At 44.8% G+C, this 573,144-nt stretch overlaps 27 protein-coding genes, 2 long non-coding RNA genes and 3 other non-coding genes across 98 annotated transcripts in view; 18 read left to right on the plus strand and 14 right to left on the minus strand.

The window, feature by feature from the left end:
* Tmep (Transmembrane endosomal protein) overlaps nt 1-3,689 on the plus strand; it is a 6,419-nt gene extending 2,730 nt beyond the window's left edge. For 2 of the 3 annotated variants that reach the window (XM_011137571.3, XM_011137572.3), the window contains exons 5-6: nt 1-10; nt 2,137-3,689. The exon at nt 1-10 is cut by the window's left edge and continues 75 nt beyond it. In XM_011137571.3, the coding sequence (XP_011135873.1) occupies nt 1-10; nt 2,137-2,312 (186 nt within the window). In that variant the 3' untranslated portion in view covers nt 2,313-3,689. Of the gene's footprint in view, nt 11-692 lie in introns of all 3 variants that reach the window. The other variant, XM_019840448.2, reaches the window with a different exon arrangement.
* A 239-nt stretch (nt 3,690-3,928) lies between these two features.
* LOC105181060 (uncharacterized) lies at nt 3,929-8,408 on the minus strand. The gene is made up of 3 exons (XM_011137566.3): nt 7,780-8,408; nt 7,518-7,634; nt 3,929-7,427 (listed from the first exon to the last, which is right to left on the minus strand). Exons 1-3 carry the CDS (start codon nt 7,873-7,875, stop codon nt 4,143-4,145), a joined length of 3,498 nt encoding a protein of 1,165 aa, XP_011135868.1. The 5' UTR covers nt 7,876-8,408; the 3' UTR covers nt 3,929-4,142.
* A 248-nt stretch (nt 8,409-8,656) lies between these two features.
* On the plus strand, nt 8,657-28,794 carry osa (trithorax group protein osa). 6 transcript variants are annotated; one of them, XM_011137561.3, is made up of 20 exons: nt 8,657-9,780; nt 9,997-10,119; nt 10,237-10,443; nt 11,108-11,167; nt 18,415-18,562; nt 18,902-18,997; nt 19,115-19,440; nt 19,532-19,925; nt 20,020-20,145; nt 20,526-20,707; nt 20,908-20,949; nt 22,044-22,232; nt 23,044-23,263; nt 23,433-23,609; nt 23,817-23,976; nt 24,069-24,330; nt 24,504-24,669; nt 24,844-25,196; nt 25,472-25,711; nt 25,840-27,831. In XM_011137561.3, the coding sequence occupies exons 1-20, from the start codon at nt 8,932-8,934 to the stop codon at nt 27,829-27,831; spliced, it is 6,312 nt and encodes a 2,103-aa protein (XP_011135863.1). In that variant the 5' UTR covers nt 8,657-8,931. The 6 variants fall into 6 exon arrangements, with proteins under 6 accessions (XP_011135863.1, XP_011135862.1, XP_011135864.1 ...); XM_011137560.3 differs by having other exon boundaries at nt 8,932-9,780; nt 22,044-22,241; nt 25,840-28,794; XM_011137562.2 differs by having other exon boundaries at nt 8,932-9,780; nt 18,415-18,547; nt 22,044-22,241.
* Nucleotides 28,795-31,174: 2,380 nt separating this feature from the next.
* Nucleotides 31,175-50,042, minus strand: LOC105181058 (vacuolar protein sorting-associated protein 13A). 5 transcript variants are annotated; one of them, XM_025302191.1, is made up of 51 exons: nt 49,512-50,035; nt 49,317-49,424; nt 49,059-49,185; nt 48,716-48,878; nt 48,426-48,634; nt 48,138-48,312; nt 47,557-48,050; nt 47,249-47,470; nt 47,056-47,168; nt 46,739-46,947; nt 46,384-46,668; nt 46,011-46,313; nt 45,798-45,930; nt 45,488-45,718; nt 45,193-45,332; nt 45,025-45,122; nt 44,754-44,953; nt 44,492-44,671; nt 44,229-44,418; nt 43,991-44,160; nt 43,525-43,908; nt 42,625-42,791; nt 42,288-42,546; nt 42,151-42,217; nt 41,653-41,984; nt 41,388-41,529; nt 40,983-41,272; nt 40,742-40,913; nt 40,458-40,652; nt 40,144-40,379; nt 39,596-39,830; nt 39,312-39,466; nt 39,030-39,232; nt 38,513-38,852; nt 38,056-38,268; nt 37,418-37,894; nt 36,985-37,254; nt 35,463-35,816; nt 34,753-34,947; nt 34,291-34,425; nt 34,075-34,226; nt 33,813-33,981; nt 33,471-33,664; nt 33,218-33,404; nt 33,017-33,145; nt 32,409-32,526; nt 32,112-32,235; nt 31,970-32,036; nt 31,743-31,888; nt 31,472-31,598; nt 31,175-31,365 (listed from the first exon to the last, which is right to left on the minus strand). In XM_025302191.1, the coding sequence occupies exons 1-51, from the start codon at nt 49,650-49,652 to the stop codon at nt 31,231-31,233; spliced, it is 10,260 nt and encodes a 3,419-aa protein (XP_025157976.1). In that variant the 5' UTR covers nt 49,653-50,035; the 3' UTR covers nt 31,175-31,230. The 5 variants fall into 5 exon arrangements, 4 of the variants coding, with proteins under 4 accessions (XP_025157976.1, XP_011135861.2, XP_025157978.1 ...); XM_011137559.3 differs by having other exon boundaries at nt 40,458-40,649; nt 49,512-49,652; XM_025302193.1 differs by lacking the exons at nt 31,970-32,036; nt 32,112-32,235 and having other exon boundaries at nt 49,512-50,040.
* Nucleotides 50,043-50,645: 603 nt separating this feature from the next.
* Nucleotides 50,646-63,088, minus strand: LOC105181057 (uncharacterized). Of its 10 annotated transcripts, none has more exons than XM_011137555.3 (11): nt 62,378-63,088; nt 58,295-58,907; nt 57,666-57,899; nt 57,313-57,513; nt 56,803-57,216; nt 56,245-56,715; nt 55,318-55,605; nt 54,354-54,818; nt 53,726-53,862; nt 53,382-53,497; nt 51,198-53,299 (listed from the first exon to the last, which is right to left on the minus strand). In XM_011137555.3, the coding sequence occupies exons 2-11, from the start codon at nt 58,817-58,819 to the stop codon at nt 51,198-51,200; spliced, it is 4,953 nt and encodes a 1,650-aa protein (XP_011135857.2). In that variant the 5' UTR covers nt 58,820-58,907; nt 62,378-63,088. The 10 variants fall into 10 exon arrangements, with proteins under 10 accessions (XP_019696009.2, XP_025157963.1, XP_011135858.2 ...); XM_011137554.3 differs by having other exon boundaries at nt 62,366-63,088; XM_025302177.1 differs by having other exon boundaries at nt 58,295-60,687; nt 62,366-63,088.
* Nucleotides 63,089-66,646: 3,558 nt separating this feature from the next.
* Nucleotides 66,647-69,669, minus strand: Idh (isocitrate dehydrogenase [NADP] cytoplasmic). Of its 2 annotated transcripts, none has more exons than XM_011137551.3 (3): nt 69,577-69,669; nt 69,029-69,229; nt 66,647-68,517 (listed from the first exon to the last, which is right to left on the minus strand). In XM_011137551.3, exons 1-3 carry the CDS (start codon nt 69,577-69,579, stop codon nt 67,294-67,296), a joined length of 1,428 nt encoding a protein of 475 aa, XP_011135853.1. In that variant the 5' UTR covers nt 69,580-69,669; the 3' UTR covers nt 66,647-67,293. The 2 variants fall into 2 exon arrangements, with proteins under 2 accessions (XP_011135853.1, XP_011135854.1); XM_011137552.3 differs by lacking the exon at nt 69,577-69,669 and adding an exon at nt 69,261-69,458 and having other exon boundaries at nt 69,029-69,157.
* A 2,067-nt stretch (nt 69,670-71,736) lies between these two features.
* Nucleotides 71,737-75,311, plus strand: CkIIbeta (casein kinase II subunit beta). 3 transcript variants are annotated; one of them, XM_011137546.2, is made up of 5 exons: nt 71,737-71,830; nt 72,472-72,547; nt 73,244-73,346; nt 73,471-73,852; nt 74,294-75,311. In XM_011137546.2, the coding sequence occupies exons 1-5, from the start codon at nt 71,751-71,753 to the stop codon at nt 74,400-74,402; spliced, it is 750 nt and encodes a 249-aa protein (XP_011135848.1). In that variant the 5' UTR covers nt 71,737-71,750; the 3' UTR covers nt 74,403-75,311. The 3 variants fall into 3 exon arrangements, with proteins under 3 accessions (XP_011135848.1, XP_011135849.1, XP_011135851.1); XM_011137547.3 differs by lacking the exon at nt 71,737-71,830 and adding an exon at nt 71,842-71,981; XM_011137549.3 differs by lacking the exon at nt 71,737-71,830 and adding an exon at nt 71,988-72,318.
* Nucleotides 75,312-76,411: 1,100 nt separating this feature from the next.
* Mps1 (dual specificity protein kinase monopolar spindle 1) lies at nt 76,412-82,636 on the plus strand. 5 transcript variants are annotated; one of them, XM_025302184.1, is made up of 9 exons: nt 76,412-76,634; nt 76,913-76,971; nt 77,300-78,696; nt 79,394-79,617; nt 79,697-80,231; nt 80,384-80,544; nt 80,637-80,848; nt 81,073-81,453; nt 82,075-82,104. In XM_025302184.1, exons 3-9 carry the CDS (start codon nt 77,300-77,302, stop codon nt 82,102-82,104), a joined length of 2,940 nt encoding a protein of 979 aa, XP_025157969.1. In that variant the 5' UTR covers nt 76,412-76,634; nt 76,913-76,971. The 5 variants fall into 5 exon arrangements, with proteins under 5 accessions (XP_025157969.1, XP_025157968.1, XP_011135843.2 ...); XM_025302183.1 differs by lacking the exon at nt 76,913-76,971; XM_011137541.3 differs by lacking the exon at nt 76,412-76,634 and having other exon boundaries at nt 76,685-76,946; nt 82,075-82,636.
* Nucleotides 82,637-82,824: 188 nt separating this feature from the next.
* LOC105181053 (nucleolar complex protein 4 homolog B) lies at nt 82,825-86,265 on the minus strand. Its single transcript, XM_011137540.3, has 6 exons — nt 85,979-86,265; nt 85,781-85,883; nt 85,277-85,690; nt 84,977-85,021; nt 84,536-84,896; nt 82,825-84,432 (listed from the first exon to the last, which is right to left on the minus strand). The coding sequence occupies exons 1-6, from the start codon at nt 86,114-86,116 to the stop codon at nt 83,925-83,927; spliced, it is 1,569 nt and encodes a 522-aa protein (XP_011135842.1). The 5' UTR covers nt 86,117-86,265; the 3' UTR covers nt 82,825-83,924.
* A 476-nt stretch (nt 86,266-86,741) lies between these two features.
* On the minus strand, nt 86,742-88,074 carry LOC105181052 (uncharacterized). Its single transcript, XM_011137539.3, has 2 exons — nt 87,503-88,074; nt 86,742-87,382 (listed from the first exon to the last, which is right to left on the minus strand). Exons 1-2 carry the CDS (start codon nt 87,721-87,723, stop codon nt 86,761-86,763), a joined length of 843 nt encoding a protein of 280 aa, XP_011135841.1. The 5' UTR covers nt 87,724-88,074; the 3' UTR covers nt 86,742-86,760.
* Nucleotides 88,075-90,549: 2,475 nt separating this feature from the next.
* Nucleotides 90,550-91,569, plus strand: ubl (Ubiquitin-like protein 5). 2 transcript variants are annotated; one of them, XM_011137536.3, is made up of 3 exons: nt 90,550-90,715; nt 91,081-91,270; nt 91,357-91,567. In XM_011137536.3, exons 2-3 carry the CDS (start codon nt 91,093-91,095, stop codon nt 91,398-91,400), a joined length of 222 nt encoding a protein of 73 aa, XP_011135838.1. In that variant the 5' UTR covers nt 90,550-90,715; nt 91,081-91,092; the 3' UTR covers nt 91,401-91,567. The 2 variants fall into 2 exon arrangements, with proteins under 2 accessions (XP_011135838.1, XP_011135839.1); XM_011137537.3 differs by having other exon boundaries at nt 90,561-90,709; nt 91,357-91,569.
* A 1,320-nt stretch (nt 91,570-92,889) lies between these two features.
* Nucleotides 92,890-97,926, minus strand: Uck (Uridine-cytidine kinase). Of its 3 annotated transcripts, none has more exons than XM_011137534.3 (6): nt 97,835-97,926; nt 97,579-97,769; nt 97,044-97,300; nt 96,682-96,827; nt 96,466-96,612; nt 92,890-93,282 (listed from the first exon to the last, which is right to left on the minus strand). In XM_011137534.3, the coding sequence occupies exons 2-6, from the start codon at nt 97,705-97,707 to the stop codon at nt 93,164-93,166; spliced, it is 798 nt and encodes a 265-aa protein (XP_011135836.1). In that variant the 5' UTR covers nt 97,708-97,769; nt 97,835-97,926; the 3' UTR covers nt 92,890-93,163. The 3 variants fall into 3 exon arrangements, with proteins under 3 accessions (XP_011135836.1, XP_025157991.1, XP_011135835.1); XM_025302206.1 differs by lacking the exon at nt 92,890-93,282 and adding an exon at nt 93,296-93,419; XM_011137533.3 differs by lacking the exon at nt 92,890-93,282 and adding an exon at nt 93,447-95,271.
* A 278-nt stretch (nt 97,927-98,204) lies between these two features.
* LOC105181049 (uncharacterized) lies at nt 98,205-99,649 on the plus strand. Its single transcript, XM_011137532.3, has 4 exons — nt 98,205-98,406; nt 98,547-98,744; nt 98,888-99,073; nt 99,157-99,649. The coding sequence occupies exons 1-4, from the start codon at nt 98,330-98,332 to the stop codon at nt 99,395-99,397; spliced, it is 702 nt and encodes a 233-aa protein (XP_011135834.1). The 5' UTR covers nt 98,205-98,329; the 3' UTR covers nt 99,398-99,649.
* A 293-nt stretch (nt 99,650-99,942) lies between these two features.
* On the plus strand, nt 99,943-100,847 carry LOC112589326 (uncharacterized). The gene is made up of 3 exons (XR_003113469.1): nt 99,943-100,048; nt 100,431-100,649; nt 100,775-100,847. It is a non-coding gene; the product is annotated as an uncharacterized LOC112589326 (long non-coding RNA).
* Nucleotides 100,848-100,991: 144 nt separating this feature from the next.
* On the plus strand, nt 100,992-113,744 carry Hsc70-3 (heat shock protein 70 cognate 3). Of its 4 annotated transcripts, XM_025302205.1 has the most exons (10): nt 101,746-102,063; nt 102,821-102,965; nt 103,280-103,499; nt 103,771-104,003; nt 104,585-104,822; nt 107,721-107,799; nt 107,895-108,315; nt 109,009-109,374; nt 109,506-109,909; nt 110,334-113,744. In XM_025302205.1, exons 1-10 carry the CDS (start codon nt 101,798-101,800, stop codon nt 110,986-110,988), a joined length of 3,027 nt encoding a protein of 1,008 aa, XP_025157990.1. In that variant the 5' UTR covers nt 101,746-101,797; the 3' UTR covers nt 110,989-113,744. The 4 variants fall into 4 exon arrangements, with proteins under 4 accessions (XP_019696000.2, XP_025157990.1, XP_011135831.1 ...); XM_019840441.2 differs by lacking the exons at nt 107,721-107,799; nt 107,895-108,315; nt 109,009-109,374; nt 109,506-109,909; nt 110,334-113,744 and adding an exon at nt 100,992-101,114 and having other exon boundaries at nt 101,741-102,063; nt 104,585-105,492; XM_011137529.3 differs by lacking the exons at nt 101,746-102,063; nt 102,821-102,965; nt 103,280-103,499; nt 103,771-104,003; nt 104,585-104,822 and adding an exon at nt 106,320-106,519 and having other exon boundaries at nt 107,652-107,799.
* A 5,690-nt stretch (nt 113,745-119,434) lies between these two features.
* LOC105181047 (60 kDa SS-A/Ro ribonucleoprotein) lies at nt 119,435-123,757 on the minus strand. Of its 3 annotated transcripts, none has more exons than XM_025302198.1 (9): nt 123,543-123,757; nt 122,568-122,792; nt 122,125-122,491; nt 121,650-121,870; nt 121,202-121,407; nt 121,003-121,123; nt 120,381-120,787; nt 119,610-119,774; nt 119,435-119,510 (listed from the first exon to the last, which is right to left on the minus strand). In XM_025302198.1, exons 2-8 carry the CDS (start codon nt 122,772-122,774, stop codon nt 119,642-119,644), a joined length of 1,662 nt encoding a protein of 553 aa, XP_025157983.1. In that variant the 5' UTR covers nt 122,775-122,792; nt 123,543-123,757; the 3' UTR covers nt 119,435-119,510; nt 119,610-119,641. The 3 variants fall into 3 exon arrangements, with proteins under 3 accessions (XP_025157983.1, XP_025157982.1, XP_011135830.1); XM_025302197.1 differs by having other exon boundaries at nt 119,435-119,539; nt 123,543-123,755; XM_011137528.2 differs by lacking the exon at nt 123,543-123,757 and adding an exon at nt 123,181-123,311 and having other exon boundaries at nt 119,435-119,539.
* Nucleotides 123,758-132,405: 8,648 nt separating this feature from the next.
* On the plus strand, nt 132,406-138,706 carry LOC105181046 (protein charybde). The gene is made up of 4 exons (XM_011137526.3): nt 132,406-132,827; nt 134,621-134,804; nt 135,192-135,347; nt 135,735-138,706. Exons 1-4 carry the CDS (start codon nt 132,779-132,781, stop codon nt 135,823-135,825), a joined length of 480 nt encoding a protein of 159 aa, XP_011135828.1. The 5' UTR covers nt 132,406-132,778; the 3' UTR covers nt 135,826-138,706.
* A 17,490-nt stretch (nt 138,707-156,196) lies between these two features.
* LOC105181045 (putative glutamate synthase [NADPH]) lies at nt 156,197-191,577 on the minus strand. 3 transcript variants are annotated; one of them, XM_011137521.3, is made up of 26 exons: nt 191,302-191,577; nt 177,889-178,038; nt 177,073-177,203; nt 174,914-175,040; nt 174,690-174,815; nt 173,983-174,126; nt 173,626-173,714; nt 172,622-172,826; nt 171,828-171,988; nt 169,424-169,529; nt 167,406-167,528; nt 166,504-166,506; nt 165,856-166,085; nt 165,400-165,499; nt 164,981-165,315; nt 164,646-164,886; nt 163,986-164,123; nt 163,583-163,768; nt 163,222-163,505; nt 162,182-162,938; nt 161,333-161,667; nt 160,356-160,494; nt 159,267-160,167; nt 158,700-159,097; nt 157,829-158,513; nt 156,197-157,504 (listed from the first exon to the last, which is right to left on the minus strand). In XM_011137521.3, exons 2-26 carry the CDS (start codon nt 178,027-178,029, stop codon nt 157,368-157,370), a joined length of 6,222 nt encoding a protein of 2,073 aa, XP_011135823.1. In that variant the 5' UTR covers nt 178,030-178,038; nt 191,302-191,577; the 3' UTR covers nt 156,197-157,367. The 3 variants fall into 3 exon arrangements, with proteins under 3 accessions (XP_011135823.1, XP_025157996.1, XP_011135821.1); XM_011137519.3 differs by lacking the exon at nt 191,302-191,577 and adding an exon at nt 181,921-182,094 and having other exon boundaries at nt 157,368-157,504; XM_025302211.1 differs by lacking the exon at nt 166,504-166,506.
* A 1,949-nt stretch (nt 191,578-193,526) lies between these two features.
* Nucleotides 193,527-234,541, plus strand: rdgB (retinal degeneration B). 15 transcript variants are annotated; one of them, XR_003113460.1, is made up of 23 exons: nt 210,287-210,515; nt 213,455-213,700; nt 214,621-214,957; nt 215,253-215,392; nt 215,581-215,698; nt 216,887-217,316; nt 217,892-218,067; nt 218,868-218,897; nt 219,665-219,769; nt 220,155-220,340; nt 221,509-221,671; nt 222,525-222,923; nt 223,207-223,481; nt 223,602-223,754; nt 224,102-224,364; nt 224,498-224,606; nt 224,838-224,994; nt 225,140-225,289; nt 225,552-225,732; nt 226,059-226,333; nt 227,186-227,473; nt 228,498-228,745; nt 232,938-234,541. XR_003113460.1 is itself a non-coding variant. In XM_025302158.1 (21 exons), exons 2-21 carry the CDS (start codon nt 213,623-213,625, stop codon nt 233,071-233,073), a joined length of 3,870 nt encoding a protein of 1,289 aa, XP_025157943.1. In that variant the 5' UTR covers nt 193,527-193,718; nt 213,455-213,622; the 3' UTR covers nt 233,074-234,541. The 15 variants fall into 15 exon arrangements, 11 of the variants coding, with proteins under 11 accessions (XP_025157943.1, XP_025157946.1, XP_025157947.1 ...); XR_003113461.1 differs by having other exon boundaries at nt 210,288-210,515; nt 227,357-227,473; nt 232,929-233,045; XR_003113462.1 differs by lacking the exons at nt 227,186-227,473; nt 228,498-228,745 and adding an exon at nt 229,670-229,770 and having other exon boundaries at nt 210,288-210,515; nt 232,929-232,992.
* A 14,145-nt stretch (nt 234,542-248,686) lies between these two features.
* On the plus strand, nt 248,687-250,933 carry LOC105186809 (deubiquitinase OTUD6B). The gene is made up of 4 exons (XM_011147277.3): nt 248,687-249,049; nt 249,205-249,613; nt 249,844-250,063; nt 250,227-250,933. The coding sequence occupies exons 1-4, from the start codon at nt 248,983-248,985 to the stop codon at nt 250,410-250,412; spliced, it is 882 nt and encodes a 293-aa protein (XP_011145579.1). The 5' UTR covers nt 248,687-248,982; the 3' UTR covers nt 250,413-250,933.
* Nucleotides 250,934-250,939: 6 nt separating this feature from the next.
* Nucleotides 250,940-255,673, minus strand: LysRS (Lysyl-tRNA synthetase). 3 transcript variants are annotated; one of them, XM_011147275.3, is made up of 9 exons: nt 255,573-255,664; nt 255,200-255,391; nt 254,984-255,122; nt 254,321-254,770; nt 253,886-254,131; nt 253,361-253,783; nt 252,975-253,168; nt 252,704-252,866; nt 250,940-252,516 (listed from the first exon to the last, which is right to left on the minus strand). In XM_011147275.3, the coding sequence occupies exons 2-9, from the start codon at nt 255,313-255,315 to the stop codon at nt 252,412-252,414; spliced, it is 1,836 nt and encodes a 611-aa protein (XP_011145577.2). In that variant the 5' UTR covers nt 255,316-255,391; nt 255,573-255,664; the 3' UTR covers nt 250,940-252,411. The 3 variants fall into 3 exon arrangements, with proteins under 3 accessions (XP_011145577.2, XP_025157986.1, XP_011145578.2); XM_025302201.1 differs by lacking the exon at nt 255,573-255,664 and adding an exon at nt 255,392-255,547 and having other exon boundaries at nt 255,200-255,293; XM_011147276.3 differs by lacking the exon at nt 255,200-255,391 and having other exon boundaries at nt 255,573-255,673.
* A 1,198-nt stretch (nt 255,674-256,871) lies between these two features.
* Nucleotides 256,872-286,994, plus strand: Dnaaf6 (Dynein axonemal assembly factor 6). The gene is made up of 5 exons (XM_011147274.3): nt 256,872-257,101; nt 258,653-258,858; nt 260,144-260,271; nt 260,545-260,734; nt 285,968-286,994. The coding sequence occupies exons 1-4, from the start codon at nt 256,987-256,989 to the stop codon at nt 260,672-260,674; spliced, it is 579 nt and encodes a 192-aa protein (XP_011145576.1). The 5' UTR covers nt 256,872-256,986; the 3' UTR covers nt 260,675-260,734; nt 285,968-286,994.
* On the plus strand, nt 267,778-267,850 carry TRNAT-UGU (transfer RNA threonine (anticodon UGU)). The gene has a single exon. It is a non-coding gene; the product is annotated as a tRNA-Thr (tRNA).
* TRNAT-UGU (transfer RNA threonine (anticodon UGU)) lies at nt 278,135-278,207 on the minus strand. The gene has a single exon. It is a non-coding gene; the product is annotated as a tRNA-Thr (tRNA).
* A 10,085-nt stretch (nt 286,995-297,079) lies between the features above and the next one.
* LOC105186805 (cysteine-rich venom protein pseudecin) lies at nt 297,080-371,097 on the plus strand. Of its 3 annotated transcripts, XM_025302202.1 has the most exons (7): nt 339,081-339,206; nt 351,757-351,854; nt 354,165-354,301; nt 359,727-359,872; nt 361,290-361,496; nt 367,615-367,866; nt 370,017-371,097. In XM_025302202.1, exons 1-7 carry the CDS (start codon nt 339,103-339,105, stop codon nt 370,018-370,020), a joined length of 948 nt encoding a protein of 315 aa, XP_025157987.1. In that variant the 5' UTR covers nt 339,081-339,102; the 3' UTR covers nt 370,021-371,097. The 3 variants fall into 3 exon arrangements, with proteins under 3 accessions (XP_019698612.1, XP_025157988.1, XP_025157987.1); XM_019843053.2 differs by lacking the exon at nt 339,081-339,206 and adding an exon at nt 297,080-297,199 and having other exon boundaries at nt 367,615-371,097; XM_025302203.1 differs by lacking the exon at nt 339,081-339,206 and adding an exon at nt 307,888-308,154 and having other exon boundaries at nt 367,615-371,097.
* Nucleotides 346,448-428,385, minus strand: LOC105186806 (uncharacterized). Of its 2 annotated transcripts, XR_003113468.1 has the most exons (5): nt 427,897-428,385; nt 427,268-427,539; nt 426,689-426,788; nt 426,374-426,409; nt 346,448-347,145 (listed from the first exon to the last, which is right to left on the minus strand). It is a non-coding gene; the product is annotated as an uncharacterized LOC105186806 (long non-coding RNA). The 2 variants fall into 2 exon arrangements; XR_850039.3 differs by lacking the exon at nt 427,268-427,539.
* Nucleotides 428,386-429,397: 1,012 nt separating this feature from the next.
* Phlpp (PH domain leucine-rich repeat protein phosphatase) lies at nt 429,398-512,993 on the plus strand. Its single transcript, XM_011147271.3, has 18 exons — nt 429,398-429,453; nt 442,242-444,339; nt 462,941-463,094; nt 468,846-468,980; nt 475,147-475,382; nt 496,194-496,351; nt 496,922-497,068; nt 503,043-503,190; nt 504,833-504,958; nt 505,115-505,268; nt 505,371-505,431; nt 505,593-505,847; nt 505,988-506,197; nt 506,481-506,643; nt 507,051-507,334; nt 507,529-508,371; nt 508,586-508,826; nt 509,246-512,993. The coding sequence occupies exons 2-18, from the start codon at nt 442,531-442,533 to the stop codon at nt 509,702-509,704; spliced, it is 5,583 nt and encodes a 1,860-aa protein (XP_011145573.2). The 5' UTR covers nt 429,398-429,453; nt 442,242-442,530; the 3' UTR covers nt 509,705-512,993.
* On the minus strand, nt 504,252-504,374 carry LOC112589331 (U5 spliceosomal RNA). The gene has a single exon (XR_003113474.1). It is a non-coding gene; the product is annotated as a U5 spliceosomal RNA (small nuclear RNA).
* A 2,249-nt stretch (nt 512,994-515,242) lies between the features above and the next one.
* Nucleotides 515,243-535,022, plus strand: LOC105186802 (glycerophosphocholine phosphodiesterase GPCPD1). 5 transcript variants are annotated; one of them, XM_019843041.2, is made up of 15 exons: nt 515,243-515,571; nt 523,409-523,549; nt 523,671-523,888; nt 523,995-524,164; nt 524,322-524,500; nt 524,728-524,865; nt 524,952-525,062; nt 526,824-526,977; nt 527,110-527,263; nt 527,471-527,696; nt 528,431-528,508; nt 529,671-529,826; nt 529,910-530,337; nt 530,529-530,664; nt 530,747-535,022. In XM_019843041.2, the coding sequence occupies exons 2-15, from the start codon at nt 523,511-523,513 to the stop codon at nt 531,023-531,025; spliced, it is 2,466 nt and encodes an 821-aa protein (XP_019698600.1). In that variant the 5' UTR covers nt 515,243-515,571; nt 523,409-523,510; the 3' UTR covers nt 531,026-535,022. The 5 variants fall into 5 exon arrangements, with proteins under 5 accessions (XP_019698600.1, XP_011145569.1, XP_011145572.1 ...); XM_011147267.3 differs by having other exon boundaries at nt 523,425-523,549; XM_011147269.3 differs by lacking the exon at nt 515,243-515,571 and adding an exon at nt 521,570-522,023.
* Nucleotides 535,023-535,512: 490 nt separating this feature from the next.
* Megf8 (multiple EGF like domains 8) lies at nt 535,513-554,715 on the plus strand. Of its 5 annotated transcripts, none has more exons than XM_025302187.1 (27): nt 535,513-535,611; nt 535,934-536,142; nt 537,313-537,627; nt 537,746-537,909; nt 538,184-538,461; nt 538,604-538,788; nt 538,968-539,280; nt 539,421-539,665; nt 539,896-540,129; nt 540,390-540,677; nt 540,771-540,908; nt 541,006-541,250; nt 541,422-542,039; nt 542,119-543,342; nt 543,734-545,410; nt 545,642-546,066; nt 546,286-546,629; nt 546,812-547,017; nt 547,268-547,547; nt 547,691-547,919; nt 548,025-548,048; nt 548,297-548,612; nt 548,941-549,116; nt 549,196-549,449; nt 549,839-549,853; nt 549,944-550,131; nt 550,410-554,715. In XM_025302187.1, the coding sequence occupies exons 3-27, from the start codon at nt 537,423-537,425 to the stop codon at nt 551,259-551,261; spliced, it is 9,123 nt and encodes a 3,040-aa protein (XP_025157972.1). In that variant the 5' UTR covers nt 535,513-535,611; nt 535,934-536,142; nt 537,313-537,422; the 3' UTR covers nt 551,262-554,715. The 5 variants fall into 5 exon arrangements, with proteins under 5 accessions (XP_025157972.1, XP_025157973.1, XP_025157971.1 ...); XM_025302188.1 differs by lacking the exon at nt 535,513-535,611 and adding an exon at nt 535,620-535,737; XM_025302186.1 differs by lacking the exon at nt 535,513-535,611 and having other exon boundaries at nt 535,620-536,142.
* Nucleotides 554,716-559,683: 4,968 nt separating this feature from the next.
* Nucleotides 559,684-570,044, minus strand: LOC105186810 (serine-rich adhesin for platelets). 2 transcript variants are annotated; one of them, XM_025302174.1, is made up of 11 exons: nt 569,645-570,044; nt 568,664-568,761; nt 568,076-568,222; nt 567,851-567,970; nt 567,503-567,653; nt 567,079-567,208; nt 566,636-566,789; nt 565,947-566,135; nt 565,753-565,872; nt 560,723-565,365; nt 559,684-559,820 (listed from the first exon to the last, which is right to left on the minus strand). In XM_025302174.1, exons 1-11 carry the CDS (start codon nt 569,994-569,996, stop codon nt 559,811-559,813), a joined length of 6,114 nt encoding a protein of 2,037 aa, XP_025157959.1. In that variant the 5' UTR covers nt 569,997-570,044; the 3' UTR covers nt 559,684-559,810. The 2 variants fall into 2 exon arrangements, with proteins under 2 accessions (XP_025157959.1, XP_025157960.1); XM_025302175.1 differs by lacking the exons at nt 567,079-567,208; nt 567,503-567,653; nt 567,851-567,970; ... (1 more) ...; nt 568,664-568,761; nt 569,645-570,044 and having other exon boundaries at nt 565,947-566,181.
* LOC105186800 (Coiled-coil domain containing protein 39) overlaps nt 569,995-573,144 on the plus strand; it is a 5,523-nt gene continuing 2,373 nt past the window's right edge. The window contains exons 1-6 of one of the 2 annotated variants that reach the window (XM_025302176.1): nt 569,995-570,078; nt 571,216-571,641; nt 571,747-571,968; nt 572,053-572,244; nt 572,340-572,555; nt 572,671-573,054. In XM_025302176.1, coding sequence (XP_025157961.1) covers nt 569,995-570,078; nt 571,216-571,641; nt 571,747-571,968; nt 572,053-572,244; nt 572,340-572,555; nt 572,671-573,054 — 1,524 coding nt within the window. Of the gene's footprint in view, nt 570,079-570,565; nt 570,764-571,215; nt 571,642-571,746; nt 571,969-572,052; nt 572,245-572,339; nt 572,556-572,670; nt 573,055-573,144 lie in introns of those variants that run through there. The other variant, XM_011147264.3, reaches the window with a different exon arrangement.

Raw genomic sequence — 573,144 nt, forward strand, 5'->3', positions numbered from 1 at the left:
TATAGCGCTGGTATGTTCTGCTCTTTTATCACAATTCCTTATTCTGTTTTGCGCAATATTGCATAATTATTTTTTAATTTACATATTTATTTATTTCGATGGACATATCATATACATTTACATCTGCAAACCGCCCAACTTTCATATAGCATGACGTAGTGTGCGACAAGATTTCAACTCATTCATTCTTGCAAGTTTTTATGTGTCTCATATAAAGTTTACTTTTTCTCACTCATTTATTATTACAAAGAAGAAGTCAACTAGTAAGACATTTTATAAAAACGAAGCTGTAATAGCGTTCCAATTATAGAACGAAATTATTTGACATATATAGTGCCGATGATATAACAGTTACGTGAAATACACATTTCATTCGCGATTGCAACGCTTCAATTACAGGCTTTGGCTTTTGTACATAATTTATATTTCACTTATATTTTCCGACTTCACTGCTGACCGATACAGGCACCAATTAATATATATTATCCACTTTTACGCATATGCAGCTAATTTTTATGCAAGCAATCCTGGAAGTCACAAATAGCACAGAAAATACTCGCTTTGAAGAGAGTAGTCCACTAATGATATGTATTACACTAACGAAGAAAGATTAATTACATAAATTTCCCTTAACATGTGCCGTTTTACTAGATTCAATTTCTTTGAAGGCACTTTTGTTTGCTATTTTTCAGACGTTAATACCAACTTGCCGTACGAAAAGCTATGACACAGTGAGGCGTCGGTTTTTTAATTTCAAGAAATTGGACATCGAGCTTAGCGCGACTAAAAAATGAGGATCGAAAGATATACGACACAGCACTACATTTTGCTTACGGGGATTACTCAATGCCTTAAAAAAAAAAAAAAAGAAAAAAAAATCGCTATCTATCCGCAGGGGTTTGATAAATGAATTCTCTGCTAAGGTTACAAAATAAGAGTTGTACTTAAATCGTCGTCGATACATATATATATATATATATATACGTATTATATATATATATATATATATATATATATATATATATACACACAATTTCATCCACTTTTGCGATTAACAAACTTTGCTGTATAATAGAAGTTAAGCATTTAACATAAGACAGGCATTTAGGGGGAGAGCATAAACAAGCAGGAAAGAGAGGAAACGAGTGGTGTACTTCTATTGCTCTATAATAAATGTAAAAGATCATTAGATATTGGTTGATGTATCGTTCTTCTCGTCGTTTTTTTTTTCTTTTACTTTTCTTATTTTCCGTTTCTAACACACGCAGTCTCACCAATGGGTTTGACGTTATGAAACATTTAGACTTAAATCGTTAAATTAATTTTATCGCTTTTATATCATGGTGTTATGTAGCATGCGAATATACGGTGTGAAACGATTCAAGCATGTAAGCACATTATTGTGTCCTCTTTCCCAACAGTAAAGCATACACTGAGAGTGGCAAAGTTATCACGACCCCTTTAGCTGCTTGCGGTTATTTTATTTCCTACTTACATAATCTGCATGATGACGTTTGTATCGCGGCTACGTCGCATTGATATATATTTTTTTTTATTCTCGCACTTACATATCACTCGTATAGTATAAAAATGTTGAACTTTGTTGCTCCGATCGTCTCTCGCGCGGCTTTTCCATCGCTATCTGTCTATGCGATTTTTGCGTGCGTTTACTCGTCACCGATTAGAACCGGTATAATTTTGTCATACTCCGAACTTGTGGTGACATTTTTTTCCTTCACGTTCACTTGTGAATGGATAAAACGCCACGAATTTGGCGCAATTTCTTCATTCTACCTGCTACACACATGTAGCATCCGAAATTGAATTCGTCGAAATTATGTCGGTCTCGATCTCCCGATCCCACGAGCGTAATTCCGGAGCAAGAACGTTTGAGATGTAAATGTGACATTTCGACGGGCGTATCCGTTCTCCGGATCTCATCGGAATCTCACAATACGAAACCATGCAAATGAAATGAACACGCGTGTGGAACACGGTTGTGTGCAGTTTGCACTCGCGCGTAAAACGGTCGTCCGATTTCCATTGTATTGGCCGATCGACGCCTCCTTTATTGTTTGCCTCCCGTAGCATATGCTTGCCACGCTGTAATATTATGTAACGTGATATAACGATTAGGAGGCCCGAAAGGACAACGTGGTATGCGAGTATCCAGCTTCGATCCGGATGATCCGCAAAACATGCCGGTACCACCACCGCAAAGGCGAAACACCTCTCACCAGCGTGTCGCCACGATTTCGCAAAACTATAACGAGAAAACGATGTTACTAAGCAGCGACGACGAATTTCAATAAGACGCACACGGTACACGTACATGGATCTGTAAACACACACATACACTCACACACAAACACAACCTGTTCAAAGAGTGCGATTTAAATTTGAGAAATATATATCGACAAACATTGATATTATAACGCGAGACTTCCATGAACTCCTCGAGATTTGCTTTCGATGAAGAAAAAAGAAAAGAAAAAAGATACCTTTATCATAAGCGATCGCGCGATGCGAATTTAATTATTAGGTAGGAACACGACTCGCTCACGGGATACAAATAACAGATTTAGAGAGAGAGAGAAAGAGAGAGAGAGAGAGAGAGATAAAAAGAAAAACAGGAACAGGAGAGGAAGAAAAGAAAATATATCGCGCTCACACGCGTGGCATAAGCGTGCGTTACATCGCGCTGTAATAGTTCCATAATGTTACATCCATGTTAATATATGTATTATGTTATAACATACGAGTATAGTATAGAAGATATTTATTTTAATATGCTGACGCGCGCGCGCGTGTGTTTGAGGCAGTGTTATTTATATATATCTGTGGCTCTACTACGACACTGTAAGGGGTGTTTAACCGCACGATAAAGCTTACACTTCGTGGATAAGTAAATATAATTGTATAGTACTTAATTTTTAACGGAAACGCGTTTCTCGGCGTCGCCCGTCAGTTCTTTCGTTCCGATAAGTAAAATCTGTCTCGCGTCGACGTTTATTTACACTTTTGTATTTTGTTTTTACTTAACTCATTAACTCTCTCGCGACGTCGCGTCTGTCTCTCTATAGGGACTTGAGCCACATAAAAAAAAAGAAAAAGAGAACAAGAATCTTTGCGTCCTTCTCTACAGTCCTATTACGAAATTATTCGTTTCTTAGTCTTACAAAATTCGTACGTGTATATATATCATTGAATTATATCTAAAAAATAAAAAAAAGGGAAGATAAAGATTGACAGATATTCTCTCTCGAAGTATCTGTCACGCCGATGGGAGCCTTTGAATATAAAAGAGAAGAAAAGAAAGGATATATAACAAATATACACTAGCAAGAAAGTGCAAAAACAATTGATGAGTATTGTGTCAGATATGAATAAATATTTGGTATTTGGTGTCTCATGTGTACAACTGTGTATATCCTTGTATTTTTTTTAAAGCGTAACAAGGATATAAGGAGGAAAAAAGAGAGAGAGAGAGAGAGAGAGAGAGAGAGAGAAAGGAAGAGAAAGAGAAGTTAACGAGCAACGTTCTATTTTATAATGAAGCATGCCGTGCTCGCGGTTATTTCGCCACTGTTTAAAAACAAAAGCAGAAGACAGGGAACACACATAAACCGGTGAACAGTTTTATTGTCCTATTTATTACATCATCGTAATAAAGATAAGACAACAATTAATAGATAATTATTTATTTACACGTAAAACATCTGTTAATAATACCTCGACTTGTAGAAAATATACATGCGTACATATACACATGCGTATATGTATATGCCGTATAGAGAATAATTTATATATGTATATATATACACGCCTGTATATATATATACATATACATATATATGTATATATACGATATTTTAATTATATATATATATATATATATATATATATATATAAATAATAATAATCTCTATCTCGATGCTTTCTTAAAATATATTAGTCAACTCGAATACCGTACTATTACTGTTAGAAGAATAATTTAGAATGTTACTCTCAACAGCCTTTAATTTTTGGCAAAAAGAAAGAAAAATAAAAATATAATATTGTATACACATTTTGTGTGATAAAACGGTTCAATTTTTTTTCCTCATTGCAATAATGAAAGCACCTTCAATTGCGCAGTTGCACTACCAGCCGATCCAATAGGACCGATTGTTCGTCACGATTTTCTTCCAGCCATGCCAAGGAGATTCCAGGTTCTCGCGCGACACCAACATTTCCGGTGATACGGTATTATCGTCGTACGATTGTACGTCTTGCTCTTCATCATTGTCATCGTCATCTTCATCATCATCATCGATATCATCATCTCCTTCTACTTCCACCAACGTTGGCTCCATCGACTTCGTCCTCGCACCTTCGTCCTCCTCCTCGATATCCTGATATTGCAGCTCGTCGTCCATGTAGACTACCACGTTATTATCTTCGTTATTCGTGTACTTGTCGTATTCCTCGGCGACGTCCCGTTTCGTTACCTTGCTCGTGCTTACGAGCAAATGCTTCCGTTCGCTCTGGACGACAGATCGTTTCTCGTCGAGCGGTGACCGTGGTTTGATTATGGGCCTGAAGCCGATCGACCGGAGCCGTGCTATCCGCAGGTCGCTGTCCAACGTGTTCACAGGCACGAATGCCGACGTCCTGTCCTTCTCCGTTAGCGTCCTGCGCGTGGATCCCGAGGAGCTCGCGTGGCACTCGTCGCTCGTCGTGAGTGCGGAGGTGGCGATGCGCAGCGTCGTCGTGTACACCTGAGAGCCTTGATCGTTACACACCACATCGAGTACAGACTCCGGCTGCAGCTTGATCCTACGGTCGGCCGAGTGTCCGGAAGAGGTGAATCCCGGTTTCTTGCTTCCTTCTACGCTTCTTTCCGAGCTGTTCTCAGCCGGACCCTCGAAGATGAGCCTGCACTGCGTCGTCGCGTCCATCGTGTTGGGCTTCTCCAACGGTTTCTTACGAAAATAATACAGCCGCGAGGTCTGTGGAGCGCGACGTGACAAAGGCACTGTCTGCACCAGCTTCTTCCGAAGACTCCTGTCGAAGGAGGTTTTAGGAACGTTACAGTCACTGACGTTGCTGATCGCCGCGCTTCTGTTCTCCTTCTTTCTGCTGCCCTCATTAGTGTTAGCGTTGTAACCGCGATCGTTGTTGCTCTTCATCGCGCTGCCGAGACTCTCCTCTTTGCTCGTGCTGTTCATGTCCTCGGTGGAACTCCTGCTGCGTAACACTCTGTACCTGTCCTTGCTTTGCCTGTCCCGAGCAGGCTGACGGCCGACCTTGGTTGGCTTGCTCTTCCGCTTGAAGTTAGACTTGTACCGCTGCTTCTCCGTGATCCTGTTGCGCTTGCCGGGCGGGTACACTATGGTGTTCAGGGTGCTGTAACACCTCTTGTTCGTGTACGTGTTGTTTATGCACCGCAGCCTCCTGTTCCTGGGCCCGCGCATCTTCGGCCCGATATTGGCGTCTATCAACAAGTTGGCGATCTCCCTATCCCCCTTTTTGTGGAGTCTGTTCTTTTTCATCGGCGAGCTGGAGAAATCCTGCTTCGTCAGCACGTCTTTGTCGGCCCGCAGGCGCGTCTTTATGTCGTACGCACTGCGAGTGTGTTGCGCGATGGTCTGTAGCGAGGATTGCACGTTGAACGGCGACAGGTACTCGTTGTTCTCTTTCGACCCGTCGCTGGGATCTTTCATCCGCGTTCTCCTGTTGCGATTCTGATCCACGTCGTTGCGGGACTGGCGGCGCAGCGCCTTGTCGAATTTGCCCGCGTCCGTCTGCTTCGACACCTTCCAAGACAGCCTCTTGGACCGATACCTGCAATACCGTCTGCTCAGCATCATATCCTCGGACAAGCAGACAACGTTTTCCTTGGTGTTGTCCCTCTGCTTGTGACTGATCTTTGGCGACGCGTCCGGAGTGTTCACCTTCGGCGCATCCCACATCGCGCACTCCTCCGTAGTCAGGCCTATCACATTGCCGATCAACATCTTGGACAAAGGGTGATGCTTCTCCTTGTTGATCAGATTCAAGATCTTGTCGGGCGTCAAGGATTCCAAGGACTTGATGTCCTGCGTATGGAGCGCCTCACCCGACTGCTTCGAGGCGTCCTGACTTCTGGAGATTCTCTCGCGCATCGTGACTGGACTCCTTGGTGGTTCATCGACACTGTTCGACATAGGCACATTCACGACTCGTCCAGCATCTCGCGAGTGTTGCTGACATTCGTTGCCATTCACGTTGTTCTTTGAGCCATCCACCGGCGCAGACGCGGCGTACGGCGAGCATCCTGATGGATGCACGGCGCGAGAACACGAGTCGTCCTTCTTGCGCTTGCTCAAAGAACAATCGAGTTTGTTCATGGTATTATCGCTCGCGACAACGTGGCCGTTGCAAGACGTCGCACTCTCGACCGGCTGAGGATTCACCCGCGTCGTAGTGTCCATGTCTATTCTCGCGACGGGCTTGGGATCCTTCCTCGGTGGCGAACGTACGTCTATGTCCAGAGCCGTACGATTGGCGATGTCAATCGGCTTGAAAGGTTTGTGCAACATCGTCGTGACGTTCCTCTTCGCTTCCTGCGCGTTATGGGACGATTCATATAGACCCATACGTATCGAGATATTTGTACTGTGAGTCTTCGGTGCTGATGTACCAAGGCACGTTAACGTCTTTCGATCAGGTACGGAAGTTGAGCATATTATGCTCTCCGCGTTGCTTGGTTTCTTGAAGACATGACGCGTGACGATGGAGCTCTCAGGTACAGACTTCTTCGTGTCGAACGATGGTATCGTCTTTGCGACCGGTAGAGCTTCACGATTGTCTCTGTGGTTGAATTTCCGCTTGCCGTCGGTGCTGGGCGAACATTTCCGTAAGTCATACGTGTTGGAGGTAATGATTGGAGGCTTCGGATGATGGTTTGGTCTCGCAGATGTGCTGTGTCGTGTGACAGATGGGACTTCTGAGCTCTTGCTACTCCAATTCGGTGACTCTTGGTCGGTAAGACGCATTAGAGCAAATTTATTGTACTGGATCCCATCCGCATTGGTGGCTATCCAATAGTCTATAACTATGTAGAGCCCATCGTATCTGTAGCCTGTGTTAGGTGCTATGTCATTCTGCAGATTGTAGCTTCGAATTAATCTCAATGGTATCTGGTTCTTGTAATTGTGAATAAATGGATCTGTGCTCAGTTGCTCTTTGTGATACACTTGGCCGGTGAGTGTGAGAAAATCACCAAAGTCTACATCCTCGTTCATGTTGGCCTGTGAAGTACAAACAGAAGCAGCGCCAAAGGATCCCTCATCCACATCAGCATTGAAGGGATTGTGTACACCGTCTCTGGAGCAGTCCATACGTATACCCCACCAAGATCCAGATGGAAATTTAGGGATCGAGCCATACCAACAACTTGTGACCTTATGGGAAATATTTTTTCATCAAGTTGATCGCTAAATATCGATAAAATCGTTTATACGATTAAAATTCATTGTAAGGACGGAACTTACATTCCTATTGTAGCACGACAGATTCAATTTGTCTGAACTTTTCGTCGAATTCTCTTCAACAGCTTGGTTGAGTTTGCGAAGCAATCTGTTCAAATCCTGTCGGATGCGGCCTTTACCCTATGACACACGAGGCGCGTTAATGCGACACAAGAGCAATCAGAGAGAATAGTATAGTTAGTGGCAAACAACATGAAAGAAGTACAGATAATATCGCGGTAAGACGAGTCACAGTTAGAGGATAGTGTTTATGGCGACGCAGTACCTGACTCTTAATTCGCGCCTCGCGCAGCCTCTTTTCATTCTCCTGAATGGTATTCTCGTGGACACACTTGGCGACGTCATGACTCGACCTCGCCATTTTCACGTGACAAGGATCACAAGCTAGCCGCGTACGCTAGATACGTCCCGCAAATCCCGCAAATCTGACAATTCCCTTCCTCTCGGACAATAGCCCGTCCTGTGAATGCAAATGGCCGCTACCACGGCCGCCCCGTCGATAACGCGACGAGATTGTACTTCGCATCGTCCGAAGACATGTGACGAATTAGGTCTGTTCGTGTTACTCGCGCTTCCCGCTTTTTTTCTTTCCTCTTCTTCCTTTCTCTCTTTTTCTCTCTCAAGTCCGAGCGTCCATCCGTCTCTCTGTTTAATACACGAATGGATCTAACGCAAGTGTCGCCGCGTCATAAATCAGACTGTTATTATCGATGATAAAGAAAGTCGATAGAAGACTGTTGTCATAAACAACAAATTGACGATTGCATCGCGCCTATTGACAATTGGACGATTCATCATTATTCGCGCTGGACATGTGACGAAAGAGCAGAGACTTGTGAAACAAGATCGATCTTACGAAAGTGCAAAAATTTGATCGCCAATTATCCGGGAGCGATCGCGAGTCGAAGATGTAGATAGATAAATAAACAGAACAGACTTCCGGTGTCCTCTCTCTCCTCTCTCTCTTCTCTCTCCTCTCTCTCCCTCTCTTTCTCTTTCTTTCACGTTCTTTCCCTCCAGCGCGATAAGAAATAAATAAAAACGGGACCTGAGGTAAGCGCGAACGGCTGCCGTGCGAGCGTCTTGTAAACAGCGCTTGAGGAAAGTCGGGCTTCAGTGCGCGCCACAGCCGCGAGATGGCGTAATACGTGCGACGCTGCTTTTGACGTTCGTGCATGAGTTTTTTTTGGTTCCTTCTACTTTGAAAATGCCAGGAAGTGATTTTTCCTAGCGCGCCGCTTAGTCCACGCACGGCCGATCGAGGATGTGCTGGAAGGCGTTAGCCGCGACGCGAGCCGTTCGACTAATCGGTATTTCGATTTCGAGTACGTAGTACTCTGCCTCAGCAAGGCGCGCACGAGGTCCCGCGATTGGCCAGTTTACGAAAACGACGATGGCTCCGTGAGGAGAGGAGAACATGGCTGCGACGCAAGCCGAGAGCCAACAAAACGATGTGAAGTTGAGCGAGTCCGTGAAATGCGCACAGAAGCGTACGCAAGTCGGTGGGAATAGTGCGAGTGCTAGTGCGAAGCAGCAGCTGGATCCGGAGCCGGACGATAAAGTGTCCCGGGGCGCGGCCCAGCTGCTTAAATATGTGAATCGCGGCGGGGACACGGGCTACGAGATGAGTCAATACCGCGAGGACATTGGCGGACACACTGCTGCCGGTGAGGTAAAATCGCCGCGTGAGGTTGGCCAGGCGCCTCAGGAGCCCATTGGCAAGCAAGAGGGTCACGATGCGCCCGGCCATCCCGGCCACCCCGGTCATCCGTTCGCGCCAAACGTGATACGCGACTACGCCGACGAGTATAGCAACAAATCCAGCGAATTCGCCGCCAGCAAGTCACTTGCTGACTATCCAACCGGTAAGCAGCTACCGGAGTATGTAACCAAGCATGCGGACTTTCCTGCCAAGCAGCTGGACTACCATGGTAAACACTTGATGCACGAGAGTGAGCGGGCGCACAGGGCCGACATGGAGGAGCATTATTCCGCCTCTAAGATCGAGTCTCGTCTGACGTATGTCAGCGCCAACCCGGGCAGCTACTCGGGTCAACCAAGGTTTTTGTCTGGACAGAGTATATCCCAGGCCACTGGTCCTACACCTACGCTGAACCAGTTGTTGCAAGCGTCTACCCCAGTGCATCGGATTCATGGAAACTATCCTGGAATGGCACCAGAGTCCTATCAGCAGCCATGGCCTATGCAGAGGCCATCGGTTGTACCTCCTGTTTATCCGCAACCTAGCCAGCGTCCTCCACAGACGGTAAATCAACGGACTTAAGATTCACTTTTGCTGGTGCAAAGTTGCACTTAGGTTAAGCTCAACAATGAGATGTAATATGCCATTGAGTCACAATCTAGTCTTTACTTTTTGTTCTTTGAGTCACAATGCTTCTGACCTTTTTCATGAGTCTTAAACTTTGCATACTCGATTCATATATATGTGATTCTAATTATTATGTGTCTTCCAAACCATCAGGGTTCACCGAGATTACATGCAGGGCCAGGAGGACAGAGTTCTCCGACACCCATGCAATATCAACAATATACCCAACGATATTCCTCTCCTGCAAGACCTCATGCACCTTATAGTCACCATCAGGTAAACAGATCTATTCTTAATTTTAATTTTTAGCTTTAATTTGCACTGCTCAATTAGAGGAAACTAACTTGATTAGACTTGAGAGTTACTAAGAGATGTTTACTTATATCTTTTTAGCTAAACTCTTATACGACGCAAACCAGTCATCCATCAAGCTTATACACAGAACAAAGGGGATGGAATCAAGGTGGCCCACCAAATCCACCACCACCACCAAGTAATCAAGTTACTCCCTCGGGTCAGTCACCACAACGTGCTTTGTCTCAATCACCAGCTCCACCACCTGCTGCATCACCGCAGCCACAGGCTACTAGCCAATCTCAGGTGAGTATCTGTGGAAACTTACACAGGTACTAATTGCTGATGGTTTCTACACACCACTGGAGCGTGTTAACATTTTTAGAAACAAACATTTTTCAATGTTACCATGGGAGAATCCATTTAGTAATATAAATGTATTTCAACATTCGTACTTGGTGTGTAAAAGTACACTCTTGTTGCGAAAGAGATACCAAGTAAAATTAACATGAAATGGTTTTTCAAGTGAAATAGACAATAGTAATTGATCCAAGGGATTGGTCCCCTTTTTCAAGAGTGGGAATGGGTTCATCACGGATATTATCAATAGATGTTAATAAGATGTATAAATTGATTGTGAGAACATGAGGAATAATAGATAGTTTAAGTGTATAAATGATGCACAGAGCGGATTTTTTATTTTCGTTCTTCCACGGATTTATAACAACACATTAAATTTCTCATAAAGTTTAATTCACTCGAGATATTTAAAAATTCTAAGAAAGATATGTTACACGCGACAGAACCAATGGTAATTGCTAATGTTTTCACGAATATGTTATTCATAACTCAAACGCGATAGCATAAGAGTATATATAATTCAAAAGTAACTTAAAGATGTATATACACATTTAAAGTATTCCCCTGCTATGAGATTGGATTATTAACGAAACTTCTTCCTTCTTTTTAGGCTTTCCACAACCTGCAACAGCGAGCAACAACACCAAATACTCAAGGAATTGATTCTGGGGTAAGTTTCTGCATTACACATTTGCGATAGATTTACTCAATGGCTAAGGGTAAAAGAAATGAAGTACGACATTGCATATAGAACTCCTCTTTCTCTCGAGATGGCTGCGGCAAATGCGCGTGAAAAAAAAAAGCGCTTAAAACATCGGGAACGTAGCAAACAAGTTTTTGCACGCGATTGCATAATCCCAGTCGTGACAGGAACATTGTCGTAGAGCATTCGCGTATACTTCGAGCCCATTCTTTTCTTCTGTCGCAAAAGCCACGGCATTCGATACATCGACGCCGGTTGAATTGTGCCTTGATCTGAAACCGCACGTGCGTGTAAGAGCATCGTCCAGTCGGCGAAGACGCCGCCACTGCCATCGCCGCTTTCAGTGTGAGCTCGCGACGAGACGGGCTCGTCATTGGTCGTACGCGTGGGCTCTACCGCCCGGTCGGCGAGTTCCTCGAGTCTTACGAAGTACTGTGTTTGGTCTTCGGCATGATCTTAGTACTCGGTCAAGTACTTTCCTGACGAAAAGAGCAAGCGAGAGTGAGCGAAAGGGAGGTCTTTCGTGAAGAGCGCAAGGAGTTAGGAGACTAGGGAAGTGGTGGATGAGAGAGGAGGCGGCGGAGGAGGATGAGAAGGAGGAAGAAGGGGAGGATGAGTAAGGGCGGAAGAGCGAGGGGAGAGGAGAGTGCGCGCGGACAACGACGACGGTGGGGATGGAGAGTACGCTCGACTCGTAGAGTTCGATTAGGGCGCGAGTTGCGCGGCCGCCGGAGCCCCAGATATTAGCGACTTCCCCGCTGTTTCCCCACCGCTTGGATGCGCGCGCGCGCGCCCGGTTTCATCCCCACTCCGGCCGCGTTTACATGGGTAGGTAAACGAAAGAACCGAGCGGGACACGGATAACGCGACGGCGGAGCGGGCCGACGCGAGCGCGCGATTGGTCGCCGCCGACGACGGCGACGGCGGCGCTCCCCACTCTCGCGCGACGTGACGTTTTGTGTTCGCGCTCGGCTATATTCGGTTCGCCGGATCATGCGACTGTCACTCTGCGACACGCTATCGAACTTCTTGCGCTCCCACGGCGCGGCTCCGAGGCGTCGTCGGAACGCGCGATCGAAATCTGCTTGCTTGCGCGCGGGATACTCTCCGTGGAACGAACCGAGCGAACGCGCCCGCGGCTCCCAGCGGCGGATTATTGCGGGATTACCCGCGACGTCCGGACGGGAGTTTCCGGGCGACTACGTCGTCATCGTCGTCGTCGTCGTCGGCATCGAGCGGTCGCTCCACTCTCCCGGAGCGCGCAGCCGAGATACGCTCCTCGAGATAATATCCCGCCACGAGATGCGCAATGCCCGAAGGGAAATAGGATATCGTGGGATCGGGCGAGCGAATGGACGAGCGAGCGAGTCGGCTCGGCCACAGGGCGGCGGAGTGTTCGAGATCTTCAAGTTAAACCGCACGAATCATTGCGCGCGGAGTACATGCGCTCTCGGTGCTGTCGCGCGACCGAGTACCCGCCATGTTACCGCTCGGCGGCGACTCGATCTACGGCGTTACGAAATAACGAGGTCGCCGGATCTATTCCGCGAGACCGAGAGAAATCAATCCGCGATACACCGCGAACGCGATGAACGTCCGTATTTTTTCTTCTTATGCAGGACGCTCGCGCACGTCGCGCGATATCGTGACGTGCTGTCACACACTCTCTCTTTCTCTCTCTCTCTCTCTCTCTCCGTGGAATAGAATGAGTCTTGAGAAAAGAATCGTCCAGAAGTCTAGGATTTTTGAGGCTTCTGGAAGACGCCGGGAGGAGGAGGGGAGGGGAGGGTTCATTTGCTTCCTTGCAATAACCGAAGTGGGAAATCTTTCTACACTCGCTCTGCGAGTGTAGAAAGAGCGAGCTGACTCTGTTCTGTGTTTGCGGAAATATTGAGAACTCTATCGAGAGAGGCCGGATCGAGCTGAGAGTTTGCCGCGAGTGAACTCTACGAGATATTCTCGACTGCGTGAGCGCTGGTAAACGCTTAAAGGGACCTTAACGCGCCGGTACATGGGCCACGGTATATACGGTCAATAAACGTCGATACATCGCCGGTAGAATTCGAACAGACGCAATTCGCGACGATATAGCCACTTGACGCGGAGAGAGGGGGAGAGAGAGGGGGAGAGAGAGAGAGAGAGAGAGAGAGAGAGAGAGAGAGAGAGAGAGAGAGAGAGAGAGAGAGAGAGCTAATCGTAAACGAGTAGCAGACGATCCAATGTAAACACGTTTGATGGGAACACATGGTATTTAGTCTGCTACAGGTGATCTCACCGTGGACGAGAGCGACGACGATAGCGAGAGTATCGAGAGATTGCCGTAATAACGAGCGCGCGTAAGGAATACATTACGACGACGATATAAAGATTATTGTCGCGTGTCTGCACTCACTCTCTCTCTCTCTCTCTCTCTCTCTCTCTCTCTCTCTCTCTCTCTCTCTCGAGTGCTGAACGCTCGACGAAATTACCTCAGTGTCGATCATCGACCGCTATAATTTTCTCTCTCTCTCTCTCTCTCTCTCTCTCTCGTTCTCGTTTTCGCTGTCGCTCGCTCACACTCGACAAATCCTCCGAAGTTGAATGAACCTCGGATTCAGTTGTTGTCGCGAATCGCAGTCGGTGGGATAATAACATTACGCCGACCGACAGATAAATATAATGTTACGTAAGGAGCGATCTCTTTCGCTCGCGGGAACACACCGGCACACATGCGCGCATATATTTATCGCGCGTACATACGCTCTCCGTACACACGTTCCCTCTCTCTCTCTCTTTCGCTCTCTTTCTCTCTTGCATTATTTACGTTTTCATTCACGCGCATCTCTCCGTCGTGTTTGACCGGCTCAACAGAGATACCGATCGGACCTCCTCCTCCTCCTCCTCCTCCTCCTCTCTCTCTCTCTCTCTCTCTCTCTCTCTCTCTCTCTCTCTCTCTCTCTCTCTCTCTTTCTCTCTCTCTCTCGCCGCGCGCACTCACGGTGTATCTCGTGAAGTTCAACATGCGTATCGAACGGATTAACATCGGTCGTCCGATAACACACGAATACTACGGTACTCTGAATTCCTCCGTGACAATGGTTAGGTCGTGTATGTATCAAAACAACAATGATGCTCTCGATTCACGCGATCGAGCCGGATCGATGACTCGGGGCGAGCGCGATTATCTAGACGGGGGCCACCATCAGCGTGGACGTCGACATTCGCGCTTGAATGCGTATAAATGACTCAGGAATGAAAAGCTCAAAAGTCGGATTACAAAGTGGCCGAGCGAGAGAGCCGGTGGTGCTTCGGCGATCGCGCGCCGAAAGCGAAACGAGAGAACCTTCGCTTTCCGCTTATCGATAAACGAAGATAATGGATATTATTTGCGTCACAGCTTCAGCGTCAAACGTCCGATTCCGAGCTATTATCCGTCACATGGAAATAGCGTGCAATTTTAATCCGGGGAAAGAATCAGACGATCGCGTTCGTGCGAATGCGGATAAATATGAGAACCGAGAGAGGACCCTCGCGGTAAAATTCATTATTTATAGAAACTGATATTATTAGAGGACGAAATTGCTTCATTTTCAACGTAAATCGCAGCCGGTGTTCCGATTTCAGTGACACGCATCATATTTTTCTCTCTCTCTCTCTCTCTCGTGATTAATTATTTGAACACGAGAGATCAACAGAGAGAACATCGCTGGGAGAGAAAGAGCGAGAAAGAAAGGAAGGAAGAATCGTTTATTTCGCATAGAACACACACCGAGACCGTATAGACACGAGTCTCGACGACCAGGCTTTACTGGGACACGCGAATTCGCCGATCGAAAAGTGCCGAAGTCACACGACGCTCGCCGACCGCTTGCCGCGCCACGGACGCCGCGCGCGTGTGTGAGAGAGAGCGTGTGCATGAGCTATGCACAGGGCGATCTAGGTGCCGTGCATTCGATGGGTCGCGATAGACTCGAGAAGCGAAGGACCGCGGCCGCCGACAACTTGACGATCATCGACGCGATTTCAAGCACGTTTCGCGGCGGAAGCGCGACGGGATCGCGAAACCCGGAAGGAAATCCCCAACTTCTTCCCGCCGAGAGATACGTGGCGAAGGTACGAGCGAGCGAGCGAGCGAGGCGAGCCGAACGAACGAACGAGCGGGCAAATAAATAAATGAATGAAAACGGATAGCCCAAGGAACGAGCGACAAAGTCCGAGCACGACATAGCTCTCGCGCGCGCGGTTGGCCTCGTCGACGTGGTCCCCGAGACAGAGAAAGCTTTTTCAGGACGATTCTCCTCGGTGCTCTCGGGGATATTACCGCTGGCATACGGTCTCGCGAGGCTCGGCGGAAACGGCCGAGCGGCGCCGAGCGCTTGCCGCGCCACGAAAGAACGCCCTCCAACAAACGACGAGGAGCGCCAGCCAGGCAGCCAACTAGACGCGAAATCCGTAAAGCGAAGTCTCTCACGACGAACGGCCCCGATAAAAGAATCACGTTTCGCCGAGCGCGACGCGGTACGTCCACGTACGCGCGCAGGTTACACATTACTTCTCTCTTCATCGCGCGACTCCGACCACGGATAATATATAACCTGCTTAACGCGTGTGCACGCGCGCGCGCACGCACGCAGCTCGCCGCCCGTACGCACGTACGTAGGCACGCAGCACGCACGCACGCATGCACGCACGCACGCACGCACGCACGCACGCATTCACGTACGTACGCACGCAGAGAGAAAAAGAAAGAGAGAGAGAGAGAGAGTCAGATAGACAGGCGATCATCAGCGACGCACGCACAAGCACACGGGGAACGACGACGTCGGCGACGAGCGCGCGCGATATTACTGCGTAATCCTACGTGTCCCCCCTCGAAGTCGCGATAGGCCTCGTCGCTTGCCGTGACACGCGGAGCTCTTTTGGCAGAACTTATCGACACAACATGCGACGCTCGAGGATAGCGAGAAGGCACGCACACAACGGCGAAGCGACGGCGGCGGCGGCGGCGGAGTAAAGCGCCCGATCACGACCCACCATGACCGAGCGAACACGCACAGGATACGACGGAACAGGAACAGGAATCTCTAATGCTCGCGTTTGACCGGTACGCCAGCGGCACTGGCCCGATTAACTTCCTGTCGTTCGCGATGAAAGACTCCCGAGGATAATCGGAGCTCTTTTCGTCGTCCTTCCTCCTGTTTCTTTTTTCTCTGTTTTTCTCTCTCTCTCTCTCTCTCTCTCTGGGCAGTTACTAGTCGTGTAATTGGACAAACATGTGAAAGCGCAACTACAGAGCAATTACGTTTCCGTCTCTCTTTCTCTCTCTCTCTCTCTCTCTCTGTTTCTCTCCGTCTTTGTCTCTCTTATATATATCTCTCTCTCTCTCTCTCTCTCTTCCTCGCTCTATCTATATCTCTCCTCTCTCTCGCTCGCTCTATCTCTCTCTCTCTCTGTCTCTCGTCGCTGCTGCTGCTCGTCGTGCTTTAGCCGTGGAGAGCCGGGTAACGCCTCTCCTTCGATCTCTCGCGTCATGCCGAGAGTCCTTGTGCCGCGTTGCCTATGTACCGTACGATCGCTCGTACGCCCGAGGAAGTGTTTAATCGCCATCCGCACGGACCAACTATACGCGGCCTGGTAGGTGTAATGATGTGCCTGAATTTTCTTTCGTTCCTCTCGGCCTCACTCGCTCTCTTTCCGTCCCTTTCCTCTCCTCCTTCTCTGTTTCGTTCTCGCTCCCTCTCGTCTAACCCCCTCTCTTACTCTCTCTTTCTCCCTTCTGTTCTCTCGTTCTCTACCCCTACTTTGGCTACCTGCGGTCTTTCTCTCTCTCTCTCTCTCTTTCTCTCTCTCTGTCCCTTTCTGTCTCTCTCTGTCTCTCGATTTTCTAACTCCTATCCTCGTCTCTGTTCCGCTCTCTTTCTTCCTCCCTCTACTCCCCTCTTCCTGAAACACACTCTCATGCGTGCATGCATGCGCACATACACACACACAGGCGCAGTACACAACGCGCTTTACACAGATGCGTATTCATACATAGGCACACAGGCGGAGAGCAGCCGCTCGTTGCGCGATGCATCGTTGTGACGGACGATCCGTATGAAGTGCGTATACACACGCGAGCACATGCATACACGATTTCGACCGGGGGTACACGGTGTTGTGTGTTTCACGAACTGACTGGCCGAGTGGAACGACGCCGCGTGCCGTCATCGTGACGACGGCGACGGCGACGGCGACCACGACGATGACGACGACGACAACGCAACGTTTCGCCTTCTCCCGCTCACACGAGCAGTACGGGATAGTGTGACATTATAGAGGAACTTGGTGATATTAACCGTCGCGCGCGCGACTCTAATAATATGGGCGACACCGTTGCTGCTGCTGTTGTTGCTGCTGTTGCTGCTGTTACTGTTGTTACTGTTGTTACTGCTGCTGGTGGGCTTGCATCACTTCGGACGACCGTCGTCGTATCGGCGTCGATTGATTTTTGAGGCAAGAAACACGCGCGCGATTGCGAATCTTCGCTCTACCGAACGCCGAGCACACCCGTCCGTCGTCGTAGTGGCCACGAAGGCGGCGCGCATCGCGCTAACAATCGGCCGTACGATAGCTCTGCTTGCTCTACAGCCAGTGTAACAATGAGCACGAAGTGGACTCGCGTTCCTCGTGAGAAGCCTCCGCGCGTGCGATAAAACGCTGCTGGTGCGCGATCGGAGGACTCGAGTGACTCTCGTGGATTATCGTCGGACTGTGGACGATGCGGATTTGCGACCGTGTGAATCGTGTGTGTCGAGTGTCTTTCGTGTTTTGATCCGTGTCGTCGTGTCACGATGACGAGGATCTGAGTTCTTTCTGTGGCGCTTTTTGAGCGAACGTCTATCTGGGAACTGACCTACTTCAAAATACTGTGACTGATGATCGTAGATTAATAAAGTGATGTATGAATTCACAGTACTCGTGTGAGAGTTATGGTTGTGTAAAATGTGAGCACATATGTCGCTGTGTAATATATCAAAATTTATATCTTCATTCATTATACGAGTTTGTTACTGTCTTTGAAAAATTCACAGCAGTACAATTTTAATATAATAATTTTTGAATTTAGAGTCTAGCCGAGTATTTTGTCCGTGCATTGAAATCTGCTGAAACTTTGAACATTGTTTCTTCCTGATTTGCAACCGGTAGATTTTCCTAGTGCAAAGTGTCATTCTGTGATTTTGCTTGTGTTGTAGGAGTTATCAGGACAGAATAGTAACGACAGTTCGAATGGACCAGCTTGCCCAGGGACACCAAATTCTCAGGGGATGAGACCTACCCCGTCACCTACAGGATCCACAGGTTCTCGCTCGATGTCCCCTGCTGTTGGTCGGTCTTTTTTACGTCTGTCTCTTTTTCACTCGCATTTGTATTTAGTAATCAGACTTATAATTGCAGATTGAGTTATGCAGGATATCCCAGAGTTAGAGAGATATTGTTTCAGTGACATGTTCCTTGATGAATTTGGAATTTATTTATTAGAATGATTAGAATGGTACATCTGGGATATTCTGCATATTATATTTAATGTATCTATGTAAATTAATGGCGTTTGTAACAGTGAAATTTAAATGTTATAATTTGTGTGTTGTGTAAGACTCTGTCTCTGTCACTTTTCTCTTTTTCTCGATGCATTGGTACTTATTTGAGCATATACCTAAATATTTGTTTCCATGTGTGCAGGCCAACAAAACGTTCAGATGCCTCCTCGTCCGTCGAGTAGCCAGTCGGATAGTAGTGGACCAGCACGCATGAGTCACTCTCCTATGACCACTCAAGGTATATATTTTTATTCCTGCTGCTCTCATTGTTTATTCTTGCAAAACTCAGCCCTGATTAAGTGTTGTAGATAGATCGTCACGCTGAAGACGATAATAAAACGTTCGTCGGTTTCAGGAGCCTACCAGCAGCCATTGGGCCCTTCACCACATATGCACAGCTACAAAATGAACAGCAGCGGTCCTGGTGTGGTGCAACCAGGACCTGGCTCGACGACCCTCGGTGGAATCAGCCCAATGGGTGGTGGAATGGGATATGCGACTGGTGGGACCGCTGGTGGTCAACCTGGAAGTTATCATGCGCAATCCACGTATCCACCGCCACGTCCTCATATGCAGTTTTCGCAAGGATACCCGACACCAGCGAACTCGCAACCACCACCTAACAATCAGTACCAGCCTCCCAACAGACCTAATAATTTGGTACAATATCCACCGTACACGGTAATTATTAACCTTAATTAGGAACACAATAATATTCATATCAGATTTCTACCAGGTTAACGGATGCTAACGTATCTCTGCTACCTTTCAGCATAAAATGGGATTCAATAGCGTGCCGCCAGGGATGCCACCCAGTCCGGGACCACCGCAAGTTTACGGTGCCAGCGGTACAGCCGGCATGGTACCGCCGGGTGCTCCAGGAGTGCCTGTTATTGGTAACATGGGACCGCCAGCGAGCTCCATGGGTCCACCACCGCCGTCTCCTAATCACATAAGCAACCAACCACCACCAACCAGTTCAGCAGTACCGCATTTGCATACTCCGGCAGCCACACCGCCCCTCAATCATGAGGGTAGCCCGATGCCGCCACCGAGTACCACACCAAACTCACATCCCGCTTCAGTACCGACACCAACCAGCCACAATTCCGCAGATCTCGCAGCTGAGAGTTCCAACGACAGTGGCATAACTACCACCGCTTCAGGTGCGGAGACATCTCACAGATCATGACATTCTCTTTATTGTATTATCATCATCATCTTACGCAAATAATTAACGAAATTGTTTCGTGTGCGTAGGTACGTCAGCTATAAATGTCATATCTACTTCAAGCGGTACTGTCACATCTGTAATAACGACAGGTCCAGACGGCACGTCTCTGGATGAAGGCTCACAACAGTCAACGTTGTCTAATGCATCAGCCGGTTAGTACTTGTATTCATGTATTCCAACATATTCGCTACCAAAGTTACACGTGTGTGGTTTTATGCACTGATTTTCCACGAAAGACCACACGTATGTGACTGATAATTTTCTTTTTACATCCGCATAGACAAACCAAGTTTGTTTTACATAATTATATACAAAACGTACAAAGTTTAGGTCTTCTAAACGAACTGTGGTAGTGAACGTATATAACATGTATAATAACATATTGTGACATATGTGTGCGTCATGACTGACGCAGACATGTCTAATTCGTCTAGCGGCCGTGAATGTGTTAAGATCAGTGCGATAAAGATCTGAACGTCATTCCGAGAATCACGAACATGGTTGTTATAATCGAATGTATGTATCCAAACAGCTTCTGGTGAAGATCCAGCATTTACGCCAAAAGTGCGGAAGGAGATGATGGGAGGTTATCACAGCCATCCCGCGACACCGCAGAGTACAGTTCCGTCTCCTGGTGCTGCTAGCATTAACTCGATTCACGAGGAATATTCTGACATGAACAGTCCTGGTTGGCCACGTACTCCTGCTAGTCCTGTACGTAGCTCAACCTCAACCTCTAGATTACTACACACTATCAGTAAGGCTACACATACACGACACACATAAATTTGCGCGCGTGTGGCAGCAGTCTCACACGATATGACACGTTCTGATGTAGTAAAGTAACAGTTAACTGAGAAAACTACATCCGATAAAAATACAATTTGAATCTTCAATATTTTAATATTTTACAGGTGTTTAACAGTCATGTGCCTCAAGACCCGTACAGATCTAAGGTTATTGTTTTTTCACTACAAGTATTTGCTATATCGTCAAAATGCTAACCAACCCCCCTTCGCACTTCACGCTTTAGGCTTTTACCCCGTACTAACCTTTTTATGCTTGGCACATACGCACAATCATATTAATCTAATAGCTCATAATGTCGCATCACGAAAATTACGTATATTTAAAATTACGTCACTTTCGACATATTCTTTTTTATACGATCCTTTTCTAATTAGTACGGTTTTAAAATACGTGTCATTCGTTGATGTTGTTTAATAATATTCTAGATTATTAAACATTAAAATAATATTCTAGATTAGACAGTATAAGATGACTTCGGCATAATTTAACTTTTGCAAGACGTGAGAGAAATATGATACAATGTGCAGTGCAATAAGCAACATAACTTGACACGAAAATAATACAGAACATTGGTAATACGACGGCAGTGACAATGCGCGTACATGACGTAAACGCAATTTATCCAGACACAACGTATATAGATATTATTATTTTAATTTTTCACGCACCTGATCTTATGAGATTTAATTTCTATTTTATTTGAATACTAATTTTCTCCATTATATTTGCATAACAGCAGATCATTTATTTACTTCTCGTCAGCATGCATCGGATTATTAGACTGCGTGCTATGCATCGCGCTATCCCATTACCTTCTAGTTAATATTATACCTGTTAAATGAAAATCTCTCTTTGAACCTCGCGCTTTGAAGGGGAAGGAATTGTATTCTCTAAGAATAATGACACACTTCATGTTGCGATCTACGGATTATCCTGTGGTGTAAATATACATCTCACTAATGGTAACGAAGGACACATTTTAGGGGCTGGTGCCAATTAAAACATTGAATAAATGGGAAAAAATATACACTATAAGTATCGAAAAAATGTGTCTATGCATGTTAGATATAGCTACATGATCGCGATCACGTTTGCAGCTTCGCAACGGTATCGTTCCATGTTCTAGTATGTTTAGATCGATAATATATACGAAACATTTTTATCGAATCTCTATGTGTTCATCAAGTTGCACGTGCGATGTTACGGTGTACTAAAAAGCGTATAATTGTGCGATTTTCAGAAGCCAGATAGCCTGGCAAAGTTATACGAAATGGACGATTCGATGGAACGACGAACTTGGTTGGACAAACTGGTCACTTTCATGGACGAACGAAGAACACCGATCACCAGCTGTCCTACCATCTCCAAGAACCCCCTCGATCTATTTCGGCTATATCTCTACGTGAAGGAGAGGGGGGGCTTCATGGAGGTATGCAAGGTGCAGTGTAGTTCCATCTAGCCCTCGGTGTCTTACGTAGTTCTATTGTTTCAATATTGTTGTATGTGTTTTTGCATTCTTTATACGCCTTTACACACATTTTTGAGGTGCCTTTTGTCGATCACTCTATTGACATGTACTGTGTACTCGACGACATGAATTTTCGCAAATATTTCTGATCTACGTCTCGAGTACGATAAAATTGCCTCGATCGACAATTTGTCCGACACACTTCAAAACACGCTTTATTTTACTTGCTGAATTTTTCTATGCTGAATTGTGTGCATGATACGTATATAGTTACATATACATCGTACTACTTTTATCCTATACATTAGTATATTCCCTTTCTCGTATACTGTGTAAAACATGAAAAAGAAAGAAAAGGGCTTAACATATATTTTCTTAAAGTAGTCGTTCAACGAGTATGGAAACATCCTGATCTACAAACCTTGGTGCTATATGGAATTATTCTAATAGTCACAACGAAGATAAACTTTTAATGTCGAAATGTAATAACGGTAATTCGTTCCGATTGCTCTCTGTATATTTCACTCGTATCGTATGTTCATTTGTTTATTTTTTTTTTCCGTACTTGCATGCATCTAGAAATCTTGCCATTCCATGCCGATATCATTTTCAAGGGTGATATCTCGCGTCAAAGCCGGCCGATGCCTTTCGTCTTACGTTCTGCGTTTTCTTTTCTTTTGGACATGCAGATTTATTTTTATCTGTGTGAAGTTCGACATGAAGTCGCCACTTGGCGCGAGCGTAGTGAAGAACGTGGGTTTTCCTCCTTTAGGTGACAAAAAATAAAACCTGGAAGGATATCGCTGGTCTGTTGGGCATCGGTGCGAGCAGCAGCGCCGCTTACACGCTACGTAAGCATTATACGAAGCATTTGTTGGCGTTCGAGTGTCACTTCGATCGTGGCGGCGTGGATCCGCAGCCTATTATCAATCAAGTTGAGGCGGGCTCGAAGAAGAAGGGATCCAAGGGGACTGCTTCCGTACCATCACCGGGTAAAGACCAAATTGCATCTAAAAATCTTATTTATAATCTTATTTATAACTTCATAGTTTACATGCATGCGGAACTCCAAAATATTCTCGGAACGTCGTTTCCGACTTGCACAATCAACCTCTACCGAGGCATTCAGAGAAACCAGAGAAACGAGACTTCTTCTTGCAGGTTCTTCCAATTCTCAAGATTCCTTTCCGGCCGCTGGCTCGAGCAATACTTCTATGGATGGTTACGGAAGTTATCAGAGCAGTTACGCGAGTGGTACATCAGGTGGTCCATCGTCAGAGTATACACCGCCTCCACCTAGGCCACCCAGTCAGAGTAGCGCACCATCGGCTCATCAGGGTACGTTGACACGGTTGACATACCTTCAAATCAATCTATCAATTATGATCCGACTTATCTGATCACGCTTGCACTACCGCTTTCACGTTCACGTCGATGCCACTCACGTCGTGATGTTCATTGACACTCTCATTCTAGCGACGACGAGCAAGATCGTTGAGAATCTCCTATGAAAAACGCGTAATTTTATGTGTATGTGTTTTTAAGGGATACAACAAGGCAGTTACCAGAACACGGGTTCTTACCAGAACTACCCGCAAGATCAGTACATTCGACCGCAGGCAAACGCGCTGTCTCAACAGGGAGAGTTCAATCAACCGTACTCACCAAGGTCGCATTATCCTCCATATGTGCCAGACGTCGACAGGTAAAGGGATGCCTCTTTTACGGAGATACTTGGTATTTTGCGTTTCGTATTCGTATACGAATTACTCACGCGTTGTTCTGTCCTGCGCAAAGGGGATATCCTAGTGGTAACATACCGCCGAACAACGCTACCGGACAGGATATGTATAACAGGTACACGAGTGGCCAGCAACCCGCTAACTATCCCACGGGAACACCACCCACCGCGCGGAGCAACAGCTACCCGTCGGGGCCACAAGCTCACCCGGCCACCGTACAGCAACAAACGGCAACCAGCCAGCCTTCCTCGCCCTCGCAGCCGCCGTCAGCTGCATCGTCATATTCCTGTCCACAAGATTATTATCGACAAGAACAGGTAATTGTTACATTAATCATTCACACTTATGTTGTATCATGCAACAATAATTAAAGTATGCTTAGTTACTTGCGTTGTAGAAAACTTTACCGGAAGAGTTATTTCTTTCTTTCTCTAAGAAGCATCGAGTATGTAGTTTTGGTTTTATTAAAAATGTCTGCTGTGTATCGCAGAGTGGGTACGGAGCGCCCGGTGGAACTCAAATATATACCGGAAGCGGATCGGCTAACAAGAATATGCCACCGCCGCCTCCAGGTCCCAGCCAACCTAGACGTCACCCAGACTTTGCCAAAGACCAACAGTATCCTCAGTATAATCAACAACGACCAGCGTATCCAGGTGAGTATTCTAGGACAATCTGTGAATGATGTTAGAAAGAATTGCGTGTTACACCACAATAGCTACCACCACAGTTAGAGGCTTCATCAGTATCAGTATCAGACGATCAGTAATATCGCATGAGATTGTCTGGATAATCGTTATTAATCTTAAAAAATTGACTTTGCTCCGTAGGATGGCCAAATACTACCAATCAGTACAATAGTAATAGTGGAAACAATAGGGTTCAATACCCGAGCCAGCAAACGCAATCGCCATCGCCGCAACAACAACAACAACAACAACAACAACAACAACAGCAGCAGCAGCAGCAGCAGCAACAGCAACAGGCTTCTCAAGTCGGCACTGCTGCACCATCCGCTTCGGCAGTGGGCGGTATGCCCAGTAGTCAACAATGGGCCAGCCAACAATCGAACAGGTCTTCGTCTCAACCGTCTCTGAACACTATAGCGCACGCACCACCGCCGTGGGATCATCGCTACACGAATCAACCGTCCCCTTTGTATCCAACACCCGGAAATCATCAGGTACGGTTTTATTCTCTTTTTCTTTCCGCTAATAACTGTGATTCCACGTTAACTTTGCATCGAGTCCCACCGATCTCCCCGAAGACCCTGCAATGCCAAGAATTTGATGAGATTTCTCTCTTACAAAAGAATCCGCATCTCTATACAATTACATCTCGCGTTCTGTCAATTTCTAGTATTTCTCGCAATGATAATCACGCTGTCCACCCGCTTGATGACAACATTTCCATGTCGTAAAGTCAATTGATTAAATATCTCGCTGATATTTTGCGCAGAATCAACTCGGTGTGAATCCCATGATCAGCCAGCAACCACCGTCAAAGAGAGAAGTGACATTCCCTCCTGACAGCGTAGAAGCAATTACGCCTCTTTTGTACAAGCGACGAAAACTGACGCGCGCCGATGTGACACCAATCGAAGCTTGGCGTCTCATGATGTCTTTGCGATCGGGTCTTCTCGCTGAAAGTTGCTGGGCCCTTGACGTATTAAACATTTTGTTATTTGACGATTCTTCTGTAAGTATATTTGACAGGTTCTATGATTAAAAATGCTGTACTAAAAATCTGTCGGGCTATCATTGTGCTTTAAAGATATACTTGGATTGCGGATGGTGAGATTTACTTTATGAATCTTTCGTTTATAGGTAAGTTACTTCGGATTAGCGCACTTGCCTGGATTATTGGACGTTCTGCTGGAACATTTCTCGCGTGCCCTCACTGACATGTTCGAAACGTCTGTGAGTGATGAGGATCGCTATTGGAATCAAGCCACGGATGGTCCAGAAGTGGATCTCGGCGCAGTGACACGTCCGATCGATCCTGAAGACAGGACGAAACTGTTGTCGACATCGAACTACACGTTTCTGTCGAGGAGAGGTCGCCCGGTGAAGATCGTGCCCAGGGATGACGACCTGTTTGTTTTGGATAGCAGGAGGCCTTGGGATCATCAGGAATGCGAGTCGGAGACAGAACCCTGGCAGGTTGATGCGAATGCGACCAAATACATCGTGACGTGTTTCCAGTCTGAAGTCGGCACGGTGCCTTTCGCCCGTCTTCTGAGAGACGAGAAGCCGCCGTTGCTGCAGAAGGAAGTCGAGAGCACGGATTCAAAGGACGAAGCCAAAGTGGACGTCGGCGTCCTCGAAACGGTAGATTTCACACACAAGTCCGGCGAGCTCGGCGACAAGCCTAGCAAGGACATCGGCGAGCGCAAGCAATTGGACAAGAAGAAGAAGACAAAGACCTTGAGCGACGTACTGTCAAGGATCAAGAAGGAGCCCGTGGAGATGAACGATCTCACGAGGGAACTGTTCGAGAAGAAAAATGACGGCTTCAAGAAGGAATGCGACAGCGAGACGAAGGCGAACAATAACATGGGCGAGCATTTCGGCAGCGGCGATTCTTCGAAGAACGACGAGGACTCGCTGCCGACACAGAACGGACTGAACGACTCGACAGCAGCGGCGGCGGCGGTAACGACGAGCAACGTCGACATGGACAAGATCGAGGTGAAAACGGACCCGACCGAAGAACACGAGATGTCGATGAGGGACGACAAGGAGGGACCAAGATTAAAGATAAGAGATCCAGCCGGTACTCTGAAACGACGGCGGATAAGCGACTACGAGGATGAGAGTTATTCCAGGGACGAGGCGAGCCTTTACCTGGTAACGGAGACGCAGGACAGTCTGGCCCGCCGTTGCGTGTGCCTGTCAACGATCCTGAGGAATCTCACCTTTATCCCCGGTAACGAGGCCGAGTTCGCCAAGAATGTTACATTTCTTAGTCTGCTCGGTAAGTTGTTACTGCTGCATCACGAACACCCGGTCAGGGCGCAGAAGACTCGCAACTACGATCGTGAAGAAGACGCCGACTTTGCGGACTCGTGCAGCAGTCTGCAGGGCGAGGGAGAATGGTGGTGGGACTTCCTACACCACGTGAGAGAGAACGTTCTAGTAATGGCCGCCAACATATCCGGCCATATGGACCTCAGCCAGCACCCGGAGGAGATCTCGCGACCTGTCCTCGACGGTCTGCTCCATTGGGCCGTCTGTCCAGCAGCACACGGCCAGGATCCCTTCCCCACGGTCGGCCCCAACTCCTCGTTGTCGCCGCAGAGACTTGCGCTGGAGGCGCTGTGCAAATTATGCGTGACCGAGTGCAACGTTGATCTGGTGGTAGCGACTCCGCCATACTCCCGACTACAGAGACTATGCTCCGTGTTGACCAGGCTGTTGTGTCGCAGCGAGGAGCAGGTGCTGCGCGAGTTCGGTGTAAATCTGCTGCACTTCCTGTCGGCTGCGGACAGCGGCGTCGCGCGCACCATCGCCCTGCAGACGCCGTGCGTTGCGTTGCTCGTCGCGTTCATCGAGCAGGCCGAGTCGAGCGCCCTCGGGGTGGCGAATCAACATGGCCTAGCGGCGCTGCGCGACAATCCAGAATCGATGGGCACCAGCCTGGACATGCTGCGGCGCGCCGCCGGTACGCTGCTCAATCTGGCCAGGCATCCGGACAACCGAACTCTGCTCTTACAACACGAGTCCCGTCTGCTCGCCCTAGTGATGAGCCAGATTCTGGATCAGCAGGTCGCCGCGATAGTCGCGCGTGTATTGTTTCAGTGTTCGAGGGGCACGTAACTCTTTTGTCGGTCGGGACACAATGAAGATGACGCACTACGCGGATGTTTAACGGTGCCGGCTTAGACGACGACGATATAAGTAAGACGCATGCGACGACAATGACGATGATGACTACGTCGTCGTTGTGATGGTAATATACGCTGTGTACTGACTGCTAGTGTGTAAAAGGCGAAGAGGGAGAGCGGAAGATAGTGACAAGGAAAGAGGAGAGAGAGAGGGGGGGGAGAGAAAGTGTATGTGTGTGTGTGAGATAATGAGAAGAGAATGATATTTGACAGAGAGTTAAGAGAGGATAGAAGGGAGGAGGGAGGGAGAGAGAGAGAGAGGGAGAGAGAGAAGAAAGAAAAGACAGGCAAGAGACACGCGCGACGAAGCAGCGCACGAGTGAAGGAACAAAAGTGCTGAAAGGCCATGGCAGCGCAATTGTAGTTTTATATCGATTAAACAAGAAATAAGAAAGTTTAATTATCGGTGTTAGAGCGTGTAGGTATACTCGATGCAATCTCCGCCCATCGGTATACCTTCCCTTCGTGAAATGAATAATATCGATAGTGTAAGATATTTCATAGTTAATGAAAGAAAAAAAAGATACACATGTAGACACGCGTACACACACGCATACATGCGCGCTCGTGCGCGCGCATATACACACACACCACGTATATACACGCACACACGTACATACACACATACCACGCGCATGAGAAAACTCTCTCCATATAGAGAATCCAGTAACAGGCAAACACATATAGTCCCATCATACAAATGTATACACATACACACATATACACGCAGCGTATATATACAAATACGAATACACACGCATACATACGCAGTAAAGATGGACTTTCAAGAGATACACAATGGTCAGCTGCATAATAATATATATACCAAGAAGTATGTCGGCGAACCCTAATGGTGCGATGTGGAACGATATATCGGATGACGAATATATATAAATACTAAACGATAATATAATGCAAATTTTTATATTTGCATGTTTTGTGCTGTAATTAGCGAGTAATTAAGATATTTTGTAGATAACACACACTTCCATTGAATCTTATTCGATTTTTGTGCTACGGCTATGGTGGCGCAAATATGTTTGCGGTCGTAGGACCGTAAAAAGTCTCGACTTTAGAAGCACAGGCAGAACTAGAACTGAAGAAAGACAATGCTAGAAGAGAAAAAAAATAATATGACGTGTGATAACGCCGCTGCTTGAAAGAAAGAGAAAGAGAGAGAGAGAGAGAGAGAGAGAGAGAGAGAGGAGAGAGAAAGGAGAGAAAGAGAGAAGACATGCGAGAGAGAGAGAGAGAGAGAGAGAGAGAGAGAGAGTGTGTGAGAACGCGTGTATGTATGTGTAGCCGTATGGATTGCATGCATTATGGATGTGTGTATACATGTATGAGATGGATGTATGAATTTGCGGATTTACATATATATGTATGTATGTAAGTTACGATGAAAGTGATCGGTTTAATTTTTTTTTCTTTTCATTAAGTAAGAAAGAATTCATTAAGTAAGAAGAAAAAAAATATATAAGCAATTTTGTGTATAGGTTTGTTACATTATCATGCGACGCTTTGCGACAATATTATGAGTTCAGTAGCTTTTAATTATGCAAGTACAATTATACAAGCAATTGGTGTGTGTGAAAGAAATTTTTTAGTCACAAGAGAATTAAGTACTTTCACCGTAACATGTATACATATATATTCTCGAGTTTTACAAGAAGAGAGAAAAGAGGGAGAACGGAAACGAGAGAAAATATTCGACATATGGAGGAAGAAAGCTGCAAAAGTGCCGAGGTGCACGTTTGCGCGCAAGAAATGCGTGTGTATGTGTGTGTGATAGGTACGAGCGTGATGTGTGCATACGCTTCACTGAGTGTGTGTATATGTGCGTATCCCTAATGTAAAAGAGGGCTTTGCAGAGGAAGAATACGGGAATGCGTGCGCGCGTGTGTTGTGTGTACGTACGTGTATGTGTGTGTATGCACGAAGGATGGGGGTGCTGGTAGAAAAAGGGGTGGGGATAGTGTCTGTGAAAAGAAAAAAAATATATACACACAACATAGCTTACGAAATTAAGTAAAGTAACGATTACTTGTGAAGTATAACAGATTTCGCAGTTTCAGTGAATTTCTTTTCCCTTTCTTCTTTTCTTTATTTTTTTTTTTTTTATGGCTTCCTAAAGAGAGATTCGAAAGTAGCGATGTCTAACTGCAATCTTTTTGAAATAAACATATTTATAAACGTAATTAAATGCCGTTGTGATAATAAAAAAAAAGAAATAAAAAAGGACGAAGCGGAAGAAGAGGGGAGAGAAGAGAAAAATAGCGGAAGATACGAAAACCGACGTTATAGAAACAGATGGAAGAACGGGTTCTCTGGGCGATAATGTAGAAATGAATATATTAAAAGGATAAAAAAAGAAGAGGATTTTTAAATTTAAGCTCGATCGTGCCATTAAACGATTCTAATGGGATATATTTATAACCAAGATTTTATGCTTTTTCAAAGCGCGCATATGTTATTGTAAAACTAACAAATACCGATTGTCAGCTTGCACATATTTTGAGGATTCTTACATACATACATACATACATTTATCTAATGTAAAATCCCACTCTCACGAACATCTGCGCAACAGGTAACAAAGAAAGAAAAAAAAAGAAACGCATTCGAATTCGTCGTCGCACACCTTCCACTGATATACTTCCTCGTTTCGTAGAGAATGGATTCGAAAAAGAAAAAAAAAAGAAAAAAGGAAGAGAGAAATGTATATGTATATACACACACACATATATATATATATACATATATAGACAGAGAATGGGGGGGTTGAATTTAGTTTTCACACACGACGTGTAACCGTTTAACTGACACTCGATTTCGAATTCTCGCGGAGACTATTAGAACGTACGAGATATAAGTTAAACAGAACACTTTCCCTGGTCCCAGCTTCTCCCCAACCCCAAAGTATCCTACTCTATAGATATCTAAATACATGTAGTTCTTAAATTATTTACTTTAGTTCGAGTGGAGATGCCTGTAAGTGTAATTTACTAAGACTTTTTGTAAATAAATTATGAAATAAACTAGACGTACTTTATCCAGACGAAGATGCGATCTGACTTTGGCAAGATACAATGATAATAATAATAATAATGATAATATTGATGATAATAATAATTATTATTATAATAAACGAAGTATAGGGCATTAGAAAGTCGCTTCCACCTTTCTTTTTTGCATTCACCGTAGGCTTTTATTATGCCGAACTAAATGCTGTAAATACATTTAATCTCTATCTTCCTCGTTCTCTTGTCTCATTCTTTTTTTTTTTCTTTACTTTTTCTTCGTCCTTCTCGTAGCACGTTACGGGGGATTCTCATTTGGAATAAATGCTGCTCTCCATGTTCAGGATCATCGCGCTGTTCATTTTGCGACACAGCCACTCCAAAATATCCGCGGCCTCGCTCTCCACATACCAATCCACCATAGACGATGATGCCTCCTTTTCGTTCTGCGGGCAACATTCCATACAAGCCACGTGCAATTAATAATTCGATTTCTTTTGTTTGTCAGCTCTACTCGGTAAATCGGGACGCGCCCTAGCGAAACGGTGTTACCTTCGTTACGTGCAAAATAAGCTTATTTTTAGCGACAGTTGGCGGCGACAGCAACTGATTGGTTTCCAGAGTCCACTTCACATTCCACGATCCCCAGGCGCTTCCTTTCTCGACGTAGTGTATCCGTCTGAAAGTCCACGAGAAACGATTCTTTACTTTTCCCGGATAGATGGATGATCACAATGCGGGGAGCGTCGTCCGACTCGAGCGAGCTCTCTCGATACGTGACTTTAAGACACCTCGTGGTGTCGATGATCATCGGCGGACTTACTGCAAAGACACGAGGGTGATGTACTTTCCGTCGTTGTGGAGCGAAGCGTGGCCCCAGTAAAAATCGTTCTGAGCGCAATGACCTTTGCTTATAGCGTTCAACAAGTACGCTCCCTTGGCTTTGTGCGTCGAGAACAGCTCCACGCCCTGGAAGAACGATCTCATTAATAAACAGGCAACGAGGAAGAATGTCAAGCGAGTCAGCGTCTCTACTAAATGTGCACTCACGAAGTGCGGGTTGATGTACCGCGGTAGTCGCACTCGGGATACGAAACCATGCCCCATCTCTTGCGCCCTACGGGACAAGCGACGGTTCGTTTTTTCAAGTGCAAACGAGAGCAAATGTAAGCGCCAATGTAAGCGTCGGTACCTTTTCATTATATCTGCTACTACTTTCGAATGACTTTTTAAACAAGAACTTTCTGCCTTGAAAAACACGGACGTTTTCTTGCCCAGTGTTTTGAGGAAATACCTTAACTCTTCTCGGTGAATGCCTGTCATTTTTGAGAGATTTAGTAGTGGAGTCGAGCACACCGGGAACACGTGGACGACACGATGCTCACGAGCGGCGGTCGAGCGCGTATAAAGCTAACAGGTACGCAGTACGATACGTATGATTTCATTAACATCGACTTGTACGTTACGACTAGCGCAACGGTCTACTCACTGTTCGTCGACGCTGTGATCAAGCCGGAGACCTCCAGGTCGATCTCCGTGAGGAACGAGTGATCGATTGAAAACGCCAACGGCGGTACATCCGGATTCGGGTAACTCGCATCTTTCACCTAGAATGAGGCCTCAAATGCTTTCAGAAATTCTGCAGAAACTCTCGAATAAAGAAGCGTGTTCTACCTCACGCCAACAACCACACCTCCTTAACCGAGTTATTTTAATAATTTATACACTTTAAGACAGCGATCCAAGTTTTTAACTCTTTGAGTTCTGGTTCCTCTTGTTGGAAATTTAAAATCAGGGAGAGGAATTACAAGTTTTATTATAAAGGATTAAAAATTGAGAAAATAGAAATTGTTTTTCACAGAATAAGCAAACTATATATTATCAGATCTACCAATTGACGTAGATAATTAATAAAGAATATTTTTATTTTCAGTGATACGTATATCATATCCTTGAGAATATGCCAGGACACAAAGGGTCGACTATCAAAACCTTTATAATAAAAACATGTAAAAATAAAAATTATCTATCTGCTTTTTACTAAAAAGATATCAGCGATTCCAGGACATCTCGCATAGCTGTGACGTGTATATTTACCTTGGGATGAAGAGTCGCGGGAGTGTCGTGGCTGTTAAAGACCTGCATGCCGTCGTGCGTAACATAGCCTAACTCACACGCGACATCGTGCGCTAATCTCTCCGCAGTCTCGTCACCGTAGAGCAGTAGCTGCAAGTGTCGCACATCGCAATGAGCACACTCGAAAGACACTCGACTCCTACTCGAGTCTTGTAAGCTTACCAAATCCGGCTCGTAGAAGCCACCGCCCGGCAACTTGAAGTTGTAGCCGTACTGATTCCCCAAGACAGTCGTCAGGCGCACCAGTACGTGAAACTGTTCCATGATCTGCGCCATATAAGTGCGCGAAAGATGCGAGAGGAATTGCTTATTGTCGACGACAATGAAACTTCTTCGATAGCCGGGCAATCTGCAGAACCGAGGGAAATGAATCACCGCGTCTACGAGCCTCGTGGGAACCTCCATAATCGCATACCTGAACTTAACGTCCCTCTCGAAGACGCCCTTCTCCGCGTACTCGAAGACGAACTGCACGATGTTGTGATAGTCCGCTACGTCGTCGAAATTGCGCGCGTTGCTTCCTTCCGTGTTAGCCAGTAACTTCAAGCGCAACACCATCGGGGAAACGTATATCTGCTCTATCAGATCTTTCCTCTTGCCGTTGGTGTTCTGCAGGTTACACGTGTGCGTAAAGAAATCAAAGCGAAAATCCGAGTCAAAGAGTAGAAGTAAAAGATCAAAGCGAAAAATCCAAGTCCAGAAAGGCGGAACCGCGACACAGTGAGACGTGACAGCTTTTACGTCAACGGACATTTACATTACTGATTTTGTGAAGTGAAGGCACGCGCATATTGGAGACGTCTCTCCTGAGTTTAGCAGCGATCGAGTGCTTGGTCTCCGGTATCTTGGGTATCAGATTGATGAGGGAGTAGAGGAACGTCTCTTCCAGATTCAAATTGAACTCTCTGACGATCACGCATATCCCTCTGGAAGAGGGATAATTTGGAAATTGGTACATAACAACCGCCGCGTATCGGTAGTAGATCGTAGAAACAATGGCGGGAATTAAGCGTGTGTACTTGTAAATAGTATTCCTCAGTTTGCGTTGCTTCAGGTATGAGAACTCCAAGCAGTGCTTCAATCTACGACCACCGGCGTAATTTACGAAACCCTTCTGTAAGCTGGGATATAAAACCACCGGAAAGGTAGCCTCGCTTAGTTGATTATCGATCTGCGCAAGCGGGAAAGATGTTACGGGAGTATTATCGCAAACTGATGGACACGTATGAACGTACCTGTATCCTGTGAACGTATCCCTGGAGGTAACAGAGTGTCGTGGATTCCCTACGATGCAGCCAAATACCTGGCGAATACGTTCTTCGTAGCTTTCCGAAAAACGGTTTAGTCATCTGCATCTTCGTGAAGTCAACCTTCAAAATGTTGGGGAAAGATTGTGTCAAAGCTATGCGTCTGCGCGAACACGGTAATATATCATTGGTTCAGTCGAGAAGTTTGACTCATTTCTGCCTTCTTAAAGAGTATAAACCGGTAGAAGTCTTTTATGAATATAAAGTGATAAAAATATATAAACGCTGCGAGAAGCAAAGAATCGTAAATAACGAGGGTGATTACTTTTGGTCGATGAAGAATCAGTTTCCACCGACGACAAAATTCAATTCTTTACTCAAAACTCGAGCTGGACTTCCTGACTGACCCGATGAAAAATAGTAATGAAAGTTCGAAAATCGCAATCATACGTCGATTAAGTTTTCCAGCTGAGCTCCCTTCGCGGAACTCATGTATTTGTTTTCCAGCCAAGCGCTTAGCTCCAACGACAGGCTCTTCCACCGTTTGCTAAAGTAAAGCTCCCAGTGCGCCGACGAATCGATCATACTAGCATACAGCAATTCCCGTCTAGAACTGTGGAGACTGACGCTGGACTCTTGCACGACCTAGAGGAAGAGAACGCGATCGGTCTTCAATTTATCACGCTTAACCCCTTGTCCTACAACAACGAGTGAGACTCGTGGTAAGAGATTTGGGCCAAAAACAATGAGCACAAGCCTGGCTCGTGGTACTTCATTCGGGACAAACATAAACAATACGAGTCAGACTCGTGGTTCAGTTGTTCTCGATATTTTCTTACTTTAGTTACGTGTAATTCTTCGTTACGTTCACACGTTTAGGTCATAATTCCCTAAAAGAATTAAACAACCCTTATACCTATCATGTCAGTAAAAAGAAAATCTAATATCGATGATAATTCCTTTCGTTGCGCCGAAATATACATGTCATAAGACGCATACATTTTGCGCAAGTTCGAGCACACGGCTAAACAGCTAAATGGCTCGACGCGTGACCGACCTTCTTGTTAATTGTGGCTCGAGTAATCGGGAGTACAAAGTAAACGGGTAGGACAAAGGATTAAAACAATCAAACTGTAGAATAATTTTTAGCATCTGCTCACAATGCTGATTCCGATCGCTGCGATCGACAAGTACATCTCTCTCTTGCTGGTTTCAGGATCGATAATGCTCTTCGCTTTCAGGAACACGCTCTCGTGCTGCGTGAACAGCAACACACGTTGCTCGCTCTCCATGTAGCTCACCCAGTAAACCTCCGCTTCGTCTTGTCGCATATTCTCCAACGTTTGTGCTTTCGATTCGGATTCCGTGTTAGCAAGGTGAGTGGTACTTCCGCTCGTATCCTCCGACCACGATCTCGCGTTTGACAGCGACTTGGTATTGATGGAGGAGTGCATGGACGCGCTGTTACGCCGTTCCACAGTTAGAAACGACACCCTCTCGTGCCCGCAGCCGTCCTGGAAGCAGGCAGAAATGTTAACAATATACAGGATGTCCCTAAGTTTAATGTCCCACCCCAAATAACTCTTCAGTATTGAAGTTTCAAGGAAAATGATCTGAACAAAAGTTGTAGGGATTTAAGTGAGCTACCTTATGATGACCTTGACTTTGACTTCTATTTTCAAGGTCATTTGAAGGTCAACTTGCGTTTTTTAAATGGGAACCCCTATTTTCTATTACACTGTTTTTTTCTATCAATTAATTTAAACAACTTTTGTGTAAAACATTTTTTTATTTCCCTAATATTTTTTGAGATATTTGAGGAAAACTTGATAACTTTTTTAATATTTAACTTACGATATCTCCCTAACTATTTATCGGAAGAAAAAGCGACACTAGACTTTCTTGCTTTATTTAGTCTCAAGAATATATTGTTACAATAGTGCCCTGATTTTTGTTATTTTGATGATTTTGAAATTTCCAAAAGTCAGTAAGTTAACAAAAGTCAGGGCGCTATTGCAACAATATATTCTTGAGACTAAATAAAGCAAGAAAGTCTAGTACCACTTTTCCTTCCGACAAATACTTAGCGAGATATCGTAAGTTAAACATTGAAGAAGTTATCAAGTTTTCCTCAAATATCTAAAAAAATATTAGACAAATGAAAAAATGTTTTAGACAAAAGTTATTCAAATTAACTAATAGAAAAAAACAGTGTAATAAAAAATAAGGTTTCTCATTTAAAAAACGCAAGTTTTTTTCCTTCAAATGACCTTGAAAATAGAAGTCAAAGTTAAGGTCATCATAAGGTAGTTCACTTCAATCCCTACAACTTTTGTTCAGATAATTTTCTTTGAAACTTCAATACTGAAGAGTTATTTGGGGTGGGACATTAAAATGAGACACCCTGTATAACACACTCGTCCGAGCGACGAGTGACGATAAAGTCATTATTGCAAGAGTATGCCTGAGTATATGAGAAAACTAGGAATAAAAACACTTTCGTATCAAGTTGATTGAAAAATCTTTTCACCGAATAAATGTTGATACGAGCGTAGTATTTTCTTTCAAATAAAAATATGCCGACAAATGAAACGTACGTCACGTGGCAAAAGCATGAAGCTAACATATCGAAAGAAAAACATCAACGTGATATATTCAAAGAATCCACTTGATGTACGCTACCGTTTCGAATTCTGCTCTATAGCCGATCGCGTTGTTATTGTAAACGTTCCAGATCAATTCCCTGGTCTGCGTAGGGTCGTCCCAAGTGTACAGCAGGCTTTGGAACGGTTTCAGCAAGGCGACCTGGCCCAAGTTGACTTGGTTCAGCTTCAGGAACAGCTTGTCGCAGAGATTGTCCACTCTCACGGGTATGTCGGCGGTGTTATACTTTCGGAACATGATGCGATATGGAGTATTGATGCCGCCCTCGATCTCCACACACAATGCTGACTGCAAGTACGTAAAGTACGTTTCTCAAATATTTCAAATACTTCAAAGGATAAGTCAGCAAGTTCTTTGCGAGAAATTTGCTGAAAGCTTGACCATTGTATGACTAATAATCATTAATCTCTCTCTCTCTCTCTCTCTCTCTCTCTCTCTCTCTCTGTCTCACCCCGTTGTCCATTCTGAGCACGGTCTTGCCGGCATGCGTGATGTCGAAGTGCTGCGAGACCAATTGACTGTTCCTCCACTTGATTCTCATCTTCATGGACTCGGTGACGGGCCAGAAGGACATTTCCTGAGCGGGCAAGAGATCGTTCCACAGATCAGCCTCTTCATTCTCCTCCATGAACCTCAGGGCCCTCTTGGTTTTATTGCAGATGAGGAAGTACGGGAGAAACGTGATGATCTTTGTGAAGAACGGCGACAAACGAGAGCTTTCCACCTCCGTTAAGATCTGATACTTTCTTCCGCGCTCGATATCTCGACATACGACCAAGGACATCGACGTGATCCCGTCCAGTCCGAACGGCATCGACCACTCGGACTGATGCGCCCTTAATCGCACTGTGTTTTTTTTATTGTTCTTCTGAGAGAACACCATCAGCTCTTCTTCCGGCATCTCGTAAGTTGTATGAGTGTGACACTCCTAGAGGGGACATGATATTAATAAACTACCATACAGAAAGCTAAAACAAAACAGTCTGTATCTAATATTACTAAACTATTATGTTGATTTGAATGAACAATCGTTACTTATTTCTTTATCAAACTACGTTTGGTTATCGAGAAGCTCAACGTCGTTGTTACCTGAATAAACAGCGGTAAACCAGACTTGTTAATTATCCAGTATTGCGACTGTACAATGATGTTCCAGCTGAGCATCTTGCACAGTTCTATGCACAGCAAGAAGGGCTTCGTGAGATCCGACTCGTTGTCTGTAGACATTAGTACAAACTTTCGTTCCAGATTCATATTCAGTTTAACCGTGCCGATCCACGATGTGCCTAAATAGTTGTGTATCTACATAAAGTGAACGGAAATTGCGTATAATTACAACACGTTGACGATACGTACGTTCAAGTCACGCCTACGGCAGTTTCCGTTAAATATTAAGTTGATTCGAGAACTTTCTCATGAGCATTGAACGTGAGTGTTGCTATGAACGAAGCATTTTTCAGGTAGAAATGTGACGACAACGAATGAAACACGTATTCCATGGGGAAAAGACTGAATCAACCTAATATGATGACTCCTTTCTACTCACCTTGAAGACAAACTGCACATTACTGTTACAATTGAGTGAGTGCATATTGATTTTCTCCCCGGGTTCGATTTTCACTTCGTAATTAATGCTAGGTATACTGACATCGATGACGAAGGGTAGCTGGTTATTAAAAATAACGGGTGGTATGATATTTATCAAGTAATTCGGCACTTGACAACCGGAGGGTCGGGTCGTTAATGGGACTTCCGTGCATATCGCCCTGACACAGAATACATTACTATTAATGTCGTCTTTCGTTTCGCAGCATACGTCTTTAAATGCATTTGTTGTACCCCTCAAGTCTTTCCAGTAAATCCCATCATCGCTAACTTGATATTTCCTGTAATATATGATCGATACGATAGTTCTTCTCTTAATAAAACTGCCTGTAAACTAATAACCTATTGGCAATAAAGGAATATAAATATCATTGATTTAAAGAAAAACCGTGACATTTTTGTAATCTTGTTTTGACTTTTATAAATTCCTTAAAATGCAAACAATAAATTTTGCTTACTCTAGATACGCAGGGAGGACGTATATCGAACAATGATAAGCGATGTACAGAGGAATATTGTAAGTCGAGTCGGGTTCAATGATCGCCATTCTCACGTTATCGTCGAAGGGATTTGTGGTCTCGCCAGCTGGTATCAGACCCAACTTGTCTACTACCGCTTTCTTATAATAGAGGCCCAGCGCGTACGACGTTTCGTTTCGAAACTGAAATATGACGTTCCATGAATACGAATGCAGGTAACGGTAAGACAAAGTGGAGTAACATAAGCGGGTCAAGCTTCACCTGCAGTGGAGATCGCACGCAAATTGTACGGTGCAGATAGCTGTTTATCGACGCTTCTATCACCAAGTAATAACGAACTTCATGTTTTACAGGGCGAAGCGATACGAGATTACGCGTTTCTTTCTTCGGGCAGTACACCAACACTTCCTCGAAACCTGTATAATGAAAATAAAAAGAATTATCGGTTAATCGCGCGTGTAACATATATCTTAATGTTTTAATAGTTCATCCCGATATTTTCATGCATTCTTCTTTCGTTGCAAGTAAGAAAGAAGAAACGTCACCTTCGAAAACGACGCGAAGAAGTTCACCGGTTATCGATTTGTAGATGTGGACCGGCGAGTCTATGGGAAAAGCTTTGCATTCTGGCATAACAAGATGGATATCCTTGCCGACCCACTGAGGACTCGTGAAATCAGTCTGCGTTTCATTTTCTGGGCTGCTGGGTACGCTGATCGGCGAGCTGCCATCGTGGAAGTTATGCGTAGCGATGACGCGTATAACACTGTTCCCATCAACCTGTCGTTGAGAACATGTACAAACGTTTAATTTTCAGCGAGTAATATATTTCAATCAGTAGTAAAGAAAGTGCAGGTGCAAATCGACAAATAATCCAATTTACTTGATATAAATGATGCTTATATTTACTATATCGCTATATCGCACATTATGTGAATGTTAAAAAAATCTAAAGGATCAAACGAAACTGTATTCAAACTCTCTTAATATTCAATCGCTACAAATTAATTTTGTAAAAAATCTAAAAAACCCAAGTCTTGTTTGAACCATCTGAACACCTCATGTAAACGCCGAGAAGAAAGAATTATTTTACCTGTTCTTGAACAAGCAGTTCTATTCGGCTGGCATGACCGATATCGTTCAACACAGTCAATCCCCGTGTGTTAGTGGGCACAAAAGGGAGTCCACCCTTGGCCTGCACGAACGCGCTCATGATTGCGTTCCATGTTTCGATCATGTTCTGCGTGACAGTGATGTTAATCTTCTCCTCTGTATACAGAATAATATGCGGCGCAGAGAGATTCATCTTCGCTGGCGCAGCGGGGTGACCTACGCAGAAAATATCGATAAATAACGTTGACGAATAACTGAAATACAATACACCCGCGATTCTCCGAGTTCACATACAAGACTCAGCGTTACAATCCAGCACAAAGTCCAATCCCTCGTCCTCGTTTGTGCTCGAGTCGTCCGAGTCGCTTTCTTCTTCGTCGCTGCTGTTACTATTGAATAAATAATTCGAGATCCTCGCTAGCTTCTTGTCGCTCTCATCGTCGTCTGTATCGGATTCGTCCTCGCATGTAACGTAAGTCTCAGGCTCTGCTTTTTAACAGAAACGAATGCAACTTGTTTTTTGAACAACCGATTCTGTTTTATGGAACAACAAGCGGTCAGAGTGCGAGTAATCTCACCATTCCTCGTGGACGAAATCGCATCCACGTCAGGTCCGATAAAGACCATGTCCATAACATCTTGCCCATTATGTCTCATATCCCTCTTTTTTACTTTCATTGGATCTTGCTTTATGTGATGGTAAGGATCTATCCAATTAGAATTGATCATATTCGCCTCAGCTTGATACGTCTGCGAAATATGTTGAATGAAAAAGACGGTGATATCATAAAATAATGAAACATAGCAACAAGATATTACTTTAATGGTGAACTCCCACGGCTTGTAGTTCACGTCGTCATTTGTGCAAAATTCCACAAGCGGTTCCCAAGACTGATGTGCTCTATTGTAGCAGAACGCGTGGAGCTTCACATTGGACTCGAGATGAAAACTGTTGTGCCAGTCGTTGACGGTAGTTGTAATGATGGCTTCCATTCTCATTACCGGAAATCTTCCTATTGAGTATTCCATCTCCAGCAACAAACACACCAACACGGGTTTCAGGTTGAATATTACATGATCATGGCGACGACAAAACAGTTCTGAATCGCCTGAAATTTACAGTACGATCAGTATAGCAATCATTTAAATGATTCACAGCTTGATCTTTGAAGCGAATAATCCATAATGCTGTGAATAATAATGATGCGTATATGAGACACTCGCCTTCGTCGGTTTTCTTATATGGTATGCTAGAAACTTTCCTCGGTGTCCAAAGATTATTGTGCATGTTTGTATTTTGATTGTTGCTACCGTCATCCGCTTTCAAACTAATGCTGTTTAGAAAAATCGACGCTTCGTTCAATATCTGGAATTTACCGGACGGTTTATGACGAGCAGAACGAAGTTGAAGGTAGATTATATTTCTGTCAATAACGGTTATTGTACATCAAATTTACATCTGTGTCGCGCACAACACCATGATACTTACATCCACAAAAGTGTGCACTACTTCCGCTGATAGGTGTATATTAATACTATTTATAGCGACGGTAATCTCCTCATTACCGCTCGATAATTCTTTCTTCTTACAGATTTCTATATCACAGGGACGTAACAACCAACATGGGGACTCGTAATTCCCCTGCCCTTTAGTTTTGGCATTGACATTGGTCAGAGTGCAGACTATCGACGAGGAACAACTGTGCCTGCTACTCTCGATAAACACCTCCGCTTGCATGCGTATTACGTGGGTGTTGCTTTTCTCTAAATCGCCAAATAGAAAGATATCTGGCTTCTGTATCCTAATAGACACGGACGTACCTGGACACATCAAGATTGTGATCAATGCCTTTTACTTTCTACTTTTTAGGGTAAAATTATACACAATATCATAGCGTAACACTGCACGTATAGTATAGCACTGTTGACAAAAAATAAGTGAAAAAGCGTGTTACATCCAACGTATATGCGTACAGATGCCAAATACCTGGTTGCTCCTTAAAATACTGTGAACGATTTAATTTGTCGGTTTCTGCGTTCAAAGCATTCCGGTTCTTGATTTAAATCAGATACTTTGGTCAAATATATTTGTATGATAACGTAAAGAAATTCTCTTTTACTTACAGTCTGATTATTATTATCGTATCCATGATTGATGATTCCTTTCTCGATCTGCTCGCCAGGCAAGGAATCCAAGAAATACCGGCCCAAATGCATCAGGAAAGGAACGGATAAATTAATTCGTACATCTTGAATGAGAACATCGAGACACTTCTCCTCCGCTTGAGTACGACTATACGTGACATCGACTATAGGAGACATCGATACAGAGATACAGGATTCTAAATTCTTCTCTAAGGATATCGCCGGCGACTGTATTATTCTGAAACGTAAGGCGAGGCTGTATAAATCTCGATATCGACGATGTTTTGTCGTTTCTCGAGCGAACAATAATACGAACTTTCTCTCGCTAACGGACTCTTTGCGAGTATCTTGCAACAAGCAATTTTGCAAAGATAACTTCATTTTCAAGCTCTTGTCACTGTAAAAGTCCCAGGTATTTATTGTTTCACCGAAGCTCAGTTTGCATAGCCCGTGATTCAAGTCGCGTACGGGAGAACTTAATACCTGCAACATAATAAAAATATAACGTATATAAAAAGATTATATATATATATCAAGTTTTCCAAAAGTAACGGACCTCCCCCTCCCCCTATCTGAGAATCTATGCATTATAGGGAAAAATGACTCGAACAAAAGTTTTAGGGTTCATAAAGTTCTGTTTTTTGTGACCTCAAATTTGACCTTGATCTCGACCTTGAAAGTCATTTGAAGGTCAACTTGCATTTTTTAAATGGGAACCCCTATTTTTTATTACACTGTTTTTTTCTATCAATTAATTTAAACAACTTTTGTGTAAAACATTTTTTTATTTCCCTAATATTTTTTGAGATATTTGAGGAAAACTTGATAACTTTTTTAATATTTAACTTACGATATCTCCCTAACTATTTATCGGAAGAAAAAGCGACACTAGACTTTCTTGCTTTATTTAGTCTCAAGAAAAAATTGTTACAATAGTGCTCTGATTTTTGTTATTTTGATGATTTTGAAATTTCCAAAAGTCAGTAAGTTAAAAAATAGGGGTTCCCATTTAAAAAACGCAAGTTGATTTTCAAGTGACCTTCAAGGTCGAGGTCAAATTTGAGGTCACAAAAAAACAGAACTTTATGAATCCTAAAACTTTTGTTCGGGTCATTTGTCCTATAATGCATAGATTCTGAGATAGGGGGAGGGGTCCGTTACTTTTGAAAAATTTGGTATATAATAAAACTCAAGTATTAATTTAGATGAACAGTACCTCTTCCGTGTCTAAGAACAAGTTCAGTTGTAATCCTTCCAACGTGAGCTTTACATTCACCTCGCACAAGGCTGTCTCGTTATGAGCTAAAAAGTCCTCCAACTTCTTCACCATAGCGTCGTCGTGCTTGACGTTCTTTTGACAGCTTAGCGTTGACGTTCGATCTTCGTTCTCGCCAGCTTTCTTAAGCAAGAGAATCTTGGAGATATTATCCTGCCACACTGACATGAGAGACTTGAGATCTCTCTGGCTCAAGTTTATATTCACGATATCGATCGCTCCCTGCACATTAAACAAGCCATAGGCTTGAAGCTCGATGATGCTACGATACTCCGTTTTCCTCTTGATGTCAAACTGGATTTGAATAGGTTCGATAATAGGTTCCTGGAATCACTTTCTATATAATAGTATTCTCTCAACACTATTATACTACGATATCACAAGCATTTTATTTGTAATTTCTTACCTGAACCTCCAAGTCTCGAGTGAGAGTCATAATTGCTCTAGATATAGTCATGGATTTCAGTTTCACCAGAATATTGTCGATTATTAGTTGATTGACGTCGCTGACGGACGCTTTATTTGATTGTGCCGATTGACCGCTCTTCTTGAAGAAGTTCTCAACCGATAGTACACCTGGAAATAAACTCTATAAAAAATATTCCTTTTCAGCTTGCAACTACATTCTCCTCGAGTAGATATACCTGTGTCGAAGACCAAGAGACTCGGAGCGTCCTTCTTCTGAGGTAGCAAGAATGTAGGTCCTTGTATATCAATAAAAATGTGCAATTTCGTCGCGCTTCTCTTAAACACCTGAATGCCCCCGACGAATTTGTCTCTCAGATAGTTCAAGAAACGCGTGTAGTACACAGAAGTGAATGGCGTTATGAAATTCTGCAAAGAACAGTGAGGATTATAACAGCGTTTTAATGCGGGTATGTAACACAATGAAGAAAATCTACCGCACCTGTAAATCATATAGAATTTTAGAAATGATTACGCAATTTATTCGTCCAATGGAAAGCTTGAAAGTGCCGTCTGACATCACATCATCCTGATTTGTATCGATATCTGGGCACTTGTACAACCTTGGCATGTGCCTTACATATTTCAGGTCGAAAACCTTATCCTCGTCGGTTGTCAAAATCTTTAAAAATAAAACGATGAATATACAAATATGTATTACACACATAGCGATGTAAAGTCCATATCTTATCCCAGACAATTACTTTGGAGTAAAGCGTGTCGTCGTTCAAATCTTCAGCGAATATGCTCCGAAGATGTACGCGCAACACCATTCTTTCGTTCGCATTGTAGATGCAATCGTTCTCTAGACCCGCAATCTTGATCTCCATCAGATCTATGTCCTTATCACAGAATCGCAGAACCAGCGAGCTAAGCCTGGTGGAATAATTCAGTTTGATGGCACCTGTAGAAAGAACGTCATCGTGTTAGACGTCAGTCGTGTGTTACATTTTGTATTAAAAAGAGTGCGTCTACCTGGAGGGATAGGCGGGTCGTCGCCCTTTTGTTCCCGTTTCATAATATTGCTGCACACTTTCTCGGCGAACTTAAATAAAATCGTACCATGGCAAATACTGAAATAAAAGAATTAATATTTCCGTCTGCATCATATTATCTTCCAGCGCGCGAAGATACGCCACTTACGTCTGAAATCTGTGCCAATAGTCTCTCATCTTCAATAAAGCGGATCTATGGAAGTTTACATTGATATTCAGCAGATTCACAATCAGCGAGCGTTCGATATTCTTGAAGTGCGACTTGAAGTCGGGGCAATTCGATTTGACCTGAGGATAAAATAAAATAAAATAAAATAAAATAAAATAAAAATAGAATAGGATAGAAAAATAGATAGAAAAAAAATAGAATAAAAAAATGAAATTAAATAAAATAAAATCGAGGATGCAACGGCTCTAAAATAACTTTTGTGCGTATATCTCACCTTACGGTATGATACAACGAAAACCTCGTAAGCCTGATCGGTAGATATCAATTCCAAGTACGACCCGGTGACGCCAGCGTTCGTCTTATCGACCAGAAGAATGGACCCGATGCCGAATTGAACAGCGACGCCGTACTCCATCATCGCTGTCTCATAGTACAAGGTGTGCAGTCTCAGGTTCAAGTAAGGCTGCTCTCGATTATCCACCGTATGCTCCAGGTTGATGGAAAACTAAATTTTGAAGATACCGATATTTAACGTGAGCTCACCGTGCAATAAAATTGCGAATGCTCATGAAGGGAACACTTGCCTCTCCTATAGCGAAGCGTAGTAACAAATTAATGTGATTGCACGGTGATATATTGTCATCAAATCCGGACAAGTTGATCGTCTTAGACAATAGTTCCAGGTCCTCCTCGCTGACTTCCGACGAGACAACACTCCTAACGTGAACAGAAGCATACTAGATGAAGTACTCAATCAATGCTATTTCCAATCAAGCGTCATTATAATCACACATTACCTGTCAAGCTTCGGCACACACTTCGGCACGGTCGTGACTTCTTTGACGACAGATTTAAAATCACTGTGCATCATTGTAACGGACGGCAGACATATACTGGACTGCACTCTTATCAGTTCTTTCGCCGAGATAAAAGCCATGTTCGATTTCCGCTCGACAGCAGAGCCGTTCAGGACGACTTTGTATTTCTCGACATTGTCTTGGTATAATAGTAGCAACTTATTCAAGAAGTACGCCATCAGCCGCAATTTACTTTCCGACAAGTTGAACTTCACGTTCGAGATGTGCACGTTGAGCTTCGTTCTGCGAGAGAAAACCACGTCACAACCGTGCGTATAAAGATGAGAGGGCGCGATGTAAGAATGCTGATTACCGTGGCAATTGGCGATATTCGGGCTTGATGCTGTACGAAAGCGTCGCGTTCGCTTGCAGCTTGGGCAGCAAATGGTATTCCGAGTCGCTGCGCTTCCTCGCCAAGCGCCAATCGTCGCCCGAATGACAGAACAAAATTTGCGCGCCGGAGAATATCATGTTGAGTCGGTCATACAGCAATTCCTCCAACTCCATCAGCGTGGCATCCTCCAATTGCAGATTCGTCGCTTGAAGTTCATTCGTCAACGTGATGTTGCCGAGATCCAAGACGAGTATGTGTCCTCCTCTAAAACACAAACGTGTGTTAGTGGCGCACATTGTTTTCGTAACGTTACGACAACGTTGATAATGCGTACTTCTGAATCGATCCGTATTCGGGGAATATAATGTACGGGCTTTTGATGTCTATCTTGAAGCTGATCCTCAACGTCTGCGAAACGATGTCGTCTATGAAGCTCAGATATTTTCTCGTGATGTAATCCCACAATTTGTACAATCCGAGGACTGTGTCGTGGATGTAACTGATGTTAAATTTGAAGAAGTTGATCATCTCCACCATAGCGAACTGAAAAGCAACGTAGAGAAAGAGAGAGAGAGAAAGAGAGAGGAGGTTCATAATGACACTTCGAGAGACTATTCGGAATGATATCTGTGTGTTTAAAAACGCTCTTACATGATGATAAGTCACTTCGATAGCCTCCAGTTTTATAGATACTTCAAAAATAGGATCCATGTTCAGTCTATTCTTCTCGAAATCTATCGCCAAGAAATATGTCGATACGTTTCCTGCAATATACGATAATAATAATGAGACTGATAACAATCTCATTATAATTTCTTATTTCTTACGTAAGTGGACGTACTACCTGTTAACACATTATCCACCGTAACCAGAGGAATCAAATCACCATCGGATGATATAGCTTCGATGACAAAACTTTCAGCGCGAGCGGAAATCTTGAAAGCTAACAACGTAGGTCGTGCCTCGATGCTAGTGAGGAACTGCGCGACTGTCACGACCAGCATCTCTTTACCCTTGTTCAGAAGACTAAGGCAACAATTCGCCAAAGTAAAGTTTAATTTGTAATCTGCAAATGTACAAGAAAGATTGGTCAGATGTAAGCAGATGAAGAGAATATACTATCAAGTATTCATTGGTGTTGGACGTGCTTACCGATTTGCTTCAGCGTTTTCTCTAATTTCTCTAATTTCGTTTTGGAGCTGGATGAATTTTCCGCTACATCTATCGACAACTTTTGACTTTCGCTTTTACTGTGGTCCGTTGCTGCATTCTGCATCTCGTCGTTGCTCGTTAATATGCTCTCTGCGCTGACGTCCTTCGAAGGACTCGCTGCGATGATTTGGCACTCGCGCTCGATATCCTTATTTCGCAATTCTTGCCTAGCGTGCTCTCTTGCTATCACGATATTTAGTATTGTCAGACTGTCCTGGTACTTCTGCAGGTCCAACTTCAGCTCGGTATCGTTCGGTCGTTGCAGACTTTGGATACACGCCTCTTTGTACTTCCGGTAATTTTGCCTGTGCTCGACAATGTGCGACCAAGTGTACGGTTTGACATAATAATTCAAAATAGAATTGTACGCGTATTTCCACCAAGACGACGGTTCCTCGTACACGCTCCTCTCAGGGCGAAATTTCAGATGTGGCCTGCGAACGTTATACCAATGACAATTTGCCGAAAATATAACATACACTTACGAAGCAAGTAAACGTCAATAGTCGCCAATAGTTCACCTGTTAATTATCGCTCGCAATAAGGAGTCGTGGATGTGACAAAATGTGGCATATTGCGCCTCCGACAGTTGCATCGCCACGTCTTGCAGAACAATATCGACTAGCATACGAGAAGCTTGTGTCTCTGTGCCTTTGTGTATAATGACCTTGATCTTGGCTGTGAAAGGCTTTAACACTTTTAACAGAGAGAAGAATGCCATTAGAAGCTCGCGAGAACAAAAGTGAATCATAAACTTCTTTCAAATGCATTTACGACATTACAATCGACGAGAAAGATTTCAAACGTACGAAACTGAAAGTCTTTATTCTTCATCCCGAATGTCTGCAGGGCTCGATGCATCGCGCTCTTCCATGCGAAAAGATTAGGCATGTCCCAATTACACGGAACATTTATACAGGATTCCGTATCATGGTCCATGTACACACTGAGTGATTCTGCGCGTATAAGCTGGTACACAGTCTGCGAATTCGTGGCGCATACTCCAGGCTTCCATTTGCTGGAATTCATAATTTTCAATGATAATATAGAGCACATGTGCAATTAGTGAAGAACATGATAATATGCATAATCAAGTTACTTGTTTGTAGTTGTTATCGATATACTTTGTATACATATACCACAGGCACAGAGGAAATTGCGCAAAATCTTCTCTTCATATCTAATATGTACATTATTTATAGTAATTTGGAAGTTCTTTGTAACTGACGCCAATAAACCATCAAATAGTTGAGGAGGTAGACCTGCAATAAGAAGCATCAATTTAACTTAGGCACAAATGAGCAAACATTTGCAACTGTTTCAGCTACTATTCCTACAATTGTAAAGCATAAACTAACTGCATATTAATGGAGAAGAAAAGTCTCAGAGAGGCATTTGAATAATAAGTATAATATCCCATTGATAAAGAAATGTTTCATTACCAGCTCTAAATATTTCATCATCCTTTAAATCCTCAAGTATCTTCTTTTTCTCGGCTCTTATTAAACGTTTCTGTATCTCTGGGTCGTAAGGACCAGATAATGCAGGTACTGCAACTGCGTATATGTCCTAAAAGAAAACAAAGATACCCAAATATAATATAACATGTATATTTAGTATTTTAACATGTTGTGTTACATTGTATTATTGTACATCGATATGTTGTACTTTTGTCTCTTCTTAGATGCATTATCTCATACCTCTATGCATATCACAATAGGTTGCGAGAAGAGTCCAGACCATGGTATTTTCAAAATAATTTTCCCTATCAGGCCAATTTCTACTCTAATAGGTAATCCCAGTTGATACTGAAAGAACAATATTGCACACGATATGATTACGTTTATATCGTGAGTATTGTTTATAAGTTACGAGGAAAATCAGTCGATGCTCACCAAAGCCTCTGGCTTCAATTTCAGATCGGTGAGGCATGTATCCCCGGAGAAAATACCGACGTTAAACTGCTCCGTGTCTAGGTCCTCCACATACCTGCCCAGCAGGCGGTTCAAAAATGCCGCTATAGCCCCCTCGAACATCGTCGTGCTTCTTAATCGAGGACTGTCACTGTGTCGCTTACGTTTGTACGGACTTCGCGCGAGCTAGAAGACAGAATCAACTGGAATCAACCTGGCCCCGGTCGTCATCATAACCTCAAGATTGTTACAATTCGCAAGACAATTCAGTCATGCGCGACGCCGTCGCAATCTTTATTGATCTCGAATTTTGTCGCCGCAACGTCGTCACGGAGCGGACTTGGGCTGGGCGATAATCGACCGATAAATCAATGTTCCAATTTTTTTTTTGTTCTTTTGCCATTTATCGGTAATATGATTTATCATTATGTGTTAAGAGGACTTTTATTTTTTAGCAATAAATACGGACAAAAGTTCATTCGATCCGCTTTATACGATCGCGCTATCGAAAAATGAAAACGCTCGACTATCCCATCGTTGAGTTCTACTACTGGAAAATAAGATCCGTTGCTCCATCCTTGAGCCGCGTATTAAGCCAGCGGCACACGGTGCTTGTTTTCGTGCTGGATTGCTTGCTGGATGAAAATATTGCATTATGATTGGTACATTTCTGAAAATGGATGGAAATGCACCAATCAGAACGCAGTATTTTCATCCAGCAAGCAATCCAGCACGAAAACAAGCACCGTGTGCCGCTGGCTTTACTCAGTTCCTCGGTTTCTCGTCGAAGACAGCGCCTCGTAGCGGGGATTTTAGAATAGAAATAACGGGTCCAATGATGGGTGAGGTTTGTGTTTGGATTATGGGGTCCGTCACTTTTGTTAATCCAAGTTTTCCACTACGAGCCGCCACATCTTTGAAGGAAAACCAGGGTCGTAATTCGACTCAATTTCGACAGGTCAAATGGACTTTTAAACCCATACACATTCAATTACAAAATTGGAATTTTTTATTTTCAATTAACACGATTCAACGAAAGATTACGTATATAAAAGGGATTCAACGACGAGAAGGCTAAACGGCTTCTTTATTTTCAATTAGACTCGCAGAACGTGCTTAATAGTGCTTACAATATTGTAAATAGTTTATTACATAAAATATGCATATACAATATACAATATACAAGCAATGTGTGTGTGTGTATGTACGTGTGTATGTATATACATAAAACGTTACCACTTCCAGGTTCATCAATGATGTACAAGAGTTGAGATGATATTTACAGTAATGATACCAAATTAAGAAAATTTAGAATATACTTAGAAAATCAAAGACCGTCTCATAAAGCATAATGATCACTATCTATTCACTACCTATACACTAACTACTCGAGTGTTATCATAATATTATAATTAATAATGTATACGAAAAATGATAATGTCGAGTTGGAAAGAAAAAAGTGATTCGTAATATCTCGTCGTGAAATAATTATGTATAACTATACATTCTAGTTGATTTCTGTCGCCCATACGCGTGACGACATCTAATACAGTTTTCAGTTTTCCTCAACAAATGATATCCTCTCTCATGTTTCACATAGAAAATTGCATGTATAAACTTGTCGTGATCTATTCGCCGAGTTACGACCGAGTAATTCAGAGTTCACTTTTACACGGTAAGATGCTTGGTCTCGCCAGTGTTCGGGTCGACGATGACCTTCTCCTTGAGGACGTTAATCGTTGAGGAGGAAGCGTTCAACGACGAGTGAGAGTTTAAGGACTCCGCGAGCGGCATAAACCTGCCGTCGGAACACTCTTTAAAAAGCAACTCCTTCGCGCACTGCTGCTTCTCCTCTTTGCCGTTCGTAGGCGTCTTCTCCATCATCAGTGTCAGCAGCTCGACGATGAGATAAGACTCGGGCTTGTACAGTCGGGTGAAGTGCAGCCTGATGTGCTCGCCGACGTTTTCGTCCTTACGCGGCACATAGTCGCAGTGCGGACACGGCGGTGTCATGCGTTCGATGCCGTGTCGACGCTTATGCGCGTCCATGGTTTCCTTGTCGGTGGTGGAGAAAGGACAGCTCTGGCAACGGATCGTCTCGGGCTCGATCTCGCCGGTCGACGAGATAATGCCCTTCTTCTGCATCAGCAACAAACTCTGCTTGTCTTGATTGGAGGGCTGCAAGGCTGCAACATTGTTATTGCACACTACACTGAACGCACCGTTGTTGGCGGCCGCAGAGGGATTCATCATTAAGGAGTGAACAGCGCCGGTGGATCGCAAGGACTTGCCGGAACGTGGCGTTGGAGCCATGACATCGCCCTCGTGCTCTACCGAGATCCGGTCGTCCTCAAACTGCCGGCGCGACGCCTGCGCCTCCGCGTTCGCCAAATGTTTCTTCTGATGCTGCGCGTAGTTCGCGTAGTACTTGACCGAATAGTCGCAGGTCTCGCAGCGGTAACGCTGCTTCGCACCGTGCAGCGTCAGGTGCACCCTGTACTGCTCGCGCTTCTCGAACGCGGACGGACACTTGTGGCATTTGTAGCGCTTCTCCTTCAGACGACCGTTCCGCAGGTAGCCCGGATAAACGAAGTTGGGATTGCCGCGCATGAAGAGCCCGAACTGCGGGTCCGGCGACATATTTTGCAACGGCGACGCGGTGGCTGAAGCGGTGGCGGTGATGGAGACGTTGGCAGTTGGCGACACCGCCGACGTCTCGCTGGCTTCATTATGTCGCCGATGAACCACCTGGTGCTTTACCAAATTCTGCGCAGTCTTCGACGAGTAATCGCAGTCGTTGCACTTGTAACGATTATTCGAGCCGTGCAACGTCATGTGGTACTCTAGAGCGTCCAACTTGAAGTACCGCGCCGGGCATTTCGCGCATGTGAACACTTGATTGTTGGTTCTCTGGCTGGCTGATGCGCCGTTGTCGCTGTTGTACGAGCTACTGACGCTCTCGTTGACCTCGACGACGATCCACGCGACGTTGCTCAACTCGCTGTCGTTGCTCTCTTGATTCTCCGCTTCGACGCACGCCGTCGCCGGCGGCGGGAATCGCTGCGAGTGGTTGTACACGGACAGCAAGTACTTGGTACGCTCTTGATACTCCGATGAGTGAGCCTTCTGATGGGCCAACAGGTGCGACGGCTGACGCGCCGCGTAAGAACACCACTGACACGAATACGCCAGGTCTGTGGTGTGATACCGCAGGTGAATCCGCAGCTCTTTTTCACACAGGAACCGAGCCGGACACTTGTCGCAGCAGTGCACCAATCGAGAGTCCTGTAGATCCGGCTCAGCGCCGAGTACCGGCGAGTGGCTCAGCCCGAGTAGGGTGCTGAGGTCGCTGAGCTGCTGGGAGTCGGGGCGGGACTCGTCTACGAGACAGTGAACAGTGCCCAGGCACCCGGCATGCATATCTGTGTGCGCGATCATAACATCCCTGTGTGAGCAAGTGAAGCTGCAGTCTGTGCAGGGAATCACGGACTCTTCGGTGGACGCGTGCATCGCCTCGTGGTCTTGCACTTCGGCACGTCGCGATGACACGTAGGGGCAATGACGGCACTTCAGCATCTTCATCAGGGTGCCATCTGGCCGCGTTACCCAGACCAACGGTGCTTCCGGAAGGGAGCGCGTGTCCAAAAGGAGCGGCGGCGGCGGTGGGCCTCCAGCGGCCTTCGACGTATTCGACATTGATGTTACGCTATTGCGCGTGGTTATTTGAATCACTTGCTCGATTGACGCCTCGTTCTTTGTCTGGGAAGTGCCTGTGACGTGAAGACGAGCGGATCAGCAAGATCATGCTTTGGAGATCGTGTCCAAAGGCGTCGTATGCTGCATTGAACTTACCGCTGTTGGAGGTCAATACTTGCTGCATTTTCGAGTTGGGTACCTGCAGATCCGTGCTCTGCTGATGTACAGCCGCCAGCTCTTCCCCGTGAAGCCTAGCGTGCTCCAACAGTTCTCTACGGCATAGCAGAAGGCAGTTATTATATGTCGCATTGTGACATCGTGAGGTACTTCGTTGGCAAAGATTTCAATAAGAAGGTAAACGTTTCGTAAAATATCATGTAAAATCGTATCGTACCATGAGAAAACTGAACCGTGAATGAAATTGTATTTTCGATTTCGAGCGAGAATGATGCAGCATTTATGTTAACAAAGCACACCATCATGATACACAAGACACATACGCCTTTGTACTAACGTAGTATGGACAACGGTAGCACTTGAATATCGCTTCCAAGTTCGGCCGATGGTGCATCCTGTGCAGGGACAGAGTAGCGGCATCAGGTGCTGAGAACGGGCAATCTCCGCAGCCGAATGGGTTCTGCGAACGAGAAGGAAGTACGTGAAATTCGATTTGTTACTGTGTCATATATAAAATTGTCGCGCGGTCGACACGAAGCAGACGCACACGTCGACTAACATGGTTTAAGGCTGATGATAGTGCTTTTAAATATTCTTCCATTACGATACAGGTGGTACGTATCATATCGAGAACACTGTCACTTCAAATATATTAAAGATCACTAGATCTTTAATATATTTGCTACCATATTTTGCTTGAGAAACTTTTAACTCGGCTTGTATATATTTTAATGGCAGTATAAAACACTCCCGCAGTTTGTACGAACATAGAAGGAACAACTATTAAAGTCATGCACATATGACGCTGGTCTCTTATGAGAGACGGGCTGCTAGCGGATGCGTTGAATCGTCTCGCCCAATGTTTATATTTCATTCCGTTTCAAAGTCTTAAGGTTTAAGGCCAAGAGAAAGAAAGACGATTCTCTCTTCTCTTTCGCGTACAAGACTTACCCTTTCTTCAGTAGACTCTTGATCGGTGGATTCGTAATGTGACTTGACGTGCAACAATACGTTGTCCTTGTTGGAATCCCGATAGTTGCAACGTTTACACTTCCACTGAGTACGTTTGCTCTCGTCTGCCGCGATCGTTGAGGATATGGTGACCGCGCCACCGCTGGTACCGCTAATATTTTGCACGCTCATCGTGATAGGATTATTCTTGAGCAAAGACTGCCCGCGGGCCCTGATCGCCGCTTTGAGAGGCGGCGGCGGTCGCAGACTCAGGTCCATGTTATGACTACTGTTCCGACTACTGTCGGTCGATGGCAAGATCGTGACTGGATTTGTCACCTGACTGGCGCTAGGAATGTATTCCTTATTGTTTAGGATCAACACCTTCGTCGGGGGCTCGTTCACACTCGTTTCTCCTACGCTACGCTCCTCCATGTGATCCTCGTCCCATGTTTGCTGTTCTACCTGCGCAGAGAGTGCAGCACACTGTAAACTATCGTTACTCGCGGTACTCGGCGAGACCTCGAGTATGACATAAGATAAAACGAGACTCTCGCGCCGCTACATCGACAGAAAAGTTTGTAACTGCGATCAGTGAACGTCTCGCGATTGATATTCACAGACACGAGTGAAGATTGCGGTAGGATCTGCGGAAATACCGAGGGCGCTTTCGCGAGGAGAACGCAGGATCGGCATTTCCCGTCCACTGATTACTAAGAATATGCTTATGATGAGTGTCACAATGCAACAGTGATCAGGCGTCCGAGCGCCGAGTGGCCGAATTGCTGTGAAATTTTCTTTCGCTTTCTTTCCCGCCTTCGAGACCGGTCGAGAGCGATCTCGTCCGAGCGAAGTCAGAATTGAACTTAAATATATATATATATATATATATACATCTCTCGATGTGAGGAACAGATAAATGTTTATGAATTATATTCTAGATAACTGAGATTCATTATTTCACCTGTGCGAGATATTTGTTATACTTGGAATAATTCCGTCGACCAGTCTCATCCGTCATGAGTACTCTGGCGGTGATATGCACTGCGTCTTTAGCTGCTTTAAGCTTAATATGTTTTGTGATGTCCCATCGCCAGTTAGAACGATACGCGCACATAGAACACTCGAACGGCTTCCGGTTTAAATGACCGACTATATGAACGTGAAAGCGACTTGCGGTGGAAGCCCAAAATGGACAATGGGGACATTTGAACACCCGCCGGCCGCTCGTTTGTGTCGAACCACCTTCAACCTGACAAAAGTTTCGTGTCGTAACAAAGAATTGCCAAAAACTGATATAATACATGTTCGTTACAACGAACTGCTAGAGAAAATAGATGCTTGACATCCACTATATGCAATATGTAAAGCACATTCTTAATAATAAATGAATAAAAGAAAAAAGGACAACACGAGGTTCCTTCTAATATCTAATAATAATCAACGCTCGTGTTTCGTGATACATAGGCTCTTGCATACTTCTACAGTTCGATGAACATCAATTTGCGCTAAGAACATGTATAACAAGTAAATGTCCAACTATTTTGGCAGATACGAGGAGTCACAAAACAGCCAAACTGAAAGAAAAAGGAAAAAAAAAGAAAAGAAAAAGATATCCATGTAACAACGAGCTTGTATCGCATAAACTCTGCGCTCACAGACGCGTCCGCGTTTCTTGCTTGCTTTTTGTAAAGTTGCAACATTACAGCGACTGCTTCTAGTCTCAGATCTCAAGAGAATTCTCGCGAAGACGGACAATTTTTCTCTCTCTCTCTCTCTCTCTCTCTCTCTCTCTCTCTCTCTCTCTCTCTCTCTCTCTCCCTCCCTCTCACGCGCGCGCGCGCGCGTTTCTTATCGTATATACTTAGATTGTTGTTTTCAAGCACCGTACCGAGGATCCAGACGAATTTAGTCTTCTGAGATTCGCGTCCCAATCCAGTTGCGATGGAAAAGCGTATTCACCACGGTACGGGGTCATGCGGACGTCTGAACGGTTCGTTATTTTCTCTAAACTACTATCGGTGGTGGTCGTGTCGTTGCGTGTGTGGCAATATTGCATATGCACTTGAAGGTCTGTTGAGCTCTTGCAACGTCTTCTACACTTAGGACAACGTGTTGTACCCACGGATACGCTGAGAGCAGTGTGGTGTGTCTGTTTGTGACAAGCCAGCTCTTCCATGCTACTAGCTTTAAACGTACACCAGCATTTCAAGTCGTTCACACTACTTACGGCTACCTCCGGCACGCCGTTATTAATCGACGTCGCTGTCGTTAACTTTTCCTTAAGCTTATCGAAGAAGGAGGCATTTTTCCTCTCAAATATACCGGCGGCGGTATTGAGATCCTTCTTGGAATTCGTCGCCTGGAATGAAAGCACGACATGTCAAGTCACACACGTCGTGACAGGTCGTGTTATATTTTGCATTCACTAACAACGACTTCAGCTTACCTCCTTATTTCCATACATTTTAGCCAGCTCGGTGTCTCTCGCGATCTGCGCCAGTTCAGGCCTGACTCTGACTCGTGGAACCTTCAGTAAAGTCGTGGGTGGTCCACTGTTGGGTGCGCTGCTGATTGGCCTGGAGTTAGGTGTACTCAGTGGAATTAACATTGGCAGTGGTTTTCTTGGCTTGGATGGAATGACTGGTGCATGACACTCGGCTAAATGACGCTGCATCTCAGAATCCCAGGCAGTTATGAACTGACAGCCCTTCTCCTCACATTTCAACGCGATGCATTCAGCGCTGGCTATGGCGCTTCTCTTATCATCCACTAGAATTATCGACGAGTCTGATACAAACGTCTCAGAAATACTTGACGCCACTGATTTATTCAATGTTTCTCGAAAGTCACTCGCTCCAACCTACACAGATTTAAATACACACATTATGTCTACATATTGTCGCATGTTCTCTTTGGATCATTTTGAGAGAGACAACGATACACATGCTTATATTACCTGATTGTAGCGTTTCGGACTATTTCGTAGCTTACGTTCGAAAGGATTATTACTCTTGCGGTTGGTCTGACCCATAGGTGGATCATGATGATTAGTTTCGTGCACCGTCAAGCTCTGTCGAATATCAGCGGTAAAGTTACATACACGACATTGGAAAGCACCTGCACCTCCGTGATTCCGGGTATGCCTATCTAGATTCCACTGAAAATGATGTTGACAATACACATTCACTTTCAGAAGCGGTCTCTCAACGCAATGATCTCAAAAGCAATCTAATTCTCTTTGAGCATTTAGAAAGTTGGCATGTTGAGAATCATACATTTCTGCGGAACCAAATAGAATGAGGGACAAACCTTATACGGTGTACGAAAATCACAAGCATCACACTTGATCATTGGCATAGAATGATATTTAACATGCTTAGTATAACGAGCTCTGACGTGAGTCACGTAGGAGCATTTTGCGCATCGAAAGAATCTTCTTTTCAAATGATGCACTCTTTGGTGATTTTCGAGATCTTTCACGTTCAAAGCAACATACGAACACGCAGGGCACCGATTTTCGACTGGACTGTGCCCACTTTTACCCTAAAAATTACAGTAAAACATATTCTTGCCATCTATGAGGGAGAAAGACTCATGTATGTTGTGATGAATTTTCCTAAAAACCTCTGCAATATCTTCCTCTTTCGTTTGTCCTCCTATCGAGGTACTTGCCATTCTAGAGAAACGCGACAATCAGAATCAAACGAATAAAAAAGAAAAAAAGGAGTAAGACAAACGCATATGACATAGATAGAGATAGATCAAGAGAGACAAGGAGAGGTAGAGAGAGAGAGAGAGAGAGAGAGAGAGAGAGAGAGAGAGAGAGAGAGAGAGAGAGAGAGAAAAAGAGAGAGACAGAGACAAGAAGAAACGTAAAACGAGCCGGCTCGGGGATGAAGTAAATAGAGGTTGGGACAACAGTAGCCTCGATGACTCACCTTGTGCTTGTGTTCCTTCTGCGGATGCCTGAAGTAGTCCTTCATGTCGGGTAGCACTTTCGTAGGATTACTCTTGCAGTCGTACGAATTCCGCTCGTTCGGCTCGAGATCGATCACCTCCTCGGTTCTCCTCGTGACAAACTCGACATTCCTCAGCGGCTGCCGCACGTCCTTGTCGGCGGCCATCAGCCCGTCGTCGTTGTTATCGTCGTCGTCGTCGTCCATCTCGCTCGCCATCGCACTCGCGACCGTCTTTGTGTTGTTGGCCGCCTTCGCATCGGCCGCCCTCGCGTCGCGTCTCTTCGCGTCGGCGACCCTCTCGCTCGCGGCCTCTTTAAGGTTACCTTCCGGGCTGCAGGACGCCTCGTCGGCTACCGAGAAGTCGGCGAAGCCGCTACTCTTCGCCTGCTGCTGTGGCTGCCGCGGCCGCAGTATTCGCAACCGGGGCGGCCTTCCCGACATCTTGGACGACAGCCGCGCGCTTCCACGATTTCTCCGCTCGCCCTTGCCCGCCGCAGGCAACATAGCGCTCCGCTCCGCAGGGCCAATAATCCCGATCCTTCACAATCCCAATGGCAGCCCGAGCCCCGCCGTTAGCTGTGTCATTGTCGACCTGCACGCGGGGATTCGGAGATGTTTGTACTCGTACAGCCGCCGCAGTTACTGCTGCTAATCTCGCGGCCACCGCCGCTGCTGCTGGCGCATCCGCGCGAACACGGCGCGATGGGGCAACACGGCGCGCCTTGAACGCCTCTTCTCGAACGTTCGCATGCTGGCTCGCTGATAGCCTTGACTTATAACGGAGCAATTAAAAACCTTTATCGGAAGCGATATCACGAGAGATCCCCATCAACGTCAATGCGAGTCTGCTTCCTTTTTTCTCATGTCATCGTCATCGTCGTCGTCGTCGTCGTCGTTGTCGTCATCGTCATCGTCATCGTTATCGTCACAATGGGTACCGTCTTTTTCGGTCACGCAGTCGTAGCAAAAATTCCGGTCCCTCTTACGGAAGTACCGAGATTCCAGCGGGCCTGCGTGCGTGCGTGCGTTCGCTCGCGCGGATCCTCACAGTGGAAGCGGTTGAGACGCGCAACGGCGGCGGAGGTGGCGGTGACGGTCCGCCATGTTTTCTCCTGTCGTTGTAAAATTATCTCTTCCGACGCGGACAGGAAGGTCCTCACGACGTCGTCGCGGCGACGCTGTCGCGAAGGCGGCTCACCAGAGGTGCGACATCGCGTTCTCTCGGTTTCCGCGAGTCTCTCCTTCTACTCCACGCGCACCTCCTTCTCTTCCTCCTCCTCCGCCGCCGCCTTCTCTTCTTCTTTTCTAATCTCGCGACGATGCGCTCAGATCTACGGGCCGATGTAGCCGTCGCCGGGGGATTCGATCGCGTTGCGCCTCAGGAACGAGGAAAAACAGCGGCATCGTCCGAGCTCGTCGTGCACACTGCACATTCGCGTGACGTTCAGCACTGGAACGACGTCGTCGTCGTTGTCGTCGTCATCGTCATCGTCGTCGTCATCGTCGTTGTCGTCGTCGTCGTTTCACGGCGCGATATCACAATTCGCCAAACGGGACACGCGAAGAGACAACAAGCTACGCGGAATTTTGCGCGCGCATACACGTGAACGGTCACTTTACGCTCTTTCCTCCGCCGGATATGTGTATCTGCATTTTTTTCTTCAAACTCCTGCAAAGGTACAGGAAGAAGCACGTGGCCCTCTCTCATTAGCTCACGTGCACAATGCGAGTACGAGCACTTCCGTTTCCGAGCCCGGCATCTCAAAAATCCGACCCGAGACGCACGGATTTACGAAGCAGGCACGCGTTTATCGTGAATTCCAGGCCGTATCGCGAGGCGCTGATCGTTCTGATATCATTCGTCGAGAAAAGCCAGTCCGAGCGGCTGATATCGACGAGCGTTCGGTCTGATAACGTCGCTCCTTCCGATCCGCCGCGACCGCGTCTCGCTAACGGTCATCGACGCCATTATTCGGAGCTCGACTTGATGTTTTTTGTTTCTCAGTTGCACTCCGTTGCACTTTTCCCCCTGAATTAAAAATACATTTGTCGCTATTGGCCGGTGGGCGAAGGGAAGGCTCGCAGCGATAAGTGGAAAGAGCATCTAACGGGAACTGATATAAATGTCCGTCGGCCGATAGGACACGTGCGAGACTCGCGAGACGTAGATCGAATTTAATAAAGTGGCTCTCATGGCCGCGAGAAATGCCACTGTGCTTACCACATGGCGCCATCATTAACCCCGCGCCGCTGACGCGCTCGTCACTCTTCGCGATCCCGGTGGCGCCCGCGAGCGTATCTGCGCTCCGCTCGTCCGTTTGTTTGTTCGATCAAACTGAACGTCAGCGGCAGATAAGTTCCGAGGAGGCTGCCTGGAGAGGGGAAATTAGTGTCGTAAGAGCGTTTGAGAAGCGTCTAAGTACATTGAGATACCAGTGACAGGCATATCTGCATATCTGCAATTTGCAACGTGCAGTTTCAGGACGACGCGACCTCCCAGAACGGCACGAACGACTAAGAGGCGTTTGAAGGAAAGTGGAACGTCCTTCGGACGTTCGTGCTGTCTGGGTCGTCGCATGACCCGATGAGTTAGTGTTCTGAAAGTTTCTAATGATACTTCGCGCTTTGAAACGCTCGGGAAGGGAGCATTCCGGACTCCCCAGTGAGAACTCAGGGCAGGTTGTTCCGACTCCTTGGTAAGTTAACTGATAGTTCAATCATATATCCGTCTTCGTTTAAATTGAAGGAAAAACAAAGGTAAGCATGTGATTTAACTGCCAGTTAATTTAGCAAGAAGTTGAAACAATCGACCCCAAGGTAGATTGTTCTAACTCCTTGGTAAGTTGACTGGTAGTTCAATCATATGTCCGTCTTCGTTTAAATTAAAGGAAAAACAAAGATAAGCATGTGATTTAACTGCTAGTTAACTTACCAAGAAGTTGGAACAACCGGCCCCAAAGGCAGGTTGTTCTAACTCCTTGGTAAGTTGACTGGTAGTTCAATCATATGTCCGTTTTCGTTTAAATCAAAGGAAAAACAAAGATAAGCATGTGATTTAACTGCTAGTTAACTTACCAAGAAGTTGGAACAACCGGCCCCAAAGGCAGGTTGTTCTAACTCCTTGGTAAGTTGACTGGTAGTTCAATCATATGTCCGTCTTCGTTTAAATCAAAGGAAAAACAAAGATAAGCATGTGATTTAACTGTCAGTTAACTTAGCAAGAAGTTGGAACAACCGGCCCCGGAAGTGAGAGCCATTCCCGCTTTGCAAACGTATTCCCCGGGATGTTGAACGAGAGATTCGTCTACGAAAGGGCACGCATCGGCACGTCTGACTTCCGTCCCGTCGGTCGTCCCGGCAATTTCCGGTGAAGAAGAGAGGGTAAGAAGAGGAGGAGGGTGGGAGAGGGGGACAACGTGTGGGCGAGATGGACGCGATGGTTCGGCTCGTGAAAACTCGATGGATGTTCGCGGGCTGCACGTGCGCATGCAATATTTCAGGTCGACGCAAAGGAATCGTCATTGGGTGACGCACTCGACACGGTCGATTCGCTCGGTCAACGGTTTCACCATCGTCGATTAGCCTGGGCGACCTTGGTTTCATCGACTCCTCGTCTCTCTCCCCTCGCCGGGATTGCATTTACTGAAGGAAAAGTCTCGAAAAAGCCGCCGCCGGATCGGATGGAAAACGTGCGCGCGCGACGAAGAGAGAGAAGGAGGGAGGGAGAGAGAGAGAGAGAAAGAGACAGAGCGCATCGTTCCTCCGAGGGAAAACGGATGACGGGAAAAGGCGGCCATTTTGCGGAGCTATGGATCCCCGCTATGGATCGCCGCGGCGCGGCGTATCGGCAATCCGTGAACTCTCGCGTGCGAATCTCTTTTCTACGTCTATGTATTTTATTTTGATCGTCGCGCGCAACGCGCTGTCGGCTATTAATAGTCGCGAATGTCGCATGAACTGACGACGTCGGCGAAACCGTCGTGTCTCTACTTCCTCCCTGGACACTTTTGCGTCCCTCTACTACTGGCTCGCGGTGCTACTCTCTTTCACCTTCGATTTTACCTCCCCCTCCACGGCTCCTCCGGATGAGAGAACTCGTTGGACCTTAATTGGGCAGCAAACCTTCGTCCACCTGCGCCGCTATTACCAGTCTCGAGTAGGTTATCTTGCTACTGTACGCGATCGTGGCGATGGCCGCGCGACGATTAATGTCGTGTCATCGGCGACGATCGGCGCCGATCGCTCCAATCGGCCGATTCATCGGGGGAGCTATGCGAGGACCCACTGGTCATACGAGCCACGGTCCCATTCGTCGATCTGTCCATCCGTCTTGTCGATACTCTGTCCTCGGAGTCTCGACGGCGGCACGGAAGATCGTCGCGACGTCGTCGTAGGCGCTCTCTTCCTCTTAGCTCCCTCTGTTCCCCACCTTGTATGCTTTTCCCTATCCCTGTCTTATCGTTCTTTCGCTCGCTCTCTCGCTCCCTCTCTCTCTCTCTCTCTCTCTCTCGCTCTCGCTCCCTCTCTCTCTCTCTTTTTTCTCCCCCTTATCTCCCACACTCCGCTCCAACCCGCTCTCTTACTCTACCCGAGCGCTTCCGTTCTCTCCGGCTACCGTTCAATCGCGAATACCTCGTCGTCAGCGTCAACACTGGCCGACGGAATGGAGAGCGGATCGTAGGAAGACTACGAGGAGGCGAACGAGCGCAGCCCTTCCCTTCCCTTCCCTTCCTCCTCGACCCCTCCTGCTGCGCCTCGCGGTCGACCGACTCAACTGACGGCGACGACGACGGCGACGGCGATGGCGAGGTGGCGCAGGTCGGGCGCCATCTGCAATACCAATTCCGACACCAGGAGGAGAGAGAAGCCTGGCTTTTGCCTTTCCTCTCCGCTCTTCCTTCGAGTATCCTACTACGCTTCTCGGAGCCCGGAGGCTGCAGGAAGAGCGGCTTTCCGGCGACTCGAAGACGATGACGATCACGTCATGATAATGTTCATGATGATGATGATGATGATGATGATGATGATGATGATGATGATGGTTGCTTCGACCACGACCTTCCGTCGCTGGAAACTCAATGATATAACCACTAGGGAAGATATCGGAACGCCCTGTTTTCCGGCCGCCGCTCCTCCATCGCGATTCGCTTGTGTAGTTCTCGAGACGATCGAACAGCCTTCGACGAGAAGCGTGCGAGCGGAAGATCGGTTCCGATCGGAATGAGACTATAGATGGCTCGCATCGCGACCGGAGAGAACCGCTATCGTGTGGCTCGTCAGTTGGCCGGTTTCTGGGAGAGGAGAGACCGACGATTGCTCAAAAAAGCACAGAGCAACACCGTGCGAATTCTCCTTTCTTGCTGAAGCCGTGAATAACGTTATCCTTGATTCCTCCTCTTCACGATCACGTCATCTTGCCTTACCTTATCTAGTTTTCGCATTGAATAAGTGCGATCTCCCTTCCACGAGGCCGCAACTTGTCCTCGTCCTCGTGAGATACCATCTTGAGGTCTGATCGTGTCATTCTGAATATCGTTTACTCTTCGCTCCACCCGAGTCTCTCGTATTTGTCATTTTCTGAAACTTTCCGCGTCGCGCGCTTCGATTTACAAGATCAGCTCTCTTCGCACAGGCCGTCGCTGCTTGTTGTGCTCGTCGGCTCAGGGTCACCTACTTTGCGCTAGTGGAGGTGCACCCGTCGCCGGACGACGGCTCTTGGCTGTTCGTTCGACTGTAACTCGAGGCGAATGGAGCTACGAGGCGCGGAAGCGGCACGCCAACGTGTTTCAGTCTTCAGAAATCTCGTTTCCTCCGTGGAGAAAAGCGTGTCGATATACAGGGTGTCCTGTGGGAGTTCTCGCTCTTATTAGAGCGAGAGCCGAGATCGATGTCACGTAGGGCTGGTTGTTCCAACTCCTTGGTAAATTAACTGATAGTTGAATCATATCTCTGTCTTCGTTTAAATTGAAGGGAAAACAAAGATAAGCATATGATTTAACTATCAGTTAACTTGCAACAAGAGGTTGGAACAACCTCTAGACCTGTGAGCGAATGCGAGCTTTAAAAATGCAAAATGCAATGCGGATCATCAAGGATGTAGCGGCTCGTTTGCCTATTGGTCATTCCTCAGACAGCAAAAACTTCCGAGAGTTATCTCGAAGATATGTGTTACGAGAGAACTCGATAAAAAAGTAGGACGTCTCTCTCGCGGGTCTATTCTGGGTCTTTTCTGATTTTTCTTTCGCGAAGTGTCGAACGTACACGGTGATCACAGCGCAGCTGCAGACGTGCAAAGTGGACAAGTTGCGTGAAAATCGCGTGGGCGACCGAGAGAATGAGAGGAACAGAGGGTATTAATGTGAATCATCTCACCCAGTTGTCAATTATTTCTGCTTTCTTCTCTCCTTTAACGCGCTGCTGCGAGCGCGAGCGCACAGACTCGTCGAGATAGAGGCGATCTTTATGGATGCAGAGTATCACGCGCGATTACCACAATAACAACTTTGACGCGTGCGTATAAAATAGTGAAGACGTTATGCAATGTACGCGCGATGTCCGTACTTCTTACCTATCGAGAAACGCGTATGCATCGCGCGCTGCCATCAAGAGGAACGCTCGAGGAAATTCGAGGAGATGGCGGCGCAAAAAAAGACGGCGCGGTGTCGAGCGATAAGTTATGTTAAATACACGTATGGTATTTCAACCACTGAATCGCACAAAAACTGAATCGCTAAATCAAAAACATCAACAATTTCGTAATAGACTGGCGATAACGGCGATAAAACTGTCACGAGACAAAAAAATGCGAAGGCAGTCCCGTGGAATATCAGCGTGCTGCGTTTCTTGTTGATCTTTATCTTCAACAACGATCCCGGGGAAGCGTAAATTAACGAAAATGTATCGGCGAACGAACGTTCAGCCTGATCTACACGAGTCAGAACGAAATTAACGTTGAATAGGATCGTGTTGTTAAAAAAATCCATGTCTGGAACGACTGTTCCCTGCATTCACATTTGCAAAATAAATCTCTCTATGGATTACGTAACGTAACACGTGAAGCGACGAGAGACAATTTTCTAAATGACAGAAGTCGGAAATAATAATAATAATAATAATAATAAATGGTTACACATAAAAATACAAGCCCCTGCTTTTCTTAATTCTGAATTCTTTCTACCTTTTTATAACGTCACTCTGCTTCCCTCCACTTCCATTTAAATTTCAAGCTTATGCTTCACTTTAAATGCAGATGAAGTAACATAAAACGCAACTAAAATTAATAAATCATTCATTACGTTTGTAGATAAAATCAAGCGAATGGAATATATCGATAGCCGATAAAGTAGCCCATTGACAACATCGGAGGACGTTAATGTGAATTTATCATCCGATGTTACATATGGATAGGTGTATTCTGTATACATATATAGTTAATTAATGTGATATGTAGACTCGCATACATTAGGTTACATAAGATCGTAATACATATGTAGGATCAGGAAAAATATACGACACATGAATAATTTCAAAGGATACCTCGAGAAAGTCGACGAGTTCACAGAGGCCATTGCGTTAATCAATGCAAATTTTTCGTTATAAACATCTTCATTAAAGACTGAATTCATTATTAAGAAATACACTGATTTCTTTCTTACATTAAAAAAAGAAAAAATATATATATAATTCTCTATACAATTAGCATAATTACTCGTATAATTATTCTTGCAAATCGTATTCTTTCTACGTTTCATCCTGAAGTACATTTTCTTAGACTTGAATAGCAGTATATTGACTTCGATATAGAACAAATGGCGGTAATCGCTATCGCGTAACAAATCTTGCTGATAATGCAAGTAACGATCATTTATGACTTGAGAAAGCATACAACAGTACAAAAAATCGCTGACAAGTCACGCTGTTTGCACCAACTTCGCGAAACTTCGATGAAAATTTCTATCTCGATGTCGTAACATTCCGTAAGTGTCCTTCGCTCATAATGATAACCACATGCGCGAAATTAAGCAACCGCAAAAGCAAGCTGATAAACGAAATATTCGACCACGCGTTTGATATCCGTAGCGTCACGAGTGAGATAATGTTATTTGCTGGATACGAAAAAATACGATATACTAAGGCCACTCACAGGCTGTTATTCGTTGTCAGCATTGACGTTAATCCACGATTAACGCGATAAACAGAAATGATGTCAAGTATTAACAGCGAATAACAGAACATGGTTTGATAGAAGATTTGCAAGAAGTTCCATTTCACAGTCGCTTCGCTCTTGCAACATACGAGCGATTCTAATTATCTATATTAATGCGTGAAGCGTTTCGTGAGTACAAAACATTTATTGCAAAATGTACAACATCGTACAATCCTTTATTCGATATAATAAAGTGATAATAAATTTCTCTGTGTAATATAATTATATTATTTTATTCGCTTATATATTATTATATTCGCTTATATATATATACATATATCTTTTTTTTTATATACGTCGACGACGTATATAAATGCTGAGAAATGATCTTTAAAAAATGCCAAGTTTGTGTCGCTGTGTCGATTTACACTCGAGCTGCGCAAGAACCGGCATGACTCTCGGCATGGAAATTACAAAGCACAATGGGCGAGTTTCATTTGCATCGATAATCATTTCGCCGACAACCCGATCGTTCTATATTTCATTATCTTGGGTGTTTACGCCGTTGGTATCGATTTACATCGTCGTCGAAATGCGAGTGGAAATGCAGCTGCTAAATCGACCGACATTTCGAATGTAAATCGAGCGCGACGATGATAACGTAAAGCATAAAACCAACAAATGTTATGCATGCACGCTTGCATAATTGCAATAAACTATCTAAATTATCATAACATTCACCGATATCTCTGTCCTTTTCCCCTATAAGCCCCTTAATTTATAGTTTCTTATTTTCTCGCTGTTTCTATAAACGTGGACTTGGCTAACAAGTTCATGCTTTGCTCTTCACGTCGATGCGCTTCTTCAAGTTATCAGCGAGTTTGTCCATGAATTCGAATGTCTCCAAATAGTCCGACCTGATGACATTGTTCATGCCTTTGATACATATGGCGAGATCTTTGGTCATGAAGCCGGACTCGATGGTGTCCACGCAGACCTTTTCCAGCGTCTCAGCAAAGTGCTTCAGGCTGGGGTTGTTGTCGAGTTTGGCGCGATGCAGCAAACCTTGCGTCCACGCAAAGATCGAGGCGATCGGATTGGTGGATGTCTCTTTACCCTGCTGATACTGACGATAATGCCTGGTGACGGTGCCATGAGCGGCCTCAGCTTCCACCGTGCGGCCGTCTGGGCATATGAGCACCGAGGTCATGAGACCCAGAGAGCCGTAGCCCTGCGCCACTGAGTCTGACTGTACGTCACCGTCGTAGTTCTTGCACGACCATACGAAGCCGCCATTCGACTTCATCGCGTACGCCACCATGTCGTCGATCAGCCGATGCTCGTACCACACTTTGCGCGCCTCAAACTGCGACTTGTATTCCTTGTCGTAGATCTCTTGGAAGATGTCCTTGAAGCGGCCATCGTATTTCTTCAGAATCGTATTCTTCGTCGACAAGTAAAGCGGGTAGTTACGCGAGAGCGCGTACTTGAACGAGCTATGAGCGAACGCGCGAATGCTCTCGTCGGTGTTATATTGAGCCTGGGCGATACCTGGGCCCTTGAAGTCATGAACCGTATGCTGAATTTTCTCGCCAGACGCGCCGGTCCAAGTAATCTCCAGCTTGCCAGGACCTGGCACGATAAAATCCGTAGCCTTATATTGATCAGCATGAGCATGTCTGCCAATGATGATGGGCTCGTTCCAACAGGTCACCAGACGCGGAATGTTCTTGCAGATGATCGCTTCACGGAACACTGTACCACCCAGAATATTACGGATGGTACCGTTAGGGCTCTTCCACATTTGTTTCAACTTGAATTCCTCCACGCGCTTCTCGTCGGGCGTGATGGTAGCGCACTTGATGCCGACGTTGTAGCGTTTGATCGCTTCCGCGCACTCTACAGTCACCTTGTCGTCCGTAGCATCGCGATTCTCTATGCCTAAGTCGTAAGTATGCAGTTCTATGTCTAAGTAAGGCAAAATGAGCTTCTGCTTGATTGCGTCCCATATGATGCGGGTCATTTCATCTCCAAGGATGTCAACAACCGGTCCTGCCTGAAAGAGTTACATAAGAACATTTAGAAAGTCTTTGGGTTTTAAAAGGCAATTTTTTTTATTTTACTTCTATCCTAGGGGCAAAATTATTCAAGATAGTTTTTTCAAGAATCCTTTTTCAATTCAAATTCTATTAACAAACACAATGAAAATCTTTAGAAGATACATTCATACAACAAATATGTTCCTTTCCTACCTGAAGAAACTTAAGAGTTCCTATGCCTGAGACATTGGAATTTGACCCTACTACAACTGACTTTCATTTTTATATCCAACATATATAGTATGCCATTTCATGACAAAAAAATTAAAACCAATTAAAATCAGTGTCACCTCGACATCAGATTTCAATACTATAATTAAACCATGGAAGTGATTTATAGTATTGTATAATATTTGCGATTTGCAATAAAATATACCTTTTCATATCTGTAGGAGTGTGAAAATTAACTTTACCAGGGTATTACCCATTCTTGATTGACACGTTATTTTTCAGATAACAGCAACTCACCTTTATCTTCGCCATTGTCGCAAATGAGGCACCGAGGGTCTTCGCAAGTGATTCTATCAATGGATGCCGAGGATGGAACTGTTGCGCGAGCGACGATGATCGTGATGACGTGATACCGTTACTCGTCGACTGCAACGAGCGCGCGTTCCTTATCAAATGTGCGCACGGTCGTAATACACGGTGGGGCGTAAACATGGCAGCCTTAAATATATATATATATAGTATCACCCACCTTACATTCCGTCACAACTCATTGATGGTTTGTCTAGCTGCACTATGTTATTTTTTTGCACCTGAAAGGGAATGGATGCATATTAGGGCGTTGGAAAGGGCAAGGAATGCTATAGTTGCTATAGTTGCTATAGTTCCAATATTCACCACCAATACTGGATCTAGAGTATACGTGACATGAACTATAGATTTTAGTACTGGCAGTGGATAGTGCGGAACGCAACTGAAGAAAAAGGACGAAAGGGGACTGAAAGAGAAAGAATATCGGAGGTGCAGGAAGTGCAGCTGCAAAGAACGTATTTACTATATTCTCTTACCATTCTTCCGAGTTCTTTACCGATCCTCTTATCTTACTCTTACCACTCGACGCGCGTGTCAATTTGCCTGTCGATCGCTATAATAGCAATTGTACTGTTCGTTGTTGAGATATATACATGTATACATATATATATATATATATAATTTTTTATTCCACATCCATACATACATATCCACGCAACACATCAATGTGACGTTGTGTCGTAGCTTCGAATGAATTCAATCGAAAGATTTCAACTTGCGTAATCGACTTGCGTTATCTCGGAGATGGAGTCTCACGTTATCTTGTACAGTGCAGAGCGTTAATTGAGTCCTTTTCAAGTGCAGAAAGGTGTAAATGAGCATATCTCTAGATGATCTCTAGATGTGTCATCTCTAGATTACCGACGTGTGTCTTTCCGGGGGCCATCATTTCGAGGCCGAACATATGTTTTTAACTGCCGTGATTACTTCCGGTAATTACGGCGGTAATACGACACGCATGCATGATTATGGTATTAATTGCGTAAAAGTGGCCGGTCTTACCGCTCATGTATCATTCGCATGTATTATATCACAAGTATAAATAAATACGACCGATGCTGAAAGTTTAGCCGTAATATTAGCACGTGCGAATAATACAGTGGAATACCCGAAGATGTCGCACTCATCTACACTGGCTTGCACTCAAAAAGAACTCAATTAACGCGCGTTCGTATACAGTTCGTTAGAACTTTGATCGATGTGCTGCGATATTATCGGAATTTAGACGAAGATAAGGGGAAAATTGTTTGCGCCAAAATTGATCGTGATATTGAGCGATCTTCAAGAGATGCATGTTTATAATTTTAATTCGAAATTTTTATGATTATGAATAAAAATATAAATAAACATACTTACGCAATTATGAAGTTTATAATTCATTAGTTTTCGTATCAGAATTTGAATCTTGTCAGAATATGTGGAATTGAAGCCATATATCTTTTCAAGTTGCCACACCACTATTCTGCAATGTTTTCACACTTAAATAAACATTGGTTAAGTGACTTGTTGTTTTTCAAGGTCAGATCATGACTTCAATAGATGATAAGTTTATACAATACATTATAAATAGTTTCTAACAAAGATATTATTTTGATTGACTCATTTTATAAGACGAACTCTAAATCTTACTGAACAAATGAAGTGATGAAATAATGAATCTTCTTATTGGACATAAATTTATGGCTGCACTCAACAGAAGCCAACACTTAATAATTATTATTTGAATAATAAACGGAGTATATGTTTAAATTATTGGTAAATTCAGAAAAATATAATAATCAGAGGCGATAATTATTAAGCTACGATGATAATAAGTAACCTTATATTTATAATGTGAAACATATAGGTCAATTAACCATTTTACTTCAAGGATAAAGATAGAAGACAAATAGTATGTTCTTCTTCAAAAGACTTCCTGAACTGGTGCACGTTGATGCAACAAATTAAAATGAAACAGAATATATATGACAACTAACCACACGTGTGATGCAGGAAAATTTACGATTTTCTTATTCCTCACTCGAAATTAGCTCAATTCCTCTACACACGCCAGATAAACAACAATAGAATGGAAATCCTGAGCTTCAAATCGCGCGCGTGAAGGTAGTTATTTCCAGTTGTTTGTTGATTGGTGTCGCTGGAAGACCAATTTGAGATTTGAACGTAGCGAAGCAAACTTTATTCGCTGATTGGTGTATGTTATGGCTTCTACACACAGACGCGGCAGCGTGGCAACGCGTCAACGCGTTGACCAATCACAGTCTTTCTTTTACAGTTATATAACTCATATCTCTGGAAAAGGAAGACTGTGATTGGTCAACGCGTTGCCGCGTTGCCGCGTCCTGTGTGTAGAAGCCATTAACCTCGTGTCGAAGCCGTATATACAAACAAAACGTCTAACCAAACGAACTTGAAGGGCGATCAACTTTTGAGGAACGAGGAAAGAGTGACGCCTTTACATTAAAAAAGAAAGAAAAGCTGAGACATTCGGTAGTAAATATCACCTCGATTTTCACAGGATTTTTCACAAGTTTCACACGACAGAACTTTCCGGCAAACGGGAACACTGGCGGACTCTGCTGGTGATTGTTATCAAACGCCGTCGCCATATTCGATTTGAATTTTAACAGCCGCAAGGCGGTCACTCATAATGAGTCGAACCGCGGTCTTCCACTACGCCCTCTGTGCCCGTGAAATTACAGCAAGCGTGGCTAATCAAAGCACGAAAAGGTAAGCCGCGAGGTGCTGTTTATTTTTGGGTTTTTCACCGAGCCACCGGGCCCCGCGTCGGCAATTCGCACGAGCGATGCGCTTCCTAGCCGCGTCGGACTGTACGTCGTGCTCGCAAAACAGCTGACGAAGCAGCGATGACCACGGAAACGTAGGTGTGAACGCGCCGGAACGGGCCGTAACTTGTCGGGCATCTTGCCTAGTAAAACGAGCTCCATTCGAGCACACCCCCGCGCTACCCCAGTCAGGCGACCGTTGCTCCTACCCCTTCGTTTCTCTCCCCCCTCTCCTCACCTCGATCTTCTCTTGCTGCGGAATTCGTGCTCTAACTCTAACCAACCAAGCAACCAACTAACCAAGCAAGCAAGCAACCAACCAACCAACCAACCAACCAACCAACCAACCAATCAACCAACCAACCAACCAACCAACTGCTCATTCCGTTCGACGTGTGAGCGTTGAGTTCGTGTCGACGACACGTTTTTCCCGTACGTTGCTACTTTATATGAGCGAGAGAGCACGCGAAACTTTCGCCACGGCAGTATCGCACCTACACTCGCCGACGCCTAGCTCTCATCCGCTGCTAATTTAGCGTGGCCACAGTACTAACGGGATTCCTCTCGTGGTTTCTTCTGCCGCAGAAAGATGAGCAGCTCCGAGGAGGTATCCTGGATTTCGTGGTTCTGCGGTCTGCGTGGGAATGAGTTCTTTTGCGAGGTGAGTGCAGTCAGGATATATTACTAGCCTATTCGCGTTACTCTGGTGATACGTTTTTCAAGCATTCGTATATACTATATATATATATATATATATATATATATATATATATATATATATATATATATATATCTGTACACTCAAAGTTCAGAGAAACATTTAACGTATTAGAACGCTGGGAACGATGGGTATTCAGAGTAGATAATACATCTCATATCTCATACGGAAGTACGTGCTGTTTCCTAACCTCGAGAAGAACATTCTTGATTATTTGCTAATCTGTGTTTTTGTGCAGTATTGACTGTCTTAATTATGTGAATCTTTTTCTATGCATCGAGAAATGTTAAACAAGTACACTTCCGTCGAAATTTATAATGAAATCTTCGCTTCAAGCATTTATGAAATTGAAATGACATTAAAGCAATGAGATAAGAATAACAATTAAGGAAAATTTGTCTCTGTATGTGATATTGTGACATATGTATTTCTTTCTTCTGAAGTGGAAAACTACTTGTTTTTCACCTAATAAGATGCTCTGGAATTTTCAAATTTCTTAACTTGATTCCTATCTTATTTTGTAGCGCAACATAATTAATAACAGTTATGTTTTATGTTATGTTTGATAAATATTTACGATCTTGTTATCATTGTTTGAATATATGAACATTGTTAATTTGTTTGCTGTTATATATCCAGGTGGACGAGGATTATATTCAAGACAAGTTTAATTTAACAGGATTAAATGAACAAGTACCACATTACCGTCAAGCATTAGACATGATTCTTGATCTTGAGCCAGGTAAGTAGCCTCCAATGGCAATAAAGATCTAATTATTATTAAGTATATTGCTTGTAAAATCTTTTGGATTATTCTTTCTAAGATAGGAAATTATTTAAACTGATCTTTCACCTTTGTTTACTAGATGATGATCTGGATGACAATCCAAATCAGTCTGACCTGATTGAACAAGCTGCAGAAATGCTGTATGGTCTTATTCACGCGCGCTATATACTTACTAATCGTGGCATCGCTCAGATGATTGAGAAATATCAAGCGGGTGATTTTGGTCATTGCCCACGTGTTTACTGTGAATCCCAACCAATGTTGCCGCTAGGTCTTAGTGATGTTCCTGGAGAGGCAATGGTTAAAAGCTACTGTCCCAAATGCATGGATGTTTACACACCGAAAAGCTCAAGACATCATCATACCGATGGAGCATATTTTGGGACAGGATTTCCACACATGTTATTCATGGTTCATCCTGAATATAGACCGAAACGTGCACAAAATCAATTTATACCCAGGCAAGTATTGGGTGTTTCACGTCGATCAAAACGTAAGAGGTATTAAGATAAGGGAGCCAGAAGGCAATGGAGGATAAAATACAACAATCACTCACCAAGAAAATTAAGCTGAATTCTGCAATATTTTTATTTACACACGACTTGATTTTGGAGATTTCTAGGTGTTATCTAATTAAAATTGAATAAGAAATTTTATGACACAATTCACTGCATTTAGCATGACGATACATACATTGAGTGATGTTGAATCTTAGGTAACATTTAATAAAAGATTCATCCAAATATAAGCATGATAAAAACATCTTCCTTCGAGTGACTACTTTTAAATATAAAGCACAAAGAGATATCCTACATAACTGTAAAACTTGGTTGGTTTAAGTTACTTTTGCACATATATCTAAATTATGGAAATGAAATTAAAAGACGAATTTTCATTTTCAGATTATACGGTTTTAAAATTCATCCTCTAGCATATCAAATCCAACAGCAGTCTGCGTCTACGTTTAAAGCACCTTTACGAGCTCTCAACTACAATAATGGGAAACGTTAAGGACACTTTGGCATAGCTTAGAATACTTCCTTCTATACACATATTGCAATTCCTAATTTCGTCCTTAAGACTAAAAATAAAATATTATTTTTTATATCTCTGTTTCTCTCTTTCTTTCTCTCTCTTTATCTCTAACTCTTTTCTCTTCAACACGCCTTCGAGCAAAAATGTCACTCTTTTCGTCGTGGCTCTCTCTATTCGTTCGTAATCTAACCGTTTTGCAATTGTAACTTCTGAACTTCAGATTGTACAAAATATTAATAAAAGGAGAGGGAGAGAGAGAAAGAGAGAGAGAAAAGAGGAGGAGGAGTGAATTATTGTGTTAATTCAAATTATAACAATCTTTGTTCTCATTTGAGATCCGACATGTTTATATCAAGACTTCGTATTTTATTCATCATGAGATAAAAGAGAAAGGAGGATATGAGAATACGCTTAGGATAATTCCTAGATCATAAGTGAGGAAAAGAAGACGATATTATAAATAGGACACGCAGCTGTTTTGTACGAGTCGCTCGCGTCACCGTTAATCGCTGCCAAGTAGTTCCTAAATGTGCAGAAGCGAATATTGTGAGCAAATCGAGGAGCTAGTAGCGCCGGTTTTACACCGATTTTTTTCAAGACGACAAATGATGTATAGAGAGGTGGATAACACTGTTAAGAATTATAATTTAATTTAATCATCGAGTAATTCACGCGCGAACTGTGACAGAAGCGATTTGTTAATATACAATTGTAGACAGTGCGTATGTAATTTACTTGTACGAAACTACTGATTTTAAGAAACACGGTATAATTTTCAAAAATGAAGATAACGGTGTTTCCTGGTGAAACAAAAAGAAGGAGGAAAAAGCATTTTGGTTTGTACCACGGTTTTTGAGATATTTAAGGGCGGTGATATTGAAGAAATCATGTAAACGGAAATTTCCTGTGTATATTATTTCCAGTAACGGAGGGAAAGTTGTGGCAAATTTTCCTGTTTTCTTACATATTCAATATAACTGCTCTTGCGATACCGAATTGTCTAATTAATTACATTTGGAATTCCAAAATTTGGATGAATTCATATTAAAAAAAAAATCTTGTTATTTTATAATATGTCTAATTTAGATGTGTTATTATCAATACCAGCAATTGAAACCTGTTTAAGGTGAACTTATATAAATATGTAATTTAATAATTTAATTAGTTTATATATTCGAGTATATATAAGTTCAATAAATGCATTTAATAATTGATAAATTAATGACTCCGTCTGTTTTGTGTGTTTATGTTTTTAATTTATAAATATTAATTTTTTAGAGAAGACAGAGGTGATAGATTAATATTATTTGACATTGTCGATTATTATTGATATTAAAAAATATACATATGAAGTATTTTTATATACCGTTGAGGTCTAATTTACACTGATCGTTTAATACATGTATTAACTAATGACTCCATATTAAATTATTTTAATTTTGGCAATGTGTGTAAATGCTGGTGTATTTAATTGGTACGATATATTTTTTTATGCATATTGTATCAATTTAGTACATCGTTGTTTGTATGCTTATACTGTCAATATTTAATTTGATTTAATAGGAAATTATTACTTAGTATGTATATTAAACAGTTAGTGTAAGTGTAGTAAAATAGATCTTCCAAATAAACTTGAAGATCACATACGTTTATCTTTGTATAGATTTGATTAAGTTAACAATTTACAATATTAACTAGCCGTCTGTTATCAGACCTTGTTTAAAGAAAACCTGAGTTGCTGAAATTTATAAAGAAAATAGTTTCATGTAAACTATTATAAATCGCGAACAATTTTATATTCAAATATCCCGCTAATATGACATCAAGATGTTCTCTTGTCATTGCGCGCCGTGCTACGGCAACTTGAAGAACTGTTTTTAATTTCCGACCAATGAACGTTACGCTTATGAATTCAAACGACGTGACGTAACACAAAAACCGGTAGACCCGTGAACACATTCAAGTTCAAAAGTGCACAAAAGTGGGCATAAAGCGTCGAGTCGGTGGTTGAAGTGACTGTCATAAATATATGAATATATAAATAAACATCTTTACACGCCACACACACGCTACTCATGGACGGGTTCGTGATGCTCGTATATAGTGTAACATTCGTGGCTGGCCGATAAATTATTGAACGGGATATTAACACGGACCACTTGGTTTGACAAATGTGCGATTGAGGATGTCGCCTTGATGGTGGTGAAGGTGTACTTTTAAATCATTTTTATAGTTCATCGTGTGCTCGGAAGCGGCGAGACTGAAATAGACTGTGTCGATGAACGTCTAGTGCAATTTCAACTACCTTCTTTCGAATATTTCTTTAGCTGAATGTTTACCTTTGAAAATCCTCAATCGATTGAAGATCCATTTGGGTAGCCTGTACAGAAAAAGCAAGGGAAAGAGAAAGAGAGAGAGAGAGAGAGAGAGAGACAGAACCACAAGTGATCTGTGAGAAATCACATCTTCTATTCTATGTGTTGCAGCTTCCTGGATGATAAACACAGATTCCTTGTTTGTGTAATATTCTTGTGTCAAGCATCAGGTTTTGTATTTATGGAACTTCTCAATATAGTCCAGTGCTGCAACTAGTTACATAAAAAGTTACAGAAAGTTTGTGTATAAGTTTGTTGGAAAAAGTTTCATTAATTCTTTCAAATATCACACAACATAGTAGAACATAAAGTTTATATTAATTTTTGTCTGTAGCTTTTAAATATGCATACTGTATCTATATAATTGTAAATGGATAATTGGAATATTTTATATTAACTTTTATAAATATAACTTATATTACTTATATTTATATAAATATATTTATATAAATATACTTATATTTATATAAATAACTTATATAAATTTATGTTGATCAGATGGAGATGATGTCAGATCCTACAGCAAGATCTGTGGGCAATAAGTCCATTTCTGATAGTATAGACCAACAGAGCGTTACACGGCCAAAGTTTCAGCCGATACGTCTCAAGGCACTTGAACATTTTTGTGAAAGTGATGATGATGATGATGATGATGATGATGATGATGATGATGATGATGATGATAACAACAGTAAAAGGGAACCTCAGGAGTCTGAAGACGAATCGGATGATGATCCACAGCCATTGCCACAAAATGAATCTATTGAAAATGTACAACAATCTCTATCTGAAGAAGTTAACTCTTTGAACATTGATACACAGAATGAAAACAAGTTTTCTATGCACATCTCAGAAGAAAGCCACAAAGTTGCATGTAATATTTCCCACATTGTAGATGAGTTAAGCTGTACAATAAGTAACAAAGAGGAAGATAAAGTTAGCAATGTAAATGTTGAAAACTGTCTTTCGCTTGAAAGATTAAATAAGTTAGAGATTTACACAAGTAAGAATGAAGAGGAAACACAAGGCTGTAATGATGATAAAGCTGTTTCAAAGAACCACCAAGATGACTCTATTCATGAATGTCCAACAAATGTAGCTTTACCTTCTTCATCACTACTATTCTACAAAGGGGATTACAACACAAAGGCCGATGCGAATAGAAGTCTGCAGTCAACAGACAATGGTTATCAGTTGCTTCACGAAAATGCTCACATGTCGAATCTATTAAGCAGAAGGAAAGAAGAGCACATGTACAACATGTTACCAGAGAACAAAAGGCTGTTAGGGACCAGCGATAGTTTTTTATTAAACTTAAACAAAGAAGACAAATGGCACAAAGGTATGCAGAACTTGGCAAGTATTGAGCAGTGCAGTAAGAATCGTGAGGAGGAGTATCATCGCATAATCTCGAATGTTGAACCGGAATCCGTCAGCATGTCGCAGAACACATCTGCGAATTCGACTCATTCTACCGCCAAGTACAGTTCGCAATACAACGTTGCGAAATACGAAGGGAACGAGAAATATGCAGCCTCGGAGAGTAAGCGTGTCGACTTCAGTACGCCATCGTTGAATGACATGGGCAAAACATTTTCCTCCTCGAATCGCTTGATCGTGGAGACCCCGATGAAGCACATGCACGGCACAATGCATCCGAATCCATGCACGTCACATAAGCAGTTGTTCCGCACCCCGCAGAACAAGCTGTCCAGCGATCTCAGCAAAGGTCACATTCAGACTCCGTCCACAATATTATCCAGCTGGTGTCACAATACGTGTCACAATACGAGACACACGCCGATGGATGGTAAAAGCCATTCAACGAAGGACTGTTTGCAAACATCGAAGAATACAGTTTATGCGCCGGTCATAGGGAGAGGAGAATCGTCCAGGTTATAGCCTTTGTTTTTTCTTCGATATTGCTTACAGTTCGATTGAAGTTATTAACAGGATTGGGAAATTATTAGTTAATTAGTTAAAAGTCGAGTTAAAATGTTAACTTTTAACAAACTAATTATTTCCAAATGCATTAATGTTGATTTTTTAACTTTTTTATATAAGTTAAAATAGTTCATTAATATTAAAATCATTGCAGACTATATACAAGATAGAAAAAGGAAAATCGAAAATAATATCAGCAGAATATTTTTTTTTTCAATAGTGTTCTTTTTTTAGAATGAAATCCTGAGTATAAAACAGTCAATATTTTCTATAAGATTATTCTATAAGTAAAAGATTTAATTATCTCACATAAGTTCAACATATAATTAAAAAGTGAATTATGTAAAAAAAAAGTGAATTATGTAAAAAGAAAAACAAATATTGCTTTGATAAATAGATTTTAACTTTAAGAAGCTGATTTAATTTTAACTTTTAATTGAGTTAGTTTTTAGTTGAGTTTTCGTTTAAGTCATTTTTAATTTAATTAAGTTCTTAATGTTAAACTAAAGTAAAAAAAATATGTATTAATTTATCGAATTCTGATTATCAGCTTGTTCTTTGTTTTCATAAATATAATATATTTCGAAAGTTTGATATAATCTTTATAATCCAATTAAAATGATGAAACTGAATTGCATTTTGTTACAGATGCTTCGGACCAGACATGAAAAGTGCAAGGCGACCTTTAACAGACGCCAAACTGACGCACAGCGATTCCTCGACGTATCCTCTGGAAGTGAGGCCGCTCATATTACAGAAACTTTCTGAGACCAAGCGCGTTACATCTGAAGTACAACAAGATGATAGAAGCAAGAAGACGGTAGGACTGTCGGAAGTGAAGTTAACGCAGAGAGAAGTGAATTATGATAAAGGTAAGTAATACAACACATGAAATTGTGTCACATACTCATTCATTGGTCTCGGTCCAATGAAATCGTCTGCTGCGTTCAGATTTAAAGTCGACCAACCTCGTCGAGGAAACGAAGGAAAACAAACAGCCCAATTTACCGGAAGCTCTGCTGGGAAACGATAGGAAAATCATGCAAGAAAGCAACCAAGTGATCATCGGTTCTAGCATGGGCTTGAAAGTGGTGCAAGAACCTGCATGTAAGTACAACATCGAAGACAACGTCGTCCCGAATACAGAGTGCAGAGACTCGCAGGATCATCTAAGGCAGCGCGAGGGATCGCGGCAGATCGTGGACAAAGTAGGGAACGTGCAGTTCTCTGTGCCGTCGAATATTCCACAGCAACGTCAACGTAAGACGCTGTTCGTGAAGGACAGGGAATATTTAATCTTAGGCTCCTTGGGCCAAGGGATGAGCGGCGAGGTGTTGCGGGTGCAGGATTTGTCCTGCGGCGAGTTGCGCGCTATCAAGTGCGTGAACTTGAATAAAATGGATAAGGAGTCTGCACAGGGCTGCTTGGACGAGATCTCCTTGCTGCATAAGTTACAGGCGCCCTGCGTCGTTAGAATGTTCGACTAGTGAGTATAGCTGGAGTTTTAATAAGAATATCCGAGGTGATAGCTTGTCGCGAAAATCAGTCATACATCACTCATACTAATAGTCATCATTACTTTGTATCAACGAATACTGCTGACCAGAACTAAATGAATTCGTTAATTCGTCACTTTAGCCAGATCAGAGAGTCTATGGTTCACGTAGTGATGGAGATGGGTGATACCGATCTCAGTCGGCTCCTGAAATCCATGTCCCAGGAGAAGCAGATTCCTCTCACGATGATTCTGTATTACTGGACCGAAATGCTCACCGCTGTAAAACACATACACAATAACGGTAAATCTACTGTAACATGCACTCCATATTAAACGATCGCGCATGCTTGTTCTTCAGCAAATGCATATAATACATGTGTTCTTTGCGCTTAGGAGTCATACATTCGGACTTGAAACCAGCGAATTTCTTATTGGTACGAGGTCGACTCAAGCTGATAGATTTCGGTATTGCCTCTAATATAAATTCGGACATGACGTCCGTCTTGAAGAATAATCCAATCGGCACATTAAATTACATTAGCCCGGAAGCCCTGATGGACATTGGCGGGAGCGCGGACTCGCCCACTCAAAACGTTAAGTACAAGGTGAGACGAGAGTAAGGCGACCGCAACGTTAACTCGATCAATAAATAAATACTTTGATTTCTGTGAATGTTAATTAGAGAAATATTTTGAGTGTGTGACTATAAATTCGAAAGTTGTTGGAGAAAATTGTTCTGGAAAATTAACAAGTCAAAGGATGGATAGAGGATTCATAGGTTTAGCAGCAAGTAGGGAAATAACGAGTCTTCTGTTTTTTCCCTCAACAGATAAGCTTCAAGTCGGACGTTTGGTCATTGGGATGCATCTTGTACAGTCTGGTGTACGGTCATACACCTTTCCACCATATACGTTCCCAATGGGCAAAAGTGAACGCCATAACCAACCCGAAGCCAAACATCTCGTTCCCGGCTGCGACGTTCTCGAACGAGTTCCAGGATTGTGAGCGCGCACCGCCCGTCTTGATCGACGTCATGCGAAAGTGTCTTCAGCATGACCCGAAGGCGAGACCTACGGTGTCGCAATTGTTGCAGGTGCAATACGTACCCACCAAGCAGAATGTCGCAGCGATGGTGCCCGACATCCCGGCGAATATCCTCATAAAAATAAGACATACTCTGAACGAGGAAGAGTGGCGGCACTTGATTCAGGTGGGTGCTTTTTGATTATCAATTCAAAGACTATTTAAAAAAAGTATGGAGAGAGAGAGAGAGAGAGAGAGAGAGAGAGAGAGAGAGAGAGAGAGAGAGAGAGAGAGAGAGAGAGAGAGAGAGAGAGAGAAATTCGCGACTTCAGCAGAGTGAGGATTTAAAACCGAATATATGAGAAACTATGTAAAAGATTATAAAGAAAAAATGAGATACCTCTAATATTTATAAATGAAGAGAAAACGACTTTCATTGTTTGAAACAAAATAGGTCAATATAAGTTAAAATTGAGGTAAAGTTAAATACTAAGCGATCGACCGTTAATTTTTATATTTAATCTTCAAATAATTCTGGTCAGAAAAACGATATTCTGTGTGTGTGTATATAGAATTTAAAGGACTGTTTTTATATGAGATAATACGTTAATTCCATAGTTAAAATATTAAACACAGAGGTCGTTTATCTTTCAATTCTCACTTTCGAGATTCTTCCCACAAGAACTGCATACAGAAACGAGTGAGTGCAGTCGCACGAATGAGTGGAATTTTAATTGTTCACGTCGATTCAACATACAAACCTAATTGAATGAAAATTAATAATCCGTTTTATTATTTCTTTTCTCAGATACTGGACACAAAGCGACATCATACATAATATTATGGAAATAATAACTTATACATTTATACTGGTGTACATAAAAGTATTTGTATATACATACAAGAGACAATTTGCAGCGAGGCGCAAATATATAGAATATTTGATGACACATGTTAAGGAAGCTGATGGTGAAAATAACATAGATATATATATATAGTATAGATATACGCGTGTAGAAAAAGGAAAGAGAGAGAGAGAGAGAGAGAGAGAGAGAGAGAGAGAGAGAGAGAGAGAGAAAAGATAGATAGTATGGTAGATAGATGGTAAAGAAATCTAAGGTCAGAATAGTGTTCATAAATAAAATTGCAATAGAATTATGCTTACCTATGTCGCGCGAACACGAAGCTTCGTGTATATCAATAACAATTGCATTATGAAAGTAAAATTTTATAAGACTATCTATTAAATTAAAATAATTTCTTCTCGATCTTTTTCTTTTTTATTATCTGATATTCGCGCATATAAATACATCTGCTACACTTTTGCGACGGCTAACACTATAACGATAACCGGCGTCTCCAGCGATATTATTTTGCGAAATTCCGTATTCTATAATTCGGACTAAGTTTCCCGTTTCGGCTACCGAGCGCCATTGTTTGTCTCGCCGCTTGGAAGAGTCGATGGATCTCGACTCTTTCACTGCGTCATATACACTGCACGGAACTTCCTCGATTCATCTATCCGAAGACTCAAAATCAACGAATGAACAAGTTTACGTCACATATGGCAGATAGTTTATTTCAAGCTTCGCAAGTCTCGATTAAAAAGCATCAGTGCAAACACGCATATATGTTTCTTCATCGTCATCATTAGGTATAATCGTTGAAAGAAAAAGCTGCGTTCAAAAGACATAACAATTGAATGAACAATCACTGTCATGGCGGAAAGTTTGATATAGCATTCTTAGTTTGTATTTACATCCATATTTGATTGTATGGTTACACTAAAAACGTTTACATCCTAAATTAAAAAAAGAAAAAAAGACGAACACATGAAAACGTTAGGAATTGGTAACAGTGATGAATATCTAGCATTTTGTTTTTACTAATTATCCACACCGACATAAAAATAGATACAGATGTAGACGTGAAAATTCGTATCTGTGTACACTTCTCATGTAGAGAAGGCCAACTGATTACTCGACGATTAATCGACGTTTATGCAATCGAGCTCCGAAGATGCTTTCGTTTCCGATGTCTTCCATTTATGTCGGTACACATAAACTTCATGCGCGATGTCTTTGAAACAGGAAGAAGAAAAGAAGAAACAAAGAAGAGAAAGGACAAATCTTGTCTTCTTACTTCTTCTTCGTCCAAGTCAATGCAATGCGGAAACTTAGCGCCAAGCGCGACAAAGTTTCCCGACCCGGCCAAGCTTCAGCGCGCAGCGAAAGAGTTCAAGATGATTTGAAGGTGTCGGCGTTGCGCATCTACGTGACGCGGAATATCTTAGCCACGTTGCTCCGCATATAACTCAAATAAAATATCAATAAAATAGGCAAGTGCTAGTTGCTTTTTATTGTGTCTAATATTCCATTTGATATTCTGCGCGAGAATGAAGTGGTTAGAATCATGTGCAACCTTTGTTGTCTGAGCACACCTCTGTAAATGCTCAACGCCGAATATGACAGACGTGTGCGCGTTGCCATACGTCCCTCGTCTTGGATATGCAGTATAAAACGCAAGAGTTTTTCTCCTTCGTCCCTCGATCGTGGCGAACGTCGTTGTCCTTTTCCCTCTTTCTCATTGAACTTTTGCCGGTAACAAAGAATTCCTCACTGTCCTGGCGACGTTTTATTGCACTCCCGGCGATCCGGATCAATGCGTACTCGTGAGCTGCCAATATTGCAGCAGCTTCTCACCTTTCGGCAGCGCCATACAATTCGGCCTCTCGAACGTCAGCATGATATCCTTGATCTTGTTTCTCAGCTCGCGATCGAACAAGTGGCCGCCAGTGCGTTCCAACGCCGAAGCCATATCGTACTCGACGGAAGGTAATGGCTCATGAATAAAGCGCGCCGCACTGGCGATGCTGGGCAGGATGTGCCACTGCAGCGCTCGGATCTCCCAGAGACTGCTGAGCATCGCGTTGCTGAGCAACGGGTCGCGCTCCTCCATGAGGAAGGGATCGCCTGCGCCGGTACACGCATCTGAGACGATCTCACCCTCGCCTTGCGGATGGTCGATCAGTCGTTTGAGACCCGGGTGCCGCAGCAGCAGATTGCCCACGAACAGCAGGATTATCAGGATGTCCTCTGGCGGCGCGACCAACGTCAGACGCGCAAGTCGCTTCGCGAACGCCGCCACCAATGACTCCGGAAGATGCCTGGGAAGAAGGACAAGAGTTATATATATATATATTTGCGCAACATCGGTCATTCTTGTACGCAGTCAACAGCACAACGAGCCTACCAGAGGAAGGTACTTACGTCGAGCTGAGAAACAAGTCTGACAAGTAGAACAAACGAGCCTTATACTTCGTGTGGAAAATCTCGGGCTCGAACATCGAGTACAGCTTGGTGAAGATGTTCGGATATTCTAAGTTGTGCTTGGTGACCAATATGAATACACCATGCAGCGCGAGCAAGCCGATAGGCCCGTCTGAGTCCAAGGAGTCCATCAGGAAATCGCATAGCAGCACGGGCTTTTCTAAATGCGGCATCACCCGTTCTAATAAGACTAGCAGTAGCTGTTTATGCAGTTGCGGCGTCAGTTCCCAGTGCATGACGCAGGCCCAGACTTTGTTCAGCGCGCGTCTAACCGTCGACTGATCCCACGTGAATGCGACGCCTAGTCGAAAAGATTTACAACGCTGTTAAAGCAAACGTTAACGACGTCGGAAATATATGCAATTGTAATGTAAAAAGTACCTTGCGGTCCGCACAGAAGTTCTTTATTGTCCGATATTTTGGATTCTGAAATGTTATTCAATTATGCCGTTATATTTTTGTAAAGATCTATAAAACTATGAAAAATATATTCATAGTAATTTATATATAAAATTACAAATTTAAAGTTAATAAAATTGTTAATACTCTTAAAAGTGTAATATTGAGAGAGAGAGAGAGAGGAGAGAGAGAGAGAGAGAGAGAGAGAGAGAGAAAGAGAGAGAGAATGAAACAAACCAAAAAGTGTCAATTTTTAATTTAAACCTTAAATAAATACTATACCTTCTCCATCCTTTGGCAGTGATATTTTATTTATAAGTTCCAAAAGATTCTTAATATAAATTTCCTGTGGCTGCCTCTTCGGAGTGAGAGAGGGAAGACACCTCCATATATAATACAAAGCATCAGGGTAACTAGTGATTTCTTGGAATCTTGCTATTAAGTTAGTATTGTCTTTCTCAGGTGAAAGCAATGTCATGAGGATGGGTTTCAGACGAAGAAGGGGAAAGTGATAGCCTAGATTGTCACTTGGCTCCAGTGGAGCCTTACCCTCCTCTGCCATCAACTTGATCGCAGTAGTGAGAGCTTGCAGTTGTGTGGTCATCCGGCAGTTTTCCATAGATGTGAGTATCTTTTTCCATACTTCCTCGTAGCAACTCCTCAGCCAGCTGGTATAGCGTGATTCAGGACTGGGTTCTGTTTCAGGTACCATGTTAGTAGAAACTATTCTACCTGTTGTGAAGCTCATACAAAAATTGTCTGCCAAAGATAACGATTTAGACTTACCAGAGATAGCAAGAGTTATCGTAGGCTCTAGATACATGTCACCGCGCCTCAGCACCTCCGTAAATATTGTCTCTATCGTAAGTAGACACTGAATAGTGAATTCCTATAACAGGAAGAAAGCGGAATTATCATGGCTATCATGCGGAATTTCGACGTCAACCAACAAACAGATCCACGTGTCGAGGTGACTTTACTTACGTCCCATTGATCCATTATATCCACCAAATTGTTCGCGTGCTTCCTCGAAGCGAGGAATTCTTGGGCTCGCTGTCGTAGCAGCCTCGACATCGTCCGTTGACTCGTAGAAATGGCGGGTGAATCCGTTGCATCCGCCATCGCCCGTGTTTTTATGAAGACTTTGTTAGTGGCAGCGAATTAGCCGAAAACGACAGGTATACCTATACTATCCTAGAATCGCTACTCTCACAGAGTATCGTGCTCCTTCGACACAACAGCTACTGCAAATGACGCCATGTTCGATTTTGTCGGTTTAGTTAGGTAAGGTTGAGTTACGTTAGGTTAGGTTAAGTTAGGTTAGGGTTGGGTTAGATTACATTAGCATAGAAAAACATAACAGTAAAATTTAAGCGAAACGTCCGATTAAATTATCAAAAATTATTGAAAATGTAACGAGCATGTTGAAACTCTCAATCGTAATTGGCTAATTCTCTTAATATCAAAGCTTTCCCGCCCGAACCTTATTTAACACGGTTATCCTGTTAAAATTTCATTATTTCAAATTTCATTTATAACATAGTATTAAAGGACATATTATAGCCTAATCAACATATTTTTTATAAAATTCTTCACTACATTCTTAGATTGTAAGGTATCTTATTACAGTTCTTTTTAGAAGTTGAATTGTTTTCATTTTCAATGGAAAATATTATATATATAATTAAAGTAAAAAACATCTTTATTTTAACAATAGCTTTATTTATAAACCAATAAAACAAAAAGACTATCATTTACAAAAATAATTAAGGTTTATGTATTAATTGCAACAATATTTCCAGAATCTCCTGTTTTTGCTTTGACACAGCAATTCTCTGTCTTCTTTCTTCAATTTCTAATTCCAGTCTAGCTTCACGTTCTCTTCTCTCCATTCTGAATTTTTCCTCCTCAAGTTGTATTCTCCTTTCTTCCAAATGGAATTGTTTCTCTTGAAATTCTACCTCTTTCTTGTGTCTCTCTTGCAGAAATTGTAATGTTGACTTTCTCAATCCATCACGTCGTGTCTTGTTTCTAATCGGTCCACCAGTTCTAGATGGTGATGTATTTGGCGATCGCAATGGGCTGGCTGAGGTTAATGGGTTCGACGAGGATGACGACGACGATAAGGTTGGTGATGGCAATGCGACTGGTAAAAACGTCGATGATGGAAGCGACGAAGATATGGACATTCCTACTGCTGGTTCTTCTATTATCACCTCCAAATTGTCAAAAATGTTCTCCACTTCAAATGTGACATCCCTTGCTTGTGACGCAGACTTCTGTGCATTAGAGTTGCCACTCTTGCTGGTACGTCTGAACTCCTTTTGCAAATCTTGCACTTGTTGAAGAAGTTGCTCCTTCTCATTGTATTGTTCCTCAGTGCCTGACCTGTGAATCAATGCAGTGTCATATATTTACAATTACTTGAACATTATTCAAATAGCATATAGTCTCACATAAGACATTCAATATACCTTATTTCATCAATTGATAAGCATTTGCACTCACTTCCTCAGGTGTGCGCGGCCTTCTCTAGCCCAAATCTTCAAAAGATGATCGACATGCTCTTTAACGCAGCGTAAACTGAAGTTCTTTTGTGTTGCCTTCACAACTCGCTCCGCGACGATCTTCCACCTGTCGCTCTCCTCGTACGGGTTTTGTCCCGAGACCTCCCGCAGCAGTATCAAGTCATCTAAAATTGTGAAGCGGAGCCGCTCCGGTTTTGCCATTGGGCTTGATGACGCGCACTCTCATACAGATATCTCACGATACATACCACTCGCCGCGCAATAACGTTTACCGTATCGGAAAGCGAGGACGCTCTAACATGTTTCTCGCAATAACATAGCAACATGGCATTATGGAGTAGAGATATCGTCTCACCAAAGTGTACAACATAGCTAACCTCTCTGACAGATGAAATATGGCGGATTCGAAATGACTCGAAGTGCTCTATATATTTAGCAACTCTACATTGACAAGCATTCAATAGTGAAAAGAACGATAAGTGAGACATTTTTGAAAAAAAAGAAGCAATTTTTTCCAAACTGTCGCTCAATTATGTTACTTGAAAATGAAAAGGCCTTTGGTTTTGCCGTTGATTCCTATTTGAAAATAAAAAGTCCTTTTTAATCCATTATTGAGCCGTATAAAGCCAGCGGCTAACGGTGCTTGTTTTTGTGCTGGATTGCTTGCTGAATGAAAATACTGCGTTCTGATTGGTGCATTTCCATCCATTTTCAGAAATATACCAATCAGAACACAGTATTTTCATCCAGCACGAAAACAAGCACCGTGTGCCGCTGGCTTTATTCAAGAAACAAGCTAGTTTGATTTGTCACGTGTACTACAAGTCGATTCTTGGACCGTGTTCCAAAATTCACTGCCAGCGCTGAAAAGTTATAGTTTGCGTGACACAAACTATGACAGCTTTCAGTAAAACAAAGTGATCAGAGAGCGCTTAGTGATTATCGTCTGTAATTGGAGCATTCTTTTAGATTCTTCATAGACCCTGAAGTATTTACCAATCAGGAGTGAGATTCAGTGGAAAATCTAGTAATGTTGTCCAACTGTTGAGTCTGCTGAATGAAGCCTATATGTTTTCAGTACTGGCAGTGAATTTTGAAACACGTCCTTCGTTGGTAATGATGATGATTTGTAGCAGATATTTTCCAATCAGTGCGACTTATATTTTTTAAATAAAAGTACATATTTCAACGACTATCGCGGGTATTTTTAATTCTCAATGACAAATCATACAAATCACAAATCACTTTCTATTTTCAAAGAGCACGATTGAAATTACGTTCCGATATATTCATTACTAGTATTATAAATTTATAATTCATGACGCATACCATTGACGAAGTAATATAAAGACTGACAGCTCTTATAAATTTCATGGGCCTATAAAAATGAAAATCTAAACTAGGCACTTTTTGTGAACTTTTAAAATTGCATTCGTTAATATTTGTCGAGACAAAACACGGTGTAGCACAGTATAATTTAGCGTCTCATAGCTGGAAAACGGTTATAGTAACGATATATTTATACGATATTTTTATATTGTTAGTAATCTGTATCGCGATAGCAATCGCGATACAGATAGAAGAGGTATAGTATGGAGTACATTTCTTCATCATAGTTAAAATATTCGGTATTATCGCTTCATAATTCGGTATCATTGCTTTATAATTACCTCCGGGCCTCTCGGGGCCTCCTTGATCAATACGAAAATTTACCTAGGACTGTCAGTTTTTCACCCATATTTATAGTCAGGCCTTATATTTAAGACGTCCTTAAGTTTATATTCAGTCTGTAGCCAATAAAATAATCCGTGCAGCATCTGAAGATGGATATAAGGAGGTCTCAAATATAAGGCCTGACTATGAATACGGGTATTTATATTACCAGCAAGTCTGTTCTTTTTAGCTGCATTGCTGAACTAATGCAATAAATTAGGATGAGACAACTATATTTTTTCTTAGACTTATTCATAGTCAGGCCTTATATTTAAGACTTCCTTAGTTAAGTTTATCTTCAGACGGTTTGTAGCCAATAAAATAATCCGTATAGCATCTAAAGATGGATATAAAGGCCCATCTACAATGGCTGCAGGAATAAGGTTCTAAGCGTAAGTAGTAAGGGCCCATCTACAATGACTGCAAGAATAAGGTTCTAAGCGTAAGCAGTAAGAAATAGACCAATCACAATCGATTATTATAAGAATAATCGATTATGGTTGGTCCATTTCTTACCGCTTACGCTTACAACCTTATTCTTGCAGCCATTGTAGATGGGCCTTAAGAAATAGACCAACCACAATCGATTATTATAAGAATAATCGATTATGGTTGGTCCATTTTTTAAGGCTTGTCTACAATAGCTATAAGGGTAAGGCTGTAAGGCTGTAACGTAAGCTGTCAGCGAATGAAAATATTTCATTTTGTGTCTTGCAATCTTACAGCCTTACTCTTACAGCTAATGTAGACGAGCCTTTAGACCTGACTATGAGGCTGCGTTCCGATATTCACAGTCAGCACTGAAAATCTATAGTATACGTGACGTAAACTATGTATTTTCAGTACTGGCAGTGAATATCGGAACGCAGCCTGAATACAGTGGTCTGTTCTTTGTAGCTGCACTGGTGCAAAAAGCTAGAATGAAAAAACCTATATTTGTCTCACTTTAACTTATTGCACCAGTTCAACAGTGCAGCTACAAAGAACAGACTACAGGAATTACTCCAATTTATTACACCAGTTCAGCAGTGCAGCTAAAAAGAACAGATCCTCTGATGTTACCTCGCCGGTGCGCATACTATAGATTTTCAGTACTAAAGCCAGCGGCACACGGTGCTTGTTTTCGTGCTGGATTGCTTGCTGGATGAAAATACTGCGTTCTGATTGGTGCATTTCCATCCATCTTCGGAAAAGTACCAATCAGAACGCAGTATTTTCATCCAGCAAGCAACCCAGCACGAAAACAAGCACCGTGTGCCGCTGGCTTAACAGTGAATATTGAAACGTAGTTGGCTGATTAGATGGGCTTTTATTAATTCTTTTAAACCCCACTATGAGCCGCCACTGACGCTATTAACCTCAAAAAGACAGAGCTAGTACTTGTTATTAATTTCTTAATTTGTGAAAAAGAGATTTCAGGAAGGAAATATTTGCTTTTTGTGGGGAAATAGTGAAAATTTATAACATCTCTTGGGTAAATGTAAGCAATTATTAAAACCAGCAATATTCAAATTTTATAGAAATTTTAATTACATTAAGTTGACGTTTGATACTGACGGCGAATAAAAATAAACACATCTTGGAATTGTATTTTAAGTACAATTTTAAATTGTGTAGTGATATTTAATAATGTTTTAATATGTTTTATCCCAAAAAATTCATGTAGCCTTAATATCTAAAAATAATATAGAAATAGACTTGTAAGAGACGCTTATTTTTTGTACTTGCAAAAGATACTTGTCATTGTAATAAACAACTTGTTGTATTACACTATATAGAATAATATAGAATATTATAAAAAACAATTTGCATATTGTTTACTAAAGTTTAAAATTCTGTGGTCAGATACAGTGAAAAATGTTAGAAATAACATGTAACGATCGTCTTGGTAAGAAGGTCAGAGTAAAATGCAATCCAGATGATACAGTAGGCGATTTGAAAAAATTGATAGCTGCTCAAACTGGCACACACTGGGAGAAGATAGTGTTGAAGAAATGGTACACCATATTCAAGGATCACATAAAGCTGCAAGATTGTATCCTTTACTATTAGAATACATTTTAATAATAATACAGTTCAACAGATATTCTACAGAGTCTTTTTCTTAATATGCTATCCTAGATGAAGTACATGATGGCATGAACTTAGAGCTCTACTACCAATAATTTTGTAAAATAAAGTCATGTGTAAGCATCCTGAGTGTTAATGTTAGAACTATCAAACATTTTGTTTTTATTTTGTAACAGATACTTTGATATTATGTAATAGATATCTTGATATTATATCTTAACCATAAGAAAACACCATAAAAGATTAAATATAAAATATTAAATTATCACAAATATTAAAAAGAAATATGAATATATGATTTCTCTATGTTTTATCATCTCATAAATATTGCTGTATTCAAAAACCCCTAAGTGTATCTACAAGTTTGATTAATGGCTATATCATGTGTAACAACACATCTTATTTGATATTAGTGCTCTCTGTTGCATATGTATGTGTATATATATGTATATATATATATATATGTACAAGTACATACACATAAGGTGTAGCTCAAAAAGTACAACAAAGCTGCTACAGAACATGTAGGCCATATTAAAAGAACAAGAAAGAACTAAAACTGATTCTTCTATTTTTTTTTGTGACATGTATGCAATCTTGTCAAATGTAATTTACTTCTGTAGCTTCATAATATTTGAGTCACATATTGTGTATCCTCTATACCTATAGTTATATATATATATATATATATATAACTAAGGTATAGAGAATATATAGTATATATATATATAGGATGTCCCAAAAGTAACGGACCACCCTAATAACTCTTCAGTATTAAAGTTTCAAGGAAAATGATCTGAATAAAAGTTGTAGGGATTTAAGTGAGCTACCTTATGATGAACTTGACTTTGACCTCTATTCTCAAGGTCATTTGAAGGTCAACTTGTATTTTTTAAATAGGAACTCTTATTTTTTATTATACTGTTTTTTTCTACTGGTTAATTTGAACAACTTTTGTCTAAAACATTTTTTTATTTGTCTAATATTTTTTGAGATATTTGAGGAAAACTTGATAACTTTTTCAATATTTAACTTACGATATCTCGCTATTTGTCGGAAGAAAAAGTGGTACTAGACTTTCTTACTTTATTTAGTCTCAAGAATATATTGTTATAATAGCGCCCTGATTTTTGTTAATTTGATAATTTGGAAATTTTCAAAAGTCAGTAAGTTAACAAAAGTCAGGGCGTTATTGTAACAATATATTCTTGAGACTAAATAAAGCAAGAAAGTCTAGTACCATTTTTTCTTCCAACAAATAGTTAGCGAGATATCGTAAATTAACTACTGAAAAAGTAAGTTAAATATTGAAAAAGTTATCGTTTTCCTCAAATATCTCAAAAAATATTAGACAAATAAAAAAATGTTTTAGACGAAAGTTGTACAAATTAACTAGTAGAAAAAAAACAGTATAATAAAAAATAAGGATTCCCATTTAAAAAATGCAAGTTGACCTTCAAATGACCTTGAAAATAGAGGTCAAAGTCAAGGTCATCAGAAGTAGAAGGTAGCTCACTTAAATTCCAACTTTTATTCAGATCATTTTCTTGAAACTTCAATACTGAAGAGTTATTAGAGTGTGCCGTTACTTTTGGGACACCCTGTATATATATATATAATCTTGGTTACACGGAGTGATAATTAAGCAATTATCACTCCAGTATCATTGCAAAATGCAAATGTTGCTATAAATATTGTTAAAACATAAGGCGGTGATGTCTCCTAAAACATTAATCTCAAGATTTTTGCTCTATATAATCAAATTCAAGGGATTATCAAAAATAAATTGTGCAGAAATAAAAATTAGATAAAGCATAGAATCGTTGGGCCACTCTAAAACATGCTAAAATCTCGAACGTCAATGCGGCCTCTTGAACAATCCTTCTATCTTGCCTACTGGACTTTCAGGTTCCGCCATTTCCCTACCCCGGTTGCTTAAGAAGTCTCTTATGTGCTGCACTATCAGATCTATCGCCACTGCAACAGATCACGAAACGTCAGTATGCAATATCGCGAGTTGGATATACATCGTACATATTGGGGGGTAAATAAATTCCTTTATTTGTGACGTATATCATTATACATCTCGAAATAATATCAAATCGCCTGTAAATCTGGAATTAATCATATAATATATTATCATAAGAATTAATTATAATTATCTTGGGTAACAATTGTAATCACATAATGATTACATGCAATTTATATTATGCGTAAGACACTTGTGTTCATATGTTGACTCGCAAGTACAAAGAGAGAAAGAGAATAGATTTGCTGCTTTCTTTCCCGTTATATATTGTGAATACGTAGGGTATCCCAGAACTAGTACACTCTCCGTCGACCACAGATAGAGAATGGAGATTGAGAAAAATAAATATTGTCTCAAAATCAAGAACTCAACAATGATTGATATACATATATCAATGAAACTAGCAAAGATAATGTAAGAAATTAAAAAATAAGTAGCTTAACAGAGATTTCATCAATATTTTATGTGTGTAGTATAGATCTCATAAAAAAAAAAGTAAAAAATGCTTCTATAGGAGAATGCTTCTTTAAAAGGGTTTTAAAGGAATAATCATTGAAAGGAACTGTCGAAGTTCTACTGCATAACAGTTCTGGTGCACCTTGTAAGTTTGTACATATTAAAGTATGAGAATTGTTGTTATAAGGTGCAATAGGCGAATATGCCGAAGTACAATAAGTCTAATGTGTAAACTAGATACACTACATCTCAGAGATAATTATATTTATGAATATCTTGCATGTGCATTGTACGTTACATGTTATATATAGTATTATGCAAAATGCAAATTATGGTGAAGTGACCAGAAACAAAGTAATACCTTACACAGATACGTTTAAAACATTAACACTAAAATAACTTGTTTAATTATACACAGACGTACATCCATACACACGCGCACACACACAATCACATATCACAGACAATTGCACATGTACACATTATTCATTAGGTCTCTCATTGTTATTCTCGTAATACTTAAGACGTTAACTAAGAAACTTGCGTGGTAATATAGATAATTATATGATGCAAGATTGATCAGTAATTTGCACAGATGACTGGGCAAAAACGAATTGATGGACATTCCATTGAATTGAATTCATCTCTTAATCATTGAGACATTAGTGAATGCCTTTAGAATTTTCTTCAATTTAACCATGAGAAATATAAGGCAGTAGTACTATATTGAGAATACAGAAAAATGTTAAAGAACTGAGCTGAAAAAAAAAACTCAGTTTCACCGACTGCATTTCCGTCATTTAACTCTTTTATTCCACGCAACTTCATGCACTTATTTCATGGTTAAATGTTATAATTTAATTCACGCAAGGATATTCATTCGGGATTAAACACGTATAAAAAGCACCATCCTTCGCCATGTATAAATATAAATATATAACTTTTCGATACAAAATTCCATGACACTATGGCAGTTTGCGGGGAAATGAATGTCCGTTCAACCCTATTTTTGGGATACATGTGTATGTGTGATATGTATGTATATATATACATACATCCATTCACACATATGTATATATATGTATGTATTGAGATTACATAAATTAACATAATTTACGATCGTTGAATTACGATAATTGAGAAAATATCGTTAGCATTTGTAAATATATCACGGTAAAAGAAGAGAAGTGCACATGTCGATCTTTCGGAGTCGAAAAACGGACATCACCTTTTTCATTAATATTAAAAGGAATCGCGAGACATATTATCAGTAGGATCAAGTCATACATGGGAGCATGGTGCGGAAAAAAATGCAGTGCTTGACAGAGTGAGCTTATCATGCTTAAGTCATCTGCTGAGCGTGTCTGATGAGGCCGAGGTACGCCTACGCTGATAGACGAATGGATGCTGCCCGGATGAGTTTTCGGCCTTTTTCAAACGCAAAATATCCCGGATGTGGTGCACTATAAGGTCTATTGCCACTGCAAACATACAACCAGACCAGATGTAGGTATTCCCGTGAAGTATTTTCTCGTAATCTTTTTCGCTTAGTTTAAATAGGTGTAGCTCTGACATCCACAACCACGGCATACCAGGCAGCACCCATAAGGTATAGTTATGTGTGAACGCGATTTAAACAATATATAAAATAAGAAGCAAACCAAAGTAGCATGAAAAAAATATCCCAATGACTGTGACGTGTATATCTGAGTTTTATATTATAGAATCTATTGTGATTATATGATTTTAATAACTATATGCCAATTATTGAACAGTTATTGTTACCATATCTAGATAAATGCAGTCCCGAATAAAAGTACTTCAATGTTAGGTGACCGCATCTCTAATTGTTATTATTAAAATTCGATACGAAATTTTATTTTTTATAAGTTGAATAAACAATATATATTATTACTGTTACTGATTACACGTTTGCACTCTGTCTAGTTCTTTTTCCTTATAAATATATATATCTGGTATTATTGAGCAAGAGAGAAAAGGATACCAAAGATTTAGAGAATCCCTATTTGAAATTTTTTAATAGAGATCAATATATATTTTCATTCTTAATATATTTTTATAACAAATTGATATTAAATCAAACTCATATAGTCATAATTGAAAAATAAATCTGTAATCTATATATTTGGACTACACAAGTTTGATTAATCAAAGATAATCCCTTCCTTTTAGTCATATTAAATTCAAATTATTAATCTTTTATTACAAAAATAGTTTACATATTCTTATTAATATGCTCCCTATGAAATCCGTGATCTCCAATATTTGTAGTTGAGAAAGTAATAAATAGTTCTAGGATACCCTGTGTATACATCTTGTATATTGTAACCAGTAATAATAATAATAATAATAAAATTATATAACCATATTAGATTAAAATTTTCAATTAATTTAGAAAAAGAACTTGGAACGTTTTTTTTTTATCAAAATTATTAACGGAACAGCATTCCAAATATCAATACGTCATAAATAAACAGATAAAACAATACTATAGCAAAATGTTATAAACTAAAAAAAAGAAATTACTTTTATTACATATTTACAAAGCAAATAAAAATTAAACTCATAGAGAAACATAAAATTTCTAAATAAGCTGCAGGAGATATTAAATAATTATAGTAACAATAAATATCACAATTTGTATAATATATTACCTATATTATCTGCTCCTCTTGGTATTATGACATCCGCAAACTTCTTTGTTGGTAAGCAAAATTCCTCAAAAGCTGGTTTTACAAAGTTCATGTATTGATTTAAGACATAATCCAAATCCCGTCCACGTTCTTTAATATCCCTTGGTACTGAAGAGATCAATATTGGTGTTAGGATAGAATAGTGAATCAATGAAGCTATATCACATAAGAGATTACCTCTCCTTGCAAGTCTGGTATCTGAATCAGTATCAACAAACAATTTCATATGAAACAGATCTCGGATTTTAGGGAAATAGAATACTAATATTCCTTCAAAAAGAACCACATCTGCAGGATAGATTGTAGTAAGTTGATCCTTTAGTCTAAAACAAATACAAACGGAACATTATACCAAATCTGACATTTATAATTCTCATTTAAAATTTGCATTTCATAAGTATAAGTTGGAAAACTATCATTAATAAATCAAACATGTTTTAATTATCTTGGGAATGACTCCTTACTTGTTATTAAATATTTTTTATATTGATATTTTATACATAAAACTTAGTAGTAATTAGGTAAATAAAGCTACATACACTCTGTTTGTCCTGTAATCATAAGGTGGTATCTCACACTTAACACCAGCTAATATATCTTGCAATGTTTGTAAAATCAGATCATTGTCAAATGCATCAGGATGATCAAAATTATACTGTCCCTTTTCAGCTTTTACTTTCTCAGCTGCTGTTAAATCGCGATAGAAACTGTCTTGTGATATACAGACCACTTGGCGCTGCTGATGGTCCATATCAACCTGTCCTAATTTCTCCATTATGCGCTTGCATACTGTGGACTGTAACAATGATAAATAGCCAATATGTATTAATAGAACCATTCATTATCATATTCTTTTATTTTTATAATATAAAGAGAGAAACCTTGAATCTACTGAACGTTAAACTTGATTCCAAGATAAAAACACAAAACAGATTGTGTCATTGATACACGTGGTAGTGAAATAAATGGTATCTGAGCATATTGTGTTTAAACTACTATCACCCATACAAATGAAATTGAAGTCAGTTTTCAGTCGTCCGGAATTATAATATAAAGATAAGAAAAATGTCATACCTTTCCACTCGCAGTACCACCTGAAACTCCTATCAAGAAGGGTGTTTTGCCCTCGATGCCGTTCAATTTGCCATTAATGCCGAAGGACATTTTTCGCATGGTGCCGACATTCGCCGGCATATCTGCCATCGTCCAGAAAATAGACTTGGTTAAAATGACCCGACCTAGCTTCGCTAAGGGCAATGCTTCACCTAAAAAATAGAGAACAGGTTTAAAATACGATTGTATATAACAAGAGTTGAATAGGAAAACACACTCCAATTTTCACGTCAGATACTCCACGCGTTGCATCTGTAATGTGTATCACACGCTACAGCAGATCAACCGCAGACGAGGTACTTATGAATATCTCTCTCTCTCTCTCTCTCTCTCTCTCTCTCTCCCCCCTCTCCCTCAATGGGTGCATTCAGTACTACAACCAGAGAGTAAAGCTAAGACTCCATGCATGCGGTGAGCTTCGGCAAACGGCTGCGGTGACCAATCAGGAGACAGACGCATGCCGGAGCTTGCCGCAACCGGACTTGCGCCTCCCTCCTGATTGGTCACCGCAACCGTTTGCCGCAGCTCACCGCATGCATGGAGTCTTAGCTTAACTTATTGCACTAGTTCAGAAGTTCTTCAAAAACGAGTAGATCTCTCGTTGTCGCGTTCTAAATGCGTAGCGCGCGTATTTTATACGATTTCATAGAAGAGACTTCTTAATTATTATAACTTATAATATAAAAACTTATGATATAAAGTTATCATAAAGATGAAAACGTGTTGTGCTTGTGGGTTTCGGGAAAAACGCGACACAATTGGCAATAACGAAAGAGTGTCCTATCATTCGTACGTAGATATTCTAACCTCTGATTATGATTTTCAATATTATTTATTGATGTATTCAAAATTATGTATATATATATAAATTATAATTTGTTATAATAATTGTAACTAGAAAAAAGTAATTATATTCCCTTACATTTTAGATTTCCAAAGAAGAAAGATATGCGTCAAGCATGGGTTAGTGCGATAGGAAAGAAGGGTTTTGTCCCAACCAAGAGCAGCATTCTGTGTAGCCAGCATTTTTCTAAAGATTGTCTGTATTACCCTAATAAGGGAAGAGAGAAACAGCGGATACGTTTAAGACCAGATTCTGTACCAACTTTGTTTAATGCAAGTTTCTGGTAAGAGAATAAATTAGGTAATTATTTATATATTAATACAATGTATAGGCTTATTTATTTGTAAGATATAAACATAATGCATAATTATACTTTTATATAATGGAGAATAAATCAGCGATATAACTTTTGAGGTTGTTTTACAGGAAAAGAAGGAATAGAAAATCAGGAATACAATCAAAACAAACTCAACATATTGGTAATTCTGTACAAGATGTGAAAGGTCATAAGGAAGAGAATTTTGCTGAATCAAAATCAGCACTGTTTGTTAATAATGCAGCAACATGTAGTAGTCTAAATGAATGTCAGTTAGAATCTGAAAATACCAGCAGGTACAGTATAAAATTATGTTATATATGTATATTATATACATGTACACGCATTTGTATGTAACTATACACTATTACATATGCAGGGAATATTCTGCAACTTCAAGAAGTAAGCGGAATTATCGCACAGTATATCCAAAATATATTGGTTTTTGCACTCTCAGTGATCTGAAGTCTCCTATAAAAGTTGTACAAAATTGGAAAATGGCTATGAGTTGTATTACCTCACAACGGAAGGAGATTGCAATACTAAGAAGAAAAAATTATTGTCTAAACACAAAAGTGGCAATTCTTGAAATGTTACTAGCTGGTTTGAAAAATACTTAAATGTGCATGAACAAAGTTTATTTTAAAGTTTTGTGTTAACATTTTGCGCTGATATCTGAACGATATGAATGTGGTATGTAAGAGTATTATTATACTACTTATATTACCATAATATTAACCTGATAAACTATTAGGTGTAAATTGTTATAAAAATGAAATAGCAATTGTATATGTATATTTAACTCTTGAATCAGATATAAGTGTTAGAGTAAAGTAAGTTAATTATCATAAATGTCGATTATCCTTGTATTTATGAATATTTTTATAAAACAATTATAATTTTTGAGTTACAAATGTCTTACAAAGGTCCCACAGAAGTAATAATTCCTATAAGTAATTAAGCGTTGATCACAAGAACAATCGGTATTGAGATACAAAAGTCTAGGTACGAGTGTTTCGACCAGGGTACCTATTATGGAATTCGTCGGAATCGATTCCGATCGGAATCATTCCGTTTTTAGATAGCTACCTTATTATGGATGCTCGGATTGTTTCTGAATCGATCGGAAAGTTTCCGATACGTCAGGAGCAGGCGGAAAGTCAATTCCGATCGGAATATGAGAAACAATAAGCTGACATTTCTAAAGCAATAGCCACTTTTAGGGAGGTTAGTTTTATTCTTCGTTACACCATATTTTAAACATTATAATGGTAAGTATAAAAAGTATTTGTGATATTATTCTTACATATACAGATAATTCGTTTTAAATTATAAATGTAGTTTTCTCTCTAAATAAATGTTTTCTGAAAAAAATAATTGAAATAGAAGTTTGACTTAGGAAAAAATAAAATTACAATGTTATTTCGATTGCTGTGCTAAGCAATTCAAAATTTTTTTCTTGGAATAAAAGAACTTCCATGTCAAGATTTTTTTTTCTAGAAACGTTTATTTCAAAAGAAATGTAAAAAGATTTTTTATCAATATTTAATTACAGATAAATCAAGATTTCTTAACTTAATACTTAAAATTAATTATCTTGTATATTTGTATACTATTCTAAAAATAATATATATTTATATTTTCATTTCATAGCTGCCTGTCTTACGACGCGAAAGAGAAAGACAACGCCTTCAAGCGATACAGGCAAATAAAATTATGAGAAGGAGAATAAGATATATGCTTGACCCATTTAGTCTGTCTGAGAACCAATTCGTTGGGTTGTATCGTCTCACAAAAAATCTGACAAGTTCTCATACAAGCACTGGAACCACATCTTCCTCTACGCAGAAGCCCTCTAGCAATTCCAAATGAGTAAGTATATAACTGTAATATTAAAAGTTGTAATTAGGAGCAGTTAAAATAAAATTAATATTATTTTATAATGATATATAATTAAAATTTATTTCAAAACAATTTTTTTGTTTCCACCTTTCCAGATCCAGATCTCACTCGCTCCACTCTCGTTATCGTAAGCACCCTCTGTTAAGCCAGCGGCACACGGTGCTTGTTTTCGTGCTGGATTGCTTGCTGAATGAAAATACTGTGTTCTGATTGGTGTATTTCCATCTTCGAAAATGTACCAATCAGAACGCAATATTTTCATCCAGTAAGCAATCCAGCACGAAAACAAGCACCGTGTGCCGCTGGCTTTATATACGTATGAATTCTGTATTACTCTATTCTTTTTATTCATGTATATCTGTCGGTCATTTCTCTTATCTGCTGTATTCACAACTCGAGTCTTCTGTATATAGTATATAATTTCTCGTATATGAGGTATGTGTATATATATATATATATGTAACTAATAATATGTAAAAAAGATTTTAAACTTGTCGCTTTTTCTTAAATTTAAAATATGTAATAAATTATAACAGTTGATAACATTCATAAATGTACATTGCTTCATGAAAAAGAACAAAATTATATATTATATAAGCGGGTTGAATAATGTACATGACATGTATAAACATTTATTAAACATGATTAATCATATACTACTGTGTACATATTAATATACTGGTTACATCAAAAGTGCAGAGTAATGTTTAAAGTATGTCATGCTTATTTTGCATTTTGGGCTTAGAAAGCTCAAATAAATGACTCCACTTTCAATATTTGGTCAAGACGATATTCTTTATAATATTTTAGGATAAAAAGCGGAAGTTATTTTGTTATTTTTAATCAACCTTAATATATTATGGTAATTTATAGACACTAATTTGAGAGGGTTTGAGAATGATATTTAAATTTTATATTTATGTTTACATAGACACAGAATTTCAATTTTAGTAAAAAAGAAATTTTTTTACTTGTATTGCATTAATATATTTATTTTATGTAATAGAAGCATTATTGCTTATATACTTTAATGTTAATTGTGATAATGTATTTTATTCTAGGTTATCAAGTTACTGATTTGATAAGATCAAGTAGTTGTTACATAATTATAAAAAAATATGAGTGATTTCAAAATGTTGCAAATTAAGGAAGTAAATAAAGAAGAAAAAGTAAAACAAATACAAGAAAAAGAAGAGGAGGAGGAAGAAGAAAATATTGATGATGCTAGAAGTATTGTGACTTTAAAAAATATAATCTATACACCAAATTTGAAAGCCAAGCATATTCTTCATAGTAGCATTTTTCATCCTCTGCTACAAGAATGGCAATCTAAGAGTTCAAATAATTATGATGCTTTTAATCTTATGTATCCTATATTTGTGACGTAAGTATAACATCTGACAGTTATGTATAAAATATTTTTTATTATGAACACTCATACTTATATGTACTATTGTGAAACAGACAAATATGAAAGATGTATTTCATAAAGATGTATAAATTTTATATTTAGTTATAACAGTATAATAATTTTATAAAATATAGTTTTGCAAATATATCCAAGGTAATTATATACCAATTAACGAATTCCTTTCCAGTAATCTTCATCTTGACATATGTTATTAAAAATATAATGCTACATAAAATAATATACAATATTTCAACCATCAGACTAGGTTTATTACAAAGTTACAGGCCAAAGAAATTTCCTAACTTATCTTTATGATTATTCTAATAAAATTAATCAATTTTCATAATATTTGATGAAGAATATAAATTATATCAGAGATGAATAAATAAACTTATGTACATAAATGTCACAATAACAGATTAGGATTAAGTTCTGTTATATTTTTTCAAACTTTTGTTAATAATATAATAAATAATGTTCAATGGCTGGAATCTCTTATATATTATATAGTATAGTATATTATTGATAATATGTCATAGTCAAGGTCATTGGAAAATAATTATATAATTATCTATTTTAAAAGCATAAACAAAGATCAAAATTATTTTTGAGGATATATATTGCTTCAAATGTTATGATTTTTTAAATAATAAAGATCAGATAGAAATACAAAATATGTATGTATATATGATATATAATATCAAATAAAAATTTTGTGTATGTGATTCAGTGATGCAGAAAATATTGAAATAGTTAAAAGTATGCCTGGTGTATATCGCTTGCCACTTTGCTGGATAGTATCCTTTTTAGAACCTTTAGTTAAGGAAGGATTAAAGTCTATTTTAGTATTTGGTGTACTGAAGAATCTATCAAAGGTATATATAGTAATATTTATTGATTAAAAAATATATAGCTTTTTCGAAATTTATGCAAATATATATCGTAAATCTTATTTATTTCTATTTCTTCTATCTAAATTTGAAATTTGTATATCTTAATTGAGATATACAAATTTTTGATTTTAGATAAGATAGAAAATGTTTAGTGGAATAGGAGAGAGGTATAATGATCATTAGTTTTACAAATATGTAATATTAGTAAAACTAATGATGATGATTAGTTTAAATTTTAATTAAGTACTCTATACATAATAAAGATCTATATAATTTTAAACAATTTTTAATTACAGGATGTGGATGGTTACCATGCTGATAGTAAATACAGTCCTGTTATTCAAGCTATAGGCATAATCAAGGATTATTTCCCTAATTTAGTAATAGCCTGTGATGTTTGTTTATGTTCATACACATCTTTGGGACATTGTGGTCTTGTCAGAGGTGATGGTTCTATAGATAACAACGCCAGTATTAAAAGAATCGCTCAAATTGCTCTTGCCTATGCTAATGCTGGTAAGAAATTGTATATTCTTAAAAATTATCTATAAAGTATACATCTATAATTTGCCCTATGTTTAAAATATCAATTATCAACGTCAACAATTGTTATTATAAATATGAAATAATATATAAAAACTATAATTCCATTCAGAAGTCTAATTTTAACTCAAATGCGATCATTACCAGTCTTTCGTTATCTTTTCCAATTATGTCGATACACGCGATTATCTCTATCATAGCTATATTTGTATAAAACATAAATGTTCATAAATGTGCTTTACAGGCGCGCATATTGTTGCACCATCTGATATGATGGATGGTAGAGTGGGTGCAATAAAAAATATTCTGATGGATAACGATTTGTCGCATAAGGTAGCAGTCTTATCTTATTCTGCAAAATTTGCGTCGTCATTTTACGGGCCATTCCGGAAGGTATCCAACAGCGCGCCATTAATGGGCGATCGCAAACGTTATCAGTTGCCTCCCGGTAGCACCGGATTGGCACTCAGAGCAGCCGTAAGTTTTATTTTATTATCGTTGATCTATTTGTTTATTCTATTATTGTCGATTATATCACTCTTCTACAATGTTATATCACATAGGATTATCAAGTCTGATTTCATTGATAGTATAGTTCTAAGATATCTTATATGTAAGAAAAAAATTATAACTGAATATAGTACATTTATTTTAAAAATCAAAAATTAAAGTAGAATACAGGATATATTGTGTACTTGTTATGCAAAATTCAGGTACTTAATTCAGATATGGGTCATATTGATAATAGTTGTTTGAAACTTATTTTACATGAGATACTTAGATTTAAATTTAGAGTTAGATCAGAGTTTTGCAGTTGAATTAAATAATATATATGTAATATTTGTAATAGCGATTTAACTAAACAAAGTCCAATATAAATTCAAACCCGAATATCTCATCTCGAACAAGTTTCAAACAAGTAATGACACTAATACAAATCTCAAAATTGCATCAACATTTTTCTTTTTGTTCTACACTCTCCCGTGACTATTTGTCACAGATGTGAAATCGATTTTTTAAGTTCTATGTATTTCTGAATATGTCCTTTTTCTTTAAAGGCAAGAGATGTAGAGGAAGGAGCGGACATGCTAATGGTGAAGCCAGGATTACCTTACTTGGATATAATCAAACGTATAAAGGATGCCCATCCTGAATATCCTCTATTTGTATACCAAGTCTCAGGAGAATACGCCATGTTGCGACATGCTGCGGATAAAAATATAATCAAATTGCTGGAAACAGTGCATGAAACAATATCCTGTATGAGAAGAGCCGGCGCAGATTGCATCATAACGTACTTCACTCCTCTACTTTTGAAAGCATGGCTTAATAAACCAGCCAAATATTAGAATCCAATCATTAGAATTTTGCACGAGAATTTTGCTATGTCCTACTTGATCGTTTGGTAACTGGGAGAAGTGCTCGAAAAGAAATAGCTAGAGATGTAAAAAATAATTTTTCTTCTAACAAGTCAGGGATTCACTGCACACTTTTATATACCGTGATTTTTATAATGTATGAAAACAGCAATAGTTAACATGTCATACAAGATTATGAGTCAATCATTGGTATCGATTGTTTGCGAAAATTTGTACAAATTCTGTTACGCACGTGTATTTGTTATAAGTTAAATTAACAAACTTTGAGTGTTTCGTCGAGATCAGCGCGTGTAGATAATTGTAAATACTTGGGTTCAAAGGGAGCAGTGAGATAATAATGCGAGAGCCGATGCAGTGAATAATACGTGTTCCGTTTAACTCACTACTTGAAATAACGGACACGTACCGTTAGACGGGAAAGGTGTTACGGATGTGGTGTGTTTGTGCACATGCATGAAGCATGACTGGATTGAAGTAAAGCGTAAAATGTTATCTTTAAGTACGTCCAATCGGGAGCATTTTCTTACTTGTGAATGTGTGTCAAAAGGTACTGATTATAAAACAAATTATTGCATAATCGTTAGTGGAACACACGCCAATGGATAAAAGTTGTAAAAAAACTTAGCATTTAGGTTGCTATTCGTAACATGACTCCTCATTATCAAGTGATACAAAAATTAAAAGAAGCAACAGTAATCGTAGTTTTTTAGTAAATATTTTTACCAATTAGTTTTTATAACATTTACAATATTGCGTACAGATTATATTTAAGCATGTATGACCATATATGTACATATGCATAATGGATATCAGATTTATGTATATATATATGTACTAAATTTTTTTGGATAATCAGCTGGATCATAGTATCTTTAAAGATGCAGTAGAGAGAGTACTGATTCTTTTAATAATTATTTTCTATATATACTTATGTGATAGATGTGTATTTAGTAAGTTTTAATAAAATTTCATGATGGTCTGTATGCAAACATTAAGAAATGATCCTTGCGCCTAGAATGCCTAATCCCAGAATGTAACCCGCTAATTTCAAGAAAAATTATATCGAACATCGCGTGTGAGCGTTATCCTCGATATGACCATTCTAGCCATTTTTTCATGATGAATTTCAGTTCAGCTTTCAACTAACTCGACATCGTCTCGCGATTGCGTATTATATTCTCATGGTATTCGTGTGTCCATATCTCATTCGATAGCCGCACGATACCATTCCTGTCTGCGCACCCTTGAACCTTCCGCTGGGCTGGTCACCACGTGTACCCCGTATCATATCTAATCGGTCGCATGCCAATCGCGACCGCCCGCAAAGGTTCTGGAAGTGGTTCACCGTGACGTGGGCCAACGTACTGCGGCCAGCAGTGTGCGCGTTAGCCAATCAGCGTGCCGGCATTCCGCGAGCGCCGCTCTCGCGCCGCCAATCGGCATCGGCCACGACGAACGCTCCCGTTAATATCCCGGCCTTAGGTCCGTTGTAGAGATCAGTCATCGCTGTACCGTTTTCGAGTGAGACTGGCAACGTACATACCGGTGTGGAAGAATAGAGAGAAAAGCGATCTGCAACGATCGACGTATCTGCTTGAGACATAATTTCGACTGGTGAGTGAACGATAATTTGATTTTCCCGATCTCTCTCGCTCACCCTGAGAGGTTCGAAATCTCACGTCTCGCCGCCGCTAGATGTTCCATTCCGCCGAATCACTGCCTGTCGGCGACGTGCAAGCCGAACGACCCGATCATCATCTTCGTCCAAACGGGATTTTCCTTCTCGGAAAAGCCCCGGGCGGGTTGACGGAATATTCCAGTCGTTAGTCGCGGCCGACGCAAATCGGCGAGCTCGATGCGTTTCTCCTCATTCGCGCTTGTTCAAATTCGTCAGTTCGAGTTTTTTTTATGGCTGGACGTCGCACGGCGTCTTCTGCCACGTTTGATCGTGATTCGTTCGATATGCTCGCGGTCGAAGCGGTTATCGGGTACGTTTACGAGCGTATCTCCCTCGTCAGCACGCTCGCGGATATGTTCATTGGATCGCAATAATTGCCGCACCTGATCGGCTCCGACGTGTCGAGATACCTCGAAGTCGCGGAATCTTCCCGGAATGGAGAGATGACGTGTGACACGTTTATCAAGCCGGAGCTCGACGTTGCTCCGATAGATCCCTCGTGTCGTGGCGATATTAACGGCTCGTGGCGTTAATTTTTCGTTGGTTCGTCGTCGATTTGTTGCTGTTGAATTAGTTTAAATTTGCAATGCTGGAAGGAATATTGCATTCAAGCATTATGAGATATGACTGGTGCCAGATGTAAAAAAATGACATAAATTGCTGAGTATGATCGTGATGATGATGTACCGAGCCCTCGAGATCAATTCCTGCATAATACAATTTACGGAGATGTCCTCCGAAGGAAGTTAATTCAGACGGAGAGTCTATTTTTATAATGTTAATTTATCGTCGACTCATGTTGATTGTTATCTCAATGTAACAAGAAACTGTATGTTGAGATTTCTCTACATAACTTACCACCTATTGACATGATAGCTAACATGTAAAATTACAATATGTAATTAATTACGTACCAATTCACAAAATCACAAAATGATAATTTATACCATACAACACGTATTATATTTAGTATATTAACAGATGTATTCCATAGTCCTATCAAATCACGATAGAATTATCAGAAAGAGTCCCAATCATGTGTTAATTTTATCATTATTTGTAATTTAGGTGAAGTTCATAGAACACGCAATATGAAGGAAGCAACAGCTTTGTTGATGCTGGGACTGTTAGCAGTCACCACGTTTGCGAAGGAGGACAAGGAAAAGGAAGACATTGGTACGGTGATAGGAATTGATTTGGGTACAACCTACTCCTGGTGAGTACGCATTATCTGAAGACATGATACAATGTTGCATCGCGTTCACATCTGGAACAGACCGATCTCTGACCTCACGTGCATGCGTTTTCCAGCGTTGGCGTATACAAGAACGGCCGTGTGGAGATCATAGCCAATGACCAGGGTAACAGAATCACTCCTTCCTACGTGGCATTCACCGCCGACGGCGAGCGCCTGATCGGCGACGCCGCGAAGAATCAGCTGACGACAAATCCGGAAAACACTGTGTTTGACGCGAAGCGACTGATCGGTCGCGAGTGGTCGGATCCCACCGTGCAGCACGACGTGAAGTTCTTCCCGTTCCCAGTGATTGAGAAGAACAACAAGCCACATATCAAGGTCGACACTAGCCAAGGCGAGAAGGTGTTCGCACCGGAAGAGATCTCCGCTATGGTACTAGGCAAGATGAAGGAGACCGCCGAGGCGTATCTCGGCAAGAAGGTCACTCACGCGGTGGTTACCGTCCCGGCATACTTCAATGACGCGCAGAGACAGGTGAGGTATACCTCGCGATAAGCGAGATATGCTTTATGCTCGGATTTGTTGCATAAGGATTTGACTGCGTGCTTCAAGTACAATACAAGTCATGAATGCTGTGAGCTTCTGATTAATGTTCCATTGAAGTATTTGAGTTATTCTTTTTGCTCTTTATCTTTAGTATTTGCGTTCAGACAAAAATCTAATGATTGGTCTTTTTCTTTAACTAAGTTATGCTTCTTAACATTAGGGTAACAAATATATAAACTAACGTTCAAAGGAACAAGATTCCAGCATAGTTTGGCTAAAAAGAACAAGCCTGCCACTGAGATGTCACACATAATATACATTATAACGAGGAAACAATGTTACGACGTAATAAGTTGTTTTTCTTCCTGCTTTCGAAGTGTAGGAAACTGCTGGGTTTGACTTCCGGGCTGACGTAAGCTTCCTTCGACTTGGGTCTGTTTTCGACGTTTCGTCAGACGTTCAGTTCACCTCTTCAAGAAAAGCAACAACTTGAGACTCTTAAAGATCGAAGTTGCTTCTCTCCTTGAAAATATGAACTCAAGCGTTCGCGAGTTGTTGAAATCGAATTTTCCACGAAGAACACGCCAGCAACTCGGCAACCAAACTGAGCTAATCGATTAGTACATTTTTTCAGTTTTAATTTTCTAATCTCACGTTCTGGTGTTCCCTTTATCGTTACAGGCAACTAAGGATGCTGGGACTATTTCTGGTCTGGTCGTAATGAGGATCATCAACGAACCGACTGCCGCCGCGATCGCGTACGGTTTGGACAAGAAGGACGGTGAGAAGAACGTGCTGGTGTTCGATCTGGGCGGTGGTACCTTCGACGTCAGCCTGCTCACTATCGACAACGGTGTGTTCGAGGTCGTTGCCACGAACGGAGACACTCATCTGGGAGGCGAGGACTTCGATCAGCGCGTAATGGATCACTTCATCAAGCTGTACAAGAAGAAGAAGGGCAAGGACATTCGCAAGGACAATCGAGCTGTACAGAAACTGCGTCGTGAAGTTGAAAAGGCTAAGCGAGCACTCAGCGCCAGCCACCAAGTGTGTATATGTTCTCTTCTACCTGACGTGACCTTTGAATCTTTAAATGCTCCAATATTGTATCTCTTCAAGTCAAGCGATTATTACGTGCTCGTTATTTTTTATGAATTTAATCCGATATTTTGCTGCAGGTAAGGATCGAGATCGAATCGTTCTTCGAGGGCGAAGACTTCTCTGAGACCTTGACTCGTGCCAAATTCGAGGAGCTGAACATGGACCTCTTCCGCAGTACTCTGAAGCCTGTGCAGAAGGTCTTGGAAGATTCTGACATGAGCAAGAAAGACGTGGACGAGATTGTCTTGGTTGGTGGCTCGACTAGGATCCCGAAAGTTCAGCAATTGGTGAAGGAATTCTTCGGTGGCAAGGAACCGTCGCGAGGCATCAATCCTGATGAGGCTGTCGCTTATGGCGCTGCCGTACAGGCAGGAGTGCTATCTGGAGAACAAGACACGGATGCGATCGTACTTCTTGACGTTAATCCTCTTACTATGGGTATTGAGACTGTTGGAGGTGTGATGACCAAACTTATTCCAAGGTGAGCACCAAACATTTTCTTCTGTTACACAGCTGTGTAGTTACTCATTGTAGCAAGCCGAAGTCGGTTTTGAGCGCGCCTTAATTGAGGAGAACTCGACGAATCTTAAATTCTTTGCGCTCTCAAGTAAATAAAATTTTTGCATATTATGTATGTGTCGCAATTTTGACGTTCTTGGAACTTTTAATCTTCAGAAAACCTTTGACTTTTATACACTTTTGCATTTCTACTTGTATTCTGATGTTATGTTTTTAGATTCTTGAGTTATTAGAGTCCTCATTAAATTCATCGTAGATAATTAGATTCTCGGTTACTTCATCTGATCAATTCTTAGACTAGTTGAATTTTCTTTGATGTCTTCTTGGACTTTATAATTATTTCGCACATGTAATCATTAAATAACATCGTTCCTTTATTTTTCCAGGAATACCGTCATTCCCACGAAGAAATCCCAGATCTTCTCTACGGCGTCCGACAGCCAACATACCGTCACGATCCAGGTGTATGAAGGCGAGCGTCCGATGACCAAGGACAACCATCTGCTCGGCAAGTTCGACCTCACTGGCATCCCACCGGCGCCGCGTGGCATACCGCAGATCGAGGTAACCTTCGAGATCGACGCGAACGGTATCCTGCAAGTGTCGGCCGAGGACAAAGGCACCGGTAACCGTGAGAAGATCGTCATCACAAATGACCAGAATCGCTTGACACCCGACGACATCGAGCGGATGATCAAGGACGCGGAGAAGTTCGCCGATGACGACAAGAAGCTGAAGGAACGCGTGGAGGCGCGTAACGATCTCGAGTCGTACACGTACTCGTTGAAGAACCAGCTGGCTGACAAGGAGAAGCTCGGCTCGAAGGTGAGCGACGAGGACAGGACCACGATGGAGGAGGCGATCGAGGAGAAGATCAAGTGGCTGGAGGACAACCAGGACACTGAGCCGGAGGAATACAAAAAACAGAAGAAGGAGTTGACTGACATCGTTCAACCGATCATCACCAAACTCTACCAAGGGGCAGGTGGTGGCGTGCCACCGACTGGCGGCGACGAAGAGGATCTCAAAGACGAGCTTTAACTGCAAGCTAACGACTCGCCCGTTTCGGCTCGCGATATAGACTGATTAACTTCACCTCCCGAGCAAATACTTTACAGAAATACTGTTGAGACGTACGAGAGGTTGGAGTACATTCACGAGACACGCCGCGTTCTCGCTGTGCATTCAGTTGAAATACGACTGTCTGGTTCTAACTTTCATTTAAGTAACCTTTGTAGTGTACGATAAACGTTATAAGATAAAGGATATATATAGGTCGTTCATGGCGTCCGTTCTCCACTTGGATCTATCTAACGCGTCGAAAGTGAACGAGCAAACGCCACTCCACTCTGATAGTGTAAGAGACGACAGGAGCTAAATGTACAGTGAGAACGAAAGTCTTCGCCACGTTAAGTCTGCGTGCGTTCAAGGAAAGTGCGAGCGAGGATGTCGAAAAGAAATCAATCGGGTTTTTTAAATATCTATCATTCATAGCATTACGTAGGGAAGAATATTAGTTAGTTATGATTGACCTATAATTATGTAAAAATACTAACTCTTTATCTGTTGTACCCTCTTGCATTTTCCTTAGTCGAGGAAAGTAGTCTTGTGGAAAGTGCTAGTCACTCGTGTGTGCTGTAGAATGTATTTAATGATGTGTCGGCAAAATTCTGCGCCCGGCTGAGCCAAAAAAAACATTTTATGAAATCGCGGAGTACGGTTTACAACAAATGCAACAAAATATAACCGAGATTTTATCTCGTAGTTCAGTCGGTCGCGGGACAAGTGCTCGTTGAGTGTTCGGAATCGGTCGTGTTCACGAGGCGAATTTCGGACGTCGTATCTACAACACCGTGTGTTCTTTATTACGAAATTGCGACGAGTCGCGAAGTACGACCCGCATTTTTTCCGTGACGCTTTCTTCATCTCACATTGGTTTTCGAATATTTTTATGAGAGAAGGGGCGACGGAGAGACGACGACGTGAAATGTCTGGGAATTGTCTCGTAAACGCAATTAGCTAATTCCAAGCACTGTGGATTACTGGAGATCCACCAGGAGATCGTACGGTGACTACAATATACGGTGACATCATTCTGTATCGTGTTTGCCAGGAGGAATCACTTTGATCCTCTCGAGATCCATCCGTCGGGAGGAGTCCGGAAGAGGGAGATTTTCCCGACGCTCTTCTCGTTCTCCTTCTCCTAAAAACACACACATACACAAACACATATACACACACACACACACATCCAATATCGCGTCGTTAATTTATTTTGAATTGTTTTATATGTTCCATTAAGTCCAATAATCAATAATAAAACTCGTTACAAGTTTATTCGAGTGTATGCGTTTGGAAATGGGAATGAATGATATGCGCGCGAGTATTGCGGTATTTACCATGTAAACTCGTAAACTGCCGCCGGGCTACATTGTACCGTGTACCGTGTAGCCGTATATGCGTATGTGCGTGAATGTTGCAATATGTATCGGTATCACAAAAATAAAGATTTTTTCAGTAAACGAAAACTTGCGAAAGCTCAATATAGCGGTAGCCCGTTCGACCCGTCGAGCGAGAGGGGTGACGTTACATTAACAAATTCGCACTGGGTTTTGAAAAATTTATTCAAGGATCCAGTTGATACTGTAACAAAAACAGCAGGGGATTCATAGACGTGGTATACAATTAATTCCCTATTATAATATTTTTCTCATCCGCCTGTTGGTTTCTTTTCTCGCCGAAATACAAACGTTTTAACGACGATAGTAACACAATTCGCGCTCCTACGTGGAGTTTACTGACGTTCTCGCTTACACAGAGCAGTCCAATCGCAATTACGCTCTCACGTAACGTTTCGCGAATTTACTTAGGTATAAAAATAATAATATCGAAATCGGGCACTTTTTTTTCTGCGCATATGTCGGTAGAATGAAAAGCTTGTGGGCTGTGTCGGAGATTATAGCTCTACAAGACGCCGCAAATCTGAGACCAATTTTCGCAAGAATCGCCGCTCAACTTCAAGCTTCTTCCACTTCACCGAGAACAATGTATCATACGAAATATTCTATCCTTTCGATGAGCGTCATTAGAAAGAGAGTAGTAATCGTTAATTTCACTAATAATAAACACACGCTGATAATTGAGGCACACGCGTGCGCGTAACGTTATCTTCAGTCGTGTCGCGAATATGAATTACACAAGAGACTGTTCTCGGCTGTTTTATGTTTTAATTTTTACGATGTGTTAATGAAAAAGCAGCGAATGTGACGAGTGATTTTCTCGAGCGATTTTCAATTCGCCGTCCGTCAATTCCGTAGCTTTTCCGACGCAGCCTCACGAACGCCACGATCGCGTTCCCAATGTGATTTCCATTGTGAATTCCGATGCACGTATTATAACGAATCGTATCGAGTCGTACGCTTCACAAAAATATGATCTACGAATAATAATACTATGTCCTTATCGGGAAACAGAAAGTACCAATTCGCAGCGATGTAGAATTCCGAGCGATCGGTACAAAACGCCGAAACGGGCAGCGGAGCGAGTGAACGGTGCTATTGTTGGTCTGCGAATCAATCACGTTTCACCTCGCCCACTCACAGCAGATTTCTGTATGTATAAAAAAGTAAGGCCAAACGATAGGCATTCAGTGCGTGAATCACGAACCAGAAGGACAATTTTCGTTGTAACTCACAGAGTTAGTACAATTCGCTTTGCTATTTTACACTGTGAACAAGTAACGAGGTATTTCATTGCGGTTTGTACAATAGAGTTGCATATACATCGTTTTCCTTCTACACTGTTTTACTTTCTTCTCTTCATTTTTGTATGCACGTATGTGTGTGTATGTGTGTGTGTGTTTTTTTTCGTCTTCCGTACTTTTTTTTGGCATTTGCTTCGAAAAGAGACTTCGAACAACGAGAGCGTTTGAGCACATTTTCTGGCTGATTTCTTTTTTCTTAGATCGTCGAAGCGACAGTGTACTAATTATGGAATTATTTATCTCGTCTCATTTATATGCAATCCCTAAGGAACATGAGGTGCGCTATCTCGTACTCGTGTGTACTTAGCCAGATGTAAGTCTGCATACGACTAAGACAGAGAAACGCAAGAAAGACGGATAAGAGAACGACAATAATATACTTTGATCGGGTAATATCGATCTCCGAAATCTCATCTTTCCTTCGAGAAGGAGAAACTCAATTAACTTGCACAATTAAACTCCGTTTATTAGGGATCGAGACAAGCAACTTGGATTGACGTATGCATAGATTAATTAAGCGCGAAATAGCTCATTAGGATTATTTTTGTGGCTAAATGAAGGGGATCCTAATCAAATTACACGACTATACACTAAAGGCTATAGGACTATAGTTTGCAGACTATAGGACTATAGTTTATAGACTACAGGGCTATAGTTTGTAGACTATAGAACTATATTCTAAAGAATCCCCTTGTGTATAGTCTAAAATAATTTCCGTTTATACCGATCGTTCGATACGTGCATGGAATAATTTTCCATGAAATTATCTCAATTTTGACGGTGCATGCAAACGACGGCGTGCTGATAAGCAGACACGACACGCATCGAGAGAAGATACCGCAGTAATTTAATACACCATCGTTTTCACACCGCATCTCATCGCACAAAAGAAAATAATTTAGTATAAAAGATTGGTTTTATTCATTTAGAGTATAAAATCTCTAACTTGTGTGTATTAAACGATCGGTATAAACGAGACCATATTCTACAGTGATGGTTAAATCACAACAGCAAGCCGCAAATGTAAGTATTCCCACAGCAAGACGCACTTTCCTGGTCCCTAATCTAATACACGTGAGGGGGGAGTCCCCCCCTCCGAGAGCACCGTAATTTGGACAGAAATTTTATAATTCGCATAACGCTACAACGCTACAACGAAGTGCCTTCTTTCCAGGGCACATCGCGTTGTTCCCTCTGACCGTAACGAAGGATCAAGCAGGATCAATCAAGTGGGACATCACTTGATTAACCCTGCTTCATTCTATCCGACGCGGTCGCAATCAAGTACTTAGCCCTATGCAGACCCCGCGAATGAATTGCGAATTGCTCCGAGACAGTCAATGATCGATGAGTGCCCGAGTGGCGCGTGAAACGCTACGTACGAGTCGAATGAACAAGTTTTTCGCACGCTTCCCGGTCAAAATCAACGGTCGAAAACCTGGAATCTCGGCGAAGGAGTTGATTTTGCGTCCCCCGCTTACCGTTAGTATCGCGAAATTCCAGAATGTAGCGCGATCGAGTCGCCATGTGTGACACGTGGGCACTTGGTGCTCACGTGTCCTGAATCTTCCGCTATCTCTGTCTCTCGATTCCCCGTTATTCTCCTGTCTTCCCTCCACGTTAATAACTATGTAGTAATGTGGAATTTTTACTCCCTCCTGCTCCTCCATCTCCTCTGTTTCGCTTTACGCGGTAAATATTAATTTTTTTTGTTTTCTTTCTCTAGCATGAACACATTCAACATATTGTTTCGTTTTTCTTTTATTCCATTCTTTTTCTTCTTCTTCTTCTTCTTCTTCTTCTTCTTCTTCTTCTTCTTCTGCTTCTCATTCAATCATACAGTGCATTCTGAAATCAACCGACTGTGAAATAACAGAGCGTGGAGAAGTGTACGGTTCTCTTCAGATTTTGCCTGTATACTGATCTTGCACTGTTTTCTTTTCATCGACTTCTGCTTCATTCTCCTCTTCTCTTTCATTTTCTCTTTCGTCTGCCAGTCTATACGTGTACTTCGGATGTATTTTTATATAATCGTTAGTGAATACATAGATCTATTGTGCGTCACAACCCGAGAGGATCCTAAATTTGAAACGCTTCTCGAATCTCCTAGTCTTCGCATTATATATTTAGTGTTGCTTGAAAAGTAAGACTTCTGTTTCCTTTTTGCGATCATTTTGACTAATTTTATCGTTCAGAAGCAATAAAGCACACTCAAAATTTTTACAAAATATATCTGATTAGAATGATATGTCTAAAAAGTGACATTTATGATCGATTGATCAAACTTGTGCAATAGTCGAAAAATTCGCTCTTTTTCAATGATCAATAATCAAAATTAACATGACAAAATCACGCATTTGAAAGACAGGTGACATGTTATATTAATTTTACAATTTTTATTAATTTTTAATGCCAAAATAAAACTTTCGGCATATCCGTTCAATCCGCTCAATCGATTGCAAATGTCACTTTCTGTATCGTTTCGTCTCATTGTATTTTGCTGGAATTTTTAACATATATCTTCTCGCTTCTGACATCAATCAGATGACCGCGGCGAAGAATCAGCAGTCTTCATCCTCGTGACACGAATATTTTTACGTTGACAAGGATATAATATTAGTATCGACTGAGTTTATAGAATCAAGTCGATCGATTGTTGCAAATGACTGAAGAAAGCTTTTCTTCAACAAATCCTCTCTGATTGTAACGCATTTCCATACATATAGAAATACTTGTAATGCCTACTTGCTAATGCCAGCGAATACATTGAGCTACTAGTATAATCGTAGCATATATATTCTTAAATTCTCGGGTTAGTAATTAAACTATATCTTTCGTTTCCCGAAGAAGTTCCGTCCTTGTGTCGGAGATTTTCGCGTAAAAAAAATGTGACGTGACTCTACTGACGCCAAACGATGTGAACATGAGATGTGTGTGTGTGTGTACATGTTTGTGTCATCAAGTATATGTTTTGTGTAACGAATATATAAATAATTTCCCTAAGCGTAATATTTGCGAAACATGAAGTTCGATTAGGAACAGTCCGTTTAACAGATACTGTTACATCTGATAAATTATAGTTCATATAAAATTTTCTAAATAGAGAGAAAGAGAGAGAGAGAGAGAGAGAGAGAGAGAAAGAGAGAGAGAGAGAGAGAAAAAGGCGCCGCACAAACGAGACTATAAAAATCATTCGTGTGAATTCCCTTTTAAAATGCAATTGCAATTCTTACACTCTAACTTACGCCGGTAATAAAACGCATTACAACTCTGCTTGGAATTTCTGTACAAGAAGTTTGCTGCAATCGCTTTACATATAATGCGCCTCGAAATAGATACGTATCTCTTCTGTTAAACACGGAATCGGACTCTACTTTGAGAAAATTCAACTTATCTCTAATTGTTTTCTAACAATCGAACAATAAAAAAATCAATTTCTTCGTAAGATCAATTTGCCAACAGTAGTATGACTGTACTTTTTAGTAACTAGTTCGACTTTATAATCGTTAAGAGTATATCGAAGGTAGGTTGATTTAAAGAATAGCCTACTTATATACTTTTCTTTTTCGGAACACGTATTGAAGTAGAATTCACATTGATAACTTTCGACCCACAGATTACCAAGTAGAAAACAGTATTCTTTCCTATACGATATTTTAGGTCATCTCTTTTTCAACAATTAGTCAATTGCTTCATAATAAATGAAATTTCAAAATGGATTTCTAAGAAAATATAAACATACAATATATGGTCTAAAAAATATTAAAATTGAATAAATTATTGTGAATATTCTTACCCTTTAAATCGTTTTCAATTTACTGGCAATTAGTATTCTCGAGTGAAAGAAAAAAAAAAACAAAACTATACATGCAATAGTTTTGTAAAAAAAAAAAAAAAAAAAGAGGTTATAGGTAAGATATAAGTTTCTTAAAACAATCCATTTGATTGTTGACATACTATAACAAAGATATGTGCATGTAGCGAGCGTTCGTAATTACAATACAGAAGGAGAATGTCGAAGATAGTAGCCTGTGGATCGAAAAATTACATTTTCCTTCGAAACATACATTAGCAGAATTTTCAACGGAAAATTCACGCGCTAACTCTCGCGCGGAGACTAATTTAACAAATATTATAAACGCGGTGCGCTTCTGGTCGCGTCGCTTAAATACCATTTCCCTAGTTTGAACAACAACAATGTATCTCGTATCACAGTATTATTCAGTAGTGTATTTAATATTTGTCTCGCATTCACTTTGGATATGGCAAATATGAGATAGTAACAGTAAAATTATACTAATGTAAGTCTATAACTCTTTGGGGCTAAATGCATATCACAGTGGGAGAATTTTCAACGTTCCTATGTTCATCGTCTTCCTCGTCGTCCACTTTCTTTCTTTCTTCTTCTTTTTTTTGTCTTTTTCCTTTTACTTATTTTAGATTATTATTTAACCGTCCAGAAGCGCACCACCGTTTCAGAGAAGTGTGTTGCCTTTTTAAGGTCACGTTAAAAATCTATTACGCGCTATATTACGAAGAAGCATCGCCGTCAACCAGTGGAAACAAGCAAGCAATATAATATTAGGTAAGACCTTTTTCACCATTAGTCAAAAAATGCATCGTTAGATTATTTGAGACCGTATTCCCGTATCCGTCCCGTTATGCAGTCTTGTCCTAACTTTTTTTTTTCTTTTGCTGCGTAGTGCGTAATATGGACTATTGAAACACAGGACTATTGAATTGTACTCTTCTTTTTTGTAGTTTTTGAAACGCGAGGGGTTATTACGCAGTTGCATATGATACCTCGGCTTCCTGAAGTTTCAACTCTCATATAAGTACTTCGAAATCTAAAGAAATAATACATTATCAATTTGTTTATTTGTCTAAATATTTAACGGAAGTTTGACTTCTCTTACACGATTATATTTAGAGAAATTTTATTTTGAAGAATTATAAGTTTCAACTAAAAAGTTAAAATCTATAATTCTTGAAAATTGAAGAGAAGAGAAGGAGTCAACACAAGTTTCATTGAGATAAATATTCAACGTAACGACTTTCAAGACTCCATATACGAGAACTCATATGCAACAACTTAACAAAGAGTGGTCCATATCAACTAATCTATATTGCTTATATGATGAGGTCGACGCAATACTGTGCTATAACGTTTCGTTGAAAAAATAAGATCGTCGAGTTACGTTTTAAGTAGTATCGTCGAAAGTCCAAACCGGAGTAAAAAAATACCCGTTCCTTTTTATACGCTGTTAACAAATAAAAGGAAAATGCTACACAGCTCTTCCCTAACGCTAAGAACATGCAGTAAATATTAATATTAATTGTCGATGTGCCAATAATAATGCACAATCACTTACATTACGTTCTCGATAATGATCTTCACCGTCGTCTATCTACCGTATGTTCTAAAAATGTCTCTCTGTTACTGACCTTAACATGATCAGAGAGATGCAGCGAAGTTAAATAATTTGATTCAGTCATGAGTGTGCAAACGAGCCGACGTTCGGAACTGATAAAAAAAGAAAACGACAGTTTGAATTCCAAAATTCGGCACTGTTTTAAGTAATTTGCAAAAGCTCTCCGTTAACTTTCCTCCAAATGTACTCGTGCTCACTGCATTATATAATTTAATTCCGTTGAATACATTTCTTTTTTCCTCCTGCAAGAAAATCCATAATCCCATTGTCGGCTTCCTGAACTGGCCGTGTGTTTTCACTTTCACTTTCGGTAGAAATCCGTTTCAACAAGATTAATTTCTTTCCCGATCGCGAGTGCTTCTGTCCTTCTGAGAAAAAATATGTCGAGGAAAGTCTCCTGTGATAATAGAAATCAAAACCGTTAACATCACAGAGATGCGATCGTCCATAATAGCGATACTGCTTACCAGTAGATAGGTACGGGTACGCGTACCCGTGTTTAAAATAGAGACTTAGCGAACGCCTGGATGACAGTAGGCACAGTAGCGTCGAAACCGTTGATCGATAGGATATTTTTGTCGGGATTCGCTTTATAATACGTCGAACAAGAGCACACGGCACAATTGATCAACCTGCAGGAGGAACGATATATTTAACTTCACAAAAGTTAAATAAAAAAAAGCTGCGCGACATACAATTAAAAAGTAAAAATTAGAAGGTCTGTAAGAGCTAACGTTGGATTGAGGTACGTAAATAAATAATCGTAAATAGCAACCGCGGGTTGCGGATGCTGGAAATAATTGTGTTGACATAAAATGAGTACATAAACAATACTTAATAAAGATAAAAAATAAATTCGCTTAAACCACACATTTATTGGAATATTATCAGCTCCACCGTAAATAAACAATAGCCTATTTACGTACCACAACCTAACATTAGTTTTTAATAAACCTCTTTTTTATTTTTCGATCATATAAAAATATACGTGTAATATTAATTTTTATAACTATACTTGCTAAACTATCTGTCTTTTTCTCCTTCTATTTCAAGTATCGAATAAACATCTGCTATTTTATGGAGATTGTGCAACTATAAAGAACATACTTACATTTCAAGCTAAGTTAATAACTCCAAATTAGAACGACTAAAGTTACATTATGTTTCTGACTTTATACTTTTACTCGTCACCTTTATTGAACTTTTAAAATCGTGGTAATATAGAAACGAGTACTTACTTCGCGTGTGGGAGTTTCAGTTTCGTTCTGTACGCTATCAGAGCTTCTTCGGACGTATCGGATTTGGCGTACACTTGATCTACAATGTTGATGAAGACATCGTATTTGTTATTCTGATGCGCGGCCCACGACATCGGTTTAGCCAGATTGACATTTCCGACCGGCATCTGCGATAGTCTTCGCATGGTTTGGCCAAAGGATGCTGTCTTGTCGATGTTCACAGTGTGTACTCCGACGTTCTTGAATGTCGCCACGGTGACGTTCTTCTCGCATCGAACGAGCGACAGCACGATCATACAGCCGGCCTCGGCACCGGTCATGTTGGCGTTGCGCCAAGCACGTGAATCCAACATCACCTTGTTCATATCGATCGTCACCATGTAACGCAAGCCGGTAGGTTGCAGATGCTGAAAATAATCGCAGAATATAATATGCATACATAGAAAAAAATATATATTTGGAACACATTTATTTATTGAAGTATTATCAACTCCGTTGTGAAATATATTTGAATATTTTAGCAGATCGTATGTGTATGATGCATTGAAATGAGATGACCGAAAAATCATAATTAAATTTAATTCATAACTGTCAAGTCGACGTGCGCAAGGGATCGACTTACGCAAAATGACAAGTTCAACGCCTTGTACAAAGCGTCAATTATTCTGGAATTCGGTTTAGGCGGTGGTGGAGGAGGTTTCTTCGCTTGTTCTTTGACCTTTCGTTTTTCGTAGCTCAGAGGTCTTGAAAACGTATTACAATCGTTATAAGCGATAATCCTTCCGTGATTCAGAACTATGTACGCATAATCGCATACTTACTTTCCAGAATTTTCGTAATTCCTGATAGTGATCAGAACCAACGCCGGATGGACTTTATCGCGCGCTAAACGCTCCTCGTTGACCAGCTGTTCTGTTATCATCGCAACCGCTGGAGCGTCTGGTTTGAGTATTTCGAGATTATGAATTCTTTGCAAGTTGTTCAGAAGCGTGACGATATCCATTGACGATATCAATGCGTTCCAAACCTATGTAGAAAATCGAACGTTATTATTAAAGAAACCATTTCAGATTCTATCGCATGAATGATTAAATTTATTGCAATTTCAATGACTTTAAACTCACTTGTGCACATACTTACCATAAATTATCATTTTTAACAAATAATGGCGCAGCGTTTATCGCCTTATTATTTTTGCAATCAGGAAAGCTCATACATAAATTATAATAAGAGATAGTTCTGTATGTGCATTTTTATTTTTATGTTTACCTCCTTGGATGTCAACAAATGTCCGGGTACATGATCCAGCGATAATTGGTATTCTTCTAGCAAGGCAGCAGCACGGACCTCGTCTTCACAGTGTTTAAAATCTTCGACTTTTTGTATATATTCCATGATTTCAGTAATTTTCGGATTGTCAGCTACCTTTTCCAAAGAAGCTTTGGTATGCTTCATACCGTGTATTATGTATTGCAACACTATTCCCATTTCTATTAAATAATTAACTGTCTAAGTAACATTTCCATCATTAATTAATAATTACGGTTATCAGTAGCAGTGTACCATAAATCCACTATAAGATTTATATTCTAATTATTTAAATTTTATGAATTATGTATCGCTTAATCATTAATTTCTCGACAATTCAATTATTGATATTATCCTAAAAACTTACAAACTAAGAAGCTTGGTGAATTTCGAATAAAGTAGATTTATGCTTTCCCCCATAGCTTGGTATGTTTACCTGAACTATTAGTTATAGGATGAGATAGTTTGATGATATCTTTGTGTTTCCAACCATATCTACTCCTGCATCTTGTGACATACTTCGCCAAATCTAATGGTTCTTTGGACAAGTACCATTGATTAACGGCCTTTCTGAGGCCATTGCCCCATCCACTTTTAGCATTATCATCCGCAGCCAACTCCTTCTGTTTGCTCAGTTTTGAGGCAAACTTAACAAACAGCATAAAGTGCTGCTGCGATGCGCAGATCTTTCCCACACTTTTATATGCTGCATGACGTAATTTCTCACTTTGCATTTGTCTGCAGCAAACAGCAAGAGCAAATACCAAGGTTTCTGGACATGGGACAAGACCACTGTCAAATGCCTGCAAATACCTTTACCTTAGGAACAATAGCAACAAAAAGCTCCACAATATATTGGACAATTTATGCTGATATTACCTTTGTAATTAATTCAATGGGTACCAATTGTTTCTTCGGATTTTCAGCTAGTTCTAATATGGACATGATATTAACGGCTCGAAAGTAATCATGGACGAACCAATTTCCAGGATGATAATCAGCATATTCTTTTCCAACATACAAAAACTGTGACAAACGTACTTCAGGATCCCTGATACAATTATTGGGCGTATCTTCTGCTGCCATTTCTTAACAATAATATGCCTGAAACAAGATAAATTATAGTTAACATATGTCAGAAGGAGAAATATAACAAAGAATTTAGAATCTGTTGGGCCAAGAATTCCATTGAAAAATATTTCAAATGCCTAGTTCCTTACTTAAGGAAACAAGCAAACTTTGATTTTAACAATCAACCATTAAATTTTCTAATCAATTAATTTCTCTCAATTTCCAATTTGTTCAATCTATTCCTATCTGTATTTATTCATAAACATCGATTTCAATAACAAGCAATTATTTGCAATATTTAACTTATTTTCATTCACAGTTATTTACAATTTTAGAAAACAAGGATCTTGTGATTTTGATAACAATAAAAAATACTTCAAAATATTGTTAGAAAAATCGTTTATGATGAAAACACAAGCACCTTCGTCACAATGATACATAATTTTTCTAACGCTTGCTTATTTCGAAGCATTTCCATTACTGTACACAAAACGGGAATATCAGCTTCACATTATTTACATGGTCCGTTAATAGGACTGCCAGTTGACACGCATCTCGCGGATACACAAGCACACAATCATACCCACACATATTCGCACGCGCGCGCGACCATAGACACACATACACGCGCATGGGAACGAATTCCTTCGCGAGAATCACCTGGTTACCGGATAAGGTAACGCGGTGATACAGCTTGCGAACTCAAGTACGTCGTCGGAGGCGAATTTCGTCCGTGAACGTGCCACGGTCTCTCTAGCATGCCCTCGTCCAGAGGTTTATTACCTTGCGTCAATGTGGTCCAACGTCGAGAACGGTCATACACTGCGGAGAAATAGAGACGACTGTCCACGGTGACTGACGTTCCAAGACTTGTGGAGCAAAGCGCACTGACTGACGCAGGTGGTGACCTGGTGCGACGACGAGCCGCGTTTGACGTGTTGGTAATCGCCATTGCCGTTAGATGGCGCTATATTGACATCTACACGCTTCACGGTAGTGATGGCGCCGACGAGCGAACTGTACGAACAATAAATCGAAAAATCTTTTCAAACTGCGATATCATATTACCCGAACAGTAATTTGTAAAATATCCGAATTACACGTTTGCACATACAACATGAACACTAACGATCCAGTGTATTTATAAATTTATTTTTTTTGACTGTTGCTACTTTGGCGACATGTCGAAGGAAAATTCGATCGGGATTAACACTCGTCGCGGGCAACGGACAAGTGTCCTCATCATTAATCGTTGCTTGACAATCGAAGAAGAATAAGTGAAATTCCTTCTTCTCCGCCGCTGATAAGCGACATCACATTCCCATTGATTGTCAGGAGAGAGTTAAAGAAAGATATTCTGAAGTCGAATAACAGAATGACGTAAATTTGCGCGAAGTTGCTCGTCGACGAGACTGATTTCTCTCTACGTAAATGCACGTATCTCTACGATTTCCTTTGGGCGTTCTACACACAGTGTCGTCTCACTATCGACTCGATACAAATAAACGCCAAACACGCGGATAATTTAAAAAAATCGCCTTCCACATTCCAAACAATCAATCGTAGTGGGCGATTAATTCGGAGATGTATACATTTTTGCGAGCCGAACACGAGAGATAACTCGCCAAAACATAAAGCGTACGTTTGGCAAGGAGATAAATATAGAACGAGGGAGATACATACACTATGAGAGAAATATTCGACACCTCAACCTCAAGTATATTCCCCAACGATCCTACGATTGTTTCAAGCAGGGTGTCTTGTACTATCGATCCGAGGAGTCTCACCGTAACTGTAATGCATAACGTATTCGCGTACTCACCGCGTTCATCGATTATTATTCAGTATTCTCTGAATGTGCAACGGCCAGCAGTTTCTCCGTTCATTGTCCATTGGCCTTTAAGTGCACACATGCCGAGCAAAGCGAGCAAAATAATTCCCCCCCTCGGCCACCACTATGCGTCGATCCCCCTCCATCGTTGTGGCTAAGGTCAATTGCACAAAGATCCAGATAAGTTTAATGACAATAAATCGAGGATCTTGACGGTCGATCGATCAATTCCAGAATTAACCGGTCGCTGTGTTTGAGTCGATATCGTTACAGCTCCGCTTCGATCTCGTGCGCAACCGCTGCAACAAAATAAGGTCGAAATGTTATCGTTAATTGATCTCTAATGAAATCCTTAAATAGCTCCTTGCGATTCACTCTTGCGAGAATTATGTAAACACTAAGAAGCGTACGCTGTTGTGCTTCAAGCGGAAAAACGTATCGCTCGTCGCGGCTCGAGATGCCGTTGGCTTACGATTTTATTCGGAGTATCCTCTGCTATTTCATCCCTAATCTATGCGACACGTGTCATGTCGCGATGATTAGCCGGCGCTGATAGCGACAATCGAATAACAGAATGACGTAAATTTTCGTCAAGTTGCCGTTCGATAACAGACAGCTTCTCCGAAAGAGAGAGAGAGAGAGAGAGAGAGAGAGAGAGAGAGAGAGAGAGAGAGAGAGAGAGAGAGAAAGAGAGAGAGAGAGAGAGAGAGCGGAGTGTGGTGGCACAATATCACTTCTCAGGACGTTCGCTGTAGTCACGCAACAGCGCGGTCTCTAAGGACTTATCGAGTGTATTTAAGTAATTTCAATAAAAAGAAAAAAAAGGAAAACCACTTCACGAGTCATTAATCGCGCCTTACCTCGCTCGTTCGACAGGATACACGCGTTCTCCCGCTGGAGCAAATTAATTTTTAGAGATCGTCTATTTCTCACGATAAGCTCAACTGCGCGTTTTCGCGGCGAACACGCGAGCGTTTCGCATTCTCCTCCTTTTTCTCGTGTTATTCTTGCCGATCCAGCGAGTCCGATGATCGAGTCTCTCTAGTAGAGATACGCGCGTAAAAAGAATCTATAAAAGTACAAATGTGCAGTCACATGTACACATACGCACGCGCGCGCGCGCACACACACACACACACACACATACACACACGTGCATATATATGCGGTGAACCGCTTTATCGCTGAAAAAAATCGTATGACGCATGTGTGCGCACGTGTGCGTACGCGCGACCGCTCCGCGTGTGTGCGAGATTTTACGAGCGCATATTTACGGCCCGACGTTTCTCGCCGCAGCGCAGCGCAACGCGGCGCAGGGCGGCGCGGGGCGGCGCGACGCGTTGCGATTCTGTATCCTACAAGCGCTTCTTCAGACTCGTCATTTTCCAATTGCCTTTTTATCGCCTTGTTCATTGACTCACCCGGTTCTGTAATATGGGAGCTTCGGGATGAGCGCGGGTGACCTACGACGGTGATGACGTGTCTTTCTTTCTCTGTTCCTCTCTCTTTTCTTTTCTTTCTTTCTCCTCAGTCACCGAGACTCATCGCTAATTGGGATTTTGTAACTCTTGGCAGAGGGTCCCCTTTGTTCCTTTCACTCCTTTTAATATTCCCCTCCATTCCGGGCGATCCGTTAATTTCGCCTCAACGTCGAGCCCGTCCGAATGTTGATAATTGTTTTAATTTATATCCGTCACGCGCTCACGGAGACGTTTATCCTTCGCTCTGCAAAGAAATTATTACTGCCGCATGATGCTGTCTTCTATATTCAGCGGACTCTGGTAGATAAAAGTTTCCGCGCGTTCGTACCTGAAATATCCATGTTATTGTCGAAGATATTTCAGGTACGAACGTCAGAGAGACCGGTCAGAGCCTGCATAAACTCGAAAAGATTCGCGCGGACGAGAAAATCCACGAATCTCCGAGAGAGGCCGTGTGTCGGAGGGATTGCGCAATCGGACAGATCCTTGCAGCCAATCGAGCCGGCCACGTGCACAATATCAAAGGCTCCGGCGAGCAAGAATCTCGCAAGCCGTGTTTCTGCAGATAAGTGCTTACCCCACCCAGTCGCACAATTATTCAATGCGAGTCGTTGTACATACGCTTGTCGTCGTCGTCGTATGACGTGTGCGTGTGTATCTATGTGTGTACATATGTGTATGCGTCACGCGCGAGCATGTGTGTATGTGTGTGCGCGTGCGTGTGTGCGTGTGCGTGTGTGTGTGTGTCGAAACGAGCGACCGGTCGCTTTATTTGCGATTACGCACACGTAAAAGCGCTAAACCAACTGGTCGCATTATTCGCGCTTCCGCACACATCTGCAAGTTAGTTGTAATTGTTGCCGACCCTCCCCGTTCACTCCCCCCTTCCTTCCCTCGGTCACCCGGTCCCGTCTCACATCGCAAGGGGCGGCGAGAGGCAAGGGGGAAAAGCTGTAGGAGAGCGCCCATGTGGTCGGTCGCGTACCGAAGCCAGCAACTCGCGATGCCAAACGCGAGTTTCTCTACTTATTATACGTATATATTTATAACTTATGCGAGTCACACACGCGTGAATTACACGCGTTTGCACGCGGATGCGATACGATCGATTTTTTCTGGATCTCCGCGCAACGACGATTATGTTGCACGCTCGTTCGCTCGTTCGCTCGTTCGCTAGCCGGCGCGTTATGTAACACGCCGCCGCGCGTTTACTATACACGTCGCGTGTGTGTATCGCGTTTCTATTAATGTTGCTAATCGGCCGGCTGTATTAATCACGATATCGTATTTATCGACTACCGTTCCCCGGATCGAACCGCCTACCACCGTCGCCACAGCTGTCGATCTTTATCCTCCCTTGGGCGCGTCGAGTCAACGTCGGACACACTACGTTATTTTTTCGAATTCCTTCCTCCCCTTTCCTTTCTCTCCGGGATGTCCTCTTCTGGAGTTGTCAAGCGTCCACATTTCAGCTGGATACACTCAGATCTTGCCGGCGATGTCTAGCTGTCCAGCTAAAATAAAAAATGACCAGGTTATCGGACACTCCTTATTTTACATGTGCATTCCTCGGAAAATATATTTTTACAAGTTACACTTCCGGATTCTCTTTTTCTCTTTTTCAAGCCTATCCAGTTTTTTCAATTTTCAAATCCAGCGACCTCACTTTCCCTCCTTATCCTTTCTTCTTCTTCTTCTGCCTGCGCACAAGGGGTGCCGTTTAAGACGGCGCGCGTGTATTCACCCTGAGGTAAAGGGTGAAGCTTCCGCTTCTCCCCTCCCTCCTCTCTTACACATCGCAGATTTGGGCGATAAATCTTTACCCGATGTACCGGATTTCTGTCACGTGCGTTACGAAAGTGCATATCCATCGAACAACACGTGTCGGCGATTTGAAACGGCACGCTCTGCATTCGCCTCTTAATGACGATCGAGGGCGATAAGATGTCAGCAAACTCGTGTTATCTTCGCGCAGCGCGTAACTCACTCTTGAAAGGCGCCTCCGCACAATGGATGAGTACATAATGAAGATTATGCGTTGCCTCACGGGTTACCTATAACCCGCCGACACTCTCGCGCGTTTTGCCTTATTTTCCATAATTTCTCGAGTAATCCTGCGGAATTAATGTGTTCTGTATGCATGCACGCGCTCGTTCGCTCGCTCGCTCGCCCGAAACTTGTCCCGTATAATTGTTAAACAGCAAAGTAACGCTGATCACACGCAAAATGACGAGCCGAGAGGTCTCGCGGTGCATTTTGACGATTACCTCGGGCCCGTCACTTTTTGCTAGTCGCGAACCGGTTTTTAATAAAATTCAGCTCTTCGATTATGTCGTCGCTCGTACGATGCAATCCGAGAGCGCATCGTCCGACGAGTTTTCAGAAGGGGAAGAGAAGAATGGGAGAGGGAGAGAGAGAGAGAGAGAGGGGGGAGGAAAAAGGAAGGAGAAACGAACAGAGAGAAGTAACATGAAAAAGAGAAGCGAAGAAACGAGCGAGACAGCACGAACGTCATGTTATTCGCGATCACGTACTCGCCTCCACGTAAGCGAAACAAAGAGATCGATCGTCCGACTTGCGCGAGGAGCGACGACCATAGCTGACGGACTACTCTCTCTCTCTCTCTCTCTCTCTCTCTCTCTCTCTCTCTCTCTCTCTCTCTCTCTCTCTCTCTCTCTCTCTCTCTCTCTCTCTCCTCTCTCCTCTCTCCTCTCTCTCTCTCTCTCTCTCTCTCTCTCTCCTCCTCTTTCTCTTTCTCCCTTTTCTGTCTCTATTTCGCGATTCGAGAAAACGTGCGACTCGTGCGACTGGATGTCTCTCTCTTTCTCTCTTGCGTGACACGCGAAATTAATGTGTTTTGATTGACGCGTGAATAAGCCGCTAAGCGTGGAAGCTGATGTTGCGGGGGCTGTGCGTTTATCGCGCACGCTTGTTTGTACGAGAGCGATTTGCGAGTCCGGCCGCAGATAAAACGGCACTTCCGATAGAGAGATGCTATTCTCTGCGGACGTGTTGTTCCATCCGGCCTTCGTTTCATGAAATCGCTCGGCCCGGATTTATGGATTCCTTTCGTTCGCGGGTCCCGCGGACGTAACACACCGGTGGATTCACGTGCACACGCCCGCTCCTCGGCGGAGATTCTCGTCGATTAATCGCAGGCTTCCACCTGTGCGCGAAGACTTCCGACGCTAAGCGCGATCGTGGGATTCTCTCTTATTTCGCTCCCGACTCCGACTCGGTCGCCCCTCCTGCAACACACAGATAGCGATATTTAAACGCGCGATAAGCGCTTAGCGCGTGAGAGAATCGAAAGAATATACGTAATATCGCGGCTTATAGCGATCCATCGGCGATATGCTTTGTTGGATTTATAGATCGTGGACTAGCGAGCATTTCGTTCGAGGGACTCTTGGATCTTTATGGATCGTTGCACGCGCAGATCTTTTGGATTTGTAGACCGTTACTTTCACAGATTCCCAGATGCACCGATCCTTCGTTGTTGCGGACTTCTAGTACGGATCTCTGGTATTCTACGGGTCGTTGGGTCCCCACGCATACATGCACACACACACACACTGTTTCTTGAATCCGCAGACCCTCGGATCAATCTAGGTCTACGTGTCACATATACGTCACAGGTATATCACTGCAGAGACATCCTTGTATGAATCCTTTACATTCTTGATCTTGTGTGTGTGTTTGCGTTTGATCGGTGCTCGCAACTTCCCTTCATAATCGTAGACCTGAAATTCGCACAAGCACGCAGGAGTTAACGAGGATAACGATGTAATGAATACTCCTCACGTTTACATTTTAAACGGCTTTGCAAAATTAGCCGCGACTCTTCAAAGCGCCGTTTCAAACCAAGAGAATATGGAACGTGGAAATAAAAAAGAATAAAAGGAAGAAACATGAGAAAGAAACACACTCTCGTTACTTATCCATCTTTCGCTCCATCTTTTATCTCTCTCTCTCTCTCTCTCTCTCTCTCTCTCTCTCTCTCTCTCTCTCTCTCTCTCTCTCTCTCTGCACGTTTCGTCACGCTTGCGTACGTTTATCACATACGAGAGTTTCATATTCGCGGCGAATATTTGCGAAGCGAGCGCGGAGCTTTCGCCGTGCATCGAAACATCTATGTCGGACAAATCCGCTAATTATCCGAAGGCGCGACCCCCTTCGTATTAAAACTAACGGCACATATAAACGGAGGCGGGAGCGCATATATAATCTCACGACGTCCATTACATAAATTCTCCTCTCGCGCGATACCCTAACGTCTCCTCGTCGCGCTGGTTAGACCGATAAAAGTATCGCTATTTCATGCGCGAGCTATTTATCAACAACGAGAAAGTAATTCCCGTCGATGAGGGCGAACGACATCTCCTCCGTTTCGTAACGGGTAAAGACGTAGTGGACTTATTACAGATGGAGAGACAGAGAGCGGGTTGTAGAAATAAATTCGAGACAAACGACATGTCAGAGTGAATATTGCACGTCCGCGGAGCGATGAAAAGTAGCCGCGTTGCTTTTTTGCATCTCACGACCGGTCGTGCCGTTTGCACCGGCTATATGTATCGACGACGTGTCATTAAGTGGTACAAGCCGCGAATTTCAGACGAGAATGGCCGGGAATTAAATATCAAATCATTGTGTTCTTACGCGTGCACATGGAAGAGAAGGGAACGATCCGCAGTGCGCCTCCCAGTAGAATTCGCATCCAGCCTCGATTTTTCCTTCGCGGAGAAAACAGTTTGGAAAACTAGTCGCGGCAACGAACGGCGCCAAACGCGCTTTGGCTGAGGGAAACAGAGTTTCAGTTTCTCCAGAGGCGAAGAAGCAGAAATTCTGTCGCCTTCGACCAAAACGCCCTTGGTGCGGTCGTCGTCAATGCTAATTCGTCCGATCTTTCTTCTTTGTGTTCGTTTCTAGAGATCACAGTCACGACGGCGATTTGCACGACCAATTTTGCCGGACTGTTTGTCTCGTAGACACACTGGAGCAACGTAAAATTGCGCTGCTCAAATAGTACGTATCAAAGCGTACTTAAAGTCATTTCTCCTGACAATACGCATCTCGAAAGCGTGCTCGAGTGTGTTGTGCGTCCACACATGCGGGCGCGAGATGATTACCTAAACGAGTTATTTATAGCACATCTGTGTCCTTTCTGTACGTACACACATGGAATCATAAGCGTCACAGGCAAATCCTGCTCGCCGAGGACTCCCCTTGCGCGCTCTCGACGTATCCCTACGTCGTAACGTCGCAGGAGGAGCCGCAGCAACAGCGGGACCTCAAGATGCGCCGAGCCGGACGGTCGCGCTGTAAAATCCGGGTGCCCTTTCCGTAGTTAAAACATACGAGCCGAAGTTTAAAATGTCTTTTGTACGACCGGCATAGGAGGGAAGTCGACTCAATCGCGCTCGCTCGCTCGTTCGTGCGTGCGTGCGCGCACGCATGCACGCACGTACGCGTTGCCGTGAGCTTTCTAAGTAACTAACACCGAGACCTTTTATGCTTTACGCAATACGCTCGATCCTTTTAATCAGCTTCTACGGGATTTTACATTTTTGGACGGCGACTCGTCGCGGTTGCGCTGTGTTTCTTCCTTGTATACGTGTGTGTATACACGTAGCGGTTCCTCAGCGATATTCTTATGAAAATACTTCCGTGATTTTTGTCACGCCTCGACTTTTTATCGTAACTCTCGGCTACAGTCAGGGTCAGCTGATCGCGCGAGCGCGACAGCTCTCGGCAAAACACGGCATCGTGTTCTGAATTTTTGGGAGACAAGTCGAAGAGACAAAGCTACAGGGGCAAGTGCCTCCCGACTCTTCCACCGCCTGATTCTGATTGAAGTAACCAATAAGTCGCCTATCCACTTAAAATCGCTACTGACGAAGGGCCTCGATGACGATCCCACCTGTGGCCGACATAATACACGCATCTCGTGCCGCGTTAAAAGCCACGATAAAAGGCTGGTGCGACGTAACGCACGTAGGCACCGGGAGATGAGAAGAGAAAGAGGATGCGGCGGTGGCGGAGGAGGAAGAGGAGGAGAAGAAACAAAACGAGCGTCGTGGGTGAAAAAAAACCGGTGTGCCGCCGGCAACAGCGATAGGTCCTCTCTGGAGGATCGCCTCGCATGCTCGCTTGTATATCGGCGAGCCGAACACAGCCGAAGGCCGGCGCGACCGCGGCCGGAGACTACCGAAGCGCGGACACTGTGTCGAACTCACGTAGGCGGTGTTGCTAGGCGGTCGTGCGGTGGCGGTGCGGGCGACGGGGATGCCGGGCTCACGCGAAGGGGGTCGCGTGTATATAAGTCGCGTCAGCGGCCGGCCGCCGATCAGTCGAGCGAGTGACGTTCGCGCGTTTGCATCGCTTTGATCTTGTCCTTTTGCACATAGCTGAAAGGTGAAAGTCTCTGACGGAACGGTCGCTCGTGCACGTAGCCCCGTCGATCGTAGTTGTCGTTGCACCTCGTATCACTCAGCCGGGGTTCTTTTCCGACGCCGCGAGCAGTATATATATCTCGTTTCCTCGTTTCACATCCGTTGTCGTCATTTTTCTCGAGATCTTTCGCATCGTCGCCGGCGAAGCAAGAGCAGCAGCAGCTGACGACACGACGAACACAACGACGACGACGACGACGACGACGACCAGGACCGTGTCAGTGTACGTCCATCGCCGGGCGTTCTCGCGAAATCATGGAGGTCCTGTCGTGCCCTGTCAATGTGGACTTCAGCAACACCAGAGGTAAGCGTTTGATGCTCTCTCTTTCTCCCTCGGCCTCACCGGCTTACCTTCGATTGTTCGCTCTCGCCCGTCAAGCGTTTCGATCCTGCTCACCCACCGATCGAGCGAGCGAGCGAGCGAGCCCGTTGTTCTCAGCTGAGAACGCCGGCTGGAGTCAGCTGATTTTTGTTCGCAACGCGACGTCTCGTCGGTCTGCGGTCCTGTAGAAATACATTTTGTCATTTTCAATCGAACCGAACGAGCAGCAGCGGTTTTGCGGGACACACCGCGATTTTACCGGCGAAATGTGAAATATAGGTGCGTCAGCATCGGCCTGCCAATCATACGAGGAACGAAAGGGGGGGATGCCCTTCGCTGTCATTTTTCCTTTCCGTATTCTTCGATTGTCGCGACACGTTTATTCCTCGCCCCGGATTGTCCCCGTTGTGTTTGTAAATGCAAATTTCTTCAAAATTCGGCATTCTCGACTCTGCAGTAAATAAATGCGGTTAGTAGATATGCTCGAAAGCGAACGGCTTCGGCTAATTGTTCCTCCAAAAGGAGCGTAAGTTTGATTTTGAGGCCTAACGATCCGGAGAATGATCGAATTTGATGTTTTCCACGAATATGGTCGCAAACCGATAAATATTCGATTTATGATACTTTGATGTAAAAATTGAGAATTATTTTCAGAAACGTTCATTCGTTAGAGACACGATATTTTTTTGTTAACAAACATATCAAACGATACGAAAGGACCTTTGGAATTTTCGATGCGCGAATTTTACGACAAAGATAAAATATCGAGGTCAAACAAGTTTATACGTTTCCGGCGACTTCACCTGGTCCGCGCCGATTGCTAGGAACAATGGGTGAATCAAGCTCGAAATTGATGACTAAGTAATTAAATATGACGGAAATCAAATATATTAATAGTTTAGATATCATCTCTTGAATGCGATCGCGGATTAAATGATATCAAAAAAGTGGAAACGTCCATTGTGAGCGCTGAGCAGTCGGCATACATGTGCGAGTGTGTGTTGCGTCAGCGTTTTTTTTTTTCCGACGATACTTCTTTGTTACGTTACACTTACAAGGCGTTCGGTTTTAATGGTGGATAAAATGATGAGCTCAGCGCTCGATTTATCGTGGTTCACAGCTGCGACAAAATTAACACGAATTCGAGATTGAGTGACACTTCGAATTTGGTTGGAGAGGCGCTGCGCGTCCAACCAGTCTAGATGAAATTGAAATTGTGAAATTGAAACGATATGCTCGCGCGCAAGTCAGGCAGAATTTAGAAGATATAATTAATCGTCGCGTAACAAAACATGTTTTCCATCTTTCGCTGAAACTTCTGATTACTTTCGCATTCCCAAGATACTCGTTGATAAATGTTGTTCTAAGATTACGTCAGGTTCACACTTCATACATTTGTGTATCTTACGAGATAGTACATACGAGGCGTTCCAGACTCACCGGCGCGTATGTTTCGATTATCGCGAAATCGACATCCCTGAGCGAAGATTTTCGACAAAAAGTTTAATTCGATTACGACGATAAATTCCAATTGCTGCGATAAATTACATATATTAAGTTACTAATTAAATGCAATTTGCATTGATTAATTAATTTGATCATTTAGCAGCACCTTAATTACGAGAATAGCTTTGCTAAAGTATCTAAAGTCGAAGATGATAAAAAAATCGACTCGCAACTTTCTCTTCAACTTACCGCTTACCAGACAGCGTTCGTTTGCTCGACGCGGCCAGTTCGTGAGCACGCGCTTAATTCCATTTAATTAATTTTTACAGCTGAAAGCGCGACGGACGAGTTGGACGGTGCTTGCCAGGCGCTGGCCAAGAGGCTGGAAGTAGAGCTTAGGAGGGCTAAACACGCTCAGCTGGCTTGTGGCGAGGTCCTGCTGCCGGCTGACTTGCTACCCAAGATAGCCAAAGATGTACTTAACATGGCAGAGAATGAGCCTTGCGGCCTCCGGTGAGTAGAACTTTCTATTGTCCCATCCCATCAACGAAGCGCCGGTTGAGACCCCGCGACTCGTCGAAATCTGAAAGGTTTAAACAATTTCAGAACACAATTCGCGAGACTCGAGATGGATATTATTTTGCAACAAGTGTCCATTTGGAAGCTATTGTAGAATTTCTTTTCGAAGTTGTTTTTTAACAAACAACGATGTTCAGTCGCGCGCGACAGATCAGATCTGAGAAATGTTTCCTCGCGCCGAGAACATTAGAGATTCTCTATAAGAAAGATCTACTTGTTCGCGGAATAAATATGTTTTCCATGTTGGATCTCCGAGGTTCCAACTCGTTGCTTAAATTCGGGAAACTCATTAGCGTGGTATGTGTGTTTCATTTGTTACAGAGGCTGCACGCTGTTCATCAGTTTCGAGACGGACAGTGTGTGTCGCAAACTGTCGAAAATACAGTGCGACCCCAGCGCTGTGTCGACCTTCGAGCTTTATCTCACGCTGAAGCAAGACCACACGTCCTGGCATATCCTGCTACCTCAATTCTTAAAGTGAGTGTCTCTCTCGACGGGCTGAAATTTCGCTAGTATTCAGTTTAATTCGTCTGGAAAATTCTCTATAGAAAACTGTCATCAATATATATATATATATATATTCACTATTCTAGACAGTTCTAAGAATGATGTTGCACAATCGGTTGTTATTTCAAATCACTGCAGACCAAAATGACGTATCATTACAAAGTATTATTATTACGATATCGCCTCCCTCATCCTTCAGATCATACGATTAGATTCCACTTGAATGACTCTGCTTCCCTATCTTATCTCTTGTTTCCACGAGCACATCGCGTTGCAATATGTTGCAGTCTCTACTGAAATTAATCCAAGTACGATTGCAATCGAAGAGGTTCAATGATCGATATGTGCTTCTTCCAGAAATCTCACGCGTGGTGGCACCATCATGATCAGCAGGGACTTCACCCTGCAGAAGAAGAAACTCTACAGGTCCTACCAGCAGTCTCATTGAGAGGTCTCCATATCGCCGGATGCAAACCCGGATGATTTTGTAAGTTCATGAACTCCCGTTTTGCCAATGAGCGTAAACGGCGGTGCACAGCCATTTTTTGTCAGTCTGCCGTCCCATGGGCGTGTCAGTCGAATTTGTACAATACCGGAAAAGACCAGGAGGAAGAATCGGGACAGCGGAAACGACGATGCGAATCCTGAAGATGTGGACACTGTTGCTGTGTCAATGCGGTATGTTGCGTTTAACCCTTTAATCGCGCAAACTTTGCGAACGCGAGCAGTCCATCAGAAGGTGCCCGTAAAAGAGAGGGAAAGTTATGAAGGGAAATTGTGTGTTTAGAATTTAATCGACAAGTAAGGCAACTAAATGTGTAGAGACGTCGATTTACGGTAACACGGTTGCAGTTTGGACGCAACTGTACTTTTTTCGAGGAACAAGGAAAAATGTAGATTCTGTGTCGGTTGTCGACATTTAATAGTATATGTAGACATGATAATTCAAGAACTCGCGTATCCACGGATCCAGTTGTTATTGAAGAAATCGAGGAAGTAAAGAATCTCTGGGTCTAAGAACCTCAAGGATCTTCGACATCTCGAAGAGTTTGAGTACTAGAGTCGGGAGTGCAGCGACGAGTAGAATTCGAGACGTTGAAAATTTTAAGTTCGAACTTCTACGATCTGCACAAGTTCTAAATTTGAGGTATGAGAACAACTAGATACGAGGTGCACGAGAACTCTTGAAGATCTGGAAAGTCAGCTTTTGCGAGACCGAAGATTCGCGTAGAATTTAAGGTAACTAATAATTTCGAGACGTGAGGATTCGCGAAGTTGAAGTTGCGACCGGCAAAGTAAACGGTAAGTCCAGCTCGTCTCCAGTGCTGAACAGCGAATCGATTGAAGGGTTAACGTCAACACGACCGCGATATCGGCTTTTTGGTTTTGTCCTGCTGTCACTTTTGCAATATTATATTCGGGGAGAGGCCTATGCGTTCGATAATTGTGATAGCGCGAGACAAGTTCTGGCAGTAGCAGATCTATCGCGAGGAGAGGCTCGCGCCTTCGTTTTTCGAAGAAGATATGTGATTATAAGACTTTTAACAAATTTCACGTGATACGTAGTGTATATGATTAGTTTTAGAGTGCGCGTTTTACTGATTAATCGTAGTCAGGTAGCTATAGTCGTGTCGAATATTTAGTGATGATCTTTCGAGAGTGTGTCGCTCTCGGCATGAGAGCGAACACGTCTACTTTTTCGTTGAAGGTGGATGATCATATTGGAACAATGTGGCAGCATATTTTCCACTAATGACCCTTTATGGAAATCCCGCAGGCCAGCCCGGAAGAAATGGACATCGGTGAAATTGTTACTTGCAGATTGTAATCGAATTATTTGGAAAATTGGAGTTATATATTCGGAGATTGGACGAGATGAACCAAGCCTTGAAGTTTCGATTCTTTTCTGAATTTCACGCAAAGAATTAAAGAATTTTTGTCGAAAACAGGGCTTTCAAGTTTTCAGTTTTCGGCAAAAAATTCCATTTCTCTCAAATAATTGAAAAATTCAAGACAATTCTGACAGTACGCTCACGGTGCACTCCTTTTTTGGGATGTCCTGTAGATTGATAAATGATGCAAAAGTTCAGCCTATCCCGTCATTCCATCTTACGATCTTCCCCCTCGTTAATTTCTCTCTTCATAATAGTCAATATAAAAAATCTCATTAAATTATAATAATAAAATTATTTTCTCGCGATGTCGCGATATCGGATCCATGAATATATTAGCATTCACGCATAATTGTGTCGAACACGGTTCGTATAAGTTGTAAACTTGTCGCGATAAGGCGCGATAGCGCGCTTTCGGTTTTCAATTCTGCGGGCCGGTTTAATTCTTTTTTCTTGATTCGAAATCCCGTCACTTCGATATCTCGTCGCGTTCGTCGAAATCCTGCTTCACCATGTCTCTTTTCGTGAATATAAATTATTTCAATCAAATTGAACAATTATTCATTTTCGACAAATTTCCCTAAAGTGCGGCAAGCGCGATAGATTTTTCGTTTGTGATATTAACAGAAATATTAAGATTCCTGAACGAAAAATTGACGGAGAGCAAAGTGGTACAACTTCGATTGCTTCGACGCAACGCATTTCAACTCGCTAATAGGCGAACAATAAACAAATCAACGTTATCGCGTAACAGATATATATATATATATATGTATATATATATATATATATATTTGCTAGATTAGATAAGTAAACTCTTAACTCACAATCAGAATCGATCCATCTCGAAACTATACCGCTTTCAATTCCGCTTCGAACAGATTTTCGTAGATCAACAGCGACGAGTCGAACTCAGGCCGGTTGTTTGAAAGCGCTGAAAAGGAGAAAGTCGAGTTATAAAGAAGGGTTAACGCTTCACCGTTGTATTATTATATTATCGTTTTCGTTGCAGTTTATATTGTTTATTGTTATTATCAATATTATTGTAGGTTTTTTGACTATTGTACGTATTACTGCTTCATTACGCGTCGCGGTTAATGGCCGTTCGCGTTCTCCTCTCGTCTGCACGTTTCTTGATTCTCTATTCTATCGCGATCTTACGCTTTGGTGTTTCTCTCTTCCTTTTAATTAGTTCGCTTCTGTCGTCGGTCGCTTTTCGTCGCAATGCGCGACGATCGGAGACTACTGGCGGATATTGTGATATTAAGAATTACGAAATGCTTACGAGAAGGAAGCAAGTGTGTGATTGTCGTTAGAACTTAGATTAAAGATGCTCTCGTGCATCGTGAAGCTTTTCTTTGGACAGTAGAGAGAAGTCGGTAGAGAGTGAGAGAAAGAGAGAGAGAGAGAGAGAGAGAGACAGAGAGACAGAGAGAGAGAGAGAGAGAGAGAGAGAGAGAGAGAGAGAGAGAGAGAGAGAGAGAGAGAGAGAGAGAAATGTTGCACGGGAATATGAGAAATATATGTCCCGTTTTATCTTCGCGCGAAAGTGCACCAGAGTCGAAAATCTCCTCGCGGTTTGCTTACATGAAAGGTGTGTGGCGATCCTTTATAATCGGATGAATTGAATATTTGCGCTGTTGGAAAGTGTGATTATTCCTCCTTGTCGAATTGAATTAAACTCGATTGAATTACAGATTGATTCCGTTTTTCGATAAAGTTTGATAAAACAGAATCGTCTCTTTCTCGATGAGAGCCGGTGGGGCGAATAACTGATACTTTTTTTTTTTACGATAAAATTGGTTATTCAGAGAAATATTTGCCGAAATTTTATACACGTATATAAATATATATTTATATACGCGCATGCGCGATGATACCTTGTGTATTGTAATATAAATTATATGTACGATTTCTCCATTGACGAAAGTTGATTTTGTATATATACATAAACATATAACTTGATACGAAGGAACAAATTCGTTTTTACGAAATTTCGTAAGCTCCGTGCATATTTCATTAATTCTTTTCTCGAAGCAAAGGATCTGAATTAAAATATATTAGCATGTTTACGGTATTGGAGCTCTTATTATTTTGCGTAATCTCGTTACGTCAGAATCTGTGGAACAAGGGATTTTTTAAATTACGGAATGATCTAAGAGTAGAATCGCAAAGTTACTTGATAGAAATACGAAAACTATGGGGAAAAAATCACATGAAATCAAATCTCATTCTATTACAAAAATTCGGACACTGTCCCGAGGTATATAAACTGCTCATCCCACTCCGGTGGCGAAAGAAAAATTCAAACGAAGCACACATCGTCATTTTTCTTGATTCTTTTCTTTTTTAATAAGAGGCGAACTACGACAAGACAAGTTGAACTCGTCCTCGCCTCTTAACAACTTCTTAAATGATGGTATCGAACCGGTTAAAGGTTTAAGGGGGAAGAGACAGAATCCCGTCCAGAAAATTTTCCCACCATCCTCCTCCGAGTCGTGCATCCACCATCCCTCTGCTTCGATGACAAAAAAAAAGGGAGAAGTAGAAGAAGAAAAGAGAAGTAACTGAAGGGTCACGTGAGAATGAGAGACAGCCACGTGTAGAGTTAAACGCGCGGTGTAAATTGTGGGCTATCGCATTTTGCACGAAGGTGTAAGACTGATTTGCTGATGTAACGAACGAATGAACAGACGAACGAACGAACGAACGAAAGAAAAAAAGAAAGGAAATGTTGCCCGTTTCAAGCTAGCCGGCACTTCGCGATACCGGGTGACAAAGTCATTGCCCCGAAAGACACTGAGTTATATCACGAGAAGGATCACGGATAATACTTCGCGATACATGTTTGTCTCTGTGGGTGTGCGTACGTAATCGTGATGAAAGATGACGAAGGGAGACTATTTTTTGCCTTCGACCATTATTATCATTGTCGATGGCTGATTTATAATCGTCGATTCAAGAAAGGTTTCTTATTCGGGGAATGATACTTGGCCCATCCTGTATATTAACGGTGTGATCAGCAATTATTTGTTAATAACAAACGCTACAAACGACGTCGCAAGTCGGAATCATTGTCGCGATTGCAGAGCGACGAGAAGCAATACTCGCGGCCTCGTTTAATTGTTACATTAGTTAATTATGAGAGTGTGTGTGTGTGTGGGTGAGCTGCGAGTGCGCATATACGTTTTACACAAGGAATTAATCCTGAACAGTATAAAACATCCTTCTTTTTATATGGAGAATACGAATCGATATGAATGATGCCCGTGTATACATATATATGTATGTATATATATAATATATATATATATATATATATATGTATGTGTTACATTATCAAAACAAAAAAATTATATATAACATAATTTATATTATATCGCAAATATCGTATATATACATATAATGATACATTTTATAATAAATTCAAGATTATCGCGCGAAACAGAGCTCGCATAATTGCGAATGCGAGACGAAGGAATGAGGCGAGTTTCGAGGTAACTGTTAACAACTGCGAAAATGGCGAAAAAATCTTTTGGCAGGGGGGTTCTTTTCGGGGATCATTTTATTTATATTTAATTTTATAACTATAGAGAGTATATATGTGTGTGAAACGGTCTCGTGCGAAGTTTCGAGAACATATTAGAAGAAGCCCGTCAGACGTTGTTTATACTGTCGAGGGTTAAAAAAGATGTACGGAACAATATGTGTGTTTTCTAAAGTAATATATCGTGATAAAACAATAATGTCGTGTGTGGTAAACGACGATGAGAGATTATCCTCGTTAATCGCGTTTTTACAGTGCGTGGGTGTTTTATTGAAGGTGTTGCAAGAATTTATCTCGTTTTTTCTATAGAACTACGATCTTATTGTGTAAAGTTTGCCTCAGACGATCCGCGAATCGCGATGTAGGGAATTCGGAGCAGAATATCTGCTGTCTATAGGAAAGAAAGAGAGCAGGCAGGCAATAGAGAAAACGTTTGAAGAGAGAAAGGGCTACGCGTTTATCGACGCTGGCATATATACGTTGATACGTTGATAAATCTTCAAATGTTTTCCCAGCCAAATTGCAAGAGCGGAATTCTGTCGCGAATTGCGGACTGTTTGAGGTGGATTCTCAAGAAAAGAGTACAAGTTTTTGTCTAAAGCGAGGAATATAAGAACATTACGAAACAAATATACACATCGTATGTAAAATAGAATAAAGCATCTGACGACGTTCTTGAGATGTATCCCCCCCTGTGGTGGTCCCGCGAGGGGCTGAAAATCGTAGAGAGAAAAACAGAAAAAGTAAACTATGCGAAGATCCAAATGATATATAAACGACATATAATTCAGTTACCGATCAGTTTGCGCCGGCGTACGCGTTCCGTTGCTCTCTCTCGTTTGCGTAACAAAGCGGTACCGGCCGATCCCGGTCGCGGCCGCTTGTGTCTCCCATTGTTTATCGTTTGTAGCGATTGTTCGTTGACAAAAGGAACACGATGCGAGCCTTGGGCAGGATATCGATTCGCGAAAGGACATCGCGCGTTACGCACGACCGCGCCGACGTTGCAAATTGCGTTTTATATATACCGCGGGACGTACTCACGTCGCTCCCATCTGCGAGGCGATTGTTTTTACGAGCCGTCAAAGGAAGAACTTCCTGATCTCATGAGAGCGGGCGGAGCTTTTCCACGTTGTAGGTCGTGAGGGGCGCGAAAAATTGTCTCGTTGAATGCTACTTCTCGTGATGTTGCGGCATCGCGGCGACGGTGACCGATCGAAATTTAGCTGCGAACAGTATGAGATATGCTTGCACAAGCGTGTAAGTTTTTTCTTTTAACCCCGCCCCACATGTGTTTATTCGACGCACATTATTTAGCGTCCACGAATTGCAAGGATCAGTTTGCAGACCGAGATTGCAGCGACAGATCGATCGATCTGTCGCTGTGAGGGCAAAATTTAAGGTAATTTTCCAACCAACTTCTTTCGCGCAGCATCTTCGAAGCGGACAGGCTTGTTTTTCATACTGTTTGGAGTTAAACGAACGGGTCACCGTGAAGTCAAGGGTCGATAAAGTGCGCTCTTCACGGAGGAAAGGGTGGAGATGAGGATAACGGTTTCTCGTATCGTGAAGAGATAGAGAGGAAGCGAAAGAGGGGGTGAGAGAGAAAGAGAGCGAGAGACAGATATTCGTAATGTTGCACAGCAACGATTTGCGCGACGCTCGCTGTGCTTTGGATATTTTTGTACCTTGCGCGATATGAAAGTCCGATTACGTAGTTTTCGCGATAGTTTTGCCGCGGACTAACGCTGCGGCTTTTCGATACGTTAGTGATCCTTTGCGAACGTATTCTCGTATTAAGAAACTACTATGTGATGTTATTTCTAATTTGTAATATCTGCGACAATTTATCTGCGTAAGAGAAATGCAATTAATAAAAAGAGATATATATATCAGAGGATGCTGCTGCTGTTTTGCTTTCTTCCCTGCCGTCCTGAGCGAGAAATTCGTCCTTTCTATCACCGTGAAACTCGACTCCTCGCGAGCTTCTTTGTCGCTTATTGAAAGTAAAATTAGCGCGTGTGGGTAAAGTGTGAAACTGAGATAAGAGTTATTTTTCACAAGACGTTTCTCCCGATAATTCTCTCTAAGATGAGATAAAAACGAGCAAAGCAGAGATCTGCGCGACGAGTATAGTGTTTTACAAAAATGAGATTATGCGAAAGGTAAGATAAGGCAGGCGAGTACATGCGAGATTCAACGATGCGATAAAAATATATAAGCACGAGTGGGGTGAGAGGGTAAAGTTATATTTTGAGAAACTCGTGTTTTCCAGAGGTTCTTGAAAAACATCGAGATCGAGATAAAACGATTATTTCGTTCAGTTTGACGATAATAGCGCAATCGTATGTAAAATACAGATAAACAAGTTGAATACCCCGCGGGGATTCGAAAACAAGAAATATTTGCGAAGAAGCTGTAAATTCCGACGTAGTTGAAACAATCGTCTGCACACACTCGTCGCACGCGTATTTATATATTTATAAAACTCGTTGGAATCAGTTCAAAATCACTGGAACAATCGTACATCCGGCGGACGAATAATTGACGCTAAATTCGTCGGACGGTTTATTATTGAAAAATAATTGCAAACGGTATGCACAAACAGCGGTGTAAATATGCCAGCGCGCAGCGACAAAGGAGCTGTTATCGTATGCGAAAGATATGTTTTCGACACGGATATTTGCGCGCGGAGTTGGCGAGATATAAAATGCAACGCGCGTAAAATTTGATGCCGGTCGGATCGCGGAGTAAATATAAATCGTCGATGAATAAACGATTGTCGACGGCCGGCCGAGGGATATTTCTCGCGCGTGTTTAATAATCCCGGCTATCAAGTGGAATTAATAAATATTAAACGAGCGGAATCTCTAGCCGCGGGAGAGTGCGACGTGACGGCACTCCCGTCAACAGACAAATGCAAAGTGCGAGGACGTGTAAGATCCACGCGAAGGAGGCCCCAAGAAACGCTACACAGTGTCGGTGAGGCCGTATTGTTTCAACTAGTTCTCGCAATTATCACGGCGTATATACAGAACTGGATAGAATAGGACAGGAGAGGCGAGGAGAGGAGAGCGAGAGCGAGAGCGCGCGCGCGAGAGAGAGAGAGAGAGAGAAAGAAAGAAGGAAACCGGTTCCGTGGTTGCTCGGCCGTCGGCGCAACCCGTTTGTCCATATTTCCATCTCGAAAACTCGTACTATCGGCGCCGTTCCGCGGCGCTCACGAAAAATCCTACGCATACAGCGCGTAAAACGCGCAGTCCCCGCGCTTAAACCGGATCGCGAGGGATTGCGCAACGACGACCGCGCTCCGGTCGATCTGCAACTCGGCGCAAAAATCGTCTCGCAACATTTTCGCGCGAGCGTGTCGCGCTAGAGCGACTCGGTTAACACTCGAAACGGAACGAAACGTCACGGCCGGCCGTGACGTGCGTGTACACATGTGCATATACCGTCATGCGATACCGTCTCGCGGCGTGTTTCTCCTCGCTATCTTTAATTTGCCAGCGAAAAAATGACCCTCATTTCCGCGAGCCACGGACTGCCCCCGCCGAGCGCCTCTTCCTCCGGGCTATCAATAACGCCTAGGTATATTTCGAGACGAGCGCGATAACGGCTGTGCAACTGGGTGACTTGTGCGCTCGCATCAGCTGACGGCCGTGATGCCCGCCGCGAGTGAGCGCGCGCGTGCGAGCACGCACGTTGACGTTCGCACACACGTGTGGGCGCGCACGTATACGCTCGCTCGCTCGCTCTCTCTCTCTCTCTCTCTCTCTCTCTCTCTCTCTCTCTCTCTCTCGCTCTCTTGCTCGCTCGCCTACCGCTTCCTCGCTAATGAGAGCCAACGTTGGCGCAGACAGCTCGCCGCTCTGAGCGAAATATCCAGTCGAGGAGAGAATACGGTCGTTTTCTACGTAATTTTGCCGAACACACGCCAAGAGAATCCTTCCATGTACGCCTGACTGGAAAAAAGAAAAGGGCCGCTGTAATTATAATGATCGTTTGGCATTTTCGTCCCACGATAATCGCAAGTCTTGTGCTTGGTTGTTTCGGACGCGACAGCATTGCAGATCAGACGAGGAGAAGAGCAGGGTTTATCATCGTGTATCATCGGCCGTATCGCGTTGTGACGTTATCATCTTCTCGGATCCTTACGGTTGCACTTTGTGTGCGAAACAGAATATAACGATGATGAGAGTGAGAAAACTAAAAAGATGCTTTCTAATCCGAGATATAGAGAGAGAATTTTATTCACGCTGAAGATAGGAAAATTATTTACGAGACTTACGAGAGCGATAATAATAATCGATTGGACCGAGAGCGTTTCTCGTCGTGACGTGTTTGACAAAGTTGCGAAGAAACGACATCAATTTCTCCAACACCTGACAACTTTACAACCCAGAAGGGACGAAGGTACACGCGAGTTTTGTCCAAAACGCAGTCGGGATGCTGAGGGAAAAGAAAAACGATCAATAGGGTATGAGCAGAAGTCGGAGAGAAGCTGCAGGAGGGCGCGTTTCGAGTGTCATTTGGATAGAGTCACCTGAACAAAAACGGGGAATTTTTCATCATCCGAATACAGCGATACAGATCCGCAGAATCGTCGTGCACGTTTCAATCCCCACCGGAATCAGTGCTGAGATTGTTATATTTACGAGAAGAGATGTGGCGAGATAAAATAATGCTATTTTCTTCCGTGCCGTCACACCGGTTCTCTTTTTCTATCTTATCTCTTTTTATACTATTTGATTATTTCTGCAGTTTTCCTCGAGGCGTTGCACCGAGGTCGCTTTTTAATGAGTCATGTCGCAGTGACAGTCGGAATTAACTAATAAACCTGACTTAATGCGTCTCACCGTGCCTCGATTGTCATTCGTGCGCCTGCATTTTCAGTCGCATCAGCGCGAAGGATAACGGTAACAAAGAAAAATCGATCTTTTCTCCTTCGACGGCCGATCGACCGCATCAATTCCTGCCCTCGTCGTTGACGTATCCTACTCCTGACCGCGCCTCTCATCGACGCCTGACGAAAACTCGCTTGATTCGAGGGTCCGAGCAGGTAAATCTTTCCGAGCTAGACACGTCGTGCACGCACGAACACGACACGGCACAAGACCAGATCGTGCACATACGAACGTGCCTGTATGCGGACATTTATCGTACGTATGCAAGTTCGTTTACCCCGATGTAATAATCGCCATCCCTTATCTCGCGGTTTCCTGCGGTGTTCTCGTTTTCGCGCGTCCCGATCGCGGCGAGCCACACCAGCCGAGGCTTCGCTTTTCTGCCACTTCGTGCCGCGTTTTAGATTGATCATACTTTTTCCGCGCGATTGGGGCAATCTAACACGGAGGATCAAGACGCTCGCGACCATCCCTAGGGAAAAAATTAGAAATGCATCGTGATATCTCTGTTACAAGTTACTTTTATATGTTGATTAAAAATTAGCGTCAAATGAAGATGAAAAACACATCGATATATTGTGCCTGCCTTTTCGCTAATTTTTCTCCGAATACTTTCTTGTCATTTTTCATTGGATCCTTGACCCTCCTTAGCATCCTTAGAAACCTTGTTCTAAAACAAAATAGTCTCTGTTTTGCTCTGATTCTTGTTTTTGTCCACTTCATTACCGTATCCGAGTATTTTTCATCTGATTCCTTCGCTCGGTACGTTTTAACTTTAACGTGACGCCTGGTTCCTAATACACTTAGCGCTAACGCGTAATTCTCACTGCCACGTTTCGCGATATCCATCCGCGCTTCTTTGTTCATCCTGTGTGTGTGTGTGTGTGTGTGTGTGTGTGTGATGGGACTCGCCCTAAGATAATAATAAATTGATCCTTCTCTTTCCCTCTTTCTCTCCCCCTATTTACCGGGGTTCCCCTATTACGCGCAACACCATGATCCAAGCGTCCAAACTTGGAACGCATCTTCAGCCGTTGAACCCTGCGCTTCGGAGTCCATGTTTGCGTAATAGATGGGCAATCTGCCCGCGGCCTGCGAGCAGCCGCTCTATTTTCACTTTGGCAAAGGCATGTTATATAGAAAAATTTGTATGTCGTGTCGGCGGTTGGGCCAACCGGTTTGACGAATTATTCTTAGCTAAGATAAGGATCTTTCGTACGATCGATCAGCGTCAGCCGGTACCGTGCCACTCGTACAGGCATTTAGCCGGGGATTTACGAAATAACGTGACGACGACGACGACGACGACGACGACGACGATGACGACAACGACGACGAGAGTCGTGTTGCCATGACGGCAAATCTGCTCGTCGTAAATTGTGATGAGATTGCATCGGGCCAGGAAGCGCGGAGGAAACTCTTTCGCGTTATTTTAGGGGACAACCGAGTTATCGATAAAATACGATCGGAAAAGGCCAGATTACAAATCGAAGGAACGAGTTAATGGATATTAAACCATATGTTACGTATCGTACCGTATCGTATCGTATCGAAGGATCATGAAAATTGAGGGGATCGTGTTTCATTTGTGAAAAGGACTGCGGAAAAGTACGGACCTCGTACGAAAGGTGGACGGAGGTTCCGCGATCGTTTTGTCTCCCCCCTTGTTCTTATTTCAAACTTGTAATCGGGAGATTGCATCAGGATCAGGAAATACGAATGAATGAAAATACATAATGTATGCGCATCTTTCATTCGCCGAGTTATCGCGCGGGTGTATTTTTTATGCGAGTGTCTTCTCCTGTCGAAAAAGTTAATCCTTTGGAAATTTAAATTCGCTTACGGTTCCAAAGAACAAGAATAAGAAGAAGTGGTTCCACGGACTTTTCGGACAAAAAGAAAGGAGACAGAGTCGAACCTAGAATAGGCGAAGCAGGAAGCTTCTGTATGCCGCGGCGATTTGATACGAGAGGGCGGATTTAATTCGGTTTTCGGCAGCTACCTGTGTTACTCGCAGGGAGAAGAAGGCGCAGAACAAAGAAGCGTTTCTTGTAGGAGTATCTGACGATGAGGCAGGAGACCCGGCGGTGGCGGGGGCGACAAGGGGTAGGAGTAGTGGGGAAGAGGGAGAAAACAGGAAAGATCGCCTGGACGAAGATAGCGTGGTACAAAGACGTCTCTTTTGCTACCCTGCTGAGCGCGCGATATCGTCATCTCTCTTCCTCACTCGTTTGGCCGACCCGCTATTTTCGCCTATATCAAGAGTGAGTGGAAGTGAGGATGGGGGGGGGGGGGAGAGAGAGAGAGAGAGAGAGAGAGAGAGAGAGGGAGGGAGAGAGGGGGAGAGGGAGAGGGAGAGGGAGAGGGAGAGAGAGGGAGAGGGAGAGGGAGGGAGAGAGAGAGAGAGAGAGAGAGAGAGAGAGAGAGAGAGAGAGAGAGAGGGAGAGAGAGAGAGAGAGAGAGAGAGAGAGAGAGAGAGAGAGAGAGAGAGAGAGAGAGAGAGAGAGAGAGAGAGAGAGAGAGAGAGAGAGAGAGAGAGAGAGAGAGAGAGAGAGAGAGAGAGGAGGAGAGGAAGAGAGAGAGGGGGAAGGGAGAGGATGTGTGTGTGTGTACGTTTGTCGAGGGCCTTATGGAAGATAGAACCACGAGCAGGACCGGATTCGATCCTAGAACGCTGGGGTTCTCTATCGATACACTACATCAAAGATGATATGTAAAAATTATTTGCATCGTCACTCTTAGATAATGATCGCAATATATAGGAGAACTCGTGAGGGAATATATTGTCAATTAAGATGCTATATAAAGCCCTTCCACTTATTCTCCCCGAGACGAACGAATTATATCAGATAGATTACATTAACTCTATTGCACACTCTAGAGCTAATTTTGCAAGCTGCTAAAATTGACAAGCGCATGCAAAATTTATGTACACGTTTGAGAATGTCTGTTTCCTCGTTTCATTGAAATTTGAAAATATTTTTTGGTACTTTATTGTGTAAAACTGTCACCGTTATTCTCTCAGCGTTGAAACAGCTGATTCTACGTTCTGAGAGGTGATCCGGGATGTATGGATGAAATATATATATAATTAACAGATCTTTCTCTTCTCTATATTAGTCAAGAGAGAGATATATTTGATGTCGAAAGTAAAACATCTTACGGAGAGAGTTTTTATTTTCAAAGTTCGAGTTTGAACGACAAATTTAGAGATTATCGCGAAACAAAATATATTAAATAAATACTGATTTAATTTGTTTTGTGTAAAGAACATTCATTGTGTCATTGGAGTTGTCACACATTATTTAATTATTTATCCTACAACCATGAAAAGATAATTGTGATTAGAATATCAATCTAAATAAGAACAAACAAAATAATCATTGAGACAAACCGCTTGAATAAAATACATATCTCACGTTCGTTGTATATTTCATCACTATGTATTTGCAAATAACTGTTATCATATGTACTTATATCTATTTTTAATAAAGACATGTGTATTTTCTTTGTTCAGGGCTTTAATATCCACGAATCCGGCTCTGTTTCAGAGAGCAGGAGAGAGAGAAAGAGAAAGAGAGAGGGGGGAGCAGGAGATAGGAAAGGAGAGAGAAAAATAAAAACTGAGTAGGGGACGAGGTTAAGGGGGAGCAAGAGCGAAGGGAAGAAGTAAAAGAGAAAAGGGAGAAGTTGGAAGGGGGGTCGTTCAGCGGAAGGGGAACGAAAGGGGCAGAGGAGAAAGGGAAGAAAAGAGAGCTTGGGTTGTATGAGGGGAAAGAGGAGTGAAGGGTAGAGTGGAGGCTAACAACGAAAGAGAGAAATTGAAGCGAGTGAAGTGGGAGAAGGACAAAAAAGAGCAACGAAGAGCGAGTAGTGGAGGGAAGAGAAAGAAAATAGTACGAGGTACCGAAACGGTAGTCGTTGAGACGATCCTGCTAAACAGGTAGATCGATATTGACACTTCGACCCGTATTCTGGCCGCTCCTGCGGCTTTAAACGTGTCCGTTCGTGTTTCATCCAGCGTTTGGCGCTGAATGCGCGTGTCTCTGTTTACATGCCCGGCGAACGCAAGATAAACTGCAGAAATAATAGACATCGCCTAATTTTCGGCTCTTAAAAGTGCGCTCGTGCCAAATTATTTGAAGCACACTAGCAGCGGTCCCGTTTGAGCAGACCGAAATAAATGGACGGATCCGTCTAATTAGTACTTTTAGTTTTCGCGCATGCGATGAACTTCAGTCCATCCGAAAATTACTACTCGAAAACTCTACTCGATTACGTTTGTATTGTACATAAAATATTAATGATTATATATTTTTTTAAAATAATCAATATTATTAATGATAAAATAAAACAGTAAGCAAAGTAGAGGATTATAAAACAGAGGAAGAAAAACCTAATGGTCCCTAAAGAGAAATTTTCGGTACATTTAGGCACTTGAGAAGAAACCAAGAAGAAATCCTGGAAAAATCGGAGAAAATTATGAGAAAAGAACCGAGATAGAACTATACAAAAGGAGTTGAAACGGCGATCCATTAGCGCAGAGAGCCTCAGATGAGAGTTGCGTTATGGTCGGAAACGGAGTCAAAATTAGGGTATGATGAGGTAAATATTGGCGGTTTTACGAAGAAAAATTTTGGAGCAGCGCACGAGATATTTCGTGTGCAGGAAGACGATCTCCCGTCGGTTATCCCTGATTACGCATGAAAAAAGAATCATTGGTAAAACCGCCTCTCTTGGTACTTAGGACTCGTTAAAGGGGACAACGAGCACCTCCTGTGCGCCATTGTGTCCATGGTTGCTACCAGGAAGGACCAAGACCTGCAGTGACATGTTTATGAAACTAAGAACGTGTGACACGTGAGGGTGTGAGTATCCTAACAGATCTTGTGGTCAACAGAAAACTAGGGTTCAACACCAGGCCTCTGTCATTGACAGGGAGGATACAAAAGATGAGAAATCTTTACTACACCATAAATTATTAGAGCTACCTGCTGTTATTTGGTACCACCACTATTTTTGACACGTATAGTTAATAATTTTTTAGTTATTACTTCGGTTCTTTCTTGTATATTCGCGTGTATAAATATTATTTCAGTAGGTTTAAATCTGTGCATTTTTGTACAGTTAATATCGAATATTGATAAGTTTTTTCTCTTTCTCTTTTAGACGATTGGTGTATACTGACTCCGATTGAATGAGAGTTTTCATTTTTTCACCATTTCATATTGATAAATAATTAATAAGATAATAATTGATAAGATAAATTTTCCTTGCTGTTATTTCTTACCTTATAGAAAAGAGGGGAAAGAAAGAAAAGTAGACTTACACGGATCTCCATAGTAATAGGCATGGTCCTTTTCTTTTGATTAGGCTGCCGAAATATCTAGGCTCTGTTGCGATGGAGAGTGGGTGCGAAAAGCATGATGGGCAGTGGGCGCAGGGAGGCTGTAAAGAGAAGCGAATGGTTAGAAACGGCACAGAGTTTACGGTGTGGGAGCAACGAGGACGGTTTCATACGTTCGCCTGTTGCCAGACGAGGATGCCACCCCTCGTCCGTGGAATATTCCGCTGAACTCTGGAGCGAGACCGTGTGGGATCGTTCGGGAGAAAGAGAGAAAGAGAGAAAGAGAGAAAGAGAGAGAGAGAGAGAAGCAGTGGGAGAGAGAGAGAAGCAGTGGGAGAGAGAGAGAAGCAGTGGGAGAGGGGGAGAATGAAAGATCCCGAAAGTTAATGTCCCACACGGAACTAAAACTTAGAGAGAAAGAGAGAAAGAAAGGGACACGAATTCACATTTTGTGAAAATACATCTTGCGACACTTTCTCCTCGCGCGCGAGATATAGATCGTCGGAATGAAAATGCCTAAATCCCGTAGAAATTGAGATTGTCGCACGGTTATTGATCTCAGCACACACTGAGCTGAGTTGGTGTGTTGTGCCATATGCCGGTAATCACGATCAGGACTTAACAGCGGTGTATTTTCGGTGAGCACAGATATCGGTGCTTTCGATGCACGCCGAGAGAAATGATCTCCGCTCCGTTTATTTCTTTCTCTATTCGTGCCAATAAAAACGCATCGACTTGCGTACGATCTCCGTATCCGAGGCGTGAAAAATCATGCTCACCTGGGAGTGTACCGATCCAATTACATCGATTTCAGCTTCTGGCCGTTTTAAATCGATCAGCAGCTGATCCCGTGCTCTACAATCGCCATAAGATATTTCAATGGTGCATCGCGGAGATCGGTTGAAATGGAAGATTCAAGTACAAAATATAAAATAAAACGAAATGTCCAATTTGAATCATAAACGATCACAACTAACCACCGGTATCGCGTAGGGAAAAGAATCGTAGGGGAAAATCAGCGAAGTGATGGCGATCAATATCAGTTGCATTGGAAAATCAATAATAGATGACGATGCGTGCACACACAACGACGGACTCGCGAGCCTGAAAATTTTATGTGATACACTGTTGTGGTCAATTTTAATCGCTTTTAACTTGCAAATCGTAATATCAACATTTTCTTACTAATGCAGTTTAATACTTGTAAGGAGCAACTATGCGTGAGAGGTCCACGGTTAACCTAACTTTTCCGGGTATTTCATGTCGATCGTATCGCTTACAGATACGAGACGAGAGAAATCGTTCAGATGAAAATTATACAAGTACGCCATTTCGGCAGTTAAGATGTTGCATTTGCGATAACTGTTTTTCAAGTGAATATTTCTAACTTTCGATTATCCAGTAAGCGATCGTTTCGTTGAGATTTTGACGCATAAACTTACCTACATATTTTTATCGTCATCAGTGAGGTAAGAATTGCGAGATTCTGATTACCTTGGTCCTGTTAACAACGGACTTGCAACAACGGAATTTTATTGTTGTTCGGAGCATCTTCTTCGATATGACGTTGCTAGTCAAGTTAAGTACTGTCGGTTGGGATCCATGTTGGACTTAAGATATCAATATATTATAGCTGTTGATCGAGAAACTCGAGAATATTCTCTTGACTAATTTAATACCATATTAATGTCATGATCGCGGACGAGAATGCTCTAAAAACTAAATATGAAATACATTGGAGTAGTCTCAATTGACTAGCTCATCTCTGCGTACAGATCATACGCATGCGCATTCTCTCGTGGCGCGCCATTCCCGTTCGAAGTCGAGGTAAGTCGCTCCGTAATTTCCGCGTATTTCGTCGTCGTCGTTGGCGATTCCGCGACGGCCCCATGTGCACAAATAACGGCACATTCACGTGCCGCGTGAAATTGGTATCGAGTTTATGCCGTGATGTCGAAATTAAGGCGCTCGATGGTGACGAACCGTCTCCGGTCGGCGGGTAGATTGTGTTCGTCCAAGTTGAGCATCGAAATCTATCGTGCGCTACGACCGTTACATGTCGGTGTGAGGGGGAATTCGTATATTTCGTATATTTCGTCTCGTCCGAACGAAATACGTGCTCGAATATACGTCGCGAGTGGCGGGCAATGTGTCGCAAGTGCCAGATGAAGCAAATGGTCGTCAAAACGGATCGATCGACCGACTATCGTAAATTGATTCTACGTTGGAGTTGTGTTCGTGTGGGTGGCGTCCTGAATACAGTCGAAGCAGCGCGCTCTTGAGCTGTGAGAAGTTGTCGCTACAATCGACCGTCGCGGCGCCACATACAATTCGGTGAGTGTGAGATCACCGACAGAGATTCGTATGAATAATTCATTATTTAATGGCTGCGTGATGTATGGGGAATCGTTGCGTGCACAATGATCGTGTTTTAACAGGTGTTCCCTCGTTAATTCGTGACGTCATCATCGTCGCATAATTCGTGCGCGAATTATGCGACGAAAAATATAATCGATTCTCTCGCGCGTGTTTGAACTTATATTTCATTTCTACGAAATTTCTACGAAAGCGTCCGGGTTCAAAAAGTAATCGCAAATTGTCGCCTTTTTTCATTGTACCGCGTGCAGTTATCGCAAGGTAATATTTATATGTTATATTTGCTTGATTTTACGACGCGTTGCGCCTTTCGCATGAGTCGCTCGGCAATGCCTCGGCGATTTTTGAGCTGAAATTAATTTCTCAAGTCGTCCGTACACTGTTGGGACGCCGCGACGAAATCGAGGGTCTTTTTCGTCCAATAATCCATCCGAAATCTGACTGTCCGATGCCAAACGGAATTCTTCTAGATTGTCGTATTTTAAATGGGCCCACTGCAAAGCAAAATCGCAAAAGTCATACGGATTGTAATAAAAGCAACGAAAGAGAAATTAATTTCTGCTGACGCTGGCTCAGGATATAAAATCTAAAATCACAGTTATATATTTTATAATTTGACGAGCAGGTAATATATATATATATATATATATATATATATATATATATATATATATATATGTATATATACGTGGCAGGATTTCGTGAAACGTTTCACATATTGTTATGTTTTTATTATATCTCCGATATTTTTTTAATTACCCGAAATGCGCGCATCCAAGCTTCGTACACGCAGTTAGTGACAAAGCCGTAAACTGCTCTTTGTAAATAACCTTCGTAACTTGTGTCTGTGGCTGATCGAAATATCTCCTCGAGAATACAGTCCACGATATGCCTGGCGTTCTCCTCTTCGGGTATTTTTTGCCTTGTTTTTATGATTCGAGAGGGAGCGGGCAAAAATTCTTTCTCAATTTCTGGATCACGCGATATCGACCGAGAGCTTGCATTACCGTTGCGTCGCGAAGCTTTCGGCATTTTTTGCACTCCCTATTGATCGTCTTTTGTTTTGTTTGAGACGGCTGTGAGATATAGTATGCGTTTGTTGCTCGTAACATTCAATATATATTTATTGTCTCAAGATATTGTGTGTATTTGAAATTTACAATGGTACAAATAAAAGGTAAATTGCGTTACAAAGGAATCGCGTTTAAATACGAGAATCGTTCGTTTATTTCTTTTGTCGTTGATAGTAAATTAGCTCTCGGTGAGGGATTTGTAACTTAGGGCCTAGAGCTAAGTCTCTTCTTCGTAGTGGTGATAGGTTTTGCAAGAACGACGCGATTAAAAGCGCTAATTTTCTCTTCCTCTAGCGGGATGCTTCTAGGAGTGCAACTGTTGTAGTTTATACGAACGCAATTCAACGGCGTATCTTTAGCTTGCGATAGTCTAATTATGTTTCATCTTCAGCAACATTAACCCCTTAACCGATATTGCCGATTTATCTCATGCTGTTTTAAGTTTAAACACGAAGTAGTTATTATTGTTTTATTATTCTTAATCTATAATCGCGTTTCAAATTTAAGTTTCTTTGCTTTTTCTATATAATCGAGGAATTAAGAAGATTGGTACATTTTCACTTAATTATCCGATGTAATGTTTAATTGAGAAAATTTAAATCTTTCGTTATATAGCTGCATGTAGCATTTACGTGTACTTTTTGTTGATATATATACGTTTATTTCCGTTATAATTGTATCGAATTCTGACGATTCTGTTATACAAAGCATTTCGCAAAATTTCGACTTTATTATTATCTTTTTTCTTTGCAGTTATTACGTCTGTTGCTTTTAGCATATACGATAACGTTAACACGCTTAAAAAATGTCCCTTTCTTTCTTAAAAAAATGTTAGGAGACAATTCATCTATCGTGCTTGATTGGATTGAATGAAAATTGCGATTAAAGGGTCGAAACAAAGCATTCCTCATCAGCTTGCGGAAACGCGACGTTGAATCAACTGACGGAATTATCAATGGAATTACAGTGGATGACATTATATAGTACAAGTGCTACATTGTCTTCTTATTGTTTATGCTATTCTATAATCTTTCGGTAACTCGTGTAATTCATCTCGCCGATAATACGAGCAGATCCGTAATGATATGATAGGCAATCTAGGCGACTGCCTAGAATCGAAGCCAAACATTATATATTGACGATGAACAAACATAAATGTTGTACAATGAAAATATTCGTGTATCTTCATATTATCATTGAGGTTCTTCTATTTGTATTTAATTTTTAATCAGTAACTTGTAATTTTGAATGAGATAATTGTATGTAAAAATAAATAATACTTTTAGGATCCTCGAAATTTTCGTTGATTCGAATTTTCATTCATTCGAAGAATCATTGATAAAGAATAAAATTGATGATATAATAAAATAATGCCATAAAATATATAATAATCTAAATAATAATTCTATATTATATATAATATTCCAAGCGATCTTTTTTAAATGCGGAAATATTTGTTCCACTTTGCAACATAATAAGTGTCACACACACATTGTATTATCCTTTCTAGATACACGAATACTCTTCTTGTGTACTTACGTATATTTCCTTAATAATTACGATTCTATAAGAAATAATTTTATAATTATGGTTAAAAAATCTAAAATATATGCATAAGAGATTGATTGAGAATATCATTAATTTTTCGATTTTTGCTATGTAGAATTAGAAACACCAAAGAAATTTCGTATACAGATATACTCGATAAATAGCGCTTGAATGAAACATTGGAATTTTTAATTCCAAATGAATAAATTTATGGTTGTTATGTTAAAACAAACAGTACGTTTGGCGAAGTGTATCGCGTAATGTAGATCCTGCTGCAGTTCGCTTCCATATCTCAGATCCTTCCTTATATATTTGAAGCTCACTATGTTACGGAATTATATTTATTTAATATTTCCGTTACTGACACGGAGAGATTCGCGCAACGAAATTATCTTACTTCGTTTCTCGTTTCTCACTTGATTATCACATTCTCAGCTCGTGATCTGAGAATCTTTCCATCTCGAACCCACTAGTTGCTTGAATTTTTAGTTTTTCGTGCCATCGGATATCGTGGATCCTTGTCTTTTTTTTAGTTTTTTTTTTCATTTATTTATAGTAGATCTTAGGTAAAATTTATTAGATCTTTCTTGAGAATTGAGACATATCTTCAAATTCTTTCGTGACATAAAATAGTTTGTTAAATTTTAGGAATATTGAATTCTTCAATTTTACAAGATCTCTGTGTGTTCTCAGATTCTTGATTTTTCAATCCTTTTAGATATTGAAACTTTTAGATTGTTTTATTCTTGAATTATGACTTTTGGATCTTTGAATTTGCGAGGTTTTCTCTTAGAAATCAGTGACAAACATACGTTCCTAATTTTCTCGTTGTTCTTGAATATTCAAATTCTTCAACTTAAATTCCTTGCTGGAAGTTGTAATCCACGAGTTGCCTGATCATTAGGTTGTTTAAGATTGTTGTTGTATCTTCAAACCTTAAATTTTTTAATCATCTCCTTCCAGAATTCCTTGATCTTTGCGTCGCTAGACCCGAGAAACAGATCCTCGGATGGCCAAAAGCTCCAATCCTCGGATTGTCGAAAACTCGAGTCCTGACCGGTTTTCCGAATGTTGACATTTTTCGGATTTCTGAATCATAGACACTCTACAATTCTAGACTCGTTTCTTCTGGGATTCTCGGAATTTTTAAATCCTTGGATCCCGGATCCTGCATCCTTGAATCTTCGAAGATTCTCCTCTCATCTTCTAACAGTCGATACGACTCGTTCCTGGCGGTATGCACACGCGGTAGGTCTTTTCGTATTCTAACTGGAAGACCAACATCCAAGGACCGCGAAGATCCTTAAGCGGTAACGCCGGTTATGACACCACCACTTCCGGGAAGGCCAGTTTCTCCCATCAGAGCCAGGTCGATCTCCTTTGCAGCCAGTCGACCTTCTGAGATCGCCCACACTACGAGAGACTGTCCACGTCTGCAATCTGTTTTGAAAAATGCAGGTTGCAATGAATAAACAAACATTTCTGCTTTTACAATTGACGTATAATTTTGGCTTTGATGTTGGTAATTACTCAAGCATAAAGAAATATGTGCAAAAATATTTATATACCAACTATTTTTTAGTTAAGTATCATTTATAAATTTAATACAATTATAACAGACAGCAATTTTACCGAAACTTAGTTTCTGCGGATGAGCCTAAATTGGTCGTTTGCAAAAATAGAATTCACTTCGAGTTCAGCATAGTTAAACACATTACATAGACACCATATTTACAAGGTATTGTAATAATGCGCAATACTAACCACCCGCCGCGTATACTCCGGGTAAGCTGGTGTGATATTTCTCAGCCGGAGTTTTATAGTTTCCTCTCTCATCAAGCTCAGCGTTCAGTTCCGTGGCAATGTACTTTTCGGGCCCGAGGAAACCCATGGCAAGCAACACCAAGTCGCACTTGTACACCTTCTCCGAGTTTGACACCTCGTTCATCTTCCATCGACCGTTCTCGTCCTTCGTCCATTCCACGGACACTGTTCTAATGCCACTCACGTGGCCCTCCCCGTTGTCCAAGAATTCCTTGCTCAGCGTGCTGTATCTACGCGGGTCTCGACCCCACTTCAGAGACACCTCTTCATGGCCATAGTCCACCTTAAACACCCGCGGGAATTGAGGCCATGGATTGTCCTTGCCACGCATCTCCGGCGGCGTAGGCAGGATCTCGAAGCTTGTGATCGTTTTCGCGCCTTGGCGCAACGAAGTCGCTATGCAATCGCATCCAGTATCGCCGCCTCCTATGATGATCACGTCCTTGTCCTCAGCCATCAATCGCATGTCGAGGGGTACGATGTTCCCCATTTGTTTCTTCTGCCAGTGCTCCAAGAAGCTCACGGCAAAGTGGATGCCCTCTAGGTTCCGGCCTGGGATCGGCAGATCTCGCGGCCATGTCGCGCCGGTGGTTAACAATACCGCATCATATTGTTCCCGAAGTTCCTATAATATACATAATACGTGAGTTTCATCGAGTCGTTATACAAATGAATCGAGAGCTTCTGAATCGATAGCTTAAGCAGAGATTTGTCTGTGCGGACAATCTTGATAGGAAGATATCTCCGGCGATAAATGTTTGTCATGGGCGAGGACAGGATTAAAAAAATATCGCTAGTCGCGATTTTTCACCTGCGTAGTGATGTCCTTGCCGACATCGACGCCCGTCCTGAATATGATACCCTCCGCAGCGAGCAGAGAGACGCGTCTTTGTACGACTTGTTTCGACAACTTCATGGTTGGTATTCCGTATTGCAGCAATCCGCCGATCCTGTCGTTCCTCTCGTACACGGTCACCATGTGGCCCGCTTTGTTTAGCTGGTGAGCGGCAGCCAATCCAGCCGGACCGGATCCCACCACGGCGATCTTTTTGCCGGTTCTTCTAGTCGGCGGATGAGGGACGACCCAACCTTGCTCGAATGCATGATCGATTATCGCGCATTCGATGTTCTTGATCGTCACCGGCGGCTCGGAGATTCCTAGTACGCACGCACCCTCGCAAGGTGCGGGGCAGACTCTTCCGGTGAATTCTAGATTATTGCAATTGTTGGTTGATTACAATTATATGCATCATTGACTGAATTGCGAATACGAAAGGCGATCAAATGTCGAATTTAAAGATGATAATAATAAAGAATAGGCCTTGGAAACGAGTGTGAAGAAAGCGACGAGTGTCGAAGAAACGCGAACTGAACTTACCGGGGAAGTTGTTAGTCTGCAGCAACTGATTCAGCGCCTCCTTCCAGTTTGAGTGAAACACGAGATCGTTCCATTTCGGGATGATGTTACCCAACGGGCAGCCGTGGCTGCTCTGACAGAAAGGAACGCCGCACTCCATGCACCTGGCCGCTTGCACTCGCAGGGTCTTTCTGACACCCTGGAAATTGTATATCTCGTCCCAATCCTGTATACGTTTCTCAATTGATCTGTACATGCCCTTCTGCCGCGAGTATTTCATGAAGCCTCTGATCTTGTCCAACTTGCGTTGCGCCATGTCCGCATCCTCAATGGTGTCCTCTATGTCTTTCATTCTCTCATCCGCGATTTTCGAGTCGCCGTTGAGCACGACAACCGTCTTCGCCTCTTCCAGCTGCTTCAAGGCGCGCTGATACTCGTACGGGAAGACTTTGACGAACCTCGTGGTCGGTTCCGGCCACATTGCGAGTAGGCATTGCGCGATGAGGGAGCCCGTCTTCTCGATAAATTCCTCCAGCAGCTGCTTCACATAGGCGATATCTTCGGGCTTGTTCAGTGGCAGTAGCTCCACCATCTCAGGGTTGCATTTGCTCTTGAAGGAGCCGTCGACATCCAAGACGTACGCGATTCCGCCGGACATACCGGCCGCGAAGTTCCTGCCGGTCAGACCCAAGATCAAGGCGCAACCTCCGGTCATGTACTCGCAGCCGTGATCACCCACGCCTTCCACCACGACGACTGCGCCACTGTTGCGCACGCTGAACCTTTCGGCCGCGATACCGCGGAAGTAAGCTTTGCCGGAGGTCGCGCCGTAGAGGCAGACGTTCCCGACGATCACGTTCAGGTCTGAGTTGAAGTCGGAGTCCTTCGGAGGGTATATGACTATTTCACCTCCGCAGAGACCCTGCAAGTGAAGGCAAATTTTGTTTATTTGTTTGCTCGACTTTCTAATACTCGGTTTTGTAATTCGATGTGGGTTTGCACGTGAATCAAATAGTTTGTTTGCTATAAGCTAGATAAAAAGATTTAATACCAGATAAAATATCACAAATTTTGAAATTTAAAGGATTCGTGTAAGTTACTTTTTTATACCTTGCCGACGTAGTCGTTGGCATCGCCTTCGAGAGTGACATGGATACCTTTCGTCATGAAAGCGCAGAAACTTTGACCCGCTGAGCCTTTCATCTTGATATTGATACTATGTTCGAGTAATCCATCCTCACCACATCGCCTGTGAAGCAATTACGAGATGAGTGAGATTATTCTCACTGTGTCTACTTATGTATATATACACTGCTCAAAAGAATTATGGCATAGATAATTTATTGCCGAAAATTGGCCAACTTTGACCAGCGATTACTTCGCGAAAAATTATTGTAGACTAATAGTTTTAATAGTAGACTAATAGACTAATAATTTTTTTTCTCAAAATGAAGTTTGAAGTCTCTACTTTAAGAATCCATCTCAGTAATTATTGACTGTGGAAGTGACGAACCACGGGGTCTTTATCTCTTCTGTCACGGACACACACGCACACAGGTGTGCACACTTGGCCCGAAGGCCAAAAACAACGATATAAATATTTTTGAAGGGCTGTAACTTTGCGAAAAAAAATTGTAGCCTCCATTTTTTTCAAATTGAAGGGGAAGATTTGAACTTTATGACGATGCAAACGGCGTCTCCGAAAAAAATTGTCCACGTCCGTGCATTCCGTCAAACTTTGCAATTTTCAGTATACCAAACATGCCTTCAGATGTCAAGGGTTACAGGGGTAGAGGTGCATTGCATGCAAAAATGGAGATACATTCTTAAAGTAGAGATTTCAAGCTTCATTTTGAAAAAAAAAAAAAAAAAAAAAAAAAATCATTAGTCTACAATAATTTTTCGCGAAGTAATCACCAGTCAAAGTTGGCCGATTTTTGGCAATAAATTATCTATGCCATAATTCTTTTGAGCAGTGTATATATAGACGCTTAGTAAAATTAAAATTAACAAAAATTCACGGCTTGGTAAACACTGAGTCATTTCGTGAAGGTCAAAGAAAAAGTCGAGAATATCAAGAGACTTACTTGGCTACGTGGTAACTCAAGGTCGTCCCAAATGCTCTGCATTCGTTGTTGATGTTCATTTCGATGTCTACACGATTTTGTTCTCCGCTCAAAACAGGCTCGGCCAATTCGATCAACTTATTGTCGAGTCTGTTCTCCAACTGGAAATCTTGCTTCACGGTGCCGCCTTTGATATTCACGCCAGGTCTCAAGTCTAGTGCACATCGTAGGATGTTGCTGAGATTCAGGGTCTTGGCTTTCTCGATGGCGATGTCGTCACGCACCGTAAGGAGATCGGTGCGACCGATTAGGTCCTGGAACTTCCGAATCCCCAGGCTAGCCATGTGCGAACGCACCTGGAAATCAAAAAAAAGAAATTAGAATTAATTAAAGATGCATCACGCGAAATAACGTTTCATATTATGGTTAAAAATAATTAATACTATGTGAATTATAATATATTTATTTTCATATGTAGTATAGAATCTTATCGAGTTCTTTTTTTTTTCTTTTTACCATCATATATCATCATAAGGAAATACATTTTTAAACGAGACGATTTGCAATTTATATTATGGAGTTCACGTTATATAAATTATCATTTTTATGAAGTGATTTTATTTTCGCAAATTATTTTATACTATAATATTTATGTTATATTTCTTTTTATATCACAAAGTGTGGTGAAGATATCGAAAATTTTTTTCTTTTTAATTACTAAAAACAAATCGACCCTTAAGCGAGATAATTTGCAATTTACATGAATAATTAACGCTTGCATAAATTAACAATCTTATAATGCGTAAACTCAAGGACTAGATAAAAGAGATGAAGATGGAGAATAAGAAGCAACGAAAAAACTCTGCGTACCTCTTCAGCTAGGGCGAAGAAGAAATTGACAACGTGCTCCGGCTTTCCCTCAAACTTTTTCCTCAGTATCGGGTCTTGCGTGGCGATGCCCACCGGGCAAGTGTTCAGATGACATTTCCTCATCATCGTACAGCCCATGGCAATCAACGGCGCGGTGCTGAAGCCAAACTCGTCCGCACCGAGCAACGCCGCCACGACGATGTCGAAGCCCGTGCGCATCTGACCGTCTGCTTGGACGATCATGCGTGATCTCAAGTTGTTGAGGGTCAATACCTGGTGCGTCTCGGCGACGCCCAGCTCCCAGGGCAGCCCAGCGGATTTGATGCCGGTCCAGCTGCTGGCGCCGGTACCGCCATCATGGCCGGATATTACCACGTGCTCGCCTTTGCCTTTAGCGACGCCAGCGGCGACCACGCCTACACCGACCTCGGACACTAGCTTGACGGAGATGCGAGCGTTTGGATTGGCGCACTTAAGATCGTAGATCAGCTCGGCCAGGTCCTCGATGGAATAGATGTCGTGATGCGGCGGCGGCGAGATCAAGCCGACTCCTGCTACCGAGTGTCTGGTTGCGGCGATCTCCGCGGTGACTTTGTAGCCGGGCAATTCACCACCTTCGCCTGGCTTTGCGCCTTGTGCCATCTTGATCTGCAAGTCATCCGCGTTCGCCAAGTAGCTGGCGGTCACGCCGAAGCGACCACTCGCCACTTGCTTGATGGACGAGCGTTTGCTGAACTCCGGATCTTGGTTCAGATATCTGCGAAGTAGTTCGGGCATCAGAGTTTCTATGCTTTCATAACGTGTTCACGTTAACCTCGGAGGTGATTCCAACGATATGTCGGCGACAATATACCAAGTAACTCACGAATCCCTTAGATTTAAAAATTCGCGATGTTTAAATCTTTCAATTTGGCTCATAACAAGCTACATATATATTGAGAATTAGGAAGGAGTCAGTTAGAAATCTGATTGTTGTCTTTGGTAATTTGATGAATCTCTGGAAATTATTTCAATCAATCATTATCTCGCTCTCTTCATACCTGTCTGCATTTTCACCGCCCTCGCCGGTGTTGGATTTACCGCCGATGCGGTTCATGGCGATCGCCAGTGTGCTATGAGCTTCTATGGAGATGCTGCCGAAACTCATTGCGCCGGTCGCGAAGCGTTTCACGATCTCTGATGCGGCTTCCACCTCCGTGATGGGAATCGGGTCGCGCGACTTCTTCAGCTCGAGCTGGCCGCGCAGGGTGCAGGCTCTCACCACTTCCATCGTAGTCCTGCGGTAATTTTCGTAACCCGAATTGTTTTTGGAGACGACATAGTCCTGAAACGTACAGTGTTGGATTGGCGTTGGTTACAGCAAATGTTACTACGCTGGAACCGTATTTCAAGAATTGTTACCTGTAAATTGGCGATGCTGATGGGATCGTTGATATGCTTCTCGCCGCCGGATCGCCAATGGTAGACTCCTGGATTGCGAATCACCAACATGTCCATGGGCTTTTGCCAATACGTGATCTGATGTCTCTCGAAGGCCTCCTTGCCCAAAATATCGAACGTCACGCCGCCGATGCGAGACTGAGTACCCTGAATTTAAAGCGTGCATGGTTCATCACGTCATCATTCACTACGTCATAAGATACGAAAAGATCGATGTCGAGATACATCATTGAGAGAAGTTGGAATCATCGGGTGGTCATGAATTGGATCCAGTTACTAATCATTTGTATTCGCGGAGACGAGAAGATAATGAGAGAAGTTGGCGCTAAGATAATAGGTAAAACGAAATAGGTATCATACGTACCTTGAAACATTTGTCGATGACCTCGTCGGCCAGCCCAACCGCTTCGAAAATCTGCGCTCCCTTGTAAGATTGTAAAGTCGAGATCCCCATTTTCGCCATCACTTTCGCGATTCCTCGTTCCATGGCCTCTGAATAATTCTGCAATATTTGCTCATTTCTTTATTTAGTATTTCTAGGTTTATTTATTTAAGTGATGGGCGCTAACTGGCATCGTCCGTCTCTCGTATTTATTTCTTGGAAAGGAGAACTTCTGCAGTCATTATCATTGCTTTATTTGTCTGTTTTTGTATTTAAATATTTACTTATTCGCATCAATGTTTTTTATTTCCAAGATCTCTGAATAATTCTGCAATATTTATTCATTTCTTTACTTAATATTTTTAGATTTATTTATTTAAGCGATGACCTAACCGGCATCGTCTCTCGTGATTATTTTTTTAGAAAGGAGAACACTTTCGCTATTATTATCGCTTTATTTGTCTGTTCTTGTATTTAAATATTTACTTATTTGCATCATTATTTTTTATTTCTGTCTTCATGCTATTTAATTTTGTTATTGGGTAAACATTTTTACTTTTCACGTATAAAGAGGTAATTTCCAAAACGACGATTATTAAAAATGACGCGATGTGACGTATATTTTCATCCTGTGGCACTCACCTTGTAAATAATTTCGTCAGTGAAAGACGCGTCGAAAACATTGTCCGCCCTGAGATTCTTTGCCATCTCGAACACTAGATAAGGACAGATAGCATCCGCTCCGTAACCGAGCAGCACGCAAATGTGATGAACTTCTCGTGCCTCCGCGGTTTCCAGGATGAGGCCGACCTTCATTCGTTGTCGCTCTTCGATCAAATGATGATGAACGGCGCCCAAGGCCAACAGGCTGCTGACCGGCACTCTAAAATCAAAAGATCGACTCAAATCCTCACGTTTGTTCTCAACGTCGTCCTCTAAGATACCTTGTTTCTTTGGTTTGCAGATGGAGCTCTCACCTCGTTCGACCACCCTGACGATCGGACAGCACGAGCAGCTGATAACCCTGCCTAGCCGCTTTATTCGCCTCGTCGTTCACGCGGTTCAGCGTCTTCAGCAACCCATTGGGACCCTCTTCGACGGGGTAAGTGATATCGATGACCTTCGTTCTCCATCCACGGTGACTCGTACGCTTGATGACCTCGAAGTCGGTCAACGATAATATAGGTTGCGGTAAGAACAAGCGATGCACTTGCAGCTCGTTTGGCTCCAGAATGTTACTCTCGGGACCGATCGGGCAGAGCATCGACATCACGATCTTCTCGCGGAACGGGTCGATCGGTGGATTAGTTACCTGAGATAGAAGTCATAATTGCATTATTTTTTTTTTTAATTAAATATGTCATGTTATATGTCATGTTATATGGAGATCGCGTACCTGCGCGAACAATTGTTTGAAATATTCGTACAACAACGGCTGAAATTCCGACAAGCATGCCAAGGGGGCGTCGTTGCCCATGGATCCCAGTGCTTCTTTCCTGAAATTTTCGATATTCGTCGATGTTTATTACGAGACAGTTAAGGCAACACAATTTGCGAAGCAACAACGATGTTCGCGATACCGAGCGTAAGCCTCGCGTAAGAATATTTCTCGTTTGTTTAATCGGTGAATCAACGTCAGAAATAGCGTCGAAATATGATATTAAACGACGAGAAAACGTATCGAGAAACACGGTACGTAAGCTGGTGGCTTTTGTTCGAAAATATAAAGCTTGGAATTGCAGTAGTAGTTTAGTTAACTTTAGTTCTTATTTCCGTGTACACACGAGACATTACATTAGATACAGCGTTAAAAAATTAGAAGAGAGAAAAAGACTCGCCCTAATTAACGTACTTGGTCTGCACCATGGGCAAGAGTAGCAAATTGATGGTCTCCAGAGTGTAGCCGTAGAGAGAGAGTCGTTTGTCGCCGCTCCACACTTTATTCACGGCTGAAATCTCGCCGTTTACGTCGTTCATGGCGTTCTTCTTCGCGATTTCTGTCCCGACAGTCTGTCTGTTCTCGATCATGCTCTCTGCGTTGGCATTGCTAACGTGCGCGGCGCGCAATTCATCCATGGTAATCTGCGTTCGGGGGAGCATTGTTAATAATGGCGTTTGTCGGAGAATTGCAAACGTATTCTTCTTTCACGTATGTATGTTCACGAGAAAGTAGAAATGCAATCGATGATGCAATCCGGACGTGCATTTCGGAGTTGCATCGCGTTATCTCGCCGGGCATGAAGAATTCTCAAGTGAGCACACAAATCGCAGATACGTTAATTATATGTTAGAAAGGCTAAATGTTAATTATACGCTACATACACGAGGTCACTTCAGTCATCATGCAATAGACTTTTCCTCTCAATCTTGATCTCGACTGCGATGTGAGATTTTTCGAAATGTTAACGTGACGAACAATGTGGCGTTTAGCCACGAGCGAAAGACAGCGTTGAAAAGAGGTAACACACTTATAATGATACTGAGACTGAGGACGACTCACCCTCTAATCACACGACGATACCAGCACGTACAGCAATGGGGGGAAAAAAGTTATCGTGGCATTAGAACTTTTTCTTGCAAGCTGGCGCGCGACAATTTTGTAAGTTGACACAATCGTGTTATTTGTGCGGTTGGGTGGTTGGATGGGGAAGGGTGGTAGCTAAAATCAGCGGAACTAGCGTGTTAAGTATCTGACGAAGAGGCATAATTATTTATATATATATATATATATATATATATATATATATATATATATATGTATACGTATATTGGCGCAATTTTGTTATTCGATCAAATAGAAGCGTTCAATCAATCGATGATAATCGTCCGGCGGTGCGAGGATGAGAGGGAAACGAGTAGATTCGTCCGCTTACGCGGACGGCTGCGTGCGACAAGCGTGGTGGATGATCTCGTTGTTATTGCATGCAAAAACATTAGACACATTGCACGACACGAAATTGATAACGCCGCTCGACGCTCTCGACGTTCCGCTCTTTCCCGGAGAATTACGATGCGCGAGTCTTATTCGACCTAGAATCTCCTCTTTTCCTCGCGAGGGAGAAGAAACAGATACGAGGCAATTAAATTCAAATGAACAGGACACAAAGTAATAATATGAAATAAAGCGGGTCGCGATGATTCAACATATAACTGGACATATCCAGTTACGCATTTCTTGCGCGCGATAAGAATAGCTTCGCTACGACGCGGACGGCGATCAAAGATCATTTGCGTAGATGACGCCGACCACCGACGACTGATGATTGATCTTGATCGGCGAAAGAGAAACAGAAAGAGAGAGAGAGAGAGAGAGAGAGAGAGAGAGAGAGAGAGAGAGAGAGAGAGAGAGAGAGGAGAGAAGAAGAGAGAAAGAGAAAGAGAGATCGCGCGCGTTCCAATTACCTGTTCCTTGAGCCACTTGGAGTGAGGCCTACTACGAGCGATCTGCAACTTCAGCTCGACATCTTCTATGATCCTCTTGTCTTCGGTGTCAACGAGAAGCATGCGGCCGGGCTTCAAGCGACTCTGCAAATAAAAGAAACACAAATAATCGCCTTAGAACGGGATCGACGTCGAATGATCGACATTCATATGACAGCACTGGATGACGGTCCTACAGCTCTATACAAACCTAGTCCCTAGATGACAAATTATACATCATACATGATACATGATCAAAAAATAAATAAAATACGATATATGTAATTAGCTATCATACATGTACTAACATACAGCGAGTAGGCATTTGCGAATTCGATTCGATGACAGCCTGCCCTTACCGACTCTCTTCGGGTGCTATCGACGCGTCCTCGATCCTCAGATACGCGACATTAAACACGCACTTTCGTTAGAAGTAAGTGGTGCTCTACTGAAAATACTGGAAAGCGAGCAGAATCAACAGGAGCACGCATCTGAGGATCTCGCCGGGTCTCTCCCGGGACAAAGTCAGTGATGATCGTCATTCAGTGGCCACCGGTGATCGGTGATCATCATCTCGTAAAGGCAGAGTGCCAGTACATTACATTTCTCGTTTTCGACAGTAGTTTCGGTTGTCTATCAAGTTCGTACAAAGTCGCCCGACGAGCGATCTCAAAGTAAAGTGTTTCATGGTTGTCTGCATGGTAGAACTTCGTTTATCGGGATATTGTCGATTACGCGCGCGGGGAGCGGCAACGTATGATATTTCGATACCGATCGACATCGGTGTTATTCGGCGGAGCGTATTCGGAGAGTGATAAGCGCCGCTTATCAGCGCGCGGGAAAATCCGCGGCAAAAACGAAAACGGGCTTGATCAGCAGGCTTGTTGCTTCCGACCAGGCACCAAGGTGTCGCATGATGGATAATGTATTGTTTGTTAGACGCATAGACATGAGACACGATGAGATATAAAATGACTCGTGTGCCAAAGAAATCGTATGATGGTGCTTGCATCCCAGAACGAAGACGCCACGGATTCAAGAACCTGGTCGAGGATAAACATGTAACCAAAGGACGCACATGATCAACGATTCGTGTAACCAAAGACCTTCTGGAACTCAAAATTTGCGGCGGGCATGCAACTATCAAGCCATAAATCTGCAAAACCATTTCTCTTTTGCGCGGAATCAACAAGCCACGACGCGGTTCGCGATTCCCGCTCCCGCGCACGACAACCGCGTCTCGACGAGACCATGACTGAAAACAAGACAAAGAAACCCAAGAGAACACACAACCTCTCCTTCCTTCCCGATAAAGAAAGTTCTACTCCTCCGTCGCCGTCTCCTTCTCCAACGAGGAATCGGCGAGAGGTGAAAGCGGGGTGGTCATGTTCCGTGGCACAATAATAAAATCAAATAATCAAGTCGACGAGACAAGTGAAAACCATCGAGAAGATGGTTGATGTCAACAAGGCGCGCTCCATCGCGTCCGGATACGCGCTCGAGGGTGTCATCGACGAGAAATCCGAGTGAAGGCTCGCTCTTTCTATCCCGCCGATCGGTCGTCGGCAAGTCAGTACGGCGAGACTCTCGGACAACGAGACCCCCCGACGATCGCGAGGCGAGGCGCGATTCGAGCGCGACTTGTCGAGCGCGGTGTCGCGCATTGCTTTTGTACAATTGTATAGCGGGCTCTCGGTCGCTTCCCGTGATAGAGGGAGACATCCTTGGCCAGGGAGGGTCCAACTTCCAGCGGATGGGCACGCGCGCGCTCTCTCGCGCTCGCGCACGCGAGAGAGCCTCCTCTCGTCGCTCTTCTCTAGCTGAAATGTTTCTATGCTGGGAGAAACAGAGAGAAAAGGCGCGGATGAGGGTGGCTGGGGACAGAAGATTACGGGGTGACTCGTCGATAAATCATAAACACTGAGCTAGGTCTCCGCCTCAGACCGAGAAAGACTCCCGTGGGACCGTTGCGTTGAGATGCGCTTATTTTCCTCGTTTACCTTCAGGACTACATTGCTGGGCGGAGTATCATAGACGCCCACTTCGGACGCCATCACCATCATGTTATCCTTAGTGACGTAGAAGCGCGACGGGCGCAGGCCGTTTCTGCCAAACAAAAATTCAAAAAGGTCTTTTGTATTTCACCACCTCTGTGTCGCGCGCTAGGTATCAGCTGTGAACTCTACATTGCTGTTCGTTCGTTCGCTTGCCTGCCTTCCTGCTGGCTTATTCGCGTTATACTTTCGTTCTTTCTATCTCATCTCTCTTTACCTCTCTCTCTCTCTCTCTCTCTCTCTCTCTCTCTCTCTCTCTCTCTCTCTCTCTCTCTCTCCCTCGCTCTTTCTCTCTTTCGTTCTTTCGCTCTGTCAGTCTCTTGGCCTAGGCCTTATTTACCTGCAGACGAGCGGCACGTCGGGACAACGATGGACACACTTAGCAATTCGTAAACATCGATTCTCGCTTCGGCTGTGCAGAAATGGCAGAGGAAAGCCGCGCGCGGAATTATTATTATTATTATTATCTAACATTATGATTATATGTCGCTCGAGCTTTTATTTTTTCTACTCGCTTTTATCTATGAGTTCCCGAGCGGCACCCCTTTTCGCAGCTATCGACACTAAAAGATAGCATAGAAACGAAATAAGTGAACTTAGCTTACGTTGAGACATGAGTCAGTTTTCAGTTGCAAATATCTTGAAATAAATCTGCCAACTACTAATTTGTTGTGGCATTAAATGTGGCATTTGAGTTTTTTAAATTGATTGACGCGACGATTGGTTCCAGACACTTTGAGAATGAAGGATCAACCGTCCTGTTCCAATTGCTGTTTTTATATAAATATTCTGTTTTCTCTCGCAATGATCCTACAAAAACAAAATTGCAACTAAATCGAGAACCTTCAACTCTTATCCGAAAGAATCTTCACCAAGACGCCTTCATGAGAAAGCTTAAGTCTTTTTAGACTTTCTGAAAGAATATTCTTTACGGTAACCGAATTCCAAGTTCACGAAGTTAGACTAACGTATGAAATGCTGCCGTCGATTCCGCTCATTTTGCACGACTTCCCTCTACCTTGGAAATCCATGTTTACCTGTACCCGAGTGTATCTCTATGACACGTAAATGAATACGTGTGCACCGTTCTCATGTATTTCGTGAACACCGTTAATCCTGCTGAATGCGTCTTGCAAAGCGTAGGCTATACGCCCACGTGGCTTAGCATTCTTTCTCCGCGGCTCCTCTAACAAACAACACCGCAGAGTCCTTTCGTTCGTCTCGTTTCTCTCTCAATGGGAGGAGGGGGGATCTCTTTCAACACTTTGAATATCATTGCTACCGACCCAACCCTTTGCGCGTCTCTGAATTTCTAATACAAATTCTTAAAATCGGGAAACGACCCATTTCCAACAAACTACACTTTGAATAATCGACAGTATCCCTAGCGACTTAGGGAATATCAAGTAAGCACTTTTACAGCGAGTCACTTTAGTAATATGATGATTAGTAAAGCCATAAGTCTTTGTTTTATCACCGCGAAACTGTGCGACAGTAGCAAAAGGTCGCTTCGGCCAGCAAAGTGTTAGTTAGATCGCGTGACTTTGGAATTGCATTAGCTCTTAACTGCCTACGCAAATTTTGTCGCCATTGTCACGAGGTGGTTTGTCATCTTCTCTTGTGTTCAGTCTTGCGAATGAATCAGTGGCTGTTCCGCGAACAACTTCTGCGGAATGTTTGATCGATATCTGCGATACCGCTCGCGACTATTCGCTATTGCATGAAATTATCTTAGTACAAGGGATTCACTCACTTACCTGTGCAATCTTGTAGCGAATTTAAGTGAATTCTCCTTAGTGGTTTTCAGGAACTTCGTGCAATATAGCGAATTAACGCACATTCGTCTCTCGCATTTGTCAAGCACGTCGGCAGTCAAGAGTCTATTTTTACCGCCGCATTTACGTTCTTCCAATAATTTCGTATCTCTTGCTTTGCAAACTCGAGTATTTCTCGAGGTAACTCTACGTTACATTAAAGTACTGAAATGTGTGTGTGTGTGTGTGTGTGTGTGTGTGCGCGTCCCATACACACGTCTCTGTTGTGCTTCTCAAAGATTCTCAAGTCAGCTGCGAAATTCGCCGGAAGGATTTCGAGTCGAAATGCGGCGTGCGACGTGTCACAGCGATCAAAGCGATTCAAAGTGTTAGAGATCAGTCTCGGAGCCAGAGATCCAGGAACCTACAAAACCGCCCGGATCATTGCCGATCCGGGCACTCACAGACCCGTGGATCTATGGGCGCATGAAAGTGCGTAAGCGGAGGTTACCAGATGGCACGAACGAGAGGGAGTTGGCGCCTACGTGGAAACGTGTGGTATAAACGACGTAACAAGAGATAGAAAATTCGTCTACCTGTCCAAAATAGCGCCGACGTAGCGGCCGTCGGTGAAGGTGAGGAGGGCCGGACCGTCCCAAGGCTCCATTGAGCACGCCGACCAATGGTAGAAGTCGCGCTTCTCGGTGACCATCGTCAAGTCGTTCTGCCAAGCCTCCGGCACCATCGTCATGACAGCCTGGATTCAGTAACGACGTTTCAAGTGTTTGCACGTGGACCGAGATTCTCGGCGGACCAGGAAGCTGCGGAAAGCTAAGGAATCGTAGCGCGCGGCTGCTGACATTTGCGGCAGCGAGGAGGGTCGACAATGCGGCGCGTTGATCCTCATATCCGCGATCTTCCGGATCTTTGAGGAGAAAGAGAGAGAGAGAGAGAGAGAGAGAGAGAGAGAGAGAGAGAGAGAGAGAGAGAGAGAGAGAGAGAGAGGGAGGGAGAGGGAGAGGGAGAGGGAGAGAGAGAGAGAGAGGGAGGGATAGGTCTGCAGAAGCGGCATCGGCGTAAAAGAAGGAAAATTCTGAAACGATGGATGACCTGGAGAGGAAGTAGTGAGACGAGGGATCCGCACGACGCGATCATCTCCGAAAATAACGACCCTGTAAGATCCTGAAGCTACATGGGATCCGGGAGCTGAAATGGAGGTGCCGCAGATATGAGGATTCGTGAGGATCGCCGCAGTCGAATCTGTGGGAACTTTTGCAACGAGTGCATCGATCGGCTCGATCAGGTCGAGCGTAGGATGCCACGTACGTGGTGGATTTCGAGTCCGACGTAGAACGTGGGAGTTCCGCACGTTGGCAAAGCGCATTTTTACCTCGGGCAAGGAGCGTTGTCCCGCCATCACCAGGAACTCGAGCACACAGTCGGCCGAGCCGGAGTCGGACAGATTTGGCTCCACGACCGGATAGAGCAACTTCAGCTGATCGCCGAAGATCTGGCTACTCATTACACCCTCTCGCGCTTTCATGAAGTTCACGTTGCCGCGCAGGGTGTTAATTTCGCCGTTGTGGGCGAGCAATCTGTCGGGAGGAAAAGAGTGGTGCTTTAACGCTTCCCTGTTCTGCGCTTTCGCAACACAGGCGAAACCTCGCGTTTGGAACGCCACGTGGTCTGATCTCATCAATGATACGGATATTTCAGTGCGTAAAAACGTGACTGAAATTAAGAGACGCGGTATACGAGATAACGAGATTTGCAAAGTCAACCGCTAATTAGCGATTCGTCGCACCTTCGGAGGAAAATTTATAATTAATACATCGCGCGAAAGAAGCAAAAAGTACTCCTGAAAAAGCAATAGTTTCGGAATAAAGCGGTTAATTGACATACTGGCCTTGCTCGATAAGAATTTATAATAACGTCTATCTTCGTTTACAGCTGGATATTGCGCAGGAAAAGTCAGCGCGATAGCGCCTGTGGAAGGCAGAGCGTTCGAAAAAAAAAAAAAACACTTAAATAGCAATAATTTTCTCGCTACACCGCTTATCAACTTTACCTTATCGGCCATCATTATGTTTAAAAAAAAATAAAAAAAAGGAACTAATTTCTCGACTTACAACGAAGTCTAGTTTTATGTACTTGCCCGAGGAACGTGACGAATATTTTATCGGATAATAAAAGTAATAAAAGCGCGCGGCAAAAATCCACGTTCGAAGGAAAATTCGGTTGAAAACTTTGTCTTGGGTTCATTAGTTGTCGCGCGATAACCAATGAGATATGTCAAATTATGCCGATTAATTGTGTCGTTAACAACCAATTCGAATACATTATCTTATCCTTCGCATTCGTCACATTTATATAAACATGTTTTTTTACGCTTACCGAAGGGGGTGCGCTCTCTCCCAACTCGGGAACGTGTTCGTGGAGAAGCGCGTGTGCACCAGCGCTAGATAGGTCTCGAATTTGGGAGACTGATACAGAAAAGAGGAAAAGCTCACATTAGATCATCGACTTGCGTGTTCTACATCTCGATCCGACGATGCAATGAATTATAGCAGTAATGCGTTTAGCGTTTAGCAAGGAGCTTAACGAGCGATCGGAGTGATTCCAGGATTTCTATTCTTGGGACGTATTGTTAGATCCAATCGAGATTTACGATAGTAATCGCTAATAGTCTGCTGAACGCAACTGTCGATCTCTCCGTCGAGAGAAGGAAATGCAGATAATATGGCTGCTCACCTTCAAGTCCGTGAAATACAGCCACAATTGATCGGCGGTGAGCTGACCCTTGTAGACGATCGTCTTCAACGACAATGAGCAGATGTAGTAACGCAATCCTGGTCGTGGTATCGAGTGCGACGATCTCTTCCTCAGCACGAATATCTGGCGAAACGGGCACGATCGAGGCGTAATTAAAGCGTGAGATGTGGCGTAATTAAGAAACGATCGAACTGTCGTTGTCTGTGTGCGCGTGCTCAACCTTGAAAAACGCGGTTGTTCGCGACGAATTTGCATTCTATTTTTATAAATTGGCAAAGCCGTTTAATGCCTGAATCGTTTAACCCTGAATACGGTGCAGCGTCATGTGCGTGCGGTTTTTTTTTTCGTCTGCCAGGAATTTGTCGCGCCGCGCGAGGCCTTCGAAAACAACACTCGGCGAAGCGAAGATAACGCGTGGAAAGTACTAATGAACCGTCAAACGGGCGTGAAGTTGTTTGGAAACTTCTCTCGTTTCTATATTTAACCTCGAACGCTGTCTAATTATTTCGCGCTTTTGCTAAGATTAGTAGTAGGCCGACATGTCGCGCGACTCCGATCAATTAAATTCCCGTTTACGATCTTTCTCGTGCCTACGAGAGCTGAGAATTGCGAGAGAGAAGATCGAGCAGCGAAGCGCCGTTCGCAATTAATTGACCCACGACCGTCGCAGGTTCAAGGCGAATTACCTGTCGTTTAAGCGTTTCCGCATCTTGATCGCCGGTGACAAACACCTGACGCATGTAGGGTTCGCATTTTTTCGCCACTTGGCCGATTTGCATATTATCGGTAGGAACGTCGCGCCAACAGAGCACCTGCAAATCGCGCAATGTCGAGTTAGACGTTAAACGGAGCGCATTTGCATGCGCGACAACGCGAGTGGTAAAGTGGTTATCAAATTATCGTGTCTTACTCTCAAATTGCACTCCTCAGTTAACTTCTCGAACGCAGCTTCCGCTTCTTTGTGCGTTTTCTTGTCGAGGAACAAGATGCCGGTCGCGTATCGTCCGAACTCGGGCAGTTCGACATCTTGCTGTTCACTGCAATGCGAAATGCAGGTGATTCAGTTCGTCATTCGAGTCTGAACCGATTGTATTTGAATTTTCGTCTCGTTCAGTTTGTCTTTTTTTTATTCATATTCGTTTGCTGGACAGTCTCGTGTAGGTTTCTACGATTTTCACGGTTTTAAAACTAGAATCGAGGTCTCTCGAATCGATCGACGATTAGAGAAACCAAGAGTCCAGAGCAGAGCGGAGATCCAGAGATCTGAGGAAAGAAAATCCGTGACTAAGGATCCGAGGAACTGTGCCAAGGATCCGCGGCAGAACGGCTGTCTGAACGATTGATCGAGGCATTAAACTTTGATAAAAAGTTAATATTTATTGTTTACCAGATAAAGATACATATTGACCTTTCTAGTTATTCCTATCGCATTTGGGCGTATGATGTATCGAGCTGTCACTAAAACCGATTGGTCGAATAATCGATAGTCGTAATTTATGTATAGTAGAGTGTTATGCAAAATCTTCAAATTTTATTGAAATTAATAACAGTACGTTACATGTTATGTGGTATATTCAAATATATGTGTGTTATTTTGACAGCTTGATGTATCAGATCTTATCGTACTGCATCCGATCAATGCAAATGATTATCAAAAAGTCACCGGTAAATTTATCCGAAATGCAATATCGGAGGAAAAAAAAGGTTGGATTGAATGAAAGAATTCCTTGGTGAAATATGGACGATAGAGAAATTTCGGTCCAAGTTATCGGAATCCGATCTATTATTACCGAAATTATCAAGATTTCTAGCACCAAGAAACAAAAATTAATTTCAGAATAAGCGGAATCATCTACATTTTAGAGGATTTTACTCTTATATATGGCCTCAAGAAGATTTCTCTAAAATTAAAAGGAAAATATAAACACATCATTCTTAAAGTTAGAGGAATTATTTGTTATATGTATAATGCAAATCTTATTGATTTTAATATAAATCTCCTCTTATACACAGATTATTTAATCTTTTTTTAAGAAGATTATTATTTATTCTTACTGTACTTAATTTTTACTCGTTATACGTTCCTCTATAAGGAAAGAAGAGAAAATTATTATGAAACTGTCCGGAAAAAATTCTAGTTAAATTATTTTTTTTAATTTCTGCTGAAAAAAGTAGAAAAAAAATATAAGTTTATAATTTCAAGTACTCTAAATGACATTTAATGTGGTGTGCAATGTGATGTGATAAATGGATATATATGTATGTACTTACGCTGAAATATGGATCAGTATGTCTTTAAGTTAATTTTCTTCAAAAATTCTTCAACTAACCGGGAAGAACAACACAAACTGAATAACGATTTCTCTTCTTTTCTCCTTTGCTCTAGACGTTGTGTGAGAAAGAAATAAAAGAAATGCGGCGACGATCGTCAAGTGCACAGAGAGAATGTCTCTGTGTGAGTAGATGGAAGAGGAACAACGCTGACAAGCGTTCTTCTTGATATAAGAGGAAATCCTCTTGAGACAAGAGGAAAACAGAATAATATCTAATAAATTTTAGATGAATGCTTCGCTTTAATCGCTTGATTGAAAGAGGAATCCTTTTATCTGTAAAAGGCTTCGCTCAGAATATGAGGCTATGGGAAAAATCGCTTTACAAATAGAATATTCTTTTTGGATGCTGGTTAACAGCTTAAGCAGTATTTTGCTACTTTCAATCGGAGTTTCCGAACCATCCGTATTTTAAACCGGAAAACTGGTTTATTCGATCGAACATTTTTCTCCGTGATGCAGAATCTCCCGAGTGGAAGGCTCGCCGCTCGCGATCAAAATCGCGAGCGTTTAATCAACGGTCGTGTTCCGCGTGCAATCTTACGCGTCGCGCGATTCGGACGGCGCCGTATTTAGGGCCAAGTGCGGCTCGCGTGTGTGATCCAATCCGATAATTTATAAATACATTCTAGAGAGAACTCTCTCTGTATATACGAGTTTCTACTCGAGGCGCTGGCTTTGATTTCGCGCGAGCGAACAAGATTTGCGGCGCGTCGGCGCTCGTCGTCGTTCCTCTTACCGAATTTCATTGGCGTAATAGTCGTGCGGTATTGCGCAAAGCACCCCAGCGCCGTCGCCGGTATCGTTATCGCAGGCGCATGCCCCTCTGTGATTCATTCGCGCCGACAGTATCTGGGCATCTCGGACGATCTGAAATCCGCAAGATAACAGGCATAAACATCCGCGTGAGAGCGAACACCGGCCCAAACAGCGTCCCTATCTCTCCAGCCGGCGGGGAAAAAGTCGTAGTTCGCGTTTATCGTCAATGAGTCGTTAATTTTGCACATGAAACTCGTCTCTTTTTTTTTTTTTTCTCTTAAACGGATGTCCCTCATCAGCATGTAATTTTTACGTAACTTGTCTGTGACCCGTGATTTTTATTTTTGCCGTTTTTTCCGTGTCGATTTTCCAAACGTCGTCGAGTCGTCTCTGATATTTACAAGTTCGGTCTAAAAAGTAACGTAGTGCAGTTTAACGACCATCAGAGCCCGGTCTGATATCACATTCCTCTACTTACACCTCTGCAATTCTACAAGTGTCGCTTAGTTTCTCTTTAACTCCGTCGTCGGAGCTCGTGCGCGGTCGAATGTCTGTTAATCGCGATACCTTCGGCGTTTATCATTCATCAGTCTATTACCTTAGCGTCGGGTTTCCTACGCTCAAACGCTTATCTTATCTTTATTGCTTATGTAATAAATCCACGCGGTATAACGCAATACACGTGCGCATTCGTAGCCGGTTGCAGAGATCAAGCTGCGTATTATGAGAGAAACGCGTTCTTTGAACTTTACACTTCAAAGCGACAGACGACGGGGCTTGAAATCGGCGCGCTCACCTTATGCGACCTCTTTCCGTCAATGGCCACGATAAACCCGACGCCGCATGCCTCTCGCTCGAGAGTAGGATCGTACAGACCTTGCTTCGGAGGCAAGGTCCACGGCTCGGAATAATCGTAATTCGTGGTGGTATCCTTCATAATTGTAATCTGAAAACCGAGAAAGAAAAAAGTGTATTACGCATCGCATCGGCCGATAGTCTAACTGTTGATTCATTGCGTGTGAGCTTCTTCTCTCGCAATTGTACATACGACATAAAAAATTTTACGAACAAATTTCTTGATCCTTCAAGGCTTAAACCGTGAGCAAAATTTCACCTCATGCGGATTTGTCGTTCTTATTAAATTATTCGCTGCAAACAGTAAGTTCTTTTTACTTTTCGTCTATTAATATCCAATAATAATAAAACATTTAACTGCATCATGTTTGACCTTCTTTACTTCTAAGGTAAAAAAAAAAATATATGACGCACGACAGCGTTCACGTGATTTTCTTTGACGGTAGCTTTTAAAGTTTCAGATTTCATGACTTCTTAATTAAGAGAAAAATTCTCTCTGGCAAATCCGAGAAATATCGGGAGGAGACAGAGTGTTCGGGGGATGGGGAGGGGGGGGAGGTTGCAAAAATACACTCCAGTGCAGGATTGCAAAAGTGCATCTCAGGCTTGAGTTGCACCAAGGATGCAGAGAAAAAAGCAATTGTGCAAATTTATCTCTGTCAGATAAAGAGAAAAGAAGCAGTGTCCCGCGCATAGAATGTGTCGCGCATCGTACGGTATTACGTAAATCGGGGACGTGCACGCGTAATAAATATCTACGCGTCGCCGATGGCGAACCGCAATGACGATCGATGTGTAAACAAAACGAAGAAAATGCGTCAGAGAGATCCGTGTCGGCGTGTTCACGTGGTCGTCCGATGCACCGAGCGTGTAACATGCGCGGAGAGGTAATCAGCCAGCCAGTCAGCTAGCTAGCTAAGCAGCCAACTAGTTCATAACAACTGTCTACAAATCAACGGCTGGGAATTTGCATTCGAGTGTGCCTCTTTCTGACGCGAACTATAGCATTTTCGCCGATCAAAAAAGCCGACTGCCAACGACACGTGCCTCGTTAATTCTGCTGACCTTTGCTGAGGCCTCGTCACTCTGACAAAACACCCTGTTTTTCGTATCAACTTTTTCGCGTGGGATCCGACAATCTTATCGGGCTGATGTCGATAGCGAGAGATAAAGGTCTTATAGGGAGTCACAATTTAAATACAAAGATGCGCCGAGGTATTCGAGGTCGTCATGGCGAAACGATCGTTGATCGCGCGCGTGCGACGCGCGATTAGTCACACAACAAGGACTCGTGACTTCGTTGAGCACAGCCGTCGATTTCGCGTTTTTCACACACGACAGTCGCGTTGAAAAAGTCCTGGTGGAGAGCGGAACTGGCCGGTCCGTAGCGTTCAAACGTGCATCGAGGAATCCGCGGAAAAAGCTGCTGGCGAGCAGCACGCGAAGGTTGACCACCTCTGCGACGCATTCGTACCCACGTGCGATGAGAAGCGGAGGAAGCGTGCGATCGATACACGACATACAGGGTGTGTCTGAAAGAGCTCGGCCGAGGACTGAGAGGCGGCTCTCTCGTACTCGAAGGATGTTGGACGTTTCCAGGATCGATGAAGCCGCGAAGGATACTCGCCAAGCGGCACCGAGCGGCGGCCGAAGGAGAGAGCGAGCGAGAGAGAGAGAGAGAGAGAGAGAGAGCCGGTTAGCGTGGCTTGCCAAAAGTTCCATAAATCGATGGACGGGTAGATTCGCGGCGCGTTGCGCGTTCAGACGGCGCTCGTAAGCGGGCCACTTCTGGCACGGCTAGAGGAAGCCTGAAGACGCACGACGACGTCGGGGAAGGACGAGTTTATCGCGCCCATTCGTCACGCGCGTGTCACGTTTACCGTCGCTGATAGTTTATATATAAACAGAAAACACCGAAAGGTGAAAGGATCCTTCGCGTATCCTTTTCAGGGTCGGCCGATGAGTAGCCGTCGTGGCAGCAGGAAAAGGGTAGATTCTCAGCGTCAAATATTCGGTTGCTTGTGTGCCGAGCCCGATGATAACATCGTTATCATACACGGCGGTGGTGGACTGAGATTAGGGTCGGGATCCTGCCGCTCGATGCAGGCGGACTAATGGCTGAACTCGTGAGATTACGTCCTAAATGCTCATGTTGATTGCTCCTGCTAGTCGCTAGCGACGACGCGAGTGGTCGGACGTGGCCGCGCGAGGCGTGGGTTTAGGGGTGAGCGTTTCCTCTAGCGGCGAGCACCAGCGAGCTTCTAAGGATAAGGAATCCATGATGGTGGTGTTCCAAAATTATCTTCGGGCTATTCCGGGTGTTTCGAGACGAGGCGAGGCGTATTCTCGCTCATTATCTCTTTTATCGCCGGAACTTCTTCGGACCTTCGCGCCAGAATATGGCTCGAACGTGCGAAGAATGTGAAATACATATGTCGCTTAATTGTTATTTTAAGTTCGTCTTAATCGTCACGCGGACGATTGGAAGTGACCAAGGAGGGAAGAACACATTGTTTCAAGTATAGATATCTCTCGAGAAATTTAGAATCGTAGCTGAGCAGATATACTGGCGTTATCTTCCAATTATAGTAAATTAGTTGCGATAAATCAGCGATTAATTGTTATTGTAAAACAAAGATAAAACGTCGCTATACCTGGTCAATTAAGAGTGATTAAAATGAAATAAGCGATTATCAGTTGTGCCGAGGAAGAATTTGCTTTCGCTGAGGAAAATAGATTAATTTTATAACGCACCGTGTTTACTGACTCTCATCAGTTGTAACGGATGAGACGAAACGGCTTCGTCCGTAAGTAATTCGCATATATATGACGCTAAACGAGCCATTAAATGAAACGAGCGAATTCCCGACGAAGGTGTCGCTCTCGAAAGGACACATTCCGTCACGGCGGTGAAAACGCGGTCGTTTTAAAATGCATAAAGAGTGCATGTCGGTAACGCGTTATTTTAACCTGTTCTCGGTCTCGTTCAAGACCCGTTCCCCGGCGAAGTCGCGGCAAAGAGTGGGAACGGAGAAGTAATAAAAAGAAAGACGGGCTGCACACACGTGTGGAAGAACGTTATGCGTCAGGAGTGGATTTACTTATGGGAGCATTGGACACTCGGCGCTTCTGCATATATACGGGGTGTCTCTGAAAAAAAAAAAAAAAAAAGCGCGCATCGCGATTTCCGTACGTGTGAATTCGACATTGCGCGTTCGATCCCTCCTGTATTCGCCTCGTTTCTCGTTTGCGCCCCCGTTTTGTTCCTCTCGCGGGGTCTTCTCAATGGTAAATTAAAATTTCGGGCGCGAGTCAATATCGAGACCTTTGTGAAGTTAAATGACGTTAAATGAAATATTTTTTGAAGATTTTAGGGGGAGAACGCGTAGAACTTTGTTGAACGGTGAACGTTTCATTTTACACGTTGTTCTTTTCCGTCGGAAAAAAATTTCGAAGGAGAGCCAGAATTTCTGTTTGTAGTCTCACGTGCGTTTCGGTAACGGACGCACGCAAATTGCGTGGATTAAATTTATGTCATCGCACACGCGATAATTCCTCACGTTCTTCGGATGAAATTTGCACACACGCCGGTATCTCAAAATCTTGCCGTATGTGCCGTTGCGTATCTCTGTAATAAATCCGTCGTTAAGGACGCGATGCTTGTGTAGTCTTGAGTCTTCTGCAAATTTCTCAGATTCTACAGCGGTAAATCTTTCACCGGTAACTCATCGACGGATAGAGCATATATAGAACAACATGCAGAGAGCATCTTGGGATATTTCGCGGCAATATCTCGAGAAATTTTCTTTTTGCAAAACGCCGCATGTTCATTTCGACGCGGACCTCAGTTCCTCGAGACGAGATATGCAAATGTGTCGAACGTACATTATCGAAAACACTCGATACGGCACCCAAGAGTCCGCGTCTCCGTGTTCGCTTGGATGGTCGACGTGGCGTACAAAACCCTCCTTACCCTGTAATAAAGTGCACCTCGAATCGCAGGTCGCTCCGAAAATGCGTGCTCCCTCCTCTCGTCGATCGGCAATTCCGTAAAGAAACAAAAGAAAAGGGAAACCAGTTTTCTCTCTCTCTCTCTCTCTCTGTCCCCTCCTTCCTCTCTCTTTCTCTCTCTCTCTCTCTCTCTCTCTCTCTGTCCCCTCCTCCTTCTCTCTCTCTCTCTCTCTCTCTCTCTCTCTCTTTCTCTCACGATTATCAGTCAGTGACAATTATCGTCAATTATATCGATCAGGTCGCCGCGTGGTAGGCCTCTTCCTCGAGCACTCTCAGAACGAGAATCGCGTCCGATCAAGGTATCGCCGAATAAGTTCACCGCACGTTACACGTCCGCAATTCTTCTCGATGCACACCTCGTCGACGATCTTTTCAAATTTCCGATCTCGCGCAACAGCGCGTGAAAAGCGAGCCGGCAAGAAGCGTCTCCTCCCACGGCTCTGATCCTATTCCAAGGGAAGGGAAAACTCTCGTGGAGAATCGTCCGGAGGATGAAGGGCGTCTCAAATAACGGCCTCTCTTTCTCTCTCTCTCTCCGCCGCCTCCCCTCGAATCTCGTCTCTCGCACTTCGAATCGAAAAAGCAGCTGAGAATGCAAAGATAATCACACACTCGAACCAACCGCTAGTCGGGCGGGAACTGAGACGGCGGCGCTCTGATGTCGCTGAAAAACCGAAAAGCTTCCCTCCCTCCCAACCCTCCTTTCCACCCCCTCTCTCTCTCTTCGCCCCCCCGGTCGACGCGCTCACTGCTTCTTCGTTCCTCTCGCGCTGCGTTTCGTCCGGTCTCCCTCGCACCGACGCGCGCGCCGCGTTCCTTCTCCTCTCGCCCCCGCCCCCCGCGTACTGCGAGACGACGCACCGCTCCCTCTCTTTGTCGTCCTCTCCCTCGCCCCTTCGCCAACCCTCTTCTTCCACCGTGTCCTCCCATTCCGCGTCGCGTTCCGACGCGTCTCGTTCCGAGTTCTGAGGCGCCTCCGCGTCTCCCCCCTCCCCGGCACGCCGCCGAGTCCGGCTGTTGATCGCTTCGCAGCGAGACGTTGCGTTCTCAAGCGATGTTCTCTTCGGGTCTCGCTTTTCGGCGGCCGGCTCAGAAGAGCTTCACTTCCAAGTGCATCCCGACGCAAAGTTCCACCGGACGGAACTCGCCCGATGCTCGCCGCGCTCCTCGAAATGAAGCTCTTCACCGCGATGAATGGACCTCGAACGACGCGTGCGGGATTAAGTTCTCATTATCTAGACGTCTAGGCGTCGCCCGGCAGGATCATCTGTCTCTCGTTTTTTTTTTCTTTATGAAAGTTGTTGAGAGAGAGAGAGAGAGAGAGAGAGAGAGAGAGAGAGTGGCGGACATCGTGAAGATTTCCAGAAAAGCAGAGCGGCCGCGTCCCGGAGGAAACGGAAAACGCGCCCCTCACGAAAGGACAGATGTTCTCATGGGAGAATTATTTTCCAGATCTCCGTGGAACGTTGCGCCGAAGGGGAAGGGGCTCGGATTTCCAAAGCGCTCGGCTCCGATTTCCCGAGAGGACTGTTTCGCGGCAAACGGAAGTGTTTTCGAACGATTTGCCCCGCGACGCTGTGTACGTTACCCGTCTGTTCAAATCTCCGACTCTGTCACGCCAATTTGAGTGCCCGCGAAGCGAAATCTCTCGTCTACAGTCTTCGTGAAATTTGTATCGCGTTGTCGGGCAAATGTCGACGGAAAATCCCGGCGAATCCGCTGCGGTGAAAATGCCGGACTCCCGTGAGCGACGTCGATGCCTATGGGATGTTGAAGTTTTAATTTCCCGCCGCGAATTTTTCAGCGCGCGAATATTCCAGCAGGTCGAGAGCGGCGTGCTCGTCGAAGTCCCATTATTTTCCGCGTTTCGTCGCGAGGCGCATTAATAATATCGTCGTTATTCTTCGCTCGGTGCGAGCGCGACGTCTGCGAGATTCTCTCCCTCCATTCTCGTCTGGACGAGTTCGGAAGGGCCTCTCCTCCCTCGCGCCTCTTCCCTTCCCCGGTCGTTCCTCTCTTTTTCTTCGTGTCTATCTTTTCCTCGCCGGCCGACCGCCCGCGCTCGTTAATTTGCACATCTGCGCCAAGTAATGTCACTCATTACCGACGTAATCCTTTATCGCAACCATCAGTCGCATCTATGGTCGCTCTTAACTTTAACCAATACGCGGCGCAGCAAGTGCGCGTGCGCAATTCTCTTCTGGATTTTCCTTGCATTCGCATGAATCGCATTAATCGCACGTGTCGCGCACAATCAGAATTCCTAATCGCATGTGTTGTCTGCGTGATAACGGCGATAACGGGGAGGAAGCGTCACGAATCGATTTAGAACCATCTCGCGCATTTATCGACTGGAATTGCCGTGGACGTGGGGCTACCGCTTCGAGAGCCGTAATTCCGAAAGATTACTCCGCCGAAACATGTCGTTTCTGTTAATCGGATATATCGATAGGTGCACAGCGTGTAAAAAAAATCGTAAGCAAATATCGCGTGCAAAAAGAGCTACGAGCGAATGTCGTACCGGCGCGGCGTAGCGGATCGCGGATATCGTGAATGCGTGACTCGCCGTAGATACGTAAATTACGCGCGCTCGAGTGCTGCGCAAAAAACGAGACGCGATAACGCGCGTCTATTTCTCGCGTGTGCAGCGGGGAGAACGTAATCACTTATCCGTCTCAGCGCGCCGCGGATCCAGTCTATAATTAATAGATGTCGCGTCGCATTAATTGAATCGCATATATTATATTTATCCCGATGCTACAATGTGCAGTGCGAGTGAACTTGTTTCATAAGATGTCGCCTTATCATCAAGGAGTGTGTTATTAAGTAGCGTTATTCAGGAGTTATCTCTGTTGTGAAAGGATTAGTCCGTTCAGTAATCTCGTGGACCGCGCGAAACGACGATGAGCAACGCGCACTATTACGCATCGTGAAAAAGCTCTTTCTCTCAAGAGAGAGAGAGAGAGAGAGAGAGAGAGAGAGAGAGAGAGAGAGAGAGAGAGAGAGAGAGAGAGAAAGAGAGAAAAGATGTTTGCACAGCAAGCCGAAACGCATGAACCGGCCGAGATGAATTCTGAATTCATGTGATCCAGATTGCACACGCTGCAGAGTACTCAGACATTTTCTCAGACCCGATTCTTCAGATTAGGAAGGATTCACACTTAGGCAGAAAAGCAGAAAGGTGGAAAGCAGAAACCAATCAGAACTCACGCTGGTAGTCTGTTTCTGTCTTGAGAGAAAGAGAGAGAGAGAGAGAGAGGCAGACTATCATTGGGAGTTCTGATTGGCTGCTGCTTTTCTGTTTTCTGCTTTCCTGCCTAGGTGTGAATGCGCCCTTACTCGCCGATCGTCTGTCACACGATCGGATCACTTCGCGCTAATTCGTCTTCTGTTGCCTTTCGCAAGTTCATATCTCTGCCTCAATCTCTCTTCATGTCCGAAGTGCGGGCTGTCCTACTTCTACCGGGCAACGTCGCGAATTCTTCGCGGAATGCAATCAGCCTCGTCATGCGGTTTGACGTAAAACGATACGCGTGGTCGATAGCGCGGCGAAAAATTACCGCGGTGGCAGACGCGGACGCGGAGGAGGGGAGAGACAGCGAGACAGATCTAACGATTGTCTGCTATTACGAACGCTCCTCCCCTGTCTAATGTTCGTCGCGTAAAAGTCACAAACCGGGAGAAGTTATCGGGTTTTTAAGCAGGATTGCGTAAATGTGTAAGCGCCGTCATGCGCCTTGTCTTTAGATAACGCGCGGCCGTTTTATATTTAGGTTACTGCGCGCAAAGATGAGAGCGATGGAGAGGGAGGTAGGTAGACTTAGAGAGAAAGAGAGAGAGAGAGAGAGAGAGAGAGAGAGAGAGAGAGAGAGAGAGAAAAGGACATCAATATCCATCCGTTTGGACAAATCAAAGCGTAAAGTGCATGAGACTAAGTGCGTCAAAGCAGCTACAACGATCAATTGCCGGAGAGGGACGGCGGGAAAGGGGGGGAGCTGGAGCGTGGTCTTTCGATGCTCAGGCTTGGGGGTCACCGGGCAGTGGAAAAACCATACGTGTTCCCATGCAACTGGTCGTTTCGCGGATCATCCTATGGCCGGGATAATGCCGGCTAATGACGTCAGCATGCACGGAGAGAGCACAAAAGTTGCGCGTGTCATTCGCTTGCGAGATTGCGCAAGTCGAATAACGCGACTATCGCGATTACTTGTTTGTACAACTCGCGATACTTCGCGGGAGGTCTTTTTTACTGAGCACGTTGAGACTCGCCGCTCTCTTCGAAGTGACTTTTCCGCGCAACATGCGACATACATGACGTAGCGCGAGCGAACGAGGAAAAGTTCGCTCTTATCGCCTCGCGATCGACGGCGATCCAGAATAAAGACGCTGAAAGTTGCTATTTGAAAACTGACGCTTCAAGTACCGCCGCTTTAATCATCATCTAATTGCCGAGGTCTGTGAAGTTTATCCTCCACGGAAACCTGCTCGACACGCTGAGCGCCGGGTCAGCCACATCTGGCTGACGCGCGAGTTTCCGCAGGAATCTCCCATCTTGGAAAAAAGTTCCCCTGCTTGTGGCTGATGGTTCTACTCGCCTGATTAGGGCAACGATTGTACTGAGCATTTGGGAAAGAATCTCGGGTGGAAAAAACGATGAAACATCGTTGACACAACACAGCGAGGAGTTCGGCCTGATGAGAGATTCCCACGTGAACCTATCGTGCCGGCCGGCGCGATAAGGCCACTCGCCAGATAATATTCCAGATGATATTATTATTTATTTATATATAACCTCCGATACTGCGAACTTCCTCTTCTCTCAACGATAACTATCTCCGCGAGTGCCGCTGAGCTTTCGATCGTTAGCGTATCGACATGATATCCCAGTAAAAACAAATAAGCGATAATATCGCGCAGTATTTATAAAGAAAGCACGAGGTAGAAGGAGGAAGGTAGAGAGGGAGAGCCAACTTCCGCGGGTCATTGTTAATCGTAATTCAAACCGACTTGTTATCATGAACAGAAAAGAGAGAGCGGAGGGAGCGCGGGGGGAGGGGGAAGACGGAGAAAGAGCAAGAGGCGTCAGGCGACGGCAGAGTCATGATCATGCCAAGGCCGGCGACGATCACGTCTCGAATAAGTCGACAGACCGGCAAGACCTCGACGACGTTATCGCCGTCTTTGCCTGTGTAAAGATCGCTATTCGCATTATCGTCCGCGCGTATACGCGCGTGTTGCTCCGTGTGGATTTCCGTCATTGAGCTGCAAAAATCTCTCTTTCTTTCGCTCCTTTTTCTCAGACAATTCAATTATACGTTTCGCGGCTGCGTCATTATATATACAGGGTGTTTCAAAAAGGGCGCACTGGCTGTATGTGTAGAGTCTTTTTCTCATTGAGATAAACAAACAAGTTCCTATAAACATGCCTAAAACTTTTAATTAGAAAGTACCTGAAACGTTTAATTAAATTAATTAATTAATTAAAATTTATCGTACATATCACGTTAATATTGAGATACGTTAATCTTCTTGCTCTTGACTCGTTACATTAATTTTTCAGCTAAGCGCTTGAGCAGCTACGTTCGCAGAAACTTCCTGTCTTTATCTCGATGAGAAGAATATAATCATACCCAAAAAAAATATTCTATTTGTAAAGTGATTTTTCCCATGGTCTCATATTCTAAGCGAAGCCTTTTACGGAAAAAGGATTCCTCTTTCGATCAAGCGATTAACGTGAACCATTTATTTAAAATTTATTAGATATTATTCTAACGGTTTTCCTCTTATTTCAAGAGGATTTTCTCTTATATCAATTAATTTTCCTCTTATATGAAAAGGAATATGTTGATTCGAATGTCGGCTTCTTTTGTTCAGTCATGCCCTACTTCCAAACATGAACGAAAAATAACTATATGCTCATAGCTCAAAATATTTAGAACGCTTCTTAAAAAAGGCAAGAGGTTGAATAATATATTTTTTCTTTTTATTTCAATTACAATTGATTATGATGAACATCTTTGTAGCTATAAAGTCCATAACAAAACTACTTGGAAATTTATTTGTTATGATGATCTTATTTCATTTGTGCCTACTTATTGTAAAATTGGAGTCAGAAGTACATCTATATATACTATTTTTCGCTATTTTTATAATAATTTTTTCAAATTAACTAGTATAACCAGTAAAAATAAATGATAATCCTCTTAAAAAAGATTAAATAATCTGCATCTAAGAGGAAATTTATATTAAAATCAATAAGATTTGCATTATACATATGACACATAATTCCTCTCACTTTAAGAATGATGTGTTTATATTTTCCTTTTAATTTTAGAGGAATCCTCTTGAGGGGCCATATGAGGATAAAATCCTCTGAAATTTAGGTGATTCTGTTCTGAAATTATTTTTTTTTTGGGTATATATTTTGGGTATACAGCCAGCAACTCTTCTTGAAACATCCTGTATAATTCATTTTATGAGACCGCGGAGTTCGTACGACGCGCTAAGCTCTCGATAAAGGACAGGCTCTTTCGTCGTCACGTCATCGTGCGGGATATTTCTCATCGACGAGGAAAAATGAGATCGTAAGAAGAGAGCGAGTCGCCGCGAGGCTTCGATTCGAGCCCGGTTCACCCTTCAGGATCGGAAACGGAGACGGATTGATAATCCCGAGCGTGACAGCCACGTGAGAAGCGCGTGATCCTTTCGTTTCCAAGTAATTATCGCGTTATCAAGAGGCTGTGGCTCGCGTTGCGGTGGGGGAAGAGGGCGACGGGAGGAGCGGGGGAGGGGAGAAAAACCACGCGGGGACGATCGATAAATCGTCGGCGTGCCGTTCGTTCATGGGTCGCGGCGCTCGTCATCCACCTGCGACACATGTGTGTCGCGGCGTTCCGCGATAATTACATATTTTCTCGCATAATTGCTTCAACGCATGCAAAATCGCAAAATGCGTCTCAGGAATTCTTCTCGTGCGCTGCATTTCATCAGCGGTCACGTAAGCGATTGAGGAGCCCGTCAAGGGGGGCAGGGGACGCGAGCTGGACGTTCTTGCGATTCACGGTAGGATTCCCGACGTCTGCGGGAGAACGAGGAGATTTATCGTCTCGCGGACTTCTCGAAAACGCCGGAGTGCACGTTGGAACGCGACGGACATCGCGGAGGATCCTCGCTGCGAAGAAACGAGAATCCAACACCACCACGGCGGGGAGTCGCGACGCGAACGTGGAAAGAACGTGAAATCTCGCGTTGCGAACATCTTGCGGATACCCGAATACACGCGTTAATTACTTCGACAGCGCGGCTGGAGCCTTCATTAAGCGCGAGCCGCCACTCACGTGTTCGTCGCGTCTTACGTAACAGTATTACCGACGCGAGACGATAGATACATTATAGACGTTAATTAATATCTCGTAGGGCGGACCTCGGGATCGACCGTGGAAATCGCGCGTTGATATTACGCAGTCCCTCGTTATACTCGCGTTGAGACTGAGAGCGCTTGGAGATAAAATCTTTCTCTCTCTCTCTCTCTCTCTCTCTCTGGTTAAAACGCGAACCGCGCACAACTCGCGTTATTAATAAAAGAGAGTTTTTACGCGGCCGAGCACGCGGCCGGTTCGTGCGCGCGCGTGCTCTTAAAGGAGAGCGAACGATATCGCGGAACGCGCGATCGATACGCGAGCATGTCGGCCGATGAACCGTCCGTCGTGTGCGACCGCCCGATCGAGCGGAGCGGAGCGGAGAGCGAGCGAGCGAGAGAGGAGAAATTTCAATGTTCGCGCGATGTGTGCTGGCGGGAAGCACGCGGGGTGCCGCGGTGCGACGCGCGTGTGCGGCGCGAAAATACGATAAATGAAAATTAATCCTTATCTAGGCGCGCGCTCTGACGCACAGAATGCAGCGAATGAAAAGACGGTAGGAGAGCGGGGGAGGCTGGGGGGAGGGGAGGGGGGCAAGACAGGGTGACAGTCCGCTGGGGTCTGGCATTAGCGGCCGTCCCCTCGATCCTCTCCGACGGGAAAGCTATCTGCGGGGTTAATAGGACTTGGACCGGACAATTTGATTCGTTTATTATAGTTGTAAGAACAAGATGCGCGCGCGACTGCGTCGGAGATTCGCGGCGCCGTCGAACGTGCCTCGATCTCTCTCTCTCTCTCTCTCTCTCTCTCTCTCTCTCTTGTGGCTTCTCTTTTATTACGTTTTATTGGATCCTCCGGTTCTCCATTAGATCCTGGTTTTCCATTAGATTTACATTAGGATCGATTCTTCTTCCGTGTGCCTGCTTCTTGATCGTTGGATTTCTTCCTCCGAGGGTTGCTTGATAATTAACATTCGCGAAGCTTCCTTTCTCTGGGAGGAGCTTTGTAGATCCAACGTAAGAACGTACCAGTGTTCAACATGTCGGAGACATCGGAATGATGTATGCGTGTACATGCAGATCTGTTCGCGGAGGAGCGGGAAGAAAAAGAGAATTGAGAGAAAAAGAGAAATGAGAGAGAGAGAGAGAGAGAGAGAGAGAGAGAGAGAGAGAGAGGGAAAGAGAGAGAGACCCGATCACGAACTTCGAACTCTCCTCGTTCCGCGACATTGTCGCGCACGTCAGAACACTTCGAGGAGATGATTTGCAAGTGAAATTCGCCGCTACCGCGACATACATCTTTCTTTTCCTGCATTAAATTTTTCTATTTCGCAACAACGACCAGTGATTATTCCTGCGGCTTTAATTCGCTAGCATTCGTATGCGTCGGGGAACTTTTCCGTGTCAATCGCGATAAGAAACTGATACGTGACTTTTAGCTCGGGGAAAACCTTCCCTTCATTGATTTTGATATACACATCGCCACGAGCCACAAGTACTACTGGCATGTCAAAATGCCATGCTCAGTCGCAGCTGCAACAGCCGCGAGGATCGCCTGCGGGAGTTCCTCACACAGACCTACAGCCCTTGAACTCTCGCTGGTTGCCTTTGGTGTCTCGGCTTTTCCATCAGCTCCCCTTGGTCTTCGTCGGCCTCTCCCATACCCTCGAGCAGAAATGTCACGATCCGCGCATCACTGAGAAGGACGCGGCGGTATTTATTCGCCCCTCACATTACAAGCAACTTGCGACGAGTGTGAATTCTCGATCGAGTGTCCCGTCCGTCGGAATACCTATCTATAGAAATCGCGGGCGAAAACAACCTCTCCAAGGAGTCGCAACCCCGAGGTGATGCGGCGTCTCCGCGTCGCCGGGGTGGCCTCTTCGAGTGCCGACTTTAGTGGTCCGCCGCCGCGCGTATCTTCGATAAGCGAACGTCGCGAACGAGTCGCTCCATTATGGGGAAGAAGGACGCGCTGGAATTTACCTGCGTCGTCGGCGAGGATCGATGAAGAGCGCGCTGTCCCGCGTTGCGTCAAGGCGCGCTGCGCCTCCGCTCCGGTTTCCGCGCCGGAAAGCGGCCGCCGATCGTCGTTCAGCCCGACCGCTCCTCTCGAGACGTGCGCTGAATATGCGTCTTCGCGTTCTCGCACCTGTCCTCCTCGATTTCCTCGATTTTCTCTGAACGAAGAACCGTTCACACCGGCGACGACCAACGAACGTGTGACGTGCGCTCGCCGATAATCTTGCCGTAACTGGCGGATTTTCACTGCGTGATGACCGGACGACCAGTGACGTGGCAAGGGCGTACGTCTCCTGGGGGCGTTCAGCCCCAGCTCAACTTTCAATCACACCCTTCTCGTATTCTGTTCTTTTCTCGCATTTTAGCTCGAAAGACAGATCTTCCATTTTCGTATAGTATGAACAAATGGAAATTTGCTGTTTAAAAGTCGCTCCAGATTGCAATTCTTAACCGGTCGAGACGATTTTTTTAAAAGTAATTGTTGATAAATTTCCAAGAAAACTTGGGAGAAAGCTCGATTTCTTGAAAAGGCTCTCTGAAATACTAGTAACAATCTAAAAAACATACATTTCTTTGAAGTTGATGGTGAAGTTGACAGCTGTCAGTGGTCAAATCTTAATTCTAACCTCAGACCCGTAGTCAGCTGTCCAGAAAATCCTTATGTTTAGATAGCTTAGTGCAAAAACAACTTTAAAAATAACATTTTTCTAATTCAACTTCTAGTTAACAATCACTTCCAGATTGATCTTAACGTTTCAGGCGGCCTTTTTTCAAAATCGAGCTCCACAGTTTTCTTAGAAATTTACAACCGATTAATTAAAAAAAAAATCGTCTCGATTGATTAAGAATTACAGTCTATAGGGATTTTTGAATAGTAAATTTTCGTTTATCCCCACTGTGTATCGGTGCGAGCGGCACGAAGTTTTGTCGTTTACTGTGAAACAATTTTCAGTTTGTTATTAGTATGGCAGCTAGAGGACGCTAACAAACGTTGAAGAAAGAAACGTTTCCTTTTCTCACTTTCTTCCTCGCACCTAAGACGCTTTCTACTGTGTGGTATTTTTTGAAAAAAGACGTGTGTCTTCATGTCCTTGATTTTTAGCAAGTTTTGCTTTGCATTCCCTTCTTTTCTGGTGGTTTCATCTTGCTCTTCAACATTTATCAGGCGTCATCGGGGTCTTTCAATTTAGGTAGACTCGAGTCGAATACGTCATGTCTAAATTTTCGCGCGTTACGACTCGGGGTTGCGGTTTAACTTTAACAACTACGAGTGTTTTTGGCGCGTGTTGCTTATCATCGTCATACTTGATTCCTGGACACTTCTGGTATGGAGCGTTAAACGCAAAATCGAACTACGAGAAACGAGTCGGGCGTGTCGAATCGACCGACGGGAGAAAATCGCCTGGAATTTTCCAAGCGACGATCGTCATACATGATCGTCTAGATACGTTCCACTTGGAATATCAGGCCGGCAAGGCCATTGCGGCACGAGAGCGAGCGTGCTGTTCTGCCGGTGAATTGAATAGAACGATCCTCATGGTGGGTTTTGAATGAAACAGCTGACTCATCGGAGCACGGCTATTGGTCGTTTCTGTTCGAGTCGTCTGTGCATCCACGAGCGTCGGTGTTCCGAAAGTGTGGCGTTGCATGCGGCCATTAGAGGTAAATGTGCAAAATTGGCAACAATCGGTTCGTCGTTGATTATCATTTACACGGAGATAGGGTCTTAACAAAATAAACAAAATAAATGGACTTCCGAGGCTCTTCACGTTTCGGTGTCCTACTTGCCTCGCCTCGCGAGGAACGTCATTGGACAATTGTTGGGACTTGGGAGCTTCTCTCTCGAATAACTCTCGCAAGTATTTGAATAAATAAAATAAAACTGTTATCCTTAAAATATCCCAGTATCTCATCTAGATCGGGGATCATCTAGCATCTCTGTTAACATAAATATCTCTAGAGGAGTTTAATATCTTAATATTATTAGTTTAATATTATTAGTCTAAATTTAATGTATTAATTTATATTTAATATTAGTTTAATATTATTAGTTTAAATATCTCTAGAGGAGGCGGGTTCGTCGCCGCGATGGTCCGTCCTTTAGTCCGTCGCGCGCTAGAAACGGCATTGTCGTCCTGATCGTGACGCAGGCGCAGACGTTGGAAGGGGGTCTGCCTTATCAACCGAGATTACCTCTCGGGATCTCGGCTTGGTCGCATCCGAGGAGACGCATCGCGTGAAAATGACGGGAACACCTTGCGGCGCGGACGAACGCCGCGTGTGATCGCTCGCGTGTGAATCCTCGCGACATTTTCGTCCTCAGCCGGAGGCGCACGTCCTCCGCGATTTAGGCAAAGCCGCCGTCGTAGAGGAAAACACCGGTAAGTGGCGAGCGCAATTGACGTGTGCGTGTTTGCGACTTGTTACGTACATAGAGAGGTATCCGCGCACGTACAAAGCGAACGGACATGGATCGTCCTCGCGCGCGCATCCGCAGCAAGCGCGAGGAAATTGTCGGCGAATTGCAAATCGGCCCGCCGCGCGTAATCGGCCGCTGCGACTCGTCGTGCAATTTGGTTATCCTGACTTCCGGTGATCGATGGTGGTCAGTAGTGTACGAAGGAAAAGTGCTCTGCCAAGGGGCGGACGGCGAAGGGCGAAGGGCGCGAGGTGATTTCGTGAGCATCGAGAGGAGCGAGAGTTGCTGGAGGAGGAGGAGGAGGAGGAGGAGGAGGAGAAGGTGAAACACTTGTGGTATCGGAGAAACAGCTTCTCCTCGAAGACGTAAAATATCAAGCGGGGAAACCTGCACCGTAAGCTGCCGCTGAAAATACCTCGGCTATCGACGCCACCCTTCGGGCCGGAGGCTAGTTATAATCATTTCTCCACGCGCTCGAGATCGCGCGGATTTTTTTTCACGACAGGCACGCCACTGTCTTCGGGTTTGAATCGAGCGACCTGAGTGAATACGGCGATGCGTCGCGTGAGACGCGTGAATGACGTTTCGCGGATGATTCATGGATTCGAGGAGTCGTCCAGTCGCTTGTAGTCGATGAGATTCATTCATGCGAAGACTATCCAGCGTGCGGTGGTATGTGCCGGATAGAATTTCGGACATGAATGGGACCAGATCTGCGACACGCGATTTGCCAAAGGCAGTTTGCACGAAACGATAGCGTGAGGAAGCATTCACGCTATTGTGGTTATTCACTCGCGTCGTCCTCGTGCCTGTTTATGTCTCTTTACGATAGTCTTAGTGGTCGTTCGTCTTGTAGATGCTGCTAGATTGATCCGCGGAGCGGATTTCGCTCGTTTTCCGCATGTTCGCGAATGTTTGCCTGCCCGAGTTCGCTCTGAAATCCATGGATCCTTCGTGACCTCGGGTGACCTCGGTCGAAAGTCCGATCTTGGGATCTATAGATCATTCTGCCGACGTCATTGGCCGCGTTCAGCAGAAAAAGCTTTCCGATTGCTTCATTCCCCTGGATATGTTAAAGATCTAAAAGAATATTCCAATCATAGATAATAATCACCAAGCGCTTAGTAAGCAGCTTTTTCTGCTGAACGCGACCATTGTGTCGTCGACAGATTGCTGATTTTCAGATTCGCAGGAAAGATCTCTCTTCTGGTCTTTTGTTTCTGCGGAAACGAAAGACTTCGAAGTTGCATTCCCGGCTGAATTACTTCTTACCTACCTACTTTTTTTTTTCATTGCATAAAATTACTGTGAAATAATTTCTGCGAGAAAACGCTTGCGACTTCGCCGCAATGCCGCGCTCGTGACACGGATGTAAAGATAATGACGGCTCTTGTATCTTGTTATCATTTACCTTATGCTTCATCTTGTCCCTGTCCGTGACGTTGACGAGGGCCGAGAAGAGAACACTTTGCGACATTGACGTCATTTAGGCTGAGCGAAAGCGAATCTCGATTCTCTCTCTCTCTCTCTCTCTCTCTCTCTCTCTCTCTCTCAGAGACGTCACGAGTAACGTCATACATTTGGGGAATCGATCGAGCCTGTGTATAGGCTCATCTCAATAACTTTCCCACCGGCCGGCCGGAAGCCCGACGAAATAGCTGGAAGCGGCTACACGAGATCTTCAACTTCAATTTCAGCTTCGAGAGTAATTGAATCAATCTTCTCGTGCGCACTCGCCGCGACTCGTTTAGCCTTTCCACACATCTCTCACGTCATTTTTATCGAGTGAAATTAACTTTTAGCATTACGAAAAGGTCATAGGCGCGCAGAGGCGCGCTCGTTCCGTCCGAGAAAAGGAGAGAACGACGAGCAAATTCAACGTTCACGCGCTTCTAAAAGATCCTTTAGAAGACGAGCGGCGATCTGACGTTAAGATCTGCTAATTAATCGCAGAATTAAGGTCGATTCACACTATACGGCACGGACCGTCGCGTACCGGCAATGACACGTACCGGCACCGACACGACAAAACTTTAAAACACACGTTTTAATGAAACTATTCACACTAACCGACACCGATCTGCACGTTCCGTTAACGGGACGTACCGGTATCGATCGACATTCTCACAAGCAATATTTTGACGGTGCGTGTCTGAATCAGTAAGAAAGCGGTAGAAAACGAATGCAGCAGAGGATGGAGAAGGAAAAATTAAGCGAAAATGTCAATATTCTGTCGGTAAAATTACCTCATGGGACGATGTATTTTGTTTCTGTAGTACAAGTTCAATTAATTTTAACAAATCATAAAATTTACATTGCGGCATTCTAAAATACTGATAAAACTTGTCGTCATATTTTAGTAAGTCTTTGAGCAATGTCCAATGTTCTTCTCGAGTCAAGTTTTCTCTTTTTTAACATTGGATGTACTCATTTCCGATTTCTTTTTTTTTATTTTTTCAGTTTGGCTTCCTCTTCGTCTAAAAGTAAGATTGCCAATTTATCGTCGCTGGATGATCCATCCATTGTGACTGCAACGTCAATTGACGGACAGTTACCGGAACAGCCTGAACATATGCATTAATTTGTCGTGTCGGTGCCGGTACGTGTCGTAAGTTGTAAGCCGTAAGAATTGGCGAATCACAGTCGATTATTACAAAAATAATCGGCTATAATTGGTCAGTTCTTACGGCTTACAGCTTACAACATATGTTGTAGACCAGGCCTTACCGGTACGCGACGGTCCGTGCTGTATAGTGTGAATCGACCTTTAGCCTGAAAAACGCTCGCAAGCGGCGCGGCTCCGGTCGAAAAACCAGTCGTCACTGTGATTATCACGACTGTTTAATTACGTGTTATGGCGAGCTTGTTAGCGTATTGCGGTTAATGTGGAGGCGCGCCGCCAACACACTGCGCGACCTCAGCGGGCTCTTCGCGTGCCGAGTGACGCAATTAGGCTCGCGCAGGTGAGTGATGAACTACGATGAACCGCACATGTCCGTTACTAATTACAATCCTCGCGCTAATTAAAGATCGACGCTCGCGTCGATCCTACTGAGGGGATGGGGGAGACGGGCTTGGTTCGCCTAACAACATACTACGTCCGTCTACTTCCGACACGAGAGCACAAACTTGCTCGGTGTATAATTAACTGTGCAGCCGAGACTGATGTCGTGCGAGAAGGTCGCGGATGAATTTCGGGACCGAGTCGATCGCGATGGAGGGAGGGGGCAGGGAGGAGAAGTGGATTCGCGACCGATGATTATTCGTCCCGTTTCCTCTCGTGGAGTGACATCGAAGATATCTCGTTATTATTAGGAAGTTTTTCCAATGCCTCTCTCAGATACGGTAAACGTAAATCATGAATGTTATTCGCTCAGAAATAACGTTGCAATGTACGCGACCAATAACATTCACGATTTACATTTACCGTATCTGAGAGACGGTATTGCAAAAAAACTCGCGACCGATTATTCGTCCCGTTTCCTCTCGTAGAGCGGCATCGAAGATCTCATTATTAGGGAGTTTTTCCAATGCCTCTTTCAGATACGGTAAACGTAAATCGTGAACGTTATTCGCTCAGAAATAATGTCGCAATGTACGTGACCAATAGCATTCACGATTTACGTTTACCGTATCTGAGAGACGGTCTTGCAAAAAGCTCCATTCCCTCTCTCTCTCTCTCTCTCTCTCTCTCTCTCTCTCTCTCTCTCTCTCTCTCTCTCTCTCTCTCTCTCTCTCTCTCTCTCTCTCTCTCTGTTGCGAATTATCATTGACTCGAGACAACCTGCCGAGTCTTCGCGATTCTCTCAATTATTCTCGCGAATTCTTCCTTCGGTTTTTTACTCGGTCCCAACGTTAATACCTGGCCGCAACGTTAACGCACCTTGTCTCTCGGTGAAATTGCCGCGGCGATATCGCTTCGAGGATTACAGCGCGCAAGGGGGTTGTTCGTGCATTTTTCACGTACAGTGTACGGCAAAACATGCATCACGCGCTTTAATCATTCAGCTGCACTTTGTGGGCATCTGAATCTCCCCTCGCCGCAAAGTTGGCCATAACGAGGGAGATGAATCGCGTCCGAGTTGTGGGAGGGGGGCGGGGGCGGGGAGCTCGAGGAAGGAAACGCGAGGAGGTTTCTTCTCTCTCTCTCTCTCTCTCTTTTCTCTTTTCTTTGCCTCCTCCCTCTCCCCGCCCTTCTTTTCGCCCGGCGGAGCGGATCGAGGCACACTCGTAGCTTGCAAATTACGGCCCGCTTCTTTTATGCGCCATGCCACATTTCGGCCGGATGTTGGGTCGCCGGGGGGGGGGTGTGCTTACTACCCCCGGCTGCGAGGGTAGTGGAAAGGAGACTTCGACCCGCCCTTTCGAAATGTCAAAGGTTGCCGCGCAAGCCGCATCGACGTACCTACCCCCCGTTTCCCAGGAAGCAAGCCCGCGCGAATCCGACGGTATTGTTCCTGCCCGTCGCGTGGGATAATTCGCTATCAGCCGCGTCTCCGACAGCGAAAAACACAATATTTCCGTAGTTTATTCTCGGGGTGGGATTAACGCAAGATCGCGATGGCAGGGAGAGAGGGGGGATTTGCTCGGGACCGTGGTGTGCCCGCCTATCGATCGGGCGGATGTATACCGAAGGTTCACCGGGCGAAAATATTCCCGTGAACGTTCGGCTGCCGAGCGGCGCGGGCGGCGGGATCGACGATAATAATAAATCACTCCTCGCGCGGCCGTAAATAAAATTCGCGGGAGCTCGATCGGATGAGAGATCGCGCGGCAATTCGTGCGAGGCGCGAGACGGCGCTTAGCGCCTGACAAATGTGAGTACCACGAATGTTTGGGTCTTGGCGTGGAAGAAAAGCTACGAGGGACGACACGCGTGTCAAATCGATCGACGGCGACGCACGTTCGGCACCGACAGTCGCGAGCAAATCGACCGGCCGGCGGGCGTTCGCGCTCCTCGCGTCTAGTCGGGTTAATAATAATCTCAACGACCTGTCGCGATCGATACGCGGAGCCTTTTGGTATTTTCGCTCAATTATTGTATTAATGTCGTATATACTCGGCGGAATATTCGGAATACGGCGGCTCTCTCTTTCTCTTCCCTCTTTTTCATCTCGGTTTCGCCGTGTCTGAAAGGTCAAGCCGACGCCAGACACAACGAATGTCCATCAAATCCGAAAATTCCTCGTCCGAGAGAAAGACAAATATTTGCGACATCCGAGAAACGTAATTAAGCACCGCGCGAAGGCCGAGAATGAAACCGCGACCCTTCCTCGTAGGCTCGTAGCGAGCGATTTTATCTTATTTCAATCGGCGTGGCACGTTCAATCTTTGCAGAAATATAAGTCAGATAAGGTTTCTCGACCTTCGATATCGCCGGGCGAGACTAGATTCAGACAGGAAGGCACTGATCGCCGCCCTCGCTTTCTTGGCGGAGCCGCCAAGAGCGTAGAAGGTGTCACCTCCATTAACGTTGTTAAATTACATTTTCAAGATGATTCTTTTTACCACGACCTTCCATAATTCTGCTTCTTATAATTTAGAATAATTCTCTCTCTCTCTCTCTCTCTCGCCCTTCCTCTCTTTTTCCCTCTTTCTCTACATTAATCACGCAATATGTTACAAACAGTCACGTGTATAAAATATTCATGTATGAGCTCATTTCTGTACACACCATCTTCCGTATCTGGAATTAGGCTTATCTCTGATCGATGAAAAACGGCACATTGTTGCTACTATTTCTCGGCAGTATCGCTCGGCATCCTGGGTGTAACTTTGTTCGCGAGGCAGCCAAGCGGGAGAGATGTTTTCGCGTGGGCAAATTTTTGGCGAGCGAGCGGCCGAGTTTCCCGAGGAGACACAACGGAATGCGGCGAGCGGGAAATATGGAAATATCTGTCGCGAGGCTGGCGCGAGCATTGTGCGACGTGCAGGTGGCGAGCCGTTTATCAGCTTCCGGCTAGCCCAGACATCGCGGCGCGTCGATAAAGCGCGGATTAAACGGCGCTGCGCTCCTATTCATCGCGCGATCCGCGTTCCCTCTTAAGCACACGATGTCGTTGCGCTTAAGTGCACTTCGCCGTTAATCTCATCTCATCCAGCGACTAAATGCATCCGCGTTTCCTCCTCCTCCGCGGCGGCGGCAAGGAACGCTCGGCCGTCGGCGACCGCGGCAAAACGGATTGCACTGTTGTTTTTAAGGTTTCGCGCGGCTGGAACTGAGCGCACTCCGGCGTCGAGTCCGACCAGCCCCCGGCGGAAAAGTGCACCACGCGACCTCAAAATCGTTAAAAGACGCGTTAAATGCATTCGCCGTTGTGTAATAACACTCACGAAGATCCGCGAGTGAAATTCCCTGGGGAAGCGAACAGCCGGGTTATTCGCGGGACGGTCGGCTGACTTCTACCAATCTGACTCGACGAGTGGGGCGTTTGCCTTCGAAATCGGGCGAATCTCTGACCTTATACGGACCGGCCTCAGTGATATAGTCTCAGCACGCAGAATAATCAGGTTGCGAGTCTTCTCTCAGCGGTACACGTTCGTCTCTGAATGTTTTAACCCTTTGTTGCACGTTTGTTTCTAATGAATATAATTTTGTGAAACTGGTTACTCGGGGATTTTCAGGATCGCTGGATACAAATCCGGTGGTGAAAAATACGAAATTCAAAATGGCGGATCCAATATGACGGAAATTTTCAAAATCAGCCGAATTCATTTGAAGTTTGTTATTTAAGGATTTCCGAATTTGTTAATTACAAATTTGTTATCAAAAAGAGCCAGTTAAAGATCTTCGATCAATTATAGAATATCTACGTTATAAAAAGAACCCAATAGCTATTTTCAAATTGAATTGTTTCATTTCTATAATTATGTTCGTCATTTGAGATTCGATCATTTTGAATTTTGTATTTTTCACACCGGATTCGTACTTAGCGACCTCCAAAATCCCCAGATAATGATTTTGAAGTGTACGTTAATGCATTAAAATTTAATGTAAACGAATTTATTCTCTAAAGACGACAGTTTTGTTCAGTATATGTTCATTAATAATAAATTACTTATTTGAAATGACTCTTACAAGTTGGCGTATTAGTTAGAGGGACATTTTAGTAGTCCAACAATATCAAATATGCTAAAGAAATATGTGAAAAATTTTAATTATTGGAAAAACAAGCTTGGATAACAAGTGGCACTCTGGGAGAGCCGTTATGCGCAGCAAAAGGTTAACGTAAAGCTATCGTGGGTGGAAGATATCGATAGATTACTGTTTTCACTCTTGCTTCTTTGAATAATCGATGAACGATAAGTCCACGACGCGTGCGATTGGGCAATCTTACCTAATAAGCACCAAGTGATAGTAAGATTACGTCAATGTTATGATTTCTCATTCAACGATGTAGCTCAACAATGTGTTACGCACACATCGCACTTACGTCGCTGAATGGAAAATTATGATATTGATGTAACTTTAGTTGTTGTTTCTCGGGCAATAACCTAGTTGCACCACTCGCAGTGATGCAGTTGCTAAGATCACCATGCCGGTCGCTCCAGCGTTCTTCACCGTCATCGGGACAATTCACTCTGATGGACTGAAACATTCGGCCGCGCGTGCATTAAGAAAATTCGAACTCGGAGTTGGAGTCGTAACGTTCGTTTCGATTCCGAGCGACGATATTTTCACCGCGTTCGGGAATACGCTGGAAGAAATTTAGCGAGTAAATTTCGGGCTTTTAAGAGATTCCGCGTAATATACGCGTTGTTACGTGACACTGCGAGAAAGAGAAAGAGAGAGAGAATATATTAGCGCATCGCATTTTCCTCGTGCGTCTCCATGCGACGGCTTTTTTCCAGAAGAGGAAAAGCAGGAAACTCTGGGGCGGCGTGCGTTTGCAAAAGTAGGTTGTCCGGATGAGAATTTAGAGCGGCGCTCTCGCGCGTTTCTCCGTCTATATAGCCATCTCTCGCGCCTTTTATCCAGCCGTTCTCCCATTTAGAAACACAAAGCTGGAATTCTCTGCTTCGCGCTGCGTAAGTCAGGATTTCAGATGTGATATGGAGGAAGAAACACGCATTCTTTCCTTTTTCTTTTCTTTCCTTTTTCTTTTTCTTTCTCGATACCTCGGGAAACGTGATGCGTTTTCCTCGGAGTTATGAGTAGGGGGAGGAGGAGGAGGAGGAGGAGGGGGTGAAAAATATTTGTGAAAATGTAGAAAATGCACAAATGATAAAGCGAAAAGCATTCCGGAAGCATCAGATTACTGACGCGTTACGTCAGTAAAATTCTACGAACGCGCGCCCATCGGTGCGCGATGCGCCGTACGAATTTCCCGAGAATCTGTCGTTCATTTTTGCATCGGCAAATCCTATATCGATATCGCCAGACATATATCGATCGATTATCGCAACCGCCAGAGGCTGACGTCAGACGTCAAACGGCCGGAAGAGTCCTCCCGAGATTAGAAGCTTTCGCGTCTAGTCGTTCGCCGGCGCGAGGATTTTCTCGAGAGAGCGAGCATTCGGGGAGGTTCGTAAGGACATATGAAGTGGCACATGACGTCGTTTCCTCTCTCCTCCCGGAGATTATCCGATTTGTGGCAGCTGACATTTCGGAGAAGGCTCGGCTCGTGCGAGAAGTCGAAGGACCGCCCTTCGTCGAGCGACGAAGACACGGCGAAGACGTGTTCTTCCTCAGCGTCCTCGCCCTCTTCCAGCCTGTGTACGAATGACGACCCTTGCGACGAGCCTTGTCTTGGTCCCGAGCCGCCGACTTGTCATCCTGACGCCGGTAAGGCCGCGAGTCTCGGTGTGTCTCGCGCGCGTATCGAACTTTCGCGATAAATTCAGCAGGACGCGCGCGCGTCGAGGCCTCGCCTTGTTTCTCGAATTCATCGGCAGGCAGGAGCGATTCTTCGCGAGGAGGAACCGCGGACGAGATACAGGACGAGGCGTTAGGTTCGACGCGCGAATCACGCGGGCTGTAGCAATGCTGTATAATTTATAACTTTGTCTGTGCACGCAGTCCCGTCGGTGTCGCGTTGCTTATCGCGATGCTTGCGCGGCGACGTGTTGCACGTGTGCATAATGACAATGCGACGCGGCCGATTGTGAGCGCAGATCCACGGAAACTCGTGCTCTGGAGAACGCTCTCCTGCTACGTCGCGCTGCCCCTGGTCGTAATCATGTCGGTGTGCACTTACTTACGACAGCGGGAGAAAGCGAAGGAACCCAGGCAGCCGTTCTTGAATCTCCCTTACATGTATCGTCGCACCAAGGTACAAGTTTGCTGCCGCATTTATCGGCCGGCCGTCCAAACGACGGCAACGAGACTTAAGCCCTTGACTGGCGAAAACGCAATGGCGTTTTATATTATATTTCTGCTGGTTCAATATCTCTGAAACTGCGTATTCGAAAGTTTTTTGGGGGCTAGCTGTATTCAATGATGAATTTGAAAATTTGAAAGGGTGGATGTGATATGACCGATCTAAAGTCGAGAAGAATGTAAAAGTTTTACAGAAATTTTGAAATGTTGTATTTTGAGGTTTCTGAGTTTGCCCTTTTTTTAATCGTGAATTTTGAAAATAAAAATTCGAAACGACGAGTCCTCGAAACAATATAGATAATTAAAATGAAGCGTTATTTACGTATTTATATAACGTGTCAGCATCAATTATATTTATTCGGTATTTTTGTTATTTTATAGATTTTAAGTAAAAATTTTCACACTATTTAACTTTTTTTCTAAATGTCCATTTTTATTTTGGTGAAATTATGCTTTTGTTCGCTACATTGGGTCGACTATTTTGAATTTAAAAAAATTTTGGCACAAAATTTTAATGACATTTCTTAATTTTTGAAAATCTATTTTTGGTCGGCTTAAGCATTCTTACGAAATTCAGCTTGCCAGTCAAGGAATTAATTATTCGTTATGTCCGTCACGAACACAACCGCAATTTTTTGCAGACCTCATGAGATATTTTAATTTTTTACGATGAATTTTGCACGATCGGCGTAATTCTCCCGTGAAATTTCACTCGTCGAAAAGTGCTACTTCAAGATGTCTTGTCAACGAACTCGTTTCATTAGTGGAACACGAGATGAGATTAAGTGGGATTCGTTGCGATTCTAAGGTACTCGCGACAAGAGCGGAGTCTTGAATTTCGCGTAGAGATTAAATCCCGACCACGCTTTGTATGTAGTAAATGATTTCTTTATCCGTCAGCTAGCCGCCAGCTAGACCTATTTTTCCCGATGATCGATTAAAGAAGACTTACGATTTCGTTGACCTTACTCTAACCTGTCTATATCTCAAATTTCACATATCTCGCCGTATTCCACGTGCGTGCTCGAGTTTCTCGAATAGGAGAATACGTCATACATACGCAGATGGTGTTTTACGATCTCCTTATTTCTGGTCATCGATGTAAACAAGTCCGTTTCTCGATTTCATCATTTCTTTATTATGTAAACTCTTCCAGTGTGATTGTAGAACGACCGGATTTTTTACCAATCTATCCGGAAGTGAAGGAATTGTAACATCATCAGTACTCTCCCACGCGAGAAGCTGTGTGCTTTAAGAAATAGAGCGTGTCAATTTTAGCCCGAGTTAAAACTTTAGTTCTACTAAAGGTTAGTATGCAAAAGGTTTATGTTTGACGAGAAAAGATAGAAAATGAAATTGTTCAATTTCGAAGGATTAATAATTTTTACGAGTAAAATGAACAACATCGACTCTTTATTTTATTAAATATCTAATGAGAATTTTTTATTTTCCGCTCAAAATCTAAATTTTCTACGAGAATTTAATAAAAAGATAACAAGTCTTTTGCATTAATTTAATATGTTGATGGAATTTCCTTGAACCAACGGAGAATCTTGAGATGTACATTATCTTACATTGATGTTACAAATAATTACTTACTGTTCCTTTCTTTATGCTGAGTTTCTCAGTTCTCTGAATTACAGAGAAAGAGGAAAGCATTTTACAGAATTATTTAATATTTTGCTATCTCAATATATATTCTCTCTCTCTCTCTCTCTCTCTTTTTACTTATATTTAATTTTCGTACTTCATTTTAATCAGTAATGTGCTAATTACACAATTTATTCAACTGCATATAGAATATATGAAATAAACAGATATTAAATAACTATTATATTTCCATTAATATGTTGGAGATAGAATTTAGAAAATTAAAAGAGATGAAAACAAAAAAAGTAAGAGTAAATATGACAGTTATCCGATGATGCTGAGAGAGACCGATAAAAATTTAATTTAGATTTTGTACAATAACATAATTAAATGAAAGTAAAAAGATAGCATTGGCAAAGTAGGAGTTGTCCAAGGATCATTACTAAACGCATGAATTAGCATTTGCGAGTCTTAGTATAATCACACCAGCTTCCGAAGTCAATAGTTTTATAAATTATTTTCTCGATTTCTGATTAAGAGTAAAATCATAATAATTACAGATTCGTATGTGTGAATCGTTATTGTTTGAATAGATATTTCTTGTAGAAAATAAATATAGTACAGGCACAAGTCGGCGAATAATTGGAGATTTACAAAACTATAATAATGGTTATTATAACGTTATTTAACGTTTATTTAACAATTATTTGTGAAACAATGACAAGCCCGAATTTCGAGTATCCTCTTATTCTCAGTGAATTTATCAGACGTCCGTTAAAGTCGAAGAAATCCTGCACAATAATTTATAAAATATAAATATATATTATATATATTATATAAAAATATATAAATATTTTTATAAATACAGAAGTTTTTATAAATAGAATTTTTATAAATATGGAAATATATCATGCACTGCTGCTCTCATCCTGACGTCCTGCATTCTCAATCAATGGCTTCTAATTCTGTATGCTGCTCTCAGCTACTTCATCGTGGCATTCCAGGATGCTCTCGTGCGTGATACTGACACTCGCGTAGGTATGACGATTTGTTCGGATTAACGAGTGTTAATTAACGTGACGTCGACGAGAGTCTGAGAGATTAAAATGATATCGCAAGACTCGGTGAAATCTACCCACGTGAATTGTACGTAACGTACGTTAATATTTAATATTTAATTATTTTTATATTTACGTACTTTCGTCTCACACGGGATGGAACTCGTCGGCTCGAGACACATTTGTTTGCACTCGACTGAAATATTTCATCGGCTCTTGAAATATTTCATCGAGCTTCTCTCGTTGACAACGCGCATTAATTAACACGCGTTTCTCCGATCGGGTCGTGTCTACATGAGTTTCAGTGCCACGAGAAAGTGTTGCGAGCGTTATAACCAAGTAGCTAGGATGCTGTATCGCGTGGAGAGCTAGGACGAAGGACAGGATACATCCGGGACGCAAGCAACAATGCATGATGTATTTCCAGGTATACGAAATGGTTCATTATGCAGGGATTTCCGATTTTAATGACTTAATTTCCCCGGTTTTGAGTTGTGAATTATTTATAATCTTTAATTGAAAGCATGATAAATTATAAACCCGTATTGACATGGACGCGACGCGTTACGCAGTCGTTTAACGAACTTAAGGGGATAAAGAGATAACTCGATCTGGTTTAGGTCGGCGTTCATAATACGTATTATCAGCTGATAAACAATTATAGCTTGGTGAATCGTTGATTACGCGTCAACCTGCAGCTGCGCTTATTTCATACAACAAGAAATATCGATTCTAACGGCCCATGAATATGAATTTATTATGCTTTCAATCAAAGATCGTAAATAATTCACAACTATGAATAACCGGTCTTATTTACCTTACAATTCACTGCAAATCTCGCAATTAAATCCCTGATTTCCAAGTTTTGCAATGCTCTTTGGAAAATGCGAGGCATCCTATCTTGAATTTGCTGAGGCTTTCTTTTCACTGCTGTCTCGTCGAAAGTAGCGAGAAAGTGAAATATTAAATAATTCTGAAAGAAGTGTTTCTGCGAGTCTTGGAGGAAAACAACGGTGAGTAATCGTTTGTAACGTCGAAGGAAAACTATACAATGTTGTGTCTGGTGATTTTCCATTAGTTCGTCAAGTCCCCGACGGGGTTTGTAGAATTAATGCGAAAGCAAAGTTCCAAGAGACTCGGGTGATCTACGAAAAAGAAAAAGAAAGAAAAGAAACAATGATCTTATGCCGTCGGGAATGCGGGAACTCGCGAGCAGCTCGAAGCAAAATCCGAACCCATCGTCCCTGTTTTCTTTAAACAGCCGTATCCTTGGGGCGACGGTAATCACACGTTATTCCACAATCCCGTGAAAAACCCCATCCCGCCACATGGCTACGAAGTCGAGGATCCGAACGAGAAATATCGCAAGAAGACGGATAATTAGGCAAAGTGCGGGAATAGCTTGATTCTGCCGGTGGCAGCTGGGAATTACGACGGGACGAGACGCGAAAATGACGGCTCGCCTACTCGACACGCGGCGATCGCTTTAATTTTTAATGGTCCTCGTCATCCTGAAGAGAGGGGGAGAGAGATCGAACGTGAAATATTAAATCCGAATAGGAGCGGAAAGCCTCGGTCGCTCGTAAAGTGCTCGTAACGCGCAAGTCCTATATGTCCGCCGCGTGTAATTTGTATTTGATATTTATTCGCCAGAAATTATAACGGGAATGAAACACGGAAGAAGGGGAAGATGGTGGGACGTCGTAAAAATTTCGATGTACGAGATGATGCACGAGATCGTTATTAAAAGCGTGCTTATTTACACGGCGTCTTTTTCTTTTCATGAATATCGCGTGGACGATTACTTCTTACGACGGCTACACCGTCGAAAAAAAACAGACCAAACTGGAATCAGAACAAACTGGAATCGAATTAAATGAACTCAATCTCCGGCTCGTACAAACGGCGAACTAACCACGCTATGGTTTTCTTAGCGAAATTTTCATGCCGCTTTAATCTCGGGTTTGTGCAAGACAAACTTAAAATTCAGTTCAATGACGCGATTGTCAAGTTGACGCAGTGTATTATTAGCCGTATTGTTATCGTTATCATTTATTGAACTTCCCATCAAAGGTGCAATTACTCGTATCATACGGTCGGATCGAGCTGCCGATAGTTGAAAGAACATTTATGTCGTGTATACAACAAATTGCGTCTCGCAGTTCCATTAACCTTTTACCTTTCGATTAAATTTTGTATTTTCAATTGTTACATTACATTGTTGATTTGATTGGATTTTCATTCGACTGCAATCAGCGCGGCAAGATATATATATAACCTTGAGATTTGTTTCTTTTTATTACTTGACTTTTTGTTCCTCGATTTTTTTTTCAATGCACTTGAATACGAACGAAAGAATTGATGGACGACGAATCTGATAACGAGATCTGCTATTTTTAGAAACGGTTTCAGCAAACCCCTTCTTTATAATACACACACACATACACTCACAAGGACTTATCCATTTAATATATCATTTCTATTCATTAACGTTTGCATACATGAATACGTGTCATTATCCGAGAAATACGATCCGCCTGGCTTTCCTTTCACGTTGATTATCCTCGAGAGACAATGGTTTAACTATTATTAACACGCTGACTGTCCAACGGTTTTCGCATGTCGTACCGTCTACATCACGACGAAATTTTTACTATCAAAGCATAATGATAAAACGTTATGTAATATGATTAAGTTACATCACCTCGTTATATCATGCACGTGTATTTATCTAAATGAGAGCTGCAGAATCAGATGTCGATCTTCAGTGACCTCCATGGCGGTGATCGTGTTAAAACGAGAAAAGCAAAGAGAAGAGACACATGTTTAATCCAGGCCCGGCCAAGTCGCTGCATTATTTTTTGCGGCCCGCCAGATTATTTTTCTACCGCTTTCAAAGGAAAGCAAATATCTCATTGTGATGTGGGTGTACCAGATGTGTCTCGGAACTTGAGACCTTAATTTATCGAAAATTTTTTCAAGCAGTTTGAAGATAATTTTTCTTTAGTGTGTAAGAGTATCCAAAAATTATTTACGATTTTTCCATTTTGAATGTAACATGCCTTTGCAGCCAAGTCCGAAATAATTCCGTTGAGATAAAGTTCGCTTGAAATTGATCGGAGAAAATAATTTCACCGTTCGTTTGGCCACTCAATATTTACTTTGCGAAAAATATCGTATTTTCGAATACTCGCACCTCGGAAATTATTGACGCTCTCGTCAAATAAAAATCGCTCGAGAGAATCTTTCGTAACTTAAACTGAGGTCGCGAATATGCTGTTTTAACGGATTAAATGTTCATCTATACGAAAAAAATGAATGAACAATATTTCGTTTATTTTATTCGTTGAATTTATATTTGTTTTCATGACGTTTCTCTTGCTTGATTTTCGAACGATCGCTCTATTCTGCACGTGAGCCGTGGAAAATCGTCAACCACGTAGACGATTTAGCACGACCGGCGTAGTTCACGGCGTGATCGAGTGCGTCCCAGGGTGAAAACTTTCGGGGTGTCTTGGAGCTGCTCCAGCTCCAAGACACCCGAATTCGAGTAGCAACATGTGCGGCGGAAGCCCCCCAGGAAAGGGTTAAAGGTGGCTACGCGCGGCGAAGACGCACGCCGTCGCGGCGCCGCTTTTTGGTCTCGCCCTCGCGGGGGCTCGCGAATGTGGCGCAGCTGGTCTCGCGCCTTCCTGACCGTTCAGGGACGATCAATAGACCGGGAGGCGGTGGTGGCGGTGGCGATGGCGGTGGCGGTGGCGGTGGCGGTAGCGACGACGGAAGAGAGCCGGCTGCTCGCTGGCGGTGGTTATCCGGGGGTAGTGGCGAGTTAACCACCCCAACGTAACATTTCTATCATCTACCAACAACAATCTCCGGTATCTCGTCTCTGTTATCCGCCGGCCGATCCCCGCCGTCGCCGGCGCCGGCGCCGGCGCGTCCATGCGAGAAACGAGCGCGGCACGATCGCGCGGGCCACCCCTCCGCGATTTCGCCCCGCTCCTGCGGAACCTCGAGGATCCACCCACGAGATTCGCTGACCTCTCGACTCTCTCGTCGGGATCCACGGGATCGTTCGAAAGCGAACGAGCGGTCGCTCGATCGGCTGCCCGACGATACCGGTCCCGCGGCTCGCACAGCCGGGGACAACATCGCGAACACGTGGACCTCGTGACACGCGAAGCTTCCACGGGGAGGACAAATCGCATTTCGCGCCCGGACAATCGCACTCTGCCATTCTCCGTCGCGAACACGTGCGCGTCTCTGTGTACAAAACACTTTTTTTCTACCTTTCCCTCTTTCGAAGTCCCGGATAATTAAAAACAGAAAAAGAGGGGAGAACGTTGACAGAGGTCATCGATATACAATTTAGCGAGAGCTCTCGACACGCGCGCGACAGTTTCTCGCCGGTTGCCGTGACTCGCCGATCGGCGAGACTTGGTGCTCGCCGCGAAATCGCAAACACCTTCGCTCGCTGGCGCCGTTGAATTTACGGCCCTGCCGCCGCCGCCGCCGCCGCCGCCGCCGCCGTCGTCGTCGTCGGGTCGCGGCCACCAGCTCCGATTGGCCGGCGGCGATTTCGCGGGTTCTCGACGAGTCGCGGCTGCGATCCGCTGCCGTGTGTCAGTCGGTGGCGGCGCGTCGCCGTGTTCGCATTGTGTGTGTCTCTCGTTGTTCCTCGGTGTCGTCGCACCCCCGAGCCACCCCTAATACCCTTCGATTGCATCTCCGCCGTCTTCGCTGTGACATCATTCTTCGCATCATCTGACGTCATTGTTTCACCCTTTTATCGGTAAATTGGATTTTTGCTTTTCTCGCCGGAGCCTGCGTTTCTCTCCGTTTCACCGAAGATTACAGTGGCTTGCGATGTTAGGGGATAATAATAGAGACAGCTGCGAGAGGGCGGTCTCTCGAATGTTGTTGTTGTTGTTGCGTATTGTTGTTTCGAACGAGTGCAACGTCCGTTGCTTCGTTCGCTGCTCGACCTGTCACCGTTCGCTTCGCTTCTCGCAGGTGTCGGTTACAATTTGTCGTTCGCGTTCCGTGATTCCACCGCCTTTCTTCAATCGATCACGACGGAAGTCGCAGGCGGTAAGTCGCGATAAGACAACGCACGGACGGCGTTGTCGAAAATTCCGCCTCGCGCGGAAAATAGTCCCGCTTCACGATTCCGTTAATTTAAGGGATTATCCGTGTGATCCGCCTCGCTCTCCACACCTGCAATTATTCAAGATCGTCCGCCCGATCGGGCGGATTTATTCCGTAACAAGTGCCGTGCGCGATAACTTTTTTAGCGTCCCTGTCAAAAGCAGTGGACTCGCGTGAATATATTAACGGAGCTCGCTCGCCCGCCTCGCCGTGCGGAGGAGGCCGAATCGACGAGCCGGGGCGCGCCTTTTTGTCATCCTCGCGCTAAAAGCCAAGAAGGAGGGAACCACTTGACGGACTATTGATTAAAGGGTTAATCACACCGTATGTTCGACGAGCGCGATCGCGAAAGTGCTGCTTGTTGACGAGCCGCGCACTGGAGTGGAGTCGTTTGCACGTAGAGCTTCACAGCGTAGTCGCGAGCGACTTAATAGCGGACTGACGCGCGCGCGCGCGCGCGCGTGAGAGAGAGAGAGAGAGAGAGAAGCGGAAAAATTGCAAACACATCACGGTCGGAAATTGCAGCACGTGCGATGTTGATGCTATCGGCGAACGGCGCGTTCTGATAACATCGCGCGCTTATCTGCCGCTTCCGACGCGAGGAGCGAAATGATAAACGCGCCTACGCGCGATCTCCAGCGCGCGCTACAATTGCGCGACTACAATTGCGCGTTCGCGATCGCGATTGTTTGCATGTATTGTGCGCGCGCTCGTACGGGGCGTTTGTAGCAGTGCGGCGGGCGGACCTGAGCCGCGTAATTGCACGCCGCACGCTAATTTCGCGCACGATGCGAAAGCGAAATACGCCGTGTAGCTGTTACGTCGTGTGCGCGCGGCCGCGGCGGGGCGTATAAATAAACCTTTTGCGTAACGTTTTGTTTATTGCTTCTCGCGCGCGTGTTTACCGCTTCGAGCCCGCGGCGCGCGGTGAATCATTGATCGCCGACGAGGTCGACGGTATCGACGGATTCTTTCGCACGTGAGAAATCTCTCGCGCGCGAGAGAGATCGTGCAGGCGATTAAAACGAGCGAGAAGTAAGCGGCGAGATTTCGAGCAGCGAGCGGAGCCGATCTCGGTATTCTGGAAATTTCTCGGGGCGGAGGGTCTCATTGAAAAGCGGCGAGAATTCGCCGCGAGTGCGAGCGAGAATATCGGAGTCGCAGGAGCGATGCTCGATTCGAGCCTCGCTCCTGCGTGAGTTCCTTGATGCCTACCTGGTGAATGTTTCAGCCAATTGGAACAAATTAGTCCCGGCGACGGTAGATTACATGGAATTTATTCACTCGGTTTTCGATGAAGATATTCAGACGATTCAGAGTGGAAGAATTCGTTTTGCGCGAGCGAGAGCTTCCCCGACTCGTCGAATGACTCGCTCGTCATTCTACTTCTTCAGGGGAATTCCACTCGAAGGAATCTCCAGAGGGTAGCAGTAGTCGTTACTTGGAACTCGTTTCATCCGATATCTTCGGATCTGAATTTTGAGTTTGATGGCGCTGTATTTCTAATCGGCGACTCCGCCGGATTGGACTCGCGTCCAATGCTAAAGAGAATTCTCAGAGTACCTCACTTTAGATTGTCACACAACTTTCAGATTGTCAGCGGCTATTGATGCAGGCTTAAGATTATAATATTGAAATTCTCGACTTTTGATTAGCCTGTCGCTGACATTTTGTGCGTGTCACGACTGCTAATGGACTCCAGTCTATTAGAAAAGTACTTACGCTAAAGTCGCACGGGCGCCTTGCGAAGGAGTTCGCTTGAATGTCGGATTGTCCAAACACGGAGCTATTTCCCGCGCTGCAAGTTGATATCTACTTTTAAGTATGACTAAGCATCGATATCGCGAATATTTCCGGCACAGCGAGTGCTGCGATATTTACGAAGCGGCGGCTCGCGTGCAGCCGTCCGCCAAATAAAATCGACGCGGTTTGTGTCTGCCACAACGGACATTTCGCAATCACGGCAGGCAATTTGACGGGGGACCGTCAAATTGCCAGCGGGTGGTGCCTCGTCAGAGAGGCTAATTCGTCAAAGAGACGGTCGGGGCAATGGCATAACAATCGGAGCTTTCCGTGTGGCACGTTCGTCGTTCGCGCGAAACTTGTAATTTTTCAACACGAAACTATTCAGCTGATTCGATCCGCAGCGACTAATTAGATTCTTTGACAATTAAGAGACTGATGAAATATCGCCGCGAGTCTAGCAAGAGAGAAGTTTGGGAAAATGCACGGAATTTTTCGTTAACCGATTAAACACGGGAGACAAACCCGATCGCTCTTATCGGCGATAATATTTATTTCGATCGATTCCTCCAGAAACCGGCAAGAAACGAACTACTTTCCGTCGGTCTGTTTTTCTTACCCGTGTTCGCGACGTTCGTCTGCTTCTTCTCTTCGAACGACGTTGTTAGCGTCGGGATAACGTTCAAAGAGATTCGATTGAAATCACGATCAATTTTAGCCGCGGAATTTTAGCAGCGTTCTGCGGGCCGGAGAGCCGTTCGCGCGAATCCTGGTAAAGCGGCTCGCCACTTCGAATTTAGATCGTTCGACAGCGCAACCTCTTTCTCTACCTTCTTGCAGAGATTTACAGCCGACGACGCAAAATGGGAACGTCGCTCGTGATCCCCGTCGGGAAGGATCCCTCGAGATGCCGCCGCGAGGACGTCGCACAGGATGGCGCACGGTGTCCTTGAAGGGAAGATGCACTTTGCGAAGATGCACGTGTGATATGGAACAGGCAGCGACAAAATGTTGATCAAGGAGTATCGTATACCGATGCCTCTCACGGTAGAGGAGTATCGAATCGCTCAGCTGTACATGATAGCGGTAATTGTCGCGCGATTAATCTGGCGCGTCGACATTCGTGTCGTTGCATTGCGGCGTGATCGGTTTGCTATCAGACTTGCTCGTAAACGTTTCGCGCGTCCTGCTAGATTTACGGCGCTATTCACGGCTCGATCTTTTTTATTTAAGAGCGTCTTAACACATTGCGAGCCGAATACGGGGAGATCGACATCTTCCATTTTGCAGACGTTGAAGATTGGGAACGTCCACACTTGCCTCGGAGGCTGAAACGCGGCGCCTCTGTTAATAAATTTTCTTTCGTAATATTTTAATGAATATCATGAAAAGAGAAAGAAACATTATTCAGCCGTACACCTTAATGTCGAATTGAAATATCACCGCGACACACGTCTAATTCGCAATGCGTCAAGTTCGTCAACTACGATGTTCCGTCAAGGTGAATGAAATTATATGCAAACGTAAACAAGACGACAGGTTCTGCGAGCAAAATGGCTGTCGCGGCTGTCTTGAGATAAACTTGAAGTGATCTTGAAGATCTTGAAGATCAAGCTACGAATACCGCGCGCGCAGTAGCTTCAGTTTGACTTTACGCAGCCGTCAATTTCGCGGAGTCTCACGCAGCCTCGTAGCGTAATAATACTCGCGACTGAAAACTCAAAAGAGTCGTTCCGCATCTCTCGACGTTACCTCGAAATCCTGAGTAGTCGCTTCTCTTGTTCCGAAGGAGGTCGCGAATTCTTCGTCGTTTCTGAAGATCCACCCTCGACTTATTTTCGTCCGTTTGTCACGGTGTCTCTTCCCGAGTTCTTTCTCTTTCTTTTTCTTCCCTTTTCTTACGAAACGCTTATTACTAATTATATACGCGGGCGGGGAAGGACGCGCACTCGCGCGTTCGATGATCGATAAAGCGTGATGTGATACGGGCTGTGTAACTCGCGCAGAAAAAGTCTCGGGAGGAGAGCACAGGCGCCGGTAGCGGCGTGGAGATAATCGAGAACAAGCCGTACAGCGATGGTCCAGGTGGTGACGGCCAGTACACGCTGAAGATCTATCACGTGGGTAGTCACCTGCCGGGCTGGTTCAAGAGCCTGCTGCCCAAGTCGGCGTTGATCGCCAAGGAGGAGGCATGGAACGCTTACCCCTACACCAAGACCCGTTACACGTGCCCGTTCGTGGAGAAGCTCTCCGTCGAGGTCGAGACGTACTACTTCCCGGACAACGGCCACCAGGATAACGTCTTCCAGCTCAGCGGCAGTGATTACAGGAATAGGGTCGTGGGTAAAGAGGAAATGCCGTACTTGCCGTCGTCGTAATCGGCTCAATTGGTAGAAGGCGGAGAAAAGACGCGTGAACTTTTCGCGAGTAATCGTTTACTCAACGCAGGTCATTTTAATTAGGACACAAGCGAACTTGAATGTACAACTAGACTCTGTTTTGATCTTTCGATTGTTGAACGAAGGCGATATCACGTCGTTTCTCCGTCTATTCTCCTCTCACGCGATCGTTATTGTCGTCGGTTACAAAAATATCACGCGAACTGGTCTGGCTCGACTGACCCCGATCTGTTTTCAAGATGTCATCGACATCGTCAAGGACCAGCTTTACGGCTCCGACTACGTGAAGGAGGAGGACCCCAAGATGTACGTGTCGGAGAAGACCGGGAGGGGCCCGCTGGAGGACACCTGGCTGGAGGATTATTGGGCCGATGTGGAAGTATACATCTCTCTTTTCGTTCCTTCTCTTTCTCTCTCTCTTTCTCTCTCTTTCTCTCTCTTTCTCTCTCTCTCTCTCTCTCTCTCTCTCTCTCTCTCTATCTCTTTTTCAAAGAGTTGACACCTCTCTCTTTCTCTCTGCTTAAGTAGTCCCACCGTTGATACATTAGCGATTCTCTCGCCGTTTAGGGACAACAACAGCCATCGCCTTCGGGAAAGTCACTAATGTGCGCGTACAAGCTATGCCGAGTAGAGTTCCGTTATTGGGGCATGCAAGCGAAATTAGAAAAGTTCATACACGACGTAGGTTAGTACCGTAATTGCTCACCTCTTCTGCCCTTTCTCACCCTTTGGATGCCGGGCGGTTGCTTCAGATTTTGTCCTCAGCTTCGAATATACAACGATAGGATAGGTCACGATTTGAGTTATCTTTCTCGTCGAGTCGCTTAGTTTCTGGGAGAGATTTGTCCCGCAGAAAGCGAAGATCAATTCTCCTACAGAGTATTGTATACTCTTTCAGGATATCGCATGCTTTACGATGAAAAAATTGAGAGAATTGTAGCGTTGTAATTTTAGACATTCGCCTTTCGCTCTTTCTCTCTCTCTCTCTCTCTCTCTGTTTCTCCTTGTAAATTCAGAATTTTGCAGTTTACTTGTTTTTCGTATACGGTATACGGAGTGTTTCAGGAGTGCCTCGCGTTTTGCACGCACGGTAGGAGTAATGTCTGATTGTAATAGTAATAACGATTATTATTATTGATGAACAAGCCAACGAGAATCTTGTTCCTTCTCGATGTTAGAGGATTTATAAGTTGTCACGGGCGATTAAACATCGTAGATGCAAAATGCTAATTTTCTGGCACATTCAACAGAGTCGTGAAAGAGGAGAGATAACGTCAAGTTGCAATTCGCTCGAGAATTATCGCACGATTTCTAACACATTCCATATATCGTAACTCATGCATTTATTCATTTCGTTACCCTTTTCAAATACGACACAGCAACGCTTCGATGATTAATCGCGACTTTGTCGGATTTAATTCAATGTAAATTTTCACGCAGATAGCCCGGCAGCTAAAGGGTTAACTCTTTCGATCATGAATTTCCCCCCCCTCCCCTTCACACCAGTAGAAAACAGAGTTATTCGAGCACACACCTTCGATCGAACAATCGACCGACCAAAGTTGAATGAAAAAAAAAAATCCTCACGAGTCCTCCGAGTGAAGTTACGCATACGATTTCGAATTCACCGTAAACGCAACAAGCCGCAGCTCTGTCGTGTCGCGAGTTCGCTCTCGACGTCTCTCCGGAGATCCGACGATTAGCATAATTCTCGAGACCGCGCCGCCACGTTACTCCCGACTGTACCCCCCGACGCCGTTGGAAAAAACTTTGCTTTTTTCTCTTCTCCCCTTTTGTCAACATGATCGAAAGGGTTAATTTTAACCGGCGCATCCGGTCGGCCGTGCGTGAGACGTATTAAGGTCGGTTCCAGCTCTGCGGAAGACGATGTTGCGGGCGCACATACAGGCCTGGGCTTGGCAGGACGAGTGGAATGGTCTGACGATGGAGGACATCAGGGAGATTGAGCGGCAGACGCAGCTGGCGCTGCAGCGGAAGATGGGCCTGGCTGATTCGGAGGACGAGCTCGGCGAGAGCCAGGAGGCGAAGGCGATTGCCGCGACGTCGGCGACGGCAGCCGGTGCGGCGACGGCTGCGACAGGGGCGAGCGTCGCAATGACGCCGCAGGAGTCGGACGTCGCCAAGACGTTGGCAGCCACCTTGGGCAGCATCGAGAAGAACGAAGAGGCGCAGAGCCCGTTGTCCGTCAGGAAGCCATCCGACATCCCCATCATCAACACGGCGGCCAGCTCCGAGGGCGAGATCAGCCCCGAGGACTCGCCGACCGACCAGGACGAGACCAGGTAGGATCGATCAGGATATCGCATCGGCGAGCGGTCAACGATCGTCGTTTTTTCCGTTATTTTTGGTCCTTTCTCCTCTCTTTTTTCTTTGCGAAACGATCGTTGGTAATTTTACGCGGAAAAGCATTGAGAAGAGCTCGCTCGAGCGACTCTTTTGGATGGTTGTTATTTTTTAAACGGTGATGCGTTAAAGTATTCAAGGATATGTATCTGGCAAATCGCGGAAAGCGATCGGCGGAAACGTGATACCTTGTGAGGAAATAAAGAAAGAAATGTAGAACACATTTTCTAAGCAGGTCGTGTGAGTGTCTAGACAGATAGATCTGAATGTAAAGAAAAACCGGATTCACCGGTTGCGCGATTTACTGCATCTACATATCCTATATCCGTGACTGTTTCTGAAGAAAGGAGAGACCGAGCCAAGTCCTTTCAGAAACAAATTCTTGAAACGCTATGATCGCCGCCGCTTCTTATGAATAGAAATAGGACATTTTCAATTTTCAATTATTATCATATAATATGTGATGCTGTAAGTTGGTTAGGTTGATTAGGATTAAAATCGAACTGCTTTGCAGAGCCGCGGCCGTCGACGAGAAGGCGGATGGCAAGAAGAAATGGCGGAAGAGCAACGCGGCCATGCACTCACCGAGTTCCAACAAAAGTTTCGACATCCAGATCGCGAACTGGAGAATGGAGAGCATCGTCCGGGAGTCCGAGTCCGGCAGCGACGACGAGTTCTTCGACTGTCAGGGTAAGACTGCCATGTCAGACGCGCACGTATAGCATGCCCGTGAGCATCTAGAGGATCTAGAGGTGACGTTGACATTAACACAATTACGCCATAAGTGAATGAATAGATAACGATCGCGGCGACACACTGCTTTGTGGTACAACGCGTTCCGGCAAATTTGTAGAAAGTCGAGCACAACTCGAATTGGACCGGCCCGAGAGCAGAGATACGTCGATCGTGAGAGGTTCCTGAATGGCCAGACCTGTGAATGCAGACTTCGCGCGGTGTCTGCTGTAAATCTTGTCGGCAGCTTGCTAGCAGCAGAAGTGTAATGACAGATTGACGGCGAAAGCCGAGCGGGATCTGTCGTTCCCGTAGCAGTTTAAATGTATCTAAGCGGAACATATCGCAGACCCTGCTCTCTTTCCGCCGCTAATCTGCTGTTAAGTCATGTCAGCAGGCTCTGTCGACTGAAGACGATGCCTAATGCGGACACAGAGATGGCTGTGCATCCGCTACGGCATTCTGACCGAACCTGATCTGTTGCCAATCTGCCGACGTATCGGCAATATTTTGCCTATCGGGGAATTGCGAATACGGTATACTTCGCTCGGATGCCGCGAAGTTTCAACATCAGCGTCGGCGTTAGAGAGTTGCTCGATGCGTAGAATCGAGACGTCCCGTGAGCTGTGCGAAAGGAGTGTGTCTTACTTAGATGCATAAAAAACGATGCATAGATAGAAGCGAAGTAGCAAGGACAGCATGTGGCTGTGTTTTTATGTGTATCCTCTTTGTTTTCTATGTCGCATCCCATACTGCAGCTGGGTTCATTATACCTGTTATACGCAAAGGTAGGACACGTAGAGCGATTAAGTAGTAAGAGAGATAAGTTGCGAGTGTGTGAGAGGAAGAAAGAAAGAAAGAGTGAGAAAGAGAGCATGTCTGTGTATGTGTGAGTGAGGGAGGAAAAGAACCACACATTCATCGCCTCTGTAATCTATGTATCGCAGATACATAGCATCCGCAAGATTAAAGAATGGCCTTTAAGTACCGCGTACTATATTATAGTTTGACGTACACACATATATATATATATATATACACGTGCACATAAAATTTGCATTTTTCTGCAACGTGATGTGCGAATAAGATTATAGACAATAAGCATGAGAATCGAGAGCGAGAGACTCGAGGCATGCGGCAGCATGACTACATAGCGAGCAAGACAGTTGACGCAGCTAACGAATCGGCTCGTCTCGCGGATGTTAGGTAGAATTTTTACGTGTATAGATAGAGATAGTCCATATAGATATTAGCTGGAGTACAAACATCATGACTTCTATATAATCTAGAATTCTCGAACGATCCAATCGCAACTGAGCTGTCGTTTCTGCCGTGGATTACTTATACCGCTAGAATGACCGTGGCGTGATCGTTGTTTCTTCTGTCTTTAGATCGTCATTTCATGACGGTTACTTTGGAAGTGCTACGTTATGTAGATTGAGCATCTTATCGATCTTCATCTCGTTTATTGTTACGAGTCCTGTTTCGAAGCGATATCCGCGATTATTCGAAGAGACACATTGCATAAGCAGTGTTAACGTTTCTGATTATACAGAGGACTTTGAAGATAGCCCTTCATTAGCTAAATGGAGTTCTTTGGATCTTCTAGCAGAAGGGGAAGACACGACTGTACGTACACCGCCTGCGGCGAATGAGCAAGGTTAGTGTGTACCTGCTGAAGGAATATAATTTTCTTCTTCCATCCCCTCGCAGGGTAATTCCGGGAGATTTTATTTCACGAGACAATTTCACAGCATCATTTCTTCAAAATGATCCTCTCGAATTACATCACATGAAATTATTATTAATTTCGTGCAAGCCCTCTTTTCACTCACACACACACACACACACACATATACAACGTTCTACACATACAACAGAGGGTATCGAATGTATCGGAAAAAAATTCGAAGCAAAACGAGGAAAGATGTACCTAATGCACGGTGCGGCACCGATGCGCGAAATTCGAGCGATCCTTCCTCGTTCGTCCAATGCCGAAATCCGTCACGAGAGAAAGAGAAAATGCTTGTCTTTTCTATTTCCAGCAGACACGATATTTTCGCCTTCGTATCTGCAGCGCGTCGCCAGCGAACGAAACAGCAAGAGACTGCAGATCTGCTCGTCGACCAGTATCGACGTATCATGTCCAGCATCGCCTCAACACTCTCCAACGCATCAGCCATGCAAGATCACCGTGCTAATTATCGTGGTGCACGCTGGCAGTGTTTTGGGTGAGTAACGAGTATCTCTTCTCACGCCGGAACGAAAATATCATTTGCATCTAAAGTAATCGGCCATCCATCCGGGCGTTTGATCGTGCGTTTGATCAAGCTTCCTCTCGCTTTAGTCGATCATTTAAATTCGATTAACTCTGGTGAATCTGGATCGTTCCGTGATTTACATTGGATTACATCCTTTCCGTCTCCACAATGACGTACATAGAAAAATATACACTCAAGTGAATTCAAGTGAATGTTATTCCCTTCAAGTGTTTCACAAGTTTACTTATATAGTAAATTTAGTATTTCAAGAATATATAAAATTGAAATTTATGTAGGATATAAATTTTATAATGTTCTTGAAAAGAGAATAAATTCTTCTTTAAAGTACATAAAAATGAGCTTTTTCCTCAAATTTGTAATAAATAAGTAAATTTGAAGATTGCTATCAAAAAATTATTTTCTGTCGAAAACAATCATTAGTTAAAGAAACGAAAGTAAACTGAGTAATCGTTTTTTTAGCGGCAAAATAATATTTTTCTCTCTTTAATAAATTTCCATCATATCAGTGCGTTTTTTTCGTTATCGATCATTGACCTGTTTAATATAAAAAGGAAGAATCACGGGAAAGTCTCTGTCGATCGCGCTTGATTCCAAGTCCTCAAGTGTGACGTTTGCAATGACGGATGACAGAGGAGAACCTGTCGATGCGATGTGCCGGAGGTTTGCCCGTAAATCCTTTCATTAAAAATGAAAAGGATGGAATTCAATACAAGTACCTCGGAGCAATCAAAGATTCATCAAAAGGGGATATTGGCGATTGATATGAGGGGGGATTTCAGCGATCACGGGCGGGTAGACGGCCGATCTAACGAGAGGAGGGGAGGGAACTCTGCAACGATGCCAAATTTAATTAAGACTCTTTGTTGCGTGAAGCTGTCCCTTGTAATTTCCTTTGAAAAGTGTATACGTTATATTAGCGAATATAGTACACTATTAAAGCTACTTGTTATTTTTCCATAATGTCGACATCCGCAATAGTACGATATAGTAATGCCGATGTAGAATCGCTAGCGAAATTATGTCGATGGTCGGCCACATCATAAGTAGAAATAATTAATCGTTGAGGCGATTATTAGACACGTATCAGTCTGGAATCTGAGCGCATTTTGTGTTTCAGACGCGAACGTCGATTTAACGGCGAAGAAATCGGACATCATGACATTCCGCGGAGCTTTCGAGTCCGTCATGAGACAGCATTATCCCAGTATGGTCGGGCATGTCTCCATTAAATTCGTCGCCTGCCCTTCTGTCTGCACCGAGGGGCTTGGAATCTTGTCAAGGTAACGACATTCTACTTCTTTGCGGTCTCTCGTATGCTATTTATTATGGCGAAACACGGACCGTATTGGCTCGGCAATCTAATATTTCAGAATGATTTTAATTAATTCCGCTGTAATTAATGATTTTACCGTTGCAATATGAAATTTCAAAAAGAACTTTGTTCGATCTTATTACGATTAATTATTTCATTGAAGCTTTACGAAGCTTTTCCACCGTAACTTTTGGATCTTTCAATTAACACGTTGAATATCGCAATGATCAGTGTGCTATAATATTACCGCACATTTCATTAAATTGCGTGTAAAATTAATTGCAATTAAATTAACTGCATTTGACGAGTGAGTTTTACAACCGATAGCCAAGTAAATGAGATAAAAGATACATGCGTCTCTCAAATTACATTGATTTACCTTCTCTTTCTCTTATTCCATCATCAGTCACGCTTCCGTATAATCCACAAAAATCCATGCGATAATCAACGTGTTGACAATTCAACTATGATTATATATGATTGAGATATAACAAGAATATTCATTATATAAAATTATACGAAATAAATAGATCTGTCTCAAGTTGTAATATAATTGAGTAAATAAATGTGGAGATAAGTGAAAGAGCTAGGCGTTATTGTTCCAGCGAAGTTTGACATATAAAAAGAAAATTTGCTTTTAATTTAAACGTCTCGTGCACCCTTCTCAGTGAAAATTATAATGAAATAACGAAAAATCAAAATGAATTTTTTTATTATTATTTTATCAAATTTTATTATAATTTAAAATGGTAGAGAACAGAGTGATCTGTATGTTTGATCTGTAAACTTACATAATACAATTTAATAATTTTATGGCACAGTCTGAGTCCGTACAGCTTCGACGTGTCGCCCTCCTGCATGGACGCTCCTCCAGTCACGCACGACACCATTCCGATCGGCGCTATACCGCTGCTGGCGAGCTCGAGCTCGGATTATCAAGATGCGGTGTCGCGCGTTGTGATTGGCGCTAATCAAGTGTACCACGACTTCATCAAAAGCGACGAGGGCAAAGGTTTCTCCGGGCAAATTTGCTTCGTGGGCGACTCAGTTGGTTCGATCTTGACCTATGACGCATTGTGCAGAGCGATGCAGCATTCGCGGCAAAGCAGCGAGAACAGTATATTGGAGACCAGCAATCAGAATAATGAAAACGGTGGAAACGCTGAAGACGGCAAGCATCTCTCCGCGCCCTCTCCCAGGAGAAGATCTTCCGGCACGAGGTAAGGGATTATGTTTATGTTTATTCGCATTATCAAAGTACAGATCGAATATCTCAGAGAGAAAGAGTGTGAGCTATATGATCAAACTTATTTCAAGAAAAAGAAAACTTAATGGAAAAGCTGAATAAAAAATTTAATAAAAATTTGGGTTGAAAAATATGAATTAAAAAATATGAATTAATCGTGCGAAGCGATTTATATACATTGCTACGAGATCAACCCTCAGTAAGTTGTGTAAATTACATTTATTTAAATTAACTCGACTAATCGTTGCAATTTGCAGTGACAACAAGCTGGACTTCGAGGTGGGTGATTTCTTCACGTTTGGCAGTCCGCTCGCTTTGGTCCTGGCTTACAGGAAGATCGCCGCATCCGGCGACAAAAACAGCTTTATACCTCGGCCGTTGGTCAATCAAGTGTACAATTTATTCCATCCCACGGATCCCGTAGCCGCGAGATTGGAGCCTTTGATCTCGGCGAGATTCTCGCTAATTCCACCGATCAATATTGCCCGATATCAAAAGTATCCGCTCGGCAATGGCCAGCCTTATCACTTGCGTAAGTTTCAAGTGATTGCAAGTCGCATATAACGATAGCTTCTTCGTTTACTCGTAGACGCTCTCGTATAAGCTGTAATGTATAACACATATAAACGTAGATTGTACATTTGATTTTCAGTGGAGACCATCCAGACTAACCCGCAGCTGTTCGCTGACGGACTAAATGTTCCCAATGTTCAACTGTCGCATTTAAGAAGACTATCTGATATTTCGCTTCAGAGTACAATGTCGGGCATTATCGACAGTGTTCCTTTACAGGCGGTGTCCGCCCGTAAGTAGAAATTATTTACCGCGCATTCATGTCTAATTTCGTGACCACTTGTGAAAATTCGCCGCATTCACAATCGCTGACGACTCAGAAACTAATAATCTTAAATGATTTTAAATCTAAATCTTGGTGATTCTTTACGCATTTTGTACAACATTTGTCAATTGAGAGTATAATATCTTAGGCATTTGGTCGAGTAGAATAATTATTTAATTATCAGATAAAATGCTTATTTAATTAATAGTTATATATAGAGTAACAGTAACGTACAAAGTTTGCGATAGACTAGATATCTTTTCTTTTCGAATAAATGTTTTTCTCCGTCTGACACGCTTCTCATGTTTGTTCAGTGACGCAAAAGTGGTGGGGCACCAAGAGACTGGATTACGCGCTTTATTGTCCAGAGGGTCTCGCTAATTTTCCTACAAACGCCTTGCCGCACCTCTTCCACGCTAGTTATTGGGAATCTTCGGACGTGATCGCGTTTATCCTGAGACAATTGGGCAGATTCGATTTGCAATTGCTCGGCAATGAGGACAAAGATCTCACTTGCTTCCGTCCAGGTCAACCCAGAGAGAAATGGAATAAAAAACGTACCTCCGTTAAACTTAAGGTAAGTATTTCTTTATCGAGTATCAAGCATATTAATGAGATTACGAAGAAAGGATCTGTCATTTGTCACTTTGGGCTTCCCTTCCCTCGCTGATAACTTTGAGTTTCTAATTGACACATTGAACTTTTCACAGAATGTTGCTGCCAATCACAGAGCGAATGACGTCATTGTGAAGGAAGGCGCACCACAAGTACTAATCGCTAGGTTCATGTACAGTCCTCTTGATATGATAACTTTAACAGGTAAGCGTATGGATGAGTGAAAGTGAGTTATTTCTCCAGTCACAATCCTTACTTCTTCTTTCTCATTTAAAAAAGTCTAAGGTTTGACTTATGTAGTAATTTTATGAACTGGTTTTGATTTATATTTGGTCTCATTTGTTAATTACATTGTAAGTGGATATGTAGTGCTGTGACTGAAAATATAACAACCAGACCGACACGTACTTAACGTGTGTCGCTTCTTTGTCGCAGGTGAGAAAGTGGATATCCATATTATGCGAGATGCACCAGCAGGCGAGTGGATGCACCTTTCCACCGAGGTGACCGACAAAAACGGTAGAATAATTTACAAGATACCGGACGACAAAGCATTAGGTTACGGGCTTTACCCGGTGAAGATGGTTGTAAGGTAACGTATCTCCTTCACATCCTCGGAATTTTCAGTAAAAAAAAGAAACATTGTCAATACGAATCGTGACTAAGGCGAAAATTAACACATCGATTAATTGGGGAATTTTGAATTCAAATTCAACTTTGCTCGTTCGCGTTCGCAGGGGAGATCATACATCTGTAGATTTTTTCATGGCGGTGATACCCCCGAGAACCGAGTGCGTGGTTTTCAGTATAGACGGTTCTTTCGCCGCCAGCAGGTCGGTGAGCGGCAAGGATCCGAAAGTTTGGGCCGGTGCCGTTGATGTTGTAAGGTGACGTATCCTGAAGACGATTCTGTTGACTTCTGTTGAAGAGTTGTATCCAACTCTTTAGCTATCGTATTTGACGGATGAAGAAATCGCATGATTATTCATTTTATTGTCACCTCATTGCATTTGCAAGTGTAGAATCAACCGTAGAGAAACATTCTTCCACAAATTCTAGATCTGTCCTTTTCTTTTTTTTTCGTTATAAAAATATCAGCGAACTATCATATATCATCGTCATATTGACAAGGTCCATCGATGCTCATAGGCATTGGCAAGAACTGGGTTACCTCATTATCTACATTACCGCGAGGCCCGACATGCAACAGCAGACGGTGGTTTCCTGGCTGTCGCAACATAACTTCCCTCACGGTCTCGTCTCATTCGCCGACGGCCTGTCCAGAGATCCGCTCGCTCATAAAGCCGCGTACCTGAATAAGCTCGTGAAGGTACGTCGTCTAACATCGCGAATTGCGACGGTTCTTGCGGTACAAGGTGTTTCAGAAAGGATAGGTTGGCTGTATGTAGCTATATTCTTCTCAACAGAACAAACAAAAAGGTTCATATAGACGACATCAACTTTTTAACTAAGCGTTTTAAGCATTATGTTTATGAGAACTTGTTCGTTCGTCTCGATGAGAAGAATATAACTACATGTAGCCAGTCTATTCTTTTTAAAGCATCTTGTATATTTGCACACATAGCCGCGATACGTATACACAGACAGTGACAGAATCATGTCACACCGACTTACGGTCGATCGGACGTCTTTCAGGAGCACGGCATGATAATCCATCAGGCGTACGGCAGCGAGAAAGACATCAGTGTGTACACAGCGATAAACTTGAAGCCGAGCCAGATCTTCATCATCGGCAAGGTGTCGAAAAGGCACCAGGTCTTGGCGACAATATTATATGACGGCTATGCCGCTCATTTGAGCACGCTGCAGGCGCACGGCGGTTCGCGGCCCGCTCAGGGTAACGCGCGCATGGTGATCCCCAGGGGTCAATTCGGCCTGCCCGGACAGAACGCTTCGCTGCGCCGACGAAGGTGAGTCCACGACGCGGCAATATGCCGCGGCAGTCGATCGCCATGAGCGACCCTCCACGCTTCGCCGAATACAGTCGAATATTATTGTTGTCGGATCTTTGTTGTCGCTCGCGACACCGGAAGCTATCGTAATCGTGCATTTTCACTGTGCCGCGAGGTCAGTTGCACCGCGCAGCCGCGATATAAGATCGGGTTACTCAATCACGCTTACCGTTTCTTGCATCCATGGTTATTCTTTCACGCGATTTCGCCGCTTCCTCTTCCGTTCACGATATTTTTGGAGATCATGCAAATGTCGAAGAAGAAGTCCATCCGGCTGAGAATTCAATTCGCAAGTGACACCGTGGTTAGGTCTCCGGAGGAATACTATCGGACCGATCCGATGATAATCGCAAGATCAGTGGATTTTTCGCGACGAATTTCGCCCTTTCCGCATGTGGCAGTTTTACTGGTTAAAATTAATCGCGCGTTAGCCGATATTGGTGCGATTGATCCTCGAAGCTTCTACCAAGGAAAAAGTTGCAGTCAACGTGAGAGCAGGTTTATCGTCTTAATCCTTTGTTGCCTGACGACGCTAACCCTCTTCTTAAGAAAACTTCCAAACATTCCGATATAATTGTTCAGTTTCCTCTGGCTTTCATCAAGCGTCAACGATGGTTACGCTCACTGGGTCGTTTAGCGTAACGATCGTTAGTCGCAAATCCGGAGAGATGTTCGATGAGTCTTGCGGAAGTTTGACGCTAACATCGCTCCGGTTACCGGATGTGCGTTTAGAATTAATTAAAAAAATCCCCCCGCCACGCGACGAAGACAAGTGAAATACAACAATCGCCTAATTCTGATATCCAATAGCGCACCGCCGTTGCGGCAAATGGCTCTCGCTGTGCTTTTCTTACGGTCAGGCAAGAAAGGCTTGAGTAAGGACACCCTGTGTGGCGTTCGCGCGCGGGAATAGCCACAGCTCGCCGTGGCAAGTGTGTGTGTCCTCTGTGTGTGTGAAAACGAGCACCGGCTATGTTCCAGTAACGACACAGCGGTGAACTCCCCGGCGCGCAACAGCGTCTACTTAAAGCGGAAAATCTACCTTACTCACATCTAACACACGCCTATAATCTACGTACAATTTACTTACTCACATTGGTAATTATCTACAACCGTCTACTATTTACTCTGCGGCGTAGGCGCCGACTGCGTGGCGGCGGTCTGATTGGCAGGCCGACAGAGATGCAAAATTAAGAGGCGTTTCATTGAATATTGCGTCAGCATCAATTATGACGGTGCTCTTTATTGAAAATGCTTCGTGCATCCTTCATCGTCGATTTTGCGCTAAATAATTTCAAAGTTTGAACGGTTAATTATTAGCATAATATGTGCAATTTATATAAATTAGACCGGAATATCACATGAAACATCCCACGTGAAGCAATATTCGTTATTTGTGTTAGCAATAGCTGTCGCGTTCAATCAATTTGTAATCGAATTGCACAAAATTCTACGTTCCACGTAGACATTCATGTTTTGTAACAATTAGATTTGCGCGACTAAACAAGTTCAGTAAGTCGTTTGCCCCGGGCAAGCTGAAAGCAGCTGAACCTGCTTATCGATGTAAAAAGTTGGCGCCTACGCTCTCTGCTTCTTCCGAAATCTCCCGCGTATGTCGCAGCGTGATTTTATCGGTAGAAAGATTGTGTAAAATTCGGCTCGCTATATTCTCTTCTTATACGCGAAGACGCGAAATGCGCGTGCAATAATTATAAAAGTTAACAGTTATTCACAAAAGTGAATTCTCTATACAGACATCAAGATTTACATCAGAGTGTTGTCAGCATCTGTGAATTATTTTTCATGAGATAACGCGCGTTTTATGGCGCTTTGGAATCTCAGTCACTGCAATTAACGTACGTGAAAGAAAGATTTCAGGTTTGTAACGATATTCTTGATACCGTCACTGTGAAATAAATTAAAAACTGTTAAAAACGCGCGACGCGATCGTCGTAATTAGTCGCACAAATCTGACGAGCCTTTGAATCGATGTTTCAATCGTTTCGTTCGATGGAATCTTTCCACCTTTAAGACACGCTGTATCGACCGTGTTCCATGCTGTGTCTAAGCAGTAAAAGGGCACCCATCCGACCCATGTCGCTGACGAGTCTCTTGATTGCAGGTACCTGCTATGAGGATATGTCGCGTTGTCTCAGCGTAGTTAAATATCACTCTGTCTCTATCTTTTACTCGGCGAAAAAAGCTGTTGTCGCCACCCTACGCTCGAAACTTATAGTTTGTCCATCGGCTAGAGTACCTAATGTCCAGGATTTGTGGTTAATCCGCTCTATGACCGTCTAGATACGCCGGGCGATAGAGTCGTTTTCGTTATCCTCCCCGAAACGAACCGGTCTCACTTTAGCGACGAAGGTAAACCGCCGTCTCTTTACCTCTATATCTCTCTCCCTTTCTTTTCTCCATTTACGTTCCGCTTGAGACAAACTTGTTAGATGAGTGTTTTGTGTTACAAAACGCTAGATCCACTGCCGATCGCTCGCATCTACCGGTTTCCTCGCGGCGAACGTGATCCACGCGATTTATTAATCGAAACGCAGAACGTACATTCCAAATTTGCACATCGCGATTCGAGGATATTTTCGTTCGTAAATGTTGCATGCCTAATCAATGTCCTTCCGGTCGAAAGGAGTTTTGCTACGTGGTTCGATGTACAGTTCGAAACTTGTCCGAATGAAATTCCCTTCAAACGCGGTCTCTCTCGCTGAAATAATTTTTTTTTCTCAAATTTCATGAATTTTGTGAAATTTAATTTCGGTTCGATGAAATCCCGATTCACCCGTAGTAATTACTTTTTCCGCCGAGCACGCGTTGCGAGCATTGTGCGCGCCAATCGGACGCAGATTTTCCACGTGAAATTCACTTTTCACCGCGTCGGCTCGAATGATCGAACAACGACTGCAACAACGAGTGACTTTTCGTCCGCTGGTAGATCGGGCTGGAGTCGTTGCTTTGCGCTAAGGAAGACGAATGACGATGCGACAGCGATAGCGAACGATGCGACGTCACACACATGCACGATTATTATTATCATTATCGTTATTATAATCGTTACGTGTGAATGCGCGCAAGTGGGTGCGATCTCTGTTAGAGGATCACGCCGCGACGCCTTTTCATCATTCGATCATCATGCATCACATTGCAGCTGCGCAACGCTATAATCATTATTACTACTACTACTACTACTACTACTACTACTACTACACGTGCGTGTGCTATTACAATCTCGTCGCTCTGAGCGGTTCTGGTTCGTTCACTCGGCATTCCATCCATTCATAGGTGACGGAACCACGGAATGAAACGAAACGATAGCGTTTGAACGCTCATTGAGAAAACGAAAGCGGGCGTGACGAGAGCCGTCGTCATTATGATACCGAAATGTAAGAGAGATTCAAGCCAGTTCAATAAGACATTTTCCACATCGTAACGCGCTTGTAGAGGTCGATCGGTCTATCGGACGGACAGAAAGACGGACGATCGATCGGTTGACCGATTAGAACTCCACCCTCCATTCCCCCCTTCACATCGAAATGTCAAGTTCTATAGGTGTTTTGCTGTCTCTAGAAAAGATCTATCGTTCCACCTTTCTCGCTTGTCTACTTGTGGTTCTCTTCGTAGCACTGGCGGCGAATTTCAGATTCGTCGTGTCCGCGAGAGACAAACCCGAGGAAAATAATCAATAAAGCTCAATGTATAATTATGTATGAATATTGTTCATACAACCATGTACAATGACACGTGATTATTCGCGGGTGTGTGGCCCTATGTAGAGATACATCCAGAAAAAAGTAATTTCAGAACAAGCGAAATCATTTAAATTTTAGAGGATTTCATTCTTATATATGGCCTCAAGAGGATTCCTTTAAGATTAAGAGGAAAATATTACAAACACATTATTCTTATTAGAGGGATTATATGTTATATGTATAATGCAAATTTTATTGATTTTAATATAAATTTCCTCTTGTACACAGATTATTTAATCTCTTTTTAAGAGGATTATTATTTATTCTTACTGTACTTTATTCTTACTGGTTATACTAGTTAATTTGAAAAAATTATTATAATGTATAGCGAAAAGTAATACGTATATAGATGTACTTCTGGCTCCAGTTCTACAATAAATAGGCACGAATGAAATAAGATCATCATAACAAATAAATTTCCAATTCAGAAGTTTTGTTATGGACTTTATAGCTACAAAGATGTTTATCATAACCAATTGTATGAAACATAGTTAAAAGAAAAAATATATTATTCAACTTCTTGCAATAGATTATAAGCTATATTTGACTAGATATGAGTAAATTATCTTCATTATATGTTCACAGCAACACACATACCTTTCTTAAAAAGCATTCCAAATATTTTGAGCTATGAGCATATAGTTATTATTTTTTCGTTCATGTTTGGAGGTAGAACATGACTGAACGAAAGAAGCCGACATTCAAATCAATATATTCCTCTTTATATAAGAGGAAAATGAATTGATATAAGAGGAAATCCTCTTGAAATAAGAGGAAAACAGTTAGAATAATATCTAATAAATTTTGGATGAATGGTTCACTTTAATCGCTTGATCGAAAGAGGAATCCTTGTTCTGAAAAGGCTTCGCTTAGAATATGAGATTATGGGAAAAATCATTTTACAAATAGAATACTTTTTTTTGGGTGCAGAATTCACACATATATAATTACACATAATTTATATAGAATTATATGCGATGTTGTATAATTATAAATAATCCTTCCTCGGGACTGTACGTCCTTCTACGGCCGACGAAAGAGCGCCCGCCAGAACTACACATTGTTTATATATTGCCGAATAACGAGAAGGCCTCGATAGCTCGAGGAATCGTCCCGCTTAGTTGAACGCTTAGTACCGCAATCCCACGTCATCCGAGAGGATCAACGAATTCTTTTACACATGTGACATCTCTTAACAATAGTCTCGCTGTCATTTGCAGGGCGGACAGGCGTCTTCCGTCTTCTACATCCAACTCATTATTCATTAACGCTTCATGGAGATGTTTTGCGTCACGCTTTTCAGCAACACGATGTCTCAAACACGCCGCTTTCCCCGCTGTGCTGTTCTCATTCATCCGCTTTCAATGGCGATCTGTATCCACTCCGTTCGTTCAAGTGAATTGTACCTCAATGCGAAGCACACTATTCCACGCAGGATGCGCGATGAGATATGTATGGCAGGAAAAAGCAAGGTGACTTCTTCGTCGAATTTGGAGATTGAGAACTTAAGCTCGAAGCATCGAAGCTCGATGTTCGTTTTTCTCTTTTTCACAAGATATATCAAGAGTTGAGATCTAGCGAGTTTTTAGATATCCTATGTATTTTTTTATTATCTCGTCGGAATTTGATTCTCGTCGAAATGGATCGTTGATCCTGGAAGCATGCACTGATAAAAATTGAAGCGCTGTGAGTCTAATGAAAAACTGTTCCGTGAAGAAAGAAACGTTCCTCACCTTCTCGAAATTCGACGAGCGTTCGTTGCTTTACATATCCTCCGCCGCATTCTGTAGACATCTGTTGATATTATCTATGTATAGGGTGCAAAGAGAAAATATGTTATAGCAGCATAACTGCCACAACGACAGCAACAACAACAACCACAACCACAACAGAAGTGAATAATGTGCATTGACAAACGCAAGTGAAATTATTGTTTTCAGCCTGAGTGTGATAGAGGACGAACGAATGCATATTACTTGCGCTTTCATTTCCGAATGTGACAAATGAATAAGAAAGACATCACTGCCGCTTGTTGCACACGTTGCACAACAGAAGCGAATTAGATGACGATCTGGAAAAGAAAACCGCTTGGCGAGTCGTGTTGCTTTCGTAATGTATGAATTTCGTAATTTTCACTCGATGCTTTCTAAATTGTTCGCGTTTATTATGTACTTCGCCTTCGCGATAAAAATTTCTTTCTAATGAGAAGCTTATAATTATAAAGATTTTATGATTAATTATGAAGATTTCCTTCGATTTTTCAGGATCGGTGTACAGTTTGTTTCTGTTTCGCACAATCGATAGACCTTGATTAGACGTGCGGATAGTTGGAAGAATGCAATATATGTCATGTTCCCTCACAAGAAAAGCATTTTGCGTGTTGTCGATCGTCAGCTGACTCGATGATGACGATACGTCGAGTTAGTCGAGATGTGTCATCGAGATGACTCCGAGGACGCGTAACCCATTTCCGATCACGCTGAAATCCTCTGAAGGATGAAAATATGAAGTTTATGATCTCTGCGAAAACGTGTCTGAAAAATCTTGCCCTTGAACTTTCACATAATTTCACAATGATATAATAAATAGACACGATATTTCGAAATTATATGCTTTACACATAAATTAGATTTTTTTATCTCCGATGTCTGTAAAAACCAATCCATCTGTCTGATCGATGGAGATATTGAAGTCGGACTGGGATTTCCAGTCAATGAAAAGGGTTACCGTGGTCGTCGGTTATCTCGAGGAAGAAATTCGCGACTCGTTTATTAATTGTTACTGATTGATAGCTCTTTTAGGGCGGCGAAGCGGGCAATCTCGCAGCCACCATTAGACAAGACGCCCTTCCCGTTGGAACGATCCACAAGCGTGGGCCCACCGGCTACGCATTCGTCGGCAACACCTGCACACTCGGCGGCGTCTGAGAAACTCTGACGATTCGCGCGTTGCCGCTCGTTCTTCGAATCCCGGCGGTAACTCGCGATGAAAGGACACGATCACGACTCCTGGTTCCGTATGCAATAGTTCCCTCTTCGTTTCGTAGACCCTCGTTTCGTCGTCGACTCGTTAGACTCTTTCGTCGTGGATCATGATTATACAGTGGCGTTCATAGTTTCAGATTTGTGTGCGTGCCGACCGCGTAGAAAGTCCTTAGTCCATGTCCCGTAGGTTTCTTGATGCCGTAGACGTCGTTCCTACACACATCTCATGGACACTCTCAGTCTTGCGGATCCTTGTTCTCGCGTGGATCTCCTTGATTCCCATGTGGATCTTGGCTGTCACGTGGAATCCCGGTGCTCAGACTTACGGTGTCATGGGTTTCTTCTTATTCCTCCTTAGTTCATCTTACCTTTATTTGCTCTTTTGTATTTTCACTTCACGGAGAGAGAATCCTGATGTTGGATATTTTAAATAACAAAGTACTCCTCTGAGGACAAATTTCACACGCGGAAAGGAACGATTGAAAAGAGAGCCGTGTCGCGGTTATTAATACACAGCTATATACAGAGTGTTTCATCATTATCGTCACACTCGTGAATGGCAGATTCCTAACGAAAATCCTGACTCGAGAATATCGGGATTGTAATGGTTTTTAGATGGGAAGAATGAAGAAAGGTCGCTTAAGTATACGCGAAACTGCGAGTTGAAACAAGGTGAGATTTTCATATCTCAGCAATGGCTGAACCGATCGAGGTTTTTTTAATCCCAATCGATTCGGCCTTCAAAAATAGGAAGAAAAGTGTTCTCGTGCTTTTTGTGTACGTTGTCTATAAGTGGAGATATTTTAAGATAAAGTCTGAATTACGGAAAATTTCGATTCAGTTCAGTAAGAAACGTCGGACGCGAAGGAGTGGGGCAAGACGTGCACATTGCTTTCCCGACATCAGGGGCGCTACGAGAGCGCTGAAGAGCAGACAGCAGTGAATGCGAACAAGCGAGTAAGCGAGAGAGAGTGAGAGAGAGGTGCTTATTGACTCGTTGTTTAGGAAGATTGCTCTTCAATTCTTTTTTATAACGTAGTATACATACATTAACCTATTTCTTCCCAATGTTGCGTATACGTAACACGAAGTTTATATAATTAATTACTGACGTCAGTAATTATTTTTTTTCACGAAGTGTTAGACTAATTGTGAAATAAGTTCATTTTGACTGCATTTTGTGAAGTTAAACTTCGCAACATTGGGAAGAAATGGTGGGTTAAGTACGCAACATCGGTGCATCGTCATCAGTGGGATATACATTAGTGATTGATTAGGATTTTTTTTATTAAACATCAGTGATTGATTAAGAATATATACATACATTAAGTACGCAACATCGGTGCATCGTCATCATCAGTGGGATACATTAGTGATTGATTAGGATATTTTTTGATTAAACATCAGTGATTGATTAAGAAGTAAGTATGATTATTAACAAAAATGATTATTAACAAAAACATGCAAGGAAGTTTACGATATACTCAAACGCGGTTCGTTATATAGTGATCAAAGTATCCTGAAGCCGGAATCATTTCCATGATATTAGCGTATTTTTGGATACAGAATCTTTTTATTGTTCCTTATCTCCGAAACATTTTTTTTATTTCGTTCGCATTAATAACAATAGTTATGTAACGATTTTACTTTTCGGGGAGAAAACTATAGCAGCCTCGACATTTTCGTACTAGGATTTTCGCTTCAAAATGTCCTCGGAAATCTGCCAGTCGCAGCTGTCACCGCAATGATAGGACACCATTATTGTAGTAATTGCGCATTAATAACAGCGATAGAGTTCTAATCAACTCAAATAAAATTCCTTTCCTTTCGCAGTTCACGTCCACATGGATCGACACGATGATACAAAGACTAGATTAAAAGAATTCCTCATTCGGTCTCGCGGCTCCTGCATCATGTGGGTCCTCGACTCCGCGAACCGCGCATTTTCCTGGGTCTTCAGTTCCACGAGTTCTTGTACAGCTCCAGTTACACGACTCCTTCCGTTACACACGAAATCTCAATCATCGGCCCCTGTATTGTTCCCGTGTCGTCATTCCGGAATCGACTCGCGTCGTGTATGTACATATACTCAAAGTTTTTCACTTGCATACTTTGCGTCATTTTGATACGACGAGACATGCCAACTGGCAAACATCATCTTACGTTATAAGCTTACCGTTCTTTCTACTTTTTGAATGTATTTCTCCCACCACAATTCGGCACCCGCCAACATCCGCGCAAGTGACGCAAAGGTATAAATTGATGTATATTAGCGGAGAATTTCGTTTGGCGGAACAATGCGCCGAGAATGAGAAACTTGTTGAAACTGTTACCTGAGTCTACCCGTTGTTATTAATAAAAAGAAGTGACGTAACGTTATCTGTGACACATATACGCAAAATACACACACACACACACACACATATACATATATATATACACAGCAATGCTTAGAGATAATTAGCGTGTAAGAGGATCTGTTAGTACTCTATTCATTGCCAAAACGTTCTAGAGAGGCGTAATACGTAATGCTCTGCGGGGTCCGCGCCGAGTTATCTTTCAGGGCCGCTTCTTCGCGCGTGTCACTCATATAATCGGAACAGGAGGAGGCGAGTTCGCGCGTGGTAGAAGGTGCGTCTCATTACTGTACGCGATCTCCACCGACTCGCGACTTCGAGCTTCCTCCGTCGTAGACGTAGACGAGAAGGAGATTCGATGCCCTTCCCGGAACGATCAAGTATTATTTATTCGCGGAAACAATCGCTACGAGCCGAAGCACGGTGTTTTATTGGTGAGAGCCGACCGGACAAATGTTTGTAACACAAGGAGTAATAGTTACGACGATATCGATAGTATAGTATACGGAGAGAATATTATAGCAGAGATTTTATCTTACTGTGTTGAGAGAAGAAATATCTAAGTAAATAATATTTATTCGCTGGATAATAATGACACGTTTATTTAAATCTAAATTTTTTTATTCTAAGAGGATAAATTGAATTGCTTTCGTGGAAAACTACGATTCTTAGGAAAATTTGTATTTTCACGTTTGAATAAAAATTTTATCAGTGTAAGTAAAAAAATATACTAGTATCCATCGAATAAATATTTTTTATCCTTTAGATATTTTTCTCTCAGTTTAACAAACATGACGGATACAGAGCAACAAGATTGTAAATAAGAAATTTCCTCATTTAACATTCTTATTTACGATAAATGGTCTTTTTTTAAGTTTCTTTTAATTGTAGATAGTACGTACTTAAAGATATCCTTTAGAGTTCCGAAAATATAAATAGCGCATATAAAGCAGAAGGATAATAAAAGAAGACAGAATGTCGGTATATTTTTCAGTTATAAAATTCCAAAAGAATTTCTTATTATAATTCTTATCATAAAATTTTCTCCATTAATAATTTTTTTAAATGAAAATGACAGTATGTTTATCTACAGTTCTTGACGCTTGAAATAACATCACTGATTTGTACATTTGGTATTTTTTAGAATAATTTTCTTTCTTCTTTTATTCAAACTTCTCTTTTTGCGACGGCATTTCAGGAGCGTTTTCCGACGATGACGAAGAGCATTTCGCGCGTTAATCTGCAAAGAAGGAATAAATCGAGCGTGCGTCACTGTTAGACGAAGCATCGAGATATTTGGAGAGGATATATAGGTCGTACAAAGAAGCTGCTCCCTTTTGTTACATAGACGCATAAAGAATTTGTAGCGGGCGATGTAAATAACGTCAGATGTTGTGTAAATAATCACGTTAATTGCGTGGAGAATATTTGTGAGGAATGAGGGAGAGAGAGAGAGAGAGAGAGAAGGTCGAAATGACTAGCTGCTAGATGCTTCGTCGATAATAGTTTAAGGAGAGAAACGCGCGGACTCGGAGCCGAGACGAAGGCGCCGTTGATTAGTTTATAAGTCGAGATTGAACGAAGCAGAACTCTGTCTCTCGACCACGATCTTCTGTTCCTGCGAATCTCGGGATTCCCGCGTGTGTCTAAAAACAGTTAGCACTTCGTCGGAAAAGTCGATCGACGAGTCGAGAGAAAGGAGGAGAGAGATTATTCGTCTTGGCTCCCGAAACCGATGGGAATAGAAGTGTGACATAATCAACGGTGTTTCATTACGCTTAAATCTATGAGAATTGATGTTAGGAAACAGTATATCTTTCCTATTGGACGCGACTCGATGTGCAAGGTGTCCTGGGACACACGTCGGTGACAGATTTCCCACGATGCTTTTTATTTCTTAAGAGGGAAATTATGTCATGCGGAGCAGACCGTTTTCAAGACTATTTTTATGAATTTTTTTAACAGAAACAGTAGGATCAATGGATTTGAAATTTTCATAGTGTATTCATTAATGTTCAAAGTATAAAATAAATTTGTTACTATTTATGTGGGAAGTATATATAAAACTTTAAACGCGTTTATCTGGAAACATCATTTTCTTAAACTGTCGACACGGTTACGCAAAAACTACCGAACCGAATAATTTGAAATGTTTACATAATGTACAGTAGACATATAGTTTTCGCCCCTATCTCGAACACAGTTATATTTTGTTTTATTCATTTTTTTTAAACATGATTACAAGTTGAAAAAAGTTTCATTTTCGATTTCGATTCATTTTTTTGTACACTCATTATTTTTCTAAACTTTGCTTCACTGCCTTCATTTTAATACGGGCTATGGCAATTGTATATTTTAAAATTCTTTCTCATTTTTTGATTTTAGAGTAGTGAGAGATCCGGAATTATGTCGATAGCAAACATAGAGCTCGCAAACGGATGACTGCATTTTTATCTATAATAACAAATTGGATCTATCTATAATAACAAATTGGATTCTTGTGATTCAATAAAATTTATTTTATACTTTCAACATTAATGAATACACTGTGAAAATTTCAAATCCATTGATCTTACCGTTTCTGTTAAAAAAATTCGTAAAAGTAGCCTTGAAAATAACCTTTCGCATATAATTCCTCTCTTAATAGAAAATTCATCGACTGTTCTTTCTACGGCTGTTTCGGTTTTAGAATCAGCGTTCATTTATTTATTCGCGATCACGGATAACGCAACACAATATTTTAACCCTTTGCCATCGATACTTCCCGTACGGGCATGTTGACACGATGTATTGAATTATAAAAGATACCAAGTGCACAAAGTTAAATTCTATTTATTCAAGTTCATTGTCACTGCAAATCGACTGACATTGATCCTCTTATCGTCGAGTAATGTGCAGATAAATTTTCTGGTCGGTTTCCTAAGCAGATATGTAAATGAGAGATTAACATAAGCGAGAGGCGCGATCGCCTTGCTGCGTTGACCTACCGATTTGCTTCCAAGGACACCTTGTGGAATAGAATCGAGCGCAACGAAGGAGACGGAGATTAAGAATTTGTCAATGAGCGAAATGTTAACGGTGTATCGGTGGCTTGATTGTTGATAGATTCGATCGGAATGTCGCGACCGAACGATCAGTAGATCTCTTCTGTGATTTTTCACGACAATGTCGTTGTCGTTGTATCGCCGTTGCGCAAATATGACAAGAGAGATGCACAACGGAAACAACGACATTGTCCGTTGAAGGTCATAGAATTGGCTTACTTTAGCCGTATTTTGGATGCATGGAAAACGCTAAACATGCCTCTCTGATTCTCAAGCTGAAACAATGTTACACGTGTCGCTCATGTGAGAAGATCCAAACTTGGAATTAGAAAGGCATATTAACACTAAAACTACACCGACAATTAATGATGAAACGATCTGTTTCTACCGGACTGGTCGAAGTGACAGGATCTTGAAAAAGAAATACGTTATTCAAAAATGTTTATTATTTTTAGTTTTATCCAACGTCTATTAAAATGGTGTAAAATGCGTCGTTATATGAATTTGAGTAATTTTTATAAGAAAATTATGAACCAGTCATTTTGGACTGCTTAGCAGTTTTAGTGTTAAGAAATGGAGATCCAGAGAGAGAGAGAGAGAGAGAGAGAGAGAGAGAGAGAGAGAGAGAGAGAGTCGGTCATATATTTCTCCTCCAGTGTAAAAGGTGAAAATTTGTAACTTTGAAGCATTTTGAAGCGTTCTTGCTTTCACAAATTTACACTAGAGGAGAGATTCACATGATCGAGTCTCTTCGGTCGTAGCGTCGACTCTGCTTCTCCACCGGAATTTGTCACCAACATCGCACAGAGCCCACATGACGGATCGCGCGTCAAACCTGTCGCTCCTTCGTCGAGCGACCATCCTAACGGAATTGTTTCGCGTTCTCGACAGATTTGTCTGGCGTGGTGCTCAACGATCCTCTTTGCGGCGCATCATGTCGCGTCCCGATAATCTCCCGATCCTTCGCACGAGGAAGCATTACGTATTGCTCAAACGCTATATTAGCTGTGGTGCTTGCATTAAGCAAGTTAACATTATCATTAAACATTGACTGTGTCTGTCTGTATCGTTATAATATGGCACGAGAATAGCTCTATATACAGACGTGTACATCTAAGGAGGATATAAATGAAAGAGAGAAATACATATATACATAATATACAAAAACCGTGAACTTGGAAATATATACGAGTACATATACACATGTGTACACACACACATATGTATATATGTATTCCTACGGGGTGTCCGCGGAGTCGGAGGAAAATCCATTTCAGCCCCCGTCGAGTCGTCGTTGAGACGACGAGATTAACTCGCAGCGCGCCGTTTTTCGGCGAGATTTCGCGTCGTTCACTGACGGATCTCCCGAAATTCTGATTACGATCAGATCTGTTATCGTGTGCCGTTAACGACGGGAATCGCCCGAAAGGCGAGCAGCGAACGAGTGCTAGTGAAATTTTGATTTAAGATTCTCTGCGCCGGAGTGTTGGAAATGTTTTCTTTTCCGACTGTATTATTCCGTGTTACTTGTGGCTAGTATATGTTACTCGCTAGTGTAATTAAAATTAATTACTTTTACTTGAAACTAGATAGTCGTGACTACGTCGATTGTGCTTGTAGCTAACAAGAAAACGTTTGGAAGTGTGTTTCGCGCCAATATCGTCGGCCGGTTGAATATGTCGTAAGAGCAAAAAAAAGTCTTAGGCGTGTCTTCAGCTGATGTTTACCACATATAGACGCTCGCACATCAAAATCGCCGAGAGAAGCTTGCAAACGTTTCTTTGTGGAACTTAATTAGCTACGAAAAAAAATGACGATCGATTACTACGCAGTATTTATGAGAGACTACTTAATGACTACGCTAATTGATTAGAATGGAAATAATCAGTTGTAATGATAAAGATGACTTAGTGACGCGTAGCTTATAAGTGTCTGGTATTATTGTTATTGTCGCGACCCCCGTCGATGAGGCAGACTTTTCTAAGAATTTGGGAGTATAACGATGAGAATTGAACAATCTCCGCTAGGCACGCGATTTAGCGGACACCTCGTAGATGCGTAAGCGACTGCAAGAGATATTTCACTTGTATACTATATGGACGCGAATGTGGATCCCTAAACTGACCGGTAATGAGAGTTATATTTTTGTTAGCGTAACTTAAAGTGACAAGTATTGTAATAAACCAACTGGAAGAATCATTGTTTTGTATTACGCGCTCTCGCTCTAGTATGTAACAATTGTTTTATATATATACATATATATATAATATATATATATAATAATGTTGACTACTGTGGTTCGAGAGACTCTTCGATCGAATCCGCCATTCCTACGGCGAGATACATCCGTTTCTTTTCGTAGATAAGGGAGATAAAAATGACGCTTAGCGAAAAAACCTGTATTTCACCTCCTTCATTGGGTATTAATAGATGGTAAATAATCATAGTGATTTAATTATGCATTTTATTATTGTTCCTTTCTCGGTTTTTGTCAATTTGCATGAAATGGAAAAGTCTTTTAACACTTGCTGTTAAGTCGTGAACCACAATTTCAAATCTCGGACAAAAATTTAATGGCCTTCATTAAATTTGTCCGAGACTAAACCAAGCGAGAGCCGAATTAAATCTTTCAACAGGCTCCTGAAAAATATTTTCTGCAAATATAATGTAAAATTTAGCCACGAAACGATACGATGCATGGAAAACTCAAAACAATAGATTAGAAGCGCGTAGACATACTGGGGCTGGGAACAAAAAGAGGACTTACAAAAAGTACGACAGAAGCTGTAAGCAGACCAACCAATCACAGTTGAGAACGTAAGCAGTGACGGCCGGTAATTGGTTGGTTTGCTTGGCTAGGATCGTTTAATTTTCTTACCGCTTAAATTTCTTTGTGTATCCCCTCTCAGTGATCGACGCATCCAGCGATCGAATTTAAGCGCGCGACCTTCAAGGTGGGGATCATTGAGCGCTGGCTCTCACGACGTTATAGTTCGTGCCGGCAAGAGATATACATGTTACGGATTATTTTATTCTTTCCGGGTTATTAAAATATTAATCAATTAGATTCTTGCGGATATTATTTTATTTCATCCGTGCATCTTCGCATCTACGCGAGCATTAGAGTCAGTGTTAGTGTTACTATTAGTGCAACGAGGGAACAGTCAAAATGCTACGTCGAGAAACCAAGGTCAACGACAAAGGGCGAAAGTTCTAGAAAGCTGGGTATGGATAACGACGCATCAAACATCTTCAGATCAATTGCCAAATCAATTATTATACAAGTTTCTGTCTTTTACGAACTTTTACGGACGTTTGACGAACTTCTCGAGAACCAGAGAATACCCGAGTCGAAATTTAAGCCGACAGATTGTCGTTATATGACGGATAATTATAACTTTATTTATTTCCGATCATTGAATAATTTATACTTGTATGTGTTATATTATTTTATACAAGAAATATTGCAAATAGCGGAGTGTTCATGTACATATTTATATAATGTATTTTATGTTCATGCGTATATATTTATTTATGTATTTATATATATGTATATACAGGGTGGCCCACGTAAAGTGTTACAAGTCCATAACTTTAAAAATATTTATCAAATGAAAAAATTCTTCAAAGGAAGTTTCATGTATTCGAGAAACCTCTCTAACTACATAAACATAAAGTCGCCCCCGCTTCCCCTTTAAGGATGGACGGGGGTAACTTCATAATTTGAAAATAATTTGAGAACTATAAAATGTTACATATTTGGATTCTACGGGTGAAAACAAGTAAATTTTATCGGAAACATTTGTTTGGAAAATGCTTCTATCAAAAGTTATAAGCATTAAACTTTTAGCGATTTCATTCATGATTGAACTCCTTTGACACAAAGTTGCGTTCGCGATATAACAAAAGACCTTAGAGTACATACTTGATGTTAACCAAAAGAAACATAAATAAATACGGGAAACGGGTCTGTGATCTGTATTTATGTTTCCCGATAAATGTGTTTATTTATGTTTCTTTTGGTTAACATGAAGTATGTATTCTAAGGTTTTTTGTTTTTTTATCGGGAACGCAACTTTGTGTTAATGGAGTTCAATCATGAATGAAATTGCTAAAGGTTTAAATGCTTATAACTTTTGATAGAAGCATTTTCCAAACAAATGTTTCAGATAAAATTTACTTGTTTTTTCCCGTAGAATCCAAATATGCAACATTTTATAGGGGGTTCCATTTAAGATTATGAAGTTATCCCCGCCCTCCCCTTAAAGGAGAAACGGGAGCGACTTTACATTTATGTAGTTAGAGAGGCTTCTCGAATACATGAAACTTCCTTATGAACAATTTTTTGATTTGATAAATATTTTTAAAGTTATGGACTTGTAACAGTTTACGTGGGCCACCCTGTATATTTTCCGCCCACTGTCGGGAGGGGCCAATTGTCTCTCGACAATAAAATATCTAAGCTTTTTCTGCGCCTGGCCTATGCCACGAAGTTTTTTGTGTTCTAACTTCGGAAGGTTTAGAGCAACATTGATTGTAAAATAAAATAGAGTTTTGGAGTATGGAGAGTGGAGAAAACCGTGAACAGTTTGGAAAGTGAAACTTTATCGGGCTGTGCAACAGGTAGCTACGAATTTTTCAGTGAAAACAGTTAAAGTGAAAAAAATTGGACCGTTATGTCTTTTTAATTGTAGATATCAGGGTATTCGATTCTGTTCTTTATTTTATGTTACTCTTCGCATATATCCTTTCATAATATTATAAGGATATAAAAATCGTTTCATTATACTTGAAAAATCGAAAAATATTTATTGTATGCAATTGTTTTATATTATATTGCGTTATCATGTATTCGTTGCAACACATGTAAAAATAAATTCGTAAGAAATAAATATCGTTTTGAAATATATAATAGATTTACCTGATTTAAATAGTTTTCCTTTAAACAGTACCTTTGAAAATATCCTTATTGAATATATCCATATTCCGATTCCTGGCGAGAAAATTAAATTTCCTCGGTTTTCGCACTTTGTATCAGGAGAACATGATAACCGAAGAGGTATTCCGATTCCTGGCGAGAAAATTAAATTTTCTCGATTTTCGCACTTTGTATCAGGAGAACATGATAACCGAAGAGGTATTCCGATTCCTGGCGAGAAAATTAAATTTTCTCGATTTTCACACTTTGTATCAGGATAACATGATAACCGAAGAGGTATTCCGATTCCTGGCGAGAAATTTAAATTTTCTCGATTTTCGCACTTTGTATCAGGATAATATGATAACCGAAGAGGTATTCCGATTCCTGGCGGGAATTTAAAATTTTCTCGATTTTCGTACTTTGTACCAGGGGAACATGATAACCGAAGAGGTATTCCGATTCCTGGCGAGAAATTTAAATTTTCTCGATTTTTCGCACTTTGTATCAGGATAACATGATAACCGAAGAGGTATTCCGATTCCTGGCGGGAATTTAAAATTTTCTCGATTTTCGTACTTTGTACCAGGGGAACATGATAACCGAAGAGGTATTCCGATTCCTGGCGAGAAATTTAAATTTTCTCGATTTTCGCACTTTGTATCAGGATAACATGATAACCGAAGAGGTATTCCGATTCCTGGCGGGAATTTAAAATTTTCTCGATTTTCGTACTTTGTACCAGGGGAACATGATAACCGAAGAGGTATTCCGATTCCTGGCGAGAAATTTAAATTTTCTCGATTTTCGCACTTTGTATCAGGATAACATGATAACCGAAGAAGAGGTATTCCGATTCCTGGCGGGAATTTAAAATTTTCTCGATTTTCGTACTTTGTACCAGGGGAACATGATAACCGAAGAGGTATTCCGATTCCTGGCGAGAAATTTAAATTTTCTCGATTTTCGCACTTTGTATCAGGATAACATGATAACCGAAGAGGTATTCCGATTCCTGGCGGGAATTTAAAATTTTCTCGATTTTCGTACTTTGTACCAGGGGAACATGATAACCGAAGAGGTATTCCGATTTCTGGCGGAAAATTTAAATCTTGTCGATTTTCGCACTTTCTATCAGGAGAACATGATAACCGAGTAGGTATTCCGGAACCCTACGGGAAATTTGGATTTTCTCATTTTCCCGATTTTTGGACTTTATAACAGGAAAAGATGATAACCGAGGAGGTATTCCGGATTCTGACGAGGAATTTGAAAATTTTCAAATTTTTTATAATTTCTCCATTTTCACGTTTTGTATTAGAATATAAATAACTGCAGAGATAACATGAATATGCGGCGGGAAATTAAAAAAAATTGCAATTTTCAATAGGAATTGGATTTTCAAAGGTATGGTTTAAACGAAAGATTGTTTAAATAAGATAATTCTATCATATATTTTGAAAGTGATATTTATTCTTTAAACATAAAATATATAATATAAATATGTACATGAAACACTCCGCTATTTGCAATATTTCTTATATAAAATAATATAACACATACAAGCATAAATTATCCAATGATCGGAAATTAATAAAGTTATAATTATCCGTCATATAACGACAATCTGTCAGCTTAAATTTTGACTCGGGTATTCTCTGGTTCTCAAGAAGTTCGTCAAACGTCCGTAAAAGACAGAAACTTGTATAATAATTGATTTGGCAGTTGATCTGAAGATATATGATGCGTCGTTATCCATGCTCGGCCTTCTAGAACTTTCGCCCTTTGTCGTTGACTTTGGTTTCTCGACGTAGAATTTTGGCTGTTCCCTCGTTGCACTGATAGTAACACTAACGCTGATTCTAATGCTCGCGTAGATGCGCAGATACACGGATGAAATGAAATAATATCCGTAAGAGTCTAATTCATTAATATTTTACAATCAATGTTGCTCTAAACCTTCCGAAGTTTGAACACAAAAAACTTCGTGGCATAGGCCAGGCGCAGAAAAAGCTTAGATATTTTATTGTCGAGAGACAATTGGCCCTCCCCAACAGTGGGCGGAAAATATACAGGATGGCCCACGTAAACTGTTACAAGTCCATAACTTTAAAAATATTTATCAAATCAAAAAATTGTTCATAAGGAAGTTTCATGTATTCGAGAAGCCTCTCTAACTACATAAATGTAAAGTCGCTCCCGTTTCTCCTTTAAGGGGGGACGGGGGTAACTTCATAATTTTAAATGGAACCCCCTATAAAATGTTGCATATTTGGATTCTACGGGAAAAAACAAGTAAATTTTATCTGAAACATTTGTTTAGAAAATGCTTCTATCAAAAGTTATAAGCATTTCAACCTTTAGCAATTTCATTCATGATTGAACTCCATTAACACAAAGTTGCGTTCCCGATAAAAAAAAACAAAAAACCTTAGAATACATACTTCATGTTAACCAAAAGAAACATAAATAAACACATTTATCGGGAAACATAAATACAGATCACAGACCCGTTTCCCGTATTTATTTATGTTTCTTTTGGTTAACATCAAGTATGTACTCTAAGGTCTTTTGTTTTTGTTATATCGCGAACGCAACTTTGTGTCAAAGGAGTTCAATCATGAATGAAATCGCTAAAAGTTTAAATGCTTATAACTTTTGATAGAAGCATTTTCCAAACAAATGTTTCAGATAAAATTTACTTGTTTTCTCCCGTAGAATCCAAATATGCAACATTTTATAGTTCTCAAATTATTTTCAAATTATGAAGTTACCCCCGTCTGTCCTTAAAGGGGAAGCGGGGGCGACTTTACGTTTATGTAGTTAGAGAGGTTTCTCGAATACATGAAACTTCCTTTGAAGAATTTTTTGATTTGATAAATATTTTTAAAGTTGTGGACTTGTAACACTTTACGTGGGCCACCCTGTATATACATATATATAAATACATAAAAAAATATATACGCATGAACATAAAATACATTATATAAATATGTACATGAACACTCCGCTATTTGCAATATTTCTTGTATAAAATAATATAACATATACAAGTATAAATTATTCAATGATCGGAAATAAATAAAGTTATAATTATCCGTCATATAATGACAATCTGTCAGCTTAAATTTCGACTCGGATATTCCCTGATTCTCGAGAAGTTCGTCAAACGTCCGTAAAAGTTCGTAAAAGACAGAAACTTGTATAATAATTGATTTGGCAATTGATCTGAAGATGTTTGATGCGTCGTTATCCATACCCAGCTTTCTAGAACTTTCGCCCTTTGTCGTTGACCTTGGTTTCTCGACGTAGCATTTTGACTGTTCCCTCGTTGCACTAATAGTAACACTAACACTGACTCTAATGCTCGCGTAGATGCGAAGATGCACGGATGAAATAAAATAATATCCGCAAGAATCTAATTGATTAATATTTTAACAACCCGGAAAGAATAAAATAATCCGTAACACGTATATCTCTTGCCGGCACGAACTATAACGTCGTGAGAGCCAGCGCTCAATGATCCCCACCTTGAAGGTCGCGCGCTTAAATTCGATCGCTGGATGCGTCGATCACTGAGAGGGGATACACAAAGAAATTTAAGCGGTAAGAAAATTAAACGATCCTAGTCAAGCAAACCAACCAATTACCGGCCGTCACTGCTTATGTTCTCAACTGTGATTGGTTGGTCTGCTTACCGCTTCTGTCGTACTTTTTGTACTTTCTTGCGAGAGAGACAGACTATCAGCGCAACTTCTGATTGGATGCTACCTTTCTACTTTCTGCTTTTTTGCTAAGATGTGATTTCACCCTAATGTTCGTCGCGTGCTGCTATAGATGATATCGAGCATGGCAGTTCTCTCCCTTTTGTCAGTACGAAAATTTACTTACGGCTAACAACGTCTTTAACGTCTTTAATATTACTTTTTCAGTAAAGTGGTTCTATATATCGTAAAGGCCCATCTACAATGGCTGCAAGAATAAGCTTGTAAGCGTAAGCAATAAAGGCTCGTCTACAATAGCTGTAAGAGTAAGGCTGTAAGGCTGTAACGTAAGCTGTCAGCGAATGAAAATATTTCATTTCGTGTCTTGCAACCTTACAGCCTTACTCTTACAGCTAATGAGGACGAGCCTTTATAATAATCGATTGTGGTTGGTCTATTTCTTACTGCTTAAGCCAGCGGCACACGGTGCTTGTTTTCGTACTGGATTGCTTGTTGGATGAAAATACTGCATTCTGATTGGTGCATTTCCATCCATCTTCGGAAATGTACCAATCAGAACGCAGTATTTTCATCCAACAAGCAATCCAGTACGAAAACAAGCACCGTGTGCGCTGGCTTAAGCAGTAAGAATAGACCAACCACAATCGATTATTATAAAGGCTCGTCTACATTAGCTGTAAGAGTAAGGCTGTAAGGTTGCAAGACACGAAATGAAATATTTTCATTCGCTGACAGCTTACGTTACAGCCTTACAGCCTTACTCTTACAGCTATTGTAGACGAGCCTTTATTGCTTACGCTTACAAGCTTATTCTTGCAGCCATTGTAGATGGGCCTTTACGATATATAGAACCACTTTACTGAAAAAGTAATATTAAAGACGTTAAAGACGTTGTTAGCCGTAAGTAAATTTTCGTACTGACAAAAGGGAGAGAACTGCCATGCTCGATATCATCTATAGCAGCACGCGACGAACATTAGGGTGAAATCACATCTTAGCAAAAAAGCAGAAAGTAGAAAGGTAGCATCCAATCAGAAGTTGCGCTGATAGTCTGTCTCTCTCGCAAGAAAGTACAAAAAGTACGACAGAAGCGGTAAGCAGACCAACCAATCACAGTTGAGAACATAAGCAGTGACGGCCGGTAATTGGTTGGTTTGCTTGACTAGGATCGTTTAATTTTCTTCATCCAGCAAGCAACCCAGCACGAAAACAAGCACCGTGTGCCGCTGGCTTTACGCTTAAGCTAAGACTCCATGCATGCGGTGAGCTGCGGCAAACGGTTGCGGTGACCAATCAGGAGACAGACGCATGCCGGAGCTTGCCGCAACCGGACTTGCGCCTCCCTCCTGATTGGTCACCGCAACCGTTTGCCGCAGTTCACCGCATGCATGGAGTCTTAGCTTTAGAACCTTATTCTTGCAGCCATTGTAGATGGGCCTTAAATCTGTTGCGCAAGGATACGGTAATGCTTATCACACAGCGGAAATTGGTTAGAGAATATTGCGGTAGCCAATCAACGTCCCGAATGCCGCATGTTTCGTAAATACTATTTCCGGACAAGCAAGATGCTGAATGGTTACCGTAATATTCCCTGGCCGACTTCCGCACGACAAGTGTGCCGCGTTCTGTGTGCACTGGCCTATTTTTAGGTGTCCATAGCTAATATTGAAAGAGAGAGAGAGAGTGAGAGAGAGAGAATGACATAGGGTGAAGAGGAGAGGGAGAAAGATATTCCTATATTTCATTCTGCTCTCTGCTCGTAGCAAGCGAGTGTCTCACAAGTGTTTGTGCTGACACAATAGTGACATTTAAATTAAAATGGATCTTGCGCTAACGGAGGAAGGATTATTGCAAAAGCACAAAAAAGAGCGAAAAGAACTGCAAGGTACTCAGATAAAAAATAAGGCTACTTATCCTCATAACTGACATAGTTTTATTTTTCTTTGTTAAAACTTATTATTTAAATAATTTCTAATTCCATAAGGTCAAAATTCTTACAAAATGCACTATTACCTTTTTCTTCTTTTATCGAAAATATAGCGAAAATACAAATCTTGAAGAAGTCAATCTGTAAAGGCGACAAGAAGAAGAAGAAAGAGGTTACAGAAGAGATAGGTCGTTTAGAGGAAAATTTGGAGAAACATCAGACAGAGGAATGGAATGAATGGAGATTGGCTCATGTTACATTGAATGATGAGGAGGAATCAGGACATGTGAGTGAGGAAATTGATAAAGACAACAGTTGTTTGGAGCAACCTATGCAAAGAGTCTCCAAAGCGCAGAAAAGAAGAGAGAAGAAGGCGATTGCAGAGAAAGAACGTAATCAAAGAATCATTGAGCAGGAAGCACTCAATGTATTTGGTAAAAGAAACCTTGAGATAGAAGCTATAAAGAAGATTCTCTCTGAGCGTGGTTTAATGATCTATGAAATTCCTAGTGATGGTCATTGGTAAGGATTTTTTATTTTTAATATATATATAATATTATTTATATATATATATTATTTTTAATATATATATAATAACTAGAAAAGGAACTAATGAACAAAGATTCTGTATAATTTATTTGATTATTTAGCTATTATTTAGCTATGTATGTAGATTTGTTGCTTATTTATATCACTCTGTTATACTATATATTACTATATACTATTATACTATATATTATATTTGTTTGTAGTTTATATAACGCAGTTGCTCATCAACTTAAGGTAAATGGGGAAACACCCCTTAGCCTACACGATCTCAGAATGAAGACTGCTAATTATTTGAGAGAAAACATGAATGATTTCCTGCCCTTTTTATCTAATCCTGATTCTGACAATTTACTGACATTTGAGGAGTTTGAAAAATATTGCACCGATGTGGCAGAGACTAGTGCTTGGGGTGGTGCGGTAGAGGTAAATATATGTAACAAATAGTGTGAACCACAGAGCGATTGTGCACAATGTTATCACAGTACACTTATTTTTTTTCTGTACATTATTAAATTTGCAAAAAAATTTATTAATAATAATGTTAATTAAGATGTGTAATTTCTATAATTTCTTTTTTATAATACAGCTTCAGGTACTATCATGTATATTGAAATGCCCAATTGAAGTCATACAAGCTACAGGAGCTCCTTACATCATCGGAGATCAGTATACCAATGGTAAAAGAGTAACACTGACCTATCACCGTCATATGTATGAACTTGGTGCCCATTATAATTCTGTCACGAATTACGTTCAGGATGAGGAGAGCTGATAAAGGTTTCGATTAGATTCGATTTTACATGATTTTTAAAATTGTCAAGTCTTATTGAATGCAAATTAATCGCGTATTTCGATTTATGAGGGTGTTTTTACCAGTCAGTAGCTTAATTTATTCTGTATGGAAAATGTATATCTATAAGTTTCCAGACAGTATAAAATATTTTTATTGATATATACATGAGAACTACAAGGACAAAAAAGCTGCCAGCAGAATATTCTATCTTCCAATGAGACTTGTATTTCTAAACTTTACAATTATTGTGATGATTAAGTCTCTTGATTCATAACGAGTAAGCCTTTAGTTTTTTGTTCTGAATCATATATTTAAAAAGCGTTTCCCTCGTTGCCGTAACAGCTAGAATTTGACCAATTAAGTTGAAAGATCACAACTTCAGGCAGCAGCAGAAATTACTTTTAGTTCAAATCATACAATTTTCTATTTAAGCCAAAAGATAAAGCTTATTACACCCACTGTGAATTAGGACTAACCGTTAATGTTTATGAAGGGAATCCTTTGATCCACGGCCATTAGTCAAGCGCGAAATACATATCAATAACTACCGGTGAAACGTATTTCCTTGGTCGTATTTTAGGCCGATTCGCTAGAACTTCGATTCTCGCGTTTACAACTGAACGTGACCGTCCAGTTCTGAGTTCTATCTAATTTAAATAGCGAATTCTCCACAGAGATCTCATAGGATATATTTCCATCGTGCATTGAATATATGACCCCGTCATTCTAAGACTTTTGGCCACGGACTTTTGGTTTGTTTTATCAAAGCTCAAGATTAACAACGTTAACTGTGAATAAGAGTATGAATTTCAAGGCCGTTCGATATTGACTAGTAACTGCCCGGAACTTCACACAACGCTCATGTACGGCATCTCCCTATTAGATGAACGAATTGCGGACCGTCACGTTTAGCGCTGAATGTGGGAACACGAATTTTGCCATTGATTGGATACGTTCAATTAAATATATGACTCGAATACAAGTCGTTATAGCTGAAATACCTTTATAAGTTTAGACGTAAGCTGCTTTGGGGCTCCTGTGTTATAGTTGATAAATTTTGTATAGGATTATATTTATTTTCCAAGTGGATATATATCAGACAATATAAAAGATGCTGCCAGCAAATATGCAAGTATTTTCTAAGATTTCACGTTTTTCGGCTCGCTTAAAGAGTCAAGGTGCGAGGGTGTGTGTATATGTGTGTGTGCGTGTATGTTGCTCTTCTATCGCGCATACTGTTCGTGTTCACTGTAGTAGATGTCATGTCTTTTTGAAGTGTCAAGTGTCTGTCGAATCTCTTCGAGCGTATAGAGAATCTTCAGTGTACGTAGTATTAGAATGTTCCCTCTACGAAGTATCATGCTTTTTCTCTTTCATGGCTATTAGTTTTCCAGTTCTCTACGAATCTCCGTAGCGATTCAAATTTTCGACGTGAAATATTTTATCTAACCTTTTTAAACGACGTCTAAAACTATTAAATTTATCAATAATATTCTCTAATGTTTAGCGGATAATGTCAAACGTGATAACTTTACGAAATGGCCAATCGTGGCAATAATAAACTTGAAGTATCATGATTTTTAAATATCAGTCTGAATATACATAATCTCAAAGTAATCTCGGTTTTTACTCGTATGGTATAACGATATAAAAATGAGAGAGATAAAAGTGGTTCATAATTCTAACGTTAAGAGATATGGGACGTTCTAATCAGTATATATATATATATACACAATGATACTTATCACGTGTTCTTGCGATTTTGTAAATAATCGATTGTGCAATCGATGTGTCGTAGTCTTCGAATATGAAATAAATTACGATACGTAAAAAGTGCTATAATCGAATTTAACAAATTTATTTCTGTTGAAAACTGAAAATTACCTACTGAAAGAGGTTTTTACATCCCGATAATTTCATAATATTGAATAAATAACTTTAATTCTTTTCTCTTAATTTTTTCCTCATTTTCTCCGCCTTATTTTTCGCCATTGTCGTTTGACGACGCTTTGTCGTCTGCGACGACATCCTTGTTTTTATTTGGATTTTCGTCGGGTTTCATTTGAGGGAAGAGCAGCACCTCCTACAAAGATTAATTAAATATTGTTCTTCGGTTGTTCTAGTTCGATAAATCTAACGAGACCTTTTGAAATTTCCCTTTGAATCATTACAATTAAATAAAGAGACGGGACAACTTCAATTGTCGATTTTCTCGTGTGGCGACATTTTAGAAGGTATAACATGCGTATTTATAGTTTATAAATATCTACCTTAATATTGTTTGAGTCGGTGAGGAACATTGTTAGGCGATCAATACCCATACCCCAGCCAGCTGTCGGCGGTAAACCATATTCCAAAGCGGTGCAGAAGGTCTCATCGACCATTTGTGCCTCCTCGTCGCCGGCTGCCTTATCTTTCGCCTGTTGCTCAAACCTGCGTGTGTATTTCAAGTGTTTAATTTATTCGATTGTAAAACGGAACGATCCATTTGGAATCAAAGCGCCATGAACATTGCTCATACGACTGCAAACATTACGTTACCTTTCTCTTTGAACGATCGGATCATTTAATTCAGTATATGCGTTGCAAATTTCCTTCTTCATAACGAATAGTTCGAATCGTTCCGTGAGGCCTTCTTCAGAACGATGCCACTTAGCCAACGGCGACATCACTTGCGGGTGGTCTATGATATACGTGGGGTTGATGCATTTCTCCTCGATAAATTCTCCGACGAGCTGTAACAAGTATCACTGATGTCGTATACACGCCATGTGCGGATACATTTGCGAACATATACTGGAAATTAATGTTCTGCTTCTTTATTATTTCTTGTAAATTATTTTCTGTGAATCATAAAGCATCATTGGTTAAAATTATCAAACCAAGGTTGGCGTGAAAGAGTATGTCATTTCGAGTGCAAATCTTACTTTGTCTAACAATCTTGCGGATGTCCTGGGAGAAGCGCATTCGATGTCGTACTTCACGCAGAGATCGCTCAGGATTTTATTTGTCTCTGGCGTGTTGAGTTGATCAACCTTAGGTAGTTCAGTCTGCAGGGCTTCTTCCAACGTCTTCATCATCGAAATGCGCTTGAACGGAGGAGTGAAGTCGATCTCCATTCCTTCACCCTCTAGTCCATCGGGATGGTAGACGATCTTGTAAGTGCCATGTATCGCCTTCACCATGCTGGATACCATGTCCTCTGTGAGGCTCATCAGATCATTGTAGTCTGCATACGCCATGTAGAACTCGCAAGTGGTGAACTCGGGATTATGCGTCATATCGATGCCCTCGTTTCTGAACTGCCTGCCGATCTCGTACACTCTGTCGATCCCTCCGACTACCAACATCTATCAAATAAATGTTTACGCACACAGTGTTTCATATATATTTTATTTGTTTATGTTAGAGATAGATTTATTTTAGGTTTCAGGAAAAAAGTGACCCGTTACCTTGTGATATAACTCTGGGGCGATCCTCATGAAAAGTTCCATGTTGAGTTCGTTGTGATAGGTGACGAAGGGTTTGGCAGTTGCACCTCCGGCAATCATGTTCATCATGGGTGTCTCGACTTCCAGGAAGCCCAATTTGTCCAGATAACTGCGTATGTAAGCGATTATCTTGGCGCGTATGTGGAAGATTTGCCGCACTCTATTGTTTATGATCAGATCTAGGTACCGTTGTCGATATCTCGTTTCCTGATTATATAAAGAACTAATATAACTATGTATTATTCAAGTTATATACTTAATATATTAAATAAATAGTATTGCATATGCTGTATCCATTTCTAAAGTTATCATATAACTATCTTAATATCTGTTCTGTATATCTAAATACAAACTATATGTTGTGTAATTGCATTTTCGTGCGTAATGAAATCTTACTTTGTCCTTCAGACCGAAATGGAGATGTGGCAACATGTGTAAACATGGACTTAAAAGCGTAATAGAGTGGGGCATGATTGAGAATTCGCCTTTCTTGCTTTTTCCGGGATTGCCGACAACACCTATGATATCACCTCTCCTGATCTTTGAGGTGTCCGTTGCGAACTTCTCTTCATCCCTATAAATTCTCGCATTGGCCATTACTTGCACCTTAACACCCTCTCCTCGAAGGTCAAAGAAAATCAACTTGGCGCTAGCTCCTCGAATGGAGTGGACTCGCCCAGCAATGCTATGTACTTCATCCACGAGTGTTTCTCCATCCTTCACAACATTGCTAAACTTCTCAATGAATGCCTCTAGGGAAGTTGAAACATGGAATTTATGTGGATAAGGATGATCATTGCTAGCTTTAAGTTGACTAACTGTCAAGGTTCGAAGTTTAAAATATTCCTGAAAAAAAGAGTACAATTATAATAGACCTAAAGTTGGGTCAGTAGAATTTTGTAAGAATTTTGAATGGTATAATATGAAAAATTGCATATCATTTAAAATAAACTATGATAAACATAAATTTCAAACTTTGAATATCTTTCTAATATATATTAATTCAAAGTTTCTACTAGAAGGACTTTTTCTTTCTTTTTGTATCATGTTAAAACTTACGTTTGCGTTAAACTCTTCCTCGACATCATTCTTCTTCTCAACATTCTTAGCTTGTTCCTTTGCTTCAGTTGCCTTCTCAGCTTCTTTCTCAGCCTTCTCTTTGGCCTTTTGCTCTGCTTTGAGGCGTCTCTTCAGCTCACTGTAACCGAAAAAACGTTCCCTCAAGAATCTTAGACGTCAACTTAGAAATCAAGTATGGAGTGAGTCGTTACGCACGTCGTGGAGCGGCGACGTGGAGACATCTGACTCAATTTTGCCTCGTGGTTTGCCAACCATGTTCGCGCAAACGGCCGCGCAAAAGCAGCGTGGGCTTTGACCAAATTAGCAAGCATAATCGCGGTAAGATAATAGGCTTACTGACACGACGCGCTCATTTGAATCTCAATTGCTTTGCGAAATATCGGTTACCTGCAGAAAAAATACGGTTCGCGTGTTCGTGAGCAGCACGTGGTGCGGAGAGCTGATGTCACATCGTCGTCAGATTACGAGAACGTGGTGAAGCCACGCGCTACGAACCGTCTTCGAACCGTCATGATCACCGCTAATTTTCCATCACAACTGCGGTATCTGTGCTAAACGCTTTACTTACTTTTTCGACAGCTTCTCATCCGTAGTGTCTGCCATGTTGGTAAAGCTCTGTGAAAGATGATGAGAGGAGCCGGCATTAGCAGGTTGACCAACCTGTAAATACTTTGCTATCTTAGGTTATGTAAACTCTCTCTAGAAGCGAATACGCAAGGAATAAGGAGTGCTTGCAATTATGATTTTGGATATAGACGGAAAGGGAGAGAGCAAAAGAGAGAGAGAGAGAGAGAGAGAGAGATACATATATAGAGAGAAAGAGAAAGAAAGATATATATTCGAGAAAACTAGTGTATATTTTTTTTATCTAATATAAGTATATTCTATTATTATATTCTATAATTTACTCTTACTCTGTTCTCCTTTTTCTCATACCCGTAAGAACAATTCAAAAGAATTCTATTACCTCAACTTGTATCAACAATAAGGAGGTGATTTATATTATTTAAAGTTATTGAAAGCTTTTTTTTATAGTATGAGGAATGTAAGGAAAAACTAGAGTTAAAAAATATTTATATATTTGCATTTATAAAGAAGATTAAATAAATGTATTTATATAAAGTTAAATAAAATTGCCTTTAAATGGGAAAGCTTGAAATTTGAAGTAAAAGCTTAAATTAGAATTTAGAGTCAAGACATCATAAAATAAATGGTCGCAATTAAAATGTTCAGCCGACCAACAAATATCAGACAGCTACAGTAATCTTTAACGTAATGACCTCTTCCGGGTATCTCCGCCACTTCTTGTATGCTAACCTGAAAAAAACAAATTCGACGAAATAAAATTTCGCAGCCTTACGTTGGTTAAGTTACGGCTAGAAAGCCGCGAGTTGTTCGCGCAAATTACAGCCGTTGTTGCTCGCTCATGCGAAAATATGATAAACACGGATGAGTAATTCGCGAGCGAACGACTTATTTCGAAATTGCTCGCTAGCTTCGAAAGGAAATCGGCGCGGTAAATTCGGTCACTCTCCGAAACGGAAATTGGCAGCAGTTCTCGCATTCTCGAACCGTCGAGGAATTCGAATCTCCATGCAGACTGTAAGTGCTCACACAATACAATTGCCGCTCCTTTGATCATATCCTTTGTATATTTCTGCGGTTTCCGTTTAAAAGTTCCGAGATCATCAATCACCGGCGGAGCATCGACACACGTCGAGGCGATCGACGGCCATCGAAATACGTGATCGAAGCGCGAGCGCGATAGTCGTCGTCGGACATATTGATGTGCGCGCGTTTGGATTTAATAATAAATAGTTCACTCACGAGTGCGATGAAATTTTTCAGCCGAGGCCGCCAGCTGAATCGCCCGCCTTTATCGGCGGACGCGTCGTCATGGCGACGTCGATTTGTTATTTGTTCGCGTCGGATTCCCCGATCCCGGACAGAGTTGTGGCGAGAGCTGTCTTTCGCGGATCGCGATGGACGGTTGTTTCGGGCCACGGGATTTAGAGGCGCTTCGAAATTTGATCTGTCCGCCGGAGGATGATCCCGACGTCGAGGACGATTTACCGCAGGCGGGCGCGAGGAACTTGGGTGAGCGTCCGGCCGTTCCACAACTGATTTATTAGGTCTGGTCCACAATAGATAAGGTGGCGAGCCTTTAGCCGGTTATTCCAAGTATTACAATTTCTGGCAAAGACATTTTCCACGCTGCACAGCCGGAATTTAGCTCGCTTCGAGTTTCAGGATTATGACTTCGGGCAGTAGCGGGAAACGCTTTTAGCTGAAAATTAAGTCGCAGTCTTAGGCTTAGAGCGAAAAGCTAAAAAGCTCACTGCATCTATTGTGGATCGAGGAGTTGTGGAAGTACGACGATGGAATTTTATTTTCAGCGGCACGCTCTCCGCGCTCTCCGCAGCTCCCGCGGCGGCCAATTTTCCGTCGTAATTCTGCGCACCGAAATTTTCGCCTCGTCCGAAATTTTCGTCGCGTTTAATTCGACGCGTTACTCGGGGATATTATTTGATCGGCCGAGGAATGGCGGCGACGGAAGTGGCCACGTTGGTGATAGCGGCGACTGGGCCGGTTCGATTAATTGGCATGCAAATGATCCCGCTGGACAAAAGTACAGTCGACGACGCGGAATTACACGCGGTGTATTTGGTTTACGCGTTGTCGTTTAATTCCGACAAAACACCGTTAAAATTACGGCGAGTGTGCCGCGCCCGTCCGATGAGAATTATCAAACGCAGCGCGACGCGGCGCGGCGCAGCCGGCGAATTAATCGCCGCCGCGAGTTTTACGCAAATTTTACATTCGTCGCTCATAAACTCGTTGCATTATGCAGCGTGCGCGTGTAATACCTCAGTGGCGAGGCGCGTTGCAACCCATTGTAAATTGTACAACTGTCATAATTCCAATAAGACGTTGCTGCTACGCCGCGTGCGCGATAGCTGTAAATCACCGTATAATCGTGCATTTGTAAAACGAATTAGAGGTTGAATCGTGTAATGCCGCTTTCAAACAGCCCCACGCCCGCGTCGTCGCGCATCTCCGAGATACACAGCCGTTCATCACACCTCGGACGGGGTGATAATCCATATAATTAGCGACGGAATTGTTAATGCACGCGACGAGATCTTATCGGCAATTTCATACGTTGTGTGATTGCGGAAGACCTTTGAAGGTTTATTAATATATATATATATATATGTCTACGCAGAGAGAAATACATACTGCGTTGAAGGATAAATGTTACTTGCTTCAAACATTTCATTAGTTTATGCATGCGCAAATCTATCTATCGAGTTCTTCATGTAAGCATCATATTTGCTCAAGATGTACTATAAATCCTAATAAATCTGCTACTTCAATCAAGAGTATGAAAATAAAGCAGAAATTCGGCTTGCCTTCTGCACATAGAGTTTTATAACATTCTTGAAGAGAAAAGAGATTCTTCTTTTGGGTATATATTATATAAAAGTATTAGTTGGGAGTATCGTTCTATAAAGGAACGTTTTGCTCGAAAAAGCATAAAAAGATATTAAAATGGGATGTCGTTAAATCCAATGATACAACTGTATCGCGGATATAATCCTGATTCTTCAAGCGTCTTCGTTGGTATAATCGCAATTTTCGTTTCAGGACCAGCCAGTATCGGCGCACCCTCGACCGAGGTTTCTCAGGTTCATCCGGGACCTCATGCGCCGCTCCGAGGTGCGGATGACGATATCTGGCACCCCTCGGAGGCGATCGACACCCAGAGCTCGCAGGATTACGATCTCCGTACTGTACCAGAGTACGAGATGAAGTTCAAGCAAGCGGTGACTGCGGAAGATATTTACCTGGGGGTATGCTAGGGGCGGGTGTCTTTCCTCTTTCCCCTTTATCTCCAAAAGACGAGACAAAGAAGTCCCGGAGAGAAAGTTATAAACAGCGACCGTAGCCGCTCGGTAATCTGCATGTGTCACGATTCCTATTCTCAGTGTAGACTCGAAGTTAACTCTTAATATACAAAGGATCTTTAAGCGGCGTTGTTTACCAAGCCGAGGTCCTCGCAGGACCCTGTCGTTTTTTGGAAGTTTTTTGGGAGTTATTCAACGGGAGTTAAGTTGACTCAAATTATGTTTTTCGGGTTGCTCAACGTGTACTTTAACGGACTAAAATTTTCACAGTATATTCATTAATGTTCAAAGTATAAAATAAATTTTATTGAATCACAGGAACCGACCCAATTTGTAATTATAGATAAAAATGCAGTCATCCGTTTGCGAGCCCTGTTTGCTGCCGACATCATTCCGGGTCTCTCACTACTTTAAAACTACTTTAAAAACAAAAAATGAGAGTTTTAAAATATACGATTGTCATTATAGCCCGTACCAAAATGAAGGCAGTGAAGCCAAGTTTGGAAAAATAATGACCGTATAGAAATAAGTATCGAAAATGGAACTTTTCTTGTAATTATGTTTAAAAAAATGAATAAAATAAAATATAACTGTGTTCGAGGTAGGGACGAAAACCACACGTCTACTATATTGTGTAAAAATTTTTAATTATTCGGTGCGGTAGTTTTTGCGCAATCGTGTCGGCAAAAAAAAATGCTGTTTCCAGATAAACGCGTTCCAGATAAAGTTTTGTGTGTACTTTCCATATAGATAGTAACAAATTTATTTTATATTTTGAACACTAATAAATATACTGTGAAAATTTCAAGTCCATTGAATTCTACCGTCAAAAACCTACCTTCTGTTAACAAATTTTTTAAAAATAATCTTGAAAACGGCCTGCTCCGCATATAACTCCCCCCCTTAAGAGTTAAACGTGGATGTCTGATTTTGACATTTCTACTACGGAATTGCATTTTTTTGATCGAGTCGTTGAATTTAGAACTAAACGTGCAATGAGAATACGGGTCCTTGTCTTGTAATAATAATAGTGACGATGATAATAATAATATAATTAATAATAAGGATTATGTGCTAAATTAATAGACGGTGTAACGCGGAAAAGGGACTTCTTATTCTCTTTTTCTTGAGCCGGCTGCGCCCGACAAGAGAGACGATTCTTTCCTCGGTCGACACGTTACGTGTAAATCGCTCGGCGGGCGGCCCTGAAAGCGAACGAATTGTTATTTAGATGGGCTTTAAAACGCCGGGCACGGCGTCCTGCGAGTGGCTGTCGGTGCTGGTGAAATTGCCGCGGGAAACGCGGGAAAAAGTGGAGCTCTCCGTGGAATCTGAGGCGATCGACGTGCGCAGCTCAAGGTGAGGCGACCACCATGACGGATTTATCGGAGTAATCTGTAAGAAAGTGGGAGAAGGAGAAAGAAAAGGGGTGAGCGAGCGTGAGTCAGTGAAAACAGTGAGACAGAATGAGAGGGAGTGAGAGAAAGAGAAAGAGAAAGAGAAAGAGGAAGAGCCAGAGTCGAGTCGAGTCCGCGAGTCGGAATCGCGTTGATTCCGACGTCTGTAGTTTCTTTGACAATTTTACGAGGCCGTAAATCTGCCCGGCGCGTAAAGCCACTCGTGATTCTTCAGATATCGACTGCACCTACCGACGCCTCATCCGGTGGATCCCAACGCGTCCTCCGCCAAGTGGCACAGCGACACCTCTACCTTGGAGATCAACCTGCGACTCGTGCGCGAGTTGGATAACGTAAACTTCTGACTCACTAGCAAGGCCGGTCATCATCGACCGTCGCACCGTCGCTGTATATCACACGTCGAAGTAAGTTCAGGTGGTTCCTGTCTACGCTCGTGTCGGGCGTAGCGAAGTAAGACGCAGCGCGTGATTTTCGCGCGCGATTAAATTTCGCCGACGGATCCGTCGACGTGCTCGAAGTCAATTTCTTCGTCGGAGGCACGTCGTCACGCCATGGCGTTTCGTCGCTCCGCGATTTATCGCATCAAACGTACTCCCGATTAATCCGGCGAAATGAAAAAGGAAGGACTCTAGGATCGAGCTAGAGACAGGCATTTGCTCTCGTGGAAAACATGCTCGACGGTGTAATACACGAATCTACATTGACGGGAAATCGAGTAAAGAGAAGCAGGTCTCGGGTTTACGCAAATTTCACTGCCGGCTGAAGTTGAATAAAAATCGAGTCGTATCGGCAATTTCACGCAGGGATCTCAGATAGAAAATTCAGTCGACCGTGAAAAGTCACCGAAGCTGAAACGCAGCTGCACGCATGCTGCAAATGTTCTTGCAACCGCCGAAAGCTCTAACGGCGTACATATAAATAGTTCCAGTTCTGGTGGAGTGTTAAGTAAATTAACCGATCGATGCAACCATATGTTGGGCCAGCTTTACAAATCGCCTCGATGAATCGCTCGACTAAATATTGAGCATGCTTTGCATTAAACAGGAGGCATTAAAAAATCGGCGAAACTCTTCTGGAAAGAGAATCGGGGCAATTAGTTTTAGAACAGCGAATCATGACATCAAAATGACGTCAAAATGACGAGGAAAACTCTTTTTTTCACCCAAAAAAGCATTCTATTCGTAAAGTGACTTTTCCCACAGTCTCATATTCTAAGCGAAGCCTTTTACAGAAAAAGGATTCCTCTTTCGATCAAGCGATTAAAGTGAACCATTCATCTAAAATTTATTAGATATTATTCTAACTTTTTTCCTCTTATTTCAAAAGGATTTTCTTTTATATTCAATTAAGTTTTCTCTTATGTGAAGAGAAATGTGTTGATTTGAATGTCGGTTTCTTTTGTTCAGTCATGCTCTACCTCCAAACGAAACGAACGAAAAAATAATAACTATATGCTCATGGATCAAAATATTTGGAACGCTTTTTAAAAAAGGTGTGTATTGCTGTAACATATAATGAAGATAATTTATTCATATTTAGTCAACTACAGTTTATAATCTATTGCAAGAAGTTGAATAATATATTCTTTCCTTTAACTATGTTTCATATAATCGGTTATAATGAACATCTTTGTAGTGAAGTTCAGAATAGTCAGTAGAATACAGTCAGTATAGTCAGTCAGTATAATCCCTCTAACTTTAAGAATAACGTGTTTATAATATTTTCCTCTTAATCTTAGAGAAATCCTCTTGGGGTCATATATAAGAATAAAATCCTCTAAAATTTAGATGATTCCGCTTGTTTTAAAATTACTTTTTTTTTTTGGATGTTTCTTCATGATTCGGTTATTTTCTCGTCATTTTGATGTCATTTTGGTGTCATCGTAATTTTCTGTCCTACCTGAGGCGCAACCCGAGTTGATCGTTTAATTCGATTCGAGTTCTTTCGATCGATTCTTCTCTACAGCGCCCTTTCACGCGGATGTTACAAAGATGCGCAGCCGAGTGATCCTTCGCGTATACATGGACGCATTTTATAATGTCTCATATAAACGCAGAGACGTTTATCGCGTTCCGTTATATCCTGATGATGAATTTTTCCGTCGAGTCGCACTCGAGCCACGTCTGCGCGCGCGTGCAGCGCGGCGTAATTGACGACAAAATCGTATTTGCATTTTGTGTAATGTCACGTCCTTGATTACGCCGCGCTCGCGAGCTCGTTACGCGATGCTAATTTACCCGCGACGTGCAAATAGCAAATTGCGCCCGTAATCGCCGCGCGGATCGTCGGTCCTGCGCCGCGCCGCGCCGCGCTGCGCCGCCGTCACGTCGGGGATCGCGAACGTTCCTCGCGCAAGAAACAACGTTAACGTTCGTCGTTCTGAAGAACAATCGGACACGTGGACAATCGGACACGTGGACAATCGGCACGTGGCTAATGGCTGCTTCGTCAGATGAACTGAAACGATCGCGTGAGAACGACGCCGCGGATGACTCGGCGATTGTGTCCTGCATCCCGAGATACTCTCTTCGAAGGCGAATCGCAGAGCGAATGCAACATGCGAGAGAGAGAGAGAGAGAGAGAGGGGGAGGAGATAGGGAGAGAAAAAATACACAAAGAGGATCTTATAGCTCTATTACTGTAGGAGATATCATAGAATCTAATTACTATATGAATTTTTTGTAATTATTGCATTCTCTAAATTTCCTCTAGGGAAATTTCACTGGAGTGACCATAGCGTGGTCATTCGAATTTGAATGATTATCCAATGATATCGAGTGAATTCTTTACTCTGAATCGTCGAGTGAATATTTTCGCTCGAGACTGAAGAGCGAATCAGAGATGTACTCTGTGTCCGTCACAGCCCACATAGCCATACACAAAAAATTGCAGCAACATTGCTGCAATATTGCAACAATATTGCAATGTTGCAGCAACGTTGTTGCAACTTTTGTATTGTATGGGAGGGCATATTCAGTCTAATCGATTGCCATACAGTACAGACAGTTGCAGCAATATTGCGGCAACATTGCAACATTGTATATATATATCAAATATTGTAACGTCGTAGCAATGTTGCTGCAACTGTCTGTGTTGTTAATGATTTGAAACATTCGCTTGTATGGGATGAGAATCAGCTTTAAGCTTGAACTCGCGATTTTGAGCGAAAATGCTGTCGCTTTTCACTCGTCGTTCTGAGTGATCTCCTACACTCCGGGAGATATTTAGAGAATAAGCAATTTCGTAATTGCCATAGAATTTTAGCATTTTACTCTCTCTAGAATGCTATGGAATTATTATAAAATTTCATATCTGAGGGACACACGTGTCGACACATTCGGCCTTAATTTATTATCTTTTTGTCTCGCATGCTATTTATATTTTAGGAACTGAGATCTAGAGATGTTGGAAAATTTATTACGTTCCTCAGCGCGATAAACTCTACCGACATTTTATATCTTCATTACTGAAAAGAATCTGATAAAGTTCAAGATAATTTCTATGAAAAAGAGCCGCATAATATTCTCTTCGTGTACGCTCTCGCGACCTCTCTCTCGTTCCAACAGGAGCAAGAGCAAGATCCCCGGGTATCATGAAGCAGGGTTTCATCAGATTCTTCCGTCTCGTTCATAAGACACCGCCGAAGTTCAGCCGCCGTTCCCGTCCCGTCGCGAGAGATACGCCCGAGACCGCGCCTTTTCGCCCCGCTATTTGCTAAGTACGACGACACGATATTACAATTATATGCACCGCCGACTCTAAATATCAGCTATTAGAATTAATTACAATAATTAATGATTACAGCTTAATGGTGGCAATAATTAATGTATGCGCTGCGCAGCAACTGCGAATTCTGCTTGTGCCGTAATAATTGCAATTAATACGCCGACGACTAGCCACAGACGCGAATTGTCGTCACTCTCTGTCACGGCGGGCCACGTCGTCGTCGGGCGACGTTTACAAGCGCACGCTTTAGCGTCGCTTCGTTGTAACGAAGCGCGAGCGACGGTCTCGCAGTTAAAGCCCAGAGAGTTACTTAAACGAAAGAGCGTGCTTCCGCGCGCTACGCGCGTTTGTAACGCGTCGCAAACAAATGTCCCGCCTCCCGAGGACACGCAGCCGGGAAAGCATTCGTTCCGTCCTTTATCCTCGTGCATCTCGCATCTCGATGCAAATGCATCTTACAGCTTCGAGATGCAGCTCATGCGGATCTCTTCTGTGCGATGAAATCGGCGACGGACGGAGCGTCCGGGGATTCGCGCGCAAGGATCGGCACGCGTTTCATTCTCCCGTAATCAGCCGGAAACTTAATTAGCCGTTGATCATAGTTCGTTAGCTCCCTCTTGCCCGCCGCCTCAATTTCCGCCGGCCGGGAAGTTTTTAATCCCGAAACTGCCAAGCTAATTTTAGCCGTTATTATCGAATAATATTCCATTTCGTCTTCTTTGTTCTCTGCTCCCCCCCCCCCGCCTCTCGACCCTTCCGCCGCTCCGCTCACCTCTCGCGAACAGGAGATGGCGTGCCCATCCTGCAAAAGGTCGTTCCGACGCGTAAAAAAGTTACGGCGTCGTCAAAAATTACATTGCGAGACTACGCGCGCGGTGGGACTCTCTTTCTCTCTCTTCTTTGTGAGAGAGACCCTGAAAGATCACCCTGTAATCCGAGGAGATAAACTACCGTCGACCTTTACGTTTCGCAAAACCAAGTCGGTTCGTACGAATCGCGTCTAATGATGCCCAAATATACGTCTGGCAACATCGTTCAATGCAATATTACATAATAACGTGCAATATAATATGATGTGGTACAATGTAACGATAGTTTAACGCGCCATGACGTTCATCAGTCTGACTGGCACTGCAATATCACTTCTCACGTCTTATAAAGTTATGTACGAGTATAATTATCGGCATCTGAATGATTGATTATGCGGCCGATAGAGAGAGAGAGAGAGAGACAGAGAGAGAGAGAGAGAGAGAGAGAGAGAGACGATGCGGAATGAAATAAAAGTTACACGCGTCTTGAATGAACGATTACGTCTCTCTCTCTACTATACCTTAGTAATCCCATCATCAATTAAGATTTTGTGCAATGGATGGGGATTAACCCTTTGTTGCACGTTTTTTTCTAATGAATATAATTTTGTTAAACTTGTTACTTGCGAGTTTTTAGGATCGCTGAATACAAATCCGGTGTGAAAAATACGAAATTCGAAATGACGGATTCAATATGACGGATGAAATTTTCGAAATCAGCCGAATTCGCTTGAAGTTTGTTATTTAAGGGTTTCTAAGGTTGTTAATTACAAATTCGTTATCCAAAATTCAAGATCGAGAGATTTACGATATATCTTCGATATAGAAAAACCCAATCGATAGCCATTTTTAAATTAAATTGTTTCATTTCTGTAACACTATAATTATGTTCGTCATATGAGATCCGTCATTTTGAATTTTGTATTTCTCACATCGGATTTGTATTCAGCGATGATTCCAAAATCCCTAGACAATGATTTTGAAGTATACGTTCGTTAAAATTTCACGTCAACGAATTTATTCTCTAAAAAACGACAGTTTTGTTCAGCATATGCTTATTAATAACAAATTACTTATTTGTTGAAGTGACTCTAAAAGTTGATGTGTTAGTTAGAGGGACATTTTATTAGTAGTTCAACAATACCAAATATGCTAAAGAAATATGACAAATTTCAGTTATTAGAAAAACAAGCTTGGATGATACAAGTGGGCACTCTGAGAGGACCACAGCAGCAAAGAGTTAAAAGCGGCGTAGCCGGCGTGCTAAAGTATCTATAATTATGAGCGTAATAATAAGTCGCAAACGATCAAAATGCCTCGTCTCTCCTTCACGAAATTGCATAAATGGTAGAAATAAACTATTTACGGGGGACGGAAATCTCGACGGAATCGCGATTTTTCGTCCGTGCGAACGACTCAATTTGACAGTCGGCACGTTTATCAGCGACGTCGTGCAAAAGCAGCGGATAAGACTGGCGTGAAAATTTCACTTCATCCCCGACCGACCCTTAAAATTTACAGGAGGGCGTTGCGCAGTCGGCAGCTTAAGACACACACGCGTCGCAGTGATATTACGGCGAGGAGGGAACTTTTTTCTCCTCGCCGGTGCGTCCCTCAAGAATATGCAAAAAGTACGGCGACTCGTTTACGTGAAACATGAACTGTCATTATGACCGGCTATCCTTTCACCGTGTCTTCTTCCGGTGCTACTTCCTCTCGCAGCTGCGGAAAATGTCGGTGGAAAACGAGCGGTTTCAACCAGAGAAAGAAAAAAAAAGAGAAAAAGAAGGAAAGAAAGAGAAAAGAAGGAGAAAAAGAGCGTCATTATCGCAAATGGCCGTGAAACCTTTTTTCACGAGACGTTTTGGCTACGATCGCGTGCTTTTTCGGCCATCACGTAAAAGATAAAACGTGCATTTCACTTGGTAGCAGCGAGACATTTTTACAATTAAGCAGCTTCATCTTAATTTTGCAGCGCGGCTCTCATGGACGTCGTTTTGCTCAGGTGTGTTCGGGCACCGTAAATCCGCCATTGTTCGCCGGAAGTGATTGTAATTAGGGAGCCGAGGACGCCTTTATCGAGTTGAAAAATTCGGGTCGCGGTAAACGGCGGTGTCGCGGCGAGGAAGACGCGACGAGGTCTCGGCAGACTCGAGAGAACCGACTTCGCGACCAAAAAATGCGAGCTCCCGGCGAATGTGAAGTACCATAAAATGCGGAACGTCAACACGAAAATGTATGGTGACGGAGGATGTGTACGCATGCGCGCGAGTATTTCCTTATAAATGTGCAATATTAACATAAATATTTTATATTTCCTCCCCTATGTGCGTTGCAGTGGCTGCGGAAAGAAAGACAAGGTATTGGGGAAAATATTAGAGGATACTTCTGACTCGGCGGAAAACCCGCGCGACGTTATTATAAAAGCAACAGTTCTGTTGACGTTATATTTTTAAATGAGCCATTTACTCCAGCGGCTCGTTGCGATCCGCCTTCGCTTGTCCTCCTTCTCATTCTGTCCTTCTCCTACTCTCCTGAATCTTTCAAAGTACGCTCTGCAACATTTTCCGATGCGGACGTCTTATTTTAACATTACCTATTTCATTCTGATACTAATAGTACCGCGGTTATTCGTTTATTAATGAGGTCAAGAAGAAGAAAGGAGAAATTCGAAATTAATAAATAAATTAAACAGAGCTAGCAGTCATATTTATATAATCGATAATATAATAAAGGACACGTCTGTATCTTAATTATTTTTGGTCGAGAATTTTTCATATTTCTTTAAATCAAAAATTTATTCGCCGTAAACGAAGTTATATTGTTATTAAAAATAATATCTTTGTTTAATGCATTAAATATGATTAATCTGGTGTCCAGGTTCAGTGTATCGGAAGAACTTTCAGTCGTAAGCCTCCATAGCTCAGGGGTTAGAGCACTGGTCTTGTAAACCAGGGGTCGAGAGTTCAAATCTCTCTGGGGGCAATTTTTTTTTTCATTTTTGTGAAAATTTACTTCCAAACGGTATTTAAGACTACATCATGCGGCATATTCCGCGCATAATTTTATTAATATATTGCGCAATATACTTTATCCTATCTTTATATCCCACCAGCGTAGCCTATCATATCTATATGTAACGCGATATCTTTGTAATCTCATATCGCATGTCTAAAGTGAAGATACAAGAGAAAAGGTTATGCGACTATGTATATAGCTATATATACGTGTTTAAAATTATCGAAAATGATAATTCGTTTTGGAAAATTAATATAATAACAGTTTCAACAAAGCGCTTGCCCCAGTTCTCCACAAGGAGATAAATGCGCAGCGTCCGTTCTTGCAAAATTAAATTATCCTTCCTCGCAATCAATCGAATTATTTTCCCTCGGTATTAAAACGACCGGTTTGGATTTCCGAGATTTCCATCTCGGCCGAAACGCATTTTTGACTTCGCGATCGACATGTTTTCCGCGGGACTTAATTAAAGAGCGGCAGCTCGCGTTTCTAATCCCTTAGTCACAGCTCATAAAACCGGGTTTCTCCATCGACCTAAGGAATTGCCACGTGGCGTCGACGCGTCAACGTTTATTAAGAAACTTCGCCTCTATTCCCCTTCCTTGAATTATAGCGTTATTATATTCGCGCAATAGTGTTTTACGTGTACGTACACATGCACGTGGGCAGGCAGAGCGTATCGGAGGACGCGGTTTCTCTCGGCTATTGATTTTCCGCGCGCGACTCCTCCCGTGGCCAATCCGGAGCTTATTAATTTTTCACCAAATCGATCACCGATCGTGACCATTTAACGGTGACGATTAATGAGCGCGAGATTAAACTTCGCGGCTGCAAATAGGTGGCGAGAATTGTGACTCATCGATCGATCTTGAGCGAGTTCCAGCGGAATATTCGCTCGATATTTGCCAATTTATTACTTTATAATACGAGATACAATGCGATTTAATAGCGAAGGGAACTCACGGACGGCAACGTTAATTCAATTACTCAATTTACGAGGAACGGCCTAATCCGAAGGAAGACGCGCGCGTCCTTTTGATGCGCGTCCTATATATAACGGGAATTATTGTTAGCCGGCCCTACGGGGTACACGATGGGTATTAAACTTTCCGGAACTTTCGCAATTTAGCATTGAGCCATTGTGGCCATCGAGAGCGCCTTGGAGTGTCTCGCAATCGAGACGTCTCAGTAATATAACGCGCGATGTTGTGCCGGAAGCCGAAATTTCGAATTTACGTCGGATTGCCGCGACAGATCCACGAGTCCCCCTTCGCGCGCTCGAGCAACCGCTTCCCCCCTCTGCCCGTCCTCCCCGTGTTAATAACTCGAAAGCCGGGACGTCGTTTCTCGCAACTTCATCGTCGCGAAATTTCGCAGAGGGGTCCGAGGAAAGACGTTTTCTTCGGCGCGAGACAGACTCTACAGCGTTATTGTCTTTTAGGGTGGCTCTCGTTAGACTTTGTGATTCGATTAATCGCCGATTAAACGGTGAATTGCCAAGAGCGATTTCTATGCAATCTATCGCTCAACAACAACCGAAGGATTAATAATTCCGTATACGTCAGGCGGAAGAAATACAGCAGTTGCTTGACTCTAATAGCAATTTTGAATATACAAGTTGTAAAGGAAGAACAGGAGAAGTTGTTACTTGTTTTAATAACAAACTGTGTTTCATTATCCGTGCCGGCAACTCCGCCGACTTCAAGTTAATCGTCGATTAGCTTAATCAGAGTTCGACGAAAGTGATTCTCAACATACAGTGTAATTAAATTACTTAGTATTTTGCAACTGCGCAGTCGGCGGGGCAGGAAAGTAGCAACATACTTTTCCTCGATGGAAGGTTTGGAAAACGCATCCAGCATCTAATAAGAAAACTTATTCTTTGAATAATTATACTAAAAATATTAAAAATATAGCTTCTCCCGTGGGGCAGTGCATATATTTTGAAATTTATCGAGTGTCTGGATAATAAATAAATAATAAATCGATAATGCGTTTACACAGGAAAAAATAATGTGGGCGGGTCAACGGAACTAGTCGATTGAAGCACAATCGATTGGAATCTCGACTCAGTAACAGTATTATCGTAACTCACACTTTTTATTATATCATCTTTCTCTGCCAATTAATTTGAATAACTTTTGTTCGAGACATTTTCTCATTTGCCTAATATTTTTTGAGATATTTAAGGAAAGTCGGTTAACTTTTTCAATATTTAGCTTACGATATCTCGGTAATTTGTCGGTGTATTTGTCGGGAGAAAAAATGGTATGAGACTTTTTTACTCTATTTGGTCTCAAGAATACGCTATTGTGACAACGATCTAATTTTTATTAACATGGTCATTTTGAGATTCCCAAAGGTTATCAAATTAACAACAGTTATAAAGTTATAAACAACAGTATAAACAACAGTAGATAAAGTTAGGGCATTGATCTATCGATTTTGGATTTACTATTAATCTATCGGTTTTGGATTTAACTATTAATCCATCGATTTTGGACCTGAATTTAGGAAATAAAGTTGGGGCACTATTGTAAAAAACAACAACACATTCTTAGACCAGAGTAAAAAAGTTTAGTGTCATTTTTTCTTCCGACAAATAGTTACCAAGATATCATAAGCCAACTGTTGAAAACGTTAATTTTTCTTTAGATATTTCAAAAAAATATTAGGCAAATAAAAAGATGTTTCGGACAGAGTTGTTCAAATTAATTAGTAAACGATGATATAATTAAAAAATGATATAATTAAAAAATTCCATTGAAAGAATTCAAACCCGTGATCTTTCCGTAATTTTGAAAACACTGTTCAAGATTATACCAATATTGTTATAAAACCTCACAACTTCTGTATTTAACAATTTTTTCTATCTTGCATATTTTCAAAGCTATTCACGCGGCCTGTCCTAAACGCCTCCGTATAATAGTTATTTTAATAATAACGTGTGTTAGTTACCATGATATTACAAAATCAAGAAGATTCGTTCCTCTCAGTTATGCTGATGAATTATTTTTATCTACGTTTAATCAAGAGTCTCGATTCACTCATTCAGACACATCACGTGTTAAGGCTTATCAGCGTACAAATCCCGCATCTTCTACACCTCGCGATAAGAAGGTAAAATCGTGATGATAAAATATGGAATCGCAACAACGTGTGTTATACGCAGTAACTCGGAATTTCGTTGTCTGACTGGCCTCTCACCGTGTCGGACTTCACGGCCGGGGAAACAGCGACTAACAAGAGCGCGAAACATAAAGTGCACCGTCGTGCAAAGCGAAACTCCAGCGCACGCCTCACATCTTCCTGATATATTCCCAAGATGCGTCAGGACTGGCGTATGCATCCCGGCCAATTATTTTTCCATTTCGCGCGGCCAGTGAATAGCGGTAGCGAGCCTTGTCTGTTCTCTCTCTCTCTCTCTCTCTCTCTCTCTCCCCCTCCCCCTTTTTTCTTTCCCTCCTACGCGCTCACGCCACATTGCGGGCTTTCGTCCGGGGATATCATTCAAGAAATGGGAAAGCCATAATGGCCCTCCTCACTCCGAAACGCCGTCCCGGAAAATTTCAACGAGCGTGTGCACGTAGCTCGCGCTTGCAATAGCTATCGCACGCCGCTGCCGTATAGAAGCTCGCACGACCGCGGCAGCGAAATTGAAAAGCCCATAAGCCTGCCAAGTGTACCGGGTGAGCCGGCCTGATACGAATATCCGCGGATACATCGAGCGCGGATATCGACGGCGGAATTTATTCGCCGTAAGACGAGACGGAAACGGGCGTCGTTACGTTCTGTTCTTGCGCGACGATATATGCGCGTTTCGTCATCGCGGCCACGGTGGGCGGGCAGGTAGATAAATAGATAGATAGATGGATAGATCAATAGAGAGAGAAATAAGTGGATAGAATAGGTTGGTCGAGCGGTAAAACGTTGAACGCGGCCGCAAGCTGGACTCTCACGATCCCCGGGACTTTCGACACGATATTATGCGTTGGATCTCTCGCGCATTTTCGCGGCCGACTTTTTTTGCAACCCCTCGGCGCGCCGTCTTGGCGATGCATCTCGCGGGATTTTCCCCTTTTGGTCGGGCGCGAGCGAGCGACGGAGCGACGAGCGCTGCGAGGCGCGAGAGGAGACGGAGAGAAAGAGAGTGCCTGGAAATAATTTATCAGACGGTGTACCGTGGGCGAGAGTAGCGGTGAGAATAAAGAGCGCGCGCGCGTTTCTTTTTTGCCAGGCGGACGTCACGATTCGATGAAACTGCGGGGGCGGCGTGACCGGGTCAAGTGCTAAATGTAGCTGAAAAGCTCGGCGGAAATGTCAAGTTCGCGTTTTTCCGGGAGTTAAATGTCCATTTTTATAAAGGCATTACACAGATCCGCGATTACATATTTGCACTCGAAGGATCGGAGGGCGGAAGAAAGGGAGAGAGGGGGGAAAGGGAGAGAGGGGGGAAAGAGAGAGAGAGAGAGAGAGAGAGAGAGAGAGAGAGAGAGAGAGAGAGAGAGAGATAGCGAGAGAAGTGCTCTTTAACATACATGGATTATTTGCAGCAGTTCGGTCTTATTTGGCGAAACGAGCGCGCGTATTTCTGCACTTTCGCGTGAAATATTCGGACCCGTAATACTACTTTTTTGCGGACTACCAAAGTACCTCCCGGACATCATTTACGCTTTTTATACCTTTCAGAAAACTGTTCTTCGCCGGGGAGAAGTGGAAAGCGTTGAAGCGTCCCGGTGTCTCGAGTCTCTCGAAGGTGCCGCGGAGAAACGCGCGCGCGGACGGATGTATGCGGCGAAAATTGCAATTCAGAAGTACACTCCGCGCAGTTTCCGCGCGGGAACATTATATCGGGTAGTTAAGATAGCGTTTAGAAGAATCCTCGACGTTTAATTAGCGCAAAGGCGAACGACCCGCCCGCGCCGGCGCGATCCGCTTTAATTTCAATATACGAAGTTCCGGAATATCTTAGCGCAAAATGTAAATAAGCAGTTGCAGAATGCAAATCAAGGATAAAGGGAAGATGCGTTAGACAAAACGTCCCCCCCTCCCTCCGCCTCTCTTAGCCCGCGGTCTCGTAATATCAGTCCGCGAACCTTTTCTCCACCAGCCGGGGTAGATTGAATAATCTGAGTAAGCCGTGCGCGCGCACCGTAGGATTTATCGTGGACGAAAATATTAATATTTACTTTTCGAACGAGCAAGGAGAAAGAGAGAGAGAGAGTGAGTATCCGAAATTGCAATTTTAAACATGGCGTCTTTGCGATTAAAATGAAGGGCTGCGCGATATGCATTAATTCTGAAATAAGACGCAACAAGAGTGAGACGAGGCCATGGCAATTACGAAAAGCAGCGCTGCGAGTCGGCGAAAACAGGTTTTTAATGTGAAAAATTAAAACATCCTACGTGCTCTCTTTCTCTCTCTCTCTCTCTCTCTCTCTCTCTCTGCCTCTCTTTCTCTCTCTCTCCTTTGTTGAAATTTAAGTTTGTTCGTGCGTTTCTCGCAATCTAGATCATGCGGATCGTGTCTTTCTTTTCTGTGTTATCTTTTAATCTTCGCTCCTTTGTATCTTCTTGCTCAAAACGTCAACTTTGACCTCGCGGGAAAGAATTCGTGATAAAAGAGGAAAAGGGAGAGAGAGAGAGAGAGAGAGAGAGAGAGAGGGGGGGGAGGGGAGGGGAGGAACAGGCAATTTCTCCAATACGAATCAAGGCCGCGCGTCCCGCAAGATTGATTCGCGTTAATAATCCGCGGCGGCGCTTTCGAAGCGAAGCGTGAAAGTTCGCGCGAGCTGGTGGCGATGAAAACGGACGAATATTTCCGCGCCGTGCGCAATTTTGGCCCGTCTACCTGCGGCCGTTATTCCAGAATCGCGAGATCCGAAACCCTCGGATCGGGATCGAGAGTCCGCGCGTGCGGAACGATTTTCATCCGGGCGGTGCATTAGGATCGAACGAAGGGGCGTTTGTTGATTTTTCTCGTCGAAAACGACGACGATTTGTCCGCAAACATTTGGTTTCCCGAGGCGCACCGGCCCTACATATCCGCCGACTGTCCGCATTTTTCCTTCGTCGTCGTTCTATTCTCGCCGCTACGTCCCTCGGAAACGCTCGTCAAATAATCCCGCCGAATATACGCGCGCGAGCGAGCGCGCAAGTATGTATGTGTGTGCGTGTGTGTATATGTCCGTGTCCGAGTAATGATTAAATACAAGGTAAACGGAAACGACAGAGCGCGCGGAGTTCCGTACATTTTAAACGACTTCTTTCTCCCGCTTCTTTTTACTGCCTGTACGGTAAAATAAAAAAAGGGCGCGCTTTTGGTGGAACGCTACTTTGTATTTAATTCCACTTCAAACTTAATTACGGGCTTTCGAGCCAGAGTCTTTTTATCTTTTATGATAATTCGACGAATTAAATGTCGCGCGAGTGCGCGCGCGCGCGATAATGAGGTATCAAAAAGATGAACGAAATATTCGGTCGGAACTCGATGTATCTTCGACGACTTTAAGAAGGCGAGAACAAGACGAGAAAAATTGCCTTTCATCAAGAAGAGAGAGAGAGAGAGAGAGAGAGAGAGAGAGAGAGAGAGAGAGAGAGAGAGAGAGAGGGGAGGATTTTATTTGGAATTTTCTCAAAGACGAAAGCTCCTCCCTCTCTCTCTCTCTCTCTCTCTCTCTCTCTCTCTCTTTCTCTCTCTCTCTCTCTGTCTGTCTGGGTCTCTCCGATGCGCCGCGCGAATCTCGCGAATTCGCACCTCTTGGAACATCCTGTATTGTCAAAGTACGCGAATACCGAATTGGGCGGCGAAGTTCTCTTCTATGGTTACTTTGACACGAAGTAATGTAATGCGGTTTCACGAGGATGCGTTTGCCTTCTTGGCCCAGTTTGCAGCGGTATATAAAGCCCCCCCTCCCTCTCCCCTCCTCTTTGCTACGTTGTTACTGATACACGGCAGGAAATTGCAGCGAGTTTCGATATATACGCGGTGTCATTTATAACCGGCAAGTATATATATGTACATATATATATATACACACATGTACACACACACACACACATATGTGTATATACACACATATAAGCGTCGAACGGTGCCTTGTTTCTGCGACAGTTAACCCTGTCGCACGCGCGACGCGGTTTAATGACCGGCCTGGCGCACTTCATTTCCGCACTTCAATTTGTGTCAGGATTCGGGGATTGTGCGATGCGAACGATCTCGCGATAAATTATATCCCAAAATCGCGTCACATCGGGCTGAGCGGCGGGTACTTGTTCTCGTTTCTATCAGCATCCGGGGACAAAAAAGAAATCCGCGAGAAGAGTATCTTCCGTGTGAAGTGACAATAATCAAAGACCTGGAGTCGACAAGGTCTTACAATTTCAAACGGTTGGATGATTTTGCACATAGTCGTCTCATCATCTTCGTGTAATTTCCCTCTCTATCAGATCAAAATGCTTTACAAAAGAAGTCAGTTTGAGGAGCCAGCTTAGCCCGGGGCTCCATAATCTCGTTTTAAGACGTAGACAGTAAGCAAATGGACCAACCACAGTCGGTATTCTTCTTACGGTCCATAAACAGATGATTATGATTGGTCAATTTGTTATTGCTTAAGTCTTAAAGTAAGCTTGTGGACCCGAAATTAATCGAGCGGTCTGGCCGTCATGACACCTTCGCCGAGAACCGTCTCGTGGTACGCCGGCCGACCTTGACGTCCTTGGGCCTGAGGGGAAAGAGTTCAGCTAGCGACCTTGTTTGCGCTCATTGTGGGCAGTCGTGTGTGTATATTGTTAGGTAGTCAACGTGTAACTTAAAATTAACCCTTTGCACTCGGGTGTCCTCTCTGAGGGGACATCGTAAGTCTAGCAAATCATTCGGATATTTCCTTTCAAGGGATTCACAATGGTGTATCAACACTTCTCTAATGTCAATACTTGAAGAAAGCGATACTTGGTTTCAAAGCTACACTATTTAATATCAATTCTTGTTTACACATTTTCCTAAAAAAGCGCCACTGAGTTGCTGATAGTTAACCCGCAAGGCTCTGAGTGCAAAGGTTCCTGGGTTGAGGTCAACGGAAAATTTGGCCTCAACTCGCAGGTGTGACACCCCGAGTCCTCTTCTGCTCCAAAGTCCCGGAAGTGGTGAGCGCTCAGTGGACCGTCACCAGCTGCTTGTACACATGGGGAGTGACCCTCCACTGCACGTTGTCGCATGCGAGAGGGGCGAATGTCACCTCGTCTTTGAAATTGTGTAAAATGTATAGGATACGACCTGTTTAACTAGCATCCTTTAATATACAGGGTGAGTATTTTTAATCTTAACAGGCAAATATTTCGAAAATATGCAATTTTACAAAAAAACTTTTTAAATAAAAGTTGTATGATGTTGAGGGGGACGTACATTAGTGAACCTTGGTTTGACCTTGGGACATCTATTTAAGTTCAGAGGATGGTCAATCTAATTTTCTCAAATGGAATCCTCTATTTTTCATATCATATTCTTATAGTTGACTTCAAGACCTTTCCAAAACGCTATGATAAAGTTTTTTTTTATCGAGTACTTTCCGAGTTATGAGACTCAAATGTTAACAGGTGAAGATTAAGTCAATCCATTATCTTAAAACGATTATGTTTGAGACAAAGAAAGAATGATAACCTTGGTTGACTTCGACATACTGTCTTCAAGCTCAGGTCGACGTCACCTTGAATTTTTTAAATATACTTTTTATTTTAATTCTACTTTTAGCGCTACCTAGGAACAACGGCGTGGACGTAGCAATTTTCTGTTCCTTTTGGGATGCTTGATTTCCGTGAGTCCTCTTGCCTCTCACGATTTACGTGAATTTATAACATGACGTACAATAGGTCTACCATTGTACGTCTATGTGGCAGCGTCTTGAAACTCTAACTCATTTCTAGTCTCATAACTCGGAAAGTACTAAATAAAAGCATACTTTATCATAACGTTTTGGAAAGGTCTTGAAGTCGACTATAATATATGAAAAATAGGGAGTTCCATTTGAGAAAATTAAGTTGACCATCCTCTGACCTTAAGTAGATGTCCCAAGGTCAAGCCAAGGTTCACTATTGTACGTCCCCCTCAACATCATACAACTTTTATTTAAAAAGTTTTTTGTAAAATTGCATATTTTCGAAATATTTACCTGTTAAGATTAAAAATACTTACTGTAGCTTCAAAGCTAGCGTAAACTAAAGGAGCTGACGACATTTAAATCTTCTTGACGAGATCGCGCGCGGGTATCTCCAGCGTTTTAGAAAATTACTCGCGAAACCGACTCGCGAACGCACCGAGAACGGAAAGTAAACAACATCGCCGCGCAAAAATCGCCGTACCTTTCGCATTGGCCGCGCAAAACACATCCTTTGTTATTACAGAGTGTTCGATTTTCCGATATTTTCGGGAATAAGCGTCGCGAGGTAAAGAGCGAAGAGGAAGGGACAAGGAGGGAGGCGGCTGAGCGCGGTGGCTTCGTCGTCGCTGATTAAATGTACTGTTTGGTAGAGCTTCCCCGTTTTAAAGGATTACACGTTAGTTGGGAATGATGATTTATCGTATATTATCTACGCCATAAATTTTCGTCCCGGTGATCCGGGTGTTCCCGAGAGTGATCTGGATCGTTGCGCCCGTTTCCGGCACACACACACTTCGCCGCTCCATTGCCATCCCCAACCTCCCCCCCACCGCCCACACACACACACACACACACACACAGCGAGGGAACGGGCGTAGCCGTAATTCGCGCGGCCGATCATTTACATGCGGCGCGCGATCTTCCGAGGTAAATTTCTATAAAGTTTGACGAATTGCGATCGCACGTGCGATGCAACATCGTTACGTCCGTGCGGGATTGTGCGAAAATAACGCGCACCGGCCGATGTACCGTCGCTCGTTCCCTCGCCCTCTGTTTCGCCCCCGAGAAAAAGGAGAGAGCGTTCATTCGCTCGGTTAACACGCGATGAAATAGAAACTGAGCTCATGACAGCGGAGAGAGGTCGGTAAATTACTAGCACTCCGCCGGATGGTTTTCCCCGAGACTCTCCCCCTCCCTCTCTTTTCCTTTCTTCTCTCTCTCTCTCTCTCTCTCTCTTTCTTGACTTCCTCGGCGGAATTTCGTCAATAACGCGAACGCTCTCCAAGGATTAAATATAACTCGCGGAATTAACGTCGGCGGTATTGCAAGGGCGCGAAAAACTGCGGCGACCGGGGCTTGAAAAACTTTCTCGCGCCGCCCCCAGAGAGATTTGAACTCCCGACCTCTGGTTTACAAGACCAATGTTCCAACCCCTGAGCCACGGGGGCGTGCAGCGCCGTTTTTTCCCCTTGGAGGGACTGCACTTGTATACAGGGTGTCCACGAAGTCGAGCTTATTTCGAGTCGATCTTATTCTCGTTATTACGAATGGATGGACATCTAACGTTTGGTTTCAACGATTCGCCGTCTTAATAAAACGCAAGTTTTCCAGCGCGAATCCCAGCGCTACCCAGTCGCACCGTGGCTCAGCTATTATTTTATCATCTCTGGTATTATTGTGTGCTATTATTTTTATCATTATTGTTAGCTGTTATTAACTGTCGTCACTTGTTACCGTTAACCGCGCGGGATAGCAGAGTGCCGTGTATGAGAATGAAAAAAACATTGTTTGCGAAATAGAAGGTCCACTTTCGCATCGCGGTAAAGACATTTTTCTCAATAACGAAAACACCCTCTCTCTCTCCTCTGCAGCCTATTTATCTCTAAACCTCCCGATTAAATGGCGCGTGAAACTCACGAAGGAAGGCATTCCTGAGGCACCGTTGGGTCTCAATGGGCCATTGTGAAGTGCCCCTCGCTTTTAGAAACAAGCACGCCAGGGCGCACGGGGTTGTTCCCTCTTCCTCTCTCTCTCTTTCTTCCTTTTTTTTCTAAGGGAAGAATAACAACTACATGCGCGAGCGCGCGACCGGAAGGGGGGGAGGGACCGTCGGTTAACTTTTATCTTTCGACGTAGAGTTACAATGAGCTTCCTCTTTAGCTTTATTCGCGGTTCCTTCTCTTTCCTTCCTTTTGTGCCCGTCCTTTATACGTCACTCCCTTCGCAATCCGATACTCGAAGAATGACGCCATCTTCTCCCGGAGACTTTCCTCGACGACGCGGAAACCTGACAGCGTCGGTCGCTGAGTATCGATTAACCGCCGCAATCGATCGGGTTTTGAACTTTCACGGGTTCTCCACGGTTTTCCACGGCAATTGCCGAAACAGTATCTACTGGTGGAATTCCGTCCCGCGAGCCGCGTATCATTAATAATTATTCATAAAACTAATTAATTGGTTCTGAACTCGAGCCGTTCGCGTTAACGATTTGCTGCGACCGAGGCGTTCGACGGCGACCGGAGAGAGATCGAACTTTAATCTGCTCGAGCCAGATTGTCACCCCGGTGGCAGCAGTTCAAATATTTTCCAACCCCCCCCCCTTACGATCCGCACATACGCAATTTCTCAGCGAATTCATCACCTCGAGGATTCGCGGACGTGGCCAGTCGACGAATCGGGTTTCCGGCTCGATCGAAGAACCCGCGAACAAGAAGTAACCTCCGACAGATCCGAGACACCCTGTACGCCGATATGAACTTTTCCCTCGTTCCGTGGCAAGTTCTTCGCCCGCGAAGTTTACCGAGCTTCCCAGAAACGCTCGGTATATTCCGCGTTTTCTTCTCCTTCTTGTTTCCTTTATCCCCCTCCCCCTCCTCTCGTTCTCTCTTCACCCTTCGTCGCCGCTGTGTTGAATCCACCCCGCAAACGCGCGTCATGCAGAAACGCTAAACGTGCCGCTTCCAACCGCCTATGCCGGGCAGGCGGTGCCAGCCTTAAAAGTTAATTGCAACGGCGGTCAGGCAAAGCAGCGGCAGATGTCTCGGATGTGAATTTTCCTCGGCGAGGTCGGTCGCCGGGTCGCTCTGTCGCTCGGTCGGTCGGTCGAGAGCAGGGGGCGAGCGGGCGGGGAGGGAGGGAGGGAGGGTCGCGGAACTCGTGCAGTTTCAGCAGGAATGATGGGAGTTAGGTGAAGTCCTGATGCCCGGCGGATCCTGCCCCGGCTAGCGGCGCGACGCGGCCATGGAAGGAAGCAGAAGGCACACGGGGATGTCCCGTTCGAACGAAAGCCTGCTGGCTGATAATCGGCTCGGTAAATGCTGTCATGAATAATAAACGCGGACGAACGAGGCTGGATTTGGTGACGTATGAAAACGTGAAGACGCGTACGCGAAAGCTCCCTTGCTCCGTGAATGCACGAAGCCTCGCGCGTCTCCCGAATCCTGCGCACGTCGCGGAAGGGACTGATTCGACGGGATTCGTCGGGATTCTACGTTGACCTTGAAAATTTTGTTACACGAGTTATAGGATTGACACAGAGCTCGGTTAACCCTTTAACGCCTTCTGGTGACTATAGTTACCAGAAACGCATTTAAGAATCCATAACTTAGTGAAAAAAGGAGATATTTTCGTTTTCTTTGCATCTGCACTGTAAAGGTGAATTCTTCTTCTAAAAAATGGTATATAGATTGTACGTAGATTCGGTTTAGTCTGTTTTTAGCTCAGTTTTAATGATAACATGTTTTGTCAAATTCCAAGTAGGCATGGTTAGCATTGTTACTGACATCCAGAAGTGCACTATAAATAAATAGATTGGTATCTGTTATAATTTTACACATTTGGAAGCTTTCTCAGATGCAAAATGTGAAATTAAAAGAATACAGAAATTCAAAATGGCGAATCCAATATGGCGGACACGAAAATCAAGAAATCAATCTATTTTCGTGAAACCAGGTGACCTACAGTTTTTTATGCGGCAAAAATGAAGGGACGATTGACTATCTAAATGGTGATCTATAAGATATTCTTCTGAAATAGTAAACTTGACGCTCTAAATGACAAATTTCACTCACAAATATAGTAAAGTTTCAGCTCAAAAATGTCAAGCTGACTATCAGAGTTATGTCGTATAAATTGCCCTTCATTTTCCTCCGTTTCTAAGTTGCTCATTTTGTATATGCTTTTAGGATTCAAGTCATATTTACCAATAAACAAAGAACGAACGATAAGAAAAACCAAAATAAAATTCTGATATTTTTTTGGGTTATCACTACTTATAATCTCAATTCAAAAAAACTCAAATTTTATTCTTAAAACACTTATAAAAAAGTCGGGCGTTAAAGGGTTAAAGAATAACTCGTCGAGTGCAGGTAGAATGCAGGTGGAGACAATGGAGAAAAACTTCTGAAGTGAGTCCTTTCTTAAGGACATCTAAAAATGGCACCGAGTGACCACCAAGGCGGAATAATGTGGCCTACATAGTGTCCCCCAAGTTCGAGGGGATCCACGGGGTTAACGTGGAGCTGGAATGTTAACTCGGCAAGTCTCCTAGTGTTATGCAAATTTTGATTGCACAAAGTGCGATCGAATTAAATCGACGGAAAAGCGAGTCGTCTGGACAATCTGGTGTCGCAACTTCGATGATGAAATTCGGTCAACGGTAGATCGTAACAGAACAAGTATTGTTGCTGGAATGTAACAATCGTATACGCGAAATGTCCAACCGCGCTAAGAACTTGATCTACGTGATAATACAATTTTAGCTCTAGTAAGAAAATTGATTAAACCGGACGATAAGTGCGATCAGTAAGGTGCGAACTTTACGATCTGCTCGTTGAGCTGAACTTTGAGTTTCTTCCACAGCAACGAGAGACTGAGAGAGCATGAGAATCTCGCAGGCAGATTTAGGGCGGTAAACTCGCCGTGCAAACTTCTGTCATTGAGTTCGTTCAACTCGAGGTCATCCGAGTTGTTTCGCTCGATTTTCTTCTTTTTAATGTACACACGCTCGTAATCTCCTATCGTTCAATTCACGATCGAGACAATAGATCTGTGCCACTCGGTGGAGCTCGGGGGAGACAACTCGAGGTATACAGGGTGTCCCGAAACAATTGCGAATATCGCAATACGGTATGAGACTTTTTTATTCGCCTTAATCCGTTCTACACTTTCACGAATTCTGGGACACCCTGTATATGTATCCAGAGCGTTCGGTAACTCATGTAACCATAGCTAATGGAAATAGAACTAATTAAGAGAAACATAAAAGTCCCATATCGTTTTGCGATATTCGCAATAATTATCGAGTTATTAATTACAGAAATCTGACGAGAGTGAGCGCGCCGAGTGGCTGCAATGCGCTTCTCCAATCATTCATATCATCTCGCGTTCATTCGTCAGATTTCTATGATTAATAACTCGATAATTGCGAATACTGCAAAGTGATACGGAACTTCATCATTCGCCTTAATCCGTTCTACGCCTCCACGAACTTTAGTACTATTCTGTTCTGCTACACCCTGTATATATATATAGAGCGTTCGGTAACTTATGTAACCGCAACTAATGGAGATAGAACTGATTAAGACAAACATAAAAGTCCGATATCGTTTTGCGATATTCGCAGTAATTATCGAGTTATTAATTAGAGAATGATGAGTGGCGCGAGTCGAGATGAATGATTGGAGGAGCATTACAGCCATTCGGGGCCTAGTTGATCCTGAGCAACTGAGTTACCGGTGCACGAGGAGATGAAGGAGCGGCAAAATAAGACCAATGCATAATCAAACAGCGGCGCATTATCCTGCCCTTCGCCGCGCGCGCCAGCAACAGTTGCTGGATCGACTGGGCTGCACTCTTGCCCGAGTGGCTGGAACGCTTCTCCAATCATCCATCTCGGCTCACTCCTCCGATTTCTATAATTAATAACTAATAATATAAAAATAATAAAATAATAAATCAATAACTCAATAATTATTGCGAAATATTTTCGCAAAACGACGTAGGACCTTCATTTGTTTGTCTTAATCATCAGTTTTATATTTCCATCGGCTACGGCTGCATGACTTATCAAACACCCTGTATATCAGATAACACGAGGCAATTAAATGAGATCTCCTTACGACCGTAAAGCTGCCGGCTTTTTCTTGTATTACGCGCTAAATCAATGATCGATACGACGTGGAGAGAGAGAGAGAGAGAGAGAGAGAGAGAGAGAGAGAGAGAGAGAGAGAGAGAGAGAGAGAGAGAGAGAGAGAGAGAGAGCTCACTTTATACGACAGCGCCAGCGCACAAATAACCGGGGAAATATATTACAGGGCGCTTTGTAAGGACACAGTCTATATATTATCTCGGGGATAAAGACCCGGGCCAAGAGATTTCTCCTTGTTGATCTGGTAATCCGTAGATGATCGTAAAAAAAGGTCTCTGCGAGCGAAGCGAGCGCGCCCGTGCGGATAAGAATTTCCACGTATTCTTTTCTGAAACGCTACAACGTACACATACACACACACACGCACAAGTACAAGGAGAATACGAGTGTGAATACGCGATGGAGCGGATCCTTTAGACACACAATGCACCCTCTCGTCGCGCGGGGATCCTTCGATCCGTAAATTTCCTTGCTTACGTAAATACCGTGCGCCACGTATCCTTTACTTTGTGCTTAACTTCGTGAACCAGTTCACCTTGTAACCCCACGGGAGCAGAATAGCGGAGGAGGAGGGGGAGGAGGACAGGTCGGGGCGGAGGTTTAGGCGAAGGAAATTCCCGCGGCAGCTCGCGTGTAGAATACCGAACGATAATTAGGTATCGATTTCCACGTGCCACGAGAATGTCGGCGATAATCGACTTCGCCTATCTCAGCTGTTGACCCTGCTCCGCCGTTGGCCGCGTCGGGTTTATCGGAGGCCCTGCTCTCTCGTGCGCGCCGTATTCTTCCCTGTGAATTCCTAACCCAGTTCCATTGATCTGGCGAGTGCCTCCACGCGAGCGCGAGTACGCGCGTCTTGTATGACAAATTGAAGGGTCTTCTCGGTGAGGGCGAGAAAAAAAGGAAAGAAAAGGAGGCAGACGAGCGAGAGAGGGAGAGGGAGAGGGAGAGAGAGAGAGAGAGAGGAGGGAAAATCACCACTCCAAGCGAAGTTTCGCACGAGCGAGCGAGCGAGCGAGCGAGCGAGCGGCCCGAGAGCGATCTCCCTCTTCCATCATAATGGAAGGTTGACGATTCTCGCGACGAAAATCAAACGCGCGTCTTGAAGACGATGGGCGAACGACCTCGACCGCTCCTCGGCCGGCCAACGGCAGTCGAGTTTCGAGTCCATCTTGAGGACTCGGCCGTCGTCTTGCGGGATTATTAAAATTGGCAGGTGATCGATCGTGGCGTTCGGTATTCGTCGTCCTGAAAATATAGTACGATTAAGAGTGCATTCACGTCAGGCGATTAATGAATAACGACGACGAAGGAAGATGAATTTCTCGAAGGGGAAGTTGGCGCTTCGGAGCTCGCTCGATAGTCCGCCGTGTCTGAAAGAGTGACGCTTATTTTTATGAAGATAGAATCTTCGGACTGTGCGGTCGTGGAAATAAAAGTGGAGGGGCGAGAGAGAGAGAGAGAGAGAGAGAGAGAGAGAGAGAGAGAGAGAGATTTTTCTTAGCAAGACGTTTTTGGACTTCTCCTTCGCACTCTCTCTCTACACACGTTGCCGTGCGCTGTTTCTTCGATCTTCCCTTCATCTCTCTCTCGTCGCGCGAGAACCGAATCTGCTTTACACGAATTCCTCGGACGAGGATTCAGTATCCGGGACGTTATTACTGAAAGTAACGAGCGGCTTCTCGAACAAAAGCAACGATTCGTTCCGGAGATGTATATTCACACGACGTATAGCCACTCGTGTTGGAGACGCATCTTTTATTAATCGCGCAGCGCCGGCTGAAAATTTCACACGAGCAACGGCCGCGTCTGCTTCCGCTATCTGACGCGACAGGGACAGTGGGACCTTGCCGAAGCCATTTGTCCGGATGTAAATGTGTCCTTTTCCACTCCCGTGCAAATGCTCTTATCTGCGTGTCTTTTCTTTCTCTGTCAAAGATTGTATTTGTATTCACAAGTCTACTTATTTTCCCGCAGCGCGGAAAAGCTTTTAAAAGATAAATCCTGGAGTATGAACGCGTCTACACTCAAAAAAAGTATTCTATTTGTAAAGCGATTTTTCCAATAGTCTCATATTCTAAGCGAGGCCTTTACAGAAGAAGGATTCCTCTTTCGATCAAGCGATTAAAGTGAACCATTCATCTGAAATTTATTAGATATTATTCTTTTTTCCTCTTATTTCAAAAGGATTTTCTTTTATATTCAATTAAGTTTTCTCTTATGTGAAGAGAAATGTGTTGATTTGAATGTCGGCTTCTTTTGTTCAGTCATGCTCTACCTCCAAACATGAACGAAAAAATAATAACTATATGCTCATGGATCAAAATATTTGGAACGCTTTTTAAAAAAGGTATGTGTGTTGCTGTAACATATAGCGAAGATAATTTATTCATATTTAGTCAACTACAGTTTATAATCTATTGCAAGAAGTTGAATTATACATTCTTTCTTTTAACTATGTTTCATATAATTTGTTACGATGAATATCTTTGTAGCTGTGAAGTGATTCATAACAAAACTGATTGGAAATTTATTTGTTATGATGATCTCATTTTATTCGTGCCTATTTATTGTAGAACTGGAGCCAGAAGTACATCTATATATGTATTACTTTTCGCTATATGTTATAACAATTTTCTCAAATTAACTACTATAACCAATAAGAATAAAGTACAGTAAGTACATCAATAAATAATAATCTTCTTAAAAAATGATTAAATAATCTGCGTATGAGAGGGAATTTATATTAAAATTAATAAGATTTGCATTATACATATAATCCCTCTAACTTTAAGAATAATATGTTTCTAATATTTCCCTCTTAATCTTAAAGGAATCCTCGTATATAAGAATAAACTCTCTAAAATTTACAGGTTTCCGCTTGTTCTGAAATTACTTTTCTTTGGGTATATTCGCCTGAATTTTGAAATGTACGAATTTGCAAAATGCACGGATCAGTTGCTCTTCGATGTTTCTGCGCGTCTTTGCGTGGGTCTCGCAAAGAGAACCTTCCGATGATCGTTTGCGCGAAATCTTCAGGATTAACGTTTTCTTTTTCAGAACCCGCACGAAGTCCCGCGAGAATGCGCCAACGGACGGCAGCGCGATATGAAAGGCTCTGTATCCGACACGACGAGATACAAGCTGGAGGATCCTATATAGGGTGCTACACGGACAGGACGAGGCTCCTAGATCAGCCCTAGCGTCGCGAGGTGCACAAGGAAGAAGCCATCCGTTAAAGTTTATATTCCACACTCGACGCTTCCGACGGCACCGGAACTGCGGTGTTCTTGACGATATACGTACGGTCGCCATAAGTCACGTACCGTAGGAGCGCCCAAGTATTTTCCACCCCGCGTATTTCAGAATTCTCTCTCGTCTCCCCCTTTCTCCTGCCTCTTTCTTCTTCTTCCTTTTTCTCCTCTCCTTTCAGCGTGGCGCGCGGATAAAGCGATCGAGTGGGAGACTTTAATACGAATATTCGTATTTTTCCGCCGCGGGAATTACGCTGCCATAATCCCGCAGTCATAATTTCAAGCACGGTAATGCCGCAAGCTCGATTCAATACGACAGAAAAAAAGTCTACGGATTCATGCGCGCGTGTAGGCGCGCATGTAACGTACATAATGTAACGAGGAGAGAGACGTATTAGCGATAATTAAATGTTCCTCCGATACTACTATCGCCCTTTAGAGATAATTAAAATTACGCCATAGACACGTCGCAGGACAATAACTCGTAGTACGCGGCTCGCGCAAAACGCGATAAGTCGCGTGATGCGCGCACGCGCGCGCGTTAATACCGTAGAACCTCCCCTCCCCCTCCGCCCGAGATTTGATTTGCACCTGTCGATACGCGTTTGTTCGCATCGAGAGGCAGCCTTATGTTCCTTTGCCGGCCGATCCCGAACGGAAGGGTCAGACGCGGAGACCCGTCCTCTCGTTTGATCGTGCCCCGATTATATCTGCTTGCATTTGTCGAAAGCCACAGGATGGGATCAAGAGAAAGAGAGAGAGGGAGAGAGAAAGGGCATAAAGAAACGATTTAATTAAAATCGTTCTTTTACCGTGGCGGTGAGAACGGAAGAGTGGCGTCGATCGGGTTCCTTTTGCCATAACGGAAAAGTGCTGAGCAAGGGAAAGAAGATAGCCCGAGCGCAGGAGGCAATTAGCGTTCGTTCGATCCCTTTGTGCGTTTGACAGTATCGTTGTTCCACCACGCGCGCGGGTAATTCGCGTATCGACGAAGAAACTCGCCCGATGGCTATGGCGGTGACGACGGCTTGTTAAGTGCGCTTTCTATCAATCCCCCCCCCCCTCTCTCTCTCTCTCTCTGTCCTTCTCTCGGGCATCGAACGCGGAGAAGGACGGTATCATTTCTATACGTCGTCCGTAGGATCAATCCTCCGAGAATTATGCAGCGATAAAGTTTCCCCGAACGCGCCTTTAGATCACCGTAATCACCGTAAATCATCGTATCGGGTGTTGGGCAATTTGCCGTTACGGAAACCTCGACTGCGACTCCGGAAGGCGGCAGCGGCCACTCGTCTCCGAAGTCTCTCAGCCGATAATTCGCGAGCGAACCTGCGCGATACGGCTGGCGGCGATTAAAAAATTGTCCGACATCCGGGCGAAGAGGAGACAAAGAGAAACGGGCTGAAGAGGCGATCCCGAGCTTGTCCGCAACAGTCGACCCACCCATCTCCGCGCCGCAGGAGTATCTCGAATAGAAAAATTAATAGGGCTCTGGTAAGGCTCTGATTATTTTTCCCTAATATTAATCGGGCCCTAGTAGGGATAGAAAGACAAGGGCCCTACAAGATGTGTAACAAATGATTTAACGGGTCTTTATAAAGCAGTATTAATAGAGCCTTATAAGGAAATATTTTTATTTGAGTAAAAACATTCGTTCTTTTCATTCCAAGAAATTTGGACTGTAATTTCTTTATTTCTTTATAATTTTGTTAATAAACAAGAATTGTAAAAATATATCATACTTTACAACAAAATATAGCATTCTTTATACATAAAAATGCTGCTATTGTTTCTATTAAAGTTTGCTGCATTTCAAAACGAAGGCAATACTAGAAAAATCCTTGGAAGAGGCTGATCCTTGGAATATGGCAACTAACAAAACTAATTAAATTTGTTTTTAATTGCGGTATAATTAAAAAATCTTTAAAAGAGCCAGATAGAGCGTCTCTACTAAGACAATACTAAACTATGACAATTTTATTACACGCTTCAGATCTTATTAATTTTCTAGAACAAAACTTGATTTTGTATATCTGAAGCATCCTCTCTTAAAACATCCTTCTAAGGCCCACATCAGTTCTCCATGTTAAAGTGTTATTTCGTACAATCTAAGACCTCCCTAAAAAATCCTTCTTAGACCCTTCTCAGCTTTCCCCTAAGTGTTATTTCGTAAAATCTAAGGTACCCCTAAAAGATCTATCTCGAGGCCTGATGTGATAATAATGAGGCATCCCTTTTTAGGGCATCCTATTTTCAGCCTTATCAGAACCTTATGCTTCATGAGGATGGCCCTAACAATTTTTTGCTCGGGATGATTCATGCTTGCGCGAACTTCGTCCGCCACAGATCGAACAAGTTACGTATATATCGCGGGTTAACAAGGCGCAACGAGAGACGTTAATTCGATCGGTCCAATCTGCGGGAGTGATATTATACAAAAATGCCTTTCTCCGAAGGATGAAAAAAAGAATGACCTTCGAAGCGAGGTAGGACGCAAAATTGCGGCGAGCCCGAAGAGGAAACGCGCCGTGTCTTTCCCCCGCTGAGCGGCGGGAAGGACCCTTGCCGTCGCGTGCGTGCGTACACGCTTCCGCCGGTGCGTCCTTTGAAGGGTTGAAGTTGTGCTCGACTAGTATGCAAGTGTAACAACAGACCTAATGAGGAAGACGCAATTGTGCATTCCGTTGTGCGGCGGGTGCATAAATCTCGATACGCTGCGAACGGTTTAACGGGGGAAGTATCGCGACGGAGGGCGGCTCGGGTCGGCCAGGAGGGCTGCACAGTTGCCGTAAACCTCTTATCTGCGGCGAGGATCCCGAGGAAAGGCCGCAGACTACGGATTATCCTGCGAGTATGACATACTTATACGTATATATACGTATCTCAGAGCGCGAACAAGCCTTTTCTCCTCCTACGCCCCCCGCCCTCATCCTTCTCCTTTCTCGCTCTCTTCCTCTGTCTCTCTCTCTCTCTCTCTCTCTCTCACGGGCGCGCGCGCGGTTATATCCCCAGTCGTTTGGGATTTTCATCACGAACGTCGTTTCCGCTGTCCGCGTCGCTCCGCGCTAATTTCGGCGTAATTGCGGGCCGCGAACGCGGACGGTGATTTCGCCGTTCGGCCGTTTGTTTCGATCTCAGCCGAGCAGCCGTGAGCGGAAACTGCGAGGATCACTCGCTGCTTCCTTTCGCAAACGCTCGATAGACGTGCCGATGCGAGTGAATGAATGACACCGGGAGAGGCGCTCGACGAGCTGCAATGAACGTCACAGAGTTTTGAGAGTCTCGTTGACGAGAGCGGTAGAATTATTCGTCGGAAATTCGACGATTATCTCAACAGCGGTAATTATCGATGTAGATCTCTCTCTCTCTCTCTCTCCTTTTCCGTCATATCCTCCTCAAAGTGTCCTACATTCGCCGCGATCCCCCGCATTTTTCGACCGCCGCCGCGACTCTCTCTCGCTCGGCAAAGATGACGAGATATCAATTGCTTTCACAGATCCTTGCTCCCGCAGATCCCTAATTTCACAGATCCTTGCTTCTACGGTACATCTCCATAAATCCCTGATATATTATTCATGAATACAGTCCCGATGGGCTCCTTTTAATGCCACACACAACGCAAAATTCTCCCCCCGCCAGCCTCCCCCTCTCTCGGTCGCTCTCGTAAATAACATCCCCTCGCGTTTTCCGCAGCGACAAAATTTCACTGCGGAAATACTGATTTTCTATAACTCTCAGGTATGCCACCTGGGTAGCGTAGTTAAAAGGAATATTTCCTATAACTGCGGGGTTAAAAGGAATATTTCTATTCTCCGAGTGCCATTCGTTTCGTGTATGAGTTATGTCGCGCCGCGTTTCGCGCCGTCTCGCTCCCCTCCCGGCCCGTTTCTCACCCCATCTCCCGTTTTTCTACCCTATACAGGGTGTCTCCGCGGACTGAGCGGTCTCTCTCTCTCTCTCTCTCTCTCTCTCTCTTCCTCTCTCGCACAAGCGGGGGGATATATACCAGGCAAAAAATGTTCAAGAGCGCAGCGAGAAAGCACGTTCCCGCGCGAGAAACGAGCGACATTGCCAACGCGCGTCTCGTAAAATTTCGGGAAATTCGACAAAGATACGTCGCGCATCCCGGGCGAGTCCACGACAACAGACTCGCGTCGCGGAGTACACGAAGACGGTCACAGATTTGCCTCGTTTCCTCCCGGAGGGAAGAGCAAAAAAGAACCATCCCGCTCCACCGTGTCTGCCTTCGGACGCGAAGCTCCCCCGTTCCTTACTTCCGCGACTCGGCGCGCTCGTTAAAACGAAGCGTCGCCGTTGCCGAGAGGAACACTCTGTATATGTAATGTGCTTACCGGCCGCGTATTGGCGGGCACGCGTATAAGTACGTAATACATTTACACGCGTCTCACGTCCCGGGGGCCGCGAGTGGAGGCAACGTTTTCGCGTTGCCAATTTACATACCCCTTCGCCCCTTTTACGTCCCTTCGCCCACGCGAGAGCGCACTTCGCCTACTTACGTATGTGATTCTATCCCGTTCACGCTCGCAGTAAAGACTCACCTTCGTCGCCTAACCGCGAAGTGCCAAAGAAAAACGGGGCTGCTCGTCACAAATCAGCCCCGGGAATCAAGACACCCGTCACGACTACGCCCGTCGTCGGAGCCGGGCGAGCGCGTCGCGCGCGGAAATTCCGGCCCGTCGAATTAACGGAACGAGCCATTTTCACCTCGTGTATTTGTCTTCTTTATTGGCCGAAGTCTCCTCTCAATTATCGGCGTTAAACGTGTCCCGCTGATTCGAAGGTAGACTCGCCTGGATTCCTCATCGCCGTCGGCTCGGGTAGCCGTGAGGTCCCGTCGAGACGACACGCGGCGGGAAGGAACCAACCCGTGCAAAAAATTGTTAGGGCCATCCTCATGAAGCATAAGGCCCCGATAAGGTTGAAAACAGGATGCCCTAGAAAGTATGCCTCGTTATTACCACATCAGGTCCCGAGATGGATCTTTTAAGGATACCTTAAATTTTACGAAATAAGGCTTTGACAAGGAAAACTGATGAGAGGGAAGGATTTATTAGGGGTGCCTTAGATTTAATAACGCTTTAATAAAGAGGAAGCTGAGAAGGATCTCAGAAGGATTTTTTAGGGATGCCTTAGATTTTACGAAATAATACTTTAACATGGCAAACTGATGTAGGCCTTAGAAAGATCTTTTAAGAGAGGATGCTTCAGGAGAGGATATACAAAATCAAATTTTGGTTTAGAAAATTAATAAGATCTGAAGCGTGTAATAATGAAGCGTGTCATAGTTTAGTATTGTTTTAGTACGCTCTATCTGGTCTTTTAAAGATTTTTTAATTATACCGCAATTAACCCTCGGAGGACACACCTTTTTTTTCAAGATCAAGAAGAACACTCTGGGTCAATTTGACTCTGCGTACGTTTTGATTGTCTACCATTTCCCATACACACATCCGATCAGCTTGAAAAAATTCTCAGATACACTTCAAACATCGTAGAATCAATTGACGTAGAAAAAAAGTGTCGTTCGAATCATTTACATATTTAAAAAAATTAACAACAAAAAATTGTTTTCTGCAAAATTCAAAATTTAGTAAAAAAAAAATATCTTTCTCAACTTTCAATATTTTTGGCTGAAAATTTATCCTCATATTCCCAAGATATACTTGTATTAAAAAAAAAAATAGTCCTCTAGTGTACCTTTCAAAAAAGGTATTTATTTTGCTAAGTGACGAAGGTGTAAATTAAAAATGTTTATCCGGAACAAACCGACGCTTAGTACACAACAGGGTCAGAATGAACCTGCACCGATTTCGAATAATGCCCAACGCCTACTGCGTGTTGCGCTGTACAAAGAGAGCATCTTAACGTATAGTTAGTTACTACTAACTACCCCAAACTACAGCTAGAGGGCCTCAGGCCTCAGGCCCGCCAATTTTCAAAATGCTTTCAAGATATTTACGATCAAACTCGAGGTAAGGGTCAAATTGACCCTGTGTGTTCTCCGAGGGTTAAAAACAAATTTTATTAGTTTTATTAACTGCCATATTCATTAGTCTTTTCCAAGGGTTTCTCTAGTATTGCCTTCATTTTAAAATGCAGCAAACTTTAATAAAAACAGTAGCAGGATTTTTATGTGTAAAGAATGCTATATTTTAAGTAAAGGATGTTATATTTTTAAAATAAAAAATTCTTGTTGCACACTAACAAGGTTATAAAGAAATAAAGAAATTGCAGTCTAAATTTCTTGGAATGAAAAGAACGAATATATTTTTACTCAAATAATAAAAATATTTCATTATAAGGCTGTTGATATTGCCTTATAAGGCTTTCACAATATTGCTTTATAAGGACCCGCTAAACCATTTGTTACACATCTTGTAAAGCCCTTGTCGTCTTTCTATTCCTACTAGGGCCCGATTAATGTTAAGGGAAAATAATCAGGCCCTTACTAGAGCCCTATTAATTTTTCCACTCGGAGTCTCGGGGTTGCTCAAATTTTGTTGCGCGAGCCGCAATCGAGTTGAACTCGAGGGGCCGAATCAGCAACGCGGAAGTTAGCCTGTTGAATTTAGTCGTCAACGGACGTTGACGAGATTCAACACGCACATACCAAGTGTATGTTCTTTCGACTGCCAAGAGCTTCGTCGAGCTGCGTAACTAATTCCAATTCAGCCTTCGATTGGAAGCTTAAATAAATTGCACGCTGAGTGCGATCGACCATGCGCCGGATCAGATTCGCCGTTGCCTCAACGAACTCGACTCCGACCTGCTTTGGCGCGAACGAGAGAAGGAAAAATCGCCCAGATGTAAAAGAACACACACAGTCCGCCATGTGCAATCCTGAAATCGAGTTAGTTTCACTCGATTCAAGTTGTTTCGGCTGATTTCTGTTTTTCTACAGTGTAACGCATCTCTGCTCCGCGGAGATGCGACGGTCTATAGAACGATCGCCGAGACGCCGTAGAACGCTCAATCGAAGCTCAATCTTACGACTGCGCGAAGGATCTCTAACGAGATTTACGTCGCGTTCCCCGTCACGAGATTTTTCCACGCTGCGGTTGTGCGACTGTGACGTCGGACGATTTCGCGGGACTCGAGCTCAACGCCATTCTTTTACCACTGAAAAGCATCTTCCCTCGCATCGCGCGATTTAAATGCCCATCAAATATCATGAGCCCTTATCGTGCGTGAATCACGGAACCCTTCGCGATTTTTCATTTCACGGACTTCGATTTCGCGAGAATCCTCGCGCGCAGATTCCGCTAGTTCTGCCGTTCACGGACTCTTCCCGTCAGCACGAAGTTCCCCGACGACGACGACGACGACGACGATCGTATCCTAAACTCGGTCTTCGGGAACGACACCGATCGACCGGGTGCATCCTATCGCGGGATACTCGACGGATCGTCGTATCGTGCGATCGCCGGCGACAAGAGAGCGGGACGGAGAGCCGGAGAGAGAGAGAGAGAGAGAGAGAGAGAGAGAGAGAGAGAGAGAGAGAGAGAGAGAGAGAGAGAGAGAGAGAGTGAGACGGGAGAAGAAATATGATGGCGCGGTTACCACGGCGGACGGAGAGAGCAAAGTTTCGGGCCGACAGTCGCAATCCTTAACTAATCTTAACTTGGTCGGAATTCCGTGACCAAACCCCGTAGGAATCCCCGCCGAAAGCTGCTTCGCCGCTACGGACCGAATCGTTTCGAGCCGGTGCAGGACTTCTGCTTCAATCGGTAATCAAACTACCCCGGCAATACAATAATCCGCCAAGTGATAAAGTGAATCAATCGAGGGCTCTCGCCGATCGAAGTCTGCGCGCCGGTGCCGGCTACGATTCTGAAACTTACGAGGTCAGCTTCCTGCGGAAAGGCTGTTATTTCGCCGTAATGCCGTTAGTTAGTCCCTTAACTCGGACGAAAAGCGCGAAGACCCGAGCGACAGAGAGAGAAAGAAGGAGAGTGATGAGGAAAGAGGGAGAGAACGTAACCTACGGGAGTCTCGGGCGAAACAGCGATATAAGTCGACGAAAATAAACTTTGATAGTCTCTCTCCTCGTGTGTGTCCATCTGCCGTTCGGGGTTACATAAACTTTCAGAGATTGCGTCCCCCTTTATAGATCCATAAAAAGATATAAAGCAAGTCGGGGGGGGGGGGCAACGGGAGGAGGCCTTAGGTGAGCCGAAGTCGCGAGGAGGAGAGACGAACGATTCCTCCCTCGCGCGTCGTCGTTTCGCGTTTCGACCGAGCGCCCTGCCTCGCGCATCCGTCATCCCTCCAGACGCCCTTCTTGCGACGCGTTCTCTTATACCGAGGTCATTTCGCGACATTTTGCAACATTAACGATCGACGACGCTGCGACGGCTGCGCGCGAGCGCGAAAATCGCGGCGCAAATGACGGCGAGGTAATAAATTACGTATTCGCCGGGACGAGCTATTTCCCCGCTCTCTCGTGTTCTCTTTCCCATCTTTCTCCCTCCCTGCCCCTTGCCCCTCTCTCTCTCTCTCTCGATCACATCGATACATTTCGCAAATTGGACGAGTTTCAATAGACTTTTGCGAATCAAGCGCGGCTGATTTTAACGAGCGACCGGTAAAATAGCATTTAATGTCGAATTCATTTCGGAATCTCGCCAGACAGGAGAGACATGATGATCGTGGAGAGAGGCGCGGGCCGACGGAGAGGCGGGGGCCAGGGGGAGAGCGCCGAATCAAAGGATACTCCGCGAGGTGGAAGCGCGCGCGCGCGAATCGCAAACGCGCGCGCAGTACATCGGTAATTAACGTTTTATTACCTGTACCCCCGCGTGCACCTGCGCGCCGCGCGAGCGCGGCGATGATACTTTAATGCGTGCGCGCGTTTTAACGCTCGAGAGACGCCCGAGTAATGCTCGAATAACGCACGCTTGTTGCGCACGCCGCGCGTGCGCGCGCGCGCGTAATAAAATTTATATCATCCCGACGTTCCTCCGCAGCGCGCTATGTTTTATTCTTTCCCCTTTTCTCCCTCCTCCATTCCTCCCACCCTCGCCCCCTCTCTCTCTCTCTCTCTCTCTCTCTCTCTCTCTCTCTCTCTTTCCCGTGGTATTTGCGTTTTCTTTTTGAAACGAAAATTATTTCCACGTAACGTTTCGAACTCGCGCACACGCTCGCGTGAGATGATACGCGGATAAATAATACGTGGATGAAAAACAAGCGGCGCGTCGCATGCACGCGTTACGTATATCGATATTAACCGATACATACGTAAATAATAATGACGCATATTCTAGACTCGAGAGACTCCGCGTATCCGCGTGAGCACGCGCGCGCACGATCGTATAACGGGCGTTTGTTCCCCGGGTAGAAAATTTAATAGGGCTCTGGTAAGGGCCTGATTACTTTTCCCTAACATTAATCGAGCCCTGGTAGGGATAGAAAGACAAGGGCCCTGCGGAATGTGTAACAAATGATTTAATGAGTCTTTATAAGGCAATATTAATAGGGCCTAATAAGGAAATATTTGTATTTGAGTAAAAGCATTCGTTCTTTTCATTCCAAGAAATTTGGACTGTAATTTCTTTATTTCTTTGCAACCCTGTTGATAAACAAGAATTTTTTATTTTTAAAATATAGCATTCTTTACACACGAAAATCCTGCTATTGTTTTGATTAAGGTTTGCTGCATCTCAAAGCGAAGGCAATACTAGAAAAATTCTTGGAAGAGACTAATGAATATGGCAATTAATAAAACTAGTAAAATTTATTTTTAATTGTGGTATAATTAAAAAATCTTTAAAAGGATCAGATAACCTACGTACCTACTAAAGCAAAATAAACTATGACAATTTTATTACACGCTTCAGATCTTATTAATTTTCTATAACAAAACTTGATTTTGTACATCTAAAGCATCCTTAAAAGATCTTTCTAAGACTCACATCAATTTTTCACGTTAAAGCGTTATTTCATCAAATCTAAGATATCCCTAATAAATCCTTCTAAAGCCCTTTTCAGCATCAAAGCCTTATTAGATCTTAGGTCTAAGGCATCCCTAAAAAACCCTTCTGAGGTCCTTCTCAGCTTTCCCTGTCACACTTTTATTTCGTATAAAATCGAAGGGATCCATCTCGAGGCCTGATGCAGTAATAATGAGGCATCCCTTTTTAGGGATATCCTACTTTCAGCCTTATCGGAGGCTTATGCTTCGCGAGGATGGCCCTAACAATTTTTTGCTCGGGTCGTCGTTTCGTGTCACATGTATGCGAGCGTCGCGAACGGCGGTGGGTTTTTCGCCGCGGAGATTTCCGCACAATTTCACAGAGAGAGACCGCAGCATTGATAAGCGTTGAACAATCGTCCGCGCGTGTGAAGTATCTATTTTCCGTTGGAGCACGCGCTCCTGCGAGCTGTCGAATTCCGGTCCGCTAATCAGGCCGTGACTCGAGACATCGCGAGAGAGATCTCCTCTCTCGATTCTCGAGCCGAAAGCTCGATCGCGTGCTTGCGCGCGAATTGCGAGATGGCCATTATATTATTTTCCGCGCTCTCGCTGCTTCATCATCGCGTTGCATAATAATGTTTATTTCTATTTAATCGCGTTTAATTGCTGACAGCTCGACAAGCTCACGCCGCGATCTACAATGCAGCGCGATCATTACGTCTTTTCCTCGGCGCCGACACGCGCGATTGCCGCACGCGCGCGCGATTGCTGCGACGGGACGTTCTCCGCCTTTTCATTTTTCTTCCCGTCGCCGCGCCGATGAGTCAAACGGGCTTTTAACGAAGACATTATTGCCGGGAGCCTTCAAACTGATTACTCCTCGTCAATATGAGAACTCGTCGGCGCGTCCAAAGACTATAAAAGACGAGCCGGTCGCGATCGAGCGCCAGTAGACTGCGGCTTTTTATTGTCAAACGTGCACAGCTCGCTTTCGCGTCGCAGGAAAGCCCCCATCGCCGGCCTGTCGCATCTGGCTGGCGGTATTGTTGTTAGCAGCGACGACGAGGACGACGCAGACGAGGAGGGGACGACAAAGCTTAAAGGGTAAGTTCCTTAGTTAGCATTCCGTCGCATTCGCCGCTCCGTAATGGCCGCGCTCAACAACGAGAGGCGAGATGAAATCGCGAGCGCGCGTCGACGATGAAAATATTATTTCTCTCGACTTATCGATCTCTCGTCTCTCGCTCTCGATTACTCGCCCGCCATTTGTCGTACATCCACAGCCGGTAAACGTCGCGACGCTCGGCCCAAGCTCCGCGAGAGCCTGGCGACTACGCTATTCCAGACGACTCGTAATTTTTCATCGGGACGTCTCGTTATGCCCGAGAGCTCTCAGCTTACGTCGAAATGACGCTGAAATGGGGAAATATCCAGTCTCGCCATGTCTCTGATGTCTTCCGAGAGATTTATTTATCCGCGGAGAAAAATGTTTGGTCGAATTAACGTGACGACGATATGGCCCCGTCGACGCCAGACGCCGTCTTGCTCGGAGCGGATGGAATATCCGCTTTTCACAATCGAGTTTGCCCGATTCCAAGGAGATCCCGCTTTTCCGTCGCGCGCTCGGTTCGTCCACCTGTCGCGTTAATTCGACCGAGCCATTTTTTCCTCGGCGTGTGCAACCGCCACGATCCAACTCGAGCGTTTGCACAGTTCAGTTCAGTTCGCGAAGCGACGTCGCGCCCGAAGGACAACTCCCGATGAAAAATGCAAGTGGAAGTTTCGAGCGGCGGAATAGATTAACGTGGACGTCCAACATGTGTGTGTGTGTATGTGTGTGTGTGTGTGGGTGTGCATATATATGTATAAACAAATGGACACGACGCGTGGAATAAATAAATATACGTCGGTGGATGCATAAAACAGATAAATCTTCGCGGACGCGGGACGCTTCGCGACCAGCGGCGCTATCACGGCGCTAATCACGGCGAAATTAATGATGTCCCGACGGAAAAACAGGCTTTTGCCCTCTGCCCCCGGCAGGATCGAGATAAAAGGAGACGCGAGAACACAGGGAACATATATATATATATATATATATGTAACTTCGATGTTTCCGGTTTTAATGGGGTGCGGGAGAGAATGGGCGCGGACAGGCGATTCGAGAGCCCGGAAACGGCTTTAATGAAGTTCAGCGGGGTGGCGCGGCGACGAGGACACGCCGGGGCGCGCAAGGAACTGTGCGCAAAAAGCTGTGCCGCGCGTACGCGTGCAGCAGCACGAAACTGTTCGTGTAATATCCCTCCCTCCATCGCCACGCGCCCCGGTAAAATCACGGCGGTAAAGCAGACGGGAATGAGGAGGACGGTGAAAGGGGGGGGGGTGTGAGAGGGGGAAAGGTGGTAAAACCGTCCGTCCGCCTTGATGGAGTCGGCGGCAAAAGTCCAGCGAGTGGGATCGTCGCGTCCCGAGACGATCGCGACGAGCCGCAGCCGTGACTACCTTAATTAGGGCGATCACGTCGGAATTTAATTGACTCTTCGGGGCGGCGCGGCAGCGCCGCGTCGTGTTTAAAAATTTCTCGCGCGAGCGGCGAGACACGAGGGAGAGAATCCCGCCTTTTGTTTCCCGCCCTTCTGGCGCTCCCTTCTCACGAGTACGTCGGAGAGGATCGGGAGAGCCGGCCGATGAAAAATTCCCGCTCTCGAGAAGCTCGCGCGAAACTCGCCGCGGAGCGAAACTCTTCTTGCGAGCGCGGAGATTTGTTTATTTGCGCGGTAATGCGAACGCCGGCGTTTGTTCCCTGTAAATAATCTCTCGCCGCGGCTGATAGTGACCTCTCGGTATTTCTGTTACGCGGGAAGTATGTACTCGGAGAAATCGCGCGAATAGAAAGGAAATAATTGCGCGACAGCGACGTGTGTTCCTTCTACGATAATTACAATATGATAATCACGCTCGACGCGAGTCTGAAGAATCCATCATTTTCTGTCGCGCGCCTGACTTCGTCGCGTTCTCTTACACTTCCTCTTGGTTTTTCCTTTATTTTCCTTCTTTCATAAATTATACACCTTACATTGTCGATACGTCACTCGTTCACGGACGATCGTCCTCACTATTCGTCTTCCCTTTTACGCTCGGAAAAATATTTTCTTGATTTAAAGAAATGATTATGCAAATCATACGCGAAATTCGCGAATGGGAAGGGCCATTTCTTTCGGCCACGAGCTGCGAAAAGGGAGAATATTCCGTGTACAGAAATACACGAGTGTACACGAGGAACCGTACACGGAAACTGGGAGTAATTAAACTACTCGAGTCGGGGGGGGGGGGAGGGGGAGGAAGAGCAGGGGCTCGACAAAGAGGAAAGAAACTCAACTGGAAAGTACCCGGTGTACGGGGAAAAAAGTGCAATCTCGAATCGCATAATGCGCTGGAAAACGTGCGGGCGGCTCTCAAACGCGGAATCTTTCGTCTTATTCCGCCGCGGCGATTATTAGCGAGTGCTCTCTCTCTCTCTCTCTCTCTCTCTCTCTTTCTCTCTCTCCAACTCGAGTGGGTCCCGCGACCGCGCGCTTAATGAGCCAACCGAAATCAGTTTCTGACATTGTCCATTATCGATCATCGATAATGTTCAACATAGCGCGGAAGAATGGGCAGTTAATTGCACGCGTCATCATTCATCGGTCGATTATCATCGAGAGGCGATTTTTCATCATCCTCAGCATCGCGCGCTCGCAATCGGCGACCGGCAACCTACCCTGAGGCTAACTCCGTTAGGAATCCGCGATTATTAGCGTGATCGTTAATAATTCAATCGCGCTCTCTTTGCGTGTCGACTCGATTGCCGTAACATTATTGTTGCCGCTGCTGTCGCCGCGGCCACGCGAAATAATGGCCGTTGCGTGAGGCGTAATTATCGATCTGCGTGCACACTTTCGCAGTTAATTCCCGTCGTCTCGCCGCCAACGCCGCCGAATGATAACAAAGTGTTCCGCTTACGCAACGGTGCGCGGCAACCGCGTGGCAATTTTTAATGAACGCGCCGCACCCCAATTATCCCGTAACGAACAAGCTGCGCGCACGCCAAATTATTTCGGTGGTGTAATTTCGCGCGGCGTGGCGCGGCGTTCTTCCCTCGGCCGACGAGAGTCCTAGTCTCTTCACGCGTCTCGATATAAATCGCGGCGAATGGATGCAACGCGCGCGCCGACATCGGGGCGAATTTGCGCTTTGTTTATCTTGATTTTCATTCCCGCCGACGACGCGTAATGTATCGTCGGACAGTGAAATAATTGCATTCCGGCTTGCTCTCAGAGGTAATTGCCTCGCCCTTTTAACGACGCATTCCTTGATGAACTTGGACTCGATTTTCCTGCCTTCCCCTTCCCCCCCCTCCTCCTCCTCCTCTCCCTCTCGGTCTCTTTCCTCAGCGAGCACTCCGGTTTCCCAGCGAGCCGGCTCGCGCTGACGCTTTAATTACATTTGTCGCGACTGCGACGTTATCATTATCGTCTTCCGTGATTCGTCACGCTGATCCAAATGACGTACGAACGACTTGTTCGCGCGAATTGTTCATTATCCCGATGCCGCGCGACGGTGACTCGCGATCCGTGCTCTTGGCAAACCGTGTCGAGGGGATGAGGAAACGGCCGATTGTGGGAATAAAAAGGGACAGGCTCTTTCCCACCTCGGAACACAATTGCGGGCGCACGAGGACACGTGTAAGTGAGCTGGAGGAAATGTTTGCGAGTCGAGCCCGGCGATCATCGACGCATGAGCGACTCGCTCATGCTCGTCAGGGATCGGGCGATCGATGATCGAGACGCGGAGAAATCATCGTCGTGCGGTGAGCGACCACGGGCGCCGAGAAGTCACCCGCGGCCGCGAAACCTCAATTGGAATTCTCTTGGCTCCATATTAACCCTGCGGATGCCGTCTCGAGAATCTCAAGGATCAGTGCAGAAGCTTGAAGTATACCGTGCAAACTATTGTCCTACTCTGATGGAGGCATGCATTATAAATGTTGTTCAATATTGCGCACCGTTACCGAGAGATTCGTCAAGAAATTCAGGCGTTTTGAATGAGACTTCGCCGCAGCGCGTCGCGCGCCTTGACTCGCCATTTTTCTCCCATTAATATGTCAATAATTACGACAGCGATTTGGCGAAGACTTGGTACTCTTCTATCGAGTTTAACGAGTTCTATCTGCTTATTCTCGAGTAGGAAAATTAATGGGGCTCTCTGGTAAGGGTCTGATTATTTTTCCCTAACATTAATCGGCCCCCTAGTAAGGATAGGAAGACAAGATGCGTAACAAATAGTTTAACGGGTCCTTATAAGGCAATATCAATAGGGCTTTATAAGGCAATATTAATAGGACCTTGCGAGAAAATATTTTTATTATTGCCTGAGTAAAAATATTCGTTTTTTTCATGCCAAGAAATCTGGACTGTAATTTCTTTAATTCTTTACAATTTTGTTAATAAACAAGCATTTTTATTTTGAAAATATAACATACTTTACAATAAAAGCATTCTTTACACATAAAAATCCTGCCACTGTTTTCATTAAAGTTTGCTGCATTTCAAAACGAAGGCAATACTAGAAAAATCCTTGAAAGAGAATAATAAATATGGCAACTGATAAAACTAATTAAATTTGTTTTCAATTGCGGTATAATTAAAAAATCTTTAAAAGGATCAGATAACGTAACCTACTAAAGCAAAATAAACTATGACAATTCTATTACACGGTTCAGATTTTATTAATTTTTTATAAGAAAACTTGATTTTGTATACCTAAAGCATCCTGTCTTAAAAAATCCTTCCAAGATTTACATTCAATTTTCCATGTTAAAGCGTTATTTCGTAAAATCTAAGGTATCCGTAATAAATCCTTCTAAGGTCCTTATCAGTTATCTCTATCAAAGCCTTATTTATTAAATCTAAGGCACCGCTAATAAATCCATCTAAGGCCCTCATCAGTTTTCCTTATCAAAGTAAAAGCTTATTTCGCAAAATCTAAAGTATTTCTAAAAGATCTATCTCGGGACCTGATGTAGTATTAATGAGACATCTCTTTTTAGAGCATCCTACTTTTAGCCTTATACTTCATGAGGATGGCACTAACAATTTTTTGCTCGGGTCAGCGTTCGATTTAAGCTTGGACAGACGTTGAAGTAAATGTAAGTGAGCAACATGACCGCGGAAAGTGAACAAATTTTTGCGACCGGTTCGGGAGAAAGATCTAAAGTAACGCGGACCGTGAGAGGGACTGAGGAGCTGTTCCTGCGCGCGAAGAAAATGGTATGAAGTTGCCATCTGCGACATCGAGATCAGACAACAGTCTGTATATTGCGCCGCAAATTCGACGAGACATGATTTTGATTCGGAAAGGGCCGCGCGCGAGACAGCCGTATATAAAAGCCGTGGCGCAGGCAGGCAGCCGGCGGCGGGTTTGCGACCTCCGCCAGAAATATTACACCTGTAAATCCTGCGACGCGCGACTTTTCGGAGCGTAACGTACGCGCTCCGACGCGCCCGTCGCTCCGCGTCGACCCTTCGCGTCCTGCCGTGCGCTGCTAAGGTAAACGTATTTCAGCGGCGGTAATAAGCGGCTGCAAGTTTTTGTTATAATTAGGTTGCTCACCCCCCGCGAGCTTCCGCGAGCACTGACGGCGCCGGGATTTCCTTATCAAGTCGCGTTTCCTCTCCATCTCGGTCGCCGCGCGCGGCTGTATACGCGCGTACGTCGCACGCTTCGTGCGCGGGAATAAAGATGCGGGCCGCACGCGACGATGCATATGCACGAGCGCATTTTGCAAAGAGAATTGTTGATTAGCCTTTTTTCTGACACGCGTCCCTGAAACGTTGCCTTTATTAAGGGGATGAAAAGGAGACCTCTCTCTCTCTCTCTCTCTCTCTCTCTCTCTCTCTCTCTCTCTCTTTCTCTCTTCCTTCCTAACCTATCTCGCTGTCCCTTTTCCTCGCCGTCTCCCTCGCTCGTACTCTTCGGCTCTCATTGTCGCGGTAAGCAAATTCGGCCTTTCGCCTCGCGTTTGTTGCGCTTGTTACTTTACTACTTCATACACGCACGCACATGTACACACATATCTACGTTACTTGAAAAATTATTAAGAGATATTTGTCGAGATGTAAAAAAATTAACGGGTAAATGGGGAATATGAAATATAAATAAAAAATATATATATATTATTAGAGAATTATTAGAGAAATATTAGAGAAAATATTAGAGAAATATTTAAGAAATATATAATATATATATATATAATTTTAATCATTTCAAGATACCGATTTCATCGATAATTAACGCTCAGGTCAATTGCCGAAAATAAGAGGAGAAAAGGTAACCGAGGATGAAGAGAAAACGAAATACCCGGCGAGTATAAAGTGATTCCTTCGCTTCCGGTTGATTCTTCGCTAATGGAAGTTCAACGACAAATTCGTCGAAAGAACACTAGCAGCGCGCGGCGGAATGCGCGAGTGGTTTCCACGTCCTCTCGCCCCCCCCCTCTCTCTCTCTCTATCAGGTCAATTCGCAGGTATATAGGTGGGTGGGTATAGATTGCACCGTGTGTGCTTAAGGAAACTTCCCGTCTCCGGATAAACAAACTTATCCGTCCGACCTACTCAAGGGTGAAAGAGCGTTCTCCATCGGTCGCCGCTGCGCGCTCGGCGAGAGATACCGGCGCGGATACTCTTTCCGCTCGTATATCGATCGCATTTGATTCCTCGCTGGATGCGCAGGACAATGCGGATTCCATGCTGTTACGCGACACACTGTTTAAGCGCGTTCGCGCGCATCATAAACATTTTCCTTTCGTGCGTGGTTTCGCTCATTTTCTCTCCCTCTCCCTTTCTCTCTCTCTCTCTCTCTCTCTCTCTCTCTCTCTCTCTCTCTCTCTTTCTGCTGTCCGTCACGTACGCGCTCACAAATAAAGTCCGTGACGAGGGGCCGGTAGTTGCAGCTTGCGCGACATCGAACATCGATATCATGCCGCCGCCCTCATATTCATGAGCTATGAAACTGCATTCTCTCCCTTTTCCTTGCCCTCTCCTCCCCCCCCTCTTACTCGGCCTCGGGATGGACTATAAAAATCGCAGCGAGATCTGCGTTTCGACAGTGACATCTTCGTGACACGCGGTGTATTCCGATGAACCGAGATATTGCAGGAGGATGCAATTTATTTATGTAACTTCGGATCGATTTTCTGATGAGAATTTAATCGGACGTCACCGAGTTTTCAATTTCGACGGTAAATGTCTCGATAAATGACTATCAAATTACACGCGGATGATTTGAATTTTGCCACTGAGACGTGTTCAAGTGTCGTTGGACGTGTCGCGATGGTTGATGAGATATTTTTTAACCACAGATATGTTTTCTTCGCCCTGTTCGGTATCCCCCCTCCCCCTCCAGTGACGAAGGATCGACGTCAAACTAGAGGTACAGGTGAGTGAAAGAAAATGCAGAGCAGCGCCTCAGGACTCTCCACATGCCGAGTCTCTTTGGAGATATAATAAGATCAATGAGTGAATAATTAAGCTTTCGATATTTCCAACCGAAAGAGAGAGAGAGAGAGGTAACAAGCTTTCTCGATATAAATTCTCCCTCAAATATTGACGTTTGCTCTTACTCCGTGTATCAAATACAGCAAGCGGATCGTCTTAATTCCCGTGTAAATATTTCACCGCAATACCGACTTTTGTTACGGCTTGTAAAATATTCCGCCATGAAATCTCGCTCGCGCACTAATAAATAAACGTAAGCGAATAAGCTCGTTGTGTTCCCGACGGGCTTCGCGAGCGAGCGAGCGAGCGAGCGGATATATGTATTTTGCCGTCTCTCACGAGCGCGCTCGCGGATTTACTTTCGTCCCACGCGTCTTCCCTCGCAACTTCACGAAACGTTCCTCGAACATTATTCGAATCTTGACTCGAAAGGAAACGGGGGTTTCCTGTTAAATTTCCAATACCACCGCATCGGCAATGTCGTCGCGAAATGTTACGAAATAGCGATCGCGCGCATCAAACATTTAGCGAATTTCAATCGCGCGGCTACATCCGAAAATTCACCCCATTGTTAAAACCTCAATCCCCGAGCGCTTTTCCGCGTCACCTTTAGTCTCCCCCTCGAATACGGCGAAAGACAAACCGCCGTCCTCTTCGTCCCCCGCCGCCGCCGCGCCGCCACCCTTCTCCCCGCGAAGTCGCGAAAGCCTCCCTCCTCTCTCCTATCTCGGGAACAACGAGCGCCGCCGTCTACGATGCGCCAATAAATCGTCGGCGAATTCCTTTAGAAAAAAAAAAAAAAAAAACCCCGCGCACGCGCGGAGTATTAACGTTAATTAGCGGCTATCAGTCGGATGAAATATCGCGCGGTTGGCGCAACAATTTGCGCCTGAATAATTTCCCCCCCGCTTTTTTCCTCCCTCTTCTCCAACGTTCGATATTACGTGAAATAAAAATTTTAACGACCCTCCGCCGCGCATCCCTCCCTTCCCCACGCACTCGTGGAAGCGCGTACACGCAGACACACCTCTGTCTGTCGTACATCACATCGGCGTCACACAAAATTACCATTAACGACGTAACATCGCACTTGGGCGGTCGCGTTCTATTAATAACGTAACATCGCGTTACCGTGTATATCGCTAACGGGGAGTTGCCGCCTAATACCCGGAACATTGCTAGCCGGCTGACTAATATCGCGGAATTAGCACGCGAATTTTCGCACGGCGAATTCATCCCCCTCATGAATTTCGCTCTCGCGACCCTTCGCGCGCGCGAGACGGTATCGAGCTTCCCGTCCGCGAGCGTTCGCTCGCTTGTTCCCTCCCTCCGCCTCCCCCTCCCCCTCTGCGCTCGCTCCTCTCTCTCTCTCTCTCTCTCTCTCTCTTTCTCGCTCTCTGTGTGTCGACCGAGCTTCGGAGGAGCTTGCGCCAGTTCGCACGCAGACAGCCGCGCGCCGCTTCGCGGTACGGAACTACTACGGGACGGGGTTTCCCATCGCGGCGGTGGTGGCAGCGCGTCGCCGGCGGCCGCAGTACCGTCGTACGGTCTGAGCACGAACCATCCTCTCTCTCTCTGCTGCCGTGAGCCATCGGCATGACACTCGACGGAGCCGTCGTCGCGATCTCGCCCGGCGCGCCCGGGACGATCGTCTGAGCCCGAGAGACACCGGCCGTGATCTCGCGCGATCGATCGGTCGGTCGATCGGCCGACCGACTGATGATCAGCAGTCCTTCGTCAGCGTCCTCGGTCCACCGATCTTAGCCTCTTCGATCTCGCGAGCTTCGCTCCTCGCGGCAGCTGTGGACAGTGAACGAGCGGGAGGGGGCGACTTCCGTCGATCGACGATGCGATCGTGCCGAAGTCCCGGCGGAAGCTCATCGGCAGCTGCCTCTCGATGATCCTCCAGATGGACACGACGACGCTCGGACGGGATAAGGGTGCTCGGGACTTGCGGTTCGACGCGGTACCCGGAGGTGTCGTCCTCGAGACGTAGGTGTTCGCTTCCTGAGACTCGCCGCGACTCGCCGTCGATTCTCGCGCCCGCGCCGCAGAAGGATTATGTGACCGTCCTGCTTGTGCTGCTTCTCGGAATTTCGAGCACCCTCCCGAGAGAGAGAAAGAGAGAGAGAGAGAGAGAGAGAGAGAGAGAGAGAAAAGTCTCGTCTCAAATGAAGAAGAGCCTAGTCGCGTCGACTTCCTTGGTCGTTGATCCACCAGCGAGATCTTCGCCCGACATGGATTCCCCCTGAAGCGACCCCCTCGATTATTTTATCCCCCCTCCCGCGTGTTAATCATTGACTCGCATTTAGCCTCGTCTAAGTTGCTGAGACTGAGACAAGCAGAGTGAGAAGACGAAAGAGAGAAGGAGAGAGAGAGAGAAAGAGGAGCGCTCAGAGCGATACTCGAGATCGAGTTTTCGTTTCTTCGTCAGGACAGCCGAGTCCTTGCGCTCGCACGAGTGGCGATTACTTCCGCGTCGATCAGCAGCCAATTCTCCGCTGTAATTCGTTAGTCGATACCGACGATCGAGTCCCGGCCCTGCCGCGCTAATTGTCCGGCTCCCGCAATCGTTAAGCGACTCTCGCTGGCTCGGGTGTCCCGCCGCGATTGTTAGTCGCGACTTCCTCGTCTAATTGTTACGAGCCGTCGTCGTATCGTCGCGTTCACGCGGATTCGTCCTGCCGAGTCGGAGGTCGGAGGACTCGCGCCCCGAGAAGGGCACCCCTCGCACGGAGCGGCAGCGAGGAAGGACACCCCGACGGCGCGAGTTCAATTTTGCCACGCAATTTCCCGCGCGAGAGAGCCGCCAACGACGACGATGTGCTTCGCGACGACCATCGCGCGAGTGCTGGACTAGGAGGAGGTCCTTGGAGGACTAACAGGAGCTGGAGAGCGCAACTCACGATCTATCGCTCGTCCACCGGACGTTGTTTCGTGCGCCGTTGAACAGACACAAAGCGAGTCGGCGATCAACGGAGACCACGCGATCGAAAGGACGAGCTGCGAGGACTACGCGAAGGACCGCGCGAGAGGAGGAGTTAACAAAGTAATAGCAGTTTCGGCCTGCAACGATCGGCGACAGCGAGTGAACACGACGCGTCGCCTGCGTGCTCAACAAACCGAACCGTCGTCGTCGATTGTTGAATTAACTGTGAATAAGAAAGACGGAAAGAAAGGGAGGGAAAAAGAGAGAGAGAGAGAGAGAGAGAGGGAGAAACAGAGGAAGAGAGGGAGGGAAAGAGAGGACGACTGAGAGAACATCGCGCGCGCGCGCGCACATATGTGAGTGTGTGTGTGTGTGTGTGTGTGTGTATACTCGAAGACGCTGGTAATCGCAGTAGTAGAGAACACGGTGAGGGGGCGTTTGCGATGAGATCGCGCGCGAGTCAACACGGGGTTAAGCATCGCTAATTATCTTAGCCGCAGCGTAATAGTGCGCTAATTAATCGGCGCGACTCGTTCCGACATACCGCACTCCCTGCCGACTCCACGCTTCTCCGCTGCAATCGTCGTCGACGTGAGGTAAGTCGTAGAGAAAGAGAGAGAGAGATAGATAGATAGATAGAGAGAGAGAGAGAGAGAGAGAGAGAGAGAGAGAGAGAGAGAACAGCCATGAGAATGACATCCTTCTTTGACGCAGAGCCGATCGCGTGCACGCGCTTGTTCGCGGGTCCGCCCGATTAACGCGACGATATTAAATCGCGCGCGGTTCGCGGCCGAGTCGTTCCGCGAAAATTCGGCTCCGTGCGAACACTGCGGGACGCGCGCGCGCGCAGCTGCAGTATCATTGTTATTTGTAATTAGCGCGATGCAATGCGCGGTAAACGGCGCGCTGCGAGAGACCGGACGCGCTCCAGGGCGAATCGTCTCGCGGAGGAACCTGCCTCTCTCTCTCTCTCTCTCTCCCTCCCTCCCTCCTCTGCCGCTCCTTTGAAAGCGATAAACCGCCCTCCCGCGAAGACCGGGGATCCCGCTGATTGTACATCGAGGGGGAGATACGTTTCACTTATCGTCATCCCTCCGAGTTTTCAATAAGAAAGCGTGTCAGTTGCGTGTTATCTCTCGTAACGAGGTTCGTATCGCTCTGAAGAAGTGATCTCCGCGCGGTGTGATCTCCCCTTAATGAAAAGTCAAAGGAACGGCGATGGTGCTGATAAGCGATAAACTCCTCGATTAGTGCTAACGGATGATAAAGCCGAGTACACATCAGTCTCCATGTGTCGAGTCAGATTCCGCGGATTAATCTGGATCTCCAGCCAAATATTCAAGTCGGCGGTAGTCGACGTACATTGGAGCTTTCGTATCAATCGTCATTAACAGTCATTGATGAGAGTTTATGCCAACGCAGCATATTATCGCCATCTCTCCCGAATTACCTCTTTGTGAGAGGAATTGTCATCCCGCGGAGCGGCAATCTTTTCCTACCGAAAGTTCCAAGGAAGGAAGGAAGGTATAGCGCCGAGTTAATATAAACTTGGATTTTTCGACGTCGGAGGCAGCCGATCGAGCGCAGAAATTCGCGTATGTTCGAGTTCTGTTTGCCAATTATCGTTAGCCGAGGTTTCGCGTTAATTCAGTATCGTCGTCCCTCCGAATTTCCAAGTAAGAGGGACTCGTTCCGAATTCTTCCTCGTAAAGCGACCTACGTAAAAAAGTAACTGTGTGTGATTTCCACGTGTAATTATTTCATCTCACTGAAGACTCGGCGGACGACGATGATACGCGCGTTGAATCCCCGATTCTACGCTGAGAAAGAAAGTTTTCTTCGAATTCAATCAAATCATGACATCGCCGCGCCGCGCCGTTTCTCTTACGTCGAGGCCGATTCGCTCGCGGCGATTTCGCTGCGGCTCGACTGCGGCACTAACGCGCATCCGCCGCCGCAGCAGATCGCATGCGTTTCACGCGCACTCGCGTTAATATTCGCATTTGCGTTTTACGATGTTTGCGCGCGGCCGGTATGCGGACAAATCGGAGAGAGCCAGCTCGCGCGGCGCGCGGGAGACTACGGCAAGTTTTCGCGGAATTCGGCGCATTGTGCGTCTCTTATCGGCCGCAGCGGCAGTTCCGACGTCGCTATCCCTCCCTTTGCCCTCCCTCGCAAAGTACGATGGTCAATGAAACGCGCGCGAGCGCGGATTTCGCCTCTTTCTCTCTCTCTCTCTCTCTCGGGCAATTTCTCATTTGTGATAACGCCGCGCGCATAAAGTGACACTTCGTGCCCGATTATGCCGAAAGCTCAAGTCTGATATGTTATTATTAATATAATATAATAACGGTTGATTGATAAGAGAGCTTGGTAGATCAAACGACTCGGCCGTTTGGAATATATTGTCGCAGTCACTTTTACGCACTCGTGTGAAGAGCATCTTTCCCCGTCCAAATATCCGCGATCGCGCTGACGAGACAAGCGCACAAGCCGCATAGACGCGTGTACTTAATTAACATAATGCGTGCTCACGTAACGGATAATTACAAGTTGGTGAAGAAAAGGAAAGAAAAGGAAAAATTCGCAAATCAACGCGAGAGAATTAAATTCGACTCCGTGCGATGCCGCTGCCGATCATCTCTCCTGCGTTTTGTTCGCGTCGCGACGGATGAGGTCTTAATTGGATCTCGTGGATCAAACTGCGATTTCGTTCGCCTCGCATCGCGGCATCGCCGCGGGGAAATTCCGCAACGCTTCCGCGCGCGCGGGATTTTTTTGGATCCTTCCGGCAATATTTCCAAGAACCTCCGGAAATCTCTTCGAAATCCTCGAAATGTTCGCGCGCGCCTGGCAACATTTTCACCACGATACGGCAAAAAAGCTAAAAAGAAAAAAAAGAAAAAAGAAGGAAAAAAGGCAAAAGAAGAAAACTGCCGATTCCGCGGCGGTTGGTATTTTATTTGCGCGTTGTTCTCAGGAAAATGCGATATCGTCGCGGTGCAAAAGGTTAACGGAGCAGAATGCAATTTGTTTGCCTGTGTGTGCGCCGGCTGAGGGAAATATTTTTGGTTTAGTAGCCGCGTTTATCCGCGTATCAGTCCGGCGCCCACACACTTTGTTTGCATAAAGGTCGAGCTTGAATTAATAAATCCATTACGCGCAACCGCGAGTCGCAAAAGAAAGAAGGCCACCTCCCTTTTTAATCCCGCAGCATGTGATTTCTCTTCTTCCCGAGCGGCGTCAGACCGGAAAATTAAGTAAGGCGTGCGCGATTCCGCGATTCTTTGCAGATTTGTGCGTCTGATGTTTGACGATTATATGCGCGAAATTCTAGCGTGATTTCACATATACGCGTTTGAGATACACGCATTACTTTGCATTTTCTACATATCCGTGGGATTGTATTAAAAGTTCTTTAATGTAATTAGAATTAGAATAGGGAAGAAATTATATTAAAAGTACTTTGATATACAATCAGGCCGCGCGCTCTATTAATATTATTAAAATTGTCGCTGTTATTATTATTTCAGAAAGTTTTCACATTTCCGAACGTAGAGTTTCAAAAATTTATGCGAATACATGAAAATATGCGATATGGCGTAAAAATTCGTGCAAATTTGTATATTGTGATGCGCTCACATTTCTTATGCGTATGGCTGTGAAATAATTATACGAATATCGAACGAAAATAATATCGCTGGAAATATTATTATTATTCCGCGAAATTTAAACAGCATTGGTGTATGTATGACAGTGCATTGTTGATTGCGAGAGAAAGAGAGAGAGAGAGAGAGAGAGAGAGAGAGAGAAAGAATCAATTCATCGGGTTTCCAAAATTCCCCGACTTTTGAGTGCAATTCTTGAGTACGTTTGTTCAAATATACGATATCGTGTAGAAAATCCGCGCATAATATTAATTTAATAATTTTGAATTTCCAAAGGTCGATAAGTTAACAAAAGTTAGGGCACTATTATAGTAATATATTCTTGATAGTAAATAAAGTAAAAAAGTCTAATACTATTTTTTCTTTCGACGAATAGTTAGCGAGATATCGTAAGTTAAATGTTGAAAAAGTTACCAAGTTTTCCTTAAATATCTCAAAGAATATTAAGCAAACAAAAAAATGTTTCAGACAAAAGTTGTTCAAATTAATTGGTAGAAAAGGATGATATGATGAAAAATTTGGATTTGCATTTAAGAAAATTGATGATCAGTGAATATCTCGAAAGTGGCGCCATCCATAAGCAAAATGCTATCGCTGTCTTATGTCCCCCTTCAAGCTAAACAACTTTTGTCTGAAACATTTTTCGATTTAACGCAGTGTTTCTGAGATATTTGTGTGCGTACTTTAAAATGGGACACCCTGTATATATTTACGTATTGCTATTTGCTCACATTTATCTCACGTGCGGCTGTTGAACAATCACGATTCGAGCGAAAAATAATATCGTTAAAACCATTATTATATCACAAAATATAAATCGTCTCTCGCGCTGTCAGTCGCGAGAGACGAATCAGTTTGCCCGATGTTCAAAGCTCCCGTGATTACGTGAGTGTGAAGTTTAAAAATCTATGTAATTACAAAAATGTATCGCGTGGGAAATTCGCCTGATTTCAGGAACTTTTGCCCGTTCACATTTATCACGCGTAGGTCTGTGAAAATCGTCTAAATAACCTATTAATTACGTGGTTATTTAACAGAGTCGCGCAATAAATCGATTTATACGTAAATTCACATATATATATATATATATGTATGTGTGAATATGCGATCGATTACTTTGAAATAGATTAACATTTGGCCGGCGAAGCGAGGGAGCACCGTTAATTCGTAACAAGAAATCTCGCGCGCTCCGTGCGAAATTTTTGATTACGCTCGCGCATTTATCCCGATTATTATTTCTTTCTCCTAACCATATTTGCGCGTCAGCGATTTTAGCGTGCGCGGAGAATTTCGTGTGGGATTATTACGTTTATTTATTCGGAATGACTGGCGCGTGCCGCGCGGTGGCCGGTTATAAAGTAGCGCGCTATTTGTTTTGTGTGCGCATCACAATGCGCGCGGCCGCGCGGTTTTTCGCGTCGACGTATTTTCACGGCGCAAGTCCGCCGGCGCGGAAAAGATTTAGACGCGAGGGGAACCGTGAATTACAATTACGCGATTGTAACGGGACGCGTGTCGCGGCCCGTGATAAAAATCGACTCGCGCGTCGCGACGCAAAGCGCGTCGGCGAGTCAAACCGGGGGAATTCCATCGGCGATTACAATATCGATGGGGTTTTTAATAGCCACGGCAAAAAAAATCCCGTCAGTTTAACAATGCAACGTAAACGCACGAATTTTCCAATTATACCTCGTTTGTGTTCGCGCAGGCAGAGCATTGCAGTTTTTTGCTCGTTCAAATTCTTTTTCCACTTTACTATGTTCTCCAACGATGCGAGATTAAATGATTTACAATGGTGGGGTTTATTTTGCTAAAGAACACGATAAATCTCTCAACAAGAGCTTATTTCGATTCTCCGGAAGCTGAATGACACGCGAAGCGGAAGGACAACAAATGAAAGCAGAATGTCGAGGCGTCCGCCGTCCGGTTGCAAAATTTCGCAACAGCGTTCTCTAAAATTCTCTAAAATTCCCTCGATGTGTGAGATTCGCCGTAACCGAGGAACCGTCTCGGCGAATTGCGCGCAACACTCGATCTCTCGACGGCTTGTTTCCTCCCTGAATCGTACATCCGGCCGCTCCAATGCGCGACAGAAATATCCTTTCGCGAATTGAAGTTAGGCCGCCCGGTCCTTTATCCTCGTATCCTCGTACAAGGCAAAATATGTAAAATTCTCCTCGGAGAGCTGTTCTCCACTCGTTCGCGTAAATTGAGAGTTATTTCGCGAGTGGTTCATTCCCGGAAAGCGTCTCGCGTTTCAACCCGCTGCCGACTACAGTTCGTCTCGTTTGCCAGGTCGCGATATTGCGGCGCGCGCGCGCTCGCGAGGCCTCGTTTCGCGAGCCGGGTGATACCCGGGGAGTTTATTTTCGTGCCCTGCCGTTTTGCCGAAACGAGCCACGCCGCGGAAATTAAACTCGCGAATAATGAGTTAATTTCAGCCCGCGATTAGTTAACCTCGTCTTCGCGCCTCCGCTCATTCTGCCGCCCGTGTGAGCCGAGTAATCGAGTGGAAAAATCCTTCAACACCCTCAGGAACACGTAACCGAAAACGAAACGCGAAGGACGGTTCCGGCGTAACGATGTTCGCTTCAATTCAGCCGTTCGCGCGCGCGCGCGCGCTCCGAAATCCCTCATAAAACGTCTCCCCCCTCCCGCCCGTCGAATTTATAAAGCTCGCAAAACACCAAAGTCGGCATCGCGCTCGGCGATCTCGAATCGGTTCTCCGATACCAGCGGGTCCGTTAAGATCCAACGCACTGCCCGCGGCCAAAAGCACGAGTTACATCGCGCGTGAAGAGAATCCTCCGTTCCGCCAAATATGAGCCAAGCAACTCGCGTGAGTTTCGCCGGACAATCAGCGGCGATAACAACAATTAGCGTGTTAAAACGACACGTGTCCTTCAGAACGCCGCCTGCGAGGGTGCAAAGTTGTCAGGTCGACAAGCCCGACAAGCCCGAAAGGCGCCTTCGCAGCGTCCACGAGAGATTTCGAAGATCGCTGCTGTTCGAGTCCCCCCCCTCCTCCCCACCTTCCAAAGGCGAAATCTCACGTGTTAAGTTCGTTCTCGCTGTGCTCGCGCGGATCTCGAGCAAATGAGGCTCTCTTAGCGTTCCCTCAGGATCCTCCGGAGCCGAGCGTCTTATTATTATCGCTCGCGCGCGACCGTCTTTAAATTTGCACGGGCTATCGATTCGTTGGAGAATTACAGAGTGCACGCGCGCCTGCAACTTCTCCTTAAGAAGCTATCGATAGCACAGACTAGCGCGATGGAATCCCGGGAAGTTGCTACCAAACATAATGAAGTGTCTTCTTCGTCGCGCGCCGCGCTGCGTTAAACTCGAGCCGGCGCGGCGCGCCCGCGCGGAATATCTCTCGACGACGCGGCCTTCGTTATTCCATAGCTGCTCGTGTCAGTTCCGGGGAAACGCGAAATCTCTCTTTCTCTCTCTCTCTCTCTATATATATATATGTATATATATATACACATTTCGGAAATTCCGTCTCGCGAAATGTCGCTCCGAAACGCGGCGGAGGCGGGCCTTCCGTGTTCTCTCGGTTCGCGGGCTCACGATCACGGCGGCGGAGGAGCAGCCGTCGTTACGGCGCACGCGAGGAGTTAATTAGGTCCTGAAGTAATCCTTTGTTCCATTTTAGTTAATGGGACCGCGGCAGCACGGCGACCCGATAAACAAAGGCGCGCATTATTAACGCGAAACTAATCGCCAAATATCGTGCCTCCGCCGATACGAAAGCGGTATTGTCGGCCGCGTTATTGTTGTTATTCTCATCATATACGTTGTATCGCGATATCGCGGGCGTGGGAGGGGGAGATGCGGCTCACTGATGAGTGAGCCGCGAGCTGCTGAATTATCCTGTCGGACTCTACACTTTTCTAACGCCCGCGCATGCACAAAGAGCTCGAAGAGCGTTTCGAGGAGCGAAACGCTTCAACGAATATTTTCACTGTCAAAATCGAATTTTCACGGGGAAGCAGACGCCGATCGTCCCGCCAAGAAGTGAACGTCAACGTTTCCAAGCAGCGAGTTGCGCCGGATCTCTCGTTAACACGCCGCGCCGATTTCTGCCGAGTGCGCAACAGCTTGGCTGATTGATCGAATTACGAAAAATACGGCAGAGGAATGCGACTCCGAGTGTGCGTATCTCTCATCTCGCTTCCGTTGTTTCTCTCCACCGGCCGAGCAGTTTCTTTCAGACGCGATTAATCTTAACGAGACTCAACGAGACGCGCGCAATATCGCAGCGCCGCTGCGGCTCTCTCAAGGCGTCGAAGGATATCATCGCGCTGTCGTTCATAAGCGGCCATTAACCCTTCGTTACGCACGTTTTTTTCTAATGAGTATAATTTTGTGAAACTTATTGCTCGGGGAGCAATTTTTAGGGTCGTTGATTACAAATCCGGTGTGAAAAATACGAAATTCGATATGGCGGGTCCAATATGGCGGAGGAAGTTTTCAAAATCAGTCGAATTCGCTTGAAATTTGTTATTTAAGGGTTTTCGAGGTTGCTAATTACAAATTTGTCATCGAAAAACCGAAATGCCAGAGCTATGATGGATATATACGGCAAGGCTCGGTTGACACCGGTCAGCAGGTTGCCCGGTTCTCAGGCGCAGTTAGCTTGTTTCATTTCTATAATTATGTCCGCCATATGAGATCTGTCATTTTTAATTTTGTATTTTTCACACCCGATTCATATTCGGCGACCTCAAAAACCCCCGAGTAACAAGTTTCAAGCGAATTCGACTGGTTCTGAAAATTCCGTCCGCCATATTGGGCTCGCCGTTTTCAATTTTGTATTTTTCACACCGGATTTGTATTCAGCGACCCCAAAAACCCCCAGATAATGATTTTGAAGTATACGTTATCGCTTAAAATTTCATGTAAACGTAAATTTATTCTGCAAAAACGACAGTTTTGTTCAGTATATGCTTATTAATAACAAATTACTTATTTGAAATGAGCCTAAAAGTCGATCAGAGGGTATCAGTTAAAGGAACATTTCAGTGGTCCAACAATACCAAATATACTAAAGAAATATGTGACAGATCTAAATTATTGGAAAAACAAGCTCGGATATGATAGGTGGCGCTCTGGGAGGACTGCTATACAGCAAAGGTTTAATTCGCATCCCCGGCGGGTCGGAATCCCGCCGAGTCGTCGTCGATCGCTCTCTTCCGCGAGTCGACGACGACTCGAGCGATTCGCACGACACAGCGCGCGCACGCGGCGCTAATTAAAGCTGCAGCCGCGGATAAATGTTGAAGAGAGTTGAGAGCCAGTCGGTTATGCCACGGTTTCGCACGCGCCTTTAATTAAAGCTCACTTCCGCTCCCTCACCTCCTCCCGCCGCCATCGTCGTCTCGGACGATCAGTGTCGATAGATAATTGTTTGCGCAAGTAGCCGGCCGCTCATTACGGCCGGTCGCGTTCCTTTTAATTTGCGCGGCCGTCACCTCTCCACGTGCCTCTCCACAGCCGACGCGTCGAATCCGCCCGTGGCGCCTGCCGGATGTAACGCCGTCGAAAACAGGGGCGAGGGGTGATGAGTTAGGGCGAGGGAGACGGGCGGAGAAAACGAGAGAGCTAATTCTACTTTTAATTTCTTGCGCGGAGATTCCCCGACCGTCCGAGGAAACGCTGCCAGAGAGGCGCGCGGATTGCACGCTGCCGCCATTTCGCCTCGTATCGGAGACGACCGGTCGTAATTAAAAGAGATTCCCGGCCTCGCTCTCTCCCCGCCCCTCCCCCTCATCCCGTGGACTTTTGCCGCAATAAAAGCCGCGGCCACGTTTATCCGTCCGCGATTCGTTCTTACATAATACACGCGGCGCAGCCTCCTGCCGACGGAGAAGAACGCGCTGCCGCTTTGGATTTATAATAGGTTTCAACTTCCGCGAATGCCTCCCTCCTCCCCGCCCGCCGCCCCCGTTCCCTCCTCTCAGTAACCACGACTGGATCCGCGGACGTAAGCTCGCCCATTAATGGGAACTTAGCACGAGCTTCCGGAAAAATTGCACTCGAACTTCCCTCGTTCTTAGGGGAAACATGTGAAAGTTTTTTCTCCCCTCTTCTCTCCCTCTCTCTCTCTCTCTCTCTCTTCCTCGATCGTGGAAAGAAAGAAACAGGGAGAAGGAGCGAGGCGGAGAAGGGGGAAGGACCGTTACCTGCGAATAATAATATACCACGTACGACGATAAATCTTTCATACGTGCGGCGCTGGATTTGCATTAAATAATAAATGCGCGTTCGCGCGCGAATGAACCGCGATAATACGTTCCTGAAAAACGATCTCTCTCTCTCTCTCTCTCTCTCTCTCTCCCTTTCTCTCGTCCGTTCTCTCATCGACACGAGTCCGGGCAATGATGACGGGCGAGATGTTTAGCGCGGCTACAAATGGGAACAGCCAGTCAAAGGACTCGATCGAGTGACGGGCTTGCAGGAAATCCACGGGGCTAGACTATGCGTCTTTGGCTTCACGATATTGCACGGAGCACGTCCAATGAACAAATAAACACGGCGTAAAGCGATATTCCGGGTCTCCGCTTTCTCGAGACCTAAGTTCACAGCGCGGCACACGTCCGCGAAGATATACAGAGCGTTGCGGAATTGTAGGTAACGGCTGAACCGCCTGGAACGGAACTTGCGAAAACAGGCGGAGGGAGGTTGGAGAAACGCTCGCAAATCCAGCCGCGCTAACCCGGCGAAGCCGGAAATGCATCCAGATGTTTCGACAGCGAATCTTCTCCTCGTCTCGATCGGCGCTATTGATAAAGTCGATGTATGGAAAAGCGTCTCGACTCGCGTAAATAAAGCGGACGGGACAGATATATCGCTTCTCGGCGACGAGAATGAGCATTCTGCTCTGCTCGAAGCCTCGTCTGAGATAAGCGGAAACGATCGGCCGAACAGGGATTTTTAGCGGGAATTTTTCCGCTGCTACGACTCTGACTTCTCGTCTACTTCGCAAGCCGACGGAAAATCAGTCGCGCAGTCGAGCCGAGTTTTTTTTTCCATGCGATATTATTAATACTAATAGCGCCCATTTTCCGCCAACCAGTCGAAATTCGCGGAATCATCCGGCCGTTTGTTTCGTAAGCTAATTTCCTCGCCTCGAACAAGGCGCCATTAATGACGCTAATACTGCGCGGAAAAGATTCTTAATTCGCACGACTGAATGAAGACCGGAGGAAAACTCGCTGAAAACTGCAGAAGCGACGCGTCTCTTCGTGACCGAAAATATTCGCCCGGACATTCGGCGGCATTAAAATTCGGTTTACATAACCGAGAAAAATTGACTGAGCAGAGAGGCCCGCCGCAGGAATTTTCCTGTTCCTACAATTGAATTTTCGTCGCAAATTTCAGCTCCGCAAATAACAGAAAATCCCTTACACGAACGCAATTTTTTCCCTGCAGAATGCTGATCGCGTTGATCGCGCATCGTCGCGGTAGAAGGCGACAGACAACTGATCGAAATTCGCCAAAAAAATATCCGGCCAATAAATCTCTTCATTTCGTACAATAAGTCAAGGTCCTCGATCCCTTCGACCGACGCCTGTAACACTGACAAACGCGAGAGCGCTAATCGCGTCGTTGTCGCGATTGAAGGGACCGGCCGAGGATACATCGTGTGTGAGGATTTTCGCATTTATCTTACTTACTTAAGTTGTCCTGAAGCAGCGATCAAAGACGCGCGCGTTCCGGGAAGATCGTCCCTCTCGTTTCGCTCCTCCGCCACGTCACTCCACGCGAACCTACAAGTTCGCTTCGGCAAGAGGTTACGTTCGGCATCGGCGAGCGCTGCACGCTGGCGCCCTCTGCGGCGCCGCCGCGTACTGCACTCGAGTGCACCGCACGCGTTGCACGCGCGTAGATCGCGGTGAATGGGCGCGCGAGGGCCCGCGAATGAGCGCGGCGCTCAGCTGTCGTGCGTGGAGGGGGAGCAAGGCCGCGTTCCAGCGCGCGCGTAAACACGCTACATTGTAACAAACCCGGACCTACGACACTCACGCGTGAATTGAGGGCAGCGACAGGTGCCGTCGGCGCGCGAGCGCGGCGCTCGACAAAATCGCCGGTTTCTTCGTTCCTAGGTGTCGTAGAGACCTCGCGAGGGGACCGTTAGAAAGCTGAGACTCCCGCGCTTCCGATGAACGCATAGACGCGCCTAGTCGGGGTAAGGATCGCTCGGCGGGATTGAATTATCGCGATGGGGAACGTCGATTATCTCCGGCGGGCAGCGGATGTTGATCTATGGCGGAAACAGGGAAGCTTCCGAGTCTTGATGATAAGCGTCAATGTTCTATTTTAATGGATATAATGTGTAAATGGAGAACGGTACAAATGATGAGAGCTGTTTGTCTGGTTCCAATAGCTCCGGGGAGTAATTAATTTCGCTCCGAGAAATTGTATGGGAAAAAACGATATTCAGCGATTGTGTGTGTGTGTGTGTGCGTGCGCGGACGAGGTCTGCGGGCGTACAATCGTACTCGGCTCGCGGAATAAAAGGCGGGATATGTCGAGAACGGCCGGCGGTGTTCGTTCAAATTCATTCTGTTCCCACGAGTTCTAATTAGCCGGTTCATGAGCATCCGTTTAGAATCGTGAAATATCTCACACACCATTGGCGCGCGCTCGTTCTCGCGTTTATCTTTTCCGGAGTTGAAATATACGAGAGATATCTTACGCTACTTGCGCATCTAATCTCAAGATTTGCATGGAAGCAACAGTCTCGTCGCGGCGTCAACACGTGTCGTAGATATGCATCAAAGTGCAAAGGATATTACATCCACTCGAGGTGTCGCGGAAATAGTTCCGCGGTAGTTGGCGTAGCCGACTCGTTCTTATATTTGTCTTACCCCGCGTGCACGTTCGTTACGTGTCCAAGTGTCAGGTTGCGCGCGCCGCGTCAATTACACGTAAAATCAAACACAAACACAAGCTTCGACGCGAGACGGCTGCGGCTTACGCGAATTTTTCGCACGGATTGCTGTTGGATCAAACTTAATAAAAATCAGAGTCAGTCGGACAATCTGACGCAGGAATTTCAACTGCAGTGCTTTGTCAACGTAACAAACGATTGACACAATATCGAAATCCGGTTGTATGTACAATATAAAAATTCACCCAACCACAAAAGTAATTAATCTAATTGCATAACGAAAGTAACTCCATCTCTGCTGGAGAAGATGAAACAAATCAATTGATGAAAATGACCAGCAATATTATCGAGTTAATTTCATGATGGCCCAATTGGGTCAGACCTTCAGCTTGCCGGCCGAAGGAAAGAGATGAAACGGACACGACAATTTTGCCGGAAGAATCAGGACAGTCGACTTGCGCCACGCGCGCAATCTCGAAATTGAGTTCGTTCGACGCCGAAACAGGAATTTTTCGACCGATCCCTCTTTCTTACTTCCACAACGTTCCGCCAGAGACATTATCTCGAGAGCAGACCCGGCGGTTATTTTTTTCAAGCAGGCTTTAAGAATGATATAGGTGCGTATTTCTCTCCGAGAGTATCGGGAGAATAATTCTGTGAATAATGCACAATTTACACAACGACACGACTCTCCGCGGTAGCGATTGGTATCGGTAATAATTTTCCTGTTCGCCCTATCTCTTTGAGGGCACGAGCTCTCGTTCGTCTTACGTGCCGCTGTAACATCTCGCCCGCTCGCCAGAGTACCTTCTATAAATTATTGATGAATAGGCAATAACGCGTTTTTTATGTATACAACTCCACTCGCTGGTCGAACGAGGGTTTCTCCTCGGAATAAATTTACTTTGCCCTCCCACCAAGCCGTCGCATCCATTCGCGAGGGTATGCCGAGCATCTCTCTCTCTCTCTCTCTCTCTCTCTCTCTCTCTCTCTCTCAGCCCAACCACGCTCGCAGAGTCGACCGTTTTCCGACAAGGCACCGCTGTTTGTCAGCTGTACGCCACTTTTAAGGAACCTCGAATATTTCTCGTTGCGTCAGCCGCGGTTTCTCCGCCGCAGTTAATCGTTCATCGCGCATCTCCGAGTGAACGAGCAAACAAGCGCGCGACTGCTGAATCAATATATCAGCCTTTCGTTCGCTCGCGCTGCAACTCGCAATTCGTGTTGCCACGCGAAAGGCTACACGTGTCTCCCGTCGACGCACACTCACACGTGTGTTTCGCACTCCATCGTGCGAGAGGTAGAGCCCAGACTAGAGCGAGCGAGCGAGCGAGAGAGAAAGAGAGAAAGAGAGAGAGAGAGAGGGGGGGGGGAGAGCGAGAGTACGAGAGCGGGAACTGTCGGAGGCTTAATTAGAAGCATTAATATGGATAAACTGAAAACCCCTTCGCCATCGGAGGAGCCCCCTCGACCCGCCCCAAGGATTTGCATATTGGCCGTTTGCCGACGAACGAAGAGACACTCCCGCCCTCGCTGCTTACCCCCGTCGGATTCCCACCTGCTTTCCTTCCTTTTCGACAAGGCCCGGATTTAGTCTAAGACCCGGCGAGGATTACGCCGCCGAGAGCCCGGATCCTCGGACGTCCATATTGTCTGACGGATTTGGGGAGGAGAGGAGGATACACAGCGTGGCGAGCACACGCGAAAACGGAAACGACGACGACGACGACGACGACGACGACGACGACGACGACGACGACGACGACGAGGACCACAATTACGACAGCAGACAGTGCGAATTACGCGATGAACGAAGGATTCGACCGGCCGTCCCTCTCCGGATGCAATTCCGCGCGGGTGCGCTTCCGACGGGAACGCCGGGCGGAAACGGACGGGGAGAAGCGAAACCGAGCAATTTCAGGTCCTGAGAAGGAGCGCTCCTGAAAAAATCGATGCCGCGCGTCTCGCGAGGCAGCGGTGAATTTGATTTGCGCTCATGAGTCCTGCAAACCGCGTCGCCGCCAGGTAGGAAATAAAATCCCGAGCGACGAGAGCGAGCGAGCGAGCGAGGCCTTTTGTCGTTTGCCGCTATTCTCACGCCCCGCTTCCACGTAAAACCTCGGAAACGTTACATCGTCGGCGCCGACCTCGTCGGCCGATCGATCGCGACTCGTCTCGTTAGTCGCTTAACGCTTCGCCGTCGGCGAGCTTCCCGCGGCCGTCGCGACCGCGCGACTTCCGCCTCGTTTACCGGCGAGCTCGTGCGAGCACGACGCAAACGCATACCGTAATGAAAAGACGGCCGCGATGAAAAGCCGGGCGTGTCGCCGTAAATTCGCTTTCAGACGCGGCCGCCCGCCCGAAACGACGGCGATTCATCGCAACGGCAAGGCGCGCATCCGAGCGACGTCTAATTGATCCTCGGGGAACCGGGTCGCCGCCGCCGCCGCCGCCGCCGCGAACGCATCTGCGTCGCGTTCGCGCGGGTAATTAACTAAGTCAGCGAATCGCAAGGCGCTCGTAAATACGCGCAAATGGATTGCCGCGATCCTGCGTCAAACGCAAAATACACACAATTGTCACTACGCTCGAGGCGAGACCGAGCCGGGCTTCACCAGCGCGCTCGGTTTCGATCGCGATCCGGAGCGGAACCGACCGATCGATCGATCGATCGATCGATCGGCCGATCGATCCCCAGGCGATCAAAATGCGCGCGCCGGGGAGGAGCGAGGAGGGTTCGCTGCGCGGTTCGCCGCGCGGCACGGAAGCGATATTGATAATCGGCCGCGATACAGCGTCCGCGCGGATGTGGCCGGGGCGATATCTTCCGAGATTTATGATGTGCCGGGCGGTTATGGTGACGCCTTGGGACTGATGGCGGCCCGGGGAGATAATTTGCAGCCGGGGAAAACGGCGAATACGCGCAATGAGGAGAACGTCACGCGCGCGAGTCCCGTCGATCCATCACAGCCGCGGATTGGCCCGGCTTGATTCGCCCTCCGGAGGGAGGTACACGGAGAAAGCGATCATTTTCGAGTTATTGAGCGGACACAAAGGGCGCGGGGGATCGTGAAATCTTGCCCTTTTTCTCGGGCGCTCGATTATTCCAGCAGGAGCAATTAATATCTCGTTCGCCGGCGTCGCTGCGCATCGTTCCGAATAATCGAGCGTGCGGATCGTCGCGGAGGCGTCGCGTCGCGTTGTCGAGCTCTCTCTCTCTCTCTCTCTCTCTCTCTCTCTCTCTCTCTCTCTCTCTCTCTCTCGTCGAGGGGGAGACGCACTCGGGCTCTTGGTCTGCGTCATCATCCCGATGGGAGAGGCGGCGAATGATTCCGCTCGGTGTGTTTGAACGCGGGAGACAGCGGGAGCGAAATTGGATGATCTCGGATAGAAACGCATGGATCTCTCGGCGACGTGACGCGCGTCTCTCTCCGTCTCTCTCCGTCTGCCCGCGCGCTTCGTTTGCACAGTCGTCGAAAACACTCTGCAGTATCGTCGATTAAAAGAAAACACCGTTTGCTCGGGCAGGAGAGAGGGAGGGACGGGAAGGAAGGAGAGGACGGGAAAAATACAACAGGGCCGCCTAAAATCACCGGCGATGTGTATCAGGTAATCCGAGCGAGCGGCGCAGCACGCGATAACGGCGAATCGAGACGAGAAGTAGAGATAACAACAGTCCGACAGGACTCTACGGATCCGCTTAATGATTGGTTGCACTTATCTGACCTGATTTCTCAGGCCGGGAGAGTACTCAGGCCAATTGTATTCTTCGACAGCGAGGAACGGCGCTCGAGAGCACGACTGCAATCGCGGCAATCAATCAGATTACTTCTTTTTCGCCCACCACGTAATCGCAATGAATCCCGCAATCCCGAAAAGCTATTTACGAATTACACGCGGACGAGCTCTCGCCTCCCGTTGCGCAACGCGATTGCAGATACCTACACGCCTATATATAAATATAAATAGATAAATAAATGTGCGCATGCGTGTGGAAATAAGTGCGTATGAAAAATTAATGTAACGCATGTATACACATTTATTTATACACTTATTTATTCACTAAAAAAAAAAAAAAAGTAATTGCAGAACAAGCGGAATCATCTCTAAATTTTGGTGGATTTTATTTTTATATATGGCCTCAAGAGGATTCCTCTAAGATTAAGGGGAAAATATTATAAACATATTAATCTTAAAGTTAGAGAGATTATATGTTATATGTGTAATGCAAATCTTATTGATTTCAATATAAATTTTCTCTTATACACACATTATTTAATCTTTTCTTGTAAGAGGATTATTATTTATTCTTACTATACTCTACTATACTTCTTATTGGTTATACTAGTTAATTTGAAAAATTATAATGTATAGTGAAAAGTAACATATATATATAAAAGATGTTCATCATAATCAATTGTAATTGAAACAAAAAGAAAAAATTATTCAACTTTTTGCAATAGATTATAAACTGTATTTGACCAAATATTGGTAAATTATCTTTACAGCAACACACAAATCTTTTTTAAAAAAACGTTTTCCGAAAAAATATTCTGACCCACGAATATATGGTTATTTTTTCGTTCATGTCTGGAGGTAGAGCATGACTGAACAAAAGAAGCCGACATTCAAATCAACATATTCCTCTTCATATAAGAGGAAAGTTAATTGATATAAGAGGAAATCCTCTTGGAATAAAAGGAAAACAGTTAGTTATAATATCTAATAAATTTTAGATGAATAGTTCACTTTAATCGCTTGTTCGAGGGAGGAATCCTTTTTCTGTAAAAGGCTTCGCTTAGAATATGGGACTATGGAAAAAATCACTTTACAAATAGAATATTTTTTTCGGGTGTTTATGCACTTACTTACACTTATTTACTCTTACACTCCATTTCAATTTCTATTTCGTTTAATCACTTTAGTAATTCGTCGCTCAGGTATCTCGAAGAACGAAGATCGGTGCGCGACTAATTCGTGGCGCCTTGTCGCAGAAACAACGAGAGAGAGAGAGAGAGAGAGAGAGAGAGAGAGAGAGAGAGAGAGAGAGAGAGAGAGAGAGAGAGAGAGAGAGAGAGAGAGAGAGAGAGAGAGAGAGAGAGAGAGAGAGAGAGAGAGAGACTCGTTCAGGAACGTGTAACGCAACGTTTTCGGGGCCGCTTCCGGCCCCCGCGTTCGCGATAAGACAAACACGACGAAATAAGTCGGATAAGTCGCGCGCGCCTTGTGTGCTCCTGCAGGCGAGTCGGAAGGAGGATCTCGCGAACGCTGTTACAATCGCGGCAATCAATCGTGTTGCCTTTTCGCCGCCTCTTTGTGCAATCAGGACGCGCTTCATGCTCGCTCGCTGTCCCCGTATCGCCCTCTTTTCCGCCCTCCTTCCATCCTTCCGGCCCTGGTCGCCTCGTTTCTTCCGCCGGTCTGTGTCTCGCGGCATCGCGGTGCAGTCTCTCAAGTGCCGGGTCGAGATTTTCCGATCTGGCTGGCTAGCCAGCCGGGTTCGACCAGTGTCGCGGACCGTCGCGATCGACGTGCCCGAACTGCCAATCGCCAATCGTCAGTCCTCCGATTCCGCCGGAACGCCGGATCGGATCGTCCGCCAGTGGAAAGTTTCGTCCAGAAAGGACGGTCGCGCGAGGTGGAAGCTAATTCACGGCGCTTTATGCGCTCGGTGCCGAGTTCCGGACCGGTGTCTCGTCGTGCGTTAGGGCTCGGACAGGGGGGCGAGGGGGAGAGGAAATGGAGAGACGCTTCGTTCGGGCAGGAATTTGCATTGCACGGCGATTCATCATCGACCTGGCCGGGTCGTCGAATTTTTTCAGCGTTTCACGCCGCGCCTCGCCTCGGAGATTAAACGGACGCGATGTCCGCGCGACCCGCAACGTCTTCCGCTTGATTGCGTGCAGATTTCGCATACCAGCGATTTTTTATTTGTCGTCTAATTGGCGAAGTGTCTCCAGTCGAAAGAGAAAAAGAGGGAGGGAGAGAGAGAGAGAGAGAGAGAGAGAGAGAGAGAGAGAGAGAGAGGTCAACGAGTTACCATAAATAATAATTAAATAAATTTTATTTATCATATGATAATTACATAAATTTTATTTAATTATTATTTATGGTAACTCGTTGACCTCTCTCTCTCTCTCTCTCTCTCTCTCTCTCCCCCTTTTTTTCTCTCGACTGGAGAGCAAAGTTAAATAATTTTCTCCGGGGGAAAAGACGGCGCCGAGTCGCGGGAGAGGCGGAGGCGGCGGGTATTTCGCAGGCTGAAGATAACCGCGGCGGTTATCCGCTTAACATATCGCGAATTCGTTCCTCCGTGGCGCGCCGCTTCTTCTAGACTCGCGTTTACTCTCGCGTGCATAGTTTGCGGGGGTGCACCGCAAACAGTGGCGTTAATTTACCAAATTCTGACTAGACAATGGACAGCTCGTTTAGGATCATGCGGGAAGAACAATAGCACTTGCTCGACGATGAGGCTGGAAGCAGCTTGTCTGTTAGCTCTTCAGTTATATTGAATGCAACGCACACACGCGCACGTGCACGGCACGTCCCGGTATGCGGATGCTGAGATCGTTTCCAAGTGATTACGCGAACACGCGTCCGAATGCGTTAAATGTTACTCGTTACTATTAATGTTGAAACGACTGAGGCGACTCTTACATCCCGATGATGATTCTCGTAACGCGACGGTAGAATTTGCTTTCCGGCAAACTCTCGAAAGACAATTTTGCCCTCAGGGCGAAGGATAAGCGCATGAGGAGAGCAGGTTGTCGCATAAACCAGAGAGATAATGATAAGTAAAGTTACTTTCGAAGTTATATATTGTTGTATAAAGCGGAGACGAAATTTTCATCATTAAATGCTGGCTAGCAGAATATTCATCGAGATTCGTGAGACGTGGTAATTTTTCTTTCGCTTAACTTTATACATGTCAAAAGGAGGAGGAAGAGGGATTTACAGTCTCAATCGCGGCTTCGTGAACGCATCGTGAAACGATCAACGATAAAAAAGAAAATCGTCTTCCCTATCTCGTTCGCACGTGCATGCGCGCGCGTTTTTCCCACTGTCGCTTATTATTCGGCTGTGGGCTATAAAACGGCGGGCCGCGCGCTGATAAGTTTGTATAAATGCGACACCCTGAATATGTCGCGAGCCGCGAGCCCCATTGTAATCTCGTTGTCGGCCGCGTCGCATTCAAAACCCGCCGGCATCGTGGCGCTCGCGCTGAAATGCACTTTTGATAAGAATTCAAAGCTCGACCCCTTTCCTCTCATCCCATTTTCGCCAAAGGCCAGACGTCGTCGTCGTACGCGCAAAGAAGTCCCAGTCCGCTCGTGCGAACTGAATGGAAAGCCGAGCGGGGTGCTATCATTCGCGACGATTGCGGGACACCTCGTGCGCGGGATTCCTCGACGCTGCGACGCGGCGATACTCGCGTCTTATCCGCGGGAGTCGCGCGGCGCCGCCTGATTCAACGCAGTCGCTGCACAAACGACGAGTGATATTGAGATCTTGAATGTATCTTACTAATATCGACGAAGATATTAATATTTTGTTGTAATAACGTCCCAATATCGAAAAATCAAGGCACTATATTAATCAATATTAAATCAAGGCATAATATTTAATACAAGACACTCCGAGCAGAACATCGTCCCATGGCCGTATTAAAATCCCATCCGGCTGCCAAATTTCAAATATGGCTCGGATAACTTCAACGGATCCGGCATGTAATAAGGAGTGAAACGCACTGCTGCATAATGCCCTGATAAAATTGCCTGATATCGAAAAACCTAATGAAATATCCATCAGGACCAAATCAGGCGTCCAAATAATGACGTCATCACTGGTCAGGGTATAATCCGGAAAATATTGCAAGACAATTGCCACATTCCGACCGAATAAAAGGACCACTCATGATATGGTTGCCTTCATATGGTTTGCCTAGTCATGCCATATCAGGCATAAAAGATTGCCGTATTTGATCTCCGCTCGGGACATTGACATATATAAGTACCCGAGTGGAAAAAATAATAAGGCTCTGGTAAGGGTCCGATTATTTTTCTCTAATTAATCGGGTTCTAGTAAGGATAGAAAGACAAGGGCCTTGCAAGATGTGTAATAAATGGTTTAACGGATCCTTATAAGGTAATATTATAATAGGGCCTTATAAGGAAATATTTTTATTATTGCTTGAGTAACAATATTCATTCTTTTCATTCCAAGAAATTTGACTGTAATTTTGTTATTTATTTATAACCTTGCTAGTATATAACATGAATTTTTTATTTTAAAAATATAGCATATTTTACAATAAAATATAGCATTCTTTACATATAAAAAATCATGTTACAATTTTTATTAAAGTTTGCTGCATTTTAAAATGAAGGCCACTAGAAAAATCCTTGGAAGAGACTAATGAATACGGCAACTAATAAAACCAATAAAATTTATTTTTACTAAACTATGATAATTTTATTAGACGCTTCAGATTTCAGTTTTCTGTAACAAAATTTGATTTTGTATATCTAAAGTATCCTCTTAAAAAATCCTTTTAAGACCCATATCAGTTTCCCAAGTTAAAGCGTTATTTCGTAAAATTTAAGGCATCCCTAAAAAATTCTTCTAAGGATCTTATCAGTTCTGTCTCTATCAAAGCCTTATTTATTAGATCTAAGGCATTCCTAAAAGACTCCTTCTACGGTCTTTCTCAGCTTTTTCTATCAAATACCTTATTTATTAAATCTAAGGCATCCCTGAAAAATCCTTCTGAAGTTCGTATCGGTTTTCAAAGCCAGCCGCGGTCTTATCAAAGCCTTATTTCGTAAAATCTAAGGTATCCCTAAAAAATCCGTCTCGGGGTAACCTGATGTGGTAAAAATGAGGCATCCCTTTTTAGGATGGCCTTAATAATTTTTTGCTCGGATATTGACGTGAAATTTTAATACCTCGCGAGGATGTGCGGAAGCAGAGAACTCTGGATTGAGAATTCGGCGAATGAACCGACAAATAAATTTTACGAGGTGGCAAAGTCCAGGAATCTGTTTCAATCGAAGATTCGTGGATTTATCGACTCGCGGAGTCGAAAAAGAGACAATTAGAGGGAGAGAAAGAAAGAGAGAGAGAGAGAGAGAGAGAGAGAGAGAGAGAGAGAGAGAGAGAGAGAGAGTTCGCTTAATCGAGCAACAATGAGATTAAAGATTCCCCAGGAAGGAGCGCGGTATCTACGGACCCATACCCGTGGATCTTATGAAAGCGAGTTTGCGGGAATCAAAGATCCGCGGAAACGAAGGAACTGTGCGCGGAGATCCAGAGATTTATAGCAGGGCGGCGCGTTTTACGCAGAAGCATTTTTCTCATTTCACGCGGATGTGATTTACTCGATGGCTCGAGAGAAGTCATTAGCCGTGCTACAAATTGCAAAGCATCTATACGAAGTACACACACACATACACACACAGAGAGAGAGAGAGAGAGAGAACACAATGAGGGAAATAAAAGTTAGCGCTAGAAAAATGTGCCTTCCGCTCTAGAAACTTTATAAACAACGCGCGCGAGATTTAATTATCGCTGATCAAATTCCTGAAGGGAACAATTAATTCCCCGATCAACGGCGCGTCACTTCTATTTACGGAAGCTGCGTGATTTTCTTCTCGGAGCTATAATTAGATTTATTCGCGATCGTGATGAGAGTTTACACCCTGCTGCCGTCTCGCGAAGTTGCGTGCACGTGTGTGAAGATGAAATCAACTGTTACATATAGCAATAATCGCGCTGCTTCGAAATTGTATGATTTGTAATAATTTTCAAGAAACATTGCATTCAAGAGACTCGGTAACGAGTTGCCATTCAATTCACCCTTACCGTGTATTTGTCTAATTTTTGCCTCCAATCGATCTTCGAAGGAAACAAAACTCGATTGGAAACGAACACGAATGACAAGGTATCGAAGGAGGAGCTGAAGTCGCGTAAATGAAAAAAAAAAAAAAGCACAAGGCACGAAGCAACTGAGGGACAATCGCGCGAAGAAACGTACGGAAATGCGCATAATCACAGGTCGCTAAATTGCAGCGACAAATGCAAGTCGCTAAATTGCAGCGGCTTCTCATCCACGGACATTTTCACCTCATAGCGTGTTTTCTTGCCTCTCCCGCCTGCCAGCGTGCTGGGGCGCGGAGAAACGGGGCGGATATTATTAAAATTTCCTCGCCATCGATGGAATTTCAATAACGACTGTCAAAGCAGCCGTCGCCAGGTGCATTAATTCCGCGCGACGACGGCGAAGTCGCGCGTGCCGGATTGCATTAATTCGCGAGGCGCTCGCGCTCGCGCGAAAAATCGCGCCCGAGAGGCGAGTCGAAGCTCCGTCTTCCGCGAGACGTAATGTTTCGTGCGCGGAGTAAGTGCTGTATCGCAAATAGCGGGCGCAATCAATAAATGGAAGGGCCGACCGAGCGGACAAATACAACCGCGAAGGGAGAAGCAGGAGGAACGAGGAAGGAGGAAGAAAAGGAAGAAGGAGGGAACAGACACGAGGAGGAGGAGGAGGAGTAGAAAAATATAGAAATGCGATAAACTCGTCGTCGAGCAAACGAAGCCCCGCCGTTATCGTCGTGGAGCAGCGACGAGCGCGGCGATGCGACAATTTGCGACACATCTCGCGCGATATGATGCGTAAAAAAAGAAAAGAATTTTATTTCGAGAGACGACGCATTCTCCGAGGTGCATTTCGAAGGTGCGAACAAGCAGATACGTGATCGTTTCCCAAGAAAGAGAATAATGCCCCGGTGGAACGAAAGCGCGCGATCGTATCGCGAGCGCTCGCGGGGCTGAAAAACCTAGCGACAAGGTGAAGGGCCGGGCGGGGTAGGAGGGGAGGAAGAGGAGAACGCGCAGAGCATCGGGTCAGCGAAGGGTGCAGCCCTAGTCGAGCGATGGCGCGAGCGCGACGGCGCGAATACGAATTATCATTTCAATGGAAATACCGGGCCGATATTATTATAATGAGCTACCGCGCCGTGCGACGTTCGTTCGGCCGGGCGCCTTGCCGTCGCGCGCTCGCGAGAGCTCGCCGAGCAAATAATAATGGAAATAAAGCACGCTCCGGACAGTAATAACTCGCAGCGCTCGACAGATGCCGGGGAACAGCGTTAGGCGGCGAAAAATGGGAAATCCTGTTGGATTTAAAGGGAAAAAATGAGCTCGCTCGCTCTCTGCAGAGTTGCAGAAGGAGAGAGCGAGGGAGAGAGAAAGAGAAAGAAAGGAAGAAAAAAGAGAGAGCGTACGGGAGAGAGAGAGAGAGAACGTTTCGACGCGCATCTCTGCGACATCTCGATCAGTTTCGAGGGTAGAAAAAGGGAGAAGAAAAACACACACACACACACACACACACACATAGGTATTGGGTTGGCAAGGAGCGTTCTTTGAACGGCCGGTCGGTCGCCAAAGCGACGGCGTCGCAAACGAGCGCGCGCCCCGGTGAATTTAATTAAAAAAGACATTCGGAAGAATTAGGTGTACAGGGCGAGCGGTTAAGGGAGCAATTTCGGGATAAGCCGGCCGCCGTACGTCGATTTACGTGCACCGCGAGCGGCGGATCGCATAACGCGCCGTCTAATTGCGCGTTAATTAGAACGAATTAAAAGGCGAGGCGGGGCAGGCGGGGAAATCGCGCGCGGGCACGCGCGCTCGCCTTTGCGCGCCGCAGTTTCCTTTGTTCCTTCCTTTTTGCTTTCTTTCGTCGGCCTTCTTTCGCGACGGCAGATATATCGATCGCGCGCGCAGCTCTCGCGACGCAGCTCTTCGCGCTTAATTGCGATGAGCATTCAACGCGACCGCGTAATCGCGCCGATGCGAGAATGCGACGTCGGTCCCTCGTACGCGCGCGGAATTGCGAAATATTTCGCGGCTCTCCCCTCGTCGTCGCCGCCAAGACTTTTTTCTCGTGGAGATTACCCGCCAAGTTTTTGCATCGCGCGCTGTTCCGCGCGTTGCTTCGAGCTCGTCGTCGTCGTCGTCGTCGTCGTCATCGTCGTCGTTGTCCTTGTCGTCTGTTCCCCTCGCAAGGGTGGATTCTGCCGACGGAAACGACGACGCGCCGCGACGCCTGGCATTTGTCGCGCGCTCGTAATTTTCAACGTCAAATCACGTCGTGCAGCAGCGAAACTCGAGATTAAATAAGAGAAGAGACAATGAAGTCCCGTTAAGTCTTGTTTGAGTTAACTGTCACACGAAGTCCCGCCAAGAGCGTGCCTGTGTAATTACGCCGAGGTCGCGACAATTTGGCGCGCGTTTTATAACGAAGATTATCGTACGAATTTTAAGTAACGGCTACGTCTGAAAAAAAGAGAAAAATGTCGCCCGTATTCGGGCTGAAATACGCGGATTTCGAGAAAAGCGAAATGCAGCAACGCGCGGCACAAAAATGACGCTCGCTCGCTCGCTCGCTCGCGTACGCGTCAATATAGCGCTGCGCACAATATGGCGCTCTTTGTGTCGACCTACGGCAGCCCTTGGGCGTCGTGTTGCCGTTTAGCAAATGAATCAAAATCTGCATGCAGCCTAGACAGTGTTTGCGACAAACGACGACCAAAGCCGATACACCATTGTGTAACGCGCAGCTGGCGCTATCGCCCTTCAAGTGCACCCATCGATCTGCACTTAAGATTAGTAAAACACGCCTGGGCGATTTGCGCGTTTCATTAGCGTCGCGCGCGCGCGCGCTCGGCAAATTTAGAAAATCGGGGACAGGAGGGAAGAAACTCGGCGGCTTCAACTGGAACGCCTCGCGTTATCTGGATCGCGCCTCGTCATAATTAGGCGCGTTTTAGCGTTGTAACGACAAGAGTAACGACAAAGGCGGTACGATAAAACCGGCGGGACGAGAAAGAGAGGGACATAAAAATAGGAAGGAAGAAGAGAGGGAGAGCGAAGGAGGCTGTTCGCGGTAGCGCGGAATGGAAAAAGCCCGACTCGCAAAATCGTGACGGCCGAAGTAAAATCGGATCGCGCGAGAGCAGCGGAGCCGCGGAACTCGCGCGACTGCGACAGAGCTTCTTCTGCCGGAGATTGCTAAGACCCGAGCTCGGGGCGAGACCGTTTCCGGTCTCCGAGGTGTACAAGACACCGCCGTCGTTCGGCGACGATTCGATGCAGATGCGCGGCGCGGCTGCGGCACGTATCAGAGAGACAGCGCGAAACTTTCGACTGCGGCGCGCACAACTTGTCGCCGGCAACTTTCGCCCGCTGACAAAAAAATCGGCTACGCGAGCGCGCGGCGAGGGGAAAGGGGAGAGGAAAAAAAATCACCCCTGTCCCTGGCCGCTCCTCTTCGCGTCCCCGTCCGGTGTCCGGGCACGCGGGGATGCACGGGGGTGGAATATTTAATGCAAACGCCGCTCGCGTTTAACACTGCTCGCGGTGTACCGTACAAATTTTCCGCGCGTGAAGGGGAACTCTCACTGGATAACTCCAACGCGCTATCAAAAATTCTCACTCTCGACGCCGGAGCAGCGCCGGCCGGCCGGCTTTAAAGCGCGAGCCGTCCTAATATTTAACGGGCAACGCGACGCGCGATATTATAATCGTCCCGATCCCGAGAAGGAGAAAGCTTTTATTTATCATCCATCCCGCCGGTCTCGCCGCTGAAGGAGATTCGAAATTGGAAGAAAATATCAAGATCAAACGGAGCGAGCCGCAGCCGGCTGGAATAATTTTCGTTTGACAAAAAGCTCGACACGCGCGTGTTTACACTCCGAGACAAACCACTCCTGCTTAGGCAGTCCTTCTCCCTCCTTCCCTCCCTCCCTCCCTCCCTCTCTCTCTCTCTCTCTCTCTCTCTCTCTCTCCCTCGATTCTCGAGTAAATTTGCGATTCGCATTACACGAGCCATAAATCACAATAGCGGTGCGGATGGAGGCCGGCGCGCGTTTTGAAGCGCAGGATACATTCACGGTGTTCCGGTCCGCGCCCGGAGTTTCGATAGGAGTAATACATCGCAATTTTAATCTCTCGGGTACAATACGGGTCGGCGATATACGTGGTTCGCGATATTGACGAATAAATACCGGAATAAACGGGACTCGCGCCCGCCGCTCGATTAAAGGACGAAATTGGAAAATTCGACCTGTGGCCGGCCCGTGCATTTGAAGGAAACCGGACGGGAGAGGGGCGGGGGCGCTATCCCGTTTCCCGCACGCGATCAGTTTTTCCGTCCGAATTGTCTGAAATTTATAGCGCGTACGCGTTATCCTTGGTTATTTATAATGTACAAGGCGTCTGAGAGAGAGAGAGAGAGAGAGAGAGAGAGAGAGAGAGAGGCGAGCGAAGCGCGCGAACTTTCTTTTCAATCGCCGGCCGGTCGCGTCGTCCGATGTTAATTTGACCGAAGCCAACGTTGTTAATTATTAATCGATTTACTCGCGTATCTACACGCGAGCGGAATATTGCAGTGAAAATTAGCGTAGAATTTCGCGCAGCCGGGGAACACATCGATATTTCCCCTCCATTTAATATTCTCCCGTCTCCTCTCGCACGTGTGTTATTTTTATTTAATAAGAAAAGTCTAATATTAAAATATCGCTATATATACTTCGCGGCAAGATGAATTCCATTCTCAGCAGTCTGTTTCCGCACTGTTGGAAAACACGGTGAAATTGAAAAGTACTCGCATGAGAAAGAAACTACAATATTTCCTTCCCCGCAGGATGAATATGTTGTTCTTGAAAAACAATCTGTCGATGGAGAAGTGAAACTAAGTGACACCTGAGTCGTTTCTGAGAAAACAATTCGAGTAAATCAAAGTCTTTCCACAAGTTGGAGAAAAATACGTAGAACAATTAAAGCCTCGAATGCTTCCTCAAACTTTTCCCAGCAAGATCAACTTTGCGTGTTTAGCTCAACACGGACGTCGCTAATTTATTCTCACGACGAGGTTATTCGGTCGCTAATTGAGGAGTTTGCCTTATCTAGTTATAGTCAAGTAAGTCATCATCAAGTGCATTTCATCGTCATAATTTCGAGCTTGATTCGTCCAGCGGGAGAAATTCGAGCGGACCGATCGCACTTTTATCCCCGATCCTATGATCCGCACCCCCAGCGATTCCGCGTGCTTTTGCCGGAGGAGGTCTCGGGGCTAATTCGATGGCCTGTCGGGTCTGTTGTGATATCCCGATAAATCGCACGCCAGTTCGAGTTTACGAAAACGATTCGAGGCGAATTCATCCGGTCGTTCCTGGCGACAGTATCGATTGCGAAACTTCGAGAACTACTTAAAACTTTCTTTGCTATTTTCTCTCTCTCTCTCTCTCTCTCCTTCCTCAAACTACTCTGCCTCCTGCTCCTTTTCCCAACTCCCGCTTTGTCCGCTCGATTCGACTCATTTACAGTTGCAAGGGATTGCCTCCCTCGTGCGCCGAACCGCCGTCGCGAGTAGTTCACGTGCGCGCACAAAAACCCCCGAGTCTCCGCTTCGTCCTTTATTTCTAAACGCAGCGCGGACGCTCTAATTTGCCCGCTCGGTCTCGCGTCCTCGTAGCCGGTCGTTCCGCGCGAGAATCGCGAATCGAGATTGCGAACTCTTGCGGCAGATCCCCGGGATCCCCGGGAACTCGCAATTCGACGCGGCGCGGCGCAGCGCGGCGCGACTCGAACTCGGGCTCCGGCAGCTCCCGCCAAATGCAAAAATTCCCGAATCCCCGATATCTATCTCAGACGCGAGCGAGGAGGAGTCTTCCTCTTCGGAGGGCGCAACGATCACCATACCGAGCGGAAACTCCATTCCGCGCGAGCGCTCTCGAGTTACCCAATTACGCGGACGGATTGTTGACTCCTTTCCACTCGTTCTCCATACAATCCGTTCCCCATTAAGCTCACGGGATCTCTCTCTCTCTCTCTCTCTCTCTGCGAGAACGACGCAGCGAGACGAGCAGGAGGAGGAGACGTTGGAGGATGAGAAAGAGAAGGCGGCCGAAGGATTGCCGGGGAGGGGGAACGGTTGATTGAGGGTGCGCGATAAAGCGCCAACGCCGCGTCTTCGGTTGTTGCCGATGGCTGATGGAATTGCACACGTCGCCAATCGCGGGGTTGCAGGTGCAGCCGCACACGTACACAGCCACATTGCGCCGGCAGGCGATGGGGGGAGGAGGAGGAGGAGGAGGAGGAGGAGGAGGAGGAGGAGGAGGAGGAGGAGGAGGAGGAGGAGGAGGAGGAGGAGGAGGAGGAGGAGGAGGAGGAGGAAGGAGGAGAAGAGAACTATTCGGCAAACACGGATCCCGGGGTTGAATAGCAAATTGCACCGATATACGCTACAATGCGCGCAACGAGCGCGGGCGCGTCTCTCTCGCAACGATAGTTCCCGCCGACGAGGAAACGTGACTTCCCGGTCCTCCGGCTGGAGGAGGGCGAGAAAGGATTCGCGCCGTTGCGTCGGTCCCGCGCAGTTGTTCGATTCCCGCGCGACATCGTCGTCGTCGGGATATGCGCTCCTCGCGAGAGCGAGAGAGCGAGAGAGAGAGAGAGAGAGAGGAGCACCCGCGGCTGTGTTCTTGCATATCGGGCTAATTAACGACCATAATCGATGCCGCTCGCCGATAGACCGTTCGGAAGGCAATTAACAATCTTCCCCCTCCCCTCCCATTTTGCGCGGGTCGTCAATCGATCGGAATTTTATAAGGTTCCATGTTGCCTTTCCCACTGTTCGCCTCTCTCTCTCTCTCTCTCTCTCTCTCTCCCTCTCTCTCTGTTGCTCACTTGTCCCAATTCAGCGACTCTCTCTCTCTCTCTCTCTCTCTCTCTCTCTCGCAATTCGGGAACAACGATACCTCAAGCCATTTACCGCGCTGCTGCGGTGAGCCTTGGGGATTCGGGATTGTATACGGGGCTTATGGGAAGTCTCCGCTCTCGACAGTGGTTTCACATGCACGCGCAACGAAACATCATTTAGCGCCCCGACATCGTCAGCTGGTGTGCAGAAATTTCTCGCGCGTCTTTAACCCCGATTTAGTTCGCGTCATGAGGCGCACACGTTGCTCTAAATGAACGCGCTGAATATATTACGGGAGGGCCGATTTTCGGCGGCGAGCGATTATAAATGCCCAGCGTCTGCTCTCCGCCCCGGCGATAGAACTTTAAATTAGCATTTCGATACGATGAATCACGATCGCCGCCTCGCGCCAAGAGTCTGAGATCTCCGGCGTGAGCACCGCGTAACGTTCCATTCACTATCTTTCACCGGCGAGGTATTCATATTCTCTGGTATTTTCGTTCAGACGCCCCGGCCGGGCCGCAAATTAATTAAATAGCTCTCACGCCGGAAGTTCCTCGACGTCTCGTATTTCTCGCCTGAAGATCGCATATACATGCGCGCGCGCGCGCATGCACGCGAAACTGTTCAAATCTGAGCTACGTAAGGTAAACGTCCCAATGGCCGGACACGTCCCAGTACCCGACCACTTTGAAAAAAGATATTTGCTATTTATTTTAACAATAATGAATGAAAGTAATAATTATTGATAGTGAAAAACACTCCAGTATTTTTGACGACTAGTTGGAAAAAATATACCCAACTTGATACAATTTTGTGTTAAAATAAAAATTAATTAGTTACATTAATTAAGAATTAATTATTACAATAAATAAACACAAGTATATATATATATATATACAGTATACATCTATGATTTGGCAAAATAATGGTCAATCGTTAATGAATTCATTAAGAGACAGCATCTATATTTATATTATTTCCCGTTAGCACATACTAATTTTCTAATCGCGGTCAGACACACAAATATATCCCAACATTGAGCCGTAACCTATTTCAACTGTCCGGTCACTGCTACATTAATGCGCTTCATTGCTTATGTAAATCTTTCGTCAATAACAGATATATACATTGATTTAAATCATTTTTCTCCACTTAAGGGAATCTTAAGTTTTCGAATAAATGCAAATGTTTAGATCAAAACTATTCTTAACATTGTACATTGTATTTCTTGTGACGACCTACGCTTGAACGTCCGGTTCACTGGGACATTTACCTTACACGAGGTCGTGGAGGACAACCTGGCGCGGACTTTCGCGATCACGTTCGCGGATTGCCCTGCCAGCCGCGATCGTCAGCAGATTTCAGTCGCCATCGGGTGGCGCGAAATTGCCGCCGAGGCAGGGAGAGGCCCCGGGAATCTATGAGTTCGTCGCTCGTCGGCCAACAACGAAGGGCGGCGGGGGTGGGCCGTAACAGCCGTTGATGGTCGGTTCTTTTTGTCGCCGCGAAAAAAAACGCGACCGCTAAACTTTTTCCGATGCACGCGAATAAAATATCGACTGAGCGCGCCAGCGCGCGGCCATTAATTCGGCTGGGCCGCGTGCTCGCCGGTGGGGAAAGGACACGCTCCTGCGAAGTTTACGTACATATTTACGGACGCCGGCACGTTCTTAGCTCCTCTTAGCACGACCCGACCAGGGAAACCGACCGCCGTATTCTCGCACAGCGACGACGCGGGCGGGGAGAGAATAAGAGCAAACCGCGCGATGACCCCCTCGCTTCCCCCCTCGCCAGCGGCGAAGACTGCAATATTCGCCCCGACTGGATTTTATTTTTCTACCCAACCTCTCGGCCGGCGAAAGCGCGCAGCTTCTCTTTTCTCTATCTCCCTCCTTCTCTCTTTCGCCGTACGGCTCGATCATTTCGCGAGACGCGGCGTTAACCGCCGCGGGGATTATCCCTCTTCCGCCGAAGTCCTCGTCGATACTCTCGAGACGGCCGACTGGTAAACCGGCAGCGGCGGCGGCGAGCAAATTACACGTTGCATAAACAATCGTCAACCTTGAGCAGCAACGTGCGCTCGCGGAGCGATGCGGGACCGCTCTTGGACGCGGCAAACACCGGCCGATACAATTTGGACAGCCGGTTGACATTGATATTGACAGGCAAACGAGCATCCAACCGCGATGCATATACATGAGCCGGCCGCCGGGAAATGTCTGGCGCCGCACTTCCGCCTGCGGAAGTCCACTTTATGCAATGGGAGAACGTCGCATCTGAGTGCACCGACGACGCATCGGGCCCCGGCGTCGACGAGAGGTGGTGATGGCGAAGAGAGAGAGAGGGGGAGAGAGAGAGAGAGAGAGAGAGAGAAAGAAAGAGGGGAAGGGGGCAGCTCTCGTGCAAAAATCATCGCGCGCATACGCATTAAGAGAGATGGAACGTTACTAACGCGTGCATCCGGAAAATGAAAAATTATTGCGCGTCACAGTCGACTGAATTCTAAACGGTTTTGCAGCCGCACGTGACCCGGCCGCTCTCGAAGCGGCGCGAGCGAATCCATAACTCTCGAAATCACGATGAACGACGGTGAAAGGCGCAACAAAAATGTGAATTCGCGCACGACGCTGTCGTCGCGTTCGTTGTTGCGTCAAACAGCGCGCGAATCAAAGTAACGCGTCTGTTTTATCATTCAGCCGAACTCTCTCTCTCTCTCTCTCTCTCTCTCTCTCTTTCTCTTGTTCGCTCGATTGACAGCGCATTGCGCGCTGCATGATCGCGGAGTCGTCGTTATCGTCTATTCTCGACTTTAGAATTCAGATCCGATCGCGAGAGAGAGAGAGAGAGAGAGAGAGAGAGAGAGAGAGTGTCATAACGCGCGCGACACACCGTGCTTTCCGAGTCCCACAAATTATTGGGTTGGCGACTAAGTGATTGCGGATTTTGTCGACAGATGGATTTTACACTTTCTTTTGTTTCGTTAACGTGTTCAAAGTACCTAACCTATATTTTTTTCTTATTGTTTGGACTTCTACCTTTCATTTAGTACAAAAATTATATCGATTAGTTGTTTAGTTTTGTTTTTACCCCAATTTAAAAATGGAAGAGCAAGACGTGCACTTCAGACATATTTTATTGTATTATTTTCGAAAAGGTAAGAACGCATCGCAAGCGCGCAAGAAGTTATGTGCCGTATACGGGAATGAAGCCTTGAAAGAAAGGCAGTGTCAAAATTGGTTTGCCAGATTTCGTTCTGGTGATTTTTCATTGAAAAATGCTCAACGATCTGGCCGTCCAGTTGAAGTCGATGAGACCCATATCAAGGCCATTATCGATTCAGATCGTCATAGCACAACACGTGATATTGCAGGGTAGCTCAATGTGTCGCATACATGCATTGAAAAAAATTTAAAAAAGCAAATTAAAAATTTTGAATTTTCATTCTTATTTAAAATCCGCAATCACTTAGTTGCCAACCCAATATGAATACGACTCGTCGTCGTTCAGCGTTTCAGCGCCTAGCTGATCGTTCAGCGAATTTCGCCGCGTCATTTTCGCTTGCTCTCGTCACGCTCGATGATAGTCCTGTTCGCCGTTCGTCTTGCGCGCCGAGTGTCCCGTGGCCAATGTTTTCGCGTCCGGAATTAGCCTTCATATTGGCTCGTGGTGTCTATTGGCAATCGATCGAGTGCTCAGCCAACCACCATGAATATGCACGAGAGTACTTCTAGAAAACGTTCCCATCGAGCACTCCCGGCGAATGGCGAGCACCACCGGCTGTTTGATCATCGTGTTCCGCGGCACAATGGAAATTTGCAATTTACTTCGCCGAGCCCGAGCCGGAAATCGTCGGGAAATACGCGAATATAACGCCACGCGGGATAGTACACACGGTATACGGTATCTAGTCGAGCAGGGCGATCGGTGGCGGGGCTGCATCGTCGCGGAAATTTTCGTACTTCCTATGAGAGATTCTTCGGAGAGCGATTTCGCCGCGAGTGCGAATTTACAGATCTGAGTTCTTAGGCTGATCTATAAAAAGGTGCCGGTCCACACGATCGATTATTTTCCTCACGTCGAAGAATAATGGACCGCGATTGGTCTCTTGCTGCTTACGGCGGAATTGAAGCGGGCTTAAAGCGAAATTGTAGACGCAGGCTAATCCTGAAGAGATATGTTCGAAGATTCATGCTCTGTCGCGACCTGTCACGCCTGTCTGTCAACCAAAGTTGGATTCTTCGAGCGTCTTCTCGCGCGCGCGCGGATTAAATTCTCCGGGCGAGTCTATAATTCACGCTCGAACTCCGGACAGAATTCAATTTGCGATTTTGCGCCGTATAAAAAACACCTAAAGATTCATGAACACACGTCTGTCTGTTTCTCCGTCTCTTCTACCTCCGTCTGCCCGTGCTATGTCGACATAATTTCGATCCTTCGCGTTCCTCCTCGCGGATTCAACCTTGCCCCGAATTATACGAATCATTTTGCGCGCGTCGCGTCGTACGGGAAACACTTAAAGTTTCATAGACACACACGTCTGCCCGTCTCTCTGTCTTTGTCCGTCTATATAACATTTTAATTCTATTGCGCAAATTTATTCACGCAACTTTACTTCGCGCAAATAAAATTCTATATTCCCCGAATCTGGAGCGTGCTCTCTCTCTCTCTCTCTCTCTCTCTCTCTCTCTCTCTCTGCAAGGATTTCGCCGATCCGCCGGGAATTGTGGATTCATTCGCGCGATTCGCGATACACCCAGATGGGCGTATTATAATAAACGTCGAAAGGATTTCCATAATTACGCGCGATTCATATTTGATACCCCCTTCGCGTAATTCGCGTGCGAATCTCCCGTCCACTTTATTTGTCTCGTATTACACAATATTTTTTTTTCACGCGAGGAGCGATACATTCTTCCCCCATCCAGGGATATAAATTGATTTCATTCGCGTTTTCAACGGAAAATAATCCGCGAGATCAAAATCGTTTTGCAATTTCGATAGCCGCAGCCGTCGGAATGATATTCCAATATACGCCACACAATGCTTCGCAATCGCAGGTTTCCGAACCTTTTACAGCTTTGCTGCCTCAGATTGCAGGTCGGATTGCAGTTTGTATTGCGTGCGTGTTACTTTCGTTTAATTGAAATCAAAAAAAAAGAATCGTTGTCGAGGAAAGGGAACTGAGAGAGAGAGAGAGAGAGAGAGAGAGAGAGAGAGAGAGAGAGAGAGAGAGAGAGAGAGAGAGAGAGAGAGAGAGAGAGAGAGAGAGAGAGAAAGGGGGGGAGAGACAGAGTGAGTGAGAGAGGAGGAAAAGCAGGGGAAGGAGGAGGAGGATGATATGGAGTGAGCGAATATGGCTCGATTTATACCTTCGTTCGTTAGTTGCAATGTCGCGACGGCAATGTGGTGACGATTCGTTCGGAGTTGAATGCACAAAAGCCGGAGTGTACCCATTAGTGAGATACTTCGGGATTCAGTTGAATGCGAAAGCCGCGTTTAATGGCGAGGAATGCGGAACTATCGATAAAGTTTCCCGTTTCCGACCGCGACGCAGAGAGTCAAAGAGGTCTTTTGCGGCCTCGTAATTCGATCTTTGTGTCGCACAACGAGGGAAGCAAACGACGTAAACGTATTGCACTAATATTTAGAGAGAAAGAGAGATAGGAAGGGAGAGAGGAAAAAGAGAGAGAGAGAGAGAGAGAGAGAGAGAGAGAGAGAGAGAGAGAGAGAGAGAGAGCTCTGCGAGTTACATAATGTAGTGCCAGGCAGCTTCGGCTTAATGACTCGTCCAATGACTCTTCGTTCAGCTACCTCATGTTACAATTATTATTATCATACCGTAATTGTCGCGTTGTAGTCAACTGCGTTGCAAAAGAGAATAGCGAGCTTTGAGTACAAACATAGAAAAAATACACAATTCTTTACACATTAGACGAGTGCGTGTGTGCGTATATGGGAGAGAGAGAGAGAGAGAGAGATAGAGATAGAGATAGAGAGAGAGAGAGAGAGAGAGAGATTCGAATATTTCTCTGTTGTTTATATTTGGCGTCATCCTGCCGATCGCTTTGAGAATCGCTTCGATCGGAATCGAATATTTTCAGAGCTGATGGAGGCATCGAAAAAAGCTCTGATCGCCGTAGATATAAAAATATACGCGTCCCTGGTATTTTCGCTCCTGGTTTCGCACTCGCGAGATTCCGAGATTCATTCGGGGCATGTTTTCGCGCGCGAGTGCCAGCTGTCCGGGTGAAATTTGTTGAAAAACTAATCAGTGGACGTGAGACGGACGGGATCGAGATGACATTTTTATTTAACGCTTATTGTCGCAAACACCGCAGTGCGATGTTGCAGTGTGAGAAAGCAATTGATCGATCTTAATCGCGTGCAAACAGGGGCAATTGACGCGCGGCCAATCAGAAAGCAAATTATATGCCATTAACAAATTGCATATAGTCGTTCGTAATCTTTTATTCGTAATACAGTCGTAATATTTTATTTGCAATATAGTCGTAATATTTTATTCAAAAGCGGATCGAAATGTTAAACAATTAAAAGTAATTTTAAAAGATTTTAAAAATTAATTCTAAATTGAAACGTACGTATTGACGAGTGCCTCGATAATGCTTTCAGCGTGATATATTCGCCGAAACACAATCTCTTCTGCGACAAAGTACCAAATGAAATCGACAAATGCGGCAAGCGCGTTTCATCCCCCTGAAGACGCGGATTGGGTCGCCGACGCTGCGAAAACCTGTCGAAGAGATGTGTCGATTCGCGGTGCGCTATAATTGACTTAATTCGACACTGGACGTAACGGAAGGGAGAAAAAAGAAGACACGTCACTCTGATCGACGAACGTGAGTGCGACTGAATCGCGCGTCTCGCTCGTAGCGGGCGTTTCGAATCTCGTTGCCACGGTCGGGCCACGTCGGGTACTTCGCGATTACGGCTTCAATTATAAACGGGCGTTACGACGGGACGGCCGGCCGTCGGATGTCGGCTGCGCGATGTCGAGCTCGATTTGCGAAATTAAGTGAAAATATTTATGAGCAATTTACACGTGGCCGATATTGCGCGCTGCATGTTTCACGGGACGCAACTCGCTCGCTCGCTCGTTCGCACGCACGCACGCACGCACGTCGTCGTCGTCGTCGTCGTCGTCGTCGTCGTCGTCCTGCGCGCGGTGGACTTTGTTGCAAATTAAATGCAGTGCCGCGTCCGAGCTTATCCGCCGCCCACGGAAATTCCCTCTGAATTATTGACGAGCCCCCGCCGCGCGCTCCTCCTCTGAACCCTCGTCGTGAAAGGAGCGCGCGCGCTCCCCTTTATTCCCGGGCACGGAGCGCGGTACGCCAGGTGTGTAATGAGTCTCGCAATAATTAACTAACGAACGCGGGATCACGAGGTGCGGACATCGCGCGCCGTGCGCTCGCGGCCGCACTCAATCGTTACCGCTCGATTCACGCAGCTCGCCGCTCGTTCGCGGCTCCGTCGTTAGCGCGACGAAGCCACACACACACACACACACACACACGCTCGCACGGGGCTGACGCGAAGCATGCTAATTGCGACTTGGAAACGGGATGCGAGATCCTCGGGCTGTCCCCGGACTTTGACCAGCCTACGAAAATAAAGTTAAACTCAGCCCCGGCGGAGGGCGGCGAAGAGAAAGGGTGGAGGGAAGGCCGGCGGCGACAAGTGTGATGTGGTGATAGAAGAATGAATAAATGATAGGACGACGAGGCGGCGATCGTGCGAAAGTCGGCTAAAGTCGGCTTTCGGGTAAACGCTCCCGGCGAAAACGACTGCTGCGGTCGCGGCAACGCGCGCGCGCCGGGCTGACCTCTACTCGTATTCGTACTACTGGCGCTGTGCTATACGCCATAAAGGCGCGCGCACCGCACTCCCATTAGAATAAACTATATCCATCTGCAACGCGATGCATCAAACGCGCAATAAATGCAGAATTTACTCTGATGTCGTCGAGTTTCTCGCTTTAACCCGCGGCCCGGCAATGAACGTCGCTTGTGCATATGCGCGCCGGCAAAGGGACGGCCTCGCGTTGTGTCGGAGTGCGTAATTTTGGAATAATACTCGCCGCAATGTGTCTTATGTATATGTATATGCACAGGGTGTCTCGGCGAAAAGGGTGCTTCGGCCGCCGTGCGATTGCGTTTTTTCTCATCCGGACGAACAAACAAGTTCCTGTAAACAAGTATGAAAAACAGCAGTCGGAAAGTTATGGCCGAGTCATGGTTAAAAAAATTCATTTCAATGTTGTAATACGCACACAGTAATACTTATTGTATATGTCTGTGGAGAGATGTTTGAAAATTATTGTTTGCTCGTTTTCGACGACTGACGACGAACGGGAGCTTTTACGAGAAGCGGAAGATGGACGCTGCGCCGCGGCGCGCGTGCGATACTCAATACTCCAGGAGTGTTTGAACGCGCAAGACAGTTTTTGCTGCCGAGAATTCAGAATTGTATCGCTTCACGTGTGATGGATATTTTGAACGCTTCCTTCAATTTTTCTTTTATTAAATTTTCTTTATTTTTGAAACTTTAATCTGAACTTTTTAACTAAACATTTTAGGCTCTGTGTTTATAGAAATTTGTTCGATAGTCTCGTTGAGAAAAATATAATCGCATATAGCTAGCTCGCTTTCTTTAGAACACCCTGTATACATATAGAGAGAGAAATAGATACCAGCATAGCGGTTGGCAAAATTTATTAAGTGTGTTATAATATGAAATTTACATCTCATTCTGCGCAGCGACGTTTCGTCATGGACGTGTCGTGCAGAACGGAAATTTGTAGCAACGAATTCGCCAGTGAAAATCATGGCGGGTTCAAATGTCATAAAATGTATCTGATTCTTTATCGAGAAATCTTTATCTCGATATTGTTTCATTTATATACGTGTATATAATTTATACGTATTGTTCGATATATTCGCAACTGTAGCGTACACGCGAATATGCACGAGACAACTCGAGTCGAAATTTTGGTTCCGCGTTGATCCTGCAAATTCCGACGAACTTGAGGGACCAATGGAGAATGTCGAGATGTGACACACTGTACAGGCTATTGTCCTACCTTGACGCCACAGATTGTTGCACTCTGTGCTCGGCCTTGCAGCAAAACTTGCTTCAGGATTATTTAATATTCCGTTATCTCGATGTTTCAATTACGTTACTCTGTATTCTTGATTGTTATAAGCAATATATTAGTCGCATGACAATGCGAGATAAGTAAATATTAAATAATTAATACAGACGGATGATGGGGTACGGATGGATCTGATAGGGGTAAATAAATTGACATAATTTATTTATTCATAATTCTTTTGTTTCTTCTTCTTGTCGACGCTGGCAGAATTTCAAAGACTTGAAATTCTTAAAACAGCTGGTAAAGAAATTGTAAAGATAAAGATAGCAGTTATATATGTCCAATAATGCTGTGTAAAACTGCCAATCGAAATCTAGATTTGAAATAGCTCTAATAACAGCGATGATAAACGGAAACAGTTTATCGACAGATGTAAATAAGGAGCGACTGGCGGTTCAAGGAGCATTATTAGAAGCAACATCTTTAGAATTTTCAATACATCCTTAGACTGGCATTCGTAGACGTAAATTACTTATGACTTTTCATCGAGAACGATATTATTAGTCGCAGTTTCGTGTTCGTAAGATTCGATATCTCCCGTTGTGTAAAATAAATATAGTTTCAGATTGACAGTTAATCGAAAATCGTTATTTACTGTCGACGCGAAATTCCCGTCAACACAAGACTACAATAATTTGCCAAATGACGACGAGTCACGAATGCCAGTCCAAATTTCGACTCGGGACGCCTCTCGTGCCTTCGATAAATTCGTCAAAATCGCTCGTTAAAATCGAAAACATGCCATATAATAAACGATTGACATACTTGGAAATATACGACGTGCTGCTGCTCGCGACCGGCATCCTGCGTCCTCTGTCCTGGCTTCCGGATCCAGCATCCTGTTGCCGACAGCCCCGGATGCTCCGTCATGACGCTGACACTAACACTGGCACTGACACTAGCACTCGCGTAGTCACAAATTGATTGGGAAAACATAGGCACTGAATGCGATACCGACGGGAGTCCCATAAAATACGTGTTTCAAAAGTCAACTAATTCACTGATGCGCGTGGTCCACCACCAATCGCGCCAGTCGCTGCTAGAATTGCCTTTCATCTTCACCTTCTTGGAATCGCCAGAACCCTCCTGAGAACAGAGAAAAATCCTTGTTTGTCATTTATAATCTCATCATTTCGTTCATATTGGTTATTTAATACATTTGCTCATCTCACATGTTCCATCCGCAATCGAGTAAAGTCATGTCACGATTATTCAATGAAATTACGAGCAGAGATTAAATGAAGATGAAGCATGGAGACAATCGAATATTAAAAATAACTCGAGACGATAAATCTCCACAGAGCTGAACATGGCTGCAAAACGACGGTGAACAATCGAGAGAAAATTCGTAGCATCGAACGCTCCATTTTTTCCATTTGCTCGACAAAAGTTTGACGGGGAGCTCTCGCGGGGCTAATGCAGAAACAAAACAAAACGCGAAGCTTCCCGATAAATAACGTGCCTTTTATAACGCAACACGTAATATTTTGGTACGTACTACGTTCTGATTGGAAAAAACAGCCGCGAGTCCAAAGTCCGGCTTTACAAATGGAGAAGATGCATACGCAGAAGTGTCAAAATGCTTCCGTTGAATCACGAGCTAAAGCGCGATCGTGTAAAGATTAGCCGCGGTCCGTTGCAGCAACGGTTTCCGAGAAATTCGCGAAGAATGACAGAACTCCGCCCTATCAGTCGCGTCGTTTTGTTTGCCGCGCAAACACGCGCAACTGGCCAGCGTTCGACAAAATTGCGAATAGTTATTACAACTCGAGCATCCGCACGTCGTGTGCTTAGTGTGTCGAAGCAAATACGTAGTACCGGCCCGTGCCAAATTCCAAATGTTTGGTCAGCTCGCATTAGCGAGACCTCCCTCCAATCTGAGAGAAGCGGCGAGAAGTCGATAGCGCGCGCTCGCCGTGGATTTCGCGAGCTACGATTTTAATGCGACACGCGGAATCTCATGACATTCGCTCGAATTCGTCACGTCGAGAGCCTTGTGGTGTAGCAAAAAAAGAGAGAGAGAGAGAGAGAGAGAGAGAGGGAAACAGCGCAGGCACGCTGCGCAAAGCTCGAGCGGTGAAAATGCATCCCGGCTCATACAACACTCCATTGAATATAACGGATTTAAAACGAACGCGAGGTACAACAACGTAATAAAAGATACAAAAGCGTAACGAATGCAAAAAACGCGAAAATATGAAACGTAATAAAATCGAGCACGGAGCATTTGGGACTTGTTGACGTTAATTTCGGCATATTAACGTTTCACAGCGTCGCATCGGGCAAACGGACACGCTTACCTCTCTCTCTCTCTCTCTCTCTCTCTCTCGTTCCTCTCGTTTCAAGGCCGGGCGATCAAAATCTAATCGGCGGCAAGAACGTACGAAGGGCCATCCATATGTATCATCCGTCTTAAACTGTTTTGCATACGCCTCGTCTGTGAGACGAGCAAGGAGGGAGAGTCGGAGAAGAACTTTCGTTCGCGAGACGGGGGATCTTTCAAAAAGTAGAGGGAAAAGCGCGGCGGGACTTGGTAAGAATGTGCGCGGGACCGAAGGAAGACAAAATGTGTCTTTGATGTCGTTCGGCTTGGTCGAACCTTTTTGCATTCCTTTGATCCCCCCGCGAGGTCCTCAAAGTCTTCGCATGTAGGACAGACGGGGGGGGGGAGGGGGGAATATGCGAACTTTGGCCTCATCATTTAAAGAGGCTGAGGGCGGATATTAAAACTCGCCTTATTTGACTATGCAGATGCGCTCCCGCGATTTTTGCACATTTTTGCGCTAAGCTCCCGGCCTGAAAGCCGGCGGCGACGCGTCGGGGCGTTAGGCGAATTATATTTCCGCGGCGATTTATTAGGCGACGTTCAAGCTCGACACGGTGAGAAAACGATTTCCCGGGCGCGTTCGCGAGACTGAAAGTGCGATATAATCGACGGAAGACATGCGCGGCCTGCGAGTCGAGAATTGATTTCGCCCAAATTATACCTTACAATCGCTACAAATGGACGAGCTCCCATTTTGTCCGCATAGTCAGTTGGGTTCAGATATAGTCGGGAAAATACACAACTGGGGCGAGCATTTCCGATGCCTCGGATATTCCTGGTTCATTGTCTTACCGTCTGCTAAATTAATAGTGAATTTTCGTATCGCGTCTTTTGTATATCAATGATAAATTCTCATGCGTATTTCAGCTTCCAATAACCCGAGTAAAAAAATTAATAAGGCTCTATTAAAGGCGTGATTATTTTTCCCTAACATTAATCGGGCCCTAATAGGGATAAAAAGACAAGATTTCTAACAGATGGTCTTTATAAAGCAATATTAATAGGGCTTTATCAGGAAATATTTTTATTATTGCTTGAGTAAAAATATTCCTTCTTTTCACTCCAAGAAATTTAAACTGTAATTTCTTTATTTCTTTATAACAGTGTTAGTATACAACAAGAATTTGTTTTTTAAATATAGCATGCTTTACAATAAATATAGCATTCTTTACACAAAAATCTTGCTATTGTTTTTATTAAAGTTTGCTACATTTCAAAACGAAGGCAATACTAGAAAAATCCTTGAAAAAGACTAATGAATACGGCAACTGATAAAACTAATAAAATTTGTTTTTATTGCGGTATATTTAAAAAATCTTTAAAAGAATCAGATAGAGCGTACCTACTAAAACAATACTATAACAATTTTATTGTATGTTTCAGATCTTATTAATTTTCTATAACAAAACTTGATTTTGTATATCTAAAGCATCCTCTCTCTCTCTCTCTTAAAAGATCCTTCTCTCTTAAAAGGCCTATACCAATTTTCCATGTTAAAGCGTTATTTCATAAAGTCTAAAGCATCTCTAAAAAATTCTTCTAAGGCCTTTCTCAGCTTTCCCTATCAAAACCTTATTATTTATTAAATCTAAGACAACCGTAAAAAATCCTTCTAAAGCCTTTCTCAGCTTTTCCTATCAAAGCCTTATTTATTAAATCTAAGACATCCCTAATCAATCTTTCTAAAGCCTTCATCAGTTTTCCTTATCAAAGCCTTACCTTTCGTAAAAGGTATCCCTGAAGGGGATCCATCCATCTCGGGGTCTGATTTGGGGTCTGAATAGGGCATCCTACTTTCAGCCTTATCGGGGCCTTATGCTTCACGAGGACGGCCCTAACAATTTTCTGCTCGGGAAATCACGCGATTGAATCGGTCGAGTGTCACGGAAATTAAGTAACCTCGAACGAATCAATCAATGCAAAGATCAAGTAATCTCGCGGCCGCGACCTCAGTTTAGGTTTCACCATCATCGCGAGGCGTTTATCTCAGCAACACACGCGATCAACGATTTCAGTCAATCCGACCGAACATCCGACCGCGAAACGGCCCGACGATTCCGGCCAACCGGCAAATCCCCGAGTGCAGGGTGAAATTTCCCGGCGACTGGAAAACACACGGACTAAATCGCGGCCGCCACGCCGAGCGCACTTAATTGCGAGCATTTTATTGTTGCGCCGGGAGATCCGATTCCGCGGCAGCCCGGGGGCTCGCGACTAGTAACGAATGCGAATAACGTTCAAACGTAATCTGTCTTCGTACGTGCCATTTGCCTTTGACGTTTACCAGCGCGCTCGCACGCGCTGCTATTGACGACAGCGCCGGCGTTGTCGGCCGTTGATAGCCGGCGGGAGGTTGATAACGTCGCGGCCCCGTGGACACCTAGTTTCACGGGCGAGAAATAATGAAATTCGCCGCTGACGAGGCGAATGGTGATTAATGAGCCGCACACAGGTGGGAAAGTCGTGTCGCGCCGCGCCGCGCCGCACATGTGCATGTGTGCGCGCCGTGTCGGAAAAGTTCCGTTGGCCGAGTGAGTAACGAGATCGCGGGGGGGGGGGGGGAGAGCCACGAACGATCGAGCTGTGCAGTCGTATACGGGTGGAGGAAAAAAAGAAGAAAAAGGGAGACAGCGGAAAAAGAAAAGAAATACGCGCGCCAACTTTATTCGTCGCTTTCTTCTCGCCGATTTAAAAGAGATCGCTCTCTTCGACGGGAATTCTAATAGACTCCCCGATGTGCTTTCCTCTCTTCCACGCGTCACGCCCGAGCTGACACGACGATCTCGCTTCGCGCGCGGCTTCCGCTGCCGGCGAAGTCCGCGCGAAGTCGAACGGGCGAGTCTGCAGCCTATTCGCGACGCCGCTGTGTCATTATTGTATCAAGTATCCCGAAAACAATTTTCCTCCTGGCGTGTGCAGAAAGGGTCGTTAGAAGCGGGGGGGGGGGAGGGGGGAAGGGTGTCTGAACACCGGCGAGTCGAGTTCCAACAGGAGTCGTCTCCGACGAACTCGAGACGGACATTTGCCGTGCGAAAATTTCGCGGCCGCGTCGGCTTCGCCAACGAAGTCGCCTTCGACGAGTCGGGAATCGTGAAATTTCGATAACTTCTCGCGCGCGCGCGAGTGAGAAGCTCCTCGTTCCCGATCGTTATGATACGAAAGAACGGAAACATCCCCCCCCCTCCGATTGTTCTCCGCGCCTCGCGGCAACTTTCCTCTGTCGTTTTTGAATTCTTCAACGCTATCAGGAAGTTTGGACGGACAGTTTTTCTCCCTCCACTTCTTCCACTTTTATGTGTGTGTGTGTGTTTCTTTTTTCTTACTACGAATAGCCGGGATATTGAATGACTCTCTTTGTTTAATGTTCTCAGCTCTTGTACGGAAACAATGAAGTGGCTCTGGATAATCGTCTTGATAGCTGTGGCTCTGCCAGCCGCTGTGCCGCGGAAAATTCACAGAAGCAAACCCAGTGAGTAAACATCCCTTAATAAGCAGCTCGCGAATTTATCGCGGAAAATGCGAAATTCCCGAAGTAAGTCGCGTTAAAAGAGGCCGATTTGAGGAAGACCGACCGTCTCGCAGCCGGAAACAATCGAAGCTGCCTCGCACGCGTAACAATCACTCGCGTTAATGTTAGCAACAACGACAACATCCACCCTAATAAATTCCCCCCTCTATCTCGGTTTACCGCATAGTGACGTTATATTTGAACAGCATTTATCGCGAGCAGAAGGGAACTCGATTAGAATCGCCGAGTGGTTAGTTCATTGCTTCCCACTTCAAACGAGAGACAAAATTATTCTGCGGGGAAAGATTCTCCACGCGAAGAGTGTTCTATTTGAATAATTAGTTCATTCTCGCCGTTAGAGGCATCAACAATTATTAACAATTCTTATTAATCTTAACAATCAGGAGTCTTATTAACAATTAGAAGAAAAAGGGCCGAATTGAGAGAAGAGCCCACCGTCGGGAGGAGCTTATCAGGGTTGCCAGCCACATCCAAAAGTTAAAATTACCGGACATCACTTCCTTGGTAACAAACCCAAGGCGGATTAAACAGAATTAATAATCATAACGTTACATTAAATATGACAAAATATGACAAGCATTTATTTGCAATATTAATTTCCAAACAATTTTATAAACAAGATTTGATTGAATAAAACAATAAACTATTACTTTTTTAATATATATATGGAATGACGGATCGGCAGATCGGCAGATCTACTAGATGGCTCTTCGTGGCGCTCGATCGTTTGTAGGCGCCTGAAACGGAGAACGGAGTTGCTAAAATCTGAGCTCTCACTCCATCGATTGGATATAACTTAAAAACCGGACATATGACATCCGGTTTAGCTCGTTAACCGGACACTGGACAAGACTTCTGAAAACCTGACAGTCCGGGTCAAAACCGAGCCGAGTTGGCACCCCTAGACGGGCTTCCACGTGCCTTGGCTGCGTGCGACGAGAGTCGCGAGTTCTCCCGGTGTTCCTAACGAATAAACACTTTCGAGCACATCCTTGGGGGAATCGCGGATTGCAGCGGATGTGACAGCGGAAATGCCGCGGCACATAATGCAAATGACGCCGCGCCGTCGTGTCGCACTTTTGAGCCGCGAGACACCGCGCGATCCGTTGTACCCTCGAATCACATCCGTCCTCGGATTTCCGCTCGCCCGGGCCGCACGCGCCCCGAGAGCGCGCGTCATGTCTAAGAAATGGAAGTTCGTGAAGTTTCACGGCGAGCCTTCGTACTCGGCTGCTTCGAGAGATGCGTTACATTATACGGGTCAGGGAGCCCATCGTGTAGACGTTCGGTGAGGTATTCTCGCTCGGAACGCCGCGGAACGTTTATCAAGCGTTATCCCATCACGGACATTCGGATTCCCGAAACGATCGGAAAGCTCCTGACGAGAGCGGGTCGCGTCGCGAGCATGCGGAAAATCGATTCCGATCGGGAGAGCTGCGGAGCTCGCCATTGCGGAGGACGCGCGCGCTTGTTTCGCCGCGCGGCCACCACCGCGAGCTGATGTTCCGCGAGAGATCCGCGCGGAGGAAAAACGAAGACGGAAGAATACACACGTCGCTGTCGGGCCGATCGGAAAGTCGCGCATCCGAGATCGGAATCGCGACTACGCGAGTCGCGGATTGACGGCGGAAAGGCGCTCCCGTCTTTCCATCTCGGCTCGAGTCATAAATAAAACCGCCGACAAAGAACGTCTCTCCGCGCGCGCCGCCGAGAGCGGAAAGAGTATCGATAAGCCGCTTATCGGCCGGCGATCATAAACCGTTGTTGATAACGACGAATATTCATCACGCCGGGCTCCGGTTGGCGGCGAGTATTTCAGGAAATGAATTTCCGCCGGACGCAAAGAAAGACGGAAGTCACGGGAGTCGACGGCTTGATTCGATATATTAAAGGAACGCTCTCGTCGAGAAGACGAGTCGATCGCCTCAGCGAGCCCCGGGGTTACACCGCCCGGGAAGAGTCACGAACTTCCGCGTCTCCCACCCCTCCGCCCACCTCTTCCGCCTCATCCCTATACACATTGCGCATTGTATCCCGATTTAAAGAGCTCGCCGGCGAGCGAAATGTAATCGTTCGATCCTCGCTCGTTCCGGTCAAGGCTTCCCTTTTGTCCACCCCGTCCTCCCCGAGGGGGGAGGGGGAGAAGAGACAGCGGCAGCGGGGATGGAGTCGTCGAGAGCTCGCCGGGCGACTCTCGTCGGGCGACAGATGTCGGTTATTGGAAGGTGGTCTCTTCCTTTTTGTTTCCAGCGCCGCGACTGTACGGCGACCGGGTGCCCATCCGGTTAATAAGGACCAGCAGCAGTAAAGTGCGGCAGAAGATTGTGGAGACCCACAATTATTTTCGCACGCAGGTCAAGCCAACCGCCGCCAACATGCTCGTCATGGTAAGAACTCCATTCGTATTCTCCTCTTAACAAGGCGTTTACCCGCCGCTCGCAGCGTCGGCTTGTCGCGCCGGCCTCGAGACACCGGCGGCCGACTCTCTCTCTCTCTCTCTCTTTCTCTCTCTCTCTCTCTCTCTCTCTATTAAATCGTCGCGGCGAAAAAGCAACCCTCTAGGCGCGGAGACCGTTACGTAGGCTACTTCGGAATACCACTGCGTGGAATGACCTGCTTATCGAAATTTCACGATTTCGAATTCGTCAGGCGACCTCGTTGGAACCCGACGAGGGACTGTCGGGAGAGACGACGCGGAGCGTCCGGTCCATGTCAAATTTTTCCGGGGGAAATGTCCATCTCGAGTTAGCCTCTCGGAGACTTCTGTTGGAATTTCACCCGCTGGTGTTCCAGACACTCCCCACATCCCCTCTCCTTTCCGATTCTAATCAGCCCTTCTACACACGCCAAGAGGCAAGGAAAAAATTGTTTTCGGGATATTTAATGGTCACGCGCTCGATAAATCACAGCCCGACGTCGAGCTGTTTTAATCGCGCTGGATCTTCCCTGCTCCGATTCCCTATCTCGCGCATACAAGCATATAAATCTGACGAGAGCGACGGGGAAAGGAGGAACGAGAGAAAGAGTCGGAGAGAAAGAGAGAGAAAGGAGGAGGAGAGAAATATAGCCAGATCGACAGGCGGAGCGAAATAAAAGGTGGGTCCGCCGCAAACGAGTTCACGAGGAGCTCATCACGGTCCGCGCGGAGGCGCGAAGCGCCGCGCGCGCGGCTTTAACCGATCGACAGTTTCGAAAGATAGCGCTTACAACGAGACGGACGCGCGTCAGCCGGCCGCGCGAGAGAGCGTTGAGAGAGTGTAAAGGCGAGAGAGAGAGAGAGAGAGAGAGAGAGAGAGCGTTCTCGCGCGCGGAAACACGAAGTCGATACATCCCATTTCCGCGTCGATCGACGCCGCGCGCGCGATTCCGAGCATCAAAGTAAAATTGCTTTCACGAGGCCGTAGCATGCGGGGAGAGGGGGGAGGGGTGAGCGGCTCGACAGGGACGTTCACCTTGGCGCGGTCGCGATAACCACCTTTCTATAAATTTCATCGGAGGTCACAATCGCGATATTTCACAAACGCCTGCTTTTTGTGCGCGCGCGCCGTCGTTTCCGCGGCGCGTTACAGTGCGCTCCGCGGTGCGGCGAGCAGTCCGATAGGCGGGGAGAGGAGCTCTCGTATACTTGTCATTGTTGTATCTAGCCCGCGCGACGGCTTTTGTTTTCGCGTCGCGGTGATATATACACGGGGGAAGCCGGGGGGAGAATTTTATCGCAGGTATAAATAGAGACGGAGGCATTCGCGCGTACTCGCGGCTCTCCATTGCGGTGGTCGCGATCGCGGATCATCCTCGGGGCAAATTTATCCCGGCTGCGAATCGTTGACGAGCATCGTCCCCCCCCTCCGGTGTTGAATTAACGTTCGAAATTACAAGGAGAAGGGGAAAGGGGAGGAAAGAGGATCCGAGCAATCCGGTCTGTCTTCTTGCTCCTTCACGTGAATACGATCGTCCTCCAGGCGAATCTTCCTCGCGCGGTTCGAGAGGACTCGCGAAGGATTCGCGCCGTAAACCGTTGCTTTCTCTCTCTATCTCTCTCACGGTGTACCGTTCCGAATAATGCCGTCGCGTCTTCGCCGTCTCTTTGAAGTCCCGCCGTTTTTCGCGGATTCGCATCTCTTTGACAATATATCGTTACTCTCCGAGATGGAATCTTCCCGCGCCGCTTGCCCGTCTCTCTTTCTCCACTTTTCTCTCTCTCTCTCTCTCTCTCTCTCTCTCTCTCTCTTTTCTCCATCTCTCCATCGCAACGTCGTCGATTGCCCCGATAATATCGAGTCGATAGACCGTTCTTCTCCCCCGGGGCCGATTAATCGCGATCGCGCCACTTAATTTCCATCTTAATCGAAACTTTGCATAACGCCATTAACAACGATAAATAAGTTTCGCGCCGGAACGCGACGCGACGCTCAAACGAATATTGCGGCGTCCGAGTCTCCGAAGGGAACCATCGGCGGCGATATCGAAGCCGTTATCTGAGCACACATACATACACACAAATCGGAAACCGCGACGGAGAGACTCGGTGTGCAGCTTGTTCCTCGTGAATTTTCCGCGGGAGGACCCCGAGGAAACGATCGGCGATTGGCCGGGAGACGCAATCGGGCTCGACGACGCAGCAAGAACCGCAGGAACACAGTCGCGAGCGGTCGCGTGCGCGCAGCGCTTAACTCGAGCTTTCGGCAACTCGGCGCGGCAGACAACGCGCGCCGTTAATTGGCCTGATTAAAATTAAGCGGCGAGAGCGCTCGTTATCTGCTGCTTTCCTGCGCTTTCCCGCGCGACCTGGGAAAATTGTCGGAATTAGCGAGGCCGCAAACAGCGCCGCGGCAGCGCGACGCACGTCTCTCCTCGACTCATTTTGCGCGACGAAGTACGGTAAGACGGCGAGAATACAATCGGTACGACTTCGAAGCGCTTCGATTAGTTTCGGCTGAGACATTTCACAATCGTTCCGACGCGGCGCGTCCGTTGGTTGAATCGCGCTGGTCGAAGGCACCTCGCGCGTGAGATTTCCCTCAGCCGAGGACTCGCTTGATCAGAAAACTGAATTTTCGAGGTCCGCCCGCCCGCCGCGAGATTTCAATTTCCGCCGACGCATCGACGTTATTATCCGATTTATATACAAGCACTCGCCCTTCCCCTTCACTCCGCCCCCTCCTTCTCCCGGCCGATCGTTGCGCTCTATTTTACGTATCAGCCGTTGTTTCCGTTGATACAGGGCGTTTCACACGCCCTGTAACACGATATTTACCGCAGCCGATAATTTCACGGAGATAAATTCGCGGCGTGGAAATATGTTCCAATTAATTTTGTGCAAGTAAACAGCAAGGATACGCGAGAGGCGGGGGGAGGGGGGGAGGGGGGAGCGCGGGGAAAAGGGATAAATACACGATAAAATAACGCGATATGGTTCCCTTTTTTCGCGATCATAACAACGAGCTCTCTCTCTCTCTCTCTCTCTCTCTCTCTCTTTCTCCCCCTCAAATCCGACGTCATCGGCCCCGCAGAATGCGAGGAGCCTCGCTCGCGGATCTGAACACTTCGCATGAATTTCATCGCACATTCGCGGGGCCACGCGGATTCTCTCCTTCGAGGCATCGCGGGCACTCGCGGGCGGCGGACGGGTGTCTACGTGGTCAGACTATCTCCGAGTCTCTTCCCCTTTTACCCGTCGTTTCTTTCGCGCCGCCAATCTCCCCGCGCAGCTTGCTTATAAGTTACACGACTTCCCACTTAAATTCTTTCCCCGCGGAAACTACCGACGACGTAGCACCGTAAAAGCTACTTTCGGCGGGAGTTACGCCGTAGATGCGACTGTTATCCGGGGAGCTTCTCTCGCGGCGAGACTCGGGCCCGCGATGCGGCTTTTCTCGCGTCGATGGGGGGGAGGGGAGGGGGAGAGAGCATAGGGTGGCCGGGGTATCGGGGATCTTTTTATTGGCGAACGAAACCGCCGTCGATGGGCGGCGGAGGAAGCAGCGAGGCGCACCGTGTCGTATCGCGCTCGTGAAGCGGCTTTCTCCCTTCGTCCCGGGCGAATTAACCGCAGGAGCGTCGCGGTGCGCGAGATAGCGGAGGAAGTCGCGATTAATCATCGCCTCGTAATTAGATATCCGGCTCGGCGGCGAATTCACGACGCAAAGCCGAGCTCCGCTCGTTGATTGTACACGAGGGCTCAAGCGCCGCTTGAATGACCGAAGATCCGCGACTCCGTCTCGTTGGCTCTCGCCGCGCGCGCGATCGATTCTTCAAACGCGAATTATTCATTAATTATTCGAGCTGCGCTCGACTCGCTCCGAATTTTTCAACATCCGCGAACGTTGGCGCGGCGCGATAATGAGAAACGTGCAATTTCGCGCGCGCGCGCGCTGCGTTGCGCGGAATATTGCGCGGCGCCCCCTACCGGTTAGAATTCGAAGCGTCGACTTTGCGCTGCAGCAAGAAGGCGGTCTCCTTGAGCTGCATAAATCAAGAAGCGCAACTGATTAAGGACTCCCGCGACGGAGCGGGGGGAACATCCCGACTTCTTACCGCGGACTTAATGTGACCACATACCGGACGCAATATCGCGGCAGCTCGCGTTTTTCCCGACGCTTTTCCTCCTTTCCCGCCACGAGCGAACGCGCGAGCATGCCTCGTTGCTACGGAAAATTAGCGCGATCGTCGGTGTAATTGCGCGACTCGCGCTATCGGTCTCGCGCAAAGAAAAATATGAAGGCAACGGGAGCTTTCCTCGCGAGAAACTCCCTGAGGGGGCCGCTATGGTCCCGGAGGCGGGATATTTGCATATAACGAGTGATTACGGAGGCGCGGCGAAACTTCTGCCGCGAGTTTACAATCGCGCGAGGCGGGATGCGCGGCAAGTTTCCGCGCTCGTAAACACCACTGCGCCGTTGCATGCCTGCGATCGTTGTACATATTCTCTAATGAAGTTTCCAGCGTTTTTCGAACGCCACCGTTATACCGTATCGCCGGAGGGGGGAGGGGGATCGCCCCCGAGCTCGGCCCGCCCTAAATTCGCGACTTCCTCTCAGCTCGAAATTTTAATCGCCCGCGATCTCCTCGGGACTCAACGCTCTCTCTCTCTCTCTCTCTCTCTCTCGAACGTGTCTTCGCATTTTTTAAGTTTCAAGCTCGAGGCAGATTCCGGCCGAGAAACGGTGACTACCGTGTTGCTGTGGAAATTCGAGTGACCTTTCGTTCGCACCGAGCGACCGCCCCGAACTCGACGTTCGAGTGAATATCTTCATCCGAAATTGAAGACTCCAAATCTCACGACTTTGCCGTCACAGACACAAATTCGACCCCAATCGAGCGGGAATCCTTGCCAGCACGTTCTAATTCAAAGCCAAAGTGGACGAGGAATCCACTCGAACTTTAAGTCAGGACACTCGCTCTGCTCTCTCTCTCTCTCTCTCTCTCTTGCGAGCCCGAGTGGTCCCGGCGGTACTTTCACTCATTTTCGACAGCGGGACCGCGCTCCGAGAAAAGAGGCTAACTAATCTCTCCTCACATCGGAATCCCGTTAAAGCCCAGCAGCCAGAGTTCAGCGAGAGTCTCCGACTCGCGTAACTCTCGCCGGGAGGACTTTTTTCCCCGTCTCTCTCTTTTCGGATGTGCTCATAATTCTGAATTTATTAACGCCGCGGCATCGAGACATTCCCTCCCCCCTCCCCCGGTCCGGCCTTTAATATCTCGCCGCCGCGCGTTGCCGTGGCGACGCTGAGTTTCCGCGAGACACCATGTGAACCATAAAGCGTCGTTTATTCGGGCATGTCCGATAATTCCGAATCCCTTGCCCCGTTTCAGAAATGGCATCCGGGCTTAGCGAAGGCGGCGCAGAGGTGGGCCGATCGCTGCCTCGGTTTAGTGCACGACAATGCAACCGGCTTGTACCTGGACGGCTTCGGCCAGAGTGGACAAAACATTTTCATCAGCACGGGCCGCACGCTCTGGTGAGATATTATTAAATCTTGTTTACTTCTAGTTAGCGAGTTTGCGCCGGCAGTTGGTATATTTGCTCAGGTGCAACTCCGGCAGAGAGAGAGAGAGAGAGAGAGAGAGAGAGAGAGAGAGAGAGAGAGAGAGAGCGATTTTATTCCGCGGGAATATGCGGCGGTCCGTCCGCGCAACTGGATGCACCGTTAATCGCTTAATCGTCGGCTCGGTTATTTACGCGTGAAAGTTGCCTCGTCGCGCGACGACCGTGCGTCATCCGCGGCTCAAGTTACGCGCGTCAACGACTTCGCCCGGCGGATTAAGCGGAACCGCCGAGGTCGCCCACACGCGCGAATTTCATCCCCGCAGCGCCGTTCAAGGATGTCACAGTGGTGTGTTGTTCTAAATTCTAAATTTTGCGCGTCGGATTGGAGATTTCAAGCGCGAACGTTCGTATGAAAGCCTCTCGGCGGCTTTCAAGTGGACACTAGCGGTGGTTTACGCGGCAGATTTCGAACGGCGGTCAAAGGTATCGTCGCGGCAGTTTTTTCGTCCAATAAGGACTGTATAAAAATAGAAGAATTGGGAAAAAAACTTTTTTAATGTTTTCGAGGGGGTTACGATCGGTTTTCTCTTCGAAAATCGCGAGCGCGAGCACGACGACGCCGGCCGCGACGGTGAATTCGGGACGTGTTTCTCGTAGAGATGTGCGAACTATTCGAATTCGAAACCCTATGATTTGAATCCGAATAATACGAATAGGAATCAAATACATTATCGTTTGCGTGCATCAGCTACAAAACGGGCCGTCCGGGCCTGTATTGTCTGAACCACTTAACTTATAATTAATAACTTAATTATAAATTACTTTAAATATTTAAATATATATATTTTACTTTAAGATGATATTACAATATCAATATTCCCTTTCATATTAAAATCTTCCATCATTATTTGCATGTTTAATAGTCTTGTTAAACTTTCGATGATTCGATTCGATTCGACATAAAAATTCGTGATTCGCACATCTCTATAGTTTCTCGGCTTTAAAGTGGGACGCAGATTTCAAACGGTCAGAGTCGCGGTACCGTCGCGGCATTTTTCCGCCCAACGAGGGCTTTATAAAAATAGAAGAATTGGGGAAAAAAATTTCAAGGGTGTTTTCAAGAGGGGCCATCATCGATCGGCTTTCTTCTGAAGATCGCGAGCGCGAGTATTGCGCCGCACGACGACGCCGACGACGGGGCATGTTTCTTTCGTCATGAGAGCACGGAGCCGTAAACTTGCCAAGTTACAAGCGGAATCCGTACAGATAGCACACGTTACCGAGGACGAGAGCTCGGCAAACAACGTGTGTAAGCGCGGGCGCGGTGGCTATGAGCGTTTCTGAAATCGAGATCGTTCGCCGAATTGTCCTACGTCGGAACGTTGCAGGAACTTCCCCATCAGAATGTGGTACATGGAGTACAAGGACTTCAAGTACGGGGCCAATACGACGAATGACGTCCTCGAGGTCGGCCATTATACGCAGGTGGTGTGGGCGACGACGCATTTGGTCGGATGCGGAGTGAGCCATTGCACCGGCGGCAAGGGTCCGCTCGGCAAGGACTTCTACATGTATGTCTGCAACTATGCGCCAAGGTACGCGTAATGCTGAGTGATTGGAGAGATGGGAGAGCGAGCGAGAGTGATAAATCCGCACTGCGTATTGTACGTACATTAGCCGCCGGTATAACTCTCCGCGCGCGATGTCATTAGGTTGTTGCGAGGAGTCCCTCCGAAGTGTGCACTGTCGATCTCGAATTTAGTTACTCGCGAAGAAACGCCGTTGACGCGCGGTGATCCGTCATTGCGCTAGCTTCGCGGTGACAATTACGAGAGACAAAGGACTCTATTTTGTACAATCACAGGGTGAAAGCGAGGAACGTCTATGAGCACGCAGGTTGCTTCTTTATGTATAGACCTTGGGATCCTATATATATATATATAAAAAGACTTGGAAATTTAGTAAAAAGCTTGAGGATTCGTGAAACTCGCGTCCTGACGTTGCCAGAAACGAATTTGGGCGTTCGTGAAGTTTCGCACTCGGAAAAAAAAGTAATTTCAGAATAAGCGGAATCATCTAAATTTTCGAGGATTTTATTCTTATACATGGCCTCAAGAGGATTCCTCTGGGATTAAGAGGAAAATATTAGAAATACATTACTCTTAAAGTTAGAGGAATTATATGTTATATGTATAATGTAAATCTGATTGATTTTAATATAAATTTCCTCTTATATTATTTAATCTTTTTTTAAGAGGATTATTATTTATTCTCACTGTACTTTATTCTTACTGGTTATACTGATTAATTTGAAAAAATTATAATGTATAGCGAAAAGTAATATATATATATACATATATAGATGGATAGATAGATGCATTCCGACTTCAATTCTATAACAAGTAGAGGAAATCCTCTTGAAATAAGAGGAAAACAGAATAATATCTAATAAATTTTAGATGAATGGTTCGCTTTAATCGCTTTATTGAAAGAGGAATTATTTTTCTGTAAAAGGCTTCGTTTAGAAATATGAGACTATGGGAAAAATTACTTTACAAACAGAATACTTGTTTCTTGGATATAGAATTTGGGATTCTATTTGTATGAAAAGATTTGGAAATTTAGTAAAAAATCCTGAAGAATTGCGTCGCCAGAAACGAGTTTGGGCATTTGTGACATAATTGCAATGCGTAATGTTTCCATGTTCCCCCCGAACTTTCGCGACGCCGCGAAGATTCCGATCGACGCGCCGGTCTTTGGGCGAAATTTTCTCCGCAGGATCTCTCATCCACGAGGGAGGATCCACGATGTACCGTGCGGTAGACTTATGGGCGAGTAACCTTGCCGCATAATACGAAGAAGCCCTTTCCATCCCCGCGAAATCAACCGGTACACGTCGTCGAGTACGATAAAGCGTAATCAGATTCCGGCTAGACGGCAGACGTTGCCGAGAGACTTTGTCGCTATTGCGGCAAACGGTGCGCGCGGATATCTGTGCGCTGCACAGATTAGACGCGCCGACGTAACGGACGGTGTAATTATTTTCGCTGATGCGGAGATGCGTACCGTTTACCTATACGCGGCTGTTATGATATACGGTTGTTTCTGCAACAGCGATTGCAATTGAGCCAGAACTTAGTTCATTAGCTTGGAATTGACGCAATAATTTGCTGGAGGGAAGCACGGCGGATTGAAACGGTTAACCGTAAACTTGGCGAAAGTAGCTCGCGCGAGAGCGCACGTCGTCGTCAGAGCGGCTCTCGGTTACATCGACTTGGTTTGCGCGCTGAGAGGGAAAAAGGTCAAAGCTGATTGTCGAAGCATTAACATGAGCTGAATAAATAAGAAAAAAAATAGAGAGGAGGAAGGTAGAGACGGAGAACTTGATTAAAGCACGCGTACTCCCGATTCTTCGCGCGGAAGTGCTTGGCAGAGGCGAGCACATTTTTGAAGAGGGATTCCGTCCTCCGCTTACGCTGTGGGCGCTGCTTAAGTGCCCAAATAATTATACCGCGCCGCAGACACACACACACACATACACACACACACAGTGTCTATCTCTGTCAGGAGATTTTCCTATCCCTTGAAAAGAGTCCACTTTTGCGAGAATCCTCGCGAGAAGTTACAGACTGTCGGGAAATTGCCAGAGAGGGAGACTGAGCCGTGGAATAATCCACGCTGCTAAGAGCTAATGTGGAGAATTGACAGCGCTTAATTTACGAGCCGTAGGAGATTTGTCGCTTCAGTCACGAAAAGTTCAGTCAACGAGAACGTTCGCGGGACGTTCTGAGGACGCCAACAATCGACTGTTGGCAATCGATTGACATAGAAAGGATAACGAGAGACACACGTTTCTTGGTTTTTCCCGTGTCTCATCGCAGTGCGTAATTTATCCACGCGCTATTTTTCCTCCCTGCTTTGTTGCAACAATTAGCCTCGAGCGCACTAATGCCAAGGGTAGCTGAGAATAGATTCGCGTTTGAGGAAATATGACGATGTCGGTGGCTACTGAACGGAGAGGAACAACAGTCGTCCGCGACCCATTTTTCTATATTTCAGCGTCTCGCATAACACGGCTCGGCGCGATGCGGCGATGGTAACAGCAGCGGCAGTAGCAGCACCGTGAAACGGTAACACGGAGAATTACTTTCATCGAGACCGATCGCCGCGGATATGAGCTTGCTACGGACACCCCCGGCGTGTGAATTTGACAGGCAACCTTTTCTACGAACGAAAATAACCAATGTGTATTCAAGTTCACGCTCTAGTACGGCTCCTAAGCTCCCTCTAGATGCGTTGAGATAATGTAAATCCTATATTTATATACCGTGTGTGAGAAACGTGACACGCGCGAACACAGAGAAAACGAAAGAAAGGAGACAGAGCGAGAGAGAGAGAGAGAGAGAGAGAGCGAGAGCGAGAGCGAGAGCGAGAGCGAGAGCGAGAGAGAGAGAGAGAGAGGTACATACAAACGGATATTCACACGTGTGCATACAAATACGTAGTCTCTCTCTCTCTCTCTCTCTCTCTCTCTCTCTCTCTCTCTCTCTCTCTCTCTTTCTTCCATACAGAAACGTATATACATGCACTCGGGGGAAAACAGGAGGAACAAGGTAAGCAAGGAAAACAAGGAAAATGGTGACACCGGTGCGGAATATATGCAGCGTCAGCGGGAGTTATGGCTCGTTCGTCTTTGTCATGCCCATTGTAGCACTTAGACGGCTCTCTTTGTCACCAGTACGGCATACTTTCTCAGTATACTTATGGTTTTCGTTGTGCCGCGGCTACCGGATGGGATACACACGCACATATACACACACACACACACAAACGGGATGTTCGGTGAAAAGCCCACGATGCATGATAAAGCAAGAAATGAAATACTCCCGAGCTCTTTCTCCCCGTCGAAGAATAATCGATCGATTCTCGCGGATTTAATAATTAGGGAAAAACGCGTGTAACGCCGTCCGTGTGTCACGGTATAAATTGGGCGAGAAAGAAAGATCGTCAGCGGCACGACGGAATATTCATCACAACGGATTGAAAAGTGCTGCTGCTGATCTTTAAAGAGATAGCATCGATCATCTTGAGAAGTAACTCCAAGTAAAAATGCATATCACGCAATTTAGACATCTATCGCTATCCGGACAGCTATCCATCTTCCCGGCAAGATCTAAAAGCGAGCTCGTAACTTGGCACGTTTCTGCTCTCCCCTAAGGGAGAATTATCCTAATTGCAAAACTCGGAGGTGCAGAAGAGCTCTAGCCTTAACAATTTTGATCCCTCTCCATCGGCGGGCTCGCTTTAGATATTTCGTTCGCGGTGTATTAATACAAAGAGCGGCGGCGAAGCGAGAAGGAGAGAAGGAGGGTGGGAGGGAGGGAGGGAGAGGAGGGAAGAGCGAGGGAAAATTACAAACAATTCTCGCGCGGTTACTCTTGCGCTCTCGAGCGAGCCGTTCGAGGGTGAGTGACAACAAAATGAATGATTGTCCCGAGGACATTTCACGCGCGGGCGAGCTCGCGCAATTAGAATCCGCGCTTCGGCCGCGCGCAATTTATCGCTCCCGCAGTTGGTACAAAAATGTCGACGACCCAGTTCCGAACTAAGGATTCCTACAAATCGCGCGCGGCTATATATCCCTCATATCGATCCCCGGCAATACGCACACCCGATAAATTTTCCGCGGGATCCGTTCTAATACGATCGGCGATGAGTTCCCCGTAGCTTCGTATATTCGCGTTACAACGCGACATATTAATGGGCAGGCGTGAGCGTACACACACATGTAGTCAGCGGTATTAGCTTCCCCGCTACGTGAAGCTTTGCGCCCTTTCGGAGGAGCGAAAAAAGAAGATTGGACAATAAAAGACAAAAATTACAAAATGCAAATCCGCGGAAAGACGAGATACAACAACAGCGCGGCAGCAAATTCGGAGTCGATTTTTGTCGGCGGAAAGGTCGAGTCACACTGATAGCTTTCGAGCTGCAAGAAGCACCGACGGGGCTTCTCGGGAATTAAGCTCCGAGGACGAAAACAGATGACAGAACGTTACTCGTTGTCCTCCGCGGACCGCAGGATTTACGCGAGATTTCCGGCGAGGATGTTCAGCGCAGCGAGCCCACGTCAAAAAATCTTGCTAACCCGAGCGAGAGAAGTCCGAAAAAGTGCAGGGAGGAATATAAATGACGCAAAGACGGTCCTTACACAGGGAAGAGAAGAAAGAAAGAAGAAAAGAAAGAAAAAAAAAGACAGAGAGAGAGAGAGAGAGAGACAGAAGACTCACGAAGGCTCGGCAGCGTCTGGAAATCTCGGAAATGTTCGCCAGCCGAGTTCGCGATTGAGGAATCGCAGAAACGCGGAAGAATTTTAACGGCTCGGGCGAGAGGACGGGGGAGCTTTCGGGATCATTTCATATGCCATTTTGTACATCGATCTGTGCTTCTTGTTAAGCAGCGCACATTCTACCGCACCGTGTATTTGACGCCTGACCTATTTCGCGCGAAAAGCAAAGCCGGCGCCCGCCGCCGCGCGCAGTCGCCATCAGTAGCCCGAGTCCTGAATAAATAAACCGTGTCACGTGGTGTAGCGGTGGCGGCAGCGGTGGGCCACCTTATCCTTCCTTTTATCTTCGCCTCGCTCTTTCACAGCGGCTCTATCTCGTAATTAATTTCGCGACGATATATGGCGCCCGCGGGCCTTTGCAACCGGAGAAACTCTCCTTGCCCAGTCCGCCCCCTCCCCCCGCCCCGTCCGCCGTCTCTTGGTTTTCGCGTGCGATCGCGCGTTTAAGACGCGCGACTCGTCCCCGAAAAATACTCTGGATGTAAATCCGTTGGCCCATTTGCAAATTGCGCACGGCGCTCGCTCCGCGGAGAGGGTTCACGGTAATGCGCGTGGTTAATGGATGCACGGCCGAAAGTATTTACACGGGAGTATATCTCAGAAGTCCCCGGCGCGCAATTATCTCGCGGGGAGCGTCCGGGGAGAGCGGCGGTCGAGCGAAAATCGAATAAGTCGGTGGCCGACGAGGGGAGAGATTTCGCGCGAAAATGCAATGCGGCGTCGTGGACGCAACTTATTCTCTTGTGGAGCGGGTAAAGGGAAGAAAAACAGACAATGAGAGAGAGAGAGAGAGAGAGAGGAGAGGGAGAAAGCGGAGAGATCAAATTCTCTCGCGAATGACAAAGTGAATAACAAATTAATCCAGCTGATGTTAAATTCAAACGCTTTTTGCGCGCAACGTGACATACAAGATCTCTATTTTTATTGCCCGCACGACGGCCCGAAATAACGCGCGCGTCGCGTCGGATCGGGCCAGGCCGACCTCACTGCAAACCCGAATGTGTTATTTTGACACGTATAAGCTGAAGCTTTCGTCACGCGTTTCTTCTCGTCCTAAATCACGTCGTTTAACGCGTTTAAACGCGTTAAGTGATGATCGAAATGCATCGAACGACGTGATTTCAGACGACAAGAGACGCGTGAAGAAAGCTTCAGCTTATACGTGTCAAAATAACACACTCGGGTTTGCAGCGCTGTCGCCGCGCGCGTTCGCGATAAAATTAAATCGCCCGATGAAATCGCGGCTGTTACGATGAAATTGCAATTAATTACGTAAAGTTCATCGTAATCCCGCCCTTACTCTCTCGCCTCTTTCGCGTCGTTCGCAACGCAACACACAAGCCCGGCTTCTGCTTTCTGCTCCGCAGTGGCAACTACAGGGGCCGCCTGGGCTTGCCCTACGTGGCCGGCAAGCCCTGCAGCGAGTGCAAGGACCACTGCGTGCAGGAGCAGCTCTGCACGAACGCCTGCTACTACACCGATCTGTGGTCGAACTGCGCCGAGCTGGTCAGGACGTTCGACTCCTGGGTCTGCGAGACGAACACCAAGGAGGGCCGCGAGCGCCGGAAGTTCTGCGGCGCCACGTGCAACTGCAAGGACAAGATCTACTACCATTACGGGTAGGAGGAGGGCCGCTCGGCCCTCGCTGGTTGGGTCCACCGAGTTCCATGACTAATCTAATCGCCAAACTAAACTCCCATTATCCCCCCGCCGCCCTCCCACACTTCTATCCCCTCGGCCTCTGCGTCTTTATTATCATGTCTTTGTCTGTCATTCGCGCGCGAACATTCTCGTACGCGGACCCGCTGGCGAGCACAACCACGACGACGGGGTCGCGACGGATCAGTTTGCGCGGAAGAATATTAGCCTACATCAATAATCGTCGTCGGATGCCACGTGGTCGCTTTATTACGATCGTTCGTTCGCTCGTCGACTCGGCAACGTTTCTCATTTATTGCACAACAAGAGAACAAGGATAAGCTGAGATCACTTACGAGATCAAAGGAGCGTTGAGCGAGTCGGGGGAGGGATTAATTTTTCAGTTGAGCTTCATCACGCGTCGCGTCTTACTTTCGGGATTAAAATGTACAAACTTATTCAAGCCTCCTTCTTCTTCGTCCCTGCAACTCATTGTCTGTTTCGCTCGAAGACAGCTCGGTCGTTCAGCTTTGTGGCTCGGGAGTTGCTCGCGGAGCTCCTCCGCGAGGCTCGGGTCCAACCCCGCGTCGACGAGAAGCTGAAGCGGTAGATGAAGCGAGAGAGGCGCGGAATTCACGCGGATTGCCAGAGGAGAGTCAGAGGACTTCGCGATCCTCCGGTCCCGGAGCCTCCGCGGGGGACGATCCTTTCTGCGTCGCGCGTGCTCCTCGCGACAGGACATGTCTCTCGGCTTCGCGAGGCCTCGAGCTCTACCTAGGCTTCACGAGTTACCGATTGCCGCGTATCCACCCTTCTGTGTGTGTCTCGAGCGAAATCACGGGGGTGTCAATCGGATCAGTTTGCGCGGAAGAATATTATCCTACATTAATAATCGTCGTCGGATGCCACGTGGTCGCTTTATTACGATCGTTCGTTCGCTCGTCGACTCGGCAGCGTTTCTCACTTATTGCGAGAACAAGGATAAGCCGAGATCACTTACGTGAAAGGAGCGTCGAGCGAGTCGGGGGAGGGATTAATTTTTCATTGTTGAGCTTCATCGCGCGTCGCGTCTTACTTTCGGGATTAAAATGTACAAACTTATTCGAGCCTCCTTCTTCCTCCCTGCAATTCGCTGTCTCGTAAGCGGAAGTAAATCCCTGATCGGTGCGCGAATACGCGAGCAGCGTACACACACATACACACACGTGTGCGTAAACACGCGCGGCAGAACAAAGTTACAGGATTGGGTTCGCCAAGTTTTCAACGCGCTCGTGCCATCAGCGACTCTCTTTAACGTACTTGCTCTTCCTAAGGATACGATTTCTGGTTAAGGCGCATACGGGCGCCGATTTGGAGGGCTGCCGTTCAGCCCCTCCCCCCCTCCCCCCCTATGACTTTTGAATACGTACAAGTAAACGATTTTACACCGTAGCAAATGTCGTCACACGTTCTTGCGGTCGCTTGCTGGCGTTCTCCACGTCATAATGTAAACGCCCACTCACGGTACAATGTAGTCGCGACCGCGGACTTTTTCTCAAAGGGCGACAGGGCGGACAGGATGACTCCGTGTCGTCGTCGTGTCGCGTATTCCTTCACGATTCTCATCCCTGTTACTTCTCGCATTCTGAAATGCGCGCGGGTAACACGTGCAGCGACAGAGACTCTCCGGCGGCTTACATCGTCACCGACGGATCATTATATTCTCGGCCTGCGCGTCGAATATTTACGGTATTAATTATTTACGGTATAAGCACGCGCATGCATCGCCGATGCGTCGCATCGAGCGCGCTAATGGAGGAATTCACTTAACGGATAACGCGCGCGCGCTAAGCCAATTCGATTTCATCTCATTTCGGCGGATCCAATCGCGAAATTCCGCTGACGTTCCTCGCGCCTCCATCCCCCTCTCCCCTCCCCCGGCCGACCCCGGCCGCGCGCGCGAAGAACGACGATATTTCTAAAGATATATCATACATACACACACACGAGCGCGCACACACACACACACACACACACACACACACACACACACACACACACGAGAAGAAACTGTAAATAAACAATCCGATGGGTTTACATATCGAAACTGTGACAATTACTAGACGATAGACGATTGTACTTCTAATTTTAGCTAACCGTTAAGGGGAGGACAGTGCGAAGCCGCAGCGAAAAGAAAAGAAAGCGAAAAACTCACGCACATGCAGAAAAAGAAAGCGCAGGCTTCGGAGAGGAGAGAGACGGGGCGCGTCTCGATGTTTCTTGTCTCGATGTAACGATGGTAACCACCTTCCGTTAGTTGACGATCGCAGTAACTATCGGTTCTTTTTATCTTAGACTTAACGTTAGTGTTACTCTCTCGCGAGCGCGCGAGTATCGGGCGGCAGTCCGCGCGGAGACTGCCAAAAGTTAACTCTTTACCGCTTATAATCTTTCTTACGAGCGAAAAAAATAATATATATAAATATACATATATATTTTGGACAAACAGAGCGTACACAGGACGTAAGAGACTAGTGATACAAGCGCTTTCTTCCTCGCGGTGAATTTTTCGGGGATACATATCGCGCGCGCGATGAGAGAGAGAGAGAGAGAGAGAGAGAGAGGGCCGCCAAATCGGGGCTTCGCGAGCGACGCGATTGCGCCGAGTGTCGTCTCCGCAGAAGGCGAGAGGAGTTGTTCCTCGGCAAAATCGAGCGCGAGGATCGTTCACGCGGCAGCGCGCGAGCGAGGATGCAGGGAAATCTCGTCGTGCCGGTCGAACGTCACCTTTCCGAATCTCGAGAAAGAAGTGACAGACGGTATTATTGTGAGGGAAATAGGCACGGCTACGGATATATAATATTACGCAGTTCGGCATGCGAGAGGTCTCTTTGTCGTTATTTTTTATAGGGAAAACAAAATAGCGAATTAGGATGTCGCGGCGTACACGACAAGACGCGGTAAATGCGGTAAAGAGTTAAGGCGAACCGTACATCACGTAGGACGTAAGCGACGTAACGCGGGGGCTCCGAAGGAGAGACAACAATACGCTGCGGCAGACAACGGTGGCGAGCGTGATAACGATGATAACGAACGGCGCTCGATGATTAACGTCGTCGGTAATTAAGGAGCTCGTTAAAGAGATATAAGAAAACGAAAAAAAAAAAAAAAAAAAAAAAACAGTCGATGTATAATACAATACTGCTCGAAATAAAAGCGTTTCAAAACTGTAATACTTTGTCCATTTACAAAAATAAATATCCTGTAAATATATCATTCTCGGATGTGTGTCATCATTTCACTCTCAGCAGCAATTCGTGCCCATTTCAGCGACATTTGAATCGCTCACAGCTGCTCACGCCAATGTAATCGCCAATCACATTTATTAATAACAATAAACGCGCGTACGGATTATCCTCTTTCTCTCTCCCTCCCCACCCTCTCCCCCCGCCGCTCTCGCGAGCGGCACATGCGTCATACGCGCGTTGTGTAAAGAAATCTTGAGCCCCTCTTAATCCCCGATAAATTTACAAGCGTGTCGTTAAATATGATAAAGCGTAATGACATTTCCGACGAGGCGAGCGGACGCACGTCGCTCGCTCGACGCGCTCAAATCGTGCAGAAATATTTATTCGTTACCGAGAGAACGAGGGATTAAGCGGAATTATGCGGCGAATAAATCGATGAGCTTTAAAAGTAGCAGGAAAAAGAGAAAGGGGGAGAGAGAGAGAGAGAGAGAGAGAGAGAGAGAGAGAGAGAGAGAGAGAGAGAGAGAGAGAGAGAGAGAGAGAGAGGACGGCTACCCCCTCGACCGGGTCGGGAGAATGCAGTCGGTGAATTCGAGTTAACGGCGCACCGGCTGGGTGCGTGGTCTTTTTGCCACGAAGGACTTAAGAATGCTTTTCAAACCGCACGTCCGGGATATGCCGGCGACTGCCGGGAATTTCGTCTGGCTTTTAAATAGAGTCGCAGCGCGCCGGGATTTTCTCACGCCGAACCGCGCTCGCTACAGTTGGTTACATCGATGCGGCTATCGATTCGCCCTATTAATCGTCGTTGTTTCGCTCACGCGGTTCCCATCGAAATTCCGAGACATTATACGCAAATCCGAGGCGATTCCGCAAATACACGAGTCGCCGATTCGGCGAAAATCGCCGCAGCTGCGCCGCGTCGTAACGCCCCGCGTCCGAGGGCCGGTGGGCACGCATTGTCTCGGGGAATCGAAATCTCGAGATCCGTAAAGCGGGACAATTTCCCGAAAGGTCCATCTCCCGAAATCCGGATACACAATCCAGGATAATCTGCCGAGATAAAGGCCTCCTCCGAAATGCCGGGGGAGCGCCTGCGATTTCCCGCGAAATTATAATATCACGACGTCACGATTGGACAACGTAAAAAATACTTTTCCTGAAAAGTAATAACAATTTTCCCTAGAATGATCACTTTTTCCAGCAGTTTTCTTAAAAGAAAAAAAAGAAAAAAAGATAATGATTTTTCGTTAATTCTTTTTCGAGACAACGTGAGTCACCACGAAGAGAACAAAATCTCCTCAGCCGAGCGAACTCCTCGAGAACGAGCATTGTGAAGTACCCGAAGACTGCGTCCCCCGAACGAGGATTACTCCCCCTCCCCCGCCGGTCGATCGACGAAATCGAGCGGCCTATATCGACACACGGCTGATAATCGTTTCCGGCGGCGTCAAAGGGCGCGGGCGGAAACCTATTCGCAGGGAGCGAGCCTCGCCGAGCGGAATAACGCCCGTTCGTCGCGCGGGATCGAGCCGATTCTTCGGTCATGAGTCGAAGACTGGCAAAGGCCAAGAGGCCTGACGTCGTCATGCCGCGAATTCTTTTGAACGAGAGGAGGAATCCTCTGGAAAGTCGACGGGGCCGAATGGCGGGGCCATTCCGTCGCCGATAACGCCGTCACGCGCTTACGTCAAAGATCGCATTCGTCGTGAACGGGCAATTTCCTTCCGTCCGTCTTTCGACGGTTTCCGCGGGACAGAAGGGCGATTGAGATCGCGGCCAATTGGGGGAGAAAGAGATTCGTCCGCTGAATTTCATCTTACTTCTTGTACTTGGCCGGCCGCTCGGCAAAGGTAATCGGCGGCCGAGCGATGGTATAAGAGCTTCCGATGAGAAATTGCGGGTTTTTTTATTTGATTTTTACGCACTCCCTGGACCCTGGGAATTCGCGCGATAATCCATCTACATCGAGCGTGTCGCAGCCACGTGTGCCAGCGGTAACGTCAATTCCGGCCAGGCTTCCCAGGAATTTCTCAAATTACCTAGAAACCCTAACATGTACCTGGCCGCTTATTCTTGTTATTATTTCTGCCGATTTGTCCCGCAAGTCAATGCATACAAAAGAGCATGGCAAGAGATGAAGCTGACAAAATTTACGACCCATCACGAAATTATACATTACGAGACATTTGATTTTGATAGCGGAGAAAAAGTCGAAATAAAATATGAATGAAACATGAAATACCCGGCGAAGCGACTCGCTTTTTCCGCTGACCCTACCGTAATATTTTTACACACACGCGGCGGGTGACGAGACGAGAATATGTAATAACTTCGGTCGGCCGCTTTACACCGCTGAGAAAGACGCGTGCGAATTCGACATAAGCACAGCGCGAGATTCCAGACGCTAATCTACCGGGTAGCGCAGTAAATAACGCGGCTCCGCGCAACACACAATGGCACAATTCGGTGCATATAATTCGCCGTGGCTGCGCGCTAAAGCGACGGACCGGCGGAGGGTTGATTTATGAACACATTAACTATATCCGCGGCGCTATCGCCGGCTGATTGATCGCCGGTAATTAGACTGTAAAGTAGCCGCGACTGCGTCGGGTCCTAATTACCCGGCGATCCGCGGCCGATCCCGCCGAAAAGTAATGATTTTCGGCCCGCTCGCGTATCGCGCAGCTGATCCGCAGCAACGCACCACACCGCTCGATTGCCGGCCGCTCAAATATTATGCCCCGCTGATCTGTTTTCTTTATATAGCGCGTGCCCCGTCCTCGATGTTTACGCTCGCGCGGATGTTTGCGCCCTCGCGAATAATTGATTGCGAGGCATGGAGAGGCGGCGCGATTATTTGGGATTTCACGCGATCACGCCTGGCGCCTCTCGCGAGGCTGTCCATTAATGTCGATCGAATTCCTTCGCGAAAAGCGGGACATTGCATTTCATCGAATACCCAGCATCGCGACCGGCTGCTTCTCCCTCCGAGAGAGAGAGAGAGAGAGAGAGAGAGAGAGAGAGAGAGAGAGAGAGGGAGGGAGAGAAGGAGAGGAAGAAAGAGACAAAGAGAGCGTCTCACAGATCGATATCTCGCGCGCGCGCGAGCAAGCAAGCAAGCAAACAATTTTGTTCTTATTTCTGACTGCTGCGGAAGTGCATTTATCAGCAGCACGTTTATCGGATGGATAAAGTGAAATTTCAAGGGAGATTCTCTCTCAGCCGGATCCACGGCAGATCGCGACGACGTCGATGAGAAAAAGGCAGACGAACGGAGAGAAAGAAGGAGAGAGAGAGAGAGAGAGAGAGAGAGAGAAAGAGAGCAAGAAGGAGAGAGAGAGAGAGAGAGAGAGAGAGAGAGAGAGAGAGAGAGAGAGAGAGAGAGAGAGAGAGAGAGAGAGAGAGAGAAGGAGAAAGAGAACTTCCGGGGGGGTCTTCTAACTGTCTGAATTCTCTCGCGCACACGTACGGTTTCATCCGGCAGCTGTCGAGGATTCTCCGTCTATTATCAGATTTCGACCTGGCGAATCTTCGCAGTCGGCAGCGGCTGAAATTTACAGATCGCTAACGCCGTCGAGAGAGCAAGAGAAGAAAAAGGAGATGCCGACGAGCGCGGCGGACTCGAGGAGAAACCAATTCGAACAAGGACGGTAGCCTAACGGTAACTCCAGGACGTAGGGTCGCTAGCTAACGCTAACGCTGAGCGTCGAGTCCACTCCCGTCACGGCCGCGATCCCGCAGCGTCTCCCGATATTTTCGCAGTTCCGCCGACGCAATATTTCGCGCACCGGCAAGCGGAACCGGAAACTAACCGGCGGAGGGGACGAAGCTGACGCAAGCTCTCGATTCAGTGCGCCTGGACCGCATCGCATCGTGCCGTGGCGGGCACCCTGTTCGCGGTGCGGCATAAGGTAAGTTTCTCGCAACGGCCGGAGGAAACGCGCCGTCAGCGTGAATCTGGCCGGATGTAAATTAGCGTTTCATCAGCGAGCCCGAAAGCAAAAGCCGCCGACTCGCGCGTGGATTATCCGCGCCGTTCGGCTTGATTGAGCGGAAACTCGCAGCTTTCGACGCATCGTCGATGACGAGAACGCGTCCCTCTGCCTGCCTCGCGGTCACAACGCACCTGACGACCCGCAATTTTCAGCAACGAGTCATCTGAACCGCTCCACACGTTCGTGCTGCACGAGTCACACGCGTGTGTGACACGCATCGGTTCTCTCGCGAGAGAAGACCGACGCGACCTCCTGTCACCTGCGTGTGACGGCGGCAGATTTTCACTCCATATCCACGAAAACAGATGAGTAATTAAATAAATTATACATCGAGTTTGTTTTACATCATCAAAAAGACACAGAGCTTGCTTTGCGGCGCGGGCGATTTTCGCAGATGAACGTTGGCTAGCGAATGTGTGCTCGCATTTCTGATTTTCCGGAAACCCGCGGATGTGTGATATATGTTACTTGTGCCCCTCTGCTCCCGGCCCGTTAATTATCGCGACGAATCCCGCTAAATCCTGCAAAAGCCTAAGCTAAGATAATCGAGTTACGCAAAGAGCCGGCGAGAAAAAATCTGGTTCAAGGATTTTTCACGTGCTTTCTCTTCGACGAGCTCGTTATCAGTCGATTATTTCAGATTTTCTCTATTCACGTAGTATTCTCGCAGGGTGAAGGATATTCTGTATCCCTTGATCCTTTAGCTGTTAATGACGGAATATCAGTGGGAAGAAAAGTGGCTTAAACTGTATAACAATATAGTGTACTGATCCAGTTGTTCCGTTATTTTATATTTTTTCTTTTTTTTATTTTTTAGAATGTGAATATTTTCATCCTTAATAACTAAGGGATTAATCGAAGAATTCTCCCACATTTCGCAGCGGAGGACACAGAGCAGCGTTCCCTCTCGTCTCGGCGTGCTCGCCTCTCGTTAGGTCGTCGCCATGTTGGCTGAGAGCCGCATTCGGGCGATTTTCATCTCGCAGTCTCGCGAACGTCGCGAGACAATGCGCATAAAGATTGTTTACGGCGCGCGAGAGCCCCGCCGCCCGCGCTGCGGCGAGCGCGGTGCACACGAATTTCCGCGAACATATTGATGCCCAGGGAATGGAGAGGGGGGAATCTGAATCCCCCGAATATAGCGGGGCAAGGTAAGACTGTTGGCGCGATAGCCAACTTGGGAGAAGGCGGACTCGTTTTCGGATACGGCGAATTCCTCCGCGGCGAGGAGGGACGATAAAAATGCTAAGCGCAGCGGAAAGATGAGATGCAGCCTTCCTCGCGTTTTTTTCTCGCCGTTGCATTATACGCGGCGGCGGCGGCGGCGGCAGCGGTGGCGACGGGGGGCGGGGGGAGGGAGAGGCAGGTGTACGGTAAAGGCGCGCTATAAATTTGAGAGCGTAGTCGGGTCTGCAAAATGCAGAAAACTTTCTGCCGTCGTGGGGCCCTTGAAAATCGAAATCCTTCCGAGCCGCGTTGAATGCCACGCAGCTGGAGCGGCTAGATTCTTAACTTTAAATCCTTGCATATCGGCTTCTCTAAAACGCAACTTTCCGGAGCTCCAGGACACTCTCCAGGCACTTAGAGACCGCGGGATCTCGCGGCTCTTAGGGATACTAAGTTAATACGGTATCAAAGTTATTCACTCTTAGAACCTGTCGGGTGTCTCTCTCTCTTTCTCTCTCTCTCTCTCCCTCTTTCTTTTTTTAGCTGCTAAAAAGGATATCACTCGAGTTTCCTAAATTTTAGACCTTTAACGCTTATAGAAATCGCCAGGTTTAAAACTCTAGTTTCTTTTACTCTTAACTTTTATTCTTAAAGGCAATTCAGCGGCGTTCAGATTTTTCAAGACTTTCTTTGATCGCTAAATTGCTAACAATCAATATTATTTACTACCTTAGCGATTATATTTTTGAGCGTGATTTTTAAATATTTCTTGCGAAAGCTTTTGCTTCTATTCTTCTATGCGACCGTGAAACAATTAAATTCCCGTGTCATACGCGAGTAATTCCTAAGTATGCGAACATTCTTTTATTTAAGAAAAGAAAAAGAAAAGATCGATATACACAATTAATATCGCGATATCCTCGTACACGTTTTTAAATCGTGAACGCGATTGGCGGGCAAATTTCCATCTCTCACGATTTCTCCTCCGATTCGCCGAACTCCTGGAAAGCCTAGCCACCTACGATTCTCGCACGTTTAGATAATGCTTTCTACGGCGGGTGAAAAAAGGTGCACGTGACCGCCAATGTCTGCGTATCGCGGTAATATTTCACGGCAATAGGGGCTGCCACGTCGTGCAACGACAGTCGTGACGAGCGGCATTGACTGATGTTGCTGGGGAGTCGCCGGCGTCGCGGCGTCTTCAAGTAAAAAGCTCGGTTAGCTGCTTCGTTTACGGAAGCGCAAAGTCGACTTCGTGCCGCGAAAGTTCGCGAGACTCGCGTGACGCGGCAGATTGCAAATTGCTGGAATTCGCCGGAATTAGGTCGGCATGGGCGTTGAGTCGCGAGAAATTTTCCCGACACCTGCGGCTATACTTTTCCGCTGTCGCGATCCGGCTACCGCCGCGGACAAGAAAGAACATCTAGCGGTCGCACAACAAACGGACCTTCTCGTCACACCGCTTAATCCTGCGGATGTTCTGCGTTACGTAACACAGCAGTATATACCGGACGGTAAACTTTGTCATACAAGCCGGAGGGAGAAACAGGTATCAAGTCCCGAATTCAAAAAATTTACGACGTGTTGTATGCGCGATAATTTTCACCTCTACACAAGTTTGCACTTGCGCACATATATTTATATCCGTTTTATTTATATATTTTATATTTACATATTTCTATCTATAGTTATCGGAAAAGCTAGACGTTGGTGGATATATTTACGACGGGTACGACGGGTGAAAAAGTACTGTACTTACCGTTTAAGCGAAGAACCGCGCGCGTAATACGGCTGTTACACTTATACGAAAGAACATTTTTTTAATTCGCGATGAGTATAATTTTTTATGTCGCGGCGACGGTTTTGAACTCTCCACCACTCGTGCTCTCCTCGACAATTTCTCTCTCCGCTAATTTACCAGCGTGCTATTCGCTATTACGAGCTTTTTCACGCATTTTTCCCCGAGACAAATAAAAGCCCGGCCACTTCGCGCTTCTTTCTCTCGAACGTTTCTTTCTTTTATTCATTAAGCGCCGCTCCGCTTAAATTATCGGAGCTTTCGCGGGGCTTTAGTGCTGCCGCTCGATTTACCTGTCTGCAGCACTTCTTCGAGAGGGCAAATCAGAGCGTGTTCGGCAATAGCTGTTTTGCAAATTGTATCGCGCTTAATTAATGTATGAGCGCTTATCGTTCGTAAGCAAATCACACGCGCGAGAGAAGATACCGCGAGAGTGCAAGTCTGTATCGCGCAAAAATAATGGCAACCATCTTCTGCTGTCGTTAAATAAATTCGCTCATCAACTATTATATATATATATATATATATGCATATGTCAGTTACTTAAAAAATAGAAAGTAAAAGCACACGAATGTATTCTCTAATAAGGCAATTAATGTTACGAGACAAAATTTCCCGACGCAAAGCTTTATAAGCTTTAAAAATAAAACCTGCTAAAAATTTCTGCACGACCATCATTTTTTTATGATCCCGCGCGTACATTTTTATGTGTTTCGTCCCTCTTTCTCCAGCCAGCACTCTCCCCGACGTCGTCGTATTTATCGCGATTACAGGGGAATATATCACCCGCGGTTCACTCTCTCCGAACGATTCGTTAGATAATTAATGTAATTCGTTAATTAATTTCTTACTTCCCGCCTCCGTCCTCTTTCGTGCTTTAGTGTTAATTAGCGATCGCGTGCTAGCATAAGACGTATGAAAAATGTACTTTATGGTGTAAAATTGGTATTGCAAAGTACTAAGCGAGACGACGGCGCGGCGTTCGCTTAAAGTGTTATTAAATTCCGTCAAGAACCAAATATTGCATGTAATTTTGTTATCGTGATTTCATTATCGTTTTATTACATTATTATTTGAGGGAACAAGACGTCTCCGTCTTCGCCACTCTTTCTTTCATAATCAAATGGAAAATACGATAGCTTGTTACAATAAACTACATCAAACAACAATTTAATACATACAATATTGTATCTTGATTCGTAAGATTTGCTAAATTACATCTAATCTAATCTAAACGAGTTGTGCGATATTTTACGCGTAATTTAATTACCTTTGTGATTTCTTTTATCCACCATCGATAAAACGAAGCTATAAAAAAGATAGCCATTCTTGAGTTTTCCGCAACGCGCAGCAATATCATTTTATTGGAATCGGTTTAAAGCGGGGGAAATACTCGTTTGAGTTATATTTTTTATTCACAGCTTCTCTTATTTCCACCTGTTTATCGCGTCGAGGATTTAATAGGCAGCTCTTGAGAGGTCATTGAAAGAGATTTTTCACCTCTGCGGTCGCGAAATTCTACGTTCCGCATTTAATTGCCACGACGATCACGACAAAATGTTTATCACACGATTATGCAAGCTATGTTTCCCAGGAGTAATGAGCCAGCATTTTGTCGCAATTGACGTCATTTTATCGAATTTTGAAACTGAATTAATAATTTGCGCTAATTAGCGGGCACCAGTACCGTCGCTTTCATCAACCCCGGATGTGTTTACCAGTACGCTTTATAGACATTCTCATTCTCTCACACCTCTATTTGATTAATTTGATCGTTATCGTTTTCACTTATCGAAAAACACACAGCTTTTGTCGTTACCAAATAATATTAATTAATTAATTCGTACCAGGTCTATGCCTCCTGTGTATTAATTCTATTAGTAACTTATTTAGAAAACAAACGGGCTCTGTTATGAATTAAATCTAATTGAAGAATTTTACGAGAGGTTAATCGTATCTGGCTTGGTGTACGTAAGAATTAATAATGAGTTATAATTAGCGCACGAATATAGGATATTGGCTTGATTTCAAACAAAGCAATCATTTACCAAATATTTGGCGGATGGAAATATGACATAATTATGCAAAGAATTTTTTCAAACCGACATATATATAATTAAAAGACACACGCGTGCGTGCGCGCGCACATACACACATTGTTCGCTACGACACACATTGCACATTCATGCACACGACGAGGCTTGGCAAATATTAACCAACGTTTGAGCGCTTTATTTAGACCGCTCTAATTGATATTCGACAGACATGTCGAATAGAGCGAGAGAGAGAGAGAGAGAGAGAGAGAGAGAATGATAGCATAATTAAAATCTATCCCTTCGGGAGTCTGCAAATTAAATCTGTTTAAGTTGTAAGAGTCAGAAATTTTGCACACGAGTTTCGTCCAAATATCCACCTCCAAAATCGGCCCTAAATTTCTCGAGAAAGCCATTAATGAGAGAAGCGGCAACACGATTCGAACGACTCTCTATACATTGTTTATCAAGTCGAAACATGCACGCGAGACTTGCATATTATGTAGGTAACGCATGATTTCCAGCGGAATTTTTATATACTCGTAAACGGAGAGACTACGCTGGTGGTCAGAATTGTAGCTGCCGCCTGTCTGCAATATTATTTTTAATGTAAGAGCAACTAAAATAACACCCGGACACTGGAACAGGGCCCGGGGAGGGGGGGGCAAGGAGGACGGAGGGGAGTGTGTCGGTCGCGACGCCTGCGAAAAACGCGAAAGAAAATGCGCGGAAGTCTGCGCGACCGGTTTTCCGGAAGCCCCTCCAATCTTTCTTTCGCACGCGAGTAAGTTGCATTTTTTCCTTCCTATCTCGTCGTTAATTCATGCCGCTGATAAAATTGCAGGAATATAAACGAAGCCGAGGGCGTTTCTTTCCCGTCAACGGCGTGACACGTAGCGTTTTGTCGAGAGATACAACGCAAGGCTTTCGATTACTACAATCGCGCTGTTTTCAATTAATAAATAGTCGCTTCTGTTCTTCCTCGCTTTTCATCGGCGCAACTTACGTATCTCGACGCTTGTTACGCTGTGAACTCAAAACCGCGCAGAAGCGCGCGACACGCAGGAAACGCAACGAGATAAATCGCAGGGATCGCGACAAAAATTCACCCCCCGCCTTTCGCGCGAGTTATATATAATTTCAAATCGATTTGTGACAAATTTAGTGGACAGCCGTCGCGCGATACGAGTGACGCAATCGAGTGCCACTCTATTCCTTCCCCCCCCTTCCCCCTCCCCCCTCCCACCACCACCCCAAACGCGTAAGGTTTATTTATACATTTAACTAATGGAAACGAGCAAACACAAACGAGCGAACGCAAAAACCGTTACACTTTAATCGCTTTATTTATATTTCCACTTCCGTCGCGCAATTCTTTACTCTGAAACAAACGACGGCCAATAGTATTCGATACGAGGGAGGAAAAGCGCAAGCGGCGTGCAAGCCGTGGAACGTCGTCGTTGCGCGAGGCGAGGACCGCGAGCGGGGGATGTAGGTCACTGCAGCTTTCCAGATTCTTGCACGTTTTACAGAAAACGTAACGGGAACGTAAGGAAATGGAAGAACGAGAGCCGGCGTACCAGCTTGTTTGTTTCGCGTGCTGCACTTCCTTTTGTTTTTATCAGCTGCAACTCTCCTTAGCGACCTGAGAAAGCGGCTGAGGCTGACAGCCGGATAACGTTCGCATTTATATGCACCTACATATGTACCGCGCCTTGTACGTACGTAATATCGGACACATAATGCGAATCAGAAGTGTGTGTCTGTGCGCGCGCGTGGCTGTATGTGTGTGCATGTGCGTACGTACGTACGTGTGTGTGTGTGTGTGTGTGTGTGAGCGCGCATCTTATTTATGATACTCCGTGACTCTTAAATCGGCATCGGCCGCTTCCGGCACAGTCGGGATACACACACGAAGTGCACAACACACGACGAAGAGCGCAAAGAAATGTAAGAAGCGCGGAGGGCTCTGATACTTCCTATTGAATCCCGGAATATACGGTTTTCACCGCGGGGAGAATTCAGGGTGCCGAGGGTCTCCGTTGGAAACTTATTAAGCGCCGGAAGCGAACGCCGACAGCGTTCTCGCGACGAACAGGACGCGGGCACGATCGCGAATGGTCAACAACGGTAAATCAATCGTGGAAATTCACGCGGACGACGCGACGCGACGCGACGCGGAGATAACTGCGAGAGAGCGAGGGCGCACGCCGCAGAGTGATCGAAAGAGATCCTCTTACGACTGAGAATGAAAATCTGGAGCGGCTTTGACGTGAAATAAGGCCAGATCTCGAGAAAAAATAACCCCGGCTGGATGTGATCCCCCCCCCCCTCCCTGCCCGCTGCGGCAAACGATCGATTTTCCATCTTGTCCGCGCTTTTCTCTACCAGCCATCCACCGGAGACCATCCTTTAGGGTGATAAGAACGCTGGCTTGGTATTTTTAATCTCGAGCGAGCGAGAGGGCAACAACGCCGCGCGTGGGGCATCGCGCGCTCGCGCCCAGCATTCGTACAACAGCGCGCTCTCCGACGACGAGGAGGATTCTTCTCTTCCTCTCTCGCATTCTTCCGCGAGAGAGTTTGCGGCCAGTCGGCTGTGTTATACCGTATAATAAAAGGTGGCTTTATGACAACCTGCGCGAGAGGCGGTGATGAACGAGTGAGACAGAGAGAGAGAGAGAGAGAGAGAGAGAGAGAGAGAGAGAGAGAGAGAGAGGGGGGCGAGAGGGCGCGGCGAGGGCAATTTGCGGCGGCAGCTAATTACAAGAGTCATTACGGAAGTGCGGAATAATTTCGCGCGGATTTTCGTCAGATATTAAATTATTCTTTCGCCAGGAGTCGAGAGTACAGAGAGTCGGCCCCCGTTGATTCTTGCGCGCTAAACGACGGGGCGAGGAGAACCGGCCGTGATATTTCGTTTAAGTCGCTCGCGGTTAAGTCGAGCAAAGACTCGTCAGAGTTAGTTGAGATCGTTTCCACCGTGAGCTTCTAAAATTGCCGGAACTGTGCCTTCGTTAGCGCCAGAGCGTTTGCATGCTAACGTTACGACGTCGGCTTCTTCGGCGTGAATACGCGCGCGTATGTATGCTTATGTGGGCTGCCCCGATAGATCGTGTTTGGCTCCTCGAATCTACTCGGGTCTACTCGGGCTTATCGATGGGATATCAATAAGAGTAAAAGACTAGCGATTATTCTCCCGTGTCGTTAAACAGCAAATCGCGCGAGCGCGCGCGCGCGCGCACGGCAAATTGAGAAGTTTGTTCTTCGGAGGGACGCCCGACGCGGTAGAATATTTATGACACTTCCGAGGAGGGAAGACAGCCGCGAGGCGCTTTTCCGAAGACAGAAAGGGAGAGGAGGGGAGGCGGGAAGGAGGGGGATGCGCCGCATAAGTGCACCCTCCTTCGAAAGACCGACGGCTCGCCGCGCAAGAACAGCCAGGTTTCTCGGCCGTTCATCACCCGGTCGGTCGCTGCGGAAAATGCGTCTGCAAGCCAAGGCGGCGACTCCACGCGCGGAGATCCACGAGCGGAATCTGACGCTCGCTCGCGCCTCATAAATCCGCGGATTAACGCGGCTCGACAGCTCGTTAACAGCTGACGCGCGTTGCTGGAGTTCGCCCTCGCGCGCAGAGACGATCGCGTGCATTCGCGATTTAACCGGCCAGTCGCTTCTCTTCCGCGAGCGGCAATCGCGCATCGTTGTCCGAATATATTAGCGAGCGGGATGGAAGAGGAGAGAGAGAGAGACTTGCAGCAACTTGCAGAATTTTTGCGGAGATCTTTGTTACCGTGAAGTGACAAGGTCGAGTCTGCTTTCCGATTAAGGGGCGAATTATATGCGGAAAACAGGCCGTTTTCAAGGCGATTTTTACGAATTTTTTTTGACAGGAATGACAGGATCAATGGACTTGAAATTTTCATAATGTATTCATTAATGTTCAGAGTATAAAATAAATTTGTTACTATCTATATGGAAAGTATATGTATATAAAACTTTAAACGTGTTTATCTGGAAACACCATTTTCTTAAACTGCCGACACGATTACGCAAAAATTACTGAACCGAATAACTTGAAATTTTTCACAACACAATATACAATAGATATGTAGTTTTCGCCTCTATCTTGAACACGGTTATATTTTATTTTATTCAATTTTTTAAACATGATTACAGGTTGAAAAAAGTTTAATTTTCGAAATTTTTTTTTGTACAGTCATTATTTTTCCAAACATGGCTTCACTGCCTTCATTTTGATACGAGCTATAATGGCAACCGTATATTTTAAAGATCTTTCTCATTTTTTGGTTTCACAGAAGTGAGAGGCCTGGAATTATCTCAACAATAAACATAGAGTTCGCAAACGGGATGACTGCATTCTTATCTATAATTACAAATTGTATCGGTTCTTGTGATTCAATAAAATTTATTTTATACTTTGAACATTAACGAATATACTGCGAAAATTTCAAGTCCATTGATCTTACCGTTTCTGTTAAAAAAATTCATAAAAATAATCTTGAAAACGGCCTGTTCCGCATGTAATTCCTTCTCCCCCTTAATCGTGTATGTACTTGGCTCGCAAAAGCGCAGCCAACATTGCTTCAGCGTGAGAACTTGGTGACGTGGTGAGTCGCCATGGGGAAATTCTTCACGGGGAAATAACGAACACCGCAAGTTTCGGAGTGGACACTCCGAAACCGTAACTCGCGCCGCTGGTAATACCTGTAAAGCAAACTTCGCGCAAACGGTGGTCGGTGGTCCCTCCCCCCTTCGTTTCTCTCCGCTAAAATAAGCTGCCGACTAACTCGCTATTTGCACTGCTTACCACCCTATCTCTCTTCCTCTTCTCTCTCTCTCTCTCTCTCTCTCTCTCTCTCTCTCTCTCTCTCTCTCTCTCTCTCTCTCTCTTGGCATCATGTAAACTTCACATCGCGGATTACTTTTTCAGACAGCTCGGGTGAGATCCCTCGCGGAGCTTTTCTTCTTCGGGGCGGCGCCAAGAGTCAGCGCGCTCCCTGTGTAATTTCACCCCGTCGCGTCGCCCGGTTGCAGCCGTGCGATCGACTCGAATAAACGCCGCATACCAACGTTTTCCCGCAATGTTAACGTTCAACAACCGTTATATCGTCCAACTCCATCGCAGCGGTTAAATTCTATCGCTTGAATCTTGAATCGCAGCAGATCGGGATAAGCTCGAGATAAGGGACGGAGAGAGCTCCGCGCACCGATTGTTTCGTACAAAGTCTCCTCGCGGGAGAATCACGAGAATCCACGGCCGAAGACCGACAAGCTTCAACGAGCACGACCCGCAGAGGTCGCTCAATTGCTGCGCGCTTGCAGCCGATGAGAGACTGCAATTGATCCCGGCGATCGCTGGCGACGCGTCGCGTCGCATTCGCCGTTTCAGCGCGTGAACGAAGACAAACGGCCCCTTCTCGCGTCGTACAATAATTTCCAATTACCGCGAATTAACGGCGGTCCATACATTTTACGCTGTCGCGTTCGGCGATGCGAGTGAGTGAGTAAGCGCGCGCGCACGCACGCGCGCTCGAATGCGCCTGTTTGCGCGAGAACCGTGTTTCTAGGACGCGCCGAAATATATCATCCTTGAGTTACAAACGACGGTAATTGTATACCGCCGGCCGGTCGGTCGAAAAGTCGTGCATTAGTGCGATGGAATTAACGCGTCACGGCAAATACACAATACGCGATTATGCGCGATTACGTGATGATCGGGAGGGGACAGCTCGTGAACATGAAAGGGCCAGCCGATAATGCCTTCGTCAATGATATTTTGGAAAAGAGCGATCGCTCGGGAAATGTGTCGAGCGATCCCCGGCGAGCAGGAGAGGTCATCATTTCAAAGCGGAATTTACGTACGTGCGCCTCGCTGAGAAGCAATTTTGAGATGTGCACGCGCGTGTATGTACATATTCGGCCGTTTCGTTGCTTTCGCCCTTCTGACATGCCCGGAATACTTTCTGAACGTGTGCCTACGTTTGCCTACGTGTGGGTGTGTGTATGTGTGCGTGAAAATTTGAAGTTGTAAATCGTTTAAGCTTTAAACGCTTTCACTGTCGGATCTTTGGATCATCGCGGACGTTTCGGAAATCTGATCGAAGGGAACTTGGCGATTCAGCATGCGATGAATCGCCGGTGTCGGTATGAAAAGCACAAATCGCGCGGAACGATCTGTTAAAATGCATCCACGTTCTCCTGTGTCCCGTTAAATGAAAAAAAAAAAAAAAAAAAAGAAAACGCAACAAAATAAAATAAAAATAAAAAAGAAAGAGAGCGCGCGCGTGCGAGAACATCCACTTTCAATCAGTCGCGCGTTTCTTCCTGTATTTTCCTGTTTTCTCTCCCTTTTTTCAGACAAATAAATTACGATCGCCGCTCTCGATTTCTTCTATTTCATCCAATCGCGCGAAATTGACGAGCGCGTGCATTTCGATCTGTCATAGCGGACGCGCGATCGATTATTACCGCTTCCGGCTAAACTACATGAGGCTAACGCCTGTCGTATGATTTGTTGATGCATTACAACACGCGGCGCTGTTAAAAACGCGGCGCGGTAAGCAACATAAATATCTAACGCCTTGTTGTACTATATTAATAAGCGCTTATCGATTTTTCATGCGACGAAAGCGTATCAAGAGCGCGTTAGCAATAATAATAGCATAATCGTGAAATAATATTTCAACAGATTAGCTCATATTTGCGCATCGCGGGCGTATGTTAGCATTAACTAGAACAATAAATTATTCTTCAAACGAGTTTCATTCGTAATTAACTATGCGTTTATTAATTTGATTTCGTTGCCATGTGCATTCTCTTCCTCTCTCTCTCTCTCTCTCTCTCTCTCTCTCTCTCTCTCTCTCTCTCTCTCTCTCTCTCTCTTTCTCTCTCATACCCTCCCACTTTTCCTCCCCCCACTGTATTTCACCATGTAACGGGTGAGCGGCATAAAACATCGCGCGGCGCTCGGGCATCGTAAATCTCGTCACGTCGCAGCTCGCAAATAGTTAATTAACTTAAGGTTAACGATTTATCTGTCCCGTCTGTATATAACAACTATGACACCCGCATGACAAAGACGCTCTGCCTCTCTCCCTCCCTTTCTCTCTCTCTCTCTCTCTCTCTCTCTCTCTCTCTCTCTCTCCTCAAAATACGTGACACGCGAGAAGGACACGGTCGAATCTTCAGTAGAAGCGTAAAGTTTTACGCAACGTGAATGTTCGTGGCGTTTCACGTTTAAGGAGCGTCTCTAATAACCCTGGTATCTTCGAGCTTGCGAGAGTTTCAGCATTGAAGAAAGAGAAAAAAAGGAAAAAGCAAAGTAAAAGGGTACCAAGATAAAAATCAAGGAGCATCACGAATGTCAGCGCCCGAATAAGAGACTCGGCGCGTCGAAACCGAAGATTGATTGAAGAATGCGCGCAAGTTCCGCGGATGCGCGAGGATCTGAGAAGACGAGATTCCGTTGAACTCTCTCCTGGGATCCGCGCGCACCTGCAAACGGTCAGGTGGATGCAATCGTCGCGCCATAAACAGCTCGGTGCGGATTTCGCCGGGCACTTACAGCGAGACGACCTATCTCGCGTAGCTGAAAATCTTCCTGGCTGGGCCAAGGCGAGCAACGTTTGTCCTTAATGAACAACGCGGTGTATTGTCGCGCGATAAACCGGGATTAATCGCAATCCCCGCCGGTAATATCCGGCTTGATAGGCTTACTTCAGGCCGCGGAATGGCGTCTCGCTGCGCGGATTTCACCGCTCTCCCCCTTAATTCGTTAGAACGTGACCGGCGCCGCGCCGGGCGGCCCCGGCTGACGAAGTACCGCGAGATCGTAAACCAGGAATAACCGGGCCCGTGCTCGAGGACAGGCTGAATTTAAAACGAACTCCGCACTATCTTGCTTTACGTCCTGCAATTTCGACGGCCTCCTCTCTCGCTGTTCGGTTCTTTTTCTCTTCCGTCAATCTCTCTCTCTCTCTCTCTCTCTCTCTCTCTCTTTGCCTCTCCTTGCCTCTCCTTCCCCCTCCCTTACTTTTTCCTTATCTTGTGCAGAATATAACGGTCTCCCTTTTTGTTGTAACGCGCACTGGATTGTTCCGACGGAAAGTCAGCGGAATCTCCATTTGCCTATGACTGTCGATAGATCTGGCATCGCTTCGGATTTATATAGAAGCGTCGGGATAGTCCCGACCGAAGCTATATGAAGTTCGGGATTATCTCTCGAATTTGATCTCACTCGAATTAAATTGAAGCCGGGACGCGATTCCGCGGTAGATATATATATAAGAGCCAAGAGAATCTATTAAGGAGCTTGATAATCGATAGAGTCACGTGATACACGGCGATATATATCTTTTGTCCTTTCGTTCTATTGAATTTCACTCGATTAATAGCACGAGTTGTGTTGGCGTTTGCGTTATATCGAAGAACCTCCGGTTCGCCCGCTGCGACACAATTGTTTAATCTTTTCGCCGAGTGGCTTAAATTCTTACGCCAACAGTATTATCTTAGCGATTGTTTGCGCATAAAGACGATATCTCAGACTCCACGTCTACCTGCCTATCCATCTGCCTACTTCATCTGTCTCTCCACCTTCTTCACTCTCCCCGTCAAATATACCCACCCATTCCCTCGCTCGCTCTTCTCCTTCGCTATCTCTCGCGATTTTATTAGACCCGTGTCCGTCCTCCTCCGTCATGAAAGTGCCGCCGTTATCAGATTAATTGTTCAGCCTTGGCACGTCGATGCGATTTGTGCTCGCTTCCGGTTTACGTATCAACAAACGGACGGGATTACCGTCGCAGGAAGCCATTTGTAGGAATAATATCGGGAACATGATCAAAGAGGAGAAGTCGTGCAAACGACGATCAGACGACAACGACCACGACGACGTTTGTCTTCGTCGCGATGGAATAAGCGCGGCAATTGTTGCGCGCTTAGATAAATTAAGCGCGATCGAACGATTATCTCTCTAGCGAATGAAAGTGAAATTCGCAAAATTCAAACACCCATCCAGACTCTCCGAGGCCAGAATCCATCCATTTGGATGTTAACCACCTGCTATCAAAGGCGATTTAATTAAATTAGTTTTAAACCGCTCAACTATGACAGACACGTCGAGAGACCAGCCGGCGGCGACTTCTCGATCGATTTGCCGACCGATTTTCGCGGGAGACGCGAAAGCTGCTTCCGTAGCGAAGCAACCAAAACGAAACGAACGAGATGAGGAACATTCGCTATTCACGAACGACGAGTGCGAGATTCGAGGCACAATGAGAAGCAAGAGTCGTCTCCTTCGGACGGACAACTGAAGCGCACTCACGAGTATGGAGAACGGAAAAACGGTAAAAGGTTCTCGAGGCGGAATATTCGGTTGTCTTCAGTGGGAGACGTTAGAAACACTTCTCCCCTGAGTTTCCACTCGCTACTCGCTACTCGCTACTCGCTACTCGCTACTCGCTACTCGCTACTCGCGCAAGACGGTTCAATGTAATCGCGCGCGCGCGCGAGAAGGAACTAACCGTGTAAAACGGAGCGCAAAATCCATCTTGCTCTTGCTCTTACGTTGCTTAGGTAAATACAGGCTGCTCCGCGGAATCGATCGATTTTCATGCTTCAAACATTCACAATCGACTCTTCCGAGCAGGATCTCAGCGGAAATGGACAACAAAGAGGAGGCTGAAAAATATCTGATGAACTATCGCGCGCGCGCGCTTCGGACGGGACAAAAGGGTAAAGATGGAGAATGAAAAGTGAATGAAAATCTCGCAAAGTAGTCGATCTCGAGAGTTGATTCTCGCGACGGGGATCAAGTCCCCGTACCTTTGATCCCGCTTTCGTCGGGACGCGCGAAAGTTGCAAAGTCCGTAATGTCGGCCCGATCGCCGCGCGTGAAGTTGGCGAAGTTGCGCTACAATTATCCGCAGGTTTCGAAGCGCGCGCGCGACGCGGCCATTTGCGACTGTTATATTTAATTTGCCCGCGTGCACCGTCGTAATGGCGAATACGCGAATGAAAAGCGGACACGTGTACATAACGCGAGCTCTTAAAACTGAAGAATTTAATTTCGCCTCGCGCTGGACGATATAACGAGGAGAAATTAGTAGTTTTGGGTCTCTCCTTCCTCTTCCGCTCCTCCTTCTTCTCCCTTTCTACTCCTCGAAAATACACGCACGCACGCACGCGTGCGTTGATATCAACGGCCGCGAGTCGAACATAATTATTTCTTCCTCGTATATCACGGTTATCCGTTAAACAACCGTTTCACCATTTTGCGAATCTACGCGGAATAATCTCTGTCGCCGTTGCATCCTGAAACACATAATGCTGTCGCACCGCGTTGATATTACTGTACTCCACGTTACGACACGTGCGCTATGCGTTGTAGAAATACAAAAGCCGGACGTACAAATAACTGCAATATCCCCGCCAATGGGATCCTTTTCCGACGCTTCTTGACGCGCCGGTAGGCAAAATTACGCACCGCTCAAATGATCATTATGCAAATTACTGTCTCTGAATATTCAATCATTATTGTCCGAATAATGCCCATTCCTGCTATTTCCGCGTCCGCTTCTATTCACTTTTATTTTCACGCCCGTTTTCAATTGTTTTTCCTTTTTTCATTTTTTTTTTGTTTCAGAGCAGGCACGTGCGCGCGCGCGTGCGTTTCATAAATTTCAGGGTATTGTAAATTTTATAACTACACTTCATATGATCGTGAAATATAAATTTTTTTTAAATGCCGCAACCTCGTTGCGCCGCAAAATGGATTTTTAATGAATAGCTTATTTTTATGTTGCCGCTTGTTGAAATATCTGTATATCCCGACGGGAATGTATATTTTATACGAGTGTGTTTAAACGTCGAGGGACCTTCCCTCGGTAATCAACGAAAAATACAGCTGTCTCGAAGAACAGCTCGCTGGAGAACAGCTTGTTTGAGAACGGCTCGAAAGTGGTGACGAGAAATGGTGCGCAACGGGTACACGGAGGTTAAACAGAGTCAGGAGCGCCAGGAATGCCCCGGGGTGGAAAAAGTGTCATCGAGGACCTCTGCGCGCTAAGTCGATTTCTCCGAGGGAAGTCGACGATCAATTCACGAGAGAGAGAGAGAGAGAGAGAGAGAGAGAGAGAGAGAGAGAGAGAGAATAGACAAACATGACAAATGATATTAACGCGTAAGAATCAAAGTCGTTTTCCGTAACGAGTGGTAGAAAAAAAACTCGTTGGAACGGTAAGATTCATATAGGAAAACGACCGAAGACTTCTCTTTCGTTTCCTCTTTTCAAGAGAAAGATGCGGCGTGAAAGAAGACCGGAAGGGACGCAAGACGCGCTTCATTCTCGAACTGAGTTTTGTCTCGTAAATTCAAGTTAGAGCTTCAAGCAAGTTTCCCGATGGTGGCGGCCGCAAGATTGGAAGGCCGCGTTCCTCCATTTCTACGGAGTTTACGTATTTTATTTTCCCTACTTCCCCCTCGCAGATTGTTCGAATTGCGATATTATGCGCATAGAGTGTACTTCGATTCCGTTTCCAAAGGATATCTTGAACCTCTGAATAATTGAACGTGCGGATTCTCGAAGGGACGTCTCGCAACGTCCCAATTTCCGAATTGCTTACTCCGTTTGCGGCTCTTTGAATATGTAATCGTCGGATATTTGTAATCCCGAATATTCGCAGGCCTTCAAACATTCGATTCATCCCTCCGAGCGCCCCGGCTCCTCGCGGATCCTCCGCGACAATTTCATCGTCGTCCCAGGACGCCAGCGTTTCTTTCATATCCGGCCGCGCTTACATGTTTATCTCCGTCTTTCTCTCTCGGCTCTTGTTACCGCACTTTTTACGAATGCTATAACTCGTCGCAGTCAATGCCCGTCGCTTTTCGAAGGCGCTTTTCAAAAGTCGGACCGGCACGACGACGACGACGACGACGACGACGACGACGACGACGACGACGGCTTTTTCTCGCCGGTCGCGTTACAGAACGACGTCGCGACCGTTTACATGCGCGACGACGCACCTCCTGAACTACGCTTCATGCGCAAAATCGCGCTCCGTCGTTTAACGTAAGTGCTCGTAAAACCTTGCGCGCACCGCGTTTTTTACGGTCGACTCGTTCGTAACCTTCCCAGCGCGTGGCGCGTTCCTCCTTTCGCCCTTCGGCTTTCTTTGACTTGCTGCTTTCGCAAGTTTCCTTCCGTTTACCTCCTCCCTCCCTCCCTCTCTCTCTCTCTCTCTCTCTCTCTCTCTCTCTCTCTCTCTCTCTCTCTCTCTCTCTTCACTCTCCCTCTCACCGCAATATGCGCTTTTAAACACCGTAAATGTCACCACCGACAGCCCGTGATGCAACGGTGCGACGCGCGAATAAAGGCAAATACCGACAGATATTCCAGGTGCATCGCGAAGCGTCACGGTTGGATCTGTTACGCGTTTACGGGATACTTGCAAAATTGCATGCAAGAGAACGTCACAGTCGCAATGTTGCACGGAATGCGCGCCGGCAAGCTATCGGGACGGTTTCGACGCCGGAGCATGCCGTGCTTTTGTTCCTCGCGCCCGATAATAACGTAACGTTTTTTATCAGGAGCTTGCGCAAATTTCTCCGACATACTTTTTTTTCTTTTATCGATTTATCCGTTATGTTTACCCGTCATCTTACTCATCACTTTCTACCAGCGATTATTATTGCCCCCTGATTCCGCGTTTGTAAGATGAGATGAGCCGATAAAGTCATCGATAAATTTCGGCTCGCCGCCATCTTAAATATCGCTTATTTAGGAGGATTGACGCGCCGCACGATGTCCCCCCCCCCGTCCCGGGACAAACTCTGCTTCGATATCACAACTTTTATCTCCGAGATGTTAATTTCTCACGGAAAAATAACTAAACTCGTGACTACACCAGGAACAGAATAAGACTCTCCGCGCCGCCTTGAAGGAGTTACCGCGCTGCCATTTCACCCTTTTTACATCTCCGTTCGTTGCCGTACTTTTATTTTCATTTACGCTACCCGCCACTCCACCGCACTCTGTGTTACCTTTGAAACGCTATACTCGTTCCTCCTCGCGTTTCTCGCATTACGAAATCATAAAAGTGCGCCGAGGCAAAGCCAACAGCGGCTTTCGTGATCTGAAGCTCGGAAACAAGCGTTTCCTCCGCTTCCTTCGGTCAAAGTCTAACCGTCGTTCACGCTTGCGTTCGCCGATCGCGCCGCGTCAAGATCCTTCGTCAATGTAAGCTCGCGTGTTTGTCAACGTATTATAGTAATTGCAGCGGTTTAAGTTGCCTCGACCCGACGCTACGCAAGTGGCAGGTATAGTGTTCGAGTTAAAGTCGAAGTTCTCTCGCATTAATACGTCTTGGTCTTGGTCAGGCTTTACGGGGGAACTCCCGCGGGATCTACGAAGCTTCATTACCAGCACTAAGTTTCCGCCGAGCGTCCTCGAGATCCGAAATGGCGTTAGCCAACTTGCTACTAGCGTATCAAATCTCCCCGAAATATCGCACGGACCCGAAGGATCGCAAATTGCATCCGATATAGCTTGCATTCGTATAAAGCGCGCACATCCGAGCTCGTGCATCATAATACTCGAGATCGCTGTTGCGGCTCTTCCGTTGTTATTCCCTAAGAAAATTCGCCGCAAGGCGAAATGCAGCCTCCTCAGGAATGCGCGAGCGATTACTGCATCTCCTCGGGAATCGTGCGACGTTTCGTGGGGCTATCGAGCAAACTCTGGAAAGTTGCGTCAAACTCACCGCGAGGTCCCGGGATTGATTGATAACCGTGAGGTGTCGTAGACGAGAAAATAAAAGAAAATAAAAGAAACAAGAAACCAAGCGACAGCGCGATATTGCAGCGGGGATTTATAATTCTTATAAATCGCGTCGTTCCCAAAGAGGGCTGTGGGACACCGGGAATCCAAAGATTCTCGCCAACAAGACACCGCGTCTCACGTCGCATCCTTTCGCGCCGCGGCACGTCCGTGCGCGCTCGTTAAAAATTGAATTCTCTGATAGACGATGCGGAGATTAGGTCGTAACGGAGAGTGTTCATCGGCGAGATTGCAGCCGGCGAGATTAACGGAGGACGCGGCAAGAAGCGCACTCGCCGCGCGGCTCGCTCCTCCTCGCGGCCTCCTTGAGAGCCCTTTTCTCCGTTATTTTACCGTGCACACGCCGAGCGAGGCTGCGCGAGTCGGCGACAATTTCCCTTGCGCGCACTACGAGCGAGCTGCGGCGCGTCGCGCATTTCGCGGCAGACGACTTTTATCGATATACACACTCGGCGTGACCCGGTCTCTCTCTCTCTTTCTCTCTCTCTCTCTCTCTCTCTCTCTCCCTCTCTCTCCTTCGCGCGGCAAATAAGATCGCGCTTTTTTTTAAGCACGTAAATGCGCCGCGGAGAGACGGGATTAAATCGGGACGCGACGCTGTGTACAGTAGTTCCTCTGGTTTGCCAACAACAAACGGCGAGATCGAGCGACAGCGAGCGCGCCGGCAGCAGACGCGTTAACAATATTCCGCCGCGCTAAATTAACCCTTTGTATCCTGACGGCACTTCAAAGTACCGCTCTATATATGCGCTCTTGAACCTTTTTCCCGTGTCTTACCCTACTACATTCCTGTCGGTGCTTACAAGTACCACGTCAAAATTTAATCGTTGGATTGTTACAAAATTTATTTTCCTGTTTCTTATGTTTGATGATACGCCAAGGGTTATTTAATTACGCAAAAATTTAATAAGGTCTTGGGTAAATTAATTTAGGGTATAAAGAGTTAAAGCGGCGTACGCGCGCGTCGAGCTCAAAGTTTGCAATGAGTCTCTGCTCTCTCCTCTCTTTTCCCTTGCTCACGTAGATACGCATCCGAACGTCCGGCACCGGCTGCGGTAAATTTACATGCCCGCAAAAATGAATGTTGACGAATACGTTCCATTTTTCACGGCGGAAGAATCGCGGGGAGAATTAAAAGGAGCACGACGAAGGAAGAAAGAGGCGGAGAGGCGCGGGACACTCGTGCGTCTTTCCCGGAGCGAAAAATTACCGCGATGTGAGACGAGCTCGAGCTCGAGCTCGAGCTCGAGAGAGAGAGAGAGAGAGAGAGAGGAATCGCGTAGTCCTAGCTGGCTGCGCGCGATGAGATTATCGTATAAAATTACATTCGCGACGGTTGTCCGTGGAGATGCTTTCTCCGAATGTCACTAGCATATTCCCGAACTTGATGAGAAGCGAGTCTTTTTATCGCAGCGAGCTTTCCGTGCATAATTTTCTTTTTCAATCACGACCTTTCAGTATCGCGCAGCTTGCGCTTTAAAGAGAGGATAGCGTGAGTTGGTCGGAACTTAAAAAAAAAATATATATATAAATGTATGCGTGACATTTCGCTTGATTAAACCGATGCGAGATAACAGCGGCGCTCCAAGGTTTCTGACAAAGTGCACCTCCTCGCGCGCAAAACTGTCACTCACTTAACGTCTCTCGCGCGGTCGGAATAACGTTCCACCGTTCCTCGCGCGACCTCGTGTCTGTCGCGACGAAATCCGAACCCGCTAAATCGAACAGTTGATAGTCTGAAGAAGTTGCAAGGTAGTCGGGTGTACGTCGTCGAGTGCAATCCGAAAACGGAACGCGTGCCGAATACGAAAGAGAAGTGAGGAAAGTGCGGGAATAAAGCTGGAGGACGAGCCACGAGGTGAAGATAAATGCAGTAATCTAAGTTTTTCCATCTTGCGGCGCTCCATCCGCTAGTTCGGGGGAGAATAAGGGACTTTCTTACCCCTCCTGCCATCGCGCGCACGCACCAGGGAAATTGTCGTCGGATCGCTTAACCCTCTCGGAGCCTCACGACGATCGTAAGTCGAGAGTCCGATGACGGCGGAAAAGGCCGTTTTCCGTCGTTAACGCCGTTGCCGCTCGACATTTCCCGCGTTACGAAAAATCGCCACTGAACGCGTACACGCGAGTTGCCTCGAGATGGAAAATTATTAGGTCACATCGGCTTTTCGAATTTTGCCGAGCTCATGAATCCGGCCGTACCGTCGGAGACCACGAGATTACAGGACTCTCAACAAGTTCCTTAACCTTTTCACTGCGGCGCACTTTCGGAACGAACCATCGATACAGACGGCGCGATATTCACATGTCAGTCTCTGCGACTGGGGTTGTCCACTGACTACTGACCAAAATAGTATCTGGAGATTCGATACTATTCTTAGGGGTTGAAAAAATAAATAATTGCAAATAAATGAAAAATATCCAGTATATCTATTTTAAGTGGTTTTCTAAGCTATTTTTAATTTACTTAATTTGCACATTCCTTCAGTAATAATTCGTGAAAGAAATGCAAAATTGATAATGAGGAGCAAATTTATTTCGACAATTTAACACAATGAGAACAAAGATAATACAAACAAATATAGATAATAGAAACAATTTAATAATTAATGAGAACAAAGATAATATGAACAAATAAAGATAGTAGAAACAATAAAATTTAATAATTCATTTGTCAGTGATATATTCTGAAGCATGGATCAACGCATAAACCTACATCGCATTCTTTCTTACAGTAAGAAAAACGTAGATGACGTATATATATTTACGGCTTTCGTATATATATATATTGATAGACTTGTGAGGGCGTATATATACGCCTTTAGCAGTGAAAAGGTTAATTATTAGATCTCGGGACTGTGCTGTGCTCTCGAGACACACACATGCATACACACACACGCGCGCGCGCTGCCCAATCTCCGAGTTTTTCAAGAGTTCCATTTACCGTGTAGAAGCATCGTTAGATCCTCGCACTCAGATACCTTTGCAATTTCGACTCGCTCGACAGGAATGATCTTCATTAGCCGACCGCGCGACAACGTTAGCCAACTACGCGCGTATAGTAATAATTTCATTGTGCGCGCAGAAGCAAAAGAAGAGGGGAGTGCGCGAGCGCAACTGGAAAAGTTTAGTACGTTAATCGCTAAATATACACATCCCGCTCCCCAAACTTCTCCGTCGCGTGGTCGTACTCGCGCGCACGGATCTTCGTGCAGTCCCACCATCCCCGTGGCAATTTCCCTCGTGTTGCACCCTCCAAAGGGTCGCCGAGAGCGAGGCAAACTTTCGTGGGACGTCGCGGACTCCATTTCGACATTTTCCTCTTTTCTCAGCGGCGGGATTTTTCGTGGCCTCCTCCCCTCCCTCCGCCATCCACCCCATCTCCCGCTCCCCTAGCCATGCTCTATCCCGCAGATTTACGAGCAGCGCGAGTACGTACTTCACGAGCCGTAATTCGAAAAGAGCCGAGAGAGAGAGAGAGAGAGAGAGGAGAGGGGAAAGAAAGGAAGAAGCTCGCTCCCGCGGTTGAGGGCTTGCAGCGTGGTTTACAGTGGCGTCGAAAAAAATGGATTATACCGCACTCGAGAGTCTCGGCTGCCACCCTCGCTTTCGACCTTTTGCCGCGGCTCCGTTCACAGAGCGGAGTAGTCGAGCTATCGAGTGTAACGCGCGTGTATCGATAGTCCCGCGATCTTATCGCCCTTCTGTACGGCGCAATCTCATTTTCCGGCTTGTAAATCGTTTAGCGCGCTGAGTCGCGACGTGCTCAATCGATGACGGCCGAGAGTCTTTTCGGGGTTGCAATCCCTGATAAACCGAACTAGCCTCCCTTTGCCAAGCCCCTTGGTGTGCTGAGGCAAGTTGTTAGAAGCCTTGCGATCCCTTCCACCCGAGCTTTAATCACGAGCACGCGAACCTATGTACGTGTGTACCGAGGGAAATGCGTGAGACGATAATGAAAATTCTTTAACCTCGAGATTAAAATCCTTCCGTCGCGGCGGGGCGGAGGAGCCCCGGGGGGAGGGGGGAGAGGGGAAATCGACGGGGTTAACATCGATAAACGCGCAACGGAGCGTCTGCGAGCGAAGATCTCAGGGAGATCTTCGCCGAGTACGGCGAAGAATGCGAGGCCTTCGACAGGAGGATATCAACGATCTAGGAATCTTCGACTCGATATCGCTATTGACCTAACAATTCGAGAATTTCAGGATACAATCGCGGTCAACAGTTGAGCACACGGATAAATTGAAGAATAACAAAGCGACGTTATTTCATTAAGCCGCTCGATATCCTTGTTCTCTCCACTCTATAACCCACTATATATATAGCTATAACCCACAAGGCGGGTTCGCGCGCTTCGTAGGTTCGATGGGTCGGAACAGAGGGAGGGAGGAATTGGCTGATATTTCAATCAGGATAAGTGTCTGCTGTTTTATTAGCACTTCACTGAGCTACAGCCGCTCCAATAAGAATCGTCTCTCGCCCCGTCGAGAGGGATACCTAGGAAAGTTTATCTGCTCGATCCGCCAATATTTTTGATGGATTCGTCCGATCATGTACCGCGAGAGTTTTCATGCTGTACACGATGGCCCGAGAAAAGAGCGCGCATAGCGTGGTACCATTCCTCTTTTATTAACAACGTTACTAGTGCTAAAAATAGCGAGGTTATCGGTGAAGCACGTTAGAAGAGATATGGCGGTATTAAATGCGAGTAATATTGCCGGCCGCCGCAAGTGTCGTGAAATATTATGTATACTTATACGCTCGCAGATACACACGAGATACAGCAGGGAACCGCGTTTGTACCGGAAATAAAACATCGGCGTAATCTCTCGCGACATTAATAAATACATCAGTAGACTTGTCATTGTTGGTTCGAATCCACTCGATACGAGACTTTATTTTCCTAGGTTGAATTAGGAGAAAATTGTGTTTGCCATCGAGTTGTATTTTTGCCCTCAAGTGATCCCATTCCTAGCAAAAGCGAGTTACAGCAAGTCACAGCAAGAGAATTCATGGAAGAATACAGTCCCCGTCCAGGGTATTCGTTAACAAATACCGAAATATCTGTGAGACAGCGACAAATTTGAGATTTTATTTTCTTGGATCGGACCAGGGAAAAGTTGTATTTACCGCGAGTTATATCTTTTTACCGCAATGATATTTTCGGTGAGAGGCTTCCGACGGTCCGCCAAGCACCAGAGATTATATCGCTGTGCAGAGATAGGAGACGCGCACGAGCGACGGCCAGCTCCTGATTTTCCCTGAGAAATGCAATCAATTGACACGAGCGCGGTACGACGGGACGAGCGCGACATTCGGTTCGTTATAACGCGTCCGCGTCGAAAATTCCGGACGCGTTCTCCGGCGAGGAGTACACCGTTTTCTCGTCTCTGCCGTACAAACATCGCTGGCCCTTCTCAATCTTCCGAAAACAACATTGACCCTTGGCCCAGCACGGTGAAACACTCTCACGTACGACGGTCTTATATTTTCTCACGTTTCGCCCGAGGCGAGCTAAGCTAAAGTATCTCTAAGGATCCGTGACAGTAATGCCTTCAACTCTGAAATATTCTTAAATATTCAGGAAATCGCTCGGTCAATCTCTCCGCTGACGTATCACTTGGATATTTGTAATGTCGATTGTATCGTACGTGTAGTTATATCGAAAACGGCCGGGAGGACTGATTGAGAACTGTGGACGAAAATCCTCGACGAGGATCGATAAGCTGGGAATGTAACTCCTCAGGAGATGCAAGCGACAATACAAGCGACGATAGAAGCTTTTTATGTTTGAGTAATTAATAATGCGAAAAAAGAATCATTCGCGGTCAGAGAATCGAAGATTTTAGCGAAGCGAAAGAAACTCACACGATGTACGTAACAATTCAACTTCAAACTCGGCAGATGCTAAACTTCCGTCAAATTTCCGTTTATTACCAAATTTCTCTAGCCTGCACGGATCGAAATAAATCAGTTGAGTACAGTAAACACGAAGGACTCGAAGGGTCTGAGAGAACCCGGCGATAAAAATTTCGCGATATTTCAATTCGAGGAGGGGAAAGTTTGAGCCGGATTTAGAAATTAAGAGTTTACGGCAGAAGTTTGATAATCGAGAGGCTTAAGAGCGCAACAGTGTTGCCAATCCAGGAATTCTGAGATTAAAATACCGGTCTAAAATACCGGTCCGAGGGTCTCAAATTTGAAGGGTGAGAAAATGAGGGGCACATCGCGAGGCTCCCCTCGCGTAGTTCAATCGGATGGAAACACATTCTCATGCCGTTCTCATCTTCGTTCGCTCGAGCGAATTACGAGCTAGAGGGCTATACCGCACGTCGTTCGAATTCCAATTGCCCTCTTCGCGCCATAGAATGGCCAGTTAAGAAGATCATCGCGGTATACCGGCGGCTCCTGCGGAGCCGAGGGGACCCTCGAGTGGATGCGTATGATAGCTACGAGCGCGTCGATACGCGCGAAGAACCCAAAGAGAGGATGCGGCGATAAGTGCGGTAGCATTTCCACCATTCTCCCATTAAATCGATGAAGGTTTCGAGAGGTTAAGAGCGATTGGAAATAGAAAAGCACAGGATCGCGATTGTTAAGCGGTACAATAATTAATTAACAAGACCGGCAACGATGTAACGAGCAAGAAAATTAATCAACGATTGTATCGGCTCGGCTCGACTCTGGTTGGACTCGTTAGAGAATTCACCGGAATACTGATTGTAAGGATACTACTTAACGTCGAGCAACAAAGAGACGGTTTTAAGATTGTCACTGTTGAAAAAGTTTCGGAACACATCACAGTTCACAGAATGTTTAGAAATGTCTATAACCGAAAATATCGACGTAGGATATTCTGTGTATCGGCCCAAAGACTGGGAAGAGAAATCCTGATTGTAATAAATATAGCTCTCCAGAGATTGGTACGATCGAAGTTACGGTAATAACGTAACTATTATATCTTCCGTCCGATTCATACTTGACATTTGAGAAGATTGTCGAGTCTCGTGGACTCTCCTGGAATGGCCATTGGACGACGTTTCCTTAAAATGGGGCAAAGTGACCCTTTCAACTCGTTCTCAATAACGCGGAATGTGCAGTCATCAACGGCGCTGATATCTTAGATATCGTAAGAATAGCGGTGACCTGATACTCGTACAACGTCTAACGCGAAAATAGCAAAAGACACGCAATCCGTGATAGAATTCTACTTTCATGAATATTTTTGCTATTCTTGCGAAAGCTTTCATAAATATTTCATACAACTTGTGCGAAATTTCCACGCAGCATTTATCATAAAATGAAAATATGAAAATACCAGCGTGCTAATAGCGCGTATAAAAAAATTAAATAAATAAAAAATCTCCGATTATCTCCTCATACGGGTTATCCGTAAATCTGTCATGGAAATAATTTTGTTCTAGTTTAGTAACGAAATATTGTCGGATCGCCTCTCTTTTTTCTCGTACTCTTTATCTTTCCTTTGTCGCCCGGAATAATAAAGGCTCGCGGATATTGAGTTGAGTTTTTGTAATTTCGCAAACCCGGCGCTCGTCGGCTGTAGTTCTAATGGCAGAACGGGAAAGACTCGTTCTGTATCCACAGGCACATTTTACGACCGTCTGATCCACACCATATTTCCACAGACTTCCTCCTCTTGATTCTCTATGCGGGTTACCTTCTTACAACTACCGCGCGATGTTCCTCTCGACGCTATGTGAAATTGGCAGTTAAAGAAGAATCGGCCGTCGAAGCCGAGTTTTCTCGAGACCCGAGAAGAGACCGACGCGAATCGTCGAGTATTCTATCAGCTTTAACCTAAATCACGGTTCGTCTTTCCTCCCGGATTTAACTACTTCTACGAAACCGCAGACGAAACGTTGCAATCCGCGCGGCCCGCCAATATTCCGTTCCTTCGACGGACTCCAACGCGAAAGTAATTTCTCCTCGACCAAAATATTCGGGCATTAATAAAATTCCTGATAAAACTGGAGCGTGTTTTTCTCTCAGGAAAAGATTTCATTACGTCGTACGAGAGACATACGCAGTGACATTTCGGGAAGAGCCGTCTCCTGCCTGCCATTTCCCTATTCTCGGGCGTTCTGAGCACCACACATTGCTTATGCCAATCCCGAAATAAAATGGCTTACGCGGAATTGAAGAGGGTTTTGCGGTTTCTGTTGCTCCTACGCGCGGCTTACACATCTCGAGATTTTGACGACTTCCGCACGTCGTGGAATGGACACTTAAGCGAGGATCATCGCTATGGGCTCTATGCCCGCGCGCGTTGGAATGTGGATAAGCGAAGAGAACCCGATTCGCGTTGGCAATATGTTGGAAAGTTCAGAAACTCAACCCGCTCGCTCGCTTTATCGCAAACAACACAGCGGCGATCTAACGACCGATTGTTTTCCCGGCAATTAGCGGGGCAATATATATGTGTACATTTGTACAGCGTATGTATTGTATGAGCGTAGAATTTGTCTGCCGAGAGCAACGTTCCTTGCCGCAGAGCTGCGGCGGCAATCTCGAAGTCGTAACTTTTGTGTGTTTTCGCGTGCCGCTTTGTCGGTCTCGCAGCGCCGCAAATAAAGCGACAAGAAAGCACAAAGCAACAAACCCGATTCCGATTAAATAAGACTCAACGAGTGAAATCAATCAGTTATATACGCGCTGAACTGAATTGCGAAGAATTTTATAAATAAGATAGATTCTTTCGCAGTAATTACTCTCCCCTTTTCCTTCTCTCTCTCTCTCTCTCTCTCTCTCTCTCTCTCTCTCTTTCCGTCACTCTTTCTCCCGGTCACTTTTTCTACTTTAATTAATTTTTCTAATAAATAGAGTACTTGGCAGAAAATCGCCACGAAGAAAACGCACGGTCGTCCATTACACGTGCAAGGCCTTCCAGCTTTTTGTCCGGTTTCTTTCTTCCTGTTCGTTCTTTTTCCCCTTTTTCCCCAACTTTTCCCTTCTCGCTTCTCTTTGTAAAATGTTTGAGAGTGAATGGGGAGGTCAATGACGTAATTACGAGATTGAAAGGGCTACGAGATCCCTCATCAGCGGCGTTTCCTCGCTCTTACGTCTGATTTGTAGGATCCCTAACTACCGTCGAATCTAAAACGAATCAAACGCGAACATGCGGGCGCGAGACGCACGCGCGAGACCTTAATTACCGCCGTAATTACCGACGTTTAATTGCCGTCAAACTTCACGATATTTTTTCAAACGCAAACGCTTGCTCTTTTGGTCTTTTCTACAATCGTTTCTACAATCGCGGATATCGTCGATCCTGCAGCAATGGACGCGTAGCTTTCAGGTGAAACACGCGTACTCTCCGTACATTTCTCCAACATCGGTGGGAGAGAAGACGCAGAGCAGATGTGAGAGACACAAAGGCGAAACTCGCATTCGCTCTCTCTCTCTCGACGCTCTCTCAGCTGAAAGCAACGCACTCTAATTCGACGTTAATTCCACGTCCCGAAGAAATCGCGCGTAGAGCGTAAGTTTCGCTTGTCACGTGTGAAATCAGGAATTCTCCGCGTAGTCGTTCGGCGGGACGATAGGACTCCTCGCACGGAAACTTATTGAAAAGTGATCGCGGCGAGAAGCGTTCGGGAGCGGGAAGGAGCGTGGAAGTCGATTCCACGGCGATGATCTTCTTAACTGACCGTTCCACGACGTGAGAAAGTCGCAGAATTGGCTGCCGGCCAAGGAGATCGCCGCGGAAATACGACGACTGGGCGATCATGCCGAGTCCTCGTCGGACGAGTCGCTCGAAAATGCAAGATTCCCTCTTTTCTTCGGAAGCTATTGGACGTATAGGAGAGACCGCCGTCACGAAATTGAGAAGGGTCGCTGCGGAAGTGACCCTCTTGGGGGGTGGACGACAGAAAGAGAGAGAGAGAGAGCGAGAGAGATCGACGGGGCAGGTGAGAGCGTTCCTTACGGCGACAAAAGAACCGACAGTCCTCTCGCAGAGATATTATTCTCGCGCGATACGTGTGTTACGTTGCAAAGTCAATTATGTGTGACCGGAAACGACGAGGAAATGACGGAGAGGTTTTCTTCGTGCACGCGCACGATTCGCAGGAGATGAGGACAAGGACGAGAATACACACACACACATCGCGCTCGCGCGATACTAATAGCGAAGCAGCACGGCATTTTACGAAAATCAAAAGCGGCGTTCCTCGTGCGAGCTTATCGAGAGCATTCGGGCGATGCTGCTTGCTAGGCATAAAAGCGGTTGGCAAACGCTAAAGGGCTCCCGGCCGTCCATCGGCGGACTCGCGGGATTCCGCGGGATCGCGCAGAGCGTTGCCCCGGTAGACAAACGACATGCACTCAACATGTAAAGTGAGAGTCGATCTAGGCTAATCGATCGCTGCGCCTCGCGCGTCGTCGTGTTACTTATGGGGCTACTAATTTCCCAGATTAATTCGGACGACCATCGAGGAGATTAATCGCGACGGAAACTCGCAAGCTATTCTCCGCGGAAACGAGCGGATGGCAGTGAGGTCGCGCGCGGTCTGATCGCTCTAAATCATGCGCGTACGTCGGAGGACCGGGACTCTTGCGGTAAAATACGTTATTAAGATCGCTATACCGGTCAGGTTTATTATACCGAGCGCGCGCGCGCGTCACGTCGCAATATAACGGATCGTATGCAAAATTCCGCCCGCACGGCGATGTAATTCTCGCGAAATTACAAGCTGCCCTCCAAGAGAGAGAGAGAGAGAGAGAGAGAGAAGGGGGGGAGGGGGAGGGAGAGAGGGAAGGAGAGCTTTTTACGTGAGTTAGGTACCGCGCTCTTGTATCTACGCAGCGCGCCGCCAAACGAGCGCGCATTCCTTTACGTACTGCATTGCATAACCACGTCCAAACCAACAAACATTGCCGGGACCGGCGGAAAGAATCCCCGCCGCGCACGTTGCGCTGCGTGAATGGAGAATAATAGAGACCTGCCTTTTTTTATGAGGTTTGCCCCGGAGCGCCTGCAGACACCACCGGGGAAAATCCTTGAGAATTTTCCGGCTTGTCGGATATTTTCGTGCGAAATTTCCCGGGGAATAATGAAAGCGCTTTTAGATGAAATTTCAGCAATTTCCGTTTGTGCGATCGCAGGAAACGGTCAAGAGCAACTTGAATTGTTTCGATCGGGATTCGGAAGAAGTGGAACGGACTTTTGCGCGAGTGAAAATTCTCGAAAGGACGTCGCGTCGGTCTTGTGAATCAAGATTTCCGCAGATTGTTTCAATTGACGGATTACACGCTGGACGTCGGGCGAGAGAGGCTCGACGCTTTATTCCCGCAGTTTCCCGATGAAAACGAGGGTGTATAGCCAGATTACAGCACGTGCGGAGCCCCTAAAAAATAGTTACGGGCGCCGTGAAATTTCAGTATCTTCCGAGCCATGTGGCCTCGCCCGTGGCGCAAGTAGATGCGCGATTTCCAGCCTGAACGTAGACGCGAGCGAGGAAAGTTTAGCCGATGGCCACGGCGCCATGATACGTTTCATAAAGCGCTTATTGTAAAAAGGTTTTGCGCGTACGTCATCGGACGACTGGCTGCGTTGCAATAAGCGCTCGTAATACGGCGTAATTGTAACGTCGCCATTTCCCCGTTTTCATGTCCTCCCGTCGTACGAAACCGCTCCCTCCCTCCCTTCGCGTGTTTGACGTCTCGCGCCTCAATTGTGCCCGTATATTTGCATCTCACTTTAGTTTCGTACACTTCTTTCACATTAAAATTACGATTCCTACTTTGAGAGAAAGAGCCACGCCAGGGGAAATGCCGTCGAAAATGTAAATGTGACTGATAATAAAGCTCGTTTCTCGCGTTGCTCACGCATCTCAAAAACGCAGCTCGCGGCTGATTCTCGCGGCTGCAATGAATTTCCTAGGGACCACTTTCGACGGTAAGTACGCTACGAGATTTCGCGTGTCGCGCTCTCTCGAGTGATACATATCTCACGCACGCGCATTGCGTAATAACGCAAAATGTCACGACTGCAAGCGGCGCAATAAGTTTTCGATTGTGCGGGAAATCAATGTTAAAGACCGAGGACAACGAAAGCTTGATGCCAATTGGAAGTACCTCGCCGCGTCCGGACTTTCCGGACTGGAAATTTATCTCCTCCAGTTTCTTTCGCGAGCCATGTTATTTTTGCGCTACGCATATAATTCGTGAATTGTATTTGCGACACGTCGTCACTTTGGCTAACGATTTCTTGTGCCTGCGAAACTCTCAAGGTACACTTTTTCAAACAAAGTTTCCAGCCCGTCGAAATCTGATTTGGGGAATCCTATTTATATTACTTGACACATTTACGAACCGGAGGAGACATCGCGTTACATCCATTTTAGGAGCCAGCAACATGTTTCAAACGACAAAAGCTTCCGCGGTATTATTCCTTCGAGATGACGTCTCTCTCTTTTATTTTCACGGGCGTGTTGTAACACCGGGCATTCGGTGAGATACAGAAGTCGGCCGTCAATGATGGTGGTAAAACAAAATGCGCGGAAATATACTAAATTAAAATATACTAATATACTAAATTAAAACGTCTACCCTTCTCTTCCTCTCGCCCGATGCGCAACTGCTAGCAAAAACAGGTCGTACCGAAAGGTGTGTCCGTTTGCGAATGAAATGTTCACTTGCGTAAATCCCGATGTGTTAAACTCTACGAGAACCGATTTGGACGCGAGAAAATCTGCAAATCCTCCTCACTCGTGACGTCGCGAAATATTATTATAAATATTTGTCGCTCTATCATTCAATCTTCCTGTATCCGTTGGTCTAAAATTTACGTACGAGTCTACGGATTCCCTTTCTCGTCATTCGTTTCCCAGACACAGCGACATTTACTCGATGATGTTCGTTCGACGAGTTCTACGTCGTGTCGACGGTGTGACCATCTCGCGCGCACGGGCACGACAATAATATAATATAAAAATATGAGAAATTGTAACGTGTCGGTGAAACACGGCTGACTAAAACGCGAGCCATTAGAAGAATTTCATGACGCACCTCGCGGAGATTAACATATGGAGAAGATTTACGATCGCGCCGCATATGACGCAATCCATTTTACTTTCCTGCATGCCATCGGATCGCGTAGCGCCATCGGCAACGAAACGGCCCGGTGGACTGATAATGATCGATTGCACATCGTAATTAAATAATTCAATCTCGGGCTGTACTCTCGTTACACCGCGTATAATCCCCCGCGGTGATTAAGCCGAGAACGCCAAGCGTAGTACTTCAGCGACATTGTAATTTCCAAGATATTACTGTCGAATGAGAAAAGAGCCAAAGTAAAACCCCGCTCAAAGTTGACTCCGCTGCGTTCGTCGCTGCGTTCGTCGCTGCGCTCGCGGCTCGCGATTAACAAACATCATTAACAAACATCGGCCACATTTGTATTTGTGTTTTACGCGGCCCGCTAATTTACGAGGACGGACAAATTAGCCAAACGTAACTCGCGCGGCATTAATATGGCGCGCGTAAGAACGCGAGGTCTTCTTGTACGCGTCATTTCTTGCCGTTAATACGCCGTGATGGGAAGGGAAAAAGCGGGCGAGAGTCTCGTGTTTCCATGCGTTTCGCAGCGGAGACATGAGGATTCAACTAATCCCGAGCGACGCGTCGGTGACGTTCGCGCTGCTTTCTTTTAATCTCGCGTATTTACCGTTCGGAGAGTGAATCCGTGCTCGCGGTGTAATCACTTGGCGCGGAAAAGCGCGGAAAAGCGCGGAAAAGCGCGTGCAGAGCTCGCGCGAAAATTCCGCGCGTCCGAGTGCTTCGACGCCCGAAAACAAAGTCTCGCGCGGCAACTGATTCGCAACAACAGCCGCGGGGCATTGTCCTTCGCTCTGCCAGCTGATCGTCGGAGACCAACCGACCAACTCCTTTCGCGCGGAGCTCTGTAACTCCGACTAATCGCGAGATCTCTAGGAATACTCGATTAGAGGGATGCGTATCTCCAGAAGATTTCTCATTTCCGTCATCTCGAAAAATTTGCACTTCTTTCCCTTTGATCTTTACGCGCCAACGGATGCAGAGAGGAAACTTGCTAGTAATTTCGTTAATTAGCGAGTCCGCCAAACACGCGTATCCATTGCACGGAGCATTCGACGCTACAAGTTACCTCTCCGTTTGCGCTCAAAGACCGCGCGCGATATTTCGACTTAAAAGTTCATCCGGCGCGCTTTGGCGTTGCTCAACTATTCGGCATTATAATTCCGGGAATTCCGATAATCCCCGTTCGGTAAGAAAAGCTGCCGCGTGCGTTCCTTCCAGAATCAATTTCGGACCGCTGCTACCGCGAGCTCTCGCGATATAGCCCCGTGTATATACCGTAATTTCTGAGATACTCGAAATATTTCGAGAGAAAGAGAGAGGCAAAGAGGGAGAGGGAGAGAAAGAAACATTGTGCGCGGTGCTGCGCAGGGCGCAGTACTTAAGGCTTTTCCTCGAAGGCGAAGAGTTATAGCGGCGGATACGGCGAAAGGGCGGAAGCTGTTCTTTCGACGGAAGTACGTGATGCCACTGCGAATATCGGTCTCGACTCGTAGTCGACGCTGATTTCTTCTTTAAGCCTTATCTCGGGACCGCAGGTAACACGATACAGGATTACGTGGGTTCCGCCAGTGTTACAGGATTACGGTAGATTGCACCCTCGAGCTCGCGAGCTTGTAACGCCCGAGTGCTGTCGCCATTGCATCCTGTAATCTGGAGCCGGATGAGGCCGAGATTAAAACAGTCAGCTGGTTTTATCCGGGAGAGACCGTGGAAAAGTTCGAATACATTATGACAATTCGCTGCGTCTATGAGGACAAAGGCGGATATTCTCTCCCTCTCCCTCTCTCTCTCTCTCTCTCTCTCTCTCTCTCTCCCTCCCTCTCTTCCCTTTTCTCGACTTTACAACAAGAATAAAATTAAATTAGGCACTCGGCTAAGGTGATGTTGAAAATTCAAGACGATGCGTCTGCTTGTCAGTTACACGATATTATGTGCGCTGAATCTTATAGTAAGGTCGACTCAGATGACGGGCAAAAGTTGTCCGCGAATCATCCAGTTTTTCAGACGTTTGGCGACGATGGCGGTGCTTAAAAACGCGTAAAATTTATCGCAGGTGCGATAACGAGCCAACTCGGCCCGCGAAACAGCGCGTTAATATCGCGTTTAGCAAACGAAATGCTCGATGGAGGACCAAAAACGAAACACGTTATAAATTTTCCCTATTTCTCCGTCGACGCTCGTCCCGCATAGAGCTACTTCCGGCAGAAGAAGGACCCGAGTAGAAAAATTAATAGGGCTCTCTGATAAGGGCCTGATTATTTCTCCCTGATATTAATCGGTAACCCTAGTAGGAATAGAAAGACAAGGGCCTTACAAGATGTGTAACAAATGGTTTAACTAGAGCCTTATAAGGAAATATTTTTATTATTGCCTGAGTAAAAATATTCCTTCTTTTCATTTCAAGAAATTTAGACTGTAATTTCTTCATTTCTTCATAATCTTAGTTAGTTGGTATGCAACAAAAACTTTTTATTTTAAATACAGCATATTTTACGATAAATAATAGCATTCTTTTTTAAATAAAAATCCTGCTACTGTTTTTATTAAAGTAAAATTTGTTGCATTTCAAAAAGCAACGAAAGCAATATTAAAAAAATTCTTGGAAGAGACTAATGAATATGGCAATTACTAAACCTGACAAAATTTGCTTTTGTTTGTGATATATAATTAAAAAATCTCTAAAAGAACCAGATAGAGCATACCTACTGAAACAATATTAAACTACCACAATTTTATTACACGCTTCAGATCTTTTCAATTTTCTATAACAAAACTTTATTTTGTAATATCTAAGGCATCTTCTTAATAGATCCTTCTAAGGATCAGTTTTCCGCGTTGAAGCGTTATTTCGTAAAATGTAAAGCATCCCTAAAAAATCCTAAGCTTTCACAGCTAACACTTTTCAGCTTTCCTTATCAAAGCCTTATTTATTAAATCTAAGGCATCTCTAAAAAATCCTTCTAAGGCCCTTCTTAGCTTTTCCTTTCAAAACCTTACTTCATAAAATCTAAGGCATCCTTAGAAGATCCATCTCTAGACCTGATATGATAATAATGAGGCATCCCTTTTTAGGGCATCCTATACTCTTAACCTTATCGGGGCCTTATGCTTCATGAGGATGGCCCTAACAATTTTTCGTTTGGAGAGTAATTTCATTGGCGTTCACCCGCGTAGGATTGATAGGATTGATAGGTCTTCGATCGACGGAAACCTCGACAGAGACGCGTCTCAACACGGTAATCTCGCGCGCCTTCACGGCCGCCTTCGTCGGATTTTCTCATGTTTACCGACTTTCACGATACTTGGCGCGCGCTCTTTAAACGCGACAATTAAGCTTCGGCAAGTTCGTTGCGCCCCCGAATGGGAGCGCGTCGTAAAGACTATTTCGATGTACCGCGTGAGACGACGGTCGCGTTACACAGCGTTACGTTAATGTGTTACAACACATCCCGGTGGTTAGGTTTTGTCAGTATGTTCCGTGTCGTTAAAGTTCCCGCTGAAACTCTATAAGCGAGTCCTTTGAACGGCTTCGAAGTTGAAGACAAGGTTCTATTGCCAGCGGAATATTCATGGGAGGGCGTGATCAATGAATGTAATTGGCGCGATAAATTAGATTGTATTACTTCACCGTAATTATCAAACTTTAGACGCGACGTTACCAACACCAAGCATTGTTGGGGTAGCTCTCTCGCGTCTCGGCTGGCTATTTCGTGGACTCTTTGTGCGCCAATTGCACGCAAAAGCGCTAATAATCGATATCGCTATAGCACAATATCGATATTGCACAACATTAATGGCGCAAGATCGCATTTTGCGCGATGCACGTCCGTAATGTGTAATTATATGCACTATACGCGCAAACGTACCTCGAATCTTTGCATGGCAAAACTGCCTCTGAAGCGTTGCAGGCGGAGAGAGGCGGACGATAATTTAATCGTGAATCGTACTGTTGCGCGCGCGTGAAGATGGAAGGAAATATGAACCCGGAAGAAATACGTTCGACGGTAACGACCGAAACGGTACAAACAAATACAATCAGTGGCCGCGAGTGTTAGATGAACGCGCGCGGCAAAATGAGGCGAGTTAAACACGAAATGGTTTTATGCGAGTCCAGTTTCTCATTAACGTCGATTAAGTTTGGAGCGCCACTTAATAACATATGACGCAGTGTTGTTCTACATTATGCGTAACAATATAATGCAATCCTCTTTGCGTTACAACTAATTGATAAGCATTAAAATCGCTTGGCTCAATATCCACATATTTCCTCGTTATTTCCCGCTCTCCAAACAGTCTCAACAGCTTGCATTTACCTTCAGCCCGTGCCTGTTAACTTGGTAAGAAACACGGAGAACATCAGGCGATCGTTATTGCATAATATCGGCATTGTAATAAATCACCCCACTAATTGCTAATTAGTATGCGCAATATCCATTAACCGCTATGCCACATTCTTCCAACGCATAAAAATGCGCGAGGAACGTTTGCAAAAAACGCCATTCTACTATTTTTAGAAGAGGAGCACCTGCCTTAATGTAATATTATAAAACGGTGTTTCAAACAAGAGGAAAACGAGAGAGCAAAATTTATATTTTAAAACTTCTGTGCATATATAAATATTTGAATATTTCGCTAGAGAGACTCAACGTGATGTAAGAAATACAAGCGTTTAAGAGAATCAAATATTTAAGTGCTCTTCTTATAGAAAACGCAGTTCTCTTAACGCGAAAAATTTCAGGAGGATAGAAAGCGCAGCGGAGAAATGTCGATCCCGATAACGTTGAATAGAGCGCGACGAATGCCGGCAACAATGAGAAAGAAATGAAAGAGCAGAAATAAAAGGGTAAGATTACGCGGAATAGTGAAAACATTTTTTGAATACGCTTTTAATGAAGGTGACGCAGGACGAGCAAGGTTCGCGATGTGGCATTTTCCCGGTCGCTTTTGCCAGTGAAAAATCCGCGGAGTGGCAGCGCGAGCGTCGACGAAAAAAGGAAAGAAAAAAAAAAGCGGAAAAGGGGCTCGTTAGCGGCGACGAAAGTATCGGCGGTCGGCCACAGTCGCGCTAATCTCGCGGTAATCGCATTTCGCGTAATTAGCAGCTGATTCTTTCATTCGTTCTTGCACACAGCTCGCGTGTCGCTGTCGTTTAATTAGTTATAGACCGTTGGGTGTACGTTTGCGCGTAGCGTGATACCATTTTTGCAAGCGACGCAACGATTGCTTTGAGCGCGTTTTTGGTATTAAGTTTGCTCAATATTTTCGGTATTCGATGCGCGTTTTAAGCTTTCGCGATTTTCGAAAGAAAATGAAACGGAGGAAGAGAAAACGGAAGAGAGAATAACCAAAGATTGTCGATCGTCGGAGAATATCGGCTGATAAAAGATGCAACAATCTTCGTTTGTACGATCGTGCGAGATTCGTTTTTCAGTTAACGAACGAACGGAATGAATATACCCCGGAAATTCATTCTAGCCGATAATAAAGTTCTCGAGTTGCGTCGGCGAGGTGTTCCTCTCAAGTATTATATACGGTGTATCCGAAAGTACAAACTCGCGACCGAGTTTTGCAAATGAAAAGGACCAACAAGTTTCCTCTGCGAATTTACGAGGTACGAAAGTACAGTTTCATCTCGAGTCTGTCGTCGTGAAATCGTTAAAGTTGAAGAGTGTCACGGGCTGTCAAAAAGGTAATCTTAAAGCGGAGCCGAGGAACACGGATGGAGCGCCTAGCCGAGGCAGTCAGGCAGGCAGCTTTAAAAGACTTTTGCAGTTTCTGCCAATCTCCATCAAGCATGTAATAACGTCGGCAGAAGGTGCGAAGAGATTAGTACAGTATCATCGTCAATCAACGATAAAACGCCGGCTGAAAGGCGGCGATTTTCCTCGACTTTAATACAGCAGCTTTCGTTTAACGCCCATCAAAGAATATCGATGTCCTTTATCGATTTTGTTATCGCGCGTTATAGACACGCGATGATGTATGATATAACACGCGATCGAGTCTTACGCGAGAGAACATAATAACGTAACGTAAGCTAATTACCAAATTAACAACATTTCTAGCAAATGTAATCTTTTCTCTCGAATAGAAAAAAATAAATTCAATAAATTATTATCGATATTATTTCTGCAATTTTTATCCTATCTTTTTTCATGCCTAGGGAACATTTATCTTTTTTATATTTCTATTTTTAGAGCTCGAACATTTACTTGTGTACAGCGGCAAGCACATAAATAATACAAAATTAGAAATTCAACGATTTTACAAGCTTCTTATTACGTCATATATATATATATATATATATATATATATATATATATAAGAGAAACGTCATATTCCAAAATTCCAGTCACCAGCCATTACAGGTATAATGAATGAAAAAAAAAGGAGAGAGAGCGAAAAGGGACGACGAGAGAAACAATGCCGAGAATTTTGCCGTTCAGGTTTATTCGCCCGCTGCACGGCACAAAACTCGCAGGATTATTTTCTCGGCGATTGCGCGTAAAAAAGGAATCATTCCCGCGAACGTTCGTCGTCATTCAATCGTCGATGTCAAACCTATTTCGCACCTTTCATTTTTCCTCCGCCGTCGGTGCCCGGCCATCGAATGCAGATAACAAACGCAGCCCGGTATGACGCGCGCGCGTGATTTTCCGATGGAAAAGGTGACGAGCGTGAAAAGCGTGTTACACGTGAGCAACATTCGTCAAAGTTATACAAAAGAGCTCCCGCGTTATTCAAGTTCGACAGTTTCACGAACTTGGAGAACTCGTTCCGCTATTTTTGCAGCGCATCGCGGTGTTGTGACGAATAAATTCCCTTTTCCTTCGCGCTTCCGCGTGCCTCAGACGGATCGCTCTGATGCTTTGAGCGCGCGCCGCTCATCTTTACTTATCGGGAATATTTTTGCAAACAACCAATTAAGAGTTCCCGTGTGAGCGATTGTGAGTTTCTCGTCGATTTATGGATATAATTACAACTATAACGTCGGACGGACGAAGGGGGGGAGGGTGATATGAGCGATAATCTTTCATTCCCGATAGATGTCTGCGGCGTTTGCGGAGGTGAAAATCCGCGAAACTGACGGACACGACGATTATTAAGTAAAAGTATCGCGTTTACAAACTCAGGGTCTTCCGTCGAATTTTCGGCGAACCGAAAATTCGTCTCTTGCTGGTCAACAAAGCGGATTATCTATCCAAAGGAGATTTTCGTCGAGAAGAGAGTCAATGGTTAGAACACGGACGAGACGGGAAATAAAATGAATCGCGACGACAACAGTAATCCGGGAAATGCAATCCGGAAAAGCATCAACCCTTTGAGCCTCGACTTGATCTTCTCGCGAAAACTCATTCCTTACCCGCGGAAACAATGGAAACAATGGAAAAGTTCGAGCGGACGAACGACCTTTCGTCTTGCCGGGTAAATAATTTGAAAAGTGACAAACCGTACGTACTTTTCCTCCTCCTTTCGTTTTTCTTTATTTTTGAAAACGGACTCCACGTTCTCGAGATTAAACATCAACAATGGGACCTCTCTTTTGTGCGCAGAGAGTCGATTGCGTGCCTTAAAAGTCATTAGAGACGGAAAACTATGTTACGAAGGAGACCGCGGAAAAAGATTAAAATTAGCCATGTACTTTTGCGCGAATGAAAGAGAGGGAGAAAGAGAGGGCACCACACATGTCGAAAAAGAAATGCGAAAAATTGCACGGACGAAAGAAAATATTATACAAAAGTTTTAAGCGAATAATGTAATTAATTCAGTATCGAAATAATTTCTAATTTAAACAAATTTTAATCCCATTGTGGTGTTTCCTCCATGGACGCTTCATTCTCATTTTATTCTCCATATATTCAGGTTTGTCGTTTTGCCATTGCATTAATCACACCAGCACCACTATTTCGAGAGAGAAAGAGAGAGAGAGAGAGAGAGAGAGGGCGGAGGGGGGAGCACGAGTAAAAAATTATATTTCCCGTTTAGCCTTTATCTCAAACATCGCACTTCTACCTCTATTATCTTCAATGGCGACGACTTTTACAGACAAAAGTGGAACGCGCGACCGCACATCGGCCGCCCCCCGTCCCGTACAATTTCACGCCGTCACCCCGATAATATCGCATGCGGCCGTTATTTATAACCTTCGAGATAAATTCAGCGCGAGTTAGTAAACAAGTATATTTCACCATAATTGCTGCACTGAATATTTGAACTGTATCGCTTTTGTGGCAAAGGTATACACACGAATTACGGGCCAGTGATCTTTATAGATAGCACACCCACGATGGCGATGGCGGCGCGATTCTATGGCGGATTCGCGGGCGCGACGCGCTCGCGCGCGGTATTTACTGTATCGCGTGGCAGATCTCGTTATCGCGCGCACACGCTTCTCCATTTTGCACTTACGTCGTAACGGCGCACGAATGCCGGTGCGATGACGAATGCCTTCCCATATGCGGCGCGCGGGTTGCCGCCGCCCGCCGCTGTATTCTTGATGCAAATGCCGCTTTTCGCACGGCGATGTCTAATGCATTTACCAGGACGTGGTCGTGGATGCGCCGGCGAAACGATCGCACCTGCAGTCTGCAGGTCTTTCGGCGGCGCGGCATTAGCGCGATGTACGCGGTGGCGCGGAATAGCGGATTCGCAAGCGCGCGATGGCGATTGAATATTTCTGCGCGCTCTCGCGTGCCGAGCGTCCTCGGGCTTAAATATCGCAAATCGCGCCAAACGAAGTTACGCGCGTTATAATGAAGCGATAACCAAGAAATTCGATAATACGCATTACGCGAGCGAGCGCATACATTTTCTACGGGATAGACATAATCGCGCTAATCGCGTTAAATTTCGAGCGCGCGCGTGCGGACGTATTTTCCGCATAATGACACTATTTTTCGACGACAACCCCCCCCCCCCCTCTCCGATGTCCTCGGCGAATATTGCAAACGCTAAGCGCGGAATGTCGATGAAATTTAATATAGGCTAATTACGAACTTGTGCCATACGTACACTACAAATTATTAACTCCATTAATTGAATTATAAAAGTGCCGCGCGTTTCATACTGCGTTGGAGCACGCTGCTGACTTCCGAGTAATTTGCGAGTTCGTAATACGAGCGACGCGTATAATCACGTAAATTGGCGCCGTCGACAGAGGCAAAGGGGAGGAAAAAGAGAGAGAGAGAGAGAGAGAGAGGGGGGGGGAAGGTTCTCGGCAAAGCCCGACTGCCCGAAGCTCTGAGCCCGAAGGATATCTGAAAAACTCTTGTTTATCGTTGCTGATAATAACGCTGTCTCCTTCTCCCACGGACACGGTAATGTAAGAATAACGTTGACGCTCGGACTCCCCATTCGAGGAACCTGTCCGATAACGCAAAAATAACGGTCGATCGCTCTAATGCCGGTAGCGCGGTATATATCAGCAGCGTTTCAACAGCGAAGGTAGAGTTCCGATACTTTGCGAGCGCAGTTTTTCCTTGTTTCACTCGCGCTACCGAATTTGTCTGCGCGCATCTTTTGAATAGCGTTGAGCGGAGCGTCTTCGCTCTCCGCTTCGCCGCGCGGCGGGCAATTCTTCTCGGGGCTCGCGTTATTTCGCATTCGCTTTATTTTCGCGTCACACGGTGTGTCTGTCGCGACTAATAGTCGCGGACCGAAAACGCGGCACCGTTTCTGCACCGTTCGACGGTCTAGCATAACGATTTTTCTTCTGACTTATGTGCACCAGTAACCTTGATACGACCTGGCCTCCGTTCAACGAGCGAAACGTTAGTTTCCTTACACGGGCATTTCACGGCGATGGTTGCGCGACTGTTGCTCGCGGCAAGAGAGGTATTGCAAACGCAAAGCGCCATTAGTATCAGATCGATGCGCGCGATGCGTGGTCGACTGCATTTAACGATCTCGTGCGCTCGCACATTCACACAACGACATTTCCCGCGAATCATCGTCACACGCGAGTCGTCGATTCTTTTCACTTCGGCCTCGCCCATCTCACCCTCGCGAGAGCACGAGAGAGACGGCTGAGCCGCGCGCCGCGATTAATCACGTGGGAATTAATTATCACGAGAGGAAGAAAGTGCGCGATTTAAGTTCACGGGAAAAATTGAAGCCGTCGAGAGCGTACGAGCGGCTTTCCCGTTTCTTTCGTGTAACCGTGTACAGATAGAATTTCATTTGTTGCTAACGAGTCTCGGATAACGCCGTGGAAATGGAATTTATCCGAAATAAATCGACCGTGTGTGTTTTTTCGTATCTCTCCCATCCTCGAGGAATCTGATTTCATAATCGGATAAAACTCAGATAAAAAGAAAGAGAGGCATTTTTCCGGCTGAATCATCGTTCATCGACACGGTTACGATATCTTGCGCATCTGATGCGACGACACTCTGCAAAGTTGTAATGTTATAATTGTTAATACGACTCCCCATTACGCGGCTCTCGCGTAATCCAAGCGGTGATCACTGCTACTTTCGATTTATCGTCGTCCCACCAGGCTCAACTCTATTCATCGCCACGCCTGATAAACTTTTTACGCGTTCTATTCTTTTACCCCGGCTACTCGGTTAAACGTGAAATTTCCTCAAGGATCTCCTCTGTTCCTGCTATCGGTCATGGTCACTCCTCACCATCCATCTACTTCCCACCGTTGTTTTATTTCCAGCCCGTAGAATACGTTAGGACCGTTGAAGCAACATCTCCCCAGGTACTAAATGGGCCGAAAGTCAAGACGCGCTACGCGAGTTTTATTACGTCCCGTGTTATTTCTCACAATACGAATTGGAGATATTTAGACGCGCGCAAACTACTTGTATTTTATATTAATATTACCCGGCACAAGCATCCCGCGGCTGGAGAATGAGAAAAGTCTCCTTTCAACGAGGAAATGAAAGAGAAGCTAGGCTCCCGATCGCCCAGTGTGAAAAATTCATGACGATTGTGATCAATCGTTTCGCGGTCTTTCGCAAATGTTGCGGGGTTAAAAATGCGAAGTTTCGCGTTCAAGTGGTCGGTATCTTCAAAACGATGTATCAAAAGCGACGCGAAGCAACGAAAGCGAGATGCTTCAAAATGAATTATGTACACGATGCGTACAGTTTAAATATAATTCAGACTGCACCAAACGTACCTTCCATATTCGCCCGTGGAAATCCGCTTCCGCGTTACGCGGTTACGAGCAGCAGACAGAAATTTAATTTTAGTCGCGTAAATATCCCGCATTGTTCCAAATAACTACCGTGTGCGCCGAAATGCTCGCCTATAATAAAATCTGAACGTGAGTCCTCGCAGCTTAATCACGAATATTTCGGGCGGTCTGTAACGCGCGAATATACCGACATAACTGGTAGACTTTCGAGTTCTCTCTCTCTCTCTCTCTCTCTCTCTCTGCCTCTACCTCTTCACTGTTACGTACGCAACAATAGTTTATTCCAAAAATAACACTTCCGCGTATTCCTGCATGCTCGCTGCATTCACGCGATGACGAGGGGACGCGAGTCCATTTTCAGAAAACGCGTTTAACAAAGTTGAAGCCTCCGCTGGCGTGTTATGAATATGGGTCGTAACGATAAACGGGGGAATATGAAGACAACGATAGCGCCCGCGACGTTAACGATTTACACGACGTAAATGAAGCCTGAAAAAAGTGACTTCGTCACGATGCCCCTTCTGGATGTCATTACGCCGTCGACACAACGTTTACGCGGACCCGACACACTTCGTTTTATTGCAAACACCATCGAGTTATTATAGCGGCGAGAGATTATATGGTCCGTGTTGTCCCACGGCGCATCAAGTTTAATCTATCAGTAAGATGATCGAGCACCCGAATACATTAAAGCCGCGAGGTTTATCTTTCGTTTTTCAGCGTGTTACGTTAAACACGTTTTTGAAATACGCGAGATCGCGCGACGACGAAATTACACGATCGTTCATAATTTCGATGTATAATATCACGAGCATTTGAATAACGAATCATTGGTCGTTTAATGCTCATACAATATAATGCTATACAATACGAGTGCCCATAATTGCTCGTGTAGAAATATGGTAAATACCTCACATTGATCAATTTCGACGAATGGCTCTGTTAATCGTCTCTCCCTTGTCTCGTTTAATATCATTAGACGGACCATAGATAAGATCTGCCGTAATTTTGCATCGATCAACGAATGTATAGACGCTGTCAGTTTCGCGGGGCGGTTCCATATAACGAGATAAAGTCGAATTTCTCAATCGTGTGGAAACTTCAGCATTAAGCTAAAAGCTTCGCCCGACCTTGTCGAGTCTACCTTTATAAAGGCTTCGCGCAATCGTCACGTTGATCGAGTTACCCTCAGAGGACCTCTTCGTTCACCCTCATCCTTTCCCGTCCGTTTCAACTCTTCCGCCGTACGACGTACGGCGAACCGAGATGAAACAAACGGACACGTGTGGCCTCACAGACATTTATGGTATATTAATCACTCGGAATTTTTTATTATTATTTCAATACCGTAATATTGTCTGCTTCGATATCGGGCATCGCAGGAACCGACGAATAATTCCCCGCGGAATAATCGAAGACACGTCCTTTACGATTGCGCAAAGAGAAATTAAGTTTCGCTTGCGTGTGCTGTAATTTCAAACGCGATACTTGATTCAACGTCCTCGAGTCCATTTTAATCTCAAGGATCATTTGATTACTCACGCATTTCTATCTCTTTCGCGTACCCGCGGTGTATTAAATATTGTCACATGGTTACTGCAATGATATCGGCAGTTCTCGATTTTATTGGAAGGCTACAATTGCTCGCGCTGAAAACGCTCAGTATTTTATACCACGCGGTAGCTACACGAGAAATCGAGAAATCGAGAAAGAGAGCGAGAGAGCGAGAGCGAGAGAGAGAGAGAGGGGGGAGGGGAAACAGAAAACGGGTGAAAGAGAGACAGAAAGAAAAGGAGGAGGAGAGAGAGAGAGAGAGAGAGAGAGAGAGAGAGAGAGAGAGAGAGAGAGAGAGAAAGAGAGTATAGGGATGAATGCAGATGGTTCTGTGGCATTCCGGTGACACAGCGAAACGTGATATCGCATATCGATTCTGGAATCCCGCGTGTTTCCTCCGGCGTAGCCTCGATTAATCCCACATCCAGACCGGTGGTTCCCGAGGAACTTTTTTTTCGGCTATTAAAACGCGAGTCGTAAGAATCGCGGTATGTTACACGTCAAAAACAATAACGTAAATTCGAGCTCGCCAATTTATCGGCGCGGTAATTAACGCGGAAAGTAAAAGGTGAGATCGATTAGTGTACTTGTCTTTCTCTCTCTTTCTCTCTCTCTCTCTCTCTCTCTCTCTCTCTCTCTCTCTCTCTCTCTCCCTTTTTCTTTCACTCTTTCCCTTTTAATCTCGTTTCCCCTCTCTTGCGGATTTTAGGAGGAAACTTTGACAACTATTAATGCACACGATGTAGAGAAAAGTCGCAGCAAACGATGTGTATCGTTTGATGAGATATTCCGCTAACACGCTCGATATTCGCCGGCAATATCGAAAAATACGTAAAAATATGAGAAACATTTCGTAAGCAGGGAATAACCGCGTAAAACATCAGCAGAAAGTTCTGGACACGATATGGCGCAGCCAATCGTCGTGCGAAATTATACGCGATAAAAAGAGACATCGCAACACGCGTGAATATTTTCGGACCAACGTGCGACAAAATCGATACAGGTGGATTTCAGCCGATCCATCAGTGCGTTTCAGGCGGAAGAGAGGAGTCTCTTCCACCGGCGGGATATTTTACGCACGCAAGCGTATCCTGCGGCACATTTCGAGGATAGAAGACGGGAAAGAGACACGGTGGTACACGCGGGAGCCATCCCGTCTTTTAAGATATTCGAATTTCGAAAAGTTCATATGCGTCCCGTATGCATAATATCCGTGGCATTGGCGGGCTCTTTAAGCAGGGAGCGATTCTTAAGAATTCTTTTACCTACTTTCTCCGCGCTACTTTCCTCTGCCATTCCGACCGAATAGATTTCTTTATAGCCTTAGATCTTAATCCCCGTAAAGGCAGACACTCGCTACGATTACGTAAACGGATATTCGCATACAATGGCGCGATCGTGTCGGTTAACAGATGAACGATAAACTACACGGATGTGACAAGGAGGAAAGAAAAGAATCAAAGCACGATTATAAACCGAATAACAATCTAAGGTCTCAACATCTTTCGACAGATACACGAGATAATTGACTTGTTTATAGAAGCAACTTGATAATTTTGCTAATCTCACTATACGTGACACTTGCAAACGACTCGCTATGTACCTTGCACGAAATGGCCTACACGTGTGATATTATTTGCAAGTAACAGCTTGATAATACGGTATCGGGTTACTCGGTCTCATCCGCCTGAAATCACAAGGACGACAATGGGCGTAGAATTTCTTAATCTCCGGAGAGAGGTCGTCGCGCGCGCGCGCATTTAATAATTAATCGGCTTTCCCCATGAAGAACTGGTGCAGCGCATTCAGAGCGAACTGTTATACGAGCTTTATTCGCGTTTCAGGTGAATCGCGAGCGTACACAAAGCCGAGGGGGAGTCCCACGGTTAGGTTGAATTCGCGATGAGCAGCCCGCTTTGACCATGCCCCACATTGAAGATACGAGAATGCCGTAGTGCGACAGTCATTAGAGGGTACATCAGGACTTCATTTAGTCAACAAACCCGGTATAACGTTTACTCGTGACTTTAGGTTAATGCAGGCCCATAAAACGGAGCCTTTTCGGATTTTAGAAGCTGCTTTTTTTTTACGACGACGCGCTTGCTTTTACGACGAATTCGCGCGGTGGGTCAACGAAAAGCGCCTAAACTATTCCGTTCGTTCCCGTATTTTCGTTCTCTCGCCCTTTTTCTCCTCGTTTTCTTTTTTTTTTCTACGTCGACTAAAATGACCCGCCATCCTCTCGCGAATTAATAGAAGTACACGCCGTTCACGGAACAAACATCTTTTCGTCTATCGATAAGAGCTTCGTCTATCAATAAGCTCAGAATAACAGGTCTCTGTATATTTTAACGGAAATATCCTTTTTTCCCGTTTTACGAAAATAGTGCGCGAAATAGTGTGCTAGTCGGGATGTTTGCGTCTACGACATCGAGGATAACTCGTTCATGCTTGTGCGTCTTCGTGCACACCGAATTGCGAATCGCAAAATACTTAAATCCCGCATACAAGGGCAGCCACTTACTGGAACACCGTAATTCGCATTTTACATGCATTGAATTGCAAATATACCGAGCGCGAGCTAAAATTTGTCATTCGTGTTTTATGTAATAGAACCCGCCTTAACTAATACGGGGAGTTATGGCTTGCTCCTAAACTTATATTATTATACCGATTCTGTCCAAATGATATTCCCTCAAGAGATCCAATAGTAGTAGCGGATGTTAAACAAGTTTATGTCCTAAAATAACGTTTCCGGCAGTGTCATCAATTGAACCATCTCAGTCGCGATAGCAATTTTATCGTTCTCACGTGATTTTTTTCTAAAAGTTCGTTCTCTTTCATCGATTTTCTTCCCGGAATGATTGTAATCATCATCAAACGCGAAGTACGTCCCATTAAAGCTGATGGCAAGCAGACGTTCGCGTAACGAGAATGCGGTTAAGAAGTGATAATTAAAAGGAATATTAGCGGCACATTCGCTCGAAAGTTCTCACCGAAGATTCCAACCTCTAAGGTTAGTTTAATCACTCCTATTATAGAAAGGAATTCCTTAACATTCCGCGAAGAGAGGCGTAACCGTTTCACTGGCTATTTTAATAATGAAATTACCGGTTTCGCCATTTTCTTCCGTCCACAGAGAAAATTTGCAATTCGCTCGTCCGCAACGACTTCCGCTAAAGTATTCCAAAATTAATTATATAAATCAGGGAGGTACGATGCCTTTAATATTCATTCTATAACTTTCAACGAAATTTGATGTCGCCGACATTGTCGGCAAGCTAACTTTCGTGATAATTATTACATTGCGCAACTTGAAGCTCAAGCCTGTCGCGAATATTAATTTTTACCCGTAATTCCTATTAACATTTATAACTGTAACTACATCAGGATAATCGTACTGAGAGAGAAACTGTAGTCGCGGAATGTGTACATTATCAAGGAATCGAAATTAATCGAAAATACGATTTATCAGAATTTAGGGATAATTGATAGTTATTTTAAAATGTACATAAAATAATTTTGCATTTTGTTTGTGGTATCAAGAATACACTAAGCCATCAAGCGCTGTATCTCAATCCCTGAATCTACAGATCCTTGAAAATGAAGGTCCTTGTTTCTACAAATCTATGCGATTTCTAATGATCGCTTTTATAGATTTATTCCGAAGATCTTTGTTACTGCAAGCTTTATAAATTTATATCACTGGTCCTTGATATTCTACATGTTTCCGAGAGCCTAATCTTTTAATTCGACATCTTGGAATCGACGGATCGTTAATGGCAATTTAGATTATTATTCACGATCTATTAGAATTTGCGTTATATATATATGTAGATTCCAAAGAAATTATGAAAAGATTTCTAAAAGCATTATAAAATATATTGTTAGTTTTTACTCGTAGAAAGAAGAGATGTATAAAAATCGAGCATCACGAAGGAGCGAAAAGTAAAGAGAAAAGCCGCGGAACAAGAAAGGTTTCTTTATATTCGCACTGTTGATCCTTTGCGAATCTTTGCACGCTAATTTCATTTCTCATGGCAATGTCGCGTCGGCTGACAAGTTTCTCCTTGCTCCGCGTATAAAGTTCAAGCGCAAGGAAGTTCGACGATAAATTCCGCACAAGGAGATACCATGGGACTCCCGGATCCGTGATTCTTAAACTCTAACGATATCGTCGGCGTCGCGTTAAAATTTATGAGCTGGAATCCGTGCCGAAAAGTACAACGGTTATTTTAAGCAACGAACGTCCGTATCGCGTCGCATTTGGACAAGATGATTCTTATCATCACGACCGCGCGAAATATAATCAGTCAGGACTTTATGAGATACACACATGGGAGAAGAACATGGTGTATATATCAAATATATCCAGTATATTATATATATTTAAAAAATATATAATACATATTGTATATTTAATATATATCCATGTAAAAGATATATTAAAAAAAGAGATTTGTCTTCTAAAAATCCTCACCACCTCTTTTCATCAACAAGTTAGATAAACATAATTGTATTATTCCACAGCGTAATACGAAACGCTGTATGTATAATATTGAAACTTTTCAAATTTGGCACCTCGCATGTGTCAAAATAACACGTACAGAGATAACGAGATAAGCGGGAATCTGCCCGCGTTGCGTTATGTTGTTAAAACGGAATATGTGTAAAATAATGCGAAGCGCAAAACGCCCGCTAGGATAGTAACGTTATCCCTTTTGTACATTTGTTCCATTTACACCCATCACGTTTCATGAACGGAATATGTAACGGTGACGGGGCTTGCTACCAAGCGTTTATATACGACCGGAAGACACGCTTATGTATAAAAAAAAAGAATATATACCGTAACGAAGCATAGAGAATAGACGGCTTTGTACCGGTGAGATTATAACATCGTAAATATAGCGCATTAAAGTGTACTCACCATGTGTTTCTTACAAATAACGAGTTCATTAAGTAAATATGCATGCACACACACACACACACATATATATATGTGTAAATTGTATATTTATATTGAGACAATGTAAAATTGAAAAGGTCACTCGGATCAATCCATTTTAATTAATAAAAAGAAAGAAGGGTTGTGTGTGTGTATATGAAAAATATCATCATACGGATAATCGTGTTGAGTTCTGCTTTGAGATAAGGACGCAAAAGGTCAAGCCAGATCTGCGCGACTGTAATGTGCAATGGGGAAACATTTTTCATTTTCCTCCGTTATATTGAGAGACGTTATACGTTTTCGCAATACGTACGACATTATTCTCGACACTGCCGTGTTACCGAGGACATCCGTAATTAATTGAAATGTGTATTTAATGACCGAGTCTGAACGCGCTCTGTTCGCGATCATTCATCAGCCTTTACGCGTTTTACAATCGCGACGGGATATGCAGCTTTACTGTGCTCGTGTACACGTGCGTAAGCTCGCGCGCGTTTCATCGTCGCAAAATGAGCAAGCTTCGAAGCTTGGGAATCGATATTCGAGCTGAGCTTCCGCTTACAAACGCGTCGATTCTTGTTTCCACAAAGCTGACCCTTTCCGTCCCAAATGTCGCTATTCGAGAAGAAATATCTTCGATACGTTTCTCCACTTATCTGTCTTTAAAGTAGCGCACCTTGCGATACAAATAAAAATATAATAAAGTCCAAAAGAAATGATAAACAGATGTGCTCCTACGCAAAATTTCCTTCTACATTTTTATCACGATTTAATTGGAAAACATTCAAATTGGAGATTTCAACACGATATTTGATATATTATGCGAGAAAGACATGAATATACAATAATATAATTTAACAGTTCTCGCGATTATCAATAGAACCGAAATTGAGAGAGTTGAATTGCTCGAGGCTATGTATTGTAGCGAGGCATGTCAATCACTAATTAACCTGTATTTTCCATCAAATTGAGTCTGATACTATACAGCGTATGAACAAATTTATTATTTAGATTTGACAGCTGTTGTATAGAATATAACGTTAATTATTTAATTTCATTACGATCAAGTTTTATTTGTAGTCAAGGTTTGTGGTGGCGTTACTTCTCCCTCATCAACTTTTCGATATATTATATTTTGATACTTTTTCTCGTTCACTTTCTTGGACAGAATGCAGGATATGCGAGGACATTACGCTCTTAATAATTCACATATTTTAAAGGCCAAACTAAGAAAAATGGCAGTTGTTTTAAAGTAAGTTGTTTTAAAGTTGAGTCATCTACAGCACCCAAGTGATAAACATTCAAGATTCGAAAAGTTCTGGAGTATTACGCTTCCAGGCATAAATAAACAATGAAGTCTTATTGACCAGAAAATTTGAAATAAACTTGACTCGAATTGGACCAAGGCACTGCGAAGCGTATAAGTCTAATTATTAATAAAATGAAAAAGTTCTGGCAAACAATGGCTTTCAATTAAATTTACGTAGAAAAAAAAGTCGACAGTAAATTGCTCAAAGAATCCTTAGCTTAAATTGCGTTCTTAGACGCTGCTCAGGGAAAAACAAGAAAATAGCGATGGATAGCGAGTTAAGTAATTCCTACGCAGATCCTGCTGTTGTCTCGAATAATGAACGATAATAATAACGATAATGATGTTAACAAACTCACCGAACCTGAAGAAGCGTAGACCGCGATGTATTCCCGCTGAAACAAATAATTTTATGTATTTATTATCCTACATAATGATACATTACACGATTGTGTTGCAACGAATTCGTTAAAATTATATAACGCGTTTATTATTTATCTTCACTGGTGATAATATTTAATATTTTCTCTCATTACTTTACATAGATATTGCTCTTTTAGCGCAATTTATATTCTCTTGGTCTCTTAATACAAAGAGATTTTTCAAGCACACGGATTCTCACAAAGAGACACACGTTAGAGACGCACGGTACAGTTTTAAGTGAATTTACTCACCAGCCGTAGTCCATAGCTGCTCCTCTGGCGCCTTTCCGCTCGTTTCTCCGATATCGCACTCACCCTCAGAATGTTCACTTCGCGTCACATCGCACTACGACTGATCGGGAAAAAAAATGCGGTTAATTACGGCTGCGGTCGTTAATTACGATCGTTAAGCGACGCGCCGCACGATCGCGGCGACACTTCGTTCTCGGCACCGCACGATTCGTACGATTCACTTTCGGCGAGAAAAATGTGCGAATATATACGAGATACTTTGCTTCGCTACGACACGACCGACCCGACGTAGCGCGCAAACCGAAATGATGCTAATGGCGTCGTGACCAATGTCAGCGACCTTCAGACACAATGACTGAAAGTCAAACCGCCCTTTGCCACTGATCAACAACCGCATCGGCGTTATTGATGTAAACAATGACTGTTTTTTGCCACGTTCGCCTTGCGAAATCGGTTAACGCCCAACTATGTGTGTACTTCTTGCGATGCTACGCAAAAACGTGTGTGTGTGTGTATATGTGCGCGCATCTAACGTTCTCGCGAATATTCTCAAGAAATTCTATAATTACGTTCACGTACCTCGCATATTAACATTGCGCGCGTAACATACGACGCTCCATTAGACGTGCGAAGCATTTAGGATATTCGGATCGATTTGGGACACTCGGATCGCAATTAGATGTAAACTATTCGCGCAGCTCGCGTCGTATCGTCGTCGATCACGTTGCACAGATACATCCGCAATGGCGTCACATACGTCTGATTCGTCCACACGACTTCGGCGACGATAACTCGCGCGAGAGATACGAGACAACTTCGCGCCGCTTTCGGCTCGACCAATCCGACACGACCTGCAAATTGTAATGATAATGTTGGTCTTATGCTTACGAGTCGAACGCAAACTTCACATACTGTGAGCCGAAGTCAAAACGCGTTTCTATTTTCTAACAGCTAATCGCTCCATCTTTTGCTTTATCATCTTCGACATTGTCATCGTTTGACCGTTATGATCAGTAATTATCGCTTACGCCGTATCGACGACATCAGTGAACGAACGACATACATTTATACGCTCGTGATTTATACGTTGTGTGTGTGTGTGTGTGTGTGTGTGTGTGTGTGTGTGTGTGTGTGTGTGTGTGTGTGTGTGTGTGTGTGTGTGTGTGTGTGTGTGTGTATTCTCAAAACATTCTAGCTATAACACGTACCTTGTATAATTAACGTTATCTGCGCGATACATGATGCCTCATTAGACTCGCGAAGCAATTAAGATATTCGGATCGCAATTAGACAAGATTCGCGTCGCACCTTCGATCGCGCGACGCCTCGTCGGCAGCGCCGCCCTATGCGGCCGAATCGTTCGCGCGATCTGTCCACTTTAGATAAAGATAGAGCTTAAAGGGTACGAGGCCACTCTTCGCTCCCCTCCCCACTCGACCGCTGTGGCGCGCGACGCGTAACTACGGTGTTTTGATACATGCTCGTCGTAGTCGGACGTAACCTTCAAACACAATGGAGTAAAATCACTACGCCGTATACGTTTTCTATCTGCTTCACCTTCCTCATTGTTTACGAGTTAAGCTGTATGTACGTACGTACCGTTGATCACTGCCTCGTCCCATATCGCTTGGCCGAAACAAACGAGCAACCTGTGCTCGTGCATCCGTGATTACTTGTGTGTGTGTGTGTGTAAGCGTGTGCACGAGTGTTTTCAAGAAATTCTAATTACGATCACGTATTCTAGCGTATTAACATTACATGTGTAATATACGATGCTCCGTTAGACGTGCAAAGCATTCGGGATATCCGGATCGCAATTAGTAGATGCGCTTGTCGTATCCCTTAGTCCGAGTGAGATACGCGTCGTATTATCCGCGCTGACGTTTTATTCGTCAGAAAGCGCATCGCGCGTCCAATCGGGCATGAAAAATGAACCGACCGGTCGTTACTACGGAGCAATATGCGCGATACGCGTAATATCTGTTTGCTTTTTCACAATGCTTATAACGCCGCTTATACCTGAGTCCGGTTCTTTTCAGCTGCACTTTCTGTACTACTTTTTCAGTGAAAAGGGAGCACTCTCTATGCTCCTTTTTCGCAAACTTTCAAGTACATACCTATTTAGCTTTAAGTACAGAAAGTGTAACACGGTACAGCTAGAAAGTACAAGCTTCATGTTACTCCTAATCGAGAACGAAGTGAAGTTGCACAGCGTCCTTTTCGCGTTGAAGAGTCAGCTCCTCTCCAAGATTAACCTTGCTTTAATTGCTTCTCTGTTACTTTCTACATTTATCTTTGGAGGTGGTTTGGAGACGGACGGACAGTCGAGCCAGGTTTGAAAATAATCACTGTCGAGAGAATCGGTTATTTAGCCTCCAAAAGCGAATTGGATGCGAAAACGGAAATCGGGAGTGCCGAACAATGAGCGCGATTCTTCTAGAATGCTAATTACAGCGAATAGTCGCCATATTCTTTGTCGAGTACACTGTCGAGTATTATATAATTCGAAAGTATCGTCGACGTGGTGTATCGTGAAATCTAAATTACAGAAGGATGAAATAACCATACGAATAAGAATCCTATATAAATAATTCTCCTCCTGTGATTTCGAATTATCATTTGATATCAAGTATAAATATTAATTATTATAAATATTGGTTTTAGAAATGATGGTAGGTCGAGAGAGAAAGAAAGAGAGAGAGAGGATTCGAGGGGACAATCTTCAACATTTTTGACTGATGATGATGTTTATGGTCTTCAATGTAGTGAGTCAAATATTTTGATAATTAATTATTGGAAAATTTGTTTACATATACATAGACACACACATATACACGTATATGGTATATAATATAAAATTTCCCTAAAATAAAAACTAAAATATATTTATACTTTTTGTATTTTTCATTATTTTAAATATAATATGCAATTTACTTTACTTTATTACGAAACGAGAACAGGTCAATGAAAATAATTATCCAGTGCGTTTGAGAGAATTAATTAGCATAAATATTAATAAAATATGAACTTTTTACGTTTGTACAAGAACGTGATATTTGCTAAAGATTTAATTATATGTTAGATTTAATAATATGAAAAGATGTCACAATATATATTATAGATTATTAATATTACTCACATTTATAAGCCAAGTTTGGACATTAAAACAGATTTTAACATAAGTATTAATAATTTTATCGAGAGATATGGCAACATTTTTCACGAGAATAATTTTAATGATTGTACTGGTGGTTACAAGCCGTCCTGTCAGTAATAATATTTTTATAATGAAAATATAAATGTATGTGTGCGTGTTTACGCGTATATTATACAAAAAATTCCGTAATAACAACGCATATGCGTACATAGAATAAAAAAATATAACGAAATATTACTATGCGCGCAGTTATTTACAAAGGTTTATAGATAACTGCGCGTAAATGGGACAACTCGTATTAAAGTTATTTGAAACTCGTGTTATTATATACAGTTGAATTCGTTTCACGTTACTGTTATATATATATATATATATATTTTTTTTTTTATAGAAAAAGTAGGTCGCTGTTTTGAAAAATAAAAAACAGTTTTTAAAATCTAAAAAATTGTGATGGATAAATAAAAGTTTATTTGTACATTACGTGCCTGTTGTTGGGCTATGCAATTTTTATTTGCGAAACATTTTTCGATAAAATCGATATTTATGAAGGCTATAGTGTATGTGAAAAATTTAAATCCGATAAATTTATGCGTCGGTATCACATATCAATGCGGCCATTTATTATTTCTGTATCTATATATATATATATATATACATCTCATTAATGACGACGATATATATATCCTCGTCGTCATTAATGAGATGCGATAACATGATTGTCGTTTGTTATTAAGTGGCTTACTGTTACCTCCAAGTTGTTATTAATTATTTTCTCATTCGATTTTGATACTTTCCCTCAAATTCATGTATCGTTGATTCACGGACTACTAAAACCTGACTAAATGAATTCACGCGCAAAGACCACGGCGATATGCGTATCTTATGGAATCGTTGGCACGATATCACTGCTCTTTTATTAGCTGTAATGAACGCAATTAGGATCTCGCTATATTGGATTTTACGGATTTCATGCGGCGATTCGCATAAAATTAAAACATACCGTGCAACCCGCTACGGATATGCGAGGACGTTCGTTCCAATTAATTTCTAACGAGCTCTTGATTGGTAACGAAACCCTCATACCTGCATATCCGTTCTGGCGGGATGCAAATTTACATTAGGCGCCATAAAAACGATCCTTATTGATCTTTAAGTACGATAGCAGCTGTTGGAAATCGAGATTGGCGATTCCCTATCTTTTAACGTCTTTTCCTGTATTTTTTTTTTTTGGTGCTTCGTATCGTCCTTTGTAAGTCATATAGCAGATATTTAATTCAATATTTTCTCAGTGTTGGCATTCTATTTTTTACATATCACCGACGTGCTGTAAATTGCCTGAAACAAATTATCATTATTACGATCTCTAGAAAAAAGCAACAGTAGAAGGTGTAAAAGTTATTACCGATTTATATTATAAAATTATGAAAATTATTACACAGATTCTATATTTTATACATTACCGACGTGGTGCAAAATTATTTGAGACAAATTACCATTATTACTTTTAGAAAAAAAATAATAATAGAAATTGTAAAAAAGTTATTACCGGTTCATATTATAAAATTTGTGAAAATTATTACACAGATATTATAAAAAGTTATTAACTGCTTAATTATTATCGCCTGGCTTTTCCTCTTGAACGAACGTTCAAAGAGGAATTTTTGGATTAAAATTATTTTTTCATTAATACACAAGAGCGTTTTGTAAAACGCACGAAATTTATAAAACAAAGGCTTTCCAAGCGAAGTTCCGCATAGTTAGAAATTCATAACACAAAGCATGTGTGTTTTCCTCTTACATCGCTAAATTGAAAAAAATTCATGTAATTTGAAGAGATCTCCGCGAGCTGGTAACTCGCGTAGCATCTCTCTTGTTCATATCATAACGACCAGAACGGATGAATGAGATGAATCCAAGGAACAAGATTACCATCCGAAATCCATTCTATCAAATAAGCGTCAATTCGTTGAAAACACAACGCTTCACTGAATGGAATTCCGTTGTACGTAGAAAGCACGAACGAGTTCGATCGATACGTCAATGCGGTATGAATCACGCTTTCGACGCTGCAAATTACCGGCATACGGAAACGTCCGAAATATTTCACCCTCTTCGCGCGGCGATTTCTCCCGATTGTTTTGCGCACTCCTTGTTACTTGCGCACTATACACCATTTCAGTAATAGCCTCGTCACCGACAATCCATTTTTTCCGATAAATTTCCATTTTGCACGACGACGAACGCGACGCGACCAATACAGGATATTACAGGACTGCCGCGCTCGCTCTAAATTTGCGAATTGTCCCGGCTCGTGGAAAATTTATAAAAAGGAATCCCGAGTATCGAATCACACAGCCGAGTGAGTGCAGATCGACCTGCACGCTTGGAATAGCCGCATAACGCGCGAGATATCGAACTTTCGGAAATCTTTCCGCTCGTTCGGGAATTTCGACCGGTTCGGGAGTTCTCCCGAAGTCCGCGAGACCCGATCGCAAATTCAAATTGAAATCAGCCAGAAACGTGGTGGATGCGTCTGAGATAAAATGATGCTAAACGGAGAAGCGGCTCCTACATTTTCCTCGATATCTGTTCTTCTGCTTTCTCTCCCGACAGTCCCGAACACGTCTGTCCAGCTCTCGAGGGTGACGAATGGCTAGAGCGTCTCCTCTTGATCCACGGCTGTCCCGAATAAGCAACATCGGGAGAGACGTGAGAGAGCAAGCTGGTTAAGTCCCGCGCTTGGTATAGAATCGCGCTCGCCCTGCCCGATCGCAATACTCGATTCCGCCGCTTCCTCGGATAGAAATCGCATCTTCGCAACGCGCGGCGTGTTCGCGCGGGGGTTCGATCCGGATTACGTCCGACTCGCCGCCGTGTAAACCAAGCAGGATCGGATTAGAACGGGGGGCTATTCCACACAGGCATTGAACGTAGCCGGCATTATACTAACGACGAGCGGTTACTTGATCCGCGCGACACTGTATATAAATGCCGATAACCCCCCCTCTTCGCGAAATTACCAACTCATTAAATCTAGATTAGCGCGGAATTAGCGCGGCCCGCTCCCGCGGCACGGTGGCGCGGTGGACGGCGGCGCGACGCTAAGTCCGACATTGAAACGCGATTTATTTGGAAAATCCGAAGCCAGGAGCAAGGAACGTGCTCGGCCACGGCAGCGTGTTAAATTCGCTGCGCGACCCGTTCCGCGTCTCGTCCGCGCGCGCGCGCGAAAATTGATACAAGGTTTCGCTATCGAGCCGACGATCGAGCCCTTCGGTTTAAGCAGACATGCACGTGCCACAGTGCGCGCTTTATTATCCACTGGAGATGCTTCACCCGGGGATGATGCAACACGCGGATGATGAACATCCGCGTTATCTCGGCGGTAAGCGCTGATAAGAAATACTGGTCGCTGTATAGCGGCTAATCTCCGCGAGATTAGCGGCAGATCGAAGAAAGGAAATAAAAAGAGGCATGCTTATCGAGCAGCGTCGATCGAGTGATTCGGCTTTTCGCGGTTGATCGGAATCCGCATGTCGACGGGATCCGCGACGCGGCGCGGCGCGGCGCGGCGCGGCGCACGATCGTGGAGAACGGCTCCGATCGGCGAGGCTTTCCGCGTCGTTTGATTCCCGCTTGACATTTCTTTCGGATCCGTCCGATAGCTCGCTCAGGTATTCTTAAACCGCCGGCACCGGCGTGCTCTTGCTATGCGCGCGACGTTGCGCGTGACGGACTACGAAAGGCAATATCTTCGGGATGCCGGCGGAATCCCTAAAACCCTCGCGGGTACCGGCGCCGAGAGTGAAACGAATTGCCAGCGCTGGGTGTTCTTGAACCCCGCGCCGGTATCGCGACGACAGGCGACAGGTGTTATCTCGTACCTTTTTCGCGCAACGCGCGTGACTATTAACGGCCGCGCGCCGATCGGCGATTTATGCTTGCGACTTGACGCGCTGCGGATTCCCTTGCTGCGAGGAACGCGACCTTATTTTTATTTCGGCTGAGCCTAACGCACACGGGGAAAAACTCGGCTCGTGTAACTGAATTTCCACGTTTCCCGGGGACCGAAACGGAAACGCAGCGGCGAGGAACAGCCCCTTTGTTGCCGCGACCGAAAACATTCGTCTGAACAACCGGCCGCGTTAGAATTCGGCTGAGATAACCGAGAACAATCGACCGAGTGAGAAATAAAAAAAACTCCCGTGTAGGGGTGTTTTTGTTTCTACAATCGAGTTTTCGTTGGGCCCCTCCCTCTCCTCCCCCCGAGGAGGAAATAGAAATTCAGTTACATGAGAGAAATTTTTCTTTCCGTGCGACTACACGGTTTAATGTCGCGTGAGGCTTAACTTTCATCTCTAGCGAAACATCCCTCGTCAAGCAGCGTTTTTCGGTCCATTGCTGTTTATCGTTAACGTATTGTCGCGCATCTTGGTGCGAAGTTACCGTCGTTGCGCGACAATGGAAAATGTGTGGAAATGCGCGATTCGCGGCGCTGGCACGCAAGCATTATCCGATAAATTACTTTATGAGTTAGCAGAGCCGAGGTAATCAGTGTGCTCGCATGAAGTTAAAGCGATATGCATGTATGTATAGGATGCGCGATATCGAAAACAATGTCGATATATCCTGCATACAATGCGAGACCTGTTTTCGCAGAGGATTTGCGGACATTACTGTCACCAGAAATGGAAGCCTCCTGCCGATATATCTGACGTATCCGCGGATTTGTCGGCGCTGCTCCGTCCGTGATGATTGAATTTTGAAGCAAGATTATTTACTATTGTATGATAAATCAAACAGTTTCGCTTCGACAGCTCGTACGCGCGCCTCGCCCTCGTAATTATGTACAGTTTCGCGATCAAACTTGGCGCGCTCTGTTATAGAAGAGTGTTAATAACGGTTATTGGAACTTCAAGTCGAAGTGAAACGAGTTTGATAAACTACGTTTAAGAAGTTGACAAAGTTTGAAAAAAGGGAAATTGTTTTTCAATTTAATGTTCGCTAATTAAATTTAGTAATTCGCGCACACACGCGAGACTTATTGCCCCTTTCTCTCTCTCTCTCTCTCTCTTTCTTTCTCTATCTCTCTCTCTCTCTCTCTCTCTCTCTCTCTCTCTATCTCTTTCTCCGTCTTCCTCTTCACTTTTCCGCAGGATTTACACCGATTCATTAAAACCGGCGCAATTACATTACGCGTTAAGAGCTTTCGCACGCAGGGGAATACGGGGTTGTCATCGACGAACTTTCCAGCTCTCGATTTACGTCTTATAATTTTCCGTTTTAATTATCATAGCGCCGACCGCCATTCTTCCATTTATATCCTGCGTCGTCCTCTCCTTTCTGGTCCCGGTCTGGAGAAACCCGGGATCTCGCTTCCACGGAGATTCTTAATAAAATCGGAATTGTTAAGTGGGTCGTTATAATCTTAAAAGGAATTCTGTGGCCGGCTGAAGGCTGAAGTTTGACATCTAAAGACGCGAGAAACCGAGCATTTTTTCCTCCTTTACAAACCCGCTCTTTCTCACCGCGATGCTTCTTACGCCTTACTCCCTTAACACCAACCGTTTGCCTTTAATCTCCATATTCAATTGTTTTTAAATGTTTACTCGCAACCGTAAAATTATATACGTATAATGCGAGGGATGCGCTTGTGTTTTTCTCCCGCCGCTCCAAGTTCTCGCAAGTTCAGGGACGATTTCTTCTCAACGAGAAAACTTTCAATTTTTTATGCAGCCTCTCAGATTTTGGTAATCGTATTTCAAAGTCAAAGGAGATCTCCTCTTAATTTATCGCGAATCCAAGTCCCACCTCAGGATGGTCGTCGTCGTCGTTTATTCAAGTCTTTACTAATTCCACGTACTTTCAGCTTTCTCAGCCATGTCGTAGTATTTCCTTTTTACCCTCTCGAAAAATTCTTAACGACTCGACGGTGAATTCACTCGGGGATTTAAGCAAAGTACATTCGCCGGGACTCGGCCGAATGGCGAAAGGATGATTTCCAAACGCCGATAAGTCATCGCCATAAATATCGCCGCGGTGGATCGAGGTCGACAAGTGGTCGTCGCGAAATTCTCATTAATCGAGCGAAGCAGAGCGGCCAAAAAGGGACCGATAAATCACGAGTTCGTTAATCTAGCCGCGGAGTTTGCCAATATTTCACGAACGGTAATAGGTAAATCGGACCCTGCGCCGCGGAATTGAGAGATCGAGCGCGGCCGGCGAGGGGGCCGCGATCGATTAAATATCGGCCGCTGTTGATCCCGCGCACGCTCGAGCGGATTACAAGGGCGACCGAAAGAAGGTCAAGTGGGATCACGGAGGGAAATTCAAGGGGCGATTAGGCGATGTCAGGACTGGATTATACGGACCGACAGCTTTCGGTTCGCGGCGGGCTGAACGTCGCGACGATTGAAATCGTGTCGGTTTAACTTGGAGCTAAATGTGCTTCCGACGTAAGCTCCGTGGAGACAGACAGAGAGAGAGGGAGAGAGAGAGAGAGAGAGAGAGAGAGGGGGGGGGGGGAGAGAGAGGAGAGAACGAGGTTTCCTCGGTTCGGTCCCTTTGAACATTGTATTATTCTTGAACACAGTAAGAGACGCGAAATGGGGTAGAGGCAATATTTGCGCCACGTAATAATGTCTGCCGCGGCGTAAAGAAGTTCTGCATTGCGGTAATCCTCGACTACCGCATTCAACATTTATCCCGCGGCTTCCGCCATTTGCGAATGTAATGGCGAATATCAATGAGTGGAAAGGATCTCTCGTGCTTTGTAAGTTTTGCTTCTCAATAGGAGAGGACTGGTAAATATGAGTAATACCGGGTGTACGATTATTTCGACGGGTCTCCGCTTGGAGAACGCCTGCTGTATCCGACGGTTGGTTTAAAATCCACTCATCGTAATCCTGCGATACGCCCTGAGCAAATCCGCGCTGAGAGCATGTAGTCTCAGCGTTGACGAGATGGCAGTGAGCCTCATTGTGTCGTCAACAGCTTTCGGGGATGCCGACCAAACGTCGGTGCCAGGCCATTTAGACTCATCTGCTTTAATTGGCTTCGTCTGTAATTACGGGGCACGAGAGAGGTGCCCGTGATAGGAATGGCATAGTCAAAGACAATGAAGAAGGAGGCTGGAAGAAGAGGGTGGTGGAGTAACCCGAATAGCCCACACTGACGGGTGCTGCGGCCTGGAGGGATTGGGAAAGTAGGTTTAGAGCCGCCATTGTTAGCTTCCTCCTAGACGGGAAAGGCTCGATACAAATTCTCGCTCGAGACAAAAGAGGATCTTTCTTTATTCGCGGCCGGGGTGCCGTCTTCCATCGCGCGTCGCCAAAGATATTCACAGAATCAGAATCGCGCTACAGTTTGACAAGTATTGTCAGCAGGCGACTCGAGGTCACTTTTTTTGCCCGTGCCGCGTGGAACCTGCGGGAGCAACGTTAAAGTATGCAAATGATATTTTATTTGAAGTATACGCGATTAAAACTCACTCGAGAGTGAGAGAGCGCAGTGGGGAGGAGGGGAGAAGGAAAAAAAGAGAGGAAAAAACACATCTTGTTCTTCTCGCAGCAAACTCGGCTAATACCGTGGGGATTCGCTCGCTCGTGAATCCTTCATTTCGTGGATCCTTCTGCTCTTCCTGTCTCCCTCTCTCGCATCTGCACGCTGTGGGGCGTGAGCGCATGCGCGCGCTTTGTTTTCATAAATCCTTCCTTCCGCGGATACTCGGTTACCGTGAATCGCGAAGGCGATAATTCGCCAAGTCGTAACTTGGTCCTCGCAACTTGTATTACGACTCGCAACGGCGATAACTCTCGAACCTGCCGCCACGGTGTTACAAATTGCGGGGATCGCTCTCGTACGCGACCGCCGTGCGAGCCCGTTGAATCGTTTGACCGAGGCGGCCACGTTTTTCGGTGACCGCGCAAACACGCGAGGCGCACCCATGCGACCACTTCCTGAGCTGTGAAAGGGTGGACACGCCGTTCTGCCCGAGAAAGGGAGCCAAGAGAGAGAGAGAGAGAGAGAGCCGCGTGGGAATGGCCTCCTTCGTGTCGAATTACCTTCGAGCGTAACGTTCTTAAACCGCTATCGGAGACAATGCACTTTGCTTATGAAACAATGTCTCGCGAATCCGCACGCGGCCGTGTGGATTTTGTCTGACGAATCGCGTGATGACGTTCCTCAAAAAGCGTGTCTGGCAATGATGAGGCAACACGTTCCTTCACCGAGAAGAGCCAATTTTACCGCGCCGGCGGATATTCGCTCGACGGTCATCGTGGAATTATAAAAAAGAGAAAAGGGAAAACTCTGGCAACCTGGCTGGCTTCATCACCGGAAAATCTCTTGTCCCGCTTGCGCGAAAGCCTCGATCTCGCCGCACTTGACCGCGCGCACCATAATGAGACGGTCTTTAATGGTCGGTTTTACCAAGGTCGATTAACTTGGACCATAATTCACCCTATCCCTCGTCTCTCTTTCCACCCGTGATTCCGCGAAGAGATAAAGGGTCTCTCGAATGAAGCTCGTTAAAGTTCAAGATATTAGTCAAACCGCACCGGCATCAGTCAAGACCGCCGAACCCTCTCAAAATTCTTCCGAAAATTTTTCACGCTCTCTTCCTCCTCCTCCTCCCCCCTCCCGCGCGTTTCTCCCGCGTCAGCTGCGCGTCTGCGAGTAACTGCAGCCGCGCTTCCGAAATTTCATACTCGAGAAGCTGGCGAGAGCCCGGGCCATCGGGATCCTCCCCGCCCGCCCGGCAGAATCGCGAGCGTCTTCGATCGCTAACCTTTCCACAGACATTCCCGAAATTCATCCTCCTCTCCAACTATTCAGCAAGAGCGGAAGTACATCATTCCGCTGCCATTGGTTCCCCCCGACGAGGGTCGCCAGTTGGGGAACACCGCGTCGCGCCGTCCTGCTCTTGCTCGACGTGCTACAACACGTGACGCGTGAACACGTGGGAAGGAGAGACCTTTCTCTCTCCTCCCTCCCACCTGGCCCTGACGCACTCTCCCTCCCCCCTCTCTCCTCTGTCTCTCTCTCTGTCTCTCTCTCTCTCTCTCTCTCCTCTCTCTCTCTCTCTCTCTCTCTCTCTCTCTCTCTCTCTCTCTCTCTCTCTCTCTCTCTCTCTTTCTTCTCCTCTCTTTTTCTCTTCCGTTTTCATCCTCCGGCAGCCAACAGGTAGAAAGAGAGACAGGTGGCTCGCCGGCGATGTATTCATGATGCCGGCTGCGATACGACAATCCTGAACTCTCTGGTCAGTGTTTGCGATGACTACCTCGTGAATCGACGCGTCCGTTCGATGATTGTAAATCGCGATGTCGCGGCTTCCTGCCTGGCTCTCTCTCGTGGAGTCGATCAAAGCCGCTCGCGAACGCGAGGATGAAAAATAGTGTTGTTGATTATCGACGATATCTGGCAACTGTAACGCACCCGAGCCGGAATTTCGAATTTTTTTCGGCCGCTTGTGACTCTTGTGATACGTGCGAATCAATCGACGAGCGATTTTTGTTGGCGCGCAGTTTAAACAAAATCGTCGGTGATGAGGGAATAAAGTGCGCCGAATCACGCGAAGTCGCGTGTTTCGAACGGTGCGAGTGCTCAAAAACGCGAAATTGGATGATTTTGTGCCTTTTGGTTGGTCCATCTCGATCAGAGGGTCAACGAGAGACATTATTTTCTCTTTTGAACATGGATATAGATCCTAACCGTGCAGATGAGAATACCTTTCTTCGATGAATAAACGATCTAAATAATGCGGGGTCTGTAAAACCGCAAATGAGGGATTCTCTCTCACGTAGATCCTTGCTTTTGCAGAATTCAGACAAAGCTCAAATTTACTTTGCCGCCATAACGATTACATAATTCTATCTCGGTTAAAAAAAAAACATTACCATTGCTCTCCAACGCGCGAAATCAGCTGGGATGCGGATTAAGTTTCTCGGTTTAATGTCTTGACGTTTCAGTTCGCGAAATCCTATAATATACACTGGTAACGTCAATATTCATCCTCCTCTCGAAAGTTTCCGAGCATTATTCCGGCGTTCAACGGTAAAGAAAGAGAGAGAGAGAGAGAGAGAGAGAGAGAGAGAGAGAGAGAGGGAGAGAGAGAGAGAGAAGAGAGAAGAGAGGGGGCAGGATATTCGGTTTCGGTGTTTCAAGGTGAGGGAGAGGAGATAAAGGGAGATAAGTGACTGCGAATTGCATATTCCTGTACAAGAGAACGCTACGGTCAATAATTCACGTTACATTTACCAAGTTTGGAATGGATCTCGAGGAAAACATCGTGTCGCCCTCGCGATCTGTCGATTTCGGTTTCGCCTTTCGGCGCATAACGGATATCGACCGTGGAGTGTTGCGCACCAAATTCTGTTAGCCGGAAATATTTGTTCGGTAATATTGGCAGACGACTCGATGGAAATTGTCGTTCTTGCTCCTCTGACAAATGGCTATTATCGTTGATGATTTTATTCCTTCCGCAGTTAATATTTGTTTTCGCCGACAAGATTGCCACGGACTCTCCCACCTGCGTGCCGTTCGATTTCCGGTCGAAACTGCGACGGGAAGCGCTCTTTATCGAATGTACATTAATTGCGAAAAACTAGCGGGCGGCTATTTCGCAAAATGGAGGCGTAACAGACCGAGGTCTCGCGGTTTGTATCGTCGCGTATGAAAGAGAACACCGCGCGCGATAACGAAATAGAGAACAAAAGCGGAACCGATGATAACCTTTCACCGCTCGCATTACTTGTAATGAACGCTGACGGTGTTAGCGTGGGATTAACAATGTTTCTCTCGCGCTCGCTAACGCGCACGCTCGTTAAGCTGCGCACGTTCGGTGCGTTTCATCGCGCGTTTATCCGCGCGCGAGCGTGAAGAAAAAACTCCGTCAGAGAGGACGCCATCTCATTTCCATTTCTTTTCACGACGCATCCGCGATCCGGCTTGCTCGCACGAGCTTGTACGTGGTTGATTGAAGTACCATCCGAGTGTCCTCCGGGCCCTTGTCGCTCAATTTATACGAAGCATAACGCCGCGACACGCCCCGGAAACTCGCGTTTCGTGAGAAAGGAAGCGGCTCCTCTCCCTTGCCCTATTCCCTTCCCTCCCTTGGGCTCTCCCCTGGCCCCTTCCCCTCGCCCGATCGATATATAAATTTTCTCCCGCGAACGCGGCGATAAACTTAAGACGAATTCCTTTTCGGCTGCGGGACGATAGATAAATAGAAAGCAGAGCTACGTGATTCGAAGTCGCAAGTGCAACACGTATTCGCGTCCCTCCCTTGCCCTCCGCTTGCCGGCCGCTTCGATCTCCCCGCGGATTACTTTCACACGTTTCACGGTTATGTATTTCGCCTCGTCGGTGGTGTCTGGAAGGTATTCCCCGCCGGGAACGGATTCTCTGATCACTGACGGCGCGCGCGACAACGTGACGCGACGTCGGCGATCGAGAGACGCGTTTCACGGGGAGACGAATTTATCGCGAGAGCTCTCTCGGCTATGAAGGACAGGAGTAACTTATCTTACTTAGTCACGAGGCACGCGCACAGGAGACGGCAACTCAAGGACTGCCCCGAGACATTTCGACAGTCACCTCTTTCAGGCTTGACTTTGGGATTGACTTGGTCTACCGAGCCATCTTAATTTGATCGATGAGTTGAAATATCAGGGATATCGATTAGATGTTGAGTTCCTCTGCCGGGATCTATCGTTGATACAGCACACTCCGAGGACTGAGCGTCGTTTAAGAAATTTCGCCTCGCCGACGTTCGTCTCTAATGACTTCGTTTATACGGACACTTTGACCGACCGCATTATTACGTACGCACGTACGTACGGACGTCGACGTTGCCGAAACGCGCCGTCCAGCCGTGACATTTTATACGGCTTCCCCTGCACATAAAAACGACAGCGATACATTCGCCGTATCAGCATAGTCATTTGTCGACGATCTGTCACGATCCCACTTCCGTCATGTGGAAATTTCGTTATTCCGCAACGGCATAATCGTAAACCGCGATCTCGCAAATTCCGCGACATCGACGTCGCTCGTACGTGCTCTACGTGTTTCGCGCATTCCGCGTGTAAAAGTGCAAGTTTTCAACCAACGATTTTTCTGACGGTGTCGACTTTTTGTCCCTTGAGAATAGATCACGCAAAGCGACAAGTGAAAAGTCAAGCGAGGTAGATGAACCTCGCGAAACTAAGGATTTACGAATGGTAAAGTTGCTATCCGGGTATTTCGCGTAATATTTAAATTAAACACTCACACGTATATATGTCTCTCTTCACGTGAATATCGATATAAAATATTGGAAAATAGTCGATAACATTTATTATTAGGTGATAATATTAATAGCTCGAAACGATATTTTTATCATGAATGTTGCAACAGGTCGCTGCGTGTGTGAATAGTTTACTATCGAGATTCTGAACGGGGGACACCTCATTGAACAACTATCTCATAAAGATGCTAACAAGAAAAACAACAAGAAAAACTCGTCGTTCGTTTCACTACAAAAATTAACAAAGAACGAACAGTGCTCGCGCACCGTGAATATCAGTGAGCGTGTACACATAAAATGCGCGGATAACGACGTCGTAGATCACAGCTGTCGTCGATTTGCGCAAAGCGCAAAGCACATCGGAATCCGACCGGTGACGGAGAAACGCGCTACAGGAAAATGCTGATCGCCAGTGCGTCCAACAATCAGACGATCGCTCCATCGTCATCCGTGAAATTACGAAGATCCCGCCGATTGTCGTCCACCCGAGGGTTGAAGCAGCGAACGATCGCAAATCCCCCGACCCATCCTCTTGCTTGCCAACATGTCGATCAGAGGCTCGGTCTTATGGCGAGCAAGAATACCGGCGAACACAACACTGCTGATAGACTGCTGATAAACTGGGAGGTGAACGAAAGGATCAGCCTGAGCAGCGGCTCCAGCGTAGGACTGGCGGTGCGTCCCGACACCAAGAGGGGCATCGAGTTCAGCGAGAATCGCCGGAGGGTGGTCGACAGCAGGTCGAAGAGCAGCGAGTGTTCGGAAGCGAGTCGCGCAGCCAAGTTCTCGTCGTCGTCGTCGTCGGCCAAGCCGCAGTTGCAGCTGATGAACGTATCCGGGTTTCCAGCAAACGTCGATAGGAAGCATCGCGGTTCCTGGTCGATCGAGACCGACACGACGGATGAGAACGTAATCAAGAGCGACTCCAAGTACGAAATCGGTATTCCCAGTCGGAGCTTCGCGACGAGGAAGCAGAGGCAGCAGCAGCAGGACACGCTCAGGAAGGTGAACGACGACACGACGAGGAGATGGACGAAGAACAAGTCCGGCGACTCCATCTCGAAACGGCTGGAGCTGATCCACGAGCTGAATCAGAAGATCCTGGCTAACTACGAGAAGTTTCAACAGAGATCGAAGCGCGCCAAGGACGCGAAGGAGCAGGCCGTGAAGAGCCGCGCCAAGGAAACTGACAAACAAGGAACTGAAGGAACTGAACACATCTACTCGGAAATCAAGAGAAAGGGCAAAACGACGTGTAGAACGAGCGACCGAAAGAGTCAGAAGATCCCTAGACAGGATACTCTTAAACAGAATGTATCTAGGAGGGATTCTCCAAAACAGGACCTCTCCGGGCAGATTGATATCGGTAAATTTACCTTCTCAAAGAAGGTAAACCACCGCGAGAGGATCAGCAGTAAAGACGGATCAGAGAAAAAGGAGTCGTCGAGAGTCATAGATAAGCCCGATCGGCGGGTCCTTTGTGAGAATGCGAATTTTAGCCTGGCGATTAAGGACGATTTTCGCTACGAAGCGGACGACGAGAACACGCGGTCGTCGACGAGCGCGAAATCGAAGGAGAAGAAAGGACGACGGTCCGAGGGAAGTTCGATTTTCTACACGAACGAAGACCCGCCGCCGTCGAGCGAGATAAAATCTGCCTCGTCCGAAAATTGTTTGGAGAACTCGAGATTGTATCCCGAGAACCGCTGCAATCCTGGCAACGATCGGCCGAGGCTGGACGACGGAAGCGCGAAGGTAAATGCAAGGGATCACGCGTCGGAGATTGATCGGTCCGATCCGCGAGAAGATGCCGGATCACGCGCCGAGCCGGCCGACGCTGTCGTCCTGGACGAGAAAATCCTGGAGTGCAGAATCCTCGAGAACCTGGACGAGACGATCGACAAATTCGATAACGAAAGGACGCAGCTGACATCGGGGGATAGCAACGACGAGAAGGACAGCTTTAGCACGGATTCTATACAGAGTCGCAGCCCGTCGAGCGCCAAAGGCTCCAAGGATGCTAACCTCTTGGATACCTTCAATTCCTCCTGGGACTCCGGAGTCGGCGTGGACGTTAGTAACGGAAGCGGGTGGGTGAGGATACACACGGGGATCGAGAGCAGTCTCGTATATCTTACCTTGGACACCACAGCCAAGGACGTCTGCAGAGACATGCTGCTGGGAGACGACTTGTCTCTGTTTGTCCAGGTAAACGGCGACTCCCGCGGCTGATTGTTCTTTCAGCTCCCGCGCCAACAGAGCCCGCGCGTATTTCACGATGAAAGCGCGGGTTAGCCGAGAGAGGTGTAAATGAACTCTTCGCGAGCGTCGAGGATTGAAATCGGTATAATTCCGGTGAAATTAAACGAATTTACGGCAAATTTATCCGCCGGCTATTATCTGCATCCGTTATCTACAGCCATTACCGCGTTTTCGCCACCGCGAATAGGTACGGGAATTATCTCCATCTCTCTTATTCTCTCTCTCTCTCTCTCTCTCTCTCTCTCTGTCTCTCTCTCTCTCTCTCTCTGTCTCTCTGTCTCTCTCTTCTGGCAGTTATTCTCGACTTTAATAGGAAGAGAGAAAGATAAAACTCATTTCTATACGCATTCTTTAAACAATCCGACGCAACGTTGGCAATTTCGCGAAGAAACGTCCGGCGTCTCCGCAGAGTGCCGGCGATACGAAATTTAAGGCTCCTCCTTTCGCAATCGGTGATTCGTAACATTGGGATTTATAGCCGCTGAAATTACAGCGGTTACAATAGCTCCGTGTCGTCCTTATTCTGAAATTTTTATTTATCGACCACGACCACACCACGCTGAGAAGAGCAAAGTAACCCTCTCTCGTCGTTTGCGCGCCACTGTCGCGCGGGGACAAGCGCACCGTGCAGCCCGGCTTCTCAAAGATAACGATGTACGCGCGAGTAATCAAAGGAGTCTAAGACTTAAATAGCCGGCTAGCTCCGGTGAAAGAAGTTTTGGCTCAATGAGAATATTGAAGCCGCCGAGCTAACTATATCCGTGCGGGAAGGACGAGTTCGCTGGATTCCGCGAACCTCCTAATAGCGAGAGCATTTAGACGCCTCATTACTCGGTAATTGTTAATTGGCCGCAAGTAGTTAATTATCGGCTGTGTTGAAGCTCAATGCGGGGGAATGTCAAGTGTCTGAGACCTTAGACTCCCATCTTGAAAATAACATCGTTCCATTCACGCCTGAAACACAAAAGGGGAACAAAGCGATTGTTCCTTTAGTCCGATTAGATAATAATCAGAAAATTCTTCGACAACGCTGAGTATTTTATTGATTGATGCAAATGTGTATGAACGTGAAGAAAAAGGGGGATGGTGTGTGTGAGAACGAGCTGAAATAATTTACTTAATTTATACATCGTGCTCTCGTTAAAGCAGACATTGCAATCTTTTACACAGAGTGTCATTAATTACGCATTTTCTCGAGCGGACGCAAACGGGGTAAATACGTTGCAGTTCGATCGGTTTCGCTGCCTCGTAAATAATATAATTCATTATTGTTTTTCATGCGCACGCTTTGTTAGACATCCCGTTATATATTTGCATCGAAATTTGTAATTAAAATTATCGCGGAATACAGCAAACGGGCATTCGCTTATCGCGAATTAAATGTTGCACGAGATAAAACCGAGCGTAGTCGAAATTATTTATCAACAGAAATTGCATCTCCGATTTTAAATGTGACGCACGCTGGTCTCGGCACGACGCGCGCCGAGATTCGTCCGTCTTCCGCAAAATGCTGTGAAGAAAACACGAGACCGTGGGGAGACTTTGCGTGACGTTTCTCTCTCTCTCTCTCTCTCTCTCCCTCTCTCTCTCTCTCTCTCTCTCTCTCTCTCTAAATTTCTAAACGTTTCCCGCGCTGCGTGCGCGATATTTTCATACTGTCCGCTGCGCGCGTTTGTCCGCGGGACAATTTCAAAATAGCGAATTTAATTAAATTATCATCATGGAATTGAAACACATATAAACGGTATCGCGTTCCTCTTGCACAGGGACGCATATAAATACAATGGTAAAATGTTTTACGAGTTTAAAACATCGCGTCCGCGGGACTTGGGAAATATCCGAACGTTAATTTGCACGTTAATTTCCCCCGATTATGGGCACGACACGTGAGAATTCGCTGCGTAATACGTGCGATGAATGGGAATGCGCCGCGTTTTCTTCTTCTCTTTCTCTCTCCTTCAAATTGATTTTTTGCCAGTTATCCGTATTATTCGCACGGTTGACTGCTCGAGCGGCTTTCGCGCGCGCGGCGAAAAACCATGCCAACACCTCCCGCGGATTTCTTTCCGAGCATTCGCCATTCAGAATGTAACTGCACCGAGAGTCGCAATATCACTGTCTGAATGCGCGTAATTCCTTAACGCAATTATTCTGAATACGTGACTGCGATGCGAACGGAATGATTAAGACTTCGTTCATTTGTCGAGCGTGAAGAACGAAGCGACGCGGAAAATTCGCTCGTTTTCATTAAGCGCGCGAAAAAGCAGAAGGATGGAGAATTTACTCGCTCGCGAAACAGCCGGCGCTGCTCGGCGCAACGAGCGGCCGTCTGCCGTCGTGCGATTTCGTGCGATCGTCGCTTCGCGAAAAATCCGACTCTGGCTCTTTCTTCTGGCTCTTCCGTCACTCCGGGTTCACAGTGTCGTCCAGTATATGCGACGGGCGTGGGTCACGATCGCCACATGCTAACGGAATTTTTCCGCCGACGTGCCGAAAGACAGCTCTCAGAGTTCCGTGGGCTCGAAGGGGGGGGGGCAGGGAGGAGGCAGGGAGGAGAATGCAACGGGGCCGGCGGCGACGCGATCGCCAAAGAATCTCTATATTTTCAACGTGCGCCGATGATATTAAAGATCCGCCGGCCGCGGTAGGAATCTACTGCCGCAACGTGGTGCTCGTCGATGAAGACTTCCTCGACGTATGGAACCCTCGTACCGTGAACGCGCGCGGGCTTATCGCGTTAAAAAACTAAGTGACCCAGATCCGCGGGAATGTCCCCTCCCGTCCCCGGTTACTCGTGGAGGCTAAGCTAAAAATAATGCTCGCTTGCTCGAATGTCGCAAGTTCGGTCTCGCGCCCCCCCCCCCTTCCTCCCTCTCTCCCGCCTCCAATTAATCCGGAAAGATAATCGCCCGCGTGGAAATCCGCGCACGGCCGTATCGGTGTCGGTTGACCGCCGCCGGCGCCGCCAATCACGGCACTGCCGGCTCGATGTCGAGCCGCCGAAGTTTCACCGCAGAGCGATAACGTCCTTCCACGTGAACGTCCACGTGTACGAACGGCGGGACGCTTAGAAAATCATGCGGGGCCGGTATGATGGGCGTGACGGTGCGCGAAGGGCATCGCTTGACCCGATATTTCGGAGAGCGTGCTCGCCGAGCTCGTGTCCGGTCATCGGTTCGTCCGTTATCGTCGTTATCACAATAACGGCGGCAGCGTATCTCTCAAGACTGCGAGTCCCTTCGCCGTGGATCGTCGCCGTCGAATTAGCGGGAAACTACGCGCGATTCCTCCTCGAGCGATATCGGAGTGCAGTGCGCGTCAACGTCGTGGCTCGCATTGACCCGAATGGACGTCGCAGCTCCGACAGTTCAACAGTAATAAACTGTCACTGACACGTCACAGGCACAGGCGAATGTTTGATCGCGGCCGCGTTAACACGCGATCGACCTGTCGGAGGGCGTAACCACGTGGCTTCCTGAGTTGGGCGTCTTCGAAAAGTCGCGCGAGGTTGCAGCCGAGCTCGAACGACAAAGGTTGCGAGAGTGAAGCGAGAGTAAGTCCGTGAGTCAATAGCCCGAAGTGCAAATTTATATAAAATCGTGCGTCCACAATTTGTCCAGTACGCAACTCGAAGGATGACACTCTCTCAGGGGAGTGCTGAGATGAGGACAATCGCTCGTTTGCCCTTCTTGTTCATAAATCTCGCTCGTACCGATCGCGAGCGATCGATGGCGACGCGTCATTTGAAGGGAAACGCTCGTAGGAGCGCGTTCGTGACGATATTTGCGCGGTTTTTTTTACTTGGTCCTAATTTTTGTTCGCGGACGGATAAATAAGGATGATTTAGGTGATGAGAGAGAAAAATGTGATATATCGCGGACAAACGAACGCCGCGCGTGAATTTCATAAAAAGCCGCGCTCTGGGCTGCTAACTTCACAGCGAGAGCGAGGCTACGGTGAGGTTGCAGAAACCCGGAATCCGACATGCGAAACTCGCTAGCTGACTGGTTGGTTGGCGCAACGAAACGAACCCAGGCATTATTTCTACGAGAGATCCCGCGGGATTCGCGAGAGACTGTCGTCGCCGCGGTGGAAGGACCGTTCGATCTCGCAGATCGAAACTCCGCGTTCGTTCGACGATTGTTATTGGTCGGAGGAAAGAGAGATCGATGCGCGAGTAAAGAGGGCCAATCCATGAAAACAAACGAAAGATTCCGCAGATCGTGAAATCTCTCGAGAAACGTTCCGCCAGGGTCGGAGCCGCGGTACGGCGAGAAATATTTAACTTTGCTATCGTGCGCGCGAAGGCTTGAAGGTAAACGTGACGCAGGAATGTACGCAGGATCGCGCAGTGACGTAGCAATATTTCGTTAGATTTAAATTCGCGCATGCTCGCTGATATATTTGCGCTGGACGTCCCCATTTTGTCACAGCAAATCACGATTACTATTCGCAAATGCGCCATACGTCGATGATGTATACGACAGAGAAAGGGGGCAGGGAGGCAGGGAGGAAGGAAGGAAGGGAGAGACGGGCTTTCGCCCGTTGCGCGACAGATTTAAGTCTGACGGATGAAAATACGTTTCGCGCCGTACGCGCGTTTCTCTCCTCGTCTAACAATCAAATAATCCGAAAGTCTCGTCGGCCCTGTTTTCTCCCTGAGTGGAAAGCGTCACGGCGCTTTTCGGTGACAAACAAACGTGCATGAAGACGGACGGCATGATAATGAATTCAACGAACGTATAATGCGGGATTTAACGTGGCAAGAAGGAGCATTTGATATTCATCCGCGGTAGAAGCCAATCTTCGGCTTGAAGATCATTCGCAGCACGTGATGTTCTTGTCTTCGCGTCGGCGCGATTATCGCAAATGGTCGGCCCGCTCGTGCGAATTATCCGCTTTCGCAGTGCTCGACGAGCGTCTTTATTCGCGCGAGATCTCCGTAATTGTTCTCCCATCGGCCGCTCAATCGGCTATTCAAATCTCTCCAACTTATTTCTACTCGAAGTTACGTATTCCATTATTTCGTATCACCTCTCTATCGTACTCGCACATAGAAGAGATTATCCCGCGTTCAAGCAAGCGAACGAACAAACAAACAAACAAATTAAAGATATACTAATAGTTGAGCAACACGCCGCGTATCTGAAAGTTTCAAGCCGCGCGTTAGTATAATGCATCAGATATATGTGGGTGGCTTGATATTCATTACGCCTCCGCAAAATAGGTCTCGCGAAGTAATCGCGCAAACTTGTCACACGTTACCATTCCGCTTCTAAGTACTCGCGGAACACAGATTATTCCACATCGGGATTATGGAGTCTGGCGCGCCGAATTAGAGCAAACTAGACGCGCCACGCGGAAGAGCTCGTTTCCCACAATGGCAGTGTTTCGAGCTCTTGACAGGCCTGACACGTCAGGCTCATCTGTCAAGCTGCACGAACAATGTGCAGAGCCGGGAAGACTTATGCGAGGACCGTTGAAGTTGCGTCTCGGTTTGATCGCGAGTTAATTGCACCGCGACGGGGATTGAAACGCGTCGGGAGGCTGAAGACCGCGACAGGATTCTTTCTACGAGACGCGCGATATTCTCATCGAGTACGCCTTCCTGATCTAAATGAAAAATCTCATTTGCGTGAGGTAATACAATTTGGACAGAGAACGAGGAAAATTTCAGGAAACACAATCTCGACCCCAGTCGATTGAATTATATAACATAAGCAGGATTACATGATTCGATCGACTGAGACTTAAACTGAATCTTCTTGAATTTACTTAAGATAAGCTTGAAGAGCTGAAGAACCTCCGGTGGAGAAACTTCAGATGTAACATTATACAAGCTATTATCCTACCTTAACTTTTTACAAATTTATTGCCAGTTTCTACACGTTGATACACTATAGATACTATAGAAAGATTTGTTTCACAATTATTTCATATTTGATTATTTCAATAATCTACCTACATGTTATCTATATTCTTCGCTTTAATAAGCAATATACCGATTATATAACTTATTTAATTATGTTACAAATGCAATTAGGTTATACGCGATAACCTAATTTAAATAAAATATCAAAAAAGTCAAATATTAAATAAAATACCAAATAAAATTATTAATTATCGATAAAATAAAATAATATTCTTCTGAAAATATATATGAGGCCTCGATGCCCGCGTCTTAACATCTTTCGTATTAGCCTTCCAACCCAGCATTCTCGTAGATGCAATTCAATCAGAGAGATGCGTATTAATTAACGCGATGCCAACGCGCGAGTCCAATTAAACATTTCGAGATATTTTAACCACCCAGTGGAAATTGTACTTGACGCAATGTTCAGGCACAGAAAAGTACGTTATACACGACAGTATCAAAACAATGAGCAAGAAAAACAATGTTTCGCCAGTCACTGAACGACCGAGTCATCACAGCTCATAACAAGTAACGCTCTCATAACATTCCAGATCTTCAGGATAGTCTAGATCTTCATACGACGTATATACTTTTTCGAGTGTTGTCTTTCAAGGCATCAAACAACACGCACCGTGGAATATGCGAAATTTCCAACTTCAACGAACGTTTGATGAATTTATTTGGGTTGAAAAGTCTTCCCGTGTTTAAGTCGAAGTTTAAGTCGGGATTTATCTGACTGTCATCTTATGGATAATTATTGTTTCATCGATCTTTCTGAATAATTGTCAGCCAATTTGTGTAAATTCCTTTTTAAATCTCAACGTGGAAAAATACGGGAATAAACAGTCATGTGTAATGTCAACAGGAGGCAATTTATAATATCTCGAAATTATGCATCGAGTTCCTTCAAGTTCGACGGAATTTGCTGGATTAATGTAGAACCTAAATTTCGACTTGGCTAATGTCTACACTATACACTATATTGTTCAAATATCATTTAATCATCTTTGATCTAGAGATTGCATAAACTTTTAATAGAATTCCAATGCAAGTTTCCACGCTGTTGTAGCGAGTCAGAACAAAAGTCTCGAATAATCTGATGATCGTTTCGTAAACCAACAAAACCACCACAATCAACGTCGCGTCGCGACGAATGGAGAAAACGTCCAATTAGATTCGATCTAATCTGGCGGCATTAATTGGCCGTCCTAATGATTGTGGGTCGTCGGTCCGAATCAAGATTGCGTCCGGTAGCGCTCCGTGAGAATACGTAAAACTCTCTTTAACCCCTTTCCTAACAGAGACGAACCCTTTTACGGCTAACTAAAATCGCGATTTGTTGCTTCCATTTTGCGAACGCTCCATTTACGATCTAGCGCATTTAACGAGCGTCGCTTTACGAGCGACATTGTTTAACGATTGCTGCTTTACAGCGCCCGTCGTTGCTTAACGATTCCGTTGTACTTTTTTCATATACCGACGGGAAAATAGGAGGTGCGAAAAAAGGGTGAGAGGAGGAAAAAAGAGGGGCGAGAAAGAGAGAGAGAGAGAGAGAGAGAGAGAGAGAGAGAGAGGGAAGGCGGGTGAATTGGGAAGCGAGAGGAATGTTTCATAGACGACGATAAAGTCGGCTGGATCGCTTCGTCAAAAAGCACTTTGTATCCCTGGTTGCGGGAGATACTTTTTTATGGCTTTCTGATGCCAGTAAGCAGCCGAATTTTATACGATAAAATTCCATTGGCAGCGACGATTAATAGTTATACAAATTTATGAAGCACTCGCTGTTGACGCTTCCGGGAATATCGCTTTCCCATATTTTTCTTTTTACCGTATCCATAATCCTGCAACTATCACTTGCATTTAATCCTCTGACGTCTATAAATTGTTGGGTCTCTAACTTTTAAATCGTTAAATGCTCGGTTATCTCGTTTTTCTCGAGCTTACGGCTTTGATCTCTCTTTGGTTCTGATAGGAGTTTAAATTTTTTTACTTTCCTGGGCGCGCGTGAGAACAGGAGTGATGTTCATTAAAATGTCATATTGTCTAACGCAATATAAAGGTAAAACGTACACATCGACACGTGCATCGACTAATCCCCAAATTTATTAGTTTATCCGCACGTTTACGTGTCACGGTTAATTGCTGAGAGTCAGTCGAACGTTTCACAGCAATTCACACTGCGCGAAGGCACGTTAATAAACGTGCACATTAAATTTTTGTAATCTCTAATTAATTGACGAGGCCAATGCGAATTCCCCGATCGCATTAATTAATCGATGATCGCGTAAACCGATATTTCACTTTATGAAATTACGGAACATTTACATTAACAACATAAGCTCTAACCTCGATTTAAATTACACAAATCGTCTCCTGCATTAATTCCATCGCTCTATCCATAAAATTATACGGAGAGGCCATTATTTATAACTCGCAAAAAAATAACTAAGACATACGAGGGACGCGATCCTGCCCGCAATCCTCTTACGCCGTGAAAGGATAAAAAATCCGTGCTACGACCACGTTACTTGGGGGAGAGGAATCGCAAAGAGGACACACACACAGAGAGAGAGAGAGAGAGAGAGAGAGAGAGAGAGAGAGAGAGAGAGAGAGAGAGAGAGAGAGAGAGAAAGGGAGGGAGGGGGAGTAAACGAGATAGGCTGGCACGCAATTTGTATTTTTAATTAAAATCGGATCGTCAGTCGTGCATAAATCCAGCGGAGCGACCGGGATAAAATTGTCAATCATAACGACACCGTGAGAATCGTCTTGCGTTAGAGCGAGCACATTTTTACGCGTCGGTGCTTAATTTAATTAAATGCGATTAAGAAGTACCGCTCGCTTGCGCGCCGGGCTGCAAGTGTGTGTGTACGATGTGCGTGCGAACAAGGTAATAACGAAACGAATCGACAAAAGCAATTCCCGTATATTTTCGTCCCAAGCACTGGTCCGGGCGGCGCAAAAAGAAAAAAAGAAAAACACTAACTCTTTCCTCGACGGAGAGTAAATTAGCCGATTGAGCGGCCGAGCGAATGATGAAATTACAATCCGCGCAGCGCGCACGGCTAAATTAAACGTTAAAAGTCGCGTCCGCGACTTCCCTGCGAGAAATTCTTCGATGTTGCTCCTCTCTGCGAAAGTTTCTCCGTCCGAGTCAGCTTGCCGGGGACTTGCGAGGGGGAGGAGCGAGGAGGAATCGCGCTCGTGGACGCGTATTGCGCGCGCGTTTACGCCTCGCAAACCGCGAGGAGGCTAATTCCATTTGCTTCCGTCCGTCCGCGCTTTGGAAAGAAACGCTTTACCGCCGCTTTTTGTCGCGCTCGCCGCGCGATTAAATTCAGCGCGGGTTAAAGTCACTCGATTATGTAAACGTATTTACCGGAGGGTCACCTGCCGCGGAACGTCGCCGTTGGCGAACGTTGGCGACACAGCAGGTGTTTTCCAGTCGGCGTTACTACACGTGCGAGGGAAGTCGGCTAACGGCGTCCGGAACCGCGCTGCGAACAGGTATGCAGTGACAACATCGGTGAACTCGAAGGTGAACTTAATACAATCGGCGGGATAGCCTTAACAATGTAACCGCCAGCTTATTAGTATTTTCTAATCGCGTACACATTATCGATTGATTACTTATTCGTTATTCAGCAACGCTAGAACGGTGTGTCGAGTGTATTGATTAGGTATTAATTTATTTATTAGCTACTTGTTTGTTCGATAGTTCGAAGAGGCGAGAAAGACGTGTCAAATTTATTAGGTATTTATTTATTTATTTATTTATTTAGTAGAGGAAACGGGAACGGTGTGAGCACTGCGGTAGCTTTATGTTAGCGTCGAGAGATGAATGTGAACGGTCAGAAAATAAGCTACTAACCTAATTGCAACGCGTGTTGAGGCTATCCAGTTGGCTGGCGTACAAAGTTCGACTTTCGCCTGCCGTTGCCACGATCAAAACGCCAAAGCGCTGTTCACGCGGCTAAGCAATGAAAGCCCGGTCGGCCGAATGCACAGCGAAACTTTCTCCACAAATCTGCGATAGCTCGCTTCAAGACAAACGGCTGTGCTTTTCTTGTTATAACAACAAGGACGACTTTGAACGGCAAAACGATCTCTCGAAGTTGAGACGATCTCCTGAAATTTTCTCCTGGCTGGGATCCTGGCTGGGATCCTGGCTGGCGATCTAGCAGACGTTGAAAGGGGAGTTACAAGCTTCTCGCAGACGTTACGGGCGTATTTTTCGCCGAGCGTGGAAATACGAGCGGAGACGATCAGTAATCCGCGACTTAATTCATCGGTTAATCCCGTCGCTTTAACGTGCCCGTTAAAGCGACGATGAAAAGAATGGCGCGATTACGATGGAAACGTTAATCGGAATAATTGTACGAAGTGGAGCGCGCCGCTCGGCCCCCGCGATCTCGATTAGTTTGTAGCCATTATAACGACGTTTCATAACGCGACGTGACATTTATACTATTCGATAATTACGTGCGCAGCTGAGGATTATTTAGCTTTCCAAACTGCGCTAGTCAAATGCGAAATTATCCTCAAACCAAATACGCGATTCGACGGCGGATGCGGATTTTTTGGTGAGGAATTTCCGCTTAAACATCGTCGCTTCAATCTTTGATTAAAAATAACAAGTCAATCGCACGGCTGTTTTATCGATGCAAATTAAATGTACGGGGATTAAAACATTAGGAATAATTAAACAAAAGTGTTTGCTGGTGATTTCCGTTAATTTTACGTCGCTGAAGATTGAGCATAATTCTACCGCTATTGACACACTCGGATATGATATAACGTGCGAATTTAATCATATCTCAAATAATTTCGCGAATGTTGGACGATATGTATTATATAAACGCAAAGCACAAAGTGAAACGTGAATACGGACGGTCGGATATTATTTATATAGGAGAAATATACGGTCGGAAACATGCAGCACAACCGTCGCAAACTTTTTCTAAATTTCGTTCATTTATCAAACGAATCGCCGGGAAATACGGCGATTCGTTAAAAATTTTCTGGTACAAACTACAGAAACCGTGTAATTGAAACATCTCGAAAAATCGGCGCGCCTTCCCCTGTTCCGTCGAGTTCCCGAACCTGCTTTGCCAGAGAACGCGGGGAAAATCGAGGGAAATAGAACGCGAATAGTTTATAATAATGACGAATCGAAAAATTAAGCGAAAAAGACTGCGACGCTACTTGTATCGTAATCCCAGACAAAATTCAACGAGAGCTCTCGAAACAATTTCGACATCACGCCGTTGCGCTTTCGTTTCGTGAGACGCGCGCGCGCGCGCGGTTTTCGGGAGTTTTTGCCCGGAACAAACTTGAAACGAACTAATTCTCGCGACGGGTTCCTCGCATTCCGGAATTAACAAAATCAACACCGCGGCGAACCGGCATCGCCGCATATAGCGGGTGCTTATAATGAGTTTCGTTAATTACGTGTGAGTCCCCAGAGGAACGGAGGTAGCCCAGTTTCCCTTTGGACGAGCCGATGGGTCGATAATATCGGTTCTATCAAACCGGAATAACGACTTGGCGACACTAACGGGGATTTTGAATCTGAAATATGCGCGCCGACCGTCCACCGAGATTTCGCGTTGTTTCAGTATTTTAATTCGTAAATACGTTACTGCGTATTTTTTTTTTCTACAAAACAGCAATCGTTTTATTGATGTCGAATCTCGTCCGCAATTCGTTGTGTAAACACCGAAAAACGAACTCGTGAAAAGTCAGTGAATTTCTAATGGCTCTCCTCCTAACAAACTAATATATAACTCCAACAGTTGTCCAACACTTTTTTACTACTGAGACAGTCGCGATAAATAATGATGTGAAAGTGCGGAGCGGCAAGAGAATCTCCGAGCAAGTCCTCCGATCTTAAACATATAATCGCGCTAGCTCGGCGAGGTCTTTTGTCATCGAAATGCATGCGAGGGCTTAAACAATTCACCTTACTGCCACCTGAAACTTTGAGTAACCGAGTCCGCGCGCGAAATGGCCGTCGGCCGTGGGGATCCAGGAGGGACGGGAAGCCGGCCGGTCGAAGGCAGCCAACGGGGAATCAGAATGAATTTCGGCTGAGCTGGCCGATTCCAATTTAACTTTAATTTACGCGAGTGCTGCTGGCTGCAAGTTCACGCGAAAATTCATACCCGGCCGGTCGCGAGAGGGTGGTCAACTCCCGCAGCCGACGTCGGCGACGTTACTTATGACCTTGTAAATCGTAATAAATGAGGATTTTACGACACGACTCGCAGCCGTCGTTGGTTAGACGGATTGATGGAATTTTTCACGGACACTTTGGTCGTAAACGGCACCTTCATAATAATGGCGCGTGAAATATGCAGCCTGTCCATCCGCGTAAATTTCCCACAGCTTCTGCATCGCTCCCCCGCCGCGTGCCGGAGAGAATACGCGCGAGAATAAGCAAAGAGGAAACATGAATAACGGAGTTATATATTAATAAACGGACGTGCATCTCTCTCTCTATCGAACGGGTAACATCAGAATCCGGGAGACCGCATCCTGGTGAATAAATCAATTTTCTTTTAGAAATTTGGTGAAACACAATCGCTTAGAAATTCTCAGCCACGTCAAATCGAAACCGACCTTAGCAAGTGGTTGAGCTTAGCGCGTGTCGTTGCTCACACCGTAGAAATGATAACCGGAAGAGGTCGAAATATTTTCTCGGAATGAAGAACGAGCGAAGGATCAAAGTCTATTCGCTACGGAAATAACGTCGCAATTAGCGCGTAATTTCACAACGATGACGGCCAGCGCGCTTTGGGAACTTTATACTTGGTTAATCAGCCGCGACTACAAAGTTATTGGAGCCGGTCGTCCCACGAGGATACTTCGTAACTTGATGCCGTGTGGTGATGGCAGCACTTCACCGTTATTATCCGTAGTAAATTAAACGCCCGACATATGACGTGATAAAAGAAAAGTATACGAAAGCGAGAAATAATGGACGCGAAGCGCTGTCAAACACCGGTTGTTATTGTATACAAAACTGAAATGAACCAAGCGAGGTTCTGAAATATTTTCAAAACTAATTCGTCCGCTCTCTTTCCGCTTCCTCCTCAATTCGTTCTATTACGTAGCTTTTCCGTTCGGCACAGCAAGCGGTTGCTTTCATCCCGAATCATCACACTTTACTCGCGGCGCAAATATTCAGTTTAATCACAATCATTGGCGATTCCAGTGTCTCTCCTTCGCTGGATAAACTAAACTGATACATCTCACCGTAACGAAATAATATAATTAGAGACGCTCTTAAAATCTCCTTGACGTTACTTTTAGACCGCAATCTGCGGATTAACAATCAACGTGATGGATATGTAAGCAATAATAGCACTCTCGCGAGATGGATATCTGGTGTTTCCGATAAAATTTTTGCGTTATTACGAATTTTCGGTCACAAGAGATCAGGTCACAAGGATACCGAATAACAGGCAATGTAACTTGATATAATTGTGTCTCTTTAATCTCTTGATTGGCAAATTGAATTTCGCAAAAGGATTTAAGGATTTAAGCTGGCAAAAAATGGGTTTTCAAAAGTTAAGCAATGTCGTTAAAATTTTGTGTCCATGGTTTTTGAGGTCGCTGTTTACGAATATGAAAGCAGAATTTTTCAAACTTAAAATGGTAGATCCAATATAACAACTAAAATGAATTTCATTTCACTAAAATAAAACTCTGGACATCTGTTACAAAAAAAAAATTAAATGGTGAGAATATACAAAATTTTGATTTAAAATTTAAAAGAACAAAAGACCGAAACAACAAATAAATATGATTTATAATGATAAGCTATACAATATGTAGATAACATTCCGTCTTAAACATTTATATTGATTTATTTAAAAATTTATCACTCCGAATTAGAATGAATTTACAAAATTCATCGTTAAAAAAAGCGATCTCAAAAGCCTCGAAACGTTTTCTCAATTTTAAGTCGTTTATATTTACCTTCGTGAATTTTGAATTTTGAAATTCGTCATTGGATTGAGCGAATCGAAGAGAAGAATCTTTGAACACTCAATTTTAGAAATATTGAACTACCAGAAATACGTATATCACACTCATACAAAAGATATTGCGTTTCCGCCGGTTGGGCCACTTTTTGCGAACGCAGTATTGCGTTTCCGCCAGTCAAGAGGTTAAAGTACGCGAGCGAACCCCTTCGAGAAACGGATCCTGAGTTACTCTTAAGTATTCCGCATATCTTGTACAATTAATCCTCGACGTCGCGATGCGACGTTACGAAAGCAGATAAGTCGCCGACGACGTCTGAGACTCGACGAGGCAAACGCCGCGTCGCTTCTTTCCCAAGGTTTAAGGCACGAGTCAACGTGGGTTGTTACCGCTGACTCGGTGGCTGCAATTAATTTCTAAATCCGCGAACGTGGCGAGAAAGTCGAAAATTCATGCCGGGGTCGGCGAGCGAAGAGAAGAGCTCCGAGCTCAGAAATATGATTATCCGCGCGGTGCAAAAGTGTTCGAGCCTTTAATTACGCTCTCTTCATTAATGAAGAGCCTCCCTTTCGTACCGAAGCAAAGGAACGCGCGCCGTTTCATCTCTTTTCGCCATCTGTGGGACGGACGTTCTCAAACGCTCCTTTTCCCTGTTTCAGCCTAGAGAAATGGCGATTTAAATAACTCCGATCGCGGCGTTCTATATACGGACTACAAAGGAGCGGACGAAAAATATATCCTAGTACATCTAACGAGGAAATTAGCTCTCCTCGATACGAATCCTCGAGCGCTCTATTACGTAGCTACACACGTATACGCGTGTAGCTACGTATAGAGCGCTCGACGTTTGTAAACAAGGCTAAATTTCGTAAAACGTGAGTAAACCTCACACTTATACGTCGGAAAATATCGCGGACCGCGAAACAAGTTTGGGACGAAGCTCGCGTATTTTCCTTTTCGTTTTTACGTTAATAAATTAATTAATTATCGCAGGAAGCGCGCGAGTCGGATTTTTAACGAACCGGTCGGAGGAACGGCGCTAATGATTTTTCTCCTGGAGGGAAGTGTTGCGATAATTTGCGCGGGAGATGCATGCGGTAGCGCGAAATATCCGAGCGATATTTTATATTTAGCAATTTACGCCAAACGCAGAAGACCGAGCGTAAATACACACTGTGATGGTAATAATAATTGGCGAAAGGCCAACCTGCCAGTGGGCACGATAATATTATCAAAAATATTACGCGGCGCGAAATATGATATTGCAATTGTAATAGCTAATAGACACACGCGCTGAGATTTCCGCCGCTCTCCGCGAAATTAGCCGGGCCAAAAATTAGAAAATCCGTCGCGCACCGCGCGGTGATGTATGTATGTATATAGTATACAAGCGGCCGCGCAATTCGTTTGCTAGCGTGATTAATCTCTTTGCCCCTGCGGCTAACCGAGTTATTATTTACAGGCCACTTTCCGGAATTACAATTTTTTCACGGCGCATATGTCATGACTAATGCGTCTCCTTGCTCGCGAGGAGATACGCGGCGCTTTAACCTCGCGAAATTAAAACCGATTCCGGACTTCACGGGATTATCGCGCGGGGAATGACCGCGCTTTCGAATGGATGGCCGCCCGATCGTTAATGTATCTTTAATGCTATTCCACGTTTTATCGCGAATGCGATTTAGAAGAGTCCGAAGTCGCGCGTATTCGCTCGTCGCAGTATTGCGAGTGCAGTTGACGCGACATTAAAAATTGATTGTTATTCAACGGGGGATTGAACAAACAACGTTCCACGGAAGAAAGGAGATATCTCGTTAGGTAAACGGACGTTATTTGTTTCGCGCGCGGATGATCGAACGCGGTATATATTGCACTTGAGAAACCCGAAAGATTATACAATCACTTTTCTGTTGAATAATAATTTCTCATAACTTGAGACGCTCGAATCGATCGAAGGTAGATGATCGATCGGGTCACGCTGAACTATCGTTCAGCGTGCCAGCGCTGACGCGGTTGTGTTTATCGGCGCATGTTTTTTTTTCTTTCTTTTCTTTTCTTTCTTTCTTTCACAGGGAGGTGTTTCATATTTTACTTTGAGTAACTCTAACGTATTAGCAGAAAAGGGGGAGGGGGGAGGGGAGAATTTTCAGCGAGCAAGTCGCGACGGCAAAATGATTTAGCGGAGCGACAACTCCTGCGCGAAGATCGCAGTTGCCAAAGTTCGGCCGATTGCTACCTAAAAGGGGTGTTTGACCAAAGTACGACTTTTTCCGAGAAAGTTCGCGATTGACGTGACGTTGAAAGCTCTGCTCGACGATCCGGCAGACGAGTTTCCCAAGGAGAGAGAATCCGTCGTTCCCGACGGCCGATCTGAAACTTGGAAACTGCCGGAAATTCTCAAAACGTACTGAGCTTGAAAATAGGTGGAAGACTCCTTATATATTATGTGTATTTTACGGTACTGATGAAACAGTGACGATTCGAGCGTTGCGAATGTTAGCTGGTAGAACGGTGAACCCGGCTGAAGAAACATCGACAACTTTGGAATTCATTGACAATTAATCATGCATGCGCACGCGTGTACGTGTACGTTCGTAGTTCGACATGTATAAGCACGTATCGGACGTATATTTATAGCACGTATATTTATAGAAAAAAGAGCTCCGCTTTGATGTATCTCAAACTCTTTTAATGTTTTCATGTGTGTTTTATTATGCGACTACCAGCTTCGTATATAACTCATCTATTTACGACTTCGCAGAACATATTTCGCTTGAAGTCTGCTGTCGTTAAAAAGTTAAAGTTAAGTTTCTCACGTGTGACCTATAAGTCTGCGAAATCGACAGGTCGAGATTATTTTTGGGTAAAACGCTACGACTGGAGTCTAAAAACGTCAATCTTTAAAAATATGATCTATTAAATAGATATTTTGAACGATGAATTCGATGTGCAGCAGAAATCTCAATATTCAAAATTTATTATCATGACAGTTTTATTAGAATAGAATAGAATTTTATTATTAGTCCAAAAATATTGAACTTTTTAACATAGGCAATCATAGAAGAGAACTAGATGGATGCTTTAACTTTCACAGAGAAAGTTTCATCCAGCTATTTATTTATTTTCTTCTTTTTTTATCTTTGACACACGTCTTATCTTTTCAGGGACGAATTAGTGGACGACTACTAACGTGAAAGGACGTAATTTAATTTTAAAGTCATATAGAAACATGACATCTGTCGATTCTGCGACAAGATTTCTCTTCCGGCTAAAAAATTTCACACCAACGTCCATTCTATTTTTACGAACGATATTTCAATTTGAAAACGATTCAACGTATTTAAATATGTGCGTACGTGTCAGTGTCCGTTCCTGAAGACGTCGACTTATAACGACCAAGAGAAATTAAACGTCTAGATCATTAAGAGGGATTTTAAGTTTACTAATTGCAGGAGTAGACTGTTTCAAAAATTAATTTAGCTTTCGTTAAGAATTTTTCGCGTGTTACTAGAAATTATTAAGACTTAAATGACTCGAGTTTCGTAGCGGTGGTGATGTATACAGCGCGCATTACTCGAAAGTCAGACGTCGCGTAAAATTCTTGAGCGGAATATAAACTGATACGCATCAATTCGAACTAACTTCAAAACTTTCTATATACTTCCTACTCCTCCCGAAATGCCTTTCAATTAACAATAACAAATCTCTTGGTAATTGGACCTTGGTAATTAACGAAGGATCCACTGCGAATTAATTATGGAATACGCGCGCTTCCGCTGCCCATTCTCGCTCCTCAGACGGCGTTTCAACACCCTTCGATTCTCGTTGTTAAATAACTCGGTAATTAATTCCGCGATTAAATTCTCGCTATGATTTTCCAGGATATTATGACGATATTTTATCTGTAGTAGAAAAAGCAACCGTGCGAGAGCAAAGCGCTTGAGTTGATGCAAATAGAAAGTAACGAGATCTAAAGAGACTGCATTAAAATGTTTTTTTAATTAGCAGAAATAATGGACCTCCTCTGAGAGGAAGAGAGCGAGAGCGAGAGAGAGAGAGAGAGAGAGAGAGAGCAAGAGAATAACTTTGATCTTCAAAATTTCGTCGAGGTTTCCATAAGTTATAAGCGAGAAACCGTGAAACGATTTTGTTGCTCGCAAACTTGAGCATTATTATCGGCAGTCTGATGGGTTTCTGCTTTAATTTCATTAAAAGCCTCCGTTGTTCTTCGTTGCCGCCGCCGTGAGGCGAAGTAACAACAACAAAATAAAAACAACAAGGGAAAACAATCAAACGTACGTTTGATCCAATTTCATTATTTGTGCAGATCTCAATTTATTTACATTTCAATCCGCTCCGGTTCAGATAAAATCTCGAAGAAAGTGACTCCGCTCGAGATTTCACGAGCGACACGAGGTGTTAAAATATAAATAAGGAGAAACTTTCTCTCGCGTTCGTCGCAGTTGGCTATCTTCTGGCGGGCAACAATTTCGCCTGCAATTCGTATCCCGCTTCTCGTTTTTCTCAGCGCGCGTTCGCCTCGCGCGAGTTTTCTCCTCGCTTCTGCGAACGCGACCGCGCGCCGTCTGTCGCGCGCTTATTTTTCGATGTTAAATTAAACATTCGCTGAATTTCATATTCCAGTATGGCGGCGAGCCAGGCAGGAGGTTAGCGCCCCAGGAGAAGCCGCTGGAGATTCAAGATCAATTTCTTCAAAGGCTCGGCTACCAGGAAGTGTCCCGGCGCGCGCGTCTAGGAGTCGATCCCGAACTCAGACATCTCGTCAGCTTTCACGTAGGTTAGTATGAATTGAATGAGAAGCAGTACAGCCTACTTCACGAGTCATCGCTGAGATCTCGCGTTAATACTTGATCCTCTCGTTTTTGCCTGTCGAGCAATCTCGATAACGATGCGCGTAACGTCGGCGAGATGCTCGAACGAGCTGCGCAAACTAAAACGTATTCTCCGATCGCTTCTCGCGGAAGCGGATTTCCCTTGAAAAATATCGAGAAAATAGTTTAGAAATGGAAACCACTTTGCGAGAATAAAGCCTCGATGTTGAAAATAGGTAACAAGATCCTTCTCCGCGTTTAGTTTTGAATGGACTTTAATAGAATTTTAATTCCAGTCTTAGTACCCGAGACGTCGAAGATAGAAAATTAAGGAGTTGCCAAGAGGAAGGTGGATGTCTAATTAATTTTTCGCCGAGGGGAGAGATCGACTCTGAAATTGATTAAAGAATACACCCGCGAAGTTGGTCCAAGTATTTTAATAACATCCCGCGTATAACACACCGTCATGCACGGGAGGTTACTCCCGCTTCGCGATTATGCGATATTTGATAAAATAACTTTGAGAATCACACGAGTGATTCGCGCGGACGCAAACAATAACCGACGCGCGAGCTTCGCATGAAAATTTACAGGCGACTGTTTGAAATGTCAAATGATCCCGCCGAGGCAGACGGACACGGACAAAGGGTCTAGAGGGAGTGAGAGAAAGAGAGAAACGGTAGAGAGGGAGGGAGAAAGAAAGAAGCTGTTCGCCGTGAAATTACTTACGGCGCGCGCGGGAAATATATTTCATTAGATATGTTTCGCTGAAACACGCACTTTTCGCGCGCGAGCATACGCGTGTACTTTTATTACTACGTAAATTCTAACCACGGTAATTACAAAGCGCGTTGGATTTCGTTACAACGCCGACTACACTCTCAGGACGGTCGACATGCGCCACCTTCTGCGGGCTAATTGCATTAGTTGAGTACTTCGTCTCATCTCACCCACCTCCTCTCGTCACCTCGCGTTCGCGAGGTAACTTTCGCGAATCGTCCGCGTTCAATCCCTGTCGTCTTAACCTTTATACACACCGAGCCGCGATGATTAATTAACGAGACGGGCGGCGGTTCGATTTATTATAAGTAGCGCGCTTATTGATTAAGTTGACCCAAGCGCGGCACGAATATTTCGCCAGGGAGGGTGGACTCGTGTGCTTCGGATAATTATTAATTGCATCGAACGTGCGCACCCTCTCCCCCCCCCTCCAAGCGTGTATCTTCAACTCCGGCCAAAGCCGGCCAAAAACTGCTAATATAATAACGTGTAGCGGCTCGTTATCCGTTATCGAAACAACGCTCTTCGTCGAGTGCAGGCTAGAGCGAAAATTCAAGCTCTTGCTTGAATTTCATCGATTACCGTTTACTCTGATACCCCTTCTAATTACGATGAAGGAAAAAGGGCAACGAGGTCGCGAGGGCAGTTACGCTCTTCTAAGTCCCGCTGCACGATAATTACGTCCCGATATAGGGGATCGCGCCGCTATAGGAAAGCAAAACTTGGAGCGTCATTCCACTTTTCGTTTACGGTCATCCGCCGCGGCGCGGCAGGGAGCTTCGACAGTTTCAGCTGTATCGGGACGTTGGCTCGCGATCGCGCTCTAAGGAGCGTGTTCCACTTAAGTGGAGCACCCTGTGTACGACAGTTGGCTGTTGTGTCGGCACGAGAGCTATAAGTAGGTACTTTCGCGAGCAATCTCGCTACAGAGAGACACGGAACGACGACGGCGCGGCGCGGCGCGGCGCGACGCGGCGCGACGCGGCGCGGCGACGCTCGCTCGCTCGCTCGCGCGCGTGGCCCGCTAATTATAACGTTATTGCCGCTATTAATGAGCAATTTCAGGGCGCTTCTGTGCGCTCGGTCGTCGACGATATAAACTCGAAGCGCATTACGTAACTTACGTGGCGCAATTTAGCCGAGTTAATTAAGTTAAAGTGTGTGGCGAGTGTGCGGGGAAGGTGGGCGCGTCGCGAGGCTGCGACAGAATTTATTCTATCGTGTTTGATTTAACACGGCCTTGTTCTCCGACTTCTTCCGGCGAACGGACAATTTTGTCTTCGACGCCGAGCGGAGCGGAATTATAGCGGTGTTGCACGCGGAGAAATTTCTAAGCCGATCAATCCGCTGATTTGCCGTTTACACGTTGACGATGCCGCGTTTCGCTGCGCCGCGAGTTCGCCCGTTCGTAATTATAATCCAGTCGACGGGAACTTTCGCGCGAATTCGCATTTCGCGAGCGGAGGGAGACGCAGCCTCTCGTCTTTCTCTGTCCCTTCGACCTTCTTCCATGGACGGGAACTCGAAAATTATCTTCGTGCTTCCTCGATTTCCGCTTACCGTCGTGTATATCCGTGATTTTTATGAGAAAGAGAGACCGGTAAATTCTGCAGCGCTCGCATTTTGCCGCTAGATTTGACGATATTGGAATAACCGTGATTGATATTCTAGCCTGGAAAAGAACGAGAGGCCGAGAGAGAGAGAGAGAGAGAGAAACAGAGAGACACTCGCGCGCCTTGTTTTTCGCCGCATTGATACACTAGGAAAAACTAGCAATCGTAAACATTTCCGTCACGCGCGTTATACGCTGTCGTACTTGCGAAAGCCATTTCTCTATATATTTTTATTTAACGTATCTCCGTTGTTTATTTCATCGGAAAGTGCAGAATTCAGATAGCCAAACTTTCGTGCGGTATCCCCAGCTCGCGGAAATACGGGCGAGAGCCCGTGCGCGGGTGGGGGGATTAATATTAAAAAATTCGAGCGCTCTCTATGGAGAATCCAGGCACTGGAAATAATCGAAATCCTTATAACGAGGCTTCGAGACGCGATCGGACGTTTACATGGCCAACGTTGAAATATTCACTCGCACCCTCGTATATTCTCTCTCTCTCTCTCTCTCCTCGCCCCCTATTCCAACCCCTCCTCTCTCTCTCTCTCTCTCTCTCTCTCTCTCTCTTCGTTCTTCACAACCTCGCATAATTCACCTGTCGGTGCGCGCTAGCTTTTCTCTCCGCGGTTCCGCGCGAACGGCAGATCCCTGAATCGTCTTGCCGTAAATCCATTTTCCGCGCGCTCGTTTATTCGCCGAGGAAATTACAGGCTTTCAAGCACCGCGAGATGTGCGTGCACGCACGAATCGCCGGACCATGTTCGAATAGCCGCGACAAATTCGACCACCTCCGTCGCTAATTATTCGGAAAGCCGAACATCCTGACATATATACACACACACACACACACACACACACGCAGTATTATCTTGCGGCCATTTATCTGACTAACAATTAGCATGAATCAACTTCCGGAATTCTTTCATTCCACGTCTCCACGCGAGAACCGCGCGCGGTATCGGGCGTTCACGTGCCGTTTGACGTTCCATGGCGCAGAATTGAAGCGGATTACGCTGAGGCCGCGGCAGCACACAACGCTGACGCAGGAGGAGGAGGGAGGGGGAGGGGGGCTGAATGTTAAAACAGCAAATTTATCTAGCAGGCGGCGTACCGCCGCCACCGTCGTCGCCGCCGCCGCCGCCGGCGGCGCGAGCATATTTAACCATAATAACCACTAACGACTGAGAGTTTCCTGGCCGGAAGTGCCGGAAGTGCACGCTCGCGCCGCCACCGCCGCCGCCGCCGCCGCCGCCGCCTAGCAAACGACATAACCGCCTGGCTAAGCCGAAACGTTAAACGCCGATTATCGTGTTCCCAGCTCTCGCCTGTAATTTCCCGCGGAAACTTTCGCCCCCGGGAACAGAATTCAGGCATTGAGCACCAAATGGCGAGCATAACTCATTTCACCGAGAGAAAATAGCCCTCCTGCACCACTCGGCGGTGGGGAGTGCGCCGATTAACAGTCCACGATCCGATTGAACGGATTTCGGAAATCGATGGACACGAAATACCGAAACGTTGGGAGGGACGTTTCGTATTCTCGGCGAAGTCGAGCTGGATACCTCGAGACGCGCAATACCGCTTTCCGTCCGACCATTCGCGGGGAGGTGGAGGAAGCAGCTTGGTGCTGCACGGTTTTGGACCAGAAAAATAAGTCTGTTCTTGCTGAAGTAGTGCACTTCAAGAAGAAGCGAGAACTTCAAAAGAGACGGATTCTTCGCAGTGGAGACTCGGTGAGCGAAAGAGGAAAAGATGAGCAGCGTGAGCTGCAACGCAAGGGGAACTGCGGAAAAAGGACATAAAGAATTATCACTCAAGGTCTTTCGACGGGCGCGGAAACATCTAAAGTCCTGCTGCAGATTTTGCGGAAGTCTCTCGTGTCAACGTCGCGTCCAGGACTGATCGCGCGACGATCCCGTCGACGCGTCGATGCAAGGCGCTGTGCCGCGTCTTCCGTTTAATAAGATCGCGAGGGATCCGCAGCCCTCGTAATAAATTGCTTTCTCCCGGAAATTACTGAATATTGTTCGTGCCGCGGCGTTTTCCAGTCGCAATAAAGCCCCACGCACGCCGGCTTTAATAACCGCGCGCGATTTATTGGATTTTATCGCAGGGACGCACCGAGGCAAAGCTAGCGAGCATTTCTCGCCGGCGGCGGCGGCGACGTAGAGTCTGATATTTACACACATGCAAGGAAATATCATGCGCAGCGAAGAAAATAATTGCTCTCTTTTTCTGATTGTAGATATTACGCGTTTGTACGTGCATCGTCGTGCCGCAGCTGTTACGCCGCGCATATCGATTCCGAAATTTCCTTCCCGGCTGTGCTGATTCCGCAGCATCGTGCGAAATATACACACACATATATGTATATTTCTGTATATAAATGCTCGCTCGTGCATCTGCAAAATAAATTACACGTACGTTACACGGTTCGTAAAAAATGGAAACAAGATCTCGCGAGATTTGCGTCAATTTCCTCTGTAACGTACATCTCGGAAATTGCTAAATAAATTGCTCTGCTAAATTATTACTAATTGAGTTGCTCAATTTGAGATGAATCTGCGGTCTACTTTTACTCGCTAGAGAATGTCAAGTGCAAACGTGAAAAAAAGGAAAGCGAAATTTCGGAATCAATTAATAACTGCTACGCTGTTTGCACAGCGGCAAGTTAAAAATTATCGGAAAAAGCATGAAAACTATGAGCGCGATCCAACGAGAGATTTTTTTTTTTTTTGCGAGTTACCGGATAGTTTTGTATTTTCGAAACGTTTATAGCTCTATATCGTTGCAGAATGAGACGAAAAAACAATATTTTGATTCGTATGTCCCGCATGGTCTGGCGAAATTCACTGGGAATTCGCGTTTCTGTTTGTAAACGTAATTCAATTTCGCCGTGCGTCGCCTGGCGTCGCGTGTGCAATAAAAAGTTCTATACGCCACGGTGTGTAGACAGATTTTTGAATAGAAAGCCGGCAGAGTTTTTTTCAGAAACGGGAGAAAGAAGAAAAGCAAATATCTCTCGAAGTAAGCAAATCTCCGGCAGTCGACAACTTCGGCCCCGACAATTCGCCCGATTTAACGCCGTGCGGTGCGTGTCCGAATTCATTGAAATATATCGTCATCGCACAGCGATTCACGTAAATCACACGACGGAGCTCTTTTTATCTCGCTCGAGCCATGGCTCGAAAATTCAGGCTGCCCACCGCACGAAAAAAAAGAGAGTCGCACTTATCGCATGAAGGGCGACATCTAAATCGTCCGCGCGTTGATTAAAGCCGTAGTTATTCAACGTTTTATCTTTTTCTTCTTCTACTTTGCCCAGGACCCGCATCGCCGCTGCCGGATCTCGCGGGATACAGCCGTTGCGGCTACACCCTGGTATTAAAGGGGTTGGTTTTTCCCCAGTGGAAGCGACGACCTCTGGCCGTCATCGGTTCCAGGCTCTTCCTTTATCCGGGTAAGTGTTCCACTCGAGATCCTGCCAATCCCCGAGATAAGAAAATTCAGAACGAAAGGATGCGTAGGCCCGGCCAGGCAGAAAACAAGCCCTCGTTGGGGGGAAACAATCCCTCAGCGTCTGTCGGGAATGTTAGGGGTCGCCTGGCGATCTGATTCCTCCTCCTCTTCTCTCGTGCGCGGCTCGAGATCACACGAAAGGATTCTTGAAATTAGCGTTCGGAGAAGCGAGTTTCATGGACTTCACTTCATGTCGTCCATAATTGGCGGGCTTATTTCAAAGAGCTCTTTCTCACAGACAGCCAAAGGTATCAAATCGACGCGCCATTTGTCAATCAAAAAGACTAGCTGCCTCGTTGCTTCTCGATGGGGAGAGACTTGAGTTCCTTTCAGAAATGAGCTCTTCGATTAAATGCGAAAAACCGCGGATACATGTCGGCTATCAAAGAGATACGTTTTCTCTCGACGTTGAAGCAACGATATTTATCGACGATCTATTTGGAATGAGCGTATACATGTGGAAGTCGTATTCCGCGATGTCGTCAAGCTATCATCTTGAAACTCGCAGGTGAGACAAAAGTGAGGAGGGAAAGCATCGCGCGATCAGTCCCATAAATGTTTCCGTCTCCGTTGCTCTCCTTCCCGACACCCGAAACACCATGATTTATCTACGTCCGTCCCTTATCCTTCCGTTGGAACGATTCTGTCACCGAGCAGGATGCGTGCCGCGGATCAAGAATTTCTTCGGCCGAGAAAGGATTTATCGTCCTGACATGCAATTACGTCTCGCCGAACATTCAGATACCGCGCGTCCCTATCGCGCGGGAGAAAAATAGCGTTACCCGCGTAACGAGAACCTTATTTACAACGCAGGCGTTGCTGCGTCGAAGTAAATGAATCGGCGGGCGAGCGTAACGTTGATAAAGTCTCGAAACGAAACATTTCTTTCGCAAGAAACGTACATCTTCCAATCGCGCGGCGGCGGTGACGTCCTGCGAGTCAGCCCGCGAAGTCCCAAGTCCGAGTAAAAATTTCTCTCTTCAGAGTCCCCTTTCCTTTGCCTTACTCGGCATCCTCATTTGACGGCATCATCAATCCGACTTATACTCAATTCTTAATAATCTCGCAGTAATCTATAAAGATTGAAAAAAGAATTTCGTTGTTTGAAAATTTTTTTCAACCTCCTTGTAAAGTTTGTGAAGTTCCCAACGTCGATTTGCCTTGCACGGGGCGAAAGTTGGATTTCACGTTGGAAGAACTTCAGAGAGACGCGACGGTCGCGACGTATTATTTCGGAATTCTTACGCCTCGCTTGACGCGGCTGTAGATGAAGGTCCCATTGATTCCGACATCTCCGCCAAGTTTGACAAGGAAGTCAGACGCGCGGCTTTGCCGAACGTGACCGGACTCGAGCGATCCCTTTTCCCTCTGCGAAACGCTCAGACTCGCGTATGGCGTTTTTCATCCATAAATGATGCGCGATGTCAACGACAAGATGATCAGCCTCCCGCTCTCGACACCCCGACAATGACAACGCTTTGCGGCCCGACCGGACGAGTAATCCCGCGGAAATCTCGTGCTCGCGAAGTCGCGCGCTCCAAACTACACCGGAAGATCGATATATCACGCCGGCCCGTGCCCGTATTGACATTGCTGTCGAAAATGTGTAGAATTGTTTAACGGCGTTTGTCGACCGACAGCGTCGTGAACGACGGCTGCCGGACTATTTGACATTCGCACGGAGAATTCCCGTAGCGCGCGCCAGAATTGATTTCTTCCGCCGTAGCTTGATTTCCCGCGTCTCGAGTGCATTTGTTCAGAAAGATAGAGAACATCAATACGCGACAATGGAAACTGGCGGACCGCATCGGCGGTCTCCAAGCGACCGGGGCGCTTTCTGATAGCGAAAGACCCGCGACCGGATCTACTTTCCGCCGCGATGCACGGAGGCCGATTGACCTTCCTTCCTTCCCCTGTCCGCGGGATGATTTCGCGATTGGAGAGGCGCGACGTACACACACCCCTGAAACCCGGAGACACCCCATACTCCAGCGGGCAACGAGCGTTAAATGGCGCTCGGCTACGGTGACGGATATCGCCGGACGGTCGCTGGCGGTCGGCGGTCGATTTTAACGAGCGTGTCCCGTGAGGGCGTCCGCTAAACCTGACTGTCCCGCGCCATCACGTCAGTTAGAAGCCGCTCTCTCCTTCGGGAGCCGGAGGCTTGATTAAGCTCGAGATAGCCGCGGTAACAGGTGTTCGCCATCGGCTCGCCCGTGCTGAATCAACAGCGAACAACTTCGCCGGAGCGACCCTTCCACCGGCCGGACTTCTCGGCCGTTACTTCCCGTCAGCTTGCCGGCCATCGGCCGGAGATTCGTGTCCGGGAAACGTGACGGGATGAATGACGTCCGCGCCAAGTGTCCTCGGCCAAGCGATCACTTCTGCCTTCGCGTACTCTTGCCTCTGAAAGAGTCTCGCGCGTTTCTTCACCGCGCGTTTCACGTTTCCTCGCGTCGCGTTGACGGTATATTGCACCGATAGAAAAATATAGTTGAATTCATTATAGTCTCACTATATTTTACAGTTCACTTTGGCGTCAACCATATTTTTATAGTTGGTGGAACCTGCAAAATATAGTAGAATAAACACAAATATATAGTCAATGATTGTCTTAAGTAATTGTTTAGTTACTTCTACCACCATATATGGTAATTTCTCATTCGCACAAATACAGTGAGATTTAATATTCATATAGTTGCATCTGTCATCATTTAGCAAATATTCTGGCAAATGTTGACTGTATAAAAGAGTTACTTTACCTACCATTTTATATCTGTATCCATACAATAATTTTAGTTTAACTTACTATAACTCTTAGTAAAAATATTATATGGTTGCTTATACTATGCCTATATCGCAATTATTACCGATATTATGACAATACTTACTATAAATATGATATTTCGAACTATAATTTAGTTACTATATTATTATAGTTGCAAATACCATATACTTTTCTCTCAGTGTGGTATTTTGCTTAACAACCCGTTGAACTGCCGGACGATTCGAGGGGCCGGGCGAGCGGACGCGTTAGCCATGGTGTCTTCGTCGGGAGAATTCTGGGGCAGGTTTTTCCTATCAATCAATTTCCCGTCTCCTTCGTCCGTCAGGCATGACGGACTGCGGGGCGTCAAGAGTCGCCGGGGATTCCCTCAGTCGCGAAACTTCGTCAAACGTCAAACGTCAAAGAGAGATATATCGGGAGAAAAGGAGCGGGTTTACGCGCGTCGTTACGCAAGAGTAGATGCGTTCCTGAGGAACCTTCGAAGACAGTTCGAAGACAGAAGATTACACAATGTCCCTCTCGAATGTCATTAGCATTTTTGCCGTCCGCCGCGCCGTTTCATTTGCCCTAACGAGCGCCGGAATGCGCGGGGATCTGGTAAACAGCCCGTGCATTTAGGAAATCGCCGTTAGGAAATTGCTCGCTGCTCGATACGTATCTTGCGAATGGAACCACAATCTAGCATGGACATAGAACGGCGAGTATTCCGGGAAGCTCGTCAGCCTCACCGGCATCTGCTGATTTAAGCTGCGGCTACTGCCGGCTTCAATTAGGAATTGCCCGGAATCCTACGACACGGAAACGAATATTCATCGAGCTCGCTGTCTCTCTCCCGCTCATTCTTCCCGCTGACCATGCAGGTTGGCCGTTTATCGCCGCTGATATAACGTGCCGTTGAATGCCAACGAGCTCCATCACTTTTACTATACTTGGCTGATGAAACGCTTGACGTCTCGATTTGCTCGAAACATCTCGAGTGTGGCCGACAAATATCCTGGCGATGCCTGGAAGCCTCACGGGGAAAATGACAAAAGTGAAATCTCATCTCTTTTCGACGGAGGATATCGAGAATCGAGAGCTGTTCAACTCTGTCCCTGAGCACGTCCCGTTTATCTCAACCGCGCTTCTCGTTCTCGCGAGCGTCTAATTCCCTGATATGCAACTTCGCGTCGCGATGAGAAATCGGCCAGCGGAGAATTCCCTGCGAAGCACAGCCACACCGTTGGCCTCCATACTTTGTTAAACGCTTATTCCATCCACCCTACGCGGAGGTTAGCAAAACACGTTAGACTTGTTAAAATCCAGCTTAACGAGCTGCCGGCAAGAACTTTCCCGAGCGTTTAGTTTTGGGACCGGCCCGGAAATTAGTTGCACAGCGCGCGGCAGCCTCATCGGGGAAACGGCGCGCGCCGACCGCGAGCGCCATATCGCTTAACTACTGAAACAAAGTATCGCTATTCTCGACTATTTTCCGGCGCTTTGTGTCGCGATTCCCGGGAGCAATTCGCGCACGATCGTATTCGTTGCCAGTGCGTGTTTCCCGAAACGTGTCCGAGGCGACGCCGTATCGCGGTTTGGCCCCGTTTCTTAAATTTCCGCCGGATGTCAGGCCGAATGTCAGGCCGTTAGCAGCGGCCGGGACAAATTATGCTGATTAATAGCGGTCGCGACGACACCGCTGGAGACGAGACGACGCGGCGACGCGGCGAGACACGGAGCGGCCAGAGACACGCGTGTTTGCCCGAGCCGGGGACCTGGAAGAGCGCGGAGGGTGTGCAACCCCTAACGAGACTGGCGGCTAACGCGAGATAAGGCTCAGACCCTTACTTAACCCCGTTGTATCAGAGATACAAAGGATGAGAAATGACCTGTGTATCATAAGGGACTGGTTATGGAGTCAGCCGGGCATTACCACCGCGACCACGGTTACTTAACTGCCGCCGCCTAATAGTGCTCATGAAATAATCATGACGCGGTAATCGACGGTAATCCTTTTTGTCAAACACGCTTTTTCCTATCTCCTACCAGCTCCGCGTGCAGCTCCGACGGCACCAAGAGAGCGAAATTACCTGTGCGTGTCGTGATTAATTGGTCATAACACGAGCCGAATATCATCCGAACTGCGGCTGATGTTATCTAATTACTGTTACTAACAAGAGCCACAATAGTTGCGTCACGCTCGACGGTAATCCTTTTTATTAAACGCCGCTTAACCCCGCTGCGTCGAAGGTACAAGGGAGAGAAATGACCTGTATATATCATAATTAATTGCTTATAGCACTAGCCGGGCATCGCTACTGCCTGGGCTGTGATTAAATTACTGTTACTAACGGCAACCGCGGTCACGTCGTCGGCGGTAATTCTTTTTGTCAAATCCGATTTAACAATTATATCCCGCGGCAGCAGCAGTTGCTTTCATTGAGCGCAACGTCAGGCGCGTCGTTATCCAAGGACCTCGGAGGATCTCGGTGTCGATCGATGGATCGATCGAAGCGCCGCGTTAATGGACGAGTCTCAAGATTGTCGGAAGGAATTCCAGGTTGCATTCGACTCGCGCGAGCGTCGACTGTTCGTCGATGGACAGGCGGTGTCCTCTCGGTATTTCGCCGGCTGTGTCGCAGCGAATAAATTTCGCGTCGAATCCGCTCGGCATGTCCGGCTCTGTTTTGCCCGAAAGTCCCGCAAAAATTCGATAATACCTGCTGGCGGCGTTTCGCGTGCGTATCTGCGCGAGCGTTTCGCCCGGTGATGGATGCTCCGTGAAAGCCGACGCCGCGCCGTGGTATGCAGCCGGCCGTCATTGGAATATCAATGACCGTCCGGCATTCTTCGCGTAACTACAGCCGTAATTAGATCCCACGTGAGTGTCTCGAGATAGAGAGAGAGAGAGAGAGAAATGAAGTCGTCCTTTTGCCACATCGATTCGGAATCGGGTCGCGAGTTCACAACTCGAGAGAGAGAGAGAGAGAGAGAGAGAGAGAGAGAGAGCCGGAGGAACTTCTCGGGGCGTGTTGGTCGGAGAAATAATATCACGGTTATTGGAGCGAGCTTCTTTTCCAGCTGTGTACGTGTGGAACAATCGCGACTCCCGTCAGCCGGCCGGAGCTTTAATCGCCGCCACGTCAACGCGCCACAATTATTGATAAATCCCTGATAACCGAGAAATTCTGCAACAAGAATTGAGATCGCTTCGAATGCTTCAGTCACGCTCGAGCTCTCGGCTCCAGCGTGCGCGCATGCCAACAATACCGTGACCGCGAGATCGTATTGTCGATACCGAAAGGGCTGATAAATAAAGAGACAAACGCGTTTTCCGCAGCTTGCCCGGAATCGCGAGCGGAATGGATGGAACTGGGCGGCGGAGGTGGCGCAGTGTGCTATGCGCCGTCACGTCTGGGCAAACTCGTTTTGCGTGTCACTGGGTTTCCCAGGGTTACTCAACAGTGCCATATGAGCCAACACCCGGAGGAGAGTCACCATCGCGAAACCAGGCACCTGTATCTGGGTTTTCATCATCCCTGGGATCGAGATCTCTGGAAGAGCTGGATCAAAGAGGTGAGCGACCCTAATTCTATTCTTCCACGTGAAACCCAGAGAGTCTCTCTCTCTCTCTCTCTCTCTCTCTCTCGGCGCGACTTTTAATCTCTAACGAAGCAATAAGTTACTGGAAACGCGATCCTTGCTAACAAAAAAATGAAAAAAAATAAATAAATAACGTGGAGTCGAGCGGTATAATCGAGATCGTCGGACGAGCGCGGCGGTCGCGCAATTTTCCGCTCGTGAAATTAACGGTCGCCGCGGAAGCCTGGAAAAACAAAGTACGTTAATTAAAATTAATTTGTTGTAAATAATGCTTCGCGCGGCCTCCGTCGGCCGGCTAAGTCTCACGACTCGATTATTGGCGCATGATTTTAATTTTGATTCCAATGCGGATATCAATTTCATGGCATGCGGCAGCGGCGGCACCGTCTCGATATTCTAATGGCGCGGGAACAAATTTTACGGCCTTTTACAAATTTTGTGACCTGTACTCTTTCAACACCTCTCAAAAGTCCGAGAATACACGCACTGATAGAAAAATATAGTTGAATTAACTATTAATCTCACTATATTTTATAGGTCATTTTGGCGTGAACCATATTTTTATAGTTGGTGGAACCTGCAAATTTATAGCAGAATAAACCCAAATATATAGTCAATGATTGTCTTAAATAATTGTTTAGTTACTTTTACCACATATATGGTAATTTCTCATTCACAAATATAGTGAGATTTAATATTCATATAGTTACATCTGTCATCATTTAGCAAATATTCTGGTAATATTGACTATATAAAAGAGTTACTTTACCTACCATTTTATATTTGCATCCATACAATAATTTTAGTTTAACTTACTTTAATTCTTAGTAAAAATATTATATGCTTGGTTATGCTATGCCTATATCGCAATTATTACCGATATTATGGTAATACTTACTATAAATATGATATTTCGGACTATAATTTAGTTACTATATCATTATAATTCCAAATATCATATACTTTTCTCTCAGTGCGGCGCCGACATATCAGTATATTCTTCACGTCGCGTCTTAACACGATCTTATTGCACCAATTCGCCGCGTCGTCCGTCTCGGCAGCGGCGGGGGGGGACATTTAAGATCCGCGGCGAGATCAATCCCCGCGCCGCGCGCCATAAATAAATCGCGGTGGAAAGTCGCGCGCGGTGGCCCGCGTCGAAGTAAGAAAGGGAAAATCTATTTTCCAAGAGACACGCGCGAGCGAGCGCATCGGGCCTCTCCGCGAGACGTAGTCAGTGGTGTTTGCCCGACGACGATCGCACAGTCGCCTGAAAGTTTCAGGCCGCCGGTGGCTGAGACCGATTCTTGGGAGGTTCTCTTTGGGCATACGTAACTCCACGAGGAATGAACGATTCTCATGCAACGAGTCCGGGCCGGCTGAATTTTCCATCGCGTCTTGGAAATAAGCGCCACTCACGCTGGCGAGCGAACACAGCCGGTACATGACGTGATATTTAACATGCATAGGAGATGCATTTATGTATCAACGAATGCAAGAGAACAAGAGCAAGGAGGAGGGAGGGAGGGAGGGCGGGTCTCGAGGGGTATCGGACGTGAATAAATGCGGATCGCGGAGAAGACCGTGAAAAGATTCGCGGTCGGTCTCGAGCGTGCTCGAGCGGAAAGGGGCTTTTTCCCGCGCGTACGCGAATAAATCGCGCTCCGATGACACCCCGACGCGTGCCAACCGCATCCGGAGAGGCGTGGAAATAGACGGAACGTGTGAACACGAGAGGAGAGCTCGCGGGAGCGGCCGCGGAGAATGATGTCGGGGCGGGAAAGGTGCGGGCAGGCCTGATAATGTCGTTACACGGCGTCGCGGACGGCAGCGCGCGGTGAATTAGAATGGCGCGTATTGTCGCGCACACGGCCCGATGCAAATGAGGACAAACATAGGCGTTTTGATGAGCATTAATGGAATCACCGGCTAACACAAAAAGCGACGCGGCCGCCGTCCGTCGCGTCGGCGTGTCCGACGAGCTTCGTCCCGCGAACATGTGACGTCTCGAAACGCCTCTGTTCTCCCGCTCGAGCTCGAACACTTGCGATCGGAAAGCGATTAAACTCGGGAACGGAAATTTAGAGATTCCCGACGGCGACCGAGGCTTGCCACTTGCGCGTCGCGCCGTCGACAGTCGGCTAATTTTCAATATCGCGGCGGAACGCTCGATCCTTCAAAGAGGCCGACGGCGCGATTAATGCGCCAGCGGAATCAAAGGAAACTCTCTCTGTTCTTCATCTCGCTGTCTGACAATGTCGCGGCTCGAAAGATCAGCGATAACTGTGGAAGCGAGAGAGAGAGAGAGAGAGAGAGAGAGAGAAAGAGAGACAGAGAGAGAGGGAGAAGAGAGGAGAGGAAAGGCGAGAACGCCGAGTGGTTCGGGCTTGAAAGAAGGGTACATATAACGGAAGATAAGAAACGAAAATAACGCAAACATTGACCCAGAGGCACATCCTGAATATGAAAATGACGTCGAACAAACTTTAATATATCCAAATGCGACGAGGGGTTGCGTAAAGAGGTAGCCTGGCGGGAGGGAGACGAGAGGGGGCAAACGCATGCTGTTCGCGTGCCGTTATGATCGGCAGCATCCGACCGCGGCATTATCGGCGATTCAGATCGATCTCGCGGTATTTGCCGACGCGAGGCGAGATTCCGACGACGTGAGCCGGAGAGCATTTCTCGGGGCTGGCTCGAGCGTGCCCATGCGTCGTTATTCGCCGCTTAACTAATTCGCTTGAAACCGAAACGAATAAAAGGAAAAAAAAAAAAGGGCGAGAGAATAATTGAGCGGGTTCAAATCTGAGAGATCTCGCGGTCTTCTCGGCGAGAACGTTTGTCGGCGTCGCCGAAAGGAGAACAATTCGCGTCGAATAACTCCGCAAATATATTTCCCCGCTGTTCTCTCCCTCCGCTCTCTCTCTCTCTCTCTCTCTCTCTCTCTCTCTCTCTCTCTCGGCCGGACGACAGACGGAAATTTGCGAGGAGCTTAACATATTAATCGTAGCGCGATATACCGCGACGAGAGCGCGAGTTGCGGTGCGCGCCGGAGCGAACGCGACGCGACGCGAGATCATGATTTCGGATAAACACGTCGCTAAATATTCAGCGATCAGTTGTACAAATACGGGGAGACGGGGCCGCTCCTCCCTCCGGCCGTTTCGTCTTGAATTATTCAACGCGCGTAGTATTTTGCCGCTTTTCTCCGCGTTGCAAATGCATCACCGCCTGCACCGCCGACGCCGGCAACCGCTGTTATCGCATTTACCAGGATACACGGCGATCGCGTTTAATCCGCGCGTTCGATTTTCCGCGCTCCATTATCTATTATCGCACCGCAAATGACGAGCGAGGGGGACGGGGCGCAATCGTCGAAACTTACTTTTCTCTCTCTCTCTTTCTCTCTCTCTCTCTCTCTCTCTCTCTCTCTCTCTTTCTCTCTCTCGTCCTCGTTCCGCTGTCATCTGTCTTGTCGCGTTCGCGTTTCTGTCATTTTTCTGTTGAGCATCCGTGGTGAAAAATTCGCGTAAATTTGTCGGCGGAATTCTTCGTTGGATTTGTGACCACCGCGCTGATTTGACTTGTTTCGATAGAAACCTCCTGGTGGTTGCACCTTCGCGTGGGATATACGAGAATGAAGATTCCTCGCAGATTCGTCGTTTGATCGCAACAGTTCCATATCGCGGGCTGTCCTTTGTTCAACGTTCGCCGGTAACAATTCGCTCGCGCGGAACGCGCGTGATTTTTCAAGCACTCGCCACATAATGCAACAATTTCCTTGAGCGCGGTCTGCCGACGACACGATCGAGTGGGTCGTGACGTTTTCCAATGGAGCTTCATTATTTTCATAATAGAGGCGGAATGCTTTAAAAGCCTCGTGACAATCCATCGGACGCTCCCCCCGCTCGCCCCGAGCCCCCGCTCGCGCGTCTGTCGCCGAAAACTCTAACATTCGTCATTCGTTGAACGCGATAGCTACACGCGTAATAGCAACAATAGCGCGATAGCAACAATAGCAATGTTTCGATTAATTTTCTTTCTCGCAGAGCAGAAAAAAGCGGAAGCCTATGCGCGATACGCGCTTAATCGAGTTTTCGGCAATTTGAAAATCGACGACCTACCCTTCCCTTCCTCACCAACCCCCAGCCACTTCATCTCTCCCGCCCTCTCCCTCCCGCCTCCCTCTCTGTCTCGCTAATGGCGATGTGTCGGCATATTCGATTACGCCCGCTCGACGACGAAACGATCGACATTCCGCGGGCGCGCGGCTAAATTTATCTCGCTGTCTCGCATTGGGCGGGAACAAGAAGGAAGATGGCAAACAAACAGGTGCGGTCTGTTATAACGGGGCCGTGATACTTTTCAGCCTGATTATCCCCGTGCGCACTGAGTTGTTGTACGGTGCGTGCCGAACGGGACGCATCGACCACGGCGTAATGTTGCGCCGCGCGCGTGGCCGCGCGCCAATTTTGCGTATCATCGCGTCATTAATTAGTCATCGTGTGCGTCGTGTACGCTGTATCCGTGGCTAGAATTGGACATCATCATACACTGATAGAACGAAAAAGCAGCCCGTCTACCGGGCTCACGTGCACGCGCACACACGCACACACACGCACACACACACACACGCACACGCACACGCACGCGCACACAGTGTGCACCCCCGAATCCGCGTGATTGCACCGCCGAGCGCAGCGATCCCAGCTTGATTTCGCGCTCGACAAAAATTCTACGCCTCGCGTCTCTACTTTCGGACTCGTCGTGTGTCACTTTTTCACCCCGCACACGATGAGCGCGCGAATAACTCTCATCAAGATCCTACAATTCCGCGCGCCGGGTCACTGCTGCGTAATCCTAGCGTTATTTTTAACTACGCCTGTTACTTCACTTCGACGCGTTCGCTGACGTGTTTGCATAAAAAAAAAAAAACAGAGAGAGAGAGAGAGAGGAAAAAAGAAACGGAAATAAAAGAGAGAAATGGAAAAAATGGCACACTGCGTGTCTCGCAGCGGCGCATTTCGCTGCAACTTTTTAATCCCGCCTCCGACGCTGACATACATTTTCATTTTCGACGCAACTATTGCTCTTTATCAAAAACAATTTAACGAGCGCGCGGAAACAGTCGTCGAAATCGCGGCGCGCGCTGCGAATGTCGCGTCCATCGGCATCGTCGCGCGATGCCATCCGAGATTTTCGGTCTTTTAATCTTCGAGAGGCTTCGAGCGCTCCTTTAAACGGCGAATGGTGATCTAAAGGAGAGAAGGGGAGGCAGAAGGAAAAGGAAGAGAACGCGAGGAGAAACGCGCTCTAAAGTTTGAGCGCTCTTCTGCGCGGAAAACATTTGCCCTGCATTCCGCGCATTTGTATTTGGTTTTCGCTCTTTAATTATTCCGCGCGCGTAACGAGACGCGGTCGTTTCCATTCGCGACGCGATGTCGCGTAAAATCGATCTCCGTTGAAATTAATTTCGGAAACTGTGCGCGACTCTCCGCCCCCTCCCCTTTCTCTCTCTCTCTCTCTCTCTTTCTCTCCCCCCTCTCTCATTCTGTGCGTGCGGAAAAAGTGCGTGCTGTTTGTTATGCACGGAAAACTACGTTGAGCGCGTCTCGCGCAATCCGTTTCGTTCGTTTCGCCCGCTGATAATGCGACTGCGAAATTCAACGAGCGCGCGGCCCATTAACCGAAAATTATAAGAGGCTTGGGGATGGCAGTGGATTACGCGAACGATTGCGGCGCCGCACAGGTGATCAATCTCGCGGCGGCGCTTTTTGCGGCAGAATCGCAAATGACAACACGAGGAAGATTAATTAATGCCAATGATACGGCGCGCGTGAATCGGCGAAGATCAATCTCGCCGTCGGCTGTCGGCGGTGCGGGGCAGTGCGTGTGCTGCGCGTGCGCCGCTCCGGCTGGCATGAATAATTAATTACTTCATTAAGAAATTAATAAAGCAACGGACGCGCGCACGCGCTCGTACCTTCGATCGGACATCAATCCCGCGGGAAAAACGGCGGCGGGTTGCGATAATCCGGGAATCAACATCGATCGATTGTTTCCGAAAGTGCAAGGGCATTGAATCATTGATTATTTGATTAAGGAATCAAAATTAAACACGGGGGTCTCGTATATTTCGCGCTAGCAGTACCGAGGCACCGTTGATTAAAATCAGTTTCTATTACAAAAATAGAGACAGAGTGTCTGAGAATTCCCGACGAAAATTGAATAATGGCTTTCTCCTCTTTCGGGAAGTCTCGTTCGACGAGATATTCGATACCGAGTCGTAAGAAGTTGCGAGTAACAATCGCCTGTCCAGAAATTGTCACCGAAGTTAAATCGAGCGCAAGGCGTTTCATTAAAACCGGTTGAGATTTCATAAAGCATCCCGCGTGTCGCGCTATTACGCGCTGGTAACGTAACGATTATCAGTTATTGACCAGCGATTCAAACAAAACTTAATATTCTCGATTAATTAATTAATTAATTAACCAATTAATTAATTAATCGACGAAACTCTCCATTATCGCGATTATTTTGTATTCTTAATAGCCAACGCGTGTTATCAAATGTGACAATTCAATCTTCTGTGCCGCACCATTATAACGATAAATGAAGTTAGGTGTTAAACAAGCGAAAATATTCTCTATTCGCGCTTTGATTCGATCGTGTGTGCGCGCACACACACACACACACATAGTAAAACAAATACTATGCGCGCTCACGTGGACGCATACGTACGGCTCGTCGCGATCCGAATCGCATTCACAAACATGAAACTGAACGAGCCCATTTGCCGCGGTATTATTACGCAGAATTAATATCACAATTTGTATCGCGGATCGATTTTTGCCGCCGTAAATCCTTTGCGCGTTCATCCTTACGCGGGCGCTAAGTGCGCGCGCTCGGTCGAAATTTCGCCGCGAAATTTCTCAGCGTTACGTAATCGAGCGCAAATTAACACCTCGCCGCCGCCGTCGCACCGAAAACGCAAGCCTCGCGTGCTATCCACGAACGACGAAATTATGGAGAGCGAGAGAGTCTCCTCCTTCGGCCCTTCCTTCTCTTCCTGCCATCCGGTCATCCCCTTCTTCTTTTATCTCGCGCAAGTTGGCGAAGAGTTTTACGGTCACCGGCCGTTAAGCGCAAAGAGCGCGATTCAGATCTTACCTTCGTTATGTCGAAGGTTTTATTTCTTACGCGGATCCCGACACACTTAACGACTCCTCGGGCGAGCGTGAAGGCAAAGGAATAGAATAACGTGCGGAGAGAAAAATCGGGCTCTCTCTCGTGGGGTAAAAGCTCTGGCCTAATTTCTCACGCACCCCCGGACGGGTAGGCCGCCCCGAAGGAGGATAGCGGCGATTAGCTTCGCGAGGGGCTCGAAATTAGGGCCGACTGTTTTCGGGCATTTATCAGCCGGAGAAGCCGGAGGAAAGCCCGGAGATACAGATCGACGCGTTCTGTTACTCCAGGCACGGAGCACGAAGTTGCGTATTTTAGCCGCGCGATAGTCCGGGTCGATTTCCTGTTGCGGAAATAATCGACCGAAGCCGACCGAATGTATTCCGAGGCACGGGCGCGCCGCTCGCTCGAGGGGATCGTTACTAACCGATGCGAATGATAAGTCGGCGGCTGAATCGATGATAAGACAATTGATGTTCGCGTTCATCGCGGAGTTTGATCGCGGCGCTGCCGCGCGCTGCTCTTGACGATTTTATCTTTTGTCATAATTACGCGACTACGTTCGCGACCGGCTCGCGATACTCGAGGCCATTTACATTCCGGAACTTGTTGGGCGCGATATAAAGTTCAAATAACGATTTCAACCGTAAATCTCCGATCCGACCGTCGAGGTCTGCGGCTCTCCTTGGAATCCACTGTAAATCGCGAAAGTTTCTCCTTAATCGCTGAAAGGCACTTCGGAAAAGTTGTTGGTTACAACACTCGCCTCGCCATTTTCGTCCCCCGCCGTGCGGTTCACCTTTCTTCTTGGATTACTTCTCAATCATTCTTGGAACTGTTCGTTCGATCGGAATGCCGGCTATTACATTTACCAGCTAGGCATTCCCTTCGCTAAGAAACGTATGCGATGGTTTCGCGCGCGCGCGCGCACACACACACACACACACACACACACACACATACACGAACGTACAATTGCGCTCCGCTATTAAACGCTCCCTTAACCGCAGACGCTGACGTGACGAATCCGAAAATGATTATATAACGCTGTACGCGAAACTCCCCCGTGAGAAATATTCTCGTGAGGGATTGTCGTTTGATATCAATTTAATAGCTAAAGAATAGTCTCTCTCCCCCGCCTCTCTCTCTCTCTCTCTCTCTCTCTCTTTTCCTCGGCTTCCTGCGACTCGTCGTCGACGGAAAACCCGTAGATGGCGCGATGACGTGGAAATCCGCGCGACACCGCTAACATACTTCGCCGCTCGTAATCCGGCATTAAAAGTTTTGTAATTTCGCGCGCGCGCGGGAAGGGGCGAGATCTCCGGGAGTGGACGTTTCTTCTTCGGGCGAAAATTCTCCCCGGGGCGAAAGTGGATTACCAGCGCGAGAATATAACGTGAGAATAATTGCGATGCGGAAACACTTTTCTCTCAGCGAGAGAAACCGAGCCGCGTGGCCGTCGCTCGGCCCGTTTTTGCCAAAGTACCATTGTTATTTACCGGTTCACCTTACCCTTCCCCCGTCCTCGCTGTCCTCCCATTTTCCACCGCCGTTGCAACATCCCTCGTCGCTCTCTCTCTCTCTCTCTCTCTCTCCCCCTCTCGCAGACTCAAAAGATCTTCGCGAGACTAAACCAGCGGCGGACGTGCGTTCACATGAATTCCGCTTGTTAGTCACAAAGGGAAAACACCGAGAATGGACGAACCCTTTCGTCCACCTCACCCTTGCTTCTCTGTATCTATTTTCCCTTTTTCCCTCCTCTCCCTCTCCCGCCCTTTCTCTCTCTCTCTCTCTCTCTCTCTCTCTCTCTCTCTCTCTCTCTCTCTCTCTCTCCCCCTTTGCCTCCCTCCCTCTATCTCCCACCCCCCGACTCTCTCTTGTTCCTTTTGTTTTATTTCTGTCGACAAAATAATTTCTGAGGATCCTTAAAGCGACGCATACCGGGTGGCCGCCGCGATCAAAGCAGGAATTTTTATTAAGGCGGCTTATTAAGTTTTCGCACGGAACTTCGTTCGTTACAGGCTTTAGCATTTTACACCGCCGGCTGGCTACGCTCCTTGAATTCATAAAAACTCGCCGGCGGAAACTTGACGCTTGCCACACGGACGCGCAGCCGTGTGCTAGCCGCATTTTTCCGAGGGAGCTTTAACGACGCGTTTAATGTGTGTGAAATTAATTAAACAACGTCTACGCGCGCGTGTCCTTTTTCTCGTCCTCTCTCGCGCTCTCCGTCGATGTCACAAAGACGTGATGTTGTCCGACAGATGCGCGATTTTCAACGTGCGCGCGAGGGAGCAAAAAGGAGAGGAAGGAAGAGAGAGGTTCGGGAGAGAGAGCACACGTAACTCGCAACTGTGAGCGTTACTCGACAAACGCGCGGCGGAGCAACAACGGAGGAAGTATCGCCGCGTAAACTACAAGGCGGCGGCGTTGCGAAGAAGCAGCCTCGCAAAAAGCAACGAACTTTATATTAGCCGGCCGAGGGAGAAGCGCGTAGACGGCGCGAGAGTCGGAGAAAACGGAAGAAGGGCGGTTCTCCGTTTCACCTGATTTTGCAGATCCTCCCGAAACAGCGGGAGGACTTCTTCAGGTGGGAAAGCAGGCCACGACGGCGGGGCGGAGGAGGAAAAAAAGGTCCGCGAGGACGGCGGCACGATAATGACGCTCTCGTTACGGCCAGATCCTCTTCGTCCAAGTCCGCCATATACCGGGTGTCCCGCTAACGAGATCGCCCGGTAACGACTCATTAAACGCGGCGGTTTCTCATCGGCAACAACCCGCGCTCGGGGAAACAGCTCGGTAGTTTTTCACGCATTATTACGCCACTCCGGGAAAAAGCGAGCGAGCGAGCGAGCGAGCGAGCCCGATCGATCGCGAGAGATGAGATCCGGGCTTTCGCGATATGAAGGCGATTCTCCGCGGAGTCGCGGAAGAAAGAGTGGAGCGAACGACGAGCGAGTTCGCGAAAGTGTTCCAGGCTTCTGCGTAAAAACCGCGAAATTGAAGGAGAACGAGGGAATTACGAGACGAGATACATTTGTCGAGGTAAAAAGCGCCCGCGGCGGGACTTATGAAACTGACTGACTAAATGACTGACTGACTGACTGAGTGACTGAATGACTGAATGACTGACTGTCTCTCCATTCTATTTCTGCCCCGCGTGTTAGTCGAGCGCCAGCAGGTTTGCGTGTGAATTATGTGCGTCAGCTGTGATACTTTCCGGCATTAGCGGCCCCCCCCCCCTCCCCCGGAAATGATCCCGTGAAACCGATCAAATTCCTACAAGACAAATAGCCGCGTTGACTGTCGCTTCTCTCGCTTCATCGGCCGAGATTAACGCATTTGCCGTAGCGATACGGGTCCTGTTTATCCAATGCATTGATCCTTTGAAGCTTATCAGCACGTGCTGTCGCGGTAATAATCACACGTGTTGGAGAGACATGTGGAGTGGGGCTTAAAGCGCGCGGGCAACTTTGCCGAGAGCTTGGCGAGATTTATTTTCGGTCGGATTAATACAGTGAACGGATACAGCGGCGGCGATGACGATTGAGATCGCAATTCCCGGGAACGACACAATTTCCTTGCGGTAATTAAATGGGGATCAGAGCTGATCTCGCGGTGTACGCGATTCTGGATTTAACTTGCGGATTTGAACGAGCGCAGTTTTCCCGCGTGTAAACGGCGAGTTATCCATCGGTATCTCTCTCACATTGAGATATTTCAATCTCGAGGTGTTTAATCGGCCCATTATTCAAATGCCCGCGTGTATACTTGAGTCTTCTTCCTCTTTAAAACAAGCTGACGTGTTCTTTAAAATTTGAGTATCTTCTTTAAAATATGACGATACACTGGAACACTCTCTCAAAGTATTCGTCGAACTCGACGCTCGAGGAACCGAATTGAATTCCGAGGCGGTAACACTATCTTTGGAGAGAGAAAGGAGTTAGACCGAGTGTAAGAAAGAGCGCTACGTTGATATGGTAGAACTCTGTAGTAGAGTAATCCGACAATAACTCTCTGGGACGATTCCTTTTCGGTTTGATACAACTGACACGGATACGTGCCAAATAAAATTGCAAAAGAAAGCGATAATACGAAAATCGACAATGACGTAACGAAGTAACGAACGAGAATAACAGTTGTAGAAAAATAATGAGGAAAGAATGTTAATCCGTATACGATTGATGGAGCATTAATTCCGAAGCAAAATAAATCGCGATAACGTGATGTGCCGTCAAAGCAACCAAATGTTATCAATAATGACACACATCTCGTGCTTCGCAACGGAGCGCTTACGCACGTCGCGCGCTCCGATACGATGCTGCGATTATTATTCGATTAACGCAAGATGCAAGACACAACAACAATACGGTTTCACCTTGACACCACTGTCGTCCCGGTCGAGCCCTCTCCGAAATCACAGCTCGAGCAGCTCGAAGTGCTTCTCGCGCACCTCGCCGGTTTTGCCGCGGCGACGCGAAGCGTATCTCGTCGCTTCCTGCTCGAAACTCGTGGTTCCGATTCGACGCGCGGGAGCCACCTAATCGACTGATCGCCTAGATATCCACCCTCGTCAACCCTCCTCCGCCGTCGCCTCCTCTCCGGAACAAAAACGGACGGCTGGAATGCATTTATCGAGCGTGCCGCGGAAGAATTCTTATCGCGTTATTCAAATATCCTTCCCTCCGCACCCTCGATCGCATATATCAAATATCTCCTCCTATCTGGCGAGCGCGCGCGCCAATCCCTCCTCGTCACCCTTCAGCCCTGTTTGTCGCTCCTGCTGAACGAAACGCTCGGATAAGGGGAGTCCTCGAGTCTCGCGCAGGTGTAATGTAACGTATCCCCAGGACACTTCCTATATTTCCGTGGATACTTCCTGTATTTCAGAATGCTCTCTTTCTCCGCCTCTCGCTCTCTCTCTCTCTCTCTCTCTCTCTCTCTCCTCTCTCGTGTTTCCTTCGGTTACTTGCCCGTAAATTACCAGGCTACGCGATATCATCAGCTCCGCTCCCAGTCTCTCCCCCTTATCTCGCGTTCTCGCTCGCGGGGATAGTTCGCTCACGAGGGAGCAAACAACGAGATCGCTACTTGGAGTTCGCTACCCTTAACAGGCAGTCATGCGAATCATTACGATATCGACGCGACGCGGGTCCTCCCGCGATTATTACTCGCGAGTGAGCGCGGGTTTCTTGCGGGCTGCCGCTGCTGCGGGCCGGCTGATATCGTCCGCCGACGAAATTTAGCGACCTCGATTGCCAACGGCGAGCCAACGAGTATCGTAACTGTCGTAATTCATCGCGTTAGAAAGGAGCGTTAGAAACAGCATCTCTCAGGCGGCTTGACGAGACGCGAGGATCGAAGCGTCGCGAATGTGAAAATGATTTATTTCCGTGGAGGAGAGTCGCTCGCGGCTTTCTTTCGCCCCGGGACGAGCGCGACTATTCCCCGTGTTCGGAATAACCGAAAACGAACTGCGGAATTTCGCCTTAACGAACAAGCAGAGCCGCCGCGTGCCGCCGCTGCTCGTTCGGACGACTCGGAGATTGGATCGACACGCTCGGCCCACCGTGAAATGCAAAACCGAGATTCATCGGCGCGCTACCGAACGCTTCGAAAAAAGGGAATAAAACGAAAAAAACAAAATAACAGACGGAAGATCGGCGAAATTGCCGGTAAAGAGCACGAGTCTCGGCGAAAAAGCGTCACCACGACGATCCCTGGAAGCCTCGCGATTCAGCTCGGCCGCGACGACGCGAAAAATGAAAAATAACGTTTCGCTGTCAGAAGAACGTTGATGGGGTCTTCCGATTTCTGCCCATGCACGATGAGCCCGCCGGAAGAAGAGAGCGAGAGAGCTGTTTAATTAAAGTTTATTTACCAGAACGATTTCCTCCTCGCCAGTAGCGACCCGAGTAAAAAATTGTTAGGGGCATCTTCAATGAAGCGTGTAATAGTTTAGTATTGTTTTAGTACGTTTAGGTACGCTCTGGTTCTTTTAGGATTTTTTAATCATACAGCAATTAAAAACAAATTTTATTAATTTTATTAGTTTATTCATTAGTCTCTTCCAAGGATTTTTCTAGTATTGCCTTCGTTTTGAAATGCAGCAAACTTTAATAAAAACTATAGCAGGACTTTTATTTGCAAAGAATGCTATATTTTATTGTAAAGTATGCTATATTTTTAAAATAAAAAAATTCTTGTTGTATACTAACAAGGTTATAAAGAAATTAAGAAATTAGAGTCCAAATTTCTTGGAATGGAAAAAACGAATATTTTTACTCAAGCAATAATAAAAATATTTCCTTGTAAGGCCCTCATAATATTGCCTTATAAGGACCCGTTAAATCGTTCGTTACACATCTTATCCTGGTTCTTGTCTTTCTATCCTTACTAGGGCCCGATTAATGTTAGGGAAAAGTAATCAAGCCCTTACCAGAGCTCTATTAATTTTTCTACGCGGGATATCGCGAGTTTCACGTGGCGCGTTTCGCACTTTTCGCGCTTGAATTTACATATCTACGATATCTATGAGCCATCATTCTCGCGATCATCGTTGGAAAATATATTTCCAATTTCCCAACTTAGACACACCCTAGTTGGACGAAGCCCACTTTAGAAAGAGCAAAAGGGACAAAAAGATAAAACGTCGCGATCGGTAAGAAGGCGGTCGAATCGATATCTCGCAGCGAAAGAAAAGGAAAACCGACCAAAAAGTGGTGGCGGTGATGACGGTGGTGCAGCAACAGCGGATTGAAGAGGAGGAAGAAGCGCGGTGTGCGCGAACCGTTACCGGCATTCCAACGGTACCGGCACGCGAAATTGATCTTCAAATTGGCCATTAGGGAAGTCTTCTGGCCGCATCGTGAAGATTGCGCAATGCGTCCCCGTAATTGAGAAGGGAGGAAGGATCAACGGCATCGGAAATCTCTCTCTCTCTCTCTCTCTCTCCTTCTCGCGCGCGCGCTCGAGGATTCAGCCATGTCGCCTTCGTTATTTTTATTTTCGATCGCCGCTGCTGAAAAGAGAAGCGCACGATATACACGACACGGAGAAATTTAATTCATTCTTCCGAGGACGCATCGTCGGAGTCGCGTAAACACGAGGAATTCGCTCGCGATCCCCCTGCTTCCCCATCCCCTCCCCCTCCCCAGACATTCGCCCGCACATCATGAGAAGACGGCGGAAGACGTCGCACCCTTATCTGTAATCGTGTCTTCGGAGACCCGGATAAGAATATATCCGTACGTCAGTCAAGCTGAGAACAAGGATCCGTCGAGGAGGTCGCGCCGAGGGATTTTCATGTTCCAGCTGCGTCGTGTACGTGTGTGCGAGCACGTGTAAGTGAGCGAGCGTGTGCATGTATCCTCCCAGAGGCTGGACGTCAATGCGGGAACTAGCAGCACGTGGTGGGCATCCTCTCGTGCGGTGTCCCGAGGCTGAGGCTCTCGAAGCGTCTGGCAGACGCAGAAATTGCGCAATTCTAAGCACCTGAGCGTGCTCTCTTCCGCTTTACGTGCCGCAGGACACGCGACAAACTCCTCTCCTCGCGCGCTGCTCCTCAGTGACGTGCCGGCGGCAGTCGTGAATAATGCTCCGTATCCGGCGAGCAAGCGAGCGGAGACTGCGAGATCCAGCTGAAACGTTGTTTTCCGACCGCTTTTTCGGCTGACTATATCACTCCGGGATACGGTTGAAAAATTTCGCAGGCCGCTCCGTGAGACGCGCAGCGTGTCGTTTGGTTGTTGTGTGTGTGCGTGTGCCTCGCATTCGCGGGCAAACGGGGACGGGTATTGCAAGCCCGGCGATCGTGCGTGGCTGTGACGGCGGATTGTCGCCGAGATATCAGACGGCAGAATCGAGAAGGCCGTTAAAGAGAAGAGAAGAAAAGGGGAGAGAAAGGTGACGGTGAACGCCGCAAGGGTGAGCCGTTTCCCGTAAGATCTTCGTCGTCGCACGTTACGTTTACTCGACGAAAACTCGCTCACCGGCAAATCAAAGTGCGTGCGAGCGCGATTTCCAGCGCGAAATGTTTAACACATGGCGCACGAGGTGATGACGCGATCGAATTTTCTCCGGGAGAAATCAACTGTAAATTCGCGAAACGGAGACCCGGTGGCGATATTCTTCTCTCTCCGCGGGACGTTCGGCGCGATCGACGCGGATGAAAGCGTGTATTTTCACCGGTGCCGTCGGCTCGCGCCGAGCGGATCCCGCAACAATCATCGAGATAAGCGTGTACGTTGCGCCGGGCAATTAATTAAAACCCCGAAACGTCAAAGAAGCTCTCCCGAGAGCGCGTTTGAACGACCGCTTGTCGGGTTTCTCTCTCGGCACAATCCCGGGAAATTAATCGGAACGCTCGGCGGTCGGAATTTTTAACAGTCTCGGCGAACCGCCAATACGCGGTTGTCGATAATCGATTAAGCGCGATTTATCGGACTTCACGTGTAAACGTAGACGCGCGTGTTATTAAACAAGCCGGAAACCACGATCTATCGACGCGCGTGTTAATCTCTCTGGGTTGTCGAACAAAAAAAAAAGTCCCGCGGTCAGGTGAAATTTTGGGCGAGCGACTCTCGCGAGTCCCTCGCGCTTTCGCCGCGCGCACACACACACACGCGCGCGCGCGCGCACACACAACGGTTTCATTTTGATCGCGCGCGACCGTTCGCGCGAGCCGCGCTTTGTAGAGAGATTCGGTGATTAATAAAAAATGCCTCGCGCCTTGCCTCGCGTCGGCGCTTCCTGCGATCGACGTCGCCCGAAATAATTAACGGTCGATCGCGTCGAGCGATTCATTCGTCGCCGTAAAAAATAATACCTCTCCGACGCGGGGAGAGTTTATTTCGTTTTCATGAAGAGTCCCCGGTGAATCGCGACCCATCGATTAACGAGTCGTTCCGCGATTATGTCCGCCGCTCGCGAATTAATAATTCCCGCGATCCGACCGTGCGTTATCGCTCGCCCGAGTGAGCGTGTCGAGCAATTAAGCGCGACAATCGTCATCAGCGGCTTCCCCGATCTTCGGCCAATTTTTGTTGCCAATTCGTCTTCCGCGCGCTCCCCCGTCCCGGCCCGCGCCGCGCGCCGCAATCGCGACCATTGTGTACCCCGCCGAAAGCAGCGGACTCGTTTAACGGTTTACATAATTCACGCGATGAATTTACGTGTGCGTGGCGAACGGTATACTATATTAAGCGAATTCATGTCCGATGTAATAACAGCGCTCGCTAATTACATTCTCATCATAATTCGCGCAGCGCGCACGAATCTATTTCGCAGGCCATCGCAGTCCCATAGATCCTCCTCGATGCGTCTCTCTGATCTACGCGGCCACTCGATAATTGCTTTTCGCGCCGCAACCCTCTCGCGCCCCCTGGGACACGTGACGCACATGATAGCCGCCGCAATACGCGACTATATACATACGTGGGTGCTGCGACGCGCTCTTAATAAAAAATAATAAAGAAGAAATAAAAATAAAAAGAGGTCGCGAAACCGGAAGAATAGAGTCGAGAAGAACGAAGGGACAGCGAAAAAAGACCTCGCTGCAAAATGTCGGACGAACGACTCCCGTCGTCGGGAGGAGACGACTCGGTTGTGTCTGTCATTATGATCCTCTATCGCTATTGCTATCGCCGGGTTATCATCCGGCGGATTATCCTTCTTGTATCGAAGCTCGCCTGACGCGTCGCAGTATCGACTGATCCGAACTTTCCCGGCATTACCGGGAAAGTTACTTCCCTCGTTAGCCACCATCGACGAGTGCAGACAGCCGAGAAACGAAACTTCTCGTTTCCTCTCTCTCTCTCTCTCTCTCTCTCTCTCTCTCTCTCTCTCTCTTCCTCCGCTTCTTTTGCTCTTTCTTTTCCTCCTCTTTCTCGTGGTCGTCTCGTCGTCCTCTTCGTCCTCCTCCGCGTTTTCTCCTGCCCTTCCTGCCGTTCTCTTCTCTTCACGGTGAGGTAAGCGCGTCCGTTAGCTGGGAACGTCTCGTCTCGTCTCGTTTCCTTCTCTCGTTTTCACGCCATCACCGGCGTGTGTCAACCAGCCTGCCGATACGCGCAGCTTTTTTCACATCCACGTTCCCGGTCGATCTGTTCTTCTTGGCCTTGCCTCACCATCCGTCCCCGTCTCCTTCGTCACCACCTCCTCTTCCATCGCGCTCGACGAGCTTTCGGCGCGCGAACGGTCAGCAGCCGAGTTACGATCGGAAAGTAGAATCGATCCAGTTGGGTTCCGATGGGAAATTATCGCCGGGAAATTGGTGGAATTGAGACGGCCGATGGAGAAGTGAAGTTAATTCTAGATACCGCGGGGTTGTGTGGGCTTCGGAGACTACGTCAGGCTAGGAGCGTATCGTCAGGAGAGAATGCGATTTCTCTCGCGGAAAAATTGTTAAGACATTCACAGTTGCTGAAGAGTCGAAGCGCGATTTGGATCGAAAGATAAAAGGATGCAGAGCTTGAAGAGTCTGAAAGAACGTCTGGAAGCGTCCAGCGGTTTTATCACGTCTGGTCAAAGGGAGGAAAAGCCCAAAAGCATTCGAAATACCTGAGATTTCGAGGATGTCAAACGGCTCACAATGTCGTTTAAACATTCGCGTTACTTCAGAAGCTGTTCGCGTCCCAATTTAGTAACTTCCCAGGGAACAATAAGACGTCTTAAGGTGTCTTAAAGTTGTTTCTGGGACGATAAGATGGGACTAGAGAGAAGGCGTCTCAGAGACGCCTTTTAGACTTTCATGTTGCGTGGGAGTTATTATTGCGGAGTTATTAAAAGGCGATTTCAACGAGATAACGAAATCACCTCTCTCGAGTTCCGACTACAGACAACTTTAGGAGGAGCTTCGTGAAAAAAAAGTTACCTCCGAACTGGTCGAAGCGGTCGAAGCCCCGACTGCGCAAACATAGATATCTAAGATCGAAAGCACTTTCCCCTGAGAGCTGATGTGTCTTCCGATCGGAAATTAGCGAACCGACATCGCGCGACGATCGTGCTCGCTCAGGCGACTCCAGACTTTCCCATCACGACGTGCCACCGCTCGCTTTTCCTCGTAATCCCATTTTCCTCTTCATCAACGAGGCCACTCGCTCTAATGGCGTCCCATGGAAGAGCTTCTCGATTATCATGGTAACGCATTTAAACTGCATTATCATGAGAGACGAGGAATGTCATCCCGCGGATCCGAACGTGTACGGTGTTAAGAAGCTGTCGGGCTTTCGAAGCAAGGATAAAGATTACGAAACGACGATACTTCCTAGCTTGAAGATACAACGCGACTCGAAAGTCCTGTTTTAGCAAAGCGACGGGGAAAGAGAGAGAGAGAGAGAGAGAGAGAGAGAAAAAAGAGAGAGCTAACTTTTGTACGAGAAAATGTAACGGTCGAGAGTGCAAAGTCCAAAAATATCCTTATTTATATATCAAATATTTTTGGCAGGATGAAGCACTAATAATCAATATTTTGAGGTATATTCAATCAGAAAATCTTTTTAGAGCTCGTGACGATTGCGAATAATTATTTATATTATGAAGGATCAACAATCTTTCTCGGCACGTGCTTGATACTTTGCCGATAATTATTTTTTGGAAGAAATAATTATTTATAACTATCACTCTGCGTGGCTCTCGTCTACATTGTTTAATTACCAATTGGAGTATTCATCTCCGCCGTGGTCATTTTCAAGGATGACGCTGTCGTATCGTCATCGTAACATTTTTGTTATACTTTGATTCGATCAGTGCGCCTTGGTTCTGCTTTCTAGCGATACCGGTAGCGATTTTTCCGTCGTATTGTTTTAGGAAGCTTCGCGCACGATCGCGGACGAATCTAACGACGATAAGAAAGCTTTGACTGACGTCTTCATTGTTCGGTCGAAAGTTCGCCGCGGACAATGAGGCTATTCGTAGCCGACGCAACGAGCAGAACAATACTTGTCGGCACAAATATTGCTCGTGCACCGGCGCTGCTTTACGTCGGTTTCTTACAATGAAGTTCAGCGAGGTAGAAGAATGCATTATAATGTCCGACCTATCCGACGATAAAATGGTCCGCTCGAGTACGAAAAAAAGTGCCATATTGAGAGAGTGGCGTAAACACCGAATAAATTATCGTTGGAGTGTATCGGGAAGAAAGGCAACAACGAAATAGCGATGTGCTTCCGATGCGACTCTAGCGAGTTATATTTAGCGAGTTAAATTTAAAAAAAATGTAATTAAATAAATGCATCTCTTGTTTGTTAATCAATTTTAACGTACCGTTTATATGTGCCGTAGCAGTCACCGATGATCGTCATTAAGTTATCACCGCATCATTAATTTACGAAATGAAATGTAATTATTATAATTGCATTTGAGAAATCACTTTTACAAAAGAAAATGAAGAGAAGCGATGTACGACGGCATTCTCTCTGCGTAACATTGCGTGATCGAGAGAATTATAAAAACATGCATGATCGTCTCCTCCTTCCTGTACAATTCTACATAATTTCTCGAATTTCATTAGGCGCGTCATGCAGACGACACTACTTTCACATTTGCAAGCGTTTCGCATGCAATTAGTTTCGCACATTCGCAATTCGATAATTGCGTCACGCCGATTGGTCATTTTGTGTGATTTCGAATCTGCTACCTTCGGGACGACGTGACGAAATTGCTACAACGTTGAAATTCGTTGGAACGTTTGTTACGGGCAAGTGCCGCCGTCCCCCACCGTCACCTACGTGTGCACCTATGTGGATATTGTTAAATTATTGATTCGTTATTAGGCGATCTCGCCTGTGCGCTAACGAACTGATTGATTTGAATGGATCTATTGCCTCGTAATGTGCGATGGATTACAATGAAACGGAAAACCGACCGGCAGAATCAACCGTATTTAAAATTACGCGGAAATAGCGTTTTAAACAATCGACACGAGAATTCGCGCGCCGTGCTGGTGAACGAAAACGCGAAATTGTGTGTTACAATGCGCAATGTACAATCAGGGGGGTGTCCTCGCGAACAGTTCGGCTTCTGAGCGAACGTTACGTGCCGGCTGAATCGCGCATGGCCTGTCAGCGATAATTACTCATCAAGATAAGCCGTGAGAAAAGATCCCAACGTCAGGATCAATTAATTAAGCCGCTCGCCGCGTGTGTGCTCGATGCGCAGCGTGTGTCGTGCGAGAACATGCGGTTGTTCGGCAGATGGTACATATTGGAGATTTGATCGTCATCATGGATGAACGCGATTTTGACGGAGACGACACCATGGATACGGACTCGTTGGAGTTCGAGGTAAAATCGGCCGGAGCTTCGTTCAGTTTAACGAAATCGCGATAATAATTTCGACCGATATTCCGAACTCTCTCTTTTTCTCCCTCTCTCTCTCTCTCTCTCTCTCTCCCTCTCTCTCTCTCTCTATTATCGATAAAAGCAGCTTTAAAAGTAGCTTACAGCCAATCAGAAAGCTTATAAGTCACTTTTAGAGCCAGTTTTATCGATAAAAGAGAAGGAGAATTCGGGATACCGGTCTTAGTCCAGGCTTCATTCCGCAACGGTATATTTTCTCGAATGAATTTTCGTGACGCGTCGTGTTTTCTCTTTGTTTTCGCAGGCCACGCAGTTGTCGTCATGCCCGAAAAAGTTGGACCTGAGCAAAGGCGGCCTGTCGAGGATCCCTGACAGCGTGATCGCCTTCCCGGCGATAGAAGAGCTCGCATTGGGACACAACCAGCTCACCAACGTCGATAATAATCTGAAACTTCTGCACAGGTACATGCACTTTTTTCTTATCTCTCTTAGCTTTTCCACCTTTTCGTTGAATAGCTTCCATGTTGCGAAGAAAAAAATTATTCGCGGTGTAGAAGTGTCAGAGGAAGAATCATGAGGGAGAACTTTGTAGAACTCGATTTCTTCGTCTTCCAACTCGATCACCTTCCCGATCACTTTCAGCAACGAAAAAAGAAAAGAGCCAAGTAAAGAGCAGCCCTGCTATTTGAATACCGCGCTCGGCGCGAGAAAGGAGAGAAAGAGAGAGGGAGAGGGAGAGAGAGAGAGAGAGAGAGAGAGAGAGAGAGAGAGAGAGAGAGAGAGAGAGAGAGTGAGAGGGAGCCGGGAAACGAATGGAGGGAGAAAAGAAAAGCGTGCGGTAGCGAAAATAGGAGCAAAAGTTAAATTAATTGTTGCGGCGCACGTGGAATTTACTAAAGTAGAGCGAATAATTAAGCTCTGATAAGAACGAAGAGAGAGGGAAAAACGGGGGGGCCCGATAACACAATGCGGCGGAACTACAAGGAAACTTTAATTGGTAGTTAATTCGTACGTAACTCTATTCCCACGAAGGTTCCCGAAACTTCGTGCCGTCCATCTGGAGAGCAACGATCTCCGGAAGATCCCGCGGGAGCTGCTGGAGCTGCCGGCGCTGACCTATCTTAATCTCTCGGACAACAAGATCGAGATAATTCCGCCTGACATCTGCCAACTGGTCAAGTACGTGTGTGTGTAATTTCATATTTGTGTCATTAGCCTCGTGTTTTCGCTCTTATCGAAGCCGAGCCGAAGTTCGATTAGATACAACGATTCCTGCTTCAATTCGACACTCGTATCGTCTGCTTATCTCACGTTATCTCGAAGGACCTACGGTCAGGGGATTGCGTTCTTTTTTTTATTAATTACTTTTTATCGGTTGTTTGTTATTTGCGCGAGTAGACCTTGATTAGAGAGGTGCGCTGAGCTAAATCCGCCTTGTCGCCGAGTATCGGATAGCTCGGAGGTCTCCTTTAATTTCGTCGATATTAAATCTTCATTAAGGATTAACACAACACGCTCGAGCCGCGCGCTTAGTGCCGCATCGCGCAGCATCGCTATATGTCTCATTTTGCGCGAGGTTTAAATTTAATTGGTTTTAGTGACTAATAATATATGTATATATAACATTAATAATATATATCTGCAGACACGCGGGTTTATTTACATTCGCGAGATCTATTTTCCTATTCCCGTGCAGTAATCGCGCGGCGATAACTATGCACTAATGCGCGCGGCTGGATTTTCCCTCCATACCGCCTGATTTATGCGCGTCAATCTAGGAGCACAATTAATTACCAACGCATTAATCACGCGCTATTGTCGATCAGCGCTGATAACGGGCTCGTGTGGAAAATCAATGCGCACGATAATGATCGAGTAATGCTGTTAGCTCTCTCCGGTATCCCCAAAAACACAGGGCGCGATCGTCGATAGCGGATCGAAGAGCCGCGACAGAGCGAACATTTTCTAGCGTCCAACGACGAGATCGGACAGAACAAACGTGTAATGAAACCAAATGAAAACCAAATGAAAACGTTTTTAATCCTCTTGCGCCTCTGTGAAAGTTATCTTTGACTCTTTTCAATTGAATTATAAGCGACGAAGTTATATATACGAGGCAGTAGAAGCAATTGCTTTCACCCGGTTATAAAACCTCATTTTACTTTTAATCCCGAGAAACGCCTCGGAAAGCATTCCTTTTCCTGCCTCGCCGTTTGGAGCCCGAACGCAAGGAGGGAAGGAACATGGCTGATCTGTGTGTAATGCTGTCCGAAACGAAATCCAAATTGCGACAAAATTGAAGCTGTACCTTTCCGCGCCGCACGCACTCTCTCCACTTGACACATTCAACAAGTGCATCCTGGTCCTTGACGTGGTCCCGCACCCTCCTCGCGCTACTCGGCGCTGCATTTATTCCCGAGGCGCGAACATCCGGAAGCGGCGACCGGCTCCGGACCGGCTCTGCCGGACGCACGATTTTGGACACCGCGAAAATCTAATCTCGCGATCGCGCGGCCAGACGGCTGTGCACAATCGAAACGGCGATTACGTAAAAGTTTCTCGAAAACCGCTTTCCACCGGCCGGAAATGAGGATGCCGCGTAGCTCCCTGGAGCGGAGGGGGCAGGAGGAACTACGGGTGTGAACACAACGACGACGACGCTGCACGCGCTCGTACACACCGCGCGTGCGAGCACGCGGGAAGTAAAAGTGCTTCTCGCACACACACTTTACCGCCCGCGAATCTACGGGCGAGACTCTTTACGGACTTCAGTCCCGACGATCGTCATGAGTCGGGCGAGAGTCGATGAAAATTCTGAGGATTGCGGTCAAAATATTTTTTAAGTACGTTAGTAGCCCGAAAACGCGACTAAAACTTCGGTCTCGCTCATTTCGCTCATTTACCTCCCCATTAAATCTCACTTACTTATTTGTTCGAGTCTTTCCTGCTTCACCTATAAAAAGTAATTTCATAACAAGTGGAATCATTTAAATTTTCGTAGATTTTATTCTTATATTTGGCCTCAAGAGGATTCCTCTAAGATTAAGAGGAAAATATTATAAACACATTATTCTTAAAGTTAGACAAATTAATATATGTTATATGTATAATGCGAATTTTATTGATTTTAATATATAAATTTCCTCTTATGCACGGATTATTTAATCCTTTTTTTAAAGGATTATTATTTATTCTTACTGGTTATTCTTACTAGTTAATTTGAAAGAATTATTATAATGTATAACGAAAAATAATATATATGTACAGATGTACTTCTGGCTGCAGTTCTACGATAAATAAGCACGAATGAAATAAGATCGCCATAACAAATAAATTTCCGATCAGTTTTGTTACGGACTTCATAGCTGCAAAGATGTTCATCGTAACCAATTGTGAAACGTAGTTAAAGAAAAGAATATATTATTCGACTTCTTGCAATAGATTATAATGTAGATGTATTTGACCAAATATAAGTAAATTATCTTCGTTGTATGTTACAGCAGCACACATACCTTTTTTAAAAAGCGTTCCAAATATTCTGACTCATGAGCATATGATTATTTTTTCGTTCATGTCTAGAGGTAGAGCGTGACTGAACAACAGAAGCCGACATTCAAATCAACATATTCCTCTTCGTACAAGAGGAAAATTAATTGATATAAGAGGAAATCCTCTTGAAATAAGAGGAACAGTTAGAATAATATCTAACAAATGTCAGATGAATGCTTCACTTTAATCGCTTTATCGAAAGAGGAATCCTTTTTCTGTAAAAAGCTTCGCTTAGAATATGAGACTATGGGAAAAATCACTTTACAAATAAAATACCTTTTTTGGGTTGTTCTTTAGATCCGCGTTGAAACTCTTCGTTATTAATTATAGTGATGCAATGTATGCAATATCAAAGATAAATTTCTGACATTCTAAAAGTACAGCAAGCGGTAGCAAAATTATTTATTTTCCAAACGCAGTAGCGGCTTATACGAGATGGCTGAAACTTCAAGAGAGAAATTTCCTTCATTCGACTCATTTATCTTCCCACTAAAAATGCCATCGATTTCTATTTAGAAATGACGATTAATAAGGACGAGAATTCTCATTCTCCGTGATCGAAAGGAAGATCTCCAAGCTCGACGATGATCGACGATCAAGCAGCGAAGCCCGATACGCACACGCCGGGCGTCTCCGCCGCTTCTCGCACACTCGCGTGCGCCGGTTTCCACCTGAGTCGTCTCGCGCCACTGCCTCGACGTATGACTCCTGGTGTTGCCCAACGCCATCCTAGCGCGGTAGAGCCGGCACTCTTGAAGGCAGTTTTGCACGATTCACTTTCGACGATTATCGTGGACAAAACGCGTCGCGTCGCGTCGCGTCGCGTCGTCGTCGAGCGCGGAGCTCGGACCCGTGGAAAACCGAAATCGCGCGAATTCGGCATTCGCAGGACACGTGCAAGAAACGCAAGGAGCTTCCATCCTCGCGCATCCTGAGCGCATCTTCGTTGACCCAGATACGCGGAACAAAAGGATATAGCGAAGACAAAGGATCCGCCGGGCGAGCGGGTGTTGAGCCCGGCGCACGAAGACTCGATTCTTCGTACGCTCAATTCCGCGCGTCGCTAATCCAATTCGCCTTTCGCCTTTCGTTCGAACACTAATTCGCTAATAACGCAGTTAATTCTCTCACGCGAGCCGCGCGCTCGTCGCTGCGCTCTATGCGGTAATAACGGTTCCACCGAACCACCGCCATGGCGGAGATTCGGGACGAGTTAACTGCTGATACTTAATCCCGAATGAGTGAGGTGGAATCTGAGAGGATGCAGCTCGCAGGCGCGACCAGCTCGCCTTAATCAAAACTCGTCAGTCAAACTTCAATGAAATTTTTCGGCCTCGTGTTCGCGAAGGAACGAGTCTCTCCCCGAGTTTCTCCTCTTTTTTACCGCCATGTCGCACTAATTCGCGGAAGTAACTGGCGGAAGAGCGCGAGATTTTCGGAAACGCCTCGGGAGCGAGTTTTCGGGATCTCCCTTTCGGAAGATCCTGGCGAGAAGGTCGCGCGACCTCGTGCGGCGAAATTTCACGCGCGAGGTTATAATGTTATATATGTAACGAGGATTTCGCCGACTGTCGGCCGTCGCTGGTGCATGTCCGGGCCGAGCCACGGCGCATTATCGCTCGGTCCCGCTTCGTACACCGGCAGACAATTTCTGTTCTGTTACATCAGAGTGGTCAGCCAACCCATCCTCGGTCGTGCCTCCCTCTTCTGCCCTCCCTCGGTGGAAGACACACTATCCTCGGGAGGAATAAGTTCGCCTTTCAAGCGACCTCTTTAGTCCTCGGAAGAGCCGCCGCGAGCGTGCACCTCCGGCGAAAATCGCCTCGCGGGAAGCAGCGTCTCTTCGCGGATCTCGAGACCCCGAAGACCCCAACGGCGTCGCGATCGCGCGATGATCCTTGAAACGAGACTCGCCGCGTCTCGCCGTAGGAATCTCGAGTCGAGTCGTGGTAATAATTTCACCCTGCAATCGGACGACCCGAACCATCGCACCTTGCGTCGTCTGAGTCAGTGAGAATTCGCTGGGACGAAGTGCGCGACAGGAAAATTCGCCTGCCGTTAGGTGACCGGCCGAACACATAATGTCGATCTCGACGAGCCTGGATATCCTGGCTGGACTTTCACGGTGCGACTCGGAAGAATCGGAGCGTCGAGAGCGAGCGAGGCAACGAGGCAGCGCCGCTGTGTGAATCACGCCGAGTTTATCCGACAAATTATTACACCGGCCGGTTACACGACGAAAATTGACGACGGCGTTCAATGCGACGTTAATTACGTATCCCTGCACGCGCGCGTGTCGCGTATATGTGATGAATTATTGGCCACGCCAATTATCGGATTGTTGCGGCCAGCGCGACGGCCGACGAAAGAGGGGAGAGACGGACTCCGCGCGCGGAGCACGTCTGACGCGAGAGCGCTCTCCGGGCAATATCGCGCAATGATAACAATCGTCTAGGAGCCGTGCCGAGGAGGATACTCCAGATACTTAAACGCCGCCACGCGAGCGCGAGCGCGAGCGCGAGCGCGCGGCGACCGAGGAGAAGCGAGAAGAAGTGGCGAGGCAGGTGAGAAACAACGAGTGCACGCTGGAAAATGAGGCGACAATGGCTTCGCGAAATGAACATCGCTAACAACCTCTTCGCCGCAGCAGCGGCGTTCGCTTAAAATCCGGAAGCAACTATAGTCGTCCCTTCTGCCCTTTCGCGCGCTGAACTTTTAGTTAACGGTCTGGTAATTGTCGTCCGGGCGACGACTGTCTCTGCGCGCACGCGCGCGCGCGATTATAAAATTTGCTGACGATTTTCACGAGCGGTCTCATGGAGAACGTTCTCGTGAAAGAGGTGGAGCGCGCGCGATAACGCAACGAAGATCTGCGAGCTCACACGAGCCAATTGAAGCGCAGAAACGCGCGTGATCGCTCCAGTGGCAAAAATCGAAAGTCCGCGCGATGACACAGATGCTTGCCGCAATGAAGGGGTTTTCACTATAATTCGAAACTTTCTACTCAAGTGCACATCCTGTGGGCGGCTCGCTCCGTTTAGGTTCACCGACTCGCGTGTCCGTAGCTTCGGGGATACAATTCGCGTTGTAAAGTACATACCGCCGCAGTGCGCAGTGGATTGCAATTTTGCGGATGAGCTGCTTCTCGGCAGAGACGCCGATTGCACTTCTATCAACATTTTAATCAGCGCCGCGCTGAGAAAGTTCGAAACGACCGACCGAAAATTTCGCCGCGCGCGGAGAGAGAGAGAGAGAGAGAGTGAGGTGGGGGGGAGGAGGAGAGAACAGCAGGTTTCGATTAAAATCCCGTAGTTCCTCGTTACGTTCGCACGAGAATCTCGTTATCCTCGTCGTGCCTTTGATGATTCGCGATTTTTCCCGAGGACATCGGCAGGACTCTGAGCGCGAGCGAGAATGAATTTGTCTTCGAATTATTGAAATTAGTCCTTGCGATGAAGATTCTCCATCGTGTGAAACGAAAGGTCCGGTTGACTGAAATCAACTTCCCGAACAGCATGCGACGCACTTTCGTTAATTCCTTCGCCTCTTAATCTCTATTTAATCTTCCCCAACCGAACATAACGACGTCATCGTTATGTTACAGCCTGAAAGAGCTGATCCTTGACCGTAATGGCATCAAGGACCTGCCGGAGGAAGTGACACGACTGAGAAATCTGAGAAATATTTCTCTCGTCGGAAATCTACTCAGCATCGCGCCATCCTTCTTCAATATGCGAGCTCTCGCTTTGACGGTACGTCGAATACGTCCCACGTGGTTTGATTAATTAATAGATCGACGGTACCAGAGCAGAGTATTCAGGTAAATTGTGTAGCGAGGATCGCGACTAAAGGTGAACAGAACAGAATTTCTGCAACAGTAGCGTCGCGACTGTGGGACTTAAGCGGTTTTTATCGATCCGTTCAGTTTCAACCTTGACCCTCCTTGACAATTCAGTTCAACTACGTTCCCACACGTGGTGTTTAATTTCATTATTGACGATGTACGTTCCCGGGAATCTGCCTCTGCAATATTCTTCTTCTGCTCGACTTTTAAATTGGAACAAAGTACCGGGAAATCCTCAACGTCGCACTTGTTGAACAAATTGATCCTATTTTGTGTGTCCGCGATGTCTTCGTTGATTTTCATAAATAAAAACTTGAACTTCTAAAAAATATAAATACGATATTGCTGCGTTATGAAAGATGAAATATCGGTTGGAAAAAGGGGACCGAAACAAATAGACCGAAGAAGAATCACGTTCGCTACGTTTCGTTTATACATCTATTGTGAGAAAAACGAAGTGGAAAAAGAATCGCGCATTATTTCATTTAGAACGTAGGAAATATAAATATTTTAAAAGGAATGTTTTGCGATTCTCCTCTCTCTCTCTCTCTCTCGCTATTTTTCTCACGATAAAATGTATGAACGATACGTATGACCGGTTAACCTTTGCACCAACCTGACCCAGTTTCTTCTTAGTTAATAAATAGTTAGTTAGTTAATAAAATTTAATCCTGTATACACACTAATTAACAGTTACGATCCAAAAAGATTCAAAGAACATTTAATAAGTTTTTATCTCTCCGGAAAATTTCTCGATGTACGCGCGCGAAAAATAAACTATCTCTCTCTATAAACCGACAAGTTTACAACGTATCTTATGAAAAGTTGTTAAAAAACTTATGTAAGTCTGATCATGCCTTCCTTATATCCAGAGCAGAACTTGCGATAGTAATACGTGGATATTTTCAAACGCAACTCTTCTCCCACCAAGCTCTTCTTCCGCAAAATTTGATCTTGTATTATTCAATGACCCAGCCTTTACGCTGGGCTCTACAAAAAATTGTCTTATAGACTCATTAATTGTTCCCCTCCACGGAAATCTTTAGTAAAAGGCGAAAGATTTATGCGTGTTTTGAAGGGAAACCAGAGTGCCGAACGTTTCTTCGGCGGTCCTCTATATACCGAAGAGCATCGGAATTTTCTCTCGAGAAACACGTTGGCTCGGCAGACATCTAACGGCCATTTTTCGAAGCTTTGCAATGCCAGGCCTCAGGCCCAGTTTAGGGTCTGCTTTTCAACCTGCGAAATCGATACTACACTTAATAACGGACCACTGCTGTCCGTAAAACCGTTTAATTAGAGGGAAAATAATTTTGTCCCTTAAGAAAAGGAGAAAACTTCTCGTGATTGATAAATATTCTTTTGTTAGTTAATATTATTTATATTTATGAATCTGTTTTTTTTTATATAATAAGAGACCTATAGGTATAATATTCAGATTCCTGTGGAATTTTTACAGTCAAAGTTATCTCTTGGATTTTTTAATCTTTTAGGAGTTTTCAATTCCGCACAATATGATTAATATATGTTTCATGTTACAACGCACGCAGGAAGTTTTATCGAAAGGAGATCACGGCAAGTCCTACAAGGATGAGAAAGCCAGCCATAGTAACTTGCACAAGATCAACCTGAGGAACAATCAACTGAAGGGAAACATAATTCTGGGAAATTATGGCGTAAGTTTAGCTACTACGAGAATTGCTGATTGTGACGCCTAATAATTTTAAATTATCTCCAATCTATTATTTAATAACAAAAATTGAAAACAAAAAATTATATGGCGCAGCAGCTTAATGTTCGTTACTTGTTTTTCTGTTTGTAAAAAAAAAAAGAACTTGACGCATCTAGATGTCAGCGAAAATAGCATTGAAAAGTTGGACATCAGCGCTTTGCAAGAGCTGAGAAGTGTCCGCTGCGCACGAAATCATCTGACCGAATTAACTCTTTGCGGCCGAAATCTCGTGTCACTCATCGCTGGAAACAATAGTGAGTATTGTCTTTCACATGCATTGTGCGCGATTGTTATCTGCGCTTTCTATCGATTAATGAATTGAGACAAAACGCTAATGAAACGTATAATTTTCACAGAACTGAAGAAGTTAATCGTGGAACCCGTGCCAATTAATCTGGAGCATCTGGACGTTTCCTAGTAAGTGAATTAGACGTAGATTGACAATTTGTCAGCGCAAATAAAGCAAAAAGAAAAGTGGCAGAATTTATTAATATCGCGTGACGAATCACGTGATAAAAATGAAAGAAGAGAACAATCGCAATTTTCTTGTTAGATAGAATAAACTCGTATTCCTTCAGCAACAATTTAGACGCGCTGCCTGAATGGATGACCGAATTGCCAGCGTTGCGTGTCCTCTTCGCATCGCACAACACCCTGACGGCCCTTCCGGACCGGTTATTATCACAACCATCGAGACTGGAAGTTCTTCATTTGCCTCACAATCGATTGCAAGCCCTACCACCGCCCAGAAGACCGCTGAATATCGTGCATTTAACTCTTCAGGGCAATATGCTGACCACGTTACCTACCAGCTTCTTCGCGAACACCGAGAAGTGAGACGCCAAATATATCTCATGCAATTCTATTCCCGATTCGCAAATCATGCTCGAACATTTGGAGTAAACCAATCGCATTGCTATCGTTGCAAACTGCGATGTATTTCGTACTTCGCTCACGGTCCGCTTTCTTCCAGGATGAAAGTTCTGAATCTCTCCAACAATCGGCTCTCTGAGCTTCCGTTTCGCGAGGAAGCCGGCAGAACTCACCAGGGATTGCATACCTTGGAGAAATTGTACGTCACGGCAAACTGCCTGACCGATACCGCCCTGGACGCTCTGGCGAAGTTCACGTCTTTGAGAGTTCTTCATATCGCTTATAACACCCTAGACACGCTCCCAGAGAGGTGAGACTAGTAGTTTTCGTATAAGGAATATGAAAAGAAACAATGATCATGCAATTATCATGCAATATAACAAACGATAAATATTGGTGAGTAACAGTTACATGTTATGAATTATGAAATATTTTTTGTGTTTGGTAAAGTATTTGTTCAACTTGCATTGGATAATTTCGCTAATATTCTATATAAATAGCGTGGATTACAAATTTCTCTTCGTATTTTTCAATTCATCTCACGGTATTCATTTCAAATAACATTATTGAATATTTAATACGGAATGTTGCAGTTGTATCGCCGCATGGGGCGATCTGGAAGAATTAGTGCTGTCCGGCAACCGGCTGCAGTACCTTCCGGACAACGTGGCCAATTTGCGACACTTGCGCGTACTACGCGTGCATTCTAATCGGCTCTTAACGTGTCCCACTTTCAACAAAACGGCATCCTTGAAGGTGAGACTCTAGCATACGCACGTATAAATTTGCGATTTGTCGAAGCGATTTGTGTAAGGAAGACTCGTAATGACAGTCCAAATTCCAGATCATTGAATCCTCAGCTTATTTAAGCAGAAGAATATATATTAAAATTATTTATAAAAAATGCCTTTAAAAAAGACTGGTCTTGAAGAAAGACATCTTTCTTCCTAAAGATGTCTTTTCATATAAGGTTGACTTAAAAAATACGAAAATAGTAGTTCTTTTTTCTAATATATTTTGTATAAATATATTTACAGGATAAGAAACAATTTTATATAATTATCTTATTACACAAATTATAAAAGTATGTTTAGTGTATGTAATTAAATGTATCACACCGACGATAAAAATAATACATATCTATAAAGATTCAATTTGCTTAGGTGCTGGATTTAGCACACAACCAATTAGACAGAGTAAATCTGGCTACCTTGGTGCCACCGCAGCTTCAGTTTCTCGACATATCTTGTAACTCACGATTGCACGTGGATCCCCGACAGTTTCAAGTATACAGATCACAAAGGCCCATATCTTTGGTGGATGTGTCTGGACAAAACAGGCCTAGTCTACCGTCCCATCCGCATCAGCAAGAAATCGTCGCAGCAGAAAAGAATAACGAGCAACCTTGGCGATTAGGCTTTTCAGAAACTGCCGGCTCACGCGAGAAGTAAGAGTACAAAGCTGTATCTTTTAAAAATAGACGAATAGAAGATTAGATAATAACGAAAAGCTCCTTTTAAAGAATATTAGAGTTCTAATGGTTGAAACTAGAAGCTAATGATCAAAGCTAATGATCATTCCTCTATTTCTAAAGAATTTTCCTCTTCGTTTCATGTTTTTCTTTCCTTTGTTTTACTGCAGGCTATACATCTCCCAAGTAAGAATGCCATCTTTCTGCAACGTGGAAGGTCTGTTCGGCATATTCGACGGCGGCTCCAATCAAGAAGCACCTAGCGCTCTTCAAGAGATGATTCCCCGTCTTCTATTGGAGGAGCGCACAGTCAGGGAGACGTCAAAAGAATATCTAAAGTATACCTTGTTATCGGCGCATAGAGAGCTAAAAGAGAAGGGGCAAAAATACGGTATAGACGCAACTCTGGTGCATGTGATGAAATTACCGTCGCAACAGGGATATCCGAAATCCTCGACCAGGTACTCCCTAAAAGTGGCGTCCTCCGGCGATGCTAAGGCTGTTTTATGCAGAGCTGCTGGCCCTTTGACTCTCGCGTCACCCAAGAAATCTCAATCGGTCAAGAATCAATTAGGTAACGCCGCTATGTTCCCACTGGTGGTTCCTGATCCAGTGTTCGAGGAAGTGATTCTCGAAGACGATGACGAGTTCGTCATAGTCGCCAATCGAAGGTTGTGGGAAGTTCTGAACGTCCAAGAGGCCGTGAGGGAAGCCAGAGCCGAGGCTAGTCCTGTCCTAGCAGCCAAGAGGCTTCAGGACTTAGCACAGGCTTACGGTGCGGAAGACAACCTGAGCATCGTCGTCGTCAGATTGGCCGGACCCAGTCCGGGCGACATGGATCAACTTATGCGAGAACTCAGGCACGCGGTCGGCAAGAACAGAGGCCAAACCGATGGCGTGTGTCCTTGTCCTTGTTGCGTGCCGGCAGCGGTGCACAAACCGCCGGGGGCCTGCTGTTGTCACGCGAGCGAAGGCTATTATCTTAATGGCGTGTTGAAGAATATAGTGAGCAGGTAGGAAAAGATAAAGTTCAACGCAGATAAAGTGCGACGCATAAGTCGGACAACATTTGAAATTCGTACGAAATATTCCACTTATTTGGAAATGCAATTGTGATCAATTATAACTCATTGCAATTGCTATATAATTGTAATAATGTACTTTCTTTCGATGATATTCAAGATATATTTAAAAAAATTAATTTCCTTTGCGCAACATTTTTCGCAGATCCAACAAGGTTCACAGTGGTTCCGGAAGGTACTTCAAGAATTCGAGACCGACGCAGGAGAATGAAAGTCCTCCGTATAGAGATGATCGCAGCTCGCCGAGTGGCCAGTCCGACCAAGCCAGCGACAGCACGTTCAAATCTCGTCACCCGTCGGGAAGGATGTGGTCCGCAAGTGCGGCTTCCCGAGCGACGAGCAAGGCGCATCAGAGCGTTCTCATGCAAGAGAATGGCACGAGAAAAGTAACATGATATTTTTACGCTCTGACGTGAACAATTAGAATCGTAAAATAAGAGTCAGCATTACTCAATTAATTGTGTTTTTAAGATTACATTTCGTTTTTTCTTTCAATCAACATAGCAGCGTTGTTACGATGATTTCTTGATGCGTAAATAATGTTGTTAGCTACAGTTATAAGGATACGTGAGACATTAACAGCTCTTATAAGATGTTTTTTGAAGCAAGATTGCCAGAATAATTCTTCTATCGTTCACACAGTATATTATAGCATGCCAGAAAGTGGAGTTTCATTCTCCCTCAACTTTTGGCTCTCACGTGTTAATCTTCCAAAGGTTAATCAAGAAGGATCAAGCAGCTCCTGCTGAAAGCAGTATACGAAGTTCCCATTGTGTTATTTCTACAGACTATCTTAATTTTCCAGGTAACTCCCTGCCTGCCCACGCAGGAGGACGCCGTGTCGGAAAGATCGGGCGCTCTCAGCGAGGAGCAGTTTCGCTGTTGGGAGTATATGCTTGAGCAGAATACCCAACTGCTGTTCGACAAGGAGTTGGACACATTGACGAAGGCACCGTTACACCGAGGCCAGTCGAGATCGACGCCGCAATTAGGCGGCAATTTGCCTTTTCTGTCGAAAAAGTTCGGCAGCGCCAGGTCCTTCAACCCTTCGCTGCCGCGGCCGCCGGTCGTTCGCTTTGGCAGCGGACGAAGATTGTTGAATGGTGGACCAAACGCTGCGTACTTCGGCAGTCTTCAGAGGCTGATGCCGTACAATCTCGAGTACGACTTCGCCGTCATTCAAGAGCGAAGTGGCATGGATTCGTTGGAGCAGGACGCCACGAGGATGCAGCAGTATTGGGGTGTTGCTACCACCGAATTGTAGATTAAGATATGATAACATGGAAATGCACGATAGAAGGCTTGAGTGACTCCTTGAGAGAATTCCTCAGCGAATTTGAAAATATTCCACCGCGTCGTTGTAAGTGAGATAAGATTTATTTAAAGTTCGGCTCCACTTTCAAGGAAAAGAGAAAACATACATAATATTTTCTATCGTGGTCACCGTATTTAAATTACGGAGTAATAATAATGAAAACTCAACAAACAAAACGGTTCGTTAAATTATATCGCGATATTCCAATTAACGTGAATTTATTTTTGACGTTGTATTTCATTAATCGAAGCGGTTTATCCCGGGGAGATTTAACGGGGCACAAAGTAATTGCAGCTTTGTAGTTTAATTATCGTCAAAATGCGATAGAACAATTATTAAAATATATACGAAGACGGAGCGAAAAGCTTTGTCGTCAACAAACGCGCGCACATACTCCTGTTAGCGATATCGATCGCGCTGATAACAATGGCATGATGCGAGATAAGCTATGACATTCTTCGAACCTACTGCAATGAGAGACGACGGGATTTACGCTGGCGCTTCGTAATTCGCTCGTTTATTACAACTGATTCACAGGCAATAAAGAGACCGTGCCAGCCACGACGCGCCTTTACGATACGAAAGCTCGCTTTATTTCTTTATAACGGTTAATACACGGGGGAGGTTTCGCTTTATTGCGGAGCGACTTTACGACAGTGACTCCGCGGGGAATAGGAGAAGTGAGTGACAGATTGAAGAAAATTTACTTGTAAGCCGTTGACGTCCCAGGGATTGATCCGCACATTTCAAGTTCTGTCACATCTTTCTTTCGTTAACGTACAATCGCTCAAGAATTCTGCACTTCTGCTTTACTCGGAAAAATTCAGAGTTCGGGAAAGAAATATACATTCGCGAGAGATTGAAAAGAAAAGAACAGAAAGAGAAATGTGCGTTCGTATACTTTCTCCGTTCCTTTTACTGCTTCGACTACTCGCGTGGACCTTCCTTTATTTCTCTTTACCTTGCAAGTTGCAATCATTCAATTTGATGGCCCGTATTTTCGCCGCACACTCAACGCTAAATATCGTCGCTTCCTATTTTTCTTTTTTTCTTCTTGACAAGTTTACGATTATGTTGTACATACAAATTTATTACGAGTAAGTATGGCTTAGTGTATCTGTGGTAGCGTGATAGAGCAACCTACGATAGTTTATCGACAATGCCAAGAAGCACGTGATATTATTGACGCAACGCGCGAAGCGATCTCGTGCTTTCAGCGTTACGTATTGCGTGTACACATCACATGCTGATATTTTGGTTCGAGATATATACGGTGCCTCCGACGAATCACGCCTTCGTTGGCGAGATTAGTTCGAATTCAAAGGGATCTCGAAATTTAATATTGTTATGTGACACAATTGGACGAGTTAAAATCACCAACGATCAGCACTCGTGCATAAAGATTCGCATTTCCTCGCGGAAATGCGGTTAGTCGGGGACACCGCATATTTATGAGAGAGATTAAGTCGCGTTGCAAAGATAATCAAAGAGCACGCTTCCGAAGTGACTTGGTTGTTCTTTGCATTCTGCCCCCACCATTTGCGGCGCATGCCTCTCACTCCTCCGTTTGCTCGGAATTGTGCTCCTCGATTATTACGAAGAGGATCGTGCGAGGAAATTATTTTTTTATAAATACGGAGGTATTTTTGTATTCCGATATAATAGTGTAGAATATGCCCGGGAAGGAGAATCGCACTTTACAACGACCGATATTAATATTAAAACAGCAGAGCTCGACAGAACTGATACCCCTTCAATGCAAATCGATATTTAACGTGATTTTTGCAAAAAAAAAAAGAATCGTTTCAAGTATTGGATGTTACTGTTGGCACATCGCATTCTCCGACGCATCGCGTAGGAAAAATTGTACCTGAGACTGGGCCAAATAAATCGTCAGAGCGAACCGTTGTTAGCAACGGGCCGCGCGAATTAACAATGGCATATTCAACAATTAATGAAAATATTCAGCACTTTTGTATACGCGTGCTTGAAAGTTTTCTCGGGTGAGAAATTTCAAGTGTGCGAAATCTCTGCGTGCGAATTAAAGGTAACATGTTGATCTCACGGTCTGATTTACTTGACTATCATCCTCCTCGCTAGCTTGCGATCTGCTTTTCTTCGTGATGTATATACTAAGGCACATTTAATTAATTACGATTCTGAAGAATCAGGTCAGATCAAATCGCGAGAAAGTGCGACAAATTACTGAAGATTGAGAGTAAAAGTTCGTATATCCTCCGTTAATAATTCCTTGAATTCACGTTTGATATCAAACATGCTATTATTCATTAAATTCTAATCCGACTTCCTGTCAGTCGTCCTGTCAACACAATCGCATAATCACTTCCTTCCGCGGTTCGGCCGTCCAAGCGAATTCAGCAGACGACGTTGCGTTTCGACACGCTAACGTTCGTTCGTCGTCTGCCCTCCTGCCGGCTAATTTCTTTGCTCCGGCCTTGAAAACTGTTATCTTATTTGTAATGAGTTATTAACACCGATATCGCTCTGAATTTTTCTGCTTGAGATGCGACGAGAGACCAGACGGAACTTGGGTTAAAAAATAAGACCTGCTCTTACATAAGCCGCTTTGAAAAAATGTGTAAAACGTCGATAAGAAGAACAGGATATTACGCTCGAGGAAAGAATTCTCGTATCTGCTTCTTCTTGGATATTTAAGCGCACGTTCAATCAGCTCAGTTGGGGATTCGATGAGTTAGCAAAAAGTTAAGATTAAAAGGAGATAAACATGTAACAAAATTCTGCTCCGATTAATTTTGCGAGCGCGAACAGAAATTTTCGATAAAGATTGAACATTGATGAAGAAATGAATCGAAAGACGACTGGACATTAATAGTCGGGAACTAGGAACGAAAAAGTCTAACATAGCGAATCTATTTTTATAAAATTCCGACTCGCCATGGCGCATGTTTTAACAAACGACGGCATTCGTCTCGAATTTGCCTGACACCGATCAAAAATCCATAGCATAAGTCTGACGCCGCGAAATAAATACATCGTTCTGAATCGCACGTGATGAGGAATAATCTGACTGAATCAGCACGTGCTTTTTCCCTCCCACGAGTCTACCAAATAAATGCGATAAGCAGTTTCTTTATCGACTTCTAGGGATCTGTCAGTTATTCGCTGCTATCGACACGTGTCAAATTATGCATGATTAATTGTGGAACTGTATCTTCACGACATTTTTTACGTTATTGAATAAGTTCTTTCCAGGGACATTTCTCGCGAGGATTATTTTATATTCTCTCTCTCTCTATATTCAATATTGAATGTACTGTATTTTATATTTTAATTTGCGGTATTTCTGCTTGTAGCTATTCTTTAGAAGTAATTAAGTCGGTGATACTTAAGGTACAGTCATATTCCAGGATTGTTATAATGTAACCATCTGCTATGTTCAACAATAGCAACACAAATTATCTCTCTGTGGCTTCTCGAGACAATAATTCAATATTATCTCTGAGTTTTTCTCTCTCGACGGACAAAGAAAAAGAACAGTGACACGGTACATATACTGAATCGCAAACTAATTAAATGAATGTACACGCTCGCTTGTGACCTCCGCTGTTTTTGACGAGATAAATCCTTGTTTACTCCTCTAGTCGCGCGTATCCGGGAACGAAGTGAGCTCATTATTTTCCGACACGGCTGATGTCTGAATGTCAATGATACCAATTAGATTAGAAAAGCGGCGATTGACTCGCGTTATCTTATCTCTGCGCATCTTCAGAAAGCGAACTTTAGAAAGCAACGGGGAAGGTAGCGATTTCGTAACCGTCGAGAAAAATGCACGGCTTAAATGGCCATCCATTGTAATACGCTATAAGCGCTGTTAGTATCAGCACTTATCGCGACTGCGAGCCAAATGCGTAAAGAGGAGATGAAGGTGTCGACAGAGTGCTGGATTTTTTCCGTGATAACCGCTGTTGCAACGTGTTGTCGCAAACACATCGTCGTAGAGACCACGATAACTAGGAAGATATCTACGTACACGCGAACTGCACACAATGGGATCTCGCGGAATTACCGGTTTAATCCCATCGATAGATATTAGAAGCCGAAGCGAGAGGAATGCGCGATGTTTTTAGACGTGTACAGAAAAAAATATTCGGCTCGCGTAACTAATTTTAGTGCAACAGTGTAACTAATTTTTTGTTGCCTGGGGACCAAACGAGGACTCGGAGGAAAATTTCTGTAAAAGATGTCTGTTCGGTCAATTATTTTCAATTATGTTAGTGGTGTTTTAAATACCCGAGACGTATTGTTTCGGTCACAATAGCAGAGACATCTTTTCTCGTCATTGAATCCTCGTCTGGTCTCCATTCAGTTCACACAAAATGAAACTCCCTTTCTGTTACCTAGGAATCAAACAAAAACTCGGACATAGGGACAGAAAGATTCACCGAGAATGTATTTATTCAGCCGACTGTTTTCAGTTATCTCAGTGAAGATTTAAATCGGTCAAAGATTCAAACAAATGCTTCCGGTTCCTGCGATAGTGATATCGTTTGAGTTATGAGACCGGTTTCCATTCAGTGACATTGACATATTTTTTCCTGCAGAAGAGCATTATGTAAGATCATTATGTAAGATCGCTAGTTATGTGTGTTCCGGAGATATCGCCGGAGATACCGCGACGCTATCGGTATTAGAATATTGTTTTCCGATACAGTACTTTTCTCGCTCAATGTCAGTAACTGAAAGTAAAATCTTTCCGTTAGTACAACTGAATTTTCCGTCGTTCCGTCAAGAAGAAGAACAGAGACTAAATGAAGAAAACGGATACAGGAACAGAAAGACTCTTGCAGCAGATTTCTAATCAGTTAACTGTTTCCAGTTTATCGCAATTGAATTTTAACACAGCCAGGTGTTTTCTTCTTATTGAAATCTCGCTCAATCTCTATTCATTCACGCGAACCGAAATCTCTTCGTCTGTGCGAAAACCACGAGGTTGAGTGGAAATTCGTATCGAGCGGACGATCAGTATTTAGAAGAATGTTAATTATTTCTACATCTAATCACTTCCATGAACCGTATCAATCACACCGATTAAGTAATATTTCGGTTGAGAAGAACGTTAATCGAGCAGACGTCAGGCGAAAGAAGACTTTTTGTATTGCGGCACCATCCATGTTTGCAACATTTGCGTTTCGATATCACGACAGAGATACAACAATACGCACGCACACTCTCTCTCTCTCTCTCTCTCTCTCTCTCTCTCTCTTTCTTTCTTTCTTTGTTTGAACAACGTAACGTCGCTATGCAAATAAGCGATGCGTCGTTCGTGACGTTTGGCGACAAACGTCGATACGCGCGGGCATCCCCCTGCGTGCAGGGCATTGCGACTTATTCCTGCACTTTGACGTAGCCGTTCGCACGCATATGACGGGTAGCCGAAGAGAAGTGGAAGGGAAGTGGAAAGCGTTGCTGGTAGAGCATTTGCGTAACGCGAGCACGAGCGGATGAACGAGCGAGCGAGCGAGCGAAGCTAGTAGCACTCGAGCGTCCGCGCGCGTCGGAACGTACGTTCGATCGATTTCTTTTGCCCGCTTGTTCGCGATTCCAGCCCGGAAATAGATCCGGTTAACTGGAACGGACCGGTCCGATCCGAGTCGTCTGCTGGAAGAGAGGAAGAACGAGAAGAAACGAGAGGAGAGAAGAAGGAATTGCAAGAGAAGAGAGAAACTAGTTCGCCGGTGTGCGATCGAAGGACAACGATGATCGATAGTGTCGAGGTCTCGTGCGCAATGCAACCTGCCGGAGGAAGTTAGCACGTGTCGGGATCATTTCCATAGGTAAGCGAGAGGAGAGATCGCGGACAGGTACCTCGCGATACCTGGGATCGCGAGCTGGGATCTTGCGGTGCGGTGTATATCGACGCGCGAGAGAAACGAACGCTCCGGAGGAGACGTTAACGATACTTTGCGGCCGACAATTTGTGCTTTTGTTACCGGTGTTGTTACATAACAACGATCGTGCGGTATATATTTCTCGTCTTTCTCTTATTTTTAACCGATAATTCGTCTATAATTAACCCAACGCGCGAACGGTACCCGTGCGTATAAAATAATATCGCTATCGGCGAGAATATCCATCAGCGGAGCCGTTGCAAGCGCGACGTTGAAATTAAATTTAAAGACCCCTCGTATCTCCGTTCTCTCCCCGTCGAGGGAGTTATCTTCTTTTAAAATGATATTTATACCGACTCGGTCGCGAAGTGTCTATACCACCTCTTTCAACAGCAAACGGATCTGGATTCTCTTTGGATTCTCTGAGCGAAGTTACTTTTTCAGGATCTCTCTCTCTCTCTCTCTCTCTCTCTCTCTCTCTCTCTCTCTCTCTCCCCCTCTTTCTTTCTTTTTCTCTTTCTTTTTCTCTTTCTTCGTTTAATTCTCGAGCTAAAATTAGGAAGGTAGAATCCGCTGAAAATTGAGGTAACATAATCGGAAGCGCGGTTAAATAAGAGCGTTCGCTACAGGTCGCCACGCCGGTGTCTTTTGAGTAAGCAATTTAACGCGCCGCGACTAAGATGTTCAAGAAGCAGCGAATTTCTCGGTCGGTGGACTTTGCACCAGCGTGGCGACCACGGGAAAATAGTCCGCAGCTGATCGTCGCAAACAACTTTTCCAACCGTGCGTCATCTGACAGCCGCGATAACGACGCTTTAGCAATCTGCAGTATCCTTTTCATCTCAGGCTCCCTTTTGTCAGTTTACCTCATTTTCCATCTAATCACTCGTTCTATAGAATGCCCAATAAAGGGTATAACCAATCCCCAGAGAGATACCTGAAAAAATATGTAAAGGAATCCAGAGGAAACAAGTAACTGAGTAGTTAACTTTTCTTTTCATTGTGTGGAGTCATCTTTACCGTTTTTTCTCCCATAGTGAAAGCCTCTTTTAATTCCGTACCTAACGGTGAAATGATTGCTTATTAGTTTAGCGGTGTAGTTGGCGACGCGAAAAAGGGAGAAGTAATTTTTATCGCTCAAAGTTTTCTTGCACAAGGCAGCGCGAACTTTCACAGCGGACTGTAAATTCCTGTATAATGATTATGTATTCCGAGGTCGGTAAAACGATGTGGCGCAAAAAGAGAAAGGTTGGGCACAATCAGCAAGACCTTCGGACAAATTACAAAATCTAGAGAAAAAAGAAAAAAAATGAAAAAAAAAAGAAATAACGTGCGGAAGAAAAGCGCGCGCGTCGAGACGGAGGACTGTAATTTTCAACCGCGAGCCGTTACGCGCTGAAATTTCGCGATGCAAATTATTCGTGATATCATCGAAACGTGTGATTATGATAATGAGTGAGAGACAATTTTGCCGACTGATATTTGCCCCGTCGTCCCGGTTCGTGCTTCTAATCTCTCTCGAGAAATTGCGAGAAGTTTTTCGCGAAATTCGTGCCTCGGACATAAATCGAATTCGCGATTAATCGAGACCGAGTGCGCTCGAAGGAGAGATAACTTTGTCTCGACGCATCGGACCGCGCACGCAAAAGTGCCAAATCAGACGCGCGATGCGGCGGATCATCGCGGAATGTCACGTTCGCGCTCGCATAAATATAATTTTTACACCGAACACGTGACCATGTATACAAAATACAATTATGCATGCGCGCTCGAGTAGATAGCACGACGTGAACAAAGAACGTGTGTTTTTCACGTCGCGGCGGCATCGCTGATGAAACAAGCAGCGTCAGCAACATCGCAGAATTTTAGTGCTCTTTACTAATTTGTATAAATAGCGAATGGAGTGTGTGTGTGTGTGTGTGTGTGTGTGTGTGTGTGTGTGTGTGTGTGTGTGTGCGTGCGTTTGTGTGTATATATGTAAATCACGCGGAAATTTGCCAAAGTTTCCGTATTTCCGATGGCAAACGGAGTTAAATGCACGAAGCGAGAGTAAAACGGGAACATGGATGGCCCCTCCGGGTTGCATGCGATCCAAGCACCGCCGACTCTTCGTTCTTTAATTAGTTCCCCCCTCCTCGCGAGACTTTAATAAAATTTTTATTAGAATAGACCAGCGCTGCACGATCAGTCTCATCAACGTCGATTGATTTCGACATTGACCCATGCGATCTTCGCGATTATTTCGCTCACATCGTGGCGTAGAAAATTTTGAATCACAAAACTTGCTTCTTCCTCGTGTTATCAATGGCTACTAAAATAACAAAACAATCACCGTTAAAGCATAGGAAGACAATAGGCTTTCCTTCCTTAAGTAAAAGGTAAAAGAATACCGTAAAAATTTCTATGGTCAACTATTTAATTATCTGTCCTCTCTGCATTCCTTCAGATGCTTCTTCTCAGGTATTTTTTAAAGGTCCCTTGAAAGATTTTTTAAGACTTCTTAAGGATTTTTTAAGATCCCTTAAGGATTAATTTCACCCTTATCGGGCATTTTGAGGAACGAGCGATTAGACGAGAAACAAGAATTGGAATCACCAAGAATTAAATAATCACGAAAACGATGATCTTGCGAAGAACATCTCTCGCTATGATGACGAGACGAAACGTTTCACTTATACGTTTTATAGCCGCTGCCACGGCTGTTCAGACGTTTTAATACCTCGAAGACGCACAGCACGTCCGTTGTATCATCTCGTTCTCTCAAAATGATATCTGAAGTGTTTGCGACGTGAAACTCGATCGCGGAAAACACGATTCCGTCGCGCCCGCAGCCGCGACGATTACATTCGATAGCATTTGATGCGAATCTAACGTAATATCCCAATGGCAAATATTATTAGGCAATATATAATGTAAATTTGCTGTTCGCTGCCTTTAAAGCGACAGCGGTACGGAAATTAATTGCAACTATTGGAACATCGCCGAAAGGACAATTTATCGACATCGCTCCCGATACGACCTTAACCCGATACGAGTTTTCGATGTAATCACTGATAAACAGAAAAGCCGTAAATATTAGGCAGATATTAAGGGAGAAATTACATGCGGAAGGCCGTTTTTAAGGCTATTTTTACGAATTTTTTTAACAGAAACGGTAGGATCAATAGACTTGAAATTTTCATAGTGTATTCATCAATGTTCAAAGTATAAAATAAATTTTATTGAATCACAAGAACCGATCGAATTTGTAATTATAGATAAAAATGCAGTCATCCGCTTGTGAGCTCTATGTTTGCCGTCATCATAATTCCAGGCCTCTCACTACTTTGAAACCAAAAGATGAGGAAGATTTTTAAAATATACGATTATTATTATAGCTCGTGCGAAAATGAAGATAGTAAAGCCAAGTTTGGAAAAATAATGACTGTACAAAAAAAAAGTAACGAAAATGAAACTTTTTTCAGTTTGTAATCATGAATAAAAAAATGAATAAAATAAAATATAACTGTGTTCGAGGTAGGGGCGAAAACTACATGTCTACTGTATATTGTCTAAAAATTTCAAGTTATTCAGTTCAGTAGTTTTTGCGTAATCGTGTCGACAATTTAAGAAAACGGTGTTTCCAGATAAATGCGTTTAAAGTTTTATGTGTACCTTCCATACAGATAGCAACAAATTTATTTTATACTTTAAACATTAACGAATACACTGTGAAAATTTCAAGTCCATCGATCCTACCGTTTCTGTGAAAAAAATTCGTAAAAATAGTCTTGAAAACGGTCTGCACCGCATGTAATTCCCCTCTCAATCGTAAAGTCGTAAATATTTCGGAAAGGTTTTATCGCCCGTATCAACGCCCATAAAATATAAGTATCCACCGGATATTCTTGGATATCAATCGAACATCTGAATATATTGCGCAAATTCACAGATTTCGAGATCGAAACGTGTGAAACGATGAAAGGATGTGCACATGGCGTGCATATGGTGAGCCGGGAGGTCCTGCGGATATTTCGATGCCGTACGGGGAATTTCAGTCTAGAATATCGTTACGTTAGCAACTAGCGTTGCTTGTTGTTAACGCGTTTGCAAGCAAAGCTCTCATCCGAATCAAAGAGCAAAGGTGATTCCAAGCGATCGTCACGCGGAATTCCCGGAGAAACCGCCAATAGAATTTTTAGCCGAAGGTCTTCCCTCCGAAGCCGCAGATTCCTGAGATTGATGGGAGAATTCGCTGGAATTCTTCCGCGGAAATCTTCCCGTACGAATCCCTCTCGCCTCAACTCGCGGAGAACATTTCATTCAACATTTTATTTTAATTTACGTAGCACACCAGTTAGCTAACAGTCTCGGATATGCTTTCAGCTTTGCAACACGAAAATGATCGTACGTGAGTTTCTTATTTTGCCCTCAAATGTTTCGTTCGGTATGAATATATCCTAGCCGGCTAAGCTACCGCAATATTTTTTCAATATTATTAATCAATATTAACTTTCTCGGTGACATTAACGAATGTTAATATCTCCGAGAAAAATTCACCCCGCGTAACGAATCTCGCTTCTTCAGTTCAAGCCGCTGGTAACGCGATATACGTATCCTTCAGCGTCGATCACGAGTTCGCAGTTACATAGGCGCGATTTAATCCTCGGCGACGGCTTCCGGGGTTTTCGCGACCCGGACCGATCCGTCGCGGATCCGTCCGTAGACTCGAGTTCGCGGGGCATTATGTATAATGCACAATGAATGAACCGTGGTTCAATATTCCTTTCTGTGCGCCTGCCACGCGATACTCGACGTACTTCAATTTTATTTGCATCGCAAATATATGCCAGCTGACCGGAAGATGATTCGACGAGCAATCGCTCGTTTCGATTGCTTATTATCGTCACAACGCAGTATCTATGTGTGCGTGTGTGCTCACGCACGCACACACGAGTGTTGTTCTCGTCGGAAACGGGAAAAAGCGCACAGCGAATGCTTGGATTGTGAATGTTCGGATCGCGCGAATTCCGGCGAATTCAAAGCGACAACACAGACGCTCAGTCGAAACTTGCAGGCGAGCGTCACCGGGAAAAATACGCGGCTCTATTTTCTCAGGAAACGTCCGAGCGATCCTTATCTCTTCCGGTCGGAGCGAGTCTTCCTCCCTTCGATATTTTCGCGCGATGCCACTCGAGTGGCGATACCGAGTGGCATGCGCGAAATAATTGTATACAACGTTAGCACGCGGAAGCTCGCGTGACCTTGACCGCTTGTTTCATCGTTTTAGTCGGCCATCATTTTCCTGCTCGAACGAGTACGCTCTTGTCAGGACTTCCCCCTGTCACTTGACACGCGCGGTTTTTCTTTAACGAATGCTTTCCTGTCGAGCGTTCGTTTCTTAACCGGCCTGTAATCGAGTAACTTCGAAGTGTCCTCAACCGTTTCCGTCGCGATCATTTCGCTCAATTGGCGCGGAATTCTTTTCGCGTCCGCAACAATTGGATGAATTAAAAAAAACTTACGCGCGTGGCTGGCGCAAGTGGTCGGTCACACGCAAGTCTCGACAGGATTGCGACAATGACGTCGAAAGGATGTGCTCCGCGTCGCTCGTCGTCGTCTCGTCCGGGGAATGTAATTTCAGTCCTCGTCTCGTTTGAATTCGCTGCGTTTTCTCCTGCGCGCGTCCAGTCGAACGCCTAGTTCTTGATCTAGAAAAATCGAGGTTAGAAAATCTCAAGATCGATATTTCAGCGAAATCGACTGTCAAGCTCGAAATCGATACTCTATCGAGGCAGATTTGAATTCGAATTTTCGAGAGCCGCGATTGGAACGCCACACGCGTCGATGAGAGGCGTTACTTTCGGGAAAGCGCAAGGTTGATTGGCCGTCGCGCGGGTCACGTGTTTCAGGGGTAGCTTATAGGCTAAGTTTGCTTATACACTTTGGTGCTGAAAGTATCATTCTGCCTTTATCGCTCGTCACTCGCTGAAGAAAGATAGGACGGTACTCTCGGCATGAGAATGTACAAGAAGAACTTAACTGTAGAAGAACTCGCAGTGAAAAAGCAGACTCGTCCCTCTGACGGTGCTGACGACGATCAACTTTCGCGCACGTTCCTCCATCGTCAGTCCACGTAAGAACGTCGATCGTGGATGCGTCGTGTCGTGTTCCGTTCTCTATCGTCGCGCACTTTTGTACCAGCGCGTCGTGTAGTGGCGTGTTTTTGTGGTGCATCGAGGCGAGAACTGCGATCGCGATTATGTCGAGGCTCATGAAGAACGCGGAACGTTTACCGCGAGCATTCGTCAAGTAACGCGAGTCGCTTCGCGACAACTCGACGAAGACGGCGGGAGAGGTGCGAGTGAAGGACAGTCGAGGGACGGATTCTAACAACAGAGCCGTCGGTGCTCTTCCAAGTAAGTAGGCTTCGTCCTGGCGACACGACCGGACGCGGGTCGCTAGAACAAAGCGCCGTGGACGAAACACTCCGCTCGATCGCTCGAGACGACACAGTGGCCGTCGACTTTCTTGAAACTCTCGCTCAGGGATGCCCGTCGGAAACTCACGCGGTGGTGACCGAGAGTAGTTTTTCTCTTTCTGCCTGCGAAATTCGAGGCCTGGCAACAAGGTCGGCTCCGTCGATTATCCATCTTGATTTGTAGGGTTACACGTTGACGAACGGTATTCGATAGGCGTCGCGAGCTCCGCCGTATGCCGTCGCTCTCCGACAGCAGAACTTTGCCCGTCATTGTAGGCCACGAAGAACCATGCTGAAGAACGCGCATTCCCATGGCTCGTGAAAGGAAACGGACGTGGGCACACACGCACGCATACTTATGGCCGATGTTTCTTCAATCGCTCTCCATTAATTTGTCACGCTCCCATGCGCGACTTTCTCCGCGATCGCGCGCGATCGAGTCGTCCTTTTCTTTGTGCTTCCACGCTGTTGACGTATGCCGCAAAATGTCGTGACACGTCTACGGCGGTCCCCGCCGGCATGGCGATCGTGCGATAATTATCGTGTTGCGAAAACGATACCATATCGTGGCCATGTCGATGTGAGGATATTGTGTCATTGACTTTTGCCCCCGGCTTTCACGGAGGATCAAGTGCGCTTGCGACTATGCGAATCTTATTCCGGGCTTTTCCCACGAATGACATTTTAGAAATCACGACGGTGGTTCAGGGGAATATCGGTTCATCATCGGATAAATGATATCATGAGTAATCGTCTTTTGTTGTAACATCTGGAATTATTGTCGTACCGAATTTATATATATATATATATATTTTAGAGGATGAAGGATTAATGTTTATGTAATATCATCGATGATTCTGCAAAATGCAATATACAATTTAGAGGATGTTATTGGATGGAATTGCAAGAAATTTTATGGAATTATTAAATTATGCATTTTCCTTGATCATTTGCATCACAAGTGTGCAAATTCTGTTGCACCAGTTGAATAATTTGTAAATCGTCCAGACTCGACACAGCAAATAGTGAAACATGATACAGTAATCCTGAAGAGGCTTGCATCATAGAGTGATTATTCTCAGTTGTATACACATTGTTCACATACTAGCAAGCAGCCTGAAATAAAAAAATTAAAATAATTCCTAGAAATATTGATTTTCTTTCCTCTTCTTTGTTCTATGTATGCTGTTTGTTGCTTCAATGTACAGAAGTATATTGCACATATAATTAAATATTCTACTTGTTGTATCTTGAAATAAATAAAAATTTAAATGTAAAATTTTGATAATAGGGGAACATTATTAATACATTATTAATACACAGTAAATTCTGCTCTCAGAGGAGGAAAACAAGGAGGGTATCCAACAAGAACAAGTACCACGCAAGTTCAATATAATCGAAGTGGCAGCCGCACAAACTTTCAACATGAAAGAGTCGAAAAGAGATTGGCTTTTTAGAGTCCAGGTAATTTATAAAACGACATTTTTGCAGATATGCTTGAAGAGATGTTTTATATATTTTTAATAAAAGAAGCGAATTCAACATATATTTACATATATTTACTACGTTTGTTTCACATTCAAAGATGTCTCATCTGGAGAAAAATGAAGTCGTTTATGTGGTTGGGAACTTGCCTGAGCTGGGAGCCTGGAATCATAACCAGGCCATCCTGATGTCTCAGGAGCACAGCAGTCGGAGAGAGTCTCCTATAGTGTTCGATAACAGTAATAGTAGTGGTGAATTTTATACCGAAGACGGGCAGGACAATGCAGCTGACAGTGCATTTGATGATGAGAAAGAAGAGTAAGTACAAGTGTGAAACGGAAATGCACTTACTGATATCACAGACTTCTATAGGAATATAGGGACGCATTGTTTCATGAAATTAATATCTATAAATATGTTTCAGGGATGGACGAGTATTCTCGCAAAAAGTTGCTCTTCCCATCGATGCTGATATAGAATTCCGGTACTTTATAGCTGTCATCTGCCAATCAAACGGTGCTAAAAATTCGGCCAAGACTCTGATTATTCGCAAATGGGAAACTCACATGGCACCACGGTTGATCAGAAAAAATAGTACGTATTCATGCAACAGTATTTTTTACCCGGTAAAATACAATTAAACGTTAGAAGAAACTTTACGGTAAAACCGTTCATAAAACACGATGCTCTTGAAGATATTCAACTTGAAACGTTGCAAACTGTATATAACATTCCACAATTCTTTTTACAGCACCAAGCAATTTTACCGAAGATATATTGCCAGATCCCGACAAATTTGGCTATTACAATGGTTATTATAAGATCGAACGAGGCTGGTTGACAGATGAAACTGTGATACAATTTAAACTTTTTAACAATCCTATTAAACTCTGGAAGAACCGGCTACAGAACAGAAAAGTTCACATTAAGGTACTTTAATAAATTTATTCATTTTGTAATTTTGTATTTTGTATCTACATTTCTTTTACGTTTGAAATTCAAATCGGAAAATTAACGAATTATTTAATCGGCGAAGAGTGATAACATAAACTTGGAAACCTTCAAAATATTGTATCCCATATTTGACTTATAACAAGGTATTATATTCTAACACGTCATTTAATTTATTCATTTAATTCATTTAATTTATGTTACAGATGACACCTGTAAATCTAGTTAGGCATAATTCTCTAGAACTGCAACAGTTTGGAGGCGACTGTGTAGACGATAGTCTTTCTATGGATACGCAAGATATTGTTGATCAACCCGCCTTTACCAGTATTACGGAGATTGCTGTGAGTAATCTCGCGAGTGTCTTTTCTTACATAAGATTCTTACATAAGATTGCGATCAATCAATACGTTCCTACGTACATTTGCAGGTGATGAATGATGAAGAGGCTAGGTTCAAGTTCCAGGAGCAATTCGGTCGTCCATACGATGAAGACGAATTTGTAATCTTCAATGTTGCCGTTCGGTATCCCGAAATGATCGTAAGTTTCCGCACAAAGAGCCTCATCAAAAGCATCATACTAAATACACGATTATGTGAAAAACCATGGCTGGGATTTATTGCTTGCATTGCTTGCAATTCTAGTGATGCGTATCGTACCGTTATCCTGTCGTAGCTCATATGTATCAGTCTGTAGCATTATGCGTTCAGAAAGTAATTATACATCCGCTTTCGTTACATATTCATGCAACAAAGAAGTTAAGAATGTGCACCAATGTTCCCCTCATCTCCAATCGACTTTTTACGCAAAATTGTTTACTCGCATTCGATTTCTCTCGGAGGGGGGAACTCACGCGCGATGCGACCATAAACAAAGATAAAAACGAAGGATAAGAGATCGTTGATACGGCAGAGCAATAAATGACTAGTTAGTGGTGATTCACGAAACGAAGCTAAGCACACTAAGAATACGCATTGACCATACCATGTGAGTTTTCAGTAGACCACGAGTAGGCCGGCCACGTCTCCTCGCGCGACTTGTTCGAATTACTTGGTAAACGATAATTAAACTTGTCCAGCAGCTATCTCCCTCCTGGGAAATGCCAGCAGCGACGTGCTAGCACGGTGTCCGGTCCCCGGGAACACGGAGAAGACTCGTTCGGCTTGTACAAAAGCAAGAGCTCTGGTGCAAATGATGATGCTAACATGCAATCTGATGTATCGATGCTAAGCATCGTCTACCACTTTACATCTGTGTCACATGACATCACACAGAGATATGATGGTTTTGATTGTCGTTCACCCCACCAGACCCATCCTTCAGGCTGGGCTCTCGTAAGTTGTCGTGCTCACGGTTTTTTATCTCGTCAAAAATTGCGCTCGTTAATTGACTGATTGATTGATGAGACTTCATACGTTCGGGCAACGACGATTCAAGCGTCGCTTCGTTCTAATTCCGTCCATTCCAGTCTCTGTCGATTTACGCGAGTCGCAGCCGTTCCGTAAACTCCTAAAAATGTTGCGATATCAACGCTATCACATCTCATATCCATCTGTGTGCGTCGAAAATGGTGAGATTCCCATCAGTCCTATATCCTTTTAGTATACTACTAATATTTTCTAGCTCTGACCGACTTCTTCTGTACCGTACGTGTCACCGCTGCGCGGCCAATGCCAGAATCTATGCTGTCAGTATCTTCTGAATCCGAATTGCAAACGTTGCTGACTTGCTCTATCTTTGTCTATCTATCTCTATTTCACTCTCTCGAAATTTAACATTGAATGATCTCGGCAGGTGTTGCGGGATACGCGTCACCAGGCAGTGTACAGCATTTGGCAATTATTGGTCCGGTTCATTGCTAGATTATTAGATAGGGAATTGATTTTTCACTTTTGTTCAGACCGTGTTTTGCCAGAAATTTGTTGCTCTTGCCTATCAACGATTCGATCATTTTCAAAATTCCGCCATGCCGCGAAGCGTAACGAAAGCTTCCGGTCGCTTCGTACGATTTTATATGGGATTATTCGCGAGTTTTTAACGGGATAAATCTTGTTTTAATAGTATCTCTTCTCGTACAATAGAAATTGTTGTGGCAAAGAAAGAAACAAAATTCTTAATTTAAAAACAAATAGCTAAAACATTAATTGTTCTAGTTTGCCTGTCCTTGATCATAGGATTTGGTTAATATTGAAGCAAACTCGAAAAGTGGATGAGCTAAAATTGCATTGAAACAAACATATTTTGGTGTTGTTCACGGTGCTAGGTCTTTTCGATGAAGCATTAAGTAGACTGTTTTTCCAGGCGTACTTAGTGGACTACTACGTGTACAGCTCAAGATGTTACCCAGGAGAACCACCAAATCACATTGGTTTTAGCTACATCTTGCCAAGTACTTTACAGTCTAGCGTCGGGCTTCTGACCGTACCAATCACTAGTACAAAACATAGACCTATTGGTAAGCCTTAATATTCACACGGAATATTCTTAATATTTTATATAAAAATTTAGTACAAGCAAGTTAATGATTGCAATCGCGAGGAAGTTGAACTAGTTAATTTGTATCGTCGGTCTGTTTTGTCTGCAACAGGCCAATTGACGGTAGAATACGTTGTGATAAAACCAATTCCGGATTATCCGTGGGACATGAGCATTTCATACGCGAAACACTGGGAGCAGCGGTGGTCAGGCTTAGACGTAGGACATCGAGGACTTGGCACATCCTTCAAATTTGAAACGAAAAAGTAATTTGATCTGTCATAATATGTATGCATGAACCTGAAGATCAATTATATGTTTAATTTGTAAAGTCAGAATTTCAAATATTTTTGCACGATTATAATGATTTCTTTCTATGCCTTCTTAATTATAACACGATTCTTATTCTCGTTTCTCCTTGTGATAAATTTCTTGTTACACTTTTCCTAATCTGGCAATCGTTTCTGTGCCAGCTGTGCTAATGTGCGGGAGAATACGATCGCGTCTTTGAAGACCGCAGCATATCATGGCGCGGACATGGTCGAGTTCGACGTTCAACTTTCGAAAGACCATATACCTGTGATCTACCATGACTTCTATGTATCTATCTCGCTGAAACGTAAGAAGCAGATAGAGGCTATGGACATGCTGGAGATACCCGTTAAGGATCTCACTTTAGAGCAGCTACATCTACTCAAGGTATTTTTATTTATATTGCTGCGATATCTTCTGTGTCATGCATTTTCATGTATTGCATTTTCGAGATAGGGAACGTATTTGTACTTGTACTGGTTTCTTCCGCATTTACTTTTTATTGACGATTGATTTAAAATGTGTATAAATTGCAATCATTAGTGTGACTATCATTAGTGTAATTTATATATCATTGAACGAGTATACTTTACATATATATATGTTTTATTATATTTTGTTATATTTTCGATGATGCAAGTGTATAATCTTTGTAGAGAATGACTGTACTGTTAAATTAAGTTTAGAAGCTAATACTATTTTCGGGATATGCGATTAATTAAGCCCGCGGAAGAATTATATGCCTGAAACGTTATGAAGTCAGCTTCTGCAATACATATATATCGGTGGAGAATACATTTATTATATCTGGATATCTGAATTTTCGAATCGGAAGTCACAGTTGCTCGATTTTCCACCGGCTTAATTAACATTTGCATACAATGGCCCGTCTCATTTAACATGGTGCAGCGGAATATACATCTCTACGGGAATGTCTCGCGAATCGATGTTTCGCTTTTTGTGTACCTTTTTTCTTAATAAGGGAGAAGTATAGAGATCTCACCTCGCAGGACTGTGTCGTACGTAGAGATCCATCTCTCGACTCACGCACAAACATAAACCAAAAAATGACATGCTCGTAATCTGTCTGTATTTTATATTCGGTCTTTTATAATATTCAGGATTATTGTTACCCGGGAGACTCGTTGGGTAAGGTGCTCTATTTCGTTGATAAAGCTGAGCAGGGGGTTAACAGACTGGTGAGCTTTTATACCGCTTGTGCCAGCTAACTCGCCAAAAACGTATAACCAGTATACTCATTTGACTTGCATGCATCTTCAAAAGCTACCAAGCGATCGAGTACCAAGCGATCCATCAGAGTACCACCGATTAACTGTTGCTGTTGCGAAAAAAAAACAATCATCTTTCTCACTGCGATTATAACGCAATGTTTCGCTTTATTTAGAAGCCAAAGCTGAATATTCATCTGTAAGTTCCTTTCCTTCTTTCTCTTTATGAGCGGCTTTCGGTGACGAAGTTTATTAATAGATTTACAATTGAAAAGCGACCTTCAATTTATGGGTGAAAGATATGGGGGAAGGATTTATGCGATTCTCGGTTGCAAATCTTTCTTTGAATTGAGACATTGAATTAAGTGCCGTTAACTCTATCCCGAAAATCAACAGCATTGACGAGATAACGTCAATTAATTAATAAAATTAATATGGTTGAGCGATTAATTTCATCTTTAGGTAGAGCTTTATCTTCGCAAGTTGCTCTCGCGAAAGTTAGGTACATTCGATGAACATTCAGTCTGGGAGCTTTGTAGCGAGTCATAAAGTTTGTCCAATGTGGAGTTATTACGCAAAGGGCAAGATATCGTCAAAGAAATGTTCATTTCTAACGTTAGACGTTTTGTTTAATTTAATAAAATTTAAACGTCAATTTAATTCACCAGTTTCATTATCTTCCTACCGATTTCATGTTAAATGTTCTCACACAAGTTGGATTTTATCCAGAGTGCGGGGAAAGAATTTCAGGACTGATCACTCGGAGAAGTCGTTGAAACCACAATTTTCTCAGGCTCTATTTAGCAAAAACTTAGCCGAGAGAAAGAGACTATCAGTACTTTCGTCCTCACAACTGCGCTGCGTTTCCACCGCAGCTCAGTCCCTAAATGTTTCCGACACGCCTTATACAGACTCTCGTCAATCATAGCATGCGAGTAATACATCACGAACTGCACGAAGTTCCAAAAGATATATATTCGCATAAACTCAATATCTTGATCTTGATGTCTTGTTTTGCTTTGAATATTTACTGCGTCGGCGACGATGTGATCTACACTTTATCGACTCTTACAATCTTCTTTTAACGCTCGTCATGCATGCACATATCTCATTAATGGGGATTTTCTTCCAGGTTTATCACGTGGCCGAAGGTAGGGAGAAGAATCCGAGATTTTTCGACGAGGATCTAGAGGACCACCAGCCTTTCCCCACGCTGCAAACTGTTCTCCAGGAACTGGAACAACACGTCGGATGCAACATTGAAATTAAATGGACTATGCAGTTGAAGGTGAGAATATTTTTGACATGTTGTCTCTCTTGATAATAGTTAACAGCATCGCAACAATGGATAAACTGATTTCCGTCCACCAGGATGGCACGTTCGAGCTCAATCATCCATTCGATCTCAACTTGTACCTAGACATCATCCTAAAAGTGGTATTAGAATACGGCGGTGACCGGAAAATCGTTTTTTCCTGCTTCAATCCGGATATCTGCGCGATGATCCGCCTCAAGCAGAACAAATATCCGGTAGTATTCCTAACGCAAGGAGTCACGTTGAAGTATCCCACTTACCACGACTCGCGGTGCCAGACGATCCCGATGGCCATGAGACACGCGTTGGCCGCGGACATCCTGGGAATTAACGTCCACACCGAAGATATTCTCCGAGATCCGTCTCAAGTTAAGTTAGTTAAGGACGCGGGACTGATCATCTTTTGCTGGGGCGACGACAACAACGACAAGGCCACTATCCAACATCTGAAGAAACTCGGCTTGCACGCGGTTATATACGATAAGTAAGTGATTAGGCGAATTCAAGCACGAGTGACTCGAATAGTCGATAGTTTAATAAGATTGGAGATTGAAACAAAAAGAAGTATATATATCAAATATGACAAATATAGAAATTGTACATATATTTTTCTCACAAATATAATGAATGTAATATGTTATATAACATAATATAATTTTACTATATTATTTTTAGAATCGACGAGTATAACGCGAAAGAAGTGAAGGAGAGTATATTCCTCGTGAACGCCAGAGAAAATCAGAAGGAGTTGATAGCTTTAGCACAGTGCAATCAAACAACACAGCCGCCCATGCCGCTCAACACGGAGAAGGTAAATTATTTTATGATAGAATGATTATCGATAATTAATGTTGATTTGAATTTTGTAGCAATTTTATATATTTCTTTTTTAGGACTTTTATCTGGATCGACCGTCGACGACCACGTCGCTTGGTAAGAACAGTAGTATTGGAGGTGACAGTATATATTCCGTGCCAGCTTTAAAATTGTCGACCAGTTGCGAACGGCAAGAGAGCATAGAGATCAGCGAGATGACAAAGGACTTTAGTGTATGCGCGAACACATTCGGTCATTCGATGAAGACGAAGAGCATTCCCGGCCTAGTGTGCGGACAGCCAACTGTGCTACCCGAAATTTACGGAGAGGACGAAGCTGCTAAAGATTGCCTTTGATGCTTTTCCTTCAAGAAACCCTGCTTCTCGTGGTTCTGATGGAGGTGTAAAACTAAGAGGGACTCTGCGTGATGCGAGGATGAGGAGGTCTTTTTGTAATTTATCATTCGCGCTACATTTCTAGTTGATAGGCCGAAGTATTACCGAGGATTCGTCTGTATTTCTGAGAATTCTGTATAATGCGCGTCATACAGACTGCGTGTGGGTAATTTAAGAGCGAAACGATCAACGCTATTTTGCGATTTGGGGTTTGATGAAAGGCTTGCTAAGATCCTCGTGTTCCGTATCCAAGTATGGCCACGCGACATTCGCAGTCTGTGTTCCGTGATTGCGTCTTTCGCTTCAGGCGAGCATTCCGAGATAAACATTTGACGACAAATGTTAGACTAAATGAAAATATCAATATACGGATCTCAGTGAATGCTACCCTTGCAAGTTGCAACATGAAGTTGATCGTTGGCGTTTCCAAGGCGTACCGATGTAGTACGCGACGATGCGGTGCGCGAAGAAAATATGCCCGAATTTTATTCTTCTTATGCGTACCATTCCTCCAATCGGTCCATTTTTCTGCGTGTATTGTACAGCGTGTGTTGGAAAGAGCATGTGTAGCCGGGATGCTGTCTAAAAAAACATTGAGTCAATTTTTCCTAACGGAAATGGTTTGGAGGCCTTGAATGTGCTAATCAACTAATCAAGGTGATTGCATATTTGTGCTTTTAAGCTGTACTTGTCTAAGTATTACAGTTTTTAATCTAAATATTAAAAAAACTGAAAAATTGCTGAATCTAAACAATGACAATGAAATATTTAGGCTTCGGAAAATTTAGACTATATGAATGGATAAAAGTTCAAGTCTCCAAAAGTCCCGAGATTTTGATTTGAGCGTTCATTCGCCAGTAAGATCACACGATGATTCAGCAATTCGAAGATTTAGTTATTCGCCGACTTAGCGATTTAAAGATTCAAGCTATCTAGAAAACAAAAAAGATATAAAATTCTACCTTCTCCGAGAATGCGGTTCTAGCGACATTCGTTAGTTAGTCGATCGAACGATCAGATCTTATTTGTTCTTTAAGGCAAAAATCGAAGGTAGATAATTCGATGAGCAAGCTACCGGCATATGGCTGTTTCTACTCACTCTATATACTATGTAGTACTTTTTAACGAGGACCTTCTCAGTACTAATGAATCCGATGCAGGCTAGGTAGAGGACGATTCTCTAACTCCCGCGATTCTTCTTGCGACAGGGACTGACGCGGGAGTTGTATTTTTAGTACAAAAGTGTCTTCAGGTATATCTTTATTTAGATCAGGAAGAAAGAATTCGCACTCCTCATATCTCTTCCGCTGTCGATTCGAATACTATATTATACGAACGAACAAAAGATAAGAAAAAAAAAAAATGAAAACTTTAAGGGTTTACATGAAGAAAATAAGTAGAAGAAAATAATGATAAAGAAGAAAAAGAAGAAATGCAGATCGCTTGTCTCTCGGAAAGCAAACGATGCCATTAGTTGATACATTTTTACACGAGCTGTCGAATGAAAAATCGCGCGAAGGCGAGAGCGGGCGTTCGCTTTGCGCCTCGAATTGCCTTTTGACAGCTGTACCTCAAGTTTTAATAAGATCGTAAGGTAAACTATTTTTCGTAGTCACATAGAAGAAACTTCATATTCATTTATTTATGTCATTCACGGGACATTACCCAACGCGAGCTATTCGACGAACGAGAGAACGATCGAAGAAAATAAAGAAAAATCGTTGAAAAAAAAAAAGAATGGAATATGAGGATCATCGTGTATTGTTTTTTTTTCTTTTTTTTCATATTTCTCATTTTGTCTCGTCACACCTACATACACCGAGGCCGACACATCGGTGTGCGCAGTTTTGCTCATTCTAAGTAGTCTTGCGATATCGCTGCGAATAATTTGCAGTCTCTCTCTCCGCGGTGTAGAGTCGACGACTCGACGGACACTCGATGTCTCCACGGGGCTGGCCGTTCGTTCGTCCGTGAAAGACTTCGCGGAGATCTCGATTTCACAACGAGCGAGACTCCGGAACGTACGACCAGCTACGTGATTTCACGCGCATTTCGAACATCGCAAAGCATCGTTCTAGGACAAGAGATTTTCCAAATACAGATCATGTTCCTCCGAAAGAAACAACGTCAAACCCTTCAACCGATAGCTTCATCCATTCGTAGCTCTGGTGAGACGCGAACAAACCGAGCTCGTCGCATCGTCCGCTTCGACTTTTTGATATGTCACGATATGATTGATATGTAACTCGCGTCTGGTCGCATTAAGAGAAAGGAGAAAGACAGGCAGAATAAATGAATTCTGTCGCGGATAGACAGAGAGCCAACGCTTTGCATTCGGAACGTACTTTCGTCACGGTATCGAGTTAAAAGTCTAACGGTCAGATTGCCGTGGAACATTTGTATGTGAAATGATTGAAGATTTGTTGCTCAAGATCCATACTACAGGTTGACCGTTTGATGAAACATCAGGGAAACTGTTCTGCGAGGCTGTTTCTGGGTTATTGGATAATAGAATTGGATCGTCACTAACTATGATTAATGACTGGAAGAAATCGAGTCACTTGAGGGGCCTAAGTAACTCGATGAGACGGGTTGATGAAGATGAGAATTTTGCCCAATGTCTTTGAATTGCGAGAAAGACAGAAAGAGAGATGAGAACGTATCACTTGTTTCTTTAGCATTATTACGTAACAATGATAATATTATAATACATTAGCATTGTAGTGCGACGGTACGGTTATGATAATTTAACGATAAAGTCTACTGTTAATCTTACACGCTATAATATAATAATACTGTAATATTATACAATATTATTATAGTGTACAGTGATAGTACTTGATAGGAGTTGATGCTTCGCAGCGCAAAGGGTTGATCTACCGGCTGAAGGGTTGAAAAAAAAATGGAGAAAATACACACGCATTATACTTAAAACATGCATACGAGCGGCACGCGCGAGTATCTTTTTGAAATTGTTCACAGATAAGGTAATAATGCGTACCGCATTCGTGGTTGAAAAATACAAGCTACATGGCCACAGAGCGATTGTATCAATCGTCGAGACTCTGGAAATGTACGGTATATTTGTCGATGGATAATAACAAATACATGATCTATCTAGGTTACTACTGTGAGAGGTAACACCGCTGCACTGTGCGGGAATGGTTATTTATTGTTCTCGCTCTTTTCTTTACTTTTTTTGTTCTCTTCTTTGTAGTCACGGGAACGAGACAGTGTATAACAATAGTATATAATATTAACACTAATTAAAATAGACACTCGAAATACAGGAAATGGTTAAACTTAGGACAGACTTAAGGCTTAAACATTATGGGTTTGTTCGCGCGGTGTGAGTTTCGAGACAATGACGAATTTGCGATTTTACATAGTGACGATTTGTAGTTGATGTGACGGGAGAATTAATGTTTCGGCTTTAGAAGATTACAAAGATAACGGACATCAGGATATGCGCCACGATTCGGTGTACTTTTACGAAAGATCATTCGTTCTCGAGTTAGTTTCTAGTTTTTGTTGAATATTTTATTAAACGATAAATATAAATTTTAAGGAGTAGGAGAGGATAGATTAATATATATCTTATAAAGCCGACACACATTGAAAAGTCGAATATGCTTTATTCTGATCATAAATTAAGAAAAGAAAAACGCTGATCCTTTTATACTAATTATATTGACGATACATTATTTAAGATCTGAGCAACTCCCTGCATCAATTAGCAAACTTCAAAAGTTTTGCAAAGTCGGCTTACCGCGACTAAAAAGAGCGCTTCGGTCTTCAAACTGTTTCAAACGATGAACTCCTGGAGCGTAATTAAGATTTCTAATAACGTGTTGTCTATTTCCCCACTCCTGCGTTTACGTTGTACGAACACAACGACCGAGAAGGATTGAAGTAATTTATTCTTGCCGAGATAATAAACATTTGTATTGTCAAAGTACGTCGCGAGTCACTAGCTGTAAGTAATCCCCGTATACCTTCCCGCTCGTCTTCCGGTGCGTCTACATGCAACTTTGAAGTAGTTTAAATTCAAAATGAAACCGTTTTTAAAACAGCAACTGATTTTTATGTCATACGGAACAATTGCTCCGGCTAATATGTTGTAATGAGTTTACACTACTTAGCGACAGGGAAATTGAATATTTTACTGTTATTAAACGTATATTTCTCTTTAATGAACATAACTGCCATATTCAGCGCTACAAAGTGAAAAAGGACCAAAATTTACACCTCAATAACTAACGTCAGTATAATCTCTCGAATATTTTCACGTATGTGCAATTTTAAGTTCGAACGCGCGTAGGCGCGGTATATTTTCGAAAGTATCGATCAGCGGGTGTCGAGAGCATCGAAACGCTGCTCAATCGAGATATCGAAGAGGATCGACGAGTGCGAAATACTTCAAGCGGGAAATACGACGTCGAGCGGCATCGATGCCTCGATAGGTATCGCGGTATCGCCGGCGGCCTTAATGGCTATCGCGAATTTCTCCCCACCTCGACTACGATCGTAGAGAGTGATATAGCGAGGTAATCGAGGTGTCAACCAGGCGAGGCACCGTTGTAACCAGTGTTTTACATTTACGCTACGTTCGCTACGACATTCCGTCGTGTCCGTAGCTGGTATCGCACGTAACTCGTTCCCATTCCGAAGAGGTTACCGTCGATCCAACTCGACATCTCGCGCGGACTTCCCGTCAACGCGGCAGCCTCGGTCAACTCGCGCGACTTTCCTTTCCGCGATGTTTTGACACGCTCACACAACTCTGTCTCCCTCCTCGCTCTTTCTCCCTCTCTCTCTCTCTCTCTCTCTTTCTCTTTCCTTTTTCTGTCACTGTTTCTACTGCTGCAGGATGCAGCGCGATTCCGTCCCTTCGTCAACGAAGGTGTGACCGTCCTCAGGACCTGCCTGAGTCCTGTCAACATCGAGGAGCGGTATTGATAGCCGCAGTTTGTTATGCTGCGCTCATCGTCCTCCTCTTCTTCTTCCTCGCCGTCGCCGTCGCCGTCGCCGTCGCTGCCGTCATCGTCGTCGTTGTCGTCGTCGTCGTCTCGTGATAGGTACGGAAAGTTCATGGACACATGCATACGTGTGTGCACGCGAGTGTGTGCGAGTGTGCGTGTGTGTCATTTGCTTATTTGTGCTTATTTGCAAATTGATCAGGAGCCGACAGCCTTGCGTTCTCGCGTAACGCTGGCTCGCTTCTGAGATTGTCCTTCAATATGCGTTACGCGTAGTACACGTTGCTCGCGAATGTCTCGCTGTGCGTTTTCTCGATTATTTATGAAAATATCGCCGATCGTTCAGTGTTCCTCTGCCAATTAATGACATCTCCTGTACTTGCGCGCTGATTTTGTTCTACTTTATGGTAGTAAATGGATATGATAATAATGATAAATCGTGATAATGGTGTACAACAAATTTGCAAGTATAGATAAAAAATTGCCAATATTACCGAAATCAAAGATAACACTTTGAATGTGTTTTTACCTTACGGATTTTGTGTGCGGAATTAATGCCTCATCCTCAATTCATTAATGCTTGTTTATTATACGTCTGCTGTAATATCATGCTACAGTTTAGTTGAAATTTTCTGATAATATTTAATGAAATACTATGAGTTTATGATAATATATTCAATGAAATTATCTGAAGTATGCTTAAGAATTTATATACTTTGTAGTCTCAAGTACAGACATATATAACACACATATGTTTCTCGTGAGCAAATTATTATTTTTATATGATATACCAGAGGATCTTTAAACATGACAATGTCTGAATAAACAGCAGATAAAAATTTGTAGCGTCATAAGCCTAATATTAGTACATTACAGCCTGATAACCAGTTGGTTATTCTTGTATTATCATTGTATTATCATAGAATCTTGATAAAAATGATATATATGCAAAAGTGATTTTTGTTCTAATATTAAATTTACTGTAGGGTACAATTTTCAATTTTCATACATACAATATTTGATACAATATTTAATTTATAATATACAATATTTAATTTACAATATTTACAAATTTAATTTACAATATATAATATTTAATGTATATATATTTCTATATTTTTGCTTACCAAGTAATTGTATTAAATATTGTTTATCATCCTTATAATACAGCATGCAGTTGCATTTAATTTATTTCTGAACACAAAAATATCTCTTCACCTTGTACTGAAGGTTCAAATATAAATCAAATAAGAAATATGTTTCTTTCAGCTATGATCCTTTCTGTATGTTCTACACTGCATAACTGCTCAAGAAATAATCTGATGAGTACGGACGATGATGTATATGGTGTTACACAACAGTGAAGTGAATACGCTGTGATGGGGTGGGTGATATCCACCACAACATGGGTCATCATATGGGGTTGCCTGATGCGGGGCTTCAGTTTAGCTCCTCAGGCATCTCCAAAACAAGTACCATGCGACAAAACGAGAAAGGTGTTCATGGACACATGGGGCATCATTAGCGATGGGCCTTTAGGCTCAAATTATACTCAAGATTCTCACTGCGAATGGCTCATTAAAGGTGCAGATGAGAAGCAATTGATGGTTTCAGAAGATGAAGCATTATTGTGCAAGCAATAATAGAATTAAAATGTTTAACATATTTATACGCATGACTCATGTCTACATTTTTTTTACAGCTAACCACAGCCATCAATTCATTACGTTAAGTTTTCGCACGATGGGCACAGAGTGCAGTTATGATTATGTCTTCGTTTACGATGGAGATTCTTTCCGTTCTCCGCTTCTGGGCAGCTTCAGTGGGAAAACGGAGCCGCAGCAAGTGACATCATCATCTGGTTATGTAAGTACATAACATAACGACTAATATATAGATTGCAGACTCAATACATTGCAGTTTCAAGTTTTTGCAGAGGTTTATTATCTGCATTAATCGCATCAGCATATTGCTTATGATGAACACAAAAGATTGTTATGATTTCTCCTAGTGCGAGATTACACAAATTAAGCGTACGATTCCAAGAGATAATGCAATATCCGACGATAAGAGAACGATAATAAAAACCAAATAAAATTGATACTATGGAGATCTACAAAATTATACATTTCTCTTGCAGATGCTGATATTGTTGTATAGCGATACAAATTACGTACTGGACGGCTTTCACGCGGAGTTCTCAGTCACGGACTGCCCGAACAATTGCACCCGCCACGGGAAATGCATTAATAATACTTGCTTTTGTGAGAACGATTGGGGAGGTAAAGATTGCTCCCGAGCACTTTGTCCAAACAATTGCAGCCACGTTGGTTCTTGCGGGGTGAAAAGGTGCGAGTGCAACGATGGATACTCCGGGCAATCTTGCTCATTGCATAGAAGTCATCCGGAAGGAAATCGGTACGTTCTCTCGAAATTGCATAATCATATTTATTATGTCAACAATAAACTTTTAAAGATACTTTTCCGTAACATCATATGTCGTAACGTGTAACAGTGTAGACTACGGAACAAAAATTGTAAACTAATCTAATCCTTACAGGTGGCACTGGCTTTCACATTCGGAAGGCGGACTTAGACCACGGGCAGCTCATACTGCAGTCTACGTTCACGAGACAGACTCGCTCTACGTTTTCGGAGGTTACGATCTCAATTATGTACTCAGTGACTTGGAAGTGTACAGATTTAACATAAGTCAATGGGAAGATGAATATGGAAATGTGTTAGGTGAGTATATAAATTGATGCGCAAACGTTACGTGTATGAGAATTTAAACTTGTATTTTCTTAACTGCAATTTTTTGTATTTTATATATTGATCGTGTATTTTTACTCAAAAATTTAATTACTACCGTACTTACATAAAATATATACATGTGTGTATAAAAATATTTCTCACATTTTCAGAGGGTGCTGCATCTGACGAGTATCTGGATCCCATGTTGATCGCCACCGAATTGGAACGCATCGGATCTGGGGCTAAAGAAATATACGGTCTACCGACGTCGTCCTTGATCTGGAAGGTGCTTTACAGTATCAAAGACAATAACACGTTCGGCCGATTTGATCGAACAAACGTGGAAGGTCAACACAGAGATTTCCGGACCAAAGACAAGGAAAACGAGAGAAGCAGAAGCACCATTAGGATCGATAGGAATGACGACTCCAGGAGGAAGCATCCGCGGATAAGGCCGCGATATTTGCCAATGTCGGCAAGAAGGTAATTAGTAAGTGATAGATCCTCGTCTTCATAATGCTTCCTGTGTCTTCATCGAGATTTTGCATATTCGCAATGCGCGCTATTTAGAATAGATAAATCTAGAATATCTTATTGATCATACATGTATTTGTTTGTTGAAGATATCGCAGGAACTTAGAAGATCTATATAGGGAACGTCACGCCACGGACGACGTTCAGAATGACGACGTCAAATGGGAGGAACAAATTGTGGCAGGGCCAGCGGAAGAGAACATCTTCATGCAGGAGTTTATGGACCCGAAGTTAACCACGAGCGAGTCGCTGAAGGAGGAAGCTACGGAGTCGACTATCGATGAATTGCCCAAACCGAGTCCCCGATATGGTCACGCTGCTTGTAAATACCAAGGTACACCGACAAACGACAGCTCTTGCTAATCTGCGCTAATAATAAATATACGATAAGGAAGAACTCGCAAGAGGAAACCTACCGCTAATATCACGCGCGCATTGACACGTTCCGTGTATCATACGTTAATTGGTATTAAAATAACACAACAAGTAGATAAGTTCTTCAGCGAATTCTCTTCGCGCGCTTTTGTTTGTCGACAGTCTCCACTTGCGATTGTAATTTTATAGATGGCTTGGTGATCTACGGAGGAAAAGTGCAGGACGGCTCCTTGTCGAACGAGCTGTGGCATTATAATGTGAACGAGCGCATGTGGACCCTGCGCGCGAAAAATTCTCCCTTCTATCCGCCCAGACTCACGAGGCACACCTTAACATTAGCGGACGATTACATCTATTTATTCGGAGGCAGCACTGTTGATGGCGAATTCTCCTCAAGTCTCTATAAAATCAAATTGCACTTGTGTAAGTTCAACTTCGTTTCTTGTTAGCTCATATCTTTGTCACTTTGATTTGCGAGAATCCAAGACTTTAACGAAATCTTCTACCTTTCGCTCAACGAACAGACTTGTTTCGCTTACATGACACGGCGTTTTGCAATTAACGCTTCGCGGACCTCGAAGTCCGGTGAAGCAAAGCCGAGTTACAGGAAGCGATTATTACACACAAAGAGAACATGCGCTTCGTACCGAGATGAATGTCAGCTCATCGCGCAATTCCCGCAGCGGATCCCACGGCGACCACCGAGAGGTGGACAGAGGTGCGACCACGAGGCGGTAAGGAACTGGACGTGCGCGTGGTTGCTCACTCGACCGTTTATCATCGTGCCACTAATTCCCTGCTCGTGTACGGAGGAGTGGTCGCTAGCGTCGCTCGCTTCAGCAAACTGTCGGACCGGATGTTTGTGTTTCAACTCGACAGGAAGGTCTGGTCTGAGATTCATTATCCGAGAGCGCACCTGCGAGACACCTACGTGCCGCGCGAACGCGCGTTTCACACATGTAACATCATAGGTAATTGGCTGACGTGGTCAGATGAAGTCGCATTGCTATTGCATTCGTCAGATTCTTCCGGAGAGTTACGTAACCAGCTTGTTTCTTCGATAGGCAATTATCTGGTGGTATTCGGCGGATATTCTCACAGGCATAACAAAGAGGAGATCTGTTATGATAATCAGATGTATCTATATCATCTCGGTTGTCACGCCTGGGTGAGCCACGATGTGCTGGGCTTGAACGACAAAGGTAAAATTAATCGAATCTCAACGAGAAAGAAAAAAGAAACTCGTCAATTTGGATACAATGGAATTTACATCGACGGTATTTATTCTTTTGCTTCTAGACTCTCGTTATCCCAAGCAGCAAGGAGTATTCGCACACGCTGCGGATGTGCGTAACGGTAATACCCTCTTACTCGTCGGTGGGTACCACGGCAACGTGAATGCAGATCTCCTCGCGTACACTCTACCGCCTATGCTCGCACCGGGCGACGAAGACTACATCGAGCCGGAGCAAATCTGCTCGAGACACAAGAGTCTCATGGAGTGCGCGGCGAATCCCGAGTGCGGTTGGTGTTCCGCGGACGAAGTAAGCCATCTTGTTGTTCTCGCTTTAATATATTCGTTACCATGCTTCACTCGAGGAAACGTCTCCACAGTTGTGGTAATGATGTAAAATAGACATAAAGTAAATGTCTCAATTAGCAAGTTTGCTGCAAGCGTATGCTCCCAATTTTGGAACTTCTGACACACGTTTCAGATATGTTACGGTCGCACAATAGGCAGCAACTGCACGACGAATCTGCAGACAACGCGTTGTCCGGGTGTCTGTCCTGCTCTGGGCGACTGTCACTCTTGCCTGATACACGGCCAGCCCGGCGGCGGCTGGGGTACAAACTTCCGCGGCAAGAAGTCCGTGTCGAACAAACTGAATTTGGGAACTTGTACGTGGTGCGTTCAAAACGCTCGCTGCCACCACAAGGACGACAACTATGGCGTGTGCGGTCTGCGGGATGACACACCGTCGCAGATACCAGGCTGGTGGGGCCCAAAAGGCACGGAGATCATCAAAGTGGAGGAATGTCGGGAGATGGACAAGAGACCGGGCCTGACATTCCTCAAATACAAGCCGCCGGTGAACTTCAGTCAACCCGACTCGGTGACTATAGTAAACGCGACCACGGTCGATTTCAACGTGCCGTCCATGCAGGGTGCGAAGACGGAGTCGGCCTTGGGCGGTGAGATGATTGCCAGGTTGACCGGTTTCCTCAGACCGCCGCAGTACTTCTGGGACAGCGCGATGGAGCACTTGAAGATCTGCGTCAGTTACAACAGTGCGACGCTTCACGTCTCGCGCAACGATAACCCCAATAAACTGGTGTGCCTTCTGATAATTATCTTACTTCACTTTAACAATTATTTTATTTTATTACATTGAAAATGTGTGATCTGTTCAGGAACTGGTGGCCAATCTGACCGCGGAGACGTCGCAGTGTATACCAACAAAATGGCCGGACGGTCATCCGATGGAGTTGCAGCCGGGCCGCTATCTATTAGACTTCGAGTCGAAGCGGATGGTGACCGCGAGCTACGCTTATGCGAGCAAGATGGAAATCACGCACAACAAGAAGACGGAAAACCCGAAGGTATTCACATTCGAATACCTCGAGCCGTATCAGAATGGTTCTTGTCACCAATATGGCAACTGCCTGCATTGTCTGACCGACTCGTCATGCGGTTGGTGCGACATTACGAACCAATGCTTGCCGCGCTCGGCTAACGAGATCGAGAGCTGCGCCGCGGACGTAGAATGGGATGAGGCTGGCAAAGCGATACGCGAATGGCATTACTTGACCATCACACCGTCGGCTTGCGCCAACTGTTCCAACTACATCTCCTGCGAGTCGTGCGTCGGCAGCAATTTGTGTGAGTGGTGGACGGAAGACGCGAGGTGCGCACGAATCGGTCGGTTGCCCAACGCTGTGGTGAGCTTAGATCAGTGCCCGATCCCATGCCGACAACGCTCCAACTGTACTCAGTGTTTGGACGAGCGCGGTAGATGCGTGTGGTGCGAAGCCACGAGAGAGTGCTTCTCCTTCTCAGTGTACACGTCGGAATACCAGTTCGGCCTGTGCAGAGAATGGATGGATCAGGCAGGTCTGATGGGTGTCACGTCGCGTTCCGGCTCGTCGTTAACCGGCAACGATCAGTGCAAGAGCTGCAGCCGGCACACCAATTGCTCTAGCTGTCTGCACTCGCTCAGCTGCGGCTGGTGCTACAGCCTGGAGAATCCCATCACCGGCGTGTGCGTGCAGGGCGACTTCAATCAACCCCACGTCAACTGCAGCTTGGTCATCAATGAATACCGGAACAGCAGTCTTAAAGCCGACGAGTCCAGCTGGGCGTATGCGCAGTGTCCGGACGTGGACGAGTGCGATCTCGGTCTGCATGATTGTCATCCCGACGCGCTCTGCACCAACACCCACGGCAGCTTCAGTTGCCAATGCAAGCGCGGTTTCAACGGCGACGGCAAGGAGAACTGCACGAAGACGTGTTACGAGATATGCGTCAACGGGTATTGCAGCGAGGCGCCGGAGTATAAGTGCGAGTGCAATCTCGGCTGGACCGGGTCGGATTGTCGGAACAACTGCGGCTGCTTCAATCATTCTACTTGCCTACAAGTAAGCGCAAGACGAAACTCAATCTAATCCATTTATTTCTTTATTATTATATTCTTTATGCTTTTAATCGTTCTTTGGACTTTTTTCCTCAGCCGATTTTCATAAAAATTTATTTACTCGGCAAGTTTGCATTTATTAAAATATTCCGCCGGTATTTAACGCAGCATTTACAGTAATATATTTATATTGAATATATATATATATATATATATATATGAGAGCGATTATATTGTAAATAAGTTGTGTATATATGTATATTAAATATATATTAGCAATGAATAGAAAATAAATTCATAGAATCCACTAGAGCCAAATGCGACGTATCGAGATAGATATAAAATCGCAAAGAGTCGATATATTTTCAAATTAGCAACTCTTTCTACGTCACCAGGGAGTAGGCATCTGCGACGAGTGTCAGGACTGGACGACCGGAGACTTTTGTGAAGAGTGCAAGGCAGGCAGCTACGGCAACGCCACGACACCATTGGGATGCCGCGAATGCAACTGCAACGGACACGGCGACGTTGAACTGGGTGTGTGCGACCGGCAGACCGGCGTATGCTTCTGCCGCGACAATACCGAAGGTGACACGTGTCAGCGCTGCAAGCGAGGTTATTACGGCGACCCACGAAACGGCGGTATGTGCTATTACGGCTGCATGTCACGAGGTATGCTGGGCGGCGTGGGTAACGGTAAGCAGGGCCTCGGCAGTCGACACTCGCAGTCTTCGCTCTGGGGCAATCACATGGGCGACTCACCGACGCGAGAGTGCCTCTGGATCGTCAGCCCCGAGACCAATCTCTCCTCGGATGCGACCACGCCCACTATTCAAAGTGTGATACAGTTCACCATCCACGACGACATCAATGTGAGTTGCCAAGAGAACAGCGTGTACGTATACGACGGCTTACCAGAGTTTGTCTCCTCATCCGGTGGCCATCAGAGTCAACTGCTTGGCGTGTATTGCACAGAAAGCACCGACTATCCGGTGACGGTGGAAGCCAAGTCAGGGTTCTTGACGGTGCATTATAAGCAGCTGGACGAGGTGGAAGGTTTTAACGCGAGCTACGTGGTGATGACGTGCAACAACTGCCCGGAGAATCGTGAGTGTCGCAACGGCAATTGCCTGTGTAAACCTGGGTTCTTCGGCATCGAGTGCAACGTGGAGATCTGCCCTGACAACTGCACCGCTGCTAAGAAGCGCGGTGTCTGCGATAAGGGCTACGGCCGTTGCGTGTGCTCGCCGGGCTACGGTGGTCGTGATTGTTCCATTCGGCTGGACGATCACCAGTTGATTTTTACGGAGCTCTTCAACTCGGAATACCTGGCTGATCAGTGGGACCATCTAAGGAACACTTTGCCGCGCTTCGGCCACAGTCTGGTGGCTGATCGTCGCGGCAGTTTGTGGATGTTCGGCGGCTACTCGCTCAGCCATGGACCGTTGAACGACATCAGGTTGTTCGACACGAAGAATAATACATGGATATTGATCACGGTGGACTCTACGTCGTCGGCGATGTCTATGCCGCAAGGTCGTTACTTTCACGCCGCCGAGATCGTGCACAGTAGACAGCAGATCTATGTCTACGGCGGCTTGTCGATGAAGGATGAAGAAGTGCAGGGTCTGTCGAACAACACCCTCAACGACTTCTGGAAGTTCAGTCTGCAGAACCAGCGGTGGAGTCAGATCGTGCAAGATGAGACGAAGAAAGACCCGCTACCTTTAGCCGGTCATACGTTGACTTTACGCAGGGATGGAGAGTCGGAAACTCTGATTTTGATCGGTGGTTTCAGTCCCAAGTACGGATACCTGGACACGGTTTGGGAGTTCAACCTGGAAACAGAAACCTGGGACACGGTGAACACCGTGGGAAACGGGCCTCTGGGCGTTTACGGTCACTCCACAGTGTATCACAGCAAGTCGGACAGCTTCTACGTCTTCGGTGGCTATACGTACGCTATAAACAGGACGTTCATCTCGAACAAGTTGTACGCCTTGGATTACAAGACACGGACGTGGTCTGTCTTGCCGCCGTTCGAGGAAGATTTCACCGATGGCAGCAACCTGGTAAAGTGTATTTTTGAACATTGCGTCACATTGAATTTCTTATTTTAAATTTATTTAATTCGCAATTGAAATTCATAATTCGTGATAAAAATTCAATTTTTAAATGTTGATTTATTATCGGTCATTTGGGGAAAAATTGCAAAGATACTTTCTAAGTAACAATATATTCAATTTTGGTTTGTATGTTTTTATACTTAATCTCCGATGTAAAATTTCACTGTTCTTTTTCAGCCTCAAGCTAGATTCCTTCATTCCGCGGTTACGACGGAGGAGTATATGGTGATATTCGGCGGCCGACAAAATCCTCACAATACCTCGGACTCTTTGATCGCGTACAAGTACTCGTGTAATCTGTGGATACGTTTAATAACGAAGGACATGGAAACGATCGGCAGCCCGCCGCCGCCGGCGTATGCTCACGCGATGACTCACGCTGATCCAGAGTCGAACGCTGTCTACGTCGTCGGAGGCTTCGATGGTAGTATCAAGAGTCACGTCACGTTGATCAACATACCGGAAGATCTGTGCAATCTTTGGACAGATAAGATCACATGCAGAAAATACTTTGGCTGCTCGTTCTGTGCCGTCACTACTATCACCGGCACCAACGCTTCCTTCTGCTTCTCAAACGAGGTGTCGAGTAACCGAGACGATAAGTACGTTTTGTGATTTTTGCTTCTCGCAAACTCCTGATTTCTAACTTTAGATCTGCGCAATCTTAGAAACGTAATAATTTTCTGCGTATCTTGTATATATGAATGTTGCTTCTATTAATTTTCTTCGCTCTCGAAGTAATAATTTAGCAATTTTTATTTCATATTTTGCTGAGAAAAATATCTATTTACTGGGAAGGTAATAACTGTTTTAAATTTCAGGTGCGATTTAAATGTCACTCAAGCGCAACGGTCCAACGGAATTTTCTGTAATTCGGATTGGATGGCCAGCAGAAAGTGTCAGAACTTTAAGACCTGTACGGAATGCCTGGCAGAGTGGCCGTATTACAAGGACGACAAGCAGGTGTGCAAATGGTGCATCAACTGTTCATACGGCAAATGCATCCCTTCAGACAGGGATTGCGACGAGCTTAATAAGTGCAACGTCCGGCAGCTAGCGGTCACTAACGTGAATCAATGCGGGGAACGATTATGTCCGGCGAGTGACTGCGAAAAGTGCAACAGTCTTGGCGACTGCGTGTGGACGAGACAGGTTCTGAAAACTTGTAAGTTCTGCACAATTAAAAAAATTAGTCGAGAAATATATTTCCTTTCCATAGTATTACGACTTGTGAGTTCTCAGCAAGTCGTACAAATTTACAATTAATTTCAATCAAAGTGTGTAATAAAATTGCAAATGAGAAACACGTGTATACGATATGAGAGAAAATTGTTTCCATCGCGATAGCCGAATTGGGAATGAAGGTAACAAGTGAGCCGGTCTACAACTGGAATTGCGTACCGGATGATATCTTCGAGCGATCCAGCATCAAGATGAGCAGCACGCATTGCGAACGAAGATGCGCCGATCACAAGGACTGCAGGAGCTGTCTGAAGGGTACCGGCGCCGAGGGAGGGTGGAGCGAATGCAGATGGTCTACACAACTGAATGAAGTAATGCGAATCCAGATCCATGCTATAAATCTTTCCAAACAAACAAATATTGTACAGCGATTATTTGTTACTTGTTTCAAAGTTATTAAGCTAAAAAAAGAAACGCTGTTATACATGATCATTAATCTTATGTAATTATTATAATTACTAATCTAACTCTCAATCCGCACTTACATTCAAAGTCATAAAATAATTTGGAGTTAACGAATAGATGTCAGACAGATAACTGTCAAGTACTTCTAAATTCCAGTGCATTTCTCCATCGTACCAGCCACTCTACTGCGCCGGCGGTGTCTGCGGCTTAGTGCTGCGTAGCGCAGACATGGACCATTGCCCAGAACCGTGTTCAGTTTTCATGCAATGCAGCACTTGCCTGAAGCATTCGCACTGCGGCTGGTGCTCCTTAGACTCCGCCGATATAACTGGTCAAGGAATATGCACGGAGGGCTCACTCGAAGCGCCGATTGATCATCCCGCGGATGGTTCTTGCGAAATGCTCTATCATCAGCATTTCCCGCAAACTGAACCACGTGAGTAATGCATTTTTTGTTCTGTTTCACCGGTAGTTGTCAAGATAAAGGAAGAGCATTCATATTTCTAACATTTTAACGCTAATACTCAAAATAATGTTTCGTCGCATCATTTAATTAATTAGTACAACAATTAATTACAGCGATTACCACAACGTTACACCCACATATAGACGCTTGGGAGGAAGACAACGTCACAATGTCTTTGTCTAACGCAGTAGTGAAACCAAAGCTCTCTTGGCACTATGTACGCTGTCCTCCGGAGAATGAATGTATAAACGGGCATCATACGTGCTCGCCGAACAGCGAGAAGTGTTTCGATCAGGAAGAAGGTTTCGAATGCAAGTGTGGAGATGGATATAAGACCGAAACGTAATGTTTTTTATTTCTTTTTCTGATATTAACCGCTAAATTCATTCGAGACATCTTTCTCTTTTATTCTTTATATATATTAATATAGACTCTTTTTATTTCCAGTACCTGGGTGAACGAATTTGGAAGGTAAGTTTTATGAATTTGCATACTTGACTTTGATTTATTATTTGTCATTATTATTATTATTATTATTATTATTATTATTATTATTATTATTATGATTATTATTATTATTATTATTATTATTATTATTATTATTATTATTATTATTATTATTATTATTGCCTTTTAGCCAACGCTGTTTATGACGAAAATTATTCAATTGTCCCGAAACGCATCTCGCAGTCTTTTCAAGCACTTTGTATAATTCGCAGGAACATTTGTGTGCCCACGTGCACACAGGGTTGCGTGAGAGGCACGTGCGTGGAGCCCAATGTGTGCCGCTGCGATTTCGGCTACGTCGGCGCCAACTGCTCCATCCAGTGTCAGTGCAACGGCCACAGTAACTGCGCCGGTCCCGACAAACTCGACGTCTGCCTGGAATGTCATAACAATACGATGGGCCCGCAGTGCGAGAAGTGTTTACCTCTGTATGTCGGCAATCCTGCAGACAACGGTCAATGCGTGCCATGTCTCGAGTACTGCAACGGACACACTCGGATTTGTATTAACGACAGCATGACTGTGCCTGTAATTAGTTATCTATAATTAATGGCAATTAACCCGTTAATGGAGAATAGATTAATATTTGTTATTGTGGTCGATTAATATTACGTATATAATCTGTCGCAGTTTATTTCCCGAACGTTCTTGTCGGCTTTCCTATTATCATAGATCCTGTTTTTCTACTCTATTTTTTATACTATTTGCATATTTTATTATAAAAATGCAGCTTTCTAGGATTCTATTTTGTTTCTATTGTGTTATCGTCTGCATGTGTTGTGTCAAGTTCCAAACTGTCCTTATAGTACCAGGTTACTCGATTTTATATATTAATGACATATATCTTCTGACACAGGATCCAAATTCGGTGGACAAAATGTCGATAGAGCTATTGAAGAAACAACTGGTGGAAGGGCCAGTGGCGAAGGCAAAGTGCGTCAACTGTGGCAATAACACGAAAGGCGACAAGTGTGGTGAATGTATGACTGGCTACTTTCGGGGAACGGAGGATCTTCGAGATGTGTGTCGACCGTGAGTGCACTCAAACTACAATAAATTAATTGATCTATATAATTAAATGCAAACTGACTGTACTTTCCGTCTACCGTAGTTGCGAGTGCCACGGTCATGGCTTCACCTGCGATCCTGTGACCGGCGAGAAGTGCAACTGCGGCAACAACACGGAGAGCGAGTCGTCCTGCGTGAGCGGCCCCATGAAAGGCACGAATACCGGCGGCATGCCGTGCTGGATGGTTCAGTGCAGCAAGTGCAGAGAGAACTATGCTGGCACGCCGACCATGGGCCATCAATGTTACAAGACCGTCACGGTGGACAACAAAATGTGCTTCGACTCGAAATTGATAGGTAAGAGATAACGGTTGATGTGATCTCGCATCAGAACAATCATTTCTTCGTGTAACGACGAATCACCTTTATGTTTTAAGTAAGAATCGTATGAAATTCTGACTGTCCGATGTACGATCTTCATTAACGAGTCTTGTGCAGACTCAGTATTAATAGTTATAATAATGGCAATTCAATTTTTAAACCGTTTTCTGCGTTATCATGCCTTTCTATCTCTCGATATACGAATGATTGATCAATCGTGTACCAACAGTTGTACTTATCTCTCGATTCAAACTCACGTTGCCACTCGAATTTCGATTTCATCTCAATATGTATTTTCATACTTTCACGCCCTCAAACACTTTGGTCAAGTAATTGTTGTTTCAAATTGCAACGTTCTGTTTTATGTGGAGCATCTTACGGTTCGTACTCTTTCTTCTACTACAAGCTACTCGATGTCTTCTCGTCGTCGTGCGTGTGAAGTCCGGCTACTCATCGTTGTTTTATTTCAGACGAATGTAAGACGAAGCCGAAGCCTCTGAACCCTGGCCAGACCGTCTTCTACATGGTGCAACCGCGCTTTATGAACGTGGACATTAGAGTCATGGTGGACGTTACTCAAGGCGCCTTAGATCTGTTTCTGAGCCCTCGGGACGACTCCTTCGTCGTTACTCTGAATTCTTCAACTGGTTATCAAGATGTAAGATCTTTCCGCTCTTTCGTTTTTAAACTTTTTTTGCTTCATCAAGCTAACGAATAATGGTTTATCTTTAATAAGCACTTTCTCTTATTTTATCTTTTTAAGATATCAATTAATTTTTACTGTCAATTTTTCTGTCTTTTTGATAGTTACATTTTTTGCCACTCTATTTTGTATCTTAAAGATATTTTTGCGTTCTTGAGATCTTGCACAGTTCTTTCATATTTTCTTATTCACTCAACACTAGAAATATCGCTGATTAAACCTGCATCTTACAGGTCGAGCTAGACAGTAGATTTAGATTGCGACCCGAAAATCGCAAAGCGTGGCTTGAAGAAGAGCACAACAGCAGAATTCAAGTCGTCGAGTTTCATCCGCACGGCAGCTTCGGCGTTGCGAACGGCACCACTACGGAACCTATATGGAACACCGGGCAGCAGTACTACTTGATGGAGCGCTACGCGGAGAACCTGGCTACCTACCTGACGATTGAGAGACGCAACACATTCTTGGTGATACGCAACCTGACGAATCGGTTGGTGCTGACGCTACCGCAGGACAAGCACGAGCTGGGTCAGACCAAGTTTCACATTGCACTCAGGGCGATCGACACGCCGAATCCGGAGTTGAACGGCCGCGCCGCCTACGGGATGATCTTCTTCCGGCAAGACCAGCTGCACATCGACCTGTTCGTTTTCTTTTCGTGCTTCTTCTCCTGCTTCTTCTTGTTCCTGGCGGCGTGCGTGGTCGCGTGGAAGACGAAGCAGGCGGCGGACGTGCGGCGCGCCCGGCGCCGCCACGTCGTGGAGATGCTGCACATGGCGAAACGGCCGTTCGCATCCTCGACGATACTCTACGACCGAGACGGCGGCGAGTGCAGCCCCAGCTCGCCGCAACGCAAAGGTTGGCGTGGCAAATATATCAACTTCCACAGTGACGTACGCCCGGTTGCCGTCGAGCCCACCGACGACGGCGTAGCGGCGGTCGCCACGGTGTTCATCAGACTTCCGGGCGGCCGCCAGGCACCCGTCAAACTGGCCCTCGGCAGCTCGCTCATACTGTTGACCCGAGTTTACCCGGTCAATAGCAGAGTATTCCTAAGACGTAGAAACAGCCACGCGTTGAACTGAGTCTGTGTCGTCGCGGTGGAATCTCGATCATGGCGGGTTTCGAGCTCATCCACACCTCGTCCATTGGACGTCGCGTTGAACAGGTTTACGACGACGTCGGCGAGGGTCAGCGACGTTTGATTATGAATTAACCCTAGTACGTAGTTACGGTAGAACGTAGACACGCTGGACTTGGCGATCAGCAGCGTTCCGATTCAACGGGCAAGCTTCCCTTGAAGACGTAGAGACACTTGTCACGGTGTCGACACTGTGATGATGCACATAATGGACGAAATGAACTCGAGAAGAATAACGTCGTAGACCTTAAAAACGAAACGCATATTTCACCGTCAGTGCAATCAACGCGACTTTCGAACATCTCTTATGTCTTTTTACGTAATTCTGTATCATCCCTTTCGGAAATTGTTTTCTCTCTGTTTTCTCTCTTTGATGATCTCATGTCACACGCGCGTACCAATTGGCGACACAGGCGTCGATTCTGCGAGGCGATGTTGACTTTATAAAACGCAGCCGTTTCGAGTAGTTAATCTCTTCATTCGAACATTTCGCAGAGTTATCTTATGAGGATCGGATCCGTCAATCCGAAGATCTTTGTGATTCAATATCAACGACGGAATCGTGACCAGGTCATGGTAGAGTCAAAGATACCTAAAAATATATAAAAATTCACGAAGGAGATCTTACGGATCCGAATAACATTCCGTATGCGAGCACAACGATTCGCGGATCCGAGGATCTCGCATCGTGGATTTGCGAATTGAGTAAATATTGTTTTTATTTTTTCTTTTTTTATTAGAGTTTTAATGTACAATAGACGTTATACGAGAGGAGCGATCGTGAAAAATTATTTAATCTAAATATATATATATATAATATATTGTGTCGTACCATTCCATGACGAGACTGTACGTTTGTATATATACAATCTGTAATTATGTATTAATTCGTACTTTATACATTTTTGTAGAAGCATTTTTGCGAGGCGTGGTTTCGCGTCATGGAACATTCGTGGCTATTCCAGGTGGAAGTGTGAAGCCGAATATACGTGTGATTCGTACCAATTGAACGAGCAGTATTAGAATTGTTGATTAGAGAAGACGGAGCTTGACGATGCGTTAACAAGGTTCCTATGCCAAAATCGATTAGGGCGAGCGAAAGGGATCGTCCCTCTATGATTAATTATATATTATTTATCGTAAACGGGTAAACGCGTGGAAGACGGCAAATGTTCGTATTCTCGACGAAGGGATGTGTACATACACGCGGAAGTCGCGAACTTTTGCGAGTTGCAAACTTCGCAAACTTTTGTAAAACTGGCGTCTGGCTCACGTTAGTCGGTCGGAAGGTACACCTTTACGCTCGACAGACTAAACGCCTCACAGCTCAGCTTCGCACGAGGCGGTTCTTTCTTTTTTTCCTTTTCGGAGTGAAAGAATACGGCTATTTATTAATCAAAACAGTGTAATGTGTGAATGTTGTAATCATATTGACATCGACGTGCTTAGTAATCATTGTAAGAGGTACGAAAATGGTGTAACGTGGAGACAGTATTGTTTTGCATAGGAAGCCACGAGATAATTGAGAACAGAGCGGAGTTCTCAAAACTCCTAGGGGATCTCGAGTAAGAGGAATGCATATTGTTCCCCCCGTTACCTATTCTCGCGCTCTGTTCACCACTAGAATAAAACGTAAAACGTTTTCGTGTAGCGGGGATGAAAGTATAAGGCCTCTTTATGTGCGTTTTCTTGTTGTATATCATGTAAACGAGGCGTGTGCATATATTTGCCGTCTGACCAGCTGGAGGAATAATGCACGAGTGCTCCTCGACCAGAAAAGAAAATGCTATTCGTTGATTAATTATTAAGCAGACACACATATACAGACACAAAGACACATCGACGATACGACGCGACTAATCTGTTGAATCTCAGAGCTTTTTCTTGTCACATAAGTCTCGTCATTGCGTGCAATACAAACGGAACTTTTGTTATCTCGCAGTCAGATACTTGCGCAAATCTTACCTGTTTATCGCGGTTCCTCTCTATTTCTATTTCTCTCTCTCTCTCTCTCTCTTCCTCTCTCTCTCTCTCTCTCTCTCTCTTTCTCTCTCTCTCTCTCTCTCTCTCTCTCTCTCTCTCTCTCTCTTTGCTTCTTTGCAATAATGTATACGATCTACAGATCCGAGGAGAATCACGGGATTTTCATTAAATCGTAAAGGTCCACGAGGCATTAACATAAATGGCGAGAATCCATGTCAAATTCAGAAATTTCTGTGAAATTCACAATGTCACAAAATTAAGCTCTATGAAGATGAGCCATTCATGAATATACAAATCTCAAGAAAGAACCCGAGTTTATGGATTTCGAGATTTGTTAAAACAACCTGCTTTATCTATATACGAAGAAATATCTGTGAAACTAAAATAAAAAATAAATACCTGCAGCATGGAGCATCCGCATGGAGTTGGAAGTCGAGCTTCCACCAATCCACCGATGCTTTGCTTCGTCCTACGCGCAAAATTTCATCCGTGGAATTCCAGTGATCTATAGATCCCAAATGTGCAATAATCCTACTCTCAGTCTCATCCACGGATCCTTCGAAGTTACATGACGAGGCTCAATGTTCCTCGAAGAGGAATGTCGTGGAGCTTCGTTCGCGTAGATGCGTGTAAATTCTGAGAAGCCGCACCGGGTGGAAGAGACGCATTGGGAGGCAAAGGATTAATACGTAATATCGATATATTATCCGCATAACGTCGGATAACGAGGATCATGATCCTTATTTTCGCACGACCAATCGCGTTATCCTAAAATACTCATCCGCGTGGTGCCGTGTATAAACGTATAAAGTACTAAGTACACAGAATTGACACAGTACATGTACATTTTACATAGATTTACGTGCATATAGAGAGATATATCAAATACATTATATTATATATACGCGAGTATGTATAAGTATAAATACGAGACAGTGAATGTATAATTTCTCGGTTGTACAGATCTGAGCGTTATTTCCGAAATATTCTATTTTATATATAATTATATTACATCGCGTCGTCGATGGCAGAGAGCGATAATCTTCCAATGCCGGCATTGTATCGCATGATAAAAGAGAAAAGAAGAAAAGAAATCGGGCAACAGCATTGTGCGCAGCATTGTGATCGAGGACGTGGCGTTTCGTAACGAGGAAGTATGTAAAGGTTGTGAAACGATAAAAATGAAATTTAAAAAAAGTAGAAAGAAATAAAAAATACGCGGCGTACATACATACATATATATATATATATATATATATATACATACATATATATATATATATATATTGTCGGACTTGCGACACGAAGGCATGGTTTTCCTTTCGATCTGCGCCGCGCGAAGAAACATAAGGTTGTGCAAACGATGATTAATGAATTGTATTGCGGAAGCTTTAATAAACGTATGTAAAATCGAAGCTCTCTCTTTTCTAAAATTGTACTACGGTCCATAGATAGAGATACCGAAATAAAATGTATACACAACTGCGATAAAAGTAAGAGTAAGGTAACGCGAATGGATGTGGGACGTTGAGAGTAGAGTGAAGATCACACACCAGCTGATTATAATTAAATCATCTTTATTCTCTCGTACGTCGATTCGGTAAAATTTCTCAAACTCAATTTATCTCTCATATACATAGATTTCTCTTTCATATGCTATTCCTACGCTTGGACGTTTTTAGAACGTGCCATTCCGCAATAGTTATTTACACATTTAATCTATCACACACACGTCCACGCGATATCATTCTCGCACGCACGTGCACACACATGTGTATATCCCGAGCAATTTAACAGACCAACCTTCATTATTGTTCCCAGAGCTCTCCTCGAACGGTTTTCCTTCTTTCACGTTTTATTATATATATACACACACATACATACACGCACATATATATATATATATATATACACACGTGTGTATGTATGTGTGTATATAACAATAAGATATTCTTTCTCTCTCGCGCACGATCACCGGTCTAAAAAAAGAATCTATCTTAAGTAGATTCTGATACCTAGAGATAACAGATTTACACACAGAAAAAACAGCTCAAAAGTCGTAAGAAAAGATTTCACTTGTATCGGTCGAATCAACTGGTTTACCGAATAGGATGAAACATTACATTATTATGTTTCTTTCGTGTGATCGCAGACGTAATTGTGAGTTATAAAAGTATGTCACTGAAAGTCCGTCGATGCAGAATATCGATCAGTTCATTTCTTCCGAATATATATTCTCGTCGCGCTATAAGCACCGAACGATGTGAGCTCGGCACATGTCGCTTATTCAATCTCGTATCTGCATTTACGAAATAATGTTTACTTTAGAATTACATTAAAGTTTGTTTCAGCGAGAAATGATTGCTCGTTTCGTCAACGGATCAAACTTGTCAAACTTGTCACAGAGTCGACGAGAGAGATTCACATTGTAAACGTGAGAGTGGAAGAAATCTAAATCTCGACCCTTTCTTTCCCGGGACGTATAATCGCATTATATTAAAAAGTACACTTAAATAAAGAAATTGTCATATACAAAAATCTTGCAAGCTTGAAAAAATTTCGTCTAACGTCGATAAGTGTTTTGGGAACGAAAGGGCTAAAAAGATCATCCTTTCACTTTGTACGATTAACATTTATACGATTTGTACAAGTTCGGTTTGAGTTGTAACATTCGTGATCGTTTTCGATCACGACTTTGGAGCGGTAAAGCCTAGAATCTAATATCCGCGTTTCACTGGGAAATAAATGCGCGTGCAACTGCAACCTCGTGAAATTATGGCGAGACAGAGCTTTAACACGGAAATTATTACATGTTGCAAAATGGAACACGCTCTAATTGCACGCGCAATATCTCGATAAATTTTCAGCTTTTCCTCAAACTCATATTTTATCGGTATTAATCAGCCAAATATCAGCGACTCAAAGTATCATTTTGAACGCGAAGATGAGAACATCGGTAAAAAATCTACGGGTGAATGCTTTGATTGATTATTTCATGTTTCCTTACTTGACGCGCCACTTTTCACTTGGTCAAACGTGTAGAAAAATTCCAAAAAAAAAAAAAAAGCAAATACTCCCATTGCTTATTGTCAGTATAATGTTATAAAAATTTGCGCTTGCATTTCACTGCTCAACAGATTGCAAGAGTGTAGAGTAGAAATACCGTAATTGCACGTGCAATTATTGCTCAGCGCAAGACAGGTATAAGAATGTTTATAGTTTGTCGTCGTCGCAAATGTGACGATCTTGTTCTACGTAACATTAGCCACTAGCAACGTGGCAAATATATATATTTATATATACATATACATATACATATATATATATATATATATATATATGTATATTATAATATATTTATATATATATGTATCTATGTATCTATATATATTTACATTTTTAACGAGATTTGTAAGTAAATAACGACAAACGAGAGATATAATTTAAGATATAATAATAGATCTCGACACACACATTACTGTCGATTTTTCAAGAAATTGCGAACTACCTAAGCGCGATAACTCTGACAATAATTTCGTCGGAACTCGAATCTGTTTTGAAATAACACATATATATGTTTATCTCGCAGGACACCATTGCCCGATAAAAGTTGCCGCAATATCCGAAAATTCTGCGTGTCAAATAAATAAAACACGATATAAATTAATTCTCTCTAACAAAATCTTAATCCTAAAAGGTACAAAATATGTTACTTACATAAATATATACATATATATATATATATATATTTATATAAATATATATTTATGTAAATATATATACATATATATATAAAAGATCTACTTGTGATATATATTAAAATATGAGTGTACATATCTCGTAATAAGAATTTCGTCCTCACAGAGAATCGAAGCTACAGATTAATTTTCATTGCATTATATATATTATATTATTATGCCATTATATCTTGTATGATGCGTTTAGTATCTTCCACAGATTCGAGTCGTCTTCGAAACTTACTGTCTGTGATGTAAAACATGATCACTTTGTAATCGCGAGTATTTCCCGATCGTGTTCTCCGTACATCCGTACAACACACACGTTCCACACACGCAGAGACACATACACGCATGCGTACCCACAAATATATGTAAATATACAGGACATCTCGAAGAATATGATAACCAGTGATAGGAACGTTATTTTTAATTAAACTTAGAAGCTCGATGTTCTTTTAACAAAACTTCCAATCTTGCTTCTCCCTTTTCGAGTTGACTTTCAATTTTCAATACCAATTATCCCTTCGACCTTTGGTCACATCCTTCCAATTAAAATTTCGTTAAAACAAAATTTTATTTACAATATTAATTAACAACTAATGCTTTTGTATTTATTTATGCTCTTAAAACTTGACTAGCTGCATACTTTAACCTTCAATATCAAGTGCCAGCACAATTTTAGGCTAAATATTTCATCTTCATATTTCATATAAAAGAAACGTCAAGTTCCTCTGTAAGAATAAAACCTATTACTGATTCTCACATTTTCTACAACATACTGTATATGCAAGGCATTCAGGAAGTTTTTTCAGTTGCAGTTAATAGTGATGTATACATTTAAGTATTAATTCGTTAAAGTGTTTCGTTTAAGGTAATCGCCACGTTCTTTAGGTCAGTGTTCCTTAAACTGTTTTCCACAAAGATCTGGGGATACAACTAAGAACTCTACGTTAGTTAGTTAAGATAATCGCGACAAATATTCGTCTCCTCCGTTACATTGTCTATGTCTTGTTGTTGTTCAACCAACAAAAATAAGGTTCGACCGTAAAATGTTAACTGTAAAAATCGGGAAAATGGTAAAAGCCCACGGAGTCAATCAGATCCCGGCCAAATGCAGAGCGATATCGTAATATGTGATCATATATAAGCGATCAGAACTGGTTCCGTAGATTCTCCCGTAGTTTTGATTTGTTTGATCAGCGGACCCTTCGTAGCGTTTAACGTTAACCGTAAAACTTTACATTATCTATCTTTTACATATAGGGTGTTAGCCCAGATGCCCTCTCGGTTACGGATTCTTTGATTTATGGATTGTAGGGGGTAGTTCGTTATTGAGAAAATTACCTATTTTTGATATCTCTATTAATTACCTATCGTGATACGTCAGCGCTCAAACGACCATCACTCTACTTCTCTCGGTTTAGCTTTCAAGCGCCTGATCGAAAAGACATCCTCAACAATTGTCGATGGAACACCCGAACTTTTTGTAACCTTTGCTTGCCTGCCGTTCTCTCTTTTAGAGAGCACCTTTTCACGGATGCTCCGCACGAAAAAGAAAAGATTCTATCCTTTGGTCTCCCGTGATCTGTAAGTTTAAGAAGCACTGGCATGTTGCACATTGATCACCGCCAGCGTGTCACATCGCGTGGCGAGAGACAGTGATGCGCGTTAAGTTTATAATTTTCCGACAGATCGACTGTCTTCGAGACTAGAATCGATCGTCTACTGTACACACTCAATAATCTCTCCCTGCTTTCCGACGTTTGTTCCTCCCTCCCCGCGAAATATAAAATGGCCGACAAACTAACTAATACGTAAGACATTATTGACACCTATTACAGTTAAAAATTAAGTTTACAACGCTCGCACACACGTCTAGCATTTCGTCTAGCACGGGGTCGTCAACAATTCGCGCTGACATTCTTTAATGTGCCTGCCCCACGCAGAGGCTCCAAGGACCAAGGAAGGAATATGGATCCGCAAAAAACGGGATTTTATAGATCTAAGAATCTACAACAGTGAGAAGTCTATGTAATGAAAACCCGAAAATTAAGGTGATGATATCAAAGGTATTATCGTAATCTAATAAGAAATCGCAGTGACATGTGTGATCTATCATAGTCTGGAGGGAATTCGTGATACCACAGTACCATTGGGTTTTAAATCTTTGAAATTTTTGTCAGAGATTCATAATGCGAGAGATCGGTGCGAACGAGAATAACAGTACGTTCGTACGTTTGTCCTCAAAGACGAATTGAAAGAAGAGTCTGTTGTATATCAAACTTCTGTCAAGAATTCAACATTGATAATATTTACGCAATTTATATAATAATATACAAATTAATATTATACAACGTGGGCCTTTAGAAATTAATTATACGAATGAGGAGATTTATCAAAACAATTGTGGAGTCGGAAATCGTCGCGCTGATGAATCCACGCGACGACGAGTTCAGAATATCAAAGAGCCATAGGCATCACGAATTCACAGGGCTATAAAGGGCAGTAGAATATTAAGTGTCTATGGAATCAATGGTCCTTGGAGCCAAACATACGTCCATTTTGTGCCGACGACCACCGAAAATAACGATAGACAGTTTCAAACAGCATTCAGATCCGCCAGTTGGCATAGCGCCGATACTTTGGCTCGAGCTGCTTCATGACTTCTTCGAATTCATCGATTTCGTCATCATCCTCGTCGTCGTACTCGATCACGTTGTCGATCTCGTTCCCTTTCTCGCTTCTATTCTCCTCTTCCTTCTCCGCAGCATTATTTCGGGCTGTAAGAACAAAATGTATCGTCCTTGCTCTACAAACCGACACTCGTGCACACGAATGAGCTGTGCACTTAGCATTCTCTCTACGGACAAAGCTGCTCAAAACTTTCTGAGAGTATATGTAGTTACAATACAGTTGAATTAAATAATAAGCAAGGTGACGAAGGAAACGAAGTCGTAATTTGATCGGTCAACTTCCTTTAAAGGAAGTTGAAATATACTTCAGAGCTTTGTAAATAGAAATCGTTAATGAACATGAAAAGAACAACGAGAGAGCTTCGCCCACCGTGAATTCAATTTCAAGCGCAAAGGCACAAGTAGGACATTCAACTTATTAATAAGGCAGAGACGTTATTGTGCTCGTCGAGAAGAGGAGAGGTTGACGTTTAATTAAATGAGGAAGAACCATACAAAGAAATCGACAACAAAGCGAACGCTACGTTGAGAGAGCTCTGCAGGAATGTTCAGCAACAGAACGTGAACCCTCTCTGCAGATACCATTTCTGTAGAAATTGGAGAGATAATTAATGTAGCACCGCTTGCAACGTGGCAATTAATACCTCATCATCGTCGTCGTCGTTTTGCATAATAAGCAAAAAGTACAAGCTCGTTACCATGTCCATGCTTTCTTCCTCGAAACTGCATGTTCCCAGCGACAGTGACAATAGGAAAGCTGACAGACACCAATTGCGTACAAGTTGAACTCTAGCAAAAACGAAACAATAAGAAGCACAAGTGCAGATTGTAGCAACAGAGGATTCCAGGCACGAACTAGCCAACGCGAGCCAGAGTCGTATGAAAACGCATTTTAGGATCGTTTATAGGAGATTCCCAAGCCGAAGAAGAGGCGGAAGAAGAAGCAGAAGCAGAAGAAGAAGAGGCACCCGGTCGCACAGTGTACTCACCTGGTGCCGTGCACAGCTGCGGGCGAGTGCGCGATCACCGGGGCTGCCGACGGCCGGGCGACGCCATCGTCGGCGACTACGACTCCTAGTACACCGCTGCTCGCCATCCCGGCGACGGGCCGCGTCGCGCTGACGACTGCGCACTTGATGCTGTTGAGGTACGAGCACGCGATGCCGCTCACGCTATCGTTATCTACTAGTCGCGCCTCCTTCGCAAGGAAATCCGATGCGAACTCTCCGAAGTTGACATCCCCGTCGTCACCGTCCTCCTCGTCATCGCCACCGCCGTCGCCGTCGCCGTCGCCACCGCCACCACCGCCACCGCCGCCGCCGCCGCCGCCGCCGTCGTCGTCCTCGTCGTCGCCCATACCGCCGTCCTCTCGCTCACGGCCACCATTATCGTTGCGTGATGGTCTCTTGGAGGTCACCACCTCCAGCGTCCGCTCGGCAGCGGAGTCCACTCTGATGCATATCGACGAGCACTCCGACTCGATCCCAGAGTCCACACTCTCTTGAAGACTGCCGCGCGTCACCGGCAGCGGATGAGCGTCCATCGCGACGGACTCGTCGATCGTCATAGCAGTCTCGTCGATGCCCGAGTCCTGGCTGTTCCTATGCACGCCCTCGGGATGCCCGATCAGCAACGTGGTCGTGGTCGTAGCTATTGGCAGCTCAAAGTACAAGTCGGTCACCTTGGCGACGTCGTTCGGAGAACACCTGGACACCACGCCCGGCGACAACTCGTCCTCCACGGACGTGCCGTCAGTGGAGATGTCGGTCATACAGAAGATTAGCTCGTCCGCATCGGACTTGTCCAGGTTCGCGGACGCATCCTCGTACGGTGTAACGAGAATGGTCGGGTCATTCCGTTGTCGGTCGGCGTCGCTCTCGTCCACAGCGCTCTCTGATGAATTATCTGCTTCGACCACGTTCTTAAGGATACTTCGATGTACGTCGACGTTATTTGGCATGGACAACTGTCGCTCGCGGAGCCTCTCCGACGAAGGCGCCTCCGGCATCTGCTGGCTCACCGCAATGGGACTCGTTGACGGCAACGACGACGTTATCATCGTCGTCGTCGTCGTCGTCGTCGTCGTCGTCGTCGTCGCCGCCGACACACACGGCTCTACTTTAATATTTACACTTGTACTTCTGCAATGAGCGGAGTCACGGCAAGCATCATTGAGGAGCTCCGCGGGATCCTGCTGTTGCTCCTGCTCGTTCTCCTCCTCTTCTTTACCCGTGAAATCGCACCGATGATCTTCATCGGCGACAAGACGCGTGCCACTGGTAACTTGATCGTTTAAGTCGAAATCGCTCGCGTCGACGTCTCTCAACGACGTCGACGAGGTCGTGCCGTTGTCATTGTCGCCTCTCGGTGTGGACGTCGTCCCGCCGACGTCGTCGTCCGCTGCGGCGCTCGTCTTCAGTGCGCTCGCGGCTTTTAAGCTATCTACGACTTTCCTATCGCGCGCTATGTTACAGATCGGAAAACTACTATCACTAGTCTGATTAATACTGTCCGTCGTGGTTGTATCACATGTCCTCGGTTCCGTCGCGGCGCACGCTCCTTCAGCCGCGTCGCCGTCACGTACTAAGCACTTTACGTCGTTACTCTCGGGAGCCGCTTCTCCGTCGCGCTCTATATCTCGCTGAGAGTCCACACATGCCGAATCAGGACGCTCCTCGGCATCGTCACGCTCTACGCACTCTAAATCCTGCGTGTCGTCGTCGAGCTCTCGTCGACCTTCGTCGTCGTCACGTTCGAAACGCTTCGCACCGTCGCTCCTCACACCGTCGGCCTCACTTAATTCTAAAACAGAGTATTCAGGTATGTCCGTTAACTTTATAGCTACGCACGCGGTGAATTTGCTCGCCGACGCCGGCAACGATGAGAATAACGATGACGATGACAATGACGACATCGGGGACGACGATGCTGTCGTACTTGTCGTCGCGACACACCCGCTCTCTAATACTAAATCTTTGTCGGCAAAATCGTCCTTTGATTGCACGCTTTCAGGTAACGGTCGATCATCCCGGTCGAATTCGGCCCATTGTAGTTCACGCATGCTGCACGAGTCCTCCTGGTCGTTCACACGGGCAGCTCGCGGCTCCGTGGAATCTCCATCATCGCTACTCGCAACTTCGTGTCTCTCCCGATCAGTCGGTTCCTCGTTCTTACTCACAGTCAGCTCTTCGCGATCTTTCAAGTTGCGCTCATCGTTACTCGCGACCTTGTCCCCACCGTATTGAACAATCTGATTCTTCTCTTGTAGTTTGGAGTCCTCTTCTACGTTGCCAACAGCCCGGTTTTCCTGCGGCTCTACCGAGCCCTTTTTATCGGCTCGCGAAACCTGATCTTTCACCTGATCGAACGAATTATTCTCGTCACCTGAGACTGCGTTCTTCTCCAGATTTACCGCATTCTCCCCGTCGTCTCTCGTAACCCGATCGAGTGGCTTCTGCTGGTCGTCCCTCGCAACTTGACTCTTCTCCTGACCAAATAAATCCACATCGTCGTCCCTCGTAATCCGATTCCGCTCCTGATCGAATAAATTACTCTCGGCATTCCTCGTAATTTGATTCCTCTCTTGATCGGCCGAATTACTTTCATCGTTTCTCGTAACCTGACTCCCGTTCAAACTAAACAAGTCCTGCTCGTCTTCCCTCGCAACCTGATTCTTCTCCTGATCCATCGAGTCCTTCTCGTTACTGAACGACGTTCGTGGGCCCGGCTCGTAACTCTTCTCGTCGTTTCTCACAGCATGATTCTTATCCCCATCGGAGAAGGTATTCTCGTCGTTTCTCGTAATTTCACCACTTTCTTGCACGACGAAATTTCTCTCATCCTTCCTAGCAGCCTGATTCTTCTCCTGGCTAATAAAATTCTTCTCATCGTTCCCCACGACCTCGACTTCCGCCGCTTTCTCTGCGTCCCTTTCGTTAATATTCGCGGCTTGACTCTTCGCCTGACCGAAGAACCTCGCGCTGTGCTCGACGAGGCTCGCGTGAGAGTCTAGCTTGAAAGACGTGAATATGCCGGTCAGACTCTGCAGCTGCGGTACATTTAATCTTACTGATCTATTCCTCGACGGAGACCCGTGCTCCGAGGACCACGACGAGCTATCTGTACTAACTTTGGCTCGGCCTTCTTTCAGGTACTGCTGCAATTTGTCGCCCAACGCCATCACACCGCTTACGTTCTCCTGTAAGGAGGTCCTCGTGTCCACAGCAGCACTCGACGAGTCCGAGAAGAGGCTACTGGGATACTGGAACAACGACAAAAGCTTCTCCAAGCTGGACTTGTGTTTCTGCACCGACGTACTCGCCCGTTCCTGCGGTTGCGAGTCGGTCGTGCAAATCGAGGGGGGCGTTCCCGAGGTGACATTCTCGGAAGATTCCAAAGTCCCGCCAGAGAACGCTTCCGAAGCCGGCTTCGCTAGCGACCCCGTCGCAGTGTCACCCACGGACAAGTTCGTCGCGCTACTCAAGACTCTACTATCCTCGTCTACGCTAATCCTCGCCGAAGCAGTATCTTCGCTCGGATATGCAGGTACCTGTAGCTCTTTTGTACTCGTATACATGATACGACGGTCTCCGGTAGTCTCGATAATCTCTCCGGAGACCGTCGTGACGACTTTGAGATCCATTCCAACGTCGCCCCGACTCGCCATCTCGTTGCGAGAATCTTCGCGTGTCGCAGTGACGCCTTCGGACGCTCTCCCGGACTCCATCTCAACGTTGCCCCGCATTAATTGCGCTTCTTCTACGAACTTCGCCGCCTTATCGTTTCGTCTATGCTCATACGACGTAACATTCTCGTCCGCTCTAGAGTGTGTCTCAGCGACGCGTTCGCGCAATTCGACCGCCATCTCCACATAGTTCTTCTCCGCATAGCGACGTTCCTCATGCTTGGCAATGCTCTCACAAGACGCGGATGTCTCTTTCGCCACTGAGACTACGTTATTAAGTGTACCTACGGACGTGTTATTCCCGTCGACGTCCTGCGTCTTTACGTCGCTTTTAGACGCGACGTCGGAATCGCCGGAGTCGGCCGACACCTTGAAGTTAAAGCCGATCGTGACGTTGCCGCTGGCAGAGGTGACGACCGACCTGGGCGACGACGAGTGACCGGCGCTCACCGGCTCGACTACCGACACGCGGAACCGCGATGAGCCAGAGCTCCCGCCGGTGAAGAAACACGTGGGAGAGGAGCCGAGCGACGGTGGGGTGACCGGCGAGGAAGACGTCGAGGAGTCGGTGGAGCACAGCGACGCCTCTGGCACCCGACATACGACGAAGCGATTACGGGACGGACTGGGGATCGGACTGGCTATGGGGGAGGGGATGGGACTGGGGGCCGGGGAACGCAGGCGACCTCCGCTAGTGCGCTTCGGCTCCAGCATGCTGCGTGTCACCGTTTCATCGGCAGCGACCAACGACGCCGCCGGTCGCGATGGGCATGGCAGTGTCTGACAGGTAAGCGAGATCTTACGGGAGCTCGCGTTCAGCAGCCGGCTCGGGTGCGGCAGGCTCTCGGCATCCTCGGTGGACCCTTCCAGCAGGCGGTGCTCCACGTTTTGACCGCAGCACTTGCGTATCTCCGCCACCAGGTCTATGTACTGATGCAAGGCGCAGTCCTTCGTTCCGGTAGGAATGAATCGATTAGGTCGCGCTCTTGTCACGTAGATTTCTACAGTTGGTATTCATAATCCGGTCTTATATTTAAGACCGTCTTAAGTTTATCTTCAGATGCCCTGTAGCCAATGAGACCGATTCATACAGCGCTCGAAGATGAACTCGAGACGAAGTTGAAAATAAAATCAGACTATGAATAATCGAGAACGTTCTAAGACTGATATTCAAAATACGATCTAAGTTCATCTTCAGATCCGGTAAGATCCGTTTCAAGATAAACTTGAAATAATCTCAAATGTAACATTGGACTGTGAATACTCCCTTAACTCGAGAGCGCATATTAGTAAACCTAGTGAAGCTTATCGCACGTGATAAACGGCGGTACTTACTATTCTTATCCGTGGTTTGTCATCCAGATCGATCTGCGTGATGCTCTTATTCCTTTTCATCACATTAACCAGAGCTTGCATCCCGCGCATCCGTATGCTGTTGTCCCGTAAATCTATTCTCTGCGAGCGAGAGGCATATAAGACATATGAGACACGGTAGAAATACGTTGTAAATATAGCGAGTGAAACCTTACCTGCAAGACTTGATTCGTCTCCATTATTTCAGCGAGCGTGATTATTCCATCGCACGTGAGTTCCGTCGATTGCATGCCCAATTGCAGGAGGACACGGTTATTCTTCAACGATTCGTTAATGATGCTCAATACCTCGTCCGTCAGCATGTTTTGACCAATATTCAGAGTCTCCAATGTTTTCGATAATGCCTGAACACAATTATTGTGGACGTGATAGAGCAGCAAACGCGTTACGCTACAAATAGCATATCTTTTATTTCTTTACTTATATTCTCTCTTTTAATCGTTGCGGGTTTAAGATAGTTCGAGATCTCCTTTCTTTCGCACACTATGTTTCTGTGTCTTAATTCTTCTAAATATTATCATTGTTATCATCTCTCGACCGTGTTAATTGTGTATATTTTTATTAATACTAACACACACACACACACATATATATAATAGAAATATAAAAATTAATTTATTAATAGAAGTATATAAATTAATTAAGATTAAAAATAAAATTAAAATAAATAAAGAGTTTTAATAATTTTAGTATATAAGTGTGTTAAAGTAAAATCTATTAGTGAAGAGAATATCCCATCGAAATAATTTACAAACTTATATAAATCGGAAGAATGGCTAAGAATATCATAGATTCTATGATAGAAGAACGATATGGATAACGACAAGAAATTCGTAATACATACTATAATTCTTGAAAAGTAAGGTGACGATTTCTTGGTTAAACGATTATTCCAGAGTATCAGAATACTAAGTCCCTTGCCGGTTTTGTCCTCGTTTACTTGATTAATCAGACCCTCCAATATATCCCGTACACCGTCGTCTTGGACGTTATTATTACTAAGGAAAAAACATTTCCAAGAACAAATCTGTCCTAATATTGTAACTCGCTTAAACACAATGCATGCCTCACGCGAATATGAAGTAAATGTTAACGCAATATACAACCTGCGCATGAAAATCAATCCGATTATGCGTCTAATCTAATCTTATCATAATTTTTACCAATTTTCAGAAAGGAACTTGGAACTTTACGTAAATATCTCTGATCAAGCGGAATAAATCGAAAAATACAAAAGAAAAACACTCTAATTTATACACTCATTTATAATTATCAAATAATATGTACCTGATATCGAGCAGTTGCAGGTGATTGTTCATTCTTAAGAGAGATCCAAGTTGTATAGCGTCATATAAGTCGAGCCCATTATCGGCTAAATATAGTTCCCGTATACCGCTATTCATTTTTAGAGCTGTAACTGTTACGAAAACGAGAATATATAGATTATTATATGAAACGAAGATAATTGTATAAATGTGAATAATCATAATCCATGTAAATCTTGATAAAAAAAAAAAAAAAAAACCTACGCCTTTGTAGTCTTAATGTCAGTAACATTAACATTTCAATGTATAATTATTTTATTCTTTATTCTATTAAATTCTAAATGCCAACAAATATTATAATTAATAAGTCACTAAGAAGGCACCAGTTATTGATATAATTGTAATACAATATTCTAAATGCATAAAAATTGTTATATAATAAATACCAAGTATGACGATTGCTCTGCCCGACAGTTCACAATTTTCCAATTTAAGGACATGCAGATGACAGACTAATCGCAATGCACGGTTCAAAATGTTCATGTATTGTTCGTTAAGCGTTATATCCCTCGCTTCGAGCTGTTCTAAACACTGAGTCTAAACAAATGAGATTGCGTTAATTATACTCTTAGCGATTTGCTTTTAACAATATAATACTCTCTATTCTACATATACTAGACAGTATTTAAATAGATTATACGTGTACAAGCAAAAATAAAAATAAGCTAATATCGACGTATGACAAAAGGCACTTTTATGTAGGTTTTCTTCTTTAAAAGTGAATGCATAAGTACCTTCTTAATCATATACGAACACGCTTGCCAGCCGCGTGGCCCGATGTTTGGATTAGACGAGATATTTAAGTGTTTTGCAGATTCATAATATTCCAGCATATCAAATAATATTATGGAGCTCTATAATAATAACTATTTATTAGTATACGAGTTATATATTAAGTCATATTCAATATTAATCCGCAAGAAATATCCCATAATTAGATGTAATTTTCAAAAAAGTACCTCGTCGCTTAAAGATGTCCCTTCTACATTAATTCTGTTAAATTGTACTCTCTTCAGTATCTCCTCCAATGGCTCACAATGATCCTGATCCAAGGTTTCCCCTTCCAAGTTCAGCTCTTCACAACGATCGTGAGATATATCCAGATTCTATGTAACAAGAACGAAAGTATACAGAAATAAAATGAAACTTTCCCCCCTGTGAAATTGGCTGGATATTGAAGTTTGAGGGAAACTTGTAAAATGCCGTCTTGAAAGCAGCAGAGCTATGTCCATGCACTATTGAGGCCCAATGTATCTGGCAAGAAAATCTCGCTAGATCGCTAGATTGCTAGAACAAGTAGCGTGTCCAAAATGCTGTGATAAAGGAAGAGTAAAAAATGAACTTCACGTTTTCATTTCTGCCGGTTTTGGTCAAGTGAACAAGCTCGATACTTCCATATACATACAATTGGTCCTTGTGAAATCATTACTTTGTTGCAACATGCTCACACCTGAATTTAATATCGCTTGTGTTTTATGTCAGAAAGAATGACTATTAAGAATTATATATAGAAGGGTGGAGTAACAAAGGAACAGAGATATATTTACCTCGAGCTGTGCTAAAACATTTTGCAAGGGTTCGGTGTTGTGACGTGCGCAGGACTCCTTGTATGCGAATATTAAATTCTCGCGACTCACATTTTCAGCTGGGGACAATTATTTTATTTCTTATACATAGATATGATACACAGATGTGATAATCATCAATGTTAGTTAAAAAAAATGTCTTTATACAAAATACAAGAGATAGGAAATGTATGTGTTTGAAAATTAAAAGCAATCCAATAATTCCATGATTTTATTGCACTTTATGTAATTATAAAATGAGAAAAAATAATTGTTATAGCTTTATTGTATATTGTACCAGATACATATCATCAAATATATACACACATCAAACTTATAATTAGTACATGATTAACATTGTGAAATCCTTCACTTGGGACAGTCTATAAAAAAACCTAATAGTATATAGTGAGAAAATATATTTGCATTAAAAAATAGACAGGTAAAAATGATAAAGAAATATATTAAATAAATAATGCACCTTTCATAGATAACTATTTAACCCTTATCAATATTTCTTTAATACAACTATATTATGGTTTTTTCTCTCTGCTCCCAAATAAAAAATTATAGTTTCAACATCAATGTCATTTTACACAAAAATTGATATTAAATACCTATAACATGATATGCCCTAAAAAATATTTAATTTAACAAATTAAAAATCCAGAACCAATTGTCTCAAACAATAATGGGTCCCTATATAGACTATGAATAATACCCTCAATAATACTCTAGTTTCACAACAATACTGAGCCAATTACCTCCAACAATTCTATGCCAAATAACAGAGCTGTCACAATGATGATTCCTGCGGATTCTAAGACTCTTCCATTGCATCTATCATAGAGACCAACCAATCCCTAATCAGAGCTCTTCAATCCAGAGTATTCCAAAGGATATCTCTCTAAAGCGTATTCGCGGTAACATCCATAACAGAATATACGGCTATACAACACTCACCGTGTCGCCAAGGATTAGCAGGCTCCAAATAGCCCGTCACCAGGTGATTGTCGCTCAAGGGGAAGTTGACTCGTCGAGGCGGATCGCTTCCTTCGGACGGTTTCTTGACCCAGACCAAGGCGCTCCGCAGCTGCTGGCCGTCGATCCACATGTAGGGCGATGGCGGTGGACCACCAGTGCCACAGCGCGGTCTTCTACCGGTGTACGTCGCCGTTGTTGGTCGCGGCCGCGGCTGCGGCTGCGACGGCTGCGTCGTCGTCGCGCTCGTCGTTGCATCCCGTTCGCCTTCGTCTGCCAAGGTCGTGAGCGAATCCCCGCAGGTTTGCGCAACCGAGTCCGCTCCCTCGCTCATGCTTCTGGAGCCTCTGACATATTTCGTCGCACTCGACTCGGAAACACGGCGGCTCCGCGTTCACTCAGAGGCTGGTGAGCAGGTACGCGCTTATTCGTGGACGGACGTACGCTCGCTCGTTTGCTCGCTCGCTCGCTCGCTTGCCTCGCTCACACGCACGCACGCACGCACGCACGCACGCACGTAGACACACGACACACAATCGCGTGATCGCAATTGCACTCACTTACTCGTTCGTTCACTGGTTGCATCCGCTGCTGCTGTTGTTGCTGCTGCCCGCCGTCCAGGTCGTACGACATTCGTCACGGACGTCAACGCGCCTCAGCGGAGACACACACCCGATGCACGCACTGGCTCCGCCATCTTTGTTGCCATCGAAGTGAAGTCGCGCACGTCGCGGCGGAGAGCGCCTGGAGGTGCGCCAACACAAGCGGAATCACAGTCCCGGTCGTGAATAATACCAGAGGGAACCGACGGTTCGATTGGTCGGAATCACCGAGACGTAGGGAACGAAAGAGACCATTTTTTGATTATTACATTGGCAGTATTGTCGGTTACCATAGCGATTTCGAAATACAAACTCTGCTCCGTTTCGTGTATCCTGCCGGTCAAGGCATTGTTACGAATTGTTACAATTAATTTTAGAACACAGAGACAATATCGCGATGACGACCGCCGACATAGACGTGATTTTAAATCAACTGGGTTGGCAGGATGGCTTTCGAATTCCTGTAGCTAATGAGGAGAACAAACGTTTGGAAGAAGAAGTAAAGACATACCATCGGTCTTCATATTTCTCTTTTTTTAATGAGTTCTTATCTGACTACTTTTTCTTTAATCAATAAAAAAGCGGATTTTAGTAAAATAAGAATTTCTGGCGTAAAGATAATAATTCATGATGTTTTAGACAATTTGGAAATTCAAAAAACCAAGTAAATCTAATGTTTCAAATCTTTGTCTCAGAAGAAAAATATGAAATAATAATATAGTGATTGTTACCAACAAGTAAATTCTTTTTCAAAAATATTCGTTTTGTATAATTGAATATATACAGATAGTTTGAAACTAATTAAAGATATTTGAAACAATTATGCAACAATGAATTAATTTGAGTTTCAATTTTGCACGAGCTAATTTAAAATTATTTCAAAATTATTTAAAAAATTAAGGAAGATCATGAGTTATAATATAAATGTAATTATTCTTTATGTTATCACAGGTTATTAGAAAGACAGAATGCAGAATGTCCTTGAACACAAAACTAGAGAGCCTAGAGGAGCGATTGAAGATGATCAAAAAACATGCTGCTGATATCGTATTGCGTTACGAGTTCAATCAGAAGCTGCTCGCTGAACACTCAATTCAGCTGGAGGCAGAGGATCATCTTTATCATTTGAGCGTCAATATGGAGTCATCATTGCGCCAAGAAACTCATGAATTTGAAAAAGAAAGGACACAAGTAAATTACAGGATATCAAGTGTGGAAAAGAATCTGCTGAGGATGGGAGAAAAGCTTGTTGAAACTAAGCAGATGGTTCACTTTGATGAGGACAGTCTACGCAAGTGGGAAGAAACACTTGCGCGCAAAGAAGAAGATAATCAACTGATAGAAAGTTACATGAAGCAAGACACACAAAAGTATAAGGTATATAAAAAAAGTATAGAAGTTTAGAAGTTGTTATACCGATATTACTAATAGGTAAATAATTATCTTTATACAATGCGTGAAACAAGAAGATTTGATTTTTAGGAATTGGAGCAGCAACGTCAGAAACTTAGTACAGAACTCGAAACTTATCGTCAAGTCATCATCAAAGCTGTCGACGAGGCGCAAGAGTTGGAAATTGTCCTAGATCGCACGGCAAAATTATATATGGAGGCGTTAAAAGAGCGCAGGCAGATGATAAATCAATGGACGCAAAGCGTTAACGTTTTGCGGCAAAAAGACAACGACATACAAAACTGTCTGAAAGTAAGATCAATGTAAGCTTAATTGATACTTCTTATTGCTGTAATGTATTCCGGTTATTCTGTACTTACAACTAATTGTTTGCAGGAAGTCGAAGCGTTGCAAGAAATCGATAAAGAGAAGAAAAGGAATCTCAGAGAAGTAGAACAGTTTTTGAAAGATCAAATTGTAAATAACAGACAACTGGAGGAGTCGATTAAGCAATCGGAGAAAGAACTTGCTGCAATCCGAGACAAACAACGTAAAGTCACGGAGATAATCGGAAGTTATAACATCGAGGTGATTTAAATATGCTTAACTACTTCCAATTGTTTGGATTTATTTTCGTAATTTTATAAAATAAATTGTTTGTTTATCGTGGATCATCGAAACAGGTCTATCATCAGAAAAAGTTAGTAGCAGATCTAGCACGCCGTGTGCAACAAGTTCGGACCAACGTCAAACGCAAGAAAATCGAAATCAACGATAAACACACAAAAATGGACAATTACAAGAAGCGGATGGAAGATCTAACGTCGACATTACAAGAAATCGAGGACCAAAAGTTGAACGTCGAAGAAAGAACGAAACGATTGGAAAAGATGATTGAGGTACACCTCTTTGGTAAATTCGCTTAATTAGAATGATGTAGAACCGGCAAAAATTGAATCCAAAATAACATTTAATTAAATTAATTCCTCGAGAGTGGTAATTTATTGCTTTCAGCATAACGAGAAACGGAAAGCCACGATCATCAAAGAATCAAAACATTTGCAGTTCATGATTTTATGCGCTACGAATAAAATTGCAGAACTGGAGCATGAAAGGAAAACTCTGCAAATGCAAACACAATGTGAACACAAGAAGATTGATCTGCTTGCTGTGTTATTAGCGAAAGAGAAAAAGCTACTGGATGACAAAAAGGAAATCCTCTATCAGGCGGATTTTAATCTAGAGAAATGCGAGATGAAGCTCGAGCGAATCAGAGGCTTCGAACACGACAAGAGCGAATCCGAGAAGAAGCAGCAAAGGATCGAAGAGCTGCAAGCTGTATTGAGCGAGAAAACAGCCACATCTAAACTGCTGCAAAGCCAAATCACGACTTTGGAGGTGGTTATCGTACTTCTTTCCATAATTTATAACGTGAAAAAAAATTGAGTTAATCAAGCAGTACATTTAAAAAAATATGATCAAAGTATG

Source organism: Harpegnathos saltator, unplaced genomic scaffold (assembly GCF_003227715.2).
Source record: "Harpegnathos saltator strain DR-91 unplaced genomic scaffold, Hsal_v8.6 scaffold47, whole genome shotgun sequence".
NCBI classification, from domain to species: Eukaryota; Metazoa; Arthropoda; class Insecta; order Hymenoptera; family Formicidae; genus Harpegnathos; species Harpegnathos saltator.

Excerpts from the sequence above, each read along its gene's own strand:
- LOC105181060 (XM_011137566.3), bottom strand. The coding sequence starts at position 7,875 with ATGGCGAGGTCGAGTCATGACGTCGCCAAGTGTGTCCACGAGAATACC. Across the intron at positions 7,635-7,779 it reads AGGCGCGAATTAAGAGTCAG|GGTAAAGGCCGCATCCGACA; the intron begins GTACTGCGTCGC and ends CGTGTGTCATAG. Across the intron at positions 7,428-7,517 it reads TGTCGTGCTACAATAGGAAT|GTCACAAGTTGTTGGTATGG; the intron begins GTAAGTTCCGTC and ends ATTTCCCATAAG.
- osa (XM_011137560.3), top strand. The coding sequence starts at position 8,932 with ATGGCTGCGACGCAAGCCGAGAGCCAACAAAACGATGTGAAGTTGAGC. Across the intron at positions 23,264-23,432 it reads TGCTTCCGTACCATCACCGG|GTTCTTCCAATTCTCAAGAT; the intron begins GTAAAGACCAAA and ends TTCTTCTTGCAG. Across the intron at positions 24,331-24,503 it reads ATTATTATCGACAAGAACAG|AGTGGGTACGGAGCGCCCGG; the intron begins GTAATTGTTACA and ends TGTGTATCGCAG.
- LOC105181058 (XM_025302191.1), bottom strand. The coding sequence starts at position 49,652 with ATGTTCGAGGGGGCTATAGCGGCATTTTTGAACCGCCTGCTGGGCAGG. Across the intron at positions 49,186-49,316 it reads CTATTGTGATATGCATAGAG|GACATATACGCAGTTGCAGT; the intron begins GTATGAGATAAT and ends GTTTTCTTTTAG. Across the intron at positions 37,895-38,055 it reads GTTTACCGCTGTTTATTCAG|GAGTGTCACACTCATACAAC; the intron begins GTAACAACGACG and ends TGTCCCCTCTAG.
- LOC105181057 (XM_025302178.1), bottom strand. The coding sequence starts at position 58,819 with ATGTTGCCTGCGGCGGGCAAGGGCGAGCGGAGAAATCGTGGAAGCGCG. Across the intron at positions 57,217-57,312 it reads GTCCGAAACGCTACAATCAG|GTTGGAGCGAGTGACTTTCG; the intron begins GTAATATAAGCA and ends AAATCTGTGTAG. Across the intron at positions 56,716-56,802 it reads AAATGTATGGAAATAAGGAG|GCGACGAATTCCAAGAAGGA; the intron begins GTAAGCTGAAGT and ends CTTTCATTCCAG.
- Idh (XM_011137551.3), bottom strand. Across the intron at positions 68,518-69,028 it reads CGACAATGGCGAAGATAAAG|GCAGGACCGGTTGTTGACAT; the intron begins GTGAGTTGCTGT and ends TAACTCTTTCAG.
- CkIIbeta (XM_011137546.2), top strand. The coding sequence starts at position 71,751 with ATGAGTCGAACCGCGGTCTTCCACTACGCCCTCTGTGCCCGTGAAATT. Across the intron at positions 71,831-72,471 it reads GCTAATCAAAGCACGAAAAG|AAAGATGAGCAGCTCCGAGG; the intron begins GTAAGCCGCGAG and ends CTTCTGCCGCAG. Across the intron at positions 73,347-73,470 it reads GATTCTTGATCTTGAGCCAG|ATGATGATCTGGATGACAAT; the intron begins GTAAGTAGCCTC and ends TTTGTTTACTAG.
- Mps1 (XM_011137541.3), top strand. The coding sequence starts at position 76,902 with ATGTGTTGCAGCTTCCTGGATGATAAACACAGATTCCTTGTTTGT. Across the intron at positions 79,618-79,696 it reads AGAAGTGAATTATGATAAAG|ATTTAAAGTCGACCAACCTC; the intron begins GTAAGTAATACA and ends TGCTGCGTTCAG. Across the intron at positions 80,849-81,072 it reads CTCAAAACGTTAAGTACAAG|ATAAGCTTCAAGTCGGACGT; the intron begins GTGAGACGAGAG and ends TTCCCTCAACAG.
- LOC105181053 (XM_011137540.3), bottom strand. The coding sequence starts at position 86,116 with ATGGCGGATGCAACGGATTCACCCGCCATTTCTACGAGTCAACGGACG. Across the intron at positions 85,691-85,780 it reads GATAACTCTTGCTATCTCTG|AACCCAGTCCTGAATCACGC; the intron begins GTAAGTCTAAAT and ends TACCTGAAACAG. Across the intron at positions 85,022-85,276 it reads ACTGCCAAAGGATGGAGAAG|AATCCAAAATATCGGACAAT; the intron begins GTATAGTATTTA and ends ATAACATTTCAG.
- LOC105181052 (XM_011137539.3), bottom strand. The coding sequence starts at position 87,723 with ATGGCAAAACCGGAGCGGCTCCGCTTCACAATTTTAGATGACTTGATA. Across the intron at positions 87,383-87,502 it reads GGCCGCGCACACCTGAGGAA|GTCAGGCACTGAGGAACAAT; the intron begins GTGAGTGCAAAT and ends ATTGATTCACAG.
- ubl (XM_011137536.3), top strand. The coding sequence starts at position 91,093 with ATGTTAGAAATAACATGTAACGATCGTCTTGGTAAGAAGGTCAGAGTA. Across the intron at positions 91,271-91,356 it reads TCACATAAAGCTGCAAGATT|ATGAAGTACATGATGGCATG; the intron begins GTATCCTTTACT and ends ATGCTATCCTAG.
- Uck (XM_011137533.3), bottom strand. The coding sequence starts at position 97,707 with ATGGCAGATATGCCGGCGAATGTCGGCACCATGCGAAAAATGTCCTTC. Across the intron at positions 97,301-97,578 it reads GTGGTACTGCGAGTGGAAAG|TCCACAGTATGCAAGCGCAT; the intron begins GTATGACATTTT and ends TCATTGTTACAG. Across the intron at positions 95,272-96,465 it reads AAGAGGAGCAGATAATATAG|TGGCAATAGACCTTATAGTG; the intron begins GTAATATATTAT and ends GTATGTTTGCAG.
- LOC105181049 (XM_011137532.3), top strand. The coding sequence starts at position 98,330 with ATGAAAACGTGTTGTGCTTGTGGGTTTCGGGAAAAACGCGACACAATT. Across the intron at positions 98,407-98,546 it reads GAAAGAGTGTCCTATCATTC|ATTTCCAAAGAAGAAAGATA; the intron begins GTACGTAGATAT and ends CTTACATTTTAG. Across the intron at positions 98,745-98,887 it reads TTGTTTAATGCAAGTTTCTG|GAAAAGAAGGAATAGAAAAT; the intron begins GTAAGAGAATAA and ends GTTGTTTTACAG.
- Hsc70-3 (XM_025302205.1), top strand. The coding sequence starts at position 101,798 with ATGAGTGATTTCAAAATGTTGCAAATTAAGGAAGTAAATAAAGAAGAA. Across the intron at positions 104,823-107,720 it reads CGCAGATTGCATCATAACGT|CCACGTTTGCGAAGGAGGAC; the intron begins ACTTCACTCCTC and ends TGTTAGCAGTCA. Across the intron at positions 109,375-109,505 it reads CACTCAGCGCCAGCCACCAA|GTAAGGATCGAGATCGAATC; the intron begins GTGTGTATATGT and ends ATTTTGCTGCAG.
- LOC105181047 (XM_025302198.1), bottom strand. The coding sequence starts at position 122,774 with ATGGCAGCAGAAGATACGCCCAATAATTGTATCAGGGATCCTGAAGTA. Across the intron at positions 121,871-122,124 it reads TCCTATAACTAATAGTTCAG|AAATGGGAATAGTGTTGCAA; the intron begins GTAAACATACCA and ends ATTATTTAATAG. Across the intron at positions 121,124-121,201 it reads AATTACGAAAATTCTGGAAA|ACCTCTGAGCTACGAAAAAC; the intron begins GTAAGTATGCGA and ends TACGTTTTCAAG.
- LOC105181046 (XM_011137526.3), top strand. The coding sequence starts at position 132,779 with ATGGAGGTCCTGTCGTGCCCTGTCAATGTGGACTTCAGCAACACCAGA. Across the intron at positions 132,828-134,620 it reads GGACTTCAGCAACACCAGAG|CTGAAAGCGCGACGGACGAG; the intron begins GTAAGCGTTTGA and ends TAATTTTTACAG. Across the intron at positions 134,805-135,191 it reads AATGAGCCTTGCGGCCTCCG|AGGCTGCACGCTGTTCATCA; the intron begins GTGAGTAGAACT and ends CATTTGTTACAG.
- LOC105181045 (XM_011137521.3), bottom strand. The coding sequence starts at position 178,029 with ATGAAGGATACCACCACGAATTACGATTATTCCGAGCCGTGGACCTTG. Across the intron at positions 177,204-177,888 it reads ACGGAAAGAGGTCGCATAAG|ATCGTCCGAGATGCCCAGAT; the intron begins GTGAGCGCGCCG and ends TGCGGATTTCAG. Across the intron at positions 160,495-161,332 it reads TTGAGTTACCACGTAGCCAA|GCGATGTGGTGAGGATGGAT; the intron begins GTAAGTCTCTTG and ends ATTGCTTCACAG.
- rdgB (XM_025302158.1), top strand. The coding sequence starts at position 213,623 with ATGTTGATCAAGGAGTATCGTATACCGATGCCTCTCACGGTAGAGGAG. Across the intron at positions 220,341-221,508 it reads GCACGCTGGCAGTGTTTTGG|ACGCGAACGTCGATTTAACG; the intron begins GTGAGTAACGAG and ends TTTGTGTTTCAG. Across the intron at positions 221,672-222,524 it reads GGGCTTGGAATCTTGTCAAG|TCTGAGTCCGTACAGCTTCG; the intron begins GTAACGACATTC and ends TTTATGGCACAG.
- LOC105186809 (XM_011147277.3), top strand. The coding sequence starts at position 248,983 with ATGGATCTTGCGCTAACGGAGGAAGGATTATTGCAAAAGCACAAAAAA. Across the intron at positions 249,050-249,204 it reads AGAGCGAAAAGAACTGCAAG|CGAAAATACAAATCTTGAAG; the intron begins GTACTCAGATAA and ends TCGAAAATATAG. Across the intron at positions 249,614-249,843 it reads ATTCCTAGTGATGGTCATTG|TTTATATAACGCAGTTGCTC; the intron begins GTAAGGATTTTT and ends ATTTGTTTGTAG.
- LysRS (XM_011147275.3), bottom strand. The coding sequence starts at position 255,315 with ATGCTTGCTAATTTGGTCAAAGCCCACGCTGCTTTTGCGCGGCCGTTT. Across the intron at positions 254,132-254,320 it reads ATTTCGGTCTGAAGGACAAA|GAAACGAGATATCGACAACG; the intron begins GTAAGATTTCAT and ends TTATATAATCAG. Across the intron at positions 252,867-252,974 it reads CCGATCGTTCAAAGAGAAAG|GTTTGAGCAACAGGCGAAAG; the intron begins GTAACGTAATGT and ends ATACACACGCAG.
- Dnaaf6 (XM_011147274.3), top strand. The coding sequence starts at position 256,987 with ATGGACGGTTGTTTCGGGCCACGGGATTTAGAGGCGCTTCGAAATTTG. Across the intron at positions 258,859-260,143 it reads CGGAAGATATTTACCTGGGG|ATGGGCTTTAAAACGCCGGG; the intron begins GTATGCTAGGGG and ends ATTGTTATTTAG. Across the intron at positions 260,272-260,544 it reads ATCGACGTGCGCAGCTCAAG|ATATCGACTGCACCTACCGA; the intron begins GTGAGGCGACCA and ends GTGATTCTTCAG.
- LOC105186805 (XM_025302202.1), top strand. The coding sequence starts at position 339,103 with ATGTCTGGCGCCGCACTTCCGCCTGCGGAAGTCCACTTTATGCAATGG. Across the intron at positions 351,855-354,164 it reads AATTCACAGAAGCAAACCCA|CGCCGCGACTGTACGGCGAC; the intron begins GTGAGTAAACAT and ends TTTTGTTTCCAG. Across the intron at positions 361,497-367,614 it reads GTCTGCAACTATGCGCCAAG|TGGCAACTACAGGGGCCGCC; the intron begins GTACGCGTAATG and ends TCTGCTCCGCAG.
- Phlpp (XM_011147271.3), top strand. The coding sequence starts at position 442,531 with ATGCTGATCGCCAGTGCGTCCAACAATCAGACGATCGCTCCATCGTCA. Across the intron at positions 496,352-496,921 it reads AATCTGAAACTTCTGCACAG|GTTCCCGAAACTTCGTGCCG; the intron begins GTACATGCACTT and ends ATTCCCACGAAG. Across the intron at positions 508,372-508,585 it reads TTGAAGAATATAGTGAGCAG|ATCCAACAAGGTTCACAGTG; the intron begins GTAGGAAAAGAT and ends CATTTTTCGCAG.
- LOC105186802 (XM_019843041.2), top strand. The coding sequence starts at position 523,511 with ATGAAAGAGTCGAAAAGAGATTGGCTTTTTAGAGTCCAG. Across the intron at positions 525,063-526,823 it reads TTCGGTATCCCGAAATGATC|GCGTACTTAGTGGACTACTA; the intron begins GTAAGTTTCCGC and ends CTGTTTTTCCAG. Across the intron at positions 530,665-530,746 it reads TGCCGCTCAACACGGAGAAG|GACTTTTATCTGGATCGACC; the intron begins GTAAATTATTTT and ends TTTCTTTTTTAG.
- Megf8 (XM_025302187.1), top strand. The coding sequence starts at position 537,423 with ATGGGGTGGGTGATATCCACCACAACATGGGTCATCATATGGGGTTGC. Across the intron at positions 540,678-540,770 it reads TCACACATGTAACATCATAG|GCAATTATCTGGTGGTATTC; the intron begins GTAATTGGCTGA and ends TTTCTTCGATAG. Across the intron at positions 543,343-543,733 it reads ATCATTCTACTTGCCTACAA|GGAGTAGGCATCTGCGACGA; the intron begins GTAAGCGCAAGA and ends CTACGTCACCAG.
- LOC105186810 (XM_025302174.1), bottom strand. The coding sequence starts at position 569,996 with ATGAGCGAGGGAGCGGACTCGGTTGCGCAAACCTGCGGGGATTCGCTC. Across the intron at positions 568,223-568,663 it reads ATGTTTTAGCACAGCTCGAG|AATCTGGATATATCTCACGA; the intron begins GTAAATATATCT and ends CTTGTTACATAG. Across the intron at positions 567,654-567,850 it reads GTTCGTATATGATTAAGAAG|ACTCAGTGTTTAGAACAGCT; the intron begins GTACTTATGCAT and ends TCATTTGTTTAG.